The sequence below is a fragment of the Rhinolophus sinicus genome, chromosome 1, assembly GCF_057876585.1.
Source record: "Rhinolophus sinicus isolate RSI-liver-muscle chromosome 1, RSI-T2T, whole genome shotgun sequence".
Lineage (NCBI taxonomy): Eukaryota > Metazoa > Chordata > Mammalia > Chiroptera > Rhinolophidae > Rhinolophus > Rhinolophus sinicus.
The window spans coordinates 156,985,854-157,562,569 of record NC_142501.1 but is presented as its reverse complement, the minus strand read 5'-3'; the positions used below and the strand labels follow the sequence as shown (position 1 = coordinate 157,562,569).

At 36.0% G+C, this 576,716-nt stretch overlaps 2 protein-coding genes and 4 pseudogenes across 3 annotated transcripts; 4 read left to right on the top strand and 2 right to left on the bottom strand.

Annotated features, from left to right (window-relative positions):
- Positions 1-24,093: 24,093 nt before the first annotated feature.
- LOC109439871 (ATP synthase subunit s, mitochondrial pseudogene) lies at positions 24,094-24,677 on the bottom strand (annotated as a pseudogene).
- A 174,348-nt stretch (positions 24,678-199,025) lies between these two features.
- LOC109439613 (keratin, type II cytoskeletal 8 pseudogene) lies at positions 199,026-202,495 on the top strand (annotated as a pseudogene).
- A 19,885-nt stretch (positions 202,496-222,380) lies between these two features.
- Positions 222,381-477,458, top strand: ADAMTS3 (ADAM metallopeptidase with thrombospondin type 1 motif 3). 2 transcript variants are annotated; one of them, XM_088791374.1, is made up of 24 exons: positions 222,678-222,888; positions 224,176-224,203; positions 242,036-242,442; positions 342,111-342,267; positions 416,116-416,315; positions 439,387-439,470; positions 441,509-441,665; positions 442,411-442,516; positions 443,088-443,231; positions 443,876-444,008; positions 445,999-446,112; positions 447,829-447,974; positions 449,175-449,350; positions 450,495-450,628; positions 452,151-452,274; positions 454,004-454,060; positions 454,303-454,386; positions 456,064-456,144; positions 457,891-458,054; positions 462,957-463,122; positions 465,578-465,710; positions 469,279-469,486; positions 471,188-471,305; positions 474,729-475,848. In XM_088791374.1, the coding sequence occupies exons 1-24, from the start codon at positions 222,820-222,822 to the stop codon at positions 475,286-475,288; spliced, it is 3,750 nt and encodes a 1,249-aa protein (XP_088647500.1). In that variant the 5' UTR covers positions 222,678-222,819; the 3' UTR covers positions 475,289-475,848. The 2 variants fall into 2 exon arrangements, with proteins under 2 accessions (XP_074180574.2, XP_088647500.1); XM_074324473.2 differs by lacking the exons at positions 454,004-454,060; positions 454,303-454,386 and having other exon boundaries at positions 222,381-222,888; positions 474,729-477,458.
- LOC109440784 (UDP-N-acetylglucosamine--peptide N-acetylglucosaminyltransferase 110 kDa subunit-like) lies at positions 402,448-405,710 on the top strand (annotated as a pseudogene).
- Positions 477,459-503,637: 26,179 nt separating the features above from the next.
- On the top strand, positions 503,638-504,232 carry LOC141568294 (fatty acid-binding protein 5 pseudogene; annotated as a pseudogene).
- A 13,580-nt stretch (positions 504,233-517,812) lies between these two features.
- Positions 517,813-576,420, bottom strand: NPFFR2 (neuropeptide FF receptor 2). Its single transcript, XM_074324474.2, has 4 exons — positions 575,795-576,420; positions 535,215-535,549; positions 528,791-528,890; positions 517,813-522,655 (listed from the first exon to the last, which is right to left on the bottom strand). Exons 2-4 carry the CDS (start codon positions 535,540-535,542, stop codon positions 521,824-521,826), a joined length of 1,260 nt encoding a protein of 419 aa, XP_074180575.1. The 5' UTR covers positions 535,543-535,549; positions 575,795-576,420; the 3' UTR covers positions 517,813-521,823.
- Positions 576,421-576,716: the final 296 nt, after the last annotated feature.

Here is a 576,716-nt window from a genome sequence, read left to right as displayed (position 1 = left end):
TATGTCCTCACATGGTAGAAGGGGCTAGGGAGATCTATGAGGTCTCTCGAGAGTGCCACCCACATGACCTAAGCACCTCCCAAAGACCCATTTCCTAATATCATTTGGGGCATTAGGATTTCAACATATAATTTATTTTTTTTTGGGGGGGGGTACACAAACATTGAGACCTTAGCAGTAGGCAATGAAGAAGTTTCTGGAATCTGGTTCCTTTGAGTGAAGGCTTGGGAGTAAAGCTTCTAAGGACTTGGATGCTTTCAACAAAGATTTATTAGGCTGTAGATTTTTTCTTATCAAAATTCCTGTACTCCTTCTCTGTAGCTGAAATTTACATAACTTTTGTTGTTGTTGTTGTTAACAAGCAAAAGGACAGAGGAAAGAGCACATGGAGGGTCTGCACATCCTCTTGTCATTTAAGAAAATTTATCTCAACCTCAGGCTTTCCTATGCTGATCTTCAATTTTCATGGGATGAGGAGTAGCTATTTTCAAAAATTAGTAGGAATGTTGGTAGACTGGTTGATGCTGGTGGGTGTAATACATTTTAGAGAGGACGATTATCATAGGTATAAAAGATCATTTTCCTCCTGCTATGATCTTCTCTTTTACAAAGAAGGATGTTAAAAACACTGATTTATACCATGGGAATGTTAATAATGAACTGCTCAGAGTGTTATGGATATTTGAGTTCTGACAATCAAGTTTGCGAATTTGTTGCAATGATGTTGCTAACCTGTTTTGATATCAGAGGGATTATTTATTATGAATTTGTACCAACTGGACAGTTAATCATGTTTACTATTTGGAAGTGATGAAAAGACTGCGTGAAAAACTTAGATGACCTGAACTTTTCACCCACAATTCATGGCTCTTGCATCATGACAATGCACCAGCTCACATGGCACTGTCTGTGAGGGAGCTTTTAGCCAGTCAACAAACAACTGTTTTGGAACACCTTCCCTATTCACCTGATCTGGCCCATAGTGACTTCTTTCTTTAACCCAAACATAAAGGAAATTTTCAAAGGAAGACATTTTGATGATATTCAGGACATCAAGGGTAATACAACGACAGCTCTGATGGCCATTCCAGAAAGAGTTCCAAAATTGCTTTGAAGGGTAGACTAGGCACTGGCATCGGTGCATAGCTTCCCAAGGGGAGTACTTTGAAGGTGACCATAGTGATATTCAGCAATGAAGTATGTAGCACATTTTCTAGGATAAGTTCGCAAACTTGATTTTCCAGCCTCATATGTACTAATCTTAAGCAAAGAAAATGCCAGAACCAAAGTTCAAGAACACCAATTTAATGCTTGGCCAAATAATTTCATTATTTACTGTTATTTGATTGCTGTAGTACCAGAAATTGGATTGAGAACATTTGCTACCTCCAGGCTCTATTTTTGATTGCTTCTAATTCCTTTAGGCTCCTTTGAAACAGAACAGTCAGATAACCAGGCAATGGTTAATTTCAACCAGAGAGGGTTAATTTCTTCCATTTAATCATATCATTCTTGATGAAAGAAGATGCTATTTGGAGTTAAAGGGACAGAGAGACAGCATCTATTAATTCCCAAGATGCTCAAGATTCATAGCTCAGTACAGAATTTCTTGTAAAGAGAAGCTCACAACTACAACAAACAAAATTCTCCTAAGTATCAATGAGAGAATATATCCTGCCAATAACTTCATGACTCTCACATAACTTAAATTTATGGTTTGAGAATTTTTCTGAAGGGAAAATAAATTGGTACTGAACTATGGCATTGGTCCCATGTTTCTTGGACATCTGTAAACATTCTTGGAAGACTTATTTGGAAACATTTTTCATAACTTTATATATATGTATATATATAATATATATGTGTATATATTATATATGTATATATAACATATATGTGTGTATATATGTATATATGTATATATACACATATATATACATATATACATATATATATATATATATATATATATAATATGTATATACAGGGGCTGCCCCAAAAATTTATACACATGATTTGTATTCATCTTTTGTAATCGGTATATATTGAGTATTACAATTTTAATACAGTTTTCTCCTTAAAATGTGTGTACATTTTTTTGGCACCCTCTGTGTGTGTGTGTGTGTGTGTGTGTGTGTGTGTGTGTGTGTGTATATATATATATATATATAATACATAACAAATAACACATAATACATAATACATAATACATAATATATAATATATAATACATAATATATAATATATAATACATGTATATTTTTTCCTTTTTTAACATTTGCAACTCTTATTTGGGAAAAATCATTTAGAAAACTAATGATAGTTCTATTGAATAAATGCTTAGAAACTAAAGTTCAACTCAATAAACAATTGCTTATTAGCTACTTTGTGCTTAGTATATAAAATAACTAAAGAAAGTCTTTAGGACAGTAGGCTCTCAAATTTTGCACTTATCAGAATAACCTGGAGGGATGGCTAGATCCCCATCCCCAGAGTTCCTGACTCAGCAGCTCTGAGGTGGGAACCCAAAATTTGCATACCTGAAAAGTTCCCAAGTGATGCTGATGGTATTGGTCTGTGGATTGCAAAAAATTAATAATATTAAAAATAAAAGCATAAGATTAAGATGTAATTTGTATGCTTAAGAATTCACAAGGATATACAAAATGGGATTAATGAGAGAATAATTAATACCATGGTATGAGGGAGGTGGTGATCAGGAAAAGCTTCAGCAAAGGATGACACCTGAGCAGGATTTGGTAGCACGAATGGGAATTCCAAGGGAAATGATAGGAGGATAGGAGATAGAGAGAAAACTTGTATGCACCAACATATAGAAATGTAGAGAGGCACGGCAGAGTGTAATTTATTTATTCATTTAACACATTTTAGTACTATCCATTACATCTTGGGAGTACAATGGTGAAAAATGATGTTTACAGAAACACTCATTGGTAGATCACTTAGGTGGAGGAGCAGAGTGGCATAACAGGAGATGGGCCTGGAAAAATGGTTGAGGGCTATCTGTAATTCGAAGATGACACGTACCATGGTAAGGAGTTTGGATTTTGTCCTCTAGATAATGAGGAGTATTTTGAGAAGATCGGTCTAGTAGCAATGTATAGAATGGATTGGAGGAAAATAGAATAAGACTTGAGTAAGGAAGACAAGTAAGTAAGAAAGCTATTGTGATAATCTGGGAAGAGATAATGGAGGATCCAGCAAAGTCTTACTACATTTTTGAGTCATACAACATTTAAACATAGTTGTTGTGCATTTTTCCCTTCCATAAGCCCACCACCTACCTCCCTCTAACATTAATGGTTCAGAGGCCAGGTGATTCGTTTTTTGTTTTTTTTTAAATTTTATTTTATTAGATTTATTGGGGTGACAAGTGTTAGTAAAATTACATAGATTTCAGGTGTACAATTCTGTATTACATCACCTATAAATCCCATTGTGTGTTCATCACCCAGAGTCAGTTCTCCTTCCAGGTGATTCGTTTTTTATCAAAGGTTGTATGGGCTGGAAAGTCTATTCTTTTTTTTTTTTTTTTTCAATTAAAGTTTATTGGGGTGACAATGGTTAGTAAAGTTACATAGGTTTCAACGGTACAATTCTGTAATACATCATCTATATTTCACATTATGGGTACACCACCCAGAGTCAGTTCTCTTTCCATCACCATATGTTAAATTCTGTTCACCCTCATCTACCACACCCCTCCCCACTTATCCTCTGGTAACCACTGAACTATTGTCTGTGTCTATGAGTTTTTGTTTCTTTATTTGTCTAGTTCCTTTTTTGCTTTCAGTTTTATATCTCACATATCAACAAAGTCATGTGGTTCTCGACTTTTTCTGTGTGACTTATTTCACTTAGCATAATAATCCCAAGCTCCATCCATGTTGTCACAAATGGCACTATTTCATCTTTTCTTATGGCAGAATAGTATTCCATTGTGGTATAGTATATATATGGTATGATATATATATATATATATATATATATATATATATATATATATATATATATATATATATATCTCATGTCTTCTTTATCCAATCATTTATTGAAGGACACTTTGGTTGTTTCCATGTCTTGGCCACTGTAAATAAAGCTGCAGTGAACATTGGACCACATATATATTTATAGATAAATATTTTCAGATTTTTTTGGTAAATACCCAGGAGAGGGATTGCTGGGTCTAGAAAGTTTATTCTTGCATAGCCACATAAACAAATAACAGGAAGTAATTGAGACAATAAGGATAATAAAATTGACAAAGTATTTTTTGAATATCTTAAAAACCATCTTTAAATAAGTTATTTCCTGGTAAATTTTTGTCTCTGAATTTAGCCAGTGGCTCTATTGCCATTCTAAATTTAAAACTGTCTTTAGATATTATGGAATAGCTTAGGACATTAGTAAAATTCTATGTAGAGCACAGAACATAGAGCCTTTTTTCAGTTCTGCTAACTCCAAGGAATATCCAATCAAGGTGATGAGAATCACACAGGATACCTTCCTCATAACCAAATTCTTTTATTCCAATTTATGTCTTTGATTATATTTTTGATTCTTGCCATGCCAGAATGGCCCCTTTAGTAAAAACATAGCTTCAATATTTGTGGTAAGCAGAATTTCTAAAATGGTCTTCCAAAGATGTCCTGCCCTAATCCCTGGAACACATGAGTCTGAGTTGTCACTCCCGTGATTATGTTATGTCATATGGCACAATTGACCTTAAAATAAGGAGATTGTCTTTCCGGACCTGATCTAATCACATGAGCCCTTAAAAGCATCATTTCCTCCACCTGATAGCAGACGGAAAGTCAGGGAGATTCAAGATATGAGAAATAATCAAGGATGTAAGGCTGCTTTGAAGATGAAGGGAAGTCATGTGAGAAGGAAAATGGGTGGCCTAGGAGCAGTGTTTGGCTCCCTGTTGACAGCCATTAAGGAAAATGGGGCCTTTGACGTGCAACTGCAAAGAACTGGATTCTACCAAAAACCTGAATTAGCTTTGTTATAGGCTGAATAATGTCCCCCAAATTATATGCTGAAGTTTTAACTCCAGGTACCTGAGACTGTGACTGTATGTAGAAATCGGGTTTTTAAAGAGTTAATTAAATTAAAATGAGATCATTAGGGTGGGCCCCAATCCAATATATTGCCCTTATAAGAAAAGGAAATTAGGACACAGACACGAACAGAGGGAAGACAAAAGTGAAGACAGGGAAAAGATGACCATTTGCAAGTCAAGGAGAGAAGCCTCAGACGAAACCACCCCCACCAGCACTGTAATCATAGACCTCTCGCTACCAGAACAGGGAGAAAATAAATTTCTGTTGCTTAAGCCACTCAGTCTGTGAAACTTTGTTATTGCTTGGGAAAAGGATTTCTCCCCAGACAAGCTGACAGCATGATTTTGGTCTTGGGAGACCATGAGTAGAACACCTGGGGGAGCCCAGCTGGATTTCTGACCTATAGAACTGGGAGATAATAAATGGATATTTTAATCGACTAAATTTGTGGTAGCCTATTATGCAGCCATAGAAAACTAGTACAACCTCCTAAATTATTAATTCATGAATGTGTCATTTAAATATTTTAAAATTATATTTTAAGATTTTTAAATCTTGAAAATGTCAATAAAAAGTATTATTTACTTTGGGTGGAAATTTAACGGGTTTTAAAATTAAGAGACTTTTCTCAATTCAGAAATATGTTCATGTTTTTCTCTATTATGAGAGCAAATGGAATACCCGTAGCATCATGCAATCTTTATTGCTGTGAAGCAAGTTTATACTCAGGCTTTTAAAAAATTTATATAAATAACAGAAATTTATTGCTCACAGTTCTGGAGACTGGAAGACAGAGATCGGGGTAGCAGTATAGCCAGGTGATGGCCCTCTTTTAGGTCGCAGGCTTCTCATTGTGTCCTCAACATGGTGGAAGGGCTATCCTTAGGCTTCTTAAGGAAAGTAGTGATACTAACACTGAATCCACACTGACTTGCAATAAGTCAGGATTTGAGGGAGAAAGAGTCAATGGCTGCAGTTGGTAAAGATTTGTTCAAGATAATTGCTAAATTAACCTTTAACTCTTCGTAATTCAGCATATTTTAATAATTCTCGTCATCTGATTATGACTTTTTAAAGATGAAACCCAGAAAATCACAAACTACTGGATAAATTAAAAACATGTAATTGATACCCTGGAGTGAACATCTTTCCCAGGGCCCATGAATCCCAGGAATAGTTTAGTCAAGTCATATAATGAAGTGTATCATCTAAGACCTGTAGTTTTCTGAGAATTTTCTTCCATAACGTATTACAGCCATGAGGACTAAATTGGCCCCTCCTAAGTGGTTGACCTGCCACATCAAGTTAAAGATAAATTTGTAGTTTTAGAAATGAAAACCAATGATCAAGGAACACTTTTATTTCTGGTATAAATCACCACTGCAGAGGAGATAGATGGGGTCAAGTGCAGAGTTTGCAGGACTTTGGGGACTATTTGAGTTTTTGTCACACACTGTAATTTTCTCTGAATAATTTTGGAGTCTTGTTAAGCAAGTCATAGACATTTACCAAAATAACATGCCAGTCTCATTTTTCCTAGAAAATGAATTATTTTTTTGACTTATATTTGGGAGTAACTAATTTTTTCACTTCCTGACCATTGTTCAGTTACTCATAAGGTTGAGTCATTTCATTTAACTATTCCCATATGTTTATCCACTTTGTGGATTACTATGCATAATTGCTCATTTCTCATACTCTGCCTTTTGAGTACTTTCCTGATCATGAACTTTCTTACCAGATTTCAGGCAAGAGAAAAAAAATGAGAGTGAAGAAATATAACTGGCTATTGTGAGGATTAAAGACAACCCTAGAAGAGGGTTGGGATGATAGCAGAGCAATATCATTGCCTTACCTTTGTTCACTGATGTATTATTATCACCTAAAATAGCGCATAGAAGGCACATGGTATTTATTGCACAAATGAATGGGAATTCTGGATTACTTGTGGGCTTTTTTTAGTATTGAACTTGCATAGTTTCTCATATGTATTTTCACTCATATTTTCTCTTTTGTGACTTTTCTTTTCATATCCTTTGTCATTTTACTGACTGATGTTTTTACTAACCTATAAAACATTTTACATATGTAAAATAACCATAAATGTTACAACTATTTCTTTCAGCTTATTGTTTATATTATTCTTTATAGAACTTTTATTCATTCAAAATTTTTTTTACTTGAAATCCAAGAAAGACCTTCCCTATTCAGAGATCAGGTAGTCACCGATATTTTCTTCATTTTTAAATAAATATATTTTTAAACAGCTAACCCATTCACCCATTTGGCTTTTATTTTGATATATTCTTTGACATTAGGATCTAAATTGATTCTCCTTTGGTAAGTCAGCTAATGTTTTTACTTAGAGGAAATTCAGTCTGGCTGAACAGAAAAAGGAATTTATTAAATGGATATTGGGTAAGCCACAGAATCATCAAAAGGTTTGGAGAAGCCATGTGGAAGCTATGCAGACAGCACAGTCCCACCCCATTCTTCAAATCTGTTTTCTTTGAGGACCCACTTCAACTCTGGCTGTGCCCCGAAACCTGCAGGTCACACAACTGAAAGCACTACCATTGGACATTGGATATTCCAGTCACTTGCTGCCCCGGATACTCAGTCATGCTTCACAAACCACTGCCACCAAAGAGAATTCTCTGTGTTCCCTGCTTCTTTGGTGTACTGGTCCTCATTTCAAAATCTGGGGCAAGTGTGTTATCTCCTAGCCTAAGGCATAGCTCATACCCTTGCTCAAGGGAAATTAGGGAAATAAACACCTGCATTTTCAAACAGAGTAATGGGAGGCAGTTTTTTTTTTCCTGTCTCCAAAACTCATACAGTGGAGAGATTCAGATGCTGAGATTAAATAGTTTTCTTTCTTGACACTATAGATGAGTGCATATATGCATTAACCATACTTGCAATAAACTCTTTTTGTTTTGTGAGGGAATATTGGGTTATGGGATGTGGAGCCATGGACACAGGCACATACTGCCCCTGGTATAGAGTTAAAAATATGATCTTTGTGGTGTAACTGCTGGGTCTGAACTCCATCTTTGCTGTATTCTGTGATCTTAACTAAATTAATTAATATCTCTCTTAGTCTCAGTTAATCTGTAAACTGGGATACATCAATATCCACTATGTTGTTATGATTACAATTGAAGTGAAAGTGTGGTGCACAGCACAATGCTTGGCACAGAATATGCACTTATTAAATGTTATCATTATTGGTTACAGTGATTATGCGCTCAGCTTCTTTCTGCTGCAGCTGGGCTGTTGTCTCTGGTCATCTACTTTGGCCTCTTAAATTTCAGAGAAACATGAAATTCTTACTGTGAGATGCTGATGCAAACTCCAATAGATATCAAATTAAAACATCACCTCTCATAATGTTGTAAGGTCTGTGTACCTTCTTTTAAAAAGCTGTATTTTTCTAGTTTTAGATATTCATATATAGGAATACAGGCAGTCCCTAACTTAAGATTTTTTGACTTTATTAGGTGCAAAAGAGATAATGCATTGGTCTTTTTCCGGGCTAGCAAGACGCAGCATGATGGCTCTCATGATGCTGGGCAGCGAGCTGTCACTTCCAGTCAGTCGTGCCATCAAAGGGGAAACAACCCATACTCTACAGTGTACTATGTTGTCAGTGCGTTTTGGATATTGTATTCCGAGCACTTTTAGGGTGGGTGAGGCTAAGCTATGATGTTTGGTAGGTTAGGTGTATTAAATGCATTTTCAATGTAATATTTTCAACTTATGATTGGCTGATTGGGATGTAATGCCAACTGTAAATTGAGGAGCATCTGTATAAGATGCATCCCAATTCTGTGTGATGGTTATTTTTCATGATGACATTTTCAAATATACACAAAATTATTATGGAAAAAAAAAGTTCATGGAGTCATTCCCTACTTTTCATCCAGTTTCAATAATTACCAAGATTTTGCTACGTTTGCTTTATCTTAGTTAAATGAATACACTTCATTTGGTTGGAAGTAGCTCTGGAAGCTTTAATAGATACATGTGCAACTTTTTTTGGTAAGAATATTTCAAAGGTAGAACTGGATGCTTCCATATTGTATCACAGCAGGAAGTAGACAACATCTAGTTGTCTCATTTTTATGATGCTAAGATTGATCCTTGAGTTCAGGTGATGACACCCTGATGCCTCCATTATAAAATTCCTCATGAGCCCTTTCATTTAATGGTTTCATTCACTGATGAGCTTTTTTTGAATCAGATCTTACATTATGATTTTTCTAATGCTAAGATCTCTTGCACATTTAATAGTTGGAATTTTCTTATCATTTAGGACTATTTGGCTATTCTGATATACACAAAGGTGAGGATAAAAGCAAAATAAGTGCTCAACATTTTATTTTAATACCTAATATTCAGAATAAGGAGTTGGTATCCTTGTTATTTATAATGGTGTCCAGTAAGTTTTTTGAGGGGAGGGTAAGATATAAAGAAGAATTTATTGGCAAGGCAAATAAAAAACACTGAATAGACTTTTGTAATTTCTTTTCTTCTGGTTTTTGTTTTGCTTTCCAATGTTAAGTCTATTCATATACATATATACATACATATTCAAGAACTTACTATGATTCTTTTTTATTGCTGCATAATTGACATATAACATTATAGTTGTTTCAGTTATACAACATAATGATTTGATATATGTATATGTTGTGGAACGATCACCACAATAAGTATGGTTAATATCCATCATCACATGTAGTTACAAATTTTTCTTCTTGTGATGAGAACTTTTAAGATTTACTCTTTTAGCAAGTTTCAAGTATACAATACAGTATCATTAACTATAGTTACCATGTTGTGTATTATGTCACCCAGAACTTATTTATTTTATAACTGAAAGTTTCCATTTTGACCACCTTCACCATTTTGCTCGCCCTCTACCCCCCAACCTCTGCATCTGGAAATCACCAATCTGGTCTTGTATCTATGAATTTTGTTTTGCTTTTCAGATTCATATATAAATGAGATCACATGGTATTTGTCTTTGTCTGTCTGACTCATTTCATTTAGCATAATGCCCTCAGGATCCGTCTATGTTGTTGCAACTGGCAGGATTTCCTTCTTTCTCATGGCTGAACAATATTTCACTGCATATATGTACCACATCTTCTTTATCCATTTGTCTATCAATAGACATTTAGGTTGTTTCCATGTCTGGCTATTGTAAATAATACTGCAATGAACATGGGGGTGCATATATCTTTTTCAATTAGTGTTTTCATTTTCTTCAGATAAATACCCAGAAGTAGAATTGCTGGATTATATGGTAGTTCTACTTCTAATTTTTTAAAATTATTTTTATTTTTTAATTACAGTTGACATTCAATATTATTTTGTATAAGTTTCAGGTGTACAACATAGTGGTTAGACATTTATATAATTGACAGAGTGATTCTCCCCCCAATTAGTCTACTCTCCACCTTGCACTATACCTAGTTATTACCATATCATTGACTACATTCCTTATGCTGTACTTTCCATCCCCATGACTATTTTGTAGCTAGCACTTTGTACTTCTTAATTCCTTTACCTTTTTCCCCCTACTCCTCAAACCCGTTCAGTTCTGGCAATCATCTGTATTTATGAGCTTGTTTTTGTTTTGTTTGTTTATTTTGTTCTTTAGAATACACATATAAGTGAAATCATATGGTATTGGTCTTTCTCAATCTTATTTCACTTAACATAATACCCTCTAGATCCATCCATGTTGTCACAAATGGGAAGAGTTCATTTTTTTATGACTGAGTAATATTCCATTTGTGTGTGTGTGAGTGTATCACATCTTCTTTATCCAATCATCTATTGATGGGCACTTGGGTTGCTTCCATATTTTGGCTATTGTAAGCAGTGCTGCAGTGAACATAGGGGTGCATATATCTTTTTGAATTAGTGTTTTGGATTTCTTCAGATAAATCCCAGAGTGGAATTGGTGGGTCATAAAGGTAGTTTAATTTTTATTTTTTTGAGGAAACTCCATACTGTTTTCCATAGTGGATGCACCAATTTACATCCCACCAATAGTACACAAGGGTTTCCTTTTCTTCACATTCTCACCAACACTTTTTATTTCCTGCCTTTTTAAAAAAAAAAAAAATAATAGCCATTCTAACAGGTGTGAGGTGATATCTCATTGTAGTTTTGATTTGCATTTGCCTGATGATTAGTGATGTTGAGCACCTTTTCATGTATTTGTTGGCCATGGGCATGTGATCTTTGGCAAAATGTCTATAAACATCCTGTCCCCTTTTTTAAATTGGATTTTTTTTTTTTTTTTTTTTTGGCTGTTGAGTTGTATGAGTTCTTTATATATTTTGCATATTAACCCCTTATCAGATATATGATTTGCAAATATTTTCTCCCATTCTGTAGGTTAATTTTTCATTTTGCTGATAGTTTCCTTTGCTGTGCAGAAGCTTTTTAGTTATATGTAGTCCCACTTGTTTATTTTTTATTTTGTTGCCTTTGCGTTTAGTGTCAAATTTAAAAATAATCATCCTCAAGACTGATGTCAAGGAGCTTACCACCTTTGCTTTCTTCTAGGTAGTAGTTTTATGGTTTCACATCTTTTTATGTTCAAGTCTTTAATTCTTTTTGAGTTGATTTTTGTGTATAGTGTAAGATAGTGGTACAATTTCATTCTTTTGCATGTCACTGTCCAGTTTTCACCACACCATTTATTGAAGAGACTATCCTTTTCTCTTTATATATTCTTGGCTCCTTTGTCATAAATTAATTAACCACATATGCATGGGTTTATTTCTGAGGTCTTTATCCTGTTCCATTGGTCTGTGTGTCTGTTTTTATGCCAGTACCATACTGTTCTGATTACTATAGCTTTGCAACATAGTTTGAAATTAGTGAGTGTGACGTATCTAGCTTTGCTACTCTTTCTGAAGATTGCTTTGGCTAATCGGTATTTTATTTTTTGTTTCATACTGATTGTAGGATTGTTTCATTTGTTTTATTCTTGGGGGTAAAGGACAGTAGCTTTCTTTTACATACAGTTTTATATAGTTGATATGTTTCAGTCAGTAGCATTCAAAAATTTTTTGATGCTCAGATTGTTCATTTTTGGTTAATGGGATGACCTGTTAGTCATGAACTACATTGTGCAATATACCAGAATCCAGTAGGAAGTCATAAATTCTGAATATACAGTGCTTTTCTATAAATTATACAAAAGTATAAAATTATATAGCTAAAAAAATAAATACATTCATAGTGAAACATAACAGCCAATAGAATATAACAAATTTACTGGTAAATTGAGTCCTATACCTCGTACATAGAGTACCTCCTGACATTGTATCTCAGTGAATATTGGTGACTAAGAAGTAATCCACAAGATAAAATAAATTTGGGAAAACCTATATAGAATATGCAGGCGAGGAAATTTCTTAGTAAACTTTGGTAGAAATTAAATAGCGAAATAAAATACATTTACATGGATTTCTACACAGGTAGCAAAATTATGTGAAAACAAATCATTTGGTAAAATAATTGGTACAAAATATAAAGCAAATTAATTTTGAAGTACTTACAATGCCATTTTTATGTTCATGCATATACTAAAAACAAATTTCCAAGATATATCAGAATATTTTATTGAGTACTAATATTTAGTCAAAAGAGGAAAAACATAAGCATTCTAATGGAAATTTATGTTCAATGAAGATCGTACTATATAAAAAACAGCAAAAAATAAAAATTTTAATTATCTTAAAAACTACAATACAGTAATCTTCAAAGCCATATATAATATCAATCACAAGTCTTGATATTCCACCATCTTTGTAGGAATTCTGCATTTATTTCTTTAGACACAAAGTCATCACTATCTTCAAACTACTGCTTTTTAAGTGCTCTTACACTGTTTATTTGAAGTCCGTAGAATAATCTTGAACCTAATTTTATAGTATTATCTCATTACTTTTGAGAGATGGATTATAGGGATAATAAATAATAAACCTAAATATAGGGGAATAAACCCAAATCTAATTCCGATGTGTTGTTTGGTTTGTGGTTTGCTATTTTTGAGAAAAACAACAGTACAAACTTGTATTAAAGAATGTGATTTTCTTTTTTTGCTGTGATATTTTCCATTTTTCTGTTCTACTTCTACAGGTTATATTATCACTTTAAAGGGATTAGTGGGTTACTAGTCTTCTATGACTGTCCCACACCTGTCACCTGTGTTTGGCCTTCCGACCACAATATGGGGCTTTTCACATACAGGTAAGTTTGCAAATTTTGTTGTTGTTGTTGAAAAAACTCTGTCTGTATGATGGAGGAAGATAGAGTTGTTTTCTTCATGGTATCCAGATATAGATGTTGTCAGAGGTAGTCATATATAGTCTAGGAGCATACAAATTAGTTATGTGTGCAATGAGTTCAAAAGTCAGTGTTCCCAGATAGTATATAAAACACCTTCTTTAAACTTATGAGGAAGGTTTTTTAAAAAAATTATTACACAATCAGGGCACTGATAAGACCCTTAGTTTAAACCATTTCTGATACTCAAGTGACTGCCTACTAATTTTGTTTAGGATAGTTAGTGTATTAGTAAGGGATCTCCAGAGAAACAGAGCCAATAGGATGCATACATAAAGAGATTTATCCTGAGGAATTGGCTCACAGGTTTACGGAGGCTAAGAAGTCCCACAATCTGCTGTCTGCCAGCTGGAAACCTAGAAAAGCCAGTGGTGTACTTCCCGTCCAAGTCTGAAGGCTTGAGAGCCAGGAGCTCTGATGATGTAAGTCGTAGTGCAAAGGAAGGGAAAGAACAATGTCCCAGTTCATGCAATCAGGCTGAGAGAGGGAATTCTCCCTTCTTCTGCTTTTTTGTTTTATTCAGGCCCAAGCAGACTGGATGATTCCCACACACACTGGGAACAGGAATCTGCTTTACTCACTCTATCATTTCAAATGCTGGTCTCACCCAGAAACACCCTCACAGACACACCCCACAATAATGTTTAACCAAATATTTGGACACTCTGTGACCCAGGCAGGTTGACACATAAAACGAATCATCATAATAAAGTTAGTTAAGTTAAAGATAGTGAGATGTATGTGTTCTTCATATGACATTTTCCATGTCCAGACTATCTTGAGGGTTTTTAAACTCTGAGATATTTGCTAACAAATTCTGAAACTGCAACATGGTCTCAGTGTTCGGGACTTCCTCACTCCCTGTGTATCTTTGCAGACATAGTATTCTAGGGAAATCCAGTGATTCGACAACTTTGATGCAAGCTGACTGTTCTCCAATTACCACTCTATATACGAGTATGTATCAGGAATAGTAGAATATGACACTTCATCAATTTCATTTCCATGAAGATTACATTACTTTGGTTCTCAACTTTCTTTTGCATTACAGACATGTAGAGTCTACAAAAAACATTATTTTCTAAAGATTATTTTGGTATGTATATAAAGTCAAGTTACAAAGCAATTCAGTAGCTTTGTGTGACCATATATTCATATGCATTCTTCTAGGATTGGTGGGACATCATGCAAAAATTGATGACTTCTGAGTAGAAAAACATGGAAATAAATCCAAATTGTGCAAATAAAATCAAAACGTCTATTTGCATTCTTAGTAGTACATGTCCAAAATAAAGCCGATGCTGTTTGGTTTAGTGGAGTGGACTTTGACGTAGCAACCTATAAGTCTTCTTTGGCCTTGAATTGATTATGAGTATTTGTGTTTTTATTAAAGCCAAGATTTCTGAAAGTCCTGACTCACAGATGTATATATAAAAACAAACCGAATCAAAGCTCCTAAGTTTTGCTTGGCTTGGTTATAGTAAGCTGGTGTTGGAGCTTAAGAATGGAATAAGGCAACTCATGTCCAATTTGGGTCACTTAATTTACTTCACTCTCAAGGCAATGGAGTCATCTTTGATAAAATTTGCACTACTAATACCGTGTCAGCAAGGAATAAATTACAAATGCCCATTTTAATATTAAGGTCCAAGAAGCCGAAAAAACCTCAGAAAAGTTCTACATGGTTTCCAACTCTGCCTGCTGAAAAATTGACGATGATTTGTCAGTCTCTACTTCATCTTGTGAAGCACTTCCTTGGGCATGTTGGCCAAAGATTGCTCATGATTTCTTAGCAGCAGGGCTTTGGAACAGCAGATTTACCTCATGCACATGGACAAAAATACTTGCCAAGTAAGCCAAGCAATGAACGAATATCTCCCTTTCAAATTGTTCTGAGTGAGCTTTTATTTTTCTCCTTTTTTCTGAACTTTAATCACATGCATTGATTTTGTCCCCTGGAATGCCAATGTGTGTCCATAAAGTAGGAAAAAATGTAATCTTATTCCACTTTTTGACCAAATTTCTTTAAAAAGTGGTGATTCAAGGATCTGGCTCTGATGAAGGTGACCACTTTCATAGCAGCAGAAAAGACTTCTGTCAGTCTTATTGGCTGAGTCTTTGATACCATTGCAAGCCAATCTGTACAGCAGTGCATTCCAGTGTGATGGGTTGTTTCTCTCTTCACCAAAACAACAAACTACATGTGTTTTCAAACATCACAGGTGCTCTATTTTGCATAAAATACCAGAATATTCTCTCAGTTGAAATGTTTCTTAGAAAAGAAACAATGTTAACAGACCTTGGAGTTTCTGAAAGGGGCTCACAAAATAGGAATTTGTATTTATTTATTTATTTTTATTAGTTTCAGGTGCACAAAACAATGTAATAGTTAGACGTTTATCATTTATATCCTCACACAGTGACACCCCTCTCCTCCCATCCACTAGCCCTCTGATATCGCACACAGCCATTAAAAATAGGAATTTTTACAAGAGCTCATTTATCCTTACAGGTGAAAGTAGTTTGATCTGGTTGCATGCTGAATAAACATGATTTTTCCAACATGATTTGATTCAAAACATTAGAAGAAATGTCAGTGATTTTGTATTGGATGGTAGGATTTTACGGTGACACATTTTTAATATTAATTCTTTGGTCTACAAATCATCTCAACATTTTGTATGGCACTTGTGTCAATAGTCTCTAATAATGCCCTGTTGCTTTACTGTCAGTGTGATTGGTAACCTTGTAGGTTTCTTCAAGACAAGCTTTGAGTGTTAGGGGCAAATTGATGTTGTGGTAAAACAGTATCTCTTTCAAATAGAGCTTTCTTTTCATGATGAAAATTAATTCTGCTCTATCTATTTTCAGGATGGAGGTCTTAAAGAATCAGCCTCATAAGCTTCGTACCACCATTGCCAAGAACCTTGGCACATAGGACCATTGAAGCCTTATGTTTCATCAAGTTAGGCACTGAAAAGAAACCAAAAACTATATTATCTTTCTTTTCCTTCCTTCCTTCCCTCTTCTCTCCCTCCCTTTTGTCTTTCCTTCCTTCCTTCCTTCCTTCCTTCCTTCCTTCCTTCCTTCCTTCCTTCCTTCCTTCCTTCCTTCTTTCCTTCCTTCTTTCCTTCCTTCTTTCTTTCCTTCTTTCCTTCCTTCCTTCCTTCTTTCCTTCCTCCCTCCCTCTCTCCCTCCCGCCCTCCCGCCCTCTCTCCCTTCCTTCTTTCCTTCCTTCCTTCCATTTTTAATTAGGTCCAATCATTATCATCATAATTATAACAATGGCAACTAATATTTTTTGAGTTTCTACTCAGCTTTAACCTTTCTTTCGTTAGGTACTATTATCATTCCCACTTTATAGATGAGGAAAATGAAGCACAGACATTAGGGAACTTGCCATGGCCACATCTGATTTCATACTGTTGGAATCACACAGGTAATGAGTGCTCAGGTCAGTATTCCAATCCAGGTAGTCTGGCTCCTAAATGGAGCTACTAACCTCTTTGCAAAATCATTATTATTTTTTCATGGAGAGTAGCAACCTCTGCTCCTTTTATGTGTTTGGCATATACATCCATTAGTATAGTTTAAAAGCTGTTTTTTAAACAACAATTTTCAAATAACAGCAGGGAAAAATATTTCTTTTGGGTAGTGATTTTCCATGGACCACAGATTAAAAATGTATGTTATAGATTTTTTTTTCACTATAATTTTCCTTTTTACCTTGCTGGTATTTAGGTACTGGAACCATACACTGTTGGGGGACCAGAGCTTTCGACTCCAAACATCATAGTTGATTACAAGTACATTCCCATTGTTTGTAATACATGTTTCGTAATATTGGACACACTACTGCCTTTCTGACAGTCTGCAATTCTCTTTTAAATGTTTTTATTTATTAGTTTGTTTATTTATTTATTTATTTATTTAAAGTTTATTGTGGTGACAATTGTTAGTAAAGTTACATAGATTTCAGGTATACAATTCTGTATTACATCCTCTAAAAATCATGGTGTGTTCACCACCCAGAATCAGTTCTCCTTCCATCACCATATATTTGATCCCCCCTCACCTCTTACCCTCTGGTAACCACTAAACTATTATCTGGGTCTATGAGTTTTTGTTTTTCATTTGCTTGTCTTGTTCTTTTGTTTTTGGTTTATATGCCACATATCAGTGAAATCATATGGTTCTCTACTTTTTCTGTCTGACTTATTTTGCTTAGCATTATAATCTCAAGATCCATCCATGTTGTCACAAATGGTCCTATTTCATCTTTTCTTACTGCCAAATAGTATTCCATTGTGTATATATACCACAACTTCTTTATCCATTCATCTATCGAAGGACATTTTGGTTGTTTCCATGTCTTGGCCACTGTAAATAAAGCTGCATTGAACATTGGAGCGCACTTGTTTTTATGGATAAATGTTTTCAGATTTTTGGAGTAGATACCCAGGAGAGGGATTGCTGGGTCATATGGTAATTCTATTTGTAATTTTCTGAGGAAACTCCACACTGCCTTCCATAGTGGCTGCACCAGTCTGCATTCCCACCAACAATGTATGAGGGTTCCTTTTTCTCCACGGCCTCTCAAACACTTGTTACTATTTGTCTTGTTGATGATAGCCATTCTGACTGGGGTGAGGTGATATCTGACTGTGGTTTTCATTTGCATTTCTCTGATGATTAGTGATGTTGAGCATTTTTTCATATGTCTATTTGCCATTTTTATGTCCTCTTTGGAGAAATGTCTCTTCTGGTCCTCTGCCCATTTTTCAATTGGGTTGTTCGTTTTTTTTTTGTATTTGAGTTGTATGTGTTCCTTGTATATTTTGGATATTAGCCCCGTATTGGAGGCACTGTTTGTAAAAATCTTCTCCCATTCAGTTGGTTGCCTCTTTATTTTTGTTGATGGTTTATTTTGCTATGCAGAAGCTTTTAAGTTTCATATAGTCCCATTCATTTATTTTAGCTTTTACTTCCCTTGCCTTTGGAGTCAAATTCATAAAATGCTCTTTGAACCCAAGGTCCCTAAGTTTAGTACCTATGTTTTCTTCTATGCAGTTTATTGTGTCAGGTTTTATGCTTCAGTCTTTGATCCATTTTGGATTGATTTTGGTGCATCGTGACAGATAGCAGTCCAGTTTCATTTTTTGCACATGGCTATCCAATTCTCCCAGCACCATTTATTGAAGAGGCTGTCTTTTCTCCATTGTATGTTTTTTGCTCCTTTGTCAAAAATTTTCTGTCCATATTTATGTGGTTTTATTTCTGGGTTCTCAATTCTATTCCATTGGTCTATGTGTCTGTTTTTCTGCTAATACCATCTGTTATGATTATTGGAGCCCTGTAGTACAAGCTAAAGTCAGGGAGTGTGATACCTCCAGCATTGTTCTTATTTCTTAGGATTACTTTGGCTATTCGGGGTCTTTTGCGATTCATTTATTTTTTTAAAAGGCAGTTCTAGAATTCCTGGGAAGAATCCAGATATTTTGCCATCCTAGAATGAGGTAGTGTATGAGCCTGTCTGAGAAGTGTGCATACATACAGCAGTCTCTGCCTCTTTTTATCTAGTATGAAATACTGATGCATCTTCACAATGCGTTTGAATTATTGTCATAGTTCCCACTGTTGATTTGACACAACCTAGAATAGAATTCTGTAAATAAGTGATGTTTGCTGGAAATGTTTTTGTTTTACAGTAACGATGACAACATGCATTCATTCTAGGGTCATCTTATTAAATAAGTCCTCAAAAAAATTAATTTTATATTTAGAGAGGCTGAAAGATCTCCTGTCTCTTCTAAATTTCTTTAAATTAGTTAATACCAAAGTTGACAATGATCGTTCATGAGTTTCATCCATCTTGGTAGAACTATATTTTTTAAAACAATATTTTGTCATTTCCTTTATTGGGATTTCTTTATTTATCAACTTAACTTTCATAGTTTTGGACCATTAACCAGAATAAATAAAATGTCTAAAACTAATTTTTTAGATTTTGCCACACTCGTGTTCCTGCCGTAACCTCGCCCGTCTCAGTTAATGGCAGCTGAAACTTTTCTCTCACAGTGTATATCTAATTGTTATCAAATCCTCTTGCCTCCATGTTGCCTTCGAGCTATATCCAGAATTTGACCATTTCTGACTATCTTCCCGACTCCCACCTTGGACTAGGTCACCAACATATCTTGCTTGATTTAGTTATTAAACTCTTAAATGGTCTCTCTGCTTCCACTTTTGCCACCCTAATCTGTTTTTCACACAGTGACACAATTATGCTTTCATAACATAAGGTGTAGCATGTCATTCTTTTGCTCAAAACCTTCCAATGGCTTCAGACCTAATAGAATAAAGTCCAACATTCTTGGCAAGGATTTATATGTGGTCTTGCCCCTAGCTACTTTTTAAATTAGTCAGGTTTCCGTTGCAATACTGCTGCATAACAAATAATCCCCCAAATCTCTGTAGCTCAACAATATACATTTGATTCTCCTTCACAGGTCTGCTGATGAGCTCAGGCAGCAATCTTGCAGACTGTCAGTTGGGTTTGGCTCTTCTCTACCCATCATTTGGGACCCGTGGCTCCCCAGGCCTGATATTTTTATGGCAGATGTCAGAGGCTCTAGAGGCTATGAAAACCCTTTAAAGCCTCTGCCTGAGGTGTGCTGGCTAACATTCTGTGCTTTCACCTCCTAACGCTTCCCTCCTCGTAATTATCTTACCTGTTTTAATTAATGGAGCTATATAATAGGTCTTAAAATCAAGTAGTGTGATTCCTTCCACTTTATTTATTTTTAAAATGTTTGGGCTATTCTAGTTCTTTTACATTTTCATGTAAACATTAAGATAGAAACTTTGATAGACAGTGCACTGAACCTATGGATCAGCTAGGGGAGAAGTGACATCTTTATTATGTATTAATGTGTTATGTCCTGAGATATTCCATCCACAAAGATCTCTGGTTTCTTTCATCAGCGTTTCATGGTTTTCAGCATACAAACTCTGTTCTTGTTTGGTTAGATTTATATGTAAGTATTTTGTTTTCTTTGGAGTGAGTGTAAATTGTATTGTTTTCAGTTTTATTTTGATTATTTAGGAGCTTGTTTCTTAACGTTTGCTATACACTTTAGGGTTTAAAATTATGCATACAGAGGGTGCCAAAAAACGTATACACATTTTAAGAAAGGAAACAACTATTAAAATTTTAATAATATATGCCGATAGCAAAAGATGAATACAAGTCACGTTTGACTTCTGCAATTATAAGAAGTGCTCAAAGTGGTTACCATCAGCGTCCAGACACTTCTGATTACGGTGAAGTACTGCTTGAGCAACCTTGTCCAAAGTGTCCACTTGTATACGATTTTTGGCACCCCCAGTATATATAAAAATTTTATATTTAATTAAATTATATATATATATATATAATGCAATCACACAATAAGGCTTGTATAGCTTTTGAATTCAGGTAAAATTTCTGGCCAAGTACCTACATGTTTTCTGGATTTTTGTAAAGGATGTGTAATTCTGAATCTGATCATTTTTGATTCCAGAATTATCACTTACATTATTAAAATCCTTTGTGGTCTTAAATATTGTCTTATCTATTTTTTTTCTATGTAATCTATAAAACAGTAGAAGTGATAAGTTTAATTACCTAATTAAAACTAAAAGTTTTGTTTATCAATTTCATTTTGTACACCTATTGTTTTGCTTCCTGCATGGCTTCTTCTTTTTCATATGGTAATAATACATGTATTTCAATCAGTGAGTCAATTGGTTTGCACGTATTTCTTATAAACACATATATTTGGATTTTATTCTTACTTTTCTCTCAAAGTCTATGTCGTTAAACTAGGAGCTTAAGCTTTTTATGTTATTATATTATCAAAATTTATAGTTTATAAAATTTCTCTTTGTACTTGATGAATTTTCTTTTCTATATTATCTTTCTGATTGCCAACTTTCCTGTCTTTTTATGTAGGGACAACAGTTTGCTTCTTTATTTTTGAGTGATGTGAAAGATGTCTACTTGTAGTTTTCTCTATGGTCACCATAAAGTTTTCCAAAAATATAATTAAATTTACATTTTTCTAAATACAAAAGTGAAGACTTCCCTGTAAGACAAAATATTTATTCACCTCCATCTAGCTCTTTCTACTTTCTTTTCCCCTCCATTTATTGGTCGCTGTTAAAATAATCTGTAAATATAAATCTAGATTATTAATAATTTAACATTTTATTATATACATATTATCTTTAAAAATATATTATTCCACATTATCATTTATTATGTAACCATTTTAACTATAATAACACTATTCCAAACTAACTTTATAACTAAAATTTTATTTAGTTTGCAACCTGCCTTTTGTAATGTGAATTCCCATTTTTAAATCCTTCATTTTAATTTATCCCCTGATTGGCTGGATGTACATCTTTGGGTAATTTATTTATGAAAGTAAAACAATTTTTTTCTATTGGTTTCACATGATTGTTATCTTATGTGAATATATATTCTATATATTCTGTGCAGCTCTAGCTGTATTGTCTTCTAAAGTGTTATTTAAGAGACATAGTGTTACCAAGTCTAGGGTGCGATTAATTTTGTTGCCTTTTCTGTCTGGTTGTTTAGGGTGTGTGTGTGTGTGTGTGTGTGTGTGTGTGTGTGTGTGTGTGTGTGAGAGAGAGAGAGAAAGAGAGAGAGTTCTTCTTTTTTTTAAATCCTTGTAAACGTTTATATAAACTATTTTGCCAGAATTTGTTTAGGGATAGGTCATGTTTCATCATTAATTTTTACTGGTAAGTGGAGAGCATTTTAAATCTGGGCTCTCTATTTCTCCTCAGGAAAGCTTTTTTTTTTTTTTTTTTTTTTTTAATCTATAATAACTTTATCCTCTTTCATTAATTTCTGAGGTCTTGTTTTAGGACTCAGTTGTACCTTGTAGGTTAGTTCTTTGCTCTCCTTTTCCCATATTTCTCATCCTCTTTGTTGGATAATTTTTCCTCTTCACCCTTGTCTCTTCTGTGTTTTCAGAGAATTTTATAAACTTTACATCCACATTACATTTGTCTTTTAACATATATAGTTTACATTCTTTAGTACCTCTCATAAATATTTTAATTATTGAGTGTACTCTTATTTTCCTTGTGGAATTTTTTGTGTCATACATTTTATTTCTCATCTCTGTTTCTATCTTTGCTTCTGAGCCAATGATTTCTTCTCACCTTGATTTTTCCATATAAGCAATTCCTGTTGTGTTGGTAGGAATGCTTTTCTTTACCGTAATTAAACATGAAGCAGTTGGTTTCAAAAAACTGGCTTCTGGATTTTATAAAAAGTCATTTTCAAAAGTAATCTTTTTGCTCTGAAACCTCTTACCTTATTTTCAGTCTATAGTAGATTATTTTCTTTACATTCACCGTCAATTGTCCATGAATGAGGAAAGATTCACACAGACTCAGTGTTTGTTAAAACACAGGATGTGTAACTATTTCAAAATGGCCAACTTCCTGGATTAACGTGCATAGCTTGTAGTCCAACGTTTTTTGCCCATTAAACAGTCAACCTTTGCAGATCTCCAGGACTGAGGTATATAACCTTTTTAATTCTAGTTATAGTTCTCTGAATCTGTTAGTAGATAATGTAAAATACCACAGCCCACAGCATGCATTGCTCTGAGTACCCTTGCAGTCTATTCCCCAGGCTGCTGTGCTTTCCATGTGGGGATTACAAATTGCAGAGCTGGACCACCCATCATTTTCTCCACCTGTGGCCAATAATGCCAGGACTACAGTCTCTGAATTGTGTAAAAAGAGAGATATTAAATGAACATGGAAAAAAAAGGAATATGACACTGAATGTCCCATTGAGATTTTTTTTCTGTTTGAAGCAATTTTTTAAATGTAAGCAAAAAGTAAGTACAGCTATCCTGGTCTTCATGCTTGTTTCCTCTATTCTATCGCAAGCAGCAGAACTATGTGTATGTCTACTTTAATAAAACATCAGACTAAGCTTACTAAATAGACCACTTAGCCAGAAAAGGGTGTATGTTATAAAAAACACAGGAATGCTGAATCATGAGAAAGGCATGCAAATCCTGGAAAGCGATATGAATGCTCCACAACCACTGACTACTTTGTATAATTGACTCCATCAATGAACCTGAAATTTAGCTTTCAATTTTTCATAACTGTACATTTATAGTAACATGTTTCAATAACTTTAAAGTAAAAATGTAACATAAATTGCTGTTAAAATACAATAAAGAATATTTGTTGTACATTTAAATCACTTTAAAGAACTCTAATTCAGTATCTACACCAAGAGATACCTATATAGATATCTATGTAAAATGAGGAATATGTCGGAATTAAAATGCTACCTGGTTTGCATTTTTCTTAAAATGATCTAATGTATGTATATAAAACCCTCACTTTCCATTTATTAACTTAACTGAGTCGTGTCTGAATATTTTCTACTTGATGGACTCTTCTTCTAAAATGTGATATGATATCCTTATAGTTCCATTGATGCTATTATAATATGTATTTCTGTTTGGGTTTAAAAAATTTTAAACAATAAATACTTTACATTGAATAAATCACTTATTTATCGTTACTTTAAGTCTAATTTTAGTTACAGAGAAGATGGTATTGTTTTAAAGGCTTGGACAAGGTTTTCTTTATTTCTTATTCCAGGAAGATCACTTAACAACAAATACCTGAGTTTTCTTAAATGATGAAAAGCAATGATGCCTTTGTCTGTGATATTCCCACATGAAATTATTTCCAGCATGTTTTTTTTTGTAAATTTTCTAGTTGACCAATCTTTCCATTTCTCCTCTATATAATGACACCTGCATAGCCTCATATTTTCAACATGCTGTAGGCCCTCCATGTGGTCAGATTCAATGCTCATCATACAAGATTCAGTGACATTGATCATCTGGGTCTTGTCCAGAGAGCCTGTTTCGAGGGGGTTGTAGTTCTTCTGCCACCACTCCTGGCCATGGTAGCACCTCATGGCCCCACAGCACAGCAACCTCTCAGAGACCACCCTCTTGGGGTCAACACCCCTGATGCTTTCATGATCTACTTTGTTAAATACTACATTCAACTACCCCCAAAGTATCTGGAGTCACATGACCATGGGAGTTTCTTTAAGTCACACAACTGCTGGGAAATTTTTCCAAACAGCATTATTTGATCTCCCAGTAGTTATTGAGCAAGTCACACCTGTCTCAGTTTCCCAGTTTTTTTGTTTGTTTGTTTGTTTTGGAGCATCAAAGGTAGGGAGCATCCCACTAGTGTAATTTTGATACAGTAAGGTAATGGATATTCGTTTTCTGTTTGGAACAAACCCAGCATCTGAGTTGTGACTAAACCGTAGTGGGACGGTGATGATGGGGTTTGGGTAGAGGGATGTAAGCTGGTTAAAGCTTCCTTCCACCTAGTTCTAGGACAGTCAACCTCTGCTTTTTGAGGCTATGAGGCATGCATAAGCCATGTGTTCCTCAACCTCGATACACTGGCCTTATAGTTAGAAATTCATCCCAAGTTCTGGATTAGTGTCTTCTTTCCTGACGTTTCACTGCTGTAGTGAACGTTTTTTACTAAACCTTTTTAGGTATTTTATTGGAAATTTGGAAGTGGGCTGTTAATGTAATGCTATTTTTGTTCAGCTGTCTTCAAAAATTGAAAACGTTTTCTCTATTTCTGAACTGAAATTTTTTCTAAGAATCCTCAAGATTCTTTATCTGGATGATAAAGATTTATATCATTTTCTCTTAAAAAAATTTCACCCTTGATTTATAGTGTGATTGAATTTAACTCTACTGGTCCCAGGTTTACAGAAAGCCATCCAGCACTAAATTGCTGCTTGCCCTTTCTCAAGGGTCATGGGGCTATCTCCACAGTGACATTGGTGAACTTGACTTTAGAGTTAGCTCCACGGGTAGCTTAGCACTAGCTTATTCAACCATGCCTGACCTCCCTGCTTCCCTTGCTCATTGCCCAAAATGTAATCTCTTATGTTAGCTCTTTTCTCCTATTTGCTCTTCATATTACCTTATGCTTTTTCTTCCCATGTGGCTACTCCCCAAATTCCCACACAATTGTACATTCTGGAAGCACTGTTTTTTAGTAACAAATTCTCCCCTGTTGTAACCTCTTCCCTGAATGCTAGAAAGAGGAAAGTGCTTTCATTTTCTTACTTTAATTCCTTAGTGATTAATAAGCTATTTCAAACACATATCCTACACACACACACACACACACACACACACACACACACACACACACATAGGCTTCACATTAGCCATTTATGAATTCATGGGATGGTCCATCTACTCTAATCATTTCCATTATAAGGAGTGAGATTTTATAGAGAAATTGGCCTGTTTCTCAGCATAAAGAAGTATTAAAGGGATACTGAGCAAAAGTTAAACAGGCTCTATGATTCCTCCATTCAATTCTGATTTGAATGCTACATTCTTATCTACTTTAGTCCCATTTTGTGATGCTAATTTTTGTGCAGTGTGGCATTGGCAATAGCCCTAACTTTCTCTGCTGTCTTAAGCACTGCTAAGGACCTGAGTTCACTATTATTTATGTGTTAGTTAGCAATTACAACAATACTTGCTTGGATTGACCAAATAAAAAGTGGCCAGGGACCAGATGTATAGACTGACACCCCTACTCCTCCACTGCCAACACTCACACTATGAGTATGATTGGTTACTATCTTACACTCCTAATGTCATCGTACTTCAGAGCACCTATGGTAATACTATGATTTATGAGAAATACATATTTGGTCTTAGTCCCTGTTTCTGGCAGAGTTACTAAAACCCTTGGAATTTCCTATGTGATGAGAGCCATAAAGGTGTCATTTGTTATGTTAATGAGGTGAATTTTGGAAAGTACCTAAGAATGGGGTCTGGTTGTCAGTAGTGCCAAACATGTGGTTAGAGGGTTGGAACTTTCAGTCCCACCTCTCAACCTCCAGGGAGGGGAGGGGGCTGGAGTTTGAATCAATCACCAGTGGTCAATGAGTTAATCAATCATGACTACGTAATTAGTGAAACTTCCACAAAAGCCCAAAAGGACAGGTTTCAGAGGGTTTACCAGTTGGTGAACACATGGAGGTACTGGGAGAGTGGCACGTCTGGAGTGGCGCCCCTTCCCCATACCTTGCCCTGTACTTCCCTTCAATCTGGCTGTTTCTAAGTTATATTCTTTTATTAAAAAACTGGTGATCTAGTAAGTAACATGTTTCTCTGAGTTCTGTGAGCTGCTCTAGCAAATTAATCAAACCTAAGGAGAGAGGTTATGGGCACCTCTAATTTATATCCAGTTAATCAGAAGTACAGGTAACAACATGGATATGTGGCTGGCTTTTGAAGACCAAGAAGGAGGGAGTCTCTGGAACCTCCAATCTGTAGCTCATCAGTCAGAAGCACAAGTGATAATTGGGCTTGTGATTGGCATCTGAAGGGGGGCAGCAGTCTTGTAGGACTGAGCCCTAACCTGTAAGGTGCGATGCTATCTCTAGCTAGATCGTATCAGAATTCAGTTAAATTTCAGGACACCCAGCTTGGTATCAGAACATTTCTTGCTTGGTGGTGTAGTGGAAAACCCTCTCTCCACACTTTGGCATTGTTGACCAGAACTTTTAAATCTACTTCTGCATTCTCTTTCTTGGCAGAAATTCAGTGACTGGATGCTGGTTAGCTGAGAACTTTAGTAAGGGACAACATTGGTTTGACTCTCTACACGTCCACTTGGATATTTGCCATCCTGGCTGAAATAGAAGTCTCCATTAACTTGATGGTCAGTCACCCCCTCCTTCTTGAAACTTGACTCTCTTGCTTTCCATGACACTATACTCTCATGGTACATCACTCACCAGTAGGACAAGTTTTTCCATGTCTTCTTCCTTAAACATTGGTGGTTGTTGGGGTTTGGAAAGTGATAACTGTGTCTCTTTCCAATGTGGCTTCTGAACAAATGAAGAAGTAGACACAAGATGCACATAGAGATCAACATACCCATTTTATTATGATAATGCTGAATTGGAGAATGCAGCCTGAGACCACAATTGGATGACTCAGTCTTTTGACAGACTTGGATGGCCTTCTTCACCCAGTTGCAGACAGTGGAGCAGGAAACCCTCAAACCTCCCCTGGCAGGGCAGAACCTGCCTTTGCAGCTTCCTGCAGGAGATGTGAGAATATGTACCAATGTTATAGGCCCAGTATGTATGAAGGTGAAAGAAGATTGGACCTTGGGCCACACTTGTGCAGGACACGTTTTACTCTTTACCAAGCTGATAAATCACTATTCCTTCCTTGAACACCTCTCTGAAAGTATGTGTGAGATATATTTTTAACTTTGTAGGTTGTCCAGTCTGATATGCAGATATCCTCCAAATATCTGATTAATTCCCCTCTTTGTTCCCCAAGGAATAAGTCATCAATCCTTCATACACTCTGGATGTTTGTGACTGCCCCAACCGTAACTTCTCATGTTTACACCTAAACCTTGATGATGGTTTCCTTAGAATTTTTATACTTATGTAGTACTCTTTCCAAATTTTTATTCACATGATAAACTTTTTAGCAAAAAAATTGATTACAAAAAAAGTGTATAGAAATATTTTTTAGATTTAGAAAACAGATACGATATGAGAATATTTCTTCAACTTAAGAAGCATGCATTCTCTAAAATTATACATATACTTAGAGATGTATAAGGAACTTTTCTTGTGAAAGCATACCATTCTTTCCTAGTGACCTTTGTACTAGGATTTCAAATGGAAATAGAATTGCATCAGGCCTCAGAACATTGGCATTAATGAGGCCTTGTATTTTAATGAGTCTGAAGCTTAGTTTGGGAAGAGTATTCTGAAATCTGGAAAGATTTGTGATTCTCAGTTAGAAAGTCTGATAAAACTTCTAGAATATTTTTGGTATTCCCAAATGAGTCTCAGCTGTGTTGGGGAAAGTGTTTTGAATGGCCCTTTTTTTCAAGACTGAGAAACTAAATTTTTTAAAAAAGATTTTTATTAGAATATAACTAACATACAATATTACATTAGTTTCAGGTGTACACCACAGTTATTCAAAACTTGCATACCTAGGAGTGACGTCACAGGAATGGCGGCATTGGGGCGCACTTTTTGAGTTCTCTTCCGGATCTTATCACAAACAGGACATATACCCCATCAAAGGACTCTCTGCTCATCACGCAGAACAGCTAAGAGACTCGTGCAAGGATTACTTGCAGGTGGGCAAATTGGGCGAGCAGGGGAAGAGGGAAGGGAGCGGAGTGGAGACACGGCCCGCATCCGAGGCTATGGTGATGCAGGGGATCCCAGGACGGAACAGAGCACACAAAAGCCAGGAGGTGGGCTCTTTCCCTGCATCCCACAGCTGATCTCTCCCACCGAGGGGGAAGCATATCCAGCATTTGAGGCAATAACCTCAGCTGATACCTCCAGTAGGGCCCTAGGCCGGACAAAGGACACAAACTCCATACCTGGGCCCCTCCCCCCTGCTCTTCCAATCCTACCCCCGCCCTTCCAGACTTCCAGAGACTTAAACTGGCCCCTGAACTGAGGAGCAGTGTCAGATTACAGAGGAGCCTTAGTGCTCAGGCTCTGGGAAGACTGGCGGGCAGCTCTGACCCAGGGAAGAGGCTGGAAAGTGTGATTTTTTCTGGGCTAGGAGAGGAGAGACTCCTCCAGCCCCAGCCACCACCTTTTCTGGCCTGCGGGAAGAGTGTGACACGGCTGGGCTAGGAGAGAGAAGACCCCTCCATCCCCAGCTCCCACCCCTTGTAGACTGCCTAGGGCGGGGCAATTACAACTGCGGAGGCACTCCCAGGGATCAGCAGTAGGCGGCAGATGCAGCTCCTGGCTTTCAGCAGCTCAGAAATCTCCCTCCTGCCACACACACACACACACACACACACACACACACACACACACACACGGAAGAAGTGCCCTAAGACTCAGGAGAACTGGACACAGGGCTGGTGCTGCTAATCTCAGTGCGCATATGTGCAGGCAAGAGCAGAAACTGCACTGACTTTGTAAAAACTACCATCCAGACCCCTCAGCCCCCCGCATCTAAATCTGCAGTCCCAACGTCACTCTGGGTACCAGGTGACCAGCTCTGCCTGCACAATACACAGGGGACTCTTTGGTACAGCAGAGGACAACCTGGAGATTACTTGGTGGGCTTAAGCCAAGATTGGCGCTGCTTTTTGTTTTGTTTTGTTTTATCGTTATATCTTTGATATCTTTGCCTGTGTTGAGTGGAGGTTGTCGGTTGTTTTTACATGTGAATGTATTTGATTTTTTCTTTGTTGTTGTTGTTGTTGTACTTGGTGACTTGCTTTGTTCTGAAATTGCCCTACACCAGGGCCCAGCCCAAGAGGCACAAGATTCAGCACACCCAGAGGCCAACTCCAGACCAAACCAGAGTACTACCAGGTTTGACCTACAAGTGACACACCCAGAGGGAATGCTCTACAGGCACAAGAGCCCATAAAGGCCAAGCCTCATTTAAGCGGTCAACCCTCACGCAGCAGAACACCCTGCGGTGGGCAGAGCCAAGTCTCACAACTAGTCAGCCTAGGAGTTAACCCCACCTACTCAAGCGAAAAGCAATTAAAGATCTTCTTTAACAGGACAATATACACAATGCAAGAGTCACCTTTGGAGCACACGCAGAGGAGAAGAACGAAGTAGTGCAAGTCAAATATAAAGGACACATACTACATTGGATAACCGAGCAAGAACTAAGAACTCTAGGGGATCTACCTAATACATCAAAGCAAACACAGAGAGTCAGCCAGAATGGGGAAACAAAGAAACATGTCCCAAATAAAAGAACAGAAGAAACCTCCAGAAGTGGAACCAAATGAAACAGAGGTAACCAACCTATCAGAGACAGAGTTCAGAACACTGATGATAAGAATGTTTAAGGAGCTTAGAGACGACATCAAGAAGGATGTAGAAATCATAACGAACAACCAGTTAGAACTAAAGAACACAATTACTGAAATAAAGAACTCACTTGAAGGAATTAACAGCAGGTTAGATGAAGCAGAGGATTGAATCAGCGACTTAGAAGACAAGTTAGCAGAGATCACCCAAACAGAACAACAGAAAGAAAAAGGAATAAAAAACAATGAAGATGGTTTAAGAGACCTCTGGGATAACATCAAGCACAACAACATGCGCATCATAGGAATACCAGAAGGTGAAGAGAGGAGCAAGGGATTGAGAACATATTTGAAGTAATAATGTCTGAAAACGTCCCTAACCTGATGAAGGAAACCAACATACAAGCCCAGGAAGTGCAGAGAGTTCCAACCAGGATAAACCCAAACAGATCCACACCAAGACACATTATAGTTAAAATGGCAAAGGTGAAAGACAAAGAGAGAATCCTAAAAGCAGCAAGAGAAAGACAGAGGGTTACATACAAGGGAACTCCCATAAGACTATCAAATGACTTTTCTACAGAAACATTGAAGGCCAGGAGGGAGTGGCAGGAGATACTCAAAGTGATGGAAAACAAAGGCCTACAACCTAGGTTGCTTTATCTAGCAAGGCTATCATTTAAAGTTGATGGAGAGATAAAGAGCTTCCCAGAAAAGAATAAGCTAAAGGAATTTATTACCACCAAGCCAGCATTGCAAGAAATACTAAAAGGACTTCTGTAAATAAAAGAAAGATGAAAACAATCTAACTACAAATTTAAAAATGGCAATAACTATGTACCTATCAATAATCACTTTAAATGTAAACGGATTAAATGCTCCAATCAAGAGATGTAGGGTGGCTGAGTGGATAAGAAAGCAAGACCCTTATATATGCTGTATACAAGAGACTCACCTCAGATCAAAAGACACACACAGGCTGAAAGTGAAGGGTTGGAGTAAGATATTTCATGCAAATGGAAATTAGAAAAAAGCTGGAGTTGCAATACTTATATCTGATAAAATAGACTTTAAAATGAAGAACATATTAAAAGACAAAGATGGGCACTATATAATAATAAAGGGATCGATCTGACAAGAGGACATAACCTTAGTAAACATCTATGCATCCAACATATGAGCACCTAAATATATAAAACAGATATTGATTGACATAAAGACAGAGATCAACAGTAACACTATCATAGTAGGGGATTTCAACACATCTCTGACAACAAGGGACAGGTCTTCCAGATAGAAAATCAATATGGAAACAACAGCCTTAAATGATACATTGGACCACTTGGATTTAATCAATATTTTCAGAGCATTTCACCCCAATGCTGCAAAATACACATTCTTCTCAAGCGCACATGGAACATTTTCCAAGATAGACCATATGTTAGGCCACAAAACAAGTCTTGATAAATTTAAGAAAATTGAAATATACCAGTTGTCTTCTCTGACCACAGTACTATGAAATTAGAAATGAACTACAGGAAAAAAACTGGAAGACACACAAATTCATAGAGGCTGAATAACATGTTACTAAATAATGAATGGGTCAAGCAGGAGTTCAAGGAAGAAATCAAAAGGTATCTCGAGACAAATGAAAATGAAAACACGACAACCCAAAATCTATGGGATGCCGTGAAACAGTCCTAAGAAGGAAATTCATAGCATTGCAGGCCTACCTGCAAAAGAAACAAGAAACATCACTAATCAACAGTTTATCTCCACACTTAAGGGATCTGGAAAAAGAACAGCAAAATAAGCCCAAAGGGAGTACAAGGAAGGAGATAATAAAGATCAGAGAGGAAATAAATGAAATAGAAACCAGAAAAACAATACAAAAAACCAATGAATCCAAGAGTTGGTTCTTAGAGAAGATAAACAAAATTGACAAACCTTTAGCCAGACTCATTAAAAAAAGAGAGAGAGGACCCAAATTAATAAAATCAGAAATGAAAGAAGAGAAGTGACAACAGACACTGCAGAAATACAAAAAATTTTAAGAAATTACTATGAGCAACTATATGCCAACAAATTTGACAATCTGGAAGAAATGGACAATTTTCTAGAGGTGTACAACCTTCCAAGGCTAACTCAAGAAGAAATTGAAAACCTGAATAGACTGATTACCACCAGGGTAATTGAATCAGTAATCAACAATCTCCCAACAAACAAAAGCCCTGGACCAGATGGCTTTACAGGAAAATTTTACAAAACATTCAAAAAAGAATTATCACCTATTCTCCTCAAGCTCTTCCAAAAAATCCAGAAGGAGGGAAGACTCCCAAACACTTTTTATGAAGTCACTATCACCCTGATCCCAAAATCAGACAAAGACACCACAAAAAAAGAAAACTACAGGCCGATATCGCTAATGAACATAGAAATAAAAATCCTCAACAAAATATTAGCAAACAGAATTCAGCAATACATTAAAAAGATCATACACCATGATCAAGTGGGATTCATCCCTGGTATGCAAGGGTGGTTCAACATCTGCAAATCAATTAATGTGATACACCACATTAATAAAATGAAAAATAAAAATCACATGATCATATCAATAGATGCAGAAAAAGCATTTGATAAAATCCAGCAGCCATTTATGATAAAAACCCTTAAGAAAGTGGGACTAGAGGGATCATATCTCAACATAATAAAGGCCATATATGTTAAACCCACAGCTAACATCATACTCAATGGGGAAAAGCTAAAACCATTCCCCTTAAGATCAGGAACAAGGGAAGGTTGCCCACTTTCTCCACTTCTATTCAACATAGTGCTGGAAGTTCTAGCCACAGCAATCAGACAAGAAAAAGAAATAAAAGGCATCCAAATCGGTAAGGAGGAAGTAAAATTGTCATTATATGCGGATGACATGATACTATTTATAGAGAACCCTAAAGACTCCACGAAGAAACTATTAGAGCTGATAGATGAATTTCGTAAAGTAGCAGGATACAAAATTAATATTCAGAAATCAGTTGCATTTGTATATACCAATAATAAAACATCAGAAGGAGAAATTAAAAAAGCAATCCCATTTACAATTGCTCCAAAGACTATACAATACCTAGGAATAAATTTAACCGAAGAAGTAAAAGATCTGTACTCAGAAAATTATAAGACACTGAAGAAAGAAATGAAAGAAGATACAGATAGATGGAAACACATACCTTGTTCATGGATAGGAAGAATTAATATAGTTTAAATGCCCATACTGCTTAAGGTAATATACATATTCAATGCAATTCCTATCAAACTACCAATGACGTTTTTCACAGAAATAGAACATATAATCCTAAAATTTATATGGGACCATAAAAGACCCAGATAGCCTCAGCAATCTTAAGAAATAAGAACAAAGTGGGAGGTATAACAATACCTGACATCAAATTATACTACAAGGCTACAGTAATCAAAACAGCATGGGACTGGCATAAAAACAGACACATAGATCAATGGAACAGAATAGAGAGTCCAGAAATAAATCCATGTCTATATGGCCATTTAATCTATGACAATGGAAGCAAGAATTTACGGTGGGGTAAAGACAGTCTATTCAATAAATGGTGCTGGGAAACCTGGACAGACACATGCAAAAAAATGAAGCTGGACCACCTCCTTACATTATATACAAAAATAAATTCAAAATGGCTTAAAGACTTAAATGTAAGATCTGAAACCATAAAATTCCTAGAAGAAAATATAGGAAGAAACTTCACAGACATTACCCGGAGTAAAATTTTTACTGATATATCCCCTCATGTGAGGGAAGTAAGAGAAAAAATAAACAGGTGGGATTACATCAAACTAAAAAGTTTTTTCACAGCAAAAGTAACCATCAATAAAACAAAAAGGGATCCTACTGAATGGGAAAAGATATTTGTCAATGATATATCTGATAAGGGGTTAATATCACAAATTTATAAAAAACTCACTCAACTCAACTCCAAAAAAACAAACATCCCAATTAAAAAATGGGCAGAGGACATGAAGAGACATTTTTCTAAAAAGGACATACAGATAGGAAACAGACATATGAAGAAATGCTCAACCTCACTAACCATCAGAGAAATGCAAATAAAAACCACAATGAGATACCACCTCACCCCAGTCAAAATGGCTACCATCAATAAATCAACAAACAAGTGCTGGTGTGGATGTGGAGAAAAGGGAACACTTGTGCGCTGTTGGTGGGATTGCAGATTGGTGCAGCCACTATGGAAAACAGTATGGAGGTATCTCAAAAATCTGAAAATGGAACTACCTTATGATCTAGCAATTCCACTCCTAGGTATCTATTCGGAGAAATCCAAACCTCCAATTCAAAAATATTTATGCACTCCTGTATTTATTGCAGCACTATACACAATAGCCAAGACATGGAAACAACCGAAATGCCCATCGGTAGATGACTGGATCAAGAAACTGTGGTACATTTATACAATGGAGTATTACGCAGCCATAAAGAAGAAAGAAATCTTACCATTTGAAACAACATGGATGGACCTAGAGAACATTATGTTAAATGAAATAAGTCAGACAGAGAAAGACAAATGCCATATGATCTCACTTACATACGGAATCTAAAGAAAAGAATAAGTGAATGAACTGATCAGGAACAGTTTTGGAGGCATAGAGGAAAAACTGAGGGTTGCTAGATGGGCGGGGGGGTGGGGATAAGGGGGAAGGTGAGGGGATTAGAAAACAGTCGGTAACCACAAGATGGCCACGGGGTTTTCAAAATTAATTTGGGGAATGTAATCAATAATGTTGTAAAGATTTTGTAGGGTGTCCGATGGACATGTGTCCCATTTGGGAGATAGTGGAAATGTAATGGCTCTGTGCGATGTCAGGGATAGTGGATGAGGTGGGGGTTCACACAGTGTGAGGGATATAAATGATAAACATCTAAGTATTACTTTGTCTTGTGCACCTGAAACTAATAAAAAAACAAAAACTTGCATACCTAAAGAAGTGATCACAGTGATAAGTCCAGCTACCATCTGACACCATAGCACACTCACAATATTACTGACTATATTCCCTATGCTGTACATTACATAACCACAAATTATTTGTTTTATACCTAGAAATTTGAACCTCTTATTCCCTTTCACTGTTTCTTCCCTTTAAAAAAATTAATTACCATTGACAGTCAACATTATTTTATATTAATTTCAGGTGTACAGCATAGTGGTTAGACATTGATATAGTTTAAGAAGTGATCCCCTGACTAGTCTAGCACCCACCTGACACTATACATAGTTATTACCATATTTTTGACTCTATTCCTTTTGCTTTACAGCCTGTGACTATTTTGTAACTAACAATTTGTACTTTTTAATCCTTTCACCTTTTCCACCCTGCCCCCAATCCTTCTTCCATCTGGCAACCATCAAAATGTCCTCTGCATTGGACATGAACAGAAACTTCTCCCAAGAAGACATATAACAGATATATGAAAAAATGCTCAACTTCACTAGCTATTAGGGAAATGCAAATCAAAACCACAATGAGATATTACCTCACACCTGTTAGAATGGCTATCATCAACAAGACAAATAATAAAAAGTGCTGGAGAGGCTGTGGAGTAAAAGGGACCATTATATGGTATTGGTGGGAAGGTAGTTTGGTGCAACCACTATGGAAGGCAGTGTGGAGGTTTCTCAAAAAATTAAGAACAGAATTACTATATAACCCAGTAATACCTCTCCTGGGTATCTACCCAAAACCATCTGAAAACATTTATCCGGAAAGATATATATGCTCTGATGTAAATATGCATCATATTTACAGTGGCTAAGACATGGAAACAACCAAAGTGTCCTTCAATAGATGATTTGATAAAGAAGATGTGGTATATATACACAGTGGAATACTACTCTGCCATAAGAAAAGGTGAAATAGTTCCATTTTCTACAACAAGGATGGATCTTGAGATTATGCTAAATGAAATAAGTCAAACAGAAAAAGTCGAGAACCACATGACTTCGCTGATATGTGGGATGTAAAACTGAAAGCAACAAAGGAACAAGGCAAACAAAAACTCATGGACACAGCAGTTTAATGGTGAGGGAGGAAGAGGAAGGGGGATGGTAGAAGAGGGTAAAAAGGGTCAAATATACGATGATGGAAGGAAAACTGACTCTGGGTGGTAAGCATACAATGTGATATAGAGATGATGTATTATAGAATTGTACACTTGAAACCTATGTAATTTTACTAACCATTGTCACCCCAATAAATTTAATTAAAACAAAATCTCTATGAGTTTGTTTCTGTTTTGTCTGTTTGTTTATTTTGTTCTTTAGATTCCACATATAAGTGAAATCACATTGCATCTGTCTTTCTCTGTGGATATATTCCACTCAGCACAATACCCTCTGGGTCCTTCCATGCTACCGCAGATGGTGGGAACACATTCTAATCCATGGTCGAGCAATATTCCGTTGTATATATGTACCACCTTCTCTTGATCCATCAGTGGACACCCAGGCTACCTCCACATCTGGGCCATTGTACATAATGCTGCAATGAATATATGGATACACACATCCCCTCAAAGTATTGTTTTGGGTTTCTTTGAATAAATATCCAGAAGTGGGATTACTTGGTTTTCTGTGTCTCTTGTTATAGCCTCTGTTTTAACGTCTATATTGTCTGGTGTAAGTATTGCTACTCCAGCTTTTTTTGTTTTTTTTTGTTCTATTTTCATGAAATATCTTTTTCCATCCCTTTACTTTTAATCTGTGTGTGTCTTTTGATCTGAAGTGAGTCTCTTGTAGACAGCATAGTAAAGGTCTTGTTTTCTTACCCATTCAGCCACACTATCTTTTGATTGGAGCGTTTAATTCATTTACATTTAAAGTAATTGCTGATGGATATGTAGTTATTGCCATTTTATTGTTCGTATTATTTATTTATTTATTTATTTATTTATTTATTTATTTATTTATTTATTTATTTTAATCTTAAAACAGCCTCTCTAAGAATCCTTGGAATACTGGATTGGTGGTAATGAACTCCTTCAGCTTTCTCCTGTCTGGGAGAATGTTGATCAGTTCTTTGATTCTAAATGACAGCTTTGCTGGATTGAGTAATATTGGTTGTAGGTCCTTGCTTTTCATCACTTTGAATATTTTGTGACAATCCCTTCTGGCCTGCAAACTTTCTGTTGATAAATCAGTCTTATGGGAGCTCCCTTGTAGGTAATGAAAGGTTTTGCTCTTGCTGCTTTTAAGAGTCTTTCTTTGTATTTAACCTTTGGCATTTTAATTATGATGTGTCTGGGTGTGGGCCTCTTTACATTCATCTTTTTTGGGATGCTCTGTGCTTCCTGGTCTTGTATGTCTATTTCCTTTGCCAAGTTAGGGAAATTTTCCATTATTATATCTCCAAATAGGTTTTCAATTCCTTGCTCCCTCTCTTCTCCTTCTGGTACTCATATGATGTGAATGTTGGTATGCTTGGTGTTGTCTCAGAGAACCCTTAAACGCTCCTCTTTTTAAAGATTCTTTTTTCTTTTTGCTGTTCTGGTTGGGTGTTTTCTGCTACCTTATCTTCTAAATCATTGATTTGGTCCTCTGCTTAAACTAATCTATTCTTTTTTTTTTTTTTTTTTAATTACCTGACTTTTTTTTTTTAATTTATTGGGGTGACAATTGTTAGTAAAATTACATAGATTTCAGGTGTACAATTCTATACTAATCTATTCTTGATTCCCTCTAATGTATTCTTCATTTCAGTTATTGTAGTCTTTATTTCTGATGGGTTCTTTTTTATGTTTTCTATCTCCATTTTTATGTTTCCTATCCTTTTGTTGAAGTTCTCCCTGAGATCACTGAGCATCCTTATTACCAGTGTTTTGAACTCTATGTCTGGTAGATTGCTTGTCTCCTTTTTGTTTAGTTCTTTTTCTGGAATTTTGTTCTGTTCTTTTATTTGGGACTTGTTTCTTTGTCTCCCCATTTTGGCTGCCTCACTGTGTTTCTATTAGGTAGGGCTGCTATGCCTCCCAGTCTTAATAGAGTGGCCTAATATGTAGGTGTCCTGTGGGGCCCAGTGGTGCAGTCTCCCTGGTCACCAGAGTCATCTGCTCCAGGTTTGTCCCTCATGTGGGTTTTGTGTGCCTTCCTGTTTTAGGTCATTCTTTGTTGCTATTTGCATGTCAATGGCAGGGATTTACCCTCAGCTGATTGGTTGTGAGGACTGGCCATGACTGTAGTGGATGAGTTGTTGTGCAGGGGCTGACTTTATGGAGCAGGATTCACTTTAGCAGGGTTCTGGTGTCTGCTGAGTCTGCCCTTTGGGTGTGTCATTCTGAGAGGCAGCCCCATAGTGTTCTGGCTTGGTCAGAAGCTGGTGACTAGGCATGCCAGCCCTGGGGCCTCACCGCTGGCCAATTTCATCCACAGCCTGTGACCTACTTGGGGCCACCTGGCTGAGCCACAAAGCAGTTCTTAGATGGCTGCCACCCACTCTCGGCTTGGAGGTACCTTGAGAGGCCAAGCTGCACACCAAGGTTAGCAGTTGCTAGTATGGGACTTAGGGCTGGTCGTCCGGAGGTACAGGACACACCAAAGACAGATGCTGCTTGTTTGGGTTTCGTGAACCTTTGAGAGATTTTAGGAAAGACCACACCATGATCTCAGACAGGATATTTGTATGAAAAAGCCACCAGAAACAGCTTGGGTGGGGCGGAAATTTGAGTGGGGCAGGGTCTCAGGGAATCTCCAGAGTTGGGTAGGTGAGCAGTATTAGCCAGGTGGATAGAGACTCAGATATGTCAGCCTCCTCTGTCTGCATTACAGGAGGTGGCAGGGCTCAACAAAGAAATAATGGCCTCTGCCAGCTCCTTTATTAGAGAGAAAGCTGCCCCTTCAGCCCTCACCTTGCAGCCAGACAATTCAGTTCCTCCCTGTATGTCCCTGGTGCCTTTCAAGCTGCTGGCCCCCCCCCACTGGAGCTCAGAGAAAGTGAGTCCATTAATGAGTAATTCCATACACAGTCCCTTTAAGAGGAGTCTCTGGGACTCCAGCCACCCTCCATCTCACATAGCCAGAATCTCTGCTGGTTTTCACAGCCAGAAGTTGTGGGGACATCTCTCCCTTGCACTGGAACCCCAGCCTGGGGAGCCTTGTGTGGGACTGGGCCCCCTTGCTCCTCCCAGGTGGATGATTACAGCTGAGTTATCACTCCCGATTTTTAATGGTCACAAGAAGGTGTGGGACCAGCCCATTTGCATCTCTGCCCCTCCTACCAGTCTCAAAGTGGCTTCTGAAACTGAATTAAGTTTTAACCTCTTTGTTTATAAGACTTTATTTAAAAAATCTCAATCCTGAGTACATCCATGCCTGAGTAGGACTTGAGCCATCTCCTTTGTGTTGGAAATGCCCTTCCCAGTGAGAAGTTCTTCTCTTGACATGCAGCAAGATAGAGACCTGCTTTGCACTGGGAACAAAAGGAAGGACAATTATGACACTTTAGGCTTGGATGGCAGGAAATTACTGAGTGTATGAATCAACATTTAATGAGCTCCTCCCATGTGCAGAGAATGATTCAAGCCCCATGGGGAATACAGAATACTTTATTAGTTCATGTTCTCTTCTGCTTGTCAAATGCTTGTTTTCTGATTGGGAAGTTAGCATAAAAGGAGAAATTTTTGTGGGTCACTGTATTAGTCTGTCAGGTAATATCCTCAGATGTGGGTTAATATTCTAATTCCTGAAACATATATGTCATCTACCCAACCTGCAACACCACTCAACTTCTTGTAGTACTCAGGGTTTCCTCCTAGATTCATGGATGCTTTCTAGATGAATCATAAGAACAGGTAGCCCACCTGAGTGTCTCTTTTACTCTCTTAGTTGGGAAAATATCTGCAGTCACTAGGACTGAGTCTGACATTCCAGTGCCTGACCCAAATCCAAAGTCTACATTTCACTTAGTTGCTAGATGCTATACGGGTTGTACAACTCCTCTTTTCCCAAGAAATCCATTAGAACATTGACATACACACTAAATAATTTACCAATTTCTTCATTCATTTAAGAGTATTCATTGAGCATCTTTTATGTCTGACCACAGGGTTACAAAGATCAGTAATACATGGTTTCTGACTTTGAGACACCAACTATCTAGTGAGGGGAACAACACAGAAACCAGCAGTGACAGGACAATTTGATGGGTGAGTTAACAGAAGTATGTACATAGGTGAAGGAGTCAGCTGCCTGGGGATGAGAAAGATAAGTGCAACACTTTGTCTTTGTCTTAAACCACATTTAGGGAGTTTTCCATGTGGAAGAGGAACCTAAAGAGAGGGCTATGTGCTCAGAAATCTTGTAATTATTTAGCCTGTCAGAGCATTGTTTCTTTGGGGGTAGATAAATAACAAGTATTTAATTTAGAAACTCATAAATACTCAGAATGGCAGGTTTTCTTCCCAGTGGACTGAGGTCCCTGAAGAAAACGAGAGGAGAAGAATGGTTCTTATCTAGAGAAACATTGCAAAATCAAATGAGCTCAAGACACTTTCATATTTATGCACTTGGATACTTGTTTTTCACATTAAGTTTATTTATCAAGTTCTAACTTAAAATTGCTTCAAGGCCCAAATATTTCTTTGGTTGTGCGTATGTTATTGAACTGGGACAACATGATTAGCATAATTTTGGTTTGACCATATCTTTATTTGATTTTTCTCTCTCTCTTCCAGGATTATACTGAGTGTGAGCAGCCAGACCGAAACCTCTGATACGGCCAAGAACAAGGACTGGGTGAGCCAAGAGTGAAGGGGCAAAAGATGTTAGATGACTGTGTGGCCAAGCCAACAGCATATTTGTCCTCATTGCCATGAATGATTGATGAATTCTGTGGAATAGGGGAACTTGGTTGAATGAGTGGTTCTATTCTAAACTGACCATGCTGCAGATTTGTGTGGTCAATAGCCACCCAAATTTTGAATAGACTGAGCCACCCAGGGAACAGAGGAACCTAGAACTTGGTGCTGTTTTGGCTTTCTTTGTGTTGTATGTGTGCTGTTGTTTATTTTAAAACATCTTTCTCATTCCTGAGATTTCTCTTCACTTTTCTATTAAAATAGAAATCCTTGACATAAGTGTATAGGTCATTGGATCTTGCTGAGGGGAAAAGAATGGAGAACTTACTATTTACTGCTTGTTATCATGAAACATAGTTAATATTTTGGGTGGTGAATAAAGTGGATGGGCTAACACACTTGCAAGTGAACTTCTTTGTTCTAAATGTGTTAGTTGAGATGGGAACATAATATGTCAGAGTATTTATGAGTTAGTTTTGCTTTGGAAAAGGTGCTAAGGACTGCAAGGGTAATATCAGCAATAAAAATTTCTAAATTTCTACGTGAAATATTTTTCCAGCCCTTCCATTTTCTGTACCTCTAAGCACTTTTTATTTACCCTGCATGATTATAATGATACTCCATAATCCCCTCCTGTTTCTAAAAACCACAGATGAAAATTGCTATCAATAACTGATGGTACCTAGCATTTAAAAATGATACATTTTGGCCATTCTTTCTCTTATGTTTATTGGGGCAACCATAACTTCTACTCCCTAAGAAAAACTAATAAAGAGAATGAGAAATAGGAATCAAGGCACCAAAACATTTGGCAAGACCTGCAGTGTGAATACATATATACGTTTTTGGATCAGATGATACATTATTAGAATAACTCTACATTTATTAATTCAATTCCTATAATAACTGTAACCACCAATATATAACCTCCAATTTTTAGATGAGGAAACTGAAACCCAAAGATTTTAATTTACTTGCCCAAGACCCATTAGAGTTGCTGGAGCTTGAATTCAGGTACTCTGTGCTCTCAACTATTATGCTACAAATAACTTTCAATTTTAGTGGGGGAAAAAAATCACTTTCCTTGATTGAGTTTAATTGGTAAAAAATAATTACCTTATAAAATCTATTTTTATTTCAGTTCTTCTAATTTTATAAAAATGACTGATTTAAGTGTGCTTACAGCTACTGTACTTAGTTTCAAAGATATGAAATCAGGTGGCTGTACTCATAATGAACTAAGCAACTGTACTGAGACTCAGATGAGTAACAGTTGGCGGGACCTCACATCTAGTACTGGGCCATAATAAACATGCCCCCTGGCTGAACTCAGATATTTGAAACATTCAGTCTTTGCATATTAGCAGATTCCTGCTTTGTTCACACAAGATATTGCATAAAGTACAACGCAAATATGCATGATATTTTTCAGAGGGAGATTGTATTTGGGGGATATTTCATCTTCAGGTGATGTTCAATTGGACATTGTTAGGTATTTAGTAAGAACAAATGAAAACTTTCATATACTATGTAAATTAGAAATTAACAAAAACAATACAATAAGAGTGGCTATCACAACTCCCCTAAAAAGAGAATATTGAATAGTAAATAATAAAAGGTGCTATGATTGGATGCTTAGGTTCAAAGACCGTCTGACACATACTAGCTATGTGATATTGAGGTCTTTTAACCTCTGTGTGTCTGACTTAGTTATGCATATTTCATGCATAAAACGAGGATAGCAATGGCACCAATATCATACAGTTATTGTGAGGATTAAATCAAATATATTAAAAACATACACGGAGTGCTTGGCACATAGTAAGATCTGAGTAAATGTTAGCAATGATTTCATTCCTGAGAATCTGTATTATGGATCATTGTTTGTCTTAATTGGGTGATAAGTGACTTCAACCATTAAGAACTTACTGTGTTTCCCTGAAAATAAGACCTAACCAGAAAATAAGCTGTAGCATGATTTTTCAAGTTGCTTGTAATATAAAATAAGTCCTAATGCGTCTTTTGGAGCAAAAATTAATATAAGACCTGGACTTATTTTCGGGGAAATACGGTAGGGCTTATTTTATATTACGAGCATCCTGAAAAATCATGCTAGGGCTTATTTTCCGGTTAGGTCTTATTTTCAGGGAAACATGGTATTAATGAACCATTTGTTTATACCAGCTATGAATACTCAACTAATTAGATAGCTGATCATGTATAAATATGCTTACAGAGTGAATTGACATAGCGTGTGGCTTATAATACAATTCAAGGGGTATATTCCCTCAGATAAAGTTCTATGAATAGGTGAGATTACAATAAAGCCAGAAATAAATTGAATCAGTGTATACAGAAAGGGAAAATAAGATAACTTTGGGGAAATGCAATTTGTTTCATGTCAGACTTTTGTCCAGGGCTAGGCTAGTTCTAGAGTCACTTCCAGCTTTAATGATTTTAATCTATATTCCACTGGATAGGCAGGCATTTTAAGCTCAAAGATATTTTGGCTTAGATGATGATGATAATTTATAGGTCTTAAAAATCTCTCTGAGCTGTCCCAGAAAAATATACTTCCAGTAGTGCTAGTAATATGTCAGCAGTCTATGAGAAATATAATAGGCCTGTTTGTCTGTTAAATCCCTTAATTAAAAATGGATTAGGGGTGTCTGTACCAAAAAGGATTACAATGTTCCATATTTTGTGCATTGGTAATCAGTCCACTTTAAAACTTCAGACTAAATTTTAAATGCTGCATATTTTATCTGCTATTCATTAACATTTGCAAATGGTTACTAAATAAAAATAAATAAATGAATGAAAAACACAAGAAAGGTTTCATATGCCACAAGTGTGTTCTGAAAAACCTGGCCAAGTCTCCCAAAAATTCGTACTACTAATAGAAAGTATTAAAAATAATAAACTTTTATAGAATTCTTGCTTTATTATACTTCCATGACTTTTACAGAAATGCTTGCCACATGTAACTTAGAATCTTTGGGTCTTAGTCAGTATATTGATTTTTTTCATGTATTAGGAAGCTACACCAACACCCAGGTGAGAGATAGAACTCCTGTCCACTTGAATATCCCAGGATTAATTTTAGATAGCTGTGGATTTATAGCTCCTGGCCAGATTATAGGCAAGCATCTGGAATGCAAAAGTAAAGCAATTTCTGTGAGAAAATTGAGCCCTATACTGAGGGTGAGAGTAGGCTGGTGCGTTGTAGGACATCCCGGACTTGGAATGTGCACTACAGGCCCTTCCAGAGTGGCTTCAAGACTTCTTTTCCAGGCTCTAGTATTGTTGTCTCTTCACATTTTAACTCTTGCCATCTTATGGGTGTGGGGTACATTGCTAATTTGGAGAAGAGAGAAACTAAGAAACCATTCACAGCATCTAAGCTAATGCTCCATAAACATTATTTTTGAAAGGAAAGATGAGGACTAAGTTTTACCAAATTAAATTTGTAATGGAGAAAGTGGCCTGCTGATCCTATTGTTTGCATGTATTCTTTGGTAGACAGAACAGAACAATGAAGACTTTTTTAAATACTAAGCTGTTTGCATACTTAAAACTTGTGTGAAACATTGACAGCCTAGGTCTAATAGACTCATCTACAAAAGGGAAGGAAGCAGAAGTATGTGATTCAATGAATAGAGAAACTGACTCAGGACTGTTGTTTACTCTCAGGGATCTAAAAGGAATATTATCTAATTTTCTTTAGTGACTCTATATGCACTGGAAGGGAAAAAGTGTCCCTTTGCTGTCACAGCATTGCAATGCTTCTTTCCATGTGTAATTATATATTATCACTTTGTATATACACTACTGAAACAAGGTGACAAGGGTGATCTGACAGTGAAAAACCAAGGAAAGAGAAAAAAATCCAACAATTTTCTGCCTACTTTGTGTTAGGAGTGTTTTTATCTTTTATTTTAGTATATTCTCAGTGTAAAAGTCTAGTATATTTCTCACACGTAGTAAATTAACACTATTGGCTGTATGTTTTTAGTTCAGAAAATATTTGTATGGGATAAAAATTATTATCGTATGCGGTGAGGCTACTACTAATCCAATTTTACAAATGAAGGCACTGAGGCTAAGAAAGATTGAGTAAACTGCTGAAGATTTCATAGCTAGTGTTTGATTCGGAGAGACTGAATATACCAACAGATAACGAGACCACATATACAAACTGAACTCTGATCCACAACCTGCAGCAACCAGCCCAGGAAGCCAAACCATTGTCTGCAATAATGCAGGCTCACAAATATTTGCTCTTATAGTTTCTTCTACAAATTTTAGCTTTTACATTTATATCTGATGCATTTTGAGTTAATTTTGTGTATGGTGTTAGGAAGGGTCTCAATACATATATATTTTTAATTAAAGTTTATTGGGGTGACAATTGTTAGTAAAGTTACATATTTTTTTTTGCCTGTGGATATCCGTTTATCCCAGCAGCATTTGTCGAAGAGTATTTTTCCTCATTGAATTGTCTTGATACCCTTGTTTAAAATCAATTGACTGTAAATGTGAATTCTTTTTTTCTGGACTCTCAATCTATTCCATTGATCTTATACATCTAACCTTGTTCTGGTACCACACTTACTTGATTACTATAAGTTTTGTAGTAGGTTTTGAACTTGGGAGATGGATGCCTTCCAAATTGTTGTTCTCACTCAAGACTTTTGTTGCTGTTATTTGTGTATTCTGGGTCCCTTGAATTTTCCATATAAATTGTAGGACATTTTTGTTTGAAATATTTATATCTCTAGTCATAAGAGATATTGATCTATAGTTTTCTTTACTTGCAATGTCATTGTCTGGGGTTTTTCTCAGTGTAATACTGGTCTTATGGAGTGAGTTGGGAAGTGTTTCCTCCTCTTCTATTTTTTAGATGAGGTTGTAAAGAATTGTTGTGAAGTCTTCCTTAAATGTTTAGTAAGAATTTACCAGTGAAACTATCTGGGCTTGGGATATCTTGTAGGAAGTCTTTTTCATTACTAATTCAATTTCTTGATTTGTTATAGGTCTATTCAGATTTTCTATTTCATTTTGAAGAGTTTCAATAACTTGCGTCTTCTAGGAATTTGTCCATTTCATCTAATTATTTAATTTGTTGGCACATAATTTTTATAGTATTTTATTACACTTCTTATGTCAATAGTGATGTCCCCTCTTTCATTCCAATTTTTAGTAATTTGAGTGTTCTTTTTTCCTGACCAGTATAAAAGTTTGTTAATGTTTTCGATCTTTTCAAAGAACCAAATTTTGGTTTTATTAATTTTCTCTATTTTTTTTATTCTCTATTTCATTAATTTCTTACTTCTGTTTGCTTTAGGTTCAGTTTGTTCTTTTTTCCCAGTATCTTTAAAAGGAAGCTTAAGTTATTGCTTTGAGATTTGTCTTTTTTTAAATTTAATATAGGTATTTATGGCTATAAATATTCTTCTAAGCACTGCTTTAGATACACTTCATAAGTTCAGGGACGTTGTGTCTTAATTTTTATTTACCTCAAAATATTTTTTAATTTCACTTCTAATATTTTCTTTGATCTGTTGGTTATTAAATGTGCACTCTTTAATTTCCACATATTTACGGATTTCGTCAATTTCTCTTTATTATAGATTCCTAATTTAATTTCATGTCAGTTGGAGAACATACTTGGAGTTATTTCAATCTCTTAAAATGTACTGAAGGTTGTTTTATTGCCTAGCATATAGTCAATGCTAGGGAATGTTTCCTGGACACTTAAGAAGAATGTGTGTTCTGCTGTTGTTGGTTGGAGTGTTTTCTAGATATCCGTTAGATTAGATTGATTTATACTGCTGTTCAAGTCTTTTTACTTGTTGATCTTCTGTCTTTTTTGTTCTATCCATTATTGAAAGTATGGTATTGAAGTCTTAAATTATTAATGTTGATGGATTTTCCCCTTTAATTCTGTCAGTTTTTCCTTTATGTATTTTGGGACTTTATTGTTAGGTAGCATATATATTTACACAGTTATATTTTTCAGATGGTTTGACCCTGTTGTCACTATAAAATGTTCTTTTTTATCTCTAGTAACATTTTTTTGTTTTAAGTTTATTTTGGCTGATAGCAATATAACCACCTTGAGTTATTGTGTGGGATTACTTGCTTTCAGCCTAAATAACTCCCTTTATATTTTTTGTAAGCTTGGTGTGCTTGCAATTAATTTTCTGTTTTGGGAATGTATTTTATGTTAATTTTTGAAGGAGTTTTGCGTAGTATAACATTCTTAGTTTCTTGGTTCACAGTTTTTTCCCCCTTTCAACATTGAAAATGCCGTTCCATTAATTTCTGGCCTTCATTGTTTTTGATGTGATGCCACATGTTAATTTTATGGTGGTTTTCTTGTTTTATTCTCTTGAAGCACTCAAGATTTTCTCTTTGTCTTTAGTTTTCAACATTTTTACTACGACATGTCTGGGTGTGTGGATTTTTTTTGCCTTTATTCTACTTGGAGTTTAATAACTCCTTGGATGTGTAGTGTTTTTTTTTGTTGTTGTTGTTGGTTTTGTTTTTTTTTAATTCTTTGAGGAGTTTTAAGCCATTGTTTCTTCAAAAAAATTTTTTTGTGCTTGTTTCTTTTTGTTCTCCTTCCAGTACTCCAATTACATGTATGCTGGTGTACTAAATGGCATTTCACATTTCTCTGAGGCTCTGTTTATTTTCTTCATCCCCTTTCTCTCTGTTTTTCATATTACATAATCTCTACTGATTTATCTTCAAGTTTGCTGACCGTTTCTTCTGCCAGATCAAATCTACTGTTGAGCCCCTTTAGTAGAGTATTTCGTTTCAGTTATTGTACTTTTCAATTTCAGAATTTCTATTTAGTTCTTTTAAAAATATAATTTCCATCTCTTAATTGACATTCCCTATTTAATGAGACATTGTCATCATAACTTTCATCACCTCTTTATTTCATAGCAGTTGCTATAAAGTTTTTTTCACTACATCGACATCTGGGTCCTTTTCAAGGCAGTTTCAGTTGTCTGCTTTTTTTTTTTTTTTTTTTGGTTTTTGCTCTGCATGAGTCACACTTTTTTGTTTCTTTGCATGTGTCATTCATTTTTCTTGAAAACCAGACATTTTAGATAATAATTTGTAGTATCTCTGTATTTAGATTCTTCCTCTTTCCCCCTACTCTATGGAGCTTGTTTTGTTGTTTGCTTTTTCGTTTGTTTAGTGACTTTGTTGGAATATTTTAATAAAGCCTTTTTCTTCCTCTAGGGCACTATTTGACTGTGTCTTTCCATTATCTTTCTATTAATCTGTCTGCCTATGTTGGTAACACACCTAGTTGTTAGGCTTCACTGATTGCTCTCTTGGTTTTGAAAATACCATTGGGCATAATGTTCTATGTCTGATCCAATTAAATTTGGGCCCCTTTGAAACGGAAATTTTTGTGGTTCATCTTTAAGGTTTGATTTGACCCCAGGAAGGCTCTTCCTAGCTGTGTCTTTCCCTGGTTCTCTCTGATAAACTTCTAGCTGATCTATGGTTCATCTTGTTGCTCTGTGGAGCTACTGGCCTGTTTGTAACTGCTCACCATCAGAATCCCCATTGTTTTTGATAGGACCCTTAGATCTGAACTTCCCACTCTTTAGTCCTAGTAAAGTCAATTCCCTTAGAGAGGACTTTGGAACTCTTCATTCTTACAACTACAAATATCTTAGAAAAAACCTCTGCACCATTGCTCCAGATTTGGGGGAAGAGATAGCAACCTGCTTTTCTAAGACACTCCTGATTCACAAGCAGCATGCTGGGCATGGGCCATGCCTCTAGGTCTTCTCAGGCTGTCTTTCCTGGCATGAACACTATGACCTGTGAGTGAGATAGAGCGATATTATTGGTCTGCTACACCTGGGTAGAACTTTTGCCTTATGAATGTGTGTTGGGTAGAGGAAGAGAGGCTCAAACATCTGAATTGTTTTTCCCTGGAATAGGGCTTCTGCAACATGGAGTTGTGGAGGTAGGGATGACAAATGTCAGCAGCGTGTCCATCCAGAGGAGATACTGCAGTCCTTGGCTAGGAATTTAATAGGAAAGAGAGCCCTGTGTTCTTGGCTGCTCTCACCCAGAATGGGCTTTCAGTCACACTGAGCTGGAAGAGAGAGATGGAGCAGGTTGTGGTTCAAATGCCACAAACTCTCATTCTTGTTACTGAGATTTAGTAGATTTTCTTCAGCAAATGTTTCTCAATTTCCATTTACTGTTAAGACAATTTCTAGAGAGTTTAAATGGTATTTTAAAAGTATTCTGTCATATGGGATTAATTATGGTTCTTTTGCTAGGGATTATGTCTGTGGAAATCTTCATGCTGCTTTTGTAGATGTTATCCACGTCTAGTCCTTCTTGATTTATCTCTTTTCATTTTGAGCTGCCCCAATCTCATTGATTAGTCAGTCCTTCTAGGTGCATTCCCATTTTAAGTCATTGTAAAATATATTCACTTGGCTTCTCCCAATATAGTCTATCCACTTATAAATTGATCTATAGGAGATTTTTATAAAGATTGAAGATGTAGCTTCATGAAATGAGAATATATAAACACTTAATAATTCAAATATCTTGCATTATGTGGTCATTTTTCCTTGAATAATATGATGCTACTGAGGTTAATTTACTTGATTAAAGATACAGCTGAATAAAGAGGAATCAGGTTCTTCCTTATCATGGTCTTTTCAAAAAGTTCTTGAGAGAGTAGAAAAGATTTTAAAACCTAAAATGAAACTGGAATCTATAGTCTACAGATATATTTCTTGTATTGTTGACACAGTCCTATGGTTCATGAGCCTGTAAAATGATCAGGAAGAGCATTCAAATAGAAAGGAGAAATGATCAAAAAAGATGTTGGAGGAATACATCAGTTAGGTTATAGCTGTGTAACAAAACTCAGTGGCTCTACACAGTAATTAATTAATTATTTATTTTTTTACTCTGAAAGTCAACTTATCTAGGCTGAGCTTAGCTGAACAGTTCTGCCATTCTTGGCTGGGTTCATATTCATGTCTGCAGTTAGTTAGAGGTGGCTCTGCTCCATGTATCTCTCATTGTCCTCTTCCTAACAGGTAGCCCCAAGATGCTCTTCTCATGATGGTGGGAGGGATGCAAGAGAGTAGTGGGAAACATGCAAGGCCTCTTGAAGCCTAGGTTTGGAACTGGGTGCTGTAACTTCTATTTCATTGTTCTGGCCAAATAAGTCACATTGGGTATGGAAATATACTTTGCTTTAATGGGAAGAACTGAAAACTCACATAATGGTGGAAGTAAAGAATTAAGGTCAATAGTGCAATCAATCTACCACAATGAGTTAGGGAAAAAGAGAGTTTTCCCGGTTCAGTTAATTCTGTGAAATTTAAGTTAAGAGTTCCATTATTATTAGAGCCGAAGAGAAAGGAACAACTTTTGCAAAAGATGCTAATTCTGTGTTGTTGAGGGGAGGTGTGCAATATAGAAAACTTAAGAAGCATGAGGTAGAGCTCACCAGTTATCGTACAAGTAAGCAGACAGGTCCTTACAATGTGCCCTTTCATGATAACAAATGCTTATTTTGTGCTTTCTTATGTGGCCATCTTTTGTATGGGCATAGAGCAGATTAGTCTGGAAAGCAGATAACTAACTAAGCATTTCTATGTCTCAGGAAGTTTAGTCTTTACTTTTCTCAGGAATGTGCAGCATCAGCAGGTTTTGTTTGTCTTTAAAATGGGGAGGATTCTAGTGAAGCTGACTAGTTCCTCTACAAATATCTTAAAACTGTGGAACTTTCCCTCTGGAATTATTATATGTGAATGGATTCCTACATTTTACAATGGAAAAGCATGAAATCACAGCCGGCTTGGCTACTGCTATTATTCATTTAGCAGGTTTTATTCTTTTAACAGTTAAACTTCCATTATGTTTTACTATTTGTTACATACCATTTTTATGTGTTTCACAGTTTTATGCATTTTGCAGTTAACTATTTGAAAGGATGTTCAGTCCTTGAAAGTAAGAGTGATTTACCATTCTTGTGCTTTTGTCCTTACTAATGCTTTGTGTATTTTTTAAAAGATAATTATGAATTCTGCTATTAAAACAAGTCTAACAACACACTATTTTTCTTGCTACTAATAGCAAGTCCTAATGTTTTAAATGTAGATGTGTGTGCTTGGGAATGTACATATACACAACATGCATACCTACAAATGTTAGATGCTGCATCAAACAGACAACCAGGTGAAAAGGAACAGAAAGCTCTGGTAATCATTACACAGATATTTGAAACAAACACACATATACACACAAACAAAAGACTAAATTGGTAATGGTATTCTATAGGCTAAGTATAGAAGAAAATAAATATAATTTGAGGTAATTCTTGTTTCTTTATCAGAAGTTTTATTCATTATTCAAAATTAATGACATTGCATTTTAAAAGCAGATTAATTCTGATATTTGAAAGAAGTTGTTTAGTTGGAAAATTTATGTTTCTATGCATTTGTAACAATAATTTGCAAAATTATAAGTGAGATGTTTTCTTCTGTTAGATTTATTTTTATATGTTAATGTATGTAAAGTGACTCAAAGGTAATGAGAATATTTTACTTTTAAAAATGAAAATCTTAGAATACATACTTCAAAATATGTGCTGTCCATCAGTCCATTAAAGGAAGAAGTCAAATCTTTTCTGAAATAGAATTTTTTAATTGCTTGTGAAGAATTAATTTGTGAGTTTCATTAGAAAATCACTCTCATTTCCTTATTTTCAGTCTCACCCATATATATTATTCAGCTTGATTTTTCAGACATTTACTTGGTTTTTAAAAAACCTTAATTCCATTAATAGTAATTATGTACACATCATGCTCACACCCAGAAGCTACCAAAGTTTCCATTTTGTGGATATCCTTTTAGACATATTTTAAGCAAATACAAATATCGTGTTTCCCTGAAAATAAGACCTAGCCAGACCATCAGCTCTAATGCGTCTTTTGGAGCAAAAATTAATATAAGACCCAGTATTATATTATTATATTATGTTACATTACATTACATTACATTACATTATATTATACCCAGTCTTATAGTAAAATAAGACCAGGCTTTATGTTAATTTTTTGCTCCAAAAGACACATTAGAGCTGATCGTCCAGCTAGTTCTTATTTTCGGGGAAACACGATATATGTGTGTGTTTGCTTCTCTTGTATTTTTCAACATAAATAGTAATATGCTCATGAACAACTTCCTCAACTTACTTTGTTTTATTAAGGAAAATCTTGGAAATCATTTTATACATGGTTTCCATGTTTATTTTTTTCACAGCTATATAGTACTCCAGTGTATAAACTGGTCCCCATATAATGTTAGTAATGAATAACTTTATATTCAAATGACTTATGACTATTTTAAATCAAATTCACCTTCAAAGGGCAAGAATTCTCAGCATGGTGGGTATTAACAAGAATGTATTACAGACTCTGAAGTGAGCCAGACTTTTATGAAAAATGGTAATATTACAAAGGTACTTTGAAAAAATATAACAATAATTTTGATATTTACATCTGTCATGTGTTTTCAAAATTATTTTACAGTATTTATCTTATTTTTGTCACAATATAATGACTTGTTTTCCATGTGTCCTATCCCTAAATAATGTGGGAAGAAGACTTAGTTTTGTTTTATTTATTTCTGCTTTTCTTGGGGAATACAAAGTTTCTACCTTATTACATAGCTTCTCTTTTTTATAGCTTATAAATTGCTAATGAAACTCTGTGAGTTAGTTATGTTGTCTCTTTTCCATTTTATTGAATAGCAAACTGAGCAAACTGAAAATAACTTGTTCATATCACAGAGCTAGAAATAGACAGAGCCAGGACTTGAATCCTCTTCATAAACTAAAGTGAATTAATAGTATGGTTTCTTTCATAAGAATGACTAGAGAATGTGGCTGATAGAATGATAATAATATCTAGATAAATGTAGAATTTAGGAAGAGATCATCAAAATTAAACAAAGCACGATAAAAATCCAGAATCCAATTAGGGAGTATTGATTTTTTTTTTTTAATCCAGTCAATTCTGGATGAAATTAGCAGCAATACGGATAATCTTGGGTATAATTATCCTAGAATAATTATTTCTCTGTTGCATTGGGTATCTGGGTCTACAATTTCAACCCAATAACTTTAGCCTGTGTGAGATAATAATATTCTTTCTCTAAATTGGTTAAGTTATTTAACCCTAGTACAACTTTGAATTAAAAATACAGATGAAAAAATAAATCAAACCTCTAACATTAGTGCTTTTATGTTAAGTTCAAGATAATCTGTGTTTGTCATTTAAAGTGTTTACTGTGTTTAAGAGAATCTGATATATTAACTTTGTGATTTTAAGCTTTAAGGTATAAGAGAATGAATGTTTTTAAAAAGTACTATCGGAATATAAATCATTTAATAGATAAGAATTTAATTTATTAGTTTAAAAAGAGTTATCTGAGTACTTTAGAAAGTTTTGACCTGTTAGAATTGTAAATTTGTCCTGTTTGATACATTATAAAAATATGTCATGATGTAGGTTTATTTTCATCCATTGTCCTGGGAACTTGGTAGGCCATTTCGGTCCAGAAATTTTTATGGGAGAATTTTCTTGAATTATTTTATTAATAATTTTCTCCTGTTGTTTTTATTCTCTTTCTTGGCCTCTTATTATTGACTACTGAATCTATTTCTATTTGACATTTAATTTTAATCTTTTTTCCCTCTAGTTTGTGTTCTTTGTCTTTTTGATTTACTTTCTGGAAACTCTACTTTATCCTCCAGCTCCTCTTTTGAATTTTTCAATTCTGCTATCATATTTTTAATTTTCTAGGACTCCTTTTTTATTTTCTGAATGAAAAGAATGATCATGTTATTATTTCATGAATGCCAAGTCTTTCTTAGCTCTCTGAGGACATTGATGATAGAATTTGGTTAGTTCATAGTCTGTATTTCCTTCAAGTCATTTTTTTTTTACGTTTGGGCTTCTGTCTTTCACATTAGAGACCGTCTTCAAATGACTCTGCATTTTGGCTGTAAACCAAGTCTGTTGGCTCTTGTGTGAGGTATTGAAGTGCTGATTGGAAGCTTTGTGCATGTAGGTAGGGCTTATAGATTTGGGCTCATTGTAAGGGGATCTAATTGGGTCATTTCAATGGAGAACTTCCAATGTCAGTATTCGTTTGGCTTTTTTTTCTTGGGCATGCAGATTCTCTAGAAAAGATTTTCTTGAACTCTTGTCTGGAGATCAGAATTCTCACTGTCAACAACTAGGGTGCCCTGTGCCTGGTGTGCTCTGGCCTGATAGAATTTTCCAGAGAAGAAACCATCAGTCTTGTGTAGAAGAGAGTTATAAAGTAGACCTGGTGGTTTAATTGCTTCTTATATTTTCAGCAACTATTTCTGTTTTTAGTTCTATCTCTACCTTGTCATTCAGAGGTATCTGGATGCATAGAGTCCAAGTATTTTACAGGCCATGTGTTCCTTCTAGGGTCTTCCTTTGGTCTATTCAAAGGCAGCTGCCTCTTGTCTGTCTCTTGTTGCTGTTGCTATATACTCCTTTTGCATTCTCTTAGTCCTTGTGTATTTTGATTTTTTTATCATATTATTGCTTTAATGAAGTTTATGAATGAGCCTGAGATTTTTGTAATTAAAATTTATTGGGATGACAATGGATAGTAAAATTACATAGGTTTCAAGTGTACATTTCTGTAATATATCGTGTGTATATCACATTGCGTATTCACCACACAGAGTCAGTTCTCCTTCCATCACCATATATTTGTCTCCCTTTACCATCTTCTATTATTCACCACCCCCTTACTCTGTGGTAACCACTGAACTATTGTCTGTGTCTTTGAATTTTTGTTTATTTATTGGTCTTGTTCCTTTGTTGCTTTCAGTTTTATATCCCACATATCAGTGAAATCATATGGTTCTCATGTTTTCTGTGTGACTTATTTCTCTTAGCATAATAATCTCAAGATCCATCCTTGTTGCAAATGGCAGTATTTCATCCTTTCTTATGGCAGAATACTATTCCAGTGTGAATATGTACCACATCTTCTTTATCCAATCATCTATCGAAGGACACTTTGGTTATTTCCATGTCTTGGTCACTTTAGATAAAGCTGCAATGAACATCGGAGCACATATATCTTTCCGGATAAATGTTTTCAGATTTTTTTTTTTTGGTATATACCCAGGAGATGGATTGCTGGGTCATACGGTAATTCCATTCGTAACTTTTTGAGGAACCTCCACACTGCCTTCCATAGTAGCTGCACTAATCTTCATTCCCACAAACAGTGTATGAGGGTTCCACAGCCTCTCCAACACTTGCTATTATTTGTCTTTTTGATGATAGCTATTCTAACTGGTGTGATGTAATATCTCATTGAGGGTTTTATTTGCATTGTTCTGATGATTAGTGATGTTGAGCATTTTTTCATATGTCTATTCAAGTCTTCTGCCCATTTTTTAAATTTGATTGTTTGGTTTTTTTGTTGTTGAGTTGTATGAGTTCCTTATACTTTTTGGATATTAGCCTCTTATTGGAGATGTTGTTTGCAAATATCTTCTCCCATTTGGTTGGTTGCCTTTTTATTTTGTCAATGGATTCTTCTGCTGTGAAGAAGCTTGTTAGTTTGATATAGTCCCATTCATTTATTTTAACTTTTACTTCCATTGCCTTTGAGGACAAATTCATAAAATGCTCTTTGAACCCAAGGTCCATAAGTTTAGTACCTATGTTTTCTTCTATGCAGTTTATTGTTTCAGGTCTTGTGTTTAGGTCTTTGATCTATTTTGAGTTAATTTTGGTACACGGTGACAGACAGCAGTCTAGTTTCATTCTTATGCACGTGGTTTTCCAATTCTTCCAGCACCATTTATTGAAGAGGCTTTCTTTTCTCCATTGTATATGTTTGGCTCCTTTGTTGAACATTATCTGTCCATTATTTATCTGGGTTTATTTCTGGGTTTTCAATTCTATTCCATTGGTTTGTATTTTTCTGCTAATACCATGCTGTTTTGACTATTGTTGCTCTGTAGTACAAGCTGATGTCAGAGAGTTAAAATGGCCATATTACCCAAAGCAATATACAGATTTAATGCAATTCCCATCAAAATTTCAATGGCATTTTCTAAAGAAATAGAACAAAACAATCATCAGATTTGTATGGAATCACAAAAGATCCCGAATAACCAAAGCAATCCTAAGAAAAAAGAATAAGCGTGGAGATATCACACTCCCTGACATCAGAGAGTCTGAGTTTATCTATCATATTTAATGGGAAGTTTTGTAGTACTTTTCAGACATGCTGATATTGTGACCAAAAAGATATTCTGTCCAGTCTTGATGACAAACATTTACTTCCCTAATAATACTGTTCTGTATATTCTCAACACTATTTGTACATTTTGCAGTAGTCTGTATATCTGTAGACATGAAAAATATGTTAGACTTATGTGAGTAGTTATGTCAATAAGGTTGATGGGCAGACATATTTAATATTTTCATCAGTCATTTGAATGATGGCCAAGTATATGCAATACACATGCATTAAATTCACTGATAGCATGGGTCAGTGGTTACTTGGAAAGTAGTGTCAAAAAGCAGAAACAAACATATAACTAGTTGAAAAAAGAGGCAAAGAACAAGGAACCGTAAAATAATTAAATCCATATTCATTCATTAGTGTATATTGGCTGAGTTTGAAAATGGAAGTAAAAGGCTCATAACTGATAATAAACTAAACAAGAAGCAACAATATATAAAGTTTTCATATATTTTTACATATTAAGGCAAGTTACTGGTTTTTGTCAACAAGAAAGCAGTTTGATTAAATATCTCATTAACCCTCTAGAATCAAATATCAATCAGGCTTTTATCACAATTTTGTTTAGGGGCCTACAGTGTCAGCAAAATGTGGGGATCTTGGAAAGACTTCAGAAGAAAGCAGTGAAAATAATTAAATCATCCTGAACTACAGTTGGAGAAGAAAGCATAGAAGAATCATAATTATTTAATCTGGTGAGGAAAAGGCCAAGAAGGGATTGGACAACAGTTTTTATAGAAGGGAAAGAATTAAGCTTTAGGGCTGCAAAGCACTATTTTCCTCCCCCTTACTTTATGGATTAGATAAAAGGGAAATTCTTAGCCTAGAATCTCCTAATTTTGTTTTGAAATAAGGGACACATAGTCCTCACAGGGTAAGGAGCGTTTCATGAGTTACTAAGTATGGATGCCTGGAGACATATGGAGCCATCAGATGCAAAGGACACTGAGCATGAAGTTGGGGATGTTCAGGTCTATTTCCTTGTGTGGCATTAGCTAATTGCATGATCTTTAGTGGACTACTTGATTTGCCAAAGCCTGAGTTTCTTCCTCGGCAAAGCAAGAAAACAGCTGTACCCCATCTTGTACAGCACCATTATGATAGAGAAATCAGATGACAATCAGGGAATTCCATATCTGCCACCTGATAAATGCAGAAATCCATCCCTTTCTTTAAAAAGGAATCCCAACTCAGAGGAGAGCTTCCCCAACCTGGCAGATTGGAAGGGCAGTTAAGCATATAGGCTCTGAGAGCAGACTACTGTAGGCTAATATCCTAGCCTAGCTTCTTACTGGATGGGTGTCTTTGGACAACTTATTTTAGTCCTCCAGACCTTATTTTCCTCATCTTTAAAATGAGGATCATAAGAATAATACTTAAGACATGGTAGAATTAAATTAGCTAAAAATTATAATGTACAGTTGACACTCGAAAAGTGCAGGGGTTAGGGGCATCACTCCTTGGGCAGTTGAAAACCCTCTTATAACTTTTGAGTCCCTGAAAACTTTACAGTCAGCCCTTGCATCTGAGGATTCAACCAGCTGGATGTAAGTATTTTTGATCTGTAGTTGGGAATCTGTGGTTGGGAAACTGCAGTTGGGAATGTGAAAATACTGTTTCGATTGGCCGTTTGTTGAATCCGAAGATGCGAAAACTGAGGCTACCAATTTTCAAATGTATTTATTGAAAAAATCCGCCAATAAGCGGACCTCTTCAGTTTGAACCATGTTGTTCAAGGGCTACCTTTACTTAAAACAGAGGCTAGAACATAATACGTGTTCAGTCAACATTTTAATTACATTCTAATTTGTGGAAATTCTGCATTTGAACATACAGAAACCTCTATTTATACTTCTGTAGTAGTACTTACCTTTGTGTCAAAGTAGTATTTTGACCTGTATTAGAGCTATTTGTGTCTTTGCCTTATCCTTTCCACTAGATTTTAAGTAAATTCTTTGAGGGCAAGTATTGTTTCATTTGGTTTTGATTCCCTAACCACTTTGGCCTGCCTCACAGTAGATGCTTAAAATTATTGGTTGAAGGGAATTGAAAAGTTTAAAGTGCATGTAAATTGTATCATGCATTATATAATGAAATTCATTTCTATATGTGTGTGAAATCCCTCGTCATTGCATTATACTTTTTTTAATAAGAGTGCTGTAATAGAAAGAGACTGAGTTTTGGAGTCAGATAGATAGGTATGAACTCAGTTCTCATTCTTCCACTGATTAGCTTTTGTAAGAGTAACTTTACTTCCCTGAACCTCACTTATACAACTCTGGAAATAAATATTTGCAGGGCTATTGAGAGGATTAGAGATATTTAAAGTACCTAGCACAAGAGCAGGTACATTAAATAAGTAGCAATAGTTTTCTGTAATTATTTTGATAACTATCTTGGTTATCCCTGCCCTTTGAGAGGCAAATCTCAGCTCTGTGTGATGTTGGTTTTAAATAATCTCTGTGACCCATCACCCCCACTACCCCTACTTTCCCTCCTTTGGTAGCAGCAGGCTCTGCTCCCAAGAAGTTCTGTCTAAAATGGTTTCAGTGACAGTCTTACCGTTGAATGAGGGATTGACAGATGGCTGATGTTCCTTTCTGGGCCCAGGGGTCTAAGAAAACCGGCAAGGGATGTGGTGATGTTGGAAAGGAACAGGTGTGAACTCATTGCCTTGATGGCAATCTACAGCTATGTTCCTTACCCCAGGCACAGCCTCCTGAATTGAAAGCAGATGGAGTAGATGGATAGGATCAGCACAGGTGGGAGCCCTGAATTACCAGTGCAAACAAGGCTAAAACGGAGACCCAGAACTTCTACTGAGGTAGAGGTTGGAGAGTGGCTACAGGTCCAGGTATTCCAAACCACTTCACTTTCAATTTCGTGAGTAGAATGTGCAATTTCAAACCTCTATGCTGTGTACATGATCCTCCTGCTTGAAATTGATTCCCTTGCCTTTGGCTCTGTGATCCATATCCCAGTCATTTCTCACGGCTCCCTTGATGAAGCACTATCTCTGCTTCAGGTACCTGAGGTACTTTCTGTATCTCAGTAGGATAAGCAAATCTTACTTTTTAAAACAATACATATTTTTATTATAATACCTATGGTAGTTCTCTGAATTTGTTGTAAAAGTTTGTTTTCTTTAAGTAAATTTTAAGTTCCTTGAGGATAGAACAGGATAGTCTTTATCTTTATATCCCTAATGCTTCACCCTGGGTCTGGCACATAGTATGAATTCAGTATGTATCAACTGACTATATGAATGATCCAGAATTTGGCAATTCAAACCCTTAGGTGCCTACTGATTTCCTCTACAAACCATGTAACTTAGCCTTGATGACTCACTTTTCGCATTCTAAAAGTAGACACAATCAATGTGTTTTTCCTTTTCTCAAAAGCACTTTAAGGACCAGTGATGCTGAAGGGGATTTCTCTTGCTGAAAGAACGCACCCCATAAATGCTGAGCATGGTTATCATAAGATGGCCATGGGTGTGCGTCAAGTGCCAGTTTCACTTTATATTTCAATATTTGCTATTTATATAGCAGTCATTTTATTTTATGATGAGAATATAAAGTTTAGCAGGGAAAAGAAAACACAAGTAGTTTCAGTGATGAGTTTATTCATATGTAAGGGATTTGAGGTAGCCATTCTTTTCTTGCCAGTGTAAGTAGTTGTGAATTGTAAAAGTTTTTTAATTTTTAAATTTTTTTTAGTGGCTTGATTCCTCGAGTTACTTTCCTTCTCTGTTGTTTAAATTATATAATTTGTGAAACCACCATCTTGCCTCAATTTAGGATAGTTTTCAAACTTTCAGAATATATGAATTAAACTTTGGAATTTATGGGGAAAATGATAAATTTAATAAATATTTCATATGCATTTATTTTGTAAGTTGACACTCTAGTTGTGAAAGGAATTCAACTATTCATTAAACTCTAGCAGGAAGGATAAGACACATTCAGAAATCAATGTAATTTCAGGCAGACTGGCAAAAACAACATAAACCCTGTCGAAGGAGACTGGTATGGGGATTCAGAGATGACAGAGCTCGCAAGTCAATGGATTTGGTTTTGAGAGGAAGACACTGTTATCATGTTATATCATGTTTGGGGCCAGCAAGTCAAAATTAACCTAAATCAAAATTAATAGGGGGATTAGGCCGCTTTTCTAATTCTAAACACTTTTTGGTTCTTGAGACCTGAAATAAATTTGTTCTCTGACTTGTAGGTGGGACAGGAAATAAGAGGTTTGATTGTCATAATGTCTCCCTCCCCTGCTATTCCCATGGCTGCCTGGTTCACGGACCTTGTGGAAACCACACCTGTCTTGGGACATCAGCTTAGGCCTCATAAGTGGCATATCTAAAAGAAAAAAATATTTGTGTATAATATATATAATATGTATTGTACATATCTATACATATTATATCTAGATATAATATGTATAGATATTATATATATGCAAACTGTTGGTAATTGTTGAAATCGAGTGATGATTCATGAGGGTTGTGTATACTGTCCTTCTCTATGTTTGTGTTTGAAAATTTCCATAAGGAAAAAAAAAAAGACAGCCACTGGGAGCCTGGGTGTTTGCTATAAGGGAGCTCATTTGTTTTCTACTAACTACTGTACTAGGCTTGAAGGTGCTTGTACCTCTGACAGGAATAGAAGAGCACTTGCTTCCTTTCTCCACATAAAGCCCCAGGAGAGGGCCTTATAAATATATAAGATATTATAAAGAATAGCATTAAAATGTATTATTTATTAAAAGTTGAATATTTAAAAATAGCCTATTAATAGAAACTTGCCAGTAAATAGTTCTTCAGAATAACTGATATCACATCCTTAAGTTTTTACATGGGCTTATGAAGGGGACTTCTTTACAAGTGGTGAACCAGTGGTTATGAATCATGACTGATTCAATCATTATATATTCTAATAAAAGGATCGTTGCTTATATGGGTAGTAGAATGGACTTAACTAAGAGTTTCCTAAGGATTTATTTCACAAAATTGTAATGCATGCTTGATTTAAATCTAACACATAATTCTTATCCCGGAGACCTTGGCAGAAGCTTGATCCCACTAATATTACTCAGTGATTTTTCTTTAGTTAAGTAGAAGAGGAAGAAGCCAGCTGAAGCTTTGACACTTATAATTGCACTCCAGGTAGTAGCAATAGTTATGTGTGGGCTGTTTAATTGGAAAGCAACATCAGTCATGCAAATTTCACATCAATTGTAAATGAAGACAGGAAAAAAAATATCTTTCAAATGGAAAAGGGTTAAATTACTAGGATTAAGTGAAGGAAAGTATTTCCAATATTCTCTGAAAGTATAGCAAAATAAAAAATTGAGAAGTATTTTGGTGTAAAGTTAAAATGATACTTTAGTACTAAATTAGGCTCATTTCCATTTAGCAATTCAGAAAATCTGGTAGCACTCTGGGTGGTGTGTGCAACAATTTTCGGTAAAAATTTTGATCCCTATTTGGAAAAATACCAGTTGTAGTGATGTGTCTCCCCATCATAAATTGGGTGTGGGCCATAAGGTGCTGAAGCCGCCTAAGCCCACACTGATGTGAGAGTGATAGTCTGGGGACATTCCATTGATCTCTGGGGTTTGGAGAGTGAAAGTAGCAGGAATCTGTGAATCAAGTTTATACATGTTGGTAGGCAATCTTTTGTTTGTTTCCTTGATGAGGAAGATCACCGTATTCTTCCAATTTTGTAAGTGTATCTAGTTGGGCTGAAAATATTACACGTGTCTGTAATCTAAAAGACGTTTTCTTAATCTTAGAGAAAATCATATAACGTAAAAATGAAATCTGAGAACACACTTCAGATAAACCAAACAATGCAGGTACGTGGCTCCCTCACACTCACCAAGTTCATTAGCACCAAAGCTGGGCCTCCAAAGGAGAGAACTGGGTTGCAGTCTCTCGAGCCCTCACTTTTGTTCTCTGCCACGTGAATACTGAAGTCCTTCCTAGCTTTAGAGTACAAGTGGCCCACATTGTAAAGCTCTCTTTCTTTTTATTGCTTTAAAATTTATTTTAAAGAGAACCTGTTTTGAAAGACATTACACTTATACTATATTTACTATAAAATAATACTTTCTTTTGATAACTTAGAGAAATAGATGGAAAGGCTGGTTATTCATTTTGGAAGATAGAATGTACAACAAACCAGCATCTTCTATGTTTAGAATACAATAGCTAGTTAGATAATACAGCATAAACAAGAAATTACTTTAGTGATGCTACCAAATGTCTAGGTGATGCTAGACTAAAGAAAGCTAAACCATTTATCAGAGAAACACAGGGGCTTAGGAATATCCATTCTGGTTCTGCAAAGACTTTGTTTCTTTTAAAAATAACTTAAATTCAAAAGGAATACATTTTTTTCATTTGTAGAGCAAGAGTCACAAATTAGTTGACTTTAACCAGGTTTGTACTTTTCTGCATTATTCTAGGACAACAAACTTTTTATTTTAAAATTTATTTTAGAGCTTAATTATTGACACCTTTATTTTTACAGGTAACAACAGAATATTTTTAAAAATGACTGGAGGATGCATTTGAATGTATTCCTCTCACATATGCATTGTCAAGAGCCTTTTCTACGCTTCCATTTCTCCATGAATCTATGGGATAGAAAAGTGCCTCTTAAGCTTCAAGGGATTCCCTTTAGAAATCAGGAACAATGGTAAAACTTTAGTACACACTTCCATGTTATTTAACAGATTTTAAATATAAAAATGACATAGAGATTTTAAAAATAAAATGACATAGAGATTTGCATATATAATTTTGGCAGAATTAAGCATTTCAAATTTCATAAGCTAAGAGTTTGAATTCAGGCAGTAGTGTTTACTTACACCTGTCAGTTTAGAAATAGGAGGCTACATAGAAGTAAATGCTGAAATAACTACAGATCCCTAGAAGAATTGGAGAAGAAAACCCAGAGATACAAATACACACACACACACACACACACACACACACACAAATAAAAAGGGATAATCTTACTCTAGCATTTGCCCCAAGATGGACATGTAAGTTTAGCTTTCTGAAGAGGGAGGAGTCCAGACAACTTTAGGACTTCTTAGAGGGAAAGGGAGAATTTTGCTGGTATGTGTGAGTGTACCCCAGTGGCTGGTGTCTGCTGTGATTTCAGTACTCATGCTGCACTGGTCTGTAATTTTCATAGTACCTCATGATCAATGGAAAGAATTCCCTTGCCTCTAATGGTAAGCTATATTCATTCTGTCAAAGTGTCTTTATTGTTCCTCTCCTACAATCACCAGGGACTGGCTAGAGTAACCAGAACTATCATTCAAATGAGTAAGATTCTCAAATACAATGAAGAACAAACAACTGAGAATCACCATATATTTAAGAGAAACAGTACCACAAGAGCTGTCAAACTCAACAAACCACTGACATTGAGGAAATGAAGATAATATAGATAAAGAAAACTTTATAATAGGCATAATTAATGTTTTCAGATTTGAATAGATATTACAGATATAAAAAAACCAAATGGTCCTCTAAAGGAGGGAAAAGCCAGGTAGAATTCTTGCAAATAAAAACAATCATAACCAATACAAAATATTTCAATTGATAGGTTAAATAAATATCTGAAAGGACAGAGTTGAAAATCAACTAGATATACTATAAAATGTAGTGAGTAGTTCACACAGAAAGCAATACAAGACAACAGAGGGTTAATAAGAAAGTGCATTAGATTTCTATCACTGCTGTAACAAATGAGAATAAACAGTGTCTTAAAACAACCCATATTTATTATCTTACAGTTCTGGAGGTCAGAGTCCTAAAATCAAGTTGTTGGCAGGGCTGTATTCCTTCTCTGGGCTGTACGGTAGATTTTTCTCTAACTTCTGGAGGACACTTACATTCCTTGGTTTGTGGCCCCTTCCTCTATTTTAAAAGCCAGCATCATAGCATCTTCAGTGTTTCTCTCCCTTTGTCTCTGACCTCTGCTTCTGTTGTGACACCTTCTCTGACTAATACTCCTGTGTCCCTCTTTTAAGAACTCTTGTAATTACATTGGGTCAACCCAGATAATCTAGGATAATCTTCCCATTTCAAAATCCTTAATTTAATAACACCTGCAAAGTCCCTTTTTCCATGTAACACCACATGTTTTCAGATTTTGGATAGTACTTTGTGGACCACTTGGCACGGGGCAGGGAATGCTTCATTCTGTCTACTACAGAAAATAAGAGAATATAAAGAAATATAAAAAAAAAATAAAAGGAATAAATTGTAAACCTTGAATACCCACATCCATGTAAGAGCAATGCCCCAGGATAGAAAGAAGCGTACAGATGGAAGAAAATGATCAATTAAATAAGAGGAGAAAATTTTCTAGACCTGAAGAAAGGCAGTATGTCTTTAGGTTGAAAAGACCATGTGGAACTAAGCAGGATGTATAAAAAAAGACTTAACAACCAGACATGAGTGAAAGATGAGATCTTAAGGATAAAGAAAAATGTATAAAAGCTTACAGAGACAGTAGCTTAAGCACAAATGAGTGAAAAATCATATTGTCATCAAGCTTTTATTGAGCATTACTGGGTACATTAAACAATAGAATAGGGTCTTCAAAATTTTGAGACAGAATTATTTTAAACTTAGAATTCTATACCCAGTGAGGTAGCATTCATGAATGAAGACTACGGATATTTTTGTACATGCCAAGGCTTAGAACTTTTTCCAGCCATAGACCCCATTTGAATTCATTGCTTAAGAGGCTGTATTCTAGTAAAAACAAAAGGAAGTAAAACGAAGAAAAAACAGGGGGTGCAAGTAACACTGGAGAGCAAAGGTACCAGTAAAACTAATGAAGTCTAAATCAATGGTGTATATGTTTAAAAGTAATCTGAAATTTAAACCACGGATGACTCTAATGTAGATGCTGGTAGAGTTGATACGGGTAGGGTAGAAGAGAAGTGAAATGAAGCCAACTTTTTGTTTGTTTGGTTGGTGTTTTTGTTTTTTTTTGTCTTGCTAGGCATGAAAAAAATCTTAATGTAGTTTATTTTTGCATTTCTAGATTAAAATTTTAAAAAGTTAAATTAAAAAGATTAGATTGATAATACTCTGTGTTGGTGTATTTTGAAAGAGATATTCTCATATGCTGTTGGAAGGTGTGTATTTTGTCTAGTTTTTTTTAAAGGTCAATTTGGTAGTTTCTTTCAAATTTTAAAATGAGTATATACTTTGACCTAGCAATTTCATCTCTAAGAATTGATCCTATAGAAGTATTTTTATAACTGCAAAAAGGTTTGCAAGAATGTTATGTGGCATTGTTCAAAATTATAAAAAATGGAAAATAATCTAAACCCATATCAGTTAATTAGATTAATTATGGGTAACTATTCCCTAGTTAAAAAGTCAAGTAGTTATAATTGATTGCAGACATAAAAATATCTTCTAATAATATGTTTTTTATGTGTGTGTTTCTTAAAAAAACACACACTTATTTAGCTTACAAATATGCAATTTGGGCAATATTCAGAGTAGGATTGATTGTCTGTTTCACTGGATACCAACTGGAAAGGTGGAAAAAACAGGGTTTGAAATAACTTCAGGATTTGTTCACTCACTATTAGTTAATAACGATCCAGCTACGGCTAAGACCTTAGCTGCATTTATGGGCTGGAACACCTTCACGTAGCCTCTCCATGTGGTCTGGGATTCCTTTCAGTATGGTGTCTGGGTTTGAAAAGCAAGCATTAAGTAAGATAGAGATATAGATGGATATCTGTATCTATATATCTATATCTGTATCCAGAGAAAGAGAGAGAAAACAAATAAAAAATGTATCGCTCTTTATGACCTAGCCTCAGAAGTTTTACAGGCCAGGTCACTTCCACAACATTCAATTCATTGAGGCAAATCCTACCCAGTTACAAGAGTTCTTCTAATAATATTAATGAAAAAAAGTAACAGAACTACAGGTATAATTCTATTTATTGTAAATGATCCTGAAAAAAAAAAAAATATATATATATATTCGCATATATATGCAATTATACTGTTGTGTCTGGAAAAATACAGTCCAAAAATGTTAACAATTATTATCTTTAGGGAGGAGCATTGATTTGGGAGAGAATTTGCTTTTAATTTCTTCTATTATTTTACAATAAGAATATTTATGTATTGTGCATATCACTCACATAAGATACTAAAATTCAAAAAGAAAAGAGCAGAATTCCTTGAAATCTCAAACCCAAGGATAATTACTGTGAACAGTTTGGTGAGCATACATCCAGACTGCCTGATTATACATATGGTTATGCAGATATATTTAATTTTCCACAAAAGGAAACATACATAATCCATTTTTAAAGTCATTTTACATTAAACTCTTTTATTTTGACATGATTGTAGAGTCACATGCAATTGTGAGAAATACTACAGAGCAACCTGTTGTACACTTTACCATGTTTATCCCAATGGAAACGTATTGTAAATCTGTCCAGTATCACAACCATGATATTGACATTGAAGTCAAGGCAGAGAACATTTCCATCTCCACAAGAATACTTCATATTGCCCTCACACATACTTCCCTGCCACCCGTCACTTCTTACTTAACTCCTGTCAATCACTAATATGTTCTCCATTTCTACAATTTTGTCATTTCAAGAATGTTATATAAATGGAATCACGCAGTATATAACTTTTGAGGTTGGCCTTTTCACTCAGAATAATTCTCTGGAGATTTATCCAGGTTTTGCATTATAAATAGTTGATTCCTTTTTATCGCGAAATAGTATTCTACAGTATGGTTGTAACCATTTATTTAGTCTATCGCTTGTTGAAGGATGTCTGGATTATTTCCAGTTTTTGGCTACTAGAAGTAAAGCCATCATAAACATTGGTATGTAGGTTTTTGGTCAACATAACTCTCCATTTCTCTGGAATAAATACCCAGGAGTGCAATTGCTAGGCCACATGGTAGTTACATGTCTAGCTTTTAAAAAAACTGACAAACTGTTTTCCAGAGTGACTCTACTATTTTACATTATTTCTCCCTTTCCATATGCGTATCTTTTATTTCTTTTTCTTGTTTTCTTACACTGACTAGAACTTCAGCACTGTGGTGAAAAGAGTCCTGGGAGCAACGTCCCTGCCTTGTTCCTGATCTCGGAGGTAAAGCGCTCAGTCTTTCACCATTGAGTATCATATTAACTGCAGGATTTTTGTAGATGTTCTTTATCAAGTTTAGGAAGTTATTCTCTATTCTTATTTTTCTGGGAGTATTTATTTGGTTTTTTAAATCATGAATTGGTGATAAATTTTGTTAAATGCTTCTTCTGAATCGATTAGTACATGTGATTTTTCTCTTTAGTCTGCTAATACTGTGGATTACATTGACTGATTTTCAACTATTGAATCAACCTTGCTTCATTGGGTAAACTCCATTTGAACTTGGTCTGCAAGACTTTAATATATTACTTAATTCTGTTTCCTAAAATTTTTTTAGGGATCATCTACAGTGATGAGGGATATTTTTCTATAGTTTTCCCTTTTCTCTTTGTCTAGTTTTGGTATTAGGGCAATACTAGCTTCATGAAATGAATTAGGAGGTTCTCCTACCTCTTTTATTTCTGGAAGACTTTTGTTTTGTTTTTCAATTGGTATTACTTCTTTAATGTTTGGTAGAATTCTATAGTGAAACCCTCTGAACCTGGAACTAGCTTTGGGAGAAGTTTTAAAATTATGAATTCAATTTTCTTAATAGCAACAGACTAAAGTTTTTCTTATTGGGTGAGTTGTGGTAGTTTGTATTTTTTGAGGAATTGGTCCATTTTGTCTAAGTCACTTTTATGTGTGCAGAGTTGTGTGTAGTATTTACAACAGGTCCTCAAAAAAATGTCATTTTGTCTAATATTATTTTGTCATAACATTCATAAAAAGAAAAATCTATTCCTAACCATGGCCACTGTCTGTGTGAAGTTTGCATGTTCTACCGATGTCCACGTGGGTTTTTTTCCAGGTATGACTCCAGTTTCCTACCACATCACAAAGATGTGCACGTGAGGTGAATTGGCATATCTAAATTGTCCCAGTCTGAGTGAGTGTGGTGTGTGTGTGAGTGGCCCTGCCATGGAAGGGAATCTTGTCCAAGGTTGAGACCTGAGCTGCCAAGATGGACTCTGGCCATCTGTGACATTGAACTGGAATAAGCAGCGTGGTATAAGCAACACTTATGTCAATATTTAATATTAGAAGTACTTTGGGTCTTTATTTAGAAATTTGGTGGTGTTTCGTGATCAGAAATATGTCATAGGAACTTAAATCTTGTTTATATTAATTAGCCTATAGTAAAAAATTTTTTTGATATGTCATTTCACTTAAAGTCTGTTTCCAAGAACCTATTGACAATGTCAAGTGAGGACTTACTGTACTTTCTCCTTTTGATGTTTTCAGGGTCTGGAATTATAACCCTCTGTTACATTTATGATATTCATTTGTATCTTCTCTCGTTTTATTTGTTAGTCTTGCTAGAGGTTTGTCAGTTTTACTGATTTTTTTCAAAGAACCAGCTTTATTTTCTCTTTTTTTAAATTCATTGATTCTGCTCTTTATTATTATTTTCTTTCATTTGCTTACTTTGTGTTAATTTTGCTATTTTTCTGATTTCTTGTAATGGGAACATATATTACTGATTGAGACTTTTCTTCTTTTATAACGTATGCATTTATTGTAATAAATTTACCTCATCACTGCTTTAGCTATGTCTCACATATATTGACGTGTATTTTCATTTTCATTCAGTTCTGTGTCTTTTTTAAAAATTTACCTTGAGAATTCCCTTTTCACCATGGTTTATTTAGAGGTATGTTGTTTGGTTTTCAAGTATGTGGTGATTCTGCTATTATCTTTCTGTCACTGATTTCTAGTTTAATTCCATTGTGGCCAGAGAATGCAGTATGTATTCTAAATTTGTTGGTTTTTTTTTTTTGTTTTGTTTTTTTTGTTTTTTTTTTAATCTCCTGGGATGTGCATTTATTTTTGGTATATGTTCCACGGGCTCTTGAAAGGAATGTACCTATATTCTGTTGTTGTTTGTTTATAAATGCCAATTATATCCTGTTGCATTATGGTGTCATTGCCAATTTTCTGTCCTTGCTAATTTTCTGTCTAGTTGTTCTATCAATTGTTGAGAGAGGGATGTTGAGGTTTCCAACTATAATTGTTGATTTATCTAATCTTTCTTGCAGTTCTACCATTTTTTGCTTCATAAATTTTTCAACTTTGTGTTTGATACATTCACATTTAAGATTGCTATGTCTTCTTGGTGACTGACCCTTTTATCTTTATATATTGTCCCTTCTTGCTCTGGTAATTATTTTCTCTGAAGTCTACTTTATCTAATATTAATATAGTCATTCCTGATTTTCCTTGGATGACATTTGCATGATATATCTTTTTACATCTGATATATCTTTTACTGTAAACCTGCCTGTATTGTTGTATTTTAAGTGAATTTTTTGTAGATAGCATTTAACCCACTTTGCTAATCTGTCATAAAATTGGTATCTATAGACCATTTGCATTTGATATAATTATTGATCTGTTAGAGCTTAATTCTGCCATTTTGTTTTGTTTTGTTTTTCAGTTTTCTGGGTTTTACTCCCTGCTTACTGTGAGTTCCTGGAACATTTTGTTCAATTCCATTTTTATTTATCTACAGTGTTTTTGAGTGTATCTCTTTGTATAGCTTTTTCAGTAGTTTCTCTATTATATCATATATACTGGGGGTGCCAAGAAAATGTACACAGTGGACACTTTGGTCAGCGTTGTTCAAGCAGTTGTTTGCCATAATCAGAAGTGTGTGGATGCTGATGGTAACCATTTTGAGTACCTCTTGTAATTGCAGAAGTCAAACGTGACTTGTATTCATCTTTTGTTATCAGTATATATTGAGCATTACAATTTTACTAGTTTTTTCCTTTCTTTAAAGGTGTATACATTTTTTCAGTATATATATTGTGGAAAGTTTGCAAACTTAATTGTTCAACCTTGTATATAGTCACAGTCTACTGTTATTTTACCAGTTTGAATGAAGTACAGTAGCCTTACCTCTATTTATGTCCTTTTACCTTCCCCCAGTTGTGATATAATTTTCCCTCTACATATATTTAGAAAAAAATCGGTAGTGTTATAATTTTTTCCTTCAGCTATCACATATATATAACTCAAAAAGAGAAGGAAAGTTTATTTACCCACATTCTACTTATTGAGTTCTTTCTTCTTTTCTGATGTTACAAGCTTCTTTGTTTTATCATTTCTGTTCTAGTTAGAGAACTTCAATTTCTTCCTTCCTTCCTTCCTTCCTTCCTTCCTTCCTTCCTTCCTTCCTTCCTTCCTTCTTACTTCCTTCCTTCCTTTCTTCCTCACTCTCTTATTTATTTTATTTGTCTTTTTTTCTAGTATTATTTTATATTAGCTTCAGATGTACAGCATAGTGGTCAGCCTTCCTTGTAGGGTAGGTCTGGTGATAATAAATTCTCTTTCCTTCACCTGAGTATGTGTTGATTTCTCTTTCATTTCTGAAGGATGTTTTCACTGGGTATGAGATTCTGGGTTGCCAGTTCTTTTCTTTCAGCAAGTGAAAAATATTGTACCACTTCCTTCTTGTGTCCATGGTTTCTGATGAGAAATCTGCTATTCTAAGTTTTGTTTTCTTTTCCCCTTTATATGTAAGAGGTCATTTCTCTTTCGTTGTTTTCAAGATACTTAATTTTAGTTTTCAGAAGATTGACTATGAGGCATTTTGTTGTAGATTTTCTTTAGTTTTTACTTTTTGGTATTCATTCAGCTTCTTAAATCGATAGGTTTATGTTTCTGGCTAAAATTTAAAAATTTCAGTCATTATTTCTTCAGGTAATTTGTTTAGCCCTACTTTTTCTCTCCTCTCTTTCTGGAACATTGTCAGATAATTGTAACATATTTGTTATCTCAGTGTTGACATCTATCGATTATCCTTTTTTATTCAGTTTGAGATATTCCTGGTTCTTGATATGATGTATAATTTTTTTATTGAGACCGGGTCATTTTCATATTATATTATGTTATGTTTTATATGCTGTATCTTATTTAAACCTTGTATTTTAACTGACTTTTTTTGGATATGCCTCCTGCAGGGGAGGGGTGGCTCCACCTTATTATAGCCTCATGCTGGGTGGAAACAGAAGCTCAGGCTCCCCACTTGGCCTCAGTTAATACCAAGAGCATTTATGTTCTCTCTTACTGCTGGGCAGGGGTGGGATTTCTGGCTCCCCCATGGTCTCTGCTGATTTCTTGGTTCCTCCTTGTTACTGCTAAATGAGTAACTGTGAAAGTTCTGAGTCTCTACTATGCTTCCTCTGACATAACTCTAGGGAGTGGGTGAGGATACCTCATTACTGCTGGGTGGAGATGGAGATCAGTTCCCCATATGGTGCCTACTGTTATCACAGTGGGTGGGCCTTATTATCAGCCAGTAGTGATTGAAGTGCTAGCTCTACTTGGCTTTCTCTGATACTTGGGATGTTGGAGTGCATCATACAGCCTCATAAGGCTAGAAGTCTATACTCCCCATTCAGCCTTTTGCTGGCATGAGCAGGAGTGGGACCAGAGGTTTTCTGTGGTGTTTGACTGGCAGGCAGCAGTTATTGTCTGCAAGTTTTGCTCTTGATTGCCTGTCCCTTTCCTGGTTCTTTGGATAGAGAGACTAAGTGTTTGTTGGGGCTATTTTTGTCTGCAGCCAATGACATTGTTGGATTGCCAGTTTTTGCCCCAAATCTGAGATGAGGCAAAAAGAAAATCCAGACAGTTCACCACTGTGTCATTTCTTGGATCCTGATGTCCCCAGTTAGTCTGTCTTCTTCTTTCCACCTTTTCTGAGACTTCTTGTGTTAGTTTTATTTATAATATGCAGAGTTATTAGTTGTACTTAGTAAGAAGAATAGGAAGAAGCCTATCTACACTGTCACCCCCGAAGCAAAAATCCTATACTAAATCCTGATAAAGCAAAATCCATTTGTAACCTACTTTTTCATTCAGTAATATATTGTGCAGATCCTTCTGTTCAAATGAATACTGATTGATATTATCCTGTCAGTGGACAAATATTCCGTTATGTGATTATTGTCATAGTTTCCTTGAACTAATCCATTATTAATATACAGTTAGATATAATAAATGATACTGTGATGAACATATTACAGAGACCATCTTCTCTTGTCTACTGATTGCAAAAACTATGTAAAACAAAAGTATTTTATAACGTTTGGTGCAAATCCATTTTGTGGCAAAATCTGACTAGAAATCACATAAGGCTATTTATAGTCTTAATTTGTCCAGCCTGATTCAACACTTCATGTTTGCTATGGAAACATTGAGATGTTTGATTACAGTTTGTTGCCCAGACTCTGCTGGGGATTGTTATGAAACATGTGGTTTATGTATCTTATTACTTTCTAAGATCCAAATGTTCTAAATTCTAACATAACTCTTTCAAATCTTCTTGAGATAATGTCCCAAGAGAATGATTGTTAAATTTTGGTTCATACTATCAAATTGCACTTCTAAAATATTGTAGTATGTGCTCTTCACAGAACATAGGAGTACCCATCATTTCTACATGTTCTTGACAATAATGAATATTGTCATACAATAGTTTAAACTTACATTTATTCTTTGTAGGGTTATAAATAAAATCTATAAATGTACATTTCAGAAAAATCTAGAAAATACAGAGCAGTATAAAGAAGAAAATAAAAACATAACATTTCTTTTCACAGGTAATGGCTTTTAATATTTTGGTTATTTTCATATCTACTTTCAAAATACAGAATTGGAAACATGCTATATGTAGGATATTTTTGATTCCTTTGTTTTATTAGTGTTACATTGTAAGCAATTTCTTCTTTCTCTAAACATTCCTATAGAGTATGACTTAAATTATTGCATAGTTTTTCATTTAATAGATATACCATAATTCATATAATTAATTATTTATTGTTGATCAAAATGATTGTTTCCAGATTTCCCATTGTAATAAATATGGTCATACACATTCCAAAGTGTAAGAGTTAAAAAGAAGGAGTTTGGGCCAAATCCTGGTTTGTACCTCTTAAAACTGAAATTCCATCTTTTCCAAAGGTATTCTAGTTCACTCTGATTACAGTACTACTATTTTCATAAGAATGTGACATGGAGTGCAAATTGAAAGGCATTAGTTTTAGCTCCTTTCTCTCTTATTTCCCTCTCTTCTTTCTTTCTCTCTCCCTTTGTCCCTACAGAAATGTTTAAACAAAAACATTGAATCCTGTTGTCAAGAACCTCAAACAAAGAAAAGTAGAGGAGATGGACTTTCAGTTCTCGTGATAATTCAACTTGGAACCATTCAACTTGGAACCAAGAAAAGCCACTTGAATTTCTTGTCTTTCCTATCCTCAGCTATAAAGGGAAAAAGTTGAGTTAGTAGTTACATAAGATTATTCCCAGCTCCTAAATGCATATGTTTTCCTTTCTTCAGGCCACGATAATGTCACTGAGGTGAGATCTTCATCATTTTTCTAGTTTTTTCTGTTAATTTGCGTGATTTTTTGGCAGTTGTTATTTATCTTTGTTTTATTATTTTAAAATTTTCTGGCAGGATTTTTTGTGAACAATATGAAGGTTACATTCTTTAGATTCCAGGTGAAGATTTTTCTATATTTTACTTCATCTGTCTTGGGGTTGATGGGAGAATCAATCACTACCCTGAATTTCTGAATACATTATATATGTACTACATTATAGAATACAGATAATGTGCCAGTTCTCTCCTTTTATAGAAATTTAGTCTATTTAGGCATCAGTTTTCTTATCTGTAAAATACAGAGAAAATTATCTACCTCACAGCTTTCCCTTAAGAGGTAAATGGGGTAATGAGTGGGAATTTTCTCCGTGAAATCAACAGAAGTCCCACAAGAGAACAAATTAAATAACAGGAGGGACCTCTCACCACTAGATGGCAGAGTGGAGGCATGGAGTTTGTCCATTCTGCATTGAACCAGGTTGACCTCCACTATTCCAAACTCTTATATCAGCATCTATTTCTTTCCCACCTTTATTAATCTACCCTTCTGAAGCTACTTCCTTAGCTTTCAAGACCCCTAGTCTGGTATTCTTAAGTTACCCTCCTTTTAAGCTGTCAAAGGAGGAATTTTTGGCTACATGTTTGCCATTGTTTATCCCTAGTCCCAGGTACTTGACTGGCTCACTTGCCTTGACCACTCAGGAGGGAAGCCAAGCATCTCAAGCTAGTGGGCGTGGCTGTCATTCTTGCCAAGTTAAGAGCCAATATCGTAAGACTTTCTCACATATGCTTATGTGGCTATTGGCATTTGGGGGGGTCTCACATCAAGGACAGCCCTGAGGGAATGAGTGTCAAGGTAAAGAACACTACCCCCAGCACCTGGGAAGTCAGTTCACATTGAACCTGATCTCACTGGAGTGTGAATGGTTTAGTACTTTATAACAGATTCCAAACTCCTCTGTAGTTTATGTGTGATCGAGACTGTTGCAGACAGTTTTTCACTGTTTGTTTTTTAGATAAATTTCTCACTGGAAATCAATATAATCAAAGCATGAATGAAAGAATATAGATGTTGTCTTATTTGCAATGATTAGATGATATGTGGATATACAGTGGTACCCCTAGTCCTAGAGCAGACATGAACACTGAAAAACTGTTGTTCTCCCAAAAAAGGGCTGTTCTTCCAAATAAGCAGAGTAGATGTTCCTCTAAAGATGTGACCTACAAAACAAGTGTTAAATTTTTTTTTTTTCTAAAAATGTCTTCCTCAGAGTCCAGCTGGAATGCTCAAATTTCCACTATTTGTCTTTAAGGCATTGTTTCTCTTTGTGTGCTAAAATTAGGCTAAGTAATAGCTAAGGTCAAGTTAAGTTCCCTTAAACATGGTTACAGACTATATTTTGATGGGGTCAGAGCACAGGAAGAAAAGAGACCAGAGCAGCAGATGGTATCCAACAGTACTGAGTGTCTATAAGGAGGTGGAGTAGTGTAGGCTTAAGGATTTATCGAAGCGTTGAATGAGATAATGTGTAGAAAGTCTTTAGCCTAGAGACTGACACAAGGTCCATCCTCAATAAATGTTATTATTACTACAATGTGCCTTGCAGATTGATGATGGGGTGACAATAGAGAACAATACAGGTTTGGTTCTTGCCCTCAGGGAGTTGGGTAGATGGACAACTAATCAAAATTCATAATAGGGTGTGTGATAAATACTATACTGGAAGAACATCAGAGTAGGGTGTTTGAGGAGCAGGGGCACACAATTCAGTATTCTGACTAGGAGGGCTTTCTAGAGAAGATGATTATTCTGTGGCCTGAAAGAGAAATGGGTGATGTGGGGAAGGGAGGAGAGGAGAGTTTCAAACACAGGGATCACATACCTGAAAATCCAGAATTGCAGTCAAGCAGGTCCTGTGCTTAGAGCTGACAGGAGTTTAGTTGGAGAATAGAGTACCAGTCAATCACTGTATTGAAATGAAATTGAAAAGATTGGCAGCAGAAGGAAGCGTGGAAAGTGGTGGGCATAAAAGTCTTGTCGATAGTCTGGAGCTGAAACTGACTGCTCCAAAGTGAGAAAAACCTTAGTCACCAGTACAAATCTGCCAATTGTTTTTGGAGTATTGATGCTGCAATCGACTCTTATTGAATTTGAGAGAAAACTGAACATCCTAGTCGCCACTTTCATGCTCTGAATCATATGCTGCAATTGGAATGTTGTTGCTTCTCCCCTTACAACTCTTCCTTTTCTCTTTTTGTCAGAATGGTCAGAGTGATACAAAGGTCACTTCACTTGCATTACTTAATGTCTACAATGTGTGGGACCACAAAGAACAAGCAAGAAATGCTGAGTATAGAAGGGGACACAGCTGAATAAACAGGGAGCTCAAAATTGTTAGAAGTTTTAAAAATAAAAAGTACACAGGAAAAGTAAGTAATATAATTCATCTACTCCCACCTTCTGCTGCCAACCTCCCCAGTCTCATTTCAGTACAGAGACTGACTGGTACTCTCTCCTCCAACAAAACTCCTTTCAGCTGAGGAGTTAATGTTAACAGATTGGGGCGTATTCTTCTGTACCTTTCTCCAACACCAAATGCATATAAACCTATACATATGTAGAGAGCTACTTTCTAGTTTTTAAAAGGGGGTATACTTTATACATTACTTTGAAACTTGCACCCTCATATAATGATACATCATGGACAATATTCCAGTTTTAGAAACATAAAGACTTATCCCTATCTTTTTTATACAATATTATACTAGTTTCAGGTATATGATATAGTTATTACACATTTATATAACTTATGAAATGATCATGCTGATAAATCTAGTACCCATCTGACACCATAGTTATTAAAAACTTAGGTTGGTGTAAATGTAATTGCGGTTTAAATGGTTAAAAATAATTGCTGTGACTTGAATGTTGGTATACTTAATATTGTCCCAGACGTCCCTTAAACTGTCCTCATTTTTTTTTCTTTTTGCTCTTCTGATTGTGTGTTTTCCACCACTTATCTTCCAAATTGCTGGTTCAGTCCTGTGCTTCATCAAATCTACTGTTGATTCCCTCTAATGTAGTGTTCATTCCAGTTATTGTAGTCTTTATTTCTGACTGGTTCTTTTTTATGTTTCCTGTCTCTGCTGAAGTTCTCACTGAGATTGATGAGCATCCTTAAAACTAGTGTTTTGAACTCTGCTTCTGGTAGATGGATTTTCTCCATTTGTTTAGTTCTTTTTCAGAATTTTGTCCTGTGCTTTCATTTGGGCCATTCTTTTTTGTCTCCTCATTTTGGTTGCCTCTTTGTGTTAATTCTCTGTATTAGGTAGAGCCACTGTGTCTCCAGGTCTTGGTAGAGTGGCCTTATGTTGGAGGTGTCCTGTGGGGCCCAGTGGCGCGGTCTCCCTGGTCACCTGACCCATGTGCTCCAGGTGTGTTCCTTGTGTGGGTTGTGTGCGCCCTCCTCTTGTAGTTCAGCTGTGATTGCTGTTGGCATATCAATGGGAGAGATTGAACCTCAGGCTGATTGGTTGTGAAGACTGGCTGTGACTACAGTGGAGGAGCTATTGTGTAGGGACTTACCCTATGGAACTGTATTCACTTTAGCAGGGCTCTGGTGCCTTCTGAGTCTTCCTTTTGGGTGTGCCATTAGTGGAAGTGGTTGGGTGGTACTCTGGTATGGTCTGAAACTGGCCAATGGGTATGTTCATTCTGTGGCCTCTTGGGAGGGGCTCTGGCAAAAACCAAGTTTAGCCAATGCCTGTGCCCTGCCCAAGGCTACTTGGTATGAGTTACAAAGTGATCTGTAGATGGTTGCCACTTCTGCTGGGCTTGGAGGTACCTAGGAGAGGCTAACTTGCAAACTGAGGCTGGCTGCCACTGGTGCTGGGCTTGGGGCTGTTTATCAAGAGGTATGGGGCATGCCAAGGGAGTTGGGAGTTGTGACTCTTTGAGAGGTTTTAGGAAAGTCTGCAGAATGATCCAAGACAGGCCATTTCTATGGGAAAGCCACTGGAAGTGTGTTTGGGGGTGAGGGTGTCTTAAGGAATCACCAGAGTGGGCTGAATGATATTAGCTAGGTTGATGGAGGCTCAGATATGACACCTTCCTAAGTCTGCAGGCTGGGAGAGGGGAGGGCTGAACAAAGGAACAATGTCTTCTGCTGGAACTTCTGTCTGGGAGAAACCTGCCCCTAACCCTCACTCTGATGTCAGACAATTCAGTTCCTCCCCGTATTTCCCTGGCACCTTTCGCACTGTTGCCCCAACAGTAGAGTGGGGCTCAGAGTCAGTGAGCCCCTCAGTGAGTAAGTCCATGAGCAGGGCCTTTAGGAGGAATGCCTGGGATTCCAGCAGCCTTCTGTGTCACTGAGCCACAATCTGCTGGTTTTCACAGCCAAAAGTTACGGAGACTTCTCTTCCTGGCACTAAAACCCTAGGCTGGGGAGCCTGCTGTGGGGCTAAAACCCCTGACTTTCCACAGCCAAGTCATCCCTCCCAATTTTTAACTGCCACATGTGAATGTAGGACCAGCCTGCTCCACGTCTCCACCCTTCCTACCAGTTTCAACATGGTTTCTTCTGTATATCCTTAGTTATAGGACTTCTGTTCAGTTAGACTTCGGGTGATTCTCAATGATGATTTTTCTGTAGTTTAGTTGTAGTTTTGATGTGGTTGTGGAAGAAGGCCAGTACAGCATTTACCTACTCCGCCATCATGACAAGAAGCTGCTTAATCCAATCTTTTTAATGCTGCATACTATTCTGTAGTAGAATATGCTGTAATTTAATCAACCAAGCCATTCTTTATGAACCTTCAGATTGTTCTCAGGTCACACTATAAAAATGCTATAGCAAGTATAAGTATTTATAAATTCTTACAGGGATTTTCTATGGGTTGTCATAGTAGGTGCCAAAAATTGGATTGAATTTATCAACATGTGTGTATAGGGAATCCATATTTTCTCTTTTGAGGATGCCAAATTTTTCTCTCTTCTGAATCCTTGGGAGCAGCCAATACTCAAATTTTGGGTGGAGGGATTGGTGGTACTCAGCTTTGACCCCCTTTAATTTTGTCAAGACATCCTATACGCCAGCAGCACCCAAACTTGTTGGTCTCATGTCCCTTACACTCTCAAAAATTATGTAGAACCTCAAAAACCCTTTTTTGTTAATGGAAGTAATCTGTTAGTATTTATCATACTAAAAATTAAAACTGAGTAATTTAAAAATATTTATGATTTCAATTAAAAATGGCAATAACAAATGCATTACATATTAACATAAATAATAAATTTTTTATGAAAAGTAGTTATGATTACCAGAAGAAAATATTATGAAAAGAATGGCATTGGTTTTCTTTTTCTGCACAATTTATTTAATATTTAGTTTAATATTAATAGATGACAGCTGGATTCTGATACCTGCTTCTACAGTCTGATAAATTGCTTTTATTGAACAATGTAAAGAAAGTTTGGGCTCAAATATGCAGTTGGAAAAGAGGATTATTTTACTAGAATTTTCAGATAATTGTGGATGTTCGTTCTTCTTTGATACTACATCAAAACTTGACTAGTGGTGGTTTCATAAAGGTTATGTGAAATGTGGAATCTGAAACCGTAGCACTAAATTTGTACTCTGTTACCCTAAAATTAAAGAGGCTGGTTTAGCTTATAACTCAAACAATCTCACAGGTGCTTTTTCTTGAGGCAATCTTTATACTTCCACTTGCATCAGCAATGCCTTGTATGCATACTTCGTGTTTATTTCTGTCCTCAAAATAGTAAAAAGATGTGTATTCAGTGGTAAAGATTTAAGAAAATCAGTATGTTTTCCTGCATCATTAAAAACATTCTTAAATGCAATTGGCCTTTTTTTCCCTGCAAGTGTGTGACAGTGAAGAAATTAATAATTATTTCTACAGTTTGGTGCCAATACCTTGATTCATGCTAAAGCCCCCAAAGTTTTATCCTCCATTGCTTTTGTACAGTCAGTGCAAATGCCAATATAGTGAAAAAGGTAATGGATTTGGTCTTGTTTTAAAAATATCTTGACCTTATTAATCCCTTGAAAAGGTTCAGGTACAGTACAGTGTTGTAGCCAGGGTGCACCCAGTGTTGAGAACCACTCTTCTAGATCAGTGCCTTTCAAATATGAATAGTACACAAATTGCCTGGGGCTCTTATTAAAATACAGATTCAAAATCAGTAGTCTTGAGGTGGGACTGGAAAATTGCATTTGTAACAATTTCTCAGGTGAAGATGATGCTTCCGGTGGGTGCCTATCTTTTAGTAGCAAGTCTCTAGAACTGTACCTTTCAACACAGTAGCCACTAAACTATATATGGCTACTTTAAATTTAAAGAAATTAAAATTAAACAAAATTAAATATACAGTTAATCAGTCATATTCATCACATTTTGAGCACTGAGAGTGGACACAACAAATAGAGAATATTTCCATTATCACAGAAAGTCATTGGGCAGTGCAGCTCTAGATTGTTTACAAGGAATTAACAGTGACAGACTCATGTAACTGAGTCCATTTAAATATCAACCAGAAGGTATCCTTCAAAACGAATGTGGAGGTGATTTATGAATAACTTCAATTTTCTAACCAGTGAAATACGGCAATAACTTGGGATTAAAAACAAAAAAGTGTTTTAAACTCAATGGCTTCAAGTTGCCTGACTAATTTCATATAAACTCTCTAGTGCATGTCTCTATGGGCTACATAAACTGATATTGCCTAGACTGGTGCATGAAATTCCATTTTTGTAGAAGAAAGGAGTCTATTTAAAAGATAAAATGATTAGATGACTGATACAGAGATGGAAAAATCCCTAGTCATTGGAAATGATTTTCATAATCAAAACATGGTCCTCTATATAACTCACAAGGAACAATGCAAGTGAAAAAAAAACACTCCGTGAGGGAGAATAAAAGGTTACGCCTCAGAGGTTAGCAGGCGGTATAGTATTTCTGCTGGGCACACGCCAGTGCAGACAGCATGCTGAGAGGCATTCCTTGGAGTTCACTTGGGCACTTCTTGCTCAGATGAGAGCTGGCCAAACTCTGCATACCCCACCTGATTCAAGGAAACGTTCCAAGGTAGGCTTTCCAAAAGCATTCCTAGTCTGCAAAGTGCACAAGCTGAGACGAGCCTAGTTGGAGTGAAGAGCAAGTAAAAGTTAACAAAAAGAAAAGAAAAGTGGGGAAGGTCATTCTAGATTGTACGATGGGCTCTTCTTTAGGTTATTGTTTTCTGTCACTTTTATATCCGTAAGTACAATTTACTATATACTTGTAAAGAACAAGTTGTGAATATAGCCCACCTGAAGTGTAGCTTGTTATTTGGAGCTATAAGAACCTGTCAGTAGCAATGCAAAATGTCTTTTTGTCAAGCATTCCAGTTTTAAAAGTGGATATGGTACTAGGTATTCTGGGAGAAATGAGCAATTCCTACCCTGTTCTTGGTCTCTCTTTATGTAACTAACGTACTTCTATAAAATTTTTCAGTGAGAAATAATAGGAGACAAAGAGAATGTTCCATCAGTTTTGGCTGCTGGTTTACCAGTGTTCAGAAGCACAGGATTAGCAGCTTTTGTAATTTCATCCTCCAGAGTAGGTGCAGATGTTGCTCTTGTCAGTTCAGTTCTCATTTGGGTAGATGTGTCCTGGCTTTGAAACTTTTCAGACATCAATAAAATACCACCACGAGGAGCAGACTGGTGAACGCCATTGGAATCTACATCTAAGAAACATGTTTTCCTGTTGCTGCATTAGCTGTCACTCTGTGGTTTTTGAGTCTGGTCTCCCAGCTCCCACAGTCACACTTAGGCGCCAAGCCTTAACTCTGTGCTCTGTCTTGGACCCTGGAGTCATATCTTAGTGGTCACCATTATTGTGAGAGGCCAGGCTGTGGGCATTGTTTTTGTTATGTAGTTGAGACAAAAATAGGGACATTTTAGGTAAAAGGCAGGATTTCCCTTTGCTCTTCAGTGTAGAGGTAGGTAGTGAGGGGAGGCAAATGTGCCACTCTGGGCTGGCATTTTTATAGATAACCTTCTATGAGAGCTCAGTGCACAGTGCCTGCCCTGCTTAGGCAGATGTGGCCTCTTCAGTACCTCAGTCACTTGCCTCAGTTACTCTGTCTGCCTGGGCCTCACATTTGCTTGTGCAATTCCTGCTTTAGAGCACTGATCTCTCATCAGCCTCATAATCTAATACACCTATGGGCATTAGAGTTCAGTGTCATGGCAAGAAAAGCCAACGTGTAAAGACAAAGTGGTGGCCAAGTTCTCCTTTGCAACTTCTCAATGAACAATTTGCATTTACTAAGAAGCTAATATGCACCAGGCCATGGGTTAGGTGCCAGCAGATAGTGGGCTTTCCAAATTTATTTGTGAAAAGAAAGAAAAGAAATAAAGGGATAGCTTGTGGAACTTTCACAACCAAATCTATTAATGTATATTAGGACTTAAGAGGCTTAATAGTAAATATAATGGAGTAAACCCTGAAGGCAAGCAGGGAAGTTTTGAGAACCCTGTATCTATTCTTCCTTAAAAGCAAAATGGTTTGAGTGTTCACATGTCTGCATACAGACTTTTCTTTTCCTTCTTGTTGGTTCAGCATCATTATCTTAAACTTTAATATGCTTTAAAGATCTTGTATAGGAATTTATATAGCACCATGGATTCTCAGACTTTTTTATAGTTTACTTAGGTAATTATCCTTGGGTAATTTTCTTGCTAATCAAGGTTTGCCTTGGAAGCTAATTTTCATACCTACCATTGGGTAAGATGCTATTACACTACATTAATGAAAGATTCTAAGTATTAGCATTACTTCAAAACTGTATAATGGAGAGACTAGTCAAGAATCTTATAATCGGTGAAATTTTAATATTGAGTAGTTTGAAATGAGACTGTTCTCCCTTTTTTCTTCCAAAGTTTACATCACTTGGAACAATTATGAGATAAATGAAGTACTTGCTTTCCAGCTAAAATCTATAAGGACACAAGTGTTGTTCTCTATACTTGCAACTGGGTTTAATTTTTTCAACTAGAAACAAATGTCACAACTACTTATTCTTAGAAAGAGCAACTCATCATCAGCTATAAAAAAACCCACAAAGATGACAGACATTTACAGATGTGTTAAGTGACTATTTTTTTTTAATGAAAGTTTATTGGGGTGACAATTTTTAGTAAAGTTACATAGATTTCAGGTGTATAATTCTGTATTACATCATCTATAAATCCCATTGTGTGTCACCCCCTAGAGTCAGTTCTCTTTCCCTTTGATCCCCTTTACCCTCATCTACCACCTCCGTCCCCCCTTAAGTGACTATTCTAACACATTCTCATAAAAGCAATTTACTCAACTACTTAAAGGTGCAATTTGAAATTTCTGTGCTAAAGATGTTATTTTGTCTACCACAAAAGCTTGAAATATATCGTAGTTTTTGAACCATGTTTTGGTATTTCTTTATTGTTAAATATGAGGAACCTTAAAAAAAATAGAAGTACCCTGAATCCCTCTAGACCTCTGAGAAGCCCTGCTTGCAATTCAAAACAAGTTATTTTTAATTGACAACTTAGAATATCAGTGTGTGATATACCGTTAGATAATTCAGTCCCAAATTAATTGCAGTCTAATTCTTGCCAGAAGCTCTTTTAGAGATATCCTAATTAACATGTTAATGCTCTCTAGCCCGTTCTTTAGCTTTGTCCCTAAGTTACCTGATTAACAGTGCTGGTCCATGTGATACCAGCCAACTGTGTTATTTAGCTCCTGCAGAATTGCTGTCACTGTGTTAAGATTTCTTCTTGGCTCTCAGTTTTTCAAGAATACTAGAAACTCACAGATTCATTTTAGATATCATTTATTCCAGTTCCTTAATTTTGGAAATAAAGTAATTGAGGCCTAGAGAAGGAAAATGACTTGCTCAAAAATGGTGAAGATAATTGGCAGAATCAGTACCAGAAATGCATCTCCCTTTTCCTTTATGTGACAACCCCTGGAAATGGTAGTGTCTCTGACTTCCTCCACTGTGTATCCTTTTTCCTCCATGCACCTGATCCATAGTTTCTGGTTTTGAATCCTTTGGGTGAGCAGTAATGAGTGGAAAGCATTAATTCTGATGAACGTTTAGGAAATCCTTTAAGATGATCCACATATTCATATTCGTTCATTGCCCACAGTACTACTTCTAAAAGGAATCCACATTCTATACGTTGAGGGGGAACTTTTGACTAGAGAATCCATGTGGGCCCAGGTTTCTTTGTATTGATTCTAAAATTAGTTAAAATTAAACATAACATTACATTTAATATCACCATTGCCTGTATAATGAAGTCATTCTAATATAAGCATGACAACCAGACCATGGAGCTTTAAATATATTCTACCACACCAGTCCGGGGACCTTGAGTGTTACTTATCCTCTCTGTGACTCAGTTTCCTCACTCATAAAATGGGGATAGTAATAGTTCTTATCTGATAGAACTGATGTAAGGAATAAAGAAAATATTACATGCAAAGCTTTTGGAATAGTGTCTGGTACCGAGCCATTATTAGTATTTTTATAAACTAATCCAGGCTTTCTTACTGAAAAGCATGCATAATGGGAATTTTGGAGCATGCATCTTTAACAGATAAATGTGTCTTTATATTATATTTATATCACTGTATTATTATGTGTCTTGCATAAACTACAAAAATAGAAATTAAGATTGATGAGATAAAAATTAAATATTTTTGGATGCCCAGGGACTGTCTGGCATATGTATTCCCACGAGAAACTCTGGACACCACAATTATACTCTCATGCCCGATATTTTATGCTAGTGCTTCCTTCAGCTTTATTTCACAGTCTACCATCAACCACAAAAGGAGCAGAGGACAAACTTCTTTCCTCTCTCAAAGCAATCATTCCTAACTTTAATCAAATTCAGTGGTTTAAAGTGCTGGTAACCTTACAACATACATCTACAGTAATTAAGGATTTCCCCCCATCTGGCACCAGTGGAATTATTCTGTGGTGATTAGTCAAAGGCTATAACAAATTATATTGTATGCTCAGTGGTTAAGATTTTTTTATTGCTTCAATCTGAAGGCTATAATAGCTTTTTCAGTGTCTTTGGTTTTTTTTACAATGTTTTGTTTATAGATGGAAATGCATCAAAAAGTTCTCTTTTTCTCAGATTTTTCAGTTTGTCAGTGGAGGATTTTGCATATGGTCTTAGTTACCATAGGGAACCGGAGACATTCCACTGAAGTCTTGGAGGTACCATATGTCAGAGTCCCAGATGGGCTGCAGATGACATTTAAAATGAAGGTTGTCTTTGGTAGCTTTATACTAAGACATGTCAAACATGATTTGCAAGATGATTAATGTTACGGGGTAACTTTTCTCAATTTTTATGTGGTTGTGGAAGTTGTTGGGGCATCTCCAAGATGGTAAGCAATTATGAAAGTTCAAATCCATTTCTTATTTAAGGATTTAAGTTGATTACTCATTTTCATTTTGGAGGAAGAAAAAGCGCTTATCCACTTAATAATGATACAATAGGTATGAGTGTACTATTGGAATTGTTAGGAAGTGTTTTTCATAACTTGTCTCAGCAACAATTTTAAAAAGCAATTATTATATTATATTAATGCTGTATTAGATTGTCCTATATAGGAATTTCATAGAATTTACCTATGTTATTTTATAAATAAAGTTCTACAATGGTACTTTAAAGATAAAAAGATATGTTTTATCTTTAGTTAGCAAAGATTAATTCAATCATCACAATGTTAAATATTATGGGGAATGCTGTGAGAGTTTACCTAGAATATAGAAGACATAATACACAACTTCAAATGCAGTAAAAATCATACACAGAGAAAAAATATTTAGAAAGACAACAGAATCTTCAAACATCTACAAAATTACCCATAGCAATGATTATCTAAGTGCAAAAAGTGGAAAGGTGGTTGGTTCAAAGACAATAAGTTGAGAATATAATTACTGAAGTATCTGAATCCAGCCAGCTATGGATGTAATTAGAATGACTTTTTTGATTGGGAAGGATTTTTTAATAAGTATACTTAAGGTTTAGAGGAGAAGAGGAAACAGATTTCCCCATCCTCAGAGAGTTAATGTAATCTTCAAGGGACAGGAATTGGGGGATGTCTAACAGCTGCCTTGTCCATCTTAAATTTGAGAGTATGTTGGCTATTATTCAGTGCCAAACTTGCACAGGAAGGCAGGCCTCATCACAAATGTTGACATTAGTCTGGAATTATTCTCCCTTTGGCTTTTGGGGCACCATATTGCAAACAATATGGCTGTTGTTGCTAAGCATTCATAATCAATCATAAATGGTGAGCCAACTTTGTTGAAGATCAATGTGGAAAATGCAATCACATAGACACCTTTAAAAGTACATATTTCTTAGTTATAATTTTATATTTCTTTGTAGAATGCTCCATAAAAATGTATTCCTGGCAATTCAAAAATATTTTATATTGTCTATGTTTTTGTTATTTTTAAACTTAAATCACATAGAATAGAAGCATTTTTCTCGTCACATTTAATTGTACATAGAACTATGGTTATATTTTTTCTCCCTTCCTTCTTCTCTCCCTTCCTTCCTATCTCTTCCTTCCTTTCTTCTTCCCCTCTTTCCCTCCCTCCCTCCCTCCCTTCCTTCCTTCCTTTCTCTCTCTCCCCCCTCCCTTTTTCTTTCTTTTCTTCTTTCTTCCTTTCATCAGCTCTGTAATAATATCTTGAGGTCTGTTTATAATTTTTAAACATATGAACATTTAAATTTCCTGTTAATAGAGAACAACATATTTTAATCACACACTTAATTCCCTGATTTTAGCTTTTATTTAAGAAATATTTTAGTGGAAAAGTGTGCAAATATAGGTGATCAGGTTTCAAAAATTTTATTCTAATAATATATAAGTCCTCTGATTTGTTATTTTATCATTTATCTTCAAATTTATGTTGCACCATATGAAATTGCTGATATTCAACCATTTAAGATCTCTAGAATCATTTTTTTTTATTGTGAAAAGCCATTTGTGATCTACAAAAATGGCAGTTTTATCACTGAGCTCATCCAAACCTAAAGAAACTCCATTGGCACCTAAGAATACCTACAAATTAGGGTGGGGATAGATAAGTACAAGTGGCCTCAAAATCCAAATGCTGCCCACATCGCACTGAACATATTGGGGAAGTCTGTTGTCCTTGGTGACTCAAGTATAACAGAGGTTAGTCCTACAAGGTTATCAGGAGGATGGTTTGAGCATAACATAGACAGCTCAGTGAAAAGGGACATTTATTGATAAATATTAATGCTATAATGATGGGTTCTATTTTTTAACGATAATCTTTTGAGTGGTAAGAGTTACAAAAATATAATTCCAATTGTGTCTTGGAAATATGATTTATATTTGAAAAGTTAGGAAGACAAGAAAATGATGAACTAATAGAAGAAAGTCTCTGTTATAAGATATGATAAGTGGGCCAAGACTAGGTCATGGCCCTGAGATGCATGGGAAAAATTAGAATTAAGATCACAAAAAAGAATCAGCAGTCTATATGATGAAAGTAGGAAGAAAGACAAAGCAATATAATATAATCATAAAGTAATTTGGTATCATTAATGTATTATAAAGATTTTTATGAAAGAAACAGCAAATAGTGCTTTAGAAAATTATAAATGTATGGTTGGAAAACATTTTTGAGTTTCCTAATTCCAAATATTTTGCTTTGGGATAGTTATTTTCTACTAATTATTGGCTTCCTCAACTTAAACCACATTATTAGCTCACACACAAAAAGAATGTTCTGAAAAAGACAAATGGAGTAAGAGTAAAATAAGAAAAAGATGATGATTGAAGCATAATGTTTTATTACTTATGATGTAATACAACGTAAGTTTCCTTTGGGGTCAGCTAGGGCTACTGCTCTGGATATATGTGAGTGAACTACAAAGTTTGTGTTAAAGCAGTGCTTTGAATTTTGCTGCTTGTCGTGTAACTTGTGGTTCACTGACGGTCATTCCTTCAAGTACATGATGTGCTGTGTGAAGTTTGAAACTAGTAATCTTTACAGTAAATAAAATGGTAGGATTGAATTGTGGCTTGGATAAGATACCACAAGATGAAATACCAGAAGAGACATTACCACAGTGCTTGCTGTTTGCCTTATAATCATTCTCTCTCTCTCTCTCTCTCTCTCTCTCTCTCTCTCTCTCTCTCTCTCTCACACACACACACACACACACACACACACACACACACAAGTATATATGGTACCAAAAAATGTATACATATTTTAATAAAGGAAAACTGTATTAAAATTATAATAATATATACTGATAACAAAAGTGAATACAAGTCACGTTTGACTTCTGCAATTACAAGAGGTGCTCAAAGTGGTTACCATCAGCATCCAGACACTTCTGATTATAGTGAACTATTGCGTGAGCAATGTTGACCAAAGTGTCCACTTGTATACATTTTTTACACCCCTGGTATATATATATATATATATATATATATATATATATATATATACACACACACACACACATATATACATGCATGTATGTATGTATGTATATATGTATACATGTATGTATATGTGTATATATATTTTGTTCATTTTGTTTTTAGTTTTTCAGTCAGTTATAACCTAAATATTTGAGTTAATCCAGTGGATTCTTAGTCATCTGATTATTTGATTTTTAGAATATAAATAATTATAGCATAATTTAAAAATGCTTAAATTAGCCAAGGAGACATAAATTAAAAAAGAAAATGAGGGGAGATGTACTAAATATTTTTGAATTCTGGACCCCATTATGGAATATGGAGAAGACGTCTTCTATGATGCTTTAGACTAGAAATTTGTCAACCAACAGTCTTCAAGTTTTGATGTAGCTATATAGAGGTTTTATAATGGTGACATTTCACATAAAAATCTGTTTTTCAAGCTTCTCTTGAAAACTGAGAACTTTTCGGCAACATCAGTCCTGCTTTCTCCCATGGCAACAATAATCGGTTGTAGAATAGTAGCTATTCCTTTTAGACTGGGCAAGTGCTCTCTCATTTGCCACAATCCCCACTACTCCTGGCCAACTTCACATAGCTGTTATCTCCCTGGTTTCTGTTGACATCTGAGTTTGCAATTTAGAAAAGAGGCGAATTTTAGTTTAGCATGATAACTATATTTTATTTTTTATTGAGGTATAAATGACACATAACATTGTATTAGTTTTAGTTATACAACAATGATTTGAAATATATATATACATATATACATACATATATGTATAGTGAAATGATCACAATAAGTCTAGCTAATATTTATCACCATGCATAGTTATAATTTTTTTTGTGATGAGAACTCTTAATCTACTCTCTTAGCAACTTTCAAATATACAATACAGCATTATTAATTATAGTCACCACAGCATGACAACTTTAGCCTTCTAACAGTGAAGCAGGCTGTCTTATGAGGTAGTGGATGCCCCTCTAAAGTGTGAAAGAGGGTTTGGGTGTAAGGGGAATCAAGAAATAGAAGTGAAATTTGGCTAGATAAAATTCTCTTTCTCTGTAAACTCCTTTGATTCACTTCATTAGCATAGAATTATTTTCTGAGAAGTGTTAGTCTTTAAAAACTTCTTGTCGTTTATGTTAATACCATTTTTAAAAGAATTATGGTAATTTTATATATTAAGAAACCAAGACATACAACTAGGATGCATTTTAGATAATGAATGGAAAGTGTGTGTCCCTAAACCCTGGACCTTATTGTGCAACATATCTATTTGTCCATTTGGCATTTATTTATTGAATACCTTCTGTGTGTTCAGAATCCAGAGGATGTAGGGCTACAATGAATAGACAAACTATATGCTTTAATGGGTGTTTATATTTGGGTATGTGAATTAGAAAATAGTATATAATTTCAGAGAATAACAAGTGCTACGAAGAAAATAAAGCAGACTGAAGGAGTCTATATGTGCTCTTTCAGAAAAAATAGTCCAAAATGCCCCTAAAGAAAGTGACCTTTGAGTAGGGAATGAATAATTAGAAATGATAAGCAATGCAAGGATATGGGGGGAGGCGACAGGAATGAGTTTGACTCCTTCAAAGCACAAGAAGAGAACTATTGTAGATGGAGCCTAGTGAGCAAGGGAGAGAGGGCAAGAAATGAAGCCAGATTGTAGGAAATATTCTGAGTGCCATGGGAAAACATTAAAAGATTTTAATCTGGGGAATGATGTGGTCTGATTTAGGGTTTGAAAGATTACGTTGGCTGATCCATAAAGAATAAGCTTCTAGAGGCAAAAGAGTATGTAAGGAGAACAATTTGAAAACTGTCTCTGTAACCCATGATGGGTGTTAATGGTGCAGTGGTGAGACATGATGGTATAGGATGTATACTGAAAAGAGAACTGACAGAGTTTGATGATGGACTGGAAAGAAGGAGAGAAAGAGAAGAGTCAAGGATGACACCTACGTTTTTGTATTGAGCAATTGAATAAATCATCCTAGTAGTGAATAGTGAAGCAAGTTCTCCCAACAAAAACCCAAGTAGCACATTAAGTCTTTTCTGGAACAGGCAGAACATAAAATACTCAGGATAAATATATTGGGTACTAAGCACAAATACAAAATGAAGACGACACAGTCCCTGGTCCTGGAAGGCTCATCATAGTCTGGTGGGGGCAATACATGTTAAAAAATCAATAAAAACTTTAATCCAATATAATAGAGAAGTGACTAAAGTAGAGGAGGAAGGAGCTTCCAAGATTCTCATTTCCTTATAATCAAGAGGTGAACAGACAAAGTTGTAGCAATAAGTTCAATTGGATGCCTCAGGAATGGCTAGTAGCATGACCTGTGAACTTCCAAAAACCATTATTAATCACATTTACCTATTCTTTTATGGGGAGAAAAGGTTTTATTTAATATTTTCTATGAGGTCTTACTTTTTACCATTTTAATCATCCTGGTAATTCTCTGATTATTCCTTTACATCACATCATGGAAAGAATATGGAACATGAAAGAAATTTATTTCAGTCTGTTTCTCTTTCCTCTACAAACTCTAATCGTGTTTCCACTCCCCTATCTCCTTTCTGTCTCAACAGAAATCAAAATCTACCAAGTGTTTCTTAAGAGTCCGTTATGAGCCAAGTACTTGTTTCTTTCCACATTCCCTGTTCTTTCTGGCACTTTAACCTTTGAGTATGCTAAAATTTCCAGCTGTTCTTTTAAAAGCATTTTTAGACTTCCTCTCTTCCTGACTAGAAGTTTTATTTTCTTCACCATCTCCTATCTGTCTCTTTCATCTTGTTCTGCATTTCCCCCTTTTTGCTTAAGTGACCAATAACCTGATCATCTTTGCCATGTTTGTGCTTCCTACGATTTAGCTCACTTTTCCCTTTCCCATCCTATGCATCTTTCCCATTTCTTTTTCTTTCATTGGAGTTCCCATATACTCCATAGTTACCATCTCTCTTTATTTTTCTAGGTTGTTCCCTGTCCATATCACTTAATTCTGTTCTCTCTAACATGCCCTGCTGACTGCCATTTCTTCAGTAAATCCATACTAAAACAAATTTTGTATCTGAACTTTTTATGCAACTTAAAAATAGTTTGTTCTGTTGGTTATTGGTTAATCCTGCAAAAAGCAATGTCTGCATTTCTTTCCTTCTTGCTCACTGGAGTTCCCATTAATACATTTTCTTAAAACACACACACACACACACACACACACACACGCACGCACGCACGCACACATACACACAACTTACAAACAGCTGATCTACTTGTCTACTTTTGTCTATTGGCTGAATGTAATTGAGCAGGGACTGAGTAAAGACTGCAATTAAGTATGATCCAATAGTATGAAATAAAAATCCAAATAAAAGAGTGGCTGGTTGGCTCAGTTGGTTAGAGCACAGAGCTCTTAACAACACGGTTGCTGGTTCGATTCCTACATGAGCCACTGTGAGCTGCGCCCTCCACAACTAGATTGAAACAACTACTTGAGTTGGAGCTGATGGGTCCTGGAAAAACACACTGAAATAAATTTAAAAAGTTAAAAAGAATCCAAATAAAAGGTTAACAAAATTATATTTGGAGAAGGTGATATAACATAAATGAAGATGCACATGAAGAAAAAAGCAAGGAGTGAAATGCAGTTTCAAAGTCCTTACATTTTAATAAATATTTAAGAGTCCCTTTTTGGAAATTCTGTTATTGTAGGTTTAGCAAGAACTGAGCTTCTCCTTTGAAACTGAACAGGTTTCCTCCATTCCTATGCACTGCTAGAAAGACTGAAGTCAAATTACAGGTCATAATTAGCTTTCCTTGCTTTAATTTGTTCTCCCATTCTCCTGAAGATATTTAGGCCCTGAAGCATTTTGTTTCCTTATCTGCTATCTACTTTTAATTTGTTGTCTTGTTGCATAATATTTATGCATGTAAGCCATCCCAAATATTTCTGATGAGAAATGGGATATAAATATGTTTTCTTAATAAACCCCCTTTTCTAACCATTTGGTGTCACTGTTCACCCTGTTTCTACCTCAGTCTTAACTGACTAGAATATGAGCCATTTGGTTACAAAAGCTGTCACATTTGGAAGAGAGCAGCCAGTCAGAGAGAAATTAAATTGTTTTTCTTTGTCTGTCTGCTGTTCCAAGTTTCTGCTGGCATTGCCAGGCATTTGGAGGGAGAAGTGTGGGGCTTGTTCAGCTGTCAGTGAGTGTGAAGGAGGTTGGGTGGATGCACGCCAGCCTCTCCTTCTTGCCATGGAGTCAATAACCAAAAGCTGGGTAGGCACTGTGGGAGGCTCCACCAGGCCATCCTTGGAGGAAACAACTAATGCTTTCTGAGGAAAGACGGCTTGTTACTGTTGTGAAACTGATGGCATTGGTCTACTAGGCAAAGCTCATTTTTTCCACTTTCATATCTCTGGCATTAAGAGTCTTTGTGAACAAAACAACTTTAAGGGAGACTATTTACTAAAGCTGAATTTGCCATTAAGTTAGTTCCGTCACCCAACAGGTGTGAGATGCTGAAATAGTAAGTTTCTTTGTGTGAGTTAGTCCCATGAGATAACCCTGGAGTGTTAGATCACATCCCTTTGTTTTTGTCTAAGAAATATGATGTTGGAGATACTAGAAGTGTAGCCCTCAAGTATGACTAGAATGAGAAAGGCATGGATGAGTGAATCCGTACTTGATTGAGGAAAGTTATTGAGGGAAAAACCTAATACTATGGAGAATGGTGCAAGCTATATGGATGATGGAGCTCACTATAAAATACAGAAAGCTACTAATGTGATGTTTATTAATAAATTGAGAGGCCAATTTGTCTGACATTCAGTGTTAATGCATATTTATTTCCAGGCTTATAGCAGAAATCAGTGACTTGACTGTTGGGAATTAGTCCTGGGGATTAGTCCAGTAGCTTTAGGACTATGTCCTTTCCTGCAGAAAAGCATGTGTTACAAATTATTATAGAAAGGAGTTTTCCTCCCCCTGCCCTTGATGTTTCGTTAGTGATTATCTGTATTACTATGCTAAGGACTTTGAATGCACTATTTCATTTAATACTTATAATAAGTTTATGAGGTCACCTCTGTTATCACCTCCATTTTCTGAATGAAGAAGTTGAGACTGAGATAGTTACTGAGTAACTTGCCCAAAGTTCCAGAGCCTGAAATTGGCAGAGCCAGGTTCGAACCCCAAAACTCCTCAGGTTGCTAACCATTATGCTATCTACATTTCATTCATGATATAGCTGCAAAAAAGAAGATAGAAAGTTATCTCACCTTTTAATCTGTTAGGCATATACTAAGATTTGAAAGGGATTATTGAGCCACTGATTTATTTTTATTGAACTGATGAGAAATGGGGAAAAATGCCCTCAGCACAGAACCTTGTAAGACCATCTCAAACATGACTGCAATATAAAACAGTTTCATGCAGATGTTGGAGTTTATCAAGGTACTGTATACAGTAGTCCCCCCTATTCAGGGGGATACTTTCCAAGACATCCAGTAGATGCCTGAAACCTCAGCTATTACCAATTCCTATATATACACTATGTTATTTCCCTATACATACGAGGTCTAACAATTAAGTTTACAAACCTGTCACTGTGTGCTTACATTGGCAGCACTGTACAAACAGCTCGATAAGGTTTCATAACCTTGATATATCAGTGTCTCACAGCTGTGTTCGTGTTGATATGTGGCGGTGTCTTGCTGAGTGATGTTCATTATTGTTGCGTGTTTCTGTGTGCCGTTGTGAGAATGTCTGAGCTTGAATTAGAGCAACGAACAAACATTAAATTTCTTATTAATCTTGGTAACAGTAGAAGTGAAATCAGGAACATGTTAGTCCAAGTTTATGGGGATAATGCCATGAAGAAAATGGCAGTGTACAAACAGATTAAACGTTTTTCTGACGGGAGAAAATGTGTCACTGATGAAGAGCAATCAGGGCGGCCAGTAAGGAGCAGAACTGAAGAAAACATTACAAAACTTTGTCAAATTGTGTGTCAAAATTGTCGGCTGACTGTGAGAAGCATAGCAGACCAATTACACATCGATAGAGAAACAGTTAGGAAAATGTTAACTGAAAATCTTGGTATAAGAAAGGTGTGTGCAAAAATGGCCCTGAAGGAGCTCACCGATGAACAAAAGCAAAGCAGAGTCAAAGTTTGCCAAGACCTTTTAGAGAGGTAAGACTATATTGTGGGTTGTGTTATCACTGGTGATAAAACATGGGTGTACTGATACAACCCTGAAACAAAGTGTCAAAGTACACAATGTAAGTCAGCCAGTTCTCCACGACCAAAAAAGTTCTGTCATTCCAAATCCAGAGTCAAAACAATGTTGCTAACTTTTCTTGATATCAGAGGGATTATTCATTATGAATCTGTACCAACTTGACAAACAGTTAACCACGTTTACTATTTGGAAGTACTGAAAAGGATGCATGAAAAAGTTAGATGAAGACAACCAGAACATTTTGCCAACAATTCATGGCTCTTGCGTCATGACAATGCACCAGCTCACACGGCACTGTCTATGTGGGAGTTTTTAGCCAGTAAAGAAATAACTGTATTGGAACACCCTCCCTACTCACATGATCTGGCCCCCAATGACTTCTTTCTTTACCCAAAGACACAGGAAATGTTGAAAGAAAGACATTTTGATGGCATTCAGTACATCAAGGGTAATACAATGACAGTTCGGATGGCCATTCCAGAAAAAGAGTTCCAAAATTGCTTTGAAGGATGGACTAGGCGCTAGCATCAGTGCATTGCTTCCCAAGGGGAGTACTTCAGAGGTGATATTCAGGAATGAGGTATGTAGCACTTTTTCTAGGATGAGTTCACGAACTTGTCAGACATCGTATGTATGATAATGTTTAATTTCTAAATTGGACAGAGTAAGAAACTAACAACAATAACTAATAATAAAATAGAATAATTATAACAATATATTATAATAAAAGTTATGTGGATGTGGTCTCTCTCTCTAAAAATATCTCGTTCTGCTCTTCCCACCTTTCACTTAAAAAAACACACTTTATGGCTTCTTTTGGGCATATCCGAAGTGCCAGCCAGAATCACTACTTTTGCACTTTGGGGCCATTAGTAAGTAAAATAATGGTTTCTTGAGCACAAGCACTGTGATACTGTGACAATTGATCTGATAATTGAGAGGACTACTGAGTGACTAATGGATGGGGAGTGTACACAGCATGGAGATGCTGGACAAAGGAGATGATTCATGTCCCAGGCATGACAAAACGAGATGGTGAGAGATTTTATTACACTGCTCAAAATGGTGTGTATTTTAAAACTTATGTATTGTTTATTTCTGGAATTTTCCATTTAATATTTTTGGACCACAGTTGACTGCAGGTAACTGAGCCATGGAAAGTGACACCACAGATGAAGGGGGATTATTATGTAACATTTACTGAGACCTACTCATCTGCTAGGCCCATCTTCATCATGTCTCATTGTTTTGACCCTTACTAGTCATGTGACCTGGTTCAAGTTATTTCACTTCTTTGGATTTCATTTTTATCATTTAAAAAATAAGGATAATTACTGTACTTCCCTCTTAAGGTTGTTGGGATGTTTAAACGAGCTCATATATGTAAAAGATGGCCTAGCATATAGTGCGTTCTCAAATGTTAGCTACCATCATCATCACACTTTAATTCCTTTTCATTCTTACAACAACGTTACTTACTGTACGACAGACAGTGTTCTAAGTGCTATATATTTATTGACTCAGTTCATACCTATAACTTATGCGGTGGGTATTATTATGTCCATTTTATGAGTGAGAATACTAAGGCAGTGCTGAAACTCAAGATGTTAGGCTCTGGAGTGAGCTTTCTTAACCACTACCCGAAGGCACGTGGATATGATAAATAGTCCGTCCAAATTCACACAGCTAGAAAGGGTCAGAACTGGCATTTGGACTAGCATTTTCCCACTATAAGTCTAGACTCCACATTTTTAAATATAAATTGGGGACTGATGAGAGCTGAAGAATTGAAAGCAAGATTCTCCCTAACAATCAGAGATGTACTAACATTACATTCCAACATATGAGTACCTTCTAGCTTGCCAAAATACGATTTTTCTGGAAAAGAGGAATTAAATATACAGAAAGAAATTTCTTGAAAATACTCAAAATAAGCAAGAAGATTAATTATATTAGTGAACTAATGTAAATAGAATGGATCAAAGGAAAGTCAGAGATCGATCCCCAAATCTAACCCCTAAAAAGCTCATTTTAGCATGGCAAAGCAAACTAGGAGTAAGATAATTGAATTATATTTGCTTACTATTATGTTTTATTTGTTTCTGATGATGTTGAATAAAACTTATCAAATTATAACAATCTTAGCAACACAAAATAATTTAACATTTTGAATTCTACAATTTTTGTATCAGATCAGTTTTTATCTCATTCAAATTCATTAAAAACACCTTCTATCTACCTTTGTGAAGGTTCAAATTGGGTATGTTTTAACATTCTCTTCAGGTTAATTGTCATTTATTGAGTGTTCAAACTACTATCAAAATGTCATGCCTTGAACATAGTGCCTACAAAAACCATCATATGAACAAGATGAATGATCATTTACTCTGTAATACCAGGAGAAACTATGCATTACACATTTTCCTTCATATCGTTCTAGATAGCGGGGACCCAGCAGGGAAAGACAAGGACAAACCAAAGTGTCTGCTATCCTAAAATGAAGGAGAAATATAAAGCACCAAGAAAAAGGTCTAAATGCAAGACAACAACAAAAATACTTGCAGTCATCTTTTTAATGCTGCAACTACAATTGGAAATAATAATAGTAATAATAATGATGATGATAACAATAGTAATACATGCTAGGTAACATTTGTTGAGGACTTAATCCTGCAAAGTACAGCTAAGTGTTTTATATGCATTATATCTTTGAATACTCACATTTCGTTCACTCAGCAAGTATTTAAGAGCCTGTTTTGTACCAGGCACTCTTATAGAAGCTGGCTTTTATTAGTGAGCAGAACAAACTCTGTGCTTTGGTGAAGTTTGTTTTGAACTAATCAGTATGTAGTGAAAAATGTTAAAAAAAAAAAAAAGGATCTTATGTTAAGTGTTCTTAACACACACATACACAGTAAATAATAATAATAATAATAATAATAATAATAATAATAAAAGGTATGGGAAAAAACTTTGGGAGGTAATAGATATGTCTATGGCTTCCATGGTGGTGATGGTTTCACAGGTATATACTTATCTCCAAACTCATCAAATTGTTTATATTAAATAATTACAACTTTTTGCATGTCAATTATACCTCAACTATGTGGTTTAAAAAAGATACCAAACTTTGTGATTTGTGAAGCCAAAGTAATGGTAAAATGAAGGATAGATGAAAAGTACTGGGGAATGAGAACTAATCTGGAGAAAAGAGGGGGAGGTCAGTTTTTAATAGTTTGAATGTTGAATTTGAGGTTATAGCAGGTCATACATATGGAAATGCCCTGTGGCCATTTGTAAATAGAGGAGGAGCTGATGGGAAAGAAGAACAGGAGATGGAGATATGGGGATTAACTTCTCAGGAGAGAGTTGAAGCAATGACTTTTATAAACTCGCTGAAAGACTATGAGAGAAAAGTATGACGGGCAAACGACAGATCCTTGAGAAACAAGAAAGGGCAGAAATGATGAGTAGGAGTTATCTAAGAAGAGAGAAACTGAGCAGTTAGAGAAAGAGAAAAGACCGAGAGAATTCTAAATACAACAGGGAGCTCAAGGGTAGTGAAGGCAGGAGGACATTACTTTTTGCCAAGAAATTGGCTGCTGATAATATCAAAGAATACTTTATGTGGAGTGGAAGCAAAGGTAGTGCAGAAACCAAATGCAGGAGATGGAAGGGGGTGGGCAGGCAGGAAAAAGAGGCAGCAGCATGAGGAAGCAGAGGTAGGATAAACGGGTAGTAGAGCAATGACATGAGTGTTAGGGCAACGACATGGACGGACCTAGAGAATATTACGCTAAGTGAAATAAGTCAGAGGGAGAAATATAAATACCACATGATCTCACTTATATGTGGAACTGAAAGAACAGAATAAATGAACAAACAAAACAGAACTAGACTCAGAGATGTAGCGGAAAAAAACTGATGGTTGTTATATGGGAGGGGGGAGGGAATGGGCAGAAGGTAAAGGGATTAGGAAGTACAAATTAGTAGTCAATATATAGGCATGGGGATGTGTAACACAGTTTGGGGGATATAATCAATAATGTAAAGATTATGTAGGGTGCCAGATGGGCACTGGACTTATTATGGAGATCACTTCATAGACTGTAGATGACTGACCACTGTGCTATACACCTGAAACTGAAGTTGAATAATATTAAATGTCAAATATATATATATATATATATGTATATATATATATGTGTGTGTGTGTGTGTGTGTGTGTGTGTGTGTGTATATATATATTCATGGGATGTGGAGTATAGCATAGGGACTATAAGGAATAGATTCAATGGAATTGAAATCACTATATTCGATGTCAGAGGGTTAATAGAGTTGGAGCGGGGGTTATCACTTTGTGAGGGGTATAAATGTCTAACTATTACATGGTTTTGTACCCCTGAAGCTAAAAAAAAAAAAAAAAAAAAAAGAACACTCAGAGATACAGTGAGAATACACCTCTGGATAGTGTAAGTCCAGTTCACAAAACCAATATGAACCCACTCACAGCCAGTCACTAGGCAGGTCCAGACATTGAGATTCTCATCAAGGCCAGAGAACTCAATGGAAGGCATAGACAGGAATCTGGCCATAGTCAGTTGAGAGACAGTGGGAGGTACAGACAGGATGAGGATGTTTATCAAAATGGCAGCTCTGAGACAATCAGTAACAATGGAAACAAGCAAAAAACAGAGTTTTACTATTGTTTGTACCAACCTTCCATTCTATAAAGACAGCCACAAGCAAAGGGACTATTATCGTAAGTGAGACACTAAGAGAAGAGGCGCTAACTCAAAGACTGAGTAGAGACAGGAGAAGAAAAAACCTGAAGCACAGGAATGTATTGTGAAAGCTACTTTTTGAGGACAGTTGTCTGTCTTTATTCTTTTCTTTAATCCTATGATTCTACTCTAATCCTTCCCCTTCATATTAATCGTCTTTTAAAGGATAGTGTGTACTTGTCCTACCCAGTTAGCCTAAGTTAGTGGTTTGAATTTAAATTTTAATAACATTATAGAAAAAAATTGTTGTGTGGGGTTCAGTTAGAATTAAATATGAGTGCTCAAGTCTTGGAGTTTCTGCCAAATCTGATATTACAGATGACTCTTTAAGGAGGTGTATTAGGTCTCATAGTAGCATCAGATCACTGTGACTGTAACACCCTTGAGTTTACACACAGAGCTTCCAAGTCTGGTTTCAGACTATCTAATTGAATAAAAAATGCCAATAAATAAATAAAATGAAATGGGTAGTAAAGCCATTCCAAGAACAAAGTGGCACTACCCTCTTCATATCTAATCTCTGGTACATAAGACTATTGAGACAAATTGTTTTTATCTCAATGAAAACAATTCCTTACAAAACATTTGGTAAAAATCTATTTTTTCTGCATAGTAGTTAGTTTTGAGAATACAGCCAAACACCAGAAGAGACCCTGGTATCATATTTTTTAATATGAAAGCTTTATTGTCCCGTTTCCCTTCAAATAGAGATTTATTTTTGCTGTCAGTCAGAAGGGAAAGTTGTCCACTGGTAGGTAGCGGGGTTTGAAGCACGGCAGAAAATGAAACATAACTCTGTCTCAAGGTTGCCTTTGTATTAGGAAAATATCATTTTGGCAAGAGAGACACTGTAATTTGTCAAGCAGGTTTATCTTGGAAATGGAACATCCAAATCAAATGGCAAAGACTTTAATATATCTCTTGGATAGATAGATTGACTGGAGCCCTCTAACTGCTATGGGAGTGAAAAGAGACTCAGACTATCTGCAAGAATCTAACAGATGGAATCATGATAAATTTGGAGAATCTGTGTAATGAGATTTGCTTAGTTTTGACCCCTTTCAGCAACACAGCAGAACAAGTAGAAAATGCTTATTTGGAGTGTACTAGTAGCCTATGTATAACACATTAGCATCCATTGAATCTATCTATATATCGGTTGTTCATGGCTAGACATGTAGAGAAATAATCAGAGTAATTTTTCTTTCTCTTTTAGTCTAATTATATCTGTTGTATTTTCAAATTAAGCAAAAAGGAATTGACAGGGAGCAAATTCAAAACAACACACAGGAGCTAGAATTTTTCCTCAAACCTTTACAAGCTGTTCCAATTGAAACTACATTTAATGGCAAGCTCATTCTAATTATACTCTGAAATTCTTGTCTCATTAAGGGGATCTTTCAGGAAATATTTGTTTACTGATAGATGCACAAAGGCTATGCTTCACACACTGGCACTTGTCCTCATGTTTAATTACCAGGAATGGTGTTAGAGGTAAGCGGTTCTAGAAGATTGAGATATTTGGCTTTGGTAGAGCTTTATTTCCTCACTTGAAGGTTAGTGCCAACTCCTGTGTATCCCCATGGTAGTTAGTTAGCAGAATGCCTTTAGGGTAGTAAATAGACATAAAGCATGGTTCAGCATATGAACACAAAGAATGCTGTCATTATTTTCAATTGTTGTAAAAATAGTTTAAAAATCCCATAAAGAAGTCAAATGGACAGAATTCAAGAGCTCAATACATATTGATAATTACAAAGTCATCAATACCCAGATCCTAATTATTGATTATTTGGGAATCTTAAATTATAATTTGTAATACAGACAGATTATATCCAGTGTTTCCAGTTTACTACCATTGAAAGTTGACCCTATTTGAGTAAATGGAGCCTCCGAGGAGTAGAGGGCCTTCTACGGAAATACAACACATATGGTTTGGTGCTGCCTAAAATGTACATAAATTGCCACAACTTGATCAAATTGTAGTATCTCTTCTTTCAAAATCTTAGACAGTTTGTGCACACCATCTGCTCTTTGTCTGTATTCCTTCTGTGCTTTTCTTAATCTAGAAGAATGGTTCTTGAAATTCTTACAGGACTCTTTAAAATCTTTGCCACATATTTTGAGAAGCATCTGGTTGGACCAAGTCCCGCTTTCTGTATTTGTTCCCAGTTGTCTGATGTGTGCCATGTTTCTTGTGAATCCAGTTTTGTTAACTTTTGGGGTAAATGCTTTTGCATTTGCTTCAGTACATATTTATGGTGAGACTAATAGCCCAAAGCAAGTTGCTAAGGGTTGTATAAATGAAAGACTCAGTGTCAGGAAAATTTGATTAATTTACCTGCCATGTAATTTGCACAAGGTTACCTGGAAATTGGTGTTTGTTTCTTTTGCTTGATGATTTCAAGATGGACCTTGTCCCTTTAAGGAGCACTGGATACCTTGAATACTTTTTCAAACATCTGCTCTGGTTTCATCAGGGAGACTGTGGGATAGCTATAATTCACATAGCTTTCCTTCAGCAAACAAGGCACCTACCTGTCAGTAAGACAAATTTTCCAAAGAGCTAAAAAAATGGAGAGGGTTATAAAGGAGTTCTGAATCTTAATAAGGACAGAACTTTCAGTTAAGGTAGCTGTTGAAGATTGTCTATTGCTGCCTACTTTTTATTACTTTAATGGTTTTTAAAAATTCAATTATTAAATTAAGACACATTAAAATTTGGAAATTTTAAAACATATAGAGAAGAAAATTAAAATCATACATAATGTCTAGAAATATCATCAATAGCCAACACTTGTATGGTGCTTCTATGTAACAAGTACTGTTCTAAATGTTTTACTTGTATTAATTCTTTTAACTCTCATAATGATTTTAATGACATAAATACTATCATTGTCCTCTTTATGGAGACGAGGAAACTGAGGTACAAGTTAAGTTACTTGGCCAAGGTCACTTGGATAATACGTGGCATGGCCGGGATTCAGATGCAGGCAGTGTAATTCCAAGGTCGAACTCTTAACTGCTGTGCTGTGCCATCAACACGTATGTATCACTATTTACACATGATATTCCTTCCACACTGCTTTTAGTGATGTTTTAAGACAAGGTCCCAATCAGAGACCCTGTTTAATTATGTCCCTTAATTCTGTTTACTTAAACTTATAACAAATCTTCTCCTACACTCTCTATTTGGTAAACATTTGGTAAACATCTTTGTAAGAAAGATGTTTTAATTCAGTAGAGCTGCTGAGACTTCCTTCTTCATGTATCACCTGTTTATAAATTTTGCTTTGCCAACAGAGCAGTGACATAGTACACAAGAAAAAGTGCAGGTGCCACCCAGCTCAGTGCAGGGTGGGTCTGAGTCAATGTCCTTGGTCAATTCCTTAACTTGTTTAAGTCTCAGCCTTCTCATCTATTAAATGGGGGTGATGATATTGATATCCTGCAGTACAGTGTTGTGATGAGTAAAATACGTACTTGTGAAGTGAGCTTAGGAAAGTGTACAGTCATTTACAAATGTCAGTGATTACTTTAAAAAACAGCAATAATTATGAGTGTGTCCAACCATGACTGGCAATCCCTAAAGGAAATTCTTTCTTAGGCAAAGGAGGAAATAAGAGAGGTTTATCAAAGAAATGAATACAAAACATTGTAAGCTACTATTGAAGATATTTCAGTAATGGTGGTAGAAGCACTGAAAAAAGAAATCAGAATAAATAAGATCTCTATGTATTTACTTCCAGAGTTTTTTCTATCAAGTTTTTTAAAAAAAATTGTCATTTGGTTCATAGCTGGTCTAAGGTCAACAAACAACTAAGTCAACTGCTTTCATTTTCTTTTTCAATTCGCTACTTGCTCTTTCAATTCTCCCATTTTTACTTTGTTGCTTGCTTGCCTAATTTCTCCCTTTTCTCTTCTTTCCTTCCCTTCCCAATGCCATTGATGTATGGCGCCCTTTTGTTTGTCGACAAACCAGGTCTTGGGTGAGGGACTGCAGTCTTGCAGTGAGAACTGCGTGTCCATTCCTCTTCTCTGCCTTTTCACAGGATCAAGGTCAAGTGGTTTCAGGCACAGGAGGCTGAACACTAGTTATTGAAGCCTGCAGGGAAAGAGATTGTGACTCTGTTTCGACAGTACTGCAGCATGCGACCTATAACCACAAGAACCAACTTGGTTAAATGACTGCTTTGTAACTGACCTGGCTTAACCACTTAAGAAGGAGATAATATTCAAAATGCTAATAAAATGATAAAGAGGAATGATTTTTAACTTCCAGTTCCTCCTAAAATTGGCTGAATATATCTACAAAAATTGTACTGATGACATTTTATATGAAACACTCTAATTCTCCAGCTTTTGCCATCTTTGGATATTGTTGGTAGTAGTTAAGCACATATTGACATATTTTTTTCATTTTCTTTGAATTTGGGGCTTGGCACTTGCATTAGAAATCTTAGCGAGACTGAATGGCACATCCAGCAGAGATGGAATACCTCTCTTGTAAACTTGTTGTGGAAATATCCTTGAGAATATGTGAAAAGAGAACCTGTATTCTGAAAAGATATCATCAGTCCCTGCCCACTACCTTAGATTCATGTCATCTGCCCAGAGAATGTGCATTAGAAAATTCTGCAGTGGGGAAGTCTAGACAAAATATTTTTGGATGCTTTGAGCATATCCCTCCAGATTAAACACTGCTGCGCCAAGGGGTTAATTGGACTCAAAGATCCCTCTCCATGAGGTTTGAAAGTCTGTGATATAAATTCCATCTGTTTCTTGAAGCAGTTTATGGGTTTGGCAATATGATGTGTTGGCCTGACAATTGTTTAAAAAATCCTTTTAAGCCTGATACAGGTATAACTTTTTTATAGTATCCAGATTTATTTTCTTCAACATCTAATTTTAAATTAGAAACCACTCCAGCACTGTGTCTGGGATACCAAATTTGTTCTGAATGTGAATACTACATAGTCGTCTCTTGACCAAAGAGGTGTAACTTTCATACTGCAGTGTAGGAGTAGAACATTCTTCCTTCAGTTTTAATGCTATGAGAATTGGAATGTTATAAGTTGTGAAAGTCAGACCTGAAGTACTTCTTGACTATACTTTCTTGGCTTCAAGGGATTATCTGCAAACTGTCTTCAGTGGATTACAGGATCTGAGATGGTCTCTAGGCTTATGTAGACGTGTGAGCTCATTTCCCATGAATAACTTTCATAGAGGTAAACCCAGGTTTATAAAGAGAAGAAGTAAATACAACCTTAAATGGGAAAAATTGGAAAAGTCAGCCTGAGAGAGGGTAAAATTTGCAGGAGAAAAAAGGTGGTTCCATCTCTTGGCCTTAATCACAGAAGGGAAGGATCTGCTACCCACTGGCTCCTTCTTCATCTGTGACTCTGGCTTTGAATTTTACATAAAGAGTTACTTTGGCCATTTATTCTTGGATAGGGAATTCCTCCAGGTCTGTCTGCTTCAACCTGCTCATGTTCTATGAAACGTTTGGCTTTTCATCGTGCTTCCTGTCCTCTTACATAAACTGATTTGGTCACATGATCAGTTTATAAGCTTCTATTCTGACCTGGTTTCCCCTTAAATTCTGCTTCTAATTTAACAACTTTCCCAGGTTCCGTACCCCACGACTGCTGGCAAAGGGCTCTGTTCCTTCAGTCTGCACCAACCATTCAGGAAACTTGTTATCTGGACCAATATCAACCCTTAGGCTTCACTTATATGAAGAAGAAGATAGGACATCGTTTAGTAATCGCTGCTTAACTCCCAGAGAAAACAGCTTCTGCTGTGTGAGGATGCTGCACCCACTTTGTTACCTGCCCAATGTACCAACAGGGGATAAGAAGCCTTAGGGTTACCCTTTGTACCAAGGGAGGTGTCCTGTTTCATTATTTAGAACTAAATACAGCAGACTTCTGTCTTCATAACGAGATGATGATGATCTCAGGAGCCTCAGCAAGTTTTATGGACAAAGTCAATAAACCCGGAACGTCAATTTCTGGGGAAAATATGTCACTCTAACCCCTTACAGATAAATCAGGACACCCTGTTAAGGACTGGTGCCCACTGCACTCATGGCTTCTTCTGGTCTTTTTGACCTGCGCTTTCTTTAGATTGTAATTTGACACTTGAAATTATTCCTCATCATCTGTTCCAGTTGCAGTGTTCCAGAATAATATGCTTGGGCTCTTCAAAAAGAAGATAACCCAGTGTCCTTAACTCTAAAGACTATTAGAACCATGACAGAGTTAGCATCTGGAATGGCTACCTGCTTTTGTGGAGGCCTGATCTCTTGAGTTAATGTTTATTTCACCAGTTGCCCTTTTAAACATTCCCAGTCTCCCAAGAGCCAGATAAGAAGCTCTGTGTCCATCTGCTTTTCTACTCAGAACATTCTCCTGGCTCTATTCCTCATCATCTCCTCCAAAGCTCTTTCTTATTAGCCATCCCAGTCTCCATGTTCTTTAAAAGTCACTAGGCTGCCCCTCTTTACCAGTTCCCCTTTGAAATGGCAGCTTGATTTCAGACTGTCATGCTGGCTCTCATCGAATATCCGTTTGAGGTTGTGTTTTGGTAAATGCCTCCATCAAAAGGCCTCAGAGCCATGATGCTATAACTATGGCTTTGGCTTCCTTGTGACTTTAGACATCAATTGAATACAGTGTTCTTTTACTCATATACTAACACATGTAGTGCTGAAAGTTCCTGCCTCTAGATCTAGGTGACTGTCTACTCCAGGGCACTGATTCTATGTGATCAGCTATGTCAGGTGTGAGCCAACTTAAGCATCCGTGTGGCAGGGATTTTCATGTGCCCATCACCCAGTGTACTGTCTGCCAGATGTAATGTCAACATAAATAGCTTCTGAATGAATAATCACACCTCAGGGACAGTTTGAGTGCATAAGTGGAACTTTAGACTGAGCTCTGTATTCTGTCAAAACTTAATTATGAATTTATAGAAAGAGGATATAATCCAAGTTTCAACTCAGGTGAAATTGCTGTACATCAGACATCAAAGTGACTATGAAACAGATCTCCATATGCAGCACTACAATTTTTAAAAAAATTATACATGGGATTTAATTTTTAGAGGTCTGATTGAGGGCTGACAAAGAATGGTTAATACCACAGAAAGAAAATTTATTAGTTACATTTCTCAAGAGAAGGGGGAATACCACATCATACAGTGCTTCAAGAGAAGCACAGGTTTTGCTCAGGAGAAAGAAGCAAGAGCATGGAGAAAGCCTAGGTCAGAAACTTCACTGGGGGTTCTGCAGAAAGGCAAGGCAGGGCAGGGTAAATAGCTCAGGAGTGGCTAGTCTGTATAATGTCAGTGGGCTTTGGTCTGTAGGAGTGGTCTTTAGTTGTCTGATATCTGGTCCTGGGTGATTTAGGGCAGGGGAAAAATTGGCTTGATGTGTGAGAGTTAGATAAGGAGAAGGTTGGGGTTATAGGCTCTAGATTGGTTAGCTTGCACATGAAAGCTGTTCTTTCAAGTAAGTTGTTTACTATTGTTAGGAATTAGCCTTCTCTGGAAGTGACAGTCTTTCCCCACGTCTGTAAGGCACCTAAAGATATCAAATCATCATACCATACAGGAAAAAAAACACACAAAAAAGACATGATTAATACAACAATGAAAATGGTTGCTCACCCATTCTGTGACCCTTGGACCCCTCAGCCAAATCCAAGATTTAAAAACAGGTCAGGAAGTGACTTTTGATGATATTTGTTTGGAGAGGAGATGGTTACTGTAAAATGATATCTCCATTACCCCAACGCATATAAGAGGTGGACTGATTAAGGAGTTCTGCTTTAACCTGGTATAGTGAGGGAAGCTGCTACAAGATCCCTCGGAGTGCCTGCACTGAGTGTTTATAGAAGATTGTTACCTGACATGTCTGAAAAAATGGAAGCATCCTGTGGCCAGTTTGTCAGTCCAAGAAATGTATAGACTTTGCTGTGGAGCGGTTGTGGGCCAGACAGGAGAGAGATAGAGTGATATAATTGTAGGTCCTGTCCAGTGGGGCTGCCTAGAGGAGAGGACCCCAGTGAGAACATCTAGATGAGCCCTGAATACCTAAGGACTGCAGAAAGAGTTGCAAGGGACCAGCCAACACAGAGACTCATCTACCCAGTCAAAAGCACAGCAGAAGACGGGCCCTGAGTGGCAGGAATTGCCAAAGTACCCTCAAACACACCCACCCAAAAAAGAACTTCAAATATCTGTCAGTCCCAGGGAGCCCAAAGGCAGCTTATGAGAGTATCTGTTCAAATAAGACCTTTATCCCTTAACACTTCTTTCTTCCTCTATTTTACCTGAAAGTATCTTAAAATGGTTAGTAAGCCAGGCAGGGTGGAGATTGAGTACAGAGAAATAGAGAGGAAGCCATCCGTTTCACCTTGTTTCTACTGCAAGTTTCTAGCCTGAAGCATACGAGAAACACAGTTATGATTACTTTCTTGGGAGGACACTTCCAATTTCTGAATTAAGACAATGCTTTTTATTTAAAGAGACTGTAGCACTAACCATTACCAAAAAGCAAGCAGAAAAGTCATAGGACCTACCCAAGTTTTCATCAAAGGACAGTTAAAAAGGATACAGAGGACACAAGGAAATATTTTGCCATAGAAGAGAGCTACAGTGCCTTAATAGAGCTGGGGAAACAGATCTACCACAGGAAAGAGAAGAAACCTGTAGAAATTTCCGCTTTGTGTCTCCAGTGAAATATCAAGGGAAAATGATCTCTCTGAAAACAAAAGATTAATTGAAAAAACAATACGTTGGGATGCAGGTTGAGAGAAGTAAGAAATGAGTGAAGGAATCAAATGAATCATCATAGAATTAAAATACCAAAACAGCACATAAAGAACCAAATGCACATGCAGAAAACAGAATCAATGAGGCAGAGAACTAAGCTGAAGCACTCTTAAAGCGCGCTGAGAAAGAGAGCAATGGCGGTCTTGTCTGTGGAGTACTCACTGGATGCCAAACATATGATTTAGGGAAAGAAACTAAGACCTGGAATGGCCACCTCATGTTCCCAGGCAAACAACCAGTAGGTGACAGAGCAGAACTCAAATTCAAATCTGTCGAACTCCAACACAAGTCTGTCAACCATTACACTGTTAAACACAAGGACAAGACACTTAGATCAGAGGAAGAATGAACAAAAAGCCAACTTACAAGTGATCGGTATTTAAAGGGGAAAAAAAAAGCAGAACAAATAGAGCATAAGCAAAAATGAAAAAACAGAATAAAACTTTCTTGAACTAAAAAAATAGACAAATAAAAGATATTGTTTAGTTAGAAAATTAGACAATTGATAAAAAAAAAAAAAGCAAGAACTAGTTCATTATGTAGAATGAGGGTAGGGGATATGGAAATAAAATAGTTAAACCATTGGCAAAAGTGATAGAATTTACTGCTGTTAAGTGTTAAGAATGTAGTGAGATAGGTATTCATATTTATGGAAGTATCAAATAGAAAATATTGATCATAAGAAAATAATGTTAGACACAGATAAGAAATCATCTAAAGGAAGCAGACATTAATTTTATCATCAGAAAAAATATTTTTATCATCAGAAAAAAAATAGATTTTAAAAAAGTTTTTAAAATGTAAAGGGAACTAAAATAACATTTTAATGTTTAGCATAGATTATTAAAATATTTTTAAAAATACTTGCTTCTTATTACCAGAGCCTGGTATCTGAGGCTTTTCATCAATGGAAAAAATTGTGGTATCCCCACAAAAATCCTAAGAGGAAACTATGGACACATTTGACATAATAAGCTAATAAACAGAGTAGGACTGTGTTGAGTTTGGCAATAATCTTTGAATTCCTTGATGTAACTCTAGAAAACCAGGATAGGGCAGGGGATGGTGGCTGGTCTGTAAGACAGAAGATGCAAGTTCTATTCTGGTTTGCCATTTATGGTGTTACCTTGTGCAAATCAATTTCTTACTCTAATATCCAGCCTAGAAGACCCTCAATAAATATTTCTTGCCCATGTCCCTTGTCCGAGGCCACACAGGTATTAAGTGTTGGAAGAGAGAAATGGGGTGAAGCCAAGCAGGTTGGAAGATAATCAGAAGGGAGGAAATTCCAATTAGAGAGAACAGTGTGAAGAAAAAGTATGGTGTTCAGCCCACATGAGAAGCTGGCTCTTTCCAGGCAGTACAGATATACATTCTGGGGATGCCAAAAAAATGTATACACTTTACTTGTGTTCATCTTTTCTTATCAGTATATTTTGAATACTACAATTTTAATACAGTTTTTTCTTTTCTTAAAATGTATATACATTTTTTGGCACCCTCTGTGTATATATAGTATCTTAGCATATCAATAGTATCTCATATTATATTTATTATAATAAAATATATATCAGCTTTCTATTATGATTTATAGGTTTATAATTGAATTACTTGTATATTTTCTTATTTAGTCCTCAGGAAGATCTTTGGATTTTATAGAACTGTCATTAATCATCCTCCATCCCATTCTTGAATTACAAATAAAAAAACTAAGATAATAGGAATTTAATATACCCCCTCCTACATAAGTAGCAGGCCAGGAAATTAATTTAGACAACTCAGAGCAATTTGATGGAAGATATTGAAACCAGTGGAAACCAGCTTCAATGTCATCATTTGAAAGTGATGGAGATTCATTGGCTTGTTCCACTGATTGACTGATTCTACAGGTTTATGTAGAATGTATTTACATATGAGGCTCAGGGTCAGAATCTGGCAATATGGATAGTGGTAAAAGAAAAAGACAATCCCCAAACAGCATCCTAGAAATTGGATAGTAAATTTATCTCCCACAGTTCAGAAAGTATAAATGAAATAAGAAGCATTCAAAGAAGAAGTTGACTTGGCAATAGTCTGAACCTCAAAGACTGATGGTTATCGATTTCCCATCTACCTTAAGGCAGACCACCTCTCAACCATCTCCTACAGATAAAAATCTTCCCAAAGAAGACATCAAGAAGAGAATTCCCAACCTTATACACTTCAAACAAGTCTTTGTTCGGCTAAGATGAGTCAGAATAAGCGGAGGTCTGTCTGCCTGTTCTGTCTAGCTTCAGTCAAGTAGGATCTTGGAAAATGGCTCCGACATGGTTGATGTTGGATAGCAGAGCCCTGGAGAGAGTGCTGGAGAAAGCTTCAGAGCAGGGCAAGCTGGGCCTCATCTCTGCTTTCTGGAGGCATAGCTGACTCTTCTGTATGTTTGTAAAGGCAGCCTCAGGTATCTGAGCTCCTCCGTTTCCTCCAGTAGCCCCTGGAAGGTATCTTAGACACTTGAAGCAAAAGTTCAGTTGCTTAATTTCATAACCGACCAGAGAATGCCAGCAAGTATAAACATATTTTGAAAATACATATTTTATTTATTTAAATACATATATATTTGCACATGTAGACAAAATATCAGTAGAGATCAAATAGCTTTTAAAATGTTTTAATAATTTAAATACACCTGCTTATATATACAAAGTGTACACGCACAGAGAGATTTACCAGAAAGACTTACTTGTCTGCTAATTGGTCATGTGCTCAGTGACCTGTGAAATCATCTCCCTTTTTTTTTTTTTTGTATTAATTTGGGGGCTGGAGAGGATGAAATCCAGTGGCATTATGCCCCATGTGAAATCCGTGCCTAGTGGTCTGGCCATGTCCCCAGTCTCTTTTTCTAACTAGCAGAAATTCTCCAAGCAGGTGATATGCCAACCAAGTTTCTCTTTCTCCTGTGGGTCACTCATATCCTTCATTCAATAATCTCTGGAAATATCCCTATTATCACCTGAGACAACTGTCTCCTCATTTGTTGGCTTTTGGGTGAAGAAATACTCTTATAGAGCAGAAGTGGATTAATAGTATTTTTGTTCAACACCAAAGCAAAAGCTATAATCTTGTTTGATGATTAGAATTTAATAGCCAAGCAATAGTTCCCTCTTATGGATGAACTTATGGATTCCTTTGAGGTTTCTCAAGTAATTACAGGTTGTTTCTTATTTTCTGAAAAATACCATACATCCTGCACTTGATCATAGTCCAAAAATTGAGCATTTCCTTGGAAATTCTGTAACTACATGAAAGTTTTAATATTAATTCCTCATGATGACATATCAGTGCTCTGAAAAGTGTTCAGGTAGACGTTCTGTTATTTCTGATGATTAAACATTTTACCATGCAAGAGACAACAGACAAATGGAAGTAAATGTGAGTATTGTTTGTTTGTTGTTTGGTTGTTTCTGGATAATTTTACTAGAGCTAGAAGCAGCAGAGAACATATAATCTTAGAATCCTCTAAATGTTTGGAGATCATTTTTATGGTTTCTATAAGAGTTTCCCCAAACTCTCTATTTTGCTTAAACACAAATAAAGTCTAAATTGCTGACCAGTTAGGCCTCATTTGTAAGAAAAGAGTCAGCTGTTGATTTTTCCTTCACATGAGAGGCTCTTTCATTCTCCATTTAGATCCTTCCAAAGGACTTATAAATACCTGTGCTGTGGCTGGCTACAAGTATAAATGCTCTGCGTGGCAGCGTAAGTAAGGAGGTAGAGAGAAGGCATACATAAGCAGCTCTGATGTGGTCAGAACGGCAGAGGCAGCAGCAGTAGGTGCAGTTCCCATTCATCAGGTGAGGAAATAGCATTGACCTCCTCACTTTCCCGGAAAGAGATTCATTATGGATCAGTTCAGGTCAAAGTCTTACTCGGTGTACCCTGCCCTCCTCGTCTAAGGCCACCTGTAATGGTGGCTTCATAAGAGTCCTTAAATATTAATTTGTTTGAGTAGTGAGGGTTGGTGCCTAATTGCCTAGAACATGATTTTACTTTTGCAGTGCAGACTGCTCAGAGTTGGTTGGCCATTATTTTTATTTGGGCCATTTTTCTCATTTGCTTTCTTCCTCTTTGAGGTCCTGTGGTGCCTTTGTGTTTGATTTTTCGGGGTCACTAGTACAGTAAAAAGAACATTGGGTCAGAAACTAGGAAACCTGAATTTTTCTTCAGGTATGCCATTACCCACTAGGTGAACTTCAGGGGGAATCACCTAACCCTCTTGTGTCTCAGTTCTCTCATCTGTACAATGAGGGCGTTGCACTAAACGGCTTTTCCAGAAATCAAATTCTGTGAGTGGGCCCAATCTCACACCAACCCTCGTTTCCACATCTTATCTTCTGGCAATTTTTATATTACCACTTTTAAAAATGAGATAATAAAAGTGATACACATTTGTTGTGGAAATTTTGGAATACAGAAAAAGAAAAGATCATTTAAATACCAAAATCACTCCTACTCCAACCAGACGTGACTGTTGTTAACATTTGTTCTGTTGGTTGCCAGCATTTTTCTTTTGCATATGCATGTGTGTATTTGACTTACAGTACATAAATATATGATATACACATGTAACTATCCATCTATTTTGTAGGTAAATAAAAAATATATTTACAAAGCGGGCAATCATACAGTATTTATATAATTTCATATACCATGTCCACTCTACTAATAAGCCCATCAAAGGCACTCTTCATTTCTGTTACAGTTTTTTTTTTTTTATCTCTAGCATTTCTTTCCGGTTATTTCTTAGGAATTTCATCTCTCTGTTGACATTGCCCACCTGTTTTTGCATGCTGTCTACTTTCTCCATTAGAGCCCTGAGCATATTAATCATAATTGTTTTAAATTTCCAGTTTTATAATTCCAACATCCCTGTCATGTCTGGTTCTGATGCTTGCTCTATCTCTTCAAATTGTATTTTTTGCCTTTTGGAATGTCTTGTAACTTTGTCTTGACAGCTGTGTATGAGGTATCTGGTCAAAGGAACTACTTCAAATAGGCCTTTAGGAATGTGGCGGTTAGGTGCAGTGGGAGGGAATTGTCCTGTAGTCTATGATTAGGTCTCTGTCTTTTAATGAGTCTGTTCCCCTGGACTATGAGCTTCATGTGTGTTTGTAAGCTTTTTCCTCCCCTGCTGAGGTAGGGCAGGATGGCTAGAGTAGGCTGGACATGCGTATTTCCCTTCTCCAGGTCAGTTAGGCTCTGATAATAGTACCCGAGCAGGTTAGTATCTGGTTAACTAGTTTCCCCTGGGGACAGGCCTTTGTTTGTAAGAACAGAGTACTCTGGTGATTTTCGAAGCTGTTCCTCCCTCCCAACACCCGGCCCTAAACATCACTTGCTGGAAGCCCAAGGTGATTTTTCTCCAATATTTACTATACTTGCAGGAATCTGGTGGTACTCCAGGAGGTAAATCTCACAGTATGACTGGTTTCCTCCTGGGATCTTTAACTCTCAGAGTTGTCTGCACTGAGCCTCCATTAATTCATCATTTACAGTTTAGGGTTTTCTCCCCCTCACTGGTTTCCATGGTGGTTTCTGCTTGTGAGTCTCTAAGGTAAGCCATGACTCCCTGTAGGTGCCTGTCTGATTCTCCAGTTTTGAGGGCAGCAGTCTGCCCTATGTCCACCTCTCTTATTGATTCAAGAAAAGATGATTTTTCAGTGTGTCCAGCTTTTTACTTGTTAGGATGCAGTGGCAACTTCCAAGCTCCTTATGTGCAGAATAGGAAATTGGAGGTCCCTTCAAATATTTCTTTTAATTAAATGTATTGGGGTGCCAATGGTTAGTAAAATTACATAGGAACAGTTCTGTAATACGTCACCTATATATCACATTGTTTGTTCACCACCCAGAGTCAGTTCTCCTTCCATTACCATATATTTGACCCCCTTTACTCTCTTCTAACATGCCCCCTCCTCCCTAACCCTCTGGTAACCACTAAATTGTTGTCTGTGACTATGAGTTTTTGTTTCTTTATTTGTTTGTCTTGTTCCCTTTGTTGCTTTCAGTTTTATATCCCACATATGAGTATTTTTTAATGACAATATCAAGTCCATATACCACTAGAGACACCAGTCTCTGTACATGTTCTTACCAACATATCTCTGAAGTGTGGTACTTAGACCTACACCCAATACTACAGATGGAGTCCAACCAGAACAAAGTGAAATGCCAGTACTGCGTACCTCGTTTTGCACACTATTATCTAACTGATGCAATTTAAGATGGCATTCATTTATTTGCCCATCCAATAATAACAATAAACTTGTACATAGTCTTTATAAGTTATAAGGAGTTGTACATATTTTATTCTTATTTAGCTTATTTATCTATAAATCCTCAAGATTTTTTTTTTTTTTTTTTTGCTATAGTTATCTTTCATCCTGGACTTTTACAGTTGATTTCTTGAATCAAAGTACAGGCTTCATTATTTATTTCTATTAAATTATATTTGATTCAACGTGTCCCGTTATTTTAGCTTGACATACATTTTTGAGTCTCTATTGGTCATTGAGTATCTTTCTAAATTATTTTCTGTCTCAAATTTGAGTTGCATATGATCTATAACCTCAGAGAATCAACTGATTTAAAAGAAAAATTTATCAAGAACAAGGCTTAGAGAAGAATCCTGTGGATTATTATGAAATACTTGTTTCTTCTCCTATCATAGCTGACCTCATTCTACTGTCTCTCTACAGAGTTGTTTACCCAGTTCAAACAACTATACTATTATCCATATTTTCTCAGTATTAGGACATTTGTACAATATATCTCTTTAATTGATATGTATTATATTTTTGATGTACAAATATAATGACAAATTCAAAATATGAAAGCATTTTGGTATTGCTTATTTGCACTGAGCCCATATTAGTTCCTGATGATCAATGCTTCCTTTATAAACCACGAATTTAATAAATCCTGGCAAATTTTAGAACACATTATAATTCAACAAAAAGTTTTTATGATGCTGACCACTGAGTGTAGCTTTCAGGAGAAGAGATTTCTAATGAGAGGGACTCATGAGAGGGACTCATTAGAATACTCTAATGAGTATAAAGTGTGCATAAATCCTACATAAAGACCCTGGAGGCTAGAGAAAGGCAGCTTTCATTAAGCCACTGTCTACTGCCCAGTCACATAAACCTCAGACCATTTTAGTTTTCCCCTGTGCTTTTTCGATCCTTCAACAAGAATGCCAATTACTGTACTATGTTGATTTACTAAACAAAACATTGAGGCTAGATAATCTACCAAACATTAAAGAAGTTAGCATTTTATTCACTTGTTGAAAAGGAAAACTTAAACTCTCTTTTAATTACATTGGGTTCTGCATGTAGTAGGTGCTCAAACACAATTTAACCATAAATACTTGTTAAAAGAATATATATTGATATTCAATCATAAAGTGTGGAATTTTGGCTGTTTCAACTGGACTTACTGTAGAAGCATTTGTCAGTAGAGGGAAATGCTATATGGAGAACAGAACACTTCCTTATTTGTCTCAATAGCTACGTTGTAAATACAAGCTATATGTGGGAGTCAAGGTGATGAGTGAGGTTAAAGGAGAAAAATGACTTTGGTTAAACACTTGCTAGAATGTCTTATTTACCCTTAAATATAGGTGAATTGTTTTTGCTAAATGCTCTTTGAATACTGTAACAGTATTTTTTCCCTGTCTCTTAGAATGAACAAGAGTGTTTTTTAACCGAGGTTTGACAGAAGAGCATTTTACCATATCTGTCTTTCCCAGAAATGGTTTTTTATTTGCCTCATAAATCATACGTACAAATTGGAAATGCCTATTTTTATCAGTCTGAATATAGCCTTTTGCACATTAAGTGGAAATGAACAGATAAGATACCTGTTTTGCTTCATATTGTTTATAGAATCCAGTGCAGGAAAAATAATTTTTTACTTAAGACCTATGTTTCTAAAACTATTGGTTTCTTGTGGATAATATTGAACAAAATTAAACAATTTTTTTTGAGGAAATGCTAAAGGTAAAAATGAAGATGAGAGCCTTCTCTTTGTTATTTTGCTTTTTAAAGAAAAAACCAATATAAATGAATAAAATTAATAGCAAACTTATTTACCTCTATTTTCATTGATCTAAGTTGCACTCATATCTTCATACAATTGCTTCACCTCCCACGAAAACTTATACTACTTTTTCCATTTTAAGTTTTCTTACTTTCAAATATTAAGCTATTACTTTCTGCTTTGGTTAAGATATAAGGCAATGGAAGCCAAACAGAGGAACATATACTGGAGTAGGCGTGGTCCCCCAAAAATGATATGTTGGTGTGCTAACCCCTAGTACCTCAGCACGTGAACTTATTTTGTCTTTACAGAGGTCACCAAGTTACAGTGAGGTCTTTAAAGTGAGCCATAATGCAATATGACTGGTGTTCTTACAAAAAAAGGGAAATTTCGAGACAGAGATAGACTCACATAGAGGGAAGATTGTATGGAGAGACACAAGGAGAAGATAGCCATCTACAAGCCAAGGAGAGAGGCTTAGAAGAAATCTTTCCCTCACAGCCCTCAGATGAAACCAATATGGCTGACACCTTTGATTTCAGACTTTTACGTTCTAAAACTGTGAGATAATAAATTTCTGTTTTTAAGCCATTTAGTTTGTGGTACTTTGTTACAGCAAACCTAGCAAAATCATACAGGTTATTAGGAATCATTCACAAATATAAAAATGCTTATTACAGATAAGATTTACTAAGTCACTTCTATATGCCAGATTGTTAGGAAGGTCTAAGTAATCTAAGTATAGCAGCTCATTTAATCTTTATTATAATCCTTATGAGGTAGGTACTTTATTACCCCCTTTTTGTAGATAAGGAAACCCAGTCTCAGAAAAATTTACAAAGTTGTCCAAAGTCACTCGGTTAAAAGGTGAATTTGGAACTTGACTTCAGGTTGAATGGCAGAATCTGTACTCTTAACTCTATATTGGTTACTACACTTTGCCCAGAAAGAACCTGCCAAATTATAAAATTATTTATTTTTCCAGAATTCAGAAACATTCCATTTTAATTGTTGAGATTTTTCAGAGTTAGTGCTTGTATTAGTTTTCTGTGGTTGCCATAACAAATTACCACAAACTGGGTCACTTGAAACAACAGAAATGTATTGTCTCACAGTTCCAGAGGCCAGAAGTCAGAACTCAAGGGCCACAATCCCTCCAGAGGCCCTAGAGGAGATTCTGTTCTTTGCCTTTTCCAGCTGCTGGAGGCTGTTAGCATTCCTTGGTGTTTCTCGGCTGTGTTACTCCAATCTCTACCTCTCTGTGTTACTCCAATCTCTACCTCCCTGTGTTACTCCAATCTCTGCCTCCATGGTCACCTTGCCTGCTGCTCTTCTGTCTGTGTGTCTCTTATGAGAACATTTCTCAGTGGATTTAGGCTCAGATAATCCAGGATGATCTCCTCCCTTAACTTAATTGCACCTCAAAGACTCTTTTTCCAAATGAGGTCATATTTACAGGTTGCAGGGATTTGATTGGATATGGACACATCTTTTTGCGGGGCGGAAGGGGTACCATTCAACCCCCTACAATGCTGCCTTGAATTTTTAAGTCAATGTGCTTTTCTTGTGATCATAGTGAACCAAAATCATTTAGGCAAACTAATGAAGAAATGCAATGATAAGAAGGAAGATAAGGAGAGAGGGAGGAAAGGATAAGAGGAAAGGTCAAAAAGTTACCTCTAGGGAGAGTGACCTTTACAAACCACTATATGTTTCAACATTTGCTATCAAAGTGGAGTCCTTGCTATTTTGGAGTAGTTTAAAACAAGTGAAAAAAGATCATGGATTTTTTGATGGGTTATATATGATTAAGTGTTTGAATAAAAATATGGGGAAAAAGATTTTTAAGGCAATTGAGATGATCTATTTTAACATTATAAGCCCTTAAAAGCATTATCAGAAAGAAACAGAAATTTAAGTCATCATCACAATCTTCAATAGCTTTGCCTCTGATTCTATGGCAAACAGATGATAACATTTCAGCATAGTTTTGTACTATTACTGCAAGACTGAGACAGTGTCATGAGACTAAGAAGCTATTTGTCACTGGCAAGCCTTAGTGAGTCTTCTACATATGAATGTTCATAATAACTTCCAAAACCAAGTTTAAAATCCAGAATTGTATTCATAATATGAAAGTTGGAATTTTCTTAAAAGCTTTTCACACCCTAATAATAATATAACAATAATCATTAACAGACAATTCACAAAAGAAACCCTATAAACATTAAATTTATGTTCAAACGCAGTAATCAGAGAAATGCAAGTTACCTGTTTATCCAACAGAGTGGCAGTGATTAAAAAGAATAATGATATTCAGTATTGCAAAGTATGTGAATGAAAGGGCATTTTTGTAATTACTGGTGGGATGTAAACTAAGACCAATTTTTCCAAAGGCAAGTCTTTAAAATGCACAGATACTTTGAACCAACAGTTTTAGTGCTAGGCAATGTACCCTAAGGAAATAAAAATACATGTACTCAAAGGTGTATGCACAGAGGGCTTATCCTGATATGCTTACATTAGTTACAAATTAGAGACAACATATGTTTTAAACATCAATATATTCGCTGAATCATAATGTATATACATACACAAATATATCCAGCTGCTAGGAATGATGACAGAGAGCTATTGAAATGAAAATGAATTGTGGTAATGATACCTTGGGACATGAAAATAGGTTATAGAAGGATATGATTCCATTTTTGTAAAAAGCATATTTTATTTATACATTTTATTCATATAAATATACATTTTTTCACATATTTGTTATACAGAGGGAAATATCTGGTAGCAAAAAAAGGTTAAGAATATTATCTAGCATTATGTGAAACTTTTAAAAAATTATGATTGTTTTCCAATTTTTTAATAATGAATTTGAACCACATGTAAAATAAACAAGAAAGTGTTTTGGAAGTTTTTAAGCACACTTTAATGAGGTCTCCATCAGAAAAGGAATTAATATGTTAGACTGTTTCACAAGGACATTTTTAAGATTTGCCTCATTAAATTTTGCATTGTGGACATACACAGTTAATAAAAAACACACTTGGAGTATTTTTTAGGGTAAAACTTTGTAATATGTTGCAATAGAGAAAAATAAATTTCCAAAACTAAAAACAAAATCCAATAATATGTTTCTGCTTGCTTCTGAAGGGCAAGAATTTAAAATTTACATCAGATATATAATTGGCAGGTTAAGAATGTTTAGGGCTCAAGGATATAAGATTAAATGAAGGGGAATAATAATCTCAAGATCCATCCATGTTGTCCCAAATGTCAGTATTTCATCTTTTCTTATGGCAAAATAGTATTCCATTGTGTATATATACCACAACTTCTTTATCCGTTCATCTGTCGAGGGACATCTTGGTTGTTTCCATGTCTTTGCCACCGTAAATAAAGCTGCAATGAACATTGGAGCACATATATCTTTACGGATAAATGTTTTCAGATTTTTTGGGTAGATATCTAGCAGAGTGATTGCTGAGTCATATGGTAATTCTCTTCTTAATTTTTTTGAGGCACCTGAACACTGCCTTCCACAGCGGCTGCACCAGTCTGCATTCCCACCAACAGTGTATGAGAGTTCCTTTTTCTCCATAGCCTCTCCAACATATGAAATAAGTCAGACAGAAAAAGTTGAGAACCATATGACTTCACTCATATGTGGTACATAAAACTGAAGGCAAAAAAGGAACAAGACAAACAAATAAAGAAACAAAAACTCATAGACACAGACAACAGTTTAGTGGTTACTAGAGGGTAAGGTGTTGGGGGGATGGTAGAAGAGGGTAAGGGGATCAAATATATGTGGTATATAGATGATGTATTAAAGAGTTGTATACTTGAAACTTATGTAGTTTTGTTGACCATGGTCATCTCAATAAATTTTAATTAAAAATGATAAATGAAGGGGAAACAGGCAGCTACTAAAATAAGGTAGAGATTTTCTGCTATTCTTGATACTGCTTGCTTTATATTCTAGAATAAAATATTACAGGGACATTTCTTCATGTTCATTTCAATTCAGTAAATATTTATCGAGCCCACAGAAGTTACTGTATTCAAGAATGAAGAAATTAATAAGCCACAGTCACTATCTTCCAGGAGATCAAGTCTGGATCCTCTCCTATTCAAGTAATTTTCTGATTCATACAAAAGAGAAACTTCACTATTAGCACTCAGAAACACTATCTAGTCAATGTGTCTCTAAGAAATTCTAATGTTTTAATTATTAATTATTAATTTTATTTCATTCATGCCATTATAGGCAGAAGATTGATATTAAAAAACCAACTCTTCCTTAAAGTAAACATTATAAACGCACTGTAACTTTTCCGTCTTTCATAGCAAATTGCTTTGTCTTAGTCCTTTTAGGTTGCTATAACAAAATAGAACAGAGTGTCTTATAGACAGCAGAAATTATTTCTCACAGTTGTAAAGGCTTGGAAGTCCAAGATCAAGGTCTCACTCTGGTTAGGTCTCTTTCTGGGTAGGGCCCTCTTCCTGGTTCACGGCTGGTGCGTTCTCACAAGGCACTAATCCCATCCCTGAGGGTTCCACACCCATGACATAAGCACCTCCCAAAGGCCTCACCTCCTCATACCATCATCTTTGACAGTTAGGATTTCAACATATGAATTTGGGGGGACACACACATTCAGACCATAGCATGTCCAAGAAAAGCATAAATATAACAGGATGTCATGGTCTTCATTTACTTTGAACTTGATTTCTACGTTGAGGATGGTGATCACATCTTCAACACCTCTCTCATTCATGCTTTGGATCTGTTTATTTAAATATATTTAAAATATCTGTTAAAAGGTATACACACACATTAAACAAGTAAAATAGAACCCAAAAATGAGGGGGAAATACTGTCCTATTTTCACTCTTTCCCACCCTAGTGCAGTTTGTGTAGAGGCAACTATTTTAAGCTATTTTCCAGCAGTTCTGTCCATAATACTAAATAATATACCTACACATATTGTATTCTCCACTGTTTGTTAGGGTATTGAGTATTTACTCTCTTACATCACCTTCAAGCTTTACAAGATCCTTGCAAAATAATCATACATCTTAATTCTAGGCAAATGAATGAACAATATTTGCATTAATTAGAAAAATAAATGATTCTCATAGTGTCAAGTATTGACCTTGGAAGGCATTTCTTTTCTAGTAAAATTTTGTCTCCTAAAGTTACTAATTGTTTTGCTTTTCATTAGAGGACTTTATTATAAAAATGATTATATTTCCCCACACAGTTTCATCAGAGCCATTTTGCTATGCAAAAGAAAAAAATGGAGCCCAATATTGTTGTGTAGCACTCTGGGCCGGTGACTGTCTAGGCCGTGTCACTGTCTTGCAACTTCCCTAGTGTATGATCCTTAATAGGATCCATGTGTCCTACGTCAAAAGCCTTTTCCTTCTTGGTGTACTCTTTGGTGTAAGAATTACCACATCCATAGGTACTTTCTAGAAAGAGTACAGAGAAGGCAAGTATTTGCAACCGTATATGTCTGAAAATGTCTTTATTCAATCCACACTTATGACTGATGGTTTTGTTTTAGGATATAGAAACAAGCAAAGAGCTCTAAAATGTAAGATAAAAATAAGAGACAAACTTGGAGTATCTAACATTTGACTAATAGGTATTCTAGGAAAGAGATAAAGAGAACTTGGAGCTGGTCGTTATTGAAAGAAGAAAGGAAGGAAGGGAGGGAGGGAGGGAGGGAGGGAGGGAGGGAGGGAGGGAGGGAAGAAAGAGAAAGAAAGAAAGAAAGAAAGAAAGAAAGAAGGAAGGAAGGAAGGAAGGAAGGAAGGAAGGAAGGAAGGAAGGAAGGAAAGGAAGAAAGAAAGAGAAAGAAAGAAAGGGAAAGAAAGAAGTTAACCATAAAGCTCCAGATCAAAAGAACAAGATACCATTTTGAAGAAATTCAGCATTTTGAAGAAATTTTTCCATTGCCATCTAGCATCCAATGTTGTGGATGAGAATTCTGAAGTTATTCAGGTTTTCATTTCTTTGTAGTTTCTTTTCCACTCTGGAAGCTTTTAGGATCTTCTTTTTACCTCCAGAATTCTAAAATTTTATAATGATGTGGTTTGCTGTCAGTATTTTAAAAAATTATTTTGCTGGATACTTAGTTTTATCCTTTCAATGTGGGGCTTTATGGTACTTTAGCTCCAGTAAATTTTTGTTATGTTTTGTTTTGATTTGCTTTAGTTTGTTTTTTTTTCTTTTCCTTTTCTGAAACTCCTGTTAGTCAGATCTTATCTTCTAGATTTGTTTATGTCTCTTGCTTTTTAAAAAAGAATAATATTTTTCAGCTCTTTGTTGTTTTTTTCTATTTTTCTGAGAAATGTCTTTTTCTTTTCTAAATTTTCTGTTGATTTTGTTATTTAGGCGCTCAAGTGTTTAATTCTCAAGAAATCTATCTTCTTTAATTGCTTAGTTTTCATAGTTGCATGATTAATGAAAATTAATCTGTTTGGTATACAAATTAGAAGGTATTATTGTTGTCATTCTCCAGTCTTCTCAGTTCTCTCTTTTTCTTCTGTGATTTTTTTCTGTTTATCTTGTTTGCCTTTCACATTGTGGTCTTTAAAAAAAAAAAAGAAAGAAACAACGAATGACTTTCAATTGCTCCATTAAAAAACTGGCTGTGATCTCCGTGTTGGATTTCATTTTCAGTTTGCAGCCTTGCCTGCTAGTGGTCAGACTAGGGCTCACAAAATGTCAGAACAACAAATATCTTTTCACTGGGGTTCTTTATTTTTCCAGAGAAAAAGATTTCACTCCTCTGTCTAAATTAGATTCATGACTACAGTCTGTCTGCCTTTTTCATCTGAAGTGGGGTGTGGCAGTGTGGACATGGGGTTGGGATTGACTGTACTCAGACTTGCAAATAATCCCCCGTTTTCAGCCCATCGTTTTATCACTTCTCCCAACATTAGCTTTCCATCTGGGGTTCTACAGGATATGCTGCTTCCTTTATTCTGAACCCTCTCTACAAGCACTCTAAGCTAAGGTCTCCTCTGAGATGCTGCATGAGTTACCATTCTTCTACCTGCTTCCCATTTTCCAAAGTTTTCTTAAATCTGTCATCCATTGATAGCCTCTTTCCTATCTTTTGGTTATTCTTCATTTAACTTCATGTCTCTTAATTCATCAAGCACCTGCTTTACGGTTGTGTGCTATGAGAGGTACAAGACAACTATAAGAGGCAAAGACTCTGTCCTGAAAAAGCATAATTTTTATTTTTAAATTTAATTTTTTTAATTTTTCAATTATAGTTGACATATTATATTAGTTTCAGGTGTACAACATAATGATTAAACATTTATGTACCTTACAAAGTAATCACCCCTATATATCTAGTACCCATCTGACACCATACATCATTATCACAATATTATTGACTGCATTCCCTATGTTGTAATTTACATCCCCGTGACTATTTTATAACTGGCAATTTGTATTTCTTAATCCTTTCCCCTTTTTCACCCATCTCCCCAACCCCCCTCCCATCTGGCAACCATCAAAATGTTCTCTGTATCTATGAGTGTGTAAGAAACTTATAGCTTAATGGCAGATAAAAGACTGATAACAAATGGTAATGAGCAATGAGTAGTATTACGCAGCACTGGATTATGTGTCCCATTCGAATAGTGTTGTGGGAATTCAGAGCACTTGGAGCCTGGTCTGAATGACAGAAACATTTTGAATTTGTGGAAGAAAGAATTTACTGAGAGTACTTATCATTGGTCTTTCTGGGTCTTTACTCAGGAACGTGAATTTTATACACTATTTAGGAGGTTAACTGGCTAGTACAAAGGTTAATGTTGAACAGTAATAGCAACAGATAACCAGGGTCTTAAAGTTTAAACTTCATGTGATAATAAAAAATACAAGAATTTATATGTTGCATGGCAGTGGATCTCTTGTAATTTTGTTGTATAGATAAGGAAACCAAGGTGCTGATAATTTAATTTGGTCTTGAATAACAAAGGAAGGAATCCAGGAATCCAGCAAGGAGCTATAGATCCCAAGATCCCTGATGGATGGTCTGAAGCTGTTTTTACTGCACACCGTCTAGACCTAATTTCTGATGTTAATGATGGTTTAGTTCCTTTTTCATGTAAAAAAAAAATCCTGCACATACTCAGAGTTATTAGTAGCTGAACATTATAATGCTTAATTGTGAAGTGGAATGCATGCTTTATACAAAATTATTTTGAATAATGTCTCTTGCAGGCTGCATTAACTAATTCATTCATTTGCTCCTAAGTCATTATTTTACTCATTTTTTTCCATGCGGGTGCTGAATGCTGGGAATAGAAATATAAATGAGACACTTCTCTCAAAGAGCTCATTTTGCGGCTGTAAAGAGACAAATTTATGTTGCTTTGTTTTGTGTGATTTTAGCAACAAATTCAATTCCTTTGATTATTAGGGGTATTTCTTGTCCATGCTAGTGTTTCTATGTTGTTTTGTTGCCGGCCACCCACATTTTCCTCTTCCTGATAATTTTCAGCAATAAGAATATTATGGCCAGGTATTGGATTTAGCAAACACACCCCAAAAGTATTTTTTCCAAAATATTTAATGATACATTTTGGATTTAGTAGAACCCAAAATACAACATATTCAGGACCTTTTCCCTCTTGATTTCTAAATTCTGTCTCATTTACATATAACTCAATACAAAATTATTTTGTGAGAATGGTTCAATGTCCCAGAATTTTTGAGTTTGTGGTATTTACTCTTTTTTTAGTACTAAACCACCAAATATCCCCATCACTCTCCCACCATCCAAAGCAGGAAATCCTATTTATTATATCTAAACAGCCCTAAATATTTAAGTTCTGCTTAAAACCAAAAATTCAGAAAGTTTGAGGTCAAAGGTATAGTTTGATGGCCCTATTACATATCTGTCTCTCCTGTTGAATGAAGTATGTTTTAGAAAAACAAGAGGTAGTGAAGGAAGGACAATTTCTACCAGTGCTTTGGCACTTATGTGTTCTTCTGGAACTTCCCCACATGCGAGTGTGATCATGAAGACAGAGCAGGACATTCTTTTTCCTTGAAGAATATACTGGCATGGATATTTTTGTTGGAATTTAGGCTTTTATAAAAACTGTGCTGAATCAGAAGAAAGCAGTGATGGAAAGTTTCAGCATCTTTCTGCCTTCCCCTCCTTTTCATCCCTAAGAAATAAAAAAAAATCCCACAGACTATGTAGCACATTCCGAGGACATTGATCATTATTATGTTTTAGCAACCCTTAAAATGTATAAAGCAATACCCAGAATAACCTGGTGAAGCCTGAAGTTTCGTACCTTTTTGCCTTCCAATTGCTCTAATTATTACTATGGCCATTACCATTACTATTACTGCGGGCATCTCACTCTGTTTTCAAACAAAAGCCTGGCTCCCATTTCTAAAAATGTCAGAACTAAGCCCCCTGTAAAATTTTAAGGAAACATTTTAAAACTGAAACAGCACAGTTTCAATCTGAACTTCATTAATGGCCTCCTTGAAGCCAAACAAAGTCTTGCGAGGCCTATTAGTGTGATCTGGAGACGCTGAAGTCCCACATAGTTTCTTGGAGTCCAAAAATGCCTCACTTGAGCTGGCATCATTCCCTGAACTGTGCTGTTTGAGGCCTTTGCTGGGTCCAGGTAAAATTCACATCTTGTTTCTTTCTCTTGATCCTTTCAGCTAAGAAGGCATATAAGATAGTGCTAACCTGCTTGGAGAACTAGCAGCCAGATGAAGGGCCTTCTTTATTGGCAGGGCTGACTGAGAGAGCTTTTCTGTTTGTGGCGTCCATTTAGCAAAATGTCCTGAGGTTTCTCCGTGGCATATGCATTTCTGTATCCTTGACTAAAAATGCACACTCTGTCATTCTATGGCCAAATATATAACAAGGGATCCATGGGAAATAGAATTCTTCATAGGGACTGGAATGTATCTGAATCTTCCTGGAAAGGAAAATTTATGAAGGAACTTCTGATCCCTAGGCTTGAGGATTAGACCCAAGCCTACCCCTATGAGTAGAACCACTTTTGAATGGCCTATTTCCAACTCTAAGAATAATGGCTTTCATTTACTCATTCAACTAATACTTGGAGACAGCTTCCTAGGTACCAGATATTATCTTAGGTGCTGGGAAAACAATGGTGAACAAGACAGACAAAAGACCCATAAGGAACTTACAATAGTATGGTGGAGGCAGATAAACAAATTTCACACAATTATTATTTTTTTTATAATGCTTTGGATAACTCCTCTAAAGTAAATTAAAGCAAGATAACAGGATGGAAAATAATGGGGTTGTAGATATGTGGTAAGTGTGGGAGCTATTTTAAATGTGGCAATCAGGGAAGGTCTTCCTAAGGACTTGGCATTTAAGAGGTATCTAGACACAATGAGAGAAGAAATGGTAGAAATCTGGGAGAAACCCATTCCAGGGAGAGAGAACAGTAAAAGCCAGTGCCCTGTGGTTGGGATGGGACTTGGATACTGGAGGAGCAACAAAATCCCGGTCTGGATAGAGGGGGTGGAAATAGGAGACTGTATTAAAAGATGTGGTTAAACCACATGGTATATCGAATGCCTGGCCTCCATTTTTCACCTCTCAGAGTCTCATCAAGGTTAAAATGCATCTCTTGCTCCTTGACTTTGGCATCATGCGCATGATTTCCCTTGGCCAATGGCAAGTGGGCAGAGATGAAAGGGTGCCAGTTGTGACCAGAGAATTCAAGAGGCCTGGCATATTTCCCTTTTTACCATAGCTAGTCCACTGATCCTCGGAGAAGGATGAGAGAGGCGTGTGAACTGCGATAGCCTGAAGCCGGTTTGCCCAAGAATGGCTGGCTGAGGCAGCTTTACTCAGCCAGCTCACACATCTGTGCAAATAGATGATTGAAGTTCTTGAGCTGTGCGGTTGTTTTTTATACTGTAAAATGTGGCAGTGGCTAATTAATACAGGGACCTCATCATTTAGGAACTTGAGGTCTTTGTTGAAAAGCTGGATTCTTCTAAATGTAATGAAAAGCCATTGGAAGATTTTGAGTTAGGAAATGACACAAATTGAATTAAGTTTTTAAAATACTATTAAGTTTTAAACGATCTTCACTCTCTGAAGAATAGATTGTAGAAAAAAATTATATCAGGCCGTGTAGGAGCAATGATTCAAGAGAAATGTTGGTGTCTAAGATACTCCCTTATTTATTAAAAATGAAAAGAAAAACAAACAAACCAGTTCTGATTTCTGCCTTAGAAACTTGGTAATTATATTACAGTCAATGAAATCAAAGGCATTTGTTTTGTGTTGAAGATTTGTTTGTGCTTTGCTCTACAACTAGAATGAGTTCTGCTATAGCAAAGTCAGTCAAATCTAGATTTTTTTTTTTTTTTTTTTTTTTCAACATGAGAGGCAGGGAACAGAGCTTGAAATCAGGAAGAATCTTTTCTGATGACAGTTTTTAAGTATAAAAGGGGAAAGCCTGGTCATAGAGAAGAAACCAAATACTTTTTTTATTCCTATATTTAAAAGCCTTGAGAACTTTAAGGATATAATGTAGTGAGAAGGAAAGCGAGAGAAAGAGGGAGGGGAAGGAAGGAGGGGGAAAGACAGAGACAGAGACAGACCAACCACTCGGACAGTGAGTCAGTCAAGAGAACTAATGTCTTACTGTTGTGTCTCTAAATAATCTTGAACAAGTGGAAGTCTTAGATCTTCCTCAGGTTTCCACTTACCCACTAGAAAAATGGGATAACAACTGAATATCCAGCTTATAAGCTTATCCTGAGTATATTGTATATTTGCTGAAGCACTTTAAAGAAAAATACAAAATACTATACCCATGGAAAGTATAATTATAAAACTTGAAAACTAGTCAAGGTCTTTGCTAGTGAAAGATAATTACTCCTATACATACAAGAATTCCTACTAATTTACTTCAAGTATTGTAATCATTAACATATCTAGGGAATTTCCATTTTTACTGAATATAAGTTAGAGTAAATCTGAGCAAGTGTGACCTACCATGTCTGCTCTTATATTTAAATTTTGAGCTAATGTGGCCTGACATGGTAGCAGGAAATACACCAGACTCTTTAAAAGTGCTTTGCCATTGTGGAGGTATTAGGGAAGGATTTGAACTCTTCTAGGTTTTATTTCATTTTTTTTTGTAGTAGAAGAAGTAAGCCAGAAAGTGAAATCAAATGTGTGTTTTTTCTCTCAGAAAAAAAATATCTACCAAAATTATGGATGCTTTCCTAAATCTAGGAGTAACTTCACTCACAGCACACATGCGTTGTCTGCTCTAATGTTTGTCCTAAAAGAGAAGACAAGAAATAATGCAAGCTCTCGTGCATGCTTTTCCAGTCTCTCCTGCCCATTTTTCTGTCATCCCTATGTCATTTGAAGGAAAATTCTCCTCCACTTACAAAGACAGCTATAAAATCTTCATGCGAACTGACATTTTTAAACCAAACTGCCCACTTATATTTTATCATTTGGTCAAAAATATTCTAGACCTTGTGTTCCAAATTAAACCAAACTAAAGCCATCAGTGGAAAAGTTGGGTGAGGCAGTGAGGACACTGTCCAGAGGAGTGGGACCTGGCCAGCTGGCTTTCCTTCTCAGATAATAGGGAATTTTAGACTTGCCAGCAGAGGTGACCGAAAGGCAGAAGTTTTTCTTCTCCTTTCCTTTACCCTTTCATGTCCATAAGGCAGAAGGGAGTGCCGGAGGGAGCCCACTCCGCACTTTGGGGTTCAGCCCTCTCATTTGGCACAGTATTTATGATTGTTCTTGGAGCTTCTCACCAGGGACCCAGTTGCCTTGCGCAAGCTAACAGTGGACTCTGTGTTGGTTCTAATCGTGAAATAGCAGCAAGTCCTTCCTCTCATTAGCTCTCTGGCTTTCATATCATCAGATGTTGTGAGAAATTATAGATGTGTAAGTCAGACAACTTCCCTGACCGCTCACAGAGTCACAAAGGCAGGTGCTGCCATGACCACCCCTTCTCTCCAGAAGCGGGGAGGGCAACTGGGGTACAATTCAATGTCTTTTTGTTTATGATATAAATAGTTTAACACTCCTGTTTCAACTAAGTTGTTTCTTTCTTGATTCCATGTTTGTTTTGACTTTTTTGCACTAATATTGTTTATAGCACTTCGTGAGCTGTGGTCTTTGAACTTGAAGGAGAGTGTGTGCACAATTCAGTGTGTAGAGAAGTATGTGTGTTGTGGTAGATTGGGAGGGTCAGAAGCTTTCATGATATTTTCAGAGGTCTGTGATAATGCATTAAGTACTATTAGGCTTACTAATAAATGTGTCATTTTTACATTCGGCTCCAGGATATTAGCCTTAAGGCATTAGGGCACTGTATGCGATCTACTACAAGCTGGGGCAACTCCAAGGTTGCTCAGGGAATTGCTCCAGATTCCATCACCCAAGTACTTTTCAGCTGAAACTTTATTTCCTCCTTCTTTTCACATTCTAAAATCCTTTGGCTTAAAACCTGTATACTCTTATTAAGCACGCTACCTTATTACTGATAGGTCATTTGAACAATCGGTGAATTTCACTTGTACCGTCTTTGCATCAGAATCAAAAGACAGGAATTGGGAAGGACTAACAGGGGATTGAGGGGAAGAATGAGAAACTGGAAACCTTTTCTCAATAAGGCTTCCTTGATGTCACTTCCTGGTTCTGAATCCAGAACCACAGATTTCAAGGTTCCAGGGCCTCTGACTGCCTGAGGAAGAAAATTGGACATGTAATACACATTTTAGTGGCTCTAAGAATAAAAAGGCTTTTAAAATCTGTCTTCCTTCTACTAATTCAAAGACTCCATTCCAACAACCCAAGCCATATGGCACATATTTCTTTCAGTGCCTAACAGACCGAATGGGTTACCATCCCTCCTTTTACTTGGATTGGCTTGATTGGCCCCAGAAGCCATCTGCATCTGGTTTGCAGTTTCCTGTTCTCTGGTATCCTGAAGAGGAGCCTTCCTTTCTAGGGCTATTTGGCCTATAGGAGGGTTCTGCCTTTGCTCCTTCTAATTTGCTTTATCCTCCTCTTGAAATGTTTCATCAGGCAGGATCTGACAAGAGCTCTTTTTTGACCTCCTGAAACATGTCTATTTAGCAGGTTATTTCTTCTTTTCTTGATCATGTCTTTGAAAGTAATTGAATGGATGGAAGAACCTCAAAATGTGTAAGTATTTCCTGCTTTTAGACATTCTAGAAATAAGCTGCTGGTCATTAATTTAGTACTTCTCAACCTGGTTCAAAAAAATTACAAACATCAAAAATGCACAAAGTTGGAATAATAATAAAGATTGTTCTGAAGCTAGTGGGAAAATGAAAATGACTTTCAATCACTGGAGAAATCTAGAGTGAAAATTTGTTCATATAATTTATTCTTCAAAGGGAAGTGGGTCCCATCTCCCATGTAATGACTTCCTAATCTCTGAAGGCCAAGCCACAATTCATCTTAATTCAGATTCTAGTTCTTACTCTGTTATGTTACTTGTGGGTCACGTTGGGCCTTAATTTTTATTTGGGTCTCATGATTTCCTAGCTGGAACACTGTAACTAATTGCAATTTTCCACCTTTTAAATAGTCTTCGACACAGGAGCATACTCTTAAATACAGAGACAACTTCATAGGCCCGCTATAAATCATAGTGCAGGCATATTTGCCATCTTCTGAAAAATCTAAGCTACACTTTAGGATTGGGCTATTTTTCGAAGTTATGCTAATGTTTCCAAGTTCTTAGGTTGCCATTTAGGATGTTGAACAAGGGTAACAATTTGGTGTCTATAGGAAGCCAAAAAACCTGGAGAGAGAGAAAAGAATAGAGCTTTGTCAGTGGTAACATGAATTATCCTGATGACATGTTTTAACAAAATGTTTACTTCAGAGCATTCTGTTCAGCAGAATTGAGTTGAAATTTGCCAACCAAAATGGTTAATTAGTATCTAACCAAGACAGCCCCAATGAATAGTTGATTCTCGTCTTTGAGCATGTCTCATGTCTAAAGTGTTTTGAATGAGTTTGGCCTGCCTGACAGATGTCAACTGTCAGTGGGCCATTTGTAAGGCTGCATGAAGTAAAATGAAAGCAGACTGCGTAGGACCTCAGACTGAACTCATCAACTGAACCAGATGCTTCCATCTAGACCTCAGATCTGCTCCTCAGCATAAGGACCTGATATTCTGAAACAGAGGTTAGAGAGTCCACTTGCAAAACCTGTTTACTTTAGGGTTTTGAAATAATCACCAACTTGTGATAATCTTTTAAGGTAGCCTGTTTCTATAGCAGAATTCTTTTTTCTTTTTCTTTTTCCTGTCCCTCCCTTTTCCTTCCTCCCGTTCCTCTTTTTCTCCTTCCCTCCTCCCCCCCCTTCCCTTCCTTTCATCTTGATGACTGTTGTAACATTTTTATTTTCTGTAACCAATCTAACATTTTTAGGTTCACCTAAGGTCTAAGAACCTGTCTTAGAAATATATTATATTTGATCCAGTAGGAAGGTCACGAAGATACAGAGACTTAAGCTGACAAGGCAAGCTGGGGGAAAGTTTTAGTATATTTTCATTCTTCTAATAAATAAAATCCTTTTACTCCCAAAATTTATTTATTCCTTTAATAATCAAAACATTATTGCTTAAAATCTAACATCTGTTGGGGTTCTGTGTTTAATTAGCTATGTATTTCAATGAACATGAATCTTCGTCTTCATGAGAATTTCTCCTTTCTCCTTTTAAATATTCTTGCTGATCTATTATATTCTTCTTTAGATCGCTCTTCAAATATTTCAAAACTGGAAATTTCTTTTACTTAATTTTTTTACTAACCTATATTAACTTTAAGGTATTTTTTCCTCTAATTTATTTTACCTGACGTCTAGTCCATCCACTAATTCCAGAGGATTTTTTTCTTCACTAGCCCACTACACTTGTTATGGTCTTTAATGTTTTCTGAGCTCACATTATTTCCTTCACTTTCTGTTCTTCTCCAGTAAGAACAGAACCAACCTTACTCCACAGAGTTTCTCACAGCTTGTTTCCTTCAGGGGATTCCCATAAAACTCTTCATACACCAAGACTGTAACAATTTTTATTATATGTCATAGTTTCTTCCTTAAGCTTCTGTAGCTCATATGATACAGTGGCTTTACAGCTAACAATAGAAGGATTCTCTTCTTTAATCCCAAGGAACAGAATAGATTTCAAAAATATATACCTATTAAAAACATTAACATTAAATTTCTTTTTCAGTCCCCATTTTTTAAAATGTGATAATCACAGTGGTATACAACTAGCTCATAAGAATTTACAAGAGCCAATTATTACACTTTCAAGAATTTTACAAAATTAGCGATATTAAAAATTAAATCATATAAATGTTCATTAAATAAATTATATTAAAAACAAAGGTAATAAATATTTAAAACTCTTCAGTACCTAATTATTTTATTACACTTTACATTTATTTTATTACTATTACCTATACTCTTGAGATTATGTACATCTATTGCATCTGTATGGTAGAAATACTATATAATGATACGCTACTATGCATTTCTTACCAAGAACAAGATTGAAATTGACTGTGGTGGGAATATTTCCACTACAGAAGTTTGCAAATGCAAATCAGGTCTTGGTTTATGTTTTGTTGATTGACAAGACAATGTTTATTAAACTTAAAAGTGTATTGCTTTTGTGCTGCTTTCAAGGTGTATAGCACCAAAAGTTGAGGAAATATTTTTCCTGTATTCAAAATTATTATTTCACCAAGAAATGTCAACATAATTGGTGAACTAGTGAAATTCCAATATACGTCTTCATTATTTAATTTTTGTCTTATTCACCAACATTAAAAAAAAATCAATCTTCATTTATGTCCAAACTGCACTTACTCTCACTTGCAACCATAGACTTGGCTACAAAACTAAGAGACAAAAATCAAAGAAAACATTCATTCTGTGAGAGTGAGAATTAATTGGCTATATGGAATTTAAAAGGGAGTCTTATGTATTTTAAAATTATTTGTAAATTGCTACATATCCTTTTTAGCAATACATTTATAATAAATTAATATAAGTAAATATATTTATATATGCATACTTTTCCCAGAAATTTCCCCCATATTTATATATTTCACTACTTATCTTTTCTTTCCATTTATTACCTGGTCCTATTCTCTTTTTGTTTCTTTAAATATGATTTTTCCCTTTTCCTTATAGTGTTAACTATTAGTATACAGTCACCCAGAGAATCATTCAGTCATATGGGGAGGCTAGTAAGAGTGGCAGTATATTTTCATAGCATTTATATAATTTTCCTTTAGAGAACAGCTAATATACCAAAAGCTGGTATTAATGATTATTTCTTTTTCAAGTGGATTAGGGCCACTTGTTGCTCAAAATATCTAAGAAATTTGTGCATCTGGAATAACCATACAACTCACTGTAATTGCTGTCCATTCAGCATAGTATTTCTGTGTAAAGAGAGAGAATATAGAAAGTGGATATGGATACATGGATTTAGAAATGGCAATAGATAACAGGAGAGTTTTCCATTACATATTAATATAACTTATCAAGTAAATGACATTTTGGGCTTGTTAAATAAATGGACAGACTCTCATTTAACTTGAGGCCCACATTTTATTAGACACTTCATTGGCAATCAGGGATAGTTCTATGTTTTGTGGGGCCTGAAGCTTATAAAATTCATGGGGCCCCCCTTTTTTAAAAATCGTACACAATTATGTACAAAAATTAGGTTACAAAAGTGAATCTTTATTTAGAACAAATATAAATATTACAAAACTGACACACAGCACAAATATTACGTCTAGAAAAATATAACTTGTACTGTGTTTTCATATGAAAACAATTTGTAAAAACATTTTCTATATAAAGGATCGAAAGATAATTTAATCTTTCTTCTAGAATGATTGACAAAAATTCATTTTTTATTAATAGAAAATTTTCTTTCAGCATCATAACTTATTGGAAATGTCATGTACATTTTTAGGATTGCTGTCAAATTTGGGAAAACCTCTTTCATGTTTTATTCACTATGAACTTTAAGATTGCAAGTTTGTGTATATGTGTATTGATTAATTGTAAATACTCTTTGAATTGATGACACTCATTAATTAATGTGTCATTGGTGTCCTTATTGTACAATGTACTGTGTAATTTTATGTTATTTTTGTTAATGTCAGTGTTTTGGGTCAAATCAACAATAAAGTAACAAGAACCAGTAAAATACAATTAACCAATAACCAAGGGGAGAGAATGAGCAAAATTCTATTCTAGAAATGGTGAGCATTCTAGCTTGGATAGGGCATAGTGTGCAGGGAAGACAGGAAGGGGCAAAAAGGAATAAAAAGTCTCAGAGCCAGACTGAAGAGTAGGTAAATAATATCACATTCTGGCAGGAGTTTGAAGATAGACAATCATGAAAAGGTATGCTGATGGATCACTAAGCATATGAAGGGCAACTTAATGGAAGTGTTAATAACATTCTAGAGTCACACCAAGTCAGGTGTGAATCCTAGCTCTGCCATTTACTAGTACATGAGACTTTGCTACCAATGACTTAATTATACATGGAAATGGCTGCAAACCACATATATTCATCCCACTAAACTGAATTAAAACTGTCTTCAAATCTCCCTCAGCCAGAGCCCTGAAATGCTTGTGGTTCCTCACACCACTCCACACAAGGAGAAGTGTGACAAAGAAGCTGGAGTGGAAAGAGTCAGTGGTCTTGGCCAAGGCAGTAAAAATGTCTTACATTTCACAATTCTGTTTTCACACATTTCCTGGGCCCCCCATGGGGCCTTAGGCTGGGCTGTGCAAGTGGAAGGACCATAGGTTAAATTTCCTTTCAGCTTCACAGTAAATGAGCCTCTGCCGACAGTGTCATGGCGGAAATGGCATTTTGGGTGTTTCATACATAATCATGATAATGACAAATCAAAGTGCTGACTGAGGCTCACTCTGAAGTGCACCTTTGCCTCGTTTTTTTGGTGCACATACAATAAGATCACTGATCTCTGTGTGGTAATGATCTGCCTTTGCTGCAGACAATGAAAAGTACTTGTTATTGGGCAACTGAAAGAACTTCCAGAAATTGTGTTCATTTGCTGCTTCTGGCAAACTCCAATTTATAGGAAAAGCAAGAGTCAGTGAAGGGGCTACACTAACATATTATCTATAATATAAGGTTGATCTTAAAAACTCAACATATATTATGTATGAATGAGATAGAGATTAAAAAAATAAAACTAAAATATTCCTATTTTCCAAAAATTAGGAAAAAAAGACCTATTTTTTTATGGATGAGAAACATGTTTGCTGTTCATTCAGTTTTGTGTTACTGGATTAAATTTTGAAACTCGAAATGTTTGTTACAAAAAGCTTTATTTTATGGTCTTACTACTCCTATATGTTCTTACTTCTGAGTGTTTTGTTTCCTCTACCAGGCCAGTGGTTGTTAATCTTAGCTGTAAAATAGGATCACTGCAGTACTTAAAAAAAAAAATACCCATTTTTTTAGGCACCCTACTAGGTTTCTTAGGTTAAAAAACAACCTAACTAATTTTGATACACAAATGAGGATTGAGAGCCAATGTACCAAACCAATACGAGGGCAAGACGTCTGTAGTCTAAGCTTCAACAGTTCCGTTACTATGCTAAGATTTAGAAAGAGGAAACAGAGTCAGGATTGTTTGTCCTAGAGCACAAGCATTATAGCTCCACCTACTGGGAGAATAATCACTTAAAAATGAGTATTTACTTTCTGAAAATATAGCTGGTTCCATTTCATCCATTGACAACATCAATTTAATCTGATTAACAGCAACCAAAATTAGTTACCAGATACCCTATTTTATAAATCAAATAGAATTCCTAGTTTCTTGGCCATGGTGAAAGGCAAAGCAGATGTGGGTAAACATATCAACATATTCCTTCAATTGTTGAAGTTGTTTGAAGCATGCATTCTATTCTGTCTTTACTTCATATCTCAACCTGACATTTATTCTGAAGAGTTCCAATCAATACTTATTGGCGAATGAAACAATTTTGCCATGAAAAAGGAGTTAATGTGATAAAAACTTGCACTTTGGCTCCTGACCTATATGAGACATCTTCTTTCTCTAACAATCCATTTTGGAAAAACTGCTCTGACTTTGACCTTTACTGTTTTGTTAAAAATTAATTTTGAAAGTCCTCTGGCTTTTAATTTCACTTTTGGGGGAGAGAAGAAGAATCGACAATCTCTCACTTCCCTTTTTCCTTGGGCCAGATGACAAGGAATTGATGATCAGAGCTGAACCTAATTCATTGATACCCAACAACTACCATATACTATAAAAAAATATAAACTAAAAATAAGGTCTCGTCCCTTTTCTTAGAAAACATGCACTAACATTTATTATAAGAACTTGTATAATGTAGTGGCGAAGAGCACAGTTTTGAAGCCAGGCTGCCTGACCTCCAACTCGGGTTTCACTGTCAACTAGCTCATCCTGAGCAAGTTACTTAATGAAGACGTGTCCTGGTTTCTTCATCTGTAAAATAAAGCTGATATTAGTTCTGATTTTATAGCATTGCTGTCGTCAAAGTTTTGGCTTTGTATTTTTATGAGCTTTTCTTATTTTTTTTTTGAGCCACAGATTTCTTAGCCATTTAGGAGTAGGAGATGGGAAAGAGTGGTGGCTTGGAAGGAGAAAGAGCCACCCCGCTGATGCGGAAAGTGACAAGGACAGGTGTACCTGGAAATGGTGACGAAGTACTAAAACGCCTAAAATATGGGCCAGTTGAACTCATGAGTGTGTGTTTTGGGTATTAGACTTGAGCAAGGAATGTAGGAGGAGATGGTGAGAAGCAAGCTCCTGGGAGCCTCCCAGAACCAGCTTTCTAAACTTTTTAGAATTGAACTTATGGAGTTGTTTGTTTAAGGTCATGTTCTTTGATCCACCAATGTCTGCAAGTTCTAAAAGGTAATTTAAATTGTTTAAGTGTCTCACAAAGAATGACATAGTTTTATAACTCATACAATGAAAATGAGAGTTTCTCTGTATCCAGTCTATAAATACAAAATTCTATAAATCCAAGACAGTTATAGCGAGGCTTGAGTTAGGCCCTTCAACCGAAGACATTTAGAATATGCTTCCTAATATGTTATAAAAATATTCAAAACGGTTGATTTGGCTTTCAAGAGCACTTGACTAGAAATCCCAGATAAGTTACCTGGATTTTCTTTGGTAAGTCTAACCTTGGTAGATTTGGACTATGCCAGAGGAAGCAGGAAGATATCCCATGGCTTGCCTGCCTGAACAGCTAGCTCTAACGTCATCTATAAGACACAGTTAGTCCCTTTCCATGTTCTTCCCATTGTAATATTTCAGTTAATATTTTAACAAAATTGTTAAAAAATTATATTGTATAAAGGTGCAATAAGTCATGTCACTCTGTGGTACATCTTTTTCAGGTCTAGAACAGATGTTTTCTCCTTCTCTCTGCCAAGGCAGTTTTGCCATTGGCTATTAAAAGGAATGTGTTCATGAAAGCTGTGGTGACATGAATTATGTTGAAAATGAATACTAAACAAACTAGAATGGGATAAAAATTTAGAAATATTAGCACGAGAGCAAAGCTGGCTGTAGTGATAATTATTTGTTAAACATCTTTCCCCAAAGCAGTTAATAATTGTACAAAGGGGAATACAGAGCCTGAGACAGGGGAGAGAAGAAGAGAACAATTGCATTCTTTCTCTGCTTAGGCAACTATCACACGCTCTCCTGCATTTGAGTGTTTTGCAAGTTCTCTGGGCACCATGCAACTTGAACTAGTTATTGCTGCCACGTTTTTTTCTACTTTTGCTGTGATGAGTAAGTGAGGTGTTTGCATAGCCCTTCATTCATCAAATAGGTATTAAATGCCTTCCAGGTGCCAGACACTATGCATGTGTGATAAGTTTGTTGGAGAGCAGAGATATGGGAAGTTATTTGAGTTCCTTTCTCTCTTCACAATTTAAGCCCAGGGGGTTGATGACTATAAATATAAAGTTTAATGAGATGTATTCATTTCTATGATGATCTGATCATTTGGTGAGACAATGAAGATGAAATAATAGTATTAATGTGATGTCTACAGAAACAGCATATTAAAACTCTCCTAAGGCAATATAAAGGGGGGCTCCATCCCATGTTGAGCCCAAGTTGCATCTACTAGTGAGCTTCATGCAAACACAGGAAAATTTAATCAGCTAATACAGTGGCTGGTCTCAAGGTATCTATTTGCATGAATTGATTAACATGGGAGAGGTTGACTGCCAAAGCAGAGGATAATGGGATAAAATGGGGGTTCGAAGGGCAGCAAGATATCTGGTTTAAGTATTTGTCTCCTGGTACAATGTTATGAACTCATTTCTGAGATTTACGGAAAGAGAGAGACCTTAAGTAAAACCCTAACCCTGGGAAAACAAGGAAGGCTTCTTTGGCAGCACAGAAATATCTGGATATGAGACAGTAGTAGGAAGAATTTTTCCCCACCTCTGCTCAAATATAGCATCCTGAGGTTGGTAACATCAGGAGAATCAGGAAATAGTAGGCATGGCACAATCATTAGAATCTTTTCTGTGCTTCCCATTATCATTTCCAATTTAAAGCAGCATCAAATAACTTCATAGGCAATGGACATCAATGAGTGAGTGGGAGTAGGAAGAGGGGGTCAGATTCCAAGTAGTTAACATGACTGATAGAATGGTTGTGACACGTATAACACACTCTGAGCACTAATAAACATATTAATAAATAGGTGCAACTTCATAGGGGGATAAAGCCTTTTAAAATGAATTGTTGTTATTAACATGAAATTTAGGTTACATACCTGCAGAGAGTACTTGTATAGAAGGAAAATATTCAACCTTTGGTTACTTATCTCTTTTGGTTTTCTTACTATTTTCATTCGAAGGAGCTAAGCATCCAAAGAACCTCAATATTCCCCTCAACCCCCTAACTCCCATCCCAACACCAAAGCACTCTCTTTACTTCTGGGAGCATTTGAAAATTAAGCTTCTCTCTTTGCCTTCAGGAAAAGACAAACCAGGTTTTTGATAGTGAGTCATTTGGGTCTGGCTATACTGTGACATCAAGATCTATTAAGAAAGCAAAGAGAATTGACTAGGAGATGGGGATGGAAAGATTAAGAAGCTGTGACAGAAAAAGCAGACTGAATTGCAGGTAGGAAAAATAAGTGAAGAAGACATTAACCTTAAAGTCTGGGAAACTATCCTGGAGTATTTGTCCAAGAAGCAAGGGTGGAGGTTGGGAGAGAGAGACTATTGCCCAGTAACTGCCAGGTTGGGGAACCTAAGAAGACTACTTTGAGAGGTATGCCAGTTAGAAGTTAACAACAAAAGAACATCAAGACCACCCTCAAAACTTAGTGACTTAAAGCAATAACCATTGATTTTTTTTTCTCCCCAGGTTATAGGTAGGCAGGTGGGCTCTGATGATCTGGGCTGAGCTTGACTGCTCCTAGGTAGGCTTGCTCATGAGTTTGAAATTAGACATGAGGTTCACTGGAGCTGGTTGATCCAGGAAACCCTTGGGTGGGCTGACTCCTCATCCCTCCAGCAGGCTATCACTCGCATGTTCTCATAGTACAGACAGGGTTCCAAGAGAGGAAAACGAAACATGCTAGTACTTTTTTCAAGTCTCTGTTTGAGTCAAGTTTCTACATCGCATTGGTCAAAGCATGTCACATAGTCAAGTCTAGTGTCACTGCGGGGAGACACTATCAAAGGCATGTGTAGAGAAAGGTGGCATTATTCGAATGTCCAGGTGCCATTTGGAAAGTTGACTCCTCACTCTTACACAACAGAGAACCTCTTACCACCTTTACTCAGGACCTACACCAAGTATTCCTACCACCCAAAGCATAGACATAGCAAGAAGCTTGACTTAGTTGCTACTTGTGTCTGGCTTTTGTCCTCATCCCATAATGTTTAGGTTTTGGTTACAACGTTTGGATTAAAATAGTTTAGTAGAAAGCTAACCCATACTGGTAACAATATAATCCTTAAAATTTTTGTCTCATGTGTTTGAATGCTTATGAAACTTCATTAATTTATAGTTTTGAGGCAAAACTGCTCACCTAAAGACATTTTTCTTGTTCTTTCCATTCAGAGTAAAGGCATAATATTAGGTGTCATCTTGGGTTAGCTTTATTTGCGTTTATAAATATTTTCAATGTTATACAAATGTGTACAACTGATATATATCATTCATTCATTTTATCCAGAAAACTATTTATAAGAATATAAAAGTAAGAAAAAATGTTTACAATAGTCATAAAACAGGAACATAAAGTTACATCTACAACCAACAATATGGATGGATGTTCATACAATTATAACATTAGAGAACAAAAGTAACATTCGAGTACATTATATACAATATGATACATTTTTAAAAAATTAACAACAAAAATGAACAGCATATTTTAAGAATAGTTATAAAATAAAATTTTATGTTTTTAAAAGCAAAGGAATGATATGCAAGAAATTCAAGATATAAGTGATGCTGGGTGATTTCTGAAGCCGGATCATAAAAATCAATGCAGCTTCTGATTCGTTTGTTGGAAAACTCAACCTTGTGTCACCATTAAGAAGTCTCATTACCCCGAAGTACCATGCTATAGGATGCAAACAGAAATGAAGAGGTCACGTGTAAGTTATTCGATTGACAGTCCTAGTCTTCTATGCATCCCAAGTCAGGTGTCCAACATCTGAATGAATGAGCTATCAGGTGATTCTAGTTGCTAGCATTTGAGTCACCTCGGAGTCACGGTCACACAGTAAAGCATCTCACTGTGTACTGTCAAATTCCTGACCCACAGAATTCACGAGCCTGATAAAATGGTTGCTTTTAACTCATTAAGTTTGGGGGCAATTCATTAAGCAGAAATAGCAACTGAAATACAATCTCATAGAGAAGTTGTGAGTAATCCTAAAAAGCACGTAAAACAATTCCTGTTGAACACACACACACAAAAAAAAAAAAAAAAAAAAAAAAAAAAAAGAAATTCAAGATAATAGTTACCTTAAATATAAGTTGAAGGGGCACAGGATGAAGGAAACTCATAAGGATATGTGTTATTGTTAAAATTCTAGTTCTCATGGTGGATGTAGGGATATACAAGCCTAGTATTATTAAAAATATATTCATACATACATACCAAGGGGAACCATATATAGATCAATGATGAGAGTGTGTCATGAACCACAGATTAATTGAACTGTTTACATGAGTGTATAAAGTATTACTTAAAAGTTTTAAATGTTCAAGACAGATGGCTTAATTTTGAAGAAACACACACACACACACACACACACACACACACATCCCTACCTCTTTTCAAAGTGCTTTTACTTTTTTCTTACTGCCTTTGAAGAAATGGCTTTGCTATATATAAAATATTATCTATGAAATAGCTTTAAAACTAATTTGTCTCTAACTACTACAAGTACCAATACCAGTGATTACAAATCTCACTCCCTTTGTAATTTGATTCAGTAAACTACCAGTGAAACGTAAACTTTATTACCGTGGTTTATTTCTACGTTAGCCATCCCATAACAATATTACACACAAAGTTAGTTTGCAACATCCTATTATTTGGCTGCCATGACTATATGAAGTTACACTAGATACAGCAAGTTTATTTTTCTTAGATTTGAGAATAACTAGGGGAAAGTCTAAGTTGGTTACAGTTTACTGGAAATTTCTATTTAAAACAAAAAGAAACGAGAATGTCAGCAAAATGCTTACAAATTATTACAAACTATGTTAGCAAGACAGAGATCTAAGAAGTGAATCGACACTGACTGTTCATTGGTTAAATTACATTAGTTTTATCCTAGGCATGGGGAAAGGTATCATGAAATGCCTCACCATCACACTTCCACAGTAAATGACAGGGAGATGAATGCTGTGAGACAGTACCAGAGAAAACCAAAACCAAGCACTCACTCACTCTGAAGGTAACGGCAGATGTTTTCCTTCAAAATGATTACAACTGGGAAGCAATTAGCAACAGTCAAGTCCTACAGAGATTTCCCTCATCTAGAGGATGCTTTAAAAGAACTTATTTAGAGATACACATTGTCCCTGTGTGATACTAAAATTAAGTTGAATTAATTCCTCAAGGAATTGCCCATAAGGAAGACTCCACAGGCAGCCTGGGAACCATTACAGATTACACAACAGAGGATGGCTTTTTATAGGATGTTTACCCAATGGTTCACAAAATTCACTAGAGATAGGATAATTATGGGAGCAGTGGGACGAGACATCTAGGAGCTCTGCTTGTGAAGATTTCTCTCACTTTTGAGACATTAACTCTGTTAGGAAAGAAAACAAATGTATTATATTCTGGTTGGTTCTCTCCAAAGGGTCTTTCTCCTGAAATTCCATGCCACTCTTTTTCATTGCTCTAAAATATGTTCATATAAACTATTTGATATATGTATATGTACATACATAATATATTTATATATTACATGTTATATATAATATTCTATTATAAGTATATTAATGTAGATATATATAAAATATATAATGTATATTCACATACATATTCATATGGAAAGTTAGTCTATTCTCAAAACGACTATGATGACTGAGAGTTTAATGTCTCTCTAGACATATTTTTTAAAATATTACTTCCTTCCTGAGTCTGTGCAAGCTTTCTAAGTGAAGGTGAGATTAACTATGAGATTTCTTGGGCTCTTTGCACTGACTTCAAACAAGATAAAAGTTATGGCGCTTGGCAGCAGAGGCATAAAATATTTTGATTCTTTTTCTTGTATCAAGGAGCTGGTGATTCCAGAGAGCCCCAGGTAGAGTCTCTTTAAAGTACTGACAAATAGGCCCATTAGTGGATGGCAGTGACTAAAATCAGCTCCTTCTTGGCTGACGCAGCAATTGCTAATGCCCATGGGGGTCCTGTCAGAGTCAGTGTGGAACAATTCACATTAACAAGGTACAAATGTGCTCTGGAACTAACTGATGACTATCATGAACATTAAATCAGAATAAGCCAGGACTGAGAATGTTCAAAGAAATCAGGCTTCACCAGGTGTAGGGAGTAAACCTGAACATGGAGCATCGTCAAATTCTACAGGAGGCTTAAAATAAACAATGAATTGTGAGAATGTGCAGGACAGAAGGTTTTTAGGTAACAAACCAAGAAAGTGAGACTTGATTAAAAAAATAATAGCAATAAAGAATTCTGGATGCGAACTCCTAGAAAAATAGCTTTGATAGGAACCAGGTTGGTTGTGGTGGTACCATCTTTCCTCAACGATCATAGAAACAGAAAAAATTGCTAATCTATAGGATCAAGAGAAAAGGTGCAGTGATTTCTGAGGTGGTACTGAGAAGACTGACACTAGGGATGAGAAATCTCAGGACTTTTTCACTTTCTGATCTCTCTATTTGGAATATTCTTCCCAGGCTCACCTATACCATTTGGTGGCCCTAGCAAGCCTATGGCTTGCCCCTTCTCTTCCTGCCTTGACTCTGTCTCACACTGTGCGGGACCTCATGTGAATGCATTTGGAAACCAAACCTGCAAGTTCAAGTTCTATCCAAACCCCTCCCCGCTAGGAAACCAGTAACCTTTGGCTACACATCTGGTCTAGCGGTACAGAGTGGTCCACCTCAGAGGGAAGAACCTGGATAGGAGGACTGCACAGGCCCTGAGACGGGCTCAGGGTCATTTGAGCATGAAGTGTGGTTTAGAAGAAGGAGGCATGGACTCTGGTGGCCACCTGCCTTGGCCCTGTAGCCTCTGCTCAGTGAGAAGAGCATGACTACATGCCTGAGTGGGGTCCTCTCAAGGGCAGAGCCCAGAGCAGGGACCCTCATTACCTGTTGCCCACTTTATCCCAATTATCCTCATGGTTCTTTCCCTCACTTCTCTTGCTTTTTTCACAGTGCAGGAAATTAGAATAAATTGCAATTACCTTGGCATTTTTCCGTTTCAGCTCTGGAGGCATTTACTCAACAGAGTTGTCACCTATAATATTTGAACAGTATACATACAGAGTATATTCACATTACAATAGTAAATGCATCTTTCAGAAACTAAAAAAAGACATTTTAAAAAACTTTTTGAACATGATAAGGGATGAAGAAGTGCGTGTTGAGAGAAGTGGACCACAAAAGAGGATGTTGGTGGAAGCAAGCCGTCTGCTCTTCATGGTATGGGCTAGCTCCAGCAGGGTGAGCACCTTGGACTAGGAGAGCATTTTTCATCTCATGGAAATCTTCCATGCCCTCTACCCTGGGTAGTAAGGGTAGTCATGGTGAGTAAAGAAGGAGGGTAAAATGTCATTTCTTTGACAATGATCCAAGCTCAAATTGAACCAACTCACAGAAGCCAGTTGTTAAAGTTTCAGGAATTTTTCAAGCCAAAAATTGTGTTAAACTCAGGCATTATTGAAAATTAACATATAAACTTATAATGTAGTAACTTATATTTTTTAAAAAGTACTAAGACCTCACTGCTTTCTAATTGTTATGCTGTATTTTATTCTTTTGTATGTTTTAGGAAGTTATTTATATCTGTTATATGTGCATGGTGGGAATACTATAAAATGTGCATTTGTACTTCTCATTTTCATTCTGTGTTCCCAGACTACTAAACCTCAAAAGTTCATTGATAATGGTAGGTTTATCTTCTGCCCTCTGGAGTACATGCATCTTGCATGCCTTAGTCTGATTAACATGATGTCATTGATATAATGGATCAGTGTAATTTTCTACAGAACATCCAAACAATTAAATCCCTTTGGAATATATGAATATTAAGATCTCTAAGATCTTACCCTCTAAGATGGTAAGAGAGTTTACCATAGCCCCAGGGCAAGACCATGGGTATATACAGTGGTTCACCTCATATGAACACAAACTGCTTCTGATCCCCTTTCCTGATAGGAAGAACCCATAACTTTGAATAGACTTCTTATAGACCCTGAGTAGACACACCCTGAGATAATTATGACTTAATTAGATTGCTTATTTTTATTTCTTTTCAATTAATTCAAACTAATTTTTGCTTTTATATTTATAAATTACTTCCTCCTGTTTCACAAGACTTTTTTTTTTTTTTTTTTTTTTTTTTGTCTATCTCTCAAGTTGAATGCATAAAGTATTTAATTCATATATTGGGAAAAATCAGAAGCATAATTTTTTTTGGAAATCAATCACATTTCACCTCAGAGAACACTAAAATGACTCTTTCAAATATAAATGAGCCAGCCTATATTGAAGGATGTTAAGACAAAAAGATCTAAACTCTTAGTTGTTTTACTTTTAAAAAAATTATTTCCGTCACCTAACCACAACATCGACAGCTCAAAAAAATATTCTATTTCATTTTCCTTTTGCTTCTTCTTTACTGATTTTTATTCCCATTGCAATTTAAGCAGTGTAGTCACTTGAAAAAGTCACTCCATTATAAAATAAAATATCCAAGTGTTTGAAACTTCAATATAGTATATAGTAAATCAAATATTTCTTGAATTTTTAAAGTTTGGACCTTAGTACAATAAACCATAGCAAAATGGTCATCTAAGAGCAATATCTCTAACAAGCTTGCAATCTGAAAATAATACTGATTTCAACTAAGGTTATTTTAGTGCATTCATCTAATCATCATTTTTTAATCTCAAGAGAAATTGTGAAAACAGAAATATTGAATATAAAATACTTCTGCAAATACCATCTTTCATATTTGTTTGAATCTTTTTACAAAGCAGTGATTGAGTTTGAGATGCTTCTATTGACATAATAGTATTTACGAATCCATGTGTTTATATTCTCTGCTTTTTCCTGTTTTGTTTCCCTTTTGATTCCTGTTCTCTTATTTTGATTCCATCTTTTCCATCATCAATTGCATTTATTCTATTAGTTGAGGTCTAGGCTTATTAATTCTACAGTAATGGTAGCCAAATTGGAGATGACACATAAAAATCAGCAAACAAGCAAATGATGAAAGTAAGAAAAGAGAAAAATCTTTCCTAGTATATTTTTATCCATAAATGTATTGTCTTAATGAATCTCAATATTCCCTTTTCTTCTGTGAGAACCTTCATTTCCTAGGTTCTAGTATAACGGAGTCTAAGCTCATACTGCTTGCCGCATGACAACCAATAAGACGAGGGAGAAGCTGTTGGGGCAAGGAGAACAACTTTATTTGGAGAGACAGCAAGCCAAGAAGATGGCAGACTAGTGTCCTAAAGAACCATCTTAAGAAACTATAGAATTCAGGCTTCTTTTGTATCAAGGGAAGGGGGAAACAGGAGGAATAAGAGGTCATAAACAGCTGCAGACATCTAGGCGCCAGCAAAGGTCCACGGGAGATTGTGAAACTTCTTTGTTCTTACTTTGTTGACTCTAGGTGATGCGAGTCTGGTCACGAGGTTCCTGTAAATCTTTGATAAACAATTATTATTTTTGTAGTACTTCCCTTATCTCCTCAGCAGAAGCATTTTCTGGCAAGGGGCTGTTTTTGTAAAACTCAAGCCACAAGCAAAATTCCTCTAATGATTAGCATTTCTGTATGTAAGACTAAGCAGAAGATGTTAACTTGAAGGCCATGAGAATGAAGTTGGCTTGAACAAGATGAAGTCAGAGAGGCCGAGCATTTCACTCTATTACCCAAGAAACCCCAAATTTGAGAAAATGAGATTTAATATTGGAGAGACATAAAATTAAATTCAAATCTTTAAACTTAATGTGATGTGACTTTGGGCAAGTTTTATTAACCTCTGAAGCTCAGTTTCCTCTTTCATAAATGGAGAGAATGCTTACCTTGCAGAATTTTGGTAACACTGAGACATATACATATAACGCCTGGGACAGAGCTTGATATTCATTTATCTGTTCATTCTCACATTTCACAAATATATAATGAGTGCCTTCTACATGCCAGGCAGTATGTTAGGTTCTGCAGTGCTGCACCTAAATTTTTGAGAAATAAAATGGTATATTTCAAGCTTAAAATAAGTGGGAACTATTAAAAGACTGTAAAATATACAGCAGAAAGAAGCTTAATGACTCAAGGAGGGAGTAAAGGCATGTGAGAATCAATAGTGAGCAATGAAATTGTACAGTTATTATTTATTCTACTCAAGTATTGACTGTGAAAAAAAATGAAGAACAAATAAGGAAAGTCAAAACTTTCTACATTTATTGACATGTTCTCGGCTGTGTCATAGATGTTGTGACACTAGATATTAGAAAATATTGAATCTGACTATAAACATTAATTCTGTTTAGAAGTAAACACTAAAAGGATAAAAATAGAATATTTAGTGTTTTTCATGTAGTACAGTAAACAATAGAATGGAGAAGATAATCTTTCTATAAAAGGAAGAGAGGAATTAAAAACTAGTAGAACTATAAAACATATTAAAATGTCAGAATAAAAGGACATGCCATGTATCAACTGATAATGGAAAATTTTAAACCTGGGGGGATTGCAGCATTTGAAAACCATAAAGGAAGGCTAGGACAATCTCAGCATTGCTGGGCCAGGGCCTTAACATTATGGATTTGATGAATTTAAACAATAAATATCTTTATGCATTTGCTGCTGGTAATTGAAATGTTTTTTAACTCATGGACAAAATGATTCTATCTATATTATGAAGGAAAATAACTGAAAGATTTATAAGTTCCATAACATGTATTGTAATATATTAGTAAATTATCATAACATATTGTTGCCCATAACTATTTCACCTTGTAAAAATTAAGTTTCACTTAGCTTACTTTTATTTAATAAATTTGTGGGGATAACATTTCTTATTTCCTCTATAAAAGATAGGTCTGACTCCTGTAGCCTCCTGAGTGCTTATGGCTTGTAATTTACTCATATATTTATGTACTACAGTTCCTACTTGGTGAGTTATAGTTTTGTTTGTTCTCATTTTATGCCAGTTGTATTTATTTTAATGACATAATCTAATTAAATATTTACGTAAATCATAAATATGAATGGGAAACAGAAGAGAGATATTTGTATGAAAATTAAATTAAATGCTTTCAAATGACCCAATAGAGAGAAACAGCTGAAAATGATGTGAAATTAGGTGTAGGCAAGGTATTTAGAAAAGATTGCAACACCACTGAAATCTGAAAGGATTTTAGCATGCTTTTTGTTTCAGTAAAGTATTTAAAGGATACTAAATTCATGTATCCTTTAAAAGAACAGAAACTGGAAATGTTAGGTAATATCATGGGTGTGGTTTATGCAAGAAAAGCCAGGTGAATTCCCATCAGTGGCTATATTCTCAAGGCAATGACTTTCATCCTACACCACAAGACTAGAAATTGAATTCATAATTATTTGCTTCAACATAAAATAAAGTATTTATGATACCTGTAATTTTTTCCTTCCTAATTTAACTAACCTTTCAGATTAATCAATTAACCACCAGACTCAGTTGCATTGGTTAAAAGTATCTCTATTGTACTTTATGCATTTATTTCATAACATACAATGTTAATAAATTTTAGTAGGTGAGTAAGCCACTTGCTTTGCTTCTGACTCTCAGCTGGATATCAGTGTTCTGGTTGAATTTATGATGATTGGTCTAAAGGTGGGCTAGAATTGACTTTATCATGAATGTTCTAATAGCCATACTTGGAGTTTTAATGTATAAAGACTTAGTATGGCCAAGTGATTTTTTTGTGTTGGCAATTTTTGCAATGTACACATTTTCCATATGATATATAACACAATATATTGGGTGCAAAAGTAATTACAGTTTAAAAGGTTAAAAACAATTGCAAAAACCGCAATTTTGCACCAACCAAATATTAGTTATTTCTACAATTATTTGTGAATTCTAAAGCCTTTTTTCTCCGACTTGTACCGAATTTACCCTCATTTTACCAGCAGGAGTTGACTTGTGATTAACTGGTTGCAGGAGGAATTGCAGCAAGTCTGTTTTGCTTTGGAACACAGTAGTTAGCTTTGCCTACCATGTTTCCCTGAAAATAAGACCTAGCTGGACTATCAGCTTTAATGTGTCTCTTGGAGCAAAAATTAATATAGGACCCAGTCTTATTTTACTATAAGATAAGACCAGGTCAATATAACATAATATAATATAATATAATATAATATAATATAATATAATATAATATAATATAATACAATACTAGCTCTTAATATAATATAAGACCAGGTGTTACGTACTATAATATAATAAAAGACCAGATCTTATATTATTTTTTGCTCCAAAAGATGCATTAGAGCTGATAGTCCAGCTAGGTCTTATTTTCGGGGAAATATGGTATGTACAGAAAAGGAAGTCTACCCCAAGGGCACCTTCCTAAATTACCACTGAATTTTAAAAGGTTAATTTGCTTGATTTAGGATGTTTATTTGGGTGTTTTTCTAATATAATTCTGCCTTGTCATTTCATTACAGAAGTAGATAGCATCTGAAACATGGGGGCGGGGGAGTCATTTGAACACCCAATGGCTTATGGCAACAGACTATAGCTTATTCACAATTCAGAAGGTTAATAGCAAGCATATGGGTACCATTTGTTCTGAAAATCAAGGGACTCAGTTATTAAACACACCATATTCATACTTAACCAATTACAGTATTATAAGAAAACCTGACTTCTTCGGGAAGGAGGATACTTCACAGATTTTATAGACAAGTATGCGGTGGGAGAACTACCAAATGCTGGAATGTCAGTTCTAAAGTTTAACTCCTAAATCACCAGGCTGGGAATAGCTTCATCAAGTTTCTCTCTCCATTTCTATGTTGATTTAACAATAGAAATTATTCTCGTATGGCCCAAATCCAGTCACTGCAGAAAGTTAGAGAGCTACAAAACGTGACATTTGCAACTATTTTACATTATAATTATCTTTCTCAAAAATTAGCAAAATTTTGGCTTAATTCTGAAACCAAATTATATTACTGGGCATGTTAATGATTCTTACATCCTCCTCCTTTAATGAGCAACATATCCTAAGTAATTTCTTTAAAATGTCCTCCGGTATCTTGCAGATACTTATGATCATTATAAAAATTTTCTTTCTGAAAAATTAAAAAAAAAAATTTGTTTAAGTACCTGACAGATGCCACAGAACTGACTTCACACTGCCAGGACTGGGAGAGGCTGCTGTGTGGAGTGAATATTGGATAGAGGTGAGGAAGTTAGGAGATGCAATGATTATCAATGACTTAAGGCTATATAAGGACAAATAAGTTAGCCACATGGCAATAAAACTCCAAATATTTGGGGCCATCTGCATATAGAAGGATATTATGTGATATGTGTGCAAGGGCATAGCTGTCATTAAATAGTTGAGATAAAAAAAAAAAAAAAAGTAGTTCTTAACCTAGCGGAAGCATGAGGTGACTTGGTGTGAGGTAGGCTTGATAGGGCTTTTCTAACTTGTTCTCTAGACTGGGGAAAAAAGGTGTAGGTTTTTGAAGTAGCACTCATAAGGTATTATCTTGCTTTTTAATTCAGTAGCATCCTGAACACACGTCTCTAATATCATTTAATATCATTTACCACACTAGATTAAAATGGCCTGTAGGTTCACCTAAAATTTAAAACTGGGGACTCAAGGAAGTCTAGAGTGCTACTTGAGATGGTTTTCTAGCTCTATTTCCTATCATTTTTCTGTGCCTCAGTTTTCTTAACTGTAAAATGGGGAGTAATAATGTGCCTGCTTTGCATGAGGATTTGACATGAGGATTAAAGGAGCTATAGGTATGTAGCGAAGAGTCACTGACATAGACAACCACTTAATGTACCTTAGTGACGGTCTTCATAGGCCCGGCCGAGGACTAGGCGTCCATGTCCTCTTGGGAAGTTGCCCTGCAGTAGTACTCTTCTTTTTGTTCTCCCTGAATTGCATGGGTATTAAGGAGCTTTGTTTTTAATGGGAGAGACCATCTTGTATTGTGGGTTTTCTTTCCGTTTTTGGCATTTGGCGGATAAATTGTGCTGCGGTGGGGATTAGTGGGGGGAGGAGTAGATCAGAGTGATATGGCAGAAACAGGCTGACAGCTTGATGCCCACATTGAAAAGTTTTCTGTTTTCTGTCTTCCTCCTCCGCATGCCTGCTGTGCAGCTCAGAAAGAATAAAAGAATAAAAGGAGAAGAACCGTGGCCTCTGGGTTGGGATTAAATGCGTGGGAACGTGGGAGGTAATGTGAGAAAGGGAATGGAGAGGTTTGGCTGTAAAAATCTACCAAACGAAATTTTAGAAGCATTGTAGCTATTGATTTCTAATCTAGCCCTAGGGACCAATTAATTTTGATGATATTTCCCAGTCAGTTTGGGGCTAATGGATCCTCATAGAAATCGACAAATGAAATCAGAAAGTTGCAATTAAATACCAGGCCTCTGGAGCATCTCTATTACAGTCCTCTATCCTGCAGTAGTGTTTTCTTCGCCTGTCTATCTGTCTGTATTCTTCATTGATTGTTTTGTACTTATTGTAATATGCCAGAACAGATATTACAGGTTCATGACTTCTTCATCTTTTTATTCCCAGCATCTAGTATAGTATCTTGCAAATAATAGGTACACAGTATGTTTGAAGAAAGAAAAATAAGAGGAAGAATAGGAAAGGAAAAGAAAGGAAAGGGATGAAGGAAGACCGGAAGGCAGGAAGTTAAAAAGGAAGGGAGGAAAGGAGAGAAAGAGCGAGGAAGGGAAATTTAGGCTAGTGCTTATTTTTATAGCTGTTGTAAATGACTGCAGACAAATTCTCTTTTGAAAGAGCCCTAGGAAAGAGTATCATATAATGTTTCCCCATAATGTACTCCAGAGAATAATAACTGTTTGAGCGGAGATGTTATGAGGATCATAGATCTTTATATAATCTAATCTTTATGCTGAAAGAGCAAGTTTTAGGGATACAAGAAATATGTTAAAGAGAAGTTAATCTGATTAAATTTAGACAGCACTTCTATCAAAAAAACGCCATGTTCTATAATTAGGGGGAAAAAAAGTGATATGATCCAACAAACGTTTTGCATAATGCAATTGAATGTTATTGTAGTATTCATCAGGAGTCCATCTGAGATATAAATATGAACTTTTACCTACTTTTAATTCCCTGGAACATTATAATAAGGTAACCCATTGTACTTCTGTTAAACCAACACCTTTCAAAATTTTCTTAGCCTGTTAAGGTTGATGAATTATTTATTGTGAAGCAATTTGGTTGCCAGAGGGAGACAGTCTATGAGATTTTGGAAACAAAATATGAAAAGCCTCGTAATTTTGAAAGAACATAGTGCACTTGTTGAGAACTTTATTCAAATTCAGGGATTAGCTCAGCAATGTGACATTTTCCACATATATTGCTATCTTAATAACTTCAACTTAGAAGGGAGAGACAGCACTTGTTATTTCTATCAGCACTTGTGGAAAAATGTCTTTTAAAAAATTTGATATTGTAAATATCTGATGGAGATAAAATGATGATGAGCAAACACAGTTCCTCAATATGTTAATTCAAAATCATATGTCAAGATTTTAATTCTAAAGAAAAACATGCCACTTAATTCAAGTTCCCTTGGATACTATGAGAGAAATATGTTCTAGATTTTCAGTGTTTACTTCTAGTTTGAGCAAATGTGAATGGGCTCAGAAATGTTTTAGCAAACTCTTAAGTATAATGTTTTTATTTTAAAAGGTGTGAAGCTACATGTCAACTTACAACTCCTCTCCCTTCACTATTTTAAAGGAGAAACTTGAGGCTTTTGTATGACATGTAACTTCTAGCTATATATGCATTTTACATATGGAAGCATTAGGCAGTGCCAGGAACACAAGGAGCATTCAATAATTGTTTGTTGAGTTGAAATTAGTAGTTAACACTCAAGTATTATCTGAGTGAATGAATGAATGAATGAATGAATGAATGAAGACCCATTAGTAATCCCCCTTCCATTGCCTGTCCCAGTTATTCAATATGCATTAGCATGGAATACAAAAAATTCAGTCTTGTTCTTAGGGATTAGTCACAGAGATAAAAAGTTCCTGTATTTCAATTTAGTAACTACCCCAGTTTCAGGGAATGTAAATATATACTGTATAAAGCAGATAGCATTTAATGAATGAAAACAGAACACACTTCATTCACCTTTGCCTGCTTTTCCTAAGCAGAGGATCTCAGACATCACTTTTTACATTCAGTGAAAGGAGAGAAATGGGAAGTTACCATTTTTATAACGGAGAAAAGTGTATTTCATTTTCTTGGAACTTAAAGATTGTTCAAAAAGATTGTTCGATTGATTTTCTTCATACTTTCCAATAAAAAATGGGCTGGGATTAAATATGGAATGTTTCAGTTTAAAGTGATTTCTTTTCAGGAGTAACAGCCAACTGTGCATAAACTGTGAGAATGGAAATCAAAACCTCGCTGCACTGGTGCCCCTATTTTTTTTTTTTTTTTTTTTTTTGAGGTAGAATTGGTATATAACATTATCTAAGTTTTAGGTATACAGCGTAATTGACATATACATACACTACAAATTGATCTCTACCAAAGTATAGTTATCATTCATCACCATACAATTGACCCATTTTGTCCAACCCTAACCCCCTTCCCCTGTTCTCTGTATCTATGAGTTTGTTTTTGTTTTGTTTATTTCTTTGTTATGTTTTTTTGTTAGATTCCACATATGAGTGAAATCATATAGTATTTGTCTTTCTCTGACTTATTTCACTTAGCATAATGCCCTCTAGGTCTATTCATGTCATAAATGGTAAGATTTTATTCTTTTTTATGGCTGAATAGTGTGCCTATGTGTGTGTGTGTGTGTGTATCATATTTTTTTTATTCATCCATTGATGGACACTTAGGTTATTTCTATATTTTGGCTCTTATAAACAATGCTGCAGTAAACATAGGGGTGCTAATATCTTTTTGAATTACTGTTTTTGTGTTTTTCAGATAAATACCCACAATTGGAATAACTGGACTATATGGTAGTTCTATTCTTTGTTTCTAGAGCAATCTCCTTACTGTTTTTCCACAATGGCTGCACCAATTTACTTTGCCATTAATAGTGTACAGAAGTTCCCTTTTCTCCACATCCCCTCTAACAGTTGTTCTTTCTTGTCTTTTTGATAATAACCTTTCTAACAGGTGGTTAGAAATGTGGTTTTGATTTGCATTTCCCTAGTAATTAGTGAGGTTGAACATTTTTCATGTGCCTATTGGCCGTCTGTATGTCTTCTTTGGAAAAATGTTTATTCAGATCCTCTGCCCATTTTTCAATCAGGTTATTTGGTTTTTGTTGTTGTTATTATTGAGCACCGGTATCTTTGTATGAGGTTATCTTTGAATTTATCTTTGAATTCTTTCCTGGAAAGATGTCATACAGGCAGAAACGTATCAATTTTGAGATACTTGGGTTAGTAGTTGCCTTAGAAGGGGGGCGAACTAAGCCTACCTTCTTGATTTCTGTTGTGTAGCAAAGGGTGTTATATCACATGTTCAGAGTATTAGTAGCCATGTTAGTGACTACTCAACAGACCCCACAGAATACTACATAGACTAAGATAGGTACTTGAACTGAAATGACTTGAGAATGCTTTTTGAAAATGGGTTTAGTTTATATTTTGGGAAGTATGAGTAGAAACATTTTCCCCTTTATTGTTCAGTAACTGACTTAAGAAAATGATAACAGCATTAAAGAAACAAAATTTAGTAATGGAGTTGGTGAATCTATTTATCCAGGCAGAGGGAAAAGAGCAAAATAGAAGGAGAAACATTAGAGCCGGAAAGGGCAATGGAGATAATTTATATGAAGCTCACCACCTCTATTTTTTAAGTTACCAAAATGAGTTCTAGGAAGACAAATGACCTGCCAAACTTCGTCTGTGATGCACAGAGCTGGACCTTTAGTTCTGAACTTCATGTTGCTTACCTGTAATAGGACACCTTAAATTAACATAACCCCAGGCATCCAGAATTTTTAGAAAATGTGAAACTGCGTGTGAGAAATTTAGTCCTACTGAGAAAATGGAGTGGTTTCAATGTTCCAGTGCTAGTGGTGGTGGCGTAAAGGAGGGGAGAAAATGGTGTTCTTAAACGTGGTTGAAGTGGATGGTAGGATAAAAGTGACTCTATCACAACCTTTAGGACTGATAGTTGAGTAGATGAGTTGAAAGTGTGGCATCCAATGAAGAAGATGTTAAACATAGCCTGACACTACATAGCCACAAACACAAATAATTGTACATATTGTTTAATACCCATATGGTAATAAATAAATAATTACATGGAAATAATAGACTTTCAGTACAGGATATTGGTTAATTTAAGGGGGAAAGAGGGTTACTCAATGTGGGAAGGGTAACTGGAATATTTTGTTATAATAATATTTCATTATTAAGCTGGCTATATTATTCTTTAATCCTGTGTGTATATTAAATATTGCATAATTGTGTGAAAGCAGTCTTCAATTTAGGATATGGTTATAAACTGTCTGCATACCTATGTTCGTATACATTTATTTTCCCATATCACCACCCAAATACTGGTTTAAAACACAAAGATGTGAAAATGTATTGTTTAAGTGGTCAAAAGTTAATATTTCACATTATGAGCCTAATTTTCAGACTCTTTATTGGTGGCCCCTCCTCTCTCTCCTACCCCGATTCTCACTACCTATTTCCACCAGATGTGTGTCCACCCACTTGGGCTTGGGCCCTGGCACTCTTAGCCCTACAAACGTACCATCTTATACAGACTCAGATCAGCGCATGATCACATTTACTTGCAGGGCTGTCTTCCTTTCTCAGTGGTGGGGAGATTTGATTTCACTAGGTTCAAACCACTTTTAGTGTAAACAATAGAAATTCTAAGAACTTCAGATGCCCTTGCGAAGCAATTTATAAAATACTTCTTGATAATTGCATTACAGCTGTGGTTAAGTAAATTGAATACTTAGGAATTCAAACAACAATAGGAAGATTCACAAGTGACTATTTTAGTCTGAATAATAAGTCAGGAATTAACCTGAAGTACTAATAGGTACATGTCTTCATTTTTGCTGAAATTTCCTCAGTCCTGATTCATAAACTCTATTGAATTAATGTTCTGAAAGTGTCAACTCCGTACCAAGGACTAAGCCTTTTCACCTTATTTTTTTCATGCCAAGAATAGATGCCGCTCCCTGTCCTCATGACTCAGCTCCTGTGATATTTGAGCCATGTAGAAAAAAAAAAAAAAAGTGAAATTCTACTTTGCAACTAAATGTGTATCTAGGTTTAAGATGTAATAATGCAGACTCCTGTCTCAAAACTTTCATGGGTGTGATCATAAAGTGTGAGAATATGTGCAAGCATTTGGCACTGCATTGTACTCCAGATACAGTATCATGGGATCTAACTTCTCAGGAGACATCATAGATGCATAGGCAGGAGAGAAAGAAGAGGCCAAGTTCATAACATGTCATGAAGAAAAAAAGAGTTGCTAGCATAGAGATGTCACAAAAGAGATGGCAGACCTAGCTCTTATTTTCCGTATCACTTCAATCAAATATATTGTGGTAGCATAGGTCAAGAGGCAAGCAGACGCCACATGTGAAAACTAGTTCAAAATCTTCGCCATGGCACCACAGAGTATTTCCAGTGGCAGGTCAGATGTTACAAACTTTGGGAATTCCCAGGAGTCCATGTTCTACTTTGAGATTATCCACTTAAAAAGATTTAAAGGGTTTCAGCTTCCTTGATTGGCCCCTCACTACTAGCCCGCTTTTGACCAAAAAACCATAGATGCCCTCATTTCCCCTCTGCTAGTCTCCAAATGCCATTTGTATGGAGACAATTTTGAGTGGAGGCATACCTCTTTTATGATCCCATATTATTTTGGCATATTAATATGGGGTGTGAGTTGGCTCAGCAGACTGTGGCAGCATAAAAGTCATACTCTAAACAACTGATAGTTAAACCACAGAGGCATGGGCTTTTTCACATTGCCAATGGGGAATTTGGCCTGACATGGACTTCTAATGGGATTATGCTGGACTGAATAAACTATCTCAGCTATATATCCCCTAGTAGCTTTTTGGCTTGACAGTTGGGAGCATCATTCAGGGACCAGTAGGATCTGAGACAAAGTCCAGAACCACCCTCTGATTTCTTTGATACCACCTCAAGCTGGTTCTTAGGCGGCAATTATTAATAAGGGAAGGGTGGGTGATAACGAAGGCAAGACCGGAGAAGTTTCTTGGGACTGCCCATGTAGGGACTATGAAGGCATTTCATGATGATGTTATAAGGGATGGTTTAGACCATGCAAGATGTAATTTTTATTTTTAAAAACTTATTTTTTCTCTCTTTAAAATTTTCCTGTTTGCAAATTACCTATGTTTTCCCTTCAAATTTATTTTTCCTATTGATTTAAAGAGTTATGTGTATGTACATGAGTGTGTGTATCACTCTGTAGTTGTTACTCAATGCTAAAACACATACACTAATTTAGTCTAGCCACAATAATAATATATTTCAGTTCTCACAAAATCCTCATGAAGTTGGTGATCTTATCACTATTTTACAAATGAAATTGACTCAGGGAACTTAAGCCACTTATTCAAAAATAGAGCAATTATGCAAAGTTCTGGATTGTAACTAAAGGGACCTAATTCTTGTTTAGTTAGAATTTGTAGCCTTTAAAGTAACTTGATGTTTGTGTTTAGGTAAATATACTTTTATGTATTTATGACTCTTTTTTTTCTCTCTTCCTGCAATGAAAATAGAATGAAATGGTGAGTAAATATCTAAAACAGATCATTTGAGAGCTCTATTTTCCCCCCACTTTCTATCTGTGAGTGTGCAACTTTGTAACCAAATTTCTTTTCAATTAGCATATAATGTAATTATTTTTATACTGTCATAAAAATCTTTATAATCGTCATATGCATGATATTCATTCAAATAGTTATAACACCAGTTACCTAACTATTCGTCTATTCTGCAAATGTAAATAGTTTGAATTTTTCTCTAAGTGTACATTTTGGTGCAATAAATATCTCAGTGGTTGATTTTTCTCATGGATTTATAATTATTTCCTTAGAACAGAGCCACAGAAGTGAATGACTGACTCAAGGAGTCTGAATATTTTTAAAACTATGATGTACATGCTAAACAATTTTTCTATGTGCCATACAAATAATATGGGGTGTGAATTAGCTATTGTATTATCTATATGTGTGTTTATATGTATAATTATATATATAGGTGTGTATATACTATGTGTGTGTGTTATTATCTGTACAATTACAAATCAATACAAAATTAGAAATAATGTTGACAATGTATTCCAGTTTAGCTAATATAGTCAAATATTGGATGATGAATGAAACCCATAAAATATTTCTCTGATAATTGAACAGGTAGAAATACATACTTTTTTAAAAAAGCTAAAATTATTCTTAGCAGATACATTGCTTCAGAGAGGCACTCCTAGGATTGACCAAAGATCTATTTGTACCTAATTAAATATCAATATCATATTGGTAAATATATATGTAAATCAGAAACAGAAAATTAGATAAGATTTTAGGAATATTGGAACACAGACCACATAGTGTTGGGCCACAAAAGAGATAATAATTTGAGATGAAGCAAGAATTTTTAAAATGCAGGCCTAAATTGAACCACGTGACAGTGATTTCCTAGCATGTTGTGCTTACCCTCGTTCATCATCTTCTAAATATACCTGAAGCAGGGAATTCCCAGGTATGTGACCCTAAAACTATCTGAGCAAATTCAATCACCGTATATGATCTTTAAAATACTAAATTAGTGTATTTCAACAATAAAAAGAGTTCTTTAAGAACTGTCTTCAAAGATGATGTGTGTCACAAATGTAAATAAATTTAGAAACTAGAAGTGTATCTCAATAAAATGTCAAACAAATGACCAAGAATATGTACATAAGGTGGGTAATCTAATTTTATGTGTGTTATTTCAAGTTACATGAACTTTGATAAAATAAAAATAAAATACTTGTTTCTAGCATTTTCTCTTTTCGTTTACAACTTCTAGATTTTTTTTCAAATTCAGATCATATGGATATAGAAAAATCAGGTCTGGAAATTATGCTCAGCTTAGACAATTTAGGAATGAATAAAATAGCACTCACCAATGGTCACTTATTGTCAATAAAAATGATGGGATAACTTATTACTAATATTTGTATTTAACATGCTATTATAGTTTGTTTTATAAAAAAGTCCCTTCTCTTCTCTAGGGACTAGTGACATTTTGAATGGTTTTCTATTCCTTTCTGAGGCCCCAGAGACTAAACATGGCCTCTCAGCTTCCCTCCTGTGCCACTCCACCATATTGACAGGTATCCAAGTGTCTTGTTCCTCTTTCTAGGGCCCTCCCAGGATAAGGAGAGTTTACTTCAGCCTTTACACCACCAAACATATATGTGTTCACTCATCCCTCCCCACAACACACACACACACACACACACACACACACACACACACACACACACATACACACATACATTCTGCCCCAACAAGGCAGAGTATGGGTATTTTTCTTTCCAACACTAACTAACATCCAACTCTTCTACTCTGTTTCAGCTCTCCCCTTTTACCCTTAGCCAATGGAATCCTAAGATAACACTCTCTCCTTTTCAGTACTTTCCAAACTTGGCTTTTTGTTAGGTACAATGAGAGACATACTTAGTGTAATTCTTGAGATTCAAGCAAGTCTTTCTCTAGGAAATTTCAAGACTCAAATCCACCATGGAGTGTGGAGAATAGGCATAAATCACATCCTCACCATCTATATTTTTCATAATGGACTCACCTTAAATGTGCTTTTAAAGCACATTAAATTGGGAAATAAATTTTGCTTGATGGTGAATGGATATAGCAAAAAATAGAATTAGTTTAATTTGGATAAGCTCTTTCATGACCACTGTCTACTTCTACCTACCTCACTCTAAAACCTAACAAAACATATTATAATACAGTATCATAGTATGTCAAGCTAACTTTCTTCTCTGCTAGTTTATAAACATCTCAAGAGCAAGAAGGAATTTTGTCTTACTCACCTCTCTGTCCCTAGAACCTACAAGAGTGCTTGACCCTTTAGAACACTCAATAAATACTTGTGAACGAATTAATGAATGTGGTCCTTATGGTTTCAGTGATTGAACTACCTCAATTTCATCTTACTGGCAGCTTCTATGAATCACTGTAATATAAAAATGTCAAGAGGCTAGACCAATGATCAGGAGACAGGGGAGGAGGAGTCAGCGATTTTAGTAATAGTATCATATTTCAACTTGTCTTTTCTCATGAGCAGATTCAATACAGTGGTGTCCCCATTGTGAAGCGAATTGGTCAGACATGTGATGTAACACAGAGGAATAAATCAGCTTTCTAGAAATTTCAAGAAATCACAAAAAAATTATTTTTCACTACCTATTTTGTCATCTATGATTTGATATCAAAAATATGTTAAATCAGTCTTTTAGAATTTAAGTAATGGCTTTCATGCTATTATCATAAATATATATATATATATGTGTGTATATATATATATATATATATATATATATATATATATACATATATACGTATATATACATATTGAAATTTAGAAACTGATAGCCTGAGAGGTGAAGGGTCTTAATTGTGGTGACACAGCTAGAAAGAGGTAGAATTGAACCTAAATCTTCTCACTCCAAGTATTCTTTCCGTCATGTCATAGATGTAAGACCTTATGATGAAGAGTCCAAAGATAAACCAGGCATAGACTCCTTAAGAAGTATACAGTCCACAGGTGGGATAATTGACTATGGGCCAAGGTAAAAATTAGAAGGACCATCAGAGAAGTACAAATAACTTACAATGGGAAGATAAAGGAATGAGAGCTGACTTTCGCCTGGGGGAGGGGGAGAGTCTTCACACATTGGTGAATGAACAGGCTTTTAGGATGCCAAGAATTTGGACATTTGGATTGTAGGGGAAGATCGTTTTAAGTTGAAGAAAGCACATAAGCAAGCAAAAAGCTTGGATTAAGGATCAGGGAATCGCAAGTGGCTTAGTCTGGCAGGATCTTGAATGGGTGTACTGCAAATATGGTCAGAAAGGTCAGTTGGGGCCAGATTGCGAAGGAACTTGAATTCCAGACTAAGGTGTTCAAATTTATTACGGAGACAGTGATCACTAAAGATGGAAGTTTTCTGAGTGAGCCGTTAAAATTGTTCAACAGGGGAATAATATGCTTGGACTGTGGCCACTGTACTCATATCCCCCATTTTTATCAAATCAAATATATGTGCACCTGTTTCTTTGGCTGATGTCAGGAAATCCTTGATATTTCCCCAGGGTTATATTTTCCTTGTACACCTCAAAAAAAGGAAACTGAAGATCCTATGAGCATTTCCAAGAAATGGGCTGTCCCAGGGCAGTGAGCCCTGATTTCTGCCCGACAAAACAGGTCTGCTTTGAACAGGGTGTGCACTGCACACATTCAGTTGATAGCAATGGGAAAAGCAGATATTCCATCTGCCAACGATCAAACACATAAAATCACACAGGAATGTACAGTATGCTGGTTTGAACTACACAGGCGTTTGCCTCAACCAAAGAGAAAAGACCTGCCTATTTCGGTCCCCTGGTAAGGACATTAGTGAGGAAAAGCTTTGATGTTTAAGTAATCATATAATTGACTCTACTGTTCGATCCAGAAGTCCAGGGCTGGTTTCAGGAATGAACACTGAACATTTTTAATGGCACTATGAATAAATGGAGGCATGTGGTGAAAAATGTTTAGCACATAGACTATTATCTATGAAATATTCTGATTATGCAGATTTTAAACTTTGCCTCTGAAAATGTACATTGCCAGTGTTGCTGAATTTAGGTGTTAGGTACTATATCCCTAGGAATCTAAAAAACAAAAACAGAAACATAGATTCTCAAATGTGGCAGTCAGAATATTTTGTACAAGTTTTGAGAAAACAGGGTAGGTGGAGAGGATTTAGGTGACTGCAGAAGGACACATCTGTCCTAGAATTTTTATGATTAGAATTGGAGGCAGTTTCTCATCCTTTTACTTCTTCCCACATATCCAATGAATTTGCCCAGTTCTAGCAATTCATCTATGACAAAACTATAACCATCTGCCCTTTTTTGTCACCAGCTTACTCCAGGACTTCATCGCTTTATTCCTGGGTAATTATAATAGTTTCCTAACTGATTTTCCTGCCTTCAGTCTCCTCTTCCCCTATCCAACCTGCAAACTACCACCTTTTTTCCCCTATCCAACCTGCAATCATTCCAAACTAACATTCTTAAAATACTACTCTTGCTCTGTTACTCATCTGTTCATACTACCTCATGGTTCCCCGTATCCTACTATATAGCTGGGTACTCAAGGTACATCAAGTAGGTGATACTCCTCCATTCCAGTATTTACCAACACACACCCTACACTATGCCACACTATTTACATTTTTTTGAGATTTTTTGGCCCCATCCCTTCCCTTGGTTGATAGCTCTTTTCTCTAACCTTCCTATTTATCAGCCTAAATCTTACCTTTTCATGGTTACTCCAGTCCACATTCACTTCTAAGTTTTCAGAATGTGTTTCCAAATTTGTGTCTGAACTCCTAATCTGGCACTAAGTTATGGGCTGCCTTGTTTGCGTATTGAACAACTTTACATGAGTATTGTTCCGCAAAGCAATTTTATGTGCCGTTAAGGAAAGGATCAGTTGCGGTTCCACGTTTGTAACCTCGAGAAGTTTTATAGAGTGATTTCAAAATTAAATACTTTTTAAGTGAATTGAATATAATTCTTTTCACACAGACAAGACAAATAAATGATTTAAAAAAAGTTTAGCTGATGTATTCTATCCTAAAACTGGAAAAATGATTTTTAAAAATAAGACAAATAGTTATAGTGAGCAATCAAGTTATTGTTTATTTTGTTCCAGGCATGCTTTTGTAAACATTTGACACATGATTTTATTTAATATGTTCAGCAAACTTTGAGGTGTTACTAATGCTATTTTCATTATATGGAGAGAGAAACTGAGACATATAAGGATTAAGAAAATTGACCAAAGTCACACAGCTGGTAAATGGAGTTTAAGCATAACTTCAGAAACCACATTTTTAATTACTCCTTGCGATGGTCTGAATGTTGTGTCTCCTCCATCCAAAATTGATAGGTTGAAATTCTAATCCCCAAAGTGATAGTATTAAGAAGTGGGGCTTTTGGGAAGTGATAAAGCCCAGACTAAGAAATAAATTTCCATTGTTGATAAGCCACCTAGTTTGTGGTATTTTGTTATAGCAGCCAGAACAGACTAAGACAGTTCTATAGTCTAGATTTGTTAGAGGGGCATCAGCTCTCCATCTGTTGTTTGTTAATATAAATACATATTTTATAGTATAATATGATTATTTTACTATTGATATTACTATTGTTACTCAGCTAAAAATGTGAGACAATTAGTACCAGGATGAAAAACAGTTCTACTCAGAGAAAAAAAAAAAATTGTATGTCCCTGAATGATAATGGGGGGAAACAATTTTAAAGAAAACAAATATATACCATGATTGGAATGGAAAAAATAGAATAATGGCAAGACACATTAATATAAGCATGTCATTTAGGCATTGTGATTTACATTTGAACGTTAATTGCATTATTATTTATAACCAACAACTATTATTTTTAAAAATAATTGACTATTGTTTCCGACTTTAGACACAATTTGGCTTTCACCAGAATTTCTTGTTCAGTTTGGAATCTGATAGTTGAAATAAGTTGTAAAGATAATACAGTTTTGGAAAAAAAGTCTAAATTTAAAATTATTTCTCTTAAGCCGTATTGTAGAATTTTATAGAAAACAATACTGTCCAGCTGGTCTATGTTTTGAAAGAAAACAAATAAGAGGAAATTGAATATTCTTCTAGCAGAAGGGTTTCAGGCAGTAAGTATTGTTAGTTTGGGAACAAAAAGCTCTCTGATTGAGAATCATGGTTCATAATATCAATGGTTAATATGTAATATTTTATATGAATATTATTTAAGAACCTCAGTGGAAACTCCACCTTTCCCTTGGGAATATCTTCATGATCCTTCAATAACAGAGAAATTTGGAAAGTTGTCAAAGCTGGTGACCAACAGATCCTTAGGACATCAGCCATCTCTGTGGATAGTTTTTGAGCTGAAGACTCTCAGACGGGAAGGGCCCACTAGTGTGTGTTCAAAATGGGAGAATGAGCTTTGAAAGAGGAAAGACTGTTCTAGTCTGGCTAAAAGACTTCATTCAGCTCTAAATAGTTTCAGATTACTTTTACCAGCAAGGCCACATGCGTAGCCTCGTTTGAAACAGCTTAGAAGTGGAGTGCTTTGGAACCAACGGTCACAAATGCTGATGAATAATCCATTTCTTAAATCATTCACTCAAACATAGCTTTTATCCAACACCATGATACACCAAGCTTTCTACTAGGCACAGAGGTTATAAAAAGTATTTCATAAAAGTAGACTTTGCCTTCAAGGGCTCAGCATGGTTTTGAAACAATAGTTTGTAAAAGAGAAGTGGGATAAGTGGGATAAGGGTGAATATAGGACTCTTAGGGCCTTCGAGTTATGACGGCAGGGTGACAGAAATAAGTGCTGCAAGGTTGCTTGATAAAATTTCCCTTTATCGCTCCAAACTCATTTTAGGTATTTCAAGGGGAAAGCAAAGGTGCTTGTCCAGTTAGTTCAGTATAGACAGGAGTGGCTTAGTCCTAATGGCCAGGGGAGGTGTGGCCTGAGACAAGCTTTACACCTGACACTCATCAAGGGCCCTGCAGTAAGTAAGGCGCTCTAATCCTGCAAAAACAGAGTTGGGGAGTTGGGGCTAAGGATAAAATATATAGTATACTCATTTGGACCATCACCTCACAGAACACCTGGTATCTCTTATTAAATACATTAGGGAAACAACCTTCCCAAAGAAAGTTAGTGAGATATAGGAGAAGGAATGAAAGGGCCATTTTCAAATTGTAAGGATTAATTTACTTTCTAGTCTGTCCTCTCATTACATTACTTCTATTTCAGCCCTCTGGTAAAATTCATAAAACCTGAACCATGAAGGAAATGACTTCTTCATTGTCTTCACCAAAATTGTGCAGAAAAGAATGGCAGACTCCTTCCTGAACAACAAGGATATGCTAGGTAACTTCTCTGCGAAGGGAGTTATTGTAGTACCTTTAGGGAAGGGATGACTGGAAAAATTATAGTAATCATAAAGGAGCTGCCATTTGGTCCGTGATTGCTATGTGCCAGGCACAATAGTAGGTATATTTTGGATCTGTCTAAAAATACATTTTGAGGTCATAGATCTTAGTTTCTTATTACACATATTCTAGCCTCTCTGCCTTTGCTTATGACTCTGCCTAAAACCCCTTTTCTCCCCAAACTATCTGTGAAAATTCCATTCATTATTCAAAACTCACAGTTTGGCATCTACTTACCTTAAGGCCTTTGCTGTAACTTTCTTCAGTCTGAGGAAACTGATCTTTTGTTCTTGAAATCTCTGTAGTGGGTATTTACATTTCTCACATACAACCTACTTTTTGCCTTACATTGCAATGCTCTAAGCTCAGATGGCATGTGTCTGGCTTCCTTACTGTAAGATCAACTCCTTCAGAATAGAAACCATGCTTTTTTTTTTTTTTTTTTTTTTTTTTTTTAAAGGATTTGTCTTCCCTAAGAAGAGTGTTTTTCAAGATTTTCCTCGTAGATCTCATGCATCAGAATCATTTAGGGTATTTGTTAAAAGTCTAAATTACTGGTATCTACCTCAGCATTGCTGAATTAAATCTCAAGAGGTAGGGGCCAAGGACTCCTATTTCAAACCAGCATTTTAAGTGAGTCTTGTGTTCCTTAAAGTTCAGGCCTCTCTGTCTTAGCATAGGTCAGTGGTTTTCAACTTGGGGGTGATTTTGCCCCTCAGGGGACATTTGTTACATATGGAAACATTTTTTATCATCACAGCTGGCATAGGGGTGGATACTACTGGTGTTTAGAGGGTAGAAGCCAGAGGTGCTGCTCAACATCCAACAATGCACAGGGCAATCCCCAACACAAAGAATTCTCCATCCCTGAAGGTTGGTGGTGCTGAGGCTGAGAAACCCCTGGCATAGAGCAAACAATATCCTGTGCATATAGGAGATCAATGAATGTTTCTTGAATAAACAAGTTTGTGGTGAAGTGGGTTGAGAAAAATAAAGCTGGGTACTCTTATGAGGGTTCAGCTGCATTCCTTCTGGGATATGTGGCTGCTTCATAGCTTTGTACCTGCCTAGTGTGTGGGGCCATTGAGGCCCAGGACCTCCTAAAGCTCATCCTTTCCAGTTAACTATAAGTCACACCTTAGCAACGTCTACATAAGAGAAACAATCTTTTTTCAAAAATGTTCACATCGTAGTAAGTTTCTAATTTTAGTTCTTTAACATAGTTTCTTGCATTTTAAAAGCTCCCAATATGTATTCCCTTAGGCAATCCCAGTATTCATGGGCTAGGAGGCCGCATGAGTCTCTGTATTACAGACAAGCTCACTTGCAGTAGTAGTTCTATTATTTGCTGGTGCTCATGTGGTGAATGCACGCCCTCCTTAAGATTAGAATCTACCATTTTCTACACACAAACCATAAAGCTACATTGCTCCCCAAATACTTATTTTGACATCTTTGGTCCTTCCTTTGAAATGGAGTCTTCTGAAATCTGACATTACATGCTTAAAATGTCTCCTCAATTATCTTTTTGATTGCTCAATCCTAAATGAATCATCATCCATCATAACAGTGCAGCATTTCCTCTGTCTGGAGAGAGAATGTGTTTAGGTTGTCTCTATTGAAAGAAATCAAGAACGAGCTTATTTTGACAATGGTCACTTTGAAACCTTATACTGGTGATCTTAGTACGGGGATTATTTTCAAATATAGGCCACGTACAACTTTTGGCTGTGTTAATATGATAAGCAAAGTATTTGTTTCATAGTCTCAGAGATTATATATGTGGGTATGTATATATAAACATATAACTCTAGAATACTGAAATGAAGTATATAAAAATTAAAGACTCCTTTATGACTCTTTGCTTCCATCACAGTTCCCCTTTTTTGATTTTTGTTTGGGTTAAAAAAAACCCAGCTTGGCTGCTCTGTATTGAGGTTCTCTGGCCTTTGGGTAACACTTTGACTATATAGTAGCAGGAAAGAAGAGAATGAGGATTCAGTTACAGTTTTCCATCTTAAAATAAATTCTTGTTGTTTTTAAAGATATTTATTTATGTAGAAACTTTTAAGGATATAACTAAAATTTATAACACATTATAGATTCCTTCACAAGTTCTATGAAAAATTTAGACACAGACTATATTATTTTCCTCCTTTTTTTAATCTTTGAGAAATTCAGTTCTAGTTTGTTCAGGTCAGAAGTAAAAATGAGTTTAAAAGACTGGAAAGTATTTAATAGCATATAAAAACATTTTTCTTGGGTGGTCTCCCTGTAACTCATCTCTTTTTAATTTTCCTTCACCTTATCACCTATATTTTCAAACATGTTTCAATACCAGACAAGTGAATCAGGGGGAAATGACTTGAAAAAAAAATTTATCTTAAAGAAGAAAGGCGAAATGCAAAGGCTAGTTAATAAGGGTGTTTTATGTTTTCGTCTCCGCATTTAATGCAAGGCTAACTTTCACTGCTGTCTAATAAAATGAACCAAGAGTGAAAAGTTCAAATATTAGGCTTTCCTGTGGAGCTGGTTTCATGTAGTCCTGGGAGCCAACATCAGCGGAGTGACAGAAGGGCGTTCATGTTTCTGTCTCGTCTGTGGTGGACTGCTGAGATGGCTACTTGAAGCAAATAAAACTCCCCAAACCAAAATTTAACCTGTACCTCAGAAGTTCAGTGACCTAAGGTGAAGGAACTTTGCTTCAAGTCTCCACTGACTTCCTCTACTTTTCACCAACCCCTCTGCCCAAATTGCCTCCTTAAAGCTAAACAAACAAAAGTGGCCAAACACCAGACTTCTCAACAAAAGACATTTTGTTTTTTACCCAACTGTTGTGCACAATATATGAATGTCGTAGTCATGGCAGAAGGAAACTTACATTAAATTAACATTCCCCAAAACAGCTTAAAATCAATGGATGTGTTTTCTTCCAGAGAAATCCATAATTATCTTGGCTTCAGCACAGCAGAAAATAACAGACTATCATAGACAGTTTTCTGAGTTGACTATAGTTCAGATCAAGGTCCACATATGCTGTAAATCTCTGTAATGGCAAATAACTATCGTAACCTACCAAGCCATTTAGCAATTTCAGTGGGCCACACCAGAACTTCCAAACAGATTGGGAACAAGTGTTCATTTCTCATGAAGTACCTTGAAATGACCAGTAGACAAAGTAACAGTTTAGAGATTTAAATCTGTGGCCGTAGAATAAGGCTGTCGGATAAAATACAAGACACCCAGTTAAGTCTGAATTTCAGATAAGGAATGAATTTTTTTAATATAAACATGTCACATATAATATATAAGACATACTTGACTGAAAAAAAATGATTTATTTTTTTTTTATACTGAAAAAAATTATTTATTTATCTGAAATTCAAATTTAACTTTGTGGGTTTTATTTTTTTATGCATATATATTTAAAAACTGTACAAGGTATATGAAATGTGAGAAATTGAATGCCAGTGCTAGGAGGCATAATCTGTGCAAAGATAGCTAATGAATAATAGTAAAAAAAGAGGTAGGGTTTTCCTAAATCTGAGTCTTGTACTTAGCACATCTTGTACACAGGCTGGCCCTCTTGGTGCAAATTATGATGTTCTGGGTCATTGGCAGTGACATGTCCAGAGATTATTCTAGAGAACTGAACATTGAGTTTACCTTTGATGCTATCATAGTTGGTGATTAGTTGATCTAAGTTTGAGCAGAGCAGAATCATTTGATATCTGCAATTAAATAGTTGTTCTCAAAAGATATATAGGTCCCAGAATAGCATTCTGTTTCTATGGGTTCTCAATAATCATAGTGTCGTGGTTAATACAGAATTTTGCTTCAACTACCAACTCTACCAGCTGTTAATTGCATGAATTGGATAAGTTATTTAGTCTCTCTAAGCCTCAGTTTCTTCCATTTGTAAAATGAAAGTAAAACCCTTTCAATAAGCTGTTGAGATAAGCCATTATATGAGATAATGTAATTAGGACAGTGTCTGAGACTTATTAGTTATTAAGCTATGGATTCCCTGGATGCCAGGACCTATTCTGTCCTGTTCATGCTATAATATCAACACCAAGCACAATGCTTGAGACATAGGAGTAGTTCACGTACAGCAGATCCCTCTTATCCATTAAGGGTATACAAAGACCCCCAGTAGATGCCCGAAATCACAGATAGCCCGAAATCACAAGGAACCCTATATATACTATGTTTCTTTTCTGTACGTACATATGAGTGATAAAGTAAGTTTAATTTATAAATTAGGCACAATAAAAGATTAAAAACAATAATTAATAATGACAGAATAATTATAACCATATATCACAGTAAAAGTTATGTGAATGTGGTCTCTCTGTTGCCCTCTCTCTCCCTTTCTTTCTGTGAAAATATTGTATTGAGAATGAGAGAACCAAACTTGACTTCCAGATTCCACAATTAAACTGCTTTTGTTATTCTCTACTCCTACTCTCATACCTATTAACTTTGTAAAGTAATAAAATTGTGTTACATATGTTAAAAAATATATTTTATTGAACTGTATTCATCTTTTCACATAAGTGAAGTGCTTTATGGCTTCTCTTTGGCAAATACGCATTGCCAGCATCACTACTCTTGTCCTGTGGGGCCATTATTAAGTAAAATAGGGTTATTTGAACACAAGCCCTGTGATACTGAGAAAGTTGATCTGATAACCAAGACAGATACTAAGTGACTAACAGGCATATACAGTGTAGATACAATGGACAGAAGGATGATTGACATCCTAGGTGGGTCCGTGTGAGATTTCATTATGCTACTCAGAAAGGTTCAAGATTTAAAACTTATGAATTGTTAGGAATTTTCCATTTACTTTCACTTCACAGTTGACTGTGGATAACTTAAACTGCAGAAAGCAAAACCACAGATTAGAGGGAATAAATAACTTTAGTAGCAGACGTAGCCCTACTAATTCACTAGAGTACCTAATAAGTCCAGAAACAGTATTTTGAAAGAGAGAATTGCTCTTTGTGGTTTTCTGGAGGGTTTGGATTTCTGGAAGTATAAAATCAAGTTGTTAAAATAGATACATTTTATTTTAGGAAAATCACCAGTAAGACTCTTGAGTTACCCCACTGTAAAATACGTACCAACCCACTGGGTGGTATTGTGAGGTCATCTTAAACCTGAATGTCAATGTTGCAAATTGAGCTGCTTTGTGTCTGTTCACCAGTGAACATTGATGCACCTTTTTTCTGCATTTCATCGTGCCTTTAAAAAATTAGAATAGTGATTACCTAAAACATAGATTTTGATCAAACTATGGACATGTCTCATACAGTGTTGTTTAAGATTAAATAATCTAGAGCTCAATCTATTAATTACTATTACTATGCTATGTAGGCTCTACAGATCACACCCCATGAGTTAAGAAGGGCTGTACCTTATCTTGGAGGAAATAGAATTTTCAATCTATGATTTTACCAGGGCAGGAGATGAAAGAGTTTTAGAGTGGGGGAGGAGAAGGCTTCTATTCTGTAAGACTGAGAGTTGCAAGTCTAGACTTGGAGGTATGTAAATGTCCATAAAAAAAACCATGGAAGCTAAAGCTGATGTAGGTTCATCTGGTGTCTGCTGTGTTGATTCCTGTTCAGATCAAGGTCCACATATGCTGAAAATCTATAATGGCAAGTAACTATTTGCTTGAGATTTAGGTGGAGACCCTTGATTTGCATTCAATTCCTATAAAATGAAAACATTCCCATGACTGTTAGCCATGTGAAACACTAAATCTTGTACTTCTGTTGTCCCTTTAGCATTCAATGATATTTTGTAAAACACTGCAGTAAAGGCCTAGCCACATTTGGAGAATTAACCAAAGGATCTATGTCCCTTCTTGGAGAAAATTGGGATGGGGAGAGAGAGCAGCCTAGAGAATCAAGTTATGAGATGACATGATGTGACCTGTGAGAGCTCTGGATTCGAGACTGGGAGACCTGATGGCTGGCAGAACTGAAGAGAGACCACTAGGTTGGATTTGTAGAACACCAAAGACTTCCTCAGAGATTCCCGTAAATCACTTGGAAAGAGGAACACAGTACAAAAGTGGACTTCCTGAAATCGATTTGGATATTAAAACAAACGTAACCTTATTTTGCATTACAAGCTCGTGAGATCTGGGGGCATATTTATTGCATTTTGTTCATCTTGACAGCCGGAAAGCTCAGAGCTGAAAGTATTGCTTGATTATAATAATAATCTCATCCGGAATTCCTAAAATCATCAGAAGCTATTTGGAAGGGAAATCCAAGTACATCTTCTCTCCTCTTAAATGATTTATGATCTCTCTTTTAATCTGTATTATTATAAAAACTTTTGTGTATGATTTACACATAAGCTGGGATTTATATATGCCTAGGCATGTGCAGTGAACCAGAGGGCAGCCTGCCAGGAGTCTGCTCAGATGAGTGACTAGGTTGGCTACTTAGAAAAATGGAGTCACTCACAAGCTTGGCCCCAAAATAAAACATCTTTGGAGGGGAGGAGAGACTCTGGATGCAATCATTTTGTCATTTGTATTAGTCATTTGTTCTGCCTCCGTGGACATATGTCTGGTACTTTTGGGGAGAAGTGTAAGTAAAACCAGAAAAAAAAAAAGTGTTTCTATTAAAACTCTCTCATGAGAACTAAAACAACACTGCTTTAGTTCTCTCTTTTAAAAAAATGTTAGATCCCCTTACCTTTGGCCCCTCAAGGGTTCTGAAACATTCGCCATAATGTCCATTGGGAAACAGTGGTGCTTTGCAAAAGATGGCTTTGGAGTCTGGCGGCCAAGATTAACAGGTGAAAAAATAACTGTAAAAAACAGCAACAGGAGTGCCTGGTGGGCACAGAAATATACAGAGGAGACAATAGTGAGGCCTGGTCAATGGAACAATTCCCAGTATGAGAAGTGGCAAGACTTTTTCCTTGATTAAACTTTAGTCAGCCTCCTCTAAGCCCTCTAGGCCTGAACTTTGGTATCTGTCCTTGTAGGACCTGCAATACCCAGTTGTAGCAAAAATCTTGCTAAGTCAGTTTTACAAGAATCCTTGTCCTTCATATCTAATCACCATAGATATCTGATCAAATTCCTCATTTCCCATGGTTGGCATCTGATTATCCTAGTCTGCCTTCAGAAAGAATCTTGTTAAGATAGTTTAATGAGAATCCCCCCTTACACTTGATGTTTCCTCTTAATAAATTTTCATACACTTCTTGGCTATAAATCCCCAACTGTCCGTGTTTAATTTGGAGTTCAGCCCAGTTCTATACTGAGGTCTCTTTCCCTCCATTGCAATAGTCCTGAATAAAATCTGCTTTTACCACTTTAACTTCTGTATGGCTCTGGTTTTCTTTAAGAGAAGTGATACTTGGTAGACCTTGTGTCAAGTAGACCTTGTATCAAGTAGAGCTTGGCAGTACCTAGCATAAGGAGTGATGGTACACAGTGGTGCTGATGTTACCTGTGTGATTAGCAGTACCAGCAAAGGCAGCTATGTGTTCTGAGTGTACAGTGAGAAGGGTGATGGCATAGTTGATAAGCACATATGAGACTATCCTTGATGAGTCTCAGAATACTTGGGGAAGGAATCTTCCCAAGTAACCAGAAGAAGAACCAAAAAACAGATTACAGTTGACCCATGAACAACACAGGTTTGAACTCTACAGGTCCACTTATAGGCAAATTCTTTCAATTAACCTATGCAGTTCAAACCATGTTCTTCAAGGGTTAATTGTGTATTTGATTCTCATAAAATCAGTAGTATTTATTATAAATAAAATATTGTGCCATTTTAAGTATTTGTATCCTTGTTTTACAGGCCATAAAACTGAAGCTTAGGAGAGGATGCCAGATGGCAGAAAAGGTAAACACTGACTTTGCCTCATCCCTTGACACATTAAAATTACAATTAAATTATAGATCACCCTGGAGAACCATCTGAAGTCTAGCAGAACAGAAGTTTTATAACTAAGGATATAAAAAACCATGTTGAGACTGGTAGGAGGGGTGGAGATGTGAAATGGGCTGGTACCAAAATTATCTGTGGTGACTGATAATTGGAAGAAATATCTTGGCAATGGAGGTTCTCCCCAGAGGAGCAAGGGACCCCAACCCCAGACCAGCCTCCCCAGCGTGGAGTACTGGTGCCAGGAAGTGGAGCCCCAACAACATCTGTGAAAAACAGTGGGGATTTTGACTGTCCAGGTGGGACAAAAGGCTGCAGGAAAAGCAGACATCCTCCTAAAGGGCCTGTGCACAGACTCACTCGCTTGCGGGCATTCACCCTGACCTCCAGCAGAGGGATGGTTACTTGGGAGCCATCAGAGATGTGCAGGGTTGGTGTGGGGTGGGGGAACTGGGTTGTATGGCTTCGGGGTGGGGACTGGAGGTACAGTTGCCATTTTCCCTGTGTGGGAGTCCTCCTGTGCAGCTGGAGGGTGGGTACATTCTTTCCTGTGTTGACCCACATACCCCACGCCCATGTCCAAATCTGAATCTGAAATGGTTTGGTGTACTTTGCTCTCTCTACCCTGGTGACTCACTGAGATCCCGCCTCACCCAACTCGTATTCCTCATGAGGCTTTATAAATGGCTGAACCTTACAGGAGCCAGCAGCTGGCAGCAGGCCTCAGAGTGTCCTTGCTTTTTGCAGAGCTGCTCCAGACCCAGTACTGGTGGCAGCCATCCTCAGTTCACAGTGTGGCCACTCCCATAGACCTCCAAGTCCAGCAGAGGAAGCGACCAACTGTGGATCACTTTGTAGCTCCTAACTGGAAGTCCACAGTCAGTCACAGTCAGCGGCTGACCTTGTCCTACACCAGAGCCCCTTCCAAGAGGCCCCAGAAAAAACATACTTAGAGGTTGGCTTTAGAACACAGCCAAAGCCCCACCCAATTAGCCCCACAAGTGGCACACCCAAAGATCGGTCTCAACAGGCACCAGCACCTACTGGGGCAAATCCCACTCTATGTGGTAAGCCCCTCCACACACACATACAACAACCTGTAACCTGTGGATGTGGCCAAACCCCACAGCCAGTCAACCTAAGGGTCAATCCCACCTGATGTGCCAATAGCAATTAAGGCTCAACTATAACAGGAAGGCACACAGAACCCACACAATGGAAACTCCTGGAGCACCTGGTGCAAGTGACTAGGGAGACTGTACTACTGGGCCTACAGAACACCTAATATATAAGGCCATCCGGCAAGACTGGAAGACATAGCAGATCTACCTAATAGATAGAAACAAACACAGAGAGGCAGCCAAAATGAGGAAACAAACAAAAAATACAATCCCAAATGAAAAAGCAAGCAAAAACTCCAGGAAAAAAGTAAACAAAATGGAGTCAAGCAACCTACCAGAGACAGAGTTCAAAACAATGGTTGTAAGGATGCTCACAGAACTTAGTGAGAACTTCAGCAAAGAGATAGCAAGCATAAAAAAGCACACAGAAACCATAAAAAGAACCAGTCTGAAGTGAAGAATACAGTAACTAAAATGAAGAATGCAATAGAAGCAATCACCAGCAGACTTGATGAAGCAGAGGATTGAATCAGCGACTTGGAAGACAAGATAGCAGAAAACACCCAATCAGAACAGCAAAATGAAAGCAGAATTTAAAAAATGAGGCTAGTTTAAGAGACCTCGGCAACAACACTAAGCATAACAAAATTTGCATATAAGGGTACCTGAAGGAGAAGATGGAAAACAAGGGATTGAAGAAATAATGACTGAAAATTTTCCTAACCTGTTGAAGGAAATAGACATGTAGGTCCAGGCAGTGCAGAGTCCCAAACAAGATGAACCCAAATAGGCCCACAACTAGACACATAATTAAAATAACAAAGGTTAAAGACAAAGAGGGAAACCTAAAAGCAGCAAGAGAAAGGCAACTAGTAACTTATAAGGGAGTTCCCATAAGATTATCAGCTGATTTCTCAACAGAAACTTTGCAGGCCAGAAGGGATTGGAACAAAATATTTAATGTGATGAAAAGCAAGGATCTACAATCAGGACTATTCTACCAGCAAGCGTATCATTTAAAATCGAAAGGATAGATAAAGTGATTCTCAGACAAGAAAGAGCTAAAGGAATTCATCACCACCAAACCACTATTACAAGGAGTGTTGAGATGGAAAAAAAATAAAAGATCAAAATTATGAATAATCAAACGGCAATAACTACATATCTATCAACAATTACTTTCAATGTAAATAGATTAAATACTCTGATAAAAAAAACATAGAGTTGCTGAATGGATAAGACAACAAAACCCTTACATATGCTGCCCATAAGATACTCACTTCAGATTGAAAGTCACACACACAGACTGAAAGTAAAGAGATGGAAAAAGTTATTTCATAAAAATGGAAATGGAAAAAAAAAGCATGGACAGCAGTGCTTATACCTCACAAAACAGACTTTAAAACAAAGGCTGTAACAAGGGACACAGAAGGACCCAGTAATCCTAGTTCTGGGTATTTATCCCAAGAAACCCAAAGCGTTACTTCAAAGGGATGTGTGCGAGCATACATGCACTGCAGCATTATTTGCAATGGTCAAGATGTGGAGGCAGCCTGGGTGTCCATTGATGACTAAATGGATAGAAGTGGTGGTACATATATATACAGTGCAATATTGCTCAGCCAGGGAAGGGAGTGGGTTCTTGCCATCTGCAGTAGCATGGATGGACTTGGAGGGTATTGTGCTGAGTGAAGTGTCAGACAGAGAAAGACAGATGCAATGTGATTTCACTTATATGTAGAATCTAAAGAACAAAATAAACAAAAGAGAAACATACTCATAGATACAAAGAACATTTTGATGATTGCCAGATGGGAGAGGGTTTAAGGGGGTGGGTGAAAAATGGGAAAGGATTAGAAGTACAAATTTGTTGTTACAAAGTAGTCATGGGGATATAGGGTATAGCATAAGGAATATAGTCAATAACATTGTAACAACTATGTATGGTGTCCGATGGGTACTAGATTTATCAGGGTGCTAGATAGGAGGGGAGTTGTGGGACAGGGTGAAAAGGTGAAGAGATTAAGAAATACAAATTGGTGGTTACAAAACAGTGGTGGGAATGTAAAGTAAAGCAAAGAGAATATAGTCAATATGGTAATAGCTATGTATAGTGCCAGATGGGTAGTAGACTAGTCAGGATGGGTCACTTCTTAAATTATATAAATGTCGAATCACTTACACTGTACACCTGAAATTAATACAAAATAATATTGGATATTAACTGTAATTGAAAATTTTAAAACGGGGGGGGGAAAGGTGAAGGTGAATAAGTGGTCCGAATCTCTAGGTATAAAATGAATAAGTCATTGGGATGTAATGTACAGCATGGGAAATATAGTCAGTAATTTTGTGAAAGCATGATACGGTGTCAGATGGTGGCTGGACTTATGGTGATCACTTCTTCATATAAATTTTAAATATATATATATATATATATATATATATATATATATATATATATATAAATAAATGTATACAAATGTTGAATAACTATGGTGTACCCCTGAAACTGGTATATTGTTGTATGTTAGGTATTTTTTTAAGTATAAATCTTTAAAAAAAAACCTGAGGCTTAGACAAGCTAACTCATCTTGTAAATGGCAGGATTGGGACAGAAATCCAAGTGTTCTGCTAATTCCCAATGCTTATTGTACTACAATACACCTGTCCCTCATTTAAAATATTTCTCATACAGATTTTGATGCCCAAGTCCTTTTACAAAATTAGATGATATATGAATTAATAAGTTATTTTTCTGTATGTCAGGTGGAATATATTTCATACCTTGCTGGAATTTAGTTTTTAAATTTTAAAAGGAATTTATTCATTAAAATGTATTGATTTAATTCATTAAAAAGATGCTTCCCATCTTTATTTGAAGAAAACTTTACTAAATTTAAAATTAGGTTATATATAAAAATCTGGCAAGAAGTAAAAGATAACATTGCTTTAAAAAACACAAAACAAAAAAACCTAACTGGGGACTTTAAAGAAGCATAGAAGATTTCCATTATTGTTTTTAAAAGCTTCCCTTGAAAAAGGACATTCAAGCAAGATGGTGACATGGAGCAGGATAGGGTCAATACTACGGCACTTGCCAGCTTAGTCCAGGAAAGCTAGAGCAGGCATCAGATTCACTCCACTAGCAAAGAGGCAGCCAGCGCCAAGAACTGGAGCCCTGCCAAAAGCTGAGCAGGGTGAATGCCAGAGGAGTAGCCAAGAGAACAAGCCAAGGATTAGTAAGTAGAGAAAGCGGCAGAGGTAATGGGAGACAAGAACACAGGAAGCGGTTCCTAGGGCTATCTATCTGCATTGCTTCTGGACAGTGTTTCTTTAGCATAATGCCTCATTTAATGCTCCAAGCATGAGCTCACTACACAGCGTCTTAAAGGTAATTTGCTATTCCTGATACCACACTACCCCAATCTAATCTTCTACCCCTTGAAATACAGGATTTGGTGTGGAAGCTGAGAAACATGAGCGTCTGAGTTATCTAGGTTGTCATTACAATGTGTAGCAGTCTGTCTTGTCCGTTTCTTAGACCTGTGTCCATGCATGACCCCCAGCCACTGTCTTGGCACTGAAGAGAGCCTGAAAGATCCTGGAATATATATATATATATATATATATATATATATATATATATATATATATATATATATATATATATATTCATGTCTCCAGTCTAGTGTTTTGGAAGCAGGAGAAGTGAGATTCCAGATGGAGTATGGAGATGCAAAGCCTGAGGGACAATGTGTTTGCTTCAAGCCTGTAAGAAGCATAGAAAGAAATGCCTTGGTTTTTAGCTTTGAAGTGGCCAGGGAAAGGGATATGCCAGGAAGGTTATTTGATAAGGTTTGCTACTCTGAGGGGTCCTATGGTGTCTTAGTAACTGTGAATATCATCCTTGCAGTAGGTCTTAAACTTGTGTTTTCAGAATCTATGAGAAGTGCCACGTCCTTTTTCTTCGACCCAGAACTATTTTATTTGACCCTAAAATGCACAAGACTCAGAACAAACATTCTCATAATCGGTATTTCAAACGACTAAACTTTTAGTCTTCTACTCTTGCCAAAAAAATGGGCTCTTCAAACCCATTTTGAAAGAGGGGAAAGAATGGAAGGCAAAGGTAATGTAATGGAAATGGAAGAAATGAGTGTTCTACTGCTCTGAAAATGCAGTGGTCGTATTCTGAGCTACTGATCTTCTTCAGACTGGTAAGTGGGGGTAGGGTTGTGGAGGAAACAGCAGAAAATCAAAAGACACATGTCTGTAAGAGAAGCATCCATTGGTCATCCTTTTCAAGACCTCTCTGCTGCATCATCTAAAGTTGCTGTGGAGGTATGCTATTGTTTTGCACTTAAAAAAAATCTTTTACATCGCCCGCCAAATAATCATTGGGATCTTAAATCATTCTCCCTGCAATTTCATCCCCTAAGACTTTCATGAAGTGAAGAACACATCCCAAAGCAACTTAAAAATACTTGCATAAAAAGAACAGGGTCTAACAGGGAAAAAAGGAAGCAAAGTAAAGCAAAATAAAGGATAAAATTAGTTCAATTATTTTATGCAGAAAGAGTGCTTTAATTTAATTTCTTATATAATCTGTACATATTAGAAAGAAGGAGTAAAATGCATTGCATGGTATTCAGTCAAGAAAACAGATTTCACTTCAACAGCTAGTTTGCTCAGAATTTGCTTCTCATTTGTGTATGACATCTGTCAGGTCAATGCATGTGGGCAGCATGGTCCAAAATGGAAATGCACAATGGCTGTACTCTTGGTATTCTCGGTGAAGGTAGTTTCAATACTGTGCAATAACTGGATAGGGAAACAGAAGGATGACCAGAGATAAAGATAATAGGTGTAAGCCTGTGGCTGTTGTATTATATATATTGTCATTTGTCCTCTTCTTTGGATTATGGTAGTAGCAGAGGACAAATGCACCTTCATTTGAGGATATTATGGCAAATACAGCCTAGGGTGACCCCCACTGAGTCACACCCTTGTGTAATTCCTGCTCCCTCAGTGTGGGTGGAATCTGTGGCCTGCTTCTAACCAATAGAATATGGCAGAGATGAAGGGCTTTTTCAGATGTAATTTAGGTCCCTAATCAGTTGATTTTGAGTTAATCCGAAGAGTGAGTATCCTGGGTTGGCCGGACTGAATCAGGTGAGCCTTTAAATATAAGATTAGGCCTTCCCTGAAGGTGGAAACTCCAAGCAGCAGAGACTCTTTCTCTCTGTTTCTAGCTTTCAAGAAGCAAGCTGCAATGAATTCCATAGCCTCAAGGTAACAAATCCTGTCAACAACATGACAGAGCATGGAGGGTGATCCTTCCCCAGTACAGCGTGCCCTGAGAATGCAGCCTGTCTGACTCCTTGCTTCAGCCTTGTGAAACCCTATGCAGAGAGTCCAGCTAAGGTTTGCCCAGATTTTTAACCTACAGAGACAGTGGGTATTGCTTTAAGTCTCTACATTTGTGGAAATTTGTTATGCAACAATAGAAAACTAATACAGATATCAAATAGGTTCTTTTCAAAGGGAAAGTGAGCAGAGACCCACAGGTCAAGGTTACCTGACTTTGGATTGTGGCACTCCAGACATTTTTTTTTCTTAAAAGGGTCACTGTGTTGAACATGGTGAAGGGCAGGGGGAAGATTTCATGCAGAAAAGAGATGGTTCATTTTTGTGTGTGCAATGGTGCCTCAGTCAGTAGTAAAGCCCATCAACACAATTCCATAGACAGATGTAAATTTACAAGGGGAGAAGAAGGCTTCTCATTGTACCTTGTCTATCCAGGGAGTGGAAAATACTGGACCACCAGCATGGCATGTTGGATGGGCAAATTGATGCAGCCAGGCCCATTTGGCAAATGGTGTAATTGAAATGCATGCACAAATGTGCCCTGATAGGTGAGAACAAATGTATACCGGGCCTTCATTAATGGAGGCCTCCTTTAAGTGTAAACAATGGGATGGCAGATGTTAATGCCATGGCAGGGGCAAATGGATCCACCTGCTGAGGAGGACCACTTGAGGTTCCAAACCAGGATGAGTTTTCCTGTGGGGAATATGAGTGAACTAACATTTGAATCCAGCAAAGGGCACAACCTTTGTCAATAGCTGAGTTTTTCTCAGTTTTACTAGGTTCTGAACGTTTGCCTTGTAGTGGAACAAACATGATGTTTCAGTCTAAGAATTGCTTTTCCCACCTTGGATGGAAAAGGAGCCAGAAACTAAACCTGAAAAGCTCAAGGGAGGCCTGCATGGTGGATCTTATAAACTCAGAGGCTGAAAGTAACCACATAGAATAGTCTGAACTTTAAAATTCCTAACTAAAAGAAGGTCATAGCAGTAGTCACGTCCTCGGCCTGTAGCTTCATTGACAAAGGTCAGTCTTTACCTTATTGTCTTTTTGCATCTAAGATAACATACCATTGAAATGTCAGAGTAATCTTCTTTTCCAGACCCCTCAAGGCACAATCACTGGCACCAGAGCAGAAATCATAGAGAACCCCTGTTATTATCTTGTTCCCCTGAATACCATGTTTATGTGCTGTGAATGTTTATTATTAACTGTCCTGTACCCACCAATGTAAAGAAGTAAGTGTCTCTCCATTTGACTTTTTATCCAATCCCAGAGATTTCCCCACTTGGCTTTCTCCCACCCCCTTAATCTATTACCAATGCATTTCATGTAACCCTCCTTATATCTCTTCCTTTGATTGTAACGTATGAAATAAGCTGCCTTTCTGGAATATATGAACATGATCATACAAACTTTTCCTTAGATCTATTAGTATGATACATTTTAATAATGAATTTCCTAATGTTGAAGTAACCACTTGATCTTGATATAATATTGGATTCTGTTTGCTAATATTTTATTTAAGATTTCATGTCTATATTTAGAAATGTGATTGGTCTCTAGTTGTGTGTGTGTGTGTGCGCACGTGCATGCGTATATGTTATATCAATATTAAACTCACCTCATGAAAAAAAAAAAAGGAAAGTTATACTTCTTTATCAATGCCCTGGAGTAATTTAAGTAGCTTTAAGATAATTTGGTCTTTAAGGTTTTGTAAATTCCTCTTTCATACTATTTGTGCTGGTGACTCTTTGACAACTTTTATTTCTTCTATGAAAACTGGACTGTTGAAACTTTGTACCTTTATTGAATCTAGATTTATAAATTATGTCTTCTTAACAAACTATATATTTCATCTGGTTTTAAAAATTAGTTTGCATATAGTTATGCAATAGAATTGCAAAATATTTTTAAAATCCTTTTGTTTTAATGAGTAGTTTCCCCTTTATATTTCTTATTTTGTATATTGATCACTCTATCTCCCTTTCTCAGCTACTAGTTTGTCTATCTGGTGTTTTTCAAGAATCAACTTTCTATATTCTTTTTTTTTAACTCAATTATCTTTAGTAATTTCTTCCATTTGTTTTACTTTGCTTTGTTTGTCTTTTTCTATTATTTTTGAATTGTGTGTTTTATTTATTTGTTTTCATTTTATTGGTATATGTATTTAATGCTATGAATTTCTTTGGAGGACTGCTTTAGCAATGTCCCATAGATTGTGGACATATATCTGTGTGGGTTTGAATTTCTCTCCTGGTGTCAAAACATGTACTGCTATGTAACAAGTTAATATCAACTAGTGGCTTTAAAAATACATACATTTCTTATCTCACAATTTCTGTGGGTCAGAAATCCTAGTGTGGCTTAACTGGGTCTCTGTTTAGCATCTCTCAAGGCTACAATCAAGGTGTCAACTGGGCTGCATTCCTTTGTGGAACTTAAGGTCCTTTTTGAACTTTGTGTCGTTATGTAACAAAATTCAGTTCCTTGTAGTTGTAGGACTGATGTCTTCCACCTCCTTGCTATCAGCCAGAGGCTGCTCTTAGCTTCTATAAGCCATTGCAGTCACTTGCCATGTGGGTCTTTCAGAGGTCCAGCCATGCATGACAGTTTACTTCTTCAAAGCCAGGGAGGGAGAGTCTCTCTCTCCAATCTGCAAAAACAGGATTTATATAATGGAATCTCATCAAGAGAGTGACTATCTCATCAATTTTGTCGTATTTTGCTAGAAGCAAGTCACAGTTCAGCCGAAACACAAGGGAGGAGATTATACAAAGGTGTGACCCATCAGGGGGCATTTTAGGATGTGTCAGCCGTACCTTTGTAGGTAATTTGGCTTTTCTCTCTAGCCGATCTTAAGAACTTTTCTTTGTCTTTGGTGTTCTGCAATTTCACTATGATGTTTTAGGTGTGGATCTGGTTTTTATACTTTCGTGCAGCTTATCCTCTGTTTCTTGTAACCAGATTTGTATTTTCCAATAATTCTGGAAATTCTCAGGCATTGTCTTTTCAAACATTGCCAGGTGGTTTCTTTCAATCTCGGACCAGATACATTTAATTTCTCAAATTATCTATGAACACATAAGAAATGCAAATTTGAATCCTAGACATGTATGAAAGTAGTTTTGTAATTTTTAATTCTCAGAGCAGACTATTATTATTACTGTTAGTTTTTTGCACCCGGAGTCCCAAAGATAAATAGATTTCTTTTTAGTTCCCTGACCTGGTAGGCCAATTTTTCTCAGTCAGTATTTTCACAGAAGGAATAACCTATTTGGTTGTGCTAGCTTTGTGCAAGTGTTCCAGTTCATTTACCCTATTTTGGGCAGGCCCTGGGCTTTGTTTACTGGTCTTCCATGTGCAGCCATTGATTCCCAATGACATATGTGCCTGGTATTGTAATTTATCCCGAGGCTAGCCTTGTTTTTCACTTTTGCTTAATATCCTGGCTTCAGATTATAATTCATTCAATGTTTTTCAGTTGTTTGGTTGGTTTGGTTTGGTTTGATCTTTGATGATTTTTTTTTTTTTTTTTGCTTTTACCTTCTTATGAGTCAGAAACTCACTTAATATTATTTTTGTCGTATTTACCCAACATCTTCATGTTTCATTGTGGGAGGATATTTTAGGAAATAGCCATATTATTGATGTGGCAGTGTGCATTTTTTTAACTGCTTTTAGTCATCACTCTTAATCTAGCCTTGGCTTTCCTCTGAAGATTAAGTAGAACACTTCTTTTTATTCACCCTGGATAGTCATCTTGGATTTCTAAGCTTTTCCCTCAGCTGGTCTTTCATTTTCCAACAAGCTTATCATATAACAAAGACCTTTCATTTGTTCATTTTGTCAAAAAGGCAGAACATCTTTTAGCAATATTTTTTCATGATGAATCTTTTATTATGGAGTTGGGAGTAAATGGAAAATTGGTTTGCTACAATCAGTTAAGATGTTTTATTAGAAAATAACTTAAAATATTTTCTTATGACTTTTAACAAAGATACGAATTTATTTTTTTCAACTTTTCTTCTTGAGCTTATAGCAATCTAATCTCTACCTTATAAATCTGAAAATTAGAACAAATATTTTACCAACTGCCAGGGAAAATTTTTTGTATCTTGAATTATTATGGGAATTTGTCTGTAAATGACTAACTTTATCTGTGATCTCCTTTCATCTACTACGCTGCAGAACTGCTTCTGCCTGTACAGTTAAATAAAGTCCTAGAAGATATACAGACTTTGGTGTACGTAAGAATATTTTTGTATGCTTAATAAATTTGCTTATTCTTTACCTACATATCTATTCTGCTTCTATAAGGTAGATAAGACTATAAATTTTACATTTCTAACAAGCACCCTAGGTGAATTTGCTACACAAGGACTAGGGATCATAATCTAAGCAACCCTGTAGTAGTATATTGATTCAACAAATCATTCTAAAATCCCTTTCTTTTCTTTTATGTGTATCTGTCACAGTGCTTTCAACTTTAGGAGGTATCAGAAGACTGCCAACATACTGAATTGAACTGGATTTTAAATTATAATTTACCTACACGCTGATTACTTCCAGGCCTAGATTAATTTGTTTCATGTTCTGGGTCTCTGGATTTTTTCTGACTTGCACATTTTTATTTTATTATGTTTTTAATATTGAAGCTATAAATTATAATCTTGACATTTGATAACCTTCTTAAAGATATTTAAATATATATTTTTGGCTGTTCACCCATACATTTAATTTTTCTAATTCACTATCAGTACTTTTTTCCTTTTCTCTTTTTGTAATCATGTTATTGAAGTTACAAACACCAGCATTTTCCATTGCTTTTCCTTTTAGTCATGTGACTTAGATTTTATTGTGATTTTCTTTAATTATTCTATGATGTGTTTTATTTACTTCTTCCCATAATATTTCACTTACAATAACATTATATATAGTAGTGTCCAAATTTTACGTAAAATGAAATTAATGAATGTAATTTAGTTGTATACTTGATGTTTTGTAATCAAATTTATTTGCCTTTTGCTTACTACAATTTTGCAACTTTACTGGCATACCTTTTGGTTGTTTGGTTGTTTTCTTGAATTCATGTACATAGTTTATTTAGTGTTACACTAAAAGGATCATAATTTGATTTTCAGAAAAAAAAATTTTTTTCTATAATGTAATTTATTGTAAGTATATTATGGAATGTATATGGAGTAAGTGCCTCTAAGTAAGTTATATTTGGTCACTGTAAAGAGAATAGTAAAATATCTTACACTATTATGAAGCTTGTTCTCTAAAAAGGAATAGATTAACAGCACATGGAGTCACTCATATCTCAGGCCTTTATTGTTCAAAATTAAGTCTTGGGTGATGATTTGCTAGAAAAGCTCAGCAGACACTGAGAAAATCAGAGTGGCCTGAGATATTAAATCTAGTGGCTTAAGATGTCATCCTACTGTAGGAGGGAGGAGACCCACACAAAAAAACTAAACATGAATAAGATGAATCAAGGACTGTTCTCTTTGTTAAAGACTTCTAGCAAATTTACCTCATAGTGAAAAGGAAAAATACAACTACCCAGGGGCTTTCTTGAGTCTGTCTCCTGCTCACCAGTGGCCACAACCAGGTATCTTGGAGATTTCACTACAGTGCTTAGGCATTTGGGGCAAGAGCTTTCCCTCTGGGAAACATGGCAATATGTGCTGGGAACCATAGGAGATTAGAGAAAATAGCTTCAGACTAGCACTGAAACATCTGCAGCCAGAGTTTAGTTTTGAAAGGGGAATAAAATGATACAGTGGACTTTAAACCTTGCTTTTATTTGTTTACTAAAAATTTTGTTTCATTATATTTAATAAATCTACAGTTCAATTGGCTTTTGGACCAGAAATGATCATTCTCATAGCTTGTATGGGTGTTTCATAAAATACAACATATATTTAGTCTTTCATTTAGATCTAGAAAATTAAACATAGAGTATCAGCTATAGGAATTATTTAAAATACATGCATACTGTATTCATACATACATACATACATACATACATACATACATAATCCAGGGAAGACAAATTCCAAACCACTACTAAATGTTTTTCCTGTCTTTCTGATCCCCCAAAATCTTTTAATATTAAAACACATATTTGACAGATATCTCTAATCATCAGCTGTCATATATATATTGTACTGCTCTCCACCAAGGATCATTAAAGACATAATTAATCGGTCATTAACAGTTACAAATGTTTTATTGAAGCAGTTTGTAGAGGAGAGAGTCTTAACATCTTAAGTCTTTAGGATTTCTCTACCATTCTATTTTAGAATTGTTCAGTGAAACTCATTGATTTAATGATGATGTACTTTTTCACACCTGTATAGTACTTCCTTCTTAGAAAAAAACACCATAGGAAGCAAATGCAGTATCATTACCACCAGCAGCAGCAGAGAAAGGGGAATAAAAATTTAGATTTGTTTCCAAAAATGTAAAGCTTTTACATGGAACGAAATAGTAGAAATGAAATTGGTGGAACCTTGGTTGTACCTGAGGTCCTGTCCCTAATTCTGGTCCCTTCAGCTTAACTGTTTTGAGAGTGCCAGAAGCACTCTCTGCTTGTCCTCATTAGAGCTTTCCTAGGCAGAGCAGAAGTGAGAAAAAGGGGACACGACTTGGAGTTTGCCTTCCAAGTATCTCTTTCCTCACATACTAAGATATATGTAGTTAAATTCATTAGGAAACCTACAAAAAGGAGTTGCTGATAGCTCAGATTCTGATCCAGAATGGTAAATGTGGAGAATCGAACACAATTTATTGTTTAAAATAAAAAATCAGTTTTGTTGATAATGGATTGACAGTAATAATGACAATATAATAATAGTAACAACAGCTAATATTTGGTTAGTACTTCTCATGATATGCCCTACATTTCATAAGTATTAGCTTATTTACTTCTACAATAACCCAATATGAGTTAGGTGCTATAATTATCCACATTTAAGGAAAATTTAAGTATAAAATTTATCTATTTTACTATAAAACTTGCTTATACCAGCTAATAATTTTAGTTATGACCCAACGTTTGAGTAGTTTTTCAAAGTATAAATGTATAGGCAGACTAAATGACATTTTAGGCTAATACTATAGAATAGAACACTAATGTCCACACAGTAATTATAAGTCTCAATAGACTTAGGAAAAATGGATAAGTTAATATGTGTCATAGATTCAAAAAGGTCAGACATCAATTCAAATTCTGACTTGTCTCTCTGTCCTTCTGTTTGTCTCCCCTCACTCTATTTCTCTCTCTCTCTGTGTCTCTCTGGATCTCTCTTTCACTGTTCACTGTCAAAATATATATATATATATATATATATATATATATATATATATATATATATATCCCTGAATATGTTACTTAATGTATCTAAGCCTCAATTTCCATATCCATAAAAGCAAGTATGCTAATTAATATACTTCATAGTGTGTTTTAAGAATTAAGTTTGACAACATAAGTGAAATATTACCCTGAGTACCTCTTACATAATACATTATTTTCAATCTCCTGATGATAAAGCATTTAGAAATCCCACTTTATGGATTATTTTTTTAAAAGTCAAGAGGGCACCAAATGACAAATTTTGTATAATCACTCATTAGTAGGAGACAGAAGCAATTTCATAATAGAACTGTGAAATATTTCATATTTCCACATACTAAAGTAAGTATATACACATCATACACACACACACACGCAAGCACACACACACACTCATATAAACAACTTGTCAATGAGATGACATTACATAAAATTATATTGACATAATAAATTCAGTGTGGGAAATAAGAGGGCAAGATGGTATACAAGGTGCTAATTGTACTATGGGGATTAAAATTAAAATAAAGGAAATAAAGACCACTGAGATCTGGGACTTTCAGGGGAAACCTTGAGAAGGCCCTGCAAGGATATGTTCTCTAAGTATATATTGGCAAGAAAAGGGAGAGAAGTCTAGACAATGGAAGCACTTGAATTAAAGTACAGAAACAGAAATAACTTCCCGTGTGTCTGGGAGTGTGTGTGTGTGTGAGAGAGAGAGAGAGAGAGAGAGAGAGAGAGAGAGAGAGAGAGAGAGAGAGAGAGAGAGAGATGAGGATTGGGGTAGTCAGCCTGACTTTAACACAAAGTTCTTAATAGTCAGCAGTGAGAAATAAGGTTGGAGGGTTGACTGAGGTAGGATTACTCGTATGCACTCCAAGCCCAAAAGTAGTGTTTCATGACTGGCCTAGCATTGGCCATATGAACCCCATTTGTGAGTATGTATGTTGGGCTAATTTTTCCCACTTATTTTATGTATCTTTTCCAGATTACCAATATATATTTTTAGCATTGATTTTTTTTTTAATAAAAAGCAAAGTATATTCATGAATCTATTTACCTTATCAGGCATCAAGCTGGAGATAATGTGAAGAAACTGAATTAAATTTAATATATTGATTGCTTATTATGTGTTACATACTGGGATAAGTATTGAGGAGATATCAGTAAATAAGAAATGTGATCTGTGCCCACAAGGAGCTTATAGTTAAACAGAATACACTGGCATTAATTTCTAAAAAGTGCACGGAGTTTTGATAGAACAGACACTTACAATGCTATAACCTAGTCTAGAGAGTAAATGAAGATTCACAGAGTAATGAAAAACGTATGCTTTCTCGTAATGGACTTATACAACAGTTGAACACAACCTCTCATTGTCTTCTCTTTCGCATATGGGCAGTTAGGTGCTCAGAGGGATGGTAGATCTTTATTTATAGAGAGTTTCTTTGTGTCTTACTACCTGTTAAGTGCTTTTGAGAAGAGAAAACACAGGAAGGAAACCAACAGCACTTAAGGGATTGTTGGAAAATAAGGTAAACCCATTTAAGAAAGGCATTAGTGGTGAGCTGGAATTTCCTTTTATTTCAGAGTTAGAAACCATCTAAACTGGGCTCAGCCTTTGCTTGAGGTGATGATTGTTTCTAGATGCACCAGAGGGTCATCTGTATTGCTATTTTAGATTCCTAGAGGACAGCCATATAGGCTTTGGTGGCTAAGGCAGCTCAGTGGTTCTGGGACTGACTCACATGTTAATAGTTAGCGTTCTGTAGCATCCGTGGTTCGGAGAGCATTGGCCAGTCCAGAGACCCCGCACGTCAATTCACATGACAGATGGTTCAACAGGACTGACTTCTGGTGGGTGTTGCTGTCAGGTGCTTTTTCAGAGGATGAAGCAGGAGCTACAGTCAATCCTGCATATAGAATTCAGACACACAGAAGTTCCAAAACATCATATGAAACAAAATACCACTCTTCTGTGACCTGTAAACTGTTTCTTGAAAAGGTGGGGAGGAGAGGCTTTTCCTTGGTTTTGTAAAGTTGGCAAAATTCAGATAAAAACAATCAGGATTTTTCCACTCTGTGATATGTGAATGTGTGTTGTGACTCTTAGCCTGAGTTATGCTATGCAATATTTCCCCAAAACAGTTCATTATGGGCCCTAGTAACAACCTGATACACCAGTGTTCATGCCCAGTTGAGGAACGTCTATAATAAACTCTTGTGGCCTGATATTGATTACGGCGACATTTTTATTCCTTGACATCTATGAGATCCAAATCAGTCTGTCTTCATTTTACACCCCCGATGTAGCGACTTTGGCCTTCAGCTGAAACCAGTCCTGGCTTGTCAAAGGAACTGACTGAAGCCAGATCGAGTGTTTTTTATCAAAGGATGCCACACACAAACTTTTAGAAACTTTACTCTCAGGAAGTTCTGAAGTACTGCATCCAAAACAAATTAAATGCCTCATGCTCTAGCTGTAGTCAAGTACTTCTTATTCTGACCTCAGTGGAAATTCAAAGCCGCCGATAATCATTCTCACATATTTGTTTACCATTAGCAAATCACTTTTTAGTTGTTTCATTTTAAATGATAAATTATCCTAACTCCTTTTATATCTGTCACATTGAAACAAACACTTGTTTCTTTTCTGGCACATAATCCCACCCATATCTGTCTGGTGGTGTGAGCCCAGTTAGGAATGGCATTGTTCAGAGGTGTGTTGAGAAACTTTCTATAATACTTTTTTGGAAGAAATTTGCATATTTCTGCAACCCTAACTTAGCTGTATTTAAACGTGTGCCCACTCATAGAATAGCCCCTGATTTTTGTGACTAACACTATTGATTTTACTTCTGAATAAGGGTTGCCAGACAAAATAAAGGATACCCAGTTAAATTTGAATTTCAGGTAAACAATGAATACTGTTTTAGTATAAGTATGTCTCATATACTAAAAAAAAACAAAAAAAAAAAACAACAACAACAACTTATTGTTTACCTGAAACTCAAATGTGCCTGCGGATTCTATATTTTTATTTGCTAAATTTGGCAAACCTAATGAGATCATTTGAGGAGCACTCATTTATAGAAGCAATCATTCTTGTGTTTTCAGTTTAAAATGAGCCCCACACCTCTCTCCTGTCTATAATCAGAAGCAGAAAATATCTCAGACTATTTGAATAATACCTCTTGTTGGCTTTAATGTTGATAATTGATTACTGATACCAAGGTTTGAAAGAGGGTTTTTTGTTTTTTGTTTTTTTACCTACCACTGTGGAAAGCTTAGGAATCATGAATGCTGCCATGACCAGATAATCTTAGACAAGGTTCTTAATTTCTCTGAATGTCAGATTCCTCAACTGTTAATGGGGATAATAATAACTATCTTATAGGCCTATGTCAAGGATGAGAATGATATAATTTTTGTAATGGGCCTGAAACAACACAGGGGGCTTCCTTCTGCAACATCCCACAAATATTGGTGCAGTGACAATACAAGGAGGGTAGTTTCCTAGGAATCGAGGAGATCATAATGAGCTAGACAAAATCCCTGTAGATGACAAGCAAGTAAAGGAACAAAGAAGCAAAGGAAGTTTAAATAATGGTAAGAGCTAGGCAAAAAATTAGTTGGGAAAATATGAAGGGCCATTAGATAGGGGCCTGCTGCTTAGCGTGAAGGATGAGGGAGATTTACCGGTCGCCCTGAGTTGCTAACATTTAGACTGAGATTGGAGTGAAAGGAGGAGCTGGCCAGGAGGAGACATGTGGGCAGGGCATTCAAGGAAGGAGTTATAAGTGCAAAGGCAGAGAGAGCTTCCGTGCTGGAAAAGATGGGGGCAACAGAAGGGTAAGAAACAAACAGTAGGGCTGGAGGAGCATGAATGGGGGCAGATTTCTAGAACAGTGGTTTTCAAACTACATGCAGTGAAAGACAATTTTTCTAATGCCCAATATTTTAATAAAATACAATGAAAATTACCATAAAAAACAAAATAAAGAAAAGCATATGCAAAATATATTTCTTAATTAGATCCAGAAGTATAAAATCATATTTTAATAAGTGATATCAGAACAAACATAACATAAAAATTACAAACACAGTTGCACATTCATTGAATGTGTGCATATAGGCAATTAATACACCCTGTTCAATAAGTTGTGCCTGCCAATCACATGTGTGAATGTTGTGGTGATGTCAAAATGCCATACACATTTCTTTCCTTTTTTAAATTAAAGTTTATTGGGGTGACAATTGATAGTAAAGTTACATAGATTTCAGGTGTACAATTCTGTAATACATCATCTATATATCAAATTGTGTGTTCACCACATACACATTTTTTACTCTCATTTTGCAAATTGGCATTGGTGCATGGACCACACTTTGTATAATTAGAGGATACTCTAGTGAAAAAAAAAAAAAAAGCAGAGGTCATAAAGGCCATGATAAGAAGTCAAGATTTAATTCTAAGTGCTAGCCAGATAGTAAAATATAAAGAATCATAATAATGAAAATCTGTTTTTCCAGTCAGCTGTGAAGGAATAGGATTCTCTTTATTCTGAACTTCCCAGAGGCTTAGGTCTAAGTAGGGTGCGTTCATATGGAAGACGTCCACAATGGCAAAATCTACGTTCTTCCAAGGTTCCCACAATTTCTGTAGCACCAGCTGGTTTTTCCTTTCAGTGGCGTGCTGGAAAAAGAGAGATCTAAATGGGGCAACAAAAGAACTCAGTTCGAGTCTGGCTCTGACTAGTAGCAAGTCTTGGGCAAGTTTCTTAACATTTCTGGGTCTTAATTTTCTCGCATATAAAAGATAAGATGGAGGACTAGCTAACATCTAAAGTACTTCTGAATTCTAAAATTTTATAAATTGATGATTCCAATTGTCTTCTTTCAGCAGTGGAATGTACTTTTCATAAAGAAAATAACTTGCTAAATTAAAATCAATAAAAATAATTTCCATTAGATTATTTTCAATCAAATCAAAGTAGTTTAAATCAAGTTAATAAAAATAAAATTAAAATAATAATTTAATTTTAATGAAATGAAACTGCTAGCAAATATTTAAATAGCTAAATTTTCTAATAATTACCATATCTTGTTTCTGCATTGGGTTTACCTTAGGAAAGCATTTCCAGCATACTCTGGTCAGGCTGCTATACATTCAGAAATTCTTAGTCGTTCGCTTTCTAACTTTTTATTCTTATTCCAGTACCCTTCATCATGTTTCAAATTTTAAGTCTACTGATTTCTATATAGGTATTCCGTGGTAATTTAGAGAGCTGCCAAAAAATAATAAGCATTCCCTTCTAGAAAGTTTTAAATGTAAATTTTAAAATGACTCAAATAATGATTTTCTGTAAATGACCATTCATCCATTATATATTTATTGAACACTCTATTAAACATAAAATAAATGCTACCCAATCATGCCCATAAGAAGATTATGGTTGGTTTGGGTAGAAACTCAAAGCAGGTCAATTTAATGGATAAAATTCTTTGAGAAAAGTACGAGTGCTGTGAGAACCCCAGGCCTGGCATGGATTAACTGCCTAGGAGAGTTAAGACAAAAGTTGCTGGGGATACCAGAATAGGATCTAGAAGAAGACTAGAAAGGATATTTCAGTCAAGAGGGAAAGCTCGTGCACAGGTACGGTCAGGAGAAAAGGAGCATGGGAGAAGGCAGGTAGTTCTGTGAGGCACTGGGAACAACGGGCTTGTTACTAGCATTATATTTTGAAGTTTCTGTATCATGTTACCAAGTTTGGAAATTATGTTGTAATGAATGGGACTAGACTTTAGAGGATGTAAGCAGAGAAATGAGAAGCGTCATTAAGAGCCACTACTGTCAGGTATCTTACCAGTATTACCTCCTTTTCTCTTGACTAATCTTCCAGGTAGTTTTGACTTTCTTACTTTAAAAATGAAGAAACTGAGACTCAGAGAGTTTAGTCAGTTTCCCCAAAGTAACAGAGCTCATAAGTGGCAGAACTGGCATTTGAATCTAATTGTTTGACTTCAAAGTTCCAAATGCCAGACATTTTACACTTCAGCACCAGGCCACCAGAAGGGGTGGACATACTGCTAGTGGGAAAAGTTCTCCTCTGTCTTTACCCTCAAGCCACCCGACTTCTAATGCTCCCTTCAAAACGGAGCTGAGCTGCGCCCCCCACAACTAAGACTGAAAGGACAACAACTTGAAGCTGAGCTGCATCCTCCACAACTAAGACTGAAAGGACAACAACTTGACTTGGAAAAAAACAAGTCCTGGAAGTAGACACTGTTCCCCAATAAAGTCCTCTTCCCCAATAAAATCTTAAAAACAAAACAAAACAAAACAAAACAAAACAAAAACATAATGGTTATTCCCCAGGAGATTTTATTTGCAAGGGGATGGGAATTTACCTAACTTCAGAATGCTGTGCCCTTCCTTATCAACAAAGGCCTCACGGGGTCTGCCTTCAGGCTTTTCATCCTATTCCAGCAGGTCTGGCAGAGCGGTTCACAGGCTACATGGACAAACTTAATTAAATTCAAGTGACTGTTGTTACCAAGACCTGACAGGCTCAGTTGTGTGAGGCTGAATAATTGAGTTGTGCAGGTTTCTTTTTTTTCTTTGCCTTCTTGGTGGTAGCTTTTTTTTTTTTGGCGGGGCGGGGGGGTTGTTTTGTTTTCTTTGGGTTTCTAAAGATGACCCTGACACTTTTCATAAAGCTGTTTTCTAGTAGGAACGCCCTCCATCAAAGAGACGCAGTTTGGTTGCCAGGCTACCGTGAGAAAAGAGAACTCCGAAAGGACAATGCCGACCTTTTCTTGGAATATCCAGGGTCTACACTTGCTCAATACAAAAGTACCTCCCGTAGACCTCACAGCTAGAACTCCACAGTGTCACTACCTGAACCTCAGACTGTTGGACTGGAAGGCACAACCTCTCCTGGACTAAGCTCATAGCTAGGATTGAGAAACAAACCATATCAAATCAGTAGTGAGGAAACAAAAAGGTCACTTAGAATACTGTTTTAAAAATATCATGTATGATAAACACAGATGAAACCAATTCAGGAGCATTTTCCTGATGCAGCCCTCTGGCACAGGGAAAGAACGATGCCTGGTGGGTAGAAAAAAGGCAACAAAGGTTTTGCAGCTGATTTGCTTACGTTTTTTGGGGGTAAATCATTTGCAATCTGTGCCTCAGATTTTGGCTTTCAGTTTTTTTCTGCATGATCTGTTTTTCATCTGGTTGTTTAAACATTACAAAGATTACAACTCAGGGATTCCTCAGTTCCCGCTTCTCCATTGATTGTCAGTAATCATCCAGTCTGTGTTAATTCCTAGTATGAAATACAAAACATAAAATAGAATGAGTATTTTTTAAATTGTTGTTTTTGACATGTGAATCACTATTTAAAAGAATATGGACTGGTGAAAATTTTCAGTTTTTTTTTAATCAGTGTGTATAGGTTTTTAGAGAGGGCTTTTGGCTTGAAAATACTTGAATATATTTCATTATAGTAGGCCACACTATGGTTAAAAGTCATTGAGGTGTTTATAAACTAGGTGTTTACAATATGTTTTCTTCTTTTTAAAATATTTTTATTATATAGCTTCTTCCACTCTGATAATAGTAGGGAACTCCACAGTTCATAAAATGCTATCTTTCATGTAGACTATTTTTATATAAAATATATTTTTAGATAGCATAATCTTTTCCAATTCCTGTGATATAGATTGGGGTGGATATTATTACCCACATTTTACACATGATGAAATGGAGATTAAGTGATTATCCAAAGCCACACATTACCTTTGCCAAAACTTGATTGTTTCTCAAAAAACTCTCCTGACCCTTGTGCTAGGGTGGGTAGGGGAGAAATTCTGACTCTCAGTGACTCAGCTCTCTCCCCTGCTTTTTCTTTAAAGGTTTTAGAAAGATTCCTTTTGTCTGGACCTCTGAAGATCCTTCGGTTTTCTGGACAACTTTCTAAATTAGTACATGTTCTGACCATTGTTGGCCAGAGATGAATTCTTCCACAAGTCTCTATGGTTTTCCCTCTTCATCAGAAAATAGTCTATAAAGTTTTAACTGTTGATTTTAAAAAGTATCAAAAAGTGGTTAATTGATTTGTTTGAATTTCAGTCAGAAGTATTGTGGTGATAGTCCTCTCAAATTTATAGATAAGACAACTAAATCACTTAATATTAATTTAACAAAATATTTAATGAGCACCTACTATATGCCAGACATTGTTTAAAAGCTGGAATTATAGCAATACACAAAAAAATTGCCTGTCTTTGTAGGTTGGTCATGATCAGTTCCAAACAAACAAACCTATAAGGTCAAGGTTCCAAGAGTGACACAGTGATTGTCCTTGGTTGGTTCTTTTTAAAATGGTTGTCCTTGATTGTGCTTTTTAAAATGTCTTGCAAGTGATTTTGATGTGCTGCCATTTGTATTCAGGATGTAACACAAGGCTTTCTCATACTAAAGGACTTTTTTTGGTTTAAAGTGGTCTGTAGTTTTGGAATATAAATATAAACGTTTTCTTTATAAATATCCGTGAGAAGCATTGTGTTGAGAAATTCCTAGGCTCTATAAAGTTTGGATAAAACCAGCAGGCATTCTTTTTGGAAAATTTTAACTGAGGAGATATTTTGTGGAAGATGTCAATGTTGAAACAGGGAATATAATCCATGGAATTGGTTAAACAGATTAGGGAGGCTGGAGAAGCGAGACAGAGGTCAGTGAGGTAGAGATTAACAACATGTTATTGGAACTTCTGACTGGAGGGGAAAAGAAGAAGGTCTGGGGGAGCCAGGGCCACACAAGAGAAACTGGACCCATGGTGGATCTGCCTAGTGGGAGCTAGAGACCTGAGTGGAAATGCTGCCCCAGGCAGAAAGAGGGAATAAATTACCTGCTCTCTCCCTTCCTCCCATCTTCCAATATCCCACTAGTGACTTTCACTGGCCAAACCCAAGAAGGCTAGTTGATAAGGGAGTTTGAGAAACATAAGCTGCAGGAATCAGACCTTTTGGGAGGTAGAGGACAGAAGATAATGAGAATAATTGAATCTGATGGATGCTGACCCAGAACCAGCACATTTATGTTCTTTTCTTTGTTCATAGCAGCTCTAGAACCAAACTGCTTGGGCTCAAATCCTGACTTTGCTACTTATTCTGTGTGCAATCTGGGCAAGTTAGTTAGTCTCTCAAAGTCTAATCTTCCTCATCTATAAAATGAGGCCCAAGTGGGAATGACATTATGTAACTTGTAAAACTGTGGTAACAATTCAATGAGACAATGCATTTAGAGTGTTATTATTATGTGTAAGGCATTGCACTAGGTGATGTGAGAAATGTAGTAAAGCCATCACTGCTCTCAAAATCATGTATAATTTATTCTAACAAGAAAACACATTGATAAATGAGGGACTATATCATGCAGAGGGAGGAGTGAGTATTGCATATTAATTAAGTATGGAACCATTATATTCAGTTTCCAAGTTGCAAATTGAAAGGGATGGTACTATGTGAAATTACTTTTAAATCCTAGTAGTATATGATTAATATTTAAATGTCCTATCTAGATTTGTTGTCAAGAGAGCAGTTTGTTTTCTATATTTGTTTTTTGGATTATAAAAGTAATGATTTCCATTGTATGGAATTATAACGGTATGGAATGATACAAAGAAGAGAACAGTAATTTTTGGTAATCTTAACATTCAGAGAATATTTGATATATTTCTTACCAGTCTCTTTTTCATAAATGTATATAATGTATCTATACATTATTTTATTTATAAAATTTAAAACAATTATATAACTATAAATCCTGATTTTTTTCCAGTACTCCATTGAAAGATTTCCAGATGTTATTAAATATAATTTTTTTTTAAAAATTGGTTGTGTAATATTGTGTGTTATATCTGGACCTACATTTTTCTATTTCTTATATTTGGACCTTTGATGAATTTACAGTTTGTCACAATTAGAAACAGTGGTGGAATAGTGTAATAATAAACCAAGGAAGTCAAGCTCAAATGGTTGCAGGAACAAGTCAAGTCCCTAACAAGCAGGTATATATAAGACAATATGGAGTCGTAGAGCCTGTGATTGACATTAGAGAATGCATGCTTTGTATAAGGGCATTCAAAACACAACAGCCAAAAGAAAAAAAAAAAAAGGTAACAACATACAGGGGCAAGAAGATTTGGCATTTGGGTGGACAGTTTGAGACTTCTGGACTTCTATTTATGTTTTCCAGAAGAGTACCTGTGGGAGATGAAATGCTTGGCCCAATTCTTCCTCTTCCATTGAATCCATGCCCTGAGGTGGTTTCATTTTGGATATAGCATGCTTCCCTGCTCTTTAACTCAGAGTTTCACCTTATGATTCTCTTTGGCTTTTGGTATGTGCCAGGTCCAAGCCTGAGTCCAAAGGAATCCAGGGCATTTCCACTTGTCCTTGTGTACCTCTGCCATCACCATGAGAAAAACTTGCTCTAGTTAGCCCACTGGTTTCAGGAGAAGGATGAGATACGTATAGAGGAGATCACCCCAACAGAAATTTCAGAATGAAGTAGAGTCATTCCTGCTGTCCCAGAAACCTGTAAGTGAGAAATAAATGCTTATTTTTGTATGTCACTGGAATGTTAAAGATGTTTGCTATGCAGCAATAGCTAAATGATACCATATCAAATTGTTTAACAGAAAAGTATAAATTTGCACTTTCAGTTTTTGCATTATATTTTTACCTCATACGTACAAGTTTGCATTACATTTTAACCTATCCATAATAATGTATGAGATAAAAATATCTTATTGTTTGCATTTTGCGTTTTGGATTCATTAAAATTTCACTTTTAATTTCACATGCTTATTAATCATTTATATTTTTTCTTTTAATCAGGTCTTTGACAATTTTTCTACTACAGTGTTGTTTGTTTGCAGGAGCACCTTGTATATAAAAATACAAGGCTTTGCTATGTCTGGTTTGGCCTCCACTGTGTTGACAAGGGGGACCCAGAAGACCTACAAGGTGTCCACGTCTGGCCCCAGGCCTTCAGCAGATGCTCCTACTCGAGTGCTATCAGCATCAGCATCATCTCCTTGACCTTTTCCCAGGTGGGCGGCGGCTACCGGGCTGGCCTGGGCATCAATATGAATCTGACCCGGGCTGGGGGTGTGGGGAGCATTACAGCTGTTCAGGTGAACTAGAGCCAGCTGAGTCCCCTGAAGCTGGAGGTGAACCCCAACATCCAGGCTGTGTGCACCCAGGAAAAGGAACAGATCAAGACCCTCAACAACAGGTTTGCCTCCTTCATCAACCAGATGTGGAGCCTGAAGCAGAAGAACAAGATTCTGGAGACCAAGTGGAACTTCCTGCAGCAGCAGAAGACAATTCACAGCAACATGGAAAACATGTTTGAGAGCGACATCAACAACCTCCCACGGCAGGAGAAACTGAGACTAAAGGCAGTTTGGCAACATGCAGAGGCTGGTGGAGGACTTGAAGAATATGTACAAGGATTCGTATGAGATCTACAAATGCACAGAGATGGAGAATGAATTTATCCTCATCAAGAAGGATGTGGATGGAGCTTACACAAAGGAGGTAGAGGTGGAGTCTCACCAAGAAGGGCTGACAGATGAGAATAACTTCTATAGGCAGCTGTATGAAGAGGAGATTCGTGAGCTGCAGCCCCAGATCTCCCACACGTCTGTAGTGCTGTCCCTGGACCTGGATGGCTCCATTGCCGAGGTGAAGGCCCAGTACCAGGAGACTGCCGATGACAGCCGGGCGGAGGCTGAGACCATGTACCAGATCAAGTACCAGCAACCACGGACGTTGGCTGGGAAGCACGGGGGTGACCTGCATCGCACGAAGACAGAGATTTCTGAGATGAACTGGACCATCAGCCAATTCCAGGCTGAGATCAATGCCCTCCTCAAAGGGCAGAGGCTTTCCCTGGAGGCCATCATCGCTGATGCTGAGCAGCATGAGGAGCTGTCTCTCAAGGATTCTCAGGCCAAGGTGACCGAGCTGGAGGGGCTGCTCTGAGTACCGCCAAGTGGACATGGCCCTGTGGCTGCATGAGTACCAGGAGCTCATGAACATCATGCTGGCCCTAGATGTGGAGATTGCCACCTACCATAAACTGCTGGAGGGCAAGGAGAGCTGGTCTTGTCTGGGATGCAAAGCATTCAGTAAATGCCAATGGAATCTATACTTGAATCTCCTCCTGCCTCCACAGCAAGCTTGCTCGACTTACTAATCCTTCTAGTATTTGCCTTTAGTTCTTCCTTCTATAAGTTTCTTACCTTCTGCCTACAAACATACTCAGATCTCTTCCAACAGAAGAAAGGGAATCTTTCCTGGATTACATTTCTCTTTCATGTAATCATACAAATACTTTTAACACCATATTCATATTTGTTTCCCTCTCCTTATCATTCACTTATTTCATAATGCTTGGAAATCTGATTCCATTTCTGCCTGTGAATTCCTAATGACTTAATCCAAGGTAATAGCGCTAGAAGGTACGTAGCTTGAAGGACATATACTCGTGCTTCCACTGCCCCTGTGTACAGATGAGAAAGGTAAAACAAGAAATGCTTCATGACTTGTCAAGATCACATAACCATTGTTGCTCTAGATTAAGAACCATATGAGATGACATCTCTTATAGATGACATCTCATTTAATTCTCGTTATAACTTGGTGAAGGCAGAATTATTATATCTTTCACAGAGGAGTTGTATTATTATTCAGAGCATAAGTTTTGAAGTCAGACTCTCTGGGCTCAAACCTCAGCACCACATCTAATTAGCTATGGAAACTTAGTTTCTTACCTTTTCCTTTACCCTTTCTGCATGTGTGTATTAATATCAATCTTAACGGATTTATGTATGTGTAAGTGTTAAAGAAATGATGCATTTGAAGTACTTTGTGTCTGCTACAAAGGGAATATTCTACAGTAGTTCTTAACTGGGGGGTAATTTTATTCCCAAGGGACATTTGGCAACGTCTGGAGTCATTTTTGATGATCATTACTGGCATATGCTACTGGCTGGTATCAAGTGGGTAGAGTCCAGAGATGCTGCTAAATGTTCTACAAATGCACAGGACAGCTCCTAACAACAAAGAATTATCTGGCATATATGTCAACATGGCCAAGGTTGAGAAATCCTGTTCTACAAGTATTAGCTGGTACTAATATACTATATTAATTAGGAGGAAACTAAGGGGCAGAAAAGCTAAGTAATATAGCCAGGATGACACAGTTAGAAAATGATAGACCCAGGCTTTGAATCTTTTTTCTCCTCATTCCAAGTTTGAATTCAATTCAGGTGTACTTTCCACTACATCACAACTGCTACGTACCTAAAACTAAATTTGTACCTAGCACCCAGGTCTTGGTATCTAATACCATTCTCCAATAAAAGAAAGCAAGGCTCCTTGGAGAAATGGTTGATTCCAGGGCTAGGGCAGAAAATATACAGAATGATCCTGGAGCATCTTGTAATGACAGAAAGTAAGGAAGTACCAAAAAAACGAAGAAAAATACAGATACCAATGACGGGACTATGTCAAAGGGACACAGGAACCAACTGAAAGAGCTTCCAATGTCCAAAATTGGAAAAATTTGAGCAATGGCACAATATAGTATTGGATTATAATCCAAAGTAGAAAATAAATACCCATGAGTCCACACGGATATAAATAAATAATTAATTTGAATATATAAATTAATTGGGGGGGGGGAATAGACAAATCTCCCATGTAGAATTCCAAATAATTTATGTAGATATTTTTACCTCAAGAAAGAAATAACCCCTTACTCATTAAGTGTGGACTATATCTAATAACTTCTGTCCAAAAGAAAACAACATGGAAAGGGGGGTAAAAAATGATGACTTTCCAGAGGAGAAGCCTGAAAACACTACCTCAGTCAGGTGATCAAGGTTAACACCAACAATAAAGTCATGTTGATAGCATGGACCCTTGATATCATGTGAAGAAACAACACTTTACCTCTGTGGTCTTTTTCCTAGAAACTTATAAACGTTGTGTAATCATTAGAAAAAATATCAGACAGATCTCATTTGAAGGGTATTTTACAAAGTGATCAGTATTCAAAACTACCAAATTTATCAAAACAAGGAAAGTATGAAAAACTATCACAGCCAAGAGGAACCTAGGCAGACATGATGTAGTATCCTGAATGAGATACTAGAACAGAAAAGGGGCATTAGGTAAAAACAAAGAAAATCTGAATAAAGTATGGACTTTTGTTAATAGTATATCAATATTGGCTCATTTACTGTGACAAATGTAAGATGTTAATAACAGGGGATCTGGGTGTTGAGTGTATGAGAATTATCTGTACTATCTTTGCAACTTTTCTGTAAATCACAAACTTTTCTAAAATAAAATATTTTAAAAAAAAAACACGGTAAATTTGAATAAATTAATCTTGAAACAAATAAATTTGAATAATTAATCTTGAAACAAAGAGCTGACCTTTATTTTTCTTCTCATAGACAAAAGGCAATATCAAGTAGGGCTTTTGAGGAGGAGAGATGAAGTTACAGAGGAAGGAATGCCTTTAGTGTTCTCAATAGAGTAGATATCAAGTGGGGTATTCTGAAATATTAAAGGGTTGGAGGCAATTATGGTTTTGAAGTCAAAATTCAATAGGGATTTATAGGGAATATCAGTAAGTATATTGTATAAATTCTTTTAAATTGTCCATGTGAAGAATATATTTGATGTATTTAAATGTATGTGAAACAAAACCTATGTAAGTGATTATTTAAAATAAACTTAATATTCATGTTACTCAGATATGGAAAAACCTAATACATACAACTCATGCGCACCAGTATCAATCAGCTGTTCAGAACCAGGGTCTCTAAAATTACACTTAGACCACAGAAAAAGCATCTGTCAGGGAAGTCTGTTTAGCAGATGAAGCTCTTCGTCTATTCAATATACATTTTTTTATTTTTCTTACTAAAATATCCCTGATTTTGTTAAGGGAGGCAGTGGAACCATCTAAAGTAAGTCAATACCCCAGACATCCTTGAAGCTAGTGGTGGCCATGTGACACAGCTATGAGGATTACAGAGAATTTGCTGGAGTTAGGGACAATTTTGTCTTCTTGATTATGGGTACCAACTGTCCTTCACAGTTTAACTTTTTTTTCACCTTCTTCCTTGTAATATCATTTCTATACCTAAAGTGCAGCGATAATTTTGTGACCATGAAGCCTTAGTCATGAGGATAAGACCCACACATTAAGGAGAGCAGGATAGAAAGATGGACAGCCAGGTCCATGTTAATATTTTTGAATAAATTCACTAGCCTGGAGAGACTATTGCCAAACATCTAGTTATCTGAAGACAGATAGTGTTACTCTTTGTAGGGTTTCTGTTCTATGAAGTCAGAAGCATTCTTTACTGATATAGTTCCCTAAACTGATTGTGCAACGTTAGGGAAGGAGGAAGGGAATATTGATTTAGTGAATCAGGCTTGCTCATAATCAGTCAATCAACGGATGGCTAATAGAGATACATCATCCCAATATCCTGGCAATCTGGGTTTTATACAGCCAGTCTTTCTTCTTGATTTAGAAGAAGTTTATCTGTAAAGGAATGGTAGATTATGTCATCCCTACCTGTGTTCCCGTGTTATCGCTAGGCGTGTCTTCCAGCACACAGTGAATATCAAAAAGGATTCATGGCAAATGCATTTTCTTAGAATATTATTATGTGTAAAATATTGATTTAAGGTAATATCTTTTGAAATGTACAAGTGAGGGGAATTCCCCATAGCTGATGACTTCTGTTGCCTTGCCAAAGAGTTACTGTAATGTAAAACAAACAAACACAAACAAACGAAATCAGACTATAGGAGCATAAAGATGGATTTTTTTCCCCAGAAGTCTCATAGCAGAGTGTAGTGAGTTGATTTATGAAAAATTGTTGAGTAGATCACTGTCCATACATGATCAATACCTGAGAGTTAAAATGAGAAATGATTGTATTATTGGTTCCATTCATCTGAGTGCCTCCCTTTTTAAATTGCATGGCAGTATTCAGATAGAATTTGGTGGTACTTAAGATAAATATAAGTAATAAAAAAAAAAGTAAGGGGTCGGATATTAGAAGTTTAAGAGGGAAAATTTTCTTTGAAAGGAAATAGAAGATTATATAAATAAGGACCTGAAAAAACATATTTCTGATAATTTATCTTAAAAGGATTTTTATATTTTTTCCTTGAAATTTCAATATATTTTATCTGAAAATATTCAACTCATTCCTTCATATTTTTTATTGCTTTTGCTGTCAAGAAAGTATATATTTTACCATAATATTATTTAATTTACAAATGAAATTGTTGCCTTTGTTATAAAAAGTGAACCTCCAATGTAATCTACTCTTTAGATCTAAAATATTTGTTTTCCTGTACTTTCTAGTGGAAGGGATTCTTGTTAATTTGTGGAGAAAAATATATCCTCTCTGAACAAAAAGGCTAACGGGATCTATGAAGTACTGGAACAAAACTCTCTTTACAGCTGTTTTGGAAAATGCCGGAAGCCGGGAAAATGTGAAGAGAGCAGCATAGACTTTTCTTCCATTCATGGACCAAAGTAAGTCTAACATTTTCCCAGATGTCAAAGGACAAACTAACGCCGTCGTTAAGCACTGTTTTCAGAAACTTCACAACCAGAGGTAGAAATAAAATAGAAAGCATAGGATTGTATCCTAGAATGTCAATAGAAGGCATCTTACAGCCAAAACCACAACCAAAACCAAAAAAAAAAAAAAAAAAACCCAGAAAGAAAGAAAAAGCCCTCCATTAACAAAGATTATTAATTAAGCACATATGACTAAAAATTATATGATTTGATGATTTGAATGGAAATGATCAATGGAATATAAAAGTAAGGAAGAACTTTTACTAATTCTGATAACCCACGAAGCAGTGATTTTCTTTCATGAGAAATTTTGAGGAATTTTGGGTTGCTTGAATAAACAGAATTGAAATGAAGAAATGGTTGATTAGAAACATGATCCTCTATAGGTAAAGTACTGAAAGCAAGTACAAAAGGCCTGGCAAAATCCACGTAAGCCACCAATACTCTCCCTTTTCCCCATCCAAAGTCAGCGGAACAATATGGATTTTATTACTGCTTCTGGGAAATACAATTGGTTCCAGGAGGTCGTGGCAAGCAGAGATGCCCGAAGTGGCATTTACTCCCTGCCTACTTGGCCCACTAGGTAGAAGTGGGGCTCTTCTTTGGCTCCTAACAAGTGAAACTGTGCCAGGCAAAGAATGGTGGTTCTCTGCCAGCTAATTCTTGGCTACTACTTGCTGTCTTTGGCTTTAGATACTTCCTATTTCTCCCCAGGCCACTGTACCTCTGAACTAGCAAAGTATGATTACAGTAAATCTCAAATTTTTATATTTATATGTTTTTGTGCTAGAAAGGTTTGAACAGAGGGACCCACATAGTCTTTGACAGTTCCGTATCAGCTTCTAATTGTGAACAAGATAATTTCCTTTGCCTCAGGTGTGCCTGAGGAGACAGGAAAATCATCAGGCACATCTGTTATTTTAGTACAAACAAACGGAAATGCTCTGAAGCACTAGAACTTACTATAAGAAACAGGAGAAAATTTTGAAACCTTTTTGTGTACTCAGTAAGATTCTAAGAAACTCTACATTTATGTAACCAATATAGTCAGTGGTAAAAAGAGACCCATAAGAGCAACTTAACTATAATTTAAAGATTATTAAAAAAAAATGGTTTCCAAATTAAAAGCAATGAAAAAGGCAGTGAAGAAAGGTTTGTATGTTATAGCAAATTGAATTTAAAATTTTTGACATGTTTAATAAATTCTACCATAGCCTAAATAAAGAGAAACAGAAATAAAAATAATGGAAAAAAAGGTATAGACATGTGAAAGGATTTTAATCTAGAAAATGGATCTGGAGGATATGAAATGGAGAATCTTACACATACATTATTCTCAGAAGAAAGAAGCTTAAGAACTGAGAGACTAATTTCTCATAAACGCCTGATTTATTACAGACGATCAAGATTTATCTCCTGACCAATGAACATGTGCCAACAAACTCTCCCTGTCCTCAAGACAATGAACTTTCTGCTTGGATTCTGCAGGACTTCCCCTTCTTTGCACTCCTCAACCATAAATACAGCCCACCCCATGTTTTCAATGGACTCGCCTGTAGTTTGCTACCGCGTGTGTTTCCAGAATTGCAATTCTTCTGCTATTCCTGAATAAACTCAAATTATCTGAAACTTCTATTTCTGATAATTTGAGTTTGCCTCAGTTTACCTCTTTATTTAGGTTGACGGGCAGAAGCAAGAAATTCAATATGCATATGATAGAGATTTCAGAAAGAGAAAGAGAGCCAAAGAAATGAAGTACTAATGAAAAGATAAAGATAATTTTAATGAGCTGAAGAAAGCCTGACTCTGAAACTAAAACAGCCTCACTGAACACAAGGCAAAATAAGTAAAAAGGGAAATTAATAGCATAAGTCTAAAGAAAATAAATTCAGTTACTTCTAAGCAACTCTTTTTTTTTCCTAGCATTTCATTAAGAATTTATTAAAGGAACTTACATAGGAGTTACATCTTAGGCAGTGACAAGATGAAACAGATATCCTCCACCAAGCAACTCTTGAACAAAAGAGAAAATTTCCAGATAGTCTAGATAGATTAGAGGCTACACATAAAATAAGAACAATGAAAATTCAATGTATCAAAATTTGTACTAAAGGACCAAAGCCGTTTGAGAAAATGATAGCCTACATGTTTCCATTATTAAACATGAGTGAAAATAAATTATTAAAAACTTCAAAACATTTGTAAATGAGGAGTCATCTCTAAGGAAAGCAGGAGAAAAACTAATTAATACAAAATGTAAAATAAGTAATTACAAACTGAAAATCTATAGACAATCATAATAGCTAGGAACAGGTTTATTAAAAACCATAAAATTATATATAATGTGATGATAAATCTAAACAAAATATTACATATAATATATGTACAAAAAATTATTAAAAAATTCGTATAATATATCTATAAAAATTTTAAAATAGACTTATACAACCATATTAATTGTGTTAACAATCTTAAAGATATATAATATTTTATAGAAATATAAATTAATAAGATGGATTCTAAAATAATTAGAAAACCTCACAAGACTAAGAAATAGAGAAGTATTTAAAAATTGAGTTACTTTTTAAGGTTCCTTTTTTAAAAGGTTTACAGGTGAATTTTTCTAAACGTTCAAGGAAGAATTAATATAAAGGCCCAAGGAAAAGAAGGAAAATTTTCTAATCTAGCTACTATAAGCCTAATGGCAAAATCTTACAAAGTGCAAAAAACTGCAGTTCTATCTCAGTTATGACAGTGTAAACATTCTAAAGATATTAGTAAATTCAGTATAACATGATTTTAATGTACTAACATATCATGATCAAGTAGGAACTATGTAAGAATGGTTTAAGGTTAAGAAATTTATAAAGCCATGCATAGCAACCAAAGGCCAAGGAAGAAAATCTACACACATATTTATTGGTTTTTGGGGTGGGAAGAGGGCAATAAATGACTCTCATTATTTTATTTGCTACACTTCCTAGCATGCTGAATCAGTTGAAATGTAAACAAAAGACTTGAGCAGATGAAGATTCAAATAGCTTTACAACTGAGCTGTAACCGTTTGAAAATACAATGAAAATCAGATTTCTTTCACAACAGCAAAAAAATTTAAACTATCTATGGATAAACTTAGAACTAATGAGCAGTAATAAGAAGAATATTAATGAAAATTTACTGAGGGTCATAGAAAACACCTACATGGAAAGACACATCATATGCAGGGCAGGGAGGATTTGATTTTATAAATATACAATTCTCCACAAAATAAGTTATAATTCTAATTTCGATGTGATTTTTCCTCCTTTTCCTTATAGTTCTTCTCCTTTTCTTACCTCTTTTCTCTTTCTATCTTACTCTTTTTTGTTTGCTTGCTTTTTTCCTCTTTTGAAGTGTGAATAGCTAAAAAAAATTAGGGAAAAAAAACCCTGAGAGTTATCCTAAGATATTATAATGCTACACTACTTAAAATTGCTAGATGTTATGTGTGTGTATATATGAGTATATACTGTTATTGTGTTATATATGTGATGTTACATTGGTACTGTGTTAATATGATATCTGTGTATTCTCTTGGGCTCCTGGACACGATTCTGGTGTGCTTGTATGTGATTGTGTGTGTGTGTGTTTATGTGTTTGTGTGTGTAGGCTTCCCCACACCAATAAGCAATTTTTGGACATGACCAGGATGTCCTACAATTCAACTAAATTCAGACTTTATCCAGAGATAGTACTACAAGTAGGATCCACAGGTTAAGGGCTCAGTCCTAAGAGACTTCCCACCATCAGACACCAATCACAACCCCAGGTTGTTACCTGTGCTTCTGACCAACTGGCTACAAATCAGAGGTACCCATGACCCTCTTCTTGGGTTCAATTAATTTGCTAGAACAGTTCACAGAACTCAGGAAATCTGTTTACTCAGTAGATTACCAGTTTATTGCACAAGATATTAAAGGATTTGATTCAATAACCAGATGAGGAGCTATATAGGGCGAGGTCCCAAACAAGGGAGCTTCTGTCTTCATGGAGCATGGTGGCATGTGGAAGGTTCTGGTTCTTCAACCTGGAAGCCCTCTGAACCCGTTCCTTTTTGAGTTTTTATGGAGGCTTCTTTATGGAGGTATAATTGATTAAATAATTGGTCACTAGTGATTGATCCAACCTCTAGCCCCCCTCCCCTCCTTGGAAACCAGGAGGTGGGACTGCAAGTTCTATGTCTCTGTTAATGGTTGGTTCCTCTAGCAACCGGTCCCCATCCTTAGATGCTTTCCAAAAGCCACCTCATTAATATAACACAGATATGGTTGGTCTGATCCCTCAAGAAGTTCCAAGGGAGTTGGAACTGTGAATGAAGACCAAATATAAATGAGAAATATATTTTGGTCATCTGAATGACCAAATTTTTACATATGTATTTTTTTTCAAAATATCACAAGCATAAGTGTTATATATGTATATATATATATATATATATATATATATATATATATATATATATATATATATAAACATATATATACATATATGTATGAATATACACATTACATATATATGTGTATATTTCTTAAATATCACAATATTGTAAGCATAAATAATCTGGATATTTTATTTTAGTTATAGTAGCATTATAATAACAGGATATATAAACATATATATGTATATGTGTATATATATATATATATATATATATATATATATATATATGATGTTAGTATGCCTGTGTTACATATACATGTGCATGTATATATATCTGGAGGCTTCGCTTGAAATAAATGATAAAGATTTAATCAAGGGTTTTCGGGTTTGCAAACAGGAAACACAATTAGTCAAAAACTCAGAAGTGTTTGAAGAAGAAAGAAAAACAGTTCTTATAGTAAAAAGTTCAGCCTTGAGAAGACTTAGTTCCGCATTCTTAGCCCTAGCATTGGTTCAGGACAGTTATCAGTCAGATGTCAGGTATTCTGGATGATGGATGCCAAGTGGATGTCAATTGGTCTGGATACATGAGTCCTTCAGTGGGTAATTAGAAGGTTATGTGGAGGTCTGACCTATAAGAAGGCATTGACCCAGGACTGGATAGTTCAAAAGTTTGGGTTCCCATTTAAACAAGAATGGAATCGTTTCCTCCTACCTCAACCTACTTGATTTTAGTAATTTAACAGCTTGGCTATAGTGACTCCATTTCATTTCTACTCTCTATTCATATATACAGAGTGTGCCCCAAAAAATGTATACACATTTTAAGAAAGGAAAAAACTGTATTAAAATTGTAATACTCAATATATACTGATAACAAAAGATGAATACAAATGTGTATACAGTTTTTTGGCACTCCCGTTATATGTGTATGTGCGTGTGTGTATACAAACACACACATGTAACAATATAACATAAATGTCACACAGTAAAAAGGGTAAATGAATTTAATTTAAAGCCAAGTCAGCTAATAATAATAAATACTTTAGATAAGGTTCTTCCTTGCCTGGAGGTGGGGATTAGAATGGAAACAATTACATGCCTGAAAGGGTAGTGGGTAGAGTTACCATCTAATCCAAAAAGGACTAAGTGAAAGTGAGTTTGGCTCAAATAAAATCTTAACACATTTCATAGTTTTTCTGAGAGGTCTGTTTACTGAAATAAATAAATTCTGCACACCCAGATGTTTTCGTCATTTGCAAGTTAAGCAGCCTCTGGTTTGCATGTTTATAAGGATTTTATTTTGTTTTGTTTTGACTAGGTTCATTGAGTATAAAGAAGTTATATTCTCAGAGCATTTGTTAGAATACCACTGTAGAATGTTTTATACTTACGTTAATGCAATAGTTGTTTTAGGAAGAAAACTTCCTAAGATGGCTCATCATTTATGAATGGCGTTTTTTTGGGTAGTTGTAGGTTTTCTCAGACTGGTTAAAATAAGATTTTACTTTTGAAGTCACTGACACTTATGGGGAAATATTTGGCAAGAGATGCACATGTAGTGTAACAAATTAAACGTATAATATTCTTTGAGAACAAACTACAGTCCTTGAAGAAGTGGAGTTTAGAATATGTTATTGAATAGGGCTGAGATGGAGTATTCTATGAAAAGCATTTTTATGAAGTGATAAAAGAATTTTTCATGTCTAAATGTTGACTATCTGCCAGTGATATTTTCAGCTTGTCTTTGCTTATAGGAAATGGAGTTTTGTTTATGTGCTTTATTAGCTGCATGCACACATTACAGTACAAACTTAAAAGAAAAGCATATGGTGTTAAAGTGAGGAGTACCTTGATAGTGCATGTGATAATGGCTCAAAGTGAAAATCATTACATATGAATAGCCCCTGTTATGGAGGATTTGCCCCACCCCACCTCACCCCCAAGAATTGCCTTGACCTGGGATTCTGATCAGGAACTGATTTTTTCTGCATTTAAAGTGTCCCTCCCTCTGTCACTCTAGGACAACAGCATGAAGAGTCCGCAGGTTAGAGTACTGCAGGGCCAAGCAATTAGACAGTTCTACTAGAATAAATTCTATAGACTGCTGGCATTTCTAAAGTCTATGAGAAGGAGAACACCTCTGGAACTCTAGAGAAAACAGTTGGCCAATGATTTCCTTAATGGTAGCTGTGAATATTGGTACTTGTCAATATCTCTTAGCAAAGAGGCTCTTGATAGAGGAAAACAAGTCTCTCTGAAATTAACAAGGAACAAAATCAGCTTGATTTACACAAGTAATCAGCCATGCTTGAACAATGCAAAGAAGCAAATCCAGACCCAATTAGATGTAAGGCAACATCTCTTAGCCACTCTAAAGAGTCTCACCAATTACTTAGTGCAAAGCAAGTGGAGTTCATATTAGTGTTTCACTATATACTCTATATTTGTTTGTGCTTACACTGACCATGTGGTAAAATACGTCTGAACTCTCCATCTTTGGTGGGTGTTTGATTTTTCTCAACAAATCATTTTCTAAAAGAGTTTTATAAAGTTTGAACTTAGAGAACTCTCCTAAGTACAGTGTTTCCTCAAAAATAAGACGGGGTCTTACATTAATTTTTGCTCCAAAAGATGCATTAGGGCTTATGTTCAGGGGATGTCATCCTGAAAAAATCATGCTAGGGCTTATTTTCCGGTTAGGTCTTATTTTCAAGGAAACACGGCATTGTTATAAAGAGGGATGGACACCACTTCTCTACTATAAAATCGTGCTTAGAATGGACAAATTTAGGTTCAGCAAATGTGATTGGCAACCACAACTGGAATGTTCTAGCAATGTTACTTTTCTTTATTTATTTAAATTTAGTTAAAACATCTTTAAATCCCCAGCTCTCTGGACCAGCAGGAAATTCAATCTCAGTTACTTGGCCTTCCTAGAATTTTAGACTCACCAAAACACAGTGACCTCTCTAGGTTTGAATAGCACAGGTTACATTTGATATTCCTTGTATCCCAGACTTTGTGGCTTGGTGGGGAGCATAAGTGCCTGGGTTTGGGCTTCCCTAGACTGAACAACAGCCCTTGCCCTCTGAGACCTTGTGTAAAACTCTCTGTCTCTTTCACCAAAAGTCACCCATGTCTCTACCTTAAGCTTCTGGGAAACAAAAGCAAAGAAGACAAACTATATGCGGGGTATTTCTCTTTTTAGTCTTTCCTTGAAGTAAGTGAACACAGAGCTTGTGTGTGTGTGTGTGTGTGTGTGTGCGCGCGCGCACGCATGTGTATGTATGTAGGGGGAGCGGGGTTGAGGGGATATAGGAAAAAAGAATAGTGACAGAACAAAAAAAGTAAATGTGCTGATAATAAGTAGTTAACATCTGTTATAGAATATTCTCTTAATAGAGCTTATCTCTATCTACATATTGATAATGAGAACACTTCATGTATTTTCATAAAGGATGAAAGAACAGTATTTTCTAAAGTAATCAAAGGGATTATTAGTAGGACATTTATATACCCAAAAACAGCATTTAAAGAAGCCATATTATATGATATAAGAGAAAACAGGAATTATGAACCTTAGAGACATTCTATATGGTCTTGAAACATATGTTAAAATATTGGAATTAAAGACTTGATTTTTATCAAGAAAATTATTCTATAATTAAGTCCCTCAAACTACAGTACCTAGTGGTTAGTCTTGCAGTAAAAGTATCAACAAATTCCTTCAACGATTCCTTTCTTTTCTCAAAGATGAATGACATCAGACAGTTCCTTGAATTCTAAACTATTAATGGACAGCAAATTGTCGGCAAATTTCCATCCTCAGTGTAGGATGCTTATTGCATGAGCAGTTCAGAAACATAGCACCTCAAAGAGAAATATCTGTCGTGAGTTACTATGGGCACCAAACATTCCTGAGAGAGATTATAGATTGTATATTGTGATTTATTTTTCAAAAAATTAATAATTAACCTTTTGTAAACTGGTTTGGTTTAATCACGTGCTCACTGTGTAAAAAAACACATGCCTTTTTAGTCAAAGCGCATTTAATCTCCTAATCAATGCCACAAGATGCTTTCCTGGGCTTATTTCTACCCAGTTCTGAATTATATGTTGATTGTGTATAATGGATGTTTAGTAAGAAATAGGGGACAAAATTAGATGTTATTCTACATAGCTCAAGCTTGGTTTTAATGTCACGTGGTTCCTATTTTCTGTAATTATATATGAATAGTATGTCCCTGGGCCTTGCCACTCAGTGTTTTCTGAGGACTAGCCATGTCACTATTACTGGAGAACTTGTTAAAACTGCACTACCCCAAACTTATAGTGAATGAGAATTTCCATTTAGTAGGTAACTAAAAGTTTGAGCAGCATGCTTTTGGACACAGTTGAGATTGAATTATCTGTGAAACTTTAGAAAAACATAAATACCAAATTTCACAGATCTACTGAATCAGAACAGCTAAGAGTTGCATACAACATATGCATTAAAAATATATATATCCACAGGTCAACTTCTCATGTGCACCTACATTTCTTTTTGGAGTGGGAATAAAACTGCCTAGTAAATGAAGACATGTTTTCAGCATGAATTGTCATCAACTGGTATTTAGTTCAAATATTGAAACTTTTTTTTACTAAAGGCAACAGATTTGAGGAATAACTAACATTTTATAGATTTGCATAACTTTCTTATGCTATTAATAATTTAAATTATTGATAAAAATAAAACAGAGAGTAAATATTTCTGATAATTTTTTCCAAATGTGGGAAAGGCATTAAATATCATTAGACTATTTGATTCTGTGTTAAGCTACACTGATGGCAAAAGTTCTTTCTAAAATGCTCACAATTCTTTGAGATGGCATAAGACTACTAAAATGGTTGTATAATTTCACATTTGAAATGTCTCTACTAAGCATTTATCATTTGAATTTGTCAGAATAGTGGTAGCTTCTGTGTTCTTGCTTTTAGTATGATAATAACAAAATAAATACCCTAGACATAAATCTAGTTTGTTTGTTTTTTCTTAAAATAATTGACCCTTTGCAATAATAGCAACCAAATAAGAGCAGCAACAATTTCTAGCTTGATTACATTTGGTTTATCATCTGGCTGAGAATCTATTTAGATAAAACCCCAAACTTTCCAGATTAGAGTTTGTTTTTTGTTTTGTTTGTTTCTGTTTTTCTTCCTAAATAGCTAGCATCTAAGATTGTGAGTTGTTTTCTTAAGGAGAGACAGTCTTGGACTGGTTGTTGATTTCATAACTAATTTTCCATTTCTTCGGTGAATTGTTTTCTTCTTCCCATTTTCTCTGTGCAAATTATTCTTAATTCTAGTCTGGAAAAGTTAATTTGCTACCTTAATGAATGTATATAACACCCTAAGAACTAAAGAATTGATCTTATTGAAAAGCTGTTTTTATGAGATAACTCAGTGGAATGCTAAGTTTGCTTGTTTTTCCGTCAAAGGAAAAAAAGACAAAACCCTTGTAAAACATTTTGTGAAAACTTTGCCAGTCAGTGGATAAATAATATGATGGTTCAGATAATTAAATAATAAAATATAAATTTAGTTCAAATGTACAACAATGATTTTTAAAATACATTATGTCTCACCCTATAGCAAAACTGTAGTTTTTGCATAGTCATTGGATTGAGTACCCCAAAGACATTTGACTCTATTTTTCTGCTTTGAGACAGCATAGCAAGAGTTGAGTGTCCTAATCTCAAAATCTACAGGAAGTTTTCTTACAGAATTTATTTTTTCAATTTACAGTAACAAATCCTACATAAGTGGAGGGATTCTCAAATATAATTTTAATATAGCTTTTTCCCCATAAACCCATTTCATCTTGTTTTGACTCTAGTATAAATTCAGAACACTTAAGTTTCTGACTTGAAGGTAACCTATATTCTTTTGTAAAAGAATCTGATTTAAGAACTGTAACTGCTAATTTGATAATTTACATCATATTGAATCCCATTGAAAATGGTGAATCCTACTCTATTTTTTTAAATGGTAATTAATTCAGTCTTGTACTATGAGGTATCTCCCAAATGTTTTGTAGCATTGAGTTGAGAATTACAGAAAGTAACACGCAGTTCTGAAGTTCACAGTATGGTGGCACTTCAAAATATAAGCACTGGTATGGTTGGTAGGAGTCAGTTAGCTATTTAATTAAATTTGTCATATATTTGTTCAATGGTTAACTATGTGAAAAGGACTATACCACATCTTTGATTTTGAATCCCTGCCTCTCCAAGAGAATACATTGACTACATTCAGTGGTCCTAAATACTCATCTGTTTTATCCCAAGTTCCACTATATTAGAGTTTCTTGAACTATCAAGAGGAAAATCATGGCATAAATGCAATGTAATTTGATGATAATTCTGAATGCTTCACTAATAAAATAGCTATAATTATTAGGTTATGCCACATATCAAGGAACATTTGGAAGAATTTTAAAACTCCCTCATTTCTGTTTAAACCCCAGGAAGACTCTGATCTTCTATTGCCATTTAGAGTTTCCAAGCAAAAAATATTTCAAACACTTGTAGAAAAAGATTATAAAAACAATGGATGGCTGATAGCAATATCTGCTCATGTTATTTGGTTATGAACAGTTAAATGCATTAACTGTAAAACTAAATTTTATAAAGGAAAGAAAGAAAGATATTTATGGTGCTAATCAAAGATGAGGGTACAATGAATAATCTCAAGTCAAGAAAAAGGAGGAAAATCAAGGAACATGAGGAATAATTTTTCAAGTCTTGTCGCATGGTAAAATTATTCTTCTAAAAGCAAATGATTAAATTTAAAAATCCTGGATGTCCAAATTTATCCTTATTGGTTTTCCTCTGAAGGAAAAGTCTATGGGAACAACACTACCTCAACCACTAGCTAAAGCATGAACCAGAGGATCTAGTAGGGTTTTCCCATTTCTGATTTCTTGATCCTTATGTTTATAAACTTTCCTGTTTAAGTTTTTGTTTTTTCCTTTCAATGGGACTTGCAAAAACTCTTGTGAAAAGGGTCCAAGATTGAAATAGCGTATTCACTGAGAGTAGGGAGGAAAGAAAACCTATTCATTTCACTCTATTAAGTAGAGATAGTAAATATTAACTCCCTCATTCATTCAACAAATATTCCTTGAGTGCCTACTACGTGTCAGACTCTATTTTATGAGTATGAAAGTTTAGCATACTAACTCCTAACCAACCTAATGCCTTGGTTTAAACAAATAATAAGAGTAATGTATAGGCAGCATGCTTGATTCTCTGATCCACAACTGAAAAATCAGTATTACATAAAACAGGGAGGGTGCTGTGTGAAAGGGAGACTCTTGTCCTGACTGAGCAACATTGTAATTCTATATGTGCTGCTCTCAGCCCCATTACCTCATTTTGCAGGTCTTATAGCTGTGTTCTTTGAAACTATAGAGGGTAGAGCTATGGAGAAGATGGCCAATATGCTCAACTTTCACGGTCCTATAGTGGTGAGTTCCATGTACCTACTCTAAAGTTTCTCTGTGTTAGTTCTAGGTGTCAAGAATCCCAGGACCTGGAATTAAGCTCATCACCAGGTAAGGGAAAAAGGACATGATTTCCCTAGACATGCTAAGGGTATAGTAGTTAAGGAAGCTACAATTTCCATGAGATGGGAATTATGCTAGATAATTGTAATTGAAAGTGAATAAAGCAGAGGTCAATGCTGTCAAGGCACTTGCAGTTTAGAGGAAGAGGTGGATATAAATTTAGTTGATTATAATGCAATAAAGTTCTGTACTCTCACTTTGAACAAAGTTAAGTACAGAATGTCTCAGATTTATTTGACCGTGGGAAACAATTATATTCCATCTACTGAATATTGACAGGAGGTCATTAGATATACTAAAAGTGTGAGAAAGAACTTCATTAAAAAAAAACAAAAAATCTTCTCCTTTGTGAAAGACAAGGTCAAAAGAGTGAGAAGACAAGCCACAGACTAGGAGAAAATATTTGCAATTTTTTCCCCCCAAATAAAATAGAGATAAAGGACTGCTATGTAACATATACAAAGAACCATTAAAACTCAACACTAACAACCCAATTAAAAAAAAATGGGCCAAAGACTTTAACACCCACCTCACTTATAAGATGTTATACAGATGGCAAATAAGTATATGAAAAGATGCTCCACCTCATACGAGTATGTCATATGGGAAACTCAAATTAAAACAACAATGAGATACCACAACACACCTATTAGAATAGCCCAAATCTGAAACACTTACCCACTAAATGCTGGCTAGGATGTGGAGCAGCAGGAACTCTCATTCATTGCTGGTGAGAACGCAAAATGGTACAACCACTTTAGATAACAGTTTGGCAGTTTCTTACAAAACTAAACATACTCTTACCATATGATACAGCAATCATGCTTCTTGGTATTTACCCAAGGAATTTAAAATTTATGTCCAAGCAAAAAATTGCACATGGATGCTTCTGGCAGTTTTATTCATAATTGCCAAAACTTGGAAGCAACAAAGATGTCCTTCAGTGGATAAATAAACTGTGGTACATCCAAGCAATGGAATGTTATTCAGTGCTAAAAAGATGTGAGCTATTAAGCCACAGAAAGACATAGAGGAAACTTAAATGCATATTATTCAATGAAAGATGCCAATCTAAAAATGCTACATATTGTATGATTCCAATTATATGACATTCTGGAAAAGTCAAAACTATGGAAATGATAAAAAAATAAAAAGATCAGTGTTTGCTAAGGGTTAGCGGGGAGGGAGGGATGAATAGGTAAAGCACAGAAGATTTTTAGGGTTATGAAAACTCTTTTATGATATTATAATGATGGATACAAGCCATTATACATTTGTCCAAATCCATAGAATGTACAAAAACAAGAGTGAACCATAATATAAACTATGAACTTTGAGTGATTATGATGTGACAATATAGGTTCATCAATTCTAACAAATGTATCACTCTTTTCTTACTTTTGGGGTGATACTGATAATAGAGGAGGCTATGCACATGTGGGGGTAGGGGGTATATTGGAAATCCCTGCATCGCCCCCTCAATTTTGCTGTGAACCTGAAATTGCTCTAAATAAATAAAGTCTTTAAAAATGTGTGGAAAAGGTAAACAGCAGAAGCAATAACAAACATACAAATGAATTTCTTGCTGCAAGAAATGACAAAAAATTTAATTATATGTTTAATATACAATAAACATTCGGTATCAAAATGTCATCCACATACACAGCACTGACCAGTCAGCCTCAAACAGAGAACACACACACACACACACACACACACACACACACCTCTGTGCTTAGTTAATTGCTGCCAATACAAGGATGCACAGATTAAAATGTCCATACATCAACTGATTTCATGAAACTTAAGTTTAAAGGGGATGATTTCACTATTAGGGAGACTACATACAGGTGATTACTTTTGAAATCATTTCTTTGCTATAGATGAAAAAGGGGTCACATACTAAACCTGACAAGCTCACGGGAGGCCTGCAAACTCAGAGACTGAAAGTAATCACATATGATAGTCTGAACATAAAAATGTCTAACTAAAAGTGAATCACTTTGTGGTTAGTCACTTCCTAGACCTGTAGCTTCTTTGACAAAGAAAGGTCAATGTTTACCGTAAATGAGCCTGTCTGTTGTCTTTTTGCATCTAATATAACATACCTTTGAAATGTCAGAGGAATCTTTTTTTCTAGACCCCTCAAGGCACAACCGCTGGCACCAGAGCACAAGAACACAGAACCCCTCATTGTTATCTTGTTCCCTGCATACCATCTGTATGTACCATAAATGTAAAAAGTATGTACCTCTCCATTCTACTTTTTATCCAATCCCGGAGTTTTCCCCACTTTGCTTTCTCCCTCTCCCTTAATCTACCACCAGTGGATCTCACGGAAGCCTCTTTATTTCTCCTCCTTTGATGCTAATGTATAAAATTAGCTGCAAAACTACCATTCTCTAGAGCATTTTCTCAGTCTGTTGAGATTTTGCTTATTGGGAATTGTCAGTTTGGCTCAAATAAACTCGTAAAAATTCTTTACAGGTTTGGGGATTTCTTAGTTGACACTACTTAAAACATACTTTGGAAGAAAACATACTACAAACATTTCTTTAGCATTTTTGTGGAGAATCTATTAGCATCTTCTGTAATACGTTCTTTGCCTTGTGGAAAGGAAGAGAAATGGTGCTACAGATTGAAAAAATCAATATGAGCAAATGTGGACGTGAGTGTGGGAAACAACACTAGCTGGAGGCAAAGAAAGATGGAGGGAATGGCAGGGGTTTGATGCTACACGGGCAGGTAGGGGTCAGTTTGTGGAAGGAACTCAACGACTTCTTTGCCTTTGACTCCTAACATTATCTCTGGTAAAATTAAAAGTTCATCCATTTTAGCTGTTTATATTTTCCTACTTTTCTTAGAACTTGCCATATTTCATTATCAGTGAGTCATCTGTACCTATGCCACATAGTTTTGTCTAAAAAATATTTTTCGTTTAAGCCCTTACTATTTTCTGGACACTGTGCTAGACAGTTTACATGCAAGATTATGTTAATTATCGTGAACATTTTGCAAAAGCAGTATTATTAAACCAATTTTAGAGTCAAGAAAACTGAGGCTGAATCTACATGTGAATCCTTCCTATCTGACTCAAAGTTCATTGTACTTTAATAACTGGTCTTTGTAATGGCATTTCCCTTAGTGTGTTCCTCGGAGGATAAAGCGTGAGAGAAAAGCATTCTATGGTCATATCAATATGAGGACAAAAGTGCACTATATCTCTCTCGAAGACTCACAGTATAACTTAGGATATTAAAGTCCCTGTAAAGTTCCAAAAAAAAAAAAAGAAAGAAATTCATTTCATTTTGTTTACCTGAATACGTCACAAACTTTTTGACTCTCAATTTTTTTTTGTTTGTTTTTTTGTAAAACGTTTAACATTCCAGGACATACTTTGGTAAACTTTGTCTGAGAGTATATTGGGAGATCCTTATTAATCAGAACTCAACTCATGTAGAGTCCAAGAAATATAAACCTTAGTGTATACTCTCATCAATGTTTTTCAGAATGAGGGTCATGACTCAATGGGTTATGAAATCAATGAAGAGGATCCTGACCAGTATTTGGGAAAATAAACTAAAAAAGAAAACAAGTAGGATAGAAAATATCGCGGTTGTTATATATAGTAAGTACTGAATCATGAAAGTTTTACTGGGTCACTATGTAAAATATATTTCTTTCTATGGTCATGGCCAAAAATGTCTAAAGCCACTGGTTTCATGAAAGTCATATGAATTACTTATTGTGCCTGAAGTTACAGTGATAACAAATGTCTGACCTTTGTAAAATTAACACAAAAAGACTACTGTAATGCCATGGCTAAATATAGTATTTGTTATTACTTAGAACTGGAGAATTTTAAAGCTGAAATATAGGGGGAAACCAAAATAGAGCTTTAGCAACTTGTCAAGGTCAGAGGGCTGTTAGTTGGGTCTAGAATCCAGGTGTTCTGATATGTACTCTAGCATTATTTTACTTCTCAGTGTAAATTAATATATTTTTAAATTTATAGACCATGAGTGTTATTTCTTTTTAATCAATAAGAAAACTAGGTACAAAATCAGCAAATCACTCCTGGATGGCAGGTCAATGACAGGTGGCAAAAATGTTGAAGGCTTTAACTGAAGGAAAAAAAGTAATTTAGAGATACTTCAGTGCTGGGGTCTAATTATAATTACAACTAACAACTACTTAACCTAATACCCCCTGTTAATGGTAGGGCCATTCAGTTATCTGGTTTCTTATTTGCACATGTAAGTGTCCTGTATATATGATTTTGAGATGACAGCAGATAACAATACATCTGTGAACACAAAAACTTGCTACGGGAATGTAAAGATGCAACCCTTAATCAGAAAACCCTTCACACTCACACCTTTTTCAAAAAAAAAGAAAAGAAAAAGTATGACTTATCGAAGCATGCCTTAGCAAAACAAACATTAGGTTCTACACATTTTATTTCAAGCAGGCCTCTGCAAGAATCTTGCAATTGAAGTCATTGAAGATTATACCTAAATTTGTGCCTAATCACTCCTCTTTCATGGTCTGTTCTTGGGAGGGAGTGTTAGAAGCTGGTGAATGGAGGATGGAGACATGTGCTTCCTTTTCCATCCCCGTGCTCTCTGGAAAGGGCTCTCAGGAGCCTCCCTCAAGGAAGTGGGCCTGGGTTTGGATTCCAGCAAATTCATCCTGTCTCTGGAGCCCAGGTTGGTGTCATCTACTCCAAGGAAGCTCCGGGCCACACTGGGCAGAAATCATTTGATAGCTTAATCTTGGTGAGAGGAAGAGAGGCTGAAGCTTGTGTACTCTAGTGATAAACGGAAGCAGCCGGCGAGTCAAGGAAGAGACATGGTATCTTTAAGACCTAATATAAACGAATAGCGCATAAACAAGAACTTAAAGGCGGCGGGCACCACCCCCACCACACGAGGGAGGCGACTGGTGTCTGGAAGGGAGATAACCGCGTCCTTAAAACCTGAAGGTTCCAGGGGTTCTCTCGGGAAGACTCTTCCCTGGCTGGGAGAGCAGTGGAGGTTGGAGGAGGTGAATTTCTTAAAGCCCAGGACTGGCCCTTGGACCCTCCCCCCTTCTCATAATTAACTCAACGCCGGGTCCAGCCAGTCGGGACCCGTGGCTTCCCCGGACCGTAGCCTCCCCTTCTATCCCCAGGAAAGGATCCGGGGGTGGTGGGTCCAGCCCGGGACACAAGCAAGCCCCCGCGCGATTTCAAATCCTGACTCTGCCTAGGGCCGGCCGCCCACTAGGTCCTCCCCACTCTCCTCTCTCCTCCCCCGCCTGCCGCTCCCGCGGGCTCAGGGGACGCGGGTGCCGGCCCTGGCCCCGCGTGACGTGGGCGCCGCGGCGGGAGGGGCCGCCCGGGGGGCTCAGGCCGCCTTATTAGTGCCCCGCGGGTCGCCGGCAGTGAGCAGACGACCGGCGGCTCTCCGAGCAACAGGAGCCCGCTAGCGGCCCACTCCTCCCACCTCCTCTGCCTCCTCCTCCTCCTCCCCTTCGGCTCCTCCCGCCCCCACCTCTGTGCGCCGCGGAGTCTCCCTCTCCCTGCCTCTTTCTCCCGCTCTCGCTAGCTCCTCTCTCTGCTAATACTTTCCCCTGCTGTGCTCCAGGGGACCCAAGCATTCTTCGCGCTAACCTTAGGGACCAATGGTGCTCGAAAAGTCTAGAAAAAGCCGCTCTGGGCAGAGATAGTTAGAAGCCCCTTGTCCCTTCCCCCTCTCCCGGTGCAGCCCGTGCCCGGCTCGCAGCACCTTCTCGCTCCTGCATAGTCTGTTTGGGAGGACGGGGTGAGAAGGTGAAGTGGAAAGAATTGCAGAATAGAGGGGGCCAGTCTCAGAGCTCAAATTTCATTTTCATTGAAGCAAAGCACAGAAGATCAGGGTTTTGTTTGTGGTTTTTTTTTTTAATTTTTTATTCTGCATTTTTTTTTCCTGTAAAAAAATTTTTTTTAGAAGAAACTTATTTTGGGGGGTGTGTGCTCTGGGCATTTCCTTTGCCCAGTAGTTGAAAAGTCAACTCGACTCGTGATGGTTCTCCTGTCACTTTGGTTGATAGCAGCCGCTCTGGTACAGGTTAGGACTTCAGCTGATGGACAAGTAAGTGGAAAATAATAATAAAAAAACTGAAACCCAACCTTTTCCCGAAAAAGTTTCTCCCCTCTTTCCCCTCCTCTCTCCCCTCCTCTGTCTCCCCCCCCCCCTTCCCTGTTATCTTGTGCTTTCAGGAACTGTGTTTTGAGTGCTGGGCGCAGCGCGCGGGGCTTTTTGGGGTGGGGGGTTGAATTGCACGGGAGGTTATGACTCCCACTTCGGGAGCCCAGGCTCGTCACACCTAGAGCTTCACCACTTTGCGGCATTCGTAACAATTCCTGGTGACAGACTGAAGCCAATTCGCATCCTCTCCGGGCATCTGGTTTCCCCTTTCCAGAGGGCGGTCTGGGCGCTTGAATGAAGTTCTGGACGCTGGGTCCAAGATACCAGTGCTCTGGTTGCTGCAGCGGGAATTGGGTTCGTGGGGGCTTTCTCTCCTCACTGAATCACAGCTTTTTCGGGCAGCCAGAGGCGGGGGTTTCAGGAAGTGTTTGGGTCGGACAGGGAGCGATCCAGTAGACACGTGTCCTGGGAGAACCGCGGCGGGGCTGGGGTTTGACAGTTGGGGAGGGAGACTAAGGATGTTTCCTGCCCTGCATTTTCCTGGGCTGAGGCTGGAGGCGCCGGCCGCTTTTCTCCCCTCCCCCTCTGCAGAGCTCCTCCTCTTTAAAGCTGAGTGCTGCTCTGTTTCTTTTTGGCCCAGCCCCCACCCTTTGGAAACTCAAGGTGAAGCCCGATGCTCTCAGAAGAGTCCTTAAGGCTAAGCTGGACGAGCCGAGCCGTTTGTAGTAAATCACATCAGCACAGGGCCGGTGGGACTTTGGGTTCAGAATTTGTCCGTGAGTTTTTGTAGCGTCTCTGGTCTGCCTGGTCTGAACATAGGGTAGAAAGTCTAGAATTGTTGATTCTTGACCTCAAATCTGATAAATCAGGCCCCCTTTTAGGCTTCTTTTCGCACGTGTAATGTAGAGACTTTCTTTTCTAATCCTTACCCAGTATCTGGAATTTTCAGAAAAGCATATTCAGTGTCACTATTTAATTTTGTTAGCTTTATAAATGTTAAATTAAAATGGCCAAAGTTCCCTGCCCCGAATTGTTCCTGAATTGGCTCCTGCTCCGGTCACAAGAACCTTCTGCAAACCCAGGTGCAACCTTTAGGCACCAATCCCTGTCTTCAGCATCTCCTGATTAGCTAGCTCCTAAAAAGCATTAATGGTAGAAATAAAACGCACAAGGTGATAAGATGAAACCCAGTAACTGTTTCTTTTTCTTACTTTCCCCCCTCCTTTCCAGGCTGGTAATGAAGAAATGGTGCAAATAGGTAAGCATTGTTCTCAGATGTCACTCTTATCTTAGTAGAAAGTAAGGAATGAAGTAAGCTAAGCAAAATATTGTTTCTGAACTTTCTCTCATGGTTAAAGAGTAATTTGTAGTCCAGGAACATTTCTGTTCTTCAATTCCTCTTTCGGGAGGAGAATCCCACTTTCCTCAGGATGAGTTATAGCGATATAAAAATTCTGCATTTGGACTTTTCAAGCATCAATTTATTACTGGACAAGCTACTTGTAGCTTCTTGGAGGGAGATACAGGGGCTGAAAGAAGATATGGTGATAAATCGAATCAAACCAACTCGTGTAGCATTAGGAGTAGCATAGCTGATTAGAGCAGAAGGCAAAGTGTAAGAATGCTACAAAGAAGGGGAAAATGAACAGAGCATGGAAATTTTTCTCTTAAAAATCTTCCAGCTTTGCATAAACCTTCTGATGACTTATTCTATCTGCTTTAAAATAATTACCTACTAATGTGTAAGATACTGTTAGGCCCTTTGCAAATAACATCTAAAACCTCAGTGTTACCTGATGATGTGGGAATTATTCCCATTTTGTGGGTGAGGAGACTGAGACTCAGAGTGTAAGTGACTTGAAACGGATCACTCCAAAGTGCATGGTCTTTTTTGGAACTGTTTATAATAATGTATTTGTTCTGAATTCAGAGACTGAAAGTCATCTGGCAAGGAGCCAGGCTCCATTCAAAGCCTTTTTATACAACATTTAACTTGGGTTACTTTAAAAGATAATTTTTCTTTTTGGCAGAGTATCAGCCTCTGTAAATTCTGTATTTGTCAAGTGATATTGTAAAGTCATCTTTTAGATGAAAAGTTTTCGTTACTGCAAACATAGTTACAAGTCATTGCCTATGTACTATGTGCCAGACAGTGTTAATTGCTTTGTGTGCATTATGTCCTCTAATTCTTGCAACCACACTATGAAGTACGGACACCACTGTACCAATTTTAGATTTGAAGAAAATGAAGCTTGAGAGCTTACACAGCTACTTGCTGTGGTGCATGGTGGAGAGCTGGGGGCGTTCCATACTTGTAAACTAATAGGGAGACCCCAAGATCCAGGATCAGAGGTGTCTATATGCAGTTGTATATCAGCATATGTTGGAATGTTCCTTTCCGACTCAGTGCTTAGCATTGTTGGAACTCTTCCTCAAGCTTAAACCTGCATAGTAAGAGCAGGAGAGAGGGGAGGAGAGTGGCTGAGAACTGCATTAAAAATAGTGTTTATGAAGAGACATTTGTCATTTGTAGTTGATAGTATTCAGCCATCTTTCTCTCTCTTTCTCTGTATATATATATATATATAGGTTTCCTAAGTGAGTGTGTGTATGTATGTGTGTGTGTGTGTGTGTGTGTGTGTGTATATATATATATATATATATATATATATATAGAGAGAGAGAGAGAGAGAGAGAGAGAGAGAGAGAGAGCATTTCTTTTTTTTTTAACCAATCCTCAAACAAGTAGGGAAAAGAAAGCTGTTTTATTTTTAATACTTAATCATTTCATTACTGAAACATCCCAACTTTTCGATATGTAAATTAAAAAGCTCTTTTAAGATTACCCACTCTACCAAAGGAACAAAATATATTGCTTTGATTAAATTGTCAGATAGAATCAGCATGCTTTCATGTAAGCAACCCTGGGTTAGACTGGTTCAGTCCTTTTGCTAAAATAAGTTACTTTGGTAGCCCTTTTCTGTAGGCACAGAAGTAGTACAGGTGTGCTTAAATTTGGCAGGAGGGGGATAGGTAGCAGTAGGGCAAGGCACTCTTCTACTTGCTCCCAAGTTCCTCAGCTTTATGGAATATCTCTCTTTTATTATCATTTTTATTTACCATTTTTAAGTTGAGTGAAGAGACAAAATAAAGATGAAAAATAGGTTTTGACTTAAGTATTGTGAAAACAAAAGTGTAGCTATCATTTGACTTTGGGTTATCATCATTTATGTAGCTCTTAAGAGTGATTTCAAAATATATTTTAAAAAAGTCTTACACACAGTAATGAGATTTCTCTTCTGTGTTCCCTGCACAAAATATTTGCTAATAAGATTTGGTAAGATGCACACCTCTACATATAATCAACGTTTTTCCAATAATTGATTTAAATGTGGTCTTACAGATCTTCCCAGAGGTGCTCTTTGATCAGTTATACAATTAGGAAAAACTAATAGTTTTGTAAAATTGATTAATTTATATTTGTTGGTAAGCTAGGGAAAATGCCATGGTTCTGAATAATTTCTGGAAAATTTGATGTCACAGGACACAAATTATTAGGAAGCTAAATTTAAAAAGCATTTTCTACTGAAGTATGATACATATGCAGGATAGTGCACGTAAGTACCCCTTACTGATGATTCACGAAGGGAAGCAAACACTCCCATGTACCTGGTACAGTAGGCAGAGCGTTATAGTGCTTGTGTCCCTTTCCTAACACTCTCCCTACATGAAGGGTAACCACTCTCTTGACTTCCAACAGGATAGATTAATTTTGCCAAGTTTTATTGTGTGTGTTTCTTATAAATAGAATCCTATAACATGTAACTGTTTAGTATCTGGCTTAGCAAACCAATTTTTAGAATTATATCTGATATGTTTTTCAAGGCTGTAGACTAGAAAGGCTTTTATTTAGGTAAAAAGTAGGCAGTTTGTAATGGGGGCAGGTTAGCATATGCATAGATGTATCACCTATATAATGTGTCATAGGGGATGTTGCTTCTTTCCTTCTCTCTTCACCCAGTGGAAAAATGCTGTCTTGGTTTGTGGGTAAGCATGATTCACCTTAGAGAAAATGGGCAAACAGGTTTTGAAATGTGACCTACTTCTCTGCTCCTTGGTCAACCAGAGGAACTACCTACCTACCTATTTACACCTGTGTATGCTTATATACACCCATATATAAGCGCATAAATACACATAGGCACATGTATGAATGTGTACGCATTGTGTATATATGCATAGATGTGTTTCATGAGGTCATGAACATACTTTTGTGGCACATCACAGAGTTATTTCATTTCTTACTCAGAATATGGCCTTGGTTGGAGGCTTAGGGTGATTGTGGGCAGCTGGTGGGCTGCCCTGATTGCATGAAGAACCTTGCTCTGTGACACATGTGGCTTGGGAAATAATCCTAGTTCTGCAGTGATTGGAGAATCTGAGAAAGAATTGTCTGAGTCCTTTTGTTTCACTTGTAACCACTTTGAGTTTACCTGAGTATCATTAGAGGAAGAAAAAAAAAATAATTGTGAAGCTTTGGTGTTAAGCTGTCTTCCCTCCCTCACCCCCTCTCTTGGAATTGGGGCATACTCATCTTTCTGTGCCCTATTTCTGCTTCCCAGCTTCAAATTCCATTACCTTTCATTCCTAACAAAATAAAGTTGCTAATCTTGTCCTCTCAAATATGCAGTTTACTGAGAGATATTTTTTTCATCATTTTCAGGTATTTGGTTTTCAAGGTTTAGTGTAAGTCACTTCACCTAGTCCTTGGCATATAGCAAGCATTTCCTCTACTGTAAACCTCATGAGAGCAAAGACGTTGTCCTGATGACTGCTGTATCCCCAGGAAAACAGGGGATACATACCCTGTGGGTCCCCAAATGTTTGTTATTTAATGAATAGATCTAGCAAGCAGGGTATTATCACATTGGGATTTACCTGTGTTCTGAATTTTCTTAAATGCTCTTGTTCTGTGCTCCTCTCCATGTTTAATTGGTCCTCAAGAAAATGAGGATGGTGAAAATGGCTATACAATTATTCAGTGTTTTCAGGGCTTCTTGTGACTTCTCTTTCCACCCCACAAATCTCAGGGATCTAGGCTTATCGGTTTTTATACATTTTTCTGTTTGTGCTTCACAAGTATTCGGCAAACTGAATTATGTGCACATTTGAAATGCCCATTAATTTTGCCCTAAAGTCTACTTGGGATCTTTTGCCCTGTTGCTGGAATCAGGTGAAATAAAATAAGCTAAGATTAAAATCTATCCAGTTTGCCAGCAATAATACTAAAAAGTGTGGTTTAAAGGAGGTTTAAAAGCATGCTTTGTAAAATTTAGAATTTTAGCTACCCAAGCCATTATTCTTTCTTGTAAGTAAAGATTGTGCACTTGACTCTACTGATTTAGCTCCCACCCCTCCATTGAGCATCATAATGGTTACTGCTAAATTATTTAAGCTTCTTAGATGAAGATGTTATTAAGTGCAGCATATTATCTATCACCAGCAATTTATTGCTGTTTAGCTAATATATTTCTTCCACATACATTCACTGTTTGCCCGTCTCATTTTACTAAATAATCATGATATTGCTCAGAAATACTAAGAAATCCCCAAGGTCACCTCTGTTTCCAGGATGATTATTTCTAAATATTCTTTGCTGGTGACGAGCCAACCCAGATTACCTTGGAAATCCATTAGAGACAATTCGAAATTGCCTGGTAAAATCATGAGTGATATCAATATGAAGAGTTTGGTTATGCTCCTTGGACAGGATATCTTGACGATGATGACTTAGATGAAACTCTAATGCTTCCTCAAAGAGGATTGCTATTACCAGAATTTTGGGCACCCACTCTCTATTGTTCCTCTAATAGAGATCAATTTTTACTCCTAAGCTGTGCTACTACTGTTATTATACATTGTTGAATTATTCTTTTTAATTAATTTTTGCTCTGACTATAGAAGTTTTATATGTGCCCATTATAATCGTCTTCTTTAATTTTTTTTTGTATTCCTCAGACTTTTGACAATCATCCCAAACACCAAACTAGTGCTATAATTTGGCATACTCTCATTCAGTCTTCTTTTAATGCACAGATTGTATGTTTTTTGTAAATCTGTTTTTATTTTGTTTAATATTTTCGTATAATTTTCCCTATCATTAAAAACTTCTTAGAAACATCATCTTAATCCCAGCATACTAATAAACCTTAATTTATGTAATCATTTTGATAATGAATGCTGCCACACTGTGTTGTATATAGATCATTGCTTGCTTTTCAAATGACCATTTTAGGAGAGACTGAGAAGTTGATGACTGAGCAAAACCAAATTAACATGACACACTTTACAATGTATACATGTCAATGATACAATGGCTTTTGAAAATGTTTGTAGAATACAAACTCCTACTAGAAATATAGGAAGGTGTTGATTTAAAAAAAAAAAGTGCAAATTAGTTTTGGCTCCATTCTTCTTGATATGAGTATAATTTTTAAATATTTGGTAACGCAGTCTCTGAAAGATGGAATGAATTAATCATATTTCTAGTTATCAAGTACTCAAAAGTATGAGCAATTATATAAAAATGTTTTGTAATTGTATTTATATTATGAGAAGATTCATTCACATCATAGAACAGAATTTGAGAGTTGTATATTCTTTAGAATGGATACGAAAGCGTGGGAAGAGTTTCCTAGCTTAGGAATCTCGATTCCCACATGTAATTGATTCATCCTAATTTCCCAAATACGTTTACATGACTTTGCTGACTAACTGTAAATCCCTAGGAGAGATTTTGTGGTAAAATGTCAGACTCTTGTTTATAAAAATGATTGCCACAAATCCAGCATGATGAAGCTTTATGGAATTTAGAACAAATTGTGAGCAGCATGAAATAGTCTGTCTCATTCTCGAAGTGACTGATTAAAAAAAAAAAGATTTAGGAAACTTGTAGAAGGTAAATAGGATTTAATATGTGAATCTTCAAATACTGTAGTCTCACTTATTAAATCACATATCCTATATTTTTTTCATATATAGTACATATATTTTTATATGTATATAGGCGCACAAAAATAAAAAGGATGATTGAAATCATTATTCATATGATTTGAGTTCTTCTTCTTTTATATGTACAAACTTTACATGTAGTCTATTCCTTAATCTAAAATCTAACCAGTATATCCAGTAGAGTAACTATTAATATCTGTTGCCGTTCCTCCATCAAATAGTCAGGGGCACAGACTCTTCACCATGTGGTTTAAAATCCTGACTCTACTACTTTCTAGCTGATGAGTTTAACCTCAAAGCATCAGTTTCTTGTATGTAGGCCTACTACTACTACTACTTACTTAATAGAGTTGTAAAGGACTCATAAAATGCTGGCACATGGGAAACAAACTAGAATAATAGATATTAGTAGTAGTATATGTTAGTCCTGTGCTTTTTAAAAAAAACAAACAACAAACTTTTGCTCAAGGAGGCACCTCATTCTAATCCCTACATTTTTGACAGGTCTGCTTGCCACCTTGACTTTCCAGCAGCCATAATTTACTGTGCGGTGGACTTGTAAACTATCCAACCACTCAGCTCATCATGTGACAGCTCTTTGAGAGTTCTATTTTCATGTGTTATCTTTATGTTGATAATGAAGTGTTGCTTAATTCATCGGAATATAGCAGTAGAGGGAGAATGTTGAGTAAAGAATGGTACAAAAACAGTTATTCCATATGGATTCCACACCATCTATATTTTGTGTATACAAGACACAATTCTTTTTCTTCCATTTATTGAAATTTTCTTCTTTTCACCTTATTTATTGAAATTTCTTCCATTTCATTGAGAGAAGATTCCTATATTAATTATGACTCCTTTCAGTGTAAATAACAGGAACCAAGTTGACACTGGTTAAGGAAAATAAAATTGATCAGGTAATCAAAGTCAGGTATAGCTGGATCTGAAGGCCCAAAATAATATCAGGGATCTCTTCTCCTCCCTTCTTCTTCCTCCTTCTTCTCTTCCTTCTCTTTTCTCTTTCCCTCCCTCCGTCTCTCCCTCTCTCTTTCCCCCTTCTCCCTTCCCTCCCACCTTTATTTTCCCTCTGTGTGGGCTTTATTTCTCTATCAGGATAAGATTTCTGTGTCCTCCCCACCTCCCAAATTGTGGCAAATACTGTCACCAGCATCTCTAGGCTATCATTTTACCTTTCACCCCCCTAGACAGAATATTTCTTTTTTGACAGTTCCAGTAAAGTTCCTGGTAGGGCTTTTATTGGCTACCTAGCTTGAGTCATAAGCTTATCTTTGTACTATTCGCTGTAGTCAGAGATGCAGTGCTCTGATTGGCCTCAGTTAAGACATTTCACCCTTGACTTATAGGGACTAAGAGTGGAGTGTGGAGTGGTTAACCTGAGGGAAAATTGGGGTGCAGTTAAAGAAATAGGGATGGATGCTGGGGAGGCACACATGTGCAATAATGTCACAGACGTGAGGGCTTTCTAGCACATGGAACTGGTGGGCAGAATAATGGCTCTAAAGATGTCTACTGCAAAATCCCTGGAACTTATGACTATGTCATGTTACACGCCAAAGAGGAATTCAGTTTACAATGGAATTAAGGTTGCTAATCATTTGACCTTAAAATAGATTATTCTGGATTATCCAGGGGGGAATCCTTATAAATGGAAGAGGTAGGTGAAAGGAAGATGGCAGTATAAGAAGGACTTGATTGATATTGCTGGCTTTGAAGATGGAAGAACTATGAGCCAGGGAATGCAGGCAGCCTCTAGAAGTTAAAAAAAAGGCAAGGGAACAGATCACTTCTAGAGTTTTCTGGAAGATATGCAGCCCTGCTCATTCCTTGATTTTAGCCCCTTGCGACCAATTTCAGGCTTTTGACCTCCAAAACTGATCTATAATAAACTCAGGTTGTTTTCAGTTGCCAAGTTTGTGGAAATTTGTTATAGCATCAACAGGAACTAATCTAGTGGCCCCTTGGACTGTCCCAGTTCCTCATACTTTCGTCAAACCATGAGCCAGACTGTTTTAGATTTGGAAAATATAATTACTACAAGTAAAGTTTCAGTGAAAATCTTTAAAAATGCTATCCACATTTCTTATCTGTCATATTTTCCCCAGTCCTTGGCCCTGAAGACAAATACTGATTTTCCTGGCTTTAAATTCTAGACTCAATATTCTTAAAAATTATTGTCTATCAACAAATTGTAAGATGTATGAGAAATACTAATTTTCAGAATGCCTAATATAGCTCTCGAGTCTGCAAGACTTCCAGTGATGATAAATATAGACAGTAGAAGTGCTTCTTTAAAAACTATGATTGGAATGTTAAAATTTTGGCATTTGAGCCTCACTTTTTTAAAAAATAATTCTCCGCTACTTATTATCCTATTATTGATTATTTGATCTTTTAAGATGTAGCAAACAAAGAAAATACTTGGATTTAAAAAAAAAAAAACATTTTTCTTCATGGTTTTGCTGTTTTTGAAAGATCTTCTCTTACCTGATTTTTATGTTCTGGAACAGAAAAGAATGTGCTGTTCTTTCCTAAATGACTTTTTTTTAACATAAACATTGTGCAATTGCAACAAATATTTATGAAAAAGAGATTAGAAACAATTAAAATAATTTTTCAGTTTACAACCATTTTTTAGTGAGTGAAAATAACCCCCCAAAACATCTTTTTGTTTTTTCCTCAAACAGCTTGATAAAAGATCTTTGACTATGAAAATGGGTTAGCAATTAATATAAAAGACATCAAAGAGTATCTCTGCCTTGTGATAAGAGCCTAGAGGAGGTGAAGTGAGGAAAAAGATTTTGGCTGTGTTCAGAGAAGTCCAGCATGTGTCACAATTAAATTTTAATTGCTTTTGAGAGAAGTTGTGTCCCCTTCTTTGTTAGCATTTACAGTTTTGCTAAGCCCTTTGGCGTGTGGTATCCTTTTTAAGGTCCATTCTTCACCCGACGCACATCTTTCCTGGAGCAGCTGGCTCCTGTCATTTCTGATGAAAGTCATTCTCTTTCCCTTGGCTCAGGATTTGGAAATGTTGTTGTTGGAGCTACTTCTTTAGCAGATCTTGAATAATGCTCATTTGATTTTATTTTTGTGTCCAGATTGTTACATACTGAGGATTTATACCTGGTAAAGGAAATTGCCTGTGTGAACTGCCTCTTCATCGTAGAGCAATCAGCCATTCGTGGGAGAGAATCCCAGTCTCTGGGTTGGGTAATGGAATGTGGTTTGTGCCAGTCAGCCTGGACTTCCATCCTTCTGTTGATACAGAGCTTAAGGTCCTTTCTAACCACATCAGAAACACAAGGCGTGGGTGGGAATGGAGCAGGGAGAGAGGCCGGAGGGGTACTGGGACATGGAAGGAATCTAAAACTGCTTTCCTTCTTCTGTAGCTTTAGCTAGAAGATGATGGGGATAGTGAAAATAACATCAGCTAATTTTTCATTTACTGAAATATTAAGTGGACCAAGCCCTTTATGTGCCTTACCTCATTTGCTTCTCATTATTATCCCTCTTTTACAGATAATCTCTCTGAGCCTTAATTTCCATAATTTTCTTGCAGGATGCCAAAAAGTATATTACCTTGAAACCAATCAGAATTCAAACACAAGGCTTTCTGACTACAGACTTGGAGTGCTTCACCATCATACCCTATTCCCTTCCTTGCTTGGGATTAAAGCCACATTGCATCAATCACAAGGATTCCAGTAATCTGTCTGCCTGGCGATTTTGGTCTTAATTAGATCAGCTAAAATTGCCGTGATATATGGGAGCTTTGTACTGGAGTCACTCCAGGTCTTAGTAGTGTTGTACTACTGAGTACTTTTGTTCTCTTCCTGTTCTATAGTGTGGTCATTGCAGTGTTCTGGGGACATCTAGTCTCCTCTAGGAGACATTTTTGTATCATTCTACAACATACTCAGAAGCATACCAAGCTGCCTGTCCTCATTTGTGAGATATGTAGCTGAATGGATGAAGGAATTAGGAAAATCCCGAAGTATGGGCCGCAGTGTCATACTGAAAGCACTCCTTCTCAAGAATTCCCAAAATAGCCATTGATTTTTTTTTCCCCCCTCAAAGACTGATGTACGTTTCCCGGAAGACTGGGGACATTTAAACACAGCTAAGATAGCACATGTCTGCCCCAGAGAATTTAAAATCTCTCTAATGAAAAGACATAAGCATATAACTTTTCTTCCATAGAGATTTTTTTTATAACTTTTATACATGCAGTGTATGACAGTGAGAATTTGGAAGCTCAGACAAGGAGGTCTGTATTCTGGACAAGTGAGCAGGGAATATTTCTTGGGAAAGATGGGCCTTGAGGTAGGCCATGGGAGCTGGGTAGATTTGCGTAGATGAAGAGAAAGCAGCAGTACCTTTCCCCTTGCTGATACAGTAGTGTAGACAGGCGTGTATAAAGACAGGTGTGATTTAACTGGGACTGATGAGCACATGAGAATGTTTTCAGAGGCTAGTATGTGAGATGCTATCAAAAATAAGTTAGGGACAAAACACAGAGGGCCTTAAATATCAAAGTTAAGTTATGATTTGCTTACATTACCTATTATGAGTTTCACTTCCTTATTTGTAAAGTGAGAGGCTTTAATTAGTAAATTTTCAGGTCTAACATAAAAAATAGATATCTGTTTTCTGAACCTATTTTATCCTGAAGTAATGATGAGCCATTGAAACTATTTAGAGAGAATAACATAGTCATATTAATACTTAATATTTGTTGAGCACTTACTATGTGCCAAATGGTGTTCTAAGCACTTTGGGTTACGCCATTTAATTTTTACCCCAAGTCTATGAAGTAAATACTTTTACTCTCATTTTTACACATGACTACTGACATACAAAAGTCTTAAGTGACCCAAATCATAAAGGGAGTAAGAGGTAGAACCTAAACATTTTAAAAGTGGCCCTTTAAAAAATTTTCCTGGCAGTAATTTAGATAAGATTTTAGTACAATTTATACAGTATTTGCTAATGAGGAATTATACGTGGGGAGTTTGGAGTTGGTGCTTTTTGGTGTGAGGTGATGAGGACTTGGAGGTGATTGGAAGAAAAGGGAGCCGTTTGAGAGAAATGTCTAAGGAGAAATCAGTAGGACTTGAATGATATTAATTTGGGGAAAAATTGAAATGAAGGTCAGTTTTCTAGCCTGGGGGTTTGGGAGAATCAGCACATCATGATCAGAAATAGTGAAGTCAGGAAGGCAAGCTAAGTGTTCAAGTGAAAATGAGCAGTTTGGGTTAGTGTTTTTAAGAGTGAAAGGGTTTTTCTCAGCAAAGAACTATCCCAATTCAGGTTTCAGTTTGAGGGAACTTCTTATCTTTTAACCTACTATGTGTGGGGTATTATGTTAAAACACAGGCATGTGTGAATGTGTCAGAAGCCTCAGAAATAATTACAGTTTGGAAACTATTAGTACAATCGAACATGGTTGACGTTAAACCGGAAAGTCTGAATAGCTCCAAGGTCTTTACATGTATGGAAACATAGAACATTCCCCCCTCAAATTCTTAGATGTACATTGTATAATATCTGTGTGTGTGTGTGTGTGTGCACAGATGTATACATATGTCACACATACATGCATTTATACACAAGAATGTAGTTTTTTCCTGCAGCACAAAGGAAGAAGGCATTAAGTTAAACTCTAGAATGAGGAATTGAGATAATGAGAGAATTCTCTGACAAGAATTGTTAGTGTCATAATTAGACTGCCAGCAGAGATGTGACCATACTTTTGCGTAAAGGTAGTTCAAGTTTCTGAGGGGATCTAAATGAAAAAATACCCCTCTTACCCTCCTGGTTTCTGAATAAGTTGAGAAATTAGCAAACCTAAAGATATGGTGAAGACATCTTTTACAAGAGACCAGGATGAAGCTCAGGGCTTTCACTTGGTGAGGCAGTGTCCTGGCTGAATGTGCACCCATCCCCTGTGTGTCAGGCCCCACGGGGGTGGGGCAGGGCCTGCCCCTGGGGAGGTGGAAGAGAACGTGTTTCCCTTATCAAAATCCTTCCCAGGAAGAGGAATGATGAGGGAGGTGTTGGGCTTTGCAACCATCTTATTTTCCGCAGACTTATCAATCACGTACGTACTTCTCTATTCTTTACCACGGGGAAGGCGAGTTAAGGGGGATGGAGAGAGATACTCCTGGAATACTCAGAGAATAGTCTCTCCTCATAGAGAGCAGGAGAAAGTTAAAGGCACTCCACTTCTAATTTCAGAAAAGAAAAAAATGCTATCGACTTGAGATGCCTTCATTGAAAGAAAGAGGCAAGGGTTAGATGATTTTTCAAGGTCGTTTTTATGTTTGACCTGTATAGTTATTCTGTGAATATCCAAAGGGATTGCAAAGTGGTGCCTGATTTCCTGCTGCCTGTTTCTAAGTGCGAGGGGCTCTGTGTCTGCATTCCAGGAGGTCTGTTTTAATGTTTAGACCCTTTTCTTTTGGTTGTTCTTAGTAGCTTAAAATGTAAGACTCGGATACTATGAAATATTTGATTTATTGGCCAGCAGGAACTATGAGAAATGTACAGAACATTTGCAAGCAAAATTCTGGCTGTAGAGGTGCATAACTGCTTTTGTAGTTTTCTGTCATTGATTGTTTGGTAGTAAATTACTATTTGGGGAAAAGCGGATGTATTAAAGTTTTAGATACCCCCTCAGGCTCAAACTGCTCTCATTCATTCATTCATTCATTCATTTGTTCATTCACAGATATTTATTGAATGAAGTCAGGGTCTTTTTAGGCACTGGGGACGGTAGTGAAGAGAACAGATAAGAATCCCAGCCCTCATGAAGCTGATATGCTAGTAGGTATAAAGAAACAATAAGTAAATAAACGTACAAATAAAATTTTTGAGATGGTGACAAACTTGCAGAGAAGTGTGAAACACAGAAAGGGATAAAGAGTGATGCGGTGGTTACTGGTGGTCAGGACAGACCTCACTCGGAGGGTCACATTTAAGCAAAGGCCTGAAGGAATTGAGGGGTGAGCCAGGCACTTGTCTAGAGGGAAGATCATGGGCAGAGATACAGCAAATACAGTGACCTTGAGAGGGGAGCTCCCAGTGCCAGACTGTAGGACCTTATGAGCTGTTTTACTCTGAATGGGGTGGGTTTTGAGGAGAATAATGATGTGATCTGCCACTTTAATTACTCTGGCTATAAAGGGGAATAGCAGAAACAAGGAAAATGGTTATGAGGCTCATTCAAAAATGAGACGATGGTTGTTTGGGCCCAGGTAGTAGAGGGGGAGGTGGTGAGCAGTGGTAAGAGTCTGGAGATATTTTGAAGGTAGAGTCAATAAACTTCATGGAAAGATTTGGTGTGTGGTGTGAGGAGTGAAGGATGGTTTAGTCAATTTTTTGGTCTGAGTTACTGGGAGGATAGAATTGCCGTTGATTGACATGGGTGAGGGGCAGATTTGGAAACAGGAAGATAAAACAGTTTACTTTGGGCAATGTTAAGTTAAGATGCCTAGTTCACATGGAGAGGATCTGTTGGCAATTGAATTGACAAGAGAAGATCTCATGGATGAAGCTTGGGCTAGAGCTACATGATTGTGAAGGCATTCAGAGTCACGGACGGGATGAGTTCACAAAGTGAGAACAGGTAGATGTGGAAGAAAGAGTCAGTGGACCTGGTGCCGTGGCACTGCAGTGTATACAGGTCATGGGAATAAGGGACGTGAGGAAGGCCAATGAGGAGGGGAGACAAAATGAGGAAAGAGGTGTCCTAGAAGGTAAATACAGTATTTCAAGAAGGAAAGAGAAGCTGGATCAGATGTTGCTTGATAGGGCAAGTAAGAAGATGGATTCTTGACCGTTGGTTTCAGCAACATGGGATTACAAGTGACCTCCACAAGAGCCTGACTGGAGTGGGTTATAGAAGGAACAAGAATGGGAAGAGAGGAGTTGGAAACATTGAACTGAGTTCATCTTATGAAGTTTTGCTACAAAGGGGAACAGAACATGAAGGATTAGCTAGAGGTGGATGTGTCATCAAGAAGGTTTTTGTTTTGTTTTAAGATGGGAAATACAGCAGCTTGTTTATTTGCTGGTGAGAATGATCTAGTGATGTGGGGAAATTTGATGAGGAAAGAGAGAGAGGACAATTGTTGAAACAGTTTTTGCAAAGGCAAAGGGGACTAAGATGAGGTATATAAGTGAAGGGTTTGCTCTTAGGTAAGATTGCACACAGTTCATCAATACTACCAGTAGGCAGACAGACCATGTGTGCGCAGATGCCAGCAGATACTGGACAATTCACTGTATCTCAGTCACACTTGGATAATTAGTGACCACAGTGTGACTTTGCAGTGGCCTCAGCCCTCTGTGCTTGTGGAACTTCTGACCTACAAAAACCTTTACATACTTACTGCTGTCGCCCTTCAGCCATCTCAGCTGACAATTAAATAGTTTCATATTTTAACGTTGCACATGGACATTATTTTAGTGGGTAGCTAATTTACATGTAAATTAAAATACCTAATATTTGCCGAATCCTCTGCATAATCTCCTTTAAACTTCTTACCAAACCTATGAAGTTGACTAACTTCCAGTTAATAAATGAGGAAACTGAGCCTAACAAAAAATAAAGAACTTGTTCAAGTTCATATGCTTAACTTGTGCTTTCTGACACTGTAATTGATTCCTTAACAATAGGATTTATTGCTTTGTGGAAGTATTTGAGCCTGTGAAATGTGTGTTTTCTGAATGCAGCAAACTAACATTGGATATAATTTGATTTTCTTATGTGATGGTAATCTGAAATTAAATATTTTTGATAGCTTTGAGCTTTATCCCTTCTCCCCTTTTCTCCTCCCAAAGACCACGAATTTAGAGCTTTTTACAGGAATTTTTAAAGTTACACTAGAGACAAAATTAGTTGACTAGCCACAGGTAGGCAGAACATCATCATTTTTTCCCCCTATTTCTTGATTTTTTTTAAATTAACATTTATTGGGTTGACAATGGTCAGTAAAATTACATAGGTTTCAAGTGTATAATTCTGCAATACATTGTCTATATATCACATTGTGTGTTCACCCAGAGTCCCTTCTCCTTCCATCACCATATATTTGACCCCATTTACCCTCTTCTATGCAGGGAGGAGGGTGGTAGAAGTGGTAGAAGATGTCATCATTCTTGGGGTAGTTTTCCTTTATAAGTCAGATCTTAAATTAGGAATTGACAGCAAGGTGTTCCATCTATTCTAAAGTGAATGAGAGCATAGGAGCATGGTCTTCAGCATCAAATGTTCAGAAATGAAATTTTTCTTTAGTGTCTGTGTCACTAAAGACCGGCTCTGTGTCAGGCCTTCTAGGTCTGCTTTCTCATTTACAGACCAAGGATCATATCTATCTACTGTGACTGTTGTGAGAATTAGAGATGATATATTCTTGAGCACAAAGCACAGCTCAGTATTTATTCTGCTAATCAGTGGCAGGAGACTGGGTAGCCCCTTTGTCAGATCTGTTAACGTTAACTACCCTCAGGGGGATGGTAGCTTGAGGGGTTACTAAGTGCATCTTTTCCCTTGATTACCTTAATTTCCAACTGGAAAATGACTCATTCAGGGTTTAATTTCAGAAATGTTTCTTACATATATGTTTTAGGAATGATTTATTATTTAGTATTAGAGAAGACAGAACTCTTACAGAAGCATGGCATCTATATTTTGAAAAGTTCAGAATGTATTGTCTGACAGGAAAAAATGGAAGTGTCCCAGTGCATTTGGGATGTATGGTTCATTGTAAGCATAAGGCTCTGGGTATCCTCCTGGGTGTGGAGGAGCCTCCCTGAATTTCTCTTAAATTTTCTAGTTCTACAGTCACTTAATCCAGGCATCAGTATATTGTCTAGACTTTGGTTGTGTGAATTCTCTTCGGGGGGATGAGAAATCCATACATTAAAATTAAGCATCGCTTTCTCTTGCCCATGAAACAGTAAACTGATGGTTAGAGAAAGAGTTACAACCGGGATTATTGGTACAGCCAGATGCTCATGGGCCTTGGATAGTAAGTCAGAATGTGCAGCAGAATAGAGCAAAGATTCTCTGGTTACCTGTGTTACTACCTTAATATGTATTTTAAAAATTCTATTGACCAGAGACCCTGGCAAGTACAAAATCTTCTATTAGATGATATTGGGAATACTAAGTTGAATGGGGCGTTCTTATCCTCAGTGAATTAATTTGGGGTAGGCCACATCCAAGAGACCCACTGATTCATCCTTCACTGTGGAAACTTTCCCCTCCCTCACTGTGCTCCTGTGACACCTGAGTTCATTTCCTAATATTTTGAGTTCTTTCTCTAAACCAGAATTTACACAAGTATTCCCCAGGGATTTGGTTGTAAAGGAGACCATCTTCGTGCGTTTGCTTATGCTGATGCCTAATGGAGGCCCTTGACTGTGATACAGAAGGCCGATGCAACAGTGTTTGTGCTGCTGCAGCTTCCAGTGTTGGAGCCAGGCCTCTCTTTTCTCTGATTTGACAATCCTCACTCCTTCTCTGCCTAGTAAATGTTTACAACCATGTTACTCACTCTGTACATTTAGTAAAGAAGGATGTTTTGTTTAAATCCATTGGTCATTGTAAGTGGCATAATGATCAAAAACATGCACTCAAGAAATTTCCAAGTTGCAAAATGCCTTCATTTGTCTTCTGGTACTTTGCACACTGTTTGAGATATTTAAAAAGCAGAAAAATAATGAAAACATAGTGATTCTATAAGGATACTTTAAGAGCATAGGTTATAGGATTATTTATGGGTCTCATACTCTAATTTATTGGATGACATACATGTAGTTTTGATAGGTGAGCAGTATTTGGGAATCATTGAATTTTTTTCAGGGTACTTGAATACACTCAGGACTAGTCTTAGCCTAGAATTTTTACGGTGTGGAACTGTTTAATTCATGTTCTCAGATTTACCTTTCCATGCTTTTTTTCTTCATCCTATTGCCCCATCATTTCCTTCAGTATCCACTGTGTTCTGCCTTCAAAATCATTTCTGTTAATGGATAAATGGTTCATTCATTCAATGCATTATCTTTCCCAAGGATGCTTGCATCTTAGCAGACACAATACTCAGATTGGCTAAGCAATGGGACTTAAGTTCTATTGTAATTGTGAAATTCAGTTTAACATGTAAGTGGCCGCCCATGTTGTCAGGTGGACCCCAAATACACTTTCATATTCAAATTAGTGCCTGTCCCATGTAAGAAATATGGTGCAAAATGACAATGCCATTTGCTCTTGACTAACTAGTACCTGTATATTCAATTTACAGATTTTTCTTTCTTTTAACCCATTTTGCTCATTTCCTGAAAACATTTTGTGATTTATGGGACTTGATGTAATGTAGCAGAATGAGTGTATGGACATTGGAGTACAACTTGGATCCATACCTGAGTTTCACAGTTAGTTGACCTTAGACACATACCCCCTGAATCTCAGTTTCTTCATCTCTGAAGTTTGATTGTTAGGGTTGTTATGATGGAAAAAATGTGTATAAATTACAGCACCATAAACTACAGTGTATATATTATAGGTCATGGTAGATGCAATATAAAGTAGCTATTGTAATTAGTATAAATTCTAGGATTCTTATAGGGAAAAAATTGTAAAAGTGAGAAACAAAATGTCTTCTACATAATAGCAACTTTGTTAAAAGTTTGTAGCAGGTGTCCATTAAGCAATAATAAATTAATTGGGGACATGTCTTGATTATAAGCAAGCCACCTATAGTTTATGGAAACTTATATTCATGTTCTCAAACATATATATGAGATATGAATATTTACATTGTAATAAACTTTATGAAAATTAAAACTGGTTCTTTGGACACAGAGTTACCTAAGTGCATTTAAAAAATTATGTGAGTTCTCAAAATTTAATACTTATGAGATCATTCAGGAATATACTTATAATGCAAGTTGAGGTGCAGTCTTGTGAGGTGGGTGCTTTATGTATATGTTATATGTCCTCCTGTGTTCTCTGGTTGCACAGGGTTCTACAATTCTGTTTTTCACTCCACAGATTTATCAATAAAGAGACAGAGAGAGTATGAGCTCGTCACTCCAGTCAGCACAAATCTAGAAGGACATTATCTCTCCCATATTCTTTCTGCAAATCACAAAAAGAGGTCAACGAGGGACGTATCACCCAATTCTGAGCAATTGTTCTTTAACATCACAGCATTTGGAAGAGATTTTCATCTGCGACTGAAGCCCAACACTCAGCTCCTAGCTCCTGGGGCCGTTGTGGAATGGCATGAGACTTCTCCGGTGCCTGGGAATATAACCAACCCTGTTAATAATCATCAACCAGGAAGTGCTTCTGAAAGAATCTGGAAAACAGAGCCTTTGCAGACTAACTGTGCTTATGTTGGTGACATCATGGACATTCCAGGAACCTCTGTTGCCATTAGCAACTGTGATGGTCTGGTAAGACTCATTCCCTTTTGTGTGTATGTTTGCAGGTGTTTGGGAGTGCAGCATGGCTTCAGCACGGTTTGGATGATAGAGGTGGAAAGGATGCCTCATTATTATATTTTAAGCTCAGGAAGAAGAAGTAGAAAGAATTTCACTGTCAAAGATGTGTACTTTGGCTTTCATTTTGACATGAAGATATTATTCCAAGAAACAATAGACCACTACTTTAGTATTTTTCGCTTATATTTTCACTTGTGTTACATTGGGGAGTTTTATTTCCCTATTTCTTTCAAAGCATTCTGAAAACTTTCTAAAGAAACATAGATTCCTCCAAAATGATAGTGTTTCACTTCTTATGTGGAAACTTTGGATATCTTCTAAAAGAAAGTATTTTGAAAGCATTCTTTCACCTCCCCACAGAATGCTAAAATGGGAAATGAGCAGGTCTTATGTCTGAATTTGTTCAAAAAGCATGACTTTATGAACACAAGATGTAGTTCTCTCTGGATGGTGGCTTTGGTTCATTTTTTTCTTTATTTTCAAGTAAAATACCCATATATTGCTCTTCAGTTTTGTGATTGAAGCCAACAGTAACTAACCTTTCTTTCACACTCTGCAGATGTGAAATATTTTTGTTTTTTATCTCCAGATGGTATTTGAAAAGTATGTCAATGTTTATGCCTCTTCCATCCACAGTTGACTCGAAATCTTTGTTCAAAAAAAGCAACCATTTTTCCTTTCTATGGTTGCCAGGCTGCTGTTTCTTGGGAGTTCAGCGCTATTCTCTGTTTTGTCACTGCTTCTAAGGTTCTCAAAATATTCCTTACATGCCTACTTATAATTATTCTACCAGGGCTGGTCTTCCAACAATATTGTGAATATTCTGCTGTTGTCCTCTCTATAGGGCCCACATTGGCCCAACTTAGAGGAATTATGATACCATATATTTTACCAAATGCTGGTGAGTTCATTGTTTTAGCTTTATTTTTGAGTCCTGTATTGCCTCATGATGTTCTGTAGAATTTTAAGAGCCAGCACAGAAAATGGAATAGAATATGTATAGCAGGTCCGACTCTCCAAATTGGATGCCAGTAGCTTGGGTCCATGCCCTCATATTTGGGGTTGGACCATGTTCTGGGGAAGATGTAAGGAATCTCTCAATTTTTTCTCATTCTACACAAAAGTTGAATAGATCTGAATTAGTTCGTTCATTGAATAAAAATAAAAAAGAAAGTACTTTCTGGAAGACTTAGTGAGTGTAAAGTAATCATGGAGCGAACTTGCTTGATTCAATACTACTAAGATATAAATGGAAATAAATTATATAAAAGGTGCTGTTTTATAATACTTTTAAGTAAGACATTGAGTATAAAACCTAATTCGGTGTTTTATAGCATAAAAAAATTATATACTTTTCCTCTCCTCAGTTAAGACTTGAAACTTAGGATGGTGGCTTGAAAAATCAGTTTAAGGAAAACAAAAGACAAATAAATTGTTTTAATAGATTATCACAGTGATTTTTAAAACTAATTTAGCAATCAATATTTTTCTTACTGTACATGTCAAATTATCTAATCATCAATACAGAAATCTGGGGCAATAACAAGTTGTTATAAGGAAGAGGAAAAATAGATATATCGTGTGACTGACATTATTAGGGTTGTTTAATTTCTCATTTTAAAGATACGGTGTTAACTATTAACATCGTATGTATGTAGATATAGTGTGTGTGCACTTCACTGCCAGTGTACACTACAGATACTCGTTCATTCTTTGATTAATTAATTGATGAATTTAAAGATAGTTGTGAGAAATCAGTTGTGGGCCAAGCACTATTCCAGGTGCTAGGAAATGGTGAAATGAATAATCACGGTTTCTGTCCTCATGGAACTCACAGATGTCAAATTTACTATAGAAATTAAGTGTCAAAACATGTTTTAAAATGTGTGTGTGTGTGTGTGTGTGTGTGTGTGTGTGTATGTGTGTGTGTGAATCGTGTCAACATAAAAAATTGTGGTTAAGGGGAGTACTTCATGGAGAGATTTTATGAATGGGACATTTTCAAACCAGAGAAAAGTGGCTCGGGCCTTTAGCTTGATCCAAGACTAGGGCAGGTGTGGCCTGCAGCAGGCCGTGCTGACTATGTGGGTATGCAGAAATGGAAGTCTCTGTTAGCGTTTCCCGATTAGAGCAGCTTTGGAGGAATAATGAAGATGATGGCAGGAAGAAAAGCAGGGTATGCAGGGCAGGTCAACAAACTGGATGGATACCACCAGTAGCTACTTCATTAAGCTAGGGCCAAGTTCTTAAAATTGCAGTCGTATTGGACAGGATAAGCCCTTAGCAGGAATTAAGTAGGCACTTTAACTAACTGATGTAAGTAAATTTGGCTGATTCCTAAACCCTTTTTGTTTCTTTAACTTCCTATGTAGGGATTTAACTTGAACATCTTGACCTTAGAAAGGGAATCAGGTATTTTAAGAACATACATGTCTGAGTACTATCCTCAGGGTCCAAAAAGCCATTGATTGCTCTGGGAGACTCTGGGCTTATAATCAAATCCAAGTTGTCTAAGTAGAAAGTATAGCCACTTCGGGCCTAAAATACCAATGGGAAAATCTCTGCCCAACAAGTTATGATTAAGTCTCCTGGTACTGAAGCCATTGAAGCCCTACCTGGATGGGAAATCTAATCCTTTTGATTAAGTTAACTTTAGACTAGCGTAGATGGGATTCCAGTGATATGATTTTCTACATGTGTCCTTTGAAGCTGTTGCTCATAGGGAGCAGCCACAGTCATTTATTTTTCACTAAGGTTGGAGGGTTCATAACAAGGCCTTCTCCCTGAGTGAAATCACTTACATTTTTATTTTTCTTATGCTACCTTGTGGTGTGCTATTTGACTTTGAAATGGGCAGTGCTCTGAGACAGAATTAATTTGTATGAAACAGAATGCTTTAATTAAAAACCAATGCTTCGTAAAGTGTGTCCACAGACTCAGGTTTATGATAAGTCAGAAAGTGAGATTATGTATAGAAAGTTTTATAGTAATTTGACAGTTATTATATTTGTGTCCTAATAAAAATGGGGCTGGGGTTTATGTCTTGCTTTTTTTATTGTATTTTTCTAGTAATTAGTTTTTATTGTATTTTATAAAATTATGAGTTTGAAACCAATTGGAGAGAAAATAAACTGTTTCTTTACCAATGAGAGTTTGAAAAGCAAGCAGTAACTCTTAGCTGTTTTTACCCCACTCGACATCAGATACGTGACTGAAACAGTCAGGTAGTCCACCTATTCCAGGTAACTGTTTGAAATGATCACGGGAAGGGTACTTCAACATTATTGAAGAGGACAGAAAAATACCTTAAGTGACATACCCAGAGCCGTGGTCTAGAATGTGATCTAGACATCGATATGCATGATAACTAAAATATTTTTCTGTGGGTTTCTGCAATCAACATCAAAGTCTTCCGCACAAAGGAATTGACAATGATTCTCACCCAGTGTGTCCAAGAGCAATATCTATTCCTGTCTAGCATGACCTTTCCTGTTTTTTGCCAAGATTACCGTTTATGAGTGACTTCTAATTCTTTACCAATTACAGCTTTATTCCTGCTCTTATCTACCCTACTTATAGGTACGAATTATTGAGATATTTAATCATGGAATTCTCCCTACTTTCTGACAGCATCCAATCTAGAACAAAGCCCTGCTTCTCTAGACCCTCCCCCAAATTACCCAAACAAAGCCTAAATCTTGTTAATAGGTTCTTTCTAACACTATTACTGAGATGTTCATACTTCCCTCTGGTGTGCATTCTCCCTCTGTGCAACATGTAATAAACCCAGCTTGTCAACTGCAGATGTGCTCCTGGTGGTTTTTGGCTGGAGGGTGTTGACATGCTTTATCTCTCTGCTTCTACATCTTTGAAATGAGAGTCTAGTGGTCAGGAGTCATGGTGATGGCAGGCATTTCACACCCTTCTTAGTGGGAAGACACTTTTGGCTGACAATCCCCGTTGAAAATAGATTTCTTTATCCCACAATGCCCTGGCATTTGCTGTGTAACACCATTAAATCTCCGCTGCGAGTAGTGGCAGCTCACAATCATATTTTGTGGTCTACAAATTTGCCCAAATAAAGGATTGTTTGGTTAGTAGGCTTTATGTCATGTATTTCATAACATAAGGAAACTGGGTTTTTCTAGGCTTGCTAGAACAATGTTGCTTTGTTCATTCCCCTGGATTGTCATCAGCGGAACTGTGGGAGTAGAAGAATTGACTGGTGATGACTCTTCTGGATTATCCAGTTTGGTGATTTCTTCGTGGGCTGATTTTATGATCAAAGGAAGTTATCTAGGATAGAATTTTTCACTATATATATATATATATATATATACACACACACACACACATATATGTATATATATGTATATATATTTATATGTATTATATATATATATATATATATATATATATATATATATATATATATGACATTTGGAATATATATGACAAATGAAATCACTAGGGGTTATCTAATAAAATAACATGTAAAAATGGATAAAGTCAGAAAAGGCCTGTAAAACACAGGTGGGAGATGTTCTTCCTAGTTTCTCTTCCTCCTGCCTTGTTCTCATTCCAGACCATTAGTTCTTAGGCCTCCTGAGGTATCAAGTAGGGATTTTCACTGTTAGGGCAGGAGGTCTTGGAAACTTGAGTTTAGCAGTTTGGGAATCATAAACAACCTCTTTTCTAAAATAGCTGATACTCACATCTGGTTAATATCAGAGGCATTTATCCTTGTTAGATTTGGGGCATGGAAATGAAGCCTTTGTGGACTATTGCTAACTTAGAAACAAAACAACTTTAAGACTTGCTTGCCTTAAGACTTTCGCTTTGGGATTTGGTCCCTTCAAAAACATGTTCTTGTCATGCCTATTTCAGTTAGCCTATCTGTAGAGGCATTTTTAAAAATTATGTTTACATTTTTCAATTATAGTTGACATTCAATATTTATACTAGTTTCAGGAGTACAGCATAGTGGTTAGACATTTATATAATTTATGAAGTGATCCCCCCGGTAAGGCTAGTACCCACCTGGCATTATACATTGTTATTACAGTATTGCTGACTATCTTCCCTATACTGTACTTTATATCCCCATGACTATTTTGTAACTACCAATTTGTACTGCTTAATCCCTTCTTCACCTTTTTCACTCAGCCCCTCAATACCCCTCCTACATGGTGACCATTAGTTTGTTCTCTGTAGAGTCTATTTCTGTTTTGTTTGTTCATTTATTTTGTTCTTTATTATTTTACATATAAGTGAGATCATATGGTATTTGTCTTTCTCAGTCTTTTTTACTCAGCATAATACCCTCTAGGTCCATCCATGCTATCACAAATGGTAAGATTTTATTCTTTTTTATGGCCGAGTAATATTCCATTGTATATATTCATTTGTGCCACATCTTCTTTATCCAGTCATCTGTTGATGGACATTTCCGTTGCTGTTGGATATAGTGCTGCAGTGAGTATAGGAGTTCACGTATCTTGTTGAATTAGTGTTTTGGATTTCTTCAGATAAATACCCAGAAGTGGAATTTCTGGGTGATAAGGTAGTGCTTTTTTAAATTTCTTGAGGAAACTTCAAACTATTTTTCATAGTGGCTGCACCAATTTACAGTCCTACCAACAGTGCACAAGGGTTCCCTTTTCTCTACATCCTCACCAATACTTGTTTTTTGATTTATTGATAATAGCCATTCAGACAATGTGAAATGGTATCTCATTGTGGTTTTCATTTTCAGTTCTCTGATGATTAGTGATGTTGAGCATCTATTCGTATGTCTATTGGCCATCTGTATATTCTCTTTGGAGAAGTGTCTGTTCATGTCCTCTGCCCATTATTTAAATTGGATTTTTTGTTTGTTTGTTTGTTTGTTTTTTGGTGTTGAGTTGCATGAGTTGTTGTTTTTTTTATTTATTTATAAATTTTGGATATTAACCCCTTATCAGATGTATCATTGGCAAATATCTTCTCCCATTCAGTAGGATGTCTTTTCATTTTGTTGATGGTTTTCTTTGCTGTGCAAAAACTTTTTAGTTTGATGTAGTCCTATATGCTTAATTTTTCTTTTGTTACCCTTGTCCGAGGAAATATATCAGAAAAAATATTACTAAAGGCAATGCCAGATAGTTTACTGCCTATGTTTTCTTCTAGGAGTTTTATGATTTTGGGTCTTACATTTAAGTCTTTAATCCACTTTGAGTTTATTCTTGTATATGGAGTAAGAAGAATAAATGGTCCAGTTTCTTTTTTTTTTGCACATATCTGTCCAGTTTTCCCAACACCATTTGTTGATTATAGACTATCTTTACCCCATTGTATCTTCTTGCTTATCTTGTCACAGATTAAATGACCATATAGGTGTGGGTTTATTTCTGGTTCCATTTATCTAATCTGTTCCATTGATCTATGTGTCTGTTTTTATACCAGTACCATGATGTTTTGATTACTATGCCCTTTTATTTTGATATCAGATAGCATGATGGCTCCAACTTTGTTCTTCTTTCTCAAAATTGCCATGATTATTTGGGGTCTTTTATGGTTCCCTATAAATTTTAGGATTATTTGTTCTAGTTCTGTGAAAAATGCCATTGGCATTTTCAAAGGGATTGAATTGAATCTATAGATTGTCTTGGGTAGTATGGACATTTTAACTATATTAATTCTTCCTATCTAAGAGTACAGTATATTTTTCCATTTATTTGTATCTTCTTCAGTTTCTTTGATGTCTTACAATTTTCTAAGTGTAATTTTTTACCTCCTTGGTTAAATTTATTCCTAACTATTGTATTTTTTGATGCAATTATAAGTGGGATTTTTTTTTCTTAATTTCCCTTTCTGATAATTCATTATTGGTGTATAAAAATAAGTTGCTTTCTGAATATTAATATTGTATCCTGCTTGTTTACTGAATTCATTTACCAGTTTTAACAGTTTTTTGGTGGAGTACTTGGGGTTCTCAATACGTAGTATCATGTCATCTGTGAATAATGGCAGTTTTACTTCTTCCTTTCCAATTTGGATGCCTTTTATTTATTTATGTTTTTCTTGTCTGATTGCTGTAGCTAGGATTTCCAATATTATGTTGAATAAAAGTGGTGTGAGTGGACATCCTTGACTTGTTCCTGACCTTAAGGAGAATGCTTTTAGCTTTTCCCCATTGAGTATGATGTTAGCTGTGGGTTTGTCATATATGGCTTTTATTATGTTGAGGTATGTTCCTTCTATTCCCACTTTGCTGAGAGTTTTTATCATAAACGGATGCTGGATTTTGTCAAATGTTTCTTTCTGCATCTATTGGTATTATCATGTGATATTTTTTCTTTCATTTTGTTTATGTGGTCTATCATGTTAATTGATTTGTGGATATTGAACCAACCTTGTATCCCAGGAATAATTCCTGCTTGATCATGGTGTATGATCTTTTTAATATATTGCTGAATTCAGTTTGCTAATATTTTGTTGAGGATTTTTGAATCTGTGTTCATTAAGGATATGGTCCTATAGTTTTCTTTTCCGGTAATGTCTTTGTCTAGTTCTGGAATCAGCGTAATGATGGCCACGTAGAATGAGCTTGGGAACCTTCCCTCCTCTTGAATTTTTTGGAATCGTTTGAAAAGAATAGGTATTAGTTTTTCTCTGAATGTTTGGTAAAATTCACCTATGAAGCCATCTGGTCCAGGGCTGTTGTTTGTTGGGAAATTTTTGATTACTAATTTGGTTTCCTTAGTAATAATCAGTTCTGTTTATTCTTGATTCAGCTTTGGAAGATTGTATGCTTCAGGAATTTATCCATCTCTTCCAGATTGTCCAATATGTTGATGGATAACTACTCAGAGTATTTTCTTCTTATTATTTTTTTTATTTCTGTGGTGTCTGCTGTTACTTCTCTTCACTTATTATTTTATTTATTTGGATCCTCTTTCTTTTTATCTTGATAAGTCTGGTAAAAGGTTTATCAATTTTGTTTGTCTTTTCAAAGAACCAGCTGTTGGTTTCATTGATGTTTTTTGTATTTTTTTCTTAGACTGTTTCATTTATTTTTGCTCTGACTTTTATGATGTCCTTCATCATACTAACTTTGGGCTTTGTTTGCTGTTCATTTCCCTGTTCCTTTAAATGTAAAATTACATTGTTTATTTTAGATGTATCTTTTTTTGCATTTTTATATTAAAAATATAGCTAACATACAATATTATATTAGTTTCAGGTGTACACCATAGTTATTCAACACTTATATACCTAAAGAAGTGATCACCATGATAAGTCCACAACCATCTGACACTGTACCATGCTATCACAGTATTATTCACTGTATTCCCTATACTGCATATTACATCTTCATGACTTATTTGTTTTATATCTGGAAATATGGACCTCTTATTCTCCTTCACCTTCCACCCATTTAAAAAAATTTCAGTTACAGTTGAAATTCAATATTATTTTATATTTCAGGTGTACAGCATAGTGGTTACACATTGATGTAATTTAAGAAGTGATCCCCTGACTAGTCTAGTACCCACCGGCGCTATATATAGTTATTACCATATTATTGACTATATTCCCTATGTTTTACTTTACATCCCCATGACTCTTTTGTAACTATCAATTTGTACTTTTGAATGTCTTCACCTCTTTCACCCTGACCCCAAACTCCCTCCCATCCATCACCCCATAGTACCCATCTGACACCATACATAGTTATTATAATATTATTGACTATATTCCTTATGCTATATCCTATATCCCCATGACTACTGTGTAACAAACAATTTTTACTTCTTAATCCCTTCCCCTTTCTCACCCATTTCCAACCCTCCTCCCATCTGGCAACCACCAAAATGTTCTCTGTATCTATGAGTTTGTTTCTTTTTTGTTTGTTTATGTTGTTCTTTAGATTCCACATATAAGCAAAATCACATTGCATCTGTCTTTATCTGACATACTCCACTCAGTACAATGCCTGCAGCTTCATCCATGCTGCGGAAGATGGCAAGTATCCATTCCCTTCTATGGCCAAGTAATATTCCACCATTGTATATATGTACCACTTCCTTTTTATCCATTTGTCCATCAACGCATACCGAAGCTGCCTCCATGTCTTGGCCATTGTAAACAATGCTGCAATGAACATAGGAATGCACATGACACATGTCCCCTTGAAGTAACATTTTGGGTTGCTTCGGATAAATACCCTGAAGTAGGAATGCTGGGTCTGTCTTTGTATCTTGTTATATCCTTTGTTTTAAAGTCTATTTTGTACGGTATAAGTACTACCCCAGCTTTTCTAAAAAAAATTTTTTATTTCCATTTTCATTAAATATATTTTCCCATGACTTTACTTTCAGTCTGTGCGTGTCTTTTGATCTGAAGTGAATCTCTTATAGGCAGCATATGTAAGAGCATTGTTTTCTTATCCATTCAGCTTCCCTATCTTTTGATTGGAGCATTTAATCCATTTACATTGAAAGTAATTGCTGATGGACATGTAGTTATTGCCATTTTATTATTTATATTTTTGATCTTTCTTTTTTATTATTTTTTCAGTCTTTAAGAAGTCTCTCTAAGTTTCATTGTAATACTGGTTTGGTGGTGATGAACTCCTTCAGCTTTTTCTTGTCTGGGAAGCTCTTTATCTGTCCTTCAATTCTAAATGATAGCCTTGCAGGGTAGAGTAATCTTGGTTGTAGGTACTTGCTTTTCATCACTTTGAATATTTCCTGCCAATTCCTTCTGGCTTGCAAAGTTTCTTTTGAGAAATCAGCTAATAGTCTTGTGGGTGCTCCCTTGTAGGTAACTAACTGCTTTTCTCTTGATGCTTTTAATATTCTCTGTTTGTCTTTAACATTTGGCATTTTAATTATGATGTGTCTTGTTATGGGCCTCTTTGGCTTCATCTTGTTTGAGACTCTGAACTTCCTGGGCTTGTATGTGTATTTCCTTCTCCAGGTTATGGAAGCTTTCCATCATTATTTCTTCAAATAGGTTTTCAATTCCTTGCTCTTCTCCTTCTGATAACCCTATGATGCAAATATTGGTATGCTTGATGTTGTCCCAGATGCCCTTAAACTATGCTAATGTTTTGGATTCTTTTTTCTTTTTGCTGTTATTTTTGGGTGTTTTTGCTACCTTGCTTTCTAAATCACTGATATGATCCTCTGTTTCACCTAATCTACTGTTGACTTCCTCTAATGTAGCCTTCATTTCAGTTATTGTATTCTTTATTTCTGACTTTTTTTCTCTATGGTTTCTACATCTTTTGTTTTTAATGCTTGCTATCTCTATGTTGAAGTTCTTCCTAATCACTGAGCATCCTTATAACCATTGTTTTGAACTGTGTGTCTGGTAGATTGCTTGTCTCCGTTATGTTTAGTTCTTTTTCTGGAGCTTTGTTCTGTTCTTTCATTTGGGATATGTTTCTTTGTCTCCCCATTTTGGCTGCCTCCCTGTGTTTGTTTCTATGTATTAGGTAGGGCTGCTATGTCTCACAGTCATAGTAGAGTAGCCTTATGTAGTAGGTGTCCTGTACATTCCTGTGATGGAGTCTCACTGTCACCTGAGCCGGATGTTCCAGGTATGTCCCTTGTGTGGGTTGTGTCTGCCCTCCTGTTGTAATTGAGTCTTGGTTGCTGGTTTCACCTTCATGGGAGGGTTCATCCTTGGGTTGATTGGTTGTGAGGACTGGCTGTGACTACAGTGGAGGAGCTGTTATTCAGGGGTTGGCTTATGGAGCAGAATTCACTTTGGTAGTCTGGTGCCTGCCCTTTCTGCCCTTTGGGTGTGTTGTCCTCAGAGACAGCTGGTCATGCTCTAGCTAGGCCTGAATCTGGCCTCTGGGTGTGCTAGTTCCCATGGCTTCCTGGTAGGAGCCCTGCTGCAGGCCAATATTAGCCCCAGCCTGTGCTGTTCCTGGGGCCACCTGGCATGAACCACCAAGTCATCCATTGATGCTGCTACCAGTGCTGGGATTTGAGGTGCCTCAAGAGGCCCTGCCACAAACCTAGACTGTCTTTGACTAATGCTGGGCTAAGTCTGCTCAGCAAGTGGTACGGGACATGCCAAAGTCAGATGCTTCTTGTTTGGGTTTTGTGAAACATTGAGAGATTTTAGGAATTCTGTAGAATGAGCCAAGACAAGCTGTTTGTATAGAAAAGCCACTGGAATGGCTTTGTTGTGCCTGCAAATTGGGTGGAGTGGGGTCTCCAGGAATGAACTGCGGTGCGGTGAAGGAAGGGTGTTAGCCCAGCTGTTGGATACTCAGATATGGCAGCCACTTGTGTCTACAAGTTGGGAGGGGAGAGGGATCAACAAAGAAACAATGACTTCCACCAGATCCTCAGTCTGGGTTCATGCTGCCTGTCAAGCTGTCACTCTGAAGCTAGACAATTCAGTTCCTCCCTGTGTACCCCAGGCACCTTTCAAGCTGCTGCCCCAGCGATGGAGGTCAAAGCTTGTGAGTGTGTCAGCGAGTAAGTCTGTGTGTGGGCCCTTTAATAGCACCACCTGGCACTGAAGCTCCCTTGTCTCACTCATCCATAATCTCTCCTGGTTTTCGGGGCCAGAAGTTATGGGAACTTCTCTTCTTGGCACTAGAACCATGAGCTGGGGTGCCTGCTGTGGGGCTGGGACCCCTTGCTCCTCCAGGGTGTGGACCTCTGCAGTTGTGATATCCTTCCTGATTTTTAATGGTCACATGCAGGTGTGAGATCAGCCTGTTCTGTGTGTCTGCCCCTCCTATCAGTCTCGAGGTAACTTCTTCTGTATGTCCTTAGTTGTTTGTAGGGCTTTGGTTCAGCTAGATTTCAGGTGGTTCCCAGTGATGGTTGTTCTGTAGTTAAGTTGTAATTTTGATGTGGTCGTGAGAGGAGGTAAGCACAGCCTTTATCTACTCTGCCATCTTGACCAGAAATCTTATAATAACTCACCATTTCAGATTTTTCTTGTTTCTTGATGTATGCCTGTATTGCTATGAATTTCCCTTTTAGGAGTGCTGTCACTGTATCCCATAGATTTGGCATCATTGTGTTTTCATTTTCATTTGTCTCAAGGTATCTTTTGATTTCTTCCTTGATATCATTGTTAATCCATTCATTGTTTAATAGCATGTTGTTTAGCCTCCATGTGTTTGTGTGTTTTTAGGTGTTTTTTTGTTTTGTTTTGTTTTTTTTAATTTTATTTCTAGTTTCATAGCATTATGTTTGGAGAGGACACTTGATATGATTTCAGTCTTCTTGCATTTATTGAGATTTGTTTTGTGGCCTAAAGTAGTCTATCTTGGAAAATGTTCCATGTGCACTTGAGAAAAATGTATACTGTGCTTCTTTGGGGTGGAATACTCTAAAAATATCAATCAAATCCATCCGGTCTAGTGTGTCATTTAAGGCTGCTGTTTCCTTGTTGATTTTCTGTCTGAAACATCTGCCCATGGATGTCAATGTCCCCTACAATGATTGTATTGCTTTTGATCTCTTCCTTTATGTTGGCCAATATTTGCTTTTTACATTTAGTAGCTCCTATGTGGGATGCATAGATGTTTACTAGGGTTATATCCTCATGTTGGATTGGTCCCTTTATAATAATTATAATAAATTATAATAATTTATATAATGTTTTTCTTTGTCTCTTATTATAAACTTAGTTTTACAGTGTATGTTGTCTGATACAAATATTGTTACCCCAGCTTGTTTTTCATTTTCATTTGCATGAACTATCTTTTTCCATTCCTTTACTTTCATCTATGTGTGTCTTTTGATCTGAGATGAGTGTCTTGTAGACAGTATACGAGTATGTATTGGTCTTGTTTTCTTATTAATTCAGCTACCCTATGTCTTTTGATTGTAGCATTTAATCCATTTACATTAAAAGTGATTATTGATAGGTACAGAGTTATTGCCATTTTATTATTCATAATTTTGGTCTTTTTATTTTTCCCCTTCAGCTTCTTAAAGAAGTCCATTTAACATTTCTTGTAATACTGGCTTGGTGGTAATGCATTCCTTTAGCTTTTTCTTGTCTGGGAAGATCTTTAAAAGTCTGTTTTAAAAAGTATTATGAGCTAGTGTGCCTGGGATTGAGAACATTTGACCAGTGATTGATTGTAAATAAACTCAATCTAGTAAATAAAGTGTTTGATACTAAAAATAGATACAACTCTGTAGCTACTTATAATGGATTTAGAAAAGTGTGTTTTCAGAGCTGATCTTTAGATGTTGACATTTGAACATCTGCTTTTAGGAGATGAACCTGATTGCTAAAGGCCAGTCGCCTCCCATCTTTTCCTTTCATGGACATGTCAGTGGAAGGTGTCATATATTTTGTTAAGGGACATAAGGGAGCTCTGTGTCTTCATGGTTTACATGCTGATTTAGGAGACCTTAGAAGGTCTAAGGAACAAAGGACTGAAACCTTGCTTTACTTCTAGGTACGTACACGAGACAATTATAGCTGCAGGATTAGAAGAAGCTCAAAGCCTCTATACCTTTTAATTTCTAGAACTAGAAGGGAAAAAGCAGCAGGCATTGACCCCCTTTAAAATGAAGAATGGGTGAGAGGCCTCTGTGTTAATTAGTCTGGGAGAACTGGTATTGCGACAGACCTCATTGCTTCTTCCCTGAGATGTGATCAAGATGTGGCACTATGGGAGCTGCCAGTATTTACCTAGTTATGTGTACCTGCCCATGTCAGGTTTGGGCTGTTGGATACACGCCCCCAACCCCCAACTCCTTTCTCAGATAGGCAGCTAGTTTGTGCTTATCTGGAGGGAAAGGTTTGGCATAACTGTTGATTATTTTCATATTCCATATCTAATTTTTATAAGCCTAGACTCATACATGTGTCACGCATTTTCCAAATTGTTTGATGATATTTTTCTTGTGTGACTAAGTTGGTCTTATACAAAAAAATGAAAGACGTGAGCTTAGAATAAAATAGGAAGTGAAAAAAAAGTCAAGTGTTTTCAAATTTTGAAAATGTTTCTTAATAGTGATTTTGTAGTTAATCTAAATTATTTGTGTTTATGAGTACTGCCTATTTAGTGCTTATTATTTGATTTATATCAATTTGATTATGATTTATTTCCTATTATCTTCTCTAACTTGGCTGTAGTAAAATTTTATTAAGTTTAAAGATGAGTTAAGTATTGGGGAAAAATAAATATAACGTGTATTGCAAATCTTTCTTTGAACAGACATGGAAAACAGAAAACAAAAGGGGAAGGAAAGTACTTTTTCTTTCTGGTGTTGGCCTGTCAAGTAATGATTCCTATTCTTCTCAATGCTGTGCCAACGTTGACTTCATTATAACTCTAATAGATATTTTTAAAGATACTGAAGGAATGCCTTAAGAACTGTGAAAATATTGCTGAGCCATCTTAAATATCTTCTGGGTAAATTATCATTAAAACAAGAACAAAGCACAGTGAGGTAACGGTATGATGCCCTTGTACATAATCATGAGGTCTTGCAAACTAAACACAGCCTCACAGTTCTCAACTACAAAAACAGTGTCATTAATTTGATTTAATAATCTTTGCCTCTAGGAATAGTGATCAAGTTCAAGCAATTTGAAGTACTAGGATATGTCAAGTGCTGAACTGATTGCTGTGGTAAATACTAAGGGAAGCCAGGTGTAACCTTTGTCTTCCAAGAGTACTGGAAATAAGATATGGAAAAGTAGAATCAAAGTACAAGGCAGAATGCTTTAATTGCTGTAAGACTAGAATAGCTAAAATGTGAAAGCTTGGATGATGGAGAGATTATTTCTGCCTGGAAGGATGGTAGAAGGCTTCCTGGAAGAAGCAATATTTGTGATACCAGAGAACTGAAGAGGCAAATATTATATTAATCACCAATGATGGCAGGGATGGGATGAATTGGTAGGAAGAGGAGCCTTTGAGGAAAGTAGGGCTGTGTGGAGGGCCACATGTGACAGCCATAAGAATGGGGGGAAAATGGGGGGAAGTTGATTTCATGAACTTCGTAACGTATATAATGAATATACTGGAAATCCTAAGTAATCTTGGTCAGTATTTAACTGAATATAGGACCAAATATGATACGAGAGAGAGAGAGAGAGAAAGAAAAAGAGGGTAAGTCAGTGAATGTGTGGTTGATACTGACAGGCTTGCATGGGCATTCAGGATGAGAGAAGGGCAAGGATTCCTGTTCCTTAATTATATTCTTTTTTTTTCATAGCATAATTTCTCTGAAGTCATGAGGCCTTTTTCTCTGGAGTTTAGGGAGGCTAATCTCCAGTAAGTGTTCCCTAGAGTTTGTTTCCAAAATTTTATCTGAGAGGATTATGAAATTTGATTTTTTAAAAATCTAACTTCTCCCATTTTCTAGACCTTTAACCTTTCAAGTTTGATCAATTAAGTGACCCATCTAGAAAACCTCTTTCTATGGCTATAATTTCTTCCACCTGAAATGTTTTCCTCATCCTCTTATTATATTTACTATACATTCATATTCCTTACTTCTTTATACTCATAAGACTCCAAGTAGTATTCCTAATGTCATTTCAGTGATTTTTGTTTATCATGCCCTGCTATGTAAAAAGTAAAAAAGTAGAGCGTCAAGAGTAATTTGATTAGCATAACTCTCAAAAAACAAAATAAAAATAATCCTGTCAATAAATGAGCTGCTTTTGATATTAAATCCCATTTTACTTTAATATTTTTATAATATGCATACTATATAACTATATATGTGTGTGTGTGTATATGGAAATATATACACATGCATATACATATATATTTATACATACACACATATGTATGCTCATATACATACATATACATGGAAAACCATAGAAAAGGCAGAGAAAATCAATGTTTAATTAAATACTTTGATTCGAGGACCGGTAACAGAATTTGTTGTTAGGTTGTGGAGTTGCTGGCAGAACTATATTGGTATGTGGGTCTGTTTGCAACAAAGCACATGGTGGTTCTATTACCCCAAGCTACCTAAATATGCTTCTCACAGTGTGGGTCATTGACAAGGAAGCCATGATGCTAATTAACTTGTATTTTTAAAATTCTTTTAGAAATATAGAGAGATTAACAGGAAATATAATTGAAAAGGGAGATTTTAATTTACTGTTGTCAGTTTGTAACAGTGATATTCCAAAAAATTGGCAGTAAAAAAAAATCAATTGTACTGTTAAGGTAGTCAGTCTTTGAATTCTCTGTTTCTAAAACAAGGAATTTTAAACATTTGGTATTTTTTTGAATATTTATTTTCAAAGCAGTTGATTAATTTTTGAGCAATACTAGACTACACTAACTATATCAAGAAATTATCATTGGACTCACTGTGGTTTCTCAGTCCTTTGGTAAACCAGTTCAAATCTTCCATAATTATAAAAGATTTCTGAAAATTCTAGTTTATTGGTTGAAGAAATAGGGAGATACAATTGCAGAGACATCTAACTCCAGAGTCAGTAATACTTTTTCAAAGGAGGACATTATGTAGTGTGGTAAGTTTTGAAAAGCATTATTTAGATTGTTAGACTTTTATAAAATATTTAGATAATATCAAATTAGGAGTTTTATAGTAAGAACAATTAATAAACACAAGTGAAGAGGAACAGTGGCCAAACTATTTAGTTATGATACTTTGGAAGAGTTGAATTTGGCTAAACGTAAGAACCACTGGTGACAGAAATAAAATTTATAAAGTGGTCGAGGGAAGTGGGTCATGTTGGGAGTGGGCATCATGTTGGTTTAGAATCAGACAAACTTGGACTCTAATTCCAGGTCCACTACCTACCGGCTTTGTGACTTTAAACAACTTCTTTAGCCTTTTGGAAGTCTCAGTAAAGTGGGGAAAGTAATGCTTAGCAGGCCAAGGCCTTACCAAAAATATTCATGCATCTTTCACACAGCCCGGCTTCTAGGAAATCAATGATTGTTACTACAGTCACTGTCCTTCTTTTTCTATTTATCATTATTTGCCTTAAGATTTTGTGATTAATAATAATAATAATAACGACTAAGATTGCAAAATAAGAAATACTGCAGTTACTCAACTCAACCTTTGACCTGACTTGTGGAAAATAGTCTCCTATGAAGTGAATACCTTGATGAAAATCCTGTAATTTGCAGTTCACTTTCTCCACCTGGTGCAGAGCTCCTTTATCATCTTCTCTGAGGGGTACTCAAACCTCTGCTCTCTTAAAGACTTCTAAGGATGTGAAACTCACTATTTTCCATCTCATTTATATAGAGTTCTGCCACATAGAAAGTTCTTCTTTAGGTTCTGCTTACAAATATGAAGTGAGATATCTCGTTCCACTTAATAGATTCTTCAGAGTTAACAAAGATATAGTGACCATGATTGATTTCTTATTGGTGCTATTATTACAATACTTTGGTTTTATGCAATTGAATGCTCAGTCATTCAATGCACCGTGCAGCCAACTACTCTAGGAAACATTTTTCTTTATTAGAATGATAGATCCCATACCCTGGCTGGAATGGAATTAACCAGGCATAAGTCACAATGTTAACATTCCTTCAGGCTTCTCATTCGATCATATATTTTAAATGAATCGCAGAATGAGACATTTTTGGGGATAATGATAAAGAGTTATATGGCATTATTAATACACTGTTGTTCAGAGGCTTCTCAACTTGTTCATTTCATATCTTTTGTATTAGTTGATTGTGGTCAATATGCTATTTTATATCCGTTTTTCCCCCCAATCCGGAGTCTTCCATTAAAAGAAAAAAAAATACAGCAAGGACTGCGTCTTCTACAATTCTGTGGAGGCACTTGAGGGGAACGGAGATAAAGGTGACGTGATGAGTCCCTAGCTCCAACGACCAGAAATGCATTTTTGATTAAATGGCATTAATCAAAATAGAATTTTGGGGTCTTGGTGATATTTTTGATTACATAATAAGACTTTCCAATCTCAATTTAAAATGTAAGAGTTTTCTGGAAGGCCTATTCCTGTCTGGTGATGTCCCTAGGTAAAGTTCTTTATAGATTCAGAGGACTCTGCTATTAGAGGCTGGGGTGTCATATGAACATATGAATTTTTTTGATTAGCTGATAGGACTCTCCAACCCCAGTTTAAAATGTATGAGATGTCTGGAATGCCTACTTCTATTGGTGATGTCCCTAAGTGGAAGTTCTTTATAGATTGAGAGGGCTGTGCTATTAGATGCTTGCGGTGTCATATGAACATAGGAGGACCCAGTCTGAGCATCTGAAGCCCAAGAGAAAACGAAGAACAGCACTTAGTGAGAGATTCTGCAAATGTTAGCAACCCAAACACAGTGGGAAACGTTTTATTTAGCATTATCTGTGAAACATGATGCTTTTAACATAGTGATTGGAATCTTGGGGCAATACTTCCTTTGGGCTTTCAGGATACTTGATCTTGCTTAGAGGGTGCCAGTATTTCATACTTTTCTGCCTGGCTTCATATAGTCCTTTATTTTGCATACCTGGCTCTGAGGATGGTATTAACTGGCTGCCAGGACAAGAAAGCAGACCAAGCATAGTGATACGGGTCCAGATAAAATTAAGTCACTGTGAGATCTCTGTTTCTGTTTGGTCAGCTGCATGTCATTGTCATCTTTGGCTGCAATTATGGTACCACATTTAGATTTAGCATAATGATGGGGGAAGACTCCGAGCCATAGTGGTCCTAGACCCTAACCATTGATCTAAAAATTTCGGGAAAGGGCCTCTTTTTATAGGGTATGCTTAGACATTTTTTAGAAGCATGCTGATCTGTGAGGATGTTTTGAGACTTGGGCTATATTCATGGAACTACCTTGTTTCTCTTTCCCACACTTAAAAATTAGGGGTTTGAATTAGATCAGTGATTCTTTTTGTTTTACTTGTTGGATCTTATGTTATAAAATATTCTGTAAACCAGACAGAATGTTTATTAAATAATGAATAATTTTACCTATATGTTAATAATCAAAAACATACAAAATTGTTTTTATACAACAACGTTTTATAAAATGTTTCCCACTGTGTTTGGGTTGCTAACATTTGCAGAATCTCTCACTAAGTGCTGTTCTTCGTTTTCTCTTGGGCTTCAGATGCTCAGACTGGGTCCTGCTATGTTCATATGACACCGCAAGCATCTAATAGCACAGCCCTGTCAGTCTATAAAGAACTTCCACTTAGGGCCATCACCAATAGGCATTCCAGACATCTCATACATTTTAAACTGGGGTTGGAGAGTCCTATCAGCTAATCAAAAAAATTCATATGTTCATATGACACCCCAGCCTCTATGTAGATTCCCACATAGTTTACATTGTATAATTTTTATCAGTGTTCCCAATGAGTACAAATTATTCTCTCTCTACTCTGTTTGATGATCTTTTCCAATAAAAGAGTAAATTATCCGTAGACCCCTACCATTTTGTTCAACCTTGTGAGACAGTGACAGTCATTTCCAGCTCTCCATTACTGCCTCCACTGGCCCCTGTGTGTCTATGGGGGTTTTGGTCCCCATAGACAACTGTGGTCCCATAAGATTATAATGGAGCTATAAAATCCCCATTGCCTAGTGATGCCATAGCTGTGGTAACATGGTAGCTTGACTCATTACTTATATGTTTGTGGTGATGCTGGTGTAGATAAATCTGTGCTGCCAGTCATATAACAGTATAGCACATACAATTATGTGCAGTACATAATACTTGATAATAAATTACTATGTTACTGGTTTATGTATTTACTATATTATACTTTCTATCATTACGTTAGAATGTACTCTTTCTACTTATATAAAAAAATTTTGCTGTAAAATAGTACACTGTCTTATGAAACGAACAACCTCACATATCTCGTGTTCACTGTATCTCTTGTAGTATAACTTTTCACTTGTGCTTGATTTACTCTTATGTCGTTTTGTACAGTAACATGCTGTACATGCTTGTGGCCTAGGAGCAATAGGCTACACCATATAGCCTAGGTGTGTAGTGGGCTCCACCATCTTGGTTTGTGTAAGAGCACTTTATTATCTTACAACAATGAAATCACGTAACCATGCATTTCTCAGATTATGTTCTTGTTGTTAAGTGGCAAATGACTCTGTGTGTGTGTGTGTGTGTGTGTGTGTGTATACACACACACACATATACCGGGGGGGGGGGGTGCCAAAAAATGTATACACATGACTTGTATTCATCTTTTGTTATATGTATATACTGAGTATGACAATTTTAATACAGTTTTTTTTCTTTCTTAAAATGTGTGTGCATTTTTTGGCACCCTCTGTGTGTGTGTGTGTGTGTGTACATGTATATATATATATTTGTGTATATTTATACATATGTATGTTACATATAACATAGCACACATATATAAAACATATTTGTATATGTATATACATACATATATATGTAGAGAGAGAGAGAAGAGAGAGATTTATATTTTTATAAAACAGTAAGAGCAGAGGAGACTGTCCATTGGATATACTGTTCGTGAAGTACCAAGTTACCTCACCATAAGAATGTAGCACTAGCTGTATTGTTGCAGCCATTTCCTTGAGATAATTCTTCATATGTTGCATTTGTGGAATATGCAACTAACATTGAGAATCATTGTTCTCCCCAAGGGTCCTCTAACCTTAGTGGGCACTGAGATCTCCTGGAGCATTTGTGAAAACACAGATGGCCACGTGCCACCTCAGAGTTTTTGATTTAAAAGATCTCATGGAGGGCTCTGAAAGTTTACATTTCTAACAAGTTCTCAATGCCAGACTCTATAACTCAGCTGTCTGTTTCTTGTTTGTATGCAGTGATACTGGATACTGGGTTTTTTTCCCAGTTGACCTGCTTTCTTTGGTAAGGAATTTCAACTTTTTTTTTTTTTTTTTTTTTGTCTGTAATACTATCTTGGCCCGTGTCCACTTCCCAGTCATAATCCCAGCCAGTTTGACTCAGCACCTGTCAGCCCTAGATTGGATTAACTGCACAACTACAACTTCCTTTCTCGGTTCCGTTGCTTGGAGGCTGCATGTTCATTGGAAGCATCCAGTGAGTGCCATCTTCCCAGGGCAAATTTTGGCAGAAACAGCAACTGGGTAAACTTGGACAAGCTATTTAATGTGTCAAATACTCAGATTCCTGTTTTGATTCATGTAAAGATTTCCTAGTGGTAGGTGGAATTTGAAGTAGATAATCATGTTAGGTTATTCAGTAGCCAATAGTCACTAAGAAGTGCCCTATGTTTCCAACGTCATTTTGCTTTCAATAGCTGGTGGTGGGGCTGTGCCACGGGCAACACAGCAGTTTTACAACCTCTAATTGTCCTGAACTTTAAGTTTGGGGCCATAATACTCCTTGGGCTCCCATGAGTCAACCCTGTACTCAACCAGCTCTGTGCTTTACCCCACCCTCTTCTGTAGCTACACTCTCAACCTGGATGATCTCATCTAATTTTATGGCTTGAAATACCATCTATACAGTGATGACTCTATGTGTCTGGCCCCGCCTGCTCCTCCGAGCTCTAGATTTCTGTGTGTGTCATGCTGCCTACTCAGCTTTTCTGCCTGGATGTCTAATGGTCATCTCAAATTTAACTGGGCCAAAGATCAACCCTTGATAGCCACTCCGGCATGATTTCCTCCAAAAAGAAAAGTTTGGGCTCTGTTTCTCAGGCCAAAAACTTAGGCTTATGCTAAATTCCTCATCTGGCCGATAAAATCCATAAATAAGTCTTGAGGTTTTTCTATTAAATATTTTCTGAATCTACTTATTAAATCTCCAAATGCTACGACTTTGGTCCAAACCACTATAAGTTCTTCCCTGGATACTACAGTGACCTCCTAACTTTTTTTTTTTTTTTTTAATCCATTTTTGCCCCTCTTTATCCACATACAAGCCGAAGTAACCTTTCTAAATTTGCTGAACTTTTCTCTGTTTAAAAGCCTTTAGTCACTTTCCATTAAAATCTTACCATGACTTTTAAGACCCTATGTTAGTAGTTCCAATAATCGTTGTGTATCATAATCACCTAAAGAGCTTTGAAAACAATATAGCTGTCTAAACCCCAAGCCCAGAGATACAGATTCCTTTGGTCTGGGGTAAAGCTCAGCATAATTAGAACACATGCTGCTCCAGATGGTTCTAATATGCAACTAGAGTTGAGAATCATTGTTGTCTTCAAGAGGCCTCTAACCTTAGTGGGCACGAGATTCCCATGGGGAGTTTGTGAAAACATTTCTGGGCGCCACTTTGGGGTTCTGACTCAGTAGCTTTGCAGAGGGGCCTGAAAGTTTGTATTCCTAACAAGTTTCCAGGTGACACTACATTTCAAGAACCACTGTTCTACAAAATCTGGTCTTAACCATACTTCTCTGATATAATTCCCTTGTTCACCATATTTAGCCAATCTGATCTTCCTGCTGTTTCTTAAGACTGCTCAGAATATTTGTGGGGACAGAGCCAGGAGTGCAGTTTCCAGGCTCTTGGCCTCACGTGGAAAGGTGCTGGCTCGGGTAGTAGATGGCCATCAGCTTTGACTAGTTGGCCATCGGCTGTAACCAGTTAGCCATTAGTCACTGATATAACTGCTGTGGCTGAGCTAGCAAGCGAGGATTGCAGTTAGCAAGTGGGGTTGGTTGGTTGGCAGAGAAGTGGTCGCCAGGTTGCAGATCGTGTGGCTCCTGCTTCCTGTGTCTCTAACCCAGCCGCCAGCGAGAATATAGTGGTATGACTCCCCTATCTGTGGCTCCGTGGGTGTTCCTTTTTGGCCTCATCATATCCTGCGTTCTTATGTGGGGAGCGGGAACTGAGACCCCACATGACACCCTGCATGACAATATTCTTTTCTACATCTTTAAATAGAGGTTCCTGCTCATCATTTGGGTGTTAAATTGCATTTCCTCGACAAGGGTTTTTCTGGCCATTCTAGCTGAAGCAGAAATCCTAGTCACTCTACACTATATTAGTGTTTTAAATCTTATTTGTAGCCATTGTTGGTTTCTCAAATTTATCTTGAAGTTATTTTTTACATGTATTGTTTGGGGAGGGAGGCATGACTGTCTATACTGAGGATAAGAACTCTTTCTCCTGAGTCTTGAACAATGCTTGGCACAAAGTATGTCCTCCACAAATCAATATTGATAGACTCAATGGTGTGAATATTGGAAGGGAGAATTGATTAGCACTTTTGAAAGTTAAATTACAGATCTTTCTTTGGTGTGTTTAGATTTTCCCATGAGTTTCACAAATGAAGAGAGTGCTATGAGCTTGAAAGTTTAGGTTCCTAAGATTTCATATAAATTAACTCCATCAATTTGAATAGTGTTTTAATGCTGTGGTTTTTATAACCAGGTTTTTTCCCCCTATCATTTTCTATCTCCTCTTCTTTTACATATAAGTGAGTGAAGGGGCAAATCCACACCTGAGTTCAACAACATACTATAGGTATATTGTATATCTTAAATTAATTGACTCCTGTTAAGTAACAAAGTAGATACAAATCAACATGTTTCCTTTTGCTTAAAAAAAAAAGAATTAAAAAAGAAGACATTATAAAACATTATACTTTGGACTGATTTCTTAGAAGAAAAAAATGTACTTATATAGTGACCTTCTAGTCGAGGTTGTTACTATAGCAACCTGTAGTTCTCCTTTCTGAGCACTGATAACACATGATTTTTTTTGTTTAATGCCTTTTCTCCCATGTTAAACTGGAAACTCCATGAGAGTTGGAACTTGTCTGTAATGCTTACTCGTATGTCCACAAAACCAGGTACCATGCCTGATAGACAGTAGATGCAAAATAAATATCTGATGAGTTACTAAAAGAATGAAGACTCATAAATTCCACGGATAATCTACTTGCTATCACCTTCCAGGTTGCACGAACCTTAATTGAATAAATACTTCTTTGGTGCAGAATTCCTTTCCTTCCTTGCCCTTTGGTATCCGGAACTATGCCTTATAACCTTTCATTTCTTTCTGTGGTTTCTCCTGGATTAACGTTAAAAAGCTTCTTAAGCCAAGTCCAGAAAGCTACACTTTCTCAGTTTCTTGGATTGTTTGACTTCTTTTAGACAAGTACTGGTCTTTCCAGCTTTGTGTCCCTTAGTAACTAACAGGATTCTTTGTATTTGTTTGAGTGAATTTTTTCTCTTTCTGCTTCTTAGGAGAAAATCAATAGATTAGATTGACGTCTGGATTGAACTTGGCTGAGTCATGCATTCATTCCATAGATATTTATTGAGAACCTACTGTAATGCTACGTATTTTCAGTGCTAGGGATGCAACAGTGAGCAAAAGCAGACACGGTATTTGCCTCTATGGAGTTTAAATAGTGTGGGAAATGCAGATATTATTTTTTAAAAAGTCACCCAACTGCATAAATATAAACTGACATAAATGTTCTAAAGGAAGGGGTTTTTTAATGAAATAAGTAACAAAGTCATCTGACTTAGGCTGGAAGTCAGAGAAAGGGTCCCTGAGGAAATGGTAATTGAGGTGAGTTTTTAAGGATGAATAGGAGTTCCCTAGATAAAGTGCTTGTTGAGCACATTTTATGAAGTAAGAGCACAGGGTTAGATTATCAGGATTGGCTGAGATAAAATTTGACTTCCAGAAGAAAACTGATCTGTCACAGTCGTCTTTGTGAGCAACCATAGATGTTTAATCATAATACTAACACTAGTTAAAATTTATGAGCACCAACTACTGTGTGCCAGGCACAGATCTGTCTTTTATGGGAATTATCTTAATTCTGATAATGGTACCAATTTATAGATTAGGAATCCAGAGGACTGAATGTCTTGTTCTGTGTCTCATGAAAGACCCAGATACCTGTATTCAGAACCTGGTTTTTTAACTGTTATGTAATCCTGGTTCCCAGTGCGTATTCCTAATATTTCACGTAGCTTGGGCAGCTTGAATTCAAACATAGACAAATGTATGGATTTCTCTTTATATTCCCTATCTGTATCTATATAGTTATCTATATATCTCTATATCTATATCTATACAAAGGTGTATATGTGTGTTTATATAAAATAGTCCATGTGGGTATTTAGGTGTGTGTATATATAATACATATGTATATATGTTAGTAGTATCTCTTGAGAATGAAAATTGAATCTAAGGATTTGAAATCAAGCAATTTAAGTGTGAAAAATTTGCTGGATAGGATAGATAGATGAGTATCAGTAATTAATAAATGAAACCGAGCTGTTTTCTCTCAAATGTGGGTGCCTAACCACAGCAGGTGAGTGGATTTCATTAGGGCAAGTGAAAATCTTCTGTGTCTAGCCTTATCCTCTGCCATTAAAGCAGCTCATCTCCATCCCCAGTAGCTGCTTATAGATTTAAATAGCACACTCTGGACTCTCTGCCAACTTTTCTCAAGCCGGCCAGGGTTACTGTGAGGCCAGGGTTGCACAGACAAGGCCATGCTGCCATCTGTATGAGGCCAGGGAAGGGGTCAGTGACTTGGCCAGCTGCTTGGGCACCTGTGCAGAGAAGCCATGGAGCAGTGTAGCAATTTCCGGCTTGGGGTGCATCGCTAGGAGGCTCATGCTGGGTAACCCCAGACTCTTTGCAATACCTCATTGCCTACTCCCACACACCCCTCCGTTTCTCTGAGAGGAATTTGGTTTATGTTATCCACAGGTACATGGGGATGATCTAAGGGGATCATGAAGCCCCACCTGACTCCAGCTGACAATCATGTTGCCTGCAATTTGCACTATTAATTAGAAAATGCAAATATCATACTCTCTAGTTAGGAGTTTTTAGTTTAGGTCAAATCACATTCGCAATGGAGCAAAACTTGTTCCTGAGGGACACTGAAGGGATGGGAGAAAGGACAGGTGAGGAGGCCGGTGAACATGAAGCATACGTCAGAAAAGGTGTGAAGAATTGGCCAGTGCCTGGGAAAGTAGACCACCAAGAAGGAGACAATCCAAAGAAAAAGACCACACATTTCCTGTTCTTCACAGTTTTCCTTAAGTCTGACCTTGACTTTGCCCATTTCTCTTTCTTTAGATGGTGAGGCCAAAAGAAAATGAACAGATTTTTTCCTGTAAGTTCCTTTAAGTGTCACTTCTATCAAGGTGATGAACTATTCCATACTAAAGTAGGGCTGATAACTAGCTTCTTTTCTGAGCTATCCTAATTGCCTAGGGATGGTTTTATTTTAATGTTTAACTTCAGATGCCCCTCTAATAAGTGGTTGAATTTCAGGGAGAAATTTAAGGACAGAATTGTTTTCTAAGTTAAGTTGGGGTGGTGGAGCACTTCTCAGTGGAAGGAATGTCTGGTCGTTGCTTTCTTCTGGGTCTTTTGGCTGAGCCACATGCTGGTCTAATATGAACTATTCCTCCTCAATGAAGTGGGATGTCTCACAGGAAAGCGTTTACTCTGACTAAATAGGAGTGGGGTCCTAAGACTCTATGTGTTTTGATTCTCAGTGATAGGGAGCAGTTGTCTTTCCAGTGTGGACCACCCTGGAGCTGTGAGCACACCAGCTGGGAATATAAAGGCCCACGTGTCCCCCCAGGGTTTCAGTCATAGGGCTACAGGGTCCTTGTTGTTGTAGAATCATTCCCATTGTTTTATAGATGAGGAAACTATTGCCCAGAGAAGTCAAGTGATGAAATCAGTGTCACACATTTCTAAGTTAGCAGCAGTGAAAGAACTAGAACCCGGGTTTCACAACCATTGTGTCCAGCATTTTTCCTGTCCGGCACCTGGTTCTGAATTCAGAGTACTTATGAGAGGTCTTAGGACAACTGCCTATTTTGTCCACTTCTAGTTTATTCCTTCTCCTCAGTTTTCTCAAATACTTGGTTTGACAATATTAAATTATTATTCATTTCAATATTTTATTCGAGCTGGCTGCCCTATGTCTACTTCTCATGAAGCATCAGTTCTCATAAGCTGGTTATGTCCTTCAGAAAATACATATCTGACTATCCATACTCATTTAATAACAATGAAGAGAGCATACTGGTCAAGGGCAGACTCGAGAGTTAGCGTATGAATCCTATAGCTTCATTACATAGTTAGGCATGAAACCATTCTAGGTCTCATTTCCTCATTGTTAAAATGGCAATAATAAATGGTAAGTTAATAATAATAAAACCTGTTTCATGGGTTAATGTGAGCAATAAATAATTCATGTATAAGCACTTAGTACCGATCCCGGGATGTAATAAATATTCAACGAAGTTCATTATTATTATCCTGTTTAGATAGGCTCAATTTTTCAGTTTATAACTAATACAGCATTATCATTGCCTCAAATTTAAAAATCATACAACATTGTCAATGTGTACTTATTTAGAATGAGTCTAGTGTTTTCACAGCAGAGAAGCAGATCTCTGACAATTCTGAGGAGCAGGTGTGTGGAGGTGCCTGCGTATCTTGCAGGCTTCTTCCTACCTGCCCTCCTCCCTGCCTATACTTTTTCCCTTTCTCTATTTGTTGAAGTTCTTTCCCTTTTAATTACTTTTGAAAGGTCTTGAGGAGATCTCATGTTAGGACAGTGCCAGCTAAGTCATTTAAGGAAAGATCCAAGACCATGGGAAGGAAGCTAAAAGGAATCTTTTCAAGTATATGAACCGAACAAGATAAAACACTTGGGAAATAAAGGTTGCTCTAAAGTTTTTGGCAGTTAAAGCCTAAAGGGAAATACATTAGCTTACAGAATTCTAGTTTCCTGACAGTAGAAAATAAGATACATTAAATCTTTAGAGACAAATTATTATTTTTTCTTTTTTTTAAGATTTAAAAAAATATATAGATAACATACATTATATTAGTTTCAGGTGTACATCATTGTTATGCAACATTTATACACCTAAAGAAGTGATCACCATACTATGCTATCACAATATTATTGACTATATTCCCTATGCTGTACACTATATTCCTATGACTTATTTGTTTTATACCTGGATATTTGGACCACTTATTACTCTTCACATTTCCGCCCCCCTTTTTAATTTAGAGCCAAATTATTATTTTTTTTCCAATAGGGCTAAACTCAAGTTATAACAGTTGTAGGTCCTACTATTTTATAAATCAAACCATGATCAATAAACTATACCTGATAGACAACTCAACCTTTGCATTTTCAAGTCACATTTTCATGTTATTTTTGTCTTTTAATACGATGTAATTATAATCAGGTTATATATTAAAGATGTTCTTCATATTATGCATGGAAATAATTCAATGTCAAAAGGAGTCACTTTTGAGTGGGTTGCATCTTGATATTTTCACTAATTTTTTAAACTAATAGGAACTAGGGATGAATCATGCAGTTATTTTAAAAAAACTTAAAGTATTCAATGTAGATTCTTCATATTTAAACCCAATTAAAATATAATATGATATAAAATAAAATTTAATATAGAATTTCTTTAGATGTTTCCTTACCCAAGGTAAACAATAAGTTTTCTCATATATTTCATTTTAAGAAGAGACATTTACATACAATTTTATTGTTTGGTTTAATTTGTTCTCACAATCCTGAAAAACAAAATGTTTGTAAAATACATAGGCCAACATTGTCCTCAGGCTTTAAAAAAACACACGTTAATTGTGTAAAAAGGTAAGAATTCTAGAAACTGTTTTTCAGGAAAAAAGGAGATTACTTTGGGCCTGTGTTACCATCATGAAGTTATAAAGAAATTCCCTCAAAATTCATTGGAAACAGTGTTTTTCTTCTTTTAATGCATGAATCAAATGTAGAGTGAGTATATACTCTACGTACATTTTCATTTTCTTATTCAACTTTTAGAAAAGTCAAGTGTTCACTCTTTGCTGTATGAAAGATTACTGGGTAATATCCAACACTTTTTTCTATGAAGTTAAAAATTAGATTAATAAATTCAGGTATCCTTATTCTCTCCCATTCATTTTGATAGAACATCCCTGTCTGAAAATACAGTAAGAATATATTATTTTCTATCTGATGGGGTTATGGTTGGGATTTTACATTTTTAAGACTTAAAACAATTCTGTTAAATAATTGCTGGGAACTAGCTCACTTTGGTACTCGCTTAGCCTTAGACATTTCTCTCTTCCTTTTTTTAACTTTGAAGTTAATGTTTAAACTTTTATAATGGTTTTAACCTTTTAAAAAATGTTTTAACATTTTTAACATTGTCAGAAATGAAGACTGTTCTTTTTTTGTTGGTTATGATTCATTTCTATACCAGTTTCCAAGAAAGCTGTTACGCAAGGTGTAGTGATTGAACAGAATAGAATCTGTGTGGGGGAGACTTAGAAGTTCAATTTGATAAATATAATCATCCTGCATTTGTTCTAAAATTAGTAATGAGAATGGTCTAATTTCAGAGGATCACTCTTTTCTTACCACAGTGCCTGATACAAATCCTAGATTTTGTAAGTGATTTTGGTTCTCTTTTTGTTTCTGGCCTCTGAATCTCAACTGACCTTAAGTGTTCTATGAAAGTATCCTCAACATGCCAGGGTTCCATCATCTCATGAGGATTATAACCAGGACAATGTAGGAGGTGCTGCTGAATCTGTTCTAAGAGAGGAAATTTCATGGAAGTGGAATGTTTGTAAGTTGAATGGAGAGAAACTAACCGGGTTAAGTTTTATTTAAGACTTTGCAAATTGTACCAGGTGTTAAAAAGATCAGAATCTGTAGTGAATACTAAGGATGGAGTTTGGCCCACCACACCTACTCAGAAGGTCGATGGTGGGAGGAAAGGTTTTCAGTCTTTTTTTTCAATTATGGATTTGTGTGTAGGAGAAAGGATATATCATTTCCTCTTTGATTGTGAAATGTCCCTCCCATGGGGTCTTTTATTGTATTGGTTCCAGCAATTGAACCTGCCATCTCACTTAAGCTTCATTTCTATAGAGGTCTCCCGTGTTTTTACTTGAAATGCTGGCGTTCTCCTTCCCTGTTTGGTTAAATGGGCCATTTAAAGCTCTGTGTTTTAGTGGGTAGTTTTGGACTATATCAAAGAAAAAGCTAGACATCCTGACCTCATCTCAGAGAGATCTAGGTAGGGCAATGCTGTAGTTAACCTGGAAACTTATTAAAATCATTTTGTTTGCTTACTGAAAGCATTCATTTGTATGTGGTTACTATGGCTTGATTTTTCTGGTAAGTGCTCTATTATACTGATGATGAAAGTTATGAATAACTTCAATTTGAATAGAGATTATTGACAAAGAAAGAATTGAACAAACTGTTGGCAATGCACAGTATTTGGGATACTTTTATGTATAATTTAAAAAATAATCACTTTTGAGGATGTTTCTTTGTAGAATATGTTTTGGCACAATTATAAGTAAGTCTCACTTTCATGATGAGAATGATATAAACTAACATTTGTTGAGCACTGATTACATGCCAGAGACTCCGCTAAGTACTTTATGTGTATTATGTTATTTAATCCTAATAACAACCCTGTGAACTAGGTGCCAGGTTCTTTTTGAAACTGATTTCAAAAGACACTATTTTAAGAGAGGGTGAGTATTGGAAAAATAGAGAAGAGAGGTTGATCACTGCATAGAACTCAGCCTAAGTAGTTAGGGCCTGGATTATCAGACATGAAGATTATAAATGTTTGGATTAATTTTGAAATGTTAAATAATCATTAGTTTTGACTATTTTTTTATTTTGTTTTTACAATTAAGGACTGACTGTGTGTAAGAATCTGTTAAATGTTTTGTTGAGGACATAGATTATTGAAACATAGGTGTTTGAGAGTTTGCAGTACTGTAAGGAGCAGAGACTATGGTTAGAGTCAGGGAAGAAGTATAGATAAGTGTGGGACACAGCAGGACTGCATGGGTAAGCTCAGGAGAAGCCTATTGCTTGAAAATCTGATGAGCTTTCTGAGACAGAGCTTACCCTGGGAAGAAGAATCCAGCTATTCTGAGCTTGACTTCATTTTAGGCATTAAAGGAGAGAGCAGTTCGGACCATGGGATAATTATTCTGTTGCTCTAGCTCTCAATAGATTTATGTCTGAATGCCATGTAAATATAGGAGGGCATCTAAATAAAAACCGTAGTGAATGAGAGAAGCTTTGTTCACAAGTATATGGGACACATGCTTTGGAGTCTCCTAGAAACACTTGTGACTTGTATGAGACTAGGAACCCCATATCAGCGGGTCCAAGAGTTGGTGACATTTAAGTTAGACCCATCTGTGCCTGTAAGGGAAGTAAGGTCTGATAACATAGAGGTTAGGGAAGTAACCAGTGAAAATGAAAGGAAGATATTGAGAGAGAGAGGGAGGGAGAGAGGAGGAAGAGGAGGGAGGGCAGGAGGGTGTAAGGGAGGGGCAGATATTCAGAAAAAGAATGATTGTGCCAATCCTAGGGCTCAGAAGACTTCAAAGAGGAGAATCTTAAAGAATGTTCAATATTTAAGCATAGAGAGATTGGAAAGAGAGGGTATGTCAGTCTGTGTGGAGGAAAATAATAGAAGTAAAAATATGGACATGGCAAGTATGGGGAAAGAAGGAGGATAGTGAAAACTTTAGTTGGCTTCATCATAGAACACATAAAGAGTTTCAGAGAGGCGACTTAATAAACAAGAGTGTCCTGATTGGAATTATATTCAAGAAGGTGAAGTAAATAGGTGACATTGTGGGGAGTGAAACGGAAGTGAAGGGGAAGTGGTGGAGCAGTTTGGAGGATACTTCAATTCTAATACAGTAATACAATGCAATACAGTATCATACAATAATATAACAGTTAGGAACTAGAGGAGTAACTGTGGACATAGTGAAAAGGGAAAGATTGCATAACACTATTGAATGGAATTCCTACAACTTGGCAACTACTGTGAAAGGAGACGGAAGAAGAGAGTGTGTTTAGGAGGAATCAAAGATGAGCTGAATTGAGCTGAAAGTTTTGGGATAACTAGGAAATATGGAAAACAGAAGAAAAAACATTTGATAAATTATCTTTAAGACACATTAAATGTGAACTGGCAACAGGCTGTGCAGATAGAGGCATTTAACAGACAGCTGGGAGTTGTGGGAACTCTGGAGAGTATATATGGCCAGGGAGAGGAGTTTGGAAGACATGGCATAAAGGAAGGAACTGAAGCTGGGACAGTGGCTAGACTTGAGGATGTCCAGATGGGAGAGCTAAAGTACAGAGCCTTGAAGAATAAATATTTTTAAAATACTATTTATTCATTTGTTTGTTGACGCAATTTTAGGTTCACAGCAAATCTGAACTGAAGGTACAGAGATGTTGCAAGTACCCTTCTGCCCCCACAAATGCATAGAATGCCTATGTTTAGGGAGCAAGAAGAGTAGGAGCCAGAAGAGACAGAAAGAAGTAGCTAAGCAAAGGAAAATAACAAAAGAGTAGAAAGTTTATAGAAACCAAAGGACTTAAAATTTAGGGTCAAGTTTAAATAGGTAAAATAATTAAATTACATAGTATCCTTTTTTTTGAAGTGTTCTCGTTAGCTCAAATTATGCCAAAATAGTATTCCTAAGAAATTCACGTAGAATCTAAGTGATTGTGACTTGTGTCGGTATCATGAAATTACATTTGTTCATGGTTGAATCAGCTAGATGATATTTCAAAGTGTCTCTCTTAAAATATAAAATATTTCCCCTAATTCTTTTTCTCAGATCAGAAAATCATTTAAAACCTTTTTTATTCTTCTTCCCCATGTTAAATATAACCATACTCATAGTTTTCTAAAGTTACTTTGAAATTTATCTTAGAAAAGTAAAATAAAAATAACTCAGTTTTTCAGTCCAAGAGTTACTGGTGAGAGATTTTAACCACTGATCTATTTTACGCACCCCACCCCCAGTCTGTTTATAGAGTTCTTCAGAACCATTACTATAAATGAGTCATTGTGGAGGTACAGACTAGAAGCTAATACCCCAAGTTCTTAGTAGTAGTAGTAGATTTGGAGGGTGAGTGGAATTATGGAGACTTCTGTATTTGACTTTATAGATTTATGCATATTTTATAATGTACTTATGTTTGTTTATTGCAGTTTATAGATGTACTTTTTGAATTGGGCATATTATTATGCATGGTGAATGATATTATATATTTTCATGATATTGTATTTATTTTTATATACTCTAAGCTAAAAATAACATGCTTGATGTGAACACGGTCATATATGACTTTAAAAAAATCAGCACAAATGCATGGGGATTTATTTATATTACCTATGTAGATGGCCAATAGAGTACTTAACACACAGTCAAAAGAGACTGGGCACACTTAACTCTGTATTGGACATGAATAACAAGAGATATCATGTCCTTAGATAGAAAACAGGCAAAGTTCCTATGGAGAGTTTCATATTAGGCTAGAAGGATAAATGCAAGAGTGGCTCTTGACTTTCCATCAATCTGAAAGAATTTCATGGAGGAAGTGGGATTTTTGCAAAGGTTTACAGGTTCAATGAGAAGCGGTGTCTTACAAATAGTGGACCAAAACAAGATGTGTTCTTAATGTATCCCACCCTTATCAGTTGAGTTTTTTAGCTGTTGTCAAAAGAAATAGAATTGGCTAACATGAGGAAAAATGGAATATACTGGAAGTATATTAGGCAACTCACAGAAATTGAGGGAAAAGCTAAACAGTCATGCTTGAAGAGGGCAGGAAGCAGGACAGCAAGAAATCTGACAAATCCATTTTCTGGGAGATTGGAGTGGTTAGGTTCCAAACATCCCTATGGTGTATTGCCTTTCTCTAGATTCAAATTCCCAGGAGTGAGATTCTACTTAGGTCATCTTTAATTGGGTCACCCTTTGAAAGATGGCATGCTAATTGATGGTCTGCCAGAGCCAAATGGACTGGGGAGGTATTGCTCTCCAAAAGGAGGATGAGGTGTGGTTACCACAAGAAGGAGATAGAGATGTTGGACAAACACAAGAGGCTTGGCTTAGACAGTGATGGGGCTTTGTATTACTTTTAAAAAAGTGGAAAAAAAAAGTACTTGCATGGTCTCTGGAACTAAATCTGTATTTATAGACACTCAACATATGCAGATATACACACCCACACATACATATTTTACACATTACTTTTGGTTGTTTTCTGCTGCTTTTCTGCTTTATTCACTACTCTTGTGATTGACTTATTGAGTGACACGTTACAGGCTGCCTTTATAACCTCAAAGAAAAAAATTAAAATTAAAAAAAGGAGACCCTCAAAGATAAATGATCACTGAGTGTAACATATGACAAGTACTGAGGTAAACTTAATGTGGAAAACCATTTTTTGGTTGTTAGCAAAGGCAGCTTATTATTTTAGGCAAAGAAGTGTGTTTCCATGTCACTTATTTGAATAGTATTTACATTGACTTACATGAATGTTTGTATCTACCAGTAGGAAGAGATTCTCCTGCTGAAATAAGCTTTTCCTTCTGGTGTGCTGTTTGGCTTCTGATCCCGAACTTGATTCACTATAATTAAAAACGTACAGTGCTGTCAACAAAAATCTAGAGCTTGTCACTTACATTTGTGAATAGGTTGTTTTAGATAGATTCTCATTATACTTTATAATAGGAAGAAATTTCTCATTGTAGTTCTCACATTATAGACAAAGAATAATAATAAAATAAAATAAAAAATTCTGAAGTCATTTATACAGACCTTTAGGTTCCAGATCTGTGGTTCTCAAACTTCATTTGGCATTAATCTCACCTGGGGTGATTGCTGAAAATACAAATGTCTGAAAATACAAATTCCAGAGATTTGGATTTAGTCAGTCTGATGGGGCTCAGGATTCCAGTTTGATCAAATATCCCAAATGATTATGATGCAAGTGGTCTGTGGACCACACTCTGGAAAACTCTGCTGTAGATGATGTATTCGCTTATGAACAGTGTCAAGGAAATAAGAATTATGTATAAGTAGTTCAAAGGTTTGGAATTGGACTATTTTAACATTGGTCATTCAGATCATTTACTAATGAACTGCCCTTCTACTAATGTGGTTAAGAATTCTGTTATTACTGAAAATACTACGGAGTTAATGTTTGTGTGAACTCTACATTCTTGACTAACATTTTAGTTCTAGATTCATTTTGTATATTGATAATACACTTTTGTAAATGAGAATATTGCAGGGTGAGTTAAACATTCCTTTTTCCTTATTTTTATTTGGAACAAGTCAATATTCCCTGACAAGTGTAGTATGTGCACCAAGACTGTAGTTTCATCTTATATTCCTTTGAAACTTGTATCTCACTTATGTACTTTTTCTTCTGAAAACAGGTTCCCCAACACCTGCCCCCCCCACCAGGCTTTTTTAGTGAAAACCTTTAAAACCTTTTTATTACATATATTCCTCTCAATATAAAATGGTTTGATTTGTGATGTGATTAAAAAAAAATTAACCGGGAGTGAAGCTAACACTATCAGCGATACTATCTGAAGGATGCCAAAAAGTCCAATTTTAATCATCAGAGACACTGTGGATCCCACAAAATATTATAGGGAGTAGTTAGAACAGGATGGACCCAGCAATCAGGAGCAGAGTGTTTACTTTTGAACAAAATTATAAATATTACCAGCCGCGGCATATACTGGCTAACTCTGTAAGACAAAGGACATATTTTACTACGTGTACTATGGAGAAAAATTGGTTACAATAGTATTGTCTTTTAGTTTTGCCTGAGCAATCAACTGCAGAAACATCTGCATGTACAAGTAGAGATGCTGGACAGCTAAGGGCCACACAGCTGATACCTGCATTTTTCAAATTACCACAGCTTTTCAAAATCTCAGGCACGAAAAGCAACTCTAGTAGGTTTTTTGTTTGTTTGTTTTTTATTTTTTTAAAATCATTTAACTAGCTGAAAAAATTTCCTCAAAGCACAAAAATTGGCTTATCTTTTAATGGTGTGAATTTAGTAATAAGTGTTTAAGTTTTTAAAAAATTAATTAGATGAATTTCTAGATAATGTGAAGATTAGCTGGTTAATTTTAATATAAACAGACATCTTTCTGATGATGATCATTAACCTATAACAAGAAAAGTTTGAGATTTTGTTGGAGGAGACTTTGTTATACTGGTGCTATAGTTGCAGAGCCCTTGAATATTTGTAAATCTTATGATGTAATAAATTTAAGAGTGTAAAAATACAGTTTTCTTAAAAAAATAGCTGTTATTGTATTCACTTGGGTTAATAATTTTGTGAGATGTCGCCTGATAAAAGTATTTTAATATTTAATACCATGTTAAATAATGTATAGTAAGTGAAAGAGGCTCAGTTATATCATTTCCGTAAAAATGTGAGAGATAGACAGAAAAGTATTTTGCAAGTTCTCCAATAGAGTGTGTTTATAAGTACGTACTATTGAACAGCAGTAGTGACCTATTAAAACAGAATATAAGGTGGTAATGCTACTGCATGCTGAGCCTCTGTTTTCTGCATTTTTAGTCATAGTACAAAACATATTTTGGATTTTGTGGTAGTATCCATATACGTACCTGTTTCCAGAGTAGAGGTTTCTATGGCTTTAGGTGATAGGATAAAAGACATTTACATTTGTCTTGAAGATAAAACATTTCCAACAGCTTTGCCTTCCTTCATTTTAAATTTCTGGATTATATAGGGAAGAAAGCTTCACTTATTTGGTTCATGCATTTAACATCTAGTAACTTCTATTTAGACAAGCAGAGTGTTGTTTGAATTCAAGGCTCTGACAACTACCAAAGGTGGCAACTGGAATGACACCAGGAAGAAATACTGGATGTTAGAAATTGTTCCTCTGCCAAGTAATGGTTGAGGGTGGGAGGGGAGACATCCTTTTAGATTTTGAGCTTTCAAAATATGCGATCAAAATAGATTTTTACTGATGTATGGCAGAGTGTTCATGGTTAACAATAAGTTATTTGTCAGGTATATTTGAGTTGAAGTATATAGAATCATAATTACCATCTTCAGAAACCAAATGAAAGAAGAGTGTGCAAAAGGACAGAAGACCACTTAAAGTGGGGAAGCCATCGGGCCCCCATTTCCCCATATCTCAATTTTAAAGAAACTTCCTCACTGTTTAATATTTGCCCTCTCAGTAATTTCAGTGGAATTAAAAGTGAATAGGGCTGGTGTATTACTCACAAAGAAACCAACTACCTCTGACACAGAGCAATGTTGGTCTTAGTGGGCTGAAACAGCTAAGCTAAATTCCAGTTGTAGCAGTGGTGATGCTGGGAGTGGCAGACATTATTATATGTCTACACCGTGTAGAGGGTTGCTTGTGCAGATTAATAGCCAACAGGAAACAAGCATTCTACAGGTTACGAAGGTTGGAAGGGATCAGGCTGATGCTACTGTGTTTCCCCGAGAATAAGATCCAGCCGGACCATCAGCTCTAATGCGTCTTTTGGAGCAAAAATTAATATAAGACTCGGTCTTATTTTACTATAAGACTGAGTATAAAATATTATAATATAATATAATATAATATAATATAATATAATATAATATACCAGGTTTTATATTAATTTTGCTCCAAAAGACGCATTAGAGCTGATGATCCAGCTAGGTCTTATTTTTGGGGAAACAGGGTAGTCTTGTCTTTATGAACTTGAAGAAAGGTGAGATCTGAATGCCATGGTCATGACAATCCACAAGATGGAGTTATTTTACATTAGTAAAACATTTCCAAAATGAATACTTGCGTGAACAATGCTGCTTTCAGCAAGATAAATCCCAAAGTAAGGACACTTGGTTTATTACATTAAAAAATATGGCTAGAAAACCCCATGAAAGCTACTGCTTTGATGATAACTTTAGCATTGCCAATTTTATCAGTTCATTTTGCCAAGTCTGTAGTTTGAAATTTTCCTCCGTAAGATTAATGTACTTCATGAACTGTGTAGATGCCTGACCACTGCACTGTACACCTCAAGCTGAATAATATTGAATGTGAACTATAACTTAATATATAAATATAAATATAAATATAAATATAAATATAAATATAAATATAAATATAAATATAAATATATATATATATATATATATATATATATATATATATAGAGAGAGAGAGAGAGAGAGAGAGAGAGAGAGAGTGAGTCACGGGATGTGGAGTACAGCATGAGGAATAGAATCAATGGAATTGTAACAGCTATATACGATGTCAGAGGGGTAGTAGATTGGGAGAGAGGGGTTATCACTTTGTGAGGGGTGTAAATATCTAACTATTACATTGTTTTGTACACCTGAAACTAATAAAAAAAGATTAAATGTGCTGCCTTTTTTTTCCTTTTTGCCATGTTTGTAGGATATACAACTGAATTTTTAGAAAATCTAATGAATTTGTCTTTACAAAATTATAATTCATTTCCGAGATTAAAAAAAGATGATGTATTACAGAATTGTACACCTGAAACCCATGTAACTTTACTAACAATTGTCACACCAATAAACTTTAATTAAAAAAATAAAACAAATTTAAAAAAATAAATGAAAAAAAAGTTTTTCTATTATAGTCATCTTCTATCCCTAGTGCTTAGTATGATGAGTGGCACGTAGTAAGTGCATAGCATGTTTGTAGGTGAATGAGATTGCTTATATGGGATGAAGTAGAACAGAAATAGTGCTGTATCGATCTAGGAAATAATGTGCTAATTTGTCTCCATGTGAAATCTTTGCTGTTAGTAGGTCTGGTTTATGCTTCCATCTTTTTTCTTCTTACCATGCTGAAATATATATTCCAAGAAAAAGTCCTCCCCATTTTATAGTGTTTTCAAAATCTTGGTTGACAGCATACATAATGGATATGGGAAAGGTTTTTCTTTTCTTTCATTTTTTTTTCTTTTTCTGCAGGTACTTAAGAAATGATTGAACTGAAACAAATAGGTGTGATTGGATGCTTTTTTTAGGTATTTGTTTTGGGGTTGAACTATGTGTTGTATCCGTGACTGTATTTCTACAAAACAAGATTTTAAAAGTTTGACAATTTCCCTTCTCTTTTTTCCTTTTTGTAACAAAAAGTAGTGAATGTACAGATAATAATGTATAAAGTGTAAGCTTATTAATAATGTGAACATAGCCTTTCATTTTGAGTAATAAGAAATTGTGTAACTTATCTGCCTCTAATATCTGTAGAAATTTATGGACTCATACACAAAGTGCATAAGATTTGGACAGTTATTTATATTTTTCCCCACTTGGAATGTGGCCAAGAAAATAGATAAGGAAAGGGCCAAAATTTTTACAAATCAAACTTTATAAACTTATCAGAATTTTTACAGATGGTGGTACTTTCTTGAATTGTTAAACTCTTTTAGCAGAATAGAGCTCTTTACTAATTTATATACATATATATACACATACATTTATATATGTATGTGTATATAAATTTATGTGTATATATATGTATGTGTGTGCGTGTGTGTATATATATATATATACACACACGCACACACATACCAAGTTTGTTCATCATATAGAACCTGAATTACAGTGATATGCTTTGGCATATAAGTAAAGGGAGAAAAAAAACAAACAAGCAAACAAAAAACAACAAAAAGTGGATATGTAGGCATAGGTATAGTTAATAAAATTCAGTGCCTGATAGAGCCTTTTGCACTCCCAGTAAATCTGGAACCAAAAGTGATGGCTAAAGAATGATATAACTGATTATCTGTGTATGTTGCCTGGGGAACAGAAATGGCCATGTGTCTCACTTAGTAGCTGTTAAAATTTTGCTTTGCTGGTTGGTTAGGTGACTCGCTCCTTGACTCTCATCTAGTAAATTTTTGGGGGCTCCAACTCACCTCTTAACAATGTCATTGAATCTCATGAGATTACTTGCTGTGAATTTTTAAGGACCTATTTTAGCGTGAGAATCCTTCTTTCCTCTTCAAGGGAGAAGAAAATACATGTTAGCTTTTTTCTTCCTTTATTGTCTTCTGTTTATTTTTCTGAACATCCAGCCAATGTAACCTGTTAATGTACATGTTCACAATGAGTTATGTTTTCTGTGAAAAAGTTAATCTAAGAGTTGACATACCTTTTATAAAAAAAAGTAAAGACTCTAGATGGACATCTAGCATAGAGTAGGCATTTTACTTCTCTTGTGACTTTGGGAGAATTTCAACTTTTCAGTATCTTTTTCTTTTTTTTTAAATTCTCATTTATAAAATAAAAATAGTGTAGATGTGATCAGTTTATTGAGCATTTATTATTTGCAAGACTCTTTTGCTCTCCTGCCTTTTAAACTAAGAACAGTAGAGGTGGAATAAGAAAGTGATAGAGCAGATGAGAAGTGGAAGAGCATCAGAGAGTGGGGGTGAAGCATCCCATCTGCGCTGGCATACCAGCTGTTCTAAGAAGTTCATTCTGTTGAATGCCTAGATTCTTCCCTCAAACTATGAACTGGACACTCTTTGTTCTTAAACTCTTTCTTCCATCTGGTAATTCAGTCTGTTTTGGAGAAGAAGTATTTTTCCTCCTATTTTGGATTCAACTTTTTGGTATCAAAAATCTGCCTCTTTGAAAATTTGATTTCACCAGCTTTTGGCCCTTTTGATGCACTCTAAAAAATATGTGTTCAAAGCCCTGAATTTATTAATGCTGGAGGGCTCTTGCCTCAGAGACTTGATGGAGATCTAGATTGTCAGTTGTCTTTGTGAAATAAACATAGAATCTGTGGTTCAAAAACTTTTATTTGTAAATGGGAGCCAGATAGAGCTCTCTGTACTGGACTAAGCAGAGATATAATTAAGGTGTATGAATATCAAAATCTTGTAGTTTAACCAGGGTGGTCTCAATACTTACCATGATGATGAAGTCAGGTATTGGATTTTGAAGTAAATCAGAATGGATAAAATCTGGCTCTGCTTCCTAGAAACTTTGTTACATTGGGTAAGTTTAATTGACTTCTGTAGATCATAGTATCCTTATTTATAAAGTAGGAATACTATTTACTGTAGAGGTGTTTTAGTCTGGCTTAAACTAAGATAGTGTGTAAATCTTTTACTACATACAGTGCTTTCATAAAGGAAGATACATGGTTGTTATTTCTGTTAGAAATGTAGGTATTAAAACGTGTAAATACGGTTGGGATCAGCAAAATATGTCAGGAGAGAGAAGAAAATAAATTAGGGGTTGGAAATTAAGGTAACTTAGAAAAATGGAAAATTGGAAAATAAGAAAACTGGTAAAAAAGATACTCCTTAAATGACTTTATTGTGAACATTTTTCTTAACAATCTAAAAACTCAATAACCTGTCAAATCAGAACATAAAAAATAAGTCTTGAAGTGGATACAGGGAAACTTAACATTTTGTACTAGAATACATGTAAGTTTGATTTCTTATCTATTTCCCATGATCTGCTTACTCACATTTTTAAAATTAGTATCATATCTGAAATCACTACTTGATAACTGAACTCTAGTCTGAACTATAAATTATTTTAGCATAAGCTGATGTAAATGAATCACTATGATTGACACATCTGTAGTGGTTCAAGAAATGGAATAACAGAGTTGGAAACAAAATATGCAAGAGCTGTATATTGGACTATGTGGAGAAATTTTGGAAGATTGAATTTCTTTAAACTACAGATCTTGTTCCCTACTTTTAGTGTTTGTTGTCATGAAAATAATTACAAACCCACATGTCTGAGGCTTAATGAAAACCTAGTGGCTGTAGAGATAATCAGAAGTATAACATGTTACATTTCTGTTTTTAACCCATTTCATCCACCTTAACATTTCACACAGTATTTTTAAGAAGTGTTGTGCGTACCAATCTCACGCAGATGCTCAGCTTTTGAAATTTCTGTAAGGTATGAAATAAAAGGAAAAATAATTGAAAAGGACTGGAATTTATAATCCATCATTTTTCAAGCTGAAGAGAATTTTGGGGGCCTTATACATTTAGAAATCTATTTCCAAGAGTGGTCTATACTGCCGTTTGACTGCCTTTTTATCTTTTAGGTGCCCACCTTTAATCTAGGCTGTAACCATAATAATAGAAGTAAGCCTCACTGGTACTCTTTGCCATGCTGCCTATCTTCACCGTCAGGGCAATTCTTAGTTTTTCCAATATTAAACTTGTAGGTAACACAGATTTGCTGTGAGTAGCCTGGGGGATCCACCCCATTTCTGCTCAGGTGAGTATAGAAATTCAAGGGAATTGAATATTCCTGGCCTCATCTCTGGTTTGGTGTAGGAATGCAGAGGAGACACAGTGACTCCATTTGTGCCTTAATGAGATTCAGGCACACACATCTGTCTTTCGTTCTTTTGTTCTTCTGCTTTAAGCCTGCTCTCCTCAGGGAATATTCTGGTAGGACATATAGAGGGCCAGCCTTACAAGTTGTGAAAGGATAAAGGCAATTGTTTAATGAATGATATTGAAAAATTATATACAGTGAAAAGAAAAAAGGGCCAATAGCTTTCAGGACATTACTCAAAGAATTTCACACGGGGAGAAACAAGGATAGCACCCTTATATGTGACATACACTGTAATTTAATGTTAAGTTTTTAAAGGTTTATTATTTTTTTGCTTTGCTTTTTCACTCCTTACAGTAATTCTAATATATTTAAAGAAGGATAATAGGATTGGGTAGATTGGGTGGGGAAGAGGAGAAGGAGGCAAAGTTATTTTAGAATAGGAATGTGGCAGATAAATGCTATTTTAATGAGATTTGGGTACTCCTTGGTTCCCAACCCCCCTCCACACACACTTTTATCCAAATCATTATATATTCCCTTGCAGTGAGGTTTTGATACTAGAGCTGGTTTAAACCTCTCTGAGAACCACTGTTAGCAACAGATTTGTTTTCTACCTGACACCAGGGTAGACCAAGTGTGTTATATGTCTACCTTGAAGACAAATGAAGAGTGTGCTTCCTGAATTCATTGTTAAAGGACTGTTATACTTCTGGAAAGAAGAAAAATAAAAGAAGGAGGGGCTTGCCATAAATAGAAATGAAGCTATAAGATTTATTTTTAAGATTAATAATATATAAGGAACTCATGCAACTCAACAACAAAAAAACAAACAACCCAATTGAAAAATGGGCAGAGGACTTGAAGAGACATTTCTCCAAAGAGGACATACAAATGGCAAATAGACATGAAAAAATGCTCAACATCACTAATCATCAGAGAAATGCAAATCAAAACCACAATGAGATATCACCTCACCCCAGTCAGAATGGCTATCATCAACTAGACAAATAGTAACAAGTGTTGGAGAGGCTGTGGAGAAAAAGGAACCCTCATACACTGTTGGTGGGAATGCAGACTGGTGCAGCTGTTATGGAAGGCAGTGTGGAGGTTCCTCAAAAAATTACGAATAGAATTGCCATATGACCCAGCAATCCCTCTCCTGGGTATCTACCCAAAAAATCTGAAAACATTTAGAGATAAAGACACGTGTGCTCCAATGTTCATTGCAGCTTTGTTTACGGTGGCCAAGACATGGAAACAACCAAAATGTCCTTCGATAGATGAATGGATAAAGAAGTCGTGGTATATATACACAATGGAATACTATTCGGCGGTAAGAAAAGATGATATAGGAACATTTGTGACAACATGGATGGATCTTGAGAGAGTAATGCTGAGCGAAATAAGTCAGACAGAAAAAGCAGAGAACCATGTGATTTCACTGATATGTGGTATATAAACCAAAAACAACAAAAGAACATGACAAACAAATGAGAAACAGAAACTTATAGACACAGATAATAGTTTAGTGGTTGCCAGAGGGTAAGGGGGGTGGGGGTGGGGGGTGGGAGATGAGGGTAAGGGAGATCAAATATATGGTGATGGAAGGAGAACTGACTCTGGGTGATGAACACACAATGGGATTTATAGATGATGTAATACAGAATTGTACACCTGAAATCTATGTAATTTTACTAACAATTGTCACCCCAATAAATTTAATAAAATAAAATTAAAAAAAAAATAAAGAAATACCCATTGTAGTCTTTACACACATAAAAATAAATAATAAAAATAAAACATAAATGCATAATTAAACAAATTATAATTAAAAAATACTAAAAAAAAAAAAAAAGATTAATCACTGATAATACTCTAACCAAGACTGTAACATTTAGTTTAGCTATAGAATTTTAAACAAGATTCATTGAGGTATAACTTAGATGCAGTGAAATTCTCCGATTTTAGGTGAACTATTTGATAAATTTTGACAGTTGTATAGTCATGTAGCTATCACTACAATCATGTTATAGGAAAAGTTCTCTTAATGTGGTTTTGTAGTCAGTTCCCTTTCTCCATCTCCAGCAACCACTGATCTTTCTTTCACTATAATTTGTCTCTTCTGGAATTTTATACAAATGAAATTATACAGTAGGTATTTTGTGTGTGTATATAACTTTTCAGTTATCATAATACTTTTAAGATTCAGCCATGTTATTGCTGAATCCACAATTTGTGCATTTTTATTGCAGAATACTATTGCACTATATAGATACATAAAAATTTGTTTGAAAGTCACTTAGATTATTGTTAAATTTTTGGCTATTACAAATAAAGCTGCTATGAACATTAGGGCAGATATCTTTGTGTGGACAGGTTTTCATTTCGTTTATATAAATATTTAGGTGTAGAATTACCCAATCATATAATAAGTATATGTTTAAATTTATAATAAACTGTTAAATTATTTTATGAACTGACTTCACCATTTTTCATTGCTCATAGCAAGGTGAGAGAGGTCCAGTTCCTCTACATCCTTGTCAATCTTCTTAATTTTAGCTATTATTATGAGTGGGTAGGGGTATCTCATTAAGGTTTTGATAATTTTCATTGCTGTAATGAATGGCGATGCTTTAAGTTTTTTCATGTGTATACGTGTATGTCATTCATATATCTTCTTTTGTGATATGACCATGCAAATCTTTTGCTAATTTTAAAAAACAGATTTTCTTGAGTTTAAGAATTCTTTTCATATTCTGAATATAAATATTGTATTGTCCTCTGTCTGTGGCTACCATTTTCATTTTCTTAGTTTTTTAAAGAGCAAATGTTTTTCATTTTGTAGTCTAATTTATTGATGCTTTTCTTTTATATTCATGTTCTTTGTGTACTATTTAAGAAAGTCTTGACAAACTAAAAATGCTTCGTTTCCTAGAAATTATGTAGTTTTATTGTTTATATTTTGTCTAATCTGTTTGGACAGATTATTCCCACTTTATCATTATTTTTCAAAATTGTTTTAGCTATCCTAGTTCCTTTGACTTTCTGTATACATTTTAGAGTAATCTTGTCGATATCTAGGAAAAATCTTGCTTGGATTTTCATAGGAATTGTAGTAGCTTCACGTAAAAATTCGGAGAGAATTGACATCTTTTGAGTCTTCAATCAATAATCACAGTGTATCTTTCCATTTATTTAGATCTTTGATTTCTTTCAGTAATATTACATAGTTGTCAGCATATAAGTCCTGTACATATGTTCTTTTACTATTTCATCTTCTTTTTTCCCTGAGTGTTGTAGTGGTATCATTTTTTAATTTTGGTGTTCACATGTTCATTGCTTACTTAAAAATGTAATTGATTTTTGCATGTGTATCTTGCATCATGCTATTTGCTGGACTTATTATCAATTTTATGAAGGTTATTTTTCTCTGTCCTTTAGTGTCTGGCTTATTTCTTTCTTTAAATTTTATTAAATTTATTGGGGTAACATTGGTTAATAAAATTATCTAGGTTTCCAGTATACAGTTGTATAATATATCATCTGTATATTGCATTGTGTGTTTACCACCCAGAGTCAGTTCTCCTTCATCACCATATTTTTGATTCCCTTTACCCTCTTCTACCTCTCCCCACCCCCTTTCCCTCTGGTAACCATCATACTGTTATCTGTGTCTATGAGTTTGTGTTTGTTCCTTTGTTTCTTTCAGTTTTATATCCCACATATGAGTGAAATCATGTGGTTCTTGACTTTTCTCTCTGAGTTATTTTGCTTAGCATAATAATCTCAAGATCCACCCATTTTGTCACAAATGGCAATATTTCATATTTTTCTTTTGGCTCAGTAGTATTCCATTGTATATAGGTACCTCATCTTCATTAGCCAATTGAGATTTTTTTGTTGTTGTTTTTTGGTAGATTCCTTGGAATTTTCTATATGGTTATGTCATTTGGTATTAGTGTCAGTCATATTTTTCTTTCCAATCTGCATGTCTTTTATGTCCTCTTTTTGCAGTATATTAAATAAAGACAGCTGCTGAGAACAGACACCTATGTCTTGTTCCCAATCTTAAGAAGAAAGCCTTGAGTTTTTTTACCATTAAGTAAAATATTATCTACAGGTGTTTTGAAGATGTTCTTTATCAAGTTGAGGAAATTCCCCTCTATTCCTATTTTAGGAACATTTTTATCATAAATTGGTGTTGAATTTTGTCAAATGATTTTTCTGCATCAATTGATAGGATCATGTGATTTTCCTTTTTTATCCTGTTAATATGGTGGGTTGCATTGCTTGATTGATTTTCAAATATGAACCAACCTTACATCCCTATACTAACCCTCTTTAGGTAATTTTGTATACTTCTTCACATTGTTATATTGTTGAATCCTGTTTGCTAGTATTAAGGATTTCTGCATCAATATTCATAAAGGATATTGATGTAGAGTTTTTTTTAATTTTCTTTTTGGTGTCTGTCTGGTTTTGGTATATTAGCTTTGTCTGGTAATATTAGCCTCATAAAATGAACTGGTAAGTCTTCCTTCCTCTTCTGTTTTCTGGAAGAGATTATATGGAATTAATGTTGATTCTTCTTAAACCATTTGGTGGAATTTGTTAGTGAAACCATCTGGGCCTGTAGATTCTTTTTTTTTTTTTTTTTTTGTGGGGGTGGGAAGATTTTAAAGTTATGAGTTTAATTGCCTTAATAGTTATAAGACTATTAAAATTACCTATTTCATACTGAATGAGTTGTGGTAGTTTATAGTCTTTGACAAAATAGTTTATTTTCTCTAAGTTATCAAATTTATGTTTATGGAGTTCATGGTATTCCCTGTTATCCTTTTGATATCTATATAGTGTTTTATATATTTATTTATAAATTAATTTATGTTCCAATTACAGTTGACATTGCAATATTAGTAGGGTCTTGAGTGAATCTCCTGTTTCATTCCTGATTTCAGCAACTTGTATCTTCTCATTTTCTGTTGTTTGTCTTGCTAGAGACTTGTCAATTTTATTGATGTTTTAAAGAACCCATTCTTTGTTTCATTGATTATTATCTATTGTGCTTCTCTTTTCAGTTCATTGATTTCTACTCTTTATTATTTCCTTCCTTCTACTTGCTTTGGGTTTATTTTGCTTTTTTTTCTAGGTTCTTCAGATGGGAGCTTAAATAATTGATTTGAAACTTTTCCTTTTTTCTAATGTGTCTATTTCATGCTACAAATTTCCCTCTCTGTACTGCTTTTGATGAGTCCCACAAATTATAATATGTTGTATATTCATTCAATTCAATGTATTTATTTTTTTTACTTAAGATTCCTTCTTTGACTCAAGGATTATTTAAAGTGGTTGTTCATTTTCTAAGTGTTTAGGGATGTTTTTGTTATTTGTAGTTTGATTCCATTGTAGTCCGAGAACATAGTCAATCTGATTTTAATTATTTTAAATTTTTTGAGGTTTTTTTTTTTTTTCTTTTTTTTTTTGTGTGGATCAGTATATGTATGTCTATCTTGGTATATTTTCTGTGGGCTCTTGAAAATCTGTATACTTTGTGTTCTTGGGTGGAATGTTGTATAAAGATTGGTTAGATCCTCTTGGTTGACAGTGTTGTGTTCCATATCCTTGCTGATTTTCCGTCTAGTTATTTTATTAGTTCTTGCAAGAGGCATGTTGAAGACACCAACTATAATTGTGAATTTGTCTATTTCAGCTTTCAGTTCTGTCAGTTTTTGTGTAACATATTTTGCAGCTCTGTTATTTGTTGCATACCTATAAGGTTTCTATGTCTGATTGGTAGATTGATGATTTTATGATTATGTAATATCTTTTTCTGTTTCTGGCAATTTCCTTTGCTCTGAAGTCTATTTTATCTGATTTTAATATAGTCACTTCTGATTTCCTTAGATTGATGTTTACATGATATGTCTTTTTCCATTCTTTACTTTCAACTTTCTTATATTCTTAAATTTGAAGTGAATTTTTAGGCAGTTTATAGTCAGCATGTAGTTTGGTCATGTGGGGAGAGGGAAAGATGCTTCATTACTTCTCGCTGAGGGTAGGAGTTTTGACTTCCTGTGCGCTCTCCACTGCTAACACAGAGGGCTGGTTACTGACTCATGGGATGGAAGTCCTAGCTCCCCACTTGGCTTTCTCTTACATATCAGTTGGAGTGTTGGGGTGACTCATTATAATGTTGAGAGAATGGAACTCTAGGCTCCTCTCTTGGCCTGTGCTGGTGTGGGTGTGGGTGGGACCACAGCTTTTTTCCTGTGGTATTTGGCTGCAGTAGAGCTGTTATTGTCTAAGGTTTTCTATCTTGTGAGGCTGGCCCTCTTCTGGTCCGTGGGGCTTTTGTTTTTTGTCTGTGCCTGTTGTTATTTCTGACTTGTCAGCTTTTTCCATTCCAAGTCTGGACTATATGAGGCAAAAAGAAAACTCAGCATCTCACAGTGGATCCTGAGATCTCTAGCTAGTCTTTCTTCTCTCCATCTTTAGACTCTTATGTTTGTTGTATATGTAATGTCTGGGGTATTCAGTTGTACTTAATGGAAAGAATCCCTAGATGTAGTAATAGGATGTCTACCCTATCTTCCTGGATATGGAAGTCTATAATCTGCCTTTTTAACAAGATACCTGAGATCTATTGCTGCAGGTACACATGTTGGATACCAAGTCTCAATGTAGTTAGTTATCATTATTATTGTTAATATTGACATGTCATTCTTTTTAGCAGTTCAGAAATGGAGTACCATGTTACCTTTGTAGCAAATTACAGAATGTTTTTGTGTACTTGATGTTAATTTTTGGATGAATTTCTCCCTCACTCATGTTCATGATCGTCAAATATTACTATTAAGTTTGAGGGGCCTCAGATTGACCAATGTCTTAACACAAAACAAATCATTAGCAAATGTTTCCTGAGGCACTAAAGTCATTCTATAACTGTCAATTTGGGGTATTTATAAAGAATCACTTTTATGCTTCCTCTTACCTGTCTTCTGTGTGGCATATCCAGTATTGATTCCCGGAGAGCTCTCACTAGCACAACTCTGATTTTCCATTGGGGATTCACTAGAACTGAAAAATGAAAGAAGCAATACTTCCCTTGAATGGAATCCAATTTTAGTACCTTTTTAAAAAGACATATTGGGTAGCGAACAAGATGTCGTTGTTAGATTCTTAACTTTACAATAATTTATAACATGAGCTAGTAGGTTAATTAAACTATTTTGGTGAAAACAGCAAGAAAACAAACTGCTTTATATGGAAGGAAAAACTTACGAGTAACTTTTATGTTGAAAAGTACTGTTTGTGTGTCCTTAATATACTATATAAACCTACATTGAATTGCTTTGCATGTTGTTAAAAGATATTTCACCAGGGATCTTTCTGTTTTTGGCATATATTCTACAGTAGCAGAGGATAATATTTTATTTTCAGAAGAAAAAAATGATCACTATGTGGTTTGTTTTTTATAGGCCTCTTTTCTCCTACAGGGCATGAAATTTTGACCTTGGCAAAAACAAGAGATGCAGTGGAATTGAGAATGTATGAATATCAGAATATTTATAAAACATTATTACTCCTTCTGTTTGTCACTTACATTGTCAAGTCCCATCTCATTTTTTCCTGGGCCAGGATTTCCAGATGTGAAAGGATATCACTTTTTAGAAACTAAGTTCTCATTTCTAAGTCTTCCTTGTGTTTATCTTAGGAATTTTAAGTATCTGCTTTATGTTGCTTAGTTTTTCACATTCCAGCTTCAAACTGAGGGAGAAGTGGTCTCTACTGATAGCCTTCTACAGTGGGAGTATTTTGGTTTCTCTAAGGCAGTGGTTCTCAAAATTTTGACCTTGGAACTCTTATATTATGAAAAATTGCTGAAGACCTCAAAGAAATTGTGCTTATATGTGTTATGACTATCTACATTTACCATATTAGAAACTAAAGCTAAGAAAAATGTTAAAAAATGATTAGTTTATTTAAAATAATAAACTCGTATGTTAGCATAAATCACTTTACAAAAAATAGCTATATGTATTTTCAAAAATTAAGCAAATTAGAAAGAAGGATGGCGTTGGTTTTCACTTTTGCAAACATTGTAAATATCTGGCTTAATAGAAGACTACGAGGTTTTCATATCTGCTTTTGAATTTTAATATGTTGTTTCGATTGAAGTCTCTAAAGAAAATTTGGTCTTAAACATATGCAATTGGAAAAGAAAGAAGTATTTTAATACCTTTTCAGACAATAGAGGGTATTCTTTTATCCCATACTTAACTCAACAAGTGGTAGCATTTTAAAGGTTAGTTGCACTGTGGAATCTGAAACTGTATCAAATATTTTTGTATTCTGGAATCTGAAACCATATCAAATATTTTTGTAGCATTAAAATCCATGCTGCACTTTCAGTGGATCATTTAGCCATGTATGATTTTGTAATTTCATGCATTGGTCATTTGGAAAATATTGGTTCACTGAGTTATGAGATATTACAATATAAACATTCATTAATATATTCATAGATCAAATCAGAAAAAGTCTTAGCATTGGCAGGCTGTCAAGCTCACAGTGGAAGATACAAGTACTGCAAAATTCTAATTTTCACTTGAAAGCTTGAATTTTATTATTGGCAACAAATCCTGTCACTTGTTTTCCTTGAAGAGGCGGGCTCACTTTATTCATTTTCAAGATGTTTGCCAAATACCCAAGTTTGAATAACCATAATTTATGTTGTTATATCAAGTGAAAATAGTATTCCATGAAAAAATGGGGCTAGTTCAAGTCATACCTCAAACGACTGAGTAAGTGATCTGTCCCTTATATTCAGCAGAAATGCGATTTGGTTGTGCACTTCCAATTTGTGTCACAGAAAATTAAAAATGTTGTACTTAAGGCTAAAGATTTAATAAAATTCATTCTTATTGCTTTATCAGGATATTATTAAGTTCATCTGGCTTTTTAAAAATTATTATTACTACTGTAAGTATGTGGAGGTGAAGAATATCAGGACTGTTTATACAGTTGGGTGCCACTGCTTAGATTCATGCTAAGGTGCCACAAGTTTCACTCACCGTTACTTTTGCACCATCTATGCAAATATCAACACAGTGAAAAAGGTAAAGATATCTGCATGTTAAGATGAGAATAGAGTTGAGCTTGCTGAACTCCTTTAAGAGAATGGGTTTCAGGATCTCCAGGGGTTCACGGATCAAACTTTGAGAACCACTGCTCTCAGTCATGGATATATAGGGGAATGGGTATTATTTTAAAAAATACTTAGTGTTATATAATTTTTTAATTAATTTATTTTTTGCTTTGAAATTTAAAGGCATTTCTGAAAAAAGTAGTCCTGGTAACCCTTATTGTACCCCTGAAATGTAAGTGGCAATTAGAGTATCTGTCTGAGAGATGGAGAAATGAAGTCAGTCTAGCTAAGCCAAATGGCCAGGCAAAATTAGTCGGAAAATATGCTAGAATTGTGAGAGCCAGTACCAGCCTAGACTAAAATGATACTGAGTATGAGCTTTTCCTAAGTTCCTGTTTTTATCATATTGTACACAAATTTGAAATCTTTTCTGAGGAAGAGTATCTCAAAAAATATGGCACATTGGGAGGCTACTTGGAAGGGGCATGTCTGAGAGACTTGCGTATGCCAACCACTGAGATGTGAGTAGTGAGAAGGCAAGAAAGAGGACAGGAAGCTGATTTTATTAATGGTCTAATATGTGCCAAGTGCTGTGGAAGGCACTTCACATATGGTACCTCTTAATTTTCATGAGAAACATGAAGTCACTATTATCAGCCGCATTTTAGAGATGATGAAGTGGAGCCTCAGATGTTACACCATTAGCCTGAAATTATCTCTCTTCTATGGGTTGGAGTTGGAATTCAACCATCTCTTTTCACTCTAACATGGCATCTTCATATCAGTATTCTTGAGCCTCATGGCCTATACTGTTATCTGGTTAATTATTACTGTATCTGTCTTCTAAGCATATTTCTGAATATATATGCATACACTTTAGGCTTACTTTTTACCTCTCTGGGAAAAACAAACTCATTTTTAAATTTATTCATCCACTAGGGGGGGCAAGAGTGCTAACTTGTTAAGTACGTAATGATTGATGATGGGTTTAAATGATGATTGTAGTATGATTTATAATTGTATGTACTTGAGGAAACTGTATATGGGAAATTCTGAACAATTATCTAATGATTATTCCTGGTAAGAAAGATGCTGTGCTACCTTTGTATTGAAACCTAGGAGACTGCTTTCTCCCCTAAATAGGAAAAGTAAATGAGTGTAGTTTAACTTAGAAGAGTGACTGACAGTTGAAGGGAGGGGATCATGTAACGTGGATTGGCAAAATAAGCAGTGAACCAAGTCAAGAAGATTCAAATGCTAGTCTTAAGTTCGTTCATGTGCTTGCTTTTTAATACATGTATATTTTAACATTATTAATTTAACATTGTTAGGATCTGTTTTATGCAGTGTTGTGTGATTTTTATAAGATATTATTTAAGCCTTAAAGGAAAGTATTACACAACTTTTTGTATTTGGATAATTCAATTATCAATCATTATTTCTTTGTCCAGATCTGTCATTTAAATATGGCTAGGTCTGGAGAGAGTCCCTTAAAATAACTGATATATCTAGTTCCTCATTTATATAATTGTTGTGTGGGTAATTTAGTAAAATTACGAAGTACTTGAAAAAAACAAACACTAAAACAATTGTGTAATATTTGGCATTAACGTGTTTGTATTTGAAAAGAAATTTTGCTATTGTCCTGATTTATTGTTCCATCAGACTCGTATAAATTTTGGATGATGATTACCGTGAAAAAATTAGAAATTCCATCAGCATCATAACCATGATAATTGTGAAACTTTGTCAACCAGTTTCTTACTCTATATATTGAGTACTTTTTTTGTTATTGAGTTTGTAAATAAAGGGATCTAAAATAATTTATCATTTGACTATTTTTAGATACAATGAAGACTTTCCTTGAGCTCTGCATAAAGAAAAATTTTCAAACTCTGAAAATCTTTGAAGGATTATTAAAATAATATCTTTATATGATTTTGATTTTTGACAGGGTGTGGCTATTGGAGCAAAATGGACCAGAGCCCATAACTTTCTTTTCTCTGATAATACAGGCCATGCAGTGTTGGCAAATAGCTTAATCTCTTTGAACGTTAGTTGACTCCTATGTAATTGGCTTGTAGGGTTGCTGTGAAGTGGTGTGTATTGAAGATATAAAGATGAGTGGCAAGTTGTTCTGTCTTCAAGGATGGCAGTCTAACTGGGGCACTACACATGTAAGCAAATAATCACAATGAGATGTAGAGAGGACAGTGATCAAGTGAAGCAAACTTGCTACTGTGGCATCACCTCAAAGGCATACCAGCTTATCCGGGGATACATTCTGTGAAGATGTTTCAAAGGAGGTAAGTCTTTAACTTAAAAGACAAGCAGGTATAGAAGTTGGGGAGCTGACAAGGAGGAACAAATTTTAGTCAGAGGAAATCATATGGGATGAATCATGGCATAGGACAGTATGACTCTTTTAAGTGATAAGAATATAAAAATGAGATAATGCAGGAGAGTAAGTGGGAGATCTACAGTGGCGCTGACACCAGTGTATCTTGCGTACATAGTAACAAATTTGGATATTATTTAAGCGATAGGAAGCCATTCGTAACTTTTTTATAAGGAGTGATATGAACTTGTATTTTATGAAAATCACTGGGACAGCACTTGGGAGAAGTCAGAAGGTATATCAATAGATTCAGTGAGAAGTGATGTGAGCTGAGCTAAGACTGTAGTGGTAACACTTGAGATGGTGTTCAGCGGATTCTGGGGGCACTACCTAAGTATAGGATAAACAGGAGGAAATGAAATCATGAGGTTTTTAGGAATTTGAATCTCCCAACTTGGCAGTTAGAAATTGGTCTTGAAGAGGCTGAAGGACACTAGGGTGACTCTTAGGCTTCAAATATCAGTGACTATGGAAAATAGAGGAGCGCGGCAAGCTTTTATGAGGGTGTTTTGAGCTAGAGATAGAGATTAAAACAGAATAAAACATAACCTTGAAACATTGTTTGAGTACTTACTGTGCCAGGGGTACAGTAAGTTTTTTAGCATACATATTTCATTATCTTAGTATCCCCTGAGATATTACCATCTGTCATTGACAAGTGAGGAAGCAGATTCAGAAAGGTCACACATCTGACCTAAGATCGCACAGCTGCAAGTTGAGTCTAGGTCTATCTGACCCTAAAGTACAACCTTTCCCCTCTCTATTACTTTGGGAATCATTGTATACAGCTATAGTTAAAGCAATGAGTGTAGATAGAAATGTCCAAAATGAGTATATAGACAGAGAAGAGAAGATGGCCAAGGATGGAATATGGACAAATAACATTAGATTAAGTGGAATCCATAGAAGATGCAAGAAGAGAGGTAGGAGGCTAACTAGAAAAAAACATTGTCTCCAAGACAAACAAAAACTTTAGAATCATCCTTCCTATCCTGTTCACCTCCAGCAAATTTTGTTGGCTCTGCCTTCAGAATATGTCCAGAATCTGACCGTTTCCTCCCACCAAGCCATTCAGATGTCTTGTGCTCTAACAGGATTTCCTGCATGTATCCTGTTCTCCTATCATCTTTTCTGCACCCAGCAGTGAGACCAGTCCTTTCATAATGCAAATCAGATTGTCATTCCTCTTCTCAGAATTGTCCAGTGGTGTTCTTTGGCATTTAGAATATAATCCAAACTATGGTGGCCCCCAAAGGCATCAGTGACTCTGCCACGGGCTACCTATCTTTCCAATTTTTCTTCATCGTCCCCGAGGCCACACTGCCAGACACAAGCCAAGCATGCTGCCTTTCTGGGCCTTTGCACTGACTGCTTGCCTGGAACACTTTCTCCCCAGGTCGTTGTCACTCAGCAGAGACTTTCCCCAAGCAACCAGTTTAAAATAGCACCTCCCATCATATTATTCTGCCTCTTCATTCTCTCTTTAGACGTTTTCACCACTTGACATCTTAAAATTGTTTGTTTGCTTTGTGCTAATTGCCCGTGGACTCTCTAGCCCATGTTCAAGTTTCATGAAGGTGGAGATTTTGCTTTATTTTATTTTATTATTTTTATTTTTGGTTCACTCCTGTAGCCCCAGGATCTAGAATACAGTAAATGTCCAACAAATATTTGGATGAATAAATGCAGCAAAACTGGCTTTTAAAAACAAGTACATCATGTGTCACCCCCTGCATCCAACTCTCCACCCCCCTTAACGCTCTCACTCCAGTAGTCTCGGAATGCAATCCAAACCGCTTTCCGTGGTGGATAGGGAGGGACTTCCATGATCGGTGCCTTGGCTGAGACTGACCCCTAGTCTTGCCACTCCGCCCTGGTTGACTACATTCCAGGCACATTGGCCTCCTTGTTCTTCCTGGAACTCTTGTTTCTTCCTCTTGCTGCTCGCTCTGCCAGCCCTCCTTCTACATGGTTGGCTCCTTTTGATCCTACAGATCCTTGCTCAGATATTGCTTCTGCAGGAAAGCCTCCCAGACTACCCTCCCTTAGCACAGTCCGCCCAATACTTGCCCCTCTTCCCCAGTTCTTCCCAGGATTCAGGCTAATTTTTATCATAATTGTCACTGAGCAATATTGTTCATCTGTTTACCTATCAATATACTCTCTCCCAATCTGGGTCATAAACTACATGAGGATGGGGGCTTTTTCTGTCTTATTTACCATCATATTCCCAGAGCCTAGAAGGGAGTGCTTGGTATATCGAAAAGCCCAATACTTAGAGGATGGAAGAATGAAATACTTCTTGCACTCCTGTGATGGGGGCTAATCGTTACTATGACTCCTTGAATACTCTGATGGTGGCACACAGTTTAAATAAACGCCTAAAACTTCTAGGATGAAGGTTATGCAGTTTGAACATTGAGTAACGGGTCTACCTTTCCAAACTGGCTCGTGGAATTCCGGCACATTATTTTACAGAGATTCTTTCTGCACATTCTTGGGAACCCAAATCTCTCAAACTTTCAGAATGTTGCAATTTTTGTTTTTAGTTGTTGCCAAAAGTATTAGACTGAATTAGATTACTCGTTGCTGGAGGATAATGAGTGCCATAGTCTCTTTCCCCCAGCACCTTACCCAGAGTTCAGTACAGAGCAGATATTCAATAAATGTTTGCAAATGGGGGTGTACAAAAGTTTGTGCATTTAAAAATTTAGAATTTTCTGTAAAATATTTTCGCTTTTTATAAATTTCACAACTAAGCCCCACACTCTCACCATCTCCACGAAGCTTAACCTTTAAGCAGTGTTTGGTTACTGACCAACTCAGAAGAGGAATGAAGGAGTGATATCCCCTACTAAATTTAAATTCTGTCCACAAGGCTAGAGGAACAGAGGGGACCTATAATAATTTATTCACCTACTGTAACTTTCTATTTGGATGAGGTTGGGTGGAGGCAGGGAAAGGCCCTGTGGCCCAGCATCCTCCTTCACTCGTATTTTCTTTTTGATAAAAAAGCCAGTGTTTAGTGTGGCTCCAAAAGTTTTGGTTTGGGGATTAAAAAAGCGAGCAGCAGGTACCTGTGACGCAGGTTTTGCACAGTCACTGAGGTGCACACACCTTAAGCCAACATAACCAGTGAAAGGTGGCAGTGTTTGAACTGAATCTGTGCTTTTTAGATGGAGCAGCACCTTTTCCATAAAAGCACGTTTATACCGACTCCTTAAGAAGTTTAGACTGGAGAGCTGTCTCCAGAAACTGCCCCCCCACCCCCCGCTTCTGCCAAACACCATTTGTTTGTCTTGGCAGCCTGGCTGTGTCTACTTGGCTGGTTCTAATGCTGGGATGTTAAATTGATGAAACACAGAGCTCTTGATCCTTTTCAGTGAGGCTTCTATTCGGTTAATGGCAGAATAGAGCTCTTTGCTGCTAGCCACCTGTAACTGGCCAAGATTAAAAAAAAAAAAAAAAAGATGCAGAGATGTGGAAGAGGAAATTTTTCTTTAAAAATTACCAAATACTACATTTTTTGTTTGTTTGCCTGTTTTAATATCCCAAATAGTTTTTAAAACACTGGAAAAGAAAGTGAGAAAAAGCCCACCTAAATCCTACCACTATTTTTGGGCAGTGGTAGTGGCTGGGGGAGGAATGGAGAATGGGTACTCTTATAATGTAGTTAGGGATTTGTGGACCTGTGGAAAGATACTTTATTTGAGTAATTAACTCTGCTTTTCACTGTGGCTCTTGTCTTACACTCTCTTTGGTGTAAATAGGATTGTTTTTCTTCAAGTAATTACAATATATGATTCTGTTTGACATAAATACTCAAGCAGAGATAACCTGACAAAAATGATGAAGGTCATTGATTTGGCATTCCAGAGACATAGACCAACTCTACTTGTGCAAAATACACTTATGTTTGTTTGGTGTGCTTGGGATCAGGACACCCTTAGGGTGTCAGTCTTCATGACTGTACGTTGTTCCAGAAGCCATTGGCTATGACTAAACTTTTTAGAAATAACAGCACAGAAAGGAAACAAGTATAAATCACATCTCTGGTTTATGTTTCTCAAGAGGGATTTATAATATCACTTAAGTTGTTACAGGTGTTGATGGTCCCCAAAGGTTGGTGACTTTGTTAGTTCCTCACTTTATTCAGGCTTCTGCTCAGATGCTACCACCTCAGAAGAGTCAAACCAGCAAGCCCTTCCTCCATCACTCTAACCATTCACTGCTTTATTTTTTGTTTTGCTTTATATCATCTGAAACTATATATGTTTTAATTTTATATCTCCTTAACAGCAATATAAGTTTTATGAGATCAGGGACTTCTTCCTTATTTGCGGCCTAACCCTCAGTACCCAGAAAGAGTATCCAGGATATAGTAAGTACCTGATAAATGTGTGTCAAATGACCAAATATATAAGAACAGGAAAGGAACAATAAAGGAGGAAGTAGAGAAAGGAAATCAGGATCATTTCCCAGATGATATCATTCATCTTGTCGCTCGTTAAACCAGGGCAGGAAAGTCCATCAGTCTGGCATATGTGAAATGTTGATTAGTACTTTCAATAAAACATTGAAAACTGGATTGAATGTAGCAAACATATCACTTGGCCCAAGTAAACAAAACCATTAAGTTAGCCAAAAATCAGGGGATATGAAGACATAGTATGATCATAAAAAAGAAACCTAGAATTAAAGAGAAATAAAATAGGTTGTTACTTATATCCAGATGTAGAGAATACTTTTAACTATAATATGCCAGAAAGAAGAAAATTGCACAATTAGTACAAGTTCTAAAATACCCTTATTTATTTTATAAGACCAAAGGAATATTCAAACATTGGAGGCATCATTAAAAATGGTGTCACCCACTTGTCTTATTAGGGAGACCACTTCAGGGATGGTGTAGATGCCTGATCACTGCACTGTACATCTGAAGCTGAATAATAATGTCAACTATAATTAAAAAAAAATATATATGTGTGTGTGTGTGTGTGTGTGTGTATATGTGTGTATATATATAATCACAAGAAGTGGAGTACAGCATAAGGAGTAGAGATAGTGGAAATGTAACAGCTGTATGCGATGTCAGGGGGATAGTAGATTGGGGGAGGGTAGTTATCACTTTGTGAGGGGTATAAATGTCTAAATATTACATTGTTTTGTACACCTGAAACTAATTTTAAAAAGTGGTGTCACCCAGACAATGGTCATTGTATGTTTGAACTAAAGGATTGAGCAGAGAAATTCAATTTGTCTTCATAAAGGTGTTAAAAGAGTATGAGTTTGGAACTTTTCCTATTGGCCATTAAGAGAACATCTAATATTCTCTTTCCTACTAGCCATCTCTTTTAGAAGGGGTAGCTTTGTCAATTTCAGAATCTCTATTCTATCTGCTCTCTGAGTATACTAACATTATGGTGCTATAGCACATGCTGCCACAAACAGATGGAATTGACAGAAGAAAATACCTCTTGTCCAGTAAAAAAAACACAAAAATTAAAAAGGATGTTTGATGCATAACAGATGGCATGAGAAATAGCCTGTCAAATTGAGACTGGTGATAATGGATTAGTGAATACCCTATACTTAATTATCAATTATTCTTCTCATGATTATATTTCTTTTCACTCTATGTCCACTTTTTATGTGATTCAAATCATTGTATTCCATATTTTCTATTTCATATTTTTATATATTAACTTTTGCCATGAACATTTATTTGTTTTCTTCTACAGTTCCTAATGGTTTTATCATATTTCATCAAACTGACATGTTGGAATGAGACTGTATTGAGAGCAAGGCTCTCATATGTTCATTAGCAGTGCCTGGTGTGTAGGACATATTTAATTCACTTGTAGATTTTCATTGAATATTTCAAATTTATTTAGCCTTTGTTTTATTTCAGGGCATTAGTTTCTTTCTGGTTATTAATACGGGTAATGATGTGGTGACTATCTGTCTGAATGCCTATGACTTTATGATTCTTTTGACTCATGGTCTTAGGATGAATTCCCACAGGAAGGTTTATCAGTCAAAAGTTGTCAACATTTTTATATATCTTGATTGGTGAATGGGTGACATCATTTTTTTAGTGATATCTTCAATATTTGAATATTCCTTGGCTCTTGTAAAATAAACAAGGGTATTTTAGACCTTATCTTGCATTGCATTAATTGTGGCATTTTCTTCCTTCTGATATGTTATAGATAAAAGTGTTATGTACATTTGGATATAGATAACCTATTTTTGTTCTCTTCAATTCTAGGCTTGTTTTTAATGATCATAGCATGTTTATGGATTTTTATTAATATGTGATTTTGTTATAAATTATGCATCTCATTAAAAATTGTTGCAAGCTTAATTTTTTAAAAATCTTACTTCACGTGGGGTCACTAAAACTTTGACATTACTTAAGCTCCCTTTTTCTTCCCCTTCTCTCTCTCTAAATTTTTTGAAATTTGAAAATTTGAGTGGCTTTTGAAGTTATTTTAAATTGTTAAAACATATACACATATTCATATGATATATCGTACATAATTATTGTTTCTTCCTCAGCTCTGTTACTCTACAGAGGAGCAAGTAAACTAGAAAATTCATGTTGAACAGGTCTAATAAACAGAAAATGAAATCTGTGATTATTTAAGGTGACCAAATCTGGTTAAAAATCAGCTAATGACCAGTTTAGAAAAAAAGGTACTCTTAATATTTAATTTTTGTTTCCTGGTTCTGTTTAAAAATTTGGAATACCAGAATCTTCCCCTGATATCAGTTCTGTGACAATAGTGTTACTGATATTAGGATGATAGCTGCTAGTAATAATAAATATAATTTGAGATTTTTTATATGTGTAAGGAAGGCACTGTATTTCTTACCTATTTCCTCACTTAATCCTATTATTCTTTCCACTGATGATGAAACTGAGGCTTTGAAAAGTTAACTGAAACTTTTACTAGAGATTGAAACAATGTTCATACTTGGGTCTGTTCAATTTTGAAACCCCTTTATTACTCTTAATCAAGATACTACGCTGAATGCATTGGTTTTGATCATTTAAATTTGTCCCTAAGGATTTCTTTTTAAAAATCTCTTCCTTTCAGGAAGCTATAAATCTTCCCGTAGATTTATATGACTGTCTCGGTGTTGATATATTAAGTAAATACAGTTTTAATTTTTATCTAAAATATTCTTGATGACCAGGTACCGATTGAAATACACTGGGAAAGCCGTCTTATAGTATCTCTGCACAGAGCAGTTACAGTCCCTTCTAAGCTTTACTCTGTTTCCTAAGCCTAGGCCTCTTCCTTAAACAGAGTCCTTATCCTTTGCCTAACTCCAAACTTAATCAAAATAAAATTGATTTCGGTCCTGAACATTTTTAATACATTCATTATTTAATAACTTTTTATGTTTAATAATTGATAGTATTTAAAAATACTTTTGAAAAGTCAGAATGGCTTTTTATGTACAAAATGGTTTTTCATTAGCATTTCTCATTAATATTTCCAATGTTCTGCCAGTTTTTGGCAATTGACACACTCTGGGCAGTACACTGAACTTGATAAAATTGCATCATTTGTGGTCATGAGTTTCTAATAGAATATTTAAGTGTTCTGTCAAGGTCCTTGTTACATTCAACCCTAATCTTACTGAAAATGATGTGGCACTTACCAGTAGAAACCCTTGATGATATCTGGAGGTAGTCACAAAATACTTGTTTGCAATCATGATCATTATTTACTTTAGAATTTCTTAACCAGGGGACCGTAGAGAGGGTTCCGGTGTATCTTAAAAAAGCCTCAAGTAGTGTGAAAAATGGGTCATAGGGTTATTTTTTTAAAGAGTTCATAATTTTCATCATTCGTACAGTTATTGATCGAATCATCATTCATTGAAATGCCCCTAAAGAAAATTAGACCCAAAGAAAGTATATATAAACATCCCTATTTTCAAAATCTCATCTGCATTTATTTACCTACTTAACACCTTAATACCAGATCTTTTAGATACCTATTTTGACCATATTTTCTGTTTTGATTCTTTTGTCAATTTCCTATGCTTAACTCGAAGCATTTTTTTAAAATGTTTTTTCACACTTTATTTTTTTAAAAATTAGTTTCAGGTGTGTAGAGCAATGTAATAGTTAGACATTTACACCCTTCATGGAGTGATAACCCCCTCTTCCCCAAGTTGCTACCCCTCTGACATCATATATAGCTGCTGCAACACCATTGACTATCTTCCTTATGCTGTACTCCACATCCTGTGACTATATATATGTGTGTGTGTGTGTGTGTATATATACATACATATATATATATATATATATATATGTATATGTTTACAGTTGACATACAATGTTATTCTACTTCAGCTTCAGGTGTACAGCACAGAGGTCAGGCATCTGCACAGTCTATGAACTGATCCCCCTGATAAGTCCAGTGCCCATATGGCACCTTACATAATCTTTACAACATTGTTGATTATATTCCCCATACTGTATTTCATATCCCCATGACTTTATCGTGTCTACTAATTTGCACTTTCTAATCCCTTCACCCCCATCCCCTCCCCACTCTCATCTAGCAACCAATATTTTTTTTTTTTTTTTTTTTAGCCAAGACATGGAAACAACCAAAATGTCCATCAATAGACAATTGGATAAAGAAACTGTGGTACATTTATACAATGGAATATTACTCTTCCATAAAAAAGAATGAAATCTTACCATTTGCAACAACATGGATGGACTTTGAGAATATTACGCTAAGTGAAATAAGTCAGACTGAGAAAGACAAATACCATATGATCTCACTTATATGTGGAATCTAAAGAACAGAATCAATGAGCAAACAAAACTGAAATAGACTCAGAGATACAGAAAAAATAATAACTCTAAGCATTGTTTGCCTGGTGTGGTCTTTGTTTTTAAGGCAAAGAGGGCACAGGCATTTGGTCTTTGTTTTTAATTAACATAATGATCTGTTAGTATCTAGTTGCTTAAGTGGCCTCATTTCAGAGAGGGGGGAAGGGAGGAGAGAAGAGAGAGGAGAGATACAGATAGGCAGACAGATTACAGTTTGGAGAAATTACGCCTCTAATTTGATTGGCTGGTGTGAACTGGATATTTGAAACCTGTTATTTCAGTGATGTATGTACTATACTTTAGTAATCTTAAACATAGCCCTAGGATTCCCTCTTCTCTCCTGACAGTAAGAAAAGGAATTTATCAGTTTCTTTTCATCATTGCAAGCAGCCCTAGACTCACCTGATTTAAGCCCTGCTCACCTGTCAACCTGGGATAAACTCTAGTCACTGAAGCAGTCATTCAGTCAGTCAGTGCCAGGGTCTCCCTGTCCTCTGTTGTTCCTCGCTCTTCACTTTGCATCCTCTGTCCCAAAGATGAGTCACAGCACCTGACTTTCTTCTAATTGTCTAACAGACAGAGATGAGTTTATTTTATGAACAAAAAACAGAGAGAGTATGAACGGAGGATGTAAAGTGCACTGTATATTTTAAGGATTAAGGTTGGCTCTGAATCAGTCTCATGATTCTAACAGAAGACACTACCGTTTAGTAGTTAACAACCAGGCTATAGAATTTGTTATATTAGACCTGCCGTTGGTTGGTTGGGTCACCTTTACAGCTCAGGATAAAATGAAATAGTATTCTACAGGCTGGGGATAGAGCAGGCAACGTTCTTAACACATAGTAAGTCCTCAGTAAATGTTTATTAGTGACATGGAGTCATCTTTTGATGTCTCCCAGTTTTAGTGACTTATCTAGGAACAGTTGTATTCCATTCAGAGTAAAACAAACACTTTATTTAAAGTAAAACAAAAATCTATATAAACAAATTCAAGAAGCGTGTAATATCTAATTTGGAGCCGTACTCCTTCCTCTCTGCCTGACTAGATGCCAGATTGCTAAACATTCCAAATCTATTAAAATAAAATTGATTTTGTTGACTTACATTGCAAATGAATTAGAGTATTATTACTGTCACTTATGTGCTTAATGATTTTGAGCCTGTAAATGTAAATGATTTATCGCTAATCTTTGCTATGATCTGCCAGCTTCTTGTAAGTAATGCCTATTGACAAAGAGTAAGCAGAATCTGATGGAATTCACTCATTAATGTAGGACATTTTGGGTTAGAAGAAAAAGCTTATATAATTAATTTTTGGTTTCGTTAAAGATGTAGCACACCTTTATTTCATTTAGCATTTAGACATGCTAAAAAATATTTTAAACATAGAAGAAAAAATGCTACCCTCTCCCCGCCCCCCCCCCCCCAACTTAAGGATCTCTATTACTTACATTTTGGATAATTTCCTCCCATGATTATTTCTACAAATTTAAGACTGTGATCATCCAATAAAAACCATTTTGAATATATTCACTTTAGTAAGTTTCTCAAGAACTTTCTTATGTCTTTTGATCATTTTGTAATTTTTCCCTGTGTTGGTTTGGAGCACCCCACAGGGAGTGCTCTGTTTAAAAATAAAAGAAGTGATGAAGCAAATATACGAAAATAAATACTGAATCAACAGTGAAAGAGGAGCCTATCATTTTAAGCAGTATGGAGTGCAGAAAATGCATGTTTTCTTCACAGTTCCTATTCAAATGTGGTCTAACAGGGAAGGTAGCGACCATGAGGAAGTGAACACTGATAGGAATACGTGGGTGCCTGCCGTGTACGTGAATTATACAGCATTTTCATCATTTAAATACTTTAAAAAACCATTTCAAAATGATTTAAAATGTATGTCTCTTTTAACTGTAAGGTACAACAGACATTTAATTAGCTCACTATGGACAAAACCTGGTAAAGAGTATACTAAAATCACTGGTGGATTCAGGTTTTGTGGGGCTGGACATTGGTATAATTTTGTAGACCACATTTTAGAAAAATTAATACAAGCTTATAAATATAAAACTAAGAACAATAATGAATAGTTATTTGACATGAGAAAAAAACAAAAAATTAAATTTGATAAAGCTAATATTACATAGTAACACTAATATTACATAATCCATAAAAACTGGATTTTATTAACTAACATATTTCTATTTTTTTCCCTCCATTTCTTGTCTCCCATACTTTAAATGCATCTTTATTTATTACTAATTTTATAATATTTTTATAGAGAATTAGAAAGTGAGTTTTTATTCTAGCATGGTTGATCAGATTTTGTTTTTTATCATTGATAATTGAGATGCATACGACATATGTATATAGTCATCTTCACTGTTTGTGGTATTGCTACTGGGTTGTCCCTTATGAACATGGGAATTTTGATAAATTCAATTGCATACATTTCTCATAAAAAATCAGTACAGAGTGTTCATAATTGTATATGTTGAATCATCAAATACATTTCGGACGGGAGAATTTCCATTTTGAACACACATTGATGAAAATCAGTTCCTTCACTTACAGTTTTGCACATCGGGGTTGAAAAACTTTTCCACAGCCCAGGTTCTGGCTTCCTACATTTCAAACCCTGTTTCTCTTCCACCAGTCATGCACCTTCAGGCCAAGCACTGTTTACTATTTCTGTCTTTGTTTCATTCTTCTAGTGCTACTAATACCCTTCTCCTGGTCCTCTTCAATCTATTATGTTTTATTGAGGTAATTTTTAAACTAGGGTGATATTATCCAGGTCAAAACCTCCTGGCTGATAAGAACAACGATAATAGTAGTAGCTAGTAAGTGTCAAGTTCTGTTTGTCAGGCATATACTAAACAGTGTATCATCAATCCTTGAAACAACTCTTGGAAATAATTACTTTGCTGCTCCCAGTTTTATAGATGGGAAAAATGAACTTACTGGGATTTCTGTTCAAGTTTGCCACACTCTGAAACTTGTGTTCCCAACCGCTACAAACCTCTTTTCAGTAATTATGGTTGAGATGAGGTGGGTTGAATATAAACATGACTCTATATTTTTATAAATATGAATATATTAAGATATTTATGTAATTACACTAATTATATATTTGCTAATCATAACTCCCCATACCTGTGGATTGTCTTAATTTCATATTTGTAACCTTTCAACAAATCATTTTATGATAATGTATCTGTAAACCAAAAATATTTAAGTCAAAGGTAATTATTAGAATAATATTTAGTATTTCAGAATTCTATATAATGTTTTATTTTAGAATAACAAAAGATCCCATCTTAGTTCAAAAAATTAGTGCAAAATAAAATGTCCTGTTCCTATGAGTTGAAATAAATATTTACTTATTTTATCAGTATTTTCATTCAAATTGTTTTAGTCTTTGTGAATGAGTATGAAATATTTTTTCCTCATTTCTGTTGTAAAGGTGTGTATGTGTGTGTGTGTGTGACCATATTCCCACCTTTGCCAAGCAAATTGGCAAAGGTAATATAATCATAAAGTCAAAATCTATCCAATTCTTTCTTTTCTCACTATTGAAAGAGAGGTTTGCAATTTTTTTGGGGGGTGGGGTTGGGGAGAGTCTCCTTTGTCTTTAATTCCTGAAGCTCACTTGGCACTTAAGTATTATGACTTGACCACTTCTAATGAGCTTGCTCTGTTTAGGTCTACTTTTTTATCTTTGTTGTAAGACACTTTCTGATAAACACAGAGAAAGAAAATCAACACGTGCCAATTCTAGGGATGGCCTGTGTATACTGGGACCACACCACTTTGTATTTTATTATTTTTCCTTCAATGGACATGACTTATTATGAAAAAAAAATTATCAGAAGTATATTGAGTTTTAATTTCCATTCATTATTTTGAAATTTTTGTAGAATGTTTGGAGCCAGCTGTATAACAAACTTTTTTTCTCCAGTGTCATTCTATTTCTGTATCCGTGGTTATAAATTTCTGGGTCTGAAAATGTTCAGTTTGAGTCATGAAATAGCACTGGCTTTATTTCTAAATATATTGACATTAGAACAGGGCTAGCTTTTCCACTAGTGCTTCCACATGTATCTTTTAACTTTTAGGTTTTATAGATTTTGCCAATCTAGTACACTCATGGTTTGCTACCATTTTGGAATCTGCCAGTCAGAAATGACCTCAGACATCCCTGAAAAATCTGTGCTATTCTTTTCCCATTATAAACTGTTCTGCTGTTCTCTCTCTCTCTCTCTCTCTCTCTCTCTCTCTCTCTCTCTCTCTCTCTCTCTCTCTCTCTCTCTCTCTCTCCTGTTGACATCTGTTCTGCGTAGTTCAGATCCACTTTAGCCAGGCAGTCACTTTGTACTAAATGTTACTTGACCTTCAAGAATTTGTAGATCCAGCCAGGATTGGTTCAGACTTTATCCTCTCCAGTTTTAGATATCTGGCCAACTTCTCCAGCCAGAATTAGGCTTTGATACTCCTAAAGGTCTGTAGATGATTTCATAAAAAGGTATGTCATTCTTTCACTTGTTCACAGTTTGTCTCTATAGTGAAAATAATGGAAATTGTGGGTTAGTGCTGTTTTCTTTGGGAACATCTTATCTGATGCAGCCTTCCTTTCTTTCTTTCCTTTGCTTTGTTTTGATTTGCTTTTCTTTGTTTTTTTTTCCCCTCTCTCTCTTTTGGTAATTTTCATTGCCGTAATGAATGGAGATGCTTTAAGTTTTTTTTTCATGTGTATACATGTATGTCATTCATATATCTTCTTTTGTGAAATGACCTTGCAAATCTTTTGACAATTTAAAAAAACAGATTATCTTCTTGAGTTTAAGAATTCTTTTCATACTCTCTTTCACCTCTCTTTTTCTTCTTCTCTCCCTTCTTCCTACTCCCCACCCCCACTCCTCATATTCTTCCTATTTCTTCTTTTTCTGGGGGTATTAGTGATAAGTGGAAACATTTGTATGCTGCTTTCGTAGGTCTGGCTTCTTTTTCTGGTACTCCTGTGAAGACCTTTCTAGCAAGACCGGTGGGAGGGATGGTTGGGATGGCACCAGCCACCGAGCTAGTATGGACCAGTATTACTGACTGAGAAAAGCTTCATGGAGTCTACACTTTTGCAGTGAAAGGACATTTGCTACAGATTGTAGTTTACCGTAGACTTTCTTTGATTGTGTAGTCATGGCAGGCCTTATGTGTACATTTGTGGCATTGGCACCATTGAATGCCTAGGAAAAATTTATCTAAGACAAACCAATTACTAACTCTATACAGGCATGGTAAAACACCAGGATGTAGAACAGTTCTTCAAAAAACAATAATTTGAGAATAGTCATGTTGTGGATTAAATGAAGGTTTTTGTAGCTTTGAAGCTTCTTACACAGAGATGATAAACAAATCTTACCTGAAAAAACAAACTAGGATGTCTTTTTCTATTGCAGGAGTGCTTTACATACTTCGCCATAATGTCAAAGCCTGGTCACGTGGCTCCTAGATCATATATATCAGCAGAGGCCTAAGTGTGATGCTGAGGCACTTAAGGGGGTCAGGAAGAGTTGTTATTGAAGTTGAGAGCTGAAAGAAAAGAAAGTGTCAGATGTTGGGACAATTGGGAGGATCAGGGGGCAAAACATACCAGGAAGAGGGAACTGGTAAGGTCAGCGAGCTATAAGGAGGATGTTAGAAGACAAAGAGATTGGTAGAAGCCACACCTTGCATGGTTTGTAAGCCAGAGTAAACGTTTAATTGTAGGTGTAATGGGGGCCATGGGGAATTTTAAACAAAAGGATGATATTGGTATGATTTACTTTTTTAAAAAAAAATTACCTGTCTGGGTAGAGAAAGAATGGGGAAGGGGCAAGAGTCTAAGGTGGAGGCTCTTGTGTTCCAGCTGAGAGATGATAGTGGCTTAACTATGGTAGTGATAAGGGAAGGGAGATGGGAAGAAGGAATTGATTTGGGATATGTTTTAGGGGTTGTTTTATAGGACTTATGGAGGAATGTGACATGTGAACTGAAAGAGGAAACGGTGCTAACTCAGATTTTAGATGTGAGGAAAAGTATCGATTTACTGAGATGGTGACCACTTGGGGAGCAGTGGGTTTAGCTAGCAAAGTTCTGTTTTGGCATTGGAGTGTATGAGATGCCCATTTGACTTTCCCATGGAGATGCTGGGGGGCAGTTGTGTAACCAAGTCTGGAGCCTCACTGAGAGGTTAGGACCGGAGATTTAGGTGACATCAACAGTTAGATGTTCGTTAGAGCCATGGGATTGAATGTGATCACCTAAGGGAAGCGAATTGTCCGGAAGGGGTAGGGCAAGAACAGCACCCCTACTTTTATGGTTGAAATACGGAGAAGGATCCAGGAAATAAAACAGAGAAAGAGTCGTCAGGAAGGTGGGAGAAAAACAAGGAGAGTGTGATTTCCCAGAAGCAAGGGAAGATAGCATTTCAAGAATGAGACAAAAGTAACTCTAGGTTTTGTGGAAGCCCTTTAAAAGAAAAATAATTCAGAATTATTAGTATGAAATTAGGTACTAATGTGATCATTTTTAGAATGAGAAAGAAACCATGAGAAATTACAAAGTAAAGATAAAAATGCCACAAATATCACAAAATTCAGGAAAAAATAATAATTGTATTAACATAATCACATCATGTACTTTTATAATACTTTTCCTCTATTTTTTGTGTGGGGATGAGTGCTTAATCTTGGATTATTTCTTCATAGTACAACAATTTTGTCATACCTTCTACAGAGATTAAAGGTAATGAATTCCCTATTTACCATGGTTGGTCAAAATTGTGTTTTTGATCATTTTTGAAAAGTTCTTTTAGATTTACAGCCTATTATTGATAATGTCATGTAAATTTTTAGGATTATTGCCAAATTGTGGGAAACTTCTATCGAGTGTCTTTCATATGTGAGCTTAGTGATTTCAAGACATTTCAAGTTTCCATGCATATTGACCAATAAATAATCTTTGAATTGACAGCACTCATTAAACCAGCTCATTGCTGACAATTTTTGTCATCACCGAGGAAGAAATTTCTACCCAAGACAACTAGAAATAACTGAACTATACAAGAACTTTACTGTGAGCACAGAGCTATAGCCCACAGAACCGAAACTAAATATACTAACTCAATTTCTATCTATACAGATCCCAAAAATGTTTGCCAATGCCTGCCTCCCTCCTACCAACAACAGCGTAAGAGCAAGTGTGGTAAAGGGGAAGTTGAAGTGAGAGAGACAGCAGTCTTAACAAGTTGAGGTTAAAATATCTCTATTTTTGAAAACTTAAAATGCATCCTGGAAGCTTCGTTAGGGCCCCTCTCTGGGCCTTTAAGTGGCCATGCAAATAAGGGGCCTAAACCGTAATTTCTTCAGTTTCCTCTGGGGGGGAGCTCTAGTAATAGGTTAAGTGCATACAGGACAAGCAAGTGATCAAGTGAGATAAAAACAGAGAGGTCCCCATTGGATTCATACTCAAAAATTAACTATTTAGGATTAAAAAGAAATGTCTAGCCTTTGGGGAAAAGTTCTGTCTAAGTAGCAATATAGTAAGTAGCAAACGAGTAAGTAGTAAGCTGCTCTAAGCATCCCAACTGATAGATACCCAATCCCTTGCATTATTTTAATTTACCTGCAACTTCGGCCCATCAGTAATACTCTTAGTATTGTTTATAATATCTTCTCCAGGAAATTTTTATATTTCACCAAAATCTTTCTTTAGTGATTCATTAATATGGGCTAAGTCACATAACCTGGTTGATATGAAAATGAAATTGTCTTCTGAAATTTTATCCTGAATTTAATGTAGCAATAATTGATGTGCCTGGCACATCTTGCACTGGTAAAATCTCCAGGTCAGCAGAGATAAGGGTTTACATTTTCAGATATGAGCTACACGGAGTGTTTTCCCATTTTCCTTTCTGAAACAAAGGAAAATACAAACATTAGCTGATATTTGCTGCATTAATGTCATAAGTTTTGCCTTTCAGGGCCCATTGTGTTCCTTATTCTTTTATCTGCTACAAAATATGTAAATGAAACAGATGTAAATGATTAGGATGAAGTGTGTGGAGGCATCAAAGACCTTTCTCAATTAAATTTAGGTCCTTTTTGTCTCACATCTCAAAATCTGAGTTGTTTTTGAACATAGAAGAAATCTCTAGATTTCACATCCACATTCTGTTAAATTTATTTTCAAATGTGGTGTCAGGGAGAATGTACTGACTCAAATTTTGCAGTAATTGAATATAAACTTAATATCTTTGATCACAACTGACTGAAGTTCTTAAAATCAAATAAATTTGGGTTGAGATCATATTATTTGTTTAAATAAAAATCAATATTAACTGCATGAAAATAGGTCAGAGTGGAAATTAGAAGATAGGACGTGGAGAGAAAAGGGATGAGACCAGAACTAATGGGTTCCCCCCATGGTCTCTATGTCAGCTTTTTTCATTACTCCCTTTGCTTGTTCATGTTGGCAGTTAGAATGACAGCAAAGAAAAGCATAAGAATTCTAAGATATTGGTATTTATTTAGTAAATTCTGGCTGAAACTAGAGCCCTTGTATGATCTGCAGTCCGTTCTATTTTGACCAACCACAAAAACAGTTCCCTAGGATAGGAGTAGAGCTGTGGGTGAAGAATATGAGAGAAATGAAAAGAAAATGACCCTGATGTGTAGAATTGCATTAGAGCCCTCTGAATTTTTTAAAATTTTCTTTACTATATTGTCTGATTCAAGAAAAGACTGTTTGACCTATGAAAAATCATTTTGTTGTTTTTCTCCTTGCCATTTAAAAACAATTTTAGATTTTTAATTTGAATTGGCAGGTTTGTTAAGATGCATGAGGAGGGAAGTTATGGGCAAGTATGCTTCATGTATGGTTCAACCAAACTAGAGAAGGGATTCAAGGGATCTCAGATGAGCTAGTTCGACCTACTAGTCAAAGACTGCCTTCTCAATAGATGATGAGTCAGCCTTTACGTGAATAGTCTAATTATTGCCCTTTCATGAGTTTGCCCTGTACATATTGTTGGGCAGCTATATTTTGTAAGACTTCAAATTAAATTAATCAGGGAGCTTTTTTTTCACATGATCTTCACATATTTGAAAACATCATTATAGCCTTTCCCTCTATAGATTAAATAGCCTTAGTTTGTTCTGCATGTGAGATGGTGTTTGCATCACGTAGCACTCTGATCTCCTTTTGTGCTGCTTGCTACCTTTTCTTCCTGGCAGAGCCCTGACTTTGTTCATTGTTCTGCCCTCCCATTTGATTTTGGGAGATGACCTCTCTTCCCCAGTTTCAGGGGTAAATCATGGTCAAAATGAGCCAGTCATTGTAGTCTTATTCCCGTGGTTGGGGACTGGTTTGGGCATGGTCGTGTGACCCAATCCTGGTTCTGGGACCTGAGAGGAAGTCAAGCAAGGGGTGTTTGAAAAAACTTTCTCCCTAATAAAAGCATATGTAGGAAAAAGCCTATTTCCTCCCCCCCCGTCCCTCCCTCCCTCCCGCCCTCTCTCCATCTCTTCTTCCCTCCCTCCTTCCCTTCCTCTCTGCCTCCTTCCTTTCCTCTCTCCCTTCCTCATTTCCTCTCTCCCTCCCTCTTTCCCTTCCTCCCTCCCTCTGCAGTTAGCTTGGGAGCAAAGTTGTGTAGCTGAGCACTCCTTCCACATAACTTCTTGCATATGAGATAATGGATCCTTTCCTGTTTTCTCCTTCTTATAGTTTTTTCTTCTGTCACTTGCTGCTCTAAGCATCCTAACTGATAGATACCTGTATTATTTTAATTTACCTGCAACTTCTGCCAATTAGTAATACTCTTAGCATTGTTTGTTATATCTTGTCCATGAAAGTCTTTCACCAGAATCTTTCTTTAGTGATTCATAAAGATGGGCAAAGGCACAAAACCTGGTTGATACGAAAATCAAATTGTCTTCTGAAATTTTATCCTGAAGTTAAGGTGGCAGCACTTGGCAGCATTTTTCTGCAGTGGTTTTAATGCTGGTGAACACCCGTTAAACATTGCTTTAATACTGGCTGGTTTGGGCCTATGGTTTCTTTAAGGAAGTTCCCCCTTCCCATGTATATTACATTTGTTTAGCTGGTCTGTTTTATTGCAACTAGGTCTTGTTGATAAAAGTATCATTTTCCTATTTTTTTCTTGTTGGCTCTTTTTTCCTATTCAACCTTTTAAAATAAATGGATTTAAAATATCCTTTTTTATAGAACTGCTTTCCCCTGAGTACTGTGCATTTAACTGAGGCTCTGAAGCAGTTAGGAAACTTTGTCACAGATTATTAGAACATTTGGTGGCTGCACTAGTTGCTGAGATAAAGTATGTTCAGTGTGTGGCACTAGAGTCAGGAGAAGAGTTCTCTCTCCCAGTTTTGCCTTCCTCTTTATCCTCCCAGATTTATGCTTATAAATATGAAAAAGTATTTATTCCATACTCTCTTTTTATACATGAAGTAGATGCTGGCTCATTCACTGCTACAAAGTGTCAACTATTTTTAACAGCTTTATTGAGATATTATTCACATACCATACAATTCACCTATTTAAAATTGGGTGGTTTCTAGTATATTCACAGAATTATGCACCCATCACCACAATTAATTTTAGAATATTTTCATCATCTCAAAAAAAACCTTTGTGCACATTAGCAGTCACTCTCTATTTCCTCTGATTCCTATTCCTTTCCCCTCAGTTCTAGACAATGCTAATCTATTTCTATGTGGATTTGCCTGTTCTAGGCCTTTCATAGAGATGGCATCATACAGTATGTTCTTTTTGACTGGCTTCTCTTACTGAGCATGTTTTCAAGGTTCCTCCCTATTGTGGCATATATCAGTGCTTCATTCCCTTTTGTTGCAGAATAGTATTCCATTGTATGGCTCTACTACATTTTATTCATTTTTCAGTTGAGAGACTAGCTTGTTTCCACTTTTTGGCTATTATGAATTATTTAGTATTTTGGTCTGAGTCTAGCCTTTCTTTCCTTCAGTTTGCCTCTAAAGAGAGAAGCTATGCTATTTTTCTCTGATTTTATCCAGCATTTAGATGTGACATTTCCACGTATGAGACTTTAACTGACCATTTGATATCTTAAAACATGTTCATAGCTTCACATAAAACAAAAATGAAAGAAAACTCAGCACACATCTGAACACAAATGCCCCTACACATAAATCCAAGGATTTAAAAAAGTTAGAGAAATCCACATATGAACACATTACTTTTAACACAAATGGTAATTGTAAACCTTGGTTTAGATTTAAATTGGAAAAAAATACCCGAGGTGTTTAATGTTTATCCTTAAATGTCCAGGATAAGACCGTGATGACAGCTACCAAATTATTTTTTATGATCTTGGAAAGACATGAGAGGAATAAATTTTTATCATGCGTCACACACACAGATTTGCGTACCTCTTTTACCTCCCCATTTAGAATTTGGTGAGGGTAGCAGGGAATTCTTTCCTTGTTTGTTTTTCTAGGAACAGGAGAAGGAACTGTCTGTGCATTGCTGTGTTTGTGTTTTCTCAGAAGGAAAGGCAGCACAGGGCCCATTTTCACTCAGACACACACAGCAGTAGCTATGCAGCATGTGTCCCCTGGCCTGCTGCCGTCATAGCTGATAGCTGACTTGCTTTTCAAGTTTCCTGCAGGATGTGCTGACACATACAAGGACTGTTATTAGGGTGATTACTTAGCTGTGTGTTTCAATTCTGTAAATATATGGCTGTCTCCCTTTGATACACATTCTCAGCCCTTATGTAGACTTATGTAGGTTGGAACTGGTAACCCGTAGGTGCCACTAGAATGACCACAGAGGACACCAGAATGACCAGTATCATTCTTTTCTATTGCCAGAAATTTGAGGAACAATTGAGCTAATAACAGTGAAAACATGAAACAGGATTGGTTCAACTGGAATGTGAATGAGGTTTCTTGGACTTTTTTCTTTTTTTACACTTAGTCTAGTGTCTCTGGGATTTCAGATTCCCCTAAATGGAAACATTACCTGTTAAAATTGCATTAATTTATTTTAATACGGATTGTTCTTGATTGCCTAACCATTCAATGGACTAGCTGTGAACAAGTCTTAAGGTACTTTGTCTTTTGTGGGAAATTAACTATTTTGAGAACCTAGCCTGGGAGTACGCTTATTACGGAAATCAGGGGGTTCATTGCTTGGGTTGTTTTATTCAAGAACCAGATATGGTTGTCATAGGGAGTTTTATTTACTTGCAGCAGATAAAGGAGACCAGATTCACATCCAAAGCTCTATTTCCCAAAAGGGAGGCTCAGCCATTGCTTTTATGTGTATATACATTATCTGGCTAATTACATGTTGATTTCTTCTTTGTAGTATCTACACTTGCTTGGGTTCCTGTCAGGTTCATCCTGTTTGCACCTGCATCTTCAAAATACTGTGCTACATTTTAATGTTTAGCAAGAATAGCATTTAGTAAGCCGCCCAGACCTTGAGACCCTTGTCCTATCTAACTTGTTGAATAAGATACAGTAGTGACTCTCAATGACATCATTGTCTAGGTGCAGATAAAGACATTTTTAACACTAGAGACTAAGCTTTGTGATGGTAGTGACTCAAACTATTCTCATTAAACACTGTACATCTATTCCCAATCACAGACCTTGACACTTACTGGGGACTCAACAAATAAGCTATGAATATTTAACCTGGTAGCTACACTATTGAGATGACTAATGAATGAACCAAGACCAGCTCTGTGTTGAGCCTTTTCCCTGTGACAAAGATGCAGTTTCTGATGAACTCCATTATAACAGGAGTGAGATGCTCCTAATCTGGAGAGGATTATTGGTACATAGAATGAATAATGGGCAGTGATAAATGATGTGACTGCAATTTTTGGTAATAGAACTCCCAGAGAATACATAAAATGGATTATGTAATCTGTGGGCAAGAGTTAGAAACTGTGAAATTCCTAAATCAACTCCCTTGTAATGAATAGAGACCAAGGCATTATCCATTGCCCTGCCTAGCCCCAGGGTCTGAACCTGGGAGGCTGCTCAGCTTCTTTCCGGAGAGGAGAGATGGAGTGCTTTATGTCCCTCTTCATCCACACAGGGCTGAATCCCTGTCTCCCAGATAGTGATACAATTCAAATAATCATTCAAGAACCCTCAATCCCCATCTTACTCCATGCAGAAAAATTAATTTGAGGTGGATCATAGACCTATATGTAGTTCTAGAAACAAAAAGCTTCTAATAGAAAGTTTTTGAGTAGTCACAAATTTTTTGAATAGGACACAAAAAGCAGTAACCATAAGAACCATTGATAAATTGGACTTAAAATGAAAAATTTTGCTCATTATAAGACATCATTAAAATAATGAACAAACCACACACTGGGAAAAAAATATTCACAACATATAGATCTGAAAAACAATTTGTATACTGAATACTTAAAGAAACCGTACAAATCAGCAATGAAAAGGTGAACAATCTAATGTTTTAAAATGGACAAAAAAATTTGAACAGACATCTCATAAAAGAAGATATAGAAAATGTCAATGAGTACATGAAAGGTATGGTATATTCACGCAAGAGAATAGTACTCAGAAATAATAAGAAATTGCTGATCTATGCAGCAGTATGGGTGAATCTCAAAAACATTGTGCTGAGTGGAAGAAGCCAGATTCAAAAATTTACATATACTATGTTTCTATTTATAATGAAATAGGAGAATAGCTAAAAAATGGAAAAAAAAAATCTATCAGAAGACAGATTGTTTCTATGTCTTGGCCACTGTATATAAAGCTTTGATAGATGATTGGATAAAGAAGATGTAGTATATATACACAATGGAATACTACTCTGCCATAAGAAAGATGAAATACCATTTGCGACAACATGGATGGATCTTTAGATTATCATGCTAAGTGACATAAGTCAGGCAGAAAAAGTAGAGAACCATATGATTTCACTGATATGTGGGATATAAAACTGAAAGCAAAAAAGGAACAAGACAAATAAGGAAACAAAAACTCAAACACAGGCAACAGTTTAGTGGTTAGCAGAGGGTAGTGGGGGACAGGGGAGAGTAGAAGAGAGTAAAGGGGGTCAAATATATGGTGATGGAAGAAGAACTGACTCTGGGTGGTGAGCATACAATGTAATATATAGATGATGTATTACAGAATTGTATACTTGAAACGTATGTAATTTTTCTATCCATTATTACCTCAATAAATTTTAATTAAAAAAAATCTGTGATGGTAGAATTAGAAATTGGTTGCCTGGGAATGGGAGAGATAAATGACTGGAAAGGGATATGAAAGAATCTTTTGATTCTGACAGCTATGTCCTGTATTTTGTTTTTAGTGTCAGTTGAACAGGTGTTTGAATTGTGAAGGCTCATTGTACTGAATACCTAAGGTCTATGTTTTTATTATATGTTGTTTTCACTTCACTTAAAAAAATGACATGAAAATAGTGGTATTTTCTCATCAGAATTCTTCTAGTAAAAAAGAGTAGAAATCCAAATTGAATAACTATATTTTCCCCCATGGGACTTAATGAGATTATTTTGTTTTTATTTATGGATGGGCACTATTGACACAGTGAACATTTTTAGTTTTTCTGAATTGTTCCTCTTGTATAAAGTTCTCACCTACACTTGCTATATCTTCACAGGAAGAAGGAAGATGTGTCCACAGACACGTGGGAATGTGAGCTTTTAAGGATGTTGCTGTGGCTGATGCAAAATGTGTGATTGAGCTTTACCATGTGCCAGGTGCTAAAAGGCCCTCAGGGGCTTACTTGTTGAAAGAATGAACTGGCAAAAGATAGGGTGTTTGGGAGGCGAATGAGCATTGTATACTATGCTAAGAAGTTCAGATTTCATATCTAGGTAGGTGATACCCATGGAAGGTTTTAAGTGTGGAAGTGATGGCTACTCTTCCCCCACCCACCCCCACACCTTAAGAAATTGACTGTCTTTGTGGAGAGGAAGCTAAAATTTGGAGAAACTGGTGGCAGAGACATTACTGTGTGACTATGGTGTTTCTGTTATAATGCAATTGATCTACAATAAAAAGTGCCTTTTACAAAACGGGGTCCAGACTTTTTTCTCTTTTGAAATGGGTTTGAAATGTACCCTGAAGCTCATCTTTCACTTGCCTATATGATGCTTTTTTACCTTACTGGTATCATATAATTATTATTCTTTCAGGCAGTTACAAGTGACCTTTATCAAGTTAGTGAAGTTTGAAATATTAACTTGTGGTATTTCATTGTAAAATAGTTTGCTTTTATTCTATTTCAAATAGAAAAACTGTTAACTAACATGTATCTTTTGAAATTTTGCATTGACATTTTAAGACATATTTCTTTTTAAAAACAATCATAAATATCCTTCATAGTTACCTTGTAGACAATTGAAAAATGAAGAAAAAAACCTGCAAAAAATAAAATAAAATCGGAAAAGGAGGCCACATTTTTTCTTTAGGGAATTACTGCTTTTGGAAATATATTTTAAAGTTTCAGCAAACACCTTTTCAGAAAATGATTTATTTAAACAAAATTACTATGCCAAGGTAAGGCTTATACCAGTAACATAGCAACTGTAGATACACATTTAATTTTGTGAAAAAGATGGCAAGAAAATGTCTTGAGCTTGAAATTAATGTCTATTGCCAATTCAATAATGTGAAATATCTCGCATGAAAGAAAGCCACTGGTTACGATGGTGATTTCTTATAACATTTTAATCTAAATAACATGTTTTGTCATTCATGTTTTTAAAAAGAAAAAAGAACTTTAGGAATTGTTAAAAGATCTTACTGGTCACTCTCAGTTGTTATATACATAACATTTAAGAAAGAGGAAACATCCAAAAAGAGGAAAAAAGTGATGGAAACAGATGACTGCATTATTTGACTAAAGACTTACTCATACACAATTTCATTTAAAAGGAACTAAAGGTGATGGAGGGGAAACATGTGGTTTGGCACTTGAATGTCATAAAGCAAGGTTAATATACTTTATTCAGTAAGCTTTTTAAAAAAAATGAGCTAATTCTCAGGAAGCCAAATACTTTTTTGTAGTTGTTGTTCAACGTAATTAATTACTGTGATTGTAAGAATTCTGATTGCATTTTGTGAATACTTAATGAAATGACACGCACTACTTTCCTTTTAAAGAATAAATATATTTGGGGGACCATTTACAAAATTACATTGGTTCAATCCCAAGTTCCCAAGCTAGAAAAAATTAAATACAGCTTAATTTTGAGTTTTCCTAATGTAATACATCAAACTTTTACTTTGTATATGCTTAAGTATATGCTACTTAGAAGATTCCACTGATTTCAAATTAGGTTATTATTAAGCACTGTATAAAACTAACAATAAATGTATGTATGCCCAGGAGTTAGGTAGCTTGTGATTTTGAAGGCATAGCAGTAGTTAGTGTATATTGTGATTTTAAGCAAGCTGTTGTTGTTGTTGTTTTTTAATCTTGTTTTAACACTGCTGTTCTTATAGTGTAGTACAGAGAGGGTAACCCATTGTCTTGTTTTGCCCCACACCAAGGGGTTTACCCGGGACATAAGACTTTCATTGCTAAGAGTAGGTAAGTCCCAGGCAAACAAGACATGTTGGTCACTCATTGTCCTCAAGACCCTTTCAGGGGTTGTGTGAGTTCAAAATTATTTTCATAAAATACTAAGACATTATTTGTTTCTTTTCACTCTCATTCTCACTCAAGTGTACAGTGGAGTTTCCAGAGGCTACAAGAGGTATGATATTACAACAGATTGAATTCAGAAGCAGGTAGGAGAACCCAGCTGTCTTCTATTAAGTCAGACATAAAAAGATCTGCAGAAATGTTAAGCAATGTCACTCTTCTAACTCAGTTTTCTTTGTTTTGAAAATCATAGTTATTTTTCACAAACTATATTATTTATTTTACCATGTAAAGGACGAATTTATTTTTAAATGAATTAATATATTATAGAATTTTGTTTTAATTTCTAATATAATGAATACCAAGAAACATAACCTACATAAACAAAGGGTCTTTGGGGATCCTCAATAATTTTAAAGAGTATAAAAGGGTCCTGAGAGCAAAAAGTTTGAGAAACAGTGCTTTCGAATTTTTCTACATCAAAGAAGGATCTTTTATTTGTGAACATCATACACTGAACCTTTCAGCAGGCTTTGTTTATGGGACTGTGAATCCTTGTCTACTCCCAGTATCTCTCTGTGTGTAGTCCTGCTGCTTCCCTGTGTTTTAATTTCCATACTTGGAGAGTAAAGGAGGATGCTGTCAGTTAACTCTGGCTTAATCTCACTCCAAATCACAATAGCTAAAACTCAAAAGAAACAAAAAACCAAAACATTTGTGGTAACTCAAAAGGATGAAACGGTTCCATCAAATTAAACACCCATCTTATTTAATGGGAAGAATCTTATAAATAGTAAAGGTTGTTCTCTCTAAGTTGCCTCTATTTTGCCATTAGTGCTATTAGCATATTATCTATTGTTAATATAATGAATATAAATATACCACAGGACTCCACCTAGCAGTGTGAGAGCAGAAAGTCTTCTTGTTTTCTTCCCTTTGTGGGTCTGAATTATTGTTAGTATTGACATAACCAAAGCCACGTGGCTCCAGGAGAGCTCATCCTCATATTGCTTCTGTTGTCACAACCCTCTGGAGGATTGGTTTACAGTGGACCAATATGTAGGCCTGGCTGAGCGCTTTGGAGAAGGTGAATGTTGTTGACCACACCACCCTAGGAGAGTATATACTGTGTCAATTTTTCAACCTAATCATTTACTTGAGACTGATAAATTGTGATAAAATTTGGATTATGATCATGGACATAAAATCCTTAATATCAACTAAGGGGGGTGAGTACAGATCCATGGGCACAAAACTAGTGTTCTGATAATCTCTGTGTTGTAACGAATATGTACAGAGCTTTCCTTTAAAATATTCAGTTCCTCTGAGAATATTTTAGGAAGTTGGGTGACAAATCTTTGATGTCACATGGTTTTAGTGGTGCAAACTATCCATGGCATTTTGCTGTTTGCTAAACATTACAGCTCAGCATGTATCCATGGCCATAAAAATGCGTTAAGGACCTAATTTTAATGTGGTTTTGCCATAATTGAGTGATTTAATCCCTATCTATTGCTTCTACTTGGAATGTATATATTTAAGTTTCTAGAAGTGGAAATGCTGAGTCACAAGATATATGCATTTTTAAGAATTTTGAGTGACATTGTTAAATTACCCTCCTGAAAGGTGGTAATAATTCATAATTCCATAGTAACATTTAACAATTTTGTTTCTTCGTAACTTTGAAGACCTGGGGTTTATCTTTCTTTTAAATCTTTGCCATTCATACGGACATTAATGGGGGCCACTTTAGAACTCCGCCTGCCATCGGACCCAACCTCAGAGTATTTGATTTAGTCAGTCTACAGCGAAGCTCCAGGATTTCCATTTCTTATAGGTCTGAGATCTTCTATTCTGTAAGAGTAAAAAGAACATCCGGTTAGGGTTTGAAAGATACAGGTGCAAGTCCTAGTTTTGCCACTCACTGTATGACCTTGGGCATGTCATTTAACTTCCCTGTGTCCTGGTTTTTAAATAGCGGAAGGTGATTTTTAAAGACTGAATGAACAAACTGCATGTGGAATGGGCTATCTAAGTATACCTTGATAAAGTTATCACTCTTATAGTACCATATAGTTGGACCTTAAAGACTTGGGTGCATAATTAACTATAAAGAAAATGGAGGCCCCATTTTCTTTATAGCCTATCAATCTCAGGATGCAGACCAGCATCAATCTCTTTACTGTGTTCTCATGTGGCCATTTAAAAATCAAGATGTGTTCAGGGTTGAAGGCAGAAGCTTGCTGCTTGTATTTGATAGGATATGTCGCCAGCTATTGTCCAGCTACTCTTTTAATGGAATCACTCTCACTAGTCTAGTTGATTGATGTGCTGGATAGTAATAGGAAGCAAGAGAGGCCAACTCTTCTATAAAAAAATGTGCTTTGTTGTTGGAAACAACTTTTTTTTCTAATTCTAACTCACGCCCTGTGGTATACATCTATAATTTAAAAAAAAAAAAAAGGATTAATCAGCTGGCATACATAACAGAAAGCACACCTTGTTCTTTAGAGATTTTGTAAGAAATGGCAGCTATAAATGCTTGGAAAATCATTTATGCATGTGTGCTATTTAACCAAAATTATGACGTTAAGAGACAAGTTTTAATACCAGCACATAATGTTAGTAAATTTTCTTATAGAACAATACTGTGTTTTTTGTGACATTGTATTTTCATACAGCAAAGGTATGGAAAGAAAGATTCAGGAGGGTTAAATAAAATGTGTGAAATATACTAGACTCTGTGCCTGACACACGTTAGATCAAATGTAGCTGTTCAAAATAACAAATGCTTTAGCTTCATATTTAATGTGCTGGGTCAAGGCCTGGTATGAAAGCAAGGTATAGTTTTCTGACAGATAAGCCTTCTCTTTTTCTTGGAATGGTACATATTAGCTAATATTGCATCCAGAACAAGAACATTGGAAGACGCTCAAGATATGAGTACCAGAGCAAGGATAAATTTAGAGGGAAAAGAAGGAACTAGAAAAAGTCTTATCCACAGAGCTTGATAATGGACATTTACCACTACTGAACTTGTAGCTGGAGAGATACTTTAGCATTTTAATGTGACTTGCAGGCAGGGTGTGGCTTTTGATCAGGACCTGACGTTAATGATCAGGGTCAGCTGTGGTTAAAGCTTGTTTTTTTCCATCGTAAGAAGATCATCAGGGGAAAAAGTCAGTATATTTCAATACGGTAAACTGTTTTGGGCTGGTTCGGCCATTTGGCAGCCCTATAAATGGAGTAGGGTTTCACTGAAAGTATGAGAACTGAGAAATATATGTTCTTTGCCTTCCAGCTGAGGTGGATGCTGTTCCAATGTAGAACTAGTTTCTGAGTGCTAATTATAAGAATTGGAACTTGCTACTTTTTTCCTGAAAATATTATAAATCTCATCAATAACTATTATGAAATATGTGAAAAGTTTGGCATGTAGATACTTTTTTTTTTTTTTTTTTTGGTATGAGCTACATATAATGATTATGTAGAAAATGTGAAAGGGAGAAAAGCCACTTGTCAATTCCATTATTAGTCATGGGTACCATCAGTATCACATGAAGAGGTTGGGCCAAGGTAATTTTCCAGATCAGTCTCAATTCTAATGCTCTATCATATTTATTAGTTTTCTTTAATACTCAAGTATTATACTTTTTATTCAAATATTTAATGAGATGGAGTGGTATTTCTGTCAGGATCCTGGTAGGGAGCAGTGACATTCTTTGAAAGGATTAACTGAGTAGAGTTTCATGAAGGGGTTTTTCAAAGAGCTGTGGCCAAGGTAAGAGAACCAAGATGGGATGGTGAGGCATCAGGAGCCTATCAAGAACAGGATGTTATTCTACCTAGACTGCAAGGTCTTAAATGGTATTACAGGAGCCACAGAAAGGGAAGTAGACACCACCATTGTTAGTTCTGTGATAGGGCAGAGAGAGAAAATAAACACAATACCTTTCCTCTCTCTTTTTTAATAATCTGAAATGCTGAAATGGAAGGTGCAGTGACAGGATATTACGGACCAGGCTAAGAAGTGGCATATATCACCCACCCCCATTCCATTGACTAGTATCTGGACATTCCTAGTTGCAGAGCAGGATGGGAAATGTAGTTCTCCTATGTGCCTATAAAGAAGACAACACAGGTATTGGTGATTACCAGCAGTCTGCTACAGAAAGATCAAGAATGACTCCCAACTTTCTGACCAGAACACCTGGTAGATTGTGGTTAGGAAGCTACTTTGGGCTTTCTTCTCATCTGTTGGTAACTTTATTCATAGTAACTCCTAGCTCTTTCTCTCATTACTACTTTCTCTTCATAGGCTCTTTCTTGGTTATAGTCAGAACATACAGATCTTACAGATCTTTCCCATTTTGCCTCCCCCAAATTTATCTATCCCTTTACCCTGCTTAATTTTTTTCATAATACTTATTATACGAAAGTGTATCATTTTCTTTTTTATTGTCCTCATTAATATTTTAAGGTTTATGGGTAGTGACTTTTTTCATATTCCTCACTATATTCCCAGTTCAAAAATTTTTGTTCAGAGGAGGTACCAAAGGATTTCATGAGCTACATTAGCCACCGTGGAATAATTCTTTCTTCCCATTCTTATTTATTCCCCCTGGGTATTCTATTTGCATCACTTTCCTTTCTTTTCTTACATCTTTTCCTTTGCTCTCTCTACTTTGGTTTTATGTTTTGCTTTTAGGGGTATTCTGTTTAGTCTAATGAAAGAGGTTTCACTTATAGAACCAGAAACCATCCTAAAGTCTTAACAGTCCGTGTTCTATTTTTAAATTCCTGCATATGTTCTCAGGTTTTCATGTAATTTATTTGTTGCTGATGCCTTCAAAGTTCCTTTGCTGTTTTCCCCATCCAATTTCTGTTATAATCTCTTGCCTCATCTCAGGAGTCACCTTCTTCCTTGAGTTCTTTTAACGTTTTGGGACATCTTTGTCTCTATGATCTGACGTTCCCTCTCTTAGCTACATAACTTTGTCTAAACAATTAAAAATAATAGGTAAAGGTCAAGTATTTGCTTTTATTTACAAGGTTGTTTTTTTTCCTACGTGAACTCTAACTCCATTCTTTCAGTTTTCCATTGTTGTATAACAAACCACCCAAACTTAGGATGTAAAATGACAGCTATTTTATTTTGTTCATGGATTTTGTATATCAGGAATTCAGAGAGGGCAAGTGTCTTTGAGTCCAGAAAGTCTGAGTCCTCATGTGGCAATGTTCAAAAGACTGGGAGTGATTTGAGTGGCTGAGTGTTGGGAGCTGGCTTCTTCATTCACATGTCTGGTGGCTGGGCTGAGTGATCCGAAGACTTGGACTGCCACCAGAGTGCCTGCACATGGCTTCTTCATGTGTCTTGGGCTTCTCACAGAATGGCAGCTGGATCTCAGAGGAAGCATCTGGAGAAAGACTGTTCTATGAGACTGAGGCAGAAGCTTCAAGGCTTCTTTCCAACTAGGTTTAGAAATCATGCAGTGACACCTCCACTACATTGTTTTGGTTACAAATGAGTCGCAAATGTTGGCCTCAGTTCAAAGGGAGGGAAATTAAACTCCACCTCTTGATGGGCGAGTGGCAATGTGGGATGGGAGATTGTGTTGTGGGCCATCTTCAGAAAATAAAATGTGCTACCTTGACCTATACCCAATTCTCATGGGATTTCCTCTGTTTAACTCAATGAGGTTGAAATACCCTGTGGCCTTGTTACTCAAAGTGTCCGGGAACCAGAAGCATCAATATTACTTCGCAGTATTAGAAATATAGGGTTTCAGACCACTGAGTCAGAATCTGCATTGACAAGATCTCCATGTATTTATTTACACTGTAAAGTTTGAGAAACATTGCCCTAGGGGACATTAACTATGATAGAGGCTTGCTAATATCTATCCACCCAATAGCAGCAAAGTAGCAAATGCTGAAGGAATAGTTTATCTAGCTTATCTTTTTTGGAAAAGTAAATATATCTCTAATATGTATCCTCATAGTGTATTATAATATACAGTCCTAGCTTTACTACTAACCATTAATCTTCTTCACTCAAGAAGGTTTATAATAAGCATGTACTTTGATGAGTATTGTATTGCTATTTTGAATTTAATTTCTAAGATCAAAAAGTTAAGTTCTTTTGATTGTACATTTCCCTTAACTTATTGGAATTTATAAAGCTTCTTCTCTCCTGTGACAGCTGTTAGTAGATACCTATTTTCTACTGAATGAAAGAATGATTTTTAATTTGTTTCACATGACTATTAGTTTAAGATCCTGTCTCATTCTTCAAAGTCTTAAAAACCTGAGAAATGTATACATATTTTATTATGTCTTTAGTAGATGACTTATGTATTTTAATTATTATGTAAAGTTCATAGTTCTATTTACTCATGTTTCCTTTAAATAATCATCTTTTTAAATTTTGTTTTGGGGTAAGGGTATAAATATCCAAAAATTCATTTTGATTGGCACATTATTTTTTAAGCAGTTTTTCTCTAACTATAATTTCCAGACAACTACTATTTGCAGCATTTGAAGTGCTTGTTAAAATTGCAGATTTCTGATCCCCATCCCAGTACTTTTGAATCTAACTCTCTGGAGTTGGAACATGGAAAAGTATCTGAGGTTGGAACCTAATTTCTTTGGCACACTAAAGTTTGTGACTACTTTATATTAGTCTTGCAATCATATTTCATGATATTTATCATGGGAATAAGTGGGTCTTGGACATGGGCAGGGAATCGCTTGTCAAATGCATGCCTTTCCTGGGAGCTAAATATTGGAAGATAATTTAATTAGAAGTCATTTTAGAGATTATCTAGTAAAACTTGTCATTTTTCAGATTAGGAAACTGGGCCCAAAAAGCTTAAATGACTTTACAAAAACTCATACTAGTTAATAACAATGCTATGACCAGAACCCAAATCTTGTATCAGCCACGCTAGTTTTCTCATTTATGCTTTTTAAGACAAGGTGGGATCATCTGATCTTTCAGCATGGCAGTTAGGTATGTTAATGACAAAATAATAAAGGAAATCCCGAGCATTTAATTAGAAGGAATCTATTGGTTTGCTGAATTGACCATGTTAATAAATTGAATGTTTGCAATATTTGATCCTATTAGGACTTTAGTCATCTAATTTAAGTTTTTTCTTAGAGATTTTCTTTTAAGTCCTCATAAACCATATCATGGCTCAGGAAAACTAATAGATAAAATGCCTTAACATGTGAAACTCAACATGAAAAACCAGATGTTGATCAGTTATATAATGCACAGTATTTATAAAATAAAAATGAACCCGTTTTTCAGGCGAAGCCAAACTTCCTTTCACTAAAATCTGAGAGGTTTTATTTCATTTCTTTCCCTGGACTCTCACAGAGCAAGCAGTGTATGATTATGATATTGAGAGAGATCCTCAACACCAAACATACTATTATAGTAATGGACATTCTTGGGTCTCTTTTTGTGTAATCTCCATCATAGGATGATATTTTAACACTTTATATAGTTGAATGAAAAAAGTACTATTCGGGGCCCAAATATTTGTGGCCTAGCTTAATGGAGGCAGGGACTGGTAATGGAGATTAGGGAAAATTAGTGGAGTTAGACTGGATGTATGGAAAATCCTTTAATCTTTAGGATATCCTTCTAGAATTTTATTTCTTGCGGTTTGATTTGGGTAAGAATCAGGTAGCAGATGATTGAAAGTTATGTTCTCTAAATAAGGAACTAAAATGGTGATGTCTAACGTCACTGATTAAGGTTAGAGTCAATTACTTTAGCAATTAATTGAATTGTGAGTCAAGATGGCATAATTTTTTTTTCATTTATTGGGGTGACAATTGTTAGTGAAATTACATAGATTTCAGGTGTACTATTCTGTATTACATCATCTATAAATCCCATTGTGTGTTCACCACCCAGAGTCAGTTCTCCTTCCATCACCATATATTTTGATCCCCTTTACCCTCATCTCCCACCCCTTACCCCCCTTACCCTCTGGTAACCACTAAACTATTGTTTGTGTCTATGACTTTTTGTTTCTCATTTGTTTGTCTTGTTCTTTTGTTGTTTTTGGTTTATATACCACATATCAGTGAAATCATATAGTTCTCTGCTTTTTCTGTCTGACTTATTTCGCTGAGCATTATACTCGCAAGATCCATCCATGTTGTCCCAAATGGTCTTATATCATCTTTTCTTACCGCCGAATAGAATTCCATTGTGTATATATACCACAACTTCTTTATCCATTCATCTATCGAAGGACAATTTGGTCGTTTCCATGTCTTGACCACCATAAACAAAGCTGCAGTGAACATTGGAGCACACATGTCTTTATGGATAAATGTTTTCAGATTTTTTGGGTAGATACCCAGGAGAGGGACGGCTGGGTCATATGGTAATTCTATTCGTAATTTTTTGAGGAACCTCCACACTGCCTTCCATAGAGGCTGCACCAGTCTGCATTCCCACCAACAGTATATGAGGGTTCCTTTTTCTCCACAGCCTCTCCAACACTTGTTACTATTTGTCTTGTTGATGATAGCCATTCTGACTGGGGTGAGGTGATATTGTGATCTTTATTTGCATTTCTCTGATGATTAGTGATGTTGAGCATTTTTTCATGTCTATTTGCCATTTGTATGTCCTCTTTGGACAAATGTCTCTTCAGGTCTTCTGCCCATTTTTCAATTGGGTTGTTTGTTTTTTTTGTTGTTGAGTTGTATGAGTTCCTTGTATATTTTGGATCTTAGCCCCTAATCAGAGGCGTTATCTGTAAATGTCTTCTCCCATTCAGTTGGTGGCCTCTTTATTTTGTCGATGGTTTCTTTTGCTGTGCAGAAGCTTTTAAGTTTCACATAGTCCCATTCGTTTATTTTAGCTTTTACTTCCATTGCCTTTGGAGTCAAATTCATAAAATGCTCTTTGAACCCAAGGTCCGTAAGTTTAGTACCTATGTTTTCTGCTATGCAGTTTATTGTGTCAGGTCTTATGCTTAAGTCTTTGATCCATTTTGAATTAATTTTGGTACATGGTGACAGATAGCAGTCCAGTTTCATTCTTTTGCATGTGGCTATCCAATTCTCCCAGCACCATTTATTGAAGAGGCTGTCTTTCCTCCATTGAATGTTTTTATCTTCTTTGTCAAAAATTATCTGTCCATATTTATGTGGTTTTATTTTTGAGTTCTCAGTTCTATTCCATTGGTCTATGTGTCTGTTTTTCTGCCAATACCATGCTGTGTTGATTATTGTAGCCCTGTAGTACAAGCTAAAGTCAGGGAGTGTGATACCTTCAGTATTGTTCTTTTTTCTTAAGATTACTTTGGCTATTTGGGGTCTTTTGTGGTTCCAAACAAATCTGATGATTTTTTTGTTCTGTTTCTTTAAAAAATGCCATTGGGATTTTGATGGGGATTGTATTAAATCTGTATATTGCTTTGGGTAATATGGCCATTTTAACTATGATGATTCTTCCAATCCATGAGCACGGAATATCTTTCCGTTTCTTTGTGTCTTCTTCAATTTCTTTCAGAAATGTCTTACAGTTTTCAGCATATAGGTCTTTCACATCCTTGGTTAAGTTTATTCCTAGGTATTTTATTCTTTTTGCAGCAATTGCAAAAGGAATTGTTTTCTGTATTTCTTTTTCTGATATTTCATTGTTAGTATATAGGAATGCAGTGGACTTTTGTATGTTGATTTTGTAACCGGCAAATTTACTGTATTCGTTGATTGTTTCTAATAGCTTTTTGGTGGAGTCTTTACGGTTTGCTATATATAACATCATGTCATCTGCAAAGAGTAATAATTTAACTTCTTCATTCCCAATTTGGATGCCTTTTATTTCTTTCTCTTGCCTGATTTCTCTGGCAAGGACTTCCAACACTATCTTAAAAAGCAGAGGTGATAGGAGACAGCCCTGTCGTGTTCCTGAATGTAGAGCAAAGGGCTTCAGTTTTTCACCATTAATTATGAGATTAGCTGAGGCCTTGTCATATATGGCGTTTATTATGTTAAGGTATTTTCCTTCTATACCTATTTTGTTAAGTGTTTGAATCATAAATGGATGTTGTAGCTTGTCAAATACTTTCTCTGCATCAATTGATATAATCATATGATTTTTGTCCTTTATTTTGTTTATGTGATGTATCACATTGATGGATTTGCGGATGTTGAACCATCCTCGTGCCCCGGGGATGAACCCTACTTGGTCATGATGAATAATCTTTTTAATGCATTGTTGTATTCGATTTGCTAAAATTTTGTTTAGGATTTTTGCATCTGTATTCATCAGAGATATTGGTCTGTAGTTTTCTTTTTTTGTGTTGTTCTTACCAGGTTTTGGTTATCAGGGTAATGTTGGCCTCATAAAATGAGTTAGGGAGTACTGCCTCTTCTTCAATTTTTTGGAAGAGTTTGAGTAGGATAGGTATTAGATCCTCTTTGAAAGTTTGGTAGAATTCACTAGTGAAGCCATCTGGTCCCAGACTTTTGCTTTTGGGAAGGTTTTGGATGACTGATTCAATTTCGTTACTGGTGATCGGTCTGTTTAGATTTTCAAGTTCTTCATGGTTCAGCCTTGGAAGGCTATATGTTTCTAAGAACTTGTCCATTTCTTCTAGGTTATTGAATTTGGTGGCATATAGTCTATAGTATTCTTGGATGATCCTTTGTATTTCTGTGGTGTCCATGATAACTTCCCCTTTTTCATTTCTGATTATGTTAATTAGTGTCTTCTGTCTTTTTATCTTAGTGAGTCTAGCCAAGGGTTTGTCAATTTTGTTAATCTTTTCAAAGAACCAGCTCTTTGTCGCATTAACTTTTTCTATTGTCTTTTTGTTCTCTGTTTCATTTAGTTCTGCTCTGATTTTTGTTATTTCCTTTCTTCTGCTGACCTTGGGTTTCACTTGTTCTTCTTTTTCTAGTTCTTTAAGGTGTAACATGAGGTTATTTATTTGGGATTTTTCTTGTTTCTTGAGATAGGCCTGTAATGATATAAATTTCCCTCTTAAAACTGCTTTCACTGCGTCCCCAAAATTTTGGTAGGATGTATTTTCATTGTCATTTGTTTCTATATATCTTTTGATCTCTCCTCTAATTTCTTCTTTGACCCGGTCGTTCTTTAAAAGTATGTTGTTTAATCTCCATGTATTTGTGTTTTTTCCTGCTTTCTTTTTGCAGTTGATATCCAATTTCAAAGCCTTGTGATCAGAGAACATGCTTGGTATGATTTCAATCTTCTTAAATTTGCTGAGGCTGATTTTATGTCCCAATATATGGTCTATCCTTGAGAATGTTCCATGTACAGTAGAAAAGAATGTATAGTCTGATGTTTTAGGATGAAGTGCTCTATATATATGTCAATTATGTCCATTTCATCTAATGTGTCATTTAGGGCTGCTATTTCGTTATTTATTTTCTGTTTGGATGATCTATCCATAGCTGTCAATGATGTATTTAAGTCCCCTAGTATAATTGTGTTTTGGTCAATTTCTCCCTTTAGTTTTGTTAGTAGTTGCTTGGTATATTTCGGTGCTCCCTGATTGGGGGCATAAACATTGATGACTGTTATGTCTTCTTGTTGTATAGTCCCCTTTACCATTATGAAAGGTCCATCTTTTGATCTGATACTGCTGCTGTTCTGCTTCTAGCACTGGGCTGGTGGGGGTGGGGCGAGCTCTGGGAGGGTAGGGAGGGGGCGGCTAGTCTCAGTGCCTAAGGCTTCCGTTCTCTGCTCTGCAGTGAGGGCTTAAACCACCGTTTTCAGCCTTCTTCCTGCAGTCTTTTCTCCGAGGTCTTGGCCGTGAGTGTTGGGTTCAGCCGTGTTATATGCCATCCCCTCAGCCCTGTGGGCCATAAACGGAGCCCTAGCACTCCGAGTTCTTCCCTGTCCCACAGCTGCAGTAGTTCCGGGATGCAGCGAGCTTGGAGCACTGAGCTAGGTCTGTGTCCTGCGCCCCTGCAGCTCCGTCTCCGCATTTCTCCCTTCCCTCCTCCCCCACTTGCGCGATTCACCCACCTTTAGGTGAATTCAGTGTGGGCCCCTTAGTCTTGCCTGTCTGCTGTGCAGGTAGTCCTTTGTCGAGTTATTGTTGTTCGATTAGTTGTCAATTCCAGGGAAGTTTTACAGAGGTTCACCTCACGCCACCATTTTGATGACGTCTAAGCTAGAAACTGCATAACTTTTTTTTTTTTTTTTTTAATTTAGTACTCCACCCATAATATCCAATTGAGTAGAGGACACATTCATCCCCTTCATGGAGGAGAGTCTGCAAACATACGTTTAGTGTTTATGAACTTTCAGGGAATTATGTTAGATGCTGTTGTGATTCAGAAGTCATCCAGAAGGATCATTGTTGAATGAAATGCCAACCAAATCCAAATATAAACCTGGAATTTAATCAGATTTATATTTTGGTTCAGCTGACATCTTACTCAAATTTCTTAATTTCCAGGCACTAGCAAGTTAAGATAAAAAATTATAATAAAAGATTGACAGTGATAAGTACCATAGAAATACAGATAAAACGGTGGCTCCAAAAAAAGAGTAAAAATTTCTTCTCACTTTAACATAATTGAAGGCTTTATGGCAATCAGCGGCATGGCTTGGAGATATTTTAGCTATTTTTAATTTTCATAAACTCTATTCAAACACATTCCATATAATTAATATTTAATGTAAATAAATAGTGTCTGGTTAAACAAATACAGGTTTTTAAAATAGATTTTTATTAAACTATAGCTAAAATACAATATTATATTAGTTTCAGAGGTACACCATAGTTATTTAACATTTATATACCTAAAGAAATAGCCACCATAGTAAGTACAGCCACCATCTGACACTATACTATGCTATCACTATCTTATTGGCTATACTCCCTATGCTGTACATTACATCCCCGTGACTTATTCGTTTTATACCTGGAAATTTGAACCACTTATTCCCCTTCACCTCCCCCAGCCCCCTTTTTTAAAATTTTTCGATACAGTTGACATTCAATATTATTTTATATTAATTTCATGTATACAGCATATAGTTAGACACTTATATAATTTAAGAAGCGATCCACATGACTAGTGTAGTACCCACCTGGCACTATACATAGTCATTACCGTATTATTGATTATATTCCCTATTCTTTATTTTACATCCCTATAACTGTCTTGTAACTTGTACTTACTTAAGAAGCAATTTGTACTTCTTAATCCCTTCACCATTTTCACCCATCTTCCAAACCCCCTACCATCTGGCAACCATCAAAATGCTCTCTGTATCTATGAGTTTGTCTATGTTTTCTTTGTTCATTTAGTTAGTTATTTATTTTTTTTTTAGATTCCACACATAAGTAAAATCACATGGTATTTATCTTTCTCTGTCTGACTTATTTTACTCAATATAATACCCTCTAGGTCCATCCATGTTGTTGCATATGGCAAGATTTCATTTTTTTTTTTATGGCTGAGTAATATTCCATTATATACATGTATCACTTTTTTTTTTTCATCCATCCCTTCTTGTACACCCATGTTGCCTCCATATCTTGGCTATTATAAGTAATACTGAAGTGAACATATGTACAAACATGTCTTTTGAATTAGTATTTTGGGTTTCTTCATATAAATACCCAGAAGTGGAATTATTGGGTCCTTCCTTGTCTCTTGTTATAGCCTTTATTTTAAAGTCTATTTTGTCTGGTGTAAGTATTGCTACACCAGCTTTTTGTTTGTATGTTTTTATTTTCATGAAGTATCTTTTTCATTCTTTCATATTCAGTCTGTATCTTTCAATCTGAAGTAGTCTCTTGTAGGCAGAATATGTAAGGGTCTTGTTTTCTTATCCATTCAGCCACCCTGTCTTTTGATTAGAATGTTTAATCCATTTACATTTAAAGTAATTGTTGATAGATATGTAGTTATTGCCATTTAATTATTCATATTTTTTTATCTTTTTTTCTCCTTAAAGAAGTCCCTGTAACATTTCTTGTAATACTGGCTTGGTAGTGATGAACTCCTTTAGCTTTTTCTTGTTTGGAAAGTTCTTTATCTGTTCTTTGATTCTAAACCACACCTTGCTGAGCAGAGTAATCTTGGTTGTAGGTCCTTGTTTTTTATATCACTTTGAATATTTCATGCCAATCTCTTCTGGCCTGCAAAGTTTCTGTTGAGAAATCAGCTGACAGTCTTAAGGGAGCTCCCTTCTAGGTAACCAACTACTTTTCTCTCGATGCTTTTAAGATTCTCTCTTTGTTTTTAAACTTTGGCACTTTAATTATGATGTGTCTTGGTGTGGGCCTCTTTGGGTTCATCTTGTTTAGGACTCTCTGCACTTCCTGGGCTTGTTTGTCTATTGCCTTTGCCAGGTTAGAGAAATGTTACATCATTTCTTCAAATAGGTTTTCAATTCCTTTCTCTTCTCCTTCTGTTACTCCTAATTATGCAAATGTTGTTATGCTTGATGTTGCCCTAGAGGCCCATTAACTTATCCTCATATTTTTTGGATTTTTTTTTTCTTTTTGCTGTTCTGATTGGGTATTTTCTGCTACCTTAACTTCTAAATCACTGATTCGATCCTCACTTCATCTAATCTGGTGATTCCCTCTAATGCATTCTCATTTCAGTTATTGTATTCTTTATACAATACTCAACCTGAAGCCAGACGTTTCAGTTCCTCTCTATATGTCTCTGGTGCTCAGAGTGAGTGACTGTCAGCTAGGGAATCCATATAGGGGCTCTTTAAGAGGAATGCCTGGGAATCTAGCTTCCCTCCATCTCATTCAGCCACAATCTCTGCTGGTTTTCATAGCCAGAAGTTATGGGAACTTCTCTTTCCAGCACTGGAATCCTGGGCTGGGGAGCCTGGTGTGGGACTGGGAGCCTTTGCTTCTCCAGGGGGACCTCTGTAGCTGAGATATCCCTCCTGATTTTTAATGGTCACATGCAAGTGTGGGACCATTCCGTTCCTAGTCTCTGCCCCTCCTCCAGTCTTGCAATGGCTTCTTCTGTGTGTCCTTAGTTGTAGGACCTTGGTCCAGCTAGACTTCAGGTGATTCTCAGTGATGGTTGTTCTGTAGTTTAGCTGTAATTTTGATGTGGTTGTGAGAGGAGGCAAGCACAGCATTTACATACTCTGCCATCTTGACCAGAAGTCAGTAAATACAAATTTGAATCTGTTGTCCTCATTCTATTTTCTAGCCCTTCTGAACTATTTTGCCTTCCCCAATGAGTGCTCTGCACTATTTTTTGGGGGGGATATTATTGAAATACTCCCTGAAATTAAGGAACATTTGGTAGTCATAGTCAGGTAATAACTTTCTAATGATAACATAGAACCAGGCAATGTGTTCAATTTTGTATTATTGACAGAGTAAATAAATGTTGGAGAAAGCAACATAGTTAAATGGTAATGCTCAAAATGTGTTTTCTTGGAAACTTAGTGAGCTAAGATGGAGTTATTGTACCACTGAAGTATGATGGTAGCCTTCCCTAAATATTATATATACATTTATTGTCTCTCACACACAACATTAATATAAAATTTTCCTACTCTCTTTTCTAGACATTTAAAACTAAGTTTAAACTAATTTAATTAAAACTTAAACTAGACATTTAAAACTTATTACTGCTTTTCCATGCTGTGTTAAGATTGTAATTAATTTAGCACAAAATAATGAATATTTAGTTAGGTTCAGTTTCAGTTATATATTACATTATTTGGCAAATAGTTCCTGACATTCTAAAAGAAGCTACCCAGCTCTGCTCTCCTTCCTTAATGGATTTGAGAATCCCTGCTGTAGCACAACATTTAGGAGTTGCAATAAAAAATTGAATGTTTCCATAGCATAACTTTTCAAGAATATCTGGGCAGAATTTAAGAAAAAAAAAAAAAAAAAACCTTAGTAATTCTTGTTGGACTTCTTTCTAAAATGGCTTTTATACCGATTTTTATTTTAGATGAAGTCACACACAATTTAGTTTCTTTTAGTGACTCGTGTTCATTATCACCAACCTATAAAGACTAGAATTTCATATTTGTTGTAGGGCTTTAAAGTTTACAAAGGGCATTCATAGACATTATTTCATCTGAAAGTCCCTGTATCCCATACGCCTAACTCTCTTTTGCCATTTACACTCTGATGAGGATTAGGAAACCATCAAACCTGGTTTATAGAATTGGGTGTCAAATGTGTCTGTGAGGACCCCTCCTAGTGAGTTAGGAGTATGGCCCTTGTGATAGCTGTTTCCATGCTCTGAGTCTATTTGGCTTAATCCTGGATCCTTGGCAGTGTTTGAGTTGAGTGATGTAGCTGGAAGAGTTGACCAGATGGGAGGGGAATTATGCAGCCGGATTTCTAGTATAGATCATTGTTTTATAAAGATCCCCTCTGAAATACTATCAAAGGCCTGTGTGAAGACTTAATTAAAACATAATTAAGAGAGACAAAGTTGAATTAAGATAGACAAGTCTGCCTCAAAAGCTGACAGTGCCATGGCCAGACAGAGAACAATAAATTTGACATTCAGGCAAAACATCCTGCAATTTGTGTTAAGGATCCAGAGAGAAAAGAACATGTTGCTGTGAATTGGGATGATTGCCTAAAATGGGCCTTAATTTATGTTGAGGCATCTAATCTATGTGGGGATAAGGGAGTCAGAAAATCATTTCTAAGGAAGTAGCATTTAAGCTGAGACCTGGAGAAGGAAAAAAAAAATAGCTATCTAACAGAAGTATTATGTGGTGGGAGAAAGGACTTCTAGGCAGAACCAATAGCATTTCAAAGGCCTAATGCTATAAAGAGCTTGGAAACATCAAAGGAAAACCAAAACTGAACAAAGGGCCCTAAGGCCAGGGCTAAGCGAGCTTGAGGTTGATAGGCAGGGCCAGATGATGCAGGTCTTGAAGGCTGTGTTAGAGAGTGTGGTTTTAAGTGCAGTGGGTAGCAACTGAAGTGTTTGAGACAAAGGAGTGACATGATTTTGTTTGAGGTTGAGACTGCCATCTGTTCATCAAAATCCATTTGTCTTTTCTCCCCGGGCACACAGCCAGATTCCATTTCCTGGCTCCCTTTGTAGTTGGCTGTGTATCTTACCCACGGAAGTAAGTGGTAGTGATGAATATCACAGCTAGGGCTAGCTTATAAAATCTCCCATGTGGACTTCCTCCTGTTGTTTCCCCTTGGGACTGGGCAGACTTGGGAGCCCATATTGAAATGGCACAGCTTGGTGGAACAGAACCCCCTTCCAGCTGATGTACAAATGTCCTGAACTTTCATGTGAACAAGAAAGAATCACCTGATGTTTTGAGCCATTACATGTTCAGTCCACTTGTTACCATGCTCCAGCTTGTGTAAATATGATAATTTGAAAGAACAATTTTGGCTGCTGTGCTATCTGAAAATGTGAGACAGTGTGAACGATAGCAGTGGCCCAAGTGAAGTCCCGTTGTGATGGGTCCCAGAGAGATTTTAGTTGAAATAGATTTTAGATAATTTTGGATGTACAATCAATAGCTCCTACTGATAGTTTACTCTGTGTGGTGAGATTGTGGGTAAAAACAACAAAATTTCACTTGATTTGACTCTCAATTACCATATCACTTACTTTCTGAACTTTCCGTAGCATACCTCATTGAATAGGTATACATCTTATTTATTTGACTAGATTCCCCTCAACTGGAGGGTAAACAAACCATGTCTTTGAGAATTTTTTATTTAACATGGTGTCCAGTACAGTACTTTACATAAGGTATTTTTAAAAAATAACTTTGTTTAAATAAATGAATGAAAGGGCTGGCACTCAGATTTCCTGTCCATGGAGTTATTGGAGGTCACATGACCCAGCTTTTGCCTCACCAATGATATTGCCTCAACCTGGCTTAAATTTTCATTGCCTTCTAAGGGAGAGGTTTCGCTCTGTTAAATTTTGTTTTACTTATGGTCTAGTGGGGAAAGTCACTTCATCGGGCCTGGGATTCAAATGTTTGCAGTAGAAGTTATGTAGAAATATTTTTTAAAGGTATGTGGGCAATTCCTCAGTTCCTTCCCCATCACTTTCAGGTATCCCCACTAGCCATTGCTCATTGCTCAGAGTTGCTAACTGCTTCAGTGGCCACTGTTTCCATCCAGAGTTAGACACTCATCTGGGAGAATTATTATGATCTATGGAAAGTCTCAAGATATGAGGCAGTTTTTGTAATCCAAATGAGCAATGATGAGGTCTGTAACTAAGGAAGTAGCAGTGGAAATAGAAGGATGGAAGAAGAACGTAAGAGACTTTACAGAACATGGTGACTGAATGGATTTGGGGCATAGAAAAATCAGGAATAAAGATGAATACTGAAGCCCCCATGCTGATGAACTTCAACTTATAAAATTAAATATATATCAACAGACCCGTGTTTCCAAGGTAAAGCCAATTAACACTTCCTGCCATCAAAAGATGGTGTTAGCAATGAGACTAGACTTTGCAGCCTTGGATATGGTCTGTTTTTTAACTTGTTATATGTTTACTGTGTTTGTGCTTAGATTGGATGTGTTTTATGAGCATTATCAACCCATCCATGCCTGAGAAGGGCAAAAGCAGTGATGTTGAATTACTGGTAAGAAGAGATGTAAGAATACATCATCAATGTGTAAGATAAAAATGACAATTGAAAAACATGAGAACAATGTTGAAAACTGTATTTATAGAGGAGATGAATCCACTGACAGTAGAAGCAACTCTAAAGGGTGAAAGGGTCAGGCCCCTTGTGAAAACACTGTATTTCACTGTACGGGAGTAGGGATAAGTAATTGACCAGATGAGGAAACAACTCCAAATATTTCTGTCTGGAAGATCATTACTATTGAATACCCACTAGCTTAATGTTCTTTTTAGTGAAGGCCGGAAGTTTCTTTAAGAGGGTAAGAGCTAAGCATGGTGAAAGGGCTCTGGTGGTGTTTTCGTAAGACATAGCTCCATAGAGTTCGGGCTATTGGTATGTTCACAGCATCTAGGTGGGTGTAGAAGTGGTATGTGGAGACAACATAGCTGCTAAGACTTCCCTGTGAGGCTTACACAGGGAAGGAAAGGATAGAGTGTACCTGGTCGTAGAAGTCACAATGAAAGGAGGGGACAGATTTGAATGCAAAAGAAAAGCTACTGTCAGAGGTGTATTTACTGAAGGCAAATACTATTTGTTAAGGTGTACCCTCCTTTCATTTCTGTGTTGCTTAACACCAGAAAGGTAGAGACATTAAACTAACGTGACTTAGAAGGAATAAGAAAGCCACCCGCCCCAGTCATGTTCCATGAAAGCCAGTGACCTGTGAAAATATAGAATAAGTTGACAGCCTTAGAAGAAAAATATGACTTACCTCTAGATCTGATACATATTTTTGAAATAATTACAATTACCACACTAATGCATTATTTCTTCAACTTTGTTTTCAAATAAATATACTGAAATTTAAATTAACAGTACATATCAATGTATGGCCTTTCAAGTAGAAATATGAGCTGTAACTGTTTGACTGTTATGTAGACTTGATACTTAACGAAGAACAAGTTTCAGACAAAACCATTATTTCTCTTCAGCTATAGTGCAAAACCATTATTTCTCTTCAGCTATAGACAAAAGATGAAACAGTCAGAAAAGGATACTAAACAGAGAGGTGGAAAGAATTAAATGTAAGAATAATCTTTTCATTGTGAAAGGATGAAACTTGAGGAGGAGGAAAAAATATGTATTCATGAAGTTAGATTAAGATAGGACAAATATGAATTAGTTTTCCAAATTAATAAATATTGGAAAGTTGGTGTTTCCAATGAAGGTTTAAAAAGCTATTTAAAGAAATAACTTTATGTACTGAGTGCACTATGGAACTTACTCCCCTCATACCATGGAAGATGGTATGAAAAGAGATGTAAATGAGTTGTAAAGATGTAACATGCATGGACAGAAGCTCCACAATGAGTTATTATGGGAAATTAGAGATGTTTCTTGAGTTTATGCGCTCCATAAGATTTCTTTTAGAGATAAAATACCAAGTAGAATATATAAATGCAGTTCTTGTGTAGTCTGATAAAATGTATATGTTGTGTGATTTTCTTATTCTTACCATATATAAAGTTCTTATTCTACCTATATGAAGTGTTTTTATTCCTATCATATATGAATTTATACCATATATGAATCAATGACATTTTGTATTACTTTATGGCCAAAAATGGAAAGAGAAAGGATTAGTTTTCACATATTATAGCCTTGCCATTTAAAGAGGTACTTGTGAGGTAAAGATGATAGCTATTTCTTTTAAAAATTAACACATTTTATGCTTTCTCTAGGCTGGAATGATAAAAAGTGATAATGATGAGTATTTCATTGAACCCTTGGAAAGAGGTAAGCAGATGGAGGAAGAAAAAGGAAGGATTCACGTTGTCTACAAGAGATCAGCAGTAGAACGGGCTCCCATAGACATGTCCAAAGACTTCCACTACAGAGGTAGGCGTCTTTGACAAAGCTTAATAATTAACTGTCATTTTAAGATATGATGAAAATAACTCTCTGATCAATTAAGGGAATGTGACTGTCATGTGCTCTTGTATAATGTGAAGGAGAACAAGAGGTTTATATTTATAAATCATGAAATATGTTTTTTAAATGCATAGAGGAATTTATGTTATAGATGTTATTTTATTCCAGTGCATTATTGTATCCCCCATTTGTTGTTTATAATTTTTTTAAAGTTTCACATCGTTTCTCTTGCTTAGGTTAAAATTTGAATATATTTGTGTTTTCTGGAAGTATCTACATTATGCATTATTAATATTATTTAAAAACATTTAAAATAGACATGACAAAAGGTTGTTTTGTTTTAAGACCAGTATGATAGGGACATTTGAAAATAAGTGCGCTAATTGACTTGAAGGTCTGTTTTGCAAAACTTTTTACTATGTGGAGGATACAATGAGTTGAATGCTTCTTTTGAATTTTATTTCAAAGTAGGCTGGACCACTAATCAAGTATATTATGGCACCTGAATGTTTTCTATTTTTGTTTGTTTTAAGAAATCTGAAAGGAACTTGGTGTTAAAGAGATATTCTTATAAATTGGGTATAGCAGTTTCCTTTATGGAGAGGAAAGGAAATTTGGGAATCTATTTTTTTAATCCAAATCTCAAAAACATATACATATTTACTTATGCCAAATCTCAAAAAGGTATAAATATTTACTTTTTGTAATATTTTAAAATTTTTCAATTACAGTTGACATACCACATTATATTAGTATCAGGTGTACAACACAGTTATTAGACATTTATATAACTTACAAAGTGATCACCCTGATAAATTTAATACCCCTCTGACATCATACATAGTTATCACAGTAAGTACTACTGACTATATTCTCCATGCTATGATCTACATCACCATGACTATTTTGTAACTACCAATTTGTACCTTTTAATACCCTCTCCCCTTCACCCAACTCCCCCACCCTTCAACCACCCCCATCTGGCAAACCTCAAAATGATGTCTGTATCTATGAGCTTGTTTCTGTTTTGACTAGTCATTTATCCTCTTCTCTAGATTCCACATATAAGTGAAATTATATGGCATTTGTCTTTCTCTGTCTGACTTAATGCAGCACAATACCCTACAGGTCCATTCATGTTGTTGTAGATGGCAAGATTTTGTTCTTTTTTAATGGCTGAGTAATATTCCATTCATCCATTGTTGGACACCGAGGTTGCCTCCATATGTTGGCTATTGTAAATAATGCTGCAATGAACATATGGATACACATGTCCCTTCAAAGGAGTGTGTTCGGTTTCTTCGGATATATACCCAGAAGTTGGTACTGAATCTATCCCAGATTTTTGTTTCACTTCCATTTTTCATGAAATATCTTTTTCCATCCCTTTACGGTCTTTTTTTTTTTTTAATTAAAGTTTATTGGGGTGACAATTGTTAGTAAAGTTACATAGATTTCAGGTGTACAACTCTGTAATACAGCATCTATATGTCACATTGTGTGTTCACTACCCAGAGTCAGAATTTGACTTCAAAGGCAAGGGAAATAAAAGTTAAAATAAACGAATGGGACTATATCAATCTGAAAAGCTTCTGCACAGTAAAAGAAACGATCGACAAAATAAAGGGACAACCAACTGAATGGGAGAAGACATTTACAGATAACGCCTCTGATTAGGGGCTAGGGTCCAAAATATATAAGAAACTCATACAACTCAACAACAAAAAAACAAATAGTCCAATTCAAAAATGGGCAGAGAACCTGAAGAGGCATTTCTCCAAAGAGGACATACAAATGGCCAATAGACATATGAAAAAATGTTCAACATCACTAATCATCAAGAAATGCAAATAAAAACCACAATGACATATCACCTCAAACCAGTTAGAATGGCTTCCATCCCTTTACTTTTCCGTCTGTGTGTCTTTCAATCTGAAGTGAGTCTCTTGTAGTCAGCGTATGTAAGGGTCATGTATTTTCTTTTCCATTTGGACACCCCATCTTTGATTGCAGCATTTAATCCATATACATTTAAAGTAATTGTTGATATATATGTAGTTATTGCTATTTTGTTATTCATATATTTTACCTCTTTTTTTTTTTTCCAAGTGAAATTAGTCCCTGTAGCATTTCTTGTAATACTGGTTTGGTGGTAACTCCTTTAGCTTTTTTTTTCTTTTTTTGGGGGGGGAAGGGGAGCTCTTTATCTGTCCTTTGATTCTAAGTGACAGCTTTCCTGGGTAGAGTAATCTTGGTTGTAGGTCTTTACTTTTCTTTTCATCACTTTGAATATATCCTGCAAAGTTTCTGTTGAGAAATCAGCTGACAGTCTTAGGAGAGCTCCCTTCTAGGTAACCAACTGCTTTTTTCTTGATGCTATTAATATTCTCTCTTTCTCTTTAACCTTTGACATTTTAATTATGATGTGTCCTACTACATTGGTGTGGGCCTCTTTGGGTTCGTCTTTTTTAGGACTCTCAGCACTTCCTGGGCTTCTGTGTCTATTTCCTTTGCCAGAAAACAGAAGTTTTCTGTTATTATTTCTTCAAATAGGTTTTTAATTCCTTGTTCTCTCTTCTCCTTCTGGTACCCCTAATGATGCAAATGCTGTTAGGCTTGATGTTGTCCTGGAGACCCATTAAACTAGCCTCATTTTTTTTTTTTTTTTTTGGATGATGATGATGATGATGATTTCTGTTCTGGTTGGGTATTTCCTGCTACCTTATCTTCTAAATTGCTGATTTGATCCTCTACTTCAGCTACTCTACTGTTGATTCCCTCTAATGTATTCTTAATTTCAGTTATTGTATTATTCATTTCTGACTGGTTCTTTTTATGTTTTCTATCTCCATTTTTATGTTTCTTATCTCTTTGTTGAAGTTCTTCCTGAGATAATTGAGCATCCTTATAACCTGAGTTTTGAACTCTGCATCTGGAAGATTGTCTCCATTTTGTTTAGTTCTTTTTCTGGAGCTTTGTTCTGTTCTTTTATTCAGGACATGTTTCTTTGTCTCCCCATTTTGGTTACCTCCCTGTGTTTGTTTTTATGTATTAGGTAAGGCTGCTATATCTCCTAGTCTTAGTAGAGTGGCCTTACGTAGTAGGTGTCCTGTGGGGCCAAGTGGTGCAGTCTCCCTGGTCATCTTACCCACTTGCTCCAGGTGTGTCCCTTGTATTGGTTATCTGTCTCTTCTTGTTATAGTTAAGCCTTAGTTGCTGTTTGCATGTTGATGAGAGGGGTTGACCCTTAAACTGATTAGTTGTGAGGACTGGCTGTGATTTCAGTAGAGGGGCTGTTGTGCAAGGGCTGACCCTACAAAGCAGGATTTTCTTTAGCAGGGCTCTGGTGCCTACCTTTGGAGGTGCCTGGGAGAAGCTAAGGTGCCAACTGAGGTCATTGCCACTGTTGCCGGAGTTGGGGTTGGTTAGCAAGGGGTACAGGGCATGACGAGATGTTACTTGTTTGGATTTTGTGAACCTTTGAGAGATTTTAGGAAAGTCTGCAGCCCGAGCCAAGACAGGTTGTTTATATGGACAAGACCCTGGACGCAGCTCAGGTGGGTCCACAAGTTGGGTGGAGTGGTGTCTCAGAATCATCAGGGTGGTGTGAACGGAAGTAGCCAGATTGATAGAGACTCAGGTATGGTGGCTACCTATGTCTGCATGCCAGGATTGGGGAGGGCTCAAAAAAAAAAAAAAATAGATTCTTCCAGCACTTCTGTCTGGGAGAAAGCTGCCCCTCCTACCCTCACCATGCAGCCAGACAATTCAGTTCTTCCCCATATGTCCCTGGCACTTTTCAAGCTGCTGTTTTAATATTGGAGCTCAGATGAGTGAGTCCATTAGCGAGTGAGTCCCTGCAAGGGCCCTTTAAGGAGAGCACCTGGGACTCCAGCAGACTTCCGTCTTACTCAGCCACAATCTTTGCTGGTTTTTGCAATCAGAAATTGTGGGGACTTCTCTTCCTGGCAGTGGAACCCTAGGCTAGGACCCCTCACTCCTCAGGGTACCTATTATTATTGGAATAGCCACAGCCAAGATATTCCTTTCAATTTTTAACCACCACACATGGGTGTGGGACCAACTCATTCCTCATCTTCACCTCTTCTACTAGTCTCTAGATGGCTTCTTCTGTATATCCTTAGTTATAAGACTGCTCTCCCTCTAGACTTCAGGCGATGCTCAAGTCTTTCTGTTGTTTAGTTGTAACTTTGATGTGGTCATGAGAGGAGGCAAGCACAGTGTTTACCTACTCCGCCATCTTGACCAGGACCTCTATAAATATTTATTTTGCCAGGCCAACTTTCTGTATTAAAGGTAATGGAAATTTCCCCTAGGGAAATATCAAGGATATAAATAATCTTAATTTAGCAATTGTCTGTCTTATAGATTGAGTTGATACCTAGTTATTAGTTTGATTTTCAGATGCTGTGAGCTTCCTTTAATGTGTTGTACTAATGGACTGATACAATTTAAAATAAATTTAAAATGAATATGACCCGAAATTTTTTTGAAAAATTTGTGATTTGAAACAATAAGTCTGTATTAATAGATGTACTATGACATGTGTGACTGTCCTAGAGGGTCACTATGCTGTAACAGAAAGAGGATACCCTGTAGTTAGATAAACAGGTATGAATAATAGCTCTACAACATTGTTGTTCTGTTTATCCTATATTAATATCTTTCTGAGCCTTATTTTCTCTACCTTTTATAGGAATAAAATACATAGCACAATTGTAATAAGTATTAGATATATGTGAATTACTGACTAACCTTCAACAATAATAGGTGCTTAATCAATGCTAGATTTTGTTATTGTTATTAATATTAATTATTTTGTGCAAAAGATTTACACGTTATGAGTTTTGTTAAAGTTGAATGGTTACACATTGCATTTCTTCATATGCATACATTACTATTAATTCTCATTTATATTTTCATGTTTTAAAGGTGTTGTTATAAATCAGAAGACTGGTTATGTGAAAGGATAGATGTAGGATCCAATGCTTTTCCTACAGTTTTGGTTGTTACATATTAATAATATCTAGTATTTCTTTTGAGGCAATAGCAAAATATATGTTAGAGAAGCATAGACCACATGTTATGGAATTGTACGCGAGGACTGGAGACCATATTAGTCATTATGGCTATCTTCCCATTTGCTCCATCTGTCATATCTATGGTTTCACCAAACAGTTTCCTAATGCTCCATTTCTGTCCGTAACAGTATTTATTTCTATAAACATCAGCCTTTGGTTACTTTTCATTAGTCTGATATTTATAGGGAAGGAGAGAAGATTTTTTTCTTGAAATAAGAAAATGTGAGTAACATTATGATTAATACCTATTGTATTTTTAGGTGCTAGATTCTGGAAAGTAATTTAGTAGTCATGGTATATTAGATTACAAGAGTTGAATGGAATTAAGGTAATTTGAGATATTAATTTAAAAGATATTTAAAATATCAAACCCAGTAGCATCAAAATCAACATACCCAGATTTTACAATAAGTCATTATTAAGAAGGTAGAAACTGAAGATTGTTTATTTTGAGTTTTTCACTCATGAATAGAAGATTGCCTTACAGTAGAAGTGGGCTACAGATGAGAGTAATGCATTTTGGAAAGGTTCTCAATGGTCATGGGTGAAAGCAAAAGGGGTTTCTTTGTTAACTCTCAATTACCTTGAAACTTGAACCAAAATAGAACCATTCAGTTCTTTCAGAATGTTCCATGATAAACCTTAGTATGAGCTTAACAATTTTTATTTTCTTATTTATGAAGTTCTGATTGAACTGAGTTATTGGTGATATCAATTTTACCTCCTTTTGAGAGTCTTAAATTGTAACCATATATTTTAGAAATATAAATCTTTTTCCAGGGTAAAAAAAGATTCAGAACTTTAAGTGCCATGCTTCACTTTTAAATTCTTCTTTTAATTTCTTGGTCACAGGACTGAGAGCCAAACTTTTTCATGAACTAAATACTTTCCAACTGAAAATTAAGAATATATTTTTGTACGGTATTCCATCATTCTAACATGTAAAATTGAACAGATTGTAGGAATAGAAAGGCATATTGATTTATAAATGAAAACTATAATATCATAAAACTGTGCTTTTTCTGGATCAATTCAGGATGTTATTTTAGGAGACAGTTGAGGTCTTTATTGAATGAGTTATACAAAGAGGAAAAAATACATAAGATAATACTTACTTAGAAAGAAATGCATTTGAGGGTCATGGTCTTCATAAATTTCTCTGACAGCAAGTCACCAGGAGGGGTTTTGATCTAAGCAAGGCACTTCTGACCCTACAGAGTTTCATCAGTAGGGCCCTGGTAAATAAATATGCTGCATTTGGCTAGTTGTCACAGTAATTGACTGGCCACATTTCTTGCTTTGTCAGCTTAGCTGCTCAGAACTGCCATTCACTTGAGGTCTATAGTTTGTTACAAGTGTTCTAAATTAAAACCAATTATAACCTGAACTAGGTGAGTAGTAGTGAAATGTAGAGAAAAGGAGCCAAAGTGGATTGAGATTGAAATAAAATCGATGGGGTTATTTGTCAGAGTATATGTTAGAGTTGGAGAGAAAGTGAATGGTCAAGGATGACTCAAACTTCTAATCTGGAAGACTACAGAATTCTCCTTCCAGAATTCAGGTGTTTAAAATGACAAATAGAAATTTACTTCATGGAGGATGACAAGTGTATACACATTTGGACATACTGAGTTTGAAGATACATTGGAAAAGTGAGTGAACTAAAAAATGCATAGTATATTTTCATAATAACGTCCTAGAGTTACTGCATGAATGACCTTATATACATGTTATAGCAGGGATGGGTAAAGGTTAGTCTGGGAATCAGGTAAAAGGTATTTGCTTGTGGACACTTGGAATAATATCTCTGCTATGCTTCTATTCTCTCATTCTCAATTCTGTATCACAGAGAATCAGAATGTGTACAATGTACAGAATTGGGAGCCCATGAAAGATGTTTGCCACCCATCACTCTAGGAAAGGAGGACATTATGTCCTCAAAGAACAAAAAATAAAAATAAAACAAAAATATGCTTCTCCAACACTCAAGAACCCTAAGCTACACTTGACTGAATGTAAACATGTATTTTGATTCCTACCCTCTAAAAATAGTTATCTGGGTTTCCAATAAAAGTCACAGCTTTGAACCTGTTGAGATAATATATGGTATGATTCAACAACAACAACAACAACACCCTCAGCATGTATCGCACCAATTCTGTTTCCTTGACTCTTAATAGGGAAATTGTGTAGTTTTTCAAATTGGAAAAATATGAAGAGCTATTTAAAAATATATTGAACTTGTAAAATCACAGATGCAGTGCTCTGTTTTAGTATTAGTTTTAAGAATAAGACCTAAAGCAGTTCTATATTTGGCAGAATAAATAATCTCTTCCAGTGCAGAACTGGCAATAGTATTGTCAGTTTCTGGCAAAGAATACCACCCTTTTCATTAAACAACAAACATAAACTTGGCATGCTTATGATAAAGAAATTTGTCTACTACTTCGTGGAGGGAGGGTTGAATTTACTTCTTTTTCTGATTCCTGCTTTGGGAGTATGGAAATCACATCCATTTTTGGCATCTTTGGTTTGGACACAACTAGTATATATTTTACCGTTTCTGAATTTTTACTTGGTTAATAAGCCATTGAAGGGTCATAAAATTAATTCACCTCTACCATTAAAACAGTCATCAGTCTATATAAACTCAGATTAAAAAAGCAAAATATACCCCCCGACCATCTCTGAAAAATGCCTACATTGTCAACATCAAGAAAGTTTGCTTTAGGCAGTCTATTTTTTTGGTGGCGTGGAGGGCTGTACTTGTATGACATCATTCTGCTTTTCATATTTTTTATTTAATCCCGAGGCCCTTAGGCTTCTCCCTTCAAATTACAAACTATTCATTCGCCAGAAGCTTTGTGTTAAAGTAATTTTTGTAATTACTTCCTACCAGTGGGAAACAAGGAATAGTAAGCCTTTATCTCCTAGCTTCCTTTCAGGATTTTCATTTTCTTGCATGAACCCAAGTGCTTGTGACACTGGTGTGGTTGTCATGGTGCTGTGAAGGAGTGTCTTTGTCCCAGGTGGGAAACATGTACAAGTCAGAAATGATTTGGGAGTTGTTCCTGGTTGCTGGGGAATGAAACTATGAAACAAGAACTAGAATAATGGGAAGACTATTCCTCATTTTAGTGATGCTAGGAACTTGCTAGGCACAGAGTCCTTCCTTGAATGTATGGACACGTCTATAGGTACTATGACACTTTGTATTTGGAAGTTCTCATGACCTGTGCCCCAATCAAAGAGAAACATTTGTAACACACACACACACACACACACACACACACACCAGACAAGAGAAATTAATTTTAACAGATGTTTTCTTATTAAATGAAGCATGGAACATAATATGTCTAAATCATCATGATCTGTCAAATAGCAACCATTCTTTTAGATAGGTGTTAAATGACAAATTTTTCACAGCTGCATAGTTTAGTTTATAATATAAACTAAGGGTCAGACATTCATCAAGGCTAGTACCATTGGATTCATATAGAAATATTAATCACATTTATGGAATTCCTTTTCAGTTAGATTTTATATATTTCACACTCTAGGTATTCATAATAATTATTAGCAAAAATGAAGACAATTGAAGATTGAATTATTATATAAAATAATCAAGAAGCAGAGTTATAGTTAAAGAGCTTCCAGATGTAAAACATAAAGAAAATACTTTATTTCTTTTTATTAAAATGGCTTACTAGGCCTATTCTATCTCTTATGAATAGATTCAATAAAAGGAATTTGTTTATGAAATATAACTCCATATTTTTTCTAACTGAAATGGAAAGACAGACTATTGAGAATTCAGAGCTGCTGGATAACTATTTAGTTACTGATTGGTGTTAATCGAAACAGAACTGGCAGATTTTAGGTATATCTGGGAGAGTGAAGTGCAGTTGAAAGCAGTTAATTTACATTAGAGTAGAAAGCTAATTCAGATAATTTAGGCCAGATCTTGATTCTTAAAGTAAATCGTTGTCTACTCAGAAGTAACTACAGTTGACCCTTGAACAACACAAGGTTTAGAGGCACTGACATGGTGTAGTGGAAAATCTGGGTATAACTATTGTTTCCCTCAAAACTTAATTATTAATAGCCTACTGTTTACTGATAATATAAACAGTTGATTAGCACCTATTTTGTATGTTGTATGTATTATATTCTTACAATAAAGTAAGCTAGAGAAAATAAAATGTTATTAAAAAAATCATATGGAAGAGAAAATACATTTTCAGTACTGTACATATTCATTGAAAAAAATCTATGTATATAGATGGACCTATGTAGTTCAAAACCTTATTGTTCAAGGGTCAACTGTATATCAGTTGACTTATGAGGGAGCAATTCATACATACCAAGAAGAGATTTTGGTAGTAATTAAAGTGCATTTATTCTTTCTAAATATAAAATATATCCTATTATCAAAATATACTTTTAGTATTTGGTTTTATTTATGTCAACTACTTTTCCTTAGGAGGGATAGATCCTACTTTGGGTAAAATATTAAGTACGTTTTGACTCTGCTCATGCCAAATGTGACTGCTTAAACATTTTAAATCCTCTACTTTTTTTTTTCATGTCCATCTTATAAACTTTCATGTTAGTAAATTGGGAAGTATTTGTGTAAGGAATCCGAATATGTCTGGAGGCTTAGTAATCTTTTGTTTCATCATTTCTAACTAATGTGATTGATATTTTTAAAGAAAATAATTTACTATAAAGTAGATATTATTTCTTTTTCTGTCATTGTTTTCTTTCCCCTGCTGGAGCATCGGTCATTAACTTTAAATATGAAATGTATTTATGATGATCCATGCTATTTGCTCCTGATCATCTTCATTTGGTATTTTGCAAACAATTTCCCTGCCAGTGGACCTCTTGTCTCCCTGTGGAGGATTCCGGTGTGTTTTTCTCAGTCCCCTCTTTCTTTATAGGATTATTTTTTTTAAATCACTGTCTCCCTGCGGGGCATCTTTCTGGTAGATGAGGTGCCTGTCAGTGATATACTCAAATGCTGGAAAGAGAAGTGGAACAATGGGGAAAAAGAAGCGTAGCACAGAAATAATATTTTTATTTATTAGATTATGGGGACTGTGATTTAAAATGTAAGGATTACACTCAGGCCAAAATCAGTGCTCTTTTAATGCGTGATTCTGCAAGGGTAGCTAAATACTCGGTTTTATTCTTTCTAGATACAAGAGATTTTTCTCTCGTTTTCAGCTGTGATACATCTGGTCTAAATATCTAAATGTAAAAATTCTTAATGGAAGTTCTTGAACTTGGGACTTTACATATAATGAAAAGTTTTGTTCTAGGAACAATTGGAGCCATTTCCCTAAATGAGAAATAAAGTTTATTGTAGATAAATAATTACATACAGTGTATTCCTGTTATCACTTTCTAGTACCTTACTATGTATCTGGAAAGCATCTTGGACAAGTCTGAATGAGACATTAGTTCAAATTTTTTTGTTGTTTATTTTTCATCTTTCACGACTATTGTAACCACTTATATACCTCCCACATTAACAGGTTCTTTGCTTTTGGGCTGAGACCTTTATTTGTTCATCATTTCAAATTCATAATACCAAACATCCTAAGCCTTTGTGTGTGTTCCTGTCCAAAGGACAGCCTTTAATTCTAAGGGTGCTTTAGCCAACTCCTGTGGAGATTTTGTTTCTGTCTAGTGTGCTTTACAAATTGCTGTGCACTCTTTAAATGTCAAAAATAATGTGTGTGTGGTACTAAAACTTTTGCACTCTACTTTCAGTCGTCCATCTCAGCACTTTGGCAGGTTTGTTTTCGTGTGTTAGCATGTCTTACTCCGTGTGCTAAAAAAGTAAAAGCAATGTCTAATCCCCTTTTGGTGAGAAAAGTGAGTGATAAAGGCAGATTCTCGTTATGTCCTATGCTATTGTACCTGTACTAGTAAACAGCCACTAAATAATAAAACACCACCACACAGCTTCCTAGTAACAAGAAATTGGAACAACAGAAGAGCTTTTAAATTTCTTCATTCCCAGTTTTGGATGACATATATAGACAAAGTGAATATAGGAATTTGATGCAAAAAAAAATGTTCTTGTTTCTCATTTCTTGAGCCCAGGCTTGGCTTTTGAGTCTACAGGGACATCCTAATGGAAATCACTTGTTTATGTTTAAAGGAGAAACAATCAAGTTAATCAAGTTAGATATATAGTTTTTGTCTCCTTCAACATCTGCCTCTCATCTGTGATTACCCAACATTTGAAAAGTCAGCAGAAACATTTGTATGGTTGTTATGGGGTTGTTGTCATCTGAGTTCCTTTGGTTATCTTTCCATCACTCACCAGTACTCTTTCTCTTAAATTTATGGAAGAAATGTCTGACATCTTTCCATCTTAAACTTATGCAAATTATTAATGATCATTAATGATATACACTAGGATTATTTTTACCGATTTGAGATCAGAAGCACAGACATTGGACGCAATAATTATTATAATATCCAGATTTTTCTTCTTGAATAAAACCCCAACTTTCATGGATTTTTTATCTTTCATAGTTCTATGGCTCCAATTACGTTGCGACTCAGATTCAATTCACAGCATACACAAAAGCATCATTCCTCTCTGGTTCTTCTTTTTGTAACCTTATGAAAACTTTAATAAAGCAACTCAAGTAATTCAAATAAACTTCATGTTTTGTATCCTGATTAAAAATTAAGTAAATGGGAAAACGAGAATTTACTCTAAGTAGTAGGAATTATGAAAATGGACCTTCCTTTGTTAATAGAGTGGTTAAATTATAGCACCTATTTATTTTTTACAAATATCCATGGAGAAAAGAAATAAACAAAAAATGGGAGAAAAAAGTCCAGCCGTCCTACAAGGTGAAATGAATCTCTTCTGCTTTTGTGCGGGTGTCTTATATGTTAACCGGTACATGGGCTTCTTTGGCTGGCTGAGGAGGCCCTGTCCAGCTGATACCCCTTGCCTGCCTTGCTGCTGCTATCCCTGCTGGAATTCACTGCAGGTCTCTCTCAACTTGACTAGAGTCTGCCCTCATTGGTGTAGCAGACCACCCTGAGTTCTGGCTAGGACCTCAATGTACCTGGCCCATATGATCCAACTGTTTTGGGCTCACATGGACCCTGGTTCAGCAACCCTTTCTGACAGCGTCCCCAGGAAACTCAGATATTCCTGTTCCTGCAGCACAGGAATCAAGGCGAGTCATGGCTTCCTCAGCTGCAACCAGATTGAGGTGCTAGCTGCCCATGCGGTGTTCTTCTTCCAGAGTTCCCAAAATAGATCAGGGAAAAAGGCTTTGGCCTTGAAGATCCTCCAAGATCTGTATGTTTTAATTCTGTGTCCCTTCTCTTCTGAGGCATGGCCTTTAAAGGAACTGGAAAGAAATCAGTACCACTGTCTCTTTGTTCCTGTTTGTCTCCCTTGTCCCAGAAGCAGTCCAAGATCAAAGGGACCAACCTTGCCTTTTCCTTCCTCTAATTAAATCTCACTCCTCCAGCCTCATCACAGGGACGATGGCTCAGACTTTCACTCACAGGAAGAAAATACAAATAAAAAATGAACAAATTAAAAAAACCTTCATTTTTTTGAGAAACAAAAACTCATAGACACAGACAATAGTTTAGTGGTTACCAGAGGGTAAGGGGGGAGGAGGGTAGTAGATGAGGGTAAAGGGGAACAAATATATGGTGATGGAAGGAGAACTGACTCTGGGTGGTGAACACACAATGGAATTTATAGATGATGTAATACAGAATTGTATACCTGAAATCTATGTAACTTTACTAACAATTGTCACCCCAATAAACTTTAATTTAAAAAAAAAAAGCACCTTCATTTTCCATTCTCCAAGGCCTAAGAGGATTTAGAAAATCCTTTCTACACACACAGCCTCACAAATCTCTCTTCTTTTGAATTCCAGATGTTGAATATTGGGTCTCTTTATATTGATGCAACAATCCTAGTGACCAATGGTCTCTTCTCTTCCCCTCCTCCTGCTTCTCTCAAAGCCTCTCAGTGCTTGGGGAATGAGTAGCGAGTCGGTCATCTGTGTACAAGGGCAGAGAAGAATAAAGATGGTGTTTTCTAAATACCATCCCCACTGCACAAATTATCAAATTTCTCTGGTCCCCACTGTTGTAGTTCCATATTATAGTTACAGAAACCTGGGGTTGTTGAAAGGGCTCTTGTTGAAATCTTTTCCACCTTCATTTTATACAGGTGATTTTGGATAAATAATGATAAGATATCAAATGAAAAATAGCAAAAAACAGGGTTACAAATATAATTAATGTCAGAAAAAATAAATTTTATTTCCATAACTTAAGCATACTTTACACATGATTTTAATCTGAAATGCATCACAAATATGGCTTTGACATCCTGAGTCACTAAGAAGAACCTTGGAATCTTCGGTTTTCCAATGTTTAGATGTTTAAATTAAGAGACTTAATTCTACTTGACTATTGTTTTCTCTTTCTAACTAATATCTGCAAATTCAGAATTTTATCCCAAATTCCACCAAATTTTATTTGTGATTGAAAGAGGAAATCAAGTGTATTCTCTTTGTGATATAGAAACCTGATGTTTTATTTATGATATGATTAAAATTAAGTGATTTTTATATAAATCAGAGGATAGTAGTATTAAAATAGTTATCATGAAGCTATATACTTCCTTTGGAGGTTTTTCTAACTTTTGTTCCAGAGATAGAATAATGATGTTGGAAGTGACAGAGATATCATGACCAGTCCTCTTTCAGTTCAAATAGGGAGGTCATCTGTTTTAGTCTTCTTCAATTCTTGGCAATAACAAAGGGAAAATTAATAAGACCAGTCGTGAAGGCAGTTCCTTACCTTTGGTACCCAGATCCAGTGACTGAAGCTTTAAGAACAGCTTGAATGTGATATACAGCAGGAAAAACTAATGGGAATGGGAAACCACAGTGCTCTTGAGAATACCCTTATATATTTCTAGTTATAGGGGCAGAATACAAATGATTCTTTCAGAAAACACATTTTGATTAATATAAGAATATGTTGCATTAAGATGGGATCACACACATTCTCTGTTTAGCCCCCTCTCCACACACACTCTAACCCCACCTTAATGGCCGTTCTTAAGAATAGCCAAAGGAAGACTGTCCAACTGTGTTAAATTTCTTAAAGTTAGCCAAGGCGTATCCTGTAAAAACAACTCAGACATTTGAATCTGATCTTTTGAGCCAGTTTTAAAATTAGATTTTCAACCTGGGTCTTTAGGAGATTAAAGAAATCAGAAATCTAAGCAGTGACTTTTTTTTATACAAGACTGTTTAACATGTTTCTCTTTAACTATTGATACTATTTCCTATCTCACAGAGAAGGAAACAGAGCCACATTTTTCAGCTAGTTCATAGAAAATTAAAACATTTATCACAGATGGAATATGTGTCCATAGTTTATACCTTCAAAAGTATAAAAACATAATATGAAATTATTAATGATGAGTTTTAGACAAACACCTAGTGCTATTATTAATACAAGATACGTTATTTTTACTGGTTCATTGGGTACTCAATATGTGCTCTCCCAGCAAAGATTGGTAAAGAAACATACAATTAAAATTAAACCATTATACAATTAGCATTATAATGGCTGATCTAGAAAAGATGTTTTTCGACTTTACAGATACAAGTGAAGGCTGGAGTCTTTGAGGGACTTCAAAGATACTGAAGGGATACCTGGATTTTGAATCAAGATTTCATGACCAGGGTGAAAGACATTCCTAAGGAAGAAAAAGTTTAGGTAGAGACATATTGGTGAAAATATGGTGATGATGATATTATTAATAGCTATTAATACTAGAAGTAGAAAAGGCACCTGTAGAAATCGTTTTACCTTGTGTAAAAAAAGTTTTTTTAAATACAATAACTGATTCAACCAGATTGATTCAATGTCTAAGCTGTTATTGATGTGGTAAATGTTTTTTTCCTTTAGTATAGTTTTAGCCCAAAGGCTTACCATTAAGTAGCTTTGTGACTTGTGTCAAGTTACTTAATCTATCAGTATTACTTTAAAGGATTGTTGTTTGGATTATTCTGATATTGATGTAAAACCTAGTTTTAATAGTATCTCTTGGCACTTACTAAGCACTCAATAAATGTTGCCTCTTACTATTCTTTTATCATGACTACATTTTTCCTTTGTGGTAGTTTTATAATCTCATAAGAATCATCAGCCATTTTTCTTTGAGCATGTGGTTTGTTATATTTTCATCATAGTATCACTTTTGTTTTTCACCTTTTGGTGTCATGCTTATGTTCTCTCTTGTATTTCTACTTTCAGCTTCTAGGAAATTGCTCTCCAATATAATTTTCTGTGATGACAAAATGTTCTATGTCAGTGATGTTCAATATGGTAGCCACTTACCATATGTAGCAGTTGAGGCATAACTAATGGACTGAAAGACTGAATTTTAAATTTTATTTAATTTTTATTAATTTAAATTTAAAGAGCTACATGTCATTGTTCTCGTATTGTACAGCACAGGTCAAGGATTTGCACCATGGTATATACCTTCTTGACGGTTTTCAAAGTTCTTTCATAAACCTTATTTTATTTGAGTCTCCTAAGAATTATACAACATAGAATAGGTGGGATTACCCCATTTCTCCCTCTTTGCTCAACATTGCTTATTCAAGATGTAGCACAGGACCTAACACAGAACACATCTTTAATAAATATTGAATGAGTGAATGAATCATTGATTTGGATACTCAGAAAGGTTAAGTACCTTGCTTAAGGAAAATAATTTAAAATTTTCTTCACAGTCTTAATTTGGTGATAAAGTATAGGTTTTGCAAGTATTTTTAAAACTGAACAAAAGGAGCTTTAGGATGAATTTGTCAGGAAGGTCAAAAATGAAATACAACGTAAGATGGCCAATGGGACATACAAGAAGACCCACAGTGTCAATATTCTCTGTAATTCGTAGGAGAAAATTCCAAAGAAGATAATCGAAAAGAGCACCTACCACCTCAGGTGTCTGTTTATCAAGCCCAGAGTATGTAATGAAGTTTCCTCCTGATGGCCTGAGGGTACTTCATTGCATAGTCTGTCTATTAGAGGGCGGTGGTTGGATGGACTCAGGAATGGGGCACACAGCACAGAAGTGATTGTGGGGTGCTCCAGATTTTTGAGGTACAGCTTGCTTACTTAGTCATAATGGTATCTATCACACGTTGTACTTCTTCCTCTTATCCTAAAGGCATTTTTTTCATTTTATGACCTTTCATAAAGATGCTCAAGGGTCTCAATTGGGAGATGCATAGAGCGTACAGATGAATAATATAGGTCTACGTCTTCATAAATATTTGATTGGAATGTGGGTCACTTTACCCCTTTGTGTAGATATTTGTTGTCATCACCATTGTTGCCAAATTTCTGTAATGACCATATCTCTTTTTACTTCTTTCTTATCACATATATATTTTGCTTCTTCCATATCATATATTTTTTTACTCCTTAGTTTTTTGCTTATCACTCTTATCCAGTTCCACTTCAGCTAGCTCTCATCCTCAGCACTTTAATAGTTTTCCCCAGGAATTGAAAGACAATTAAAAATTGTAATAGATTGTTTTCCTCATTGCCCATTCTCTTGCACCTCTTCATGATGTCTCATAGCACATTGTTTAAATTTTGTGTTCTCTTGGTTTCTGTCGCACTCACTATAGCCTCCTTCTCCCTTCCCGTCTCTGATAAGTTATTTGGGTTCCCTTTTCTTATTACTTAGTAGTGCATTTTCCCTCATATTCAGTTTTATCCATATAGTTTCAAAAGAGTTGTTATTTTTAAGTATCTGTTTTAAGTATCATCTTCACTGAATATCCTTGAATCTTTTCTGATGTGGGTTTGGGAGCCTGCAGACCTGGATTCAAATAGTGGTTTTGCTATTGATTATCGCTGTGACTTTAGGTACTTTGGACAACTTCTCCAGATACCATCGCCTCATCTATAAAATGGAAATTCTCCCTACTTTAAGGTGCTCTTAATGATATGTTGCCCTACACAAGATGGATAATCGACTCATAATCTCTCTCACATCTTTCCCTTTTGCTTTCTTACCATGGCCGAAACAACAGTTTGTATCCTTTTTCATATTTTTCTTAGGCAAGGCCAGTTAATGCCAGTTTTACAAAGACCTTATTTTACAAGTTTAAAAATCAAACAAACAAACAAACAAACAAAACTTAATATATCATGGAGGTGATATATTGTTATGTCTAATTTAGAAGCTCTGTCTTCCATCCTGGTAGAATAGAGGGGGAAGAAAATGAGGCAGTTTAGAGTTTACTGTAGTAATCTAGGTGAGAGGTGATGGGGGAATCTAATGTGTCGACTCCAGTGTGAAAAAGGAAGAGGAGATGGGGTTGAGTGCATTTTAAATAGTGGAGCAAACATTTTTATGGAGTCATTTTGATGTGAGGCTGTTTGTGATCATGATAACCATTACATTTTTAACTTTGAAAATTTCAAAATAACATGTACAACAGAATGCTTTAAACCTAATCTCTGAGCATAAGATTCAGGGATGGGGGCAAAATCAAGGTTTTCTGTTATATGTATTACTTAAATATTTTTTTAAAAATACAGAAAACATCATTTAAAAATTTTTTTGAAATCACAAAATAATTGTAAATGTACTAACACAGTGTGCTTCAAAAGTAGTATCACTTGTCCATCCTCATGGTAAAAAGAGAAAACTTGGTGGTTGGTTAGATGTAGGTTTGGGAGAGACATCTAATGTAGTTAGATTTGTTTCCTTTTGTTTCTCCTGTTAGTTATTACTTCTGTAAACTTAGGCTCTTTTCTGTATCTGGAATACCTTTTTCTCACCTCTGCTTAGTGTTCATTATTCAGTTCGACTGGCAGTGTTTTTTTTTCTTCCCCCTGAAATTTCATAGTTCTTATAAATTCAGTTCATTTTTACACTTTGTCATACATCGTCTTATAATATGATTATTTCATGTGTTTATTCCTTAATACATAGAAATCTAGTTTTCAGCTCCTGCTGTTTCATTTATTTGCAAAATAAATAACAAAACTCTTTGAAACTATGACGATATATTTTTATTTTTATACACTTTACCTTTCTGGAGTATAGACTCCTTTGGCTTTCATGACTTGACTCTTACTTGGATTTCCTTCTTGGCCTCCTTCCTTGATAATTTTTCCTCTTCCCATCCTTTTCATGCAGATCTTCCTTAAGATTCTGTTTTTGTCCTCTTCTTTTCTTGTGTTTTGTATCATTGGTGATCTGTGGGTGAATTACACAGTGGCATGTCTTGCCCACATTCTTTTTTTGAGCTCCAAGACTGTATATTCAAGCACTTATTACCTAGCTGCACTTTAATATCCCACAAAGACTTCCAACTCAATATGGCTAACATTGAGCTTGTCTCTAACCATACACCAACTCCTAAACTACTCCTTGCTTCTCCTGTTGGTACTTACATCTACTCAGTTAACCCTCTGACTTTCACATTCCTTATCTAGTTGGTAAGCAAGACCCATGAATTAATACCCAAAAAACTCTCAAGAGAGCCCATTCAGTCTCCATTGTTTCTACTTTTGTTCAGAGCCTAATAATTTGTTTTGATTACTACAGCAGCTTCCTAACTATTCTCCTGTTTCTAAAACTGGCTCCCTTCTACTCCATTGTGAGATACGATGTTACTAAACTTTGTGTACTGTGTAATGTATTACCATAGTTTATGTATTATAGAACATACACAATGTGTATTATGGGACATACACAGAAGTAGAAATTATAAAGAATGTAATAAAGATGACTGTGATAGAAGTTCTATTTTTTTGCCCACATTCCAGTAACTATTTATATATATATATATATATATATATATATATATATATATATATATATATATATATATATATGTTTGCAACATAAGTATCCTGTCTTGGAGAATGCTGCTTTTGATTGAAGATGTAGTGGTCTTTGTAAACTGAAATACTTATTATGTCACTGTTGAGTCTAAAATTCGTAAGTCATTCCTTATTCTGTGTTGGATAAAATATACATTTTTTAGCATTGTCCTCTGTGACCTGGAAGCTCCATATTTTATCTATTTTATCCCTTACTATTAATTAGTGATTCCCGCTGCCCACTCTACACTCTTTACTTTGAACTCTATTGAACTCTAACATCCATAAACACACATTTTTTCTACCACGCTTTCTTGTTTGACCTTACATGTGCTGGACTGTATCTATTTTCCTTTTGGAATGTTGGGATGTATCTTTGTATTGGGCTTTACCTAGCAAACATTAGACCATCTTTTTTGAGAAGATAGTAGATTGTCTGCCTTGGATTTTGTAGAATTTGAAAGGTAGGGATAACATTTGTCTCATATCTAAGGACTAACTGAGATAACTCACTTCAACCCCTGGCACATATATTTGCCTATTTTAATTTATATTCAACTCTTATTTTTGTCTATCCTCATCATAGTCTCCATTGAGAATAAAACAAATGAAAATTTTATTTTCCTTCAAATTTCTTGTTTATGCTAATTTAAGAGAGATCTACTTTTTTATAACTAACATTGTATATAATTGGAGAAGAGTCTACAATAAGACAGCTTAGAGGGGAACATTAAAAAATGCTTTGAGGAAATGCTCAATCTCTTAAGGAAGACATTGTTGTACATAAATATTTTCCCAAAAGAGTTGGACAGATTTTTTTTTCCTCTAATGAAATTGTACTCTGTAAATTAGATTCTTAGTCTGAAAATGCATCAAGAGGTCTGAAAACTCTTTGAATGTAATTTCCTATGTATGTGCATATTTGTGTTGTCCCCTTTCTCCCAGAGAGGTTCCATCGCTTTTAAAGGATTTTCAAAGGGGTCAATTATTGTAAAACTTTGGAGGAATAAATGTCCTTAACTGTTTTAATATTCTTAGGGTAATTTAATTTGCTTTTCCAAGCCGTATGTATCTATATATTGGGAATAAAAGGGGTGAGAAATGGATCTTCTTTATGTAATGATGTATGTTCCTACCAGCTACTGGACTTTTAATATGAGAATACTAATTGAATAACATACCTATGCCCCCTAAAGAAAGCATAATTTTTTTCCCCTCTTAAATGTATGAGTAAACTGCCCTAGTCCAATAGTATCTACTTAAAAAGAGATGTTTTGGTGAGAGGGAAACATGTCCCAAAGTGCTTTCTTTCCAATAATACAGAAGAGAAAGAAAAATATGACCATCCCTCCCCAACCAGTAGGATCCTTTTTGTATTTGAGAGTTTAGGAAATGTATGCCACAGAAATGGTAATGCTTTGGATGAAGAGATCTTCGTTATCTCAGCCAACAGCAGTCTTCAGAAGCAATGACATCATTGTTGCTTCAGTGACTTCAGAATTTAGTCAAGAGCCAAAGCCTTGGAACTAAGGCAGCTTCTTTGTCAGACATAGTTCAGAAAATAAGACACAAAGGGCCTCCTTTTGAGTCATGGCAAGCTTTGCGACTCCTTTCTTGGCCCTTTGTGAAAGCACATGACTGGACTTGTAGAAGATTAACCCCCTTAACATTTCTGTAAAAAATTAAACAGATGCAAAGCAGCTCCATCACCTTTTTTCCTCTCTGTTGTGAATTCAGTATTATGGTGGGCAGTGAATTATTTTGAATTCCCTCAGAGAGGCCAGGGCAGTCAATGGGGACTGTGAATGAAGGCCTCTGAAGGGCTCAGTTGTGGGTTTTCTTGGGCTTTCACTTTTTATAGCATTATTCCTCTGAAAGAGTTTCCTCTAAGAGTGGGGTCAGTCTAGAGACCTTTATAGTGCTTGAAGTAATCCACCCTTTAATCTGTTCCTTCCTGTGGGAAAATCAGTGTGAAAAAAGAGTGAGCTAGTATTTATGTCCAGTTATAGACTGTTTAGACTGCTTACATTTAATTTACTACTATTCTTTGCATGAAAATAGCTTGTTTGCAACTTCAGTTTTTTAATAAAAAAATTCCAAAAACTTAATATATGGTTTGTGCTAAGAATTTTATCTAGTCATATATGAAAACTGAAGAGTTGGTGTTCTTAACACTGTTTCGTACCCTGGATTATCATGTCATTAATCCAGCAGATGTTACATATTTTCTCAAAATAATTATATACTATTTTAGTGCTATGAAATGATCTTTATATCTGTATTTCCCTGGTTCTGAGTTTATTTATGTATTTTGTATATGGAAAGGATTATGTATTTTATCACACATCAAAATATGTTTGAGGATTAACGAGATTTAGCTCTTTAATGCTAAAATTGGTGACGGTGATAACTCAAATAACAACGATGTCTTTTGGGAATGGGATGGTATTTGTGAGAAAGGATGAGAGAAGACTTTCGCTTGTTATTGCTCAGTTTTTAAAATGCAACCACACATTCATGTATTAGTTATATATTTGAAAAAAGTTAAAACAACGGAGAGGAAATTTTATTAGCCTGGGAGAAGTAGTGAGCATTTTAATTCAGGTTCTGCTTATTCTTCTCATCCTAAGTCTATAAAAACTGTATCTCATGTCAGTTTTCAATTCCAATCTAAAAACTCCAGATCATTAGGAAGAAGGAAAGGAGATGGGGAAAAACTTTTTCGTCGAAAATATCTGAAGGATAAAAGTAGAATGTTTTTAGGTGCAATCTTTTGAAGCCAAACAGTACATCAAAATTTCCTTTCTAGTTCTAGGTTAGAAATAAAATAAAGTTAGTTGCTTTCATTTATCTATGAAGTAGTGTAGAGTGAAAAAAAAAAGAATTAAAAAAAGACATAAATTGGGTTTAAGCAAAGAAGTCAATGAAAGAATTTCCTTGATTCCCTTGACCTCTTTCTCTCTTTTCCCTTTCTAAGAACTGTTTTTGGAGAAAATCGGTGATGTACGCTAAACCTAGCTAGCATCTCTCAGCCCTAATTTAGGGGCATGCAGAGATAAATCTATAAGTAATTTGAATTTTCAGATAAAGTGAATGTTCAGTCAGTACAAAATAATGTTATGATGTAATCATATGATTTGCCTACTACTTTGGATTAAGGAAATGGAACTTTCTGATATGCAGGAAGGCAATAAGAAATTGTGGTGGGGTAGGGTAGTGATAGATGGGGCTATCTTGGGCAATACAGGTTTAGAAATATAAGTGCCCTGAGCTCATGGAGCATGGGGGCCACCACAGAGGGGAGGGATATGGGAGGCCACAGTTACAACCCCGTGACACTTAACTCATGTCCCTGCTGCTTCTCCTCTTGTTCCTATATGTTCCTAGCTGTAGCTGCCTATCTCAGGTGAAGCTTAAGGAATTTGAGCTGCAGAGTACCATGGAAAGGGCTTGGGTCTCCAAGAATCAGGGAATATGAGTTCCGATCCTTATTTGCCGCTAGCATTGTGAGCTAAGGGGCTTACTTCTCTGTTGTGCTTTTAGCCGCCCTCCAGATGGACATGTTAGGTTTTTAGCTCCTTAGAGCTTCTTTATACTTGTGGTGCTTAGCATAGGGCCTGGCACCTGGAACATACACCTAATACAGTTTTTGAGTGAAAGAGTGAAATACATCATTTTTCTGATTATAAAAATAAGGCGGAGTTGGATGGTTATGGGGTGTTACGTTTCCTAAGTTTCCTTCAAGCTCTTAAACTCAGATTTTAGGTCATCTAGTTAATGTTTTTCCTACACACACATCCCATCTGTAATAGCTTTGGCGTGTTACCCAGCTTTTCTGCGTCAGTAACAATATCTTCACCATCACCGTGTTGTTTTCTTGTTTTTTTTTTAACCTGCATTATTTAAGTTTCCTGGTCTCCAATCTTGCTTCCTTTTAGGAGGGTTTTAATGAGGTTGAATCATAGGTAACTGCTGTTTTTGTAGATCCAAGCAGTTGAATACGGATCATTTCAAATGGTGCAACTCAAGTTCATTTTCCAAACTATTGTCATAGAAGTTTGGTCCCTGCTTTTAACGTTTCCATGGCTTCTCATTATTCCCCAGCTCCTCCCTCCATTACCCGACCTCTGTCCTCCCTGAGCCTCTTCTTGTCCTGACTCACAAGGGCTTTGATGATCGGACCCTCATTTTCTCGGCTGGCTGATCTATTACCAATCTCTGTCGCTGTCTACACTCCAGCTGCACTGAAATGTCAGTTCTTGGACTGCTAAGCGTTCTCTTCAGTGTGAACCTTTGGAAATGGCATTTTTTTGGCCAACATTACTCTCTTCTTCCTTCTCTTCTACCCCCACAAACCTGTAGCCTAGCTTAGCCAACACCCATTTTAGCAATGGGAGAGAAATAATATACACATAATAAATACACTATTTAATATTTTAGAAGTGAAAAGTGCTATTGAAAACAGGATTTTCTTTTCTGTAACTACCCTGACCCTGAATTTCAAATGTCCCTTTTACATGTTGGTGCTATAACTGAGCGTAGGACCATAGATGTCGTCTGATGAGCAGAGACTGCAGTAGGAAGGAAGATGAGTGTCCTTATTTTGGGCCTTATAATTCTATCATCATTATGATTTTTTAAGGCAGTCAGCTCTTAAAAAATCTGAGCTCATAGTGATTTTCCATTGCCCTGTACATAAAAGAAGCTTGAAAAAAAATGCTTGGCCAGAATTTCTTATTTCTAGGAGCCCATGAGAAAGGGATCATCATGGAAGTTAGGAAGGCATGACAATTTTCAGGAATAGTTATTTTATTTTTTAAAAATAGCTTTCAGATATTTATAGAGCAACTTAGGAAATAAAGTGCTTTCCCAGACAGGTGTTTTCGCTGTGCTTTGGAATACTGGTGTAGGAGAAATGCTACTGCAGCCTTCTTTTAATTCATAGGAGAAACATACCCTTTTGCTCCCTCCTGTATAACATTAGCTTTGCCAAAATTATGAGTAATCAGTATAGGAAATGTAGTTATTTTTGGTTGAATATTATGTTTTCATAAAGTATGAGATAATAGGAAATGAAGTGGGTGAAATAACTAAAGTTAAAAATGCAGACTTTGGATCTAAGCTGCCTAGATGAACCTGGACTCCGCCTTAGACAGTTTACTTAAATTCTCTGTGCCTCAGATTCTGCGTATGTAAAATGAGGAAAAAGACAGCTTTTGGGGGAAATTAAATGAGATAAAGTACTTAGAACAGTGACTGGTGCATCATCAGCACCATCATCATAAAATAAATGTACTTTCTAAAATTTTATGTATAAATGGTCATGCAGAATCCTGGAGGCTTTAAAAGAGCTGGTTAATATTTCATAATGCAATGCTTTTGCAAACCTCAATACTATAGGGCTGTGATAATTCCGTAAAACTTTCAGTGCTTTCTACTTGTTTAAAAATGATTTTAATTATGCTACATTTTTCTAATAAGCTGAACTTTGTTAAACATCTTGAAAAAGCATGATGAAAAAATATTAAAATGTACAAGAGATGGCCATTTGTACCTCTCGTGCATTTTAGATTTGGAAATACTATCAGAATTAGTGATAGAGACCAAAAATATATTCTCTCCCATTTGTATTCACTTTTTTCCCCTAGTCTTCCTTCCCCTCTCCTCTTTCCATCTCTCTTTCTCTTTCTTTCATTTTTCCAGGCATACACATTTATATGTGTGGGTATGTGTGTAGTCTTTCCCTCTCTATCTCTCTCCTTCATTATTAGGAAAATATAAGTAAACTGTAAGCTAAATAACTATTATTCCTTGGATTTCTAGATTTATTTCATACTTTATGTTTATAGAATATGTAAAGAACTTTTGTGGCTTTATTGTTAGAATGGTATGCATGAGGCATCGGTCATTGAATGATGATTATTTAAATATTGATGTTAATTCAAAGTCTTTCTTTCATGGGACCCATTATCCTTATCATTCCAAAATATTTGTCAAAATGTTTAAAAAATAACTTAATTTGTGACATACTTTTATGGACCTTACATCTTTTTCTCTTAACTTTGGGACATTTGGGTTGATTCAAAGCTGTTTCCCCAATGCATAGTCCTTTCTAAATGTTATTCATGATATGCTCTGGTGAGACATAGTTTCCTTTTTGTATAATTTTAATTTCATGGCCAATTTTTATTTTCATCTCTTAAATAAAACATTTTAAAGTTATGAAAATGAACATAAAGTTACAGACACTTATGTATCATAAACTTAAGCAGCTATCAATATGTCCATGTAATTGCTTCAGATCTTTCTGGGGTTTTTGTTTGTTTGTTTGTTTTTTAATAAAACATTATAGATACAGTTAAATTCCCACTGTTCATGCCTTTCCACTCCTTCCTACCTGCGGGGTATTCATTCACAAATTTTGATATGAATTATTTTTGTGAATGTTTTATATTTTTACTAGATCCATATACAATTTTAGGTTATATGTACAGAAAAGAGTTGACATAGCACTCCTGAGACTGCTGGCCTTAGAAAGTCCTGCCTGTAAAGTTGGCCATTGGCTGGCTTCTGAGAACTTGGATTTTAAGATGTTTTCCCACGATTCCCAAAACTGATAAGAGGGGCTCACTGTGCCTAAACTGTACAAACAATATGGTTGATGCTAATAACCTTCTTTTTGGGAATGTGGAATTTTGGTTTGTGCCAGGCAGAGGTGGCCTACACAACCAGCCCCCAATAGAAAACCTTGGATACTGAGCCTATAATGCAGACAACATGCCCTAGGTGCTGTCACAACTCATTAGGAATTAGGTGTGTCCTGTGTGACTCCAGTAGGAGAGGACTCTTGGAAGCTTGCTTCTGGTTTTCTCTGAACTTCACACCACATTCCTTTTTCCTTTGCTGATTTTTGTTTCCTTTCTCTATGATACATATTAGCCATGAGCATAACTATGTACTGAGTCCTGTGAGTCCTCCTAGTGAATCATAAACGTGGGGCTGGTCTTGGGGACCCCTGACAGAATGTAGTCTTTATATTGGTTGGCACATACCTAGGCTAAGCTGCTGCAACAGGAGACCCCAGAATGCCGTGACTTGAATGAGGAAGAAATATATTTATTTATTTTTAATGTAACAATTTAGAAGTTGAAAGACCATTAGGTTGATAAGGGCAAATGGCCAAACAACATCCACACAGGTGACTGGAGCAGTGCACATTAGGGAGAATTTATGGGAACAGCAGGACTGGGAACAGGGACAGGCCCTCCATTGCTTACTGCATCCGAGGGCAGCACAAGTCACTCTAGCACGTCTTGATGGCAGACTTTGGGAGCGGGTCTCAATAATTGGGCTGTGGTGCTTTCAAGCTCGTGATTAGGGAAGTACGGGGTGACCATCTGGCATGATCATAGGCCAAAACCCAGCAGTGGTATGACCCGGCAGAACTTGTGTCAGCCCTCTACTGCTGGATGAAGGTTTGAGGTTGGAGGAGCACCAGCCTTTCACCTGGCATGATCAGTGGGCTGGGGTCCGAGCCTCACAGTAGCAGCTACAGGTACAGTCTGACATGGCTAGCTAGCTAGCAACAGGGTCTGTCTCATCAGTACTCATGATCGAGAAGAATCTTCTTTTCTCCCTATGCTACCATTAGCAATGATTTGAATATTCTTCTATGTACAAGTTGGTTAGTCTTTCAATGACCCAGACTTTATCCAAGAGTTTTTGTGCCACAGTCCTTATCTCCTGTCCTCCTGTGGGTATTAAAATCTATGCCCCTATTTAAATGAGGGGTAACTACCCTCCCCCAAAAAACAACAAAATCAAAACCAAAACCAAAAAAAAACCTCCCACCCTGCCCTCACCTGGCTGCTTAATGCGGCTCAAAGAAGGTTTTCAGTTCTTTATTTCTGGTACTGGTGACTTCTATATTACAAGGCCAGGTTTTCACTTAATAAAAATGTTGCTTGTATTTCATGTAGCTTTTCTAGATATTTTTTTGCAGCAGTTTTTTCTTAACTTCACAATATTCCTTTATTGTTTGATTATAACTACTGCTTTTTTTTATTTTTATTTTTTTGGTAAAGATCCGTAACAGATTAGCACCTAGGGTTTTGTTGTTTTTAAAAGCAAGATTGGCCAATTAAATAATTGAATACTCAGCCTACTTGACTACTTTATAGGGAAAATAATCGACTCATTGATCAGCTGACTCTATTCACTGTGTGTTTTCTTGGTAGCAAGAGCAACAACCATCCTTGGTTCTTTCTCCTCCCCCCTCTTTCCCTCCTTCTCTCTTTTTCTCCTTCTCTCCAGACTCCTTTCTATGGTGATGTCTATTGACTAGCACTAGCATTCTGTTTGGGGCTTTCTTGTCCAAGGAGTTGAAGATGAGTTGATCATTGATGGGACCATAAAGCAAATGTAGGAGAACTGTTTTTATAATTTATCTACATATAAACACTGCAGGTCTTTCTTTTTAATTTACCACTCCCTTCCAAAAAGTTATAAATTCACACGGAGGAAGGCCACTAAGGACGATGTGAATTCTCCAATGGAGAAGATGTTTTTAGATTGTATCTGTCTCATCTGGTATAAACATATGATATGATTCAACCAAAAATAGCCTAGCTGCTTCTATTTAAGAATGACTGCTATTCCTGTCTTTCCTCTCTCAGTCCCTCTGTCTCTCTCTTTTTCCCTCCCTTTCTTTATTTTTTTTACTTTGGAGATCCTTAATACCAATTGCAAATAAGACCTCTACCCTGATGAACAAATTACTTATGAACAGAATCTCTTTTATGAATACTGCTTGATTTTTGGCCTTGGCTAGATAACCTTACACATTATTTCCTTTGTCCCAGAGAAATAGGAAGGTGATGAAAGGGTTTGGAGAGAGGAGAACCATAATCTCTATTGCAAAATAAAAACACACCTCAGAATGTGTACATACCTATTCAATGGAGGACAATAATATTGTTTTCACATATGATTAGTGGCTTATTTCTTCAATAACGATAGTATGTTTTCAGTTATTTTCTATCTCACTGACAAATGAGACAGAAATCGGCTGCTAGTAATTACATGGTAATTACCTGGATTTTTGCTTTTATACTTTGATGTGAGAAAATTACTTCTTTAGTGTCGGATGTAGCTAAGTAACATTCTTTAGGAACTTGTAAAAACACCACTTTTTTTCATCTTTTGCTAATTATATACTGTAGGACAGCAATTAAATTGCATTTTCGAATCTGAGACTTTTAATCAACCAGGAAGAGACTGAACCCTTTGTGCTTTGACTAGCACCACTGAAGTTGCCATGGGTACCAAATTCAAATTCATGTCAATGGGAAATTTTGATAGTACTGTATTCACCATAGCAAGTACACCCCGAAACTACAGATGCTTTTTCTAATTAACCTTGCTCACTATAGCTAGAGTGATATAAGAGTCGCACATGACCACCCCAATATACAACTCCAAGACTGACTCCCTTCCTCAGTGTCCATCTATAGGTGGCTTGTCACCCTACTTTTACTGAAGAGATTTGAACACAAAAATTGATAAGTACTACCTGGTTTGTGAAGTTAATATTTGTGGAAGTTATTTGCCATTTAATAGTTTTTGTAGCTACTTATGATAAATGTAAAAGATGGCAAGTATGGTCGACTTCAGTACTTGTATAGGGTTCAGATCACAAAGCTTAATGGAAGGGCTGTGATTCTGACAGTTATTAATCACGTGGCTTGGGAGCATGACTAAACTTCCATGGACTTCTGTTTCATGGTCTGTAAAATGGGTCTAATAACAAGGATGCCTGCCTCATATAATTGATATGACAATTAAATGTTTATATAAAAAACATCTTGTAACTTGTAAATATCTTAGGAATTTTAGTTATCTAATGCTTTGTATCAGCTAATAGATTTAATCCTCTAAAGGGAAGGTACTCATAATTTAAAAATAAATTCTAATTTGTAATTTCTATCTTGAAAAATTAGATACCTTCTTATTGTAAAACTTCTTTAATAGCCAAAGATAAAGAACAGGTTCTTAAGATTTTTGATAGCATTAGCTATTAATAAGAGTTTTTATTTTTCTAAATGAACTCTGATGTTTCAACTAGATATTGCATTTTTATCATTCACCTCATTTTTAAAATAGGAGTGCCAGTGGTTAAGAATTCCAAAAAGACTCACTAGTTCACTATACTGAAGATCTGTTTCATTATGAACCTTAAAACATCATGGTGTTTTTATACCTTGAATATTTTTGATTAAATGGTACAGTGGGTTTAAAGGTCAGGCTCTCAAATCAGGCTGCCTGCATTTGAATCCTAGCTTAACCTAATAGATATAGATTGTTGGAAAATTTATCTACTCTTTCGTTTGTGATTGGATCATGAAAACATTGTAATGGTGTGTCCTGGGTATTGGTCCAGTTCGTTCAGTCTCTCTCTCTCTCCCTCCCTCCCTCCCTCCCTCCCTCCCTCCCTCCCTCCCTCCCTCCCTCCCTCCTTCCTTCCCCCTCTCTCTCTCTCTCTCTCTCTCTCTCTCTCTTTCTCTTTCTCCCCCCCCCACTTTACTTTAAAATTTAATACCAGATTTAGAAAATAAATTATCTCTCTTTTGTTGTGCTGATCATGTGATTAATTTTTTTAAAATTATAGAACTAAAGGAACCACAGGATCCTTGCTTTGTCTTTGCAAAAATGGTCTCTGCCAATAGTGTTTACAGTTGTTATCCATAAGAAGTTTGGTTGGATAGGAACCAGTCAGCCATATAAGTCATCGCTGTAATTCATTTTGAAATGTGGAAGACGCACATATAAGTAAAAATAGTAGGAAAAACATTTCTTCTTGAAACAAGAGAAACTTTCTATTTACTGGATATACTATAAGGCTGTAAATTTTGCTTCAGGATAGAACTGTTTATGTAGCAGGAGATCATTTAAATAAAAGTTGTATACTAAATTCTGCAAACCTGAGGAGTATTTTTAAATAACTGTATATTTTAAAAGTTTAACTCTTTTAAAAGTTATGATTTATAAATTGGCGATTGAAGATACAGAAAAATATATTTGAATATGATATTGAATATATTTAAATGTTATATCAACCCAATTATCTATGGGTTCCAGTTTGAGAGTTTAATTTAGTAGCTCTCAGTTCTTAATATGCAGCAAACTAGTCCATGGGGTTTGTGAAAAATACAAATTTCTGAGTTCCATCCCCAGATATTCTGATTTAATAAGTTTGGGGGTATTACCTAAGAATCTGAATTATTAACACGTTTTTTTGGTGATTCTTGTTCCACACCTAGGTTCAAAAAGCACTGGTATATCTTTTAATCCCCACTCAGATTTGAGGCTCCCCAGGACAGTTGTGAATGGGAGTTTAAAGAGGAAGAAATTGCTGAGTGGTTTTGCAAGTTAGATCTGTGACTTCCCAGGCATTTAATCTTAGGGTTATTTGCCTGTAAGCCACAAAATATGACTACACTAATTTATGCAAACAAAATGATGGAATTAACTGAAAGGATCCTGCATAGTTCAAAGAATCAAAAAGTTGAACAAACAGGTGTTAGATTTACAACAATGAGGCAACTTTAGATCTTCATTTGCAGACGGTTGTGGACATGCTCTCTGAGTGCTATTATTGGCTCAGTTCCAATAGCCATCAGTTCCTTAAGGTCCCTTCTAAAGATTATATTGCAAAAATGAAAACTGATTGGTTTAGTATGTCTATATATCCACTTCTGTGTTTAGAAACAAAGGTCCTATGTTTGGCAGTTTGTCAGAGTTGCCTTCAGAGATACTGAGCAGAAAAAAAAAGAGAGATCAGCAATACTAGATTCTGCCTTTGGGCTCCTAAGGACCCTCTTTTCATCATGTATACAATTCTGAAAATTCCTCTACTTAATACAAATGTAGAATATCTTGAATATAGCTACAGGTGCCCTTATATCCCAATGGATGGCATCCCAAAATCATACTGTCAAGGGACCACTGTTCTTCAGGTCTAGGTGATAATGATTTTCCTCCAGGTTTATTATATTATCATCTAAATATTCGGTGGCCTGTAGACCAAATAGACACCTCTTTATTTGATATCTATATCTATATCTATAGATTTGTATCTATATCTATATTTATATTTAATCTATATTTAAGTTTCCCATGTGTTAAACACTATGATAAACACTTTACCTACATAATTTTATTTTATTCTCCTGAGGGTAGGTCCCCTTTCTGTTTTGTTCTCTGTAAATTCCAAGCACTTAGCATGGTGATGGATATGTTAGGAACTTTATAATTATTTTCTTAAATTTATTTACCAATAAACAAACAAACAAACAAATAAATAAAGTCTGTTATTTACGAAAAGTTAAGTTTATAATAATGGACCAAACAGACTTGGTTCTTGACCTCATAAATCGTGAAAAGGATTCTATTATTGTCCTTGTTTTACTGAGATATCACAAGTTCAATGAGGCTAAATAACTTTTTCACTCAGCTAGAAAGTGGAAAAGCCAGCAATGATATCTCTTTTGTCCAATTCCTAATATATTGCACTTAAATACTACGTATTTCCTCCCACCAATTGAAATGAGATTATTTTGGATGTTGTTTTTCAACTCAAAAACTTTTAATATGAAATCCTGCTCAGCAAAAATCTATAATGCCATATACTTTTTTCAGGAAAGCTGACATAATTCATTTTAATCAACCAATTTTAAAATACTTGAAACTTTATTTATAAAAGACAGATATTTGTGATTCCAGTAGATAGAGCTGGTTCAAAGTTAAGTTCCATTTAGGTATATGTGTTTGTGGAAATCTAAACTTTCCAGATAAAAGTAAAAGAACAGACATATATTCACCCCTGTGCCTTATTGTTCCCTGGTTTCCACCTGCTTTGTTGACTTGCCTCTTAAAAAAATGCTTTCTTTATTTGATTAGCTTGAAAAGCTTGCTGTATCATACTGACAGCCTTCTCTGTCCCCACACCATCAGTGTCTACACTTTCTCCCTTCACTCTTCTCTGAAGATCCTAAACAAGTATTATTTTAAGAGCCAAAAATGTTCAAACTCTGGCTAAAAGTGTACTTATGCAGATTTTTCATACATGTGCTTTATTTTGTGTTGCCCCACTTTTGTCGCTGTTCCCTCCCCGTCTGTCTCTCCCACATTAATTATGTCATATTTATAAAATACTAAACTCAGCATTTTTTATGAACATTATGCACTATTATTGTATTTTCATTGTGTTTTTCTGTTTTCCATTTCCACTGAAAACTTGTGAAGGTTTTAAAAGGTGAAAATAAAATTCTGTCTCTAAAATGATACTGTAGATTTCATGCAGCATCCCCAAGAGCTCAGCTAAATAGTAATCCACCCTTTTATACATCTCTGACTAGGCAGTATTTTTTTACTCCATAACTTTTACTGTATATAACCTGGTACTATGCTTTATGGCTTTCCTCAATTTTTTTTTTAAGTTTGCTTGTATTTTTTTCAGTTAGTTTCCATATCTACTTAAGAAGAGCATTTCTTTATAATGTAATACTCACATGTACCTTTTGCCTGAACTAATTTATTAACCTTTAGAAGTAATTGTACCTCAAGCACAATTTAAGAATCCACAAGTTCCTACCAAATTCTCTAATGAATACAAGAAGGAAAATAGCTATTTTGACTCTTAACACTGAGTTGAGAATACCCTTTTAAAGTACACAGTGATTTAGTGACTGCTTTGTACATTGTGCCTGTGTTTTGTAGTTGCAGTTAATAGAAATGCCAGCATTTTCTATGGAAACAAATGAAGGACTTTAATAAGAAACACCAGTCTTTTAATATGGGTGGCATTTTTATAAGTGGAGATGGGATCATTCATATGTTATCCATTTCAACTCCACCTATTAAAGAGAATTTTTCCAGAAAACATTTCCTGAAAAGGTTTTTTCATCATTCTAAGCATACGTTCTTTACTTGATCGCTCTGCAGAATGTGCAGAGTCAGTCAACTCAGTTTGAAGTAGTTTATTCAGTCACAAAAATTTGAAGAAATTCAGAGTGTTCATTCACTGTTTTTCCCAGATTTTCATTGTTGGTTAGTGAATCCCAGATTTTGAGCTAAGAAATTTCAGCTGAAATAATGGAGAAAACTCCCTTTTCCCTGAGCACAAGCAGAGACGTCACTGACCTAGCTTCAAAGTAGGAGTTCCTTATTTCTGTCCAATGCTTGGCAATATCAAAGGCCACTCAGAATATCAACATTATTACCTAGGTAGCAGAGCTGTTGGCAATGGGACTATGTCACACCAGATGGAATACTTCTAGCATCTGCAGAAGAAACTTTACATAGCTTTGGAAAATGCTGGAATGGAGAGACAGGTGTAAATCAGTGATGCTCTGGGACTGCTGTGTCCTTTCTCCTTTACCAGTCTAGGTAGACCTTTCTAAATTGACTTTTCTGAGAAGGCTACCCAAGTGAAGTTATTCTACAACAACATATAATCCTAAATCCCTTTGATATTTCTCCTTTTTCCATTCTACTTCCTCATTCTCTTGTAACTTCTTATATGAATTTATATGGAATAAAGGTGCAGAGGAAGAACCAACTATGGTTGTAAATCCAGGATTTGCACCAGAATGGTTTAGAAAGATGTCTGCAAGGAGCTAGCAACCATCTCATCCTCTCTCCTTTCTAAGGGTGATACATACTCAAAATATTTACCTACCATGTGGCATGGGCACACCCAATCAGAACAGACAGTGACACAGGTGCTGAGGCAGGACGGTGGCAGTCCCTTGCTGTACCAGGCATTTACCTTGTAGTTACCTTTGTGGGTTTGCAATACTCAGAGTAGTTTGGATAGCAATTAGTGCCAAGTGGTATGGGAGCATTTCAGTATTTTAACATCTGGTAAGACCATGCTCTCAGTACTGGCTACCTAGTCCTCCTCTCTCTCTTGCAATACTTGAATTCTTGTTTGTCCATGCCATTTAAGTGGATGCCACTTAGGAAGAGTTGAAAGACATTTGATCAGTACTCTCTCACACTCATGTGGTATCTTTTTATTAAAAATTGCCCATATTCAGTCATTAAAAGATGCTGTCTTTGGCAGTGCAATATAAGAAAAATATGAAACAATTTATAGTCTCCAAGGGCATACTGGTTTTATTCAACAACTCTGTGAGGTGGGCTTTGGCGGCAGTAATATCTTCATTTTGCAGATGAGGAAACATGTCCTCGGACATGAGGTTCTCAAAATGTGGTTCTTGATCAGGAACATCAGCCTCACCTAGAAACTAGTTAGAAATGCACTTTTCAAGCCCCAACCAAGTCCTCCTGGATCAGAAACTGGGGGAGTGGGACCAAGTAGTCTGTGTCTTAACAAGCCCTCCAGGTGATTCTAATGCACTCCCTTCCTTGAGACTCACTAGCTTAGAGGTTCAGTGACTCAGGCCTTCAGTGACGTGCAGAAAGCTCAAGTCCAGGGCCCTGTCTCCATTTAACCTTTCTGCCTCCACAGTGGTAGGTATTTATCGAATGTTAAGCTAATTTGGAATCATTGTGTGTAATCTGTGTTGGGGTTAGTGGTAGATAGTATATCTAATTTACGCTAGGTAATATTTTTCATAGTATCTGTGAATCAGAAGAGCTATCCAATTTAAATATAAAGCGGAGACAAGTGAAAAGAGAACTGTGGTAACCTACTTTCATATGTGTAAATTTCTTTTTTTCTGTATGTGACATTGTGAATGAAATCATTCTAACTTTAATGTTTACTCTTTTATGTTTTATTTATATTTAACAATGTATAACACATATAATCTGTTACATATATTTAAAAATATATATATATATATTTAAAGCTTTCAAACTCTAATAGTTATTACCTAATGACCCTCTTTTGTTTTTCATTTTAAACTTGCCTCTCCTATATTTCTATTGTTGCTGGTATCTCTGGCGTATGGCATTTTTGTCCCCTTTTTTCTTCTTAATATAAGTTGATATCTAACTTTGTAGTTTTTTCCTTTGTCATCTGTATTTTCTCTTATAGAGTTTTATACCACATAATACTCTGATCGTGGCCCTGGATGCTTTTCAATTTGTTTTGTGGAGGCACAGAGAGACTCTTGGCAACACTCAAGATTAGAGTGATTATTTTTCTTCTTTGGTGCAAAACAATCCTTACACTGGAATATGTTTGAATTTAGTTCCCCCTGTCAAAATTTTAGAGTTTTTCCTCAACCCTTTATCTTTAGTTAATTATTTAAGAAATTTCCAATATAAAGTACCTCTACTTCATGGACTCAAATCCTTATCCTGCCAATGCAAGTTTCTGCCTGGTATGGCCCTTGCCTGTTTCTCTCTCTCTCTCTGTCTCTCTCTGTCTCTCTGTCTCTCTGTCTCTCCTTCTCTCCCTCCCTCCCTCACATTGAAGATGACCAGTTTGAACAGAGACCCCTGTGGGGCGACCATGTGAGATCCACAGTTTTGATGAATTGAGATCAGAAAGGCAAGCAACTGTATTGCAAATGATCCCTTTCCCCTGCATAGACCAGTAAACCTGGCCTCCTGCTGATACCACTTATATCTTGTTACAAATTTGGACTAAACAACAGCAGAACGCCACTGCACAGGATCCCACAGCCTTAGGATGTAGTCTTTGTGCCAAACCCTGCCTTCTCATTTACATCCTTGCACCACGGTGTCCATAGATGCTAACCTCTTCCTGACATCAGTTTTAAAGCCAGAAACTATCCTAAGAGGGGAGCTGTTCAGGTAACTTGCTGACCTACATCCCTGACACCTACATGTAATGTGTAAGAGCCAGCTCCCTTCGTCTCTCCCCAGTTGGACCATCTTTGAGACAGATCGCAAACCTATGAAGGGAGAGAAGCAGTGGGCTTCCCCCATACATAATGTTTTGGTTTCATTAAACAAGAACATTCTAATGTTGAGCTCTCATTTCTAACCTTGTGATAAAAAATAGAAAATCCCCCAGTGCCTTCTCTCTGTAGGAAAAATCCAAAGAGGAAATCTCTTGGTGTAGCTTGAGCAAGAAATTATCTCTCCTGAATTGTTCCACATGAGGGGTATGTTGTGGTCATGGACATTGCCAGTATGTAACAGATTTACTAAAATAAGCTCATTTACTACAGCTCTTCTCGGTCACTCCATTTGCCCTGTGCATTAGTGACATTCTGGGTTTTCAGTACAAAGAATAAAAGTGCACTGGGTGCTAGAATCTTTCTTACAAATCATCACATGGAATTATTATAATACTGTGTTTCCCCAAAAATAAGACCTAGCAGGACCATCAGCTCTAATGTGTCGTTTGGAGCAAAAATTAATATAAGACCCAGTCTTATTTTACTATAATATAAGACTGGGTCTTATATAATATAAGGCCAGGTATAATATAATATAGTATAATATAATACTAGATCTTATATTTATTTTTGCTCCAAAAGACACATTAGAGCTGATGGTCCGGCTAGGTCTTCAGGGAAACACAGTAATCATTTGAGGAAATAAATATCTCATTTTATTTTCTACTTTTTCATCCTTCCTCCAAGGCCCTCCTCTTGGGCAGCTTACTCTCTATATCTATGGGTCTGTTTTGCTTTGTTTTCTCATTTGTTTCATTTTTTAGATTCCACATTTAAGTGAAATCATATGGTATTTGCCTTTTGCTGTCTGACTTATGTCACTTAGCATAATACCCTCTAGGTCCATCCATGATGCCGCAAATGGCAGGATTTTCATTGTTTTTCATCTCTGAGTAATATTCCTTTGTGTATACAATCAGACACACACAATGGATGGATATGTGTGTGTGTGTGTGTGTGTGTGTGTGTGTGTGTGTGTGTGTGTATCTTTTTTATCCATTTATCTCTTGATGATCACCTAGGTTACTTCCATATCTTGGCTATTATAAATAATACTGCATTGAAGATAGGGGTGCATACATCTTTTAGAATTAGCGTTTTTGTTTTCTTTGGATAAATACCCAGAAGTGGTATTGCTTGGTCATATGTCAACTCTGTTTTGAATTTTTGGAGGAATTTTCGTACTGTTTTCCATAATGGCTGCACCAGTTTACAATCCCAGCAACAGTGGATGAGGGTTTCCTTTTATCCACATTTTTGTCAACACTTTCTGATTTTTTTATTTGCATTTCGATGATTGGTGACATTGAGCATCTTTTCAGATGTCTGTTGACCATCTGTATGCCCTCTTTAGAGAAATGTCTATTCAGGTCTTCTGCCCATTTTTTAACCAGACTGTTTGTTTTTCTTTGAGGTGGGTGATACTTATCACTCTTAGATCTTGGATGAATGTCACTCTCTTGCATGCAATTCCTGACCCTCCAGACTGTGGTCAGGCCAACTATATTATATACCCTCAGAGTACTAAGTACTTTCTGTTCCCAGCACTCATTATAGTGGGTAATCATATATCTGTGCAGTTACTTGTTTAAGCTCTGTCTTTTCCATGAAAGCTCTTGAAGGGCCAGGAATCTCTGTTTTACTCATCATTTTCTTTCTAGCACCTGGCAGAGTACTAGGCACATAGTAGGCCCTCAGGAAATATTTGTGGAATTGAATGGACTGACCCCTAGAAATGCACTGGCTGCTTGGGGCAGTTCTTTGTGGTAAAATCAAACTTACTGGGCCAATTTGCTAACTCAAAGGGATGAAATAGAGTATTTACTCAGAGTTGCCAAAGGCAGGTTACTGAGTCATAGTAGGGTAGGGAGACAGTGCCTAACACACAGTCTAAAGGGTGAGGTAATGCTAGAAATGGAGGGACTGGTAATAAAATAGGTAGCCAGGAAGATCAACATCAAGAAGAAATATAGTTGGAGGAAACATTTAAGAACTAAAACTATAAACAGTGATCTCCTTTCATGTAGTAACCTGTGAGATAATGGAAGCATTTCTGAAGAGGATAGTGAAGAACCAGAGCAATAAAGCTTAGGTAGTAGTTTTTTGTGGTTTCTTAGAAATACCTACTTTCATTTAAAGGTAGTAATTGCTTGTCTCAAGGTCAAGAGATTTAAAATAATTATAATCATTAAAAGGTGTTGTTGAGAGTATTTCTTTGCTAGCCATTTTTCTGTTGTCATTTATTTGTTGCCATAGTAACAGCTCCCAAATTTAAAAATAAATTCCTTTCACAGCATTTTAAACCAAGCAACTATGCAAAAGTATAATCAGTCACCTCATTCTCTTGAAATGTATAACTGAAATGGCAATAAATAATCCACCAATGTAGACAGGATGGAAGAAACAGAAGTGGAAGAAAATTTAGTGTAAGGAAAAAATATAAAAATCTATTTATGGAAGTGTTTATTTTCACATTGCCTAGTTAATAATCAGTGACATCTTTTACTTTCTTCTATTAATAACTTTCTTCTTCCTTCTGCCACATAAAATTATCCAATTTTTGAGTAATTCATATGTGCAATAATTCTAGTGCCGTCCTGAAGGAGCTAATCCCTTGTGACTGGTTTTCTTTGCTTCTGGGTTAGCCGCTTAATGCTAAAAACTATTCTTGGCTTCGATGATTCAAAGCATAGCAAAAACATAGTAGCAGGGAATTCTATACCAGAAAAACAGGGGAACCATTCCCCAAAATTTAGTAGAACAAATAGGCTGCCACTCAGTTTTTTAATTAAATAAGTACATTTAAAAATTTTTGTCACAGTGAAAAAAAGTACTGTAGAATGACTTACAGAGTATGTACTTTTTCTTTATGTTGCTAACATAGCCATATACTTTGAAGACTTTTTTTTTCAGATTCTTTGTTCTAAACATTCTGTCTCGGGAAATGAAGAAATAGGCAATATGCTTATTTGAGCATATTTTTCATTAATCTCTGGAGAGTATCATTAGTCTTTGTATGAATGTCCAACAGCACTTTATATCTTCCTAGAAAATATAAAGCTACCAGAGCAAGACCTAAAGTTTGGTCAGTACTTCAGACACTTCCCTCACAACTATTTTGAGTTAAAATACTCTAATTCTGCCTGATTTTGAACTTTAGATAAATGAAACATATACATATTACATAGTTTTTTGTGTCTGGCTTATTTTTTTGAAATTTATCCATATATGTGAAGCTATGTTTCATTCATTTTTATTGCTATACAGTTTTCCATTACATGGATATACCAGTTTTCTTATCCACTTTATTGTTAATAGTCTGGGTTGTTTCCATTTTTGGCTATTCTTAATAGGGCTGCTATTTACATTCTTGTACATAGTTTTTTGGTACACATTTCTGGTGAGCATATACCTAGGAGAGAAATTTCTGGGTCATATATTGAGTTTTAGTAGATATTTCCAGTTTTCAGAGTGGCTTTATTAATATACGCTGTTACCAGAAAGTGTATGAGAAGGCTAATTGCTCCACATTGTCCTCAGTACTTTGTACTGTTGTTGTTATTTTAATTTTAGCCATTCCGGAGGTGTGTAGTGATACCTCATTCTGCTTTTATTAGCATTTCTTAATGACTATTAAGGTTGAGCATCTTACCATATATTTGTTGACCATTTGGATGTCCACTTTGGTTAGTTGCCTGTTTAAGTCTTTAATTCATTTCTCTTTTGGGGTGTAAATACGTACTTTTGCTATTGATTTGTAGAATTGAAGTTCTTTATGCACGTATGAGTACTTTGTCAGATATATAAATATTATAAATATCTCTGTGGCTTAATTATCACTCTCTTTTGATGAACAGATGTTAAAATAGAATTTAGCAAAATTTTCCTATAGTTAACATTTTTCATGGCTTAAAGAATTTTTGACTATACCAAAGTCAACGAACATAGTCTATGTTTTCATTTAAATGCTCTTGCATTTTTTTTCTTTCTTATTTAGGTCTACAAACCATCTACATTTTATTTTTGTTTTTACCTAGTTAATAAGTACAATTCAAGATGCATTTTTCCCCATATGGATATTCAGTCGATCTAGCATCATTTACTGAAAGGCCATTCTTTTCCCATTTCATAGTAGTGTTGCCTTATACTTTAGTTGACCATATGTGTATAGGTCCATTCTAGGCTCTCTATGTTCTTCCAGTCTCCTTTTTAGTCTTTGCATCAGTTTTGTACTGTTTTAACTAGTTGAGTATTCTAATAGATTTCGATATATGATGGTGTAAGTTGTTCAAATCTGTGTTACTTTTTAAAGATTGCCATGGCTGGTTTTTTTTTTTGTTTTTTTTTCAATTAAAGTTTATTGGGGTGACAACTGTTAGCAAAGTTATAATACATAGATATCAGGTGCACAATTCTGTAATACATCATCATATATCACATTGTGTGTTCACCACCCAGAGTCAGTTCTCTTTCCATCACCATATATTTGAATCATGCCTATTTTTGACCCTTTGTATTTCTGTGTAATTATTTTTTAATTGTCCTTCTAGCTTCCACAAAAAAATACTTATTGAGATTTTGATTGGGATTGTGCTAAATCTGTAAATCTGGGGAGAATTAGTTTCTTTAAAACAACGAGTCTTCCAATGAACACGGTTTATCCTTTCACATATTTATATCTTTATTTTCATTCAATATTTTATTATTTTCAGTGTGTAAGTATTGCATATGTTTTGTTACATATGTTCCTAGTTATCTGATTTTTTTAATGAGTTCTATCTTTAAAATTTTTGTGTGTGTCTGGCATATTGAAAGATAATCTTCATATTGACTCAATAGCCATCTTCTTTGCTAAATTCAGTTATAGTTTGTCCATAGAATCCTTTGAGTTTCTGGATAAGTTTCAATTACAAATTCAATTTCCTTAATAGATGCAGTACAGTTCATATTTTTATTTATTTTTGTGTCATTTTTAGTAAGTGATATTTTTCAATGAAATTTTTCATTGCCTATAAATTGTAAGGTTTTATTTGTATAAAGTTGTTCATGCTACCTTCTTTTTTTGTTTTTGTTTTTAAATGTTCTCAACCCACTTCTTTAGATTTTTTTTTTTAATTAAAGTTTATTGGGGTGACATTGTTAGTAAAGTTACATAGGTTTCAGGTGTACAATTCTGTAATTCATCATGTATATATCATCACATTATATGTTCACCACCTAGAGTCAGTTCTCTTTCTACCATCATATATTTGATCCCTTTTAACCTCGTCTACCACTCCCCTTCCCCCTTACGTTCTGGTAACCACTAAACTATTGTCTGTATCTATGAGTTTTTGTTTCTTCATTTGTCTGTCTTGTTGTTTTATTGTTTTCAGTTTTATAAGTCAGACAGAAAAAGTCAAGAACCATGATACCCTCTTATTTTTAAAATTATTTAAGGATCTGTAATGATATTCCCTTTTTCATTTCTTATTTTTGCAATTTGTATCTTGTCTCTCTGATAGATCTTTGTAGAAATCTTCTAATACTACATCATTTTTTCCTACAGATTTGATTTTTTGGCTGTTTTACTTTTTTTCTGTGGTATATTTGTTTCTATGTTATTTCCTCTCTTTTTATTATTTCATCTAATTTAATGACTTTTAATTTTTTCCTTTTCCAACTTCTTGAGATGAATAATTAGGAAATTGATAATCACCCTTTCTTTTCCTTCTCCTTGAATTTAGGCATTCAAGGCTATAAATTTTCCGGCTAACGTCAGCCGTATGTGCATCCTACAAATTATAGTATGCTAATATTCAGTTCAAAATATTTTCTAATTTCCACTGTGATGTCTGTGACACATGGTTTATGAACATATTGCTTAATTTCCATGTATGAAGATTTTCTAATTTTCTTTTTGCTTTTGATTTCTTGCTGAATTACATTATAGTAGAAGAATACTTAATGATTTAAATTCTCTGAGATTTGTTCAGGCTTGCTTTATGGCTCAGCAAAAAATGTTGTGGTCTAGCAATAGACAAATGTTCCATGATCACTTGAAAAGAATGTCAATTCTGTTGTCGTTGGTTACAGTAATGGTCGTTACCAAATCAAGCTTGTTAATTGTGTTGTTTATTATCTAGAAATGTATTGTTTTTCAAAATCTGCTTATTCTTTACATAGTGTTAGTTGTATTAAAACTACTCACTATGATTAAAGATATTTTTTCTCATTTTAGTTCTGTCGAATTTTGCTTTATATATTGTAAAGCTATGTAATTAGTTGCATGTGAATTTAAAATTGCTTTATCTTCCTGGTAGATTGACTTTTTAAAATGTTATAAATGTCTTATTTTTAGCAATGCTCCTTGCTTTAAAGTCCAGCTTATCTGACAGTAGTATTGCTACATCTGCTTTATTTTCTTTTGTGTTTGCTTGGTATACCTTTCTCCATCATTTCATTTTTAACCTCTGCATTTTAGTGTTTAAGTTATGTCTCTGGTGAAAGGTATGTTGCTGGTTTTTATATTTTTTATTTTGGTTTCCTTGTGTACTGTGGCAATCTTGGGCTTTTGGGTTTTTTTTTTTAATATAAATATATATTCAATTTCCACATAACATAATTGTATTAGTTTCCTAGGGCTGCTCTAACAAAGCACCACAAACTGAAGGTCTATAAACAAAAGAAATTTGTTTTTTCATAATCTGTAGGCTAAATGTCTGAAATCCAGGTGTCAGTAGTATTGGTTCCTTCTAGCGGTTCCTAGGGAGAATCTTTTGCATTCCTTCCTCCTAGGTTCTGGTGTTGTGCTGGCAATTCTTAGCATTCCTTGGCATGCATCACTCTAATCTCTTCTTCTGTCATCACATCATGTTCTCCCTGTGTATCTGTGTCCAAATTTCCCTCTTCTTATAAGGAGACCAGTCATTGAATAAGGGCCCTTCCTAATTTAGTATGACCTTATCTTAATATGATCACATCTGCAATGGTACTACTTCCAAATAAGGTTATATTCATGGGTATCACGGCTTAGAACTTAAACGTATCTTTTTAGGGGATACAGTTCAACCTACAACAATAATTAATGCTATATTTGGTATTATACTTACCATGTTACTCATTTCTTGTCTTGTTCCTGTTTGTCTTCCTCTTTCTCTGCTTTCTTGCCCTCTTTTGAATTACTCAAGTACCTTTTTTTGATTATTCCATTTCCACCTGGAATCAAAAATTCCATTTCAATTAGCTGTTTATGTAAACATTCCTTGCATTCTTTCAGTGTTTACCCCAAAATTGCAACATTCATACTTTACTTAATGTAGTCTAGTATACTTTTCGATACTTCCTAGGAAAATGCTAAATCTGAGACCAACTCAATTCCATTTACTGCTCCCTACCAACATTTAGATTGTTATTATGATGTGTTTTAATTCTATGTATATTTTTTAACTCCCCCAAATGGTCAAGATTCATTTTTATGTACCTACTTTTACTGGCTCTCTTCATTCCTTTCTATACAAGTTTTCATCCACTATCACCTTCCTTTTGTTGTAAGAACTTCCTTTAACATACCTTTTCCTATACGTCTGCTGACAACGGTTTTGATTGATGGTTTTAGTTCTGCTTATCTGAGAATATCTTTATTTTGCCTTGTTTTTGAAGGTTATTTTAGTAGAATATTTTCTTTTGGCACTTTAAAAATATGATTGCGCTGTCTCTTGACTTTCATCATTTCTATTGAGAAGTCAGTTTGCCAGTCAGATTGTTGTTCCCTTGAAAGTAATGTTTCTTTTTCTCAATGACTGATTCTAAAATTTCCCTTTTGTCTTTGGATTTCATTGACTCAGCATGGTTTTCTTTCTATTTATCATCCTTTGGTTTTGTAGCACTTCCTAAATTTGTGGCTTGATGCCATTCACATTTTGGGAAATTCTATCCTATTTATATTTTTCTTCACCTTTAAAAGCATGTATATATACACACACACATATGTGTGTGTGTGTGTGTGTGTGTATATATATATATATATATATATATATATATATATATATGTATATATATATGCTTTTAAAGGCAAAGGTAGTTACTAAAAGGAGCCCTAAAGAGCACAGCTTGGGAAATCTGGATATACCCCTTCATTCAGAGCAGGGCACACCCTAACAATAGATTAAATTATACCTCTGACAACCTGGGTTAGATTTAAAAATTTCATATCACCTAGTTTAGTATCTTCTACTATCATCCAACAGTGAAGAACAAAACAGTGAACAGCTATCATCTTGCTAAGAAGTTTTGTGTCATGAATCTGCCTAAAGTATGCAGTTACTCAACATAGTATTTTATACAAAGCATACTCAAAAAAATACTGGTTAAATGAAAGAGTAGAGAGCCAAGAAATACAGACTATTTTGTAGTGTTGTTGTTTTGTAAGGCCTCTTGCCCTATTAATAGGTCTCTTGGATCCAGTGGACTTGTAGACCTGAAAGGGGAAACATCATGTGATTAAACCTAAATACCATGTTTCCCCGAAAATAAGACCAGGTCTTATATTAATTTTTGCTCCAAAAGATGTATTAAGGTTTATGTTCAGGGAATGTCCTGAAAAATCATGCTAGGGCTTATTTTCTAGTTAAGTCTTATTTTCGGGGAAACACGGTAGGAGTGCTTATCATGCTTTGTGACATTAAAGATGATATGTACTACAGGAGACAGAGCAAATTCCTGTACCCGATTTCCCACGTTGGTTGCTTTAGTGTTAGGGTGTAAGGATAAAGCTTACAATATTCACTTCAAAGACAATTTACATGTCCTTAGACCTTAAAATTCATCAATATTTATTGCCAAAAGATCTTTAATTTTATCACATTTTCCTGTATGTTGTTTTTCATATTAACTCCATTTTCTCCTAGATGTCAACTCGAATGATAAAACCAGTATTCAGTACATTATTTTTTTCTGCATTAGTTACTGGTTCAGTTCTAGGTGTGTGTGTGTGTGTGTGTGTGTGTGTGTGTGTGTGTATGTCTGTATATGTATGTGTGTGTATATATATACACCTATATACCTTCTGTGTTCAAGGAACTTAGAATATTAGAATATAAAGGACTCTCTCTTCAAGAAACTTTACAGTCATACACCAGAAAATTGATGTTATAAATATATCAATTTATGATACACATGATGTTTACAGCATCTCTCTAGATGTGGTGCCCAGTGCAGTGCACAATCTGCAAGACTGTATGCAGTGGTCCTGGTGTATAATGCGTACTTCTTGCCTTCTGGGAGCTCCTACTGCAGCCAAAGAAAATACTTACAAATAGTACTATAATGCAGCTCCATTATACATATAATAAAGGTATGCGTCAAGAGTTGTGGGAAACATGAATGACATTGTGGTGTGGAGATGTGGGAAAGATTTTCAAGAAGAGGTTGGCAAGTATGAGTAAAATATTTACCAGAAATACAAGGAGGTAGAATTAATGTCAGTGAGTTTTCCAGCTGTGCTGGAAATGGCTCTTATTTCTCCAACTGATAACCTGCCTTCTTCATGACCACACAGCTACGTACATCTTTATGCAATTATGAGGTCATGTCTGGTAGATATTAGCCTCTGAAACAATTTTGTTCATATGTGGTATTGTCCTTACTTTTTTTGTTCCTACAAGTATGAAATTCCTCAACCATTATTTACTGAATGCCTCCTGAAGTGCCAGGCCTTATATTGTGTTGGCACTGTGGATGCAAATAGAAATGAATCATGGTCAATTCCTTAACAGCTCTACAGAACTAGTGGGGGGGGGGGCTAAACAAACACAAATTTAAAGTACAGTAGAGAAAGTGCAAAATATATGTACTTATAAAGTGTTGTTATATGTTTAAAAAAAAAACACAAAAGCTTCCTGGAGTTGGTATGTATTCCTGTACACAGTAAATAAGCATTCTTTAAAAGTTGCCTGTTTTATTCATTTGTTTTCTTTTGAATACCTTTTACTGATTTTTTCTAGTTATGATAGTTATCAAAATTTGGGGGAAAATAAACAAAATTTGAAAAAGGGAATCCTTTTTAGAATATATCCTTCCAATCTCTTTTTTCCCCTGTGTGTGATCCATGCGCATATATGGATCTCCGTTTTGAATTTGGACTTTTTCATGTTTATTGATTCCCTGTATTCATTCATGCATCACTACCTTTTTTATATAATATGTTGCAGATTTTTTGAGAAGTTTGATTTCCACCATTTAAACCCCTTAAATTATTGTTTTTTAACCTGCAGAAATTCAAACTGTGTATCTCTCAGAAAAGTAGGATATCTCAGAAAAGTAGGATAGCATGGTAATTAGGAAGATGGACTTGAGCCAAATTCCCTGAGCTCAAACATGAGCTCTTCTGCCTAAGTGTGTGACTCTGCAAGTCACTGTATAGGTGGCTCATTTACTCATCTGTAGACTGGAGACAGTAATATCACCTATTTCATAGAGTTGCTGTGAGGATTAATTAAGTTAATATATTAACTTAATATATTAATTAACAGTGCCTAGACTATGGTATTAATTTGTTGTTAATGAGATGTATATTAAATAAGGAAAAATAAAGATAATTTTCAGAAATCTTTTACTATAGTAAATATAGAATATGCTGGTTTCATATCAAAGAGGGAAAATCGAGATAATTATTAGTACTTATATTTAAACTATATTTGGGTAGATAGTTCAATTGGTTAATTTTTATTATACAATCTTAAATACTAATATTAAAAATTACTGAAGAACATATCTTGGGTATGAAAGTCTATGTGGTGCTTATTGGCACCACAAAAATATTTTGCAGTCTCTTCTAATCATGTGTGAGTGTGTGAGTGTGTGTGTGTGTGTGTGTGTGTGTGTGGTGTGCATTTCTATAATACAGAAAACCAGTGGCATTCTTTTCTTTGGTTATGTACATTCATTTATGTAAAATTGTACATTTCAACAAATAACATTTATTACTCAGTCTCTCATGAAATATGTCTTTAATTACATGAAGAAATGAAGAAAGTAACTGTATTTGTACAAGCTGCTTTGCATGTCAAGCAGTCACAAAATTAGGAAAACTAAAGTTACAAAAAGAAATTTCTGTTTGACATTTGTTAACTCCTGTAGAATCTGATGAGACCACAGACTTCCAGGTCAAGGATCTATATCCTTTTCAGCTGCTGCAATATTGTTTGATTTAAGCTTCATCTTCATTGCATTATTAGTCGCTGTCAGAGAGTAGGACATTCAAGGGGGAAAAAATCCATTTATGGTGTGAAAGGTGTTGTCCTAGGATTGTAACACATACATGAACAGTACATGGATAAAAATCAAATGCCATCAAGGCAGTCTGAGTGATTACATAACTACATAGTCTTACCCCAAATGAAAAAAGGATTACAAAAATTAGGACTGTCATGACCCAATGGCAGTTACCTAGTGAGATTAGCAAGCCACTATGGCCGTTTCTACATTACAGTTGGGGTAATGATTTGTTCCATCTTTCTGTCCTCCTTCTTTAGAATAATTCTCCCTACAGTCTGTAATAAAAATATGCATTATATGTAAATTAATCCTAATGATGATAATACTTAACCTTTGAGTGTAGTTTATTAATTTTGCTAGCTTCTTAAAGATAAAGGTCTATTTTATTTTTACCCATGACAATAATTCATTGATATGTTTGTTAAAGTAGTGATGTGCATTCACAGTGACGTAATTACTAGTAATTAGAGTATATTCATCCAATTAGCATTTTAAGTGTTTGGTAGGTGCTATGTATTTCATCAATATTGCTGTCATATCCTCAATATTATTAAACCAAGCAAGGTCTTAGTATTTCCAGCACCTTCAAATTTAAATGGTGTCCAATATTTGGGGTGAGGAGGGGTAAGGGGAGGTAATTGTGTTCTTTAACTGAAAGATTTAGCAATTTTTTTTTTCACATGGCCTTTTCTGCATAATACATTTCCACTCTAGCATTTTCTTAATTCATGCTCATGATACTAAACGTTATTAAAATGTTAACTCATGTAACTTAAGTTAGTATAAATAAAGAGCATAACATTCTAAATAACTATATACTATATGTTGAGAAACTCAAAACAATTCACTAATCAATTCATTATTTGCACGATAATAGCTTGAGGTCCAAGGTAGGCCTAATGGATGGTTTCTCCATTTTATATGGGTACAGAAGTGAAAAAATCTAGGGTGTTTCCCAAGGCTCATAACAGAACAACATACTAATCTGGTTCACTGTTTTTGGTTTTTCAATTTCTTGTTTAAGAAATCATGTTTCCAATAGTAAAAATTATTTTATTAAATGATACCTTCTACTTTCTGTGAATGGGTTCTTAGGTCTTGCTCTCTCACAACCTGAATGTTCTGATTTTCATCTTATCGCTATCCCATTTTAAATTACAGATCATTTATTCCTCTATCGCCTCTTCAGTCTTTCTCAGCTTTTTCTTCCTTTCTTCCTTCTTTCCTTCCTTCCTTCTTTCCTTCCTTCCTTCCTTCTTTTCCTTCCTTCCTTCCTCCCTTCCTCCCTCCCTTCCTCCCTCCCTCCCTCCCTCCCTCCTTCCCTCCCTCCCCCCCCTCACCCATTCACCCCCTCTGAATCTCTGCCTTTCAATCAGCCTAGGTAAATTCACTTTATAATCTCTCCCCAGTATTTTAATAATACACATTGGTCTTTAAATTTGTTGAATACAGTTAACCCTGAATTTCTATATTGACAGACTTAGATGACTCTGATCCAAATCTCTCTCAGGTACCTTTCTTATTAATAAAAAATTAGTAGTTTATTTGATGAGAAATTGTTTTATGCACACAGCACTTCTTAACTAATATGGAAAAGCATTACTTCAGTTACTTTCCTTCTTGGATTATTTAATAGGTTAGTGTTGTTATACTGATGTGACTGAGAAAAATGAAATCTAAATATCAGATAAAACATTTATTATGTTTTAAAAGATAAGGACATATGAAGTTTATTGTTTATTGTACTAGGTCTTATCATCCAAGCTAATTAAGATCACATAGAGAAAAGACATTATATTTTTAAAATAAGCAGATCCACTGAAAATGAACAGTTCATACTGTAGTGTATAGAAGTGTATTGTAAATGTACAACCCAAATCATGTGATTCAGGATCTCCTGGAGTGCTTCTTGAAGTGCAGATTCTAAAACCCATTACAGACTTACTGTAGTCAAATGTCTGGGGGGAGACCCTAAGAATTAGGTGATTCTTAAGGCACATGAGAGTGCTATAGAGAAACCATGTTTCTTTTCTTTTTTTTTTTTTTTTTCCCTTAATGTTAGCTAGAATGACAGCTGGTTTTATTTAAAGACCTATAAAGTACACTAAAGCAGTGTTCAGCATACATAAATACCAAAGTAGTTTATATCATGTCAGGAATATGGAGGGGGGGGTGGCCTTTTGAAGAATGATCTCATAGGCATTCTTTGGCAAAAATCTGACAAATGTCCTGTGTACTCTAGCTAGGCTTACATTAACCAGACATTCCACTCTTTAAGAAGTAAATTTTGTGGATTGATTTAAAGTGTTTTTGTTATCAAGTCAGTTTTTTTAGGAGAGAAGGCAGTCTTTGTGGGAGACTTTTTGCCGTTCTTGCATAAATTTGTTTGCATCAATTTAGATTGCTACATTATGTTCTTCAGGGATTCTTATGATGTTCTCCAATGTTTCACATTTCTATACTCGTGTCAAACAAGGCATTGGCGTATGATAGAATAGATTCATATTTAAACTTTATTGTGTTTCTCTGTGTTTTTTTCTTGATTTAGAGTATACATACAGTAAAGTTCATAAGTCTTAAGTTTTCAGCTCAATGAGTTTTTACAAATGTAACCATCATGCATATAAAGTTATAGAATATTTCCAGCATCCCAAAAGCTTACGTTGTACCATCTCCTAGTCGGGTACCCCACCAAGATAATCACCATTCTGAATTCTATTAATATCGTGTGGTTTGGACTTTTCATGAAATTAGTATGCATAATGTAAATTAAATCATATAATATTCCTTTTTTGTCTGTTTTTTTAACTTAATATTATGTCCATAAGGTTAATCCATGTTGCTGCATGCAGTAATAATTTGTTCATTTTTATTGCTTTCTACTATTCCACTGTGCAATTTGCCATAATTTATTCATCCAATCTATTTTCCACTTTTACCTATTATAAATAGCTATGAATATTTTTGTACATGTATTATGGTGGGTGGACATATGCACTCATTTCTGTTTTAGTTTTACATAGAATTGCTGTGTCATAGGGTTTTCATATATTCAACTGTAGTAGAAAATGCTAAATGGTTTAGAAAGTTGTGTACTGATATACATTCCCACTTACAGTGTATGAGAGTTCCAGATGATTCAAATATTATCCAATTCTTGGAATTGTTTCATTTTCCATTTTAGCCATTGAAGTAGGTATGTTTTATCTAGCTTTATTTTTCCTGATGTCTAACAATATTGAGAACCTTCATATGTACCTATTGGCTATTAGACTGTTATTTTTATAAAGTACATAATTAAGGACACATTTAAAAATGGATGTCTGTCTTGTTCTTGTTTGGATAATTAGTATGAGTACTTAGTACTTTGTAGGAGTACTTATATATTCTGGTTATGAATGCTTTGCCAGCTATATGTTGCAAATATTTTCTCCAACTCTGTGGCTCAGTACCTTTAAGTAATGTTTATAGTTTTCAGTGTAGAGATCTAGCACATCTTTGTTAGAATTGTTTTTCCTGAAAATTTTATTTTTATATTCTTTTAAATGGTATTGCTTTTCTTATTGTTTCTTGATAAATTTCATTTCTCATCGTTTGCTGTTAATACAGTTAACCCTTGAACAACAAGAGTTTGTACTACATGGGTCCACTTATATGTGGATTTTTTTTCAATTAATATACAGTTGGCTCTCTGTATCCCCAGGTTTCACATCAGTGATTCAAACAATATTTTCAGTCTGTGATTGGGAATCCCTGGATGCAGAGGGCCCACTGTATACATTGTTTTATGTCACTTTATATAAGGGACTTGAGCATCTGCAGATTCTGATATGCAGGTGTGGTCTAGAACCAACGCCCACAGATATCGAGGTACTGTAGTTAAGTTTTTGATGAGTCAAAAGTTGTACGTGTATTTTCAACTGTGCAGGGGTCAGCACCCCAACCCCTGCATTGTTCAAGTGTCAACTGTATATCAAACTCAAGTAATTTTCTATATTGGGTTTGTATTCAGTGGCATGCTTAATTCATTTATTAATTCTAATAGTCTATCTGTAAATTCTTTTAGATTTTCTATAAAATCAACCACATCATTTGGAAATATTGATGTGTTTCTTTCTCATAAATCATAATTCTGTATTATTTTATATTCTTGCTTACTTGAGTGTTTTTTGCAACTCTGTACATGTCTGCAGATGACTGAGAAAGCAGTTTTAACTTGGAAATTACAAATAAATTTTAGTGAATAAGCAAATTCACAAATACGGAATCCAGGAATAATAAGGACTGACTATATTTTATATGTCCATAAGCTATAACATATCATATAGTATTATAGTGTTTGCCTCTGTGTGTATTGTGATAAGATTATTTACTTGTACCCAGACTCTTGGATGTATAACTTGTGTCAAGGTTTTCTTTGATATTATCACTTCTTGTACTATTAGAAACTTAAGTGACAATTAGCTGTTGTTTTCCTTTTCCATTCCTCTACTTTTTTCACACTGACACTATGATCCATTCATATCCTCATTTTTTTCTAAACTCATCGTTTACCTTCTGATTTGTTCTCTCATTCATTTGTTTACCAAACATTCATTGATTTCTTGTTGTGATTCAGGCTTATTGGACTACTTTTTAGCACATTTCCCATTTATTAAAAAAGGGACGCAATCATTAATTATCAGATTTTTTAAATTACAAAAGTATTCTGCATTTAAGAACATTTTTTATGTCCCCCTGTCTACAATACCATAGTCAATATAATAAAGAGTTCCAAAGCAAATAGGATAAAGTTTCACTAACTCTCAAATTCTTGTGTGAGTGCAACTGTATGCTAACAAGTAGTATGTAGTATATACCTAGCTTTGTTGTTACATGAAATTGCGAGCTGTGGTGAGTTTTGTTATCTGTGACTATTCTTTGCTCTACAGAGAACTTACTCAGATGTCCATTGAATAAGAGGAAAAATATAACACATGAATTTTCCCTTGAACATTTTTTTTTGAAGTTTTGCCTTTACAAACATTAATTGAAAGTCCTCTGGGACTGCTAAATATATTGATTATAGTCAGATGAAATGATCCTTAAACAGGGAAGACTTTAATCAAGTTTTTTTAAGGACTTTTTATGATAATGTTTTGTTCAGGTAGACAACATTGTAGGCTGAATAAATAAGTAGAATGGCAAAAATGAGTAGATTTTAAGAAAATAATTAGGTTAATTCTTCTAGAGGAAAATAAAATGAAGCTGCAATAAGAGATGTATAGTTTAGGTAGCGAAATGTTTGGCCAATGCCACAAGGTTTAGATTTAATGAAGAAAGGAAATTTCCACTACTAAAAGCTCTTGGAGTAACATTTAAAGAAGGTAATTTAAGTGGTTGAACATATGATAGAGGAGACATAAAACAGCTAAAGAGAAGAAATAGACCAATATATAGAACATGCATTACAAAATTGGATGCAGAAATGCAAATAAAATGGCAAATCTAAGAATATTATGTAGCAAGAATTATCACAATTTGGCAATGGCCTGATGAGACAAATAAAGTAAACATAACTCCAGGGTTTTGATTGCCTGGAAGGAAAGTACAATATTGTTGAAAGATACATCATGTTGAGATAAGTTAATGCTTTGAGAGTAATAACAATGAAAAGATAGTGGAACAGAAGGTAGAAATGCTCTGTAACTCAGGATAGGTAACCTAAGGGTTAAAAATGTGTTGAAACTCTCTGACTGAACCAGTTGTCCTAGAAAGTCTGTATACAAAGCAAATGCCTTGGGTAATTCTCAGCAACACTGGATCCAGCAAAGAGCTACCTAAAGGGACATAGGGAAAACTAAGAGGGGAGAACGAAATGCAGAATTGAAAGACTGTGTCAGTGAAAAGAATGTGTGACAATTCACTGTATTGAAGAAAGCAAAGTGGGCTGAAAAATGGAAACAGTGGTCTAGAGAGATAGGAAAAGAAATCCTCATTTGACTCAGGTCAATATCTATAAAGAAGGAGCTATACTGACTGAAGCCTGGAATGGAAAGGGGTAGAGAAGGGTATCTACAGGGTAGGGACTGAAAGCTATTACATTGCAAACAAGACAAAGATAAAATGAGTAATTTGAGGAATGTTGTCTAAACAATGCTTGGACTAGGTTAAGGAGTGTATAACATATTTTTTAAGAGCACCTGGCACATAATTGATGTTCAGTAATGTTTGTTAAATAAATGAGTGACCTCTCTTTCCTGCCTTGTATACATCCTATGGCTTTTGCTGCATTTTCCAATGACTAAAAGTATATATTAATAGTGATCTTTGAGAAACAGTTCTATGGCAATATAAGCTAGAGGCCAGATTGGCAGCAGTTTCTGAGGGATGCAGGAGAGACCAAAAGAGGTATCAGGCAAACTCCACAAAATCGTACAATCACAGAAGCAGTATTCTAGAAATAGAAGAAATCTTTCAGGCCATTGACTAGCCCTACCCTCTTATTACACGGCTATGGATTTCAGGTCCAGTGTTGTTAAATAACTTACCATATATATGTCAAGGTTCAGTTCCAGGAAATTGAAACCACACTAGCTATTTTAAGCTTGAAAGGATTTAATATAAATAATTAAGTGCACATTAAATTGTTGGAAGGATTGGAGGAGTGGCCCCTAGGCATGGGCTCCAGGACCAGTTCCCAGAAGGATACAGCAGCCTGGCCCACCCGGGCAGCTGCTATTGCAGCTCTAGTCAGAAAGGGGGAAAATGCGCAAGCTGCTGCCGGACCTGTTGACTCCAAGAACTTGTCACCGAGGATGATTTCTGAGGATAACAAGCTGCCATTACTACTACGACACTTTCCTCTCAGCATCCCCACAGCTCACGACTGGACCTAGGATGCTGCTGAAGAAAACGTGTCTCCAATGTCTCCCCAACCACATTAGCCACGTCTGAATTCCAAACCTCACATGAGGGCATCAAATTGGCTTAACCAGATTCTCACCTGGAATCCTAGCTGCAAGTACACTGGGGCAGGTAGTTCCAGCTTCTGTGGGAGTAGGCACCACAAGGAGATCGGAACGGATGTCGCCTGCCAAGTAACCAAATTCATCACTCCTGTCCCCACAACCAGGAAAGACCATCACTGCAAAGAGAACATGGAAGCCCTGTTAGGCAGTCAGTCTGTTCCACTGAACACAGGTGCACAAAAGAGAATTCAAGTCATCCCTGCCTTCTAGAAATCACATTCTGAGACTGAGAGACCTATCAGAAGAAGGATGGCCACTTAATTCACTCTTCAAACCAGGAGACATACGAAAATGAAAGAAAATACTGCTAATATTTATGCCGGGATAACAAGCATGATATAGAACTGCCCCAGGAGAATCAGCCCTAAGCCTGTCTATAGAATATTTAAGATTCTTCATGATCTTGCCTCAGCCTCCCTTGTTGACCACATCCCTCAACACAAATCTTCACTTACTTTTGACTCCATCCTCTTTGAAGTTCTATTTCCCCAATATGTCAGTATTTTTCCAGGTCTCCTGCACATGTGTGTCCATTGCCTCCCTATTTCTCCACATGTCTAACTTTTGTGAATCTTTTAATATCCAACTCATATGTCACCTCCTCTGTTGAAACTTTCTAGATTTCTCCAGGTGGAATAACTTGATTCTCCTTCAGTTACATACTTACCTGGTATGAAAGTTTCTGTTTATAGATGTTTCTCTCCTATTCAGCTGTGACGTCCTCAATGACAGGCACTGGCCTTACTTAACTTTTATTCCTTTTATAGCGAGATCATATTCTGTGCTGAAAAGATGCTCAAGAAATGTTTGGAAAGAGATGGGACGAAGGCATTAAGGAGGAGAGGAAGGGAAAACAATGAAAAGAAGGAGAGAGGGGAGCAAGGAATGGAGGAGGGAGAAAAGAAAGGAGAAAGGGAGGGAATGGGGAGGTCAGGAGGAAAGAAGCTAATGAACCTTTTCTAGTAATTCTAACATTTTCATATATGAGGATTCTCCTTGTGTTACCAATCTATTAGATCTCTGTTAGTTGAGATGAAATAAACTGACATTCACTTAGAAATAGACTTACTAGTTATAGTTTGGGTTTCCCTCTGATATTTGAGGAAAATAACTATTTATTTAATGATAGTGGTTAAATGTTTTCACTACATCTGTGTTAATCTAACCAATATGTCATTCCACAGTTTGAGTTAAGCATATTAAATTTGGGTTTCTTGTGCTAAAAATGCAAAAAGATCTTTAAAATCTTTGAAAGATGAATTTAGATATAATAAGACCTAATGCACCATGAATTGCCTTTGTTTCACCTTCCTTCACTTACTACAAAATGATTCCTTTTTGAGTGAGCAGTTTCATTCTGCCTGTTGTTGATTTTAGGGGCCACGGTGAACCTTGATTTATAGAACTTATTTCTTGCCTTCACCTCTGTAACATGATGTCCTGAAGTACACCCCCAATTTTCTTCATCTAAACGTGATTTTTAAAAGCCTAGTTGGCAATTCTCTAAAAAACTTAGTGCAAAACATTTTCAGTGAAGATTTCAAACATTGTGTCCTTTAGACTGTAAAGCGATACCTATGTTTGCTAAGGTTTTAATTTTTTGAACTCTCTCCATGTTTTTGTTAAGTAGCAAGCAGCTGGTTTTTTTGTTTGTTTGTTTGTTTTTCCTCTTGGCTACTCTTGGAAGACAGTTTCTTTCTGTAAACACTTTTACAGTATCTTTTGGCTCAGCCAGCTCTCAGTAAACAAAGAAGTTCACATTCTTTTCTGAGAAAGGTGAATAGAAATTTTTTTTTGGAGGTTTACTAAATACTATTCAACCTTAAATTGTTCTCCCTTGCATATGATACCCTGTGTTGCAGGACATTTTCAAGGAGATTTCATATCTTATAAATGTATGATTTTTTTTTTTAATTAAAAGAACAATGTCAAAGTTACACTGAACATTTCACAACTAGCTAACTTCCACAAGTCCAAGTAAAGGTGTCTAGAAAGTCATTTAGGGAAAGGTGAATGCCTATAGAAAACTCTAAGTCATGTTACAGAATAGCATGCTGGTAAACCCAAGCTTCTAAACCACCATATGCTCTTAGCAAAATCCAATTAAGTGAACTTCTGCTTCTGACCAAGATGAAATAATAAAGACTGGATTTACCCTCCTGCTTTAAAATACCAGAAATGGACAAAACATATGAAACAATAGTTTGCAAACACTGGGTATCTGGCAATGGGCACTGGTCCCTAAAAATGAGAAATAAATGAGGTGAGCCTCATCATTACCCCAGTTTATTGCCTGGAGGGTTTCCAGTCTGAATCCGAGGAAGGGAGAACTCAGGCTAAGCCTGGCAGACACTCAGAGTTCAGAAGCCAGATCTAAGAGACTGGGAGATGAAGGTGGCCAGAGTTCACAGGGCTGAGTATTACAGAAGAGAGAGCTACAGACAGACAGAGCTCTGCACATTTGTAGAGGTTACTCTCTAGTATTTGCTGATTCCTGGTCCGCACATTTATGTGAGGAAACTATGCAAAGCTTGAAAAAGAACCACCTGAGAGACCTAGAGGTCACAGTGCCTGACTTCTGTTGGGCTGGGAAAAGTGCTTATTCCTCTTAAGCAGACTGGAATATCTCATGATTCGCCCAGCATTGGAGAGAGCACACACAGGGGTCTTGCCCCAGTTGATCTGAATTATTAGCGCTAGATGAGCCTCATTCTGATCCTGATTAATATATCTTAAAAGTAAGACCTGAAGGGACCAAACTGTTCTCATTAATTTAACTGCATCCAAGAACAAAGTTCAAGAATATTTATAGGAATACAGATACATCCAACAGCCAACAAGGTAAAACTTTCTATGTCAGACACCTGATTAAAATTACCAAGAATGCAAAGAAGCAGGAAAATGCAAAATGAGAAAAAAAATCAGTCAATATCAATCCAGAACTGACAAATGTTAGAATTAGAAGATAAAACATTAAAACAGCTAGTAAAGCTGTTTGTATTCCATATGGTGTTTTTTTTTTAATAGAAGATCTAAAAATACTCCCAATATTTTTGCTTCCATATGATCAGTACTATCTGGGAGAATGTATTATAGGCATGTATTTATATGGGTAAAATGTAAATATAACTGTCTCTTTCCTCTGGCATATTTTATTCCTTAGACTAAGAATAGTTTCATTTCAGCAACGTGTTGTTAGTGGAAATTCACTTTCAGATTGACTCAACAATTTTATTTGAATGCAAAAAAAATGCTATGTTATTAAATTTAATTTGGATATTGACATTTGTGGGTTAGGAATTACACTATTCCATTCATAATATTTGATAGCAAATATTGTTGTGCCATAAATTTGTCTTAAATTTTCAGTAGTTACTATGGCTTAAATATATTGACAATATATTACATAATTATAAAAACTGACCTTCCATTTGAACATAAGTCAAAACTATTTGGTCAGTATTACCCAAATGAGCATAGCACTTTAGATTTTTTTTAAAAATGCAGAATGACTGCTTCTTCAATATTGTGTTATGCTAGTATGCATTTTTAATTCCATGTTTTTATAATTCTATTTCAGTAACAATTTATTGGAGGTTGCATAATTAAAATTTTACTGCATCCAACAAAAAGACATAAAGTGAACTTTTAATCACTGAGGATAAAATTCTGGTCTGTGTTGTGGATATGTAAATACTTAAATAATCAAAATGTCATGTTGACTCAACTTTTTATAGGTTCTCTATAAATCTGGAAAAATAGACAACATTTTATTTTTCAGAGAAGAGACTGAAGATGTTTTGGGCAACATTATGTGTATTTGCTGATGCCTCCAGACTTTATGGATACTCTGTGCTCTTCTTTAAATGGTGAATGAGAAGATTATGTCTCACTGTGATAAATTACTAGAATTCTACATTGTCATGAAGTATTTTATATCATAGTGTAGGTTCTCTTGTAGTGTAGCACATTTTATTCGTAAAAATATTTTAATTGTGAATTGTATCCTTCAAGGGTTTAGCAACAAATATTAGTTTGGTGCGAAAGTAATTGCAGTTTTTGCAATTATTTTTAAACTTTTAAACCGCAATTACTTTTGCACCATCCTAATAAATTATATATATCAATCATATATGATCAAAAAAACTGTAACAACAATAAGCACCTTTAATAATTTAAATTAGTGAAATTATGGCCCAATTATTAATTATGGAAATTTAGCCAGGAGGAAGATTTTAGTGATCCTGTAGCATAGCACATTTATTTTACAGATAAGAAAACTGAGGCTCAGATAAGTTTGGCATCTTTCCCTAAATCATACAGCTGGATCATTGCAGAGTTGGGGCTCAAGCTTTGTTCTCGTTGTATTATTTGTCCGTTGCTACATAGCAAATAACCAAGAACTCAGTGGCTTAAAACAACAATTTATTAGCTCACAGTTCTGTAATTCAGAATTCAGGTGACTGGACTGGGTCCTATGCTTAGAATATCTAAAGGCCAAAATCAGAGTTCTAGTCAGGTTGAACTCTTATTTGGAGGCGTTGGGAAAGAAACCACTTCCAGTTCCATCAGGTTGTTGGCAGAATTCAAGTCTTTGTTGTTGTAGGCCTGAGGTCCCCGTTTCCTTGCTGTCTGTTGGCTGGGGTTCACTCTCAGCAACTATTAATAGATGTCTCTCTCTGGTCCTTGTACAAGCTCCCCACATCTTCAGAGCCAGCAATGGCACATCATAGCCTTGTCATAGTTCAATTTCTGACACTGCTTTCTGCGACCAGCCAGAGAAAGCGCCCTGCTTTTAATGGCTGATGAAATCAGATCAGGCACACCGGGATAATGCCTCTATCATTCCTGGTCAACTGTGACATATGACATAATCATAGGAGTGATATCTCATCCCATTCACTGGTTCCAGGGATCTTTGTGCGGCCATTTTAGAAAGTCTGGCAACCAAACTCTTGAACTACTCTGATTTTCTTTTTGTTATGCTATATAGTCATTCCGAAAGATCTACACTATAAATTTGAATAAAAAGTTTACACACACACACACACACACACACACACACGAGTTCCTTTATATCTTACCCATCTATAGCTTTGATATGCATGTGGCTTATTCCATTATTTCACAAGATCTGTATTTTCTGCCTTCTTTTGAACACCTGATTTGAAATTGTACATTCCTCAACTTGTCGCTCTTACTCCCCTCATTTTGTTTAATTCTTCTTACCCTGCTTCATCATTTTTATCAGTGGAAAGAGTTCTGTGTGGGAGGTTCCATGTCTGCCTGTGTCCTCCCAACTGCTTAGAACAGTGCCAGGTCAATTGGCCCTGTTCTTTAAATATTTATCGGAAAGAATAAATGACAAATGTTAGTATTCATAGTTGGGCTATAAGAACTTGTTTACATTTTTATTAAATTATTTAAATATGCCTTTGGAGAAAAATTTAGTATGCTTAAGTAATTTCTGGGGAAGTTTGAGGTAAAGAAATCTTTTACCCTTAATATATAATGTATATTAATAGTAGCATATGAGACAACTGATGGAAATAACTTCACTTTGAAATTAACAGCTGTAAAATGGAATCTTACCTTTCTTTTACGCAATTGAGCTTACTTAGAAAACTTTAACTTTTAGCAGTGTGAGTTTACTAGAATGTACTCTAGTAAATTGGGCATGGGACCTCTTCCTCTGCTTTTCAACTTAGAGCTGAACTATAAAAATCCTAAGTAAGAAAGAATATAATTTAAGACTGAGAGGTAGATAACCGACCAGGGTTCCTGAGATTTGAAGTTTAACTGCTACTGCTGCTCAAGCCTGCCAAAGCTCTGGTCCAGCTGCTGACCTCTCACTCCTATCTCTAGAAACTGTCTTGCCAGTAGTGGTGACAGCGGGACTCAATCACCCCCTTCTCGCACTCTCTCAAGAAGTTCCAAATGGCATCTTCTGTGAGCAACGTGGCTGACAGCACAGAACCAATGAAAAGTATGCTTTCATTCCAAGGGTTAGCTGAGTTGACACATTGAGAATATCAGGCAGGAGATTTTTGAGGCAACTGAAAGACACTGCCTGTAGCTCTGGAGAAAAGAGCCAGACAATACTGGTGGGCTTTTAATATTTTCATCTATATACTTTCAGTGTTGAAGCCTGGACAGATCTACTCACGTTAGCACTCTGGCAATTAAGCAGAACCCCATCTGACAGGAGCCTATTTGAATTTCAAGAATGTGTACAAGGAAAGAGGACAATTGTAGAAAAGCAACTGAGCATTACCAGCATGCATTGTGTTTCAAACCAGATTTCATCGATGGTTATATTAACCCGGCAGCTGCTTTGGTAGCAGCAGGTGACATGGAAGTAGCAGTACAAGCCTACATCTCCACGCTTCAGTACAATCCCAATTTGCTCTGTGTTCACAGTGACCAGGGAAACCTGCTCAAAATCCTGGGTCACTTGGAAGAAAGTGTCAGGTGGGTAAAACCTCCTGTTCCATGAGTAAGGTGCCTCTCTGTTGGAAGCTTGAGACCTGGATCTATGGCAGACACATACCTCCTCTTCCAGCAAGGAACACACCAAAAAGACATATGATGAGAAATATGGCATATTATTTGAAAGTAATTGAGACACAACTGAATTTTGCAGTAGCTTGGAGTAATCTTGGCTATATTTTCATTGTGCAAAAGGAAATTTGGCTTGCAATTCATCACTTTGAAAAGGCTGTCACCCTTGATCTCAAATTTCTGGATGCTAATATCAATTTAGGAAATGTCTTGAAAGAGGTATGGGTTTTTGACAGAGCTGTGGCAGCTTACATTTGTGCTCTAAGCTTGAGTCCAAATTCTGCAGTAGTGCACAGCTACCTAGCTTGTGTATGCTATGAGCAGGTCTGATAGATCTGGCAATGGACACCTCTAGGCGAGCTATTGAATCGCAACCACATTTCCCAGATGCTTAGGGCAACCTCGCCAATGCTCTCAAAGAGAAGGCCAGTGTTGCCGAGGCACATTATTATAACACAGCTCTCCAGCCATGTCCCACCCTTGCACACTTTCTGAATAACCTCGCTAATATCAAATGAGAACAGGGAAAAGCAGTTTGCTTGTATCATGGAGCATTAGAAGTCTTCCCAGAGTTTGCCGCTACCCATTCAAAGTTAGCATGTGTACTGCAGCAGCAGGAAAAACGAGAGGAAGTGCTGATCCATTATTAGGAGGCTATTCAAAGTCAGCCCTACCTTTGCTGATGCCTACTCTGATGTGGGAAACACGCTAAAGGTGATACAGGATGTTCAGGGAGCCTTGCAGTGTCACACTCGTGTTATTCAGATTGACCCGGCCTTTGCAGATACCCACAGCAAGCTGGCTTCCATTCACCAGGATTCAGAAAATATTCCAGAAGCAATAGCTTCTGACTACACTGCTCTGAAACTTAAACCTGATTTTCCTGATGCTTATTATAACTTGGCTCATTGCCTGCAGATTGTCTGTGACTGGACAGACTATGATGAGCGAATGGAGAAGTTGGTTAGTATCATCGTTGACCAGTTAGAGAAGAATAGGTTGCAGTCTGTGCATCCTCATCATAGTATGCTATATCGTCTTTCTCATGGCTTCAGGAAGGCTGTTGCTGAGAGTTATGGGAACCTCTGCTTGGATAAGATTAATGTTCTTCATAAACCACCATGTCAACATCCAAAGGACTTGAAGCTCAGTGATGGTCAACTACGTGTAGGATATGTGAGTTCTGACTTTGGGAATTATCCTACTTCTCCCCTTATGCAGTCTATCCCAGACATGCACAATCCTGATAAATTTGAGGTATTCTGTTACGCCCTGAGCACAGATGATGGCGCAAACTTTCAAGTGAGGGTGATGACAGAAGCAAATCATTTCATTGACCTTTCTCAGATTCCACGCAATAGAAAAGCAGCTGACCGCATCCATCAGGACGGTATACACATCATTGTAAATCTGAATGGTTATACCAAGGGTGCTTGAAATAAGCTGTTTGCTCTCAGCCAGGTCCTGTTCAGGCAATGTGGCTGGGATATCCAGCGACTAGTGGTGCACTTTTCATGGATTATGTCATCACTGGTCAGGAAACTTCACCAGCTGAAGTTTCTGGGCAGTATTCTGAGAAACTGGTTTATATGCCCCATACTTTCTTTATTGATCATCGTGCTAATATGTTTCCTCATTTGGAGAAAAAGGCAGTCATTGATTTTAAGTCCAGTGGGCACATTTATGACAATCGGATTGTTCTGAATGGCATCGACCTCAAGGCATTTCTTGATGGTCAACCAGATGCGAAAAGTGTCAAGATGAAACATCCTGATGGAGGAGACAATACAGACAACAGTAGTTCAGCTCTTAATATGGCCATTATTCCTATGAATACTATTGCAGAAGCAGTATGGAAATGTTTGACAGAGGGCAAAATCAGACAACAATTAATGGATTCAGTTTTAGCAACAGACTGGCAACTACTCAGATCAACAGTAAGGCTGCCACTGGAGAGGAGGTTCCCTGTACCGTTATTGTCACCACGCATTCTAAGTACGGGTTACCGGAAGATGCCATTGTGTACTGTAACTTTCATCAGTTATCTAACATTGACCCTTCTACTTTGCAGACGTGGGCAAATATTCTGAGGTGTGTTCCCAATAGTGTGCCGCGGCTGTTGCATTTCCTATCAATCAGTAGGAGAACCTAATATTCAATGGTATGCACAAAACATGGGTCTTCCCCAGAACCACCTCATTTTTTCATCTGTTACTCCTACAGAGGCACATGTCAGGAGAGGCCAGCTGGCTGATGTCTGCCTGGACACTCCACTCTGTAATGGGCACACCACAGGGATGGGTGTCCTCTGGGTGGGGACACCCATGGTGACTATGCCAGGAGACACCTTTGCTTCTCCAGCTGCACCTTCCCAGCTCACTTGTTTACGTTGTCTTGAGCTTATTACTAAAAATAGACACGATTATGATGACATAGCTGTGAAACTGGGAAGTGATCTAGAATATCTAAAGAAAATTCATGGCAAAGTCTGGAAGCAGAGAATATCTAGCCCTCTGGCCTACACTGAACAATACACAATGGAACTAGAGCAGCTCTGTCTACAGACGTAGGGGCATTATGTAGCTAGCAACAAACCTGGTCACATGATTAAGCCTGTCCAAGTCACTGAGTCAGCCTAAATAAAGACTGCATACATGGGAGAATTGCTGCTGTACCTGAGCCTCAACCTTCTGGGGGAAAGGGAACTAGATAACGTGCTTTTACTTATCTGTACAGTATCACATTGCAGATGGGTGACAAATAAGTATAATAGAATAGCACAGCTAGGCTTTTGTCCTGCATGATAAGGAGAGACACAAGGGATGGGAAACTACTGTTCTACAAAGAATTGACATAGAATTTTGCAGCAACAGGCTGGTGCATGGTTTCTAGGTCTGCTCTCCCTTGGTCTTCATGGGATGGTTAATGTGGAGGGGAGATCTAGATTGTCCTGACTTTTTGTGATTCCATGGATTGATTGGGTTTTCTGAAATATTTTTTTTCTTTATATATGGGGTATTGGAGCTTTTAAAATGTTTGGTTTCATGTGTGTTTATTCATGTGAAGTGTATATAGTTCTCTTGAGATAAGGTTTTAAGCTAAAAGGTTGCTCCTTGTTTTAGTTTTTGAACTTTACAGGTTAATGAGGACTTTGCTGATGTAATCTTTTTATAGGTTTCATAAACCACTTGAGCCTGTATCAGTCCTTTCAGTGTCTGACCTAATATTTGAAGCTATCAGCTTTGTGTTGGTTTAGATGATGATTCAGAATTTTTTTCTGGTCTATTTCCTTCACTTCCCCTCCCCCTACTTTAAAATTTCTCCTTCCTCTTATGAGTGAAGGTCAGCCTTTTCTCATATGTTGAAGGACATCTGCTTTTTCTTTGAACTCTCTGTTCACATCTTTTCCCCATTGGTGTTTGGTATTTCTCTTTCCAGTTTTTAAGAGCTCTTTATCAATTAAATAATTATGATATAATTCTGTGATATATATTGCAAATATTTTCTAAATTTTTAACTTGTTTTGTGATTTTGCCTTCTTTTTGCTTTGAAAAAGTTCCTCCTGAACTGTGAAAGAATAAATTCTATTGTTATAAACCCCCAAAAATAATTTCTCCTGTAACTCAGCTAACAAAACCAAGTCTGATTCAAAATATCCCAGAGTGTTTTCTCTAAAACACGACACCTAGTGCCAAATGAAAATTCTTAGGAATGATTACTAATTATGAAGGACATGGTTGTGGTACTGTCACTGATAAAAATAATATAGATTTAATTTTTGGCTTAGTCTTGACCTATTTCACCAGTGTTTTACCTTCGACTGCTTCTCTATGCTGCTTCCAGAAGTGATGGTGTATGATAAGATTTTTTTTTTTTTTTTGAGTTCTGCTCTTCCTATTTCTGTTAGTGAAAATGAAATCCCAGATAAGTGTGAGTATTCAAATATTTGATCTGTAAATCACTGTTACTGTGAATAAATTAAATAAATTTCATCAAAAAACATGTTATAGGTTAAAAGCTCTGAAGGACCGTCTATGTATACAAGTAATTACTTTTCAGACCTTGTAGGATATTATATTATAACTGTCTTCTGGACTTGGTCCTGAGATCTGTATGGATTCAGCCTGAGTAGTAGTGAAGTGCACTACTACTTGGTTTGGAATATAAATTAGACTGAGCCCTCCTGGAGCTTGAGATTTTGGTATTAAGAACCATTGGAATAGGATTGAGGGCTTGAAGTTTAAACAAGCCAACATGTGAATATATGTTTTGTCTTGCTCTACTATACTTATGCTATCCAGTAACAGATGACTTTTTGTCTGCTAGTAGTGTTGTAGATTATAATGTCTTTCCAAAGCACCGAGGCAATATACCTATCTATTCATTAGTGGCAGCTGATGCCTGAATGTATCCTAGATGACAAATTATTGACTAATAAGAGCTTGAATTTCTGAAAGAGTGTGACTATTAACCAAAATCTAAGCCAGGAGACTCAAATGTAATTCTTAGCCAGATTTACATGTTAATGAACTATGTAACTTGTAACAATGTAAATCAGAGACCATCAGTTTAGGGATTTCTTAATTTGTTTTTCACCTGATTGAAATATCAGTTAAAGGTTACCAGCATGGTTGCAGATAAACTGATGTTTGCAATTCACCAAACTGCTTAATGTGGAATAGGAGAATATACTTCCAATGTCCTCATGCCTGTGACCTCACAGCTATTTTACAAAGCACATCATTCCTCCTGTAGAGATGAACTTTTTCCTGGCTGGAAAAGTAGACACTCTGGTTTAAGCTTTGCTTATTGTAACAGGCTTTTATTTCCACGTAACCTGTCTGTACAAGACTTAATTTTGAATAGAGATGTAGATATTACTGGAAACTGATTGTTTTTTTTCTATTCTACTCTGCTTTATCAAAAAAGTAAAACATTTAAATTGTGCAACAGAAATCCAGATGTAGTCTTGAGACCTTTGAACAATTAGTGAATGATTTGCCCTTAAAAAGGAAAGAATATAATTTAATCAAGAGGAGATAAATGTTAATTAAAATGCTGTTAAATGTACAGAGTAGTAAAATTTGAAAAAAGAACTGTAGTGTTTTCTAGGACTAACTGTATGATTTTAGCTGAATAAGAGCAACAGGAGAAACAAACTAGAAAACAGATCACTAGTAACAAAGCTCTTCATTTAAAATGAAATAAAGAGAATCAAATAATTAATTTGGGAGATTAAACAGAATATATTGTCCTTTTTTTATACTCAACTATTTTATTTATTAAATTTATTGGGGCAACGATGGTTAATAAAATTATATAGGTTTCAAGTGTATGTTTCTATGATACATCATCTGTATACTGCATGGTGTGTTCACCACCCACCATCAGTTCTCCGTCCATCACCATATAAGGATGGTATAGCCTGAGAATAGTTTGTTAAAAAAGAGTGGGAGTGAAATGAGGACAATTGATGACTATAGTAGAAAAAAGCATGGATAGTTTTATTTATCAGGTTCTTTTAATTTCAGTTGTTAGGAACCAAGATCAATCGTGTTAAGCAAAACATTTTTGAAAAGCAGATAAAAGAGAAAATGAGGTGGTGATAATTTATTGACTTAATGAAACTGAAAAGACCAAGGTTTAAGGGATGGTTGGATTCAGAGGTTCAAAGTCATCATTGGAGCATAAACTATTTTCTCCATTAGTAATCTTCACTTTTTTCTTCTTGCACTAAACATAGACAAACAGCTATCTCAGTGCTAGTCCCAAGTAGCTGCAGTGTTATATTCTTCTAGTTTTGAACTTAGTAAAGAGAACTTCTCTTTCCTAGTAGCTCCAAATAAAACAGTCCTAGGTCATAGTTCGACTGGCATGATTTAGGCAATTTTCACACCATTAACCAATTACTAGAGTCAAGGCAGTAGAATACAGTACTTAGCCACGCCTGGGGGAGTGCCCACTGCTAGAGCTGAGTATAGAGGGATAGAGTGCAGAAGTGAGGCCGGAGGGTGTAAATCCATGTAACTACATGGACCTGGAGAAAGATATTTGCCCCACACCTAGAGTTGCCAGATTTAGCAAATAAAAATACAAGATTGTCATTTAAATTTTAATTTCAAATAAACAGTGAGTTTTCAGTTTTAGGTATATCTCAATTAACATTTGGGACACACATTAAAAATAATTGTTGTTTATGTGAAATTTGAATTTAACAAAGAATCCTGTATTTTGTCTGACAACTCAGTCCACACCCATTTTAGTGATTTATTCAAGAAATGGTTGGAGAGTCTACTACTCGGAGAATGAGGGACTGTACCTTTCCAAAAACATTAAGAGGCCAAAAGAATGAAGAAGTAATCTCTAGGCAAACAGATTATAGTAAGAGAAATTAACCACAAACTGTTAATGCAAACTAATATAAAGTAAAAGAAACCAGTAGAAGGCTGTTACTAGGGAATGCGGGAAGAGGAAGGTCTGAGATGGAGGATTCAGCAATGTGGGTTGCCTGTACAACATCTATTTCCCCTCCTCTTTTATTTTAAGGACTTCCCCCGTTATTTTTTTCATAGGACCTTAGTAGTATTCATAAACCCCCACTTTTCTTAAACATGTGCTTCAGAAGAGGCTGGCCTCAGTCACAAAGGTTGACATAGTTGGACAAAGACATACATGGGGTTCTGTTCTTACCTATGAATGATTTTTACATGGGCATTTAATTCAATTCTAGCCACTGAAAACTGTAGTTAAATGTACCAGAGGGCTTCCACAAAAGATGTTTGCCTTCTCCTAAGACATGTGTGAAGATACAGGTTGTTGTATCTGTCTGTGGTGCTGGAATTGGTACAGTCATTTTGGAACAATCGAAGAAGCTAATCTGAAGACAGAGTTTGTACACCAGGAATGGCAGGATAGGGAAAGATGGAAAAACTGGGTAGTTGATGATGTACTAATTAGCCCAGGAATCACCCTACTTCAGGACCTCTTGTAAGGCAAACTTTTATGTTTTCTGATTGCTTAACACATATTTTGTGGGAAACGAGTAAACTCGTCACATCGCTTTTTATACCAAAGCGTGGGAGACGAGAATAACACATATTTTGCACCTCTTTTTAAACTAAAACACTGAAAGTTTCATAGAAAAATATCAAATAGATTGAAAGATATGAATATTTTACGGAAAGTCTAATTTTGGCGAGAAAATGTCAAAAAAGCCCCGCGTTACGACGCGATTTGGCAGGAAAATGCCCGCTTACAAAGTTAAAATACTTTAAGTAAAGTTTTCTTTATTTGTAGATAAAAATATTCTGACATATAGGAGATTCTCATTAAAAGTCAGAATTTTCTATATACTGGACACTGAGATGACTTTTTTCTTTTGTTTGTATGCTAATGATCATGAACCCAAAACATAAAATCTTTTTTTTTTTTTCACTTTAAAGGTAAGAAATATTCCATTAAAAAATGTCATATGCATTCCTTAAAGTAGTCAAAAATGTATTTTAGAATTAGAACTTTTGGGAACTAATATTCTTGCAAGGGTAATTCTTTTTTTTTTAAGTTACTTAGTAAAACTTCAGAATTGCCATCATAAATTTGTGTGAATATAAATCTTTGAACTATCAATATGGAATTTCCTAGTTGGTGAAGGATTCAGCTGCTTTTCACAGAAATATTTTATATCTTGGTAGAATGGTGCCCCCATATATATGGAGATGTTGTCACTGTGCCTTTTTAGGAATTGATAACAATATAAATTTTTTAAAGATAATGAAAAAAATCACTATTGGATGATACAAACAGGTCAACATAATTATTTAAATTAACTTCTCTTTGCTTCTGATGTTAACATATGACTGCTGGATTTTATGCCTATTTACTAGCTCCAACCTTAGGATCTCCACCTACTATTGGAAAATACAGCTTGTGGTATTTCAGACACTTCATTTTCACTACAGTATTCCGTTCATGAAGAATGTCAAATGTCTACATATATACTCATTCTGTATTTATTGTTACTGCAAAACGGTATGATTCTTCATTTTCTGCAGTAGATGCATTATGAAGAAAATTGCTATGGGACATTTTGGTAAAATGAGTCTTTATCATTCATTTATTCATGTATTAACTTTCATTCCAAAGGGAGTAAGAATGCCTGGAGAGCCTAATAAACAAAATTGAATCTTTTCAGTGTCATATCTGTTAGGACTAGATTCTGTGATGTTAAAAAAGGAAAACCTAAACATGGCCAAAATATACTAGAAGTGCTATTCCTCACTTTTAGCAAAGTCTGGTGTTAGACAATCCAGGGCTGAGATGACAGCTCCACAGTCATTGTGGGATCCGATCCCCTCTTTATATAGCTGTCCTATCTTACTCAGCACATGCCTTGATTCCAACATCACCTCATAGAACTCTTAATATCGTATCCATGTTTCCAGGCTGTAGGAAGAAATATTGAGTGAAGAGATACTTAGCACCTACCAAGACGAATCACCTTCCTTTGGGGAGCCTTCGTGAGAGCCCTCCATACAAGCCCATTTAGGCCACCGAGGCATAAGCACTACTTCTGCTCATACCTCACTGGCTTATCCTCAGTCATGTGTGGTCCTTAGTCACAGGGAGCCTGGGAATGACTTTTAGCTGGATTTAGTGCCACCTCAAATACAGTTGACATTCTCCTTAGGAAGGAGAGGATAGAATATAGGGTAGATGATTCTCTCACTGCCTCTTATTACAGTACAAATGCATTCCAACCGCAATATATTTGTATCAGATTCAGAACTTGTAACCTTTCCAATTTTATCTTTGTTTCCTGCCATTTTTCAGACCATAGGAATTTCTTCCGGGGTGGAGAATGATTTTGCCAATCTTGTACTGTAAATATAATTATATATATATATATATATATATATATATATATATATATATATATATATGTGTGTATGTGTATGTGTATGTGTATATGTATATGTATATATATGTGTATGTACGTATATGCCATATTTCATCTTGACAATGTCTTAAGCCCAAGTGTTCACAATCTGTAAGACAAGTTTTATTGTACTTTATCTGTTTAAATTCAAAATCCTGATTTAACACTAACAATCCTATGTTTAACACTAAAATAACTATACTTATTGTGACTTAATTGGTTTCCTGTTTCCCAAAATATTTTATTGCAGCAAAAACAGTCTTTATAGTAAAATTATTCTCTTTCTGTAAGTTCACATACAGCAACTGGGAAGCTAGGGGACATACAAAACGATACAGTTACAGTGCTTCCAAAATATTAATTGCCTCTTATCAGTAACTTCTAAGGTAAGTTGCAAAAACTTCCATTTTCCAAAAAGTTTGAAGAAAGAAAACTCACTCAGTCTAAGTACTAAGAGGGATTGCCTTTGATATCTCTGAGGAGCTTGAAAAGTACTCGGAGCATCACTTTTCTGGAATGAAGAGTGGGGAATAGTAGCACCCCTGAACCTGTTGCAGAGACTTATTTCTTTTTTAAAAGTTGCTCAGTTTTCCTGCTAATTCTATTAATTAGTTTTCCTGCTAATTTCCTGTAATTCACGTCACTCACTGTCTGCTGTCCAACTCAGCCACTGCCATTCAAGTCACCTTGAATGCACTTACACAGCAGGACGCCAGTAGGAGGCCACCCGAGATCCATAGTTTGCAATACCCAATACAAAACGTCACTCAGCTTTCACTTCTTGAACTTGCCTACTGCTTTCTATGTGATTCCTTTCAGTCCTCGTTGCAGTAAACAGATCTGATAGGGAGTGAGTGGACATGATAGCATGATATTGCCCTTTAATAGTCCTGTTCCTACGTCTTATAGGGGCACAGCAATAATCCTAAAATTAGACACAGAGGCATCTAAAAATTTGTCAGTTTGTCAGCTTTTAAACTCTGAACCTTTATAAAAGTGTTAACTGTTACTAAAAAGCATGCTCTAGTACCCCAATTAGATCTGCCTAAACTAGAAATTGTGAAAGTGACTCAAGCGTAAGTTATTGTTTGTTACTACATGATACAAATCCAGATACATTTTGACTATGAATCCAGTACAGCTGTGTGGTTCCCAGAGTTATACCTAGAGGGGTGCCAAGTAGTTCTTTACCTTCTCAGGGTCTGCGTGAGGGTACTCAGTAAGTATGTGTTGAGTGAAGATCAGTGCCATCTAGAAGCTGGCTCTGTACAATTTTGTATTAGGTTTTTAGTCTACTAAACAAGCTTGTCTCATTGGGTTTAATCCTAATTTTACATTCAAAGTGAACATTCTAGATGCTTCTCTCCTTGTATCTAGTTTGCACTCTGCAGGAGATACCATTCCCCTCCTTCGTTCTAAAGTTGTCAGCAGTTTAGACTTTCCTTCACTAATTTCAGATTTCTTTCTTACCTCTGTTTTAAAAGAACTGTACCTGTTTGTTTTTTGACGTATAAAATAATGTAGGAAGCTTTAAAAATTGACAACTCTTAATGGGAAATCATGATTATCATCACATCATCGTTATTGTAGTAGTAACAGTGAATAGTATTTGTTTGAGCACTTACATCTAAGCACTGTGCACAGTGTTTTTGCAACTATTAATCATATCACAGCAAGTCTGCAAAGTAGGTATTAGTATCCCATTTTACAGGGGAGGAAACTGGCGCTTAGATAAGTTAGACATCTTAAATAAAATAACACTGCTAAGACGTGACACTTCCAGGACTTGAAGCCAGGTATGTCTGATTGAAAGCTCATGCTACTAGTCATTTACTGTTAAATTATAAAGTAGGCATACTGAGAAAAATTCGTGATGAATGAAGATATTTCAAAGCTTCAGAATTGTCTGATTAATAGAGACGTGTATAGATGAAAAGTACAAGAAGTTATTCCACTGTTTTTCTTTGAAATGTTTGACATTGCCCACTTTAAGAATCATAGAAAAGAATAGTGTACAGTAGAGGGAGAAATGGGGACAGGGGTATTCTTGATTGAATAAAAGCAGTGGTTGAAAGAAAAAGGTTTCATTCTTCCTTGCTAAGTTTCATGATGAAAAAAAGAGATTCTCTCCTTAAATAGAAAACTACCTATTTAAGGAGAGATGGAAAGGCCCAACCAAAGGTGCGTTAGAGCAGAGTGAACTGTCTCTCTGAAATAAGTATTCAGCCTTCTTCATTCATGCATCAGACTTAATGATATGATGACATTGCCAGTATATTTCCATCGGTTTCTGCTGCTGACAGTTCTGCCAAAAAAAGAGCCATTTTTAGAACTGGGAGTTCATGTATGAATTTCCTATTTGTACGCTTGCTATCACAGCCTTTCACATTCTCAAGTGTGTGAAAAGACTTGAGGTTGAATAGTGAAGCTGTTTACAGGTGTAGTCTCTTGCCTTCAACGTGGGTTTACAACTCTTAAAAACAACTTTTGAGGAAAGCTTTCTGTTTGATGTGGATGGTGGTGAGAGTTATTTATGTGTTGTAGAGCCAATGTGATCCCCTGATGAGGAGAAAATTCCCAGCTAATGATCTAGCAGTTGGGCTTGGGTTAGAGTGACTTACAGTATAGCTTTCAAAGCTGAGTAGTCACATTCAGAGCTGATGCCCATACTCTTAGGGGAGGGGGCTGGTGTTTCTATGTATCTTTTTTTTAAGTGGAAAGGGTGTGAGTGGGATTTGTACTTCTACTACTACTAATCCCACGTGGCTGGGGCTTGGTCATCAATCTTTCTGGCCAAGAGACACATTTTCCCCCCACTCCCAACTTTACTAAAACCACCAAGGTGGAAAGGAAAATGCCTATTCATTAATGTCAGACACTGATTCAAAAGTCTACAGGTCCCCATACAGCATTAAATAAACCTACATATAAAGCATGAGTCAGACATGGTTCTGTCAAGTGTGTTTTTAGATATGTTATGTTAGATACCAAGGCAGTTTATAAAATAATTTTTCCAGGTTTTATATATTTGAAAAGGAAATGAGTATACTTTCCATTTTACCAAAACATTTGAATAGCTTTTATTTTAGTATCCAAATGATACCTTTTCAACTCACCAAAAACATTTTCTTTACCAAAAATGTGGTAATCTGAAGGCAGATAATCTAGGAAATTAGAACTTAAGAATGCCTCTGTCACTGTCTCCAGATTGATAGATAGATGGATAGGTACAGATAGACAAAGGTAGGTATATCTGTATATTTATTTCTCTTTGTGTATGTGTGTGTGTGTGTGTGTGTAATTCCATTTAGAAAGTAAATTTAAATTCCTTCAACTGCATAAAATAAAAAAATGGTTTATACTTTTATTTTTCTTCAGATATTAGTAATGTTCTGAGTTTCTTACTTTGGCATTTCATAGATGCAGCTAGATGGCGATTGAAATGAACTGCTATCCAGCACAAATGTGTAGACCTATAATGTTAAGTGGATGTACCTTGTATATCCACTTCTTCCCTTGCAGTATTTGCTAGAAAACCATAGCAGAAGAAATAAAGTAATATATAGGGATCAATATTTATACCACCAGATGCTGTTGTGTTGCCATGCTATCCTTTGATTTTTAAGTTCAGGCTACTAGGAAAAGGAGAGACTTAAGTTTATGTGATACAAATTCTACATTCTATAGTTACTTAAATTAACCACTGTAAACTTATCAACACATGATTTTTTCTTTATAATCACCACTTGTTTAGTAACTACTAATCATGTGTTCTCTACCAACATTTTGCTTTGCACTGAGGATACAGCTAGAAGACTAAACTACTCTTGATCTTAAAGAACATTCCGACCTGCACGGCGATATTGCTCTCTGTACAGTAATATTCATTTACCCTCAGTGTTGCTGTTTTATGTTGAATTTATAGGATGTCTGTCTGACCATATGGATGTGCACATTACTTAAGGAATAAACTGAAAAAGCAATGTTTCATTGATTATGGATTGTAACGATAGGTCCCCTAGAAGATTATTTTTGTAAGAAGTTATTAGAAGGTCCACTGGGGAAACTGACATGCCTGAGTAATTTTTGTTGTTGTTGTTTCTTAATAGAGTCGGATCTGGGAGGCCTTGATGATCTAGATACTGTTTACAGCAGCATTGACAGGCAGCTGAATGAAACAATGAGGCACAGAAGACACGCAGGAGAAAATGATTACAACATCGAGGTGCTACTGGGAGTGGATGACTCTGTGGTCCGTTTCCATGGCAAAGAGCACGTCCAAAACTACCTCCTCACCCTGATGAACATTGTGAGTAGTGACTCCTTTTTGCAATTTTTCGACCTTTTAATTTACTCCTCCTATTTTGTTACTGTCTTCTGGAAACGTGTGTGGGGACTTTCATGAATGCACCCCGCATCCAAAATGTGTACACAACTGCATTAAATGCAAACAATGAGCTACATATTTAATATACAAAGATGCAAAAATAGAGGAAGCATAAAGCACACATTTCTTTTGGTTGATCAGGTAGTTTTCCAGTGTCATCAAGGGGAAATCATTAATTTTAAAAATCATAATGGTATGAATTATGACATGACATGAATTACGATTTTCATTTTGTTCTGAGGATAATCAAAACTCTCAGGACTTGGTCTTTCTGCCTTGATATGGAGCACAAAGGATGAAATAGTTCTTTTCACATCATTTTGTATCCTACGATGATAAAGAATGAGTTAGGCCTGATAACTCTGTCTAGATTCTTGTTGGTAGAGCTTTTGTACAGGAGTAATATTTTACAATATTATATGAGGAAGATAATATATGTACAAAGCACAGGTAACTCAGCACAGTGTTACAATGCAGTCAGACGGGCTCTTTAAATGTTTCTTTATTTGTTTCATGAGCCTTAATCATATCCAGAAGAAATTTAGTAAGCATCCTCAAACTGGCATTTTTTTCCCTTGTGAATTGGCAGAGAGCAATTGAAGAGAAATAATTTATAAACCACCTTCTTCTAAAAGATAATTCAGATATTAGTACACTCTATTTTATATATTTAATCTCTTAGAATTATGAAATATATATTATGTTCATCTATCAAATGTATAATCATAAATCTATTCTTTCTCTCTTTCAGCTTTTAACTATTAACATAATTTCTTTGGGTATCTCTATGTTGTTTACCTTTATTTTTCCATGCTTCAGATTAGATTTCAAGTAATTTTTCTGGAGAAGAAAAAGTATTAATTTCATTAATTATGATTTTATTTATTCTAATGAATAAATAAGCCTGTATGTTAAATACATTTTTGTTCACTGAGATGTCAATTTTTAAAATTCCACATACACCGTGTCTCTGAGAAATGGAAAATGAGTATAGAAATTCAAACACATTTTTATTTGTTCATTGGCTCTAATTCCTGTTATGAAGGCACAGAAAACAAATTACTAGGCTTGACAATAGGTGTCTATAAAGTTTCATCATTGTCAATTAAATGAATGCCTTCAACTATTGACTATTAACATTTTTTTAATACATTTTATTGGGGAATATTGGAGAACAGTGTGTTTCTCCAGGGCCCATCAGCTCCAAGTCATTGTCCTTTAATCTAGTTGTGGAGGGTGCAGCTCAGCTCCAAGTCCAGTTGCCATTTTCAATCTTTAGTTGCAGGGGGCTCAGCCCACCATCCCATGCAGGAATTGAACTGACAACCTTGTTGTTGAGAGTTTGCACTCTAACCACCTGAGCTATCTGGCAGCCCCTCCGGAAGCTCAGCAGCAGCTCCTTGTTTTCAGTCTAGTTGAAGAAGGCGCAGCTCACTGGCCCATGTGGGAATTGAGCTGGCAACCCTGTTGTTCAGAGCTCACACTCTAACCAAACAGCCATCCGGCCACCTCTGACTATTAACGTTTTATATGACCTGCTAGTCGTGTAACTTTGGGAATGTTGTTTAGCCTTTCTATGCCTGCTTTAGTTTTTCCATCTGTATGAGAAAAATAATAGGACTTACCTTACTAGGGATGTTAAGATGATTGAATTAGTAAATGCAAGCCATATGCTTACTACAGTGCTGAGTACACATGCAGAAGTATACAATCATGTTTTAGATTTCAACATGAAATTTACTTCTAAAATTACCTAAAATTTACAAACTTCGATGGAGATGCTCTTCCCACTTCTACCACTCATTGTGTACCTGGGCTGCTTTCTCCTACCACTAGCAAGGCAGTCAGTCATTACAGACTTCCTAGGCCGCTAACTAGTGCTCAGACTACAGAAAATTATCGAAGAGCAGAGATTTGATATGGTCCTTTTCCTCACAGAACTTATAATTTAGTTGAGGAGGAAAAAAAATACAAGCAGTAAAAGGTATGCTAGTGTTAATACTTATATTGTGGGTACTGTATTATAAATTCCGTGAGACTTTAGAGAAGGGAGCTATGACAGTAGTCATTCCAGTTGTTAAGGGTTAAGAATATTAAGTTGGGACTTAGGGGGCAGCGACTTAGTTCAAGCTCTTTCACTGGTTGACTCTGTGACCTTAGACAAATTCCTTCTTGGGATTTTGTTTCTGTATTTATAAAATTGAAAGGTTTGATAAGATGTTCATTCTGTAATTAACCAGAAAGTTAGGAGTCTAACTGGGTCTTTAGGGATTTGTTTATCTGTTGCTGGTCCTTTATTTTGCATAGGTTATTTTGTTTTTTGAAGGGCACCTGAAAATGTAAAGGTTTTGTAGGTGGGATCTATTGACAAGAAAATAGAAATGGATATAGTATATTCACCAGACAGTAAGTTTAGGTATCAAAAAGTAAACAAAAGGATGCATTTTAGGTTTTATAACCGTCGAAAGAACTTTTGTTTTTAAGTCCATTAAAAAGGTCAGATAATAGGTTGAATATCTGTCTCAAATACTAAAAAATATTCCAAAGTTAATAGAGCATCAGAGAATGGAACTGTAAAGGAGAAAATGATTTTTAGAACTTAGTAAATTCATTGTATTGGAGTAATTAATGTAGGTAGAGGTTTTGAGGCGATAACAATAAGACTCCTTCCATTCCCTCCCAAGTTCATAACCATCTGAAAGATAGACACAGTGAATAGACAGATGGAGAATAAATTGTTTTATTATTGATGAGAGCTGAATTGCACATGACTTAAGTGTATAGCCACAAAGATTTTCCTTATTTTAAATAATTGATTCTCTACTGAGGGAAGTTTGTCCCAGCCCCGAGGGACATTTGGCAGTGTTTGGAGACATTTTTGGTTTTTAACATCTGGGAAAAGGTGCTACTTCTACTAGCGAGAGAGGCCAGGGATGCTACTAAACACCATAACCCAAGGACAGCTCTACAACACAAAGAATTATGAATTATTCCTCTAAAATTTCAATAGTGCTAAGGTTTAAAAAAAACGTGTTTTAAACTAAACAATGTTACTTATAACCCCTATCCCTCTCCAACTGGATAATTTCAGGTCTCCCCTATAAGACAGGAAGACAGCTTTTAAGCATGACAGAAAGCTTATTGCGTCTCTTCCTCTCCTCTCTGCCCCTCATTGCCCTACTGTGGACTGTTAAATCCAAAACACTGAGATGAGCATGCTTGTTACTCTGTCTCAAATTTATCAATTAAATACAGAGTTGGAGGCATGAAGAAAACCAGTAATGATGTTCTAATGGAACAGCCTCGTGGAATCCTGAAGCCAAGAAAATTGTTTTTTTTACCCCCTAACAATGTTTGAATAATTATTACCTCCTATACTAGTCATGCTTCATGATTTCCCATGGTTATCTAAAGTCATGGCTCATTAAACTCAAACCCTTTCCAAACTTAAAGGCTTTCTTTACATGTCACATATGTTTAGACAGAAATTGTGGAAGAAAACTGACAAAAATGTCTGTGTCCTTCCATTGATTTGGGGAGAAACAGTCCTATGGTATAGAAAAGACCGTGGTTTCCTTTAATCTCATTTGGCACCTTTACCGTAGTTGACTAGTCAGAAAATATGTTCTTCCTTTAGTTAATTTAGTTTCCATACCAGAACCCAAATGATATTTACTACCTAGTTCCTGAACTAAGAGACTACCTTTAGGTCCAAATGATTTGCTTCATGGTTGTCTCTTTAATTTGAACTCTTTTTTTAAAGGGTAGCTTGTATTTCTTATTTCATAGTTTTTCATTGTTAAAGGGTTCTTCAATTATTAAATGTTAAACATTTGTTTAATAAAAGACCAGATAAATGAACAAATGTGTATAATAACATAAAAATAGATTATGAACAATCTCGGGAAGCAGAACTTTTGGACTTGAAACAAGAGGATATAAATGACAGATGAAGGCTTTTGATCAGCTTAAATGTTAGTTGAGGAGAAAAAATAACATTTATTGGGTACTGTATTTTTTTCAAGGATATTGCAAGATGGGAATTATTACCATTTTGCTAGAGGAGACAAAGCCTTGCTTAAATAAAAATGTTAATAAAATAGAGGTAAAGTTTTAAAATTATTTGAATTTTGTAAAAGATAACATGGTGATAGTAATCATTAAAAGTAGGCTGGGTGGAGCTTCCCAGTTGCTGAACACATCAAGGTGCTGGGAGGATGGAGCGCCTGAGAAGAGCATGGCAGCTTTGCACCCCTACCCCTACATATTGCCTATGCATCTCTTCCATTTGGCTCTTCCTGAATTGTATCCTTCATTAAAAAAAAAAAAAAGAAAGACAAAATGGTAAATGTGTAGGAGGCAGCAGCCTATAATGGAAAGAAGACAGGACAGTTTGGGCGTCAAGCATGCCCCCAACGTGAGAGAGGCCTTGTCTAAGTAGAAATTTTTCATCACCGCATTTTCCTCACTGGTATGATAAGGATGCCATGTTTCCCCCAAAATAAGACCAGGTCTTATATTAACTTAAGCTCCAAAAGATGCATTAGGGCTTATGTTCAAGGGATGTCATCCTGAAAACTTATGCTAGGGTTTATTTGCAGTTAGGTCTTATTTTCAGGGAAACATGGTAGCAGTCCTGTGCTCATAGGAGAATTCTAATGAAGAAATTATATTGTAATCATAACATGCCTGGAACTGAGAGGGTGCTTAACAGATAGGCAGTTTACATTTGCTCTAAGGGAACTCAGAGTTCTTCCCACAATTTGTTCTTCCCCTCAAGTTTTTGAGTTTCTACCATGAATCAGACACGGGTGGAGGGCTTTCCCAAAATTAAACAGCAAATTTGTGGGAGATCTAAACAAGGAGCTTCCCATCCTCATTTGAGGCCCCTGATTTTCTCAGGCTCTTGCAGCAGAAAACACCAAACATGTAATGCCTAGGGTGGAGCCTGATCTCAGTCCCCAATCTCATGAACCTCTTGCCTTCTTCCACTGATGAACCTGAAGCAAACTCAGGAGAAAGGGGAGCAAACATTCTGAGCTAGTTTCACTGTGAAGAATAACTGGGAGAGCAGGGCAGGCACAAAGCTATGCTCTCTTCCTTGGACTGTTTTCTCTTACAAAGCAAAAGCCTCTGCTGGCGTGCAACAAAGCCTGTGGCCTCCAGGGCACAGATAAAGATCAGTTGCATTGGGGGAAGGATAGAAGAAGTTAGCACTTTTCTCTGGGCATTTGAGGGTCAAAGCCTGAACAGCCCCTGGATGATTTGATATGATTCCTAAGAGGAGGGACACCCTCTACCCATCCCCCAGATCCTTTGTGAATCAGTGAAGGAGTGAATACTCACCTACCTTGTATCTCCTTTTATTTTGAATTCTTTCTTTTCTGTAGATCTTGAAATTTCTCCAACCTTTATCTATAAAGAAGAAATAAACAGATACAGATATATCCTAAAACAACATGACTATTGCCCATTCTTAGATTCTTAGATTGCTCATTCTTGACAAATATTTTTTTGTTTCATATAAGAAATATATATGTTAAGCCTTGTTGGGATCTTATATCTTGTTATATTATGAAATGTTTCATTTTACTATTTTATAACATGGCTGACCTGCTAGGAAAGTGGTTCTCACCTATGTGCATGTCTCATTCTACAAATATTGGTCCATGACGACTATGGGCAAGCACAGGACTGCTACCATGTTTCCCTGAAAATAAGACCTAACTGGAAAATAAACCCTAGCATAATTTTTCAGGATGACATCCCTTGAACATAAGCCCTAATGCATCTTTTGGAGCTTAAGTTAATATAAAACCTGGTCTTATTTCGGGGAAACATGGCATCCTTATCTTACCAGTGAGGAAAATGCGGTGATGAAAAATTTCTACTTAGACAAGGCCTCTCTCACGTTGGGGGCATGCTTGACGCCCAAACTGTCCTGTCTTCTTTCCATTATAGGCTGCTGCCTCCTACACATTTACCATTTTGTCTTTCTTTTCTTTCTTTCTTTTTTTAATGAAGGATACAATTCAGGAAGAGCCAAATGGAAGAGATGCATAGGCAATATGTAGGGGTAGGGGTGCAAAGCTGCCATGCTCTTTGCCATGACGACTATGTAGACTATGGGTCTACATAGGAATAGGAGATATGTCAATGAACACAATAGAGAACTCTGTCCTTTTGGAGCTTGGGAGAGGAGATGGGTGATAGTAAAAAAAAAAAGAAATAAATATGTAATTGTAGGTAATAATAACTAACAAGAAGGAAAATCGATGAAAGTAAAGGGCTGTTATCAAGGAGAGAGGAGGGGTAACCATTTTGAATAGGAGGTTAGGAAAGGCATCTCTAAGATATATGTAAGCAAAGATGTAGAAATTCTGTGAGGAAGACAGACAGCCAAAGATCTCACTGGATCATAAACTACAAATCTTCCAAGTCAAGAAACAGCTACTGAATCAGGAGTATTGTATTTTAAGCCCAATGGATAATTTTGATGAACACACCTAGTTAAAAATTCACTAGTGGGACAATCAAGAACAAGAGCTGAGAGGAGAGAAGGATGGTGAACTTTTGAAAATAAAGAAATAGAAATGAAATTTCTTAGAATAAAATAATATAAGTAATTGGACTATCCTAGATATTTCTCCAATAATTTTTCTTTGTATGTTGATATTCAAATCCTGTTGGCAGAAATTTGTTATCATGTGAGCTACTGTGAAGCTTAGCTTATTGAATTAACTCTGAGCATTCTAGGCAGTTAACAACTTTTTCCCAATCTGAATATGCTTTTTAAGTCTTTTGGTTTGTTAATTACCTCAGGGGCTTTAGTACCCTTAGACTGTTTCTTTTCTTGGATTATGTCTAAGCTGCTGCAGGGGAAATATGGATCTTGCTAGGAGGAAAACCAATGAAATGTAAAGTATAGGTACCAGTTCTTATCCTCCCTTGATCTACAATGGAAAAGAATGGCTCCTGGAAACATTATGAAAGTAAAAGGAGGAAATGTCCTAAAGAGATTTAGGATAGTCTTGATTTAGAAAGTTAAAAGGTGGAAGGTCACGTAATGATCAAAAACCAAAGAAAGCAGAATTGCAAAGGATAATTTCATCATGTGAAATTTTCAATGTTGAAGTCTAATGTCCTATAATGCAATAGGATTCGTGAGTGAAGTTACTTCTCAAGAAATCAGTTTAGTGTGACTTAGTGCAATAGAAGTCTTTGTTTTCTAATATTTGGCTTTTCAGCCATTTGCTCTCTTTGCCACAGGTCATTTAGGTAAAAGTTATCATTTATATGACTGAACATAGGATCACACCTTAAAATTTAAGAAGAAACATTAGAGATGATTCTCTGTAACATTATCCTTTTTAAAGATAGAGGGATTGAAAGGTAATGTCAGGTTACTTACCTAGTCTCAAGTACTTAGTTAATGCAAGGCCAGACTGATTTTGTTTTTGATCCCCATTTTAACTCCACTTCACTTTAACATTTATGTTAGTAGTCATTAGTACACAATTTTCAAAACTATATCTGAAGGAGACTGTGATGTGAACTAAAAATGTATGCGCTCATTAATGCTTTGGATTGGCTGCTAAAAAAAGTAGGCTATAGTGGGAACTAATTTGCAACATCATTGCATGAACAGGAATATGCTGCTGACCTTTATTCTTTTTTAAATTTTCTGACCTGCTCCATAATTATCAACTCAATCCTGAAAACGAATTAGTCAAAATAATATTTAGAAGTCAAAATGTATGTGTCGTAGATAAGAACAATGATTTTTAACCATTTTAGCATGTGGATTTATTTATGAGTTTAAGGAGGACCATGAAAAATATATTTGTGTCCAAAATAGCACATACCATTTCAGAAATTCAAAGTCCCTTTGACACTCATGCATGTTAAGAATTCTGATGTAGCTTCCAATAGCCAAATCCGAGATAATATAAACAAAAATAAATTAATAAAGGATTATAATACATGCAGTATAATAAATAGTGATATAAATACTAAGTTCATACTGATATAAATAAATAATTGACAACAGTAAACAGGGAACAATTCTTTCTTATAGTAGATTTCCAGTTAATAAATGCAGGAAAGATAGATGTAGAAAATTGCTAATTGGCAAACACTAAAGCAATAATTGTTGCAGGTAAGTATCATCAATGAGTGACAAAGTTAGTGGATGAAAAGATAATTAGAAACAGGATATATACATCATTTCAAAGTATCTCCCCCACAAAGGATTTATTCAACATAAAGGGAAAACTAGTAATGTTACATTGGGAAAACCTGGCAAATAGCACCTTAACCTTGGTCAGGTCATAGGTGCTTGAATTCCATTTGAAGTGGATTGAGGGAAAGCCACTGAAGTCCTTTCTGTGTTGTAAAGAATAGGTTGGAGAGGTTTAGGAACAATGAAGACAAACCAATTGATAATTAATTGTAGATGTTTAGGCAAGAAATGATGGTGTATTGGACAATGGTGATTGCAATAACAAGGAAGTATTTATGTTATGATTAATAGAATTTACCAGTGGATTAGATGGGGGTCGGGGATGACGGAAAGGGAGGAATCCACTGTAATTTACACTTTCCTGGTTTGAATACTGATGGATGATGGTGCCATTTACGTAGATGGAATGGTTTATGGAAAAAAATAACAACTCAGATTGTGTGGAATGAAGGTTAGTGATGAAATCTTGGAAGGTGTTTGAAATCATCTAGTTTCAGGTCTGGGTTCAAAGAATGATTTAATATTGTTAAGAATGAAGGCTTATCCTACTATCAACATTTAACCTTTGCTCTCTACCTGGTCCTGTGCTAAATACTTTACGTGAATTATGTAATATTCCTCAATCCTGAAATATGTTCATTTTTAGTCCCAGTTTATAAATGTGGAGATTGAGATTTAGAGAAGTTAGGCAACTGCCCCAGAGTCAGACAGCTAATGGGTGGCACAGCCAAGACTTGAGTCCACATCTCTGTGCCTTCAGAGCCCAGTGCTCTTCCTAAGTTTTACTGCCTCTCACGTAGCCCTTTCCAAATAAAACTCAGATGTCTTTCTTTTACCTGTTTCTGTGTCTTGTGAGAATACCATTCAAGTCATTGAAATGAGAATTCAGTTCCGTGCCTGATTGAATCAAATCAGCTAGCAATCCAGTTTAGAATTCTAACAGGATGATGAAGCAGATTTTGTGGTTCAGAGGGTGGGTTGTTTTCTTTCAATATGCCAGATGTTCCCTGTCCCAAAATGATGCTGTCTGTGGCAGGTATCCTTGTCATTTGCTGAGATCTACGAAATTTTCAGTGCCTTGCAGATAACTGAGTTTGTGCCTTAATCTCAGGTTTTACCAAGAAAAAGAAAACAATTAATTTAAGAGGTGCCTCCTAGTATGAAAAACAATCTTATATTTCTAAGTAATCATTAATAATTGAGAGAACTCATTAATTCTTTTTAAATTAAAATTGACAACTTATTGATGGACATTGAACTAATAGCAGCATAATTGTGTTATCTGGACATGGCAGGCTTTCCTATCTGATACTTTCAAAACAAAATACATACTCCGCAGAAGTACTCTGGTCCTAACAAAGCACTAATGGACTTAGTCAAGAGTTAGCAAATATGCGTGGTTCCTTGTTACTTAGTGATGCTAACATGGCAACACTGCTTTTGCTTTCTTAACTAATGTTTCTGAAAATGTTGAATGAGACTGCAAGGCAGATTTATCTAGGCAGTATATGTGTTTAGGCAACCTCAGCAAATCATCATGCAGCAGTTTTCTATTTTGCATCATTATCTTTAATCCATTTCTTATATTTGAATTCACTGTTCTCTTATCATGTGTTCACCTAGCATATATATCCTCTCATAGACCAAGTCCTGTTAGATTCTAGAGAGGCAAAGATTAGTAACATTTAGCTCCTTTTTACAAGGAGCTAATTCTAGCAGGTGACATAAACAAATCAACAAATAATAATAATAAAATGTGATACTTTCTTCAAAAGATTCAGCCACAAAGTACTGTGTAAACATTAACTGAAAAGAAAAGGATATGGTTTGACAAATAATGCCAGTAGTAGATGAAGTCTTCATAGCAGATATGTCATTTGAGTTGGACTTTAGGGAATGAATTGTCATTTCCCTGTAAGAAAAAGAGAAGATGGGACTTGGAAGATAGGGAACAGGTTGTAAAAAGATACTAAAAGTAGTAGCTCTTGGAGCCACTGGAGTTGTATCTGTAGGTGAAACAAGTGTATTTAGAGGAGATGGCAAAGGATGTGTGTGGCTGGATCAAGCAGCTGGGTCTGCCTTAGGAAAACATGCCATCCTAAACAGTTTGAACTTCGCCATGCTAATGAAGACTCATAAAGTGTTTTAAAGATGAATGACTTGATCAGTCTGTGTTTTACAAAGAGAATTCTGGATGCATTAGAACGATTTGGAAGAAGAGACTCTGTTAGACATTGTGCTGCACCTATATAGACACATAATATTTATGTGCCAGAATTAGGGGACAAACCACATTCTGCCTGGCTCCAAACTCCTTGTGGTTTACAGTACCGCTCCCTGCCTCAGCAAACTGTCTTACTTCCCCTGATGTGGACTGAACATACCAGGTCACAGAGGCAGACTGGAGTAAGCACAAGCCAATTCAGCCACCCCTTATGTAAACATGCAAACCTTCCCTGGAATATCCTGGACCCGTCATTCTAGAAGAGCATTCCCACATCACAGGTTACATTAACATAACACGCCATCCACACAGTGTTGCTGCCTCAGAGGTCCCTTTCATTTTTACTGACGCATCTTAGTTTCCTCTTTCCCCTTTGATTCTGCAGCCCCAAATTCCTTCCTCAACATTCACTCATTTTTCCTTTTTTATGCTAAAATTAATCAGACCGACTTTATACTTCCCAGGTTTATTCCACCCTTTCTTTTTCCCAGGGTCCTAAAATACAGAAAAGCTTTCTAGCTTGCTGAGGAAATCATTTTTTCCCATTCTTGAAGAAAGGTTATCAATTCTACCTGTGCTTTCGTTATGCTTCTGCTGTTCCAAAGGCCAAAAGAGTTTGTAAGGCCTTGTAGCCAGATTGCCTATTCTTGATCAACCCAGAGCTCCTTTGATGCTTAAAGGAGGTAAAAGCATAATTAACATAAAAGAACAGACTCATACTTATTGAAAACAACTATCTCACTCTTATAATCTGGCCTTTTGAGGAACTACTGAAATGGGCCCAAATTACCCAAATGCAAACATTCGCAAAAATTTTAACTATTTATTGCAGCAGCCAAACTGAATTGGATGGATGCTAAGCTGCTGGATATAGAGGTGGACAGGAAGAAATAGGTTTAAGAGATTTCCACAGGACTTGGTAATAGATTGTCTATAATCCCTGAAGAAGAAGGAAGAAATTGAGGAATATTTTGTCTTCATCTGTTATAGAATAATCAGAAGAGAATATATTTTAGGGAAAAGGTGAGTATACTTTGAGATACATAGGTGTACTTCCAAATAGAGATCTGCTACTAGAGTTGAACAGATAACTTTGGAGCACAAGATAGATGAATCAGTGTTAGATATACAAACATTTGGAATTCATCAGCCTATAGGTAGTGGTTAGAAAAACAGCAGTTGATAAAACATTGCAGGGCAAGTGTGTGAAAAGAGCATGGAAAACAAACCTTTGGGACACACTGACGTGTGGACAAGGCAAGAAAAGATAAGCTAATATTGCTACAAACAAAAAACAGAATAATATTATTGAAGAATGTAGCGGTAAATAGTACTAAATACTGTAAAACATTGTAGGCAGGTTTTTTATGATGAAGGAAAATTGGCAATACTAAAGAAAAAGGGAAAGGAACACCAAGAAAGGGAAAGAGTGAGTAAGGGAAATAGAGTTGATTTTTTGGAGCAAATGTTTTTAAGGAAGTAGGAAAGAGCCTCAGAAGAAAGTAGAGACTTAGCACTTCCACTATGACAGAAAGAAAAAGAAAGGCAGGGTAGTTGTGAAGAAAACAGACATTGGCATCACATTGACTTATTTGAATTTTGGCTGTGCTAATTCTCTAGGGAACAGTTGCAGGCATTCTCTGGGTCTCAGTCTCTTTCAGTTGGTGATAAAGATGTCTCCTTTGTAGGGTTCTGAGCTTTCATGATAAAGAAGTTGACCTGGTGCACTTACTCTTCCCTTTGCCTCAGTTGCTCATTCTTCAAATACGCACTGACCATCCCCTTCCTGTCCTTGGGTCTTCCTTCTCTGACTGCCCAGGCTCAGGTACCTTCTGCCTCAACCTCTTGTCCTCTATCTCATCACTTAGATTTGTTTTCTCCATACCACTTCTTCCCCTCTGAAATGACCTTGTCTGCATGTCTTTTTGTATCGATTTATTTTTCCCATGCTCATAGCCTATTTTATTAGAATATATTCATGATAAAAACAGACACAAACTCACTATTCAATTCCCCACCCCTAGGACAGTTGGGTCCCTGGCACATGTTCAGTAATACTCTTCATAAAAGGTAGTTATTAGTCTGAGATTGGGGGTGAGGAAAGAAGAGTTGGCAGGATGGGAGACAGTTACCTACTCTACATAAAAGGAATATGGAGTCTGAGGCTGAGAATCCAAGTATGTGTTTGGAACTTTTAGCTCTGCAAGAGATAGCTGTAGAGAGAGTTATATTTTTTCCCGGTCCATTTCATAATTGTTTTATTTATTTATTGTTAACTTATTTATTCCAGCAAAATCACCTAGACTGTCTTATTACTTGTTTGCCTTCAGTTAACCAAAAGTCTTTCTCTAAAATATCATGTACCTTACCATTTACTTGTTTCTGTGTGAATAGCAGTACGAATGATGGCTAACAATTTTTGTTATTGTATTTGCATGGCCAGGCACCATTAAGTACTATACACATATGAGCTCATTTAGTTTTCTCAACAATCTTACAAGGACAGAACTATAATGATCCCATCTTACAGATGAGAAAACTGAGACACAGAGACAAGTAACATGCCCAAGGTCACGTAGCTAAGGTCAAATGCAGGCAGTGTGACTGCAGAGCCCATGCTCTAAACCACTAAGCTAAACTGCCATTCAAGACCTGATCCACTCCTCTGAAAGAAAAATGAATATTGCTTTGTTAAAGCCAGACAGAGCTGTTCATCAGCTAGTCAGACAAAGCAGGTCAGATTGTCCTGCCAGGGAAATGTCCTGGGAGAAATTGTCCTGTCCGGGAACAAACCTGGAAGAAATTTTCTTTTCAAGGAAAGGAATACTTGATTTGATCTTACCTCTTTTTCCTCCTCACATCATTGGCAACCCCTTCCAATTTAAGGTCATCTGAAAATCGAATTAATGTTCTGTTTACCCCTTCTTTCAGGTAATTTAATAAAGACTCTGGGCTCAACCTTAAACTCCTCACAGAAAATCTACCCACGCTCCAATAGATTGTTTCACATGGTGAAAGGATATTCAGGTTTTCATAAACAAACTTTGATTTGCAATATTGTAATGTCAAATAAGTGACTTCTTAGGATGTTTGTGCTTCATGCTTTTCTTACAACTCAAAACCCTGGCTATAAGTTTTAGCCCTATCTTTTCTATTTTTCCTCAGTTATTCCTGTGGTCTGCTCTGGCTCCTCTTTATTTTATCCTGCTATATTTTTCAAATACCATTATAACGATAATCAAGAAATTCTTATTTATAGTAAATTGAAACCAATTTCTCATATCCTTAAAATTGACATGAGGGAAGTTTGTAAAAAGGAAATGAAGTTTTTAAGTTCTCTTTCTCAATATGCTTCCATACTAGTTTCTTAAACTTGGGAATAGCACATCACTATTGATTATTCTAAAACTAGATCTTTTGTGCATAGTGACCGTGCTGTGGTCTGCAAGTCTGTGGAAGTGTAGCGATATGCTGAAAACTACCCACTCTGGAGGGAGTCCGCCTAGGTCTTCATCCTTTGCTCTGTGTACTAACTGTGGGACCTGGGGCAAGTTGCTTAACTTTTCTGGGCCTCAATTTCTTTTCTACCTCCTCCTCCTCTTCTACCTCCTCCTTCTCTTCTACCTCCTCCTCCTCCTGGCGGTGGTGGGGGGCTCATTTTCTTTAAATATAAAATGGAGATAATATCTCTAAAGTTGTTGCAAGGGTGACTTGAATAAATGTAAGTATTTAGAACAGTGTGTGAAACCTGGAAAGCTCTATGTAATATTACCATGTTTCCCCGAAAGTAAGACTTAGCCAATCAGCTCTAATGCATCTTTTGGAGCAAAAATTAATATAAGACCCGGTCTTATATAATATAATGTTAAAAAATATAAAAAGCATAATAAAAAATTAATATAAGACCCGGTCTTATATAACATAAGACCGGGTCTTCTTATATTAATTTTTGCTCCAAAAGATGCATTAGAGCTGATTGTCTGGCTAGGTCTTATTTTCGGAAAAACAGGGTAGCTGTTGTTTTATTTGTTGTTGATGTTGCTGTTACTTAGGAAAAAATTGTTTTCCTTGTCACTAAGAATTGTAAAAACGCTTTGTAAACAAATATTTAGTTCATCTTGACAGATTCAATGGTTAATTCAGTATGATATGCTTTTAGTTCTTTCTGTATATCACTTATTAATCGTTAAAATTTGTGATTAATTTATAGCCAAGTAAAGGTAGCTTTTCTTTATGCCTCTTATATAATGTTTTGAGCACATGAAAAACAATCTAAATAAAGAAGTTTTCAATATTTTTTCTTTGATTTTAAGAGTCAAATGAGTAAAGCATTCAAACTCAATGTTTTCCTCAGGTTAGAATATTTTTAAATTCTTATTTAATTTTAAGGAAGTTATTTTATTTATATGTAAATATAGGAAAAGGCAGACACACCCACTAGTATGCAAGTATATTCTGGTGCATTAAGAGACCTGTCCTTTCCACACTCTAAAATGTACATACTGCCATCTGCTGGGAAGAGATTTTGCATTTAGACAATATTTTTGAAAAAACTATTGTCAATTTTTTTTAGGTGGGTTAAACTACATCTTTCATTTAATTGAAATTAAATGCATTACAAGTATGAGTATTGACATCTCTCAGTGAAAACTACAATGGGACAGTTGTTTTTCTCGTTCTTTTCAGATAGATTATGAAACTACATACATAAATCCTTAAAACATTTGGCATGAATAGGTGGCAGAGTGCTAAAATACTTTTTATTATGCTAAGGGCAGTTGTATGGCATTTTGCATGATTTGAATAACCTTGTGAAGAAGGCAGAGCAAGTTCAATTATAGTTTGCCAGTGAGAAAACAGAGGCTCAGAGATGTTAAGTGACCAACCTGAGGTCATTCAGTTTATCTGTGGCATAGCTAGAACCAGAATCCAGGTCTTTGAATAGCTAATCCTGTGGTACAAATTATTTCTGCAACTCTAATCATATCCTATGTGTCTTGGAATAAAAAAATGCATCTTATTGATAAGGCCTTGAGAGACGAAAAGCCAACAAATTATTATTATTATTATTATTTTTGAATTAGTGTTTCAGATTTTTTTTAATTAAAGTTTATTGGGGTGACAATTGTTAGTAAAGTTACATAGATTTAAGGTGTACAATTCTGTATTACATCATCTATATATCACATTGTGTGTTCCCTTTCCATCACCATATATTTGATCCCCTTACCCTCATCTCCCACGCCCAACTCCCCTTACCCTCTGGTAACCACTAAACTATTGTCTGTGTCTACGAGTTTTTGTTTCTTCATTTGTTTGTCTTGTTCTTTTGTTGTTTTCAGTTTTATATACCACATATGAGTAAAATCATAAAGTTCTTGACTTTTTCTTTCTGACTTATTTCACCTAGCATAATAATCTCAAGACCTATCCATGTTTTCACTCTGATAAGGAGCTAATATCCAAAGTGTATAAGGAACTCATACAACTCAACAACTAGAAAAAGCAAACAATCCAATTAAAAAATGGGCAGAGGATCTGACTAGACATTTCTCCAAAGAGGACATACAAATGGCCAACAGACATATGAAAAAATGTTCGACATCACTAATCTAAAACCACAATGAGATATCACCTCACCTCAGTTAGAATGGCTATCATCAACAAGACAAATAATAACAAGTGTTGGAGAGGCTGTGGAGAAAAAGGAACCCTTATACACTGTTGGTGGGAATGCAGACTGGTGCAGCTGCTATGGAAGGCAGTGTGGGGATTCCTCAAAATATTAAGAATAGAATTACCATATGACCCAGCAATCCCTCTTCTGGGTATCTACCCAAAAAATCTGAAAACATTCATCTGTAAAGATATATATGCTCCAATGTTCATTGAAGCTTTGTTTACAGTGGTCAAGACATGGAAACAACCAGTGTTCTTTGATAGATGATTGGATAAAGAAGTTGTGGTATATATATCTACAATGAAATATTATTTTGCCATAAGAGAAGATGAAATAATGCCAAATTATTAACTACATTTTATTTATTTTCCCCCCCCTTCCGCCACTCCAGTTCAAGTCGTTGTTTCTCAGTCTAGTTGTGTAGGGCACAGCTCCCTGGCCCACGCTGGTATTATGAGACTTGCGCTCCCCTTGGCTGAAGCAGTTGGTTGCCAGTCATCGGTCGGCCACTCACAGCAGCTCTCGCTGGCTGCTGGCCACTCAAGATGGCTGCTGGCCACTCACGCTGGCTGCCAGCAACCTCGGTATTAGGAGCATGGTGCTCCAATCAACTGAGCCACCGGGCCAGCCCTACATTTTAAAAGTGAATAATGTATAGGAAGCAACTTTTTAAACCTTGAAAGGCAAAACAGTAAGTGTTATGCAGTGCTTTCCACAATATAGACACCTAATATTTATTGATTTGCCACATCGAGAGAATACTTTCTGTTATGTATAAGTATTGCTGCATTATATTTGATTATTCTCTTTGGAAAAATGTCTTTTCAGATCCTCTGCCCATTTCGGTTTACCCTGTGACAGTTTCACAAATGTGCACTGACTCAGAACATTGCATAATTAATTTTGGTTTCTACCACGGCATTCTCTTATCTAATTAGCCTGGCATAATAATGACTTTTGTTAAATAAAACTTTTCTTTTGGTGAATAGTAAATTTGGCTTTTAGAAAATATCCCTTTATTCCGTCATTTTATAATGTAATATTATTTGAAATAGATGAAATATATGTGTATAGTATCGCCATTGAGAACGTGGATTTCATCCATTATATTTTCTTGGCACTGTACTGATTTTAAAATTTACCAAGTACAAAGGAATATATTAGTTTAGGGTGATCATATGTGCATTGTACTAACTCAATTAATTGCCATTATTATCACCTTTTGTTCATTGTATCATTCTAAGATTGTCTGATGTAGGTATTTCCTATAATATTTAAAAGTATAGTTTTTTCCTTCTCAAGCTCTTCCAAAAAATTGAAGCAGAAACAATACTTCCTAATTCATTTTATGAAACCGCATTACCTTGATACCAAAACCTGGTAAGGATAACACAAAAAAGAAAACTACAGACCAATATCTCTGATGAACACAGATGCAAAAATCCATGAACAAAACACTAGCAAAGCGAATACAACAATATATTAAAAAGATTATATATCATGATCAAATGGGATTCATTCCAAGGGTGCAAGGATAGTTCAACATATGCAAATCAATCAATGTGATACATATACCACATAATCAAAGAATAAAAATCATATAAGCTTTTGACAAGATACAACATCCATTTATGATTAAAACACTTATTAAAATGGGTATAGAAGAAAAGTACCTCAGCATAATAAAGGCCGTATATGACAAAACCTCATCGAATATACTTAATGGTGAAAACCTAAAAGCTGTTCCTCTAAGATCAAGGACAAGACAGGATACCCCCTTTCACTACTGTTATTCATCATAGTATTGGAAGTCCTTGCTAGAGTAATCAGGCAAGAGAAAGAAATAAAAGGCATCCAAATTGTGAATGAGAAAGTCAAATTTTCACTTCTTGCAGATAGCATGCCCCTTTATATAGAAAACCCTGAAGACTCCACCAAAAAGCTATTGGAAACAATAAATGAATACAGTTGTTGCTGGCTACAAAATTAATGTACAAAAATCCACTGCATTCCTATATACTAACAATGAAATTTCAGAAAAAGAAAAGAAAAATACAATTCCTTTTGCAATTGCAACAAAAGAGTAAAATACCTAGGAACAAACTTAACAAAGGATGTGAAAGACCTATATGCTGAAAACTGTAAGACATTATTAAAATAAATTGAAGAAGACACAAAAAAATGGAAAGATATTCCATGTTCATGAATTAGAAGAATCAGCATAGTTAAAATGGCCATATTACCCAAAGCAATATACAGATTTAATGCAATGACCCTCAAAATCCCAATGGCAGTTTTTAAAGAAATAGAACAAAAAAATCATCATGTTTGTATGGAATCACAAAAGACCTCAAATAACCAAAGCAATCCTTAGAAAAAAGAACAAGGCCTAAGGTATCACAATTCCTGGCTTCAATTTATACTACAAAGTGACAAGAATCAAAACAGCATGGTATTGGCAGAAAAAACAGACACACAAACCAATGGAATAGAATTTAGAACCCATAAATAAATGCACATATATATGGGCAGATAATTTTCGGCAAAGGAGCCAAAAACATACAATGGAAAAAATAATATCTCTTGAATAAACGATGCTGAGAAAATTGGAAAGCCACGTGCAAAAGAAGGAAACTAGACTGCTATCTGTCACCATACACCAAAATTAAAACTGATCAAAGACCTGAAACAATAAATTACGCAGAAGAAAGCACAGGTACTAGACTTATGGACCTTGGGTTCAGAGAGGATTTTATGAATTTGACTTCAAAGGCAAGGGAAGTAAAAGCAAAATTAAATTAATTGGACTATATCAAACTAAAAAGCTTTTGCACAGCAAAAGAAACCATCAAGAAAACAAAGAAGCAAGAAACCAAATGGGAGAAGATATTTGCAAATAGTACATTTGATAAGGGGCTAATATCCAAACTATATAAAGAACTCATACAACTCAACAACAACAACAAAGAAAGCAAATAATCTAATTAAAAAAAATGGGCAGAGGACCTGAACAGACACTTCTCTCAAGAAGACATACAAACAACCAACAGATATATGAAAAGATGCTCAACTTCACTAGCTATTAGGGAAATACAATTCAAAATCTCAAAGAGATACCACCTCACACCTATTAGAATGGCTATCATCAACAAGACAAGTAATAACAAGTGTTAGAGAGGTTGTGGGGGAAAAGGAACGCTTGTACACTGCTTGTGGGAATATTAATTGGTTACAGCCACGATGGAAAACAGTATGGAGGCTCCTCAAAAAATTAAGAATAGATTACGATATGACCCAGCAATTCCTCTTCTGGGTATCTAACCCCAAAAATCTGAAAACATTTATCAGTAAAGATACATGTACTCCTATGTTCATTACAGCATTTTTCACAGTGGCCAAGACATGGAAGCAACTGAAGTGTCCTTCAATAGATGATTGGATAAAGAAGACATGTTACATAACATATACAATGGAATACTAACTACTCAGCCATAAGAAAAGATGAAATTACTGTCATTTGTGACATGGATGGATCTTGAGATTATCATGCTAAGCGAAATAAATCAGACAGAAAAAGTAGAGAACCATATGATTTCACTTATATGTGGTATATAAAACTGAAAACAACAAAGGAACAAGACAAACAAAGTCACAAAAACTCATAGACACAGGCAACACTTTAATGGTTACCAGAGGGTAAGTGGGGAGGGGGAGAGGTAGAAGAGGGTAAAAGGGGTCAAATATATGGTGATGGAAAGAGAACTGACTCTGGGTGGTGAACACACAATGCAGTATATAGATGATGTATTATAGAATTGTACACTTAAGATCTATATAATTTATTAACCAATGTCAACCGAATAAATTTAATAAAAATTAAAAAACAGTAAAAGTATACTTGTCACTGCTATTCTGCAATGGCTGTAAGTGCCTCCCTTACATCCATCACCTCTCCTCCAGAAATTAATTCACTTTTTTAAAGCCTGACTACTTTTCTTTGTTTTCAATTTTTATTGTTCTCCTATTTTGTGTATTTACTAACATTGCTTTCAACTTTTTTTTTTATGTTGAATATATTTACATTACAGTTACATTAAGCTAAGTACATGTTGAGTGAAGCCATGTTGGTTATTCAAAACAGCTGTCTTACAAGAAGTCTCTTGAATCTCTGGATGAATGTGTTAGTGACAGACCTGGCTTCAGACTTTTTACTTTTATTGGAACTATATAATGTTAGGAATTTCTTATCAGAGAATTAATTCAGAAGAAAAGGGGGGATTCCGTCTTCAGTTACGCAGTAAGTTAAGAGAATCTGCCCATGACCAAAAACAGGTTGTAAGAAATCACAGCTTTTTGTCCAGCATTAAATTTTTCTTATTTTGACCTGAAATCTATCCCTTTAATAGTGTGAGCCCATTGTTTTCAGTTTTATTTTCTTTAGTTATGCAGAGTAAATCAAATCCCTTTTCCATATAGCTATAAAGTCTTCTTTCTAGGTTTTTCTTTTCTACTTTCTACACTCTAATGTTTTTTTAAAGTCCTTCCCTCCCCCTCACTAAAATTTTTTAAACTATTTGTTTGCCTGAGTTAAATCTTTTCATTCTTACCCTAACCCTGTGTCATAATGTTCTTATTATGTACATTTGATTGAGTCTCAGAAAGATGAAGACTGCACAAGCGATGAGGGTTGAACCAAGATGTCCACTGAGACTACTACCGTGTTTCCCCGAAAATAAGACCTAGCTAGATAATCAGCTCTATTGCGTCTTTTGGAGCAAAAATTAATATAAGACCTGGTCTTATTTCACTATAAGACCGGGTCTATAACATAACATAACATAACATAACATAACATAACATAACATAACATAACATAACATAACATAACACATAACACACAACACACAACACACAACACACAACACACAACACACAACATAACACATAACATAACACATAACATAACATATAGTACCGGGTCTTATATTAATTTTTGCTCCAAAAGACGCATTAGACTGATGGTCCGGCTAGGTCTTATTTTCGGGGAAACGGTAGTGTCTAGTGTCAGGCTCTTAGCCACTTTGTCTCCCCAAACATTCTTTATGTGACACATTTTCTAGGTTCCTTGCTCTTTGCGCTTCTTGGGATAAATTTGTGTTTGTCAACACCTCTCTTATATTATTTGACTACACAGACAAAAGGAACTTAATACTTTAGGGGTACTCTGGCCTACAGCGGGACAACTTGGGGAGGAACTCCCTGCCTACACACCTGGTTGCAGATTTTTTTTTTCAGCCCTTGGCCTCTCTAGAACAGGTATTAAATTGGGTCTTACCATTCTATGCTTGTGTGTGTATTTGTAAATGAATGTGTGTATATACACATGCATTTTTCCACTGAAAACTACTCAACATCTGTTCTGTTCTTGTTAAACTACATTTTGTCATCTTTAGTATATATATTAGCTTTGTCACATCTTTTACCTCCATCTTAGCCGTTCTTCTCTTTTATGTTCCATCTACAAATCCAGTAAGTACACTTTCGTCTACATTTAAGGTCTTGGTTTTTAAAGGTGTTCTGTGTAGTCCCATTATATTCTTGAAACATTTCATTTGAGATTTCTTGGTGTTTATCTTGATCAGTGTGGCATTTCACAACTTTATGATTCATGAATTTCTTTTCTTTTTTAGTGTATTCTATCATTCTTGAGTTATATTTATTTTTAAAGCCTCTATGAAATTATGTCTATCATTTTTCTATAGGTTTTTAATTTGCTGTGTTTAGTGTCCAGACCTGGATCTCAAATTGAATTGCAGTTGGTATCCCATCCCTCTTTTAGTTATTGTGACAAATATTGGCTCCCTGTTCCCAGGAACAGCTAACTTTGTAATCTAGCAGGATAATTCCACCATTCCCATTCCTGCTGGCATTTGTGAATTTACTAAGCATTCTTTAATCATACTAATTTTGCATTAGCTTAATCACAAAATACAATGACAGTACACTTTAGATTCATATCTGCCAATAACTTACTTGGTGTTTGTGTACATTGGTTAATCTCTAGTCTTCATGTTTGTTTTTATAAAATGATATTACACTATGACATCTGAGGTTGCTTTAATTCTAATATCTATGATTTAATAGTATACCAAATCACTTTTAGAAATTTCAACCTAATTTTTAAAATTAAACAAAATAGCAGTGACTCAACTTTGTTCTTCTGAGCTATATCCAGGGCTGACATTCATCTAATATGCACTCATACAATCACATTAGTAATTCAAATATTGAAGGATTTCTATCCTATAGGACTTCTAAATAATCCTTGCCCCAGCTGTCCCACTCCTGGGGGTGAGGTGCGTTGCGAAGGCTGTCCCCCTGCACACTGACTCCACTTGCATGTGCTCCCCCAACCAGATGTACCACCCCGGGTAGTGACATGGGTACTCCAGCAGGCAAATGCCTCCTATTTTCCTCCACTTGGTTGGGCCCACTCACAGCTTCACCAGAGACACCCTCTTGGGGTTGCTTTTGGTAAATGTTATATGTGGATTATACCACATGTGGATGCTTTCTAACAGTACAATACTTAAATGAAGCCCTTGTAAAGCATATTCTCTATGTTCCTGATACTCTGGAGTTTACAGAACCAGTAATTCACGTTTTCAAAAATTATTCCAAAGCTAAAGGTAAGTGATTTTATTTCAGAGTTCAGCTTCAAGTAAATTTTTTAAAAAGTGATTTGATTTCAATATTTGTGATTACATTGCTGTCCCATTAATTGTCACACATTTCACAAAATCCTTTGTGTTGCCTTTCTTTGAATCCTTATCTGCTTTGTTTCTAGGTGAATGAAATTTACCATGACGAGTCCCTAGGAGTGCATATAAATGTGGTCCTCGTGCGCATGATCATGCTGGGTTACGCAAAGGTGAACTGTCTTAAAATACGAGAACTATGAAAATTAAGGATTGGCTTAGCACACCAAAGATTGAGTTGCTGAAACTGCAGTTAACAAGTAGCATAGATATGTATCACATAAACTGCGGTCGCTCAGAACTGAGGAAGAGAACTGCCACAATGAATAGAGAGCTCCAAATCTGAGCGGATAATGAATGATTTTTGTCCTGGTACCATTCACGTTGTTTACCTCTGTCTAATGTTGTTGGAGATTGTTATCCTGACTTCAGGAATGACTATATGAATGAAAACAAATGGATACCATTGTAAGGAAAGAGAATTTCCTTAGTCTATCATTATTATTAAATTTGTGATTCATTTATTCATTCAGAACATCTATATTGAGTGCCTACTATGTGCCAGATTATTTCTAAGTGCTTCAAGTATATCAGGGAAGAAAAAAAAATGTCTTTGCCCTCTCATGATTTATTAAAAACAATATGTTATATGTATATACTTCCACTTAAGAAAAGTGAAGCACACAGTGGATATTTTCATTTAAAAGAGCTTTGGTTGTTTTCAAAATTAAAAGTTGGATAAATATGCACACAGTAGGCATTTCATATAATGTAACCAACTTTATTTGGCTTTAAAATGACACTAGATGTGTCCCTGTCCTGGATATAATGAAAAGGATGAAATGGTTTCTCCCTTTGACGAGGAAATTTTCTTGATATTTAAAATGATATGCCCCTCCATAATTAAATTCTCCTAGTTATGAAATACTAATGGAATTATATATTTAGCAAATACGAGAAATCAATGTGTTTGCATTTCATTATATATTTAACATCCACGTACCATTTTCTGATGAAAGGGTATCATCGATCTTTAGTTTATTCCGTTAACCTGACCAACTTTGTGTCACTAACAAAGAATACAAGTCAACTCCAGCTGGAGATGTTAACAGTCTTCAATTGGTTGTTAAATCATTTGTTTGAGGAAGTATGTGATCAGCATATAACAAACCAAGCTAATTTTATTAAGAATGTAAACACTGATAATAGCATTTGCTGAAAAACCCTCAGACTGTCAGCCAAGTAAGGACTAATTTTGGGTTGCAAGTTCAAGTTCTCATTCCATCAGAACTACCTTGGGAATTTGTAAGTGGCTCCCGTGTTCTTGAAGGATGGTCCCTCTCCCTCTGAACTTTTAACTCCTGACCATAATATGATAATAGCAACATTCCAAAGAACTTCAGTACATCTACTGGAACTGTAAGATGAGTGTACACCCTTCTTCATTGCTGTGAGGTTAAAAAAGGGAAGTTGTTGTTTTCCCTGTGTGGTTTCCTAATATATAAATTGACCAATCCCCATAAACAAAGATTTGGCCAGCTTTGCCAATTCATTGAAGAACTTACATTCTTCTCATATGTTGATTAATTCTGGACCCCCCAAAAAAACTTAACTGAAGAGCTTTCAATTTAACAGCTCAGGATGAAAGTCTTATACTAGAATCTTTCCCTCTATTTTTAATTCTTAATATACAGAGGGTGCCAAAAAATGTATACACATTTTAAGAAAGAAAAAACTATTAAAATTGTAATACTCAATATATACTAATAACAAAAGACGAATACAAGTCACATTTGACTTCTGCAATTACAAGAGGCGCTCAAAGTGGTTACCATCAGCAAAATTTTAATACAGTTTTATCCGTTCTTAAAATGTGTGTACATTTTGTTTTGGCACCCTCTGTGTATGAAACCAAAAATTTAAGCTGCAATAGGAAATATTTAGACTGCTAGAATTCTTAACCAAATGACTAACACAAGTTGCCTTATCATAACTAATGTCACCATCACATAGTCCATAAATGGTATCAGTCACCTTTCACACAGATAATGTTGATCATCATAAAGATATCCTTCATGGGCATTTAGAATTCCCAAACAAAAGGAGATATGTAATAAGCCCCAAATAATACTGAACATTATTTAAAAACTATAATCCCAAATCTCTTTGGGAAAATGTTATGTTTGTCTTCAACATATTGTTCCCTCTCAGTCCATCAGCCTCATAGAAAGGGGAAACCCATCCAGAAGCTTGGAGAATGTGTGTCGCTGGGCGTGCCAACAACAAAAATCTGATCCCAACCACGCTGAACATCATGATCATGCAATTTTCTTAACCAGGCAAGACTTTGGACCTGCTGGAATGCAAGGTATTTCCATTAGTATATAGATGAAAAAGTTAAAGGCAAGCCTTTTTCAAAAGTAATCCTAAATCAGGGTGTCTGTTCAAATGTTCACATCTCTACGTCCACTTTCTACCATGTCAGCCAAACATATGTTTTCTTTCTATTGCTTCCAGTGATTTCTATGGAATTCACAATGTTAAATCCCACTTAAATGCTGTAATAAATTACACTTGCCTCTAAAATAAGGATTGTGCATTTGGGGTATGGAGGGGATGCTGTAAAATGCAGTGTGATTTCCACTAAGTGTTTGGAATGGGAAAAGAGATGCCATGAGAAATGACTGTTGCCAATGAGCTTTCTTCCAAAGTCAGCTTACATTTATCTAATAAATTCTGATGTGGGCTTTGGCAAAAAGCAGACTGCCGATTTTCTTTTCAGTGTTGATGGAATTTCTGGCTCCCTTCTTCAGTACCATGATATGAAGGACCATTCACTAAAAGAGAAGGACAAAGCTTAGTTGGTGGGCAGAACAGAATGGTAACCCTGGGCAGTTCCTTCCCTTCGGAACGGAGAAAATGCAGACCCAATGAATCTTTTTAGAGACCATTACCTGTGGTTTTCCCAAGAGAATGTGGCACAATGCTCACATCGAGATAATACTGCTTCTGTTTCCTGAAAAGCCTTTTTCCCTGCTAGGCAAGGGTCCAGTAGTAATTCTTAATGGGTTTTCTCATAAAATGAAAATAAAAGTAATTGTTATTCTCTACAGGATATGCTCCAGTCACAGGCATGTGTCATCCAGTGAGAAGTTGTACCCTGAATCATGAGGATGGTTTTTCATCTGCTTTTGTAGTAGCCCATGAAACTGGCCATGTGTAAGTCACTGTTGACAGCTATAAAGCAAAAAAAGGTCTTTTCTTTCCTCTTCTCTCAGTATTGTTTGCACTTTGAGCAGAGTGCATGCCAGCATGCAACTCTCGTTTCTTGCCAAGAGTGAGGAGCTGAAACCATTGAAGAGGTCATGTACTGAAACTGAATGAGTATCTCTGGCTTGCAGAGTCACCCCTATAATTTTCATAGCTATAGAATTTAAAAAAAGCATTTCTGTCAGATTGTTCTTTATTTCACAATTTCTATGACTCTTCCACAAAATCCATGTTAACTTAAAAAAATATATATTTTCCTGTACAGTAAGTCCTAACTTAACATCATTGATAGCTTCTGCAATTTTGAGCCAAATTAAATATAATGAAACCAGTTTTACCACAGGCTAATTGACATAAACAAGAATGAAGTTCCTACAGCATCTCTTCCATGTTCTAAGGAAATGACATCGAACAAAATGACGTTGTCTGAAGGCCTGATGTATTTATTTTTAAAACACAAATTAAGCAAAAGCCTTGGTCCCTATGATTCTTACCAGTGAGGTCTCACTTTACGTTCTAGGTTGGGAATGGAGCATGATGGACAAGGCAACAGGTGCGGTGATGAAACTGCCATGGGAAGTGTCATGGCTCCCTTGGTGCAAGCGGCATTCCATCGTTACCACTGGTCCCGATGCAGTGGCCAAGAATTGAAAAGATACATTCAGTATGTTTCTTTTGCATGCCATGATAGCATTTATGTTATAGCAGACATAGAGACATGAAACTGCCTCTTAGGACCTTGAGCATAACAAAACTCCCAGTTGAGGAAAACTGTTTTTCACAATAAACATTTTTTCATCAGAGCTTTTGACACAGTGGTTCCATAATGTAATCACAACATTTTAAGCCATAAACCTAGAATTTAAGATATTTTTTAAATTGATTTCCTTGTAGTAAATTATTTATGGAATCTTTGACTAATGGTCAAATTTGAGTTGAGGATGAGGATGGATGGCCCTGTGATGCCTGCATAGTATACCACCTATAGCCTATAGCACAGGTGTTAGCTCTGTTCTGCCACACCATGTGGGAGTTCAGCTAGGGACACTAAGAAGGCTGTCACAGTTCTACTGCATCCCTAAGTCATGCGTGGCTTATTTTCCTGGGATGAATAAGGGTAAAGGCTATTATTATTATTATTTTTTTTTTTTTATGGAACTGAAACCAAAAACTTTTAAAGATATGCTTCTCTAACCTTGCTCTATCATCTGATGAAATGCCAGTGTATGTAACCTAGAACAATTTTTTCGTTAGGGCATGATAGAAAAAATGAACATTAAACTGCGTTTGATATTTTCCTTCCTACAGTTCCTATGACTGTCTCCTTGATGACCCTTTTGAACACGATTGGCCCAAACTCCCAGAACTTCCTGGAATCAACTATTCTATGGATGAGCAATGTCGTTTTGACTTTGGAGTTGGTTATAAAATGTGCACTGCGGTATGTTACAGTCAATTTAGATCTTGCTTCTTAAATCTATTTGCGTAGCTCCTGTTTGGTGAACTTTGCAGACTCCCTGGTGCAAGTATGAGAATATCTACCGATGATTGTGTGTTTACTATGTCACTACGTGCTAAAGCTGTGTTTTAAATATAGTACCTTATTTAATCCTTGTGACAGACTAGATGGGACTTGGTATACTTTTATTTTGCAGATGAAAAAGGCAAGACTTACAGAGATTAAGCAACTTGCTTAAATCACACATCTGGTAAATAGGGGAGCTGGACATTGAAACGAAGATTATCTCCAAAACTTTATGCTCTTGGTTTTTGCGATCCTCAAGATGACTTTTAAGCTTTGATAGGTTGCTTTTCATTAGCTTGTTGGCTAGGATTCCATGTAGCTGTGGCTAGAAGGCAGGGTTGTGCTGGTATCTTGTCACATGGGAATAATACGGGATAGCACAGAGGTCAGGAATATGGGCTCCATAGTCAGCCTGATAGGTTGTCAGGGCCGACATCTGACACTTACTAGATATATGACTTTGAGCACCTTATTTAACCTCTTTGGCTTAGCTTCCTCATTCATAATATGTGTATAATGGTAGTATTTAGCTCATAGAATTGGCATCAGGATTCAATTTGATAATGTAACTGAAGTGCTTAGCACAATGAAGACACATAGTAAATGCTCAGTGGAATCTAGTAAAGCCCGTCTTCCACATAACTATTCGGATTAGAGATATGTTTCATTAAATGTCTATGTCGAGCTTTAGTCGTTCATAAGAACAAGAGAAACGGGGTTTTATATGTTGGAGCAAGCTTTATGTGTTAGAGGAAGAAAAACACGTATTTCATGGTACTGAAAAGAAGTTGATCTGCTGTTTGAGATCATCCCTATGCAGGTGTTTACAGCCATTTGCTCTGTCTATAAACTATACATTGTCAGCTCCTAATTACCTGCATTAATGTGTTGACCTGAATAGTCTAAAGCTTTGGGTCGTCATTGTAAAAAAAAAAAAAAAGTACAGTTTCTGCATTAAACAATAGCAATTAGAACAAAAAAACGTGGTCCAAAATGAGTATTAATTAAGAAAAATCTCTGACCATAGGCTGGATGTGGGAAATTAATGATGTAGGCAATATCATATGGATAAACTGGGGTTTGATATATATATTTTTAAATCTACCTAAAGAATGGTAAGATTCTTACAGTTAGAGAACACACAAGTCAAGAGCACACATAAATATGCGTACTTATACATACATTTGGATTTTATAATGTGGTGTTTTAGGAAAACAACAACAACAAAATAACATTCTTAGAGTGAGAAAACTAAGATTCTAGTCTGGCTCTATTACCGTCTGTCTTATAACTATAACTGTAGCCTTACCCTGTAACCCATATTTCTCAGCCGTGAATTCTTATGAGGCTCAAATATATGAAAAGTCCTTTATAAAATACATGAATGTATTGTAATAGTTGTTACACCTGGAATACATTATTGTACATAGAAACTTTGAAAAGTATTTTCTGCTTTTAGTCAGCTCATTATAATGGGCATTTTTTTTTTTAATATCTGAATAGTTCATACTTACAGAGATAAAGAGAAGCCATTTGATAGCTTGAGAGCTGCAAAACCATTACAATAAATTTTCACATTTTAAGTGTTCATAGTAATTACTCATTTTTCAATTATAATATTGTCTATTTGAAAACCATAAAATAGAAATGGCACGTAGAATGTTAAAAGTCAACCAGAAAATCCCAGAAAAATCATTGTTTATCACTGTTATTTCAGAAAAGCAGAAAAAAAGTACTCTCTACTTGGAATTCTTAGGCAGTCTTTTTTTCTCAACATGCCACAACATTGACTTTAAGTTGAAATCAAAATATCCAAGAAATATGATATAAAGAAACTGGATAGAAAATATTGTTGGTACATGTCTTGCCATCTGTATTTCATTGAGATTTTGATTCTCTCTTCCAGTTCCGAACCTTTGACCCATGTAAACAGCTGTGGTGTAGCCATCCTGATAACCCCTACTTTTGTAAGACTAAAAAGGGACCCCCACTTGATGGGACTGAATGTGCAGCTGGAAAAGTGAGTCTATTTATACCTAAAAATTTAAGATATGTGGCATAATAATCATCTTTAAAAGTCTGGGAAATGATGAACATATTGTGATTTTTATGAATACGATAGTACATGAGGTTTCATTATGGCAATGCAGTGACATTGTGTACTAGTTTCCGATGACTGCTGTAACAAATTACTACAACCTTGGTGGCTTAAAACAACAGAAATGTATTCTCACACAGTTCTGAAAGCCGGAAGTCTAAAATCAGTTTCACTGAGGCAAAGTCAACGTGTGGCCACAACCATACTCTCTCCAGAGGCCCTAGTGGAGAAACTGTTCTCATCACTTCCAGCTTCTGGAGGCACCACTCCAATCTTTGCTCTGTGACCACATTGCCCGGTCTCTTCTGTGTGCATATTTCCCTCTACTCCTCTCTTATTAGGACACAGATGATGGCATTTAGAGTCACCTGGATAATCCAGGATAACCTCCCCATCTCAAAATCCTTAATTTAACCACATCTGCAAAGACTGTTTTCCAAAGAAGGTAACACAGATTCCAGGGATGAGGACCTGACGTTTTGGGGACCACTATTCAGACCACTACCAGTGGCAGCTTAGCAGAATATCTGGGCCCCTATTAATGGGATTTAATTTACTTGTTGGCTTCCCACTCCTTGTGAAAGTTGTTCAGAAATAAAGTCAGGTGAACTTACGCATATACAGAAGATTTGGCCTTGCTCCTTGGGGAAAGATGCCCAGAGCTTTTAAATCTCAAGTTGTATAGTCAGGATTGAAAGCTCAGAAACTGTCCAAGTGCCAAGCTATGCTACTCATGAGGGAAAAGATCACTAATCCTAAAACAAAGGAATGTTAAGAACTCAAACTGAAGTACCGTGAGTAGTTTGGAAATAAGATATTGTGGACGAAACCAAAAGCTGGCAAAGAAGATTTATATAACTTTTAGTTCTTTTAAATAAGCTCTATTTCAAATGAGTATAAACTGTACTTGCTATGAGAATTACAAGCATAATAGTAATAATAATACCTGCTATTATTCATGTTTAAACTTTGTTAGACACTATTGCTAAACACATTTATACATATACTGTGTTGCTTTGGGAACATTTAGTATTACAAACTTTTGACTCAAAAACAAGAGCAACAATAAGTTGACTCATTTTTGCTTTATGAAAAAGATATCTTCTAAATCAACTCAGAACATCCAGCTTCCCTAAATATATTTGTGTTGTATTTAAGTTTACCAAAGTTGAGTTTTAAGACACACTTTTATTATAATACCTTTTGAGCACTGTAAGCTACGTGCCTCTATGGTATCAGGGTTTTAGTAATCCCCACTTAATTACTTCCTGGTCAGATGGTCTTTTATTGCATCATCCTTTCCTGAGCCCAATTTTCCACATTTCCTACTGTGCGAACGGGTGCTCAAATCATTCTTATTGGTTATGTTTGATATTCCCAGGTAAACATATCATTTAAAAACTTTGTTGGGTGAATGTTATTTTTTCATTTTAACTTTATATTTAAAAATGCAAGTCTAAATTACTCTTTTTACAGGGGATCTTATTGTTATAATTGCTTTGGGATAATTTGAAATGCATCTTTACCTTTACTTCATTGGGGGAAGCAATGAAGCCCTACAATTGGTGGTTCGTACCTAACTATTTCAGCTTTAGCGCATGCATGATTTTCCTAACTGCCTTTTGTCATTTTCCTAAGTGGTGCTATAAGGGCCATTGCATGTGGAAGAATGCTAATCAACAAAAACAAGATGGCAATTGGGGATCATGGACCAAATTTGGCTCCTGTTCTCGGACGTGTGGAACTGGTGTTCGTTTTAGAACACGCCAGTGCAATAATCCAATGTGAGTATGACCCCTGTAATTCTGGTTATTTTTGGATAGGCCAGAAAATGTTTCAATATATTGTTATTAGTATTCTGTTTCATGAAGCATATATAAAATACAGAACATGAAAACTACAGATTTAAGTGTGTCTTTTGGGTAAATCTCCATTTATCGATCTTGTGAAGAGTAGTCAAGGTCAAGATGAGAGGCTAGAGTGATGATCAGAGATTTTGAAGAAATTGCTATTTAGAAACATTAAGAACCTGAGCAGGGGAAGCTCATCACTATGCTCTCAAGGCCTGGGCAGCGAGGCCATGAGATCTACTGTGAGAAGCTCAGGCATGTCCGGGTAGAAGCAGCACCAACCACAGATGCTAACTCACTCGCTCAGGGCGAGAAGGGGGATGCTTCAGAGTGGGGCAACAGAAAGATGGTAAAAGAAGGCCAAGGAGCCCTTGGGGGAAAGTTATCCATTGGTTTACTCAGACTAAGTTGATTGAGTCGCTGTTGCATGCTTGGCAAAATTTATTTTCTAAGGGAAAAATGAATAACTGAAATATAACATTTAGGACAGTCTTCCTTGTCTAGGGTTTAATGTGTGAGCAGCCCTGTGGCTCTGGGAGCAGGATGGCTCTGAACACGTCTTTTATAAAGACTGAGTGTCACATACCTGTCTTCACAGGAAGAGAATGAAAGTCACAAAAACAATGAAAATTATAGTAATAAGAGTAGCTAAGGTTCACGCTGAGCCATTCTTTGTTCTAAGTGTTTTAAATATGTTAACTCATTCAATCCTCTCAATTTTTCTCTCAGGAAGACGGGATTATTATTTTCATTTTACATATGAGGAAACTGAGGCATAGAACTGTGATGAAAGTTTCTTTGGGTTGCATCTACCTGTTTAATGCAATAGAAAATATTAACATTAATTTCCTGAGTCCATTTTTATCTTTCATATTCTTTTTTATATACTTTCACCATGCATTTAAAATATACCGTTTGAACAGCTGCTTTAAGTTGAGTTTTGGGTCTCCCCTGCCACGCAAGCAGGGAGAGGATGGTGCTTTTGGAAAGGGATTGAAATTAGGAAGTCTGAGTTCATTCACTTGGTGCTGGCAGCTCAGAAGCTCTGGCTTTCTGCCCTCAAGCACTGTGTCTGCAAGCTTCAACTGCTGGATGAGAGCCAGAAGTCCTTTTTAAATGTTGTCTTTTCTTTAGGCCTATCAATGGTGGTCAGGATTGTCCTGGTGTTAATTTTGAGTACCAGCTTTGTAATACAGAAGAATGCCAAAAACACTTTGAGGACTTCAGAGCACAGCAGTGCCAACAGCGTAACTCCCACTTTGAATACCAGAACACCAAACACCACTGGTTGCCCTACGAACATCCTGACTGTGAGTAGACACCCGCTCTTTGCCCCCAGTATGGATGGTTACTTAGGGTTTACACTCTGTATATATCAATCGCTTGGACTGTTGATCCCTACTTGGTAACTTAGAACACTTGGTGCTTGTAGGGGTAAGTCCTTCCAGATTTCCAAAAATAAGGTTAATGTACTCCTTTCTGTGGAGAAGTGAGAGTTGTGCTTTAGTTCCCGGCAAACAACACAACCAGAGGAAAGCAAACAAAACAGTTTTCTCATCCAAATAAATTCCCTCTACTAGGAAATATTTTTGGAATATTGTGATCTCTCCTTTCTGAATAAGTGGACGAAAATATAGTTCTTTTACAGTAGAGTCAGGAACAAGAAAAAGACCATTATTTAATAATAGCGGGCACTTCGTAACCTTTTACTTTTGTATTGTACACTCCTTGCTAAAAAAATACACTTGGAAATTCCCTTTAATGTTTCACTTCTTACTCCTGAATTTTCAGTTAAATATGTTCAAATGGAAACTTCTCACTATATTTCTTATTTGGGTGAAGAAGAGAAAATAGTTACATGTGATATAATACTCTGCTGAGTTCAGTTTAAAAGCTGTTTTAAAGGAAAGATGCATCCATGTTGGGAATCAAAGTTGCAATGCATTTAGAAGAAATGCATTATTTTTATCTATTTTGGTGAAGTGAGTCACATAAATTATGTTAAATTTAATTACTAAGATCCTAGAAGGGGCAAAAACTATACTAAGTCGTGAAGTCAAAAAAAGATAAATCCTTCCAGTGCTCTATGTGTCCCTAAAACTAAACTGGTTCTGAATTAAAGTTTATTGAAGAGCTGTGCTTAAATCTAGGGTTGCCAAGCAGCCTAATTTGCCTGTGATAGTCCCAGCATATAACTCTTCTCCCTGTGTAATTAGTATTAATAATAGAGCCCCTTTCACTCTCAAAAGCATCTCTTTTAAATGTTAAATCATATAGTCACCTTGGTTAAAACAAATGCCAAAGAAACATACTTTGCCCCTCCTCTTTACTTTATTATACCATATTTTGCTTTTAGGAAATCTTTGTATTTTGTATTTTAAAAATAAAATAAGCTATACTGTTCAAATATATCATTTTATGTAAATAGTTGATTTAGCCCTCCATCTTACACAGCCAAGAAAAGATGCCATCTTTACTGTCAATCCAAAGAAACTGGCGATGTTGCTTATATGAAACAGCTGGTGCATGATGGAACACGCTGTTCTTACAAAGATCCGTACAGCATATGTGTGCGAGGCGAGTGTGTGGTGAGTTAAAACTGCTTCTCCCAAAAGCTCCCTACAGTATTACGCAATTCTACTTCTATCGTTCAGCTGCATATTTTCAAAAATTTTTAGCTGTTTCTTATCTGTGAAGTCACATTATCATGAGAAGGTATGAATAGTTCAGTAGCTGAACTAAATCTGGGAAAAACTGCACTTAATAAAATAAACTTTGCTCACTGGCAGAATCAGGATTTGAATAGTTTTCCTAATTTCCAGCCAAAATGCTTTTCCTACATTACTCTGATGTCTGTAGGTTGTGAATACAACTTGGGAGCAATGCCTTTGCTTTGAGTATTTTACTAGTACCCATTTGCTATTAAAATACAAAGTCTTTTTTTTTTTAATTCAATGTTAGCTGTGTTTTATCTTTTGCTTAAGAGATAATAGAAACTTCTTTCTCCTTTTCTCACCTTCCAATTGATTCTAAGTTTAAACACTGAATTTCATATGTGAACAAAAGTAGTGAACATGCAAAAACTGCCCCATTTAATCTTTTTTAATGCAGTTTATTTTTTCATATTCACATACCATGTTAAATTAATATGAAATTACCCTTATTAACTTTGGAACACATTGCTCCTGTTTGATTCCTTTTCACTTGAGAACAAAAGTGTTCTATTAATGAATAATATTTCCCTGAAAGTAGAATCTGTGTTTTGTTCATCTTTCACCTCCCACAGAATCTAGTGCAATCAATGGATGTGTTGTTATTTTCTCTGCCCACTCGCACCCCAAATTTATCATGTGTCATTGTAGCAAGTGTCATTACATTATACTGATTTACATAAAGGACCTACCCCAGCTCAGGAAACCTTTAGTAGTTCCCTGCTAAGTTAATGTGAAAATGCAAACTCTTCCTGATACTCCGGGCCTTTCACAGCCTGTGTTTTGCAAATCTTTAACTCTTCTTCCCCTGTCATACCACACTGACTTTCCAGTCATTTAAGTATTGTTCTCTGAACCCACTTTCCATGAATGTACAACTTCCATGGCTTTGTTTGAATCACTCTGTATTTATGAAATGCATTTCCACACTCCCTATTCCTTCAGGGCCCTAAGATAGTCTATACCACTTTGGTGAAGATGTGTCTTACATCCCTAACCAAGTTGTAAAGCTTGTCCTAATATACAGGTCACTATTTTATTATTCATCTTTATAAACATAAGAGCGACAAGGGAAAAGCACCATCTTACTTTTTGTCTGCTCAGCATCACCTAGAACATCTGTGCTTGATAAATGTTTGATGATGATGACTATCCATGATGGTTATTAGTCTGGGGGAAGTTTATCATAGGGTACGATTTAACCTATAGTACAAGTCATTTGATTACACAGTAGTTCTTTAAAAGATTGAGGTATCATAAACCAGAGCTAGACCGCAAGTTTGGTGCAAACTGCCAGACTTGGGGCTACTGATTAAAACAAATGAATCGTCATTCCCTAGGAAGCTGACCTTGTCTTGGCACATTAAAATTAGCCACATTTAACATCTTCTCTCCCCAGAAAGTGGGCTGCGATAAAGAAATCGGTTCCAACAAGGTTGAGGATAAGTGTGGTGTGTGTGGAGGAGATAATTCCCATTGTCGGACTGTGAAGGGGACATTTACCAGAACTCCCAGGAAGCTTGGTAAGATGGAGTCTCTCTTGAATTTAGTATCCTCTCTGATTTGTATTCTTTGTGACTTCCTCTTTTAGGAATGCAGCATTTTCCCTATAAACATAGCAAAAAGTTAGCTGCTGATTATTTTAATTTAGATTATCTTTTAAGGAACTATTAAAAACCTTTAAATTCATAGTCTATAGCATTCATGACAAAAAAAGTATCTACTAAACTTTGATATGGAACAAATAAAATCAATATCAATTACAGTAGCTATCTGAAATGTTTTGTGTATTTTGTGTTTTTAATAAAATGCATTAGACCCAATTAGTAGGATTGAGGCTTATTTTGAATTTTCTATTGCGTATAAATTGTTGATCAGAAGTTTAAAAAATCAGAAAACTTTATGTACAACTTAAGATATTACGTTCATTTTGCTTCTTTTATTTTAAAAGTGAACATGTTTATCCTGTTTATAAATCTGTAAATCTAGGGTCCATATTTTACATAATTTTTAAAGTTTTTTTTTATTAAACAAAATTGCGGTACAACCTTAAAAACACCCAAGGAATAATTGCTTATGTGTGTGAACTTTTGTGCTTGCTAGACAGTCAATGACCTGGTCTTAGGTGTATGGTAATGATTCAACAGATGTACAAAAACACGAACATTATGCAAAAAATTAGTAGTTTCATAGTTATTCATTGGAAATTTCATAAAATATTTGGATACAAACATTTATTGCTAAATAATTGTTTGAGTTTGTAACAAATGTTATCCATCTATTCAATAAGCATTTATTGCACAAATGTTTCTGGGAATTCAGCATTTAAAGAAAAATTTGATGTGATGCTTCCTTTGAGAAACTTCTCTCATATCATCCAAAGCACTGTCGGTGTACAGTAGTCCATTATAGAATGACTGAAAACAAAATAAAACAAACAAAAGTAAAGAGATTTGATTTACTTCGAGGACAATGCCATGGTAGTAATTTTCCCTTTCAGAGGAACGGAAAGTGAAAAAATTTGGTCTTCAACCAAATGCAATAATTCTCTTAGTTCTTTTTATTATCATTATACCTCAGCTACGCAACTCAAGCCAATTCCACACATACCCGCCTTGCTCTTTGATATAGTTAGGGAAGCAGAGCTAGGTGATGCCATTCTAGTGTATTTTTCTTAGTCATTCCCTATGCTAGTTACTGAGTATTGCTATTCCTACGTGATATTTACTATGTTTTGTACATTGAAAACTGTTGAAAGGCAATTATTAACATTTCTGGCTGATTATATTATTTTAATAAAGCAAACAGATTTAGAATTATATATATATATATATATATATATATATATATATATATATATATATATGTATATATATATAAATAAATAATGGTTTTGGTGGAGTAAACTGTACTTCTTTCCATCTTGTGAAATGATTTAGAGTGCTTTATTGCAGTTGTGTATTACTATTTTAGGTGTAAAATAATTCATTTTATTTCCAGAGTGAATTAATGTAAAGAAACAATTCTTGACATAATCATTTTTTTCTATATTATGTGTAATATGAGGTAGTGATACTTTTTTTCAGATACTTCAAAATTTATACTAAACCTGTGAATCAAGGTCAGAAGAACAGAAGAAAGCTTTCGTCAATCATACAGTTTCAAACTACTCGAAGATAATCTAACATCCATTTCTTTGCACTAATGCTGTTATCATAGTCATCCAATAGACTAATTAACCTTTTCCAACAGGGAAACATTTAAGCAAGAGGTGCCATAAAGAATTGAAGTTGCTGGAAAATGAAATCTGCAAGTATTCAACTTCAAATCACCTATATCATTTCTCATTCACGCTTAGTCTTACTTTCATTGACTATTAACAGTTTATTGGCATTTGCTAACTATTATAAATGCATTTTGACTTCAACATATAAAATTACAAAACATATTTTATATCTTACCTAATAATATATATAGCTTATTGTATAGTCAATGAAACAGCAAGACTGATAAACATGAAACCTCTACTAATTAAAGACATTCTATTTAAGGGAAGACAAGAGGCGCCTTCACTTTACCCAAAGGAGCTCGTAATATTTCTCTTGCTGAAACAAGGGAAGCTAAAAACGTACTGGGTAAGTTGTAGCAAACTGCAGAAAGATGGGCATCCATAAATGGCATTAAGCTGTTTTGCTGTCCTTAGCATCTTAAGCATGTTACTCCTAGCCATTGCACACTCAGGCAAACATGGTACCTTTCATGTACTGGACTTGACCCAGGCTCAGATGCTGAAAACCTTGACCCCAAATTGACTGTTCCATTTAGTTAAGCCACTAATGAATATTGTGAAAAAGTTGGGTAAATCTACACATAGGTAGATATTAATTGTCCATATACAAATGACAAACATGTTTTTGTTTCTGATTCCATCAGCAACTTTGTGTTTATAACTGAATTTCTATCAATACTGATCATATAGTTTATGAATTGGCTATTTCTTCATATAAGATGTCATCTTCCTATATTTGTACTTTTTGTGGGTTTTTTTTTTTTAACTTATTATGGAAAATTTCAAAGATATATGAAAAGAGAGTGAAAAGTATAAGGAATATTATGTGGTTATCACCTAACTTCATCAACTATCAACTCATAGCAGTCTTTTCATCTATTTTGATGGAAATGAGATATAACACTTGATTTGTCTATTTGCCCTGACTATTGTTGATTCATAGTTGGGATCTTAATTCTAAATGATCTTAAGATAATCTTTAGGACATTTGATAATACTAAGGTTTGTTGTATATGACATTGACTGTAATAGGGTTAGCATATGATTTTAAAACCCAAGGCAACCCATTAATTATATAGATTGTATTATTTTTGCATTGGAAGATTGAGGTTAGGGTACATGTAAAGGCAGTGTACAACATAGCTTGCAGATCTTTTCCAACCAAATCGTTCAGTAAAATCTACAACATATACAGAGAGTGCCAAAGAAATGTATACACTTTTTAAAACAGGAAAAATTGTATTAAAATTGTAATAATATATACCGATAAAAGATGAATACAAGTCACTTTTGACTTCTGCAACTACAAGAGGTTCTCAAAGTGGTTACCTTCAGCGTCCAGACACTTCTGATGATGGTGAACCTACTGCTTGAGCAACATTGACCAAAGTGTCCATTTTTATACATTTTTTTGGCATCCCCAATATTTTAAAACATTCTCATTATAAACTTGTTGAAAGCTTTATGATTAGTTACTGACCACAAGAAAAATGAAAGCTGCTCACTAATTTTTTTAAAATTTCTTCAGAATAAAGCAGGCTTCTAAATATAAAGATATTTCATTAATTAAAAGATTAGCTATCTATACTCACCATTTACACTCTTAAAATTATGTATAGACAAATAAAATATCTCAAGAAGTTTACCAACCCTGTAGTCCAAAACCTGGCCCCACTTCAAAAAGGTGGTTTAGAAAACTGAAATCACATAAAAGTACAGTATTTGCCTGAATTACTATTGACATAATTCATAGGTCAACACAAGGTGAATGGCTGATAGGTTGGAAACAAGATTAACTCTTTTCTTCCTCTTTAATTAAAAAAAAATAGTTTTCTTCTAATCTCATGCGAGATGTCACACAAGCTACCAATGCTTTGAAGTTCATTTCTGTTCTAAAACTGCTTCTTTCGGTTTATGGATGCCCTCTTCTGCATGCAGGAGCAGTAAGAATGTAATGCCTGACTAACCACGGTTGTTGCTTTTTTCTCCTTTGCTTCCTCCAATATTTACCACACATGCAAAGGTTACCTTAAGATGTTTGATATACCCCCTGGTGCTAGACATGTGTTAATCCAAGAAGACGAGGCTTCTCCTCATATTCTTGGTAAGTGTGCCTGTCTTCTGGCTCTGCTTTAACATAGACTTAAACATGGAAATGTCAAGAAATCATATCTATCTAGCCATCTATCTATCTATCTATCTATGTATCTACCTATAGATATATGTATAGATGTATATATAGATATGCAAGATTCAAATTATATATAAATGCATTATTGTGAGATTTTTGTTGGTCATTTCTCCCAACTATTCTTTGTTTAAAACAAGAAATATTGAAAAATGGAGCATTAATTCTTATTGAAATTATTATGGATTAGTTATTATTAAGTAAAGAAAAAATCATGTGGCAAATTTGTACTTGTTATGCGTTTTTGTTCTGCATAAGGGAATAAGAAAAATAAATGTTAAAATGCACTAAATTAAGGAATAATATCAGAAAAATTTGCCATATTTATGTTGACAAATTAGTTCTGATATTTCAGTTGATGCTATATTGTATGCCTCTCCTTACTTTTATTGCATTTTAAGTTCTTGACTGAAAAGCTACCACATATCAATTTTATTAGTCTAATGAAAATTTTCCTAATATCTGTTATGTGTCTAGTTATTGACACATGCAGATCCATTTGCATGGCTGTTTATAATTTCCAAAAGATCCTTTTTTTTCCTTTATGAGAGGATCATGTAGAAATGTCACTTTAAAGGGGTTCATATCCGAAGGGTATATACAGGTGTAAACATAACTATCACATATTCCTTGACCTATTAAAGCACTAAGAAGATTTCTGAAACTAAAACATCATCTGTCAAACCCATGAAAATTTGTAGAAAGTTGATTTCCTAAATGTGTGACTTTAAAAAATGAATTGTTTTATGGTATTATATAGAATTTTTTTAGTATTTAAATTATATTCACTACTAGATTCTATAACAGTCTAGCAGTCAGCCAGTTGTTTTGTTTTTTTTCTGGTAATTAAAATTACTTATTTTTCATCCTAGAATTCAGATTATTATGTTAGGAAACTAGACTAGTTTAAAAACTCAAGAAGAATAAATGTATTTAACTGAAATCCCTCATTTTCAGTAATGGTATTAATAAGAAATTTTATTTTATAACATATTTATATGCTGATAAACACCTCCAAACTTTAAAATCCCATTTGTTATTTTTTATCCATTAAAGAAAGCATTTTATTTTCTAATATATAGTAAATCTATAATACATTAAGACTTCTATCACCAGTAAACAGCTTTTTTCTAGCATGTAAGTAGGGAATGCGACCTTGGAATTTTACAATTTAAGATCTAATTATTGGTCTAATAATTAGTTCATCTATATTGGGTGCCTATAAATATTTAACATGAAAGAGATACACAGTAAAGAAGCCATTACATTATATGCTGAACTAGCATACATGATTTGTACTGATTGTTATAGAAGCATCCATTGTTTTCTAAATATTCCCAGGTTTCTGAGGACATGTATAGGATGAGTGAGTTAGAAACTGTTATCCTCTTTGACAATGTTTTCAAATGGGAACATTTCCTAATTTTTATCTTCTATGCAACCATCTTGCTATTGTTTTTGACTGGTTAGAAATGCTGCTTGAGGATTTTGAATGCCTAATAAAGGAAATGGGACTCATATCAGAATTAGCACTCATTTTGATTGGTTTGTTGCTAATAAACAGTCATCGATTTATAGAAAGGGATAGACTTACTATGGAACATCAAAGCTGTAATGTGATAAAATAAAATGTCTGCCGGTTACTCATTTTGCTTCCTTTAGCTATTAAGAACCAGGCTACAGGCCACTATATTTTGAATGGCAAAGGGGAAGAAGCCAAGTCGCGGACCTTCATAGATCTTGGTGTGGAATGGGATTATAACATTGAAGATGACATTGAAACTCTTCACACAGATGGACCTTTACACGATCCTGTTATTGTTTTGGTATGTGGCATTACAGGCTAATTATGTAGTTGGTTTAGTTTATAACTTTGTAATTTATCTGAAAAATACTTTGACCTTGAACACCATTTACTTTCTTGTTTTTTTTATAATTCCATTTATCTGCCCCTCTCCACTATTTGTGCAACTTTGTCACATATTTTATTATATATACATCATAAACCCAATAGCAGTACTATGATTTTTTGACTTTAGTAATCTTTTTTTGACTTTTGTATTTAGTTATTTGTTAAGACAAGAAAAAAAATTGAGTTTTATACTTATCCCCATATTTACCATTTCTGATGCTCTTTATTTTTTTCTATAAATCTGATTTTCCATCTAATATCATTTACCTTCAATATAAAGAACTTCCCTTAGCATTTCTTGTAGTGTGGGTATGTGTGCTAGCAATGAATTCTGTCAACTTTCAATTATCTGAAAATATCTTTTTTTCAGCCCGTTCTTAAAGCGTATGTTTACTAGATACAAACTTTTTGGTTACTAGTTTTTATGTTTATTTTTTTTTCTTTTAGCTCTTTAAAGATGTTTTTTACATTGTCGTAGGGAGTTCAAGGAATTTCAGGGCTGATCAAGGAAATACAGAGGGTACCAAAAAATATGTACACATTTTAAGAAAGGAAAAAACTATAGTAATTGTAATAATATATACCGACAACAAAAGATGAATACAAGTCACGTTTGACTTCTGCAGTTACAAGAGGTGCTCAAAATGGTTACCATCAGTGCCCAGACACTTCCGATTACCAGCGAACTACTGCTTGAGCATAGATAACATTTCTTAAAATGTGTATGCAGTTTTTTTTTGGCACCCCTGGTAGATGTGACCATGAGGTGGCAATAGCATGCACAAGCTTTGTTGGTGACCTCTTAGCAGGTTTGCATGTAGAACCACAATCCAGAAAGAGAAAAAGAAAAGGAAACTCCTGGAGAGAAGAGACTGGAGAGGGAGTTTGTGTGCTAGGTGATGTAACTCAGCCACACAGCGGGGAGTCTCTGGGTCATAGAGCTTTAAAGGACAGCAACAGCAGTGTGGGTTCCTTAGAACCACAGTCTTATTTACAGTTAGCAGATGTTGGGTGCAGTGTCACTGGGGCATCCAAAGCAAGCAGCCTCTACGTGGCTAATAACATGCTTGTTTGCGGTACATTTAAAACAACTGGATATATAAAATTTTGCTTTTGATGCTAGCAGGCTTTTGAGCTAAAGGGACTCAGCCTGCGGTGAAGAAATAAACAACCTCGGGGCCAGTATACAGAATCCATCTTTGATCATTTATATAATCTGTCTTCTAGAGCTATCATTTCTGTTGAGAAGTCAACCTCATTTATATTGTTGCTCTGTATTTAAAGAGTCCATTTTCTCTGACTGCTTTTAAAGATTTTTTTCATTATCATTTTGTTTTGTTTGTTTAGCAGTTTGACTGTGATATGCTTAGTTTATGATGTTCTTTGTATGTATCCAACTTGGAGCTCACCAAGCATCTTGGTACTGTAAGTTGAAGTTTTCCACCAAATTTGGGTTAAATTTCCATTATGTGTTCAAGTTTGTTTGTTTTTTCTCCCATCTCTCACTTCTCTACTCCTAGCACTCATTTACATGTATGTTAAACCAGTTGCAATTGTTCCATACGTCTCTTAGGCTTTGTTCATGCTTTTATAAACTTTTTTTCTCTCTTCTTCAGACTGGATAATTTTTTTGAGCTGTGTACAAATTCACTGACTGTATCTTATGTGGCCTCCAATATGTGGTTGAGTACATCCAGTAATTTTTTTCTGTCAAATGGTATACTTTTCTAGAATTGCCATTTTTGAAAATTATTTCTATTTCTCTGCTGAGATTTCCATATATTTTCACTCATTATGTCTAACTTTTCCTTTAAGTCCTGTGTCTTCATGTTTCCTTAAATCCTGCTTCTTTGGGCTGCTTTTTTTTTTTTGAGTCACATTTTCCTGCTTCTTACAATCATTTTTATTGTGCACTGGACATTATAGATGGTAAGTTGTGTGGCATTTGGTTTATATTGCTTTCCTATAGGCTGTTGGGTTTTGTTCTGCCTGGCAGTTAAGTTATTGTCAATACCTTCTGATCCTGGAGGCCAGGTTTATTCTTCACTAGGGCTGATCTATTTCAGTTTGTCCTGTTCTTATGATATGGCTCTTTTGGTGCTTTAACTGAACACCTGAGGTATTAATGAGGCCTCTGGACTCTGGTTGGATGAAAACTCCTGTGTGTCTCAGCCCTGTCTGACCTTGAGTATCTCTGTCCTGTTCCCAGACTCGGAACAAACACTCATTGGTAGATGGCATGGTATCTTGGCTTGGGCATGCAAATACCAGCCTTCAGCCTAGGACCCATGCAGCCTTCTGGGCCACCCCTCTACATAGCCCCTCTTCTTTAGTATCCTGCTCTGTGAATTCCAAACTCTGGTCTCCATCTCCTCAGCTCAGTGAGACTGCTGTCTTGGCTGAGGCTTCTGCTCCCTGTGCCAGGGTCCAGAACGGCACAGAACCTGGCCTTGTCAGGAAGCCCGGATCTGGCATTTCTCCTCTCTCAGGAATCATTGTCCTTTGCTGCATTATTCTCTGCCAAAGAAAGTTCCCTCATATAATTCTATCCAGTTTTATTGCTTTTAATATCAGGAAGGCTCCTCTGTTATTCCCTCATGGATGAAAGCAGAAGACATCTACTTGATTTGAAAAATATTGTTGGAATCTGTATGCAAATATTTATTAGACTCTATAAAAAATATTGTACTAATCTAAAATCAAATTTTCCCACTCAATTCCAAGGCTTCTTTTTTCCTTTGAAAATTACTTCTTTTTGGTAAAGTGTCTGTTCAAATCTTTTGCCTATTGTTAAAGTAGGTTGTTTTTTTGGTAGTGTTGTTGAGTTTTAAGAGTTCTTTATATATGCTTGATGCTTGATGTAAGTCCTATGTGAAATATGTGATTTGCCAAATATTTTCTTCTGGTCTTTAGTTTCTTTTCCTTCTTTTAGTCTTTCACAGAGCAAAATATTTTCACTTTACTGAAGTCCAATTTGTCATTTTTTTCTTTTATGGATCAAGATTTGGGTGTTACATAAGATTTTTTTGGCTAACCTGGGGTCAAAGTATTTTCTTTTTTCTTTTTTCCTTTTTTTTTTTTTTTTGCAAAGGTTATAGTTTTACATTTTACATTTAGGTTTATGAACCATTTTTAGTTAATTTTTATATAAATTTTGTATGATATATTAGGCTCACATTTTTGCATACAGATGTATATATTATCTACTACTACATAACAAATTACCCCAAATTTAGTGGCTAAACAGTAAGCAACATTTATTATCTCATAGTTTCTGTGGGTCAGATATTTGGGGGCAGCTGAGCTGGCTAATTCTGGCTCAGGGTATCTCATGAGGTTTCTGTCAGCTCTGGCAATCTGCTTACCAGCTCAGTCACGTGGTTATTGGAAGGCCTCAGAAGATTACTCCCAAGCTTTTTCTTGTGCTGGCTCGTGGGCCTGGGATCTTCACTGTGTCAGCCTCTCCATAGGTTGCTTAAGTTTCCTCATCATATGGCAGCTGGTTTCCACTAGACCAAGTGATTCAAGTGACAAAGAAAGTGAAAGAGAGCAACCAAGACAGGAGTCTGTCTTTTTTAACCTAATCTTGAAAGTGGCATCCCATCACTTCTGCTGTTGTGTGTTTGCTAGAAGCACATCACCAAGTCCAGCCCACACTGAAGGAAAGAGGAATTAACCTCCACTTATGGAGGGGGAAGTATCCAAGGATTGTTGACACATTTTTTAAAGCCATCACAATTTCCAGTTGTTCTAGCATTATTTGTTGAGAAACACTGTCCTTTCTCCATTGAATTGCCTTTTCGTTAAACTATCTTTTCATCTATATCAAAAATTAATTGTCTAAATGTACGTGGGTTTACTTCTGGACTGTCTTCTGTTCCATAGGTTAGATAATATTATTGCAAAAATGCATATTGATCAAAATCTTGTTGAGTTTGAATGATTGGAGATCAGAAGCTCTATTTCACTCATATAATTATACTGAAAGGCCATTTACCAGTCCATTATGAGAACTGTAGAAAAGTATTTGTACCCTTTAGCCCCCTAAGGAAAAATCAGAAATCACCACAAAGGTGGAGACAGATTCTAATCAATACAAATATTTATTGTAAGTACATGGTTAAATAATACATAGTACTTTTAGGCTTAGACACTATACTGGCATTTAAAATTACGTTTTCAAAGAATATTTATGGACTTGGGAAATGTATGTAACACAGTAAGTGAAATAAGCAAGTCCAGAAATGTATGTGTGTCCGCGCATGTGCACATGCATAAACACACACACACACACACACACACACACACACACAAAATATGAAAATACCTTGTGATTATACCCCAAAATAATAGACATGACTTCAGTTTTCTCTGGGTTAGTAGAATTATGGATGATTTTCCATTTTTCTTGTATTTTTCCACAATGTATGTATTTTCTGGAGGGACCTTTATTTATCATCATATGAAAACAGTTGTTTTGAAGAATAATTTTTAAAAGCGCTAAGGAGATATATAACAATGAAACTTTTAGTGAATCTTATTGTAAGGTTACTATTCTTTATAATACAAATTCTTACTCCTTACTGTATGTATTTTTATACTTTCAATGGTCAAAGTTTTATATATTTGCATTTTTTTTTTCTTAAACAGGACACATTTGTATTTTCAGTTGATAGAAACAAAAACAGTATATTTTTAGAAACTACTTGAAAGTCTTCCAGTTTCACTAGGAAAAGTATCCTGATTTTTTTAATTTTTCAAATTTAAAATTTTAAACTCTAAGGTGATTTACATATCTATTTCATGTGTATGTTAGATTATACCTCAGGAGAATGATACGCGCTCTAGCCTGACATATAAGTACATCATCCATGAAGACTCTGCACCTACAATCAACAACAACAATGTCATCCAGGAAGAATTAGACACTTTTGAATGGGCTTTGAAGAGCTGGTCTCAGTGTTCCCGACCCTGTGGTGGAGGTAACAGCTGAGCATATTTATTACATTACCATGTAATTCATATTAAGCTCATCTTCTTGCTTCTGTCTTAATGATTGTCTTAACTTATGCCACAATCTGAGAATACCAGACATAACAACTAAAGCATAAATACAAAGCATTTCTACTGAAATCTCAGAATCTACCAAGGATAGAAACCCATCCATAACAGGGGACCTTCTTAAAATCCGCTTGCCCGTCCCCCCTGGGTTCTTTCTGTCTTATATTCAGGCAGTGGTACTTTTAATCACTTTACTCTTCCCAGACTCCCAAATTCAGTGTCCTCTGGTGCTTGCCTTTCTTCTTTACTTTTACTTTCCATGCCTATGCATTTATTTTCTATCAGTGTTAATAAAAGAAACATGTACCAGATATTGTTTTAAATGCTTTATATATTAATGCATGAATACTCACAATCCTCTATGAGGTCATTACTATTTTCATCTCCATTGTATTGATGGGGAAACTGAAGCACAGGGAAGATAAGTGATTTGCTCAGACCATAAGCTACAAACCCACGAGGTCTAGCTTCTGAGTACATGCTCTTACTACATTATGCTGCCTCTCTGCCCTCCAGAGAGCAAATCCATTAAGCTGTTCTCAGGTTTTTCCATTTCTCTGTCATCCATTCCTCTCATTTTGAACAACAAATGCTCCAGGACCAAGTTGGCCAAGACAGAATTCTCCCCAACAGGCAAGAGAAGGCGAGGGCTCTCACAATAGTGATACCAAATAATTGAAAACAGAAAATCATTCCTAGTAGAGAATGCCTGGGTGAACCATTTAGTTTATAATTATGAATTCGAGGATGTATTTATTTTTTGTAGGAAACATAAAATGTTTCTAGTTAATTATGTAAAATGCTACTTTATCCATTACAAGATGCTTATTAATTTGAATACTTCCTTCTGCTGCAATCCTCAACATGGACTTGGTCACAAGATTTGTCAGATACACCTTTTTAATACCTACTACATCTATTCCTTCCTCGCCAGGCCTCCTTCACAATTTTGGAAGGGAAGACTATTGCAAAAGACTTTAGTCAACTAACTCTGGTTTTCTTCGCTTTATTTCCAGGGTAATCTTGAATGAATGGATGAGTGAATGAATGAATGAATAGAACTACATTATTTCCCTGATTCAAATCCTTTAGTCTCCTAATGTGTTGCCCTGAAGACACAACATAATTTATATTGTAGTCTTGCCAAACGTGAATAACATGAATCTAATCATTAGGAGGCTACTGAATAAATTCAAATTATGGGACATTTTACAAAACAATTAGTCTGTACATCTCAAAAATATTAAAGATAAAAAGAGATTCAGAAATGATTCCTGATTAATTCCATGACAACTAAATATAATGCATGATCCTTGATTGGAAAAACATTGCTATGAAGACTATTATAGGGACAATTGACAAATTTTAATATGGTCTATATATTAGAAACAGTATTTCTCTGAATTAAATATCCTAATTTTAAGAATTATAGTGTGGTTATATAAGAGAATATGCTTGTTATGAATGATACGCTGAAGTATTTAGAAGTGAAGGATCAAGATGTCAGCAACTTAAATGGTTCAGCAAAGTTTTACATAAATATTATATATTAATTATATATTATACCATTATAATTAATATATTACATATATATCAAATATGGTGACATGGTAAACAAGGTTAATCTATTTGCAAAGCATACAAATGTTTATTTTGTTTCCCTTACAACTTTTTTTAGGTTTGAAATTTTTCAACATAAAAATTATTATTTACAAATGTGAATGTTGGTGGTTGGAGAGACCGTCAATAACTCCCTGTGATCTCCAGGATAAAGTCCAAACACTTGTCTGGCACTCAAGCCTTTTAAGATGAGATCCTTTCCTATTTCCCATGCCCTTCACACATGAAACTTGAGTCATTCAAAGAGACCTGTATTTCTCTATGTTGTTTCCTTTGCTTGGAGAATTATTCTGTTTCATTCCCTTTACACAGTACTATTTGAACTTCACGATTCTGCTCAAGGAAGTGCTGATCTTGTAAGCATTCCCTGATCCTCCTCCTTCCCCTCTGTGTTCCTTTGATGCCCCCTACAGTAAAGTATTTATATAGCTCTACAATAGCCTAAATCACTGGGTATTGTCACAGTCGTTTTTCAAATCTGTCCCCCACACTAGACTGTGTATATTCAAAATTTAGTTTATTAGCAAGTGTGCAGTTGTTATTTTATAAATTTGCAATATTTATTAAATGTAGGCTCTGAAAAGTTAAGAATTTTTGTTTATTTAATTCACTTCTGTACTTTCAGCACCTAGAACAGTGCCTGGCTTGTTCTATGCACTCAGTAAATATTTGTTGAATGAATGAATGAATGAATGATTAAATATGTAACAAAATGAATAAGTGATTAAATCCAAAGAAATGTATTTCCTTTTCCAGGTTTCCAGTACACTAAATACGGATGCCGTAGGAAAAGTGATAATAAAATGGTTCATCGCAGCTTCTGTGAAGTCAACAAAAAGCCTAAACCTATTAGAAGAATGTGCAATATTCAAGAATGTACACATCCACTGTAAGCATTTATTTTAACTATCATATCCTGACAACAAAATAATAGGGATTTAAATGTCTTTAGCTCTTTTAGTTCTAATTTTCTTTGTAGTCAAAGCTAATATATGCAATTGGCTTAAATAGATCATTTCACAGGAATTACATAAAGTTGTGGCTCCCTGTCCTTTACCATATATCCCTGCTTCTCACACAAAAAATGCTTTCAGCTATTGTCCTTCTTTTGATATTTGGTACTACTTGTTTTCATCTCTCTAAGTAAAATGTTTTTGCTTCTACTCCTTGAGTTTTTGAGGGGAGGAAAAAGGTAGAGGACGTTTTAGACATTTATATATTGGCTTTCCACTGTGGAAGGTAAAAGATTCAGCATTCTTTTACAAGCCTTCCCCAAATGCACACTCACAACCCACACTTCTCCCTTTTCTGGAACTTCCAATATTAATATAACCTATCTTTTACGGATATTAATATTCAGAGTTTATATTATTTCAACAACATGTATCTCTCTTAACTCTTGATTCACTTAGTATGCTCTTATGTTTCTTATAAAACTTGGTTTCTTCTAGAATTAATGAATGTCTTGATTTTTACATATTTTTTTTACTACTTTTCACTAATTCATCCCCAAACTCTTTTCCATGGGTATGAATCTCCTCTAAATACTAAACACTCAAGTGTCCTGTCACTTTCATCTTAGAGATAGCTCTCAGAGAGTTCTATGTGTTCCAGCTCTGCCCTGGCCTTCTACACAGCTTTCATCCTGGTGTTTCTGTTTATCATCCCCCTACCAAGTCCTACTGCCTACCTCTCGCATTGGAGCTCCTGTTTCTTGCGTTCCTTGTCTTATCTTTTGGTGTATTCATTTGCTCTGGTGGCTCTTCCAGTAGCTTCATGGAAAAAAAAAAAAAGTATATAGTGAGTAAAAGTTTTTATATAAGAATTAAATTTTTCTATACTTAAGAAAAATATGTATGAAGTTAAAGTATAATGGTATATAAGTAGCCTTTCTTCTACTCTTACTCTTGATCATTTGGACCCACACACATACACAATTCCAAACTACATTTTTCCTCAGACGTTTGAAACCATTGTTCGGTTGGTTTTTTTTAGACTCCAGAGTTGCTGTTGAAAAGTTATTTGCTATTCTGATTCCCACTTCCTTCAATGTGACCAAGTTCTCCTTGTCATCCAAAGTTTATAGGATCTTCTTTTTATTTCCAGTGTTCTGAATTTCAGTGGTGAAATTGCCTTGGTGCTCATCTTCTCTCATCCATCATGCTGTGTACACGTAGACTTTTTAAAACATGAAACCAATACTTTCATCTCTGGGAGATTTTCTTACATTTTTTCTTTGAAAAATGTCTTTTTTCTCCAGTGTTTTTTCTTTCTGGGATATTTGTAGTTAGGCTTCCTAAACAGATCTAATTTTCTTTTCTCCTATTATTTATTGTTTCACTTGCTTCATTTTTCAGTTTTGCTATATGTTGTTAGTGTTCAAGAGCTTTAATATCGAAAAACTCTGTTTTGTTCCTCAAATTTTCCTTGTTCCTCAAATTTTCCTTTTGCAAGGCTTTTGATTCTTATTTCACAGGTGTTATATATTCTTTCATCCTTTCTTAGGATAGTAAAGATTATTTCCTCTTTCTTGCATTATATCTTTTGAGTTCCTTTCTTCTTTTTCCTCAACTCCATCATTTGTGTTAGAGGCTTTCTGTGTCTGGTGAGTATTGGTTTTTCATGCATATACAAAAATGCAGTGTTAAGCAGGCTGACTAGAAGCTTGCTTTATGGTCAAGATTTGTTTGCTGGCGGGCTTCACTGTAGGATAAGCTGGCTGGGCTATTTCATTGAAAGACCCTAAATTATCTGTATATTTAGGGTTTTTCTAATGAAATGATAAGTTTGCATAAACTAGAAACAATCTGCTGAGGGAGTATAAGCTTATTTAATAGCAGTTCTGGAAGTTGTATATGTGTAGGCAACTAGGGTCATCTCATCATTCCATATGTACATTTTTTACATAACCCCTTGTTTTCACTATGATCTCTTTCTCTGTTGTCTCTTGACTATGTCTCCTGTCCACAAGTTAAGTCTGGTTCACTTTCTTCAGAGAACGAACCTCAAGTCTTCTTCTGGGTTGGAGGTGGGGAAATCACCTCGTGGGGTTAAAGATCAGGAGATCTAACGGCCTCCGAACAGGTTTTCTGTCAGTGCCCCCATTTTCAGCCCTGCCATCACCCACACTTTCATGAGGCCACAATTCCTGAAGTTCTGCATCAAGTTGGTTTGTTTCTCAGCTCCTGCTGCAGACTTAAACTGCATCCTTCTTAGGTCTACTGAAGTAGTAACTGTATGTTCAACTGCTTTCTAGCTTCCAAAATTATCTTCTGGTGGCTCCTTTTCAATTTCTTTTTTCTTGCCTTTGTGAGTTTATGCCCTTTTTATCCTTTGCTGTCATTCTAGAAATTTCACGAGTGAATAAGGTAACCAGAAATGTCTATGATTATAAAATGTGTACTTCTCACAGAATATCTGCCTTCAAATGAGAGTCACTATTAAGGCCTTCAAAATTGAATACAATTTCTTAGTTGCCACAATGCATTCTACAAGCTAGAGTAATCTTACACTGTGAATACTAAAAACTGCTGAAATTTAAGCATGGTTATATTTTGGTACCCCGGATATACAGAAAGAAAAAAAATTGCAGAAGAAAAGTAACTTTTGGAGGGATAAATAGTATGCCTTGATTTCATTCTGACAGATTAAATAGATGGAATCAATGGTGACAGCTCGTTGGGACCTGGTAACCACATGTAATAGAGAACTGTCCATAATATTGTATCCACAGCTGATTTGCAGAGTCCTGGGGTCATTGACATCAACACTAGGATTTGGAAATGTCCCATGGGAAATCTTTTTTAAAATACATTTTTGGAAATATTTCTATCAGGTGCATTCTAGCCCTGATGCACACTACCTCTACCTTTCTGTCAGACCCACTAAGGGTTAATATGAAGAACTAAATTTTCCAAACAGGATAGATATTTCATGTAGGCTTCATGGCAGCAACTGTGGAAATGAAATAGTCATCTCAAAATATTAAAACATGAGTAAACTCCTGATTTCATGGAAAAGCTGCAGCATCCAAATCAGTTGCACACGTCAGATGGATTCTTTTTTTGATTTGCTGTCAGATGTTTAATACCATTAGGCAATATGGCTGAGAGTGAGTTGGTGTATTTTTTGAAAACGACCATCATGCCTAAACCTACCTACCTGGATAACCTTAAGATGAGTTTCAGAAACACTCTGTTGATCATCCTTTAGGAAAGGAGAAGGTTTCAGAGTCAGTGGGAGGCAGAAAGATACTAAGCCATTAAAAATAGAAGTGCCAGACCTATTGTTAGAAAGTTCTAAAACTCTTTAATTGTGTGATGCATCCATCTTTCTGAAAGTCCTTCCTGAATTGCAGTGTGCCCCACTGGGTGGCACATCACTCAGAGAGCAGAAAAGACTAGGTTTGCACGCTCTACATCCCAATGACTGTGGGATTTTAATCCCCACACCCACAGCTGGGTAGCGGAAGAGTGGGAACATTGCACCAAAACCTGTGGGAGTTCCGGCTATCAGCTTCGCACCGTACGCTGCCTTCAGCCACTCCATGACGGCTCCAACCGCTCCGTACACAGCAAGTACTGCGCGGGTGAGCGTCCTGAGAGCCGCCGGCCTTGTAACAGAGTACCCTGCCCGGCCCAGTGGAAAACGGGGCCCTGGAATGAGGTGGGTGTCTGAATTCTGTATGCATGTGTGTGTGTAAGCATGTGAAGCATGTTTTAATTTGGCTGAAATACCAGCTAGGCTTTGTGTGAATTGAGAAACTCATATACGTTGTAATCATTAAGCACCTGGAGATGTTAGGAAAAAGCGATATTTTAAAGAAGTGTTTGCATTTAACATTCATTAATAGGGGCAAACGATGTTTGGGTGTTTTGTGACACAGTGGAGTCTACAGGTGACTGTCAGATCCTCTGTTTAATGTCTTTGTTGACTTCACTGTTCCTACAGGATGAAATCCAAACGACTAACACTGAATGCAGGACCCTGCCCCATGTGCACCATGATAAATCTTCTTTTTTAAATTGAGTTCTAATTGATAGAACTTTCTGTTAGTTTTAGGCACACAGTGTAACAATTCAATATTTGTATATATTGCAAAATGATTACAAGAAGTCCCATGCTGACTCTTGTTATTTGTTCTTTATTCTAACTCCTAGACCCAGTTTGAGCAAACTGGGTCTAGGAGTTAGAATAAAGAACACTGTTCAGAAAAGACCATGGTGGTTGGAGCCTCCTACCTTTTGGTGGGCTGGCCCTTCCCCATCCTCCTATCTAACCATCTCCCTCTTAGTGACCAAGGCTCATCTCCACAGTCCAAAATACCACCTTCTAGAAGGTGCCTTTCCCACGTCCTTCCCCTGCGTCCCCAAGGCAGAGACGCCTATGCTAGTGTAGTGTTCATGGCCAAGTGTTGTACCTCCTTTACTTCAGCCTGTGCTTACCACTAGTCCACCTACTTCTCCAAAGCCGTGTGCTTTGCTTCCCAAGTCCCCAGCTGGTGCCTGTGCAAGTGGTGTTTGCTTGGTGACTGGCCGACTCAGTGTTGAGGAGCCTGAATTAACCTCGTGTCTTTGGTATTCCTAAAAACTCATAATGAGGAATCATAGGGTCATAGGCAAAGAACTTATAGGAGAAAGGGCATCAAAACCCAGATGGAGAATGAAGGAGGAAGTGGGGAGCCGGCCCAAGATGGAAGGATGGGCAAGTGAAAGTTTCATGCACAGACCGCGAAGATGACTCATGTTCTGTTTCCTCAGAGTCTTAGAACAAGGGCCCCTCCTTTGTAGCTCCTATCTAGAACAATAGCATAATCATTTCTGGGCTTAGTTTTAGAGTACTTGGCTCCTTCATTAAAGAATTTATGGGACTAGTATAATAGTAGTTCCAAAGAGGTGGAATTAACCAATGTAGCATGTCAGTAAATTCTGCCATCTGTAAGGAAGGTGCAAGAATGGGAACGTCAATGCCATAATTGACTCCCTGAAAACAGGCACCACTACTCTTGTTAGGAACTATGTAGGTATTAAGATTATAATACTAAGAGCTTCTTTCATATCAAATGCTTACTACGTGCAAGGCATAATTTTTAGATACATTGTCTCCTTTGCCTTCATTCAGTTCTACAACAATCCTGCGAGGCAAGTGTTATTATCCCAGCGTTCAGGGGAAAAGCGATGTGCCTAGGCTGGTAAGGGATGGAGACAGAGTATCCACCTAGGATTATCTGTTTCCAAACCACTGTGTAATACCACAACCATAGAGAAAGGACTCCAGAGCTGTGCATGTATGTGTGCGTGAATGGGGAGAGGAAGAAAGCTGTCTTGGTGCAAAAAACATCTGTAATGGCAGCCTTTGTTTCTGTAGTGTTCCGTAACCTGCGGTGAAGGGACAGAAGTGAGACAGGTGCTCTGCAGGGCTGGAGACCACTGCGAAGGAGAAAAGCCTGAGTCCGTCAGAGCTTGTCAGCTGCCTCCCTGTAATGGTAGGTGTGGCACTATTGGTTTCAGTGCTCTGACAATGGTTTTTAAGCCTCAAAAAGCAGAATTTCCTTTTAGGACAAGTCCTAGAATTTCTATTTGCTTATCGAAAAACAGCCACAGGAAAACAGCCTTAAAAATTAGCCTCAACAAGTCTCAAGACCGGTGTTTGAAGCCATGTCCCAACCAAGTGAATTATCCTAACTAACCACTGCAGCCTCTCCCACAGTTCCTCCTAGGCAGCAGTGCTGGGGTAAGGCCTGTGTCATGTATATGTAGCTTCTAGAAAAGCTACATATTTCTAGAAAAGCTACATATTTTTTCTCTATGATTTTCTTTATAACCTCCCATTGTAAAAGCATCATACTGCAGAAGGTTTTGAAATGTTTTACTGAAATTAATTCAGTTTAGACGTGTGGATGATAAATGCTCTTCAAAATGCCTTTCTAACAGCTGTCCATCCATATATGTTCCCTTCCCTAGGGGGATTTCAGAATAGACACCGTGCACAAATGCAAAGATTTGCCTAACCTACTCTCTGGCTGTATTGCAAAAGCAGAGTGATTTTATTTAAAAATAGACATCAATGTGCTGCTGTAAAACAAAATTTACATTGGATGTTTTCAGTTTCTGTCACTGTCTCCTTCCTCCTTTTCTGTGCTTGCTCTATTTACATCTGTCTATGTCCTCTCTCCTCATTTTGTATTGCCATTTTGCTCTCTCCTCTGTCTCTCACATTCTGCGTCGGTCTGGCCTTGCTCCACACCTGCTGCCTTTTCTTCTTGTCTTCTTTTTCCTCTTCTCTCCCACATGTGTCTGTCTCTCATTCTCTCTTTCCAGTCTCAGACATTCTCTCCCTTCTGGCCTTTCTTTATCCTCCCCATCTCCCCCACCACAAGCTTCCTCTTAAATTCAGTTTTCTTAAGTCTGTGCCTACTGTTCTGCCACACTTAGGACTGAAGAAGTTGCCATTTTTATTGACTTACAAACACTGTAAGTAAGCCATCAAGTGAATATTGATATCTGCTAAATTTTATTTTCTTTTTTCAAGAAAATTGGCAAGGTGATATTTTATCAAATGTCTAATTTTTTTAGGAAATTTCAGGGTTCAAGTTTTTTAAACCTTGTAAACTATTTCATTGTACGTTTTCATTTGAAAAGTGTGGTGGCATGAATGAGTATGACCATGAGGGGGAGACAAAGGACAGATAATTTAATCATTCTTCTCTGGAAAGTGTATTTGAAAGTTTAAAACATAAGTCAAAGCCAAAAGAGCAAACTTTACTCAGAAGCTATAAAGTTTAGTTGCCCTAATATTTTATTCTTATGTAGGCATTACCACCAGGAGGCTAAACACTTTGTGTGAGCTTTATTGATCTAAATAGCTGATAGTGCTTTATATTTCTGCAAATATGCCTAATTGTCAGCAAGAATTTGCTTGATTCTCTTCCTTTAGTAAAAAGGAAAAGATTTTATTGTAAAACAGAGGTGCAAATGAGAGTACATGACTATGTTAGTGATTCCCCATTCTTTTAGCTGTTCTCTTTCTCTGACATGCAGGCCCAAAAGCCAATTCTAGCAGTTCTACAAGGCCACATACCTCTACCATACATCAGTGAAGTAAACACTACTTCCATCTGTCTCTAACTGCAATTGGAATCAAATGGCCTTTTGAAACCATGTGTAAAAACCTTTTTCCTGAACTTCTTATGATGATCTGGGCATAGAGTGAGAAGGCTAAAAAAGCTTTCTTAATTTTAACAATTTTTGTTATGTGAACCTTTTCTAGGCCTCATTTTGATTGTACTATTTACTGAGTAGCTATTGAGTCCTTCCCAGATTTTCCAAGGCAAATTACCACAAACCGAATGTATTCTTTTACTTACTTGTTTCTTTTCATCCCTTTTCCTCCTCCATACAGAAGCATATTCTGGCCATAATTAGACCCAGGCTGTGAACTGGTCCTGGCAATGCTGAGCTGCTCACACTTAGACACAGGAGATGCTCATGTGGCCTCCTTTAACTCAGAAAAAATAGAGCACTTTGAGCTGGACCACAGAACAAGGGTGATGGTGCTGGATCAGAGGGAAAAGAGAGTATAGGGTCAGTAAGGTCCTTCCATCCTAGAGCCTTAAACACAGAGGAAGAAGACATTAATTTCCTTATTTTAAGATACAGGCATAGAAAAACTCATTTGGATATGATGAGAAATTGATTTTTGAGGTGAAACCCATCAATGTGATGCTCAGACATTCATAACATAATTAGATGATTACCTTAGCTAATGTGAAATACTCAAACACATCATACTATACAATAGATCTGTAAACTGACACCAGGCAAATACAAGTCATTCCACAATTTTGGAAGAGGCATGGTATTGTAATTCTCATAATAAGAGGTAATAATTAATAGGTAATAGTTTTTAGCCCTCTCTTGGCCTTGTCAACTGACCCTTCTTCTTCTTTTTCTTTTTTTTTTTTTCATACTTTAGAAAAAAGATTCTTCAATTTCTTTGGCAAGTTATATGGCAGGTCCTTACCTAGCAATTTAGTATTACCCAATAATACAATTTAAAGTGATTACAGTATATACATGCCACAATTTATGAGTCTTTGCATTTATTAATTAGATAGGGGATCAATATTTCTGTGTTGAACTATGTGCATGGGATCCACCTAGGATATCCCTGGAATGAGTGAAAATATGTAATATTTGAACTTTTTGACATGTAATTCTTATAACCTGTATTCAACAAATTTTTAAAATAATAAAAATAGTGCGTACACACATGTATCAAATGCTTTATGGTGCTGCTTTTAGTACTATTTAAACATAAAGTGATACCAGGTTATGAAAGTTAAGAACCAACAGTTTCATGTTTACTATTGAATATTCTCAGGTTATTTGTTATTTCAAAGTGCAAATTTGGGTAAATTGTGTCAACTTTCTTATGAGTAAATGTGAAATTATTGCATTCATTCTAGAGAATATTATTCTAATCAAGATCTTCATTTTTCTTTCGGTAATACATTTTTAAATTTACATTTAATATAGAGGCTACTCTATTAGAAAGACAGAAATACATATATATTCCTTTATATCCTAAAAATATTTGTAGTAAAATTAATCCTATTTTCTCATTTAAAAATCAGATATATGTTTCTAGCAGGAAGAAAAAAATACCTGGATCTGAAGTCTCCTGATGGAGATAGTAAAATCGTGGTCAACCCAAGTGCTTTGCACGTAAAAAATTACTTCTTTCAGTGAATTCATCCTAATGCTGATATTTTTAATGCAAAGGCTCATGTGGAGAACTCCCTTCAATGTCAGATTTTCCTTATATCTTTTTATATTCATAAACAAGTTTACTGTCTTTCCTCCTTATATTTTATATTTAGATTTATTATTCTTTTTAATTTTCACAGATGAGCCATGTTTGGGAGATAAATCCATATTCTGTCAAATGGAGGTGCTGGCGAGATACTGCTCCATACCAGGTTATAACAAGTTATGTTGTGAGTCATGCAGTAAGCGCAGTAGCACCCTGCCACCACCATACCTTCCAGAAGCTGCTGAAACTCATGATGATGCTATCTTTAACCCTAGTGACCTCCCTGGATCTCTAGTAATGCCTACATCTTTGGTTCCTTACTATTCAGAGACCCCTGCTGAAAAGAAGAAATCTTTGAGTAGGATCTCTTCAGTGGGAGGTCCAAATGCATATGCTGCTTTCAGGCCAAACAGTAAACCTGATGGTGCTAACTTATCCCAGAGGAGATCTCAGCAACCAGGAAATAAGACTGTGAGACTGGTCTCCCCTGCCACCAAGAGTGGCCACCTCAATTCATCTTCACAAATGGCTGCTGCCCCCTTCCTTGCAGTCAGTGATTCATTAGGTGCTTCTTCTCTGGCAAGAACCTCAAAGAAAGATGAAAAGATTATTGACAAGAGACGTCCGGTAAGATCATCTACTTTGGAAAGATGAGAAAGTGAACCTAAAAGGCTGGAAATCAGAGGAAGACCTGGACAAGCTCTCTCTCTCCGTGGTGCATACAGCTTGTTTAAAGTGGAAACCTCCATAGATTGTCAACTCATTTTACCTGTAAGTGGAAGAAAAAAAGTGCTGGTTCACTTTTCTAGTTGCTTTCATCCTTTTTGTTGTTGTTCTGCATTGACTCATTTATCAGAACTCATTGGAAGAAAGCGCCAAAGATTATTAACAGAAGGAAAGTAAGTTGTTAAGTATATTGGTCACTCTCTAAATAGAAAAGGGACTGGAACCAATTGTGCATATCAGCTGATTTTTTGTTTTAAAAAAGTTATAGTAAAAATAAAAAGAGATGCCAACTGTTTACACCTTAACAAAATATTTCAGAAATGGAGCAAAGAATTCGTAGACTTATATGCCTATTTATCTATATTAGAAATATTGTATGAGCAAATTTGCAGCTGTTGTGTAAATACTGTATATTGCAGAAATCAGTATTATTTTAAGAGATGTGTTCTCAAATGATTGTTTACTATATTACATTTCTGGATGTTCTAGGTGCCTGTCATTGAGTGTTGCCTTATTTGACATTCTATGGGTTGATTTTTCAAAGCAGAATATTACAAAGAAGAAGTTAGAATTGCAGCTACTGACAACACAAAGAGTTTTGTTATACGGTTTAATCAACAATGTGATTCCTAAATTATAGAAAAAGAAAAAAAATAAGATGTAGACACACAGATTTCAGCTTACCTATTACCTTCCATCCTTTCATATAAAGGAATTGGATTTGTGTCTTACTCTACTTGTGGTCACAGGGAACAGAGACCAGTAAAGGAGCCTGTGCAAGAAAAAACTGAAACTCCTCTTACCAGGATCTCAGTGGGCACCATTCAAGCGTCCTCTCTTCTTATGTTGTTTTTTATTTCCCATTGTTGACACATACAAAAAATCTATACTCAACGTACTGTAATAATAACAAAGGAAAAATGTCTTGAGATAATTCATATGTTGGTAGCTGAGAAAAACATCATTAAATTAGAATTGACACTCAAGTATAATAGGGCTTTGGAAGCAGGTTCAAGAAAGCATTTGTCAATGGTTGCGATATTTATTTTCTGCATGGTTCATATCCAAATGTTCACAACCACAATGCATCTGACTGCAATAATGTGCTAGTAATTTATGTCAGTGGTCACCTTACTCACAGTGAAGCCAGAAATGCTCTCTCCAGGGAGTAGATGTAAAGTACTTGTATATAAAATTCAGAACTGAAGATATTTATTAAAAGTTGATTTTTTTCTTCATAGTATTTTTATGTACTAAATATTTACGCTAATATCAATGACATATTTTGGTAAACTAGAGAGACATAATTAGAGATGCATGCTTTGTTCTGTGCCTAGAGGAGAAATTTAAGCAAACTACAACCTCCAAATCAAAGAGCTAAAATTTGAACAAATTTAGTGTCATGCAAATCATTTACATTTATAAGTGATTGATACAAAAATGGTGACTTGTTTGCCTTCAGTGAAATATGAAATAGTATGGACTCAGCTAGCTTTTTATGAAATAGTGAATTAGAAACATTTTTTTTTAAGTATGTGCAAGAGATACGTACCTTATGAATTATACTTCAAAGAAAAAGTGCTGTCAGCGTACTATTTTTAAGGTCAGTTCCTGAACTGTTTAAAAATGTATTATACAAACTAAAATGTAGATATGTTAACCTTTCAAAGCACAGAATGTGCAAGGACTTTTGCATTGTAATCATGGTAAACAGCTTCACCTATTGACTCTATACCTCTTAAGGAATCGCTGCTACTTTGTGCAAGAGTTTGGAAAGTCAAATGAATTAGGTGAATTCCACATCATAAAACAATCTCTGAGCCCCGAGTAGAAGTCATTTCCCCCCCCTCCCCAAATTTCACCAGATTGATTTCTCTCTAGTTTGCTTGCATGTGTATACATCTGGTCCACAGGGGAATGTAGAGAAAGATGGTCAAACACATACACCTCCCATAAAAGATGTATATATTCGTTATATTTCTGATCTTCAAGCTTCCTTTTCTACTAAGCTAAAAAGTCCTTTTTATCAAAGTGTACACTACTGATGCTGTTTGTTGTATTGGGAGCATGTAGTAATAAAAATGTTAACAAAAGTACAGATCTGGCTCGATCTAGATTTTATCATTAGATTCACCGCTGAGTAATATAAATGTATTTTTTTCTCCTACAAAGTGAAATAAGATCGAATTGATTCGCTATTGGATTTTTTCTAAAGAGACTCAAATAAAGTGATGGTGTCTCCTATTCTCACATCAGGGTATATCATAATATTTAAAAAATAATAATAAAAAAGTTATGGGTAGTGGCATTTTGTTTAAGTTCATTCCACAGAACTATAAAGAAGCAGAGAGAAAATGGCAATAATGCTAGTACATATGTGAAAAAAAAGGGGGGACTTTTAAAATGGGTAATGCTAGAGTGTTTTTTAAAGAAAAGCTGCCCTCCCACTTTGAACCTTGATTGCTCGAGCCTTGGTGGGAACACATCACCCATGACTCAGGAATGTGGGAAGGAACTGGGCATTCCATGGAGGCCGTTTCACTATGAAACTGGGAGACCCTCTTGTGCCGTGGTATAAACCACAAAGGGACACCACCTCAGGCTTGGACTCTACCTGGAGCTTCATACCTGAATGATCTTGGGCAACCTGACTAGACTACAGTTTCCTCGTTTGTAAAATGGGAGACAGAATTGGCAAACACCATTGTGTGATGGCTATGAGAAATTAGTTAAGTAAAGCTGTTAGCACATAGTAACTCACAATAAATAGGATCATCGACTCTGTATCATCCCCAGCTTCCTCCTTGTCACCTCCATGATGCCACCAAAGTACAGCTTTCCTTTTGGAGCCACAGCTAGTTTGAATCATGGCCACAGTGTCTCATTGATGGTGGTAAAGAAAGTAGTTTCAGAAATCTACAGATAAAAAAAATATTAGCTTTAAAAATTGATAGAAAGGAATAACTCATTAAAAATGATCTCCAGTCATTCTCGCTTTGCAAACAATAAATAGTCAAACTAAGGGATAACTATTATGTATTTCTGCAAAGATGGTCAAGGGTGCAATAATGTTCCAAATTATTAGCAAAAATAATGTTTCTCAGATATTTACATTAATACACTTTGCAGAAATACCAAGTCATACCTCTATACGTATTTTATATTTTCTTCATGAAGAAGATGCTTATAAGATATAAAATAAAAAATCAATTGGAAAATGATGAAAACATAGGCAGGCCATAAAGGACATCACTTGTTTAAAACGTACTAAATAAAGAAAAAGGATAAAAAGTAATGGTTAAAGTAAAATTGCTCAAAAATGCAGTAAAATATAAAAACCACCATAGGGTCCGCATGCATTACAACACATCAGCTAATATTAGAAAACAGTCATTTGGGGCCCACTTTTGAATAATTCACGTAGAGCTAGAGGTAAAATTTAAAAATTAATTAAAATACTGCCTACCAAGTAAAGCATAATCTACTGACATGAATTTGTTATCAGAAACACAAATTCCAAAAACAAGGTGCTATAAATTTCTGCAAAATCATCACAGAGTTTGCCCAGGAATCAGAATTAATTCCTCATTTCCCCCTTCCTGATACATGGCGGGGACATAAAAAGTTGCTTATCTAATTTGTAGCAACACTAATAAAATTCAGTTTTAAATAAATTACTAATTTGACCAGTTAGCTTTCAACCATTTGATGTTAATTCACCTGGTCTGAATATATATATATTCACATATACACACACACGTATGTATATTTTCACCCTACCACAAATTCAAAATTACTCTCATGTCAGTAAACAATATGGTTATTCACAGCCAAGTGTTATTTTTACTCATATCACAGGTGTTAATATACTACCATATAGGATTACTCCAGATGCTTAAGCCTAAATAGCAAAGCCCTTATATAATCTGCTGCTGTATAAAAAAGGGATACAACATTAGACATGACCGGTATTTTATGTTATATATTATATTATATATTATATTATATTATATTTATTATATTATATTATATTATATTATTATATTATATAATTATTATAAGACCCGGTCTTATAGTAAAATAAGGCCGGTCTTATATGAGTTTTTGCTCCAAAAGACGCATTAGAGCTGATTGTCCAGCTAGGTCTTATTTTCGGGGAAACACGGTAATAATTCAAGAGTGAAACTTCTCTATAGTAGAGCGTAAAGGAGCATAAATCGTTCTCTTCCTATGCCAAAGAGATAAGACATGTAGACTTCAAATGAAGTTACAGTGCCTGGTTGAGAGCGTGAGTTCTAAAGCCAGACTGAGGGTTGAAGTGCTATTTCTATAGCCAACTAATTGTGTCTTGAGCAAATTACTTAATGTACCTAAGCCTCAGGTTTTTAATCTGTAAAAGGAAGACGACAGTGATACATATTTCACGGGGCTGTTTGAGCATGAAATTAGATAATCCAGGAAAAGCAATGAACACAGGACCTGACAAGCATTAAGTGTTCAATAAAGATGTGTAATTACTTTCTGTTTATGGATGACCAATAGATCTCAAAAAGTTCAATTTGACTTTTTAAAATCAAGGTCACAATTTTCAGACAGTCCCATCTGCCCAAAAGAAGTTGGAACACAGGATCCAAAGGAGAGAGTTGTATGAACTATGTGTAAAGGATGTCCGTTCATAATGGGCACCATCAGGCAAATGACTGCAGAGATCGAGGGAACTGCTTTTTCCGTAGTGTCATCATGCACAAGATACTGTCCACAGATTTGCTGCAACCAAATCCTCCTCAATGGGTGACACACTTTCTTTAGGACCCAGGGGAGGAGCTGTGGCTATTACATGCCCAGGGATGAAGGGGTCGATCACATATGAATTTTAACTGTAATTGAAGGCCGTTATCCCTGGGTCAACAAGTGTCTGCGTGATCACCCTAAAGAAGTGAACAGAAATCTGCATTTTGACAGAGAAAGTCTGAAAGCCTATTAGTGAAGTATATTGCACTTCCAAGAGCCTACTGCAACCCCACACACCACACAGGAACGTGCCCAGTTACCTGTGTGGGGCATCTTCATTTGTATATATTGACTACTGGGATGAGTCACATTTCTCTCGTCTCATTTTCAGAAGATCTGTCTAAACGATGAGATGTACGTAGTATTCTGGTTTCTCTGTTGGATTTCTCAACTCCTAATTTTACAGCTCAGATGTTGCATGGTGCTTAGAGGCAACAGCACAGCCTCTGGCTGAATGCTTTCGTATCTATAATGTTCTCAACATGGAGCCCAAGTTGTCAGAAGCAGGCACTCTGATACCATCTGCCTTTGCTTTGGATTTTCATGACTGTAAGAAATGCTCCTGAGTGATGGGAGTGGTCTAGATAAAGTTTCTCTTACCATATAGACAGTTCTGTAATTTTCTTCCCTCTATATTCATCCTTCTCTTACACAGATTCCTTCAATTTCCAAGCATGCACAGGTCTTCCTCATGTACAGGGAAGGATAAAACTTCTCCTTGACTCTGCTTCTGCCTCGTGAGCTATTATCTGATCTCCTTTCTTTCTTCACCACCAAATTTCTCAGGAGGATGGCCTAGCTTCACCACCTCTCCCTCTGCCCATCTCTCACCAATATTTATGGTGGAACCCACTGCAGCCTGTCTTCTGCTCCAAAAATATGACAAAGGTAGCTTTCTCCAAGGTCATAGGTTCAACTAATTTTTGTTGAGCTCTAATTGTGTATCAGACATTGTTCTAGGTGCTTGGAATACAATCGTGTGCAAACTGGTAAAAATCCCTGTCATCTGCCTGGAGCTTACTTCATAGCACAATAAATACACAACAAACAATATTCTTTATACATTGGTTTGTTATAAGATCTGTTAAAAGGCGTATTGTAGTATGAAATAAGAGGATGGTGATAGAACTCATTTAGAAGGTGACAGTAGAGGAAAGACTTGAAGGAGGTGAGAGAATTCTCGGGAAGAACATTTGAGGAAGGAATGAGGAGTGCAAAGTCCCTCGAGTAGAATAATGTCTGGCATGTTCAAGGAACAGCACAGAGGACAGTGAACTGGATAGGAGTGTTTGAGGGGTGACTAGTAGGAGATAAGGTCAGAGAGGTAAAGGCGCATTGAAAAAAACCACTAGGACCTGACAGGCCATTATAAGGACTCTGGCTTTTATTTTTCCCAGATTCTCTACAGTGTTTCATGACCTGTTAAAAAGAATCCGGGATTTAATAGATACCACAGATCACTTGAGTTTGAATTCTACTTTCCATTCATGAACTATGGGATTTTTGTCTCTTCAATTCTCTTAGTTCCCTCATCTACAAAAGGAAATGAAAATACTTTCTAACTAGTGTGAACTGAATGAGCTCAGGTGTCTGAGCAACAAGTGTTTTATTTAAAAGGTATTACAAATATTTTTGTTATAAATAAACCGTCGTAATTTTCATATAACATGCTTTCCCAGTTTCCATTACATCTGACTTACACAATCTGTGAGTTGGAGGGACTTTGTAGGACTCCCAGAAAACTGCTCCCTGACTCTTCCTTCTTGGTCCCTTAGCCTGGCTCTTTTGTCTCTTTTCACTCCTTAAAAAGTAGACTCCTAAATCTACATGTATAAACCTATTCCAAACCACAAATTTCAAGTGTCTGTTGGGTAGCTTACCGCCGCTCTCACAATAGCACTTCAACATTTAAAACCAAATGACTACCATCCTTCCATGTAAACCTAGCTCTGGGTTCTGTGTCTCTCACTAGACTAAGCCTCACAGAGAACCAATCATACTTTTTCACCATCCTTTTCTCTTTTGCTTTGCGTGTGTAATCTGGCCCCTTGACCTGTTAATTCTAACTCTAAAATGTTCCTTGCAGGTGTTCCCTTTTTTCTGCCCCAATTATCTCTGCCTAATTCACATCAGGTCCTAACGACAATGATTACAATTGCCTGGTGATGTCTCCCTCTCTTGGTTTTCTTCCGATCCCTAACATTATAATCACCCTGCCATCAGATTTTCTTTCATGCATGTCACTGAACTGCTAAGCCATGCGTTGCCAAAATACAGCATTTTTATGGTTTCTCTCTTTCACATCTTGGGGGTCCTTCAACCTTTTATACTCCTAAACCACAAAATAAAATCCCAGGTGTTTCTATTTTTACATTTTTAGTGTCTCATAAAACCAAGTCCAGCATTTTTAGCCCCCATAAAATGAACTTCTTTGTGCTCTACTGTCCTTGTGACTTTGATTTTAGTAAAGATCAGGACAAGGTCTCAATTTCTATATACCCAGAGTTCTCAAGCTTTCAGATGCAGACTGGGGCTTACACTGTTGGCCTGCAATACTTAGGCCTTTGGATTGAAACTGAACCACACCTCCAGCTTTCCTGGTTCTCCCTCTTGCAGACAGCAGATCATGGAACTTCTCAGCCTCCAAAACCACCTGAGCCAATTCCTATAGTACATCGCCTCTTATTTATATCTCCAAATAGCTTATTGGTTCAGCTTCTCTGGAGAATACTGACTTAATATAATTTTTATGCTCAACCTCACCTGTGTAAGTTCCCTTCACCTTCTGACTCTGTCTGAAACCTGCCCCCTCAGTGAGGACACTGCTTCTCCTGTAGACCTTTCAGGTTGGGGGCAGTTTTTATCTTCTATACTGTTTTGTATCAAAGGACTTAGAGGTGCATAGGTGTATTCCAGGACCTCATTGCAACTGCTTTGCTAATTTAGCCTCCTCTACTAGAAAACACCCAGTTTTGAATGTACACTCATTCACACCTCTCCTTGTTTCCATCATCTTTCCCATACTCCCAGACACTCCTCTAAGTTTTTGAAGAGAATGGCTCACTATTACTCTCTTCACCAGTGCTATTGTACATTTTGATAACTTTAGTATCCAGATTGACAATCCTTCCATACCTTGGTGTCTCAGTTCCCAGAACCTCTCTGGTCCAGTGATCTCATCCTGCATCTGACTTTGGCCTATGGTTTCTGAGGGACAATCTGTTCCATGACTCTTTCCTAGCTTCTGATTGTTGCCAGAAATCCTTGGCATATCTTGGCTTGTAGATGCATCACTCCAATGTCTGCCTGTTTTTTATGTGGTATTCTCCTGTTTCCGAGTCTCTGTGTCCGTGTTTTCTCTTTTCATAAGAGTACCAGTTATTGGATCAAGGCTATCCTTATGCAGTATGACCTCATCTTAACCGATTACATCCGCAAAGACCCTATTTCCAAATAAAGTCACATTCTGAGGTTCCAGTTAGACATGAATTTTTAGAGGGCACTATTCAACCCAGTACACCACCCAATTTTTATTTTCTTCTAACACATCTGAGCAAGTATCCCTCTTCTACTCTGATTTAGATCACATCCACTCCTACCTTCTCCAGGATTGCCTTTAATTTCTCTCTCTCTTGAATTATTAGTCTTCCCCTTTTATCACTACTATGATCATGGAAGTATGTTTCACTTAGTACTTTTCACACTAAAAAAATAATAATAATAATACTTGATTCCACATTCTCAGCTCCATCTCCCATCACTTTATCTGCTCTTGTTTATATCCAAACTTTTCAAAAGAGTCGCCTATACATGATATCTTCATTTCCCCATTGTTGGTTTTTCTGCTGGTCTTTCTCTTTCCTTTTCTGGTTCCTTTTATTCTTCCCAACATGTAAATGTTAATGTTCTCCAGATCTAAGAGTTTGAGTCTATTCTTGTCTCTTTCTATAGCCTCTTTCCTGGTGACCTTCATTGTTATAGTTTCAGGGATCATATATTGGCAGAATGGCTTCCCAATTTTTATTTCCAATTCAATTTGCTCCTCTGAGATCCAGACTCACATGTCCACATCTACACTTGGATGTCTTACATGCATCTGAAACTTAACATGCCAAGCAGGATTCCTGATTCCCTTCAAACCTGTCCTACCCAAACAACTTCCCACCTGGACCAGTTTCTTACATATTTCAGAAATGGTGGTACTTATGCTCAGTTACTTAAGCCAGAAAAACCTAGACATCACCTCCTATTCTTTCCTTTCCCTCATTCTTATCCTCACCATATCCAAATCACCAGAAAAACAAGATCTCAAAGGTAGCTGTTAAACACTATATCAACTGTTACAGCCTTGGTCCAGATTCATCAGCTCATCAGGTCTATGACAAATGGTTCCCCATTCTACTCCTGTTTGTGTATAATCCAAAACAAAACAAAATAATGCTTTAAAAAACGCCCCTGCTGAAACACATTCATAGCTTTCCACGGCACTCAGAATAAAATCCAAACCCAGACTCTATGACCTGAGTCCTGACTATTTATCCCACCTAATTTTACTCTACTTCTCCTTTACTCCTCTACCACTGATAGCTACATGGCCTTTTCATTCCTTATGTGTCAAGGTCTTCCCACTATCAGAGTCTTTGCATGCCATGTTACTCTTGCTTAAAATCTTTAGCATTTCCCCCACCTACTATGGGTAGTGTAGAGGACAGCAATCTGTTGTTCCTAGGTAAGACTGAGATCATGAAACAGCTTCAGAGAGAAACCAATACTTTGTGTTTTGAACAGAATTTAAAGGCACTTTTAAGGATTGTAAAGGAAGAAAAGAGTTCACAAAATAATCAAATGGACGAAAAGAGAGCAAGAGAGAAGACAATTCAGATAAAGGAAGGAACAGGTATAAGAAGATGTTAGAATGAACAAGCTGATACTGTCTGGAAATTTCAAGTAGATCCATATACCTTGAGCTTAGAGCATGTGGCGATGACTGATTCATTTCTCCCAGGCCCAGTCCTACATGAAGGGTGTGACACCACCACCTCTGAAGCAAGAGTCTACTTGGATGACGTAAAATTCTGACAAGCTACCATATTCCTTCAGGATTTAGAGGTGAAGTTTATAGGTGACATTTAGCGTTTAAATTTTAAGTTACTGTGGGGATTCTAGAAATTTCCAGTAAGTAAATATAAACTATAAATTGAATTTACTTGCAGATGGTAACCATGATTCTATTACACAAAAGCCTTTTACATATATAAGATGCATCTGGAATCCATTTCTCAATGTGTCAAGCTATCCCTTAGCAAACTGTTTTCTTGTTAAGTTTTTGTCACTTATCTTTACTAGTAGTTTAAACTGTCTTCTAAAATGTATAATCTATTTCCAAAGTAAAACCTACCGTATATGAACAAATGTTATTCTTGGCTCCTAAAACAAAATGAAAATGAAAATTTCCACACCTATTTAACACCCTCTGAAAACTAAGGAGCATTCTCTTCCTATTGGGACTGGTTAAGACACGTGGCTCATTCAAGGAGCTGGTAAAGCTAGGTTACTTGTCTAATTCACACATCAGATTATTTAGCTCTGCTCTGTTCTATACTAAGAGACAGTCCTCAAACCATCACCATCAGAATTATGCCCTTGATCAGTAAGAAATGTAAGGAATTAAGTCCACATTTTGTTGCATTTTCTACAAACTGTTCAATTTGAATTCCTGAGTTAGTGACTGCTATTCATGTTTCAAATTCCTTCTTTTTCTTTTTCAATGTTCTGGTTGAGCTACATAAACTCTTTCTATATTATTTTTCCCACTCTTTTTCACAAGCTCCTTTCCCCAATTTCCGTTCACTGGCTTAAGCTCTGATATCTGAATAACAAGAGAGTAAGGCATGGATAGCTTATCAAAGCCTAAAAGAGAGAAAAAAGTATAATAAAACCAACTATATTACAATCAAAAAGCTATATGCTACACACATGATGTGCAGTGATTAACAAATGGGCTTCTGAATCAGATTGCCTATGTTTAAACCCTGACACTAGACTTCAGTCTTCTCATCTACAAAATGAGGGTAATAATTTTGCCTATTTCACAGAATTGCATGAGGCTATATCAAATAACACATTTAAAAATGTTAGTGCTATATTGGTAATGGGAAAAGCAATACATTTAGGCATTTTATTTGTTATTTAACTTGCTATTATTCTTCGTTAATTTTTCTTTTCTTGTACCTTTATTCATTCCAAATCTATTTTATATTTACTTACTTATTCCAAATATGAAACCATAAAGAATGGAGAGATGTGTTATTACTGAACTGAATACACCTTGGGCATTTTGATGTGATATAAATTAGAAAAATAAATAGAGAAAATAACCTCTTTTAAAAGAACAACAAAATATAGATGTATTCTGTCATGCTGTGTAATAAGTCTGCCCTCATTCATATATGTGAATTGGTATTTAACTTTGTTTACCTCATTATAATGAAAATAATTTTTGCAAAGATGTTTCTAATGGCTATAAAGCACGTACTAGACTTTTACACTGATTTTACAAGAATTAGCGTCCCCGGATACCCACAGACTCACAATAACTTGAAGGCAAAGCAGTCTGGCCAGTCTGTGGTCATGGCCACCAAGATGGTCTCACCGAGGAGGAAGCACTGCAGTCTTCTCAGCAAACACATTTCCATGTTGGATAATATAATTCTGATGCCCCACCTCCTGGGATTATTCTGATCCACCTATTTGATGAATAGTGGTAGAATTTAAAATCATTCATTAAGGAATCTCATTTATAAATACGTATAATCAGTGGAGAATCATAAAATGGAGGTATTGAATTTAGGAGACAGCAGTGGAGGAACAAAACTGCTTAGCCACTGTTTTCATGATATTGATTACCTGCAGTCAACTGCTGCCTTCCTTTCATCTGTTTTCCTAAATCACATTCAATTGGTATAGCTCATAGACTCAGAACAGCATTCATTTCTCAATTTGTAGAAGAAAAATTGATAAAGCTAGGAAAGGCCAAGAGAACTCTCACTTGGAGGTTCTAAGTTACAGGATGTATATGGCACTTAATTTGGAAAACAAAATAGCTATGGGGCTTGAGTTCTAACATCTAATGCCAGACAAATTGTAGAAGTTAAATATGGCAACACAAGCAAATGCTACAAGGACAGAATATTCAGAATCTTAGAATATTACCCCGCCAGAACTGTTACAAAAACACAAAAAAATCTGTTCTCTTTCCCTTTCCAAAATAAGAAGGAATTATAAGATAAGAAGGAATTTTATTTTTAGCAGTAATAGCACTATGAAGACACAAGGATGCAGAATCCATGAATGGTGTTCAGAATTGCACAAACTACGAAGGGAAACATTTCTTAGCTTAGAATTGCATAGCCTTTAAAAAGGAGTCAAAAGGTTTATCATATCTCATATTTCCAGCTTCAGCAAATGCTGTTTTCTTCTACATTAATCTATCAGTAATCTAATTAAACTGCATTTCAAAATTTTTGCTGCTCTCTCAGAAAATTCCATCTGGCTCTTTGTTCATTTTCTCCAAACAGTTCTTCCTGTCATCATCTGTCAGTCTGAAAAACTACTGAGCTCACACCTTGTTGTGTATTTTCTACTAGAAAAGCACCCCCTTCACACACACACACACACACACACACTTGGTTTTAAGACACTCTGGTTGTGGTCACACATGTTTACAGAACAAAACTAAGTATATTTAATTCACAACAGTTACAGTATGTAAGCAAAGCAAACAGAGAATGAGATTAGTTTTGGAGTAACCAGCAAATCTTCCTGAAAGATGTTCATTTTGAACAGGAAGCAAAAGGACCACAAAAAAATACAGATCAGAAAGTTTAGTACAATGGAAAGAAGACCCCCTATTTTTAAAAATTCTTTAACCCTTCAAACAGGTTTCTTTCATGACACCTGACTTAAATTTGCATCAAGATATCATAAAGATTAACATTTTAAAACTTAAATTTGCATCAAATGCTATAAAGATAAAAAGATATACTGTTACCAAATTTTCTAATTCAGGAGCAGTGAAGTTTGGTTCCATGGATGGGATTTCAGAAACATCCATGAAACTACTGCAATTATATGCAACATTTGGTGCGTATGTGGGTATGGATGGTTTTTTTGTAGAGAGGTATTATTGTATTCATCAGTTTAACAAAGATGCTGTGATCCCCCAAATATTTTAAGCCACTATTTTACAAAATAGGTAATATTTTACCAAGTAAATCAGAATCCATATCTGTATCAATATCTCTGTATACAGTAGTTGTGATGTGATAATTCACTACATATGTACATAGTGGCATACATCACTATTTTAGAAGTTTTCCTTATAATTTTGTATAGTTTTTATTTTCTTACGGGATATTTAGCCATACTCAAATTTGAATACACTTCTGAAAAGTCTGTTTTATTTTAGACTTCAAAATGAAATCTAAATATGTAAGGAATCATACCAAATGACATGAGCTACCACCAAAACTAAAAGAAAAGGTTTACTAAGACTTTTACTAGTTAATTAATTTCAACATGGCATGGTATTGATATATAATTGCCAATGTAGATATGTCCTTTTCCAAATTCCCCAAATAATTTATTTCATGAAAAATTGTGACTGATGGTAGTTTCCTGCTCACTTTATCCCAGCACTTTTCAGCACGTAAGCTAGGAATGCCCGCCAAGCTTCTTGATGGCAGCTTCACCCTAGGATTGTCAGAACAGAAGCTGAATCATGTGCACTAAGCATTACACTGATAAATGCCACCACATTGAAATCCATGAAGGACTTTCTTCTTGCTCTTGGTATCTAGACAGTGACCATTTTCTTAATTGCTGTCTCTGGCTCTTGTGTTCTCTAAGGGAGACTTCCATAATGGTCTCATTTTATCCTGGATCTCAACTATATTGGCTTATAGGAAGCTTGGATTATATTGAAACTACTACACATGCACAAATATAATTTCAAGAAAAATAACGGGAAGTAAACGATTATTGTGAATTTCATTATATGATACCATCTCTCTTTTGAATGTCATCATCTTGCTTTTCATTTCTGGCTTGTTTCCTCTTTGCTTGTTGGAGAATCTCTTTTTCAATCAATAGCCAGACATCCCCATCAATGGTAATTATTCCATTTTATTTTACCATCACTAGTAAGAAAATGTCATTTGCAGGATATTTATTAATAAATGTGTATATATACATATATAATGACATATAACATATAAATGTGTATATAATCATATATATTTTGGGGATATAATATTGAGTATATCTACAAATATAATTGTATGATCCTTGAAAAATTTCATAAAAGTAAAACACAGGTTCTGCAATGCTATCCTAACTCCAAGTTCTACTTACAAAAGCTCACGCTATATAAATTTACTTTAATATGAGTAGTTATGCTGATATTAAAGTGTTGCAATGAAGCCTAGAGAAAGGTAAATACAAACAGAAGTAGAGGCCAGGTCTTAAAGTACCTGCCTTTGGTGTACAAAGAGGAAGAGGAGAAGTTAAGATTAACGTAGTGAGACAGACAAAAGCAGCGCTCAAGATGGCATAAATTGCCAAACTGGGGATGAAAAAAACAAAAAAACACAAGACAAACATTTAGATGAAGGATCAATTTACATTAAAAAATAAAAGGTCAAGTCTTTTAGTGTGTGCATTTTCTGCAAAAAAAAGTTCAGTTGTGAGGGAGGGAAATGATTGAAAATGTCTAACAGGAGATGGTCAATGGAAATTGAGTGTACAGTATTTAACTTTACTAATAATGGTATAGCAGAGAGAGAGAGAGAGAGAGAGAGAGAAAGGGGCTTAGAGCCAGAGCACATGGTTTTGGTTCTTGCTATACAGCTTACTGGTTCTGTACAATTTCTGTACTAGCTCTGGGCAATTTACGTAATTAATTTTCCAACTGTCTGTTCATTTGTAAAATGTAGGTACTACTGACACCTAGGGTATGACTACTAATATGTTATTAGGTTTGTTATGAATAAAACATGTTGAGATTGACACATATTAAGCACTGGATATCTGTTTCTGTTATTAATTTAAGGTATATAAAATGTCATTGATGCTTTCATTTTTCCATATTTCAAGTGCTAACTATAAGTGTGACTGACTAAAGAAGATATGTGTGAGTGTGTGTGTGTGTGTGTGTGTGTGTATTTGTGTGTGCATGTATCTTCCTAACATACTATATAATACACTAATACAGGGGTGTCCAAACATTTTTTAACGCTTTTCATCAAGGGCCATATGCGGTAAAATACACAAACAGCCAGGCCACTCACTCGAGGTGAAGTACATATTGCCTCACCTGGTTTATTTAAGTAAACTAAATATATTTTTGGAATTTGCTGCGGGCCAATTAAAAATGGATTGCGGGCCACAGTTAGCCCGCAGGCCACAGTTTGGACACCCCTGCACTAATAGTATCCCTATTAGTACAGGGATTTTGGCATATTTTGTTCACTGAAGTATCCCTTGAGCTGTGATTTATCCATTATAGGTGTTCAATAAATATTTGTTGGAAGAAAACATTAACACCTTCTTATACAGCTTGAATGCAATGTAAGGAATTTATATCTGCTTCCAGTTTACATCTGTGCCTATATTCACTCATCTGTGATTTGAATTTAGTTTAGTTTATAACTAAAATAAACTCTACTTATCAAGCATCCACAATGTGCAAAACTGTGTATAAGGCATGACTGAAAATAAAAAAAGAAATGTATTACACTCTTTTGATTTCCATTTTTTGAGGATTTAACATGTTTCAGATTTTGTGTGTGGTGAATTGCACTGTATTATCTCATGTAGTCCTCACAACATATTAGAGAGGTGAACATTTTTATCTGATTTTTACAAATAGAATAAGGACGCTGAATTTTCAACAAACTCCTCTAAATAGTTTGAATACAGAGTGTACATAAGCTATATCTTGTGAAACATTGAGAAAAGTTTAGAAAGGTTTTCACAGCCAAATAAACATTTTCATCCATGGTGCTGACGAAAGAGCAGCAGAGTCACTAAATGCATAGCAAAGAATTCAATGCCTATAAGAAGTGTTCATTGCGTAGATATTTTCCTTGGTTTTCTTGGCTTCCTGGTTCTACATCAAATTTACAGAGATGAACTCGCCATTTGTCACTATATAAAGTTTGGCATTTTTGTCTATCAAAGAAATGAGATAAACTTATTCAAAAAATTGTAGAATTTCTACTATAAACACACAGAGAAAATTTTGATTGACTATGATAAACAGTGCTATTAAGAGAGTCTGACAATTGAGGGGTGGTGGATGGGGGGAGAGGGGTTGTCACTGTGTGAGGGATATAAATGATAAATGTCTAACTATTACATTGTTTTGTGCACCAGAAACTAATAAAAAAAATGTTTAAAAATGTATTAATAAATGAATTCTCAAGCCACAAAAAAATTAAAAAATTAAAAATAAAAGAGTCTGACATTTAATAAACCAAGGGCAAATATACAAGGTCAGACAATTAAGTTCACGAACTTGTTGCAATGATGTTGCTAACCCTTTTTTGATACCAGAAGAATTATTCATTGTGAATTTGTACCAACTGGACAAACAGTTAACCAAATGTGCTATTTGGAAGTACTGAAAAGGCTGTGTGAAAAAGAGGAAAACGGCCTGAACTTTTCGCCAACAATTCGTGGCTCTTGCATCACGACAATGCACCAGTTCACATGGCACTGTGTATGAGGGAGTTTTTAGCCAGTAAACAAATAACTGTATTGGAACACCCTCCCTACTCACCTCATCTGGCCCCCAATGACTTCTTTCTTTACCCAGAGATAAAGGAATTATTGAAAAGATGACATTTTGATGACATTCAGGACACCAAGGGTAATATGACGACAGCTTTGATGGCCATTGCAGATAAAGAGCTCCAAAATTGCTTTGAAGGGTGGACTAGGCATTGGTGCATAGCTTCTCAAGGGGAGTACTTCAAAGGTATATTCAGCAACGAGGTATGTAGCACCTTTTCTAGGATGAGTTCAGGAACTTAATTGCCCAACCTCGTAGATTGCTATACAAGTTCATTCTAATGCATGCTTTTAGAATCATAGCCTGAGATTAGAGGGATAAGAAGAAAATGGGTAAGCAACAAGTCTGCAATCCATTTTCTCCCATACCTGGATAAACACCTCAGGGACAGAAAGAAGGTGGCTTGATCAAACTTCCCTGTAAACATGCTAATGACACATAAGCTGGCAAACCATCTTAAGTTATTTGCCAGCTGAGGAATCCTTCTGGCAAGATGCATCTAACTCTTTTTCAGAATTGCTTACTGTAAACAAACATAGAACCTGTGAATTTACTGGGCATCGTTACTTTGAAAGTGTCACCTGAGGTATGTAAATGTCTGAATATAAACAGAGATGTTACAGGACTTAAAGGACTCCTTTGTGTAAGTGATAGCACTACAAGCGTAGCATAGAGACTTCATAAGCTAGTCTTGAGTTAGAGCAGCAAGAAAGGACATGGGAGCTGCGAAAGAGATCCTGGATGTCTTCCTGCTCCACCTGAGCTGCTTCATTATTATTCCCTTGAAATAATTAGTAATTCTGAACTAAGCAAGATTTCTGATGTGTGAGTATCTGATAGGACAATCCAAATCTTTCAGTTATATCAGAATGTGACAGGACTGCCTTTTAGACCCAAAAAATATAGTGGCTAAACAAATTTTTGTAAGAAAAAAGGATGTGATGCATTGTGAACTGAATGTTTGTGTCCCCGTAATAGGGCTTTCTTATTTTGAAGCCCTAACCCTCAGTGAGATAGTATTAGGAGGTGGGGCCTTTGGGAGATAATTAGGTTTGGATGGAGTTAGTGACCTTATAACAAGAGGTAGAGACTAGAGGGCTCTCTCCCTGTCATGTGAGGACAGAGTAAGAAAGTCTGCAAGCAAGGAAGCGGGCTCTCACAAAGAATAAAATCTTCTAGCACCTTGATCTTGGACTTCCCAGCCTCCAGAATGATGAGACATAAATTTCTTTTGTAAGCTACCCAGTCTGTGATATTCTGTTATAATAGCCAAAAGAGACTAAAACACCCTTTTTTAAAACTATTCCTTATTTTTCTAATTCTTTTCTAATTGCTTGTATTCCTTTCAATTGAACTCCTAACAAAGGATATTTTACACATGACCATGGATTATTTTCCTGGTAAATTATTTTTATTGGTTCTGTATCTTGAATTAAACCAGTATCATTATTCTCTATGTACTCAATGTCATGCTTTAGTTGGTTTCATCTCATGGTACATTCGCAGCACAGTGCGAGACTGCCACTCTCTACTGTACCCCTTTTCTTTCAGAAGGCACAGACTAGTCAGCTCAAGATCCTCCTCCCCAAGGAGCTATACAGACCCTCCACCCAGAGTTGAGAACATGGTAACCTTTAAGTTGCAGAGCAGGTCTCTCCCTAACAGATTTACAGGAGAGTCAGGAGAAAGTAAGAATACATGCTCCTAAGTTAAGAGGATCTATTTGTATGGAGGAAAAAGAACAAGTCGAGGGCTGACCACAGATAGCAACTACCAATATTGATCTATCGTCAAATGGAACACAAGAAATTCCTGTGGAAAATGAAGAATACGTAGCATCAGTATTTATCAGAAAAGGCAAAACAAATCATTACCCTGAGGGAAAGTCACTGACACGTATGGTTCACCAGTTCACACTGCTAAGATTTCCTCAATCTGTCAATTGAGCCATTTGCCAATTATTTTCTGAGTAGCTGCTGTTAAGATTTTAGTAATAGTCTGCTCTTGCCATCTACCACCTTTTCCCTAATTTGAGTTTGGAGAGTCAGCAAGAGAGCTAAGTAAAGGTGGTTAAGGCCATAGGGCAGTGTTTATACGCCCTTGGATCCTTGACAATATATTTTGAGAAAGCTTCAAAAAACCATTGGTGGAAATCAGTGGGGCACTCACCTATCTTCTGTGCATAGTACTGCAATTTCACACACCTCACCTTCAGTGGAAAGGCTTTAAGTATTGCCATTAGTACCCCTCTCTATGGGTCTCTAATGCCCTTAGGTCTTGCATAATCCTATGTGTGTGTGTGGGGGGGGGCTATAGTTGTCTAGGCTTGGCCCCCAAATCCCTTAATGTGGTGATCCTCCTCCCAATCCCTGACATGCTTGCTCCATCAAAGAAGCAAAGCATGCTGGTTGTAAAATTCCATGCAGCTGCCGTTGCAGAATTCCACACAGAAGAAGATGGAGTGCATCCAAATGTGTGAGGCTATAACTGAAAACATGCTGCATAACACTTCTGCAAACTTCTGAGGTACAGAGAAAAGATGTCTTTAAATGAATTATGTCAATTGGTGAGAAAGCCATGTGAATTGCCAGGGAGCCCCAGGTGGTTCTCAATGGCATCAGCTCTGCTGGTGGTCCACATAGGAAGGGCTAGGTTTTCTCTCTGTGAGATTTTATATATATATGGCACTTTGATTTCTCTTCCCATGATGACATTCATCAGCTTAACTTTTTTTTTTTTTTTGGGGGGGGGGCTTTGTTCATGTGTTTATCACAACACAATTCTTTGTTCTCTAACAGAGAAGGTAATTTGTGGCTGGTTAAAGAGATTGTGTCCTCTTTACTGGGAAATTCACTAATGAAGGGAAACACCAGTCTAAAATCCATATCTCTCTCTCTCTTGCTCTCTTTCTCTCTCTCTCTCTCTCTCTTTCTCTCTCTCTCCCTTCCCCAGGAGTCAGTTTGAAACAGGAAAGGATGATAAAATACAGGAAGAAGCAGGAGTAGAAACAGTAAAGAAAGGAGGAGATTCTGCGAAACGGAAGATGCCTTTCATTTTTAATTTCCTCTTCCATTTTTCTCAATCTTTTTTTTCTGGCTACCCAAATGATTTAAAATTATTTTCTTATACTGATATTTTCCCCATAAATACCAGTTTTGGAAGAGGCCTACATTTGCTTTGGATGAGGCCTAAGACCCCACCAATCAATTAATTTATCCAAATCAAAAGAACTGCCCTTAGGCAATTGCAAGACTGGATTCTCATACACCCATTCCAAATATGACAGAGATATTTCAGTTATTTAAGAGAAAGACCTGCAGGCAACATTCCTTGCTTCTCATATTTTCCAACCATATAGTGATCTTGATGGACTTTACCAATGCTTATTCAATAAAGTAAAATAAAAGAATCTTAAATTTGGAAAGGTTGGTTCTTCTGACTAGTACTCCAAAAGAGCAGAGAACTAGAAGGCAAACTTTATAATTCAGGGCCTGTGATCTGAGTCTTATATGGCCATAAGATGTCCAGGTGGTCTCTTCAATTCAAGAACTGCCAGAGTCATCCCATTTTCATTCCCAGAATTATTGCGGAAATAAAATAAAAAAACAAAATCTCCTGCCAAACCAGAAAATATCTCCAAAAAGGTAAAAAAGAAAGAAAAAAGCTTATTATTGAATAAGCATTAAATCAGAGTATTACGAGTATCATAGGTAATTCACTCAAGAAATTGCAGACAGGGAAAAATGTCATACTTTTGTATAGCTGACTACATACAACATATTACATTTATGTTCACACAATAAACTAGTCCTAAGTCAGAGGACATAATAGCATCTTTTGTCACACAGTTCACCCTAAATTCTCTTGGTAATTGGGATGGCCAACTGGGTTAGCTGGTTAGCTTTACCCAATAGCAAAAGAAACTTCTCACCTTTATAACACGAGGCAGTATTGGAGTGGGAGATTGGCAATCTTTCTTCCTTGATGATTATAATTCCAAGAGATGGCTCCCAGGTCCTTGGGAAAGACGTTCCTGTCTTGTAAAGCAGGCAAGAGTTTTATTTAGCTTTTGAAAATAATTGCATTTTGTGTTCACCACCTTAGTCAGTTGTCCTTCCGTCACCATATATTTAATCCCCCTTCCCCTCTTCTACCACCCCACTCCCCCCTTGCAATACATACATGATGTATTATAGAAATGTACACTTGAAAGCTATAGAATTTTACTAACCAATGTCACCCCACAAATTTAATAAAAAATTAAAAATAATTGCATACATTTCAAGGAAACAGAAAAAGAATTCACAATAAAAAGTTTTCAAAAGTAAATGCTTTGAGTAAAGGGAATGAGGAGCAGTCTCTTCCATTATTTTCAACAAAGGAAATTAATCCTCTTGTTTTTAATTTGTATTTGCTCTTACACATGCAAGAAACTCTAGAAGAGAAGAGCTTTATGATGTCTGAAGGGGCACAGTTAATTTAATCTAGGATGCTTTATCTAATCTTATTCTTGAGAAGCTAAAATAATATCCAGGAGGCAATGACTGACCTGCTGACTCAATTATCACATATGAGCAACGTGATTGAATAAAAAAAAAGATTCACATTGTATAAAAAACACTATGGAATCTGATGCTTTTAAAGTTCAATAGGAGTGCTAGAAGGCCTGGTTAGTTGGTATATTTATGGGAACATTCTGTTAACCTAAGTTATGGCAGGATATCACTAGACAGTGTGTTCTTTATGATTTTCAACTAATGGCTCAATTACAATGGATTTATCTTCTTTGTGGTCAACACAGACAAATAAAGGGACAACACAGTGATGTCCACATGAGGGTAAATAAGCAACACTATGTAATGACACCTGGAAGCCAGTATCTCTAGAAAACTTTACTGTGATATCAAAGTATGGTTGTGTCTTCAAACCACAAAGAATATAGAAATTATCAAACATTGACCTGTGGTCGCTACTCTTGTCACAGGGGATGTGTGATACACGGAAAATGTTTCTTTTGAAACATGGAAACGGAAAATGGATAATTTTAATTGATGTATGGTACATAAAATATTATTTTAATCTTTCTACCATAGCTCTACAGTGGAACAAAAACTTAAAAAGCTCATGAGTAGATACTTTTCTCCCAGAAAGAGACAAAATTTGGGGAAAGTGATTTGAAGGTTCAGTTTATGTACTACTCACAGACACTGGTCAGAAACAGAATAGTAATTTGGTATTAGAAACATTACACAATTGATAAAATGTCTTCAACAACACATGTAAAAATTTGAAATTACTGTGGATGATGGAGAAAAAAGAATTGAGCTAAGAGAATATCAAAGGTTTGTGAAGAAACATGGTCATGATTGATATGCTTTGTAGAGGGAATAAAATTGTAATGACAGTTTACAGAAGATGTTATAAGACAAATAATAAAAATACACCTGAGAAATATGTGGCAAAAAAACATTTATACAGGTCAGAATATAAACTGGGAATTAAATGGTTAAGAAGTAGGACGGCATTTTATGTTCTCTCGTTACTACCCTGTTTCCCTGAAAATAAGACCTAGCCAGACCATCAGCTCTAATGTGTCTTTTGGAGCAAAAATTAATATAAGACCCAGTCTTATTTTACAATAATATAAGACCGGGTCTTATCTAACATAACATAAGAAAGACCGGTCTTATATTAATTTTTGCTCCAAAAGACGCATTAAAACTGATGGTCTGGCTAGGTCTTATTTTCGGAGAAACACATAAGTATACTGGGTTCAATAGTGTTTCCCCGAAATTCATGTTCATCTGAAACCTATGAATGTGCCCTTATTTGAAGATAGGGTCTTTAGAGATGTATTTAATATGTAAGTTAAAACGAGGTTATATTAAATTTGGGTGAGTCTTAAAACCAATCACTAATGACCCTATAATGAGAGGTACAAAGACACTAGAAAGGAGAATGACACATAGATAGAGGCAGATATTGAAATTATGTTATCCAAGCCAAGGAATACCAAGGACTTCCAGTAACCACCAGAAGCTAGAAGCGAGGCATAGAACAGATTATCCTTCAGAGCACACAGAAAAAGCCAAACATGCCAACACTTTGATTTCAGACTTATAGCCTCCAGAACTGTAAGACAATAAATTTCCCTTGTGTTAAGTCACCCCCCCAGTGTGTGGTACTTTGTTATGGTACCCCTAGAAAACTAATACTCGTACACCAAGAGACACGTCAAGAGAAAAATAAAGGTAAGCTTGTTGGATCTCCTTGTACACATATCGTAACGACAGACATCCTCTTGAGTAAATAGTATCTGCTAATGAAAAAGTCCTTAACTATAGAATGTGTTAGTGAGATGTCCCTGCCCTTTTGTAACCATGGGTTAGCATCCAGTCCAACTCTACCCTTTCACATTCATTGATTGGAAGATCATCAGCCCTTCTCCTGTGATGAGAAGTTTAGGATTTAAGTCTTGCATTTTTAGCTATGTAGCATAGTGGGCCAGTGGCCGGATCTTAGTATTCTTGAATTAATTGCCGTAGGTATTTAGCTGTAGTTGGTTTCCACGGAGCTCTGTTGGAGGGCAACCTCTTCTCTGAGCGGACAACATGGAGGGAATCAGTTGCGGTCAAATGAATTCTATCTAAAAATATTTTCATATTTTATGAGATACACTTTATCCATGATTAACAGCACATGTATTTTTTTCATAATCTATGACCTGAAAATCAAAATCCTTTGAAACCATCTTAATAAGCCATCCAAATCTTCATTTTTCAGTTAATGTTTTTATAGCTCTGTCTCCACAAGACTCAACCATCAATTTGTCAGATGAGTTTTGGCATCTTTAGATACTTACTTCAAGATGCCAGCACACATCCCACTGAGGCTTGTCAGATTGCTGTTAAGTGACACATATGCTTTTCAAAAGTGTCTCAGTCATTAATCACGATACATAGCTCTTCCCCCTGAGGTCAGATTGAAACATGACTTGTGTTTAGTTATGCCTTGGAGACTTTTTCAATTTTCTTGAGTAAGGGGTTCTATTTGTTAGTTAGAATGATGTTTTTCACCCATGGCTGCATATTCAAACCACTTGGAAATTGTATAACATCATCAATGTCCCACTGCAAACCAATTAAAACAAAGTATGTGGGGATGATGAGCAAGTATCAGTGTACAACTCTCCAGATGATTTTAATGGGCAGCCAGAGGTGAGAGCCATTGCTTAATTGTAGTGTTTCTCAAACACTATGCGTCTGGTTGAAGCTCAGATTCTACTTTAGCATATGTGGGGCTGGGCCTGAGATCACCTATTTCTAGTGGGTGATACTGCTCTGTGAACCACACTTTGAGGAGCAACATTTTTGAAGTTCTTGGTTCTCAATGGTTTTGCCTTTCTTAATCAATATTCATCAAATGCATATTTTATAGACATGATTTCTCTGTCTCCTGTTAAACAGCAAGCAGCAATCCTCGTGAGGTATGGTGTTGGGCTTCTTGTTTTTACACCATCTGAATGAGTAAAATGGTTTTTACACCATTTCATAGTTTTACGCCATTGAATAGAACCTTAAAGGTGATCTGGTCTGTTAGTTTCTAGATGTCCTTCCCAGAACTGGGAGCCCTAAGAGGCACACTTGGAGAGTGTGGAGAAGTCGGAGGGTGCAGACAAGGGTGAAAGCCTCATTTCCATTACAATAGGAAATTGCACTTTTTTAGTTTGTTTTATCCTTCAGTGTGATTTTTCAGTTGAAAAAATAGTAGGAAAACCACTCATTTTGCATTTTGAAGAAGAAAAGCCAGAGGCACAGGCGGTAAGTTATATATTTAAGTTCATTAAATACTCATAACAAATTCATAAGATTCTGAGAATAAAAAAAAAAATCATTGGCTTCACTAAGTTATAGCACCAGCTAACTTTGTAGTATTAGATGGGATAAAACTATCTCATGGTAATTTTGCTTTTAGTGTCTATGAACATGCCTGTCACATTGATGTTTATTTATAGGTGAGTCATCAAAGATCTAATGGGAGCATTTCACAATAATACTTGTATGGCTTCTAGTATATAGCAGATAATGTAAGAAACCAGGAATAAAAAGACTAAACTGTCTACAAATACCCAACAGCTCAGCAAAACAGCAAAAAAACAAAGCTCATGTTGTCATTCCCTTCCATTTGTTTCTCCCAGATGTTCTAAGGACTCGTAGACTTGTATACTAATTAGAAGTTACTGTATACAGTATTTTTCCTAAATTTGTATTTAATCTTGATTCTTCTCTTTTGAAGGGACGAAAAAATAAGACATTGAACTGCACAGTAAGGGTAAAAACGTGGCCTTGTCTTGTTGTAGTGACTCCCTGCGGTGGTCAAGAACATCATGCAGTATGGCCAGTGGGCAACACCCAGCAAAGCCATAGTGAGGTAAGTACCATAAGCAAAGGAAACGTAACAAGGAATCAGCAAGGGAAGATTTGGTGTACATGCTCCTCCTTAAAGCTTATAATAGGCTTTGCTCATGTTCATGTTTGGAAAAAGAGGGAGGCAAGGGCTATCTGCTGACGCCTAGAACAACTCATTTGGAACCATGGTTTCAGAAAATGTATGAGTGACTTTCTAGGTAGCAGAAATCCAGGCCAGAGAGGACACAGGCACGTCTGTCTTGCTCCTTTTTGCCCACTTTGTTTGTTTATGCCTCGTACTGAGTTCTATTGGCAGCCCTTGTCTGAGGCCTGCCAGTCTGAGTGACCTTTGACTTTGCCAGCCTGACCTTATAATCCCAAGGTTCTTCATAGCCATGCAATGCTTTTCCTATGTGAAATCAGAGTTCTTATAACCTCGTGTGGTTATATGGCATTTATTTAACCTAACCCCAGAAAAATTCAGAATTTTGTTCCATAGGAAACCTAATTCTCATTCCCCCTCTTTCCAAATAATGGATATTAGGAAATTCTGAGGAGAACATCTTGAAGAAGATATGCACAGACAAGTTTGCATTTCTATGATTTTACCAGATTCTGTTCTGAAATGAGCTGTTATGCATAATTCAACTCGGCACAAGTTCATTCCTTATTCTATACTCAGCCTGAGAAGGAGGAATAGGGTTACCCAGCCTGTGTAAACCATAAACATTAAATCAACAAACTTATAATTTCACTAAGGAAATAAAGAAAAACCTATGGAATACTTAGGAAACATGTATGACAGCGTGTGATTACATGCTGATATATCTGCTACACACAATACATGCTGTAAGAATCCACAAAACGAATGGATCATTTGTTTCTGGGTTTCTCAGGAAAAGGTTCAGATTGAGTTGGATTTTGAGTGGAAGGATGTGATTAGGCTGCTGTGAAAAGGGAAAAAATATGTGCCTAGTGTATACTTGACTTAAGTGGAAAGAAGTCATATTTTCCATGCTACTGTATGTGGACTGGCACTGCATGGCTCATAACTCGAGGGGAAACAAAGGGACACTGGGCGAAGGGCTGAACCAGAAATCTAATAAGCTCAATAGGTAACAGATTCATGAAGAAGGGATAGTCAGTGGAAACCCATTGTCTCTGGAAATAATGTGGAACAATCAAAACGGCAGCGGTGTTTCTTCATTCTCTAACTCAGAGACAGAGACGTCAATAGATGTCAGACTTAATATGCTTTGCAAATGCAGTCAAACAAATAAATAGTGATTTTAGAAAATTCCCCAATACTCATATTAGCCTATACTTCAAAATGCTATAGTCACCTTGCTACTGCTTTAAAAGAGAATTTGCAAGTACTGATAAAAAACAAGACTCTTTCATTTTTTTTTCATTTTTTTAATTAAAGTTTATTGGGATGACAATTGTAAGTAAAGTTACATAGATTTCAGGTGTATAATTCTATATTACATCATCTATAAATCACATTGTGTGTTCAACACCCAGAGTCAGTTCTCCTTCCATCACCATATATTTGATCCCCTTCAACCTCATCTACCACCCTCCTCCCTCCCCTCCGTATCCTCTGGTAACCACTAAACTATTGTCTGTGTCTATGAATTTTTGTTTCTCATTTGCTTGTCTTGTTATTTTTAGTTTATATCCCACATATTAGTGAAATGATATGGTCCTCTACTTTCTCAGTCTGACTTATTTCGTTTAGCATTATAATCTCAAGATCCATCCATGTTGTCATAAATGGTCCTATTTCATCTTTTTTTTACCACCAAATAGTATACCACAACGTTTTTACCCATTTCATCTATCAAAGGACATTTTGGTTGTTTCCATGTCTTGGTCACCATAAATAAAGCTGTAATGAACATTGGAGCACACTTGTCTTCATGGATAAAAGTTTTCAGAGTTTTCTGGGTAGATACCCAGAAGAGGGATTGCTGGGTTATATGGTAATTCTATTCAAAATATTTTGAGGAACCTCCACACTGCCTTCCATAGCAGCTACACCAATCTGCATTCCCACCAACAATGTATGAGGATTCCTTTTACTCCACGGCCTCTCCAATACTTGTTACTATTTGTCTTGTTGATGACCAGGGTGAGGTGATATCTCATTGTGGTTTTTATATGCATTCCTCTGATGATTAGTGATGTTGAGCATTTTTCATATGTCTATTTGCCATTTGTATGTCCTCTTTGGAGACATGTCTCTTCAGCTGCTCTACCCATTTTTCAATTGGGTTGTTTGTTTTTTTGTTGTTGAGTTGTTTGAGTTTCTTGTATGTTTTGGATATTAGCCCTTTATCAGAGGCAGTTTGCAAAAATCTTCTCCCATTCTGTCGGTTGCCTCTTTATTTTGTCGATGGTTTCTTTTGCTGTGCAGAAGCTTTTAAGTTTGATATAGTCCCATTCATTTATTTCAGCTTTTACTTCCCCTTGCCTTTGGAGTCAAATTCATAAAATGCTCTTTGAATCCAAGGTCCATAAGTTTAGTACCTATGTTTTCTTCTATGTAGTTTATTGTTTCAGGTCTTGTGCTTAAGTTTTTGATCCATTTTATGAGGCCAACATTATCCTGATACCAAAACGTGGTAAGGATAACACAAAAAAAGAAAAGTACAGACCAATATCTCTGATGAATACAGACACAAAAATCCTAAACAAAATTCTAGCAAATCGAATGCAACAATGCATTAAAAAGATTATTCATCACGACCAAGTGGTGTTTATCCCAGGGGCACAAGGCTGGTTCAACATATGCAAATCCATCAATGTGATACATCAAATAAACAAAATAAAGGACAAAAATCATATGATTATGTCAAATGATGCAGAAAAAGAATTTGACGATACAACATTCATTTATGATTAAAACACTTAATAAAATAGGTATAGAAGGAAAATACCTTAACATAATAAAGGCCATATATGACAAACCCTCAGCTAATCTCATAATTAATAGTGAAAAACTGAAGCCCTTTGCTCTACATTCAGGAACACGAAAGGGCTGTCCCCTATCACCTCTGCTTTTCAACATAGTGTTGGAAGTCCTCACCAGAGCAATCAGGCAAGAGAAAGAAATAAAAGGCATCCAAATTGGGAATGAAGAAGTTAAACTGTCACTCTTTGCAGATGACATGATGCTGTATATAGAAAACCCTAAAGACTCCACCAAAAAGCTATTAGAAACAATCAATGAATACAGTAAAGTTGCTGGCTACAAAATCAATGTACAAAAGTTCAGAAAGCTGTCCACACCGCACTCTGCTCCTCTCACCCCGCACACCGCCCGCGCCGACCAGGGCCTCCATTCATCAGCTGGTAGGAAGTTAGCGCTTAGTGGAGAGCAAAGGCTTTGATGAGTACATGAAGGAATTAGGAGTAGGGATGGCTCTGCGAAAAATGGGTGCCATGGCCAAACCAGACTGTGTCATCACCTCTGATGGCAAACACCTCACCATAAAAACTGAGAGCACGTTGAAAACAATGCAGTTTTCATGTAACCTGGGAGAGAAGTTTGAAGAGACTACAGCTGATGGCAGAAAAACTCAGACTGTGTGCAATTTTGTCAACGGTACATTGGTTCAACATCAGGAATGGGATGGCAAGGAAAGCACAATAACAAGAAGAGTGGAAAATAGGAAACTAATGGTGAAATGCATCATGAACAATGTCAACTGTACTCGGGTCTATGAAAAAGCAGAGTAAAAATTCCACAATCCTTCTGGACAGGAATTAGCTGCTCGAGTAAACAGGCTCAGTTCAATGAGCAAATCTCTCCATGTTTTTTTTTTTTTTTCATCTCTGTATTCAGTTATCTTTATCATAAGCATTTTACATGCAACTATTTCCAAGTGTTGGTTTAATTAAGATCGTCCCTTTGGTTAGTGAATAAATGTGTTTATGCTAAAAAAATAAATAAAAATAAAAATAAAATAAAAAATAAAAAAAAGTTCATTGCATTCCTATATACTAACAATGAAATCTCAGAAAAAGAAATTTAAAAAAATTTGACTTTGCAATTGCAACAAAAAAGAATAACAAACCTAGAAATAAACTTAACCAAGGATGTGAAAGACCTATATGCTGAAAACTATCAGACATTTTTAAATGAATCCAGAGGGTAAGGGGGGTGGGGGGTGGGAGATGAGGGTAAGGGGGATCGAATATATGGTGATGGAAGGAGAACTGACTCTGGGTGATGAACACACAATGGGATTTATAGATGATGTAATACAGAATTGTACACCTGAAATCTATGTAATTTTACTAACAATTGTCACCCCAATAAATTTAATTAAAAAAAGAAAAAAGAAATTGAAGAAGACACAAAGAAATGGAAAGACATTCTGTGCTCAAGGATTGGAAGAATCAACATAGTTAAATATATAGATTTATTATATATATATAGATTTAATGCAATATATAGATTTAATGCAATCCCCATCAAAATTCCAATGGCATTTTTTTAAAGAAATAGAACAAAAAATCATCAGATATGCTTGGAACCATGAAAGACCCTGAAAAACCAAAACAATCCTAAAAAAAAAGAACAATGCTGGAGGTATCACACTCCCTGACTTTAGCTTGTACTACAGGGCAACATTAATCAAAACAGCATGGTATGGGCCAGCCCGGTGGCTCAGGCGGTTAGAGCTCCATGTTCCTAACTCCGAAGGCTGCTGGTTCGATTCCCACATAGGCCAGTAGACTCTCAACCACAAGGTTGCCTGTTCAATTCCTCGAGTCCCGCAAGGGATGGTGGGCTCCATCCCCTGCAACAAAGATTGAACACGGCACCTTGAGCGGAACTGCCACTGAGCTCCCAGATGGCTCAGTTGGTTGGAGCGTATCCTCTCAACCACAAGGTTGCCGGTTTGACTCCCGCAAGGGATGGTGGGCTGCACCCCCTGCAACTAGCAATGGCAACTGGACCTGGAGCTGAACGGCACCCTCCACAACTAAGACTGAAAGGACAACAACTTGACTTGGAAGAAACTCCTGGAAGTACACACTGTTCCCCAATAAAGTCCTGTTCCCCTTCCCCAATAAAATCTTAAAAAAAAAAAAAAAAAATCAGCATGGTATTGGCAGAACAACAGACACATAGACCAATGGAATAGAATTGAGAACCCAGAAATAAAACCACATAAATACGGACAGATAATTTTTGACAAAGAAGCAAAAAACATACAATGGGAAAAACGACAGTCTCTTTAATAAATGGTGCTGGCAGAATTGGAAAGCCACATGCAAAAGAATGAAACTGGACTGCTATCTGTCACCATGTACCAAAATTAATTCAAAATGGATCAAAGACTGTTTAATTAAAAGCTTTCTTCAACTTGCAAAAAAGAAAACCCTCATATCAGACTTCCCCTTTATACTGAAAGGCTATCCTACTACTTCTACAGTACTCTTCAATCTCCATTTTTTTTCCTTTGCCAGTAGCATGAGATTTTCTGTCAGAATGACTTCTTTCACCATCCACCTCAAATTGAGAACTGATGTTAGGCAGTTCTAATTAATTTCCCACAGAAAGCATAGAAAACAACAGCTAAGGATCTTCATTGTGCTGTCCTGAATATCTATCAAGTGTTAGAGATAAACCATAATAATTCCGTGAGTAAATATACCACCTGCAGTTCTCATTGTAGGCTTAAAAATGATAGTAGTTACAATACCAAATGTTTATTTTTAATTTTAAAAAAGCAATATGGTTTTCTAGGGAAGTGTTTCTTTCCCCTTCAATCCAATATATTAGCAGTGTCATCTGCAAAAAAAAAAAAAACACCTTTCAACCCATTTCTTCAACAAATCACAGTATTCCAAGGCATTTTTATTTGTTATCATGATCCTGTTTGACCATATGGGATTTTCCTCTACAAATCATTTGCCCCAATTATTGTTTCATGACTGTAAAATAATGAAGCAGTTTCTAAAAATGTTTCAAATCACACAACAAAAGCAGACATATTAGATTACTGTATCAAAATAATAATTTAAATATTTTACATTATTCTCTTTTTCCCTCCTGCTGCCTTTCAATCTCCAAATATTATGGTTTTTTCTCCCTGTGAACTTTCAAGTATGTCTCTCCATTTTAATTACAGCCACCACAAAACAATTAAAAAATTCTTCCTTTTTCCTGGATTTGGCTTTTGTCTGTTGCTTTCATAGAAACTGAAATCATCTTCATCTTCTATACCACCTCACCCCAGTCAAAATGGCTACATCAATAAGTCAACAAACAACAAGTGCTGGCAAGGTTGTGGAGAAAAGGGAACCCTTGTACACTGTTGGTGGGATTGCAGATTGGTGCAGCCACTATGGAAAACAGTATGGAGGTATCTCAAAAATCTGAAAATGGAACTACCTTATGACCCACCAATTCCACTCCTAGGTATCTATCCGGAGAAATCCAAAACTCTAATTCAAAAAAATGTATGCACCCCTATGTTTATTGCAGCACTATACACAATAGCCAAGACATGTAAACAACCGAAATGCCCATTGGTAGACGACTGGATTAAGAAACTGTGGTACATTTATACAATGGAGTATTACGCAGCCATAAAGAAGAATGAAATCGTACCATTTGCAATAATATGGATGGACCTAGAGAACATTATGCTAAATGAAATGCATCAGACGGAGAAAGACAAATACCATATGATCTCACTTATATGTGGAATCTAAAGAAAAGAATAAATGAATGAACTAATCAGAAACAGTCTCAGAGACACAGAGGAAAAACTGAGGGTTGCTAGATGGGAGGGGGGGTGGAGATAAGGGGGAAGGTGAGGGGATTAGAAAGCACAGTCAGTAACCACAAGATTGCCACGGAGATACGAAAGTCAATTTGAGGAATGTAATCAATAATGTTGTAAAGATTTTGTAGGGTATTCGATGGACACTTGTCTCATTAGGGAGACCACCTCAGGGATGATGTAGATGCCTGATCACTGCACTGTACACCTGAAGCTGAAGCTGAACAATAATGAATGTAAACTACAATTGTGTGTGTATATGTATATATATACATATATATATGGTTACAAGAAGCGGAGTACAGCATTAGGAATAGAGACAGTGGAAATGTAATGGCTTGTATGCAATGTAATGGCTGTGTGCAAGGGGTAGTGGATGGGTGGAGGGGGGTTGTCACTGTGTGAGGGATATAAATGATAAATGTCTAACTATTACCTTTTTTTGTGCACCTGAAACTAATAAAAAAATGTTAAAAAAAATAATAGTTTTCATCTTCTAATCATACCACCTCAATGGTCTGCCATATCACTCTGTTAATTACCAAATACATTTTCTATTGATTACTATATTAAATTAAAGTTTCAGCAAAAATATTTGAGTTCCTGATCTCTAAAAGGAGAAAGTTCCCAGAAAGCACAACGGGTATGTGTTGTGAGTAAGGTAGAAGATAAACTCCTTGGAAATAATAATTCCCAAGCTAAGTGAAGAAAGTGTTTTCAGAAGGTAGAAATGATCAATTGGCAAGAATGCTGATGAGCGGTCTAGTAAAATAAGGCCTGATTATGGACCATTGAATAGCAACATGGTGGTCAATGGTGACTTTGACCAGAGCACTTTCAGTGGCATGGTAGTGATAAAACATTGATTGAAATGGTCTCCATGGAGAATAACTACAGGAAGTGGAGAAACTGTCTTTAAATGACCTCTTGAGGATTTGGTCCAAAGAGCAGAGGGACATGGAAGGAAATGAGAAATCAGGAGAAAGTTTTGTTTGTTTGTTTTTAGGACTGCTGATACTAAATGAGTGACTCTCAAGACATGATCCAGCAAAGAATGGGGTGGGAAATTTATGATGCATAAGAAAGAGGGAATCATCACAGGATGAAAGTCCTTGAATAGGTGAGAAGGATGACAGCCCGTGCACAAGTGGAAAGTTTGCCCTTAGATAACATACAAAAATACAGTCATGGGAAAGAGCTCAAGATTGTTCAGAGAAAAGCTTATGTAAGAGGGATGACTGCCAGTGCATTACTGGAAAGTCTGCCCGTAGATAACAGGACATGAGCAATAAATGGCAGTAAAATTGGTTAATTCTGTGGTAATTGCACATGGAAGATCTTTTTGACCCTCTTAATTTTGCCTGTAAAATAGGAAGTAAGATTACTAGCAGAATTACTAGTCTTCCCATGTTCTAATATTTTTTTTTAATTTATTAGGTTTCTTAATCATTTTTTGCTTGTTTGTGTGTTTATTAAGAGACCACGTCATGAGCAAACTACAGGCATGTGAAAAAGCTCAAGATTGATGAGAAAAGAACTTTGGGATTTTGGGGTTGGGCTAACCTGGTACATGGCAAGAAATAGGAAGAGGTAAGCTTTGGAAAGTAGTTCACTGATGGATTGAGAGTAGCCTTGTACATTTGAAGTATACAGACCTTGGGTTTCACTATGCTGATACTGGGGAATTATCATTAGTCATTAAGCAGGGAATGGCTTGATTAAATACATGTCTTCAAAAGGGATTTGTAGAAGATATTTTGAAGGAAATCAGAAAGCAAATAAAATTTAATATGTCTTTGATAATCTGACTATTAAAGCCTTTTCACATTATAAAACCAATGAATTTGTATACTTTGGGAAGGCATGATAAATCTACCCTGTTCAAAATGTTTTCTTCTAGCAAAGATATTGGTAAACATTTGGGGATTTTGCAGAAAAACACATGCATTCAAATATATACACACACAGCAATTTTGAATCAACTGAAATCAATGTAATTGTCATAATTAGCTCACCTTGTTCTGTTATAGAGTCTCTGCTAAGCACATTTTAAAACAAAGATTTTTTAGTGTTTTAGGGGAAATTTGTACAGATTTCATCAAAATGTCCACAATAGTAAATTGGGATTTTTTTGTACTATTCTTTTGAAAACTTTATTTTGGTTTACTATATGGCAATGGTATCGAAGAGAGAATATAGACATATAGATATATAGATATATAGACATATAGACATATAGACATATAGATATATAGATATATAGATATATATATTCACAAAATCTGTCAACAATTTGTAAATACATTTCACAATTTAGTTTAAAAGCAAAATTATTACTTCTTTTCCCCAATTTACTCCTGAAATCATTTGATATTTGTGTGCAGAAGGAAAACTTGGTTCACATTTCTCATTATTGTGGCACTGCTGCAGGACTGTCATGATGGATATGCTAATAAAAGACTGAAAAACTAACACTTCGGTGAGAACGGAATGAGTCCACAGGCCCTCGGTTCACAGCCTTTAGTTAAGTTGACGAAGGCTTTGGCATACCAAGATCTCTCAAAGTTCCTAGTTCTGTAATGACTTTAGTTGGTTAGGATAATTGTACTGAAACATAGAACTCAGTTTTGACATCTCCCAGGGAAGAGCTCAGTAGTTGGGGGAATTCTCCTTACAAGGCAAGTGAGCAAGGCATGAAGCTCTGAGGAAGAGACTTAGAGGCAGAGCTAAAGTAAGTGTAAATGCCCAAAGGCAGGAGTATGGACATTTTTTTTCCTCTAAAAATGCCCTTTTAGTCCACAAACATAAGTTTATAACATCAAGTTTTATATGAAAGCAATCTGTTTTGATTTGATTCAGCAAATATCTATTGAGTGGCCTCATGCCAAGAGGAGTTCCTAGCAGGAGCAAGCCAACCTCAATAAAAATGAGTCTGGCTATGTGGGGTCAAAGCAGACACTGAGCATGCACAAAAGTGGCCAGAGGGGTGAGGCCTCACTTTAGCCAGGGAATGGCCACCTGTATTCTACATGGGAATAAATTAGCCAAAAAGTTTACCAAAACTATACATCTGTCACACAGAAAGCCCATGCAGTCAGATCACAGTAAGACATTTTCACACATCAAGTAAGACATTTTCTGCTTCCCTACCTCTTCTCCATCCCAAATGTGCCAATGTCTCCTTACCTGATCCTGGAGGAGCCACACATAGCAGCTGGCCCGTGAGGGAGATGGAAGGAGACATCAAGAGGCAATCACACCCTCATTGCCCGTTGAGGTTTCTCTGCCTTGTGATCTGGGAGGGAAGCAATTTAATTTAAGAGGGTTTTTCAATTATACTTGACTGGACTAAAATTTTAATACCCAGGACAAAAGGTTATTTGTTAACTGAGAACGACTAGAGATGTTGTGGGACCCGTTAGAGGTGCTCTCGGAGGACAGAGAAGAATGAGTCCACAGATTGAGTCTGGAGGGCTCTGGGAAAACAACTCAGATTTCTTTTATTTGAGCTTAGCTCATTGATTAAGCATACCTCCTTTTTCTTTAACTGTCATCAATTGGTATAGATCATGGTGATTAGCTATATAGCTAAACACATTGCAAATTCTAGTTGGAAAGGAGTCTAACCGCTGTTGGCTGTGAAGGCAGCAAGTGTATTTTTACTTAATGAAATCCACTCTGTCAGAAGGGCCAAAGCAAACGGAATATTGTGACTAAATGCAGCCATGTTTTATTCTGAAAAGTTCTCAAGAGGAAGAAAAGGAAAGGAGGAGAAACATGAAAATAGGAAAAGAAAAAGGAAAAAGAATGAAATGATTAGAGACTATACATACTAGGTAGGAAGACTTATAAGTCTTAGCTGGTTATAGAGGACCATTCAAATCTGGTTCCAACTTCCTTCCTCATGCTGACTTCTCCCTCTTCCTGTCATGTTCCTGAAACAACGAATTTCTCCCTTTTGTGTGTACACAACAGGTTCGTTCCCCATAGTCCTATGCCCAATGCATTTCTTAGCCTGGAATAGATTCTCCTACAACCTGTTTATGCCTCTGCCACTCAGCATCTGGGTTAAATGTCACCCCTTCAGAAAATATGTCCTTATCTCCTTCAGGCAGAGTTGAACATTCTGGATTTTGCCTTCTGTGAGTTATTATTCTTTGTCTGGTTCAATGTAGATGCATTTCCCCTCCTGCACTATAGCTATTTGTCGGTATACTTATTTTCTCCACTAAACTCTGAGTTGCTTGGACATAACTGTGTCTTAGTTATTTTATCTCCAGCACATGATAGAGTTCCTCATACATGTTAGATGATCAGAGGTGCTTATTTAGTTAATTAATTAACAATAATTTTGCATTAAGGATAAAGAAGATGTCACACTGCCTGTATACATCGTTAGATTCCAAACTCCATTTACTTATTAATTTTTTCAAGGACTCTCAACAAGAGGAATAAAGAAAAGAATGGGATCTCCAGCCCAGGATGAGACAATGGCACTGAATCTTTCTCCTGCTGTACTTCCTGCACTGAAGACTTCTTCCAAGCAGTTCTGGCCAGAGGTGAAGCAGCACTTCAGTGAGGACATAACAGACTAGTCAACTCACAGCTGAGGAACTAAGGCTCTACCCCCATCACAGGGAGATCAAAAGACTAAAGATGCAGAAAACACAATGCTGCTGAAGCGGTCTTGGTCTCGCAGTGCATAACTGAAGACCTGCTCTGAAAGTTGCTTTTTAATCAGGTGTGTTTTTCCAAGCAAAACCTTAACTATATTCAAGGGAATCCTTCGTTTTCTAACATTTCTCTTTAGGGGAATGCTTCTACATTGTACTCTGCCAGTTCCTGTTTTCCCTCATCGATAGAATTTATCATTGGTTTCTCTCCTTCAAAATCAAAATTATTTTGTTTCCAAAGGATACAGGTATGTTAGCTCAGAGATTCTGGTATGTAAACTATTTACACCAGATTGGATGCTTTTGAGACTGTACCGAGTTTTATGGGAGTTGCAAAGACACACATGCAGAACACTGGGCTGCACCGAATATTATTCTTGGTTATGCTTTCCTCACAACTTCTAACCACCCGGCGCTTCCCCACCAATAATCATGCAGCTGGAAGAGACTCTGAAGGTTTTCTAATGTTTGTAATACAACTGTTTGCCCCACATTTTAAAAGTTATAGCATGCTCACAAATCAATTTAATTAAGAGACATGAAAAAGCCAAATAACTTGAGAAACAGGGTATCAATATAATCCTAGACTAATGAAAATTCATTCTGTTAATGAAAACATTTTGTTTTCTATTTTAATTTAGGAAACTTCAGCATTTGGGGAGATTTTATTTGACTTAAATGATATTAATACAATTTTAAAGGAGTTTTATTTTATTTTTCTAGCCTTAAAGTCTACTGTAGAAATTACACAATGGATAGATTATTAGATCTATCATAGGTCACAATCTATTATTCCAGTGCCTCTAAGTCTTTATTTATAAACTACAATGTCTGAGTTCTTCATGGTATTTTGCAAAGTAGATTTTTTTTTTTTTTTTTTTTTTTAAAGAAGGAGCTATACCTGGTGCTGTCTAAGCTTTCTTCAGATTGCTATATTCTGTGTCTCTATTTCTACATTTCAACAAGTGCAGTACTGATCATACACAATTCTGGCAAATATTCCAGGGGGGCTGAGTAATATGTCAAAAGTCATACAATGAATATCAGTGGGAAGCCTGGGATTTGAACTCAGAGTTTCACTACAATATGTATTTTTTTCTACTCTTAACATCATATCACTGAGATATTTTCATTAAAATTTCCATATTTGAACATTTTAGTCTACCTTTTTTTTCTGTTTGCTCTGGACGATGGTGAATGACATTTTTTTATATTGGAGTGAATGTTTACATACATGAATCTGACATTTAAAACTATATGTTCAACCACTATTACTAATATTTATTTGGAATAAAAAACAAAATACTTGACCAAAATTATATAATGTTACTAAATGTCACTATTCTAAAACTATGTGATTTGAATTAATTGTTCATTTCTTAAATTTGGTTTTAATTTGTTTTATTTACAGAAGAATGATTCCGTACTTTCTAATTTTAAGGACTTGCAATTTTTTCCCTTAAAGAGACTAGGTATTGGTTTTCAGTATTTTAAATCTGAGAATTACAATAATTTATGTATTGTTTTTTAGCCGATAGTTTGAGATAATTTTATTTCCATGCCTTAAAATTTATATTAAAATGCTTCCACGATAGTTTGTTTGTGACAGTAATAAAACTTCATAGAGATGACATGTAATTGTTCAGATTTCTTCAAAATTATCTTTGTAAAGAGTGTTTTAGAATATTTATCTAATGACATATATACTTCCTATAACTCATAAGCTGCACCATGACAGTGGAATGCAATACACTCAGACCAAAAAGAAAAAAAATCATCTGAACATACAAAGAATAATTTCCTTTAGAGAACTAAAATTTAGTAAATATAAAGGTGAAAATAATTGTCAAATATTATAAGATGAGATGTGCTCTAATAGAAACATGGTTGATTTTAAGTACTTAAGACTGGAAAATATTTACTTATGTTCCAGTAAGCCTACTTAAGGCTTTTAAATATTGATAGACTGAATGGACTATCTGTGCACTAATGTCTCTGGTCTCTGGGCGTACATAATAAGTTGTTATGCACATACAAACTCAAATATCTTGAAATTATTCACTACTCATATTGACAATAGGTAGTCACAATTTTGTATATGTCTCAGATACTATCAGTCTCTATAAATAATGTAATAAATGTGTTATTTCTCTTTCATCAATAAGGAAAATGAGTCTTAGAATAGCTTAGCAAATATTCCATAGTTATGCAGCTAGCAAGTTGCAGAGTTAAAACTCTAATGCTTCAAACTCCAGTCTGTGCTTTTTATCTACACCAATCGCCTTTAATGAGCATTCATGTTATTTTTAGTTTAGGAGATTTGTTTACCTGCAAACAAGAATTCTTAAAAGGATTTAAAAAAAACAATTGGTTATTTTCTTGACTTTTGGCACTAGACACTCCTGAAATTAAACATTGGTTTCAAAATTATTCTTTGGGTGACTTTATTTGGTCTCTTTGGGCTTCATTTTCTCATATGTGAAATGTGGGCAATATATACCTTGCAGTTATTGTGAAAATTAAGCATAGTAGTGAATATAAAGTACTCATCACATTGCTTGTTACAGAGTAAGGTCTTAATACAAGGCAACTATCATCTCAGATTGGCCTTCCAGATTTTCTATTAACAACATGGCATGATTTGGGAACATCTTTCTTCTATTATATATTATTATGAATATAAAAATATTCATTCAAAATAAATAACTCTCACAGAATAGTATTTTCTTAAGTACCATCCCTAGACTAAAAATCAACTAAGATAATATAGTTTAGTAATTGCTTTGAACATGCTACCTAGTGGGATTCAGACTGGATAAATGGGAAAAATTTATAAATGGGAATCTTTGGAATGACAATGGGAATCTTTGGAATGACAATTAGGATTCTGTATAGTTTGCTTAAGAATTCCTCCCTTTGAAAAGTCAAAAGCATCTCAGTCTAGGTTACTTTGCCCATTGGCTATGAAATAGAATATTTCTACCTTCATCATTGTTAGCATTCTTCCAAAATTTCTAATACTTCCTCCCCCCAAATAAATATTCTCTGGAAGGAGGGAGGTGGGAACTATGTACACTGGCCTATGGACACTACAAAAGGGCCCCAAATGCATTTGCACTATCATTACTGCTGGAAATGTGAAAAATCACATTTATTTTTCCATTAAATCTCCATGCTTTATATTTCAATTAAAATAACTCACTTCAGGGCTTCCCAGTTTTGGGTACCCCCTCCCGCTGGGGAGCTGCAACCTCTTCTCCTGCCTCTAATAAACTATCTTCCTTTACAAAAATAATAATAATAATACCAATAATAATAAATAAAATAACTGACTTCTGAGTTTATTCTCATTGGTTTATTAGTCAGGAGGAATACTAGATAATGTGTGAATAAATGCCTATATAAGAACAAAAAGTACTATTTTTATATGGTGAATTATTATTTACCATCTTCATTACCACTGAAGGAACATATTCATAAGGAGGTTTGGGTATGAAACTGCACACTGTGTCATAGGCATTTATTACTTGCATCAGCATTTATTTCTACTTTTCTAGTAGTAATGTCACCTCATAGACACAGACAACAGTATGATGGTTACCAGGAGGTAGAGGGAATCAAATATAAGGTGAGAGAAGACGACTAGTCTTCAGGTGGTGAGCACACAATAGAGAATATAGCTATTGTATTACAAAGTTGTATACCTGAAATTTATATAACATCATTAATTAATGTTACCATAAATAAATAAATAAATTTAATTAAATAACACTATTTTGAAGGAACAAAAGTTAATCACATCAGCAGCTGGGGGGGTTCGGGGGCAGGGTGAAAAAGGTGAAGGGATTAAGAAGTACAAATTGGTAGTTACAGAATAGCCATGGGGATGTAAAGCAAAGCATAGGGAATATGGTCAATAATATGGTAATAACTATGTATAGTGCCAGGTGGGTACTAGACTAGTCAGGAGATCACTTCTTAAATTATACAAATGTCTATGCACTATGCTGTACACATGAAATTAATACAATATTGAATGTCAACTGTAATTGAAAAATTAATAAAGGCGGGGGAAAGGTGAAGGGGGAAAAAAAAGTTAATCACATCACTGTGAGATAAGGACCTAGATCTAGAGTCAGTAACTAAACATGAATTTGTGTTGTCTCATTTTGAAAGTAGTTTAAGGCTATCTTTAATTGTACATGTTAGGGCTATGTCTTATTAGGTGGATGTATTTCCCTAATCAAGTATTTGAGAAGAGGACTGGATTTGAATGTTGAAAAGCCATGGGGTAAACTGGTCTGGGCAATATTCATTCCTCTCCTTTGGATAGCAACAACTGTTTTCTTTTCAGGGATCCCTTATTTTAGCTCACGTGGTATGTGTTGAACATAAAAAGAAATATATATATATATATATATATATATATATATATATATATATATATATATATGTAGAGAAAGAGGCTAACCAAGAGGATAAACTGGGGTAAGGGAAAGATTTACTCAGAGGTTGCACGGAGAAGAAAAGGCAGGCAAAGATGAAACTGGACAACACGGTGGAACAGAGATATCTCATGTTGATTTTTATCAAGTTTTGCTCTATGGCTTGTGATGTACCTTTTTTTCCTGACTAGCTGACTATGGTTAAGATTTCCTTTTCATACTAATACTTGTGGAGCGAATTTATTTTGGGGGGTGAAGAAAGCTCTAAAATCTGTCCCAAGGTTAAACTAAGACAAGGATAATGCAATGTTGTAATCAATATATAACTACAAGGTCCTCCTTATACCTGGGTTATAATCATATACACTGGAACTCAAACAGGAAATAGAACACAGATATTTGTGATAGATTCCCTAACATTAGGATCTTGAAGAAAAATCACATTCAATGATGATGAAGGAAAAGTTACTCTTGATAAATATTTGTGCAGTATCATATATTTCTGGAAACCTTTTTCATATACATTGCTTCATTTGTTCATCAAAATACAGACAATGCAAATGTATTTATCAAACTGACCTAATCATGAAAGAACTGAGGCTCAGAGAGGTAACCTTCCCAAAGGTCCATTAAGTATGTTGAATTTGAATTCTGGTCTTTTGGCTTCAGTCTGGTTCTTTTTTAAAAAAACAATAGTTGGTATAATAATTGTAAAACAGTTATAATTTGGGAATAAAAACAACAAAAATGTACAATGCCATTTGGTATATTGGATATTATTTTAAAACTATCTTAATATGTACTTTACTTTTACATTGTTGTATTCATTCAGCATTTTGTTATCCTGTAACATCATTTCCATTATTTTCCACTGTCTCTGAAGATACATACCGGAGAACTGTGTTCAAAATCTTGAGCTCTTCAGAATAAAGAGGGTGATGGAAGGAGAACTGACTCTAGGTGTTGAACACACAATGTGATATATAGATGATGTATTACAAAAATTGTACACTTGAAACCTACGTAATTTTACTAACCATTGTCACCCCCAATGAATTTTAATTAAAAAAAGAGACTATAAGTGTCACAGATTATATTTATCATGGAAAATCTGTGGAAAACTAGGTGCAGAATTTTTATTTTTATAATGAAATAAGTATCCTTTTGGAAAACAATTACTGCTTAAAAAGGTAGCTAGAAATATTTTTTAAAAAGCAATGAAAAAGAAAGTCATGATGCATATTTTTACTCCCTTCTTTCATAGAAGCCATCTTAAGGTATCTAAGGCAAGACACAGTAGACTTAGTTGTAAACTAAGCAATGTATTTTGAGTACATCTATGATATTCTGGACTTCAAACAAAAACAAATATTATTAAAAATGTGTCATAAAATATTCAATTAATTACCTCATTGTTGTAGAACATGGTGCTAAAATAAACCATTTTCTTTGATAGTAAGTGTCCCTAAGGGGGAAAATATCCATTAAGCACTAAGTATCTTAAATATCAGCTGTCTCAAACACATAGCTGACATTTCTCCTAACTCTCTCTATTGTGACAGCTGTCTTTTAACTATCAAGTAATAAAGAAAACATATCAAGGATGAAAGAGTATAAAGGTACAAGGAACTTTTGATGCTATCGTTGAACAGCTGCACCAAATGTAGGAGCCATTATAGAAAAGGTAAGCAGTGATATCCAGACTGTGTCACTGGTGTTTTACAGGTGTAAAGAAGAAAAAGATCCGTTACGTGTTAGTCAATATTGTACAGCTCACAATGGGCTTTTATGAAGGTTTCTAAATTAATCAGATAGTATTGGATTATAGTGGGGAAGAAACTAAAAGTATTGATGTCATCACAAAGCAATAAAACCAGTTCACCTGTGAAGCTGAACAAGGTCAGCTGTGTTACTTTAAAGATCATGTCTCATATTAATGGAACAAAATTTGTTTTTAAAATTGTGTCAATTCTTAGCTATCCCTAACTCCAAAATTGAAAATGTGCCTACTTGGAGTTCAAGTGTATCTAAATCTCTATCGTAAAACCACTTTTCTTTCTTTTCGATTTTCTTTCATTTCTTCGCTCTCTTTGTAGTCTTTGATAGAAGTAAAATTGCTATATGGAAAAAATATCCTAACAAATGTATCTCTAAATGAAATGTCTAAATAGTCTGAGATTAGTTATGCATTATTCATCATTGTATACTTTCCCCTGCAATTTTGACGAGAAAACACATTGTTTCTTTCCTTTTCCTAGTAACTCTGCTGCTAGTGCATGTTTTTAAGAAATTGAGAAGTGAAAAAATATGTTTGATGTTGGACTATTTAAGGAAGCTCCATCTAGAGGTACAATCTGATCAAAGAGCACAGGCTTTGGAACTAATGGACCTGTGTCCCATTCAGAGCTTACTGTACAGAGTTTGGCTGTTCAATTTTAGATAAGTTCCTTGATGTCTCTGAGTTCTAGTTTTAATATGCAGAAAATGGGGATATACAATATTTATCTAATAGTCTGAGGTCAAATACAAAATTATATAAAATTTCTGACATAAGTCTCAATAAAAGATTGAGTTTTTATTACTGTTGTTATTTGTGCTCCACATTGTGGGGAATCTAAAGATGAGTAAGGCCTAACTCATCATGCCCTTGGAAATAAGACAGGAAAAGTCGAAAACCATATAACTTCACTCATATGTGGGCTATAAAACTGAAAGCAATAAATGACCAAGACAAACCAAAAACTCCTAGATACAGACAACAGTTTAGTGGTTACCAGAGGGTAATAGGGGGGAGGGGGATGGTAGAACAGGATAAAGGGGGTCAAAATGTGGTGATGGAAAGAGAACTGACTTTGGGTGGTAAACACACAATGCAATATATAGATGATGTACTGTAGAAATGTACACTTGAAACCTATATAATTTTAGTAACACATGCCACCCCAATAAATTTAATAAAAATTAAGAAAAATAATAATTTATATTCTAGTTGCAAAGATAAGACAGAACAATTACAATACAATTGAGGTTGTCATAAAAATGGTACACAATGCTTAGGGGAGGGAGTAAACACCTCTGTTATAAGAAAGCAAACAGACTTTCTGAGAGAGATAGCTTTTTAATAGACCTAAGACAATGGGTAGACAGGCAGATAGGGGAATGAAGCAAAGATTAAGTCATAAATGAAACAAAAAAAACAATAATCTAGGCTGACCATCTCTGTTTGATTTGAGTTTAGAAAACAATTTGTGTCGGAGATGCAACCAGGAGACACGAGCCAGGCGGTGGTGAGCTTTGAGTGTCTGTATGTGTTTAAACAGGCAGAAAGTTTCTGAAGTTGTTTTTACAAAGGAGAACCTTCTACTTTAGGAAGATGACTCTGCCAACTACCAAAAGACTAAGATTGAAAGGGAGGATGGGATTCAGTGAAGAGAGTTTTGCAATCATTAGGGAAGAGGTAATGAGAAGTTGAAGGTGATAAAAGGTAGATAGTTAACAGGTAAGAGTACAAAACCAAGCCAGAGTCCCTTCTGGCTCCCCTTCTCGCCTGGTTTCTCACTTGCAAGATATCAGACCGGAGTCCTTTTTCCTTACATTCACTTAAGTAAACTTTCTCAGATATAAATCACAGTTTTGGGGCACTAGTTCCACCTCTAGAATCGCTGATAACATATTGATGTATACCTTGAGTTGTTTTTACAGGAACAAGAAAACTGGTGACGCTTGCTGAGCACTGTCATGTAAACCCCAGACCAGCTGGTGCTGAGCCAGAACTCCTATTTCTTTGTAACCCCAGCTCCAATCAGTCAGAAGATACCCATGAGCTAATCACACATTGAAGATCTCTACCCTCCATTTCACCCTTTAAAAGCAATTGCCAATAAGAGGACGGAGAGTTGGGTTGGGACTTTGAGCATTTTCACTGCCAGTTCTCCTTTCATCATTGCCCATGAAATAAAGCTTTTTATCTGTTAATGCACCCCGTTACCAGCATAATTGGCTGTCTGCAGCAACTGGTAGACTAACCCTTCATGTGGTAACAAGAGTATGGAGTTTAGTTATGATGTTTTTCAGGTGCTGGTAGAATGTGGGAATGCCTGTCAGAAAGTGATAGTCTCTAACAAAATAACCTTCAATGTCTAAGTACACCAACTGTAAATATTATTTCAGTAAATCAGGGCAGAGGAATATAAAATCAAATTCTGTATCTAAAATTTGAGAAAGTTGCTCTTCCAGATGGCAGGAAGAAACACTGCATATTCAAATATCACATCGCTCAATTCAGTTGAAAACTCAACTATTATTTTCTCAAAGGCCTATAATGTTGAAAAGCTTTTAGCTTGAACTACTTAAATGAGTGGAAAAATTTGATAGTTCAGTTCGAAGCCCAGAAATTTATTTTTATTTGCCAAACTATTTGTTTTATAATTCCCAATTTTCCAGGGACTTATCTCACCGGAGAATAAAAGCTAGCATTTACAACTATTATCATGACATAATTGTAACAGCAGAATCCAGAGGGTTGCAATTCCCTTCATAACAGTAGCATTAATTTACTAACTCAGTAGGAGTGCTGCATTTAAATGTTGTGCTCAGTAGGGAATTTGGAATAACTGTTCTTGCTCTGTACAAACTTTATGGGAGTCTTATGATGATTTTTGAGCATCTCTGCTCAAAAGCACTTCAAATGAGAGCTGCCATTCTTCTGCCAACTGCTGCATTTTATAAAGATTTCCTTTTTATGTCAGAGATCCTATTAAAAAGGGAATTGAATTGGGGCTCTATATCACCTCTGAAAGAAACAGCTAGGGCATTAACTTCATTTGGGAAAATATTAAAAAGACAAGAATAACTCCTGTGGAACCACGCTATGATTTTACCAACTTTAACTGTACTCTTAAAAAAAAAAAAAAAAAAAAAAAAAAGAAAGAAAAAAGCTTTAAATACAAAGAAACATACTTTGCCTTTATTTGCTATTGTAGTTCTTATTTCTAAGAAAGCTTAGTACATTTCAAAAGCACAAACAGATAAATAATTCTTTAGTCTAAAATTTCAAATCCAAAAGTAAAGGGAGAACTGACAAAATGTAAATGTACTCTCATGCTAACTACTGCCCATTTATCACCATATGGAGGCTGTGTGTGTGTGTGTGTGTGTGTGTGTGTGTGTGTGTGTGTGTGTCTACAGACATAATACACATGCTTGACTCATACATAAACGGCTAAATTGGAAAAGGTCAGGCTTTGTAATCTGTTCCTAGAAAATGGATTTATCCAGGCAAACATGTATATTAGTCACTGTACATATTTTAAATAACATAAGATTGGTTATGAACATAAGACCAGTTTGTGTACTTTGCTTTTTCCAGACAGCGCTTTCTATACATGTTTCCTTTGGAACATTCTTAGGAAGAATTGAAGTATAAAGCCATAGAAAGCAACAATATTTCAATATAACACATAAAATTAAAATCATCACACGAGCTCTTTTTAAATCTCATTGCTATTGGTAGCTCCTTCTAATTCTTCCATCACTAATTCCTGCTTGGGGTTTTTAGCACTTTTTCTACAGCAAATTTCCTCATGTGGGTTTTGAATTACAGGTTTCTGGGTTAACTGATGAGAGGTATTTATGACCACATTGTTTTTAGCTCTTAGGGTGTAGGCTTCCTTGGGCTTTGCTAGTTTTCGGCAGAGCTGGAGGTGAAAAGCATCTTCAAAACCACGGCGAAAATTCTCATTGAAGAAACCATAAATGATGGGGTTGATGCTGCTATTGCAAAAGGCCAGCCAGTGAGCGAAAGGGTAGATATAGATGTTAATGAGCTGCAGTTCACTTGGAGACAGGTCAGCATAGTCTGAGAGCATCATCAGAGTCCAGAGGGGTAGCCAGGAGAGAATGAAAAGCAGGGCCACGACCAGCAGCATCTTAATGACCTTCTGCTTTTTCTTGGATACCATTTGCAACTGCTCCTGGTTCTGCTTGCCTGTGTGGGGCACTGTCATCCTGAAGAGTGAAATTCCAATCCTTCCATACATGATGACAATGAAGGACAAGGGAGCCAGGTAGATACTGGCAAACAGGACAGTGGTGTAGATCTTTCTCATTTCCATACTGGGCCAATCTTCCCGGCACCAGTAGACTGGAATGGTTTTATTCTGGGAGTTGAGTATCACTCGGTAATATTTTTCTTCTTGTACATCTAACATTATCACAGATGGAGACATAATGGCAATGGCCAAGACCCAGATGATCACAATAATGACAAAGGCTGTCTTGATAGTGAGCTTTGGTTTAAAAGGGTAGATGACACACCGAAACCTGCAATCAAAGGCAAATATCAGTGAGGCACTGCCTCATAACTTACGACGGAGTTGTGAATGAAATGTATTTAAATAATTCCCATATGCCTCAAAAACATAGAAAGTTACCATTAGTAGTAGAAAGGCAAGTATTGACATTTTCTGTCATTGATATGAATTAAATTTTAATTCAAAGTATGACTAAGTAGAGTACATCTGACACTATTATTAATAAAAGTAATAGTGGCAACTAACGTATACTGAATATGAACATTTAATACTCTGTTCCAGACTCTTTTCCATTGATTTACATGGATTATCTCTTTAAGCTTACCATTAAAAAGTGTAAAAACAGGCTTACACAAGGTAAAAATCTTGCTCATAATAACACATGATTTTTTACACAGGTAGCTCGGCTCCAGAGCCCATATTCCTAGGCTCTTCTTCATGTCCTTCTGTGGTCCTCTCCCATGTTATTTGTGTGCCTGGCCATGTAACTTGCCTTGGCCAAACAAGCATAACAGAAACAGTAGCTTTTTATGTACTTGCATTCTGGGGCTTGTCTTTTGAAATGCTTCCTCTTGAAAGCCAGTTACCAGGTTGTAAACAAGCTTGAATTTGATGACAAGCCATGTAGAGAAAGACCCTGGAGGATGAGAGGCTGGTCATCGAGGATGTTCTAGCCCCAGTTAATTTCCAGGGTAATGCTACAAAACGGTAAACAAAAGAGACAGACGCACTCAACCAATCCACGGAATCATGGGAAATATTAAGCATTGTTTTACGCCACTAAGTGTTTGGTGGTTTCTGTCATAGCTATAAGAGTCTAAGTGTTAGCATTATGAATTCTGATTATGTGTGTTCCCAGTGGTCTGTATCCTCTGGTGAGTATGGAATTTCAACATCAGTATGTAGAGTCTCATTCATTTCACTGCTATTTTGTTATTGTGATTCTTGATGTCATTATTTTAATTATAAGATAATTATACCATTATGCAACTGTATAGCATTTTATAGTTTTCAAAGTATATTGTCACAAAGTATATTGTCACCTATTTAATCTTCTTTAACTTTTGTGATGACTCTATAAAACTGAAATGTTATGATAATTATTACTTTGCAGATCTGCAGGTAAGGAAACTTAGAGCTTTAAGTGTTCCAGCAGAAGCTCCAAATTAATTTATCTGACTTATCTTCATATAATGACTAGTGAGTTTATACCTTCACTGCTCTGTTGTCCTTTGAAACTTATACATCATTGTATGTATAAGATCTTCTGTCTTAATCTCCAAGTTTTCCTACAGTCTTCTAATCAGTGAATCCTCCCATTCACTCATTCTTAGATTATGAGTAACTTCATAGGTACAATTCTAGGTACTTTGCTCTTGCTTTTTTTCTAAACCAAATTTAATCATTCAACAAATATATGCATATGTATTCAGAAAGGCAAAGATGAACAAAATAGAAAATGCGCCCTGCCAGAAAATTGTCAATGGAAATATTATGTAATTATGCTAAAATCATGCTTGAGTTTGGACTTGGCCAGTGTATCAGTCAGGGTTTTCCAGGGAAACAGAACCAAAAGGATATATATTGAAAGATGTTTATTATAAGGAATTGGCTCATGCGATTATGGAGGTTGAGTAATCTCGAGATTTGCAGTTGGCAAAATGAAAACTCAAAACGGAGACTCAGGAGACTCAATGGTGTAGTTCCAGTTCAAGTCTGAAGGCCTGAGAACCAGGCGAGTCACCAGGTGGACTAGATGTAAGTTCTAGTCCGAAAGCCGCATGCTTGAGACCCCAGAAGAGCTGATGTTTCAGTTCAAGTCTGAAGGCAGGAAAAGACTAATGTCCCAGTTCAAAAGTGAGGCAGGAGGAGTTTTCTCTTACTTGCAGAAGGGTCAGCATTTTGTTCTATTCAGGTCTTCAACTGATTGAATAAGGGCCACCCACATTGGGGAGGGCAATCTTCTTTATTCTTTTGATTCAGTCTCATCAAAAACACCCTCACAGACACCCAACAATAATGTTTGACCAAATATCTGGGCCCCTCGTGACTCAGTCAAGTTCACACATAAAATTAATTCATCACAGCCAGTTAGGAAAAACAATCTCAGTATTCTATCTCAAACAACAATAGATAGTGGCCTGGCTCACGATTAGTTAGCACCCAGAACTAATGAGTCTTAAAGAGCAATAAATAGAAGTGAAAAAGAGAAGGAGGTTTCAAGGATAAATCTCAAGATTTTCACTTGAACTGAGTGAGGGGTCCAGACATGCACTGATTGGGGAACATGAGAAAAGGAGCTGATTTTTGGCTCTTTTTTTCTTTTTCTTTTGGAGGACTTATAGTGAAGATAAGTTCAGTTCCTGGCATGTTTAGTTTGAGGTGTTTGTTGTTGGATGTACAGATGAAGTTATCCAGTAGGTATTTTAAAAATAAGTATGGAATTCAGGAGAAAAACTTAGTCTGGAGAAATCGGTTTGGAAGTTTCTTTGTGGTTTGGCTTCTGCCAAGAGCTGACGAAGAAAGCACTTAAGTGCAAGTAGTTTAGATAGAGATGGAGGTGTGGTGACTTTAAAACATGTCCAAATTCTTTGACATTCCTTCCAAATTCTATTCCTGTATACTTGAATATGGGCTGTCCTTAATGACTCACTTCTAATAAATAGAATGCAGAAGTGATGTTGCATGACTTTCACCAGCGCTCTCTCTTAGGGTGGATGTTCAGAGCCTTGGACTGACATGTAAGAAGTCCAGCTACCTTGAAACTGCCATGCTATATAGCCCACGTGGGGAAACAAATAGAGATAGAGTGCCTGAGGAAACCCGGTTTCTTCAAGTTGTTGCCCAAGTCTTCCCAGCCTAGGCACCAATGAGAGACTGAAAGAGCCTTCAGCCCTGACCTTGGAGCACCTCCTCCACCTGATGCCATATGGAGCAGAGACAACCTATACTTGCTGAATCTTCCCGTATCACAAATTCAGGAGCATAATAAATAGTGTCGCTATTTTTAAGCCACTAAGTGGTTTCTTTTGGAAAATGACTTGTTATATAGCAATAGGTGACTGAAACTATAGAGAAGTGATGTATGGGTGGGAAGACAGGCAGTAACAGTGTGAATTAAACCATCAGTTACAGCAAGTGACCATAATTCCATCAGTTTTTAAAAAACCTGAAACATTACAGATACAGTTGAAATTCTTTTGGTAGATCTATGTAATCTCTGTCATCTTCCTCTTTCCACAGAAATCTTGAAGTTGTCATGTATCTCTCCTATCATGTTTTTTTATGCTTTTAGAGTAGTAGTCTGCATCGACAATATTTTAAATTTTATATTGGCACCATGTTATATGTTTCATTATGTAATTTCTTTTTTAAGTTTGTACACTTTTGAGATTTATGCATTTTGATATATGTTGACCTAGCTCATTAATTTTGACCATTGTATAATCATTCCTCAAATAAATATTTGATAAATCAAATAAATAAATAATTTATTTATTATTATAACTTCATTTACTTTTTTAAATGAAGAGCAATGTTTATTTCTAAATTTCTGTTCAGGAGGCATGCTAGAAACAGTGAAAAAGGAATTTAGGGACGTTTAATACTAAACGCAATGTGGACGTAAATGTGTTAATCTCAAGATTCAGATCAAAAATGAAAAGGAAATTATAGGTTTTTATTCACTGTAAAATCACATGTATAATTATATAATTAAGGAATAAAATTTATTGTAAACCTTCATATTAAAATAATTTTGTAGTACAACTACTTACTAGTATAAAATTAGTACAAGTATTATTATAACAAATAAGTAGTATGCAAAAATATAGTATAATAGTAGTAACAGTATAATAAATTGGGAAATTTAATGTAAAAAGGTATCTTTGGCATATGGTAGTTAGCATATGTTTAAATTCTATTTTCTTTATAAACTAGATAAACAAGGTCTATGTGACAAACCAAATAAACTAGATCTATGTGATAAGTTCTGGAAAACAGATAAAAACATTATAAATAATGATGCAAATAATAAATCAATATTAAATATAGAATCTACCAAGTTTTTTGATGTCAACAATTCTACTACATATCATCTTTTGAAATCTGTGTGTGTGTGTGTGTGTGTGTGTGTGTGTGTATCTAGTTTCTTTACTTAAGGAGACATCTTTCAGGTTATTGTTCAGTTTCCTTCTCAAATATCTCTTAATTGCCATTGCCACTGCCTTAATAAATGCATGCATCCTCTCCCATCTGAGTTACAAAAGAGCCTAAATGTTCTGCCTGTCTCTAATCTTACATAATTCCAAATCATTTCTACCTATTTTTCCAAAATGAAAATTAGTCATCATTCCTGTTTAAAAGACTTCAATAGCTCCCTGTTGTCTTAAGGACAATGTTTAAACTTCTTAAAATGGAAGGAAGACGGGACCATAGAAAATCCACTTTTTGCCTTTTTCTACGGCCTAATGTGCCACTTCACCAGCCTCTGTTGCAGTTTAACTGCCTCTCCGCACATCTCTGGACAAGCGCTCTCCTATTTCAAATGTGAGGTAGATAGATAAGAGATGTCACTTCCCCTATTTCTTCCCAAGGTAAATTTCTGATCCCTCAAGATTTAGATAAGTCACCTCTTCTATAAACCCACCACTACCTGTACTGACAGATAACTTGATCACTTTCTACCTACACAACTGGGCCCCTATTACACAGTATTATTTGTAAGTATTTGACTGTGAACTGAGACAGCACATTGTCTAATATGCTTTAGAGGCTACACAACCCAGTCTAGTACCGGGCACAGATTAACAATGTTTATAAATGAATGTATTAATAAATTTTATCTTAAAATATGGATAAAATTTCAGATATACTTCATCACATTTACATTTCCATCATTAGAAAATTCAAGATTCTAGTGTAAAAATAGTAAAATTATATTGCTATAAATTGCATGTTTCAATGCCCCGCTAATCCATATGTTAAAAACCTGACTCCCCAATGGGATGGTATATGGAGGTGGGATTTTTGGGAGGTAATTAGGTTGAGATAGGGACATGAGAGTGGAGTCCTAATGATGGGATCAGTGCACTTTTAAGAAAATAAAAGAGATGAGAGCTTGTGCTCTCTACCATGTGAGGATACAAGAAGAAGAGGGCCCTCTGCAAACCAGGAAGAGGTCTCTCAACAGGCACTGAATCTATTAAGATCCTGATCTTCGACTTCCCAGCCTTCAGAACTGTGAGAAATAAATGTCTGCTGCTTAAGCCATGATATCTATGGTTTCTCATTATAGCAGCTTGAATGAAGACATGTATTATCTTTAATTATTTAATTTTAAAATATGGACATTTAGGTTTCTTTTCTTATTCCTGAAGCTTTAGTGTGTGTATGTGTGTGTGTGCGTGTGTGTGTGTGTGTATGTCTATACGTATATATATGAGCACGTATGTGTTTAGATGTTACACAACCCAGCCTAGTACCAGGCACAGATTAACAATGTTTATAAATGAATGTATTAATGAATTTTATCTTAGAATATGGATTAAATTTCAGATACATTTCAGCACATTTACATTTCCACCATTGGAAAATTCAAGAATCTGGTGTGAAAATAGTAAATTATACTGCTGTGGTCTGCATGTTTGAGTGCCCCCAAAATCCTTATGTTGAAAATCTAACTTCCAGTGGGATGGTATAGGGAAGACCTTCATATACACAGGGGGTGCCAAAAAAAGCGTACACATTGTAAGAAAGGAAAACTGTATTAAAATTGTAATACTCAATATATACCAATAACAAAAGATGAATACAAGTCACGTTTGACTTCTGTAATTACAAGAGGTGCTCAAAGTGGTTACCATCAGCATCCAGACACTTCTGATTATGGCAAACTACTGCTTGAGCATCGTTGACCAAAATGTACACTTGTATACATTTTTTGGCACCTCAGGTATATAGATAAATATGGATATAGATGTAGATTTATAGATGTATCTTTCTCTTAAAGAGGTAGGTAGCATGGATACAAAAATTTTGGCAGATATTGCTCCAATTTAGTAGATTATACATTTTTCTCTGGTTAGGTGGATTAACTGAAGACATGCCCATTTCTTTCTGGATTTAGATTTTGGTGCTGACTTACCTATCCACTGCTATTGCAACCAAAGTAAAGACAGAAGACGCGACTGATATTCCTTGGACCAATCCACTGATTTTGCACATTGTGCTTCCAAACGGCCATCCTGGGGGGAAAAAAAGAGAGAAAAGGAAGTTAGTCTTTGAAAATGTTTTTTTTTTTCATTTCACTGAAAATATAAACAGAAAGGCATGAAATCAAGATTCATACAACTTTCCGAAATGATATTCAGGTAACAATCAATGTTTCCCATTATTTTCATTATTTCCAGAGCTCTGTTTTTCACTACACGAATAATAATAATAATAATAATAATAATAATAATAATAATATCAAAATTATATAGTAATTACAACATTCTAGGCACTATCATAAGTGCTTTGTGTCTATTAACATATCTAATCTCCACACTAGGCTTTTGAAGGCTTTATTATTCTCCTCATGTAATAGACTAGGTAACACACAGATATCACATGTCTTTCCCATAGCTAGTTAGCAGCATATTAAGGATTTGAATCCTAAAAGTATGGTTCCACAGTCCAGGCAACTAACCCTTATACAATAGTGCCCTTTAAATGAATAAAACAGGAAGAAAATCAGTATTTGAATTTGGAAATGTACCTCATAAATTATGAGGAATCAGGAGTCACAAGTAGAATAAAGTTAATATTTATTTATATGTAATGTAATCAGACAAATTACCATAGAGGTACTTTGTTATGCAATGAATATTTGTGCTCACCCCCAATTTATATATTGCAGCCTTAATCCCCAATGTGATGGTAAATGGAGATGCAGCCTTTGGGAAATAATTAGGTTTAGATGAGGCCATGATTTGGTACCTGTACAATGGGTTTATAAAATGAGGAAGAGAAAGTTCTCTCTCTCTCTCTCTCTCCCACACACACACACATGAATGCACCAAGGAAAGGTCATGTGAACACACAGCAGGAGAGTGGCTATGTACAAACCAGGAAAAGTACCATCATCAAGAACTTGACCATGCTGGCACACTGATCTTGGACTTCTAGCCTCCAGAATGGTGAAAAAAAATCAATGTCTGCCATTTACGCACCCAGTCTGTGGTATTTTGACACTGCAGCATGAGCTAAGACATACTTTGAGAACAAAGAGCACTTGACATGAACAAAAATAGTCTATCTGAAGTCCTTCTTAACTGAACCTCACTTACCAGAATGATTATTAAAAAATTAGCAAAATTATTATAGCAGTTTGATATTCTAAGCACCCATCTATTATAGGAAAGTAACATTCTTCTCCCACTAGCAAATATTCTAGTTTTCCAAAAGATGAATGCTACCTATTTCTCAGATTTTTAAAAATTTATCTCTTAAAAAAAAATTCTGTAATTTATTTTTTAAAATATTCTTACCTAACTAAAAATATTCCTAATAACCTAAGTAATCCAAATATATCTTTTAAAAAGAACACATTTTTACCACCCATCCAGACCATTTTGAAATAGGTGCTTAAATGACTCTACTGAATAAACCAAAAGAGAGCATGTCTTCCCTATCCTAAAATGCATTTGTTTGTTATAGTATTATTTTTCAACAAAAAAAATGCAAAAAAACATGTATAGCCATTGGTTGAAAACGGAAGAATAAGCACATGATTTATCTCATCTCCCTCACCAAACTCCACTGAAATGACAGTACTAGGACCAAAAAAAAAAAAGCATAGAAATTGGGGCGCCAGATACTACTGACAATAAAGTTGGGAAAATAACACGATTGGCTGAATTATGTATAAACGCAATCAGATGGCTTTTCCCCAGGTGGGTAGAAGAAAGGAGGACACACTCTAAGGAGGTGGAAGCACAGTGGCTCCAGATTCTTAGTCACAAGGTGCATGGGGAGTGGATGTCATCAAGAGGTAGAAGAATTAAATAAAAGTATACATTCTACACGCAATACCAATACCGCTGGCCCACTCAGTCTGGAATGCAACAGCCAGCCTTATATCCTTATGTCAAATCAGAGAATTTCTTACTCGGGAGTGATCTTCCCAAAAATAGTGACATGCAGATTGTAACAGTTGTGGATTTCCCAATGAATGGTCCAGACTAATGAAGCTGTTAGTGGTCCTAACCTCAATCCACAGGCATGCAGAGGTTCAAGGCAACCACACAGTGTCTCATTCTGAAACACGAGAGCTAAGTAGCAGTTGACACCAGGAAAACCTCAAATATGAAAGAAGAGTCTAAAACAAACAGGAAGACAGAAATTTCTGAGAAAACCAATATGAATCTGGTAGATGATCAATGAAAAAGCAAATAAAAATTATTAATAATAACCTCTGACAATTAAGTTCATGAATTCATCCTAGAAAAAGTGCTACATACCTCATTGCTGAATATCAATCATACAGTCACCTTCGAAGTACTCCCTTTGGGAAGATATGCACTGATGTCAGCGCCTAGTCCACCCTTCAAAGAAATTTTGGAACTCTGCTGGAATGGCCATCAGAGTGGTCGTTGTATTACCCTTGATGTCCTGAATGTCATCAAAATGTCTTCCTTTCAATATTTCCTTTATCTTCAGGTAAAGAAAGAAGTCACTGGGGACCAGATCAGGTAAATAGGGAGGATGTTCCAATACGGTTATTTGTTTACTGGCTAAAAATTCCCTCACAGCAGTGCTGTGTGAGCTGGTGCATTGTTGTGATGCAAGAGCCATGAATTGTTGGAGAAAGGTTCAGGTAGTCTAACTTTTTCATGCAACCTTTTCAGCACTTCCAAATAGTACATTTGATTAACTGTTTGTCCAGTTGGCACAAATGCATAACGAATAATCCCTGTGATATCAAAACAGATTAGCAACATCATTGCAACACGTTCGCAAATTGTCAGACCTTCATATAACACGTATTATGCATGAAACATGTGCATAATAGTATAAGGAAAATACAGAATATAAAAATAGCTCAAAGAATGTAACATACAATAATAGAAATTAACTCATCATAAAGTCTGGAAAAGAAAGTTAAGAAAATCTTTGAAAGTATAATAAGAAACAGAAAAATGAAAGAAAAAAGATGAAAAAAGGGGGGTGAGGGCAACTCAAAATCTCCAATATCTGATTAATGTGAGTTGAAGAAAAGAAAACAGAAACAAACTCTGTAAGAAAATTCCCCAGGATTACAGGGCATTCATATTTTTATGAAAAGGACCTAGCAAGTGAAAATAAAAACACACTTGAAGGCATAACTGCCTGAAATTTAGAACATGGGATAAATAGAAGCCCTAAGAGCTTAAGACAACAGTAGAAATTTTGTCTTAAGACAAAATAGAAATCAGGAGTAAAAGAAACAAGAGTCAAATGACATTAGATTTTTCAGCGGTAATACCTGGCTTCTCAGTAGTAATAATAGAGTAATCTCTTCAAATGTTTCGAGGGGAAAAAATGTCTAGCCTAGAATACTTTATACAGCTAACTAATCAAGTGTGAGAGCAGAATAAAGATATTTGCAGATCTACAAGACCTCAAACATTTTCATATCAATGCACTTTCACTGGAAATTAACAGAGAAATAAACTAAGAAAAGAAATGGCATCCACAAAACAGGGAATTGAGAGAGGCGAAGAGATTGTTAGGGTCTCAGTGAAGTGACATCCCAGAGTAGTAGTTGAGCTCCCTGCCTGGAGAGCACTGTGTCTGGATGGGAAGAGGACTACTGAGAGCACTCTCCAGGAATAATATGCAATTTACAGGTTACTTGTTATGTTTGAAGGTATTGACAAGAAATCAATACTAGTAGACAATATGAAGATACATTACTGATAGGTACACAGACAAAACTAAGCAAATCAAAATACGATGCCCTTATTAAATCCAAGAAAACAAACAAACGAAAAAACATTTTACAAAAGAAAAATTGCTATCATAGCACTCTACTTGGCTCAGCAGGGATAAGATAGATGTAATAATAGAATGTATGAGATCTGACAATTAAGTTCGTGAACTTTTTGCAATGATCTTGCTAACATTTTTTTGCTATCAGAGAGATAATTCATTATGAATTTATACCAACTGGACAAACAGTCAACCAAGTTTACTATTTGAAAGTGCTAAAAAGGTTGCGTGAAAAAGTTAGACTACTTGAACCTTTCTCCAACAATTCATGGCTCTTGCATCAAGACAATGTACCAACTCACACAGCACTGTCTGTGAGGGAGTTTTTAGCCAGTAAACAAATAACCATATTGGAACACCCTCCCCACTCACCTGATCTGGCCCCCAATGACTTCTTTCTTTACCTGAAAATAAAAGAAACATTGAAAGGAAGACATTTTGATGACATTCAGGACATCAAGGGTAATACAACGACAGCTCTGATGGCCATTCCAGCAAAGAGTTCCAAAATTGCTTTGAAGGGTGGACTAGGTGCTGGCACCAGTGCATAGCTTCCCAAGGGGAGTACTTCAAAAGTGACTGTAGTAATTGATATTCAGCAACGAGGTATATAGCACTTTTTCTAGAATGAGTTCCCAAACTTAATTGTCTGGCCTCGTATACTCTGAATTTTGATTTAACCAAAAATTATATCATTATATCGAGAGAATAGAGGAGGTAGAGATTGTGAACATATATGTGTGTGAATGTGTATTTGTGGTTCTGTATAAATGTGTATGATTGCATTTATACAGAATTTCAGCCACTCTTGTTGTTTTCTCAACTTCACATTCAATAGTATCTGACATTCAGTTTCTATGGATTTGCGTTCTCTTGTCCTAATGCTGTCGTTTCAGTGGAGTGTGGTGAGGAACACTACCTCCTGTGGTAAAAAGAGGATTATGAAAACTAAATTACATCTCTACAGTTCAAAAGTAATACATTATAATGAAAACATGTTACTTAGAAATATGATAGTGATTACCAAAAAAAGGTAAAGAATGCTGAACATGGCTGCCTCCTGGGAATGGGAAGCAGAGATAATAAAGAGTAATATATATGAAAATGTTTTAAATGATAATTTAATTATAAATATTTACATGGGAAATATTGAGAACACTTCTTATTCGTGAAACAGGTTTCTTGAGAATGATAATGATGATTTTTCTCAATTCTTTCACTTTCTTTTTTACCTAGCACAGTATTTTGAAAATGTACATCCTCAATAAATATTGTTTTTTAAATGATAAACATAACAAAGACACAGACTCTTTGAGTACACGGTGATAGAATAGGCATTTTAAACTCTCCCTGGCTCTCACTCCAGACAAAGGAAGGAAACAGGTAAATTTTATAGAGAAATCTCTTATTCTTCTATAAATTGATGTTGAGCGCTATAAAAGATAAGAATGATTGCATGGCTCATGCTGCTGTAAATATTTTTGGTATGTTGTTATTGTTTTATTTTTTTGTTATAGATTTGGAATATGAATATTTGAGTACTATTCATTAACGCAAAAAATATTTCTTAAGCAGGTCCTATGTAACAAAACTATAGGGAGCTGGAGACACACTGTTCTTGCAGTTTCGAAGTGTACAATGTAGTGCAAAAGAAGTAGTAATATGGGCCCAAAAGTACTCTATGACTAGTACTCAAAAGTTACTCATCATTACTTATTGTTGCATATGTGAGTTACCACTGATGAAACTACCACTTTTTGAGAAATCATTGGGACTGCTGCTCCATCTTCCGTCAAAAACTGTTAGAAATCTCCCCAGTTAACTACAACAGGGCCTAAATATCTATTTATGTTAGATTGAAGACACTGCATCAATTGAAACCAAACTTCCTAGTTCCTTGAACTTTACAATCCGTAATATCTTCAGTAATATTTCTACCATATTATGTGTGTTCTGAACTGCACTAAGCAAATTCATAATCTTTAGTAATACAGATCCCCTTCACTGATGACCTTCAGTGAACACTATAAAAATAACAGCATCCACTCCTCATCTCTGTCACTGCTTTATTTTTCTCCATAATTCTTTTCATTCTCTGACCTCTTATATACAGAGGGTGCCAAAAAAATGTATACACATTTTAAGAAAGGAAAAAACTATTAAAATTGTAATACTCAATATATACCAATAACAAAAGATGAATACAAGTCATGCTTGACTTCTTCAATTACAAGAGGTGTTCAAGGTGGTTACCATCAGCGTCCAGACACTTCTGATCATGGCAAACTACTGCATGAGCAACATTGACCAAAGTGTCCATATATATATATATTTTTTTTTTTTATTATTATTATTTATTTATTTTTTTTTGGCACCCCCAGTATTAGTTTATAGTCTTTCACCTCCTTTAGACTATAGACCTTATGAGGACAGGTACCTGGAGCAGGTCTTTAAACTCCATAAAAATTTGTGAATGAATGGATGACCCTGCCATGGCTACAGGGAGATGGGACATGTACTCATATTATCTTTGCACTGCACACAAGTCAACATACCTGCTATAATGTTGTCTAGCAGTGTGATAGGCATACAGAATATGCCAACTAGTAAATCACTTATTGCCAGGTTCAAGATGAAGAGATTAGTGACTGTGTGCATATGTTTGTTCCTCATCACAATAAAGCAAACCACTGTATTTCCCACCATGCACAGGAAGAAGATCAGAAAGTAGGAAATAATGAAGATTGCCGCCACTTGAGCCTGGTGAAGATAGTAGTTTACATAGGTAATATTGATATCTGAGTACAGATAATGCTTTGTGTCATTGACACTCCAACTGTGATGCCAGTTTTCTGAAGAATTTGAGTTCCAATTCTCATTCATTATGGACCTGAACAAAGGAGAGGCAGAGAAGAAAAAGCATAATTAGAAACCAGTAGAATGTCAATTCTATGCCTGAGTTTAAGAGAGATACTTTTAAAAAGCTATATAATTTTGATGGGCCTTCTATAATAATCCATAAGCTTTGCATGGAAGTGAGCTATAAATAAAACATTCAAATTATTATGATTATTAAACAAGAGCATTTGAAAGTTCCACTTTGTCCCATAAGTAACACTTATTCTATTTTATTTCAATATACTCTGTACTTCACTTCTTTATACCTTCTATCCCTTTGCAAAGTTTCAAGGGAAAGTTTAGAAGGGAAACCTTCCAAAACTCCCCTCCTTATGACTCCAGATAACATAACCTGACAAAACCTACTTGTTCCTTAAAAGCTAACTCACATGTCTCTAGCTTTCCTGATAATTTGAACAAGATGAGGTGTCTACTTCTTCAAAACTCCCATTGAAATAATCTTCTTGAATTTTCCTTATTCTGCTTTGACTCAGTTAATTGAATATTTTTTTATACACTTCTGTGTGGAAACATAGACACCATACTGTGAATTTCTTAAAATAGGTCTAGACTACTTGTCTTGGTTTCACTGAGCATAATTCCATTCACGTAGTATATATGCATTCAATAAATATTTTTATTTAAAATCTTTGTATCTTAACATAGACATTTCAACGCACTCTGTATGTCAGAGGTTCCCAACACTGTCAGGTTTGATGACTTACTAGGACTTACTAGGACACCAAGCTACCAGGACACATTGAAAGCTAAATGTTTATGATAGCAAAAGGCTACAAACCAAAATCAGCCAATAAAAGGCACACAAAGTAAAATCTGCAGGAAACCAGGCACAAGCTTTCAAGAATCCTCTCAGTGGAGTCATGCAGGACCTGCTTAATTCTTCCAGCAATGAGTTTGACAGCATATGTGAAGTGTTGTCCACCAGGGAAGCTGATTAGAGAGTCAGTGCTCAAGGTTTTTAATTAGAGAGTGGTCACGTGGGCACCTTCTTCCTAGCATGTATCAGAATTCCAGATGGAAAGTAGGGGTTTGGCATGTTATGTTGTTTAAATACACAGATTAGACAAGGTGAGTCACTCTTGTCATGTAAAGAAACTTTATATCAACATAGGGGACTGTTTATGATTTATTTTCTCTGGTCTCCTTGTCTGGCTGCCTCACAAATAAACCCTTTTCTCTGTGAAAAACCTCTTGCCTCAGATTTTGGCTTCCCTGTGTACAACCAGCATTGAGCCCACAGACCGGTTTGGTAACATTGCTTTTGTGGGCAGTTTCCTGGGCTCTTCAGGGACACTAATCTATTGCTGTGGGGTTCTCATCTACTTCTCTTCATGTGAAGAAATTCATCTCTGCTGGCTCTTTCGTCAGCCTGGAAACTAACGAAGGGCCAACTTTGCAAGCAGGCTTTTCAGGACTGCTTAACTCTTTTCTTCATACCTTGCAAATTGGTTGGGCAAAAGATGATATGTGGGCTTTAATGAAAATGAATTTGATGAGCTCCCATATTCCAACAAAAGAAACACACTGATGCCGATGGACAGCCGGAAAGGAATTTCTTCTAACCTTTGTACACAAACCCAGTCCTTGTGGACAGTATTCAGAAGCTAGGGGTGCCTAATAATTTGCACTTGGCCTGGCACCTTAATCTAACCCAATCAGAAGTTAACAAAACAATGTCTTATAAGATTTACTATCTCACTCCCTCCCTCTTAAAAGCTTTCCCTCACCCATATCGGGGAGACCGATCTGAGCCTTATCTCTGGTCTCCTTGTCTGGCTGCCTCACAAATAAACCCTTTTCTCTGTGAAAAACTTCTTGCCTCAGACTCGGCTTCCCTGTGTAAGACGGGCAATGAGCCCACAGACCCGTTTCAGTAACATTAATTTTGTGGGCACATTTCTGGGCTCTTCAGACTCACTAAACTATTGCTGTGGATCTCTCATCTACTTCTCTTCATGTGAGGAAATTCATCTCTGGCTGCTCCTGGCTCTTTCCTCAGCCTTAAGAAATCCTACAGTTCACTCTGCTGTAGAGCCTCAGTTAACCCTCACTCAAATAAGTCAATCATCCCTGGCCCACAGTTCACACTCATGCATCTTCTGTCTGAAAAGACTCTAGGAGTGTAAGTTGGCAAATGCCACCAACTCTCTGTTGCTCCACTATCAGAGAAACAAACCATCCAGCCAGGTCTGGGCACTTTAGATGTCTTGAGTGTAAGGCAGACACAAGTCCACTATATTCTCCAAAATGTTAGGTACATATATTAAACTCTCTGCATGTCTCCTTTAGTTCCTTTTCTAAGCGTGAGTTGAGGGGCAAGCACTCCCACACTCCAAGACCCTTCCCTCTCAATCCTCTTCTAATTTCTAATTCTGGGCCTTTGATTTCCTCAGCCTTATGATAAATGTTCCTTGTTACCCTTATTTATAAGTCTGCATGGCGGTCCTACAAAATTGTCTTGAGGTTTTACTGAAAATAAAACCAAATTAGTTCAAATCTAACATTCTATTACATAATTATCAGAAGGAAAACCCCAAAGACCTGAGGATTTGGGAATATCCTAGCAAGTGAATCTTATGTTATTCAAAAGTTTCAAAATTGGAATTGTACTAAAAAAAGTTTGTATTCTTCTTGTCAATTCAGAATACATTGTAAGGATTCCTTGTAAATGGTGGAGTAAGCAAATGTTGTATACGTCTCCTACTACAACCATATCAAAATTACAACTAAATTATAGAACCACCATCATTGAAAATCACATGAAGACTAGATGAACAAAAGTCCTATAACTAAGGATACAAAGAAGAAGCCACCATGAGACAGGCAGGAGGGTTAGAGATGTGGCACAAGCAAGTCCCACATCCACAATGTGGCAATTAAAAATCAGGAGGGATATCTTAACTGCAGAGCCCCCCTGAGGATTGAAGGGTCCCAGTCCTAAATTGGGATCTCAAGGCCAAGGCATCAGTGCTGGGAAGAGGCGTCCCCATATCATCTGGCTGTAAAAACCAGTAGGGATTGCATCCAAATGAGACAGAGTGCTGCTGGAGTCCCAGGCATTTCTCTTGAAGGGCCCCAGCATGAATTCATTCACTCACAAATTCACTGGCTTGCAAATTCACTCACTCTGCATTCCAGTGCAGGGTGAGCAGCTCTAAAAGCACCTAGGACATACAGGGAGGAACTGGATTGAATAGCTTCAGGGTGATAGCTGGAGGGGCAATTCCCTCTAGGGATGGAAGTGCTGGCAGGCGCCATTGCTGCTTTGTTGAGCTTTTCTCCAACCTAGCCAGTAGGCATAGGCAGGCACAAATCAGAGCTCTCCATTAAGCTGGTTAACATCGTTTGGCCAGCTGTGATGATTACCGGAGACTCCACCCCACCCAACTCCTATGCCTAGCCCAATAGGCTTCCAGAAGCTTTTTCACACAAGTGGACATCCTAAGCTCATGCTGTGGACTTTCCTAAAATATCTCAAAGGTCCACAAAACCCAAACAAGCAGTGGCTAGCCTCAGTGTGTCCTGTACCTCTTTCTAAGCAACTCACAGCCAAGCAAAAGTGCAACTGGTATCAACTTGCATTGTAACTCCCATAAGGTGGACCAAACTGAATCTGGCATAAGCTACATCCAGTGTTGATTTGCAACATAACTTCAATTAAGCAACCACAAGCCTGGCACAAGTCGTGGCTGGCCTCAGCTTGCATCGTGCTGTCCACCAAAGTATCCCAAGCCTGGCACTAGTGACAGCTGGCCTCGGTTCACAGCATAGCCTGCCCTGAGTGCTTCCAAGCCCAGCACAAGTGGCAATCAGCCAGAGAATTTTGTAGCTCTCACCTGGCAGACTCAAGCCAGGCATAAATGGCAGCTGACATTGGTCTGCACTGGAGCCCCTCCTAAGAGGTTCCAGAACCAACACACTTGGTGGGTGGCTTCAGTCCACACCAGAACACCACCCAACCAGCTGCACAAATGACACCCTGATGGGCAGACTCAGCTGGCACCACAATCCTGTTAAAGTGACTCCTGCTCCATAGGGTCAGCTCCCACACAACAACTTGTCCACTGCAGTCAAAGTTAACTCTCACAGCCAGTCAGACTGAAGGTCAACCCCATCCACTGATGTGCCAACAGCAATCAAAGGTCAACTACAGCATCAGGGCACACACGATCCATACAAGGGACAACCCTGGAGCACCTTGCTCAGGTAAACAGGGAGACTATGCCACTGGATCTCACAGGACACCTATTACATAAGGCCACTCTGTGAAGACTGGAAGATGTACCAGATCTACCTAACACATAGAAACAAACACAGGATGTCCACCAAAATGAGGAGAAAAATAAACAGGTTCCAAATGAAAGAATAGGACAAAATTCCAGAAAAAGAACTAAACAAAACGGAGACAAGCAATCTACCCAGTACAGAGTTCAAAACGCTGGTTATAAGGATGCTCAATGAAATTAAGGGAAGAACAGATGAACTCACTGAGAACCTCAACAAAGGCATAGAAATCATAAAAAAAGAACCAGTCAGATATAAAGAATGCAATAACTGCAATGAAAAATATAATAGATGGACTCAAAAACAGGTTAGATGAAGTAGAAGACTGAAGCAGTAATCTGGAAGACAAGGTAACAGAAAATACCCAATCAGAAAAGCGAAAAGAAAAAAAGGTAACAAAAAAATGAGAATAATTTAAGAGACCTATGGGACATCATCAAGTGTACCAATATTTACAACACAGGGTCCCAGAAGGAGGAGAGAGAGTGCAAGGAATTGAAAACATATTTGAAGAAATAATGATGGAAAGCTTCCTTAACCTGACAAAGGAAATAGACATACAAGTCCAGAAAGTGCAGAGTCCCAAAAAAGATAAACCAAAGGCCCACACCAAAACACATAATTAAAATGTCAAAGGTTAAAGCAAAGAGAGTATCTTAAAAGTAGCAAGAAAAAAACTGTTAATTATGTACAAGGGAGCTCTCATAAGACTGTCAGCTAATTTCTCAACAGGAACTTTGCAGGTCAGAAAAAATTGGTACAAAATAGTGAAAGTGATGAAAAGCAAGGAATTACAACCAAGATTAATCTACCCAGCAAGGTAATCATTTAGAATTGAAGGAGAGATAAAGAGTTTCCCAGACAAGAAAAAAGTTAAACCAGTATTACAAGAAGTGCTAAAGGACTTCCTCAAGTAGAAAATAAAAAAAAAATAAAGGAAAGAAAAAAAAAAAAAATCTCATTGACAAAGACAAACAGTAAAAGCAGTGGGCCGTCCAACTGTAAAGCTAGTACAAAGGTGAAAAGGCAAAAGTACAAAGATCATGTGTAATTACAATAAATTAAAGGATACACACAAACACATACAAAAGAAGTAAAAAGTAATGAAATATATATAAATGTGGCAGTGGTAAGTAAAAATTGTAGTAATTTTAGAATGTGTTCAAACTTAAGTGACCATCAACTTAAAATAGACTGTTACAAACATAGCTTGGTGTTTAGGAAGTAAATGATAACCACAAACCAAAAATCTACAAGAGATATACAAAAAATAAAGAGAAGAGAGCAAGAGATTAAAAAAGGAACAGAGAAGAACTACAAAACAATTAGAAAACAATTAATAAAATGGTAACAACTACATAGCTATCAATAATTACGTTATATGTAAGTGGACTAAATGCTCCAATCAAAAGACATAGGGTTGGGCAGGCCCAGTGGCTCACGCAGTTAGAGCTCCATGCTCCTGATTCTGAAGGCTGCCAGTTCGATTCCCACATAAGCCAGTGGGCTCTCAACCACAAGGTTGCCAGTTCAATTCCTTGAGTCCTGCAAGGGGTGGTGGGCAACACCCCCAGCAACTAAGACTGAACCTTGAGCTGAGCTGCCGCTGAGCTCCTGGATGGCTCAGTTGGTTGGAATGCATCCTCTCAACCACAAGGTTGCCGGTTCGACTCCCACAAGGGATGGTGGGCTGTGCCCCCTGCAACTAACACGGCAACTGGACCTGGAGCTGAGCTGTGCCCTCTACAACTAAGACTGAAAGGACAACTTAAAGCTGAATGGCACCCTCCACAACTAAGATTGAAAGGACAACAACTTGACTTGGAAAAAAGTCCTGGAAGTACATACTCTTCCCCAATAAGTCCTGTTCCCCTTCCCCAATAAAATCTTAAAAAAAAAAAAAAAAAAAAGACATAGGGTTGTTGAATGAATAAAAATCAAGACCCATAGGTATGCTGCTTACAAGATACCCACTTCAAATCAAAAGACACGCATAAACTGAAAGTAAATGGATGAAGACATTTTATGCAAATAGAAATGAGAAGAGCATTTAATTTCCTAATGATAAAAGGATCAATATAACTCTTGTAAATATCTTGCATTCAATGTTGGAGCACATAAATATATATAAGCAAATATTGACAGACATAAAGGGAAAGATCAACAGTAATACAATAGTAGGGGACTTTAACACCATATTGACATCAATGGATAGATCATCCAGACAGAAAATCAAAAAGGAAACTGCCCTTATGATACATTAGATCAGATGAACTTAACTGATATTTTTAGGACATTTACCCCAGAAGCAGCAGAATATACTTTTCAAGTGCACCTGGAACATTTTCCAGAATAGACCACGTTAGGCCACAAAACCAATATCAATAAATTTAAGAAGATTGAAATCACATCAAGAATCTCCTCCAATTACAATAGCATAAAACTAGAAATCAATTACTAGAATAAAACTGGAAAAAAAACTTAATAAGTGGAGGCTAAATAACACACTACTAAACCATGAATGGGTTAACAATAAGATCAAAGAATAAATCAAAAGATACCCTAAGACAAATGAAAATAAAAACACAATGACCCAAATCTGTGGGACACAACAAAAGCACGTCTAAGAGGAAAATTTATAGAAATGTAGGCCTACCTCAAATAACAAGAGAATATCTCAAATAAACAACTTTACCTTACACTTGAAGGGACTAGAAAAAAAAGAAAGAACAAACAAAGCCCAGAGTATAAGGAAGGATATAATAAAGACCAGAGTAGAAATAAATGAAATAGAGTAAAAAGCCAATAGAAAAAATAAATAAAATCAAGATCTGGTTCTTTAAAAAGAAAAACAAAATTGATAAACTTTTATCCAGACTTATCAAGAAAAAAAGAGAAAGATCCCATGTAAATAAAACCAGAAATGAAAGAGAAGTGACAAGCCGACACCAGAGAAATACAAAAGATTATAAGGAAATACTATGAAAAATTATATCCAACAAAGTAGACAATCTGGAAGGAATGGATAAATTCCAAGAAACTTACAGTCTTCCAAGGCTGAATGGGGAAGGAACAGAAAATATGAGCAGACTGATAACTGCTAATAAAATTGAATCGGTAATCAAAAAACTCCCAACAAACATAAGTTCAGTACCAAATGGCTTCATAGGAGAATTTTACCCAAACACTTAAAAAAAATTAATACCTATTCTTCGCAAACTATTCCTGAAAATTGACGAGCAGGAAAAGCTCCTGTTCATTTCCCAAGACCAACATTGGCACAAAAAATTCAGACAAATATACTAAAAAAACAAACAAAAATTATAGGCCAATAACCCTGATGAATATAGAAAAATTTAGCGAACAAATTTCAGCATACCTCAACAAAATAAAGGCCATATATGACAAGAACATAGCTAACATACTTAATGGTGAAGAGCTGAAAGCTTATTTTTAACTTCTGAATTTTAACTAAATTTCCTTCATATCATGATTTAGCTCTGTATGAATGCATGCGCTCCACTGCATCCTTCAGAAATTGGACTGCTTTCTGTTTACTTTCTGAACACTTACATTTACTTGTCCAAGTACACACACATTAGGTCTGACAATTAAGGTCGAGAAACCATCCTAGAAAAAGTGCTACACACCTCATTGCTGAATATCACTATAGTCACCTTCGAAGTACTCCCCTTGGGAAGCTATGCACTGATGCCAGTGCCTAGTCAACTCTTCAAAGCAATTTTGGAACTCTTTCTGGAATGGCCATCAGAGTTCTCATCATATCACTCTTGATGTCCTGAATGTTATCAAAATGTCTTCCTTTCAATATTTCCTTTATTTTCAGGTAAAGAAAGAAGTCACTAGGAGCCAGATCAGGTGAGAAGGGAGGGTGTTCTAATTCAGTTATTTGTTTACTGGCTAAAAACTCCCTCACACACAATGCCGTGTGAGCTGGTGCATTGTTGTGATGCAAGAGCCATGAATTGTTGGTGAAAATTTCAGGTCATAGTAACAGGCCTAAAATAAACTGTCTTCTTGACAGTAGTTTTCTAACAACACTTAGGAAATTTCTAAATTCAACAATACTTTCAATTTTCAGGAAATTTCTAAATTCAACAATACTTTCAATTTTCTGTTCTTTGATGCGCTCAATTATAACATGTGTTCAGATGACATATCTTACTATAATTTTCAAATTTCAAGAAATTATATTAATAGAAAACCTTCTTGCCAAAACTCAATTTACTAATAATGATAGGCAAAGGAAAAAAATATAAGCAAAACTTCCTATACTTTCTTTGTCTGAAAATGATTTAAGTCCTCAAGTTAAAAATAAAATGTATTATTATTCTCATCAGAGAAACAGAAATTTGTTACTAATAACTAGAATTTTATTGAGTTACATATTAGCTACTTTACATTTGTTATTTCATTTAATCATCACAGCAACTCTGAAATTAATGTAGTATTGTCCCTATTTTAAAAATAAAAGACTGAAAGTTAGGAAGATTAAGTAACATATATTGTCATATAGAAATTAAGCAACAGAACCAAAACTTAAATTCAAGTGTGTCTGAATCCAAGTCTATACAGTTTTATTTATAATTCTTAAATTATTGACTCAATCCTTGAGTTGTTGACTAATCTTAGCCAGTTGTAAGCAGTTTCCTCATTTGTAAAATATGGAGACACAATCCTATGTGCTTTTATTCTATGTTTCCCTTGTAGTACTTCTTACAGTTATATTCAGAATGAAAAATTACTAATTTTTTGAGGCATAAAATATTGAATGTTAAAAATACATTCTCTGAGCAGCAGTAGAATTATCAAATTATACGTTAGATATCAAATTTATTTATCAAATATGAAATTAGAATTTAAGCATAAATGACCTAAAACTATTTTTGGGAATAAAAATATTTCAATATTTCTGAAGGCATAAATTCAAATATTAGGTCTGTGCTACAATCACTAATGTTAATTTATATAATCAAACATTATGTTATCAAAGATTAGAACTGTATTAGGATCACTGTTTATTTTTGTGTAGGCATGTGTCCATTTGTATGTTTTTGCGTGTGTGCCTCATATATACACAGAACATGTCTGTTCGCTAGGAAGAGTAGCATAAAAAGTTATTCCAATAAACCTTATTAAACTAATGAAATGTTGAGTTTTTTTGTTTTATTTTCGGTGTTTTTTTGTTTTGTTTTGTTTTGTTTTGTTGAAAGAATAGTCCTATCGGTACTTCCTAAAAAGTAAAATAATTACAAGGTAAACTCTACTGCATACCTCTTACTAAATCAATATTTAATAGATGCATCATGCTGGTGCCAATACAATATTTATAAACAGCAATTTATCCAAAGGTGAATGGAATAAGAGCTCAGCAGTGCTAAGAGGTATGTGATCATTATGATATGCTTCCTCACCTCAAAAGAGCTTTCTATACTTGTAGTTTAATGATACATGGAGAAAATACTTTGGAGTGTAGTGATAAGAATAAAATTGAAAGAATTGTACAGTAAACTATTCTTCTTTAAGTTGCCTGTACAAATTGTCTTACCACTTATTTTACTTGGCAACTTAGCTAAAGACAATACATTATACTAATCAGTACAAGAAGGCATTTCTGAGCCCCTGTATCTAGAGAGAGTAACAAGATGAGTTTTGGCCAAATGAACATGACAAGTGACAAATGTCTCTTCCAAACCACATTCTGAAAAGATTTTTGTGCTATTTCATGTTTTCTCTTTCTTTCATCCATTTTTGTAGGCAAGACCTCCAAGTCAGCTGAAACACATGATGGAAAAAGCACAGAACCTTGGGTAATGATTTGGAGTAGTCACCCTGTAAAGTTGCTAGACCCACCTCAGATGTAAATGAATGAGAAATAAAATCCTACTGCAGTAAACCACTGAGAATTTAGGATTTACTTGTTACAAAAGCATATTTTACACTACCTGAACTAATCGAATACCACAGTTATTTGCTTACTATACTATCCGTTGGGACAGGGCCAGTAAACAGTAGAGCCAGGCTCTTGGCCTCACGTGGAAAAGTACTGGCTGAGCTTGTAACCCATGCATGGGCACACCACTTGGACACTTGTTCCCCGCCCCCAAAGCCTCCATTATATAACCAGCTGGCGGTAAGCCACTTTTGTTCAGTATGCTGTAAAACTGTCGTGGCTGCTCCAGAGAGCACGGATGCTGTTTCCTGTGTCTGGACCAGCTGCCTAGAGAGTGTACGTGTAGTATGAACCTTTTACCTATGGCTCCTTTGTCTTTTTTCAGCCTTACCGAATCCAAGAGCCTGCCAGGAGTGAAGCTCCTGCGTTACACCATCTTATCTCTTTTTCTACATATTTAGCTATATATTTAGCTACATATTTACAGTGCCTTATATATTATTTGTTTAAATTAATTCCATAGAATTCACAAAACATCGTGTAATTTTGATAATTGTTGAAAGGAAAATTCACCTATTCAAAACACATTCATTGAGCTTTTACATATTAACACTTAAATCACTCTATTTGTCATCAGGAAAATTACAGTCTAAAAAGCAAAATACATATGTAAACAAATATATGAAACATAGGTTCTAGAGATAAATTTTAGAAGAAATTTTCGTTTCTATCTGAAGGGTTAGAAATGGCTTCCAAGAAGACAAGCTGTTTGAGCCTAATGTTAAGGATATATTGGAGTTCGTTAAGTTATATCACAGATCAAAAAGTGAAGGATTTGAAAAAAACATTGCTCACTTGGGGATTATATATTATGCACAGTCCTCTAAAGCTAAAAGGCCATCACATACCTTTAGGGGTATTTTGGTCTTTTCGGATGTAAACTTTATCATCCTATGCTTGGATATGGTTTATATATGTGATTTTTCTTCTAGATGTGACAGTGATGATAAAATGTAAAATGTCAAAGAACAATTTTAATTTAAGAACCAGAAGCAGGATGAAAAAGAAGACATGCTTCTAAGTTAAAAAGCCTACAGTGAAGCCTTTATTATGAAGTCCACCCTTTATTAGAAAAATGGGGAAGTTTATTTGAAGATGACAGAATCACTACAAAAGTGAAAAGGGCCATTTGGAAGCCTCAGAGTGAAGGAGAGAGGAAAACTGTAAAAACACTGACATATTTATAAAGGCACAGAAAGTAGGAAAAATTTCATGTAGAGACCATCAACTTCACATAGACTTCAAAAGATATTAATATATTATAGCCATAAAATAGTACTTGATGATTCATGGGTTGATACTGGAATTATTAGATAAATTTAAACATAATCTTGCTCTATTTAAGAAGAAAGACTTATGGAATTTATTTTTTAAAATTATAAGGTAAATAAGTAATTATTTGTAAAATATTAATACTATTTATGGAAAATTCCCATTATCTGAAAAACTGATAAGGCAATTATCTCAATTTTTTTGAGATTGTATCAATTTTTTATGATACCTGGTAAAGGAGAACATATATTATTCCTATTAACAGTATTATTTTTTATGTGCTAAGTGTTTTACACAACAGTTTAAATCATTTAACAGTGTGATTTATTATGGCAAAAAACTATTTGCATAATATAAAAATATGTTTGCTCAATACATAAACATACAAGTGAGCGAACACAATCTGTAATGTATATAAAAGTGATGTTAATTAGTTCTTGCATAATTCCCAGAGATGGATAAATTTCATTAAAGGCTTACATTTCTAAAGAAAAAAGACTTAGTTAACATTAATGTAGCGCTCTTTAAACAATATTAAAAGTATATGTTCAAGAATTTTAATTGTGGGTCAACCGGATGGCTCAGTTGGTTGGAGGGTGAGCTCTGAACAACAGGGTTGCCGGTTCGATTCCCTCCATGGAATGGTGGGCTGCATCCCATGCAACTAAAGATTGGAGACGGCAGCTGGACTTAGGGTTGGGCTGCGCCCTCCATGGCTGGATTGAGGGACAATGACTTGGAGCTGATGGGCCCTGGACAGGTGCACTGTTCCCCAATATTCCCCAAATTCCCCAATAATAATTTTAAAAAATTCAATTGTGATAAGTGTTCTCAAAACTGTATATGAATTCACTAATATACAGCTCTTGAACCTGTACATTAATTCAACAATATTTATTGTGTCTTCTCTGTACTAAACACTATGCTTGATAATGAATATACATTATGAGTAAGACATGCATTATTGTGGCCCTAATAGAACGTATGAGATTGTATACTCCATGAATGCCAATACAAAAGCAGTAGGAGCATTACAGTATTTAGCTTTAGACTTAAAAAGGACAAATGCAGATATCATGGCCTATTCTAAAAGCAGAACTGATGCATATCACAAACCTAAAAATCATTTTCTGAAAATTACCAATATTTAGTTGGCACCTTTCATTTTATCAAGACTTCACCATCTAATATTTTATTTAATGTCTCAACTATTTTTTTTAGAAGGCAGAGAATTAATGAAGCAATTGAGAAGTAATGCTAAACCACTTACAGTATCAACACAATTTGAAAAGAATCTTCTATTTGCATCAATATTAAGTTGGAACTCCTGCTTCTAGCCATGATAGAATAACAGAGACTGAATTTACTCTCCCCCCTGACAAAAACAAATAATGGACAGAATAGATTGAAACAATAGTTTGAAATACACTGGACATCAGGCAATAAGGACAGTCATCATTGAGAGATGGGTAAATGAGGTGAGTCCTACAATTGCCTGCCCCAGCTTACTGCTTTGAGAGAATTTTGAGGCTGCAGAGCAGAGAATGGGAACCCAGGCAGAACTCCCTGAGATAAAAAGGTGGAGTTGAAAAATCCAGGGACCAAGGTGGCTAGAACACTCAGGACAGATTACTGGAAGAACTCTCTCTCCTCCCCTTCCCCAGAGGATAAGCATTTCCTGTGGGTTACATAGAGTCTGGAATAGCACGTCTTCCCACCAACCAAACTAGAAAATGTCAATAAAGTTTAGCAATTCTTTTAGTTTCATTTCTATTTCTTTTTCTTCTTTAAGAATAATTTTAAATTGAATAAATTTAAATTATTATTATTTAATATTATATATAATAAATTAAAATTATTTAAATTATTATTTAAATTTAAAATAGTATGTAAACCCTGGCGTATTTTTTGTCTGTCTCCATATGAAAATGCTTATCTGTCTTTCCATATCTGTTTATATGATAAGTATGTATGCTGTGTGTGTGCTTATAAATGTTTAATAATTGGCTTTCAAAACAACAACAGTCAAAATACAACAAAGCCCTGGAATGAAGCCTATAGCCATGATGTAAGTACTCCCGCCAGGGCTGATTTTCAATCTACCAATGTAACATCCCTGAATGCAGAAATGGGAAAAAACACTCACAGTTAGTTCTTGTAAATCAGTACAAGCCAGACCCAGCACACCAGAGGGCTTATGTGAAGTTAGGTCTGTCCAGTATTAATAGTGGTTGCTTCTCAGTGTTGGAATTTTGGATTTACTTTCTTCTTAATACCCTTCTGGAAATTAATTTTATGACTTCATTCATTTATTTTTTGTTATTTACTCATTAAAAGAGAAGAAAGGAAAAAACAAAACAGGAAAACCTCTAGAAGAAAGATGTAGAGATACAGTCCTTAACAATAATAATTGTCTTATCCACTTTGTATAAAAGTAGATGTATAAATGAGTAGATTAATAAATATACCTCTTCAAATAAGTATGAACAAACACACATTTATAAGAAATAATGTCTTCTTAAATTTCCTTAAACTTCACCTTCCCTTAAATGTTAAAAACATATTAATGAAAATATGTTAGAGACACTGAGATAAGAAAATAAAAATAGGTTGTTGTAGAAATAAAGACTTAAATAAATACTCAATTCAGTTTACAAATTAGGTAAGCAGTCCAAGAAATTCACCTATAAACTACTTAACAGACTGACTTACAATCAAACAAACAAAACAAAGTGTGCCTTATTTTTACTATACTTCGGAGATAAGCCTTTACATTAATGTCTACTTGAAATGGCTACAGTCCTGGACCAAGGACTGTGGTAAATCCAGTTCTCTCTCTTAGACTTTTAGGGATGTTAAAAACAAGCCAACGAGTCCAAAATGGAGTTGCTTATGCTAAGCCCCACATCACCAAAACAAGACTTAACTGGATTACAGTTTCAGCTCTCCCAGAAATGGAATCTTAAACCAGTCAATCAGGAATTGTCTGCTCAGCACTAATTAGGTCATCAGCCTGATCTACCCATGCCATCCCCTAAAGGAAAGTAACCTTGCCATCACCAATCCACTTTTTGCCTAATATAACTTCCTTGCCTCTGCTCCCTTCTGCCTAGAAAAGTCTCTTGCCATGGATAGCTCTTTGGAATGCTTTTCTATCTGCTTGATTAGTTGCTGCCCTGATTCCTGAATCATTGAATAAAGCCAATAAAATCTTTAAAATTTATTCAGTTGAGTTTTGTTTTTTAATGGGGGTAAAATGATGAAATGGGACATCTTGTGCCTCCTTATCCCAGATTATGGCTCTCATTAAATTCTTCATTCCTTTTGCCTTCTTGGCTTCTCCCCTTTCATTTTTCAAAGTACACTTATGTTAGGCTGTTGATTAAGGATAATGTCGGGAAACTGCAGCAGAATCAGGAATGGAAACAACCTTAAACTGAACTTTAGACATCTTTTTTTTTTTTAATTCTCTCAGCCATGGCTAATATGAAGAGTTGTTTTCTCAGGGGGAAATTGCTTTAGCCTCAACAGGTGGGAACTGCTCTTACACTTCCATTCGGTCCCTTCAGTTTTCTGTCTTCTACCAATACTAACCACCCACGTCCAGAAAGCAAACAAATCATGTTTTATCCTCAGCATAGGACAATTATCAAATTCTTATTAATTTATTATTGAGAAAATAAGTTTTCTCTGAATAATTTCTAGATTCTTTAGAAAGGGCTTCACTGGTCACAAATGAAAAAAGTTTATGTAAACAAGAGAATCATTTAGTAATGCTTAAATCCTAGCCACCGAAATAGCGAGCAAAATGTCAGGTTTGGGTATAACTTTTCCTAGATTATATTTTTATCCCAGTCTGTCTGCCCCAGTCTTTCTCTATAAGTAGAAGGCAGTAGAACATCATATTACCTGTCTGTCTAAGGAAAACACCAGGGGCCATGGAAATTCCTTTTTCTATGTTATTTTGTTGTAATTATCTACCCAGCATATTAGCAACAGTGGCAAACAACAAAGCTTTTAGCAAAACAATTCACAGAATCTTTAGTGGGTCTTTAATATATTTCTAGCAAGCTGCTGTATAGACCATAACTCAGATTTTTCAGTGCTCAGAGGTAAGTGTTAAAAATTGAGCTCATACAACTTCTCATGCACCTTCAGGACACAATCTGCCTGCCAAAATACTCACAGACATCACTGAAATAGCATGAAATAGCGTTTCAACTCCAGTAGGTATATGTGATGGAGTCTAACATTCTTAATGCTAAAAAAATTTTTTAAAGTATTGTTTCCATTTCTTCTTCCAATTTTTCTAAGTATGTTTATAAGGAAAATACAGACTTGTAAAAATATTTACAAATTTTCTTCTCGTTAAATATCCATGTTACCACTTTATGAGGGGTATAAATGTCTAACTATTATATTGTTTTGTACACCTGAAACTATTTAAAAAATTTCATGTCAAAGTTTATCAACAGTTAGTCATCTAAAAGATACATTTGTGTGTTTCCACAGGACGCCTAACACTTTCTTAAGCCCTGTGTCTTAATATTTACATTCAACTCTATATCTACCATCATTCGCTTTACTATTTATTCTGCATTAACAATAAACTGTTAATACTCTTCCAAAATATCTTTAAGAGGATGCACTTTTGAAGAATAGCATACAATATGAGTAACATGATTCTAAAACATTCCAAATATTAAACATTACTAACTAATGCAATCCATCAATTTCATTTTTTCTCTGCTAACCAGTTTATAATGTTCAAATAAATAGACATAAAGTTATTTCTTATAATCAATAATAAAATCAGAAAAAGAATGTAGATTACTTCTCTTTATTTGAATTTCCAGAATGCTCTTAAGTCGTAATTTTTAATTGTCAGTTTATCAACTTACATGCTAAGAGGCCTAAATAGAACACTACAAGTGTCAAGAACAGCTTACAATGGTATAGTTTGACCACAATTTGACAGAAATAGAGTGATTAATGACATCTGTGATCTGGACCATCAGAGCCCTACTTACTTGGAAGATTTTGAGGGCTTCAGAAAGCTGAAAACTTTTCCATATTGCAAAACAAGTGGGGTCTAAAAAAAAATCTTTGTATCCTGTCTAAGCTAGTTCATGGAGCATTTTTAAAAATTACTTTTAATCTCGAAAAGACCAATGATTGATACTTTGATCACCAAGCAAGAAACAGGCGATACCACAGAAAAGGTATTTATTTTACACTTACTATTTGTTTGGTACTGAGTACTCTTCTACTCATCGTTTCATATAAAGAATGCTCACAATGACCCTGTGAGGGCACCCTGATAGCCAGGCTGTCATTGCTGAACATCTACTTAACTATGTATCACACAAGTCAGACACAGCCTCTGCTTTCTTCTGGTTTATAAAATGAGGAAACCCACCTTTCCACTCCATTTTTCCTTCTGTTAGATTTTGGCTTGTTATGGCAATATGCATGTACATCTAAACTGGTACTCTTAGGAATTACCAAAAAGTGATTTGATTTTTACCCATTATTTTCTTCTTAAAATTTTAGTTTTCTCTACTAAGAAATCATGTGTTTCAGAGTGGGATGGAATGGTAGTTAAGGTAGGAAGGTTCAGAGGCTTTTTAAAAAATTAGATAACAATTTGCAGTTCTTTACGTCTAAATTGTTGTGTCATGGATCTAACTCATTGAACTTGACATAATTTAGTTGCTTTCCTTAATCAGTAATTATGTCAATAAAAAGTGATAGTAGAACATCATTTGCCCAGGCAATTATACAGAAACAACTCTAAAATTAAAAGACATCTTTTATGCTATGAAACTCTCAATATGGAATACATATATAGTTGAACAAAAGGAGAAAATAGATTAAGGCATGAAAGGGAAAAGGAGGAGGGTGAAAAAAAAAAAGGAAAAAAATCTGTGGCTGAATCTTGAAATGTAAAATATGAAAAAGCAAAAAGCCAAGTTATAAGCCCTTTTTCCCAGTAAACTTTCTTTTATAGCTGAAGATTATTTACATTTCATAGAAGTTTGAGATAACAATAACATAAGAAATAAAGCTAGGAGCAAAAAATACTAACTTCATGTTTAGCTGAGAGCTACCTCATGTCAGTTGTAATAACAGGGAGAAGAAAACTGATAAAGCCTACAGAATGTGGAAAACAGTGTTAACACTGTTGGTGTTTCTTTTTTGTCCTGTATATTTCTAATTATACTCTTAGGAAACTTACCACTATTATATAATGACGTTGTTTTCTTAGCACGTTGCACAATATTCTCAATTAATAGGTCTTGAATAAAGGAATGAATGATTGCAATTTTTGGATTCCACCTAAGGCAGAACCTAAGACAAAGTAGTCTATTTGGGAGGCAATTCCAAGAAGCAAGAGTAAATGAGCAGGGGTGGCTGGTTAGCTCAGTTGGTTAGAGCGTGGTGTTGGTAGCACCATTTTGTGTTCAATCCCTGCATGGGCCACTGCGAGCTGCACCCTCCTTAAATAAATAAATAAATAAATAAATAAATAAATAAATAAATAAATAAATAAATAGTTTAAAAAAAAGAAAAAGAGTGAATGAGCAGGGTGAGCAAGAAAGTGAAAGAAGAAAAACCAGTAAAGATGATTATCGATCTGGTTACCATTGTTGGCAAAGGAGGATCTCTGAATAAATGTGTAGAAAGCATAACAGGTGGCCAGGACATTTATCTGCTGACTCCAGACTCCTATTACTAGAGTGTTGCCTGTCAGGGAAGGGCATTAAGTATCCCACATTCCAGGCTGAGAGGCCTGTTTGTTGCCTCCAGGAAAACACTGAGGCACAGAACCAGACAGTGGCATTGTGCACAGGAACTGTCCCCCACAGCTGTTGCTGAAATCCAAGGAGGGCTGAGAGTGCTGACAGAATGAGTGCATCACCTAAAACACCTGCCACAAAGATGAATCAGAACCTTCATTTAAAATATAGTTGTTTAAGATAAGGAAATTCAGGTTAGTGACAATCAGTTGGTCTGAAAAATACCCATGTAATTTTTGATCTAGTCATTGTATTGCCCAAATTCTTCAAAGAATATCTGAACTTCTAAGTTCTTCAGTCCTTCTCAACTGGATCCTTCATATATTTCCAGTGTCATCACCTTCCAAATTTCCACATGCCTATTGTTATCCTCAACCATACTGAATTATTTGCAGTTTCCAAGATGCAAAAGGCTGTTTTTTGTTCTTTTGTGAAATTGAGATGACAGGGCAAAAATACAATCAGATAAATCCTTATAACCCATAGTAAAAAGAATGAATTTTATTCTAATCAAAAGGGTTTTGGGGGTGGGCAGTTAGCTCAGTTGGTTAGAGTATGGTGCTAATAACACCATGGTTGCCGGTTTGATCCCCACATGGGCCACTGTGTGGGGTGCCGAAAAAATTATCTAATTTGCATTTTACTGGTTGTTATATGTAGGAGGTATTGGGCAGAGGAGTGGGGCAAGAGAAGCAGCAGGAAAGTCATTTAAGAAGTGATTCTGGTAGTTCACTTGGAAAATGCTGATAGCTTAGATTAGGTGACAGAAGTGCATGTAATAAAAAGAAGGATGTATTAGATATCTTTGTTGGTGGTAGTGCTATTATTTGCCAACGAATTGGATGAGTTGGGTGGAAAGAGGGAGAGGAAACAGGCACTGGATTTGGCTTCAGAACTGAATGGGATGTAACAACATTTATTTAAATTTGGAAGCCTATACTGTTTTGGACATATAATATATAAGATACCTTTTAGAAGGCCAAGTAGAGATACAAATTACTTGGCTATCTGAGTTAGCAGCTCAGAGAATAGGTAAGGGCTGATGAGATCATTTAGGAATTATTAGCATATTGATGGTATTTTAAGTTATAGAATCTGATGAAGTCACATATGGAAAGTGGGTACACAGGAAAGAAAGAGGTCTAGAGTCAAGCTCAGGATCCTGTAATATTTAGAGTTTAGGGAGAAGAGGTCAAACCAGCAAAGGAGGTTGGGAAGGGACAGTAAATGAAGTAACAAAAAACCAAGAGACATGTGACTGAAGCAAGACAGGAAAGTATTTCAAAAAGAAGAGAGTGGTCCATGATGCTGCTAAGAAATTGAGTAAAGTGAGAATCAAAGAATGATGACAGGATTTGTCAAAACAGATACTCTGGATGAACTAGACAAAACTATCTTTGCTAGAGTGGGTAGGAAGAAAGCTTGACTGGGATGAAGTAAGGAGTGATTCTGAGAAAAGACACTTCCCCTTTTGGCTTCTCATTGGATGGGACACTTCTGATCTTTTTGCTCAGTGTCTCTTATTCCTTGAAGGAAGCTGACTTAGAAAGAGCTGACTTAAACCAGTCTCATGTTGATATCTCTACATCATTTTCTATACTTGTTCCCTGTGAAACATACATCTTTACTGAAGTTGTATTGAGATAACAATTACTTTCCAAACACAATCATCTATTTGCTACCATGGGTAGCATCAGACAGCCTCTTGCCTATTAAGTCCAACTCAGTTGTAAGTCTTTAGCCTCAGACTCATGGTGGTCTTCTTAAATCCACTCCAACCCCAGCTCACTCCTTGACTAGGCTTGATGTTAGTATGGATATCCCCGTCTCCTGCTTATGCAGTGCTGTGTATATGTAGTAGAGGGATAGGGGAACAGTGGGCAATGGAAAATGCCACAGCCCTTTACTAATTTTCTCCAACAAAATTCTCTCTCCAATCATTTACTGTACTCTTGGTCTCTCTAAATTTTTCGGAGGTGGGTACTGGGAGGCCAACTAAGAATTACTAAATAAATTATTAGCCATCTACTTTATATGATCTGGTTAGGGATCAGTCAGCAAGGACCATATGGGACATAGTATCTATGATACGAATTATACTTTACACCAGAGATCAACAAACTTTTTCTGTCAAGTGCCAGATAAATATTGGCTTTGTGGGTCAAAAGGTCTCTGTCACAACTATTCAACTCTGATGCACAGCACAAAATAGCCAGAGACAACACATAAACAAATAGGCATACTGTGTTCCAATAGAAATACATAAAAAACAGGCAGTGGGGCTGTAGTTGGCCTCTCCCTGCTTTACAGAAGAGTGGGGGTGCTCAGGAAGTGAAGTACCAGAGGGGAGTGTCGGAGGATCACAGAAAAAGTCACTGATTAGTCACCCCGAAGCAGGGGTGCGGAATGATAGAGACCTACAGGAAGCTGATGTCTCAGTGTGGCGACTGGTTGTGTGGTTCCTCAGGGTCAGCAGCTGAGAAGAGCATGCTGTGGGACAGAAGGGAGTGAGGAAAGGCTGAGCACCTCTTTATCGATTTGTCACTGCCTCTTATCCTTCCAAGAGAATGGCTACTGGTTCCCTTTAACCTCGCTAATTTCTTGAGATTTCCTTTCCTATCCAAGCATGCAGGTTGAGGATATTCTGGGAAACAGTTTCCAGGTTTAATAAAGGTGACACTACAAATTGGTATGTTCTCACTTTGGATCACGGTATATTCTCTCTTTGGATCACGGTATGTTCTCTCTTTTGGATAAAAGTGAGGCAGAAAGAGTCTCATTTTAGCATAATGTACTTGTGGAGAAATGAAACTTCCCTCGATTTCTCAGTATTCCCACAAAAAAGCCTCAGGTCCCTGAAATATAGAAATGTATATAAATATAGAAAATGTTTGATTTTTTTCCCTCCCCTTGAAATATTTAGATTGGATCTGTACCCATTTGTTTCACTGATGATGAAATAAATAGTTCTTATCCAAAATACTAATAAACCTTCTAGTATCTCCTCCAAGAGCGAATTGTTACATCCTGGGGTAGTTGGGAGATAACTTCTTAAATTATATAAATGTCTAACCACTATGCTGTACACCTGAAATTAATATAAAATATTGAATGTCAACTGTAATTGAAAAATTAAAATGGGGGGAAAGTATAGGGGAACAGAGGTCCAAATCTCCACATATAAAACAAGTAAGGCATGGGGATGTAATGTACAGCAGAGGGAATACAGTCACTAATACTGTGATAGAGAGGTACAGTGTCAGATGGTTGCTGGACTTTTGACGATCACTTCTTTAGGTCTTTAGGTATATAAATGTTGAATAACTGTGGTGTACACCTGAAACTAATACAATACTTTATGTTAGCTATATTTGAATACAATTCTTTAAAAAAATAAAATAAAATAGCTCCCAATGATCTCTGCCTCCTCGTATATATGCCCTTGTATAATTTGCTCTCTTCCTTCCTTGAATGGGGGCTGAACCTAATGATTTGCTTTTAGTGGATAGCATATGACAAATGTCATGGAAGTCACTTCTGAGGTTAGGCTACAAAAGACTGTGACTTCCAACTTGCTCACACTCTCAGGCTCTTCTTGCTTGCTTACCCTGATGAAGCAAGCTGACAAGTTGTGAGCTTCCCAGGGAGAGTGCCATGCCCACAGCCCACAGGTAACCAGCTCTTCCTCACAACCATGTGAGTGAGCTTGGAAGTGGGTCCTTCCCCTTCCAGATGCGATCACAACCCTGCTATTTACCTTGACTGCAGTCTTGTCAGAGCTTGAGAGTAGAGGACACAGTTAAACCATGCCGTTCCTGAGATAAATGTTGTTTTAAGTAACTAAGCTTTGGGTTAGATTGTCTGCAGCAACAGACAACTAATACACCATCTTGACTATCATAATTTATCTCCATCCTCTTCTGTCCCGTAGCACCTGTGCTCCTGCAAGCTGTCATGCCTGGACTGAGCTTTCCCACTGTGACTCATGTATTCATATCTCCATGTGCTTTTGCTATTCCTGTTTAGTACTGCCACCCCTTTTTTTCCTATCCGGTAAACTATAAATTGATACCCAGTCATTTATTTCCTCCTCTGGGACTGAGTCTCTGATGATATAGGCAAATTTTATTGCATACACACACACACACATGCGTGCACACACACACACACACACACACACACACACACACACTTTTATTCTGCATTTCATACAGACTGATAAATCATTTCCTTTGGCCATGACTATATCCTCAACTCCTGGTAGAGTGACTGGCACATTATAGGTGAAAGATGTGATTTTCCTGAACTAACTTGAACTTCCTCTTCTCAAAGTTTTTTCCATGTCCTATTCACCTCAGCTGGAAAACTTCACTTGGTCCTGTGTTAAAGTGGGGTTACTCAGAAATAACCACTGTTGTCTTTTTCAAGCAATAAAGCAGGGTGCTTTTATTTTATGCGAACTAATACATGTATTTTGTTTTGAAAACTTACATGTTGAATGCTTGAAACGTTTTCCACTCATAACGTTTCCACTCATGTTGAATGCTTGAAACGCTTTCCACTCATAACGTTTCCACTCATGTTGAATGCTTGAAACGTTTTTCTCTTATTTATCCTCGGAGTATCTCCACACCCCCAAAGTACATTACAAAGTTTCTTCTTCAGTAGTTATTTCAAAGCAATTTTCTAGACACTGACTTTTCTGTTTCATAGCAGTATTAAAAGAGAAACTATTCATTTCTTCAAATGGCCTTGTTTATTTTAACATGGGCAGCAAGTAAGTGTAGAATATAAAATGTAAGGCATGAATAAATTCTTCTGGCTTGTATTTGTGGTCTACAGACTCTTGGAAGAATAAGACACACAACTGTGCTTTTGGTTATGAAAGCTAATGTTCTCAATTTTCCCTAAATTATATTTTTTGAAAGCTTTGTATTGTACATTTAGAAAAGGAATCAAAGACATGGGAATGCTGCTTTACTGAGTTCACGAAACAAAAAAGCTTTCTGAATTTAAGTATAATTGCTACTCAGTTTTTTTAATCTTTATGTCATTGTATATACTTACCTACTGCTACAGAAATGCTTTGTAACCAACAACTGTATAACCACAGAGGCCTATATATATATTTTTTTTTTCACTCTAAAAGCTATTGGAAATTCTGCTAATCTGAACTGGGCTTGGAGGGGCTCACCCATGCATCTTTGATCAGCTGTAGGCTGGCTTTGCTAATTTGACTGGGCTTTCTCACATGTCTGAGACTTCTATTCGGACAACTGGTCTGAGACAGCTCTATACCATATGTGTCTACAAGTGTCATCCTCTAGTAGGCTAGCTGAGACAAGGGCATATTCTCAAAATAAAGGCAGAGGAACAAGAGAGAGTCAACGTCACAACCCACAAGTCCTGGAATACCACCACTTCCTGTTGACAAAAAAAGCAAGTCACAAGCACAACCTAGATTCAAGGGATAGGGGAAGTCTCCACCTCTATATGGGAGAATCTATAATTGCATATAGGAAGGAGCGTAGAGATGGAGAGATAAAGAATTGTGACCCTTTTTTGCAGCCAATCTTTTATAGTATGTCTACTTTTGAAGGGATTGAAAACATTAAGAAATTATAAACTGAACTTGTGAAATGTTTAATTAATTACATTGCAATCAATGTTAGCTACTAGAGAAACATTCTAAAGAAATTAAGTTGTCAAATGATTAGTTTTTATTTTATTACTTTATAGGCAGGGAGCACACCTTTCGAGTTATTTTATTATTTAAGGATCCCTAAGATGAACATTAAAAAAACACATAGTCAAGATGGTGTATTAGTGATCCTAACCAGAAGAGAAAAAAAGGAAGTATGACAACATTATAATTGTTTCCTTGGCCTTCATGAAAAAGCTAAAATAATAACTTACATATATTACCCTGAGCCTGCAGAAAATAGAGCCTCCCTTACCTAAAAGCAATGTTAATTAGATTTAAACTAGCTGCTAGAATATGTAGCCTTAAACATAGAGTAGATCTGAAGAAGAAAAATTACTATGAGTCATATGGGAAGTAACACCTAAACTAAAAAAAGAAAAAAGAAAAAAAAAATCTCAGATACTAAACAGTTCCAAACAAATCATCCAATGCCCAGTTATTGTGTTTGGATTTTGACAAAACTGTATTACACATTTACAGATTTTAATAACAAAGCCTTAATGCATTTAGCCTTACTATATACCAGTGATTGTTATTGTTATACATAATTGATGTGCATGTATGCCTTCAAGGTACGGAGATTATCTACATTTCTTGGCTGGCACCGCTGAGGCCCAGAGACATTAGGTGGCCAGTCAAAAGTCACACAACTAGGAGCAGGTGGTGGAACCCAGATCTGAACTGAGGTAGTCTGCCTCACATTCTTAACCACTATGTCAGTTTGCTTGGTGATAGATTACTACCATTCTCACTCTCTTCTACACTCTCCCTGTATCAAAATGGCTGGAAACCAAGAAATGTTTTTTGCTCTAGGTCATATCCAGCAGTAAAGACAGTTACATGAGATTTGGAAGGTGGAGGAGAGGCACAAACCATATTTTGCTCCCCCAGCAGTGACAGCTGTATGATCTCCAGCAGATATAAAGTCTTTTCCTAAGTACCTCCAGGTTCTCTCTAACTCATGGGTTTGAGTGCTGCAGTCAGATAGAATCACTGGTTCTACATCTTCCTGAGTTTTCTAAAACCTGATGGAGAACTTCAGACCCAACAGAAGCTTTCCCAGATCACCCACCCTCCGTACCTCCAATTCTTTTGTGAGTATATAATTCCCTGAATTAAAAGACTTCCTGCTATTGAAAGCCTCTTTGCCTGACAGAATCCAGACTGATACTGTATTGAGCACATAAATAGAGGAAATAGAAGCTCAAAAATGGCATTCAGGGATTGGTTATTTTACTTAGTTTGATTAAAAGCACCGATGACCTCACCACAAATGGAAACTGGAATACATAATTATAAGCCATGGCATGCAGTGCCAGAAAATGTTATTTAGGTGATCATCGGAGTATGCATAGAATAAGTGCCTATTGAAGGCAAGGTTTAGAATGGCCAAGCAGCTGCTGCGTTCGGGCTTCCTGGTGGGAATGACGACTATAAGACTGGCTTCTGACCTCATTGGGAAGACCTCTCAAATAATGACAAGGCCATGGCTTTAAATTCTCAGCTTGAGGTATCAATAGAGAAAAATAGTTGCCATTTTATATTTTTTTCAGAGGTTCTGAATTCAATATATTAGTTTAAGCAGATAGGACAAACATGTTTTCTTGGTTAAACTCAATGTTAGCTGGCATTAATTAAATTACATTCTTTAATATACTTGTTATAATACTAAAGAGGGAATCTACCTCTTCGCGGTGCGATAGGAGGTCCAGAGAACTTTCCCTTCACCAAATAACTGAGAAATACATTGCTCAGGAAAGCACTAGCATCCTTGAAAAGTTCTATAGTACGGATATACTCTAAAGGCAGGGGATGTATGATGATGGGAAATACTATTACTGAACTGGGCTTCCTGACTACAGTAGGCGTTCGGGGTCCTGGAGGGGCAGAGACCAATGGGCAGCACTTCACTGCCAGGCAAAAGTGAGTGTGCTTATCCTCATGGTAAGCATGTTTCAAAAAGGTAGCAAGAATTGTTGACCCACAAAGTTCATTACAAAATGCTACTCACTTGAACTGAAACAAGTCAACTTATTATTAAAGTCATACTTTAGGAATAAAGATTAGACACCTGCCTCAAGTCACTACAATGGGAAACCATGGTCTCTCACCCAATTTTCAGACCAGAACTACTTCACAGACCTAAAGTCTCTTGAATAAATGGAAAGATGGATTCACATGATGAGGAAGCATCATGCATCACTTCCTCAAACAGTTTCATATGTCTTTTAATAATGGAAACTGCAGTTAATTATCAAGTCGATGATTCTCTGGGGAATAAAATAACCAGATCTTCTAGGATTTCTGGCATTACTATATGTAGTTTTCCAAGATGACACTGTGGACTACAGGTCATAGCAAAGGCATATAAATGTCAGGTGATAATAGTATTTGAGCCTAAGTCTGTCTCAGAGTGGACCCGGTGGGTCTGCAAACACACCATGCCTCTTTTCTGCCCTCAGTTATTAAACATGACTCGAGTAGCCATACTTAGTAATTAGAAGAATCCCCACTTTGGTTCCCTGATTCACAGGATTAGTACTATTAGTACTATTAGGAAGAACCAAGTTAAAGATCCTGTAACTTCTCCCCACAAGGATAATAAACCAAAGCAATTATCATATCCTTAGAAGCACTGTAGAGATTGGTGTCATCATCAAAAACTTCAAAAACACATAATTGCTAATTCTTTTTACATTCAAGTTTACTTATTTGTGGTATAAAGAAGATAGATAGCTATTATTTTTTTTTAAAGATAAAAAGTGTTGGTGAGGATGTGGAGAGATTGGAACCCTTGCACACTGTTGGAGGTGATGTATAATAAATTGGTGCATGAGCTATAGAAAACAGTATAGAGATTCCACAAGAGATTAAACATAGAACTACCATATGATCCAGCAATTACACTTCTGGGTTTATAGCCAGAAGAACTGAAATCAGAATCTCAAAAAGATATCTGCACTCCCATGTTTGCCGCAGTACTTGTTTAAATAACTGGAATATAGAAACAATCCAAGTGTCCAGCAATGGATGAAAGGATAATAAATGTGGTATACAAATACAATGGAATATTATTCAGCCTTTAAAAAGAAAGAAATCCTGCCATTTTTGACAACATGCAAACTTTGGGCAACTTGTTTTTCGTGTGTTTTTTTTTCATTTCTCAGGCGTTAAATTCCAGTTCTTATGTATGAAATTCACCAATAATGAGTGAACTATAGCAAAAACCTAGGCCCCTCACCCTTGACCCTAAAAAAAAAAAAAAAAAAGCAGAATCCCAGGCCCCCCTTGTTCACTAGTGGTCTCTCTCTCTCTCTCTCTCTCTCTCTCTCTCTCTCTCTCTCTCTCTCCCTCCCTCCCTCCCTCCCTACACCCCACCCCTTTGCTCTGGGTCTGGCTCTCTCGCTGTCTCCGTCTCTTCTTCCCTCCCTCCCACGACCTCACTGTGTGCCCATTAGCTTTCCTTTGTAGGCTCCAGAACCTGTAAGTAATAAACGTTTTTCCTCAAGTGTGCTAGTGGTTATTGCTAAAGGGCATCTTGCAATCATAATAAGAATCACAAGGATCCATCCAGTAGTAATGTTGGCTTAGAAAGGGGAGACGTCTTTGGGACACTCACAGGGCCCAGGTAAGTGTTCCCAGGCATTTCCAGCCATTAGACTTAGCCCTGCACAAAACAGTAATGTTTGGCGCTAAGATGTTAAGATGGCTATGACATCACTAGGTGATACGAATTTTCAGCTTCATTATAATCTCATGAGACAACTGTCATTACATGTAGTCCACTGAGACAGAAACACTCTTATGCTGCCCAGGACTGTACAACCTATGCCTCTAGTTAACGTTACAGCACTGTGCACTTCAAAATTTGTTCAGAAGGTAGATCCCATATTAAGTGTTCTTACCACAGAATGAAAAAAAAAAAGGGTGATACAGGAGAGTTAGCATGTCCCTAGGTAGACAGGGAGGTCCCTGGTGGAATAAACAAAGACAGTCATATCCTAAAACTTCAGGTTTTGAAATCACTCCTTTGTTCCAAGACATAATGTAACAAGGCCTTGAGGTTAATCAGAAAATTCATTTTGGCCTGACAAACGGAGCAGATCCGATAGATAAGAGTGGGTTACTTTGCTAATTCCTTTAGGACGGGCAAGCAGAACAAACCTGGGAGACGAATTTCATTAGAAGGTACCAATTCCCTTCTTCAAACAAGTTCCCTTCTTCAAACAGCTCCCCTTCCCCAAGCAGGCAAGGGAAGGTATAAAAGTAAGAGCTCTTGCCTCAGTCATGGGGCACCCCCCATTCGGGACCCCCTCCTGCTCAGGAGCTGCAACCTCTTCTCCTGCCTCTAATAAACTATCCACTTTTTAAAACTTTTTGCCTCTCTCTGGTCTGTGTTTCCATTCTTCGGCTTCACGAGACACGAATCTGGCCCACACTCAGAAACTGCTAGCAGGTCCAACATCACCTACATCAAGGGGACAGGAGAAACTTTGGGAGGTGTTGGAAGTATCTGTTACCTTGAGTGTGATCATGGAATCATGGGTATTTGCATGTGTCCCAACTCATCAGATTATACATAATAAATATGTGTATTTCCTTATGTAGTGATTATACATAAACCAATACAGCTGTTAAAATTAAATTTTTTAAAGTGGGGTTAAAAAGAAGCCCTGGAGAATGACAGGGTCTTACTGTAGATTTAAAACAGGTATCAATTCCATTGCCTCTGCCTCTCTTCCAGAACTACTGCTTTTGTAGGAGTAAATCAGCAGAGCCCCCCAGAACTTGGTATACAGATCCTTGTCTAAAAAAATATCTTTCTACATGTGAACTGTCAAAGACCACAAGAACTAGTTTGTCTTCACTCTGCAGAGACAATAGGGCATCTCCCTCCCTTTACCTCGGGGCTATGTCAAATGATGTCAGTTCTTTAGCTCCGTTCCATAATGGAGCTTTCAGGGACATTGCTCACATTCCTGTTCCTGGTCCACAAAACAATGAAATCATATTAACCAGAGCTAGTGAGCACAAAATAGTGAATACAGTAGATGCCTTGATAAGACAGATGACAACCAGAGGGTGGAAGATAATCCCCACAAAAATTCAGGAAACTGCGGCCTGAATGAAGTTTCAGGGGGACTTATGGTCTAAGGTATGAATAGTTATCCCCTGCTATAGAGAGCCAGTTGCTATATCTTATAGCCCTCAACAACTGAAAAGCACAGCACTTGATGAGCTTTTGGTTGCCATAAACAATATTTACCAGTGGATTACTGATATATTTGCTAAATAGCCCCTACAGTTTTGCTAAATCATGGTGGAGCCCAGAGCAAGAGATTTTGCAGCAGATTCAGGCTGTGGTGTGAACTGTTCTCCTTAAGATTATAGGATCTAATTGTGCTTAAAAGATTGTGACAGAGGATGATGAACGGAAATTCTGGCAATACTAGGGTGAGAAAAATAGAGCCAATTGCAAGGGCTTTACAGCAAATCTATATTCTCTTGTGAAAATGGAAATTTTCCTTTTCAAAATAGTTTCTAGCTAGCTACTATGCTAAGGCTGAGACAAAATTATATTTTATATATAAAGATATCAATAAATATTATTGTACAACTTAACTTAATCATTATGTGCATAGTGTAACAGCAGTGGGAAGAATAAATGGAATTTAAAAATGATTTTAGGGGGCCGGCCCAGTGGTTCAGGCGGTTAGAGCTCCATGCTCCTAACTCCGAAGGCTGCCAGTTTGATTCCCACATGGGCCAGTGGGCTCTCAACCACAAGGTTGCCGGTTCAACTCCTCGAGTCCCGCAAGGGATATGGGCTCTGCCCCCTGCAACTAAGATTGAACACGGCACCTTGAGCTGAGCTACCGCTGAGCTCCCGGATGGCTCAGTTGGTTGGAGCGCATCCTCTCAACCACAAGGTTGCCAGTTCAACTCCCGCAAGGGATGGTGGGCTGCACTCCCTACAACTAGCAATGGCAACTGGACCTGGAGCTGAGCTGCGCTCTCCACAACTAAGACTGAAAGGACAACAACTTGAAGCTGAACGGCACCCTCCACAACTAAGATCGAAAGGGCAACAACTCGACTTGGAAAAAAGTCCTGGAAGTACACACTGTTCCCCAATAAAGTCCTGTTCCCCTTTCCCAATAAAATCTTAAAAAAAAATATTAAAAAAAATGATTTTAAACAAATGGATTAACTTAGTGACAGCACATATTTAAATTGACTTGAAAACAGACCTTTTCCTCTAGAATGCCTGAGGGTTACAAAAACATACAGGAAAAACAGACATTGAACTTCTAAAGTAATCTGCCTCTGTCCCAGGACTAATGCCTTTGTGGTACAGGCAACCAGTAATATCACCACATATTGCCAACACCTTATTAGTTCTCTTAGTCTTAACATATACAAGTTCAGCAGTCCTTCCCTAAAAGTTCAATACAACATTCTCCCTAATTTAATCTGGCAACTGCATCCTATCCAAAGAATACCTATGAAAGACATTATACCATCAGATTATACCAGGATACCAGCTGTTTATGACAACTCTTGCTGCCATAAAGTAACAAGATAACAACCATGCAAATATGGCATATTATATGACATTATTTATTTTTTTGGTTTATACAGTTTAGAGATTCAAACTTACAGATGGAACCCTTAACTCCACTACCTGGAATATAACCAAGATATTGTTTTAAAAATAAAGCAGCCTTTCAAAAGGGAAAAATGTGCTTTAACCTAAGGTTAAACTTCAGTCTTGTGTGAAACAGTAACGTACTAGATGGCACAGTCGTGGGAAGGGGGAAAAAAAAAAAGGACTTGTTATTATAGCTGAGATTGCTGCAGTATAAATGACTATTGCATTTTAATTGAAATTAGTGCTCTTTTAAATCCCTTCTCTTATAACTTGACTTATGGTCATGAGATTTATCACTAATCTGATAATATGAAGTTGTTTCTTCTGCAGCTACTGCATTCACACTCAGGCAGCATTTATCAGTAACGTTTTTCTTTTTCATACTATCGTTAACAGTTTTCTCTTCTATGCAAAATGTCTTCTACAGATGGTCAAAGAAAACTCATCATGGAAAGTGATTTTCCAGCTAAGGAGGTGAAAATATGAGAATAACTATAACTATATGTCTATGAAATAATTATTTTCATTGAAAATGGACCAAAAATGTGGAAGACACTTTTCCCCAAATGCTTGATATTCTATTTACATTTAGGTAAATTCCACTAAGGAATGTTTGACTATAATTGCATTGTAAATTGAGCTTGGATCTGCATGACTTAAAAGGCTAGCATTCTGTCTCTGATGTAAAATCCGTAATATCTAATAATTGATATTTGGAATTGTTGATATAAATATGAACTTATAGTACCTAAGAGAACATTGCTTGTGGATTACAGCTTCGTAAGGTGAATCTGAATTACCACATCTTACCACATCCGAGGTTACAATGGCAGCAGATTTTTTAAAATTGTCCCACTAAACATTTCCCAGCTGTTTAAAATAAATACCAAACATATTCTGCAAATCGATGACAGTCGGTTTTTTATAGCTTTAGCTAAAAGATCATTACCTAGGCCTCTTTATCCATTTTTTCCAAAATAACCACCCTCAAAAAATTCTGTTGTACTACTATATCTTGGCAAGGTAAATTAAAATTCAGTTCATATTGAATGCATTGGAACACATGCGTATTCCTTATCAGGACGCTAAGTTGAAAATTCTTCTTTAGGTCTAACAAAAGGAAACCAAAAAAACAACCCAGCTTTAAAATTAAGTGTTATAAGATTCTATTTAATAAATGTACTGTGGCTCCTCTTTCCAAACAGTAATTTTAAGAGGATATGCTCTAAATTCAAACGGTTCAATTTTTGAAGTTTTATCCTTGTTTCTTACTTGTATAGAAAACAATCCAATTATGTTGTGCAGTAGAGCACTAAGACCAAGGTTAAAGGGTTACTTTTAAAATTACTTACATAATAGATAAGTACTTTCAATTTTAATAACATGTTCCACAGAGAACAGTTCAAATGACCTAGTAGAACTGCCCATAATGATTTGCTCAAAGTTTTCAGGGGAATGAGAACTTTCTTCTCCCCCACCTCTTCTTCCTCCTCCTCCTCCTCTTCCTCTTTTTCCTCCTTCTCCTTCTCTTTCTTCTTCTTTTATTGGAAGATGTATTGCTATGATTTCCCTGTATTTCTTTCTTTATAAGGTCTTCAGAAGTTGTGAACTATGGTGGATAACAGTATGCTAAAGCAGAAAATAGATCAAGTTGGAAGACAAAAAGTTTGACTCCTCATCCTGGCTCTGCCTAAGCTACAAGACTAAACATTGGTGCATTTTAGTGTGATAGTCTATAAACTTACAAAGAAAAGTAAAAATTAAGTCTAATGTTCATTCTAGCTCTAAAACTTCACAATAATGCCAATAAAACTCACGATTACTGATTGCTAATGGAAAAATATTGGAAAAAGAGATTATGGAAAAAACTAATTTTTTCACATTTTGGCCTCATTACTAAAATATTGTAGTCTCAGTACTCATATTCTCTTGGCATCAAATACTTTGTTGTTCAATATTTTCTCAGGAATTACAATAAGTGTAAATGACAAAAATTAGTGTATATTTGGTAGGAATGTTAAAGAGACAAAAACCATCTTCTTTTTGCTGATAATATGATTTTATTCCAAGAAAATCAATAAACTCTAGTAAATAGCTATTGTAATTAATTGCAGAAATTGGTTAACTGGTGGCTCAAAATAGGTTACATTTTTTTAAAAGTAGCCTTTCTTAATATTAGCAATAACCACCAGGAAAGTAAAGTAAAAACAGGTTCATTTTAGACAGTCACCAAAATATAGAGTATATAGAATAAAGTTTAACAGGAAAAAGAGAACATTAAAAAAATAAATGACATAAAAAATAAAATCCGATTAAAATATTTTAAAAGTTTTGAAAACTAACATATTTTTAGAAGGGAAATTTTAATCATTTAAAGGTCAGGTGTACCCAAATTAATACATACATTTAATATAAAAGCATTTAAAACATTGGTAGATAAATAGTTCAGTTGCAGAAAATATTTGTAATGCAGATGACAGGATTTGTTTTGGAATATAATAAAAAGTTTAGAGGGAAGAATAAATGCCCAAGAAGAGACAAAAACTCATGAGGAAGAATATTGAGGATACATATTTTTTTTAAACATCAAAACAAAATACTTTCCGGCAAACAAAGCTAAAGCAATTTGGAATTGCCATAGAAATGGAAAAACAGAACAGTGAAATAGAATCAGAATCATAGAAATAGATCCTAATATATATCAAATTTTAATATATATATATATATTTCAATTTGGTGGGTAGAATAAAATTATTTAATAATCCATTTGGAAGAAGTGAAAGTTGGCCCACTATCTTAACAGCATATTGGATTTTTAAGTGAATTTTTAAAAATTCGCTTGAATTAAGTACAAATGTTGAAAAGTTAAAAATAAGAAACTTTCAAAAATACCTAGAAGACCACATGCCTAAACTAGGAGTAGGGAAATTGATATTAATCAACACTGCCATCTTAAAATTTACATAATAAAATTAAAATATATTGACTATAAAAATATTTGAATGTGTCTACTAGTAAGTTATTTTGAACAAAGACAGTAGACAATATGGAAAATATTTACCGTGTGAGTTAATATTGATAATATCAAAGAACACACATTTGCAGAAATAACCCAGTAGAGAAATGAACAGAGATATTGATAATTTACATAAGAGACAATCTAAATAACTGAAAGGCATGAAAAGATTCAACTTCACAAGTTGGTAAGTGATTAAAATTAATGCAAAAGTTAGAGTTACAACATCTGTGGGGACAGGAGTAAAGAGTAGTTTTATAATTTTGGGGTGAAAATGTGAATATTTATAACATTTTAGAAGCAATATGGCAACATACATTAAAATTTGAAAACAGTTTTTATCCCTTGAACTTATAAATAAAAGAATTTATGAATTATTTTTATTACAGCCTTGTTTTGTGATAAAACTGAATAAAATAAAAACCTCAGGAAGCAATGTGAATGTCTATTAGATGAGGATTGGTTGAGTTTATTGTTTCTTATCCCATATCATGAGATATTACACAGATATTTAAATTTTTAATTTTATCTAGAATAGTTAACATGGAAGGCTTTCCACAAGGTATTAATGAGTGAGAAAAACAAGAGGCACATTTTTTAAAAATATAACAAAAAAATTGATGTGAATGTGTATACACAAGCATGTTTGTATCTGTATGTATGTGAATGGTTATAAAAAGATATGAAAAGCTATAATAGAATTCAGTTGCTAACATGGGTTACGTGTGAAATGAAAGCAGAGAAAAAGGAGTGGACAGAGGCAATCAGGAAAGGAAATTGAAGAATTAAGAATTCAAAAGCAACAGCATTATAATATAATTTGGGCATTTATACAATGTATTTTTTAAATAAAATATTTTTTAATATGAATAATTCTCAAGCCAATGAAAATAACAGAATGGGTAGATTTAACTTGACTAAAACCTAAATATCGTGCCATTTTATATTTTAGTCTTTCCTAGGGCTCAGACCCATATTATTCTTTAAAATCAACATACACAGATACTATGGAACCTGAATGTATATTTAAATAGTGTAGTCAATGGTAAACAAATACTTTTTCTATTTTTTTCTCCCTCACGAAAGAGAAAAGTATATACAGATCGGTCTTTTAGTTAAGGTAGGAGCCGTAGAAAGGAGAGGGGGGGAAAATAGCAGAAAGGAAGAAGGGGACTACTAGACCTGCAAAAAGATGCAGAAATTGATATGGAAATGAAATTTTCACTGAGCAAATATTAACTGATTATCTACTCTGTGCCAAACTGTTTTAGGCACTGAAGCAAAAGGCACTGAAATGAAAATGAAATCCCAGAGTCATCATGTGGATCTTAGATTTTCCTTCTGGAGAGTAAGATCCAAATAAACACATAAATGGTGGTAGTGTCAATAGCACAAATCAGAAGACACTGGTGACGAGTGGTGTGGGGAGGCACACCAGACCTGAGACGGAAAAAGCAAAAAGCATCCTCTTTGTACAGCTCTGAGAGGCTAGCTTCCCAGGTAGGGAGAAAGAATAGCAAGTGCAAAATCTGTAAGTAGGGCTGAGCTTGGTCCGTTCCAGGCTGGAGGTACCAAATGAGGAGAAGAGGGAGGAGTGAGAGGTGAGGATGAAGTCAGAGAGAAGATGTAAGACTTTGCCTACTGTGGAACCTTCAAGGCCTTACTTCTTCTGTAGAAAAGCATCAATGGAAGTTACTAAAACCTGGATAATCGAAATATCAAGAAAAGCAAGCTCAGGATAGGGGTACTTGTGCAAGCTGGGGTGGGTCTTCGGTGAGCTCCCAGGGCTGCTAGTTTCAGAAGAACCATAAACCGCTCTGTAGGTCAGAAATCATTTGAGGTAACTTTTCCAGCTGAAATAAGTGGCAACAAAGGCAACCTCTGGGTCTGGATTCTAGCTTGAACTTTGAAGCCTGAAGTAGCATTGTGATATAAATGATATAAATGCCTACCCAAGAACAAAAATCTCTTGTAAACCTTTTGAGGATGGGGAATTCCAGAGAGAAGACCAGGAAATGCAAGGCTATAACCTCTGCTGAGAGAACGCCTATACAAATGTGATATACTCTGCTTACGAAAAGGATCGGAAGCTGTGTTCCTACAGAGAGCTCACATTTACTTTAGTACCAATGTGCCACAAATGCAGGATCAAGGAGTGAAACTGAAAGGAAAAATTAGAAATATTAAATAAGTACTTTAAATTTAAAGACTTAAAAGAAGATCCATTACAAAGTAGGGAAGTTCAGAGAAATCCGAGGTACTACAGATGACACCTCTTTGATAATCTACATTTTTCAAGGAGACAGGGTTTTTGATATAACATTCTCTGAAAAAAGCAGCAGTTTATATAAGTGACAGATCATCGCCGGCCGCCACACCACCCCCTCCCATGTCCCAGTACCAGAATCATAAGGTCGTGAGCAAGCTCTTGATTGGAAATTTTCCTTACTGAGTTATATGTTCACTGGTGGTAAATTCTAATGTAGACAACTATTTGATTTAACTGGAGTTCTAGTGAGACTGAATTCAAGAGATGTTTTTCTGCTTGTTTCTCTAAATATCCCTTTCCCCAGACAAAACTTGAAGTTTTTTTTTATGACTGCAAAAGTAGCAATGTGGGTCAAACTTTTTTACTATGAGAAATCATGAGGACTATTTTCACTCAGAATCATGAACATACATATACCCAGACCTGACTCCAGATCACGGGTCTGCAGTGTTTGGACTCAGGTGTGGGCACTTGGGAAAGCTTCACAAATGTCTGACGCTTCCTACTTCCGCTTATAAGAACCTTTGTCAGATTGTAATATTCATTTCTTCCTACGTATGTAGCTTTTCCTTGCAAAGGCTTGGCATATGCAGAAATCAAACTTTGAATGTAAGCTGCTATTACTATCTCCCTGAGGGCCCCACAGTAATAGAATCTAAGCATGTGAACATGAGTTCATTATTCTGATTCCTTGGCTCAGTAATATGTTTACTTTGGGTAAATTATTTCCAAAGCCTCAGTTTTCTTATCAGCAAAATAGGGATTGTGGTTGTACTCAATTTCCAAAACCACAAGGATTAAATGAGATTGTGCATACGAAGTTAGAGCTCACTGAAGGTAAGTTATTACTATCTCAATTTGGGAAATTGTTGTTTTCTAAACTTTGAGGGACTACAACAGGAGCTGTAATAGTCTAATATGTTTGGTAGACTCTTGGGAGTATGAAAATATAGGTCACCTGAGATTTCTGTGAGGGACTAGAGAAAGGTGCATCAGTCCTAGACGATGCTTTAGTCTGCAATGGCCACAGTAGAACCCAGACTCTATTCAGGCACCTAAATGAAACCTTTCCCACAGCCTGAGAAGAAAATAGAATAAGAAAAATGCTTTGGTAATATTTGGAAATATTAAATGTTCAGTGGCCACAAAGTTAAGGGAGAGCCAACTTGTTGGCATTTCAAGGCTTATTTTGTTTATGGTGGTTTCTTCGTTTCTTTTCTTTAAATGACTGGTATAGTGTGATTTGCGTTGTGCTGCTGTTCTCTTTATGCAACGTGTCTGGTTGCTCAGCTGTAATAGAGAGTTGAGCCTAGTTTTACAAGGAACTGGAAGAGGAAATATCTTTTCAGTCTTGTGTGGCACTGAGATAAATTTCATTTGCATGCTATCCTGACTCATTTTGACTTTTGTTGTGGGGGGGAGGGTTTGGGGAGAAATCAAAGAGGTATTTATAACGTGCTTGAGGCTCTGATGCTCTCATCTCCTGGACCCAGTCAGACACTTCAAGAGCTATACTGGTAATGGCCACCTGAACATGAAGGAGGGACTTCTCTGCACTTTGCTCATCTCCCCTGCCAGAAGCCAGAAGCCCCTTTAGATTTCACAGAGGTAGATGTGTGCACCTTGTACATCTCCTATGTGCCAAGTGTTGCATCCAGCATGATCATATATACCATCCATTTATTACTTCTAATAGCCCACTTTACACAGGAGACATTGATGTCATAGAATTTTCAGGACTGTGCCTAGGGTAGCGACTCTCAAGTAGCAAAACAAGGATATCTGAGCTTTCTCACACCCACTATCCTCTGTTATTCTACCATAGAAACAGAGAAATCAGAGTAGTGAAAAGATTTTAGAAAGCATATTCTAGCTCATTCTTTTACATTTGAGAAATCTTAGAATCCAAGAAGTTAAATGATTTGCCTCAGGCACAGAGCCAGTTAGAAGCCTAACTGGGAAGAGAATCTGATCTCCTCACTTTTAGAAATCTTGTTTCTCAGTATCCCACAAGGCACCTGAAGGAATGAGACCCATTTGAAAGAGCTGTCTATTGTAACCATTGTAACTCATTGCTGGGGCAGTATATTTACATCTGCCTTAGGTTCTGTACAGTGAGGCACTCTCAGGACCTTAATGTTAAGTTTCAAGGCAATTGAAAAATTCATTTAAGAGCCAGTTTATCCCACAGAGCTAGAAATTAAAGCTAAAGGGAATTAGGAAAGAAAATTCAGCTGTCAACATCAGGCTAAAGGCAAGCATAACAGTCATGTGTTTAAGAGAACGATTTGGTAAGAGTATTAAAACACTATATAGATATATTTTAGAAATGTTTATATTGATCTTACTCAATTTCTTCTTTCTATAATAAGGGGGGTAATATTGTACAAAATGATTATTTTTAAATAGATGAAGCTTTAAGGAGCAAAGTTCGTTTTATTGAATGTCCCTATTACAGCTGGAAATCCATTTTAGTGCAATGCAGTGAAAACGTTCATGAATATTTATCAGAGGCATTTTCATGGAATTCTCATCAAAAATCACACACACAAAAGCCACAAATAATAAATGAACTAATTTTGCAGGAAAAAAATCATTCACTGGGTAATAGTGAATTTATATTAATACATTCTACAGCATTTGACATCAGTAAAAGAAACTATTAATGAATAGTGATTAGCAAGAGCTATGAGGTAAAAGTATAAAATTAAACACAAATTTCTAACATATACTTTTAAATATTTTGTAATGTAGTCACAAACTGCTCCAGAATAAAATGTCAGATAAAATAGATAGGTAGATAATAAAGAAAAAAATAAGTTTGAGATTAAAACTCTCCTGAAGATGTCTATAGACATCAAGAAAAATGTCTGGTACAAAGACCTAATTGGATTATATGGATCTTAGAAGAATTTACACATTAATAAAAAGCATAAGACAATCACATATTAGTAATGCATGTGTCATTACCAAGCAATAATGAAAGCACATTTTAGAGTATTACAATATCTACTCTTTAATAATATTAATATATACCTTTAAAGATAGTGCAGTATATATAGTAAAAAAGTGTTTTCTCAAATTGTTAATCTATAGCAGCTTTTACCAAATGAAAGACTCTGATTGAAAGCTCTGCATACACTTATCACTGAACTTTCTGTTCATGATAATGGTTCTTTGAGCACTTCATAGAATTTGGCAGATTCAATGTAACTTAAAATATCACCATTAAGATAATTTTACAAGCTATTTTTGTTTAAACAGGATTCTAGCTGAAAACAACAATATCCACAGTCAACAAACCACAATTTACTCATCCTCCCCTTCACTAGTTATCAATTGAAAATTATTTGGATGTACAATGGAAAGAGAAACTTAGACACAGTGTTAAAATAACTGAACGTTTGGGTCAGAAAAAAAAATCCCAGCATCGTCTTATAGTTTATGTCATCTTATATTTAAGATTCTTTAAAATAAATAAATCTTTGAATTACCTTGATGAGGGAAAACAAGGAGATAAATTAATGTATCTTCGTTTCTAAGTTTAGAGTTCTGTCTTTAGCAAATACCACAGCACAGAGCAGATAATCTTCCTGATCTCCAAAACCAGATCCTAACTTTAATCAATGTTATTGGAAAATGCCTGCAGGTTTGGCAGAAAAGAGGTTAAACTTGGCATTGTCTGGAAACCCTATCTCACCCCCAAAAAGAGCTAAAAGTCTCTCCAAGAGCCTTCACTGAGGGCTCTGTGGTGTCCTGGACATGTGGTAAGAAACCACATTTCAGCCTTTCTGGCAAGTAGAAACGCACAATAGGCAGCCTCACATACAGAGAGATAGACAAAGCTCGGAATCATCATGGATGAGGAGAACAGTTTAGAAAACTCTCGCTGTTATCAAGCATGCCACCCAAGGAGATTTCATCAAAGTTACAACAATACGGTCCCGGAAGAGGGTATTGGGAGAACTTTATGGTTAAGAAAGGGCTCCCTCATCCCTCCCCCCTCGCCCGGCTCTCAGCTCTGCCTCCCTGGGAGCAGGCATCCACAGTCCTGAGAGAAGTCCCCCAAATGTCGCGCTGGTGACCAAAGCGATGCCCTCCTGAACTGTGACTCCACAGAGGGTGCCCAAAGCACCAGGAAGGGACTGGGTGAAGTCGAAAGAGTCAAGTCGCAAAATATAAGAATAAATATAACAGTCCCCAATCGCTAACACGAAATCATCCAAGCCTGACCCGCATCCTCACCTGCACACCCTGCTACGGCAAGAGTTCCCGCGGCTCGGCTCGGGTAACCAGAAGCGCCTACGCGGCTCAGCAACAGGTTCCTCCCCGGTCTCGCTCAAGCCACCTGCCCCCGCAGGTCTGTTCAGCCCCAGCCAGCGACGTCTGCCCAAGGGCTGGGCGCTCAGTGCTCTGCAAGCCCTCCCGCCTCCCCGTTCCCTTCAGATGAAACGTTGCTCTCCAGGGGATACCAGCCAGCTGCTTGGATTCCAAACAAGCTATTCACATCCCGTTAAGGGGCGTCCGGAAACCATCGGGTGAAGTTCAGAATTGCCGAGTGCAGCAAAGAATCACTATGACGAGTATCACATCATCGGTTGCTTGGCTCCACACCGTGGGCCAGTGATATCACCTTGCTGTGCCTCAGTTTCCTGCTTTGTAAAATAGAGCTGATGGTAATAGTAAGTGGATAATCTGAGCCTTACATGAGTGTGTATGTGCAAAATGCCTGGAGTAGTGCGTCGTACAATATTAAGCACGCAATAAATGTTAGCTATTGTTTTAAGGTTCCCTTAGGAATGAGGAAGGAGAAGTGCAGACTGTGATTCCAAATACCTCCAAATACCCACTCCAGAGCCTTCTATGAAGTGGACCGTGTTCTGTGAATCCTTGCAAAGACCTTTTAGCTTGCAAGAACATCTCTCTGGAATTCTGGAAATGTGAATTTATATCATAATTAGGAGGAAAAGGAAAGAGCCAACAGGAAATGCTCAGTGATTACAACAAGAAAATCTGCTTAATTGAAGTGCTAATAGAGAGATCATGCCTAAAACTGAATGTACTAACTTAGAGGTTTATACAATTACTGAGAAAGGAATAATTAAAGGTGTTTTAAGAGAGTAACAAGGATAAGGTCAAGTGTGGCTAATGTCTTTTAATAGGTCTG

Bases quoted from the DNA above. Each gene is read 5' to 3' on its own strand.
- ADAMTS3 (XM_088791374.1), top strand. From the start codon at position 222,820: ATGGTTCTCCTGTCACTTTGGTTGATAGCAGCCGCTCTGGTACAGGTT. The intron at 224,204-242,035 runs GTAAGCATTGTT...TTCACTCCACAG, and splicing joins TGAAGAAATGGTGCAAATAG to ATTTATCAATAAAGAGACAG. The intron at 441,666-442,410 runs GTATTTCCATTA...TATTCTCTACAG, and splicing joins TGGACCTGCTGGAATGCAAG to GATATGCTCCAGTCACAGGC.
- NPFFR2 (XM_074324474.2), bottom strand. From the start codon at position 535,542: ATGAATGAGAATTGGAACTCAAATTCTTCAGAAAACTGGCATCACAGT. The intron at 528,891-535,214 runs GTATGTTGACTT...TTTTCCCCCCAG, and splicing joins GCTAGACAACATTATAGCAG to GATGGCCGTTTGGAAGCACA. The intron at 522,656-528,790 runs GTAAGTCAGCAC...CTTTGATTGCAG, and splicing joins GTTGCAATAGCAGTGGATAG to GTTTCGGTGTGTCATCTACC.